Source organism: Bombus pascuorum, chromosome 15 (genome assembly GCF_905332965.1).
Source record: "Bombus pascuorum chromosome 15, iyBomPasc1.1, whole genome shotgun sequence".
Lineage (NCBI taxonomy): Eukaryota > Metazoa > Arthropoda > Insecta > Hymenoptera > Apidae > Bombus > Bombus pascuorum.
This window is the reverse complement of record NC_083502.1, coordinates 2,913,572-3,320,585: the sequence shown is the minus strand read 5'-3', so window position 1 is coordinate 3,320,585 and position 407,014 is coordinate 2,913,572. Positions and strand designations below refer to the sequence as shown.

Genomic DNA, 407,014 nt, shown 5'->3' with positions numbered 1-407,014 from the left:
CAACAGTCTCAGAGGCCAGGAAAGTACTTTACGCGACTCTATCTAATGTTATTGTTCGGAATGTGAAACTGTGTGGAGAAGGAGCTTCTGGCAGAAAGTTCTTCGCAAATCTCATCTGCTCGATTTCGCATAGCCGTACGAGAAACGAAAGAAACTACCGATTGGACGATACGTAGAATCATCGTCGAAAGATGACAGAAAAATGCTCGACAGAATTATTGGCATTTTCCTAAGCGCGAGATACGACTACGCGAAACAAGGATTTCAAAGCTGGCGAGATTTCGCGGAAATCGCGATCGAAGAAGGCAACTACAACCAACCATGTGCTACTTGGAAATTCAGCCATAGATCGTGACAAGACGAGAGACTACGGTGGTAGTTTCGGGCAGAACTGCCAAAGCTCGTTACGTCCTGTAACCCGTTGGATCATGCGATGTCTATGGTAGAACTCGGCCGTGATTCCCATTATCCTACTTCAAGAGCTATACAACTTCCACCTGAGAGGTAGATGCTGTCCTATTAGGTTTCCCGCTTGATGGATAGTCAGTTTCACTTTAGCTTTGCCAAACTTATCAAAGCTATTAAGCAGCGAGTATCGTCCATCTCTTTTCATTTCTCTTTCTCTATAAAATTGACATTATTTCCCTCGATCGTCGTTTGCAAAACGATGCACAAAATATCGTATTAGCTTTCTGAAAATTAGTGGAAAACGTGGCGAACGAATTGATCGTGGTGTTGTTAAATTCCAAAGAAACTTGCTGCCAAGAAAATCGTAGGCCTTAAAATCCATAGCGAGAAGATCGTAATGTCGGTAGATGAAACTGCACGGTAGAAAAGCGGCAGGTAAATTGACTTTATTAAATTAAACGTGCGTTATATTTAATACAGTTTGTATTGGGACTTTTTGCTGTCTCGCGTGAAATGAAATTACAGCCGCGGAAGAATTAAAGCGACAGAGATAACGCGGAATGGGAAAGAAAAGGAAGATAGAATTTCGCGATAATGAAAGGAAGTATTGGAAAAAGAATGAGTAAAGGGAGGAGAGAAATTGAAAGAGCAGCAATAATTATAATTGGGTGCAAATAATCGGTCGGCGAACAATCGATATGTCGGACGCGGTCTCCGCTTCCTTTTGCCCTTTATCCGGTTTCCTTGCTGCTCCTCTCAGCCCCTGAATTCACCTCGTGGCTAGTGCAGAAAATTTCCGACCGCCAGCTCGATAACATCGGGTCCCGCGGGAACCAACTTCCTTTTAAGGATAACGTAATGCGTTTGCTTTTTAACGAAAGCTAAAACGAGCAGAGAATCTTTACAGATCGAGCATCCACCGAATTATCGCACATTCGCTCGCCGCTTTCTCTGCCAACGATAATATTTGCTCTGACTTAAGCGGTTCTTGATACTATCGTCTAAATAACACGAGCTATCGGTTCATTTTTTACTCCTGATGGAACTACAGTTTACGGGTGAAAGCAGCGAGAGGCAAGAAAAGCCGAGGCTCGTTCTTTCCTTAACCTAATTTTCGCAATCCCAATCTGCGTTATTGTCACCGAGACATAATTTAACGATAGAAAAACCAAGGCGGTCGGACGATGACAGCGCAGTGGTTAGCGCCTTAGGTTACGAACGTTTGGGACCCGGGTTCGAATCCCGGCGACCGGAGTTCAATTTTTCTTCCGCGACATCAAAAATAAGAAGAAAAATGCAGCGGTACCCCAGCGGCGACACCGGCGACCCGCGGCAGAACCTGTCTCACACACACAGGCTTAGCGCACTAACTAAGGAGACTACACAAACACGTCAGAAACTACACTATCACGGTCTATTCACCTCATGTGTAATTTTGTGTGCTACACTAGATTAATGTCCAGGTGAAGAAACTGTAAAGTACAAATTAAATAAAAAAAAGAAAACACTAGATCAGAGTAGTAGTGGCACACATTATGAGTATGAGTGCGTGCACAGCGTCTCGTAAAACAAATGGATGCAACTGTACTGTACCGTTGATAAGCTGGTACCGTTGGTAAGCTGAGACAGAGTGCTGAGTATCCACGAATATCTTGTCAATCGCATATTAAATAAATCTAAAACTATTTTAATATGAATTCTAAGTGTAACCTTGGTGTTTCTGTACTTTTATTTCGGCAATTAAGATCCACAATTCTCAACAGGAACATCCCGCAGGCCATCGAAACGACAACGTAGAGACTGTTCCAGTGTGAGAAAACAGTAACAGCATCATGGGCCATCTTTGAACTGGGCCCTGGCGACACCCTCGGCATAGTATTATATTGTCCGAAAAGTTTCTTTCGTTTTATGAGAAAATAATAGACGCACAATGCTTTTAGCTATATTATATTATTTTATCGAATTACGTAGGATCCATTTTGTTCTGTCGAGATAAACACCGTGACATTTCACAGACTTGGTTTCACGTTTGTATGAAGGTGTATTGTTTTAAAAAACACGTTTGTGAAAGAAAGACACTTTCCGGACAACTTACTATATAAATCTTGGTAGAATCAACTCTCGACATTCTGTGTTCTAACACTGTAAAATGTCACTCCGTTGGATTCGTATAATAAATTTTATCGTTATTTCTAAAGTTCAATTATTTACCTTGTTTGTAAAGTGTTTGAACTGCGACGCGAGATTACCGGTCAATTTTGTGATTTCTTGTGTCTCCTGCGTAACATTATTCACTTTTATTATTATTATTATTATTATTATTTAATTTGTACTTTGCAATTTGTCCAGTTGCACATTTGCTAAATTTTTCTAGCTCAATTGCTAAATAACACGTGAATGGCTACCTCCAGCGGGATACCATCTTCGAGTTTCACTATTTTATTTCTTCTTCACGTGCGATGATCGGTCGATCGTAGGTTAATTATACCTGCTACGTTTACCTTAATTACGTCAGCTGATTACCTACGCTTAATTCAGCGAAAACCTAAACGCTCGTGCGTATGATAAGACGACGATGGCTAATATTCGCTGGCTCGTTTGACCTCGGTTTAATAATTCCTAACGCTATTACTAAGTCAAACAAGTTGACTACCAGCTAGTCAATTTCTATGCATAATTTATAGCTGAAGTAAAGCCAATAGGTTAAGCGTCCGATGCGAGTACAAGAGTTAATATTCGCTACTTTTTGTTTAACCCAACTTGGCTAGTTGCAAACTCGTTAATTAATTTCCCCTTAGAGTGGAAAGTGAAGCTCGGCGATGATGGAAAAGACAAGGAGATCAGCGAGGCAGACTGTGAAAGAGCCGAGCCATCTGCGAAACACCGAGTCCACCACGGAATAATCGACAATCGTCTAATTGTCCTAACCGACCGAGCAACCTTCATCGAGCAAGTTAAACGAATGGAGGCAAAGCGTAACCGGTCGGCGAGGATTTCGTGCGAAACTTGCTTTCGAGAGGAGTAACTGGTCTCCCCAAAGGCCAACATCCGAGCGAAATCTAATTTCTACATGTCAATGGGATTAGCCCTGTGACTAATGGCATTAACGAAGTCACGATGCCGTTCATTAGCGTGACGAGGCGTCGAAGGAAGCAGTTTCCGGAAGCTGGGACGCCGGCAGCTGCAATGGAAACAGCAGGACAATGGAGTTTCGCGATTCCACGGCCAACCAGCTTCCAAAGGGACTGTTTAAGTCTCGTCATTAAGCTCGTAAGCCCCGTCGTCGTCTCTCGTGCCGCGATACACAGACCACCAGCTGCGGAAGCACATCCCAGTCACGCTCCGAACAAAATTCCACGGACGATCCAACCAACATCCTTTTGCTTCCCAAGATCGGCTTTGTCGCTGTTTTAGCTGCTTCGCGCCTGGCTCGTGACAGCAAAATTCAGACAATCGTGTAATGGCGTTACATTAACCACATAGGTAGGTGAGAAATTAGGCGCTCGTAGATGGACAATCAGATACAGACACTGCGAGATAAAGAACCCAATCCAGACGCAGCAAGATCCAGATCCTCGCTCTTACTATACAATAGAAGATTGATTGGGAGCCGGTTCGTGTATTTATAGCAAAGGACATTATCAAAGAGTTAACATTGTAGCTCTAGCTGAAGGCTACAAGAAACAGCGATAGAAATCTGCTTATAGCTCCTTTGTTTCTACACCTTGTAGCCCAAATCATAATTTATATTCAAAGGCACGATAATATGGACCTCTGCTTATTTGGAATATTTTTTTATTTCACTAAATTCTATTGTCTTCGTAACAGCGTTCTGCAGGTCACGGATATACAAAAGAAAAATGCAGAGTTATTCTTGAAGTTAGCACCTAATGACAAAATCCGCTACCACTTAGTTGCCAAGCCAATAATTCGTTATCCAGATTTCGCTTTAATTCTTCTGTACGTCAGATTTCTAGAATTTTATGTAAAATCTATGGGGTAGCGGAGATGAGACCAACTGAATTAGGTTTAACTTCATGAAGTAACGTGGTCGTAATAATACTCGTAAGAAGATGATGAGCGAGGCCGGGTGGAATCACGGGCAGATTCCAGGTCAAGGATATTCATTTTCTCGGAAACAAGGTTGATTGGACGAGCCTACAAACTCGGTGTACAAGATCTCACCACGGTCAATATTCCATCACGGAGTGCCGGCAATTTAGAGGTCTCGTGCAAACGAACTGGCAAATAAAAGCGGCGCCCGGCAGCTTCCGCGCCGTTGTAAATATTTAAATAGGTCCGCGCGCACGCACAAGACCACGAAGAGAAAAGGCCATGCACGACGATAGACCGTGCATTCGTTGCTGGCACGCGTACTCTTCTCAGTGTTCGCTTCGCAATGTTAAAAGATGCAACGAGAACGTTTGCCTCGTATTCCTTGGATATCTACTTCCATCCCCACTTGCCCTTCTCTTTATCATCCGACTATGGAAATTCCTTCCGTTTCAGAGGATCCTTTTATCTAGGAATATCTACGAGGAATATCTAGGAAAATAGGGTTGCTGGGAATATCAGCCAGAGATATCGACAGGATAATTCGAAGAAACGATGGATAACAAAGTTATTCAGGGTTCCGCCGTTTACGAGCAGCCTCGCCAGAATTTTCATCTTCCTACTAATTCGACTTGGCGATACGTCTTTTGTACGAGATCCTCGACTAGCCTATTTATCGCGATACTTTTTATCAACGGAGTAGAGCCAACTTGGGCAGGCCGTGCGATCAAAGTCTGGGAAAGACGAAGATGATCCCTAGGTTAGCCATAGAAAATAGAAAAATCGGATATATTTGTAACTATCGAGTGAAAATGTGTACGAATCGACGAGAAGCGAGCTAAAGATTAATTAACTAATGCGTGGCAATGGCACAGAAGCATTCCTAACATTCGATAATTGACCGGACCTGCCACACGATGGATAGAACCGTCAGATGTATCACGCTAATCTTTGTCTGCCCTAATTGACTCAATTCCATCAACTGACCACAATACGTAAGTAACGATACGCAAATGAAAAAAATATACATACAGAGATAGTCGTTGCCTGAGAGTGTGTCGAGAGATTATTATTTAAAAAAGTAACTTTTTATTTTATAACATATGGTGACTGTAAATCTCAGTCCTTGTTCTTTCCCTGTAGCTTGATCACGCGGTTCACCTCCGGTTGTCTTAACTCAACACCTTACGGTGCTACCCTGTTGTAGGTTCCATTAGTCCAGTAGTACTGCAGTAGTACAAAAGTCCCTAGAGTGGCGCCGAGCAAATCATTGGAAGGAAGAACTTGCAACGGAGATTCGTGGACGCAGCGAGGTGTGGGAGTGTGATTTAGAGCGACAGGGCGCGAAAATGAAAGAAAAATCGTCGCAGATAACGCCTTATTTACGACAGCCGCGTGGCTACGTAAAGGAAGACGCCCACGCCACACTATCGCGCGGACCCAATGCCGTGACTGCCGGCTGTAAATCGGTACACACGCCCTCTCCCGGGGTAACAAACGTCGCAGCAACCCCTGGCATGGGCCGTGTCGCAGGGTCCGTGCCTACGAACGACCTGTACCACCAGCGCACAACCGAACGCTGCCCTCGTCATTCCTTTCACCAACGCCCTCCTTCCTTTCGCGTTCCCCTTTCGAGCACCGTTTCAGCTGAGCGTTTGCACTCTCTGTCAGGTGCAAGGATGACGGCTGATCGAAAAAGGGTGGATTCAACGAGGGGTGCATGAACGATTAGGCTACTCGAGAGCTAACGACAGACGGTCGCACGCTGTTTCGCTTTCTTTCTGAAATTTTAGTAACCGGTTAACATACAGATAGCTGGGAATATTATCAGATTCCGCAGACAGACACGAGGTTCTGCGATCGAGGCAAGCATCGAGCACGAAGATCGGAAGGATGGATTTTTTAATTGAACAATTGTTCAAGATAATATGTGTAATTTTGTGTGCTACACTAGATTAATGTCCAGCTGGACAAATTGTAAAGTGAAAATTAAATAAAAAAAAAAACATTAGATTAGCCACGTATTAGTGACACACATATATGAGTATGATTGTGTGGGAGTATGTGCGTGCACAGCGTCTCGTAAAACAGAAGAGTGCAACTGTTCCGTTGGAAGTGTGCTAAGGAAAATGATGAGACAAAGAGAGTGCTAAGACGCGTGCAAATATGTATCCACGAATATCTTGTCAATCGCATATTAGATAAATCTGAAACTATTTTGATACCAATTCTAAGTGTACTCTAAGTGTTCCTATACATTTATTTCGCCGATTAAGATCCACAGTTCTTAACAATATATATAGCAAAGAGACAAAGGCAATGATCGCTTCGGCGGTGAAATGACAATAGCGGAAACGAGAATGAGACTTCCGAGGACCGTGGTTCTCGGAGATTCTGACGAGATAAGAAGGTAGAACAGCGGTCTCCTTCCTTGACGACGATCAAATATTGGATTGGCAACTAAGTGATTACCACGTAATGACAAAATCCGCAATCACTTAGTTGCCAACCCAATAAAACAGCGACACAGTGAACGACGCGCGAGATCGTTTACCCTGACCGCGGTAGATTAGTATCGTGCAAGAAAAAGGAACTGTGTCAGCGGTGTTCAGACGATTGAGAAGGAAAGTCTGCGCGAAGAAGAAAGAAGCGACCGCAAGGTGTAGCGGAAAGAGGGAGAAACGGTGACCCAGCGAGCAGCAGTCGGTTATTTTTCTACGTGCAGCGTATTACGGCGTTACGCTCCACTGTAATTTCCGCGCCGCTTTTATTTACGACCTAGTCGCCAACGAAGACCCGTTCCGCACGCAGCGAATCGCCGTGGCCGATAAAGACGTTGCCCTCGCTCGTGCGTCCAGCTACTGCTTATTTACATATCATTATGTTTCCTATGCGACTGTTGTTCAAAACTCTCGTGACTCGCCTACGTTCCTTGCGAGTTATTTTCAGATTTTATGGCAGCGTGGCGAGTGAAATTCGTGTGGTTGACGAGAGATTGGAAGCAAAGGGAATATTTATGCCGGGCCAGCGATAAAGAGAGCGGCGACCGAGCACATTTCGCATGAGCGTCGTTGCTACCATTTGGCAGTCGGCCGGTGACGAAGCCTCCGAGTAAATTCGTAGCTTCGATTTTCGTTTTTCTCTACTTCTCATACATACACCGTTAGGCTACTTTCGCCATTTACGAAGAAAGAAACTGTCGAGAACAACACGCAACGGCGAGTCCTGCTGCACATTGTCTGCACGTTGCATGGACTTTGGGGATCCACTTTAGAATTGTATAGAGAAATAAACGACAGTGCAGAAATTTTTATTATTTAATTTGTACTTTACAATTTGCCCAGCTGGACATTTGGTAAATTTTTCTAGCTTGATTCCTAAATAACATCGCTACCCCCAGTGGGATACCATCTTCGAGTGAGCGTGCAGAAAGCACTGTGTCACAAAGCTAAAACTTAACGATAGAAGAACCAAGGGGTTCTAACTAACATCCCATAGGCCATCAAACAACAACGTAGAGAGCGTTACAGTGTGAGAAAACAGTAACAGCATGGCCATCTCTGAACTGGACTGGAATAGGAGCCAAACCCCTAGTATATAAACCTTGCTAAAATCAGTTCTCGATATTCTCTGAAGAAGAAATCAGCAGGTACGCAGAAAAATACAAGCGAAGAACAGCAACACATCTAAACTAGCTGGCTGCTGAAACGAGTAAAACTCCCATAGAAAGAAGACTAAAACGAACACACCCCACTAACCTCACTAAAGAAATAAAATAGTGAAACTCGAAGATGGCATCCCTCTGGGGTTAGCCATCCACATGTTACTTAGCAATTGAGTTAGAAAAATTTAGCAAATGTCCAGCTGAACAAATTGCAAAGTACAAATTAAATAATAAAAGAAAATTCTCTGTTCTAACACTGTGAACCGTCACTCTGTTGAATTCGTACATTAAATTTTATTTTATTTTATTTTTCGTACCGCTACATTTAAAGTTCAATTCTTTACCTTATTTGTGAAACTTTCGAACTGCGACGCGAGATCACCGGGCAATTTCGTGACTTCTTGTGTCTCCTACGTGACAATGGCACGTTATATTCTAATTATTATTATATTTATATCCATAATTTTAATATTTATTATATTTATAATTATATTATATTATATCGTCTAATATTCTCCGTGTGTGTTCTTTTCAACAGCGCGATACGAAAGACAATAGAAATAATGGCGAGAGTATGGTAAAAGAGGGTTGAAAACGAGAGTCAGAGATCGGAAAGACAGAGTTGGAGAGATTAATGGTGGAAATGTAAGTAGCGGTAAGGAGCAATGCTCGCGGAGAGCGCATGATGGATGGAAAATTTAAGCGACAGAGAGCAACTTAGTTGTTGGATTTTTCGTAGCGCATCGTACTCGTCGCGAGATTGCCACTGGAAGAGCCGCTGGTCCGGCCGAAACTCAAGCGGAGCAACGGACACGGATAAATGAAGACTAAGAGGGTCGATAAATCGGTAAACAAACTCGCGGCGATCGACTACCAAACTCCTGAGCGAAAAATCCTGGTTGCCAAGTTTAAATTAAAAAACAGATGCACCGCGAAAGCAACTTTCCGTGCGATATTGGCTATCCCTTTACGGGGAAAAAAACAAACGAGCAAAGTTTGCCAAACTTCGTTTAACAATTAAACTATTATCAGCGATAAAGCGAGCGAGTTTAAAGTCCGAAGCACGCCGCCTCCTCTCGTATTATTATTATTCGAAGCTGTTCCGATACTCGGAACGTTGCAACTCGATTAGATTTTGTCCGGCGAGAAACGTGCATCTACGATCTGTAGCCTCTCAACCCTTCCAGCGCTATGGACGTATATATACGTTCTCGCATGACCATTCAGTTTAGGCTAAAAGTGGCGTGATAGAAAAGACGTATAGATGTCATCCACTGGACGTTCTGATGATTTCGTCGAAACAAAAGAAATTAATTATCAAAGCAGCAAACCAAAGCGAAAAGCAAAATGTGTAGAGGATTACAATGCCTTTGGTGAAAAATAAACAGCCCATGGTGTGCTTTTTCGTAAAGAGTGGGCAATCCATGGGGTTAAAGGGTTAAACAGCGTGCCGGCCAATATTTCCAGTTCAACTTTTTCCATTTCCCAAGTAACATCCTGGCGCGCAAATTCGCACGGCCAATCGATAGCAAACGGTGGACGCGGCGCGGCCCATGACGTGCAATTCGCGCGTGCAAACAGCAACGATTGGCCGTGTATTGTTGTTGGCCGAGTTTCGACTGGCGAATCGCGGTTAATTCGACCGATAGCCCGCGTTACACTCACAGAATTATTATTCGAACGAATGAAAATTATCGGAGCGACGCGGTCGAGCATCCGCCACCCGCGCAAAACGCGATCGAATCGTTAACAACCGTTTGTTTTCTAACCAGCGACCAACTACTGTAATTTCGCGACGATTCAGCACGGCGACGACGCCGACACGCGACTCCGCGTCGCGATTCCATTTCCCACTCTGCCAACTTACTTAGTCGGGCAACCGACAACAATCGACGTATTATTACGTTCGCACGCGGCGCGCACCGATAATCGCGTTCTAATCGACGAAACATCGGCCGTGATTTTCCACGGGTTTTATACCGTTCGATTCGATTCGATCGCCGTTATCGCGCTACTGCTCGCGTTTGTTTATTCTGCCCTGTACGACGAACAGCGTTAAACGGGGCAGACATCGGCCATTAATTGTTTACAAATAAAAAATAATACTCGTCAGTGAGTTACACACGATCGGTAAAGACAGTCGGATCCGAACCTGTGTTATCGTAAACCCATCTATTTTAATTACGTCGAGAAGAAAAATGAATTATGTTTGTGAGGAAAATGTAGATAGCGGCGGTGAGAATTTTGATTTTCGCGTCTATAATGATGTAGCTGTTGACTTGGAAAGCAGTTATAGTGACAGCAGCGATAGGAATTAATGCGGTAAAAGAACAGTTTTCTGTTGTGAGACCTGTGAATAGCATCCTAATGAACGTTTGAAAAAATTTCACGTATTACTCAATTATAATCAATATGAATATTGTAAACAAAATTATGTTACAATTGAGATGAATAAAGATTCTTTTGAATGTCTTTAATATTATTGGCTTGGAAGCTAAGTGATTGCGGATTTTGGGATAAAGTGGTATTAGTAAATGACGCAATCACTTAATTGCCAACCCAATTTTTTGAAAATTTTTGTAATACTGTCCTGTTTGATAAAACATAGAAAATGAAAGTTGACATAATCAATAATCGTTCCAATTATGTTCCTCTAGATTGTGCGCGTTATAGGAGAAAAATTCCAGTACAGTACGATTTCCTATAACGCGAATTCGTCTAGCGCGTAGCGTATGAACCGCGTTATACGTTGGTCTATTGTATAAACATAAACATGCAGATGATTAGCAATTAATTAAGGTTAGATAAACGTAGACCGAATCGAACATTGATCGCTGATGTTTAAAGGGCGGCAAGGATACGTAAAGATCGATGACTTGCCAATCAAATTCTACTGATGATCAATCAAGGTGACCTAATGGTCGATGAAGTTGGTCTAATGACCGATAAAGGTCTTCTAATGGTCGATAAAGGCCAAGCTAGATATAACAGCGAAACAAGATTATTTTCAAAGGCTGCGTAAAGCCGATAAGATACGCGTCGATTAAACATCGTTCAAAGGTTAATTGAGGCGATCTTAAGAACCACATTAATAGCATTTCCAAAGTCCATTAAGATCATTCACCGATAACGACGATTAACCAATTAGCTGTTACGAAAAGCGTGTAGCTAAAACGTGTGGCAAAAAGTAAGCGATGACGAGTATATTCGTCAGGCAGAGATTCCGTATTATAACAGCTAGAGACAAAGTTGTGACGAAACGACCGTTTCATTTTTCAATGTTATCACTGCAATTTACCGCAATTACTAAACAGCGATTTAAAGGGCAAAAATTGTAACTACTCTTTACGCACGACGAGCATACTCGTCGTAACGCGGAACACTGGCACTTGTTCGTGACGAGTATACTCGTGGAGAACGTCCGACTGATTAAACGAGATATTATTCAGACACGTTCGTAACGTCTTCCGGAGATCGTTCGTAACCGAGTGCAAGCAGGTAGAAACGACCTTTTAGAAGATTACGAACGATAAGACGATGAGTTGAAAGGTGTATCGACTGAAGAAATGGCGGCGCGATGGGAAAGATCAACGGCAAGAAAGTTGCGCGTAAAACGAACGAGCTCGAATTGCCAGAGACACCGGAATACCTGGCAGGCGTGCACGAGGTCTAATTATCTGCAAGGTGATAAGTTCAGCAGCACTGGCGCTAATTAACGTATCAGAAGTTGCCGTAACGAAGCGTGGCAACTCCTTAATTCGATTTCAATTCCGATATAACGGATCCAACGCGATATCCTGTCTCTCGATATCGTTCTCCCTCCCACGCTCCCCGGAAACTCTCGTAAATAATCGATCGCTGTCCGCCGCTGGAATCACTTGCCAACCCCCTTAATCTTCATCTCTACACCGGTTTAAACTCCTAACTCGATAAGGAACTCGCAGCTCCAACGAACGAGGCCTCGAAGAACGCCCATCCTCCCTCCTTTCATCCCTCTCCCTCTCTCTCGCTCTCTCGTCTTTCAACGATACCATTCTAACAGAGAAATACACTTTTCCACGTTCTGTCCCTCTGTACTGCACACAAAGCGTGTTGCGATAACGCGCAACACGTATCTGGTACGATCGAGCGAACAGGATAGCTCTCCAAAAACATTCGTTGGGATGCAAACCGGGTTTGAGTTCACAGGTCTCACAGTACTCACTGAGGAGTATTATTCTTTATCTGTAAACAATTACCGATAACGAGGCAAAAATACATTTGGAGCAGAGCACCGCACATCGGTGGTGCTCAAAAGGCACACTTGGAACGCTAACCCTTTCGCTTCATCACCCGCGAGATGAGGTACGAGCCTATGGGTATACCCTGTGGGTATGAGCGCCGCATATAGACGGCGACCACGCGACAATTCCTGAGTCCGGCACCCCGTATATCCGGCATCCAAATGATGCATATGTAGCGGCACTCGACAACAAACTTTCCAACGGTCTCTGTCCCGTGGCTTGCTACACAAAGACTCTATCCTCGACCGGACGACGGCAGAGCTGTGGTTAGCGCAGTTGGTTAGGAACGTTCAAGACCAGGTTCGAATCCCGGTTTTTTACACAATTCCTAACTGAGAAGAAGGCAAACCGGATGAAGACAAAAATCGTATACACCGGCAGTACCTATCACGACTTATGTACACCTCGCATGTACAAGTGCTATCTGTAGTTAATATTTTTTCTTTATCAGTAGAACATTTTCTGTTGATTTTTTTGACATACTGGATTAATCACCTCTTAAAGTTACTCATTGTTGGAACAACATCTAAACGTTTCACGCAATATACTTCAAACACCCAAACGATCGTATACTGTTTGGTGCTAAAAAGTCTATTAGATCCACTGACAGTGAAACAACATTTCATATATGGTTCTTACAAGAATTATTGTTATTTAAGATTTAGGAAAACGTATATAGCAACCACGCACACTGTGCGTATTTCTGGCGCGGGTTTCCGTTCAGTTACGGTACTTCGGTGGACTGGACTGAAGAAGCGAAAGGGTTAAGGGTTAAGTTGGACTCACGTGCCATACTACTTTGCAAGTCGCTAAACATTGGCGACGCACCACCGACTGTCGTGAAAAACTAAATGGAAAACGTAGAAGATAGTCCAAGTAGGAAATTGGTTAATACTTGGGTAAGATGGTTCCGCTTTTCATTTCGATTCGATATACATCCATTGAATGATATAGGTAACATTTTGTTCCACGATCCATCTCCATGTTTCAGGCGACTTGAATATTCCAGCCTTCCGCAACCTCCCAGGTTTTTCGGCCAGAAACTTTTCAATACGTTTCGCGTGGACCAGATTCCTTGAGAATCGGAACGAAGTTTCCGAGCAACTCAATAGTATAGAGAAAGTATACACGATACAAGTCGAAACATAGAAATATTTGAAATTATCGAGATTGGTGTAATTTTGCGTGCTACGCTAAATTAGCCGCGTACTAGTGACACACATATATGAGTATGAGTGTTCGAAAGTATGTGCGTGTACAGCTCCGATGGTAATCTGGCAAAGAAGATGGCGAGAGAAAGAGAGTGCTGAGACGCGCGCAAATATGTATCCACGAATATCTTGTCAATCACATTTTAAATAGATCTGAAACTATTTTCATATCAATTCTAAGTATACTCTGTGTGTTCCTATATATTTATTTCGCCGATTAAGATCCACGATTCTCAACAGAAATAATTTCTTCGCAGATGTATTCTCCGCTATTACCAGCTTTGGTATTTTCCTAATCCGTTCATTGTTGACCGGCCACGAGTAAACTCGCGAAGCGCTTTCTTTTCGCATCAGCGTCGTTTTCTCAGTGCGCTGTTGGAGATGATACAGTGCAATCGTTGGTCAGCATAGCTCAAGCTGTGTCTCTGGCTTATAGGAACCGTCAGGTTGCGTCCTTTGTAGCAAACAAAATTTCAACGATAACGGAACGTACCAATGATTTTATCCGATTATCCGAGTGATGGTGAATGAAATTACGGTGACTTGGAAAATGATAGTGTATCGGAAGATAGTGAATCTGATATCAGGCCACCTAAATATCATTAAACCTACGAGCATATTACAATGCAATAAGCACGTGAAAGAGGTAGATCATGCAGATCAGTATTTAACGAATAGCAATATTTTATTTTTTTTTTAATTTTAGCAAAAAATTAGCATTTTTTCTGATAAACTGCACCTTGTCCAATGCATATTCAAAGTTGAATAATAAATAAAATTTATTCAAGTTTATTTACATTGTTTTTCTTCCACATGCAAATACGAAATAATAGCCGGTGACACGAGATAAATTCTCAGTAAAATTGCCGGTCAACAATGTGTTAAATCGTGCGACAGATGCTGTGCAGTAACGTAATCCACTCTACAGCGATTCTCGTTAATCAGATTTCTCGGTATTCGTAGAGGCCTGAGAAGGAACGCAACGCGCTGGGGTTGGAATTATTTTCATCGAAGCCTAGGATTTTAGGAGCGCGACACGGCTACTTTTAGCCCTTTCCACTTCTGCTCGTGCTCGCTTCGCGTAATTAGCTGAGGCGCAAAATCTGTCGCGGGAATTAATCAAGCCCGCTTCTTCTCGCAGCTTCCAGTTAGACGGCGGACCGCGTCTGTACAAAGTAAAAACTAGAAAGACGAGCGCCACGGCGATAAAAAATATGATTCACGTTCGTAGCAATTTTCTCATAACTGTCGCCTTCCGGTCTAGCCCAAGTACATATACAGGGTGACCCAGTCTTCTTTTTTCGCTCAGACTTCACAGTATGTGCTATGTCTGTGGATGAAGATTTTTTTTATTTTCGTTTATTTTACAATCAGTTCTCGTTAGAGAATTTTAAGTAAATTTATCTGACGTGCTACTATGGCACGATTAATAGGTGTTTATAGTATGTTTGCTTCTATTTGAATCTAGTCTAGTCTTAGGATCTAAGGTTTAATGTCTTTTTAGCCTGCGGATCTGTTCCGACGTGTCGAGTAGTTGAGTAATTAGAGGGTTTTCAGTGGATGAAGATGAGGACAAATTCTCGCGGCAATCGTTAACGCAACACCGGTTACAAAATTTAATTAAATTATCGTACATTCGTCGTTGTTTCTTTCCTATATATATATATATGTAAATTCTTATGACATTGGATTAGTCAGTTTTTCGATTTTTGTTAATGCGAGAATTTACATGAAGTTGGATGAAGGAAAGGAACAACGACGAATGTACAATTGTGAATGAAATTTTGAAAGCTCGTTTATAGAACGCATTATGGTATTTTATGTCGTACACTTTTGCAATATTGCAGGCAAATAACCGGCAAAAAAGAAGAATATGCCGATTTATTGTCCGAGTATTGGAACATAAATCGACGAGAAATGAATTTAAAATTTGCCGGAATACTCCAATATATTACAAATTTAAATTATCAAATTAATACAACGAGCTTTTTACGTTAGTACGGTGATTCCTATGGGACGAACTGGACCGTAGAATTACTGAAAAAAAAACAACAACAATAGAAGCTGAAGAAGAATAATAAATTCATCTAATAGAGGAATAAAATACAACATGAATTATCAATAAAAACTAATCTTCGACATATTAAACTGTTCAAAATATCAAAAAAAGTATATCGGACAAAATTAATATTTTAGTTTAAGTTTAAAAGTTTAATAACTTTCATAGAAAACTATCACTTTAGAATTTTCCTTTTTTTTTTAGCAACATCGATTTATAAATCGTGCGAATATTTTTCACGCGCAGATCAAATAAGTTGGACCCCGGAATAACAAAAAAGATCGTTTCTCTAGCGGAGATCTTCAAGCGCAAGGCAAATGAGACGTGCGAACAACGGCGCACGAATAAGTTGCCACCGCAAGCAACAACTCAACTTGGTTGAAACGCTGCGCACGGTAACGAGCACAGTGACAGAGGAAAATTCGTCTATCCTGGACGAATTTTTTGGCCGGTGGCCAAGGAGAAGCCGGAACACGCAACAGGCTCGCGAACAGTCGGTACACGCGATCCGCGTGTCCTGCCGCGAGACGATGAATGGCGGCGACGTAACCGGTCGTTAAAACATAGGTTTGCAGAGTTCAGTTTGGCCAAACGCACTCAGCGAGCAAAAGTAACGCTCGTCTGGCGTCACGAACTTAGTTGGAGGGAATTAATTGGCAAATTGTGGTCGCTACGCGTGGTTCGAGAGACGAAGGGACACAGTCGGTGACAGAGAGACGTACCGTGCTAACGGTTTGCTAAGGACCGTGACCGATTGCTGGTTTCCGAGCGCACGACCGCTGCGATCATTTTCGTTGTTCCGTCGCCACCGGAGCAAACAGCTACGGACAAGGACCTAGCCTGTTTCAGCTGAAAGGAACTCGGATCGATCTCGTACGACGAAAAGAAAGATAGTTTAGGCCAGTGTGCGTTATACTTGCAACTTTCAAGGTTGAGTATAGGCACAACGTGCAGCAGGTAATTGGAAGTTTCTATAGGCTAGACAGATGCAGTGGAGCTTAAACTAGGTCAAATATGAATTCAAATGAAGTTAGAAGAAAGGCGAGTCTATAAATTCAGCGAGGTTTAATCGAGTGTATAGATTGAGTAAGGTTCGACCAAGTGTAAGTTAGGTAAAGGTAGAAAAAGAAAAGTAAGTCTAGATTCGATTAGGTCAAGATAAATCTTGATATTCTTATGGAAGATGAACCTAGATTAGAACAAAAGTAAAGCTGCATCAAGTTAGGTTGAATCGTGGGACAGAAATCTAGTTTGGAATATCTCGTAGATGTGTCGGAAATGTAAGGACATCGGGACCTTTCTTTTGGAATGTTTGGGAAGGTCCCCGATACTTTAGTCCAGAGTTTTATTATAGCTGTACTTAAATAATAAAACTGAGAAATAGTTGCTTATGATTTAATCCGAGTATGGATGCCCGAGATTTATGACAGTGGGCTCAGGCTCGAAGTGACATAACGGTTCGCTGAACGTAGCCACGGTCACGGGAGGGACGTCTACCTAACAGAAGTATGGAGTAATTAAATAGCTCTCCTTAAAAACAGAGATTAACAGAGGTACGAAGAGGAGTATATAAGGGCAGTTCCACTTGAACTGACGTTCAGTCCGATAAGTTTTACTTGTACAGTGGACAAGTACGTTGAGTGACAACAGAATCTTGTTTCAAATCGCATTCGTCATCCCGTTGATTGTGGATTCGTTATCGAACCTTGAAGTTAAGATTACTAATCTGTGGAAGACACGATGTTTATGTTAAAATAACATTCAGTGATGTTTATTAAACGGAACTACAGAACCAGATGTATATAAGCGAGTGATATAATTAACAACGTATGCAAGAATTGTTGATTGTTGGCTCAGATTAGACCTAGGTAGTGACCCATGATCCCTTAAATACTTTGAACCCCACTCTCCATACAGTAACGAGTATGACCTGTGTAAGTGTCCTGTTCAAATGCCTGTGTGGGTGTCTGTGTAAGGGTGCTTCTGTCTATGCGTGAAATATCTTTGTATTTCAGCAGAACCTAACTTCATTGTCATCGATTATCCAATCTCCGCTGTTACTTGTTAAACTCTGTAATAATCACATTTGTATCAATAAATATCGTCCATAGTATACAACAACGATGGCCAATTCACAGGAAGATTCGTTATACGCCCCTAACTCCAACGATAACTCGACAGGTGTATATGTATGAACGTGCGAAAAAGTTAGATTATTGCAAGGCAAAGGAAAGGCCGTGTCAAGTTACGTTATGTCAGGCGATACGAAAACTAGTAGAAGCTAATTTACGCTTGGCTAGCTCGAGTCAGTCGTAACTAGAATGTGGGTTAAGTGTTTGGGAAATCATCGATTAAATCGTCTCGATAAGTAACCGGCTGCCAGACACGCCCACACTTCTTCTCCCAGTCATTGACCTCGCGGGATACCGTCAACCTTGCGCACGTTTCACGGTCTTTCAGACTCTGCATAGAACGCAGATAAGCGATCCAAGCGCAGGATCGCGCTACGTTCTTACGTTTTACCTTCTCTCGCTAAGGAACGGACGTCGGGCCGGTTCTCAGCGAAGCCTTCGACGAAGCACGATGGCGCAAATCTTCGACCCATGGACGAATGAAACGCTCTTCTACCGTGGAAATCGTTCAAAGTATCTGGTTGTATTCCATATCGAACGCGAATCTGTGAAATGGCAGCCCAACTACTCGCTCCTCCGAGACGTATCTCGACGTTTTAAGAAAGATGAAGATAAACGAGGTGAGCTATGGATGCAACGTGACATTAAGATCCGAGTGAAAGAGATCAAACCTTCCTGCCGGATTACTCGTCTACCGATTCTCATAACGTGCACGAGGATTGGTTGCATAATGACACGTAGAAATTCGACTGAATTTCCTGCAGATAGAATCAACGATCAAATACGAAATTATGCTCGCGGTACTCTTAACCAGTTAGCTATTTCTGACGAGTATACTCGTCATCTACTACCAAAAAGTAGTTACAATTTGCTGTTTAAATTGCAATAAATTGCAGTAGTGAAATGAAAAAGTAAAGCAATCATTTCTGTCTGACGAGTATACTCGTCATGCGTAAAGAGTAGTTACAATTTGCTGTTTAAATTGCAATTTAAAATTGCAATAAGTTGCAGTAGTGAAATGAAAAGGTAAAGCAGTCATTTCTGTCTGACGAGTATACTCGTCATGCGTAAAGAGTAGTTACAATTTGCTGTTTAAATTGCAATTTAAAATTGCAATAAGTTGCAGTAGTGAAATGAAAAGGTAAAGCAGTCATTTCTGTCTGACGAGTATACTCGTCATGCGTAAAGAGTAGTTACAATTTGCTGTTTAAATTGCAATTTAAAATTGCAATAAGTTGCAGTAGTGAAATGAAAAGGTGAAGCAGTCATTTCTGTCTGACGAGTATACTCGTCATGCGTAAAGAGTAGTTACAATTTGCTGTTTAAATTGCAATTTAAAATTGCAATAAGTTGCAGTAGTGAAATGAAAAGGTAAAGCAGTCATTTCTGTCTGACGAGTATACTCGTCATCGCTTGTCTTTCGCGACACGTTTTAGGTACACGCTTTTAGCAAAGGCGTCGCAACAGCTAACTGATAAAGAGCCTACACAGGTCAAAATCTTCATCTTGGATGTCTGTTATCCCTTTGCCAAAACATTTGATCGCAGGAATTGCGACATATTTCCAAGGTTTCTATTCCTTCGTCTAACATCTGCATAACCACTGTCGTATGCTTTTTCATCAAGCGTGTCTCATATATAAAAAAACATCCATCGCTTATCTCTGCCACGCGATACACCTTTATCCACCGATAATCCTAGTCGATTTGATGGGACGATGACAAATGTGTTCGTCTGGAAACTTTCTCTCACTCGTCCGTCCCTTGACGTCTCTAATTTAATTTCTCTATACTTGTCGCCTACAGTCAACTACACTTACGTAATCAAAGCCGAACACCCGGTATGCGTAACGACAGGTCGATAATCATTGGCGACCAAAGAGAGAGAAAAAAGGAAAGAACGAAACAAGACAGAGTTTGCTTCTGCGGAGCATTCGCTGGAAATACGGCAAACGCGTATCGTTTCAGCGAATGTTTTCAGCTCTCGAAAGCGGTTAATGCGTGAACGACGTCGCCTCTTACTGCTGCGCCATCGCCGAACCTCTTTGCCCCGTTTCCTGCTCTCCAACCACGTAAATTATATTAAAAGCGTCACGCCCTATCGCGAGTATACGACGCCCGCTTGCGGTCTGATTACGAAACTTTTCAAGTAAATTAATCGCTTCGAGCGTGTTTGTTGCGTTGTAGAACGAGAAACGTGCGAACCAGGTCACGAAACCGTGGAAACCCTCTGCTAACCGGGTCGAAATTAAACCAGGCGATGATTAAAAGAGCCTTTACCAGCTGGAATTTCCTTCTTCGATTAGTCGCTTTTACCTTTCTTACACGCAAAAATGCCAGACAACGTGTTGAGGAAAAATCGTAGGATTCTGTTTGTTCGTCTTCGCTAACGAGAAGCTTCTCTTCCTTTTCCTTTCCTTCTGCCATTACGTAGAATAGTACGGCCGAATGACACGTACGAGCTTCACGAGGCGATTGCTTGCGGAAAAATAAGAAGAAAATGTGCAATAACGTTTTATCGTTTGAGGTTCGGGTTTCGAGAAAATCGAGTTTGTAGATTCATTAAGTACACCGGAACGTGGTTGATCAGCGACTGAACGTGAATACACAATCGATAGGATATTATGGTAGAAGCGAAAGTAAGTGAAAAATATCAAACACAATTTGTCCGTTACGTACAGTTACGACGAACGCTTGCATTTCGTAGGTCCCATCATTTTCCCGATATATCGTACACGTTGGAACGTTTCGAAAGTGGCGAGAAAAGAAAGAACTGTTTCCTCTCTTCCTATCTTCTTAGGTTCCGTAATCATAACGAATGTCGGGATTTTACTAGGATTAACGATTTCACGCTAGGCGGTATTTCGTTGGAGAAATCGCAGCGTTTCGAGAATTTTTCATTCCATGAAATTTCAGCATCTCCGGCAAACTTTCTTTCGTTCCATGAAACTTGTCGAGTTTCAACCTTTTAAAGCTGCTTTCCTCTTTTCTTATCAAATTATACCGCCGGTAATTACGAATACCGGCACGACTTAACAAGATTTCTTACGTCGTAACACAAGATTTCGCAAGTTTTGCTTCTCAAAAATCTCCTTCTTCCTGCACGTAATCTGCAACTTGCAAACCCGCCCCTTTCCCTTCTTTCGTGTTTAAATTACACGCCGTAATTACACCGAAGGCTGTGGCTCGCGATGACCGAAAGTTTCCGGTCGAAGCGAGCATTTTCACAGTTGCGGCGTTCTCCGGCAAATTTGCTAATCCTGCGCGACATTCGTAACGTGACATCAACCACGTCTTAATCCACATCAGAGACCAGGCCACGTACCGCGGGCAAAATGGCACCCAGACGTCTACACATCCTTACCGGGTACCCTCGACAGTCTTAGGGACCCACCATAAATCTGAGCATTTTCATAGTTAAGGTCCTTCGGACCGAACAAGGATCTTTCATTTCAAGTGTCCTTTACATTTATCGTTTACCAGGGGAAGATACGGGAAACTTGGTTTTTCTCGCGTTCTTCCCAGTCCACCAACCTTCTTCTTACCCAATCAGAAGCAACGTCTATCTCACTTTCCTAGCCAAAATTGTCCTTAACCCCTTGGCCTACACGCTATCTGCCACAGTAAGCAAGAAGTTCGGTCGCGCGCCGTGTCATTCATCTGTTCAGCCGTGTGGCGCAAGATGTATACTTCTTGTGACATGCATATTTAGGGACTACAAAAGAAATTGTGAAATAATAAACAAGACGAATAGCGTCTTTAAGACGTCTAGGGCGTAATCACGATCAATTGATGAGTTAGCAGAAACAATTTATTATTCCAAAGTGGATAACGAATCACTAGCAATTTGTAAATTACCACGAGTCAGACTCGTGGGTTCCGTTTATCGCACAAATCCCTTACCACGAGTCTTGCTCGTGGTTATAGGTCAAGAGGTTAACGAATCGGCTCAACTCGTGTCCTTAGACACACCTGTAGCGGCACTCGACGGCAAACTTGCTGTCCCGTGGCTCGCCACACAGAAACCCTATCTTCGGATAAGATGATTGCCAGATGTCGATACATCCTCACGGAATATTTTCAGCTAGCCTAAGGACCAGCTATAAATCTTAGAATTTATTTAACTATGGTTCTCCAAAGGGACAAACAGTCTTTCCCTTGGCAGTCCCCAAACCTGTCACCTCCTACGGGAAGATACGAGAAATCGCGTACGATGCATCCCGCTAGCAACTTTCTTTCAAGGGCTGTTGGCATCCTTTTCCAACCACCAGCGCAAAATTAGCCGATTAACAACGACGTCCATTTCTCTCGCTTTCCTCAACGAATCCGATGATCTCGCATCCTAAGACACGGTCAGTCGTTACATATCGGTCGGAAGCAATAGTTGGCAGTTCGTAATAATTGGTCACAGTCCTCGGCATCTTAAGCAATCGTCCGAACTTATATCGCGCATCGAAACGCATCGACCAGAAGTCGAACTTGTAATTGCGAATCGCGAGTTCTACGCTAAGTGTACACGTTGAATATATATTGATAAATTTCTATTGTTAAATATACTGAAATGTTTCTTCCTCTCGCTATCCCCTCACACCCGTCGCTAGCTTTCCTCCGCCACAACATCGTCGCTAAACTTTACTTATTCTCTATCTTTAGACTGTCTGTTTAGGCATCTGTTTACCGAGTTTCTACCCTTGGACCAGTCGCGTACTTAATTTGTACATACGCACCAGTGTAACTAGCTTCTATATAAAGCTGTTGGAGCGAACTGTGATTTATACGTGTCAATTCAGCGTATATTCGATCGTGATTATTAAATTCATAATAAAGTTCGATAAAAAGATAGTTAATAGTTGTGTTACGGTTAAGTCTAAGTCTCAAGTTTACGTGACAATAACGTGTCGTTTCTCCACTTGCGGCTACGGTTACAGCGGCTCGCGGCTCGCTAAATTCCAACTCCCAACGATCGACAAAGCGAAACGAACCGCGTGTGGCCGCCGCGTTCCTCGCTATTAGCAAGCGCGCGACACGCTGAAAAACACGGATCGAAGGTACAAATCTGAAAATTCTTGGCTTCTTAATTAACGAGCGGCGACGAGGTAAAAGCGAAACGCAGGGAACGCGAGGGGCGAGCATTGTCTGGATCCGTAATTGCGTCTCGACCAGCCGTACGAACGATACAGCCCTGTCATTGTTGGCCTGTCGAGTTTCTCGCTAAGCGCTGGCCGGATATCGTGATTAAATTGCACGCTTTAAAACGACGCTGACCTTAATTGAACCGTGAATCGTGGCTTGCTGCATTGTACCTGTTCAATTCGTCGAGCGTATCCACTCGCGGCGGATTTATTGGATCGGCATTGCAGAAAATTTAAACACACAAAGTTGGAGTTTGTATGGAACGATCTATCACAGCATCGCGTTTGCTTTGTGCCAACTTCTTCTTGCTCGTTGCGTACATTTTCCCGGCCAGTTGTTGTCCTTTCTTCGTTCCGCGATAAATCGTTGCCTGCGGTCTCCGCGCTCCAAAGTGTTTCATTTTCTTCTTATCGAAAAGAGTTTTCCTTTTTTCCCGAAGATCGCAGAAAGCGAATAACGCATTCGGTAAACGAGTCAGAGCTTCGTTGTTTCGCGCAACTTCCTGACCAACCACCATCCATCCTGCGATCTTGGCAACGCTGCACACTTTCTCCAACGAGAAACATAATGTTTCTGCTTTCGTTTTTACCGAGCTGAATTTCTTTCAGTCGAGTCGAGTTGGACGACCATGAGCGCCAGGGAACCAGCACACCCATCGAAACGACTGCTTCTGCAATTTTACAAATGCGCCAATCCTCGTTTAGCCCATTTGCATCCAAGCGCCGATTATTCCGCGCGCTGCCACTGCTTCTTATTTCAGTCGCTAAGTATTCTTCGGATGCGAGAGATCACGTTTGTCCCGTTTGTCAGCATCTCGCCTATATCGGTTTATTGACCGTTTTAAAGAATTCCACGAGAAATAATATGATTCAATTCCTTATTCCTTACTTTCTTTTAAATAAATAATTTTTTCTTTTTTCCCCCGTTATAAAGAATGTAAGATGCGATGTTCGCGAAGCAACATTGTCTGCCAATCGTTTTGAACAGTAAATTTTCGATAAACTTCATGAAGAATTCGGATGTCATTTACCGCACCTACGAGCGACCACGCTCGGTCATAGGGACCAGTCCTCTGAAGTAGGACCATGATGTAAATGGTTAGGCAATTATGCTGCCAGATGGAATTTCACTTGTAAGAGAGTAATAAATCAATAAAATACAAATATTCTATCGTCACGTGTTTTTTAAAGACCAGTTTGTTAAAGACATTTTCATTGGTTTTGGTAGAAATAGGTTCGTCGATGGTGCCAGCATCGGGTACGTTGCATCTATTGGCTTGGCAACTAAGTGATCGCGGATTTTGTCATTATGTGGTATTGACAAAATCCGCAATCGCTTAGTTGCCAACCCATATAGTAGATTCGATCGCGCTAACTCTCAATTAGCTTCGTGTTACAGCTACGTTCGAGTTAGGATCTACAGAGCTGCTTGAGATTCTTAGCGGATTAGGATTTATCGCGTTGCTGTTCGAGAGAACAAGATTGAGACGTAGCGGTGCTTTAGATTAGACTTTATTCCACGTTAAAACACTAGTCGAATTGATCCCACAGAAAGTTGTACAAACTAGCTGCGATGGTTCTAGATACGAGCTTCTTCAAAACTTTGCAAAGTGTGTACGTAAAACGTGTGGCATAAAGCAAGCGACGACTAGTATACTCGTCAAACACAGTTAACTGGTTAAAAGAGCTTAGAATTTCCATGAATTTTTTTGGGATAATTGCTGGCTAATTTTTAGACGCAAATAGCTAGTCTTCAAGTACAAATGTAGTATTTTTCTTCTGGTTTTTGTCGTTTGTTGTATATTATACGAGTGTTGCGATGGTCTTTGACGACGTGACCATTGTTGGCGCGTGGTAATAACACGTGTCACAGTTATTAGAATGCATAGTTTGTGAAACTTGCTTAAAGTTAGATAGTTTCCGCTGGGATCGAAGGTATTTTTGAAAGACAAATATGAAAAATTGGAACGTTCTGGCGTTTGGAAAAAAAAATTAAATTCTTTCGGCAGATAAATTGAATTTATATCGGTTAAAAAAATATTACGAATAAATAATCAACCGGAAAATCAGGCTGAATCCCTGGAGAAATTTACAGTGCACGAGCTTCGTCCGAAATTGATCGATCAATTAATTTTTCAGTTATCGCGCGCGCCGGTTGAAAAATTTATTAAACGCTGCAGTTGAGAAAGTTAATAAACTGTTAAAAAGTAATTGAAACAAGAATATTGTAAAAAGGTCCAATTCCACGTAACTAGCAGTTAGCCTAAGAGAAATTCAGAAAAATCACATGCTTTTATTATCGTTGCACGAGAATCCCTCCTTAAATACGCAGATTTAAGCTTCAGATTTTAATTAGAAGTACTTTGGACCACGACAAAATCCAGCTAAATCAGATTAAAGTTAGGTTTTGTTTAGTCTGAGACGCTGGTAAGACACTGACCAACAAAATCCAGTGCAAAGTTTTGAGACAGTTTGCTACAATAGGCTGCACTAGATCTAGAGCCTAAGTGGGTTGAAGATGATAGCAATTATTGACTTAGGATCTATGTCAACACCATAATTGGACCTAATTAGCCTTGGCAAAACGTCGACCAACAAATTCCAACGTAAAGTTTTGCTACAGTTTGCTACAATAGGCTGCACTAGGTCTGCAATCTGAATTGAAAATGAGAGAAATTTTTGACTTAGAATTTATGTCACCACTAGAATTGCACTTAATTAGCCTTGGCAAAACACCGGCCAACAAAATCCAGCGCAAAGTTTTGCTGGAATTTGCTACAATAGGCTGACTAGGTCAAGAGTCTGAGTTGAAAATGAGAGGAATTTTTGACTTAGAATTTATGTCACCACTAGAATTGCACTTAATTAGCCTTGGCAAAACGTCGACCAACAAATTCTAACGCAAAGTTTTGCTGGAATTTGCTACAATAGGCTGCACTAGGTCTACGATCTGAGTTGAAAATGGGAGGAATTTTTGACTTAGAATTTATGTCAGCACTAGAATTGCACTTAATTAGCCTTGGCAAAACGTCGACCAACAAATTCCAACGTAAAGTTTTGCTACAGTTTGTTACAATAGACTCCACTAGGTCTACAATCTGAGTTGAAAATGAGAGGACTTTTTGACTTAGAATTTATGTCACCACTAGAATTGCACTTAATTAGCCTTGGCAAAACACCGGCCAACAAAATCCAACGTAAAGTTTTGCTACAGTTTGCTACAATAGACTGCACTAGGTCTACAATCTGAGTTGAAAATGAGAGGAATTTTTGACTTAGAATTTATGTCAGTACTAGAATTGCACTTAATTAGCCTTGGCAAAACGTCGACCAACAAATTCTAACGCAAAGTTTTGCTGGAATTTGCTACAATAGGCTGACTAGGTCAAGAGTCTGAGTTGAAAATGAGAGGAATTTTTGACTTAGAATTTATGTCAGCACTAGAATTGCACTTAATTAGCCTTGGCAAAACGTCTGCCAACAAATTCCAACGCAACGTTTTGCTACAGTTCGCTACAATAGGCTGCTCTAGGTGCACAGTCTAAGTGGGTTGAAAACGATGGCAATTGTTGACTTAGGATCTATGTCAACAGCAGAATTAGACCTAATTAGCTTTGGTAAAACAGTGGTCAATAAAATCAAGCACAAAATTTTGCCAATTTTGCTACAATAGACAGCACTAGGTGTAGGATCTGAATCGATCAAAAACGACAATAATTATCGACTTAGGATCTATGTCAGCACGAAAATTGGACTTGGTTAGCTCTAAAATGGATCTTCATTGCGTTTAGATGCTGTTTGAAAAAGTTTAACCAAAGAATCCAATGTGCAGAATGTGAGTTGCGTTTAAATTCAACTTGAAGTGAAAATAGATCTCGGTTAGGTCCATTCTAATCCTGATCTAAGAGACTAGATCACCATAGACTGCATCAAGTGCAGATTGGCAGCTGTTCCGGATCAGAGTTCGATTTGGATTAGAATCTATTCCACGCAGCTGAAAATCATACCCAACTAGTTTGGATTAAATCTTGGTCGGGCTTACGCGCCATTCGAACAAGATTCCCAATGCCAAACGGTTAGATCGGAGAATCTCGGCGCGTGCCCTGAATCCGATTACGCTCGCGTTAAACGCAAATCGATCTTCCCCATACTCGATATCGCGGCTGAACTCTTAACCCCGTTTCACGCGATATTCCAGCCAACTGGATCGCTCTGCGCACTGCGTTTCGACAAAACCAGAAGAGTCTCAAAGGACTGGCGAGTAATTAGCCGAGCTCAAGGCTGGCTGATCGGTGTCTTTCGAAACAGAAGCGGACAGAAGCTAACCCGAGGAATATGCTGACCGTGAGTTACGTTCAACTAGAATCCAGGGCTTTCCTTCCTCCAACGAACCCAATTAGCGAAACCTCTCGCCTCTGTCCTTTTTAAAGTTTCAAGCGACGCGCGGCCGGCCGACCAGGTCGGCCTCGAACCGGCACCTTCGCGGCTAATTTCTTCTCTTTCGCCCCAGCGTCCCGCTTTTTTCTCTCCGCCGTTTTCCTTTTCTTTCCCCCTCCCTTTACCGCGTATTTACTTGGAAAATAATGAGCGGTAGCTCCAAGAGCCTCTCGTTATTTCTTTCCGAGCTACTCGTTTCCACGGACGTACACGCGTGCCGTCGAGCCAACGATACTCGGCCGAAACACGCGAATAAGAGACACTGGCAGAAATATCCAAGAGATTTCCGTGTCCGCCTCGCTGCCTCTTCCCCTTTTCCTATTGGGAAATCGAGCCACGTACTTCCACTACGTTTCAGCCGCGCTCCTTACGCTACGCACCGTTTCTACGGCTGCATCTCTTACGATCCATACGACAACTTTTCCAACCTACGTCGAACGTTTCTGCTGTATCGCTGGATAATACGGCAATCTCCGTGTGTGTGTGTGTGTGTGATCTTGGATGACGTGAATTCCAAAGTTTAGGATCGCCATGGAATTTCATGACGTTGCTACAGCGTTGTATGGAAGCTGGCAGTTCGTAAAAATGTCAGGTCACGGAAAGACGCTAATTTACAAAGGTATGACGAAGTATGATGAAGTTTGGACCTGTGGCATTCAACTGCGGAGAGTGGCAGCCAAATCGCACGTACAAAAGATGGAAAGTCAGCAGCCTGGTCAGGAGAGGAACGACGACATCCGCGAAACGTCGCGATTAATTTAACGGTAAACAGTTGCGCCGGCGCAACTGGAAAATTGAAACGGCGACATCCTATAGACCCGACATGATCTCAAACTCCGTTACACAGACGTCGTAATTGCGATAACAACACGCACGCGACTTCTTCCGCGGTTCTTGTCGCTTCACGTAGCGAAAGCCAAATGTTACTCGTTCTAAGAATATCAAACGTTGGCAACTGAGTGATTGCGGATTTTTTCAATGCCATCTAATCACAAATTCCGCAATCATTTAGTTGCCAACCCAACATTTGTGAATATCATGTACAATAGGTGGAAATAAAGAACTGGAAACGAAGGAAGGGAAAAGAGTTACGGGAAGGAAAGAGGAGAAGATAGGAAGGAAAATAGGGAAAGATGAATATCCCTGGCACGTCTTTAGAAGATTGCAGTGTACTCGTTCAGAACCAGTTACGTCAACGACGTTTAGACAATTGCATGGACGCAAAGAATGAAATGCAGCAAATAATCCTACTGCTTGTAGGTTTGTATAGTTTTCCATAGAATTATACGTTCGTCAGAGAATTTCTCAAGCTTCAGAAAAGTAAGAAACAGCGATTCGTCTCTTGGATTTTATGCAGCGGATCTTCTCAAGGGAGCAAGCAACCCTACAGGCCTAGGAAGATAGGAAATTTCTTTTTTTTTTTTTATGCCTATGAGTATTTGGTAAAGGACCAAGATTTTTATGGGCAACCTTACGCGACATTTTGCCTCTGTGTTCATATTTTTTTTTACCGAATAAAGTTGCAAACTGAGGCAGCGAGACAACGTTATCTGACTGCGTATGCGGCCAGCTCGTAGCCAGCGGCGAACGTGACTGAATCGTAGAAAGCGAAACATTTCTCTGCCAACTTATACAAAGGTAGATTATCTTCGATGCAGCGTACGATTTTTTTGTAACTTTGAACAATATGAGAGCGACGGCTTGTTAAGAGCGAAATTTTACTTTTCGCTGAAGCGAAATCAACTTGGAATATTTATAAAAATTCAACGGATCAGGACATCGAAAAAACTGTAGGCCACGTTGTGAATAATGTTACTCGGAGTAACGTGTAAAAATTCCAAGTTAATCGGATAAAGAATTTCGGAGATGTGGCTGGATGGGGAACATAGTTTCGAGAGAAACAGCGTTTAAAGCCTTCGGTTAATCTTCCTCTAAAATAAAATAACACGCTCGTATTCCCTGACTCGAGCATTTTTTAGCATTTCAAAATACCTTTTTACCTACCTGCAGCACATACCAAAATGAGAAAAAAGCGAGGAAATAAAAAACAGAAAATTTCGATTCCTCGAAGCTCGCATATCTCTCTGATTCCTTCAAAATCTTCGGTTAAAACGAGAGCCAAGCTTCAGGCAGAAAAATCCTCCATTTCCTTCTTAACCTTCTTCTTTGCCAAAGAATTTGTCGATCGTCCCATCAGCCTGTTGTGTTAAGAGTTCAAGAAACGACTCGTTCTTCCTACTTTCTCGTCTCTTCTTTTTCGAGATCACGCTATCACGATGTACAGCAATAATAAAACAAGTTGCAGCTCTTCACGCTCGTGATTGCTCCAAGAAGAGCGCATGATGGCCGACAGGGGACTCGATTGATCGATGTTCGATGTAGGAAGAATAAAAAAAAGAAAAAAGAAAAAGAAAAAAGTAAAAAATAAAAAGGGAAGAATGGAAGGCGAGGCTGAAGCAAGAGGCTGAAATACGTCCACGTTTAAACGGAACGAATTGACGAACGATCGACGGATGCCGATAACCTGTCCGGGTACAATGGCCGTGCATCCGGTTCCGGGCTGTATTAAGCCTGTTATCGCGCTCAGCCAGCTCGATCCACTGAAATTCGCTCGTCACTGGGAACGGTTCAAAGGAAGAGGGACTTCTTAGGGTTCTCTGGCTGGTCGAGAGGGTAGATAGGACGAACTAAGTGCCGATTAAGCCTCGATTGATTGTTGTATCCAGGAAATTATGCTGTCAAGAATTACGATTAACCGTTGCGTTCCCTGAAACTGTTTTTTTTCTTTTTTCTTTCTTTCTTTTCCCATGTTGTTACCAGGGGAATTTTTACGTTCGATGTGTCGCGAAGCTCAACTATCGTTGCGCGATAGCTCGGCGATGATTCTTTGCTTCGTCAGCGGATCATAGCATGTACGTTAAGTCCTTTTGGATTTACGCGTCGTGTTCTTTTACCGACTGCTGCCTCCGCAGTTTTCCCATTCGCTCGAGATCCGCGGTCATTTCCTTTTTCATCCAATTGGCTGACTCGCGCGCTGGCTCAGCCAAGTGGCTCTTTGTTTATCGTCTTCGATCTAGCGCTGCCTATTTTCTGCTTCCTTGGCGCGCTTTTTCGAAACTCCACTTGACGGGGGAATTTGTCTACGTTCGTTGGCAGACGTCGCGGCACTTTCTCTCGGGTCAGAAACGTTTGACGCGGTCTGCCTTCGTATTTCGTCGTATCGTATCTGATCTGCTTGTCTCGGACCTTCGAGACGGGTAGGCACTTTGACAAGGGACTGGTAACGAACTCGAAGGGAGGAACGCAGACGAAACTAACGGAAGCTACGAATAGGAAACAGCTTCACTGAAAGTAGCTTAGCTGCCGAGCGTCGTAAATCATCCCGACCGCTGGTTCACAAAAAAAGGGTTTTCACTTGTGCGTGCCCTCGGCCACCACGGAATAAACTCCGACCTGATCTCTAGCGTCCACTTTATCCACCGGAAGCCTATTAATAGTCTTTCCGATGGCTACGCTTACCAACTGCTAGCCTTCGTATTTTATCTCCGCTTGCTGCTAACTGTGCGATAAATTCCCCATATTCCTTGGAAATTTGCAAAATTTTCATCGTTTAAGGTGGATCAAGGTTGCGGTTTCGTTTGGATAATTTGTCAGATCGCAGCAGTTACTTGGAAGCATTACGCGGGCGTTAGTTTGTAACGTTGTTCTGTTACGTGGAAAAAATAGAACGACACTGTGGCAGTTACAGATGACGATGAAATTAACTGGCGCTTTGGGACAGAAGAGAGCAGAACGACGCAACGAGTAATTTTAAGTCATTTTTAAGACATATAGTTTTAGAAATATGTTTCATCGGGAGGAAACCAAGTGAACGAACGGAGTGGGTATTGGCGACTAATGTGCGTGCAATTCAATTGGTCGTTAGCGAGTGGCAACCTCGAGTTATCGTGAGCAGTAGATAAAGTGTTAAACGAACCTAAACTTTGCTGTTGAGTTACTCCCTTCGAGACAGACCTTTCTTTCAACGATAAACGTGACAATAAAAAAGGACTACGTACGAGGTGTTGCAAACAAACGAGATCAATCTTCCAGGATTATGCTACATTTCTTGCGTCAGTTCTTTCTTTTTTAATACAGTTGCATGTAGTTTCTTGTTATAGGTCACGTTGCATGGTCCTCTTTATACTTCTAACAGTTGTGCACGTGTTAAGATTTTTCAATTGTTTTAACTTAATGTCATGTTTACCGTGTTTATCATAATGCGATTTGAAGAAGAAGAACAGGCTGTCTGTTCTTCCTTTTTTTAACAGAGTTGCATTTAGTTTCTTGTTATACATCATGTTGCATGGTCCACTTTATACCTCTAACAGTTATGTAAATGTTAACATTTTTCAGTTGTCTTAGCTTAATGCCATGTTTTGACATGTTACGATTTGAAGAAGAAGAAGAAGATACTGTCGACTCTTTCTTTTTTCAATAGAGTTAAATCTACTTTCTTGTTACAGACCATGTTGCATGGTCCACTTTATACCTCTAACAGTTGTGTAAATGTTAACATTTTTCAGTTGTCTTAGCTTAATGCCATGTTTTGACATGTTACGATTTGAAGAAGAAGAAGAAGATGCGAAGAAGATACTGCCAATTCTCCCTTTCTTCAATAGAGTTGTGTAAATGTTAACATTTTTCAGTTGTCTTAGCTTAATGCCATGTTTTGACATGTTACGATTTGAAGAAGAAGAAGAAGATGCGAAGAAGATACTGCCAATTCTCCCTTTCTTCAATAGAGTTGTGTAAATGTTAACATTTTTCAGTTGTCTTAGCTTAATGCCATGTTTTGACATGTTACGATTTGAAGAAGAAGATACTGTCGATTCTTCCTTTTTTCAGTAGTGTTAAATCTACTTTCTTGTTACAGACCATGTTGCATGGTCCACTTTAAACTCCTAACAGTTGAGCACGTGTCAAGATTTTTCAGTTGTCCTAGCTTAATGCCATGCTGTACCATGTTAAGATTTGAGGAGGAGGAAGAAGAAGATACTGTCGACTCTTTCTTTTTTCAATAGAGTTAAATCTAGTTTCTTGTTACAGACCATGTTGCATGGTCCACTTTAAACTCCTAACAGTCGAGCACGTGTCAAGATTTTTCAGTTGTCCTAGCTTAATGCCATGTTTTGACATGTTTACCTTATTACGATTCGAAGAAGAAGAAAGTAAATAAATAAGAAGAAGGTGCGAAGAAAATCGTCAATTCTTTGTTGCTTGAACAGAGTTGCATTTAGTTTCTGATAGATCGTATTGTACGGTACTTCGAACAGTGTGCATGTATTAATTTCTTCGAGTTGTGCCAGCTTAACTTCTACCACGTTACCGTTATTTCAAGAAGAAGGAAATAAATATGTAAGAAGGAAAAATTTCGCAGAGCAGTTGAAGACAACGAGTAGAGGGATTAAGAAAGGCAGCAGGGATTAACGAGCTCGCCGTGGAGCATCCAGATAACAAGACCGGAAGCTTCCGTGGCGCCGTTTCCGCGGACCAGACAACGCCGGCCATTATTATCGCGCTGTTTTCTTCCCGACTGCTTACGACAGTTTTTAAGCAAACGACGCTCGCCTTTCTTTCTCCAATTTTCTCCGAGATACGATAATCTTGTTTCAACCCCGGTAATCCTTCAGCGGAAACTTCGTCCTCCTATTTTTATTGCTCCTGCCACAATCCAGAGAGACGCTTGCTCGACTAACACGATTAACCAAAGCAAACCTCCCGATGAAATATCGTCTCGTACTTTTTTTTATATGCAAGAAAAATGTCTTCGTCCTTAGATTCTGATTACGATAAAAACCCCAACGTCGGGATTTCTTGGAAAAGTGTGTGCCTAAAACGTGTGAGAAAAAATAAACGACGACGAGTATACTCGTCGAAGGCAGTGTACGCCTGGCTGTTCTAACATAGAATTAAGTTGTAACGAAACGACTGTTTTGTCTTTTCATTTTATTAGTTTATTGCAATTAGTAAATTGTTATTTAAACAGACGACTGGTTCAAAATTATTATTATTAGTTGAGCAAAGTCTTTCTTTTTAGATTTGCACTCGGTGACCTTTCTCCTATCGCGCCTATAAGAAGCTCCCCCAACACTACGCTTCTTACGAAACAGTGAAAAGCGAAATTGTATTCACTCGTCTTTTATTTCTTTTTTTTTTTTTTTTTTTTTTCTAGGTCGATATCTCTACTTTCGCTTTCTTTCGCGTCGATAGTCGTGCGTCTAAATCTAATTCATCTTCGCCGCTGTTTGTATCGAAACTCTCACCGCTGTCTTTTCGTTTCGTCGTTACGTTACGAGGCAAATAAAAAAATAAGAAAGTCGTATCCGACGCGTTTCGTGCAATTCTTCGACACGGTCTGCCTTCGTCCTCGCATATATTCCTCTTATAATGCTACACTAATCAGCTTATGCGTCCTTCCAGATAACGAAATATCACGTTACGTTGTATGATAGAAACGCTATGCTCGATTTCTAAAAAGAGAACCATGCTTTGTCGCTATCTCCTGTTACAAAGAGGTGCCGACACCACTGTCAACATTTATTTACCAACGTTCTCTTACAGCGTATCTCAACATCTTTTTCGTTTCTTTATTTGTTCGTTCTCTTTTTTTATTTTCATAGAACGCGAAGGTGAAACTCCGAGAAACCCTCTTCCTTCCATCGCACATGTTCCACGCTCGTATTTTCTTACGATCGTTCGATCGTTAACGCTAACCTTACGAAACCCGGTCAAATGTTCGGTTTTTAAATTTAATTCGAAATTGCACGTTCGTCCAACTATATGTAAATTCTTATATTAACAAAAATTGAGAAGTTGATTAATCGGATAATATAGGAATTTACATAAAGTTATTAAAGAACGTACGATTTTAAATTGCCAAGGTTAGCGTTAAACCGTCGAATAATTAATCGAAGCTAATATTACGACAAAGTACGGTTTCTTCGCTTTTGCGCGACGCTAGTGCGGAATAAAAGAGGCAATTTAATTGGGAATTTTGTCGCGCTATCTATGCAGGATTCTTTGGCCAACGCGTACGAGCGAAGGGCTTTTATCAGACTCGTAGAATCGTCGACTGACTGAGCAACGTACAGTCAGCGAAATAATCCAACGGGGATCAAGCAAACGTCATCTTCCTTGGGATTGGTAGGACGAACCGTGTTGGCTGCGAGAATCAAAAGTCACGAGAGCTGTGGAGAAGCAAAGATAACTGCGAATCGAGGGTTTCTCAGGACCAACCCTCGATTCTTCCCTCGGGAACGACATCGCCGGAAACGATTATCCAGAACATGGCTAGCCTGGCTTAGGGTTCCACAGGGCCCGTCTTCGTCTCCAGTCAATTGTCATTTCCAAGATTTCGTGTCCTCTTACTAATCTAACCAAATCTACGATTCTCTTCTGTATCTTTTCACCGATATCTGAAATTGCCAGCTTTCTTCCACATAGAACCGAGCAAACTTTGAATCTTGGGCAGAAATTAAAAAGAAAAAAGAGGCGGTCGATGAACACACTATAGACAATGATAGTTCTCAATGTCTCCGATTGGAAAGTATCCGATGTTGAGAGCGATAAAAATTTCATTTTGGACGTTACTTCGAACGTAATTTCCAAGTGGCGCACAGTTGCGGTTAAAGAGAAATATTTAAAATAGAAAACTAACCCAGACATTATCGATCTGTATATTCTATAAAAAGATAAAATGATCTAAAAATTTAAAACAATCCAGAGACTGGATATGAAGCGAAAGTAAGTCGAAAATGTAATTAATAAAATACAATTTCTCCGTTTAAGGCTTCGTTTTCAAGGAAACAGAGTTCGAACAATTGTAAGTACTTTTTACGCACGACGAGTATACTCGTCACAACGCGAAACATTGTTGGCCCTTCGCGACGAGCATACTCGTCATAACGCTAAACTGTCGTTCCTTCGCGACGAGTATACTCGTCACAACGCGAAACATTGTCGACGAGTATACTCGTCACAACGCGAAACATTGTCGACGAGTATACTCGTCATAACGCAAAACATTGTCGACGAGTATACTCGTCATAACGCAAAACATTGTCGACGAGTATACTCGTCATAACGCAAAACATTGTCGACGAGTATACTCGTCGAGAACAGCTAACTGGACGATCGGTTAGTGGGCTAGCGGGCCAGAAATCAGTTCGCCGCGTCTCTGCCAATGGCTGGCAGAAAAATGTCATTGAAAAGTCGTACGCCAGACGAAGAAATCCCTCTAGCCCGATTTCTGTCGATAGCAGCTGCTAAATTTGTAAGTTTCCGCAATGCAACGTAACAGAGAGGATGATCGCGACGAGAGTCGGTCGGCGATCGATGTCTCGTGAAAGGTATTTGGCTTCGGCAGTTGGAGGGAAATCCGGCGATTGTGGAGGAAAAGGCGATGCTCTGGAATGGTAGGTAGGAGAAACCGAGAGAAAGATAGGTCGTAGGTTGGCATTAAAATTCAAATATCACGGCCGTGGAGGAGCCGTCTCCGCTTTGAGGTCCGTGAAGCACGCCGGGCCAATATGAATACATTACAACGTGTTTGCATCCAACCCCAGGCCCGGTAATGCCTTCTATTAGAATCATGCTGGCGCATTTTAATACCACAACCCTGGCCCTCTACCTTCGTGTTGCAAATTGCCAGTCTGTTCCCTTCCAAATATCGACCACGTCACGTACCAAACGCAATCCGAACGACGACGAACCAGATCCAGATGGAATGGACAGTTTGCGCGAGCGAGACGAAAATGTTTCACGGGGTTCGCCATCGTTTGCACCGGTTTACCACCTTATGGGCGTACGTATGGGATCACACACGGTGGTTAGTTTTGCGAGAATTCGGCGCCGATATCTAGCGCCGTGTCTCCGAACCTGAGAGAAAAATTTCGTGGTTCGTACGATCTTACCGTGGCCTTGCTCTCGGACGTGGAACAGGAAGGTTGCAAGGTTACGGGTATTCGCCGTATAACGCGGCAATTGGATGTTGAAGATAATAGCCGCGTCTCGCGAAACCGCGTTACACGAAGCGAAGAATTAACGCGAGAACGATAGTTAGATCGCTACAGTCGACAAAAGTATTTACAGATGCTATTTCTTGGAGATTAAGAGAGAATCGTTTGTTAAAACAATCGATATTTAATTTAAGTGTAATTGATCGCGTTGGATAAATTAATTGAAATAATTAATTAAGCCGAACGAAAATTAATTAACGATATTAATATTATTCGCGTTGATCAGTCGGCTGCGGAATTTAGCTTTGGAAATCTTTCATAACGTTAGGTCGTGCAGTGTGTAAATAAATACAGACGACGAGTATACTCGTCGAACGCAGTTATTTTAGGTGTAAAAAATGTCATAGGTTTTATATCAGGAGAACTTGCTACTCGCCTATGGCGAACGAGCTTTCCAGTGCAAAGAGTCTGCTACTCGACGAAGTAAAAATAAATGGAAAATTTCAATATCAAAAAATTCCATACGCTGATACGAAGACGACGCATTGCTCGACTAAGCGACATCGAACGACGATGTCTCCTTTTAAAAGCTCTCGTTACGTTCCTTCTTGTACTTGAAATTGTCAAACACGACGAACGATAGAAGATTATAATATTTTTTAAGAAAAAGTTTTCCAAGGACGTTATACGGTTGAGATTCTTTAAAATACTCGAGAAGCTTCGGTCGATATCTGTTTATTCGCTGGGAAAGAGCTGGGAATTCTCAAACGATCTATCTCAGTCGTCGAATGAAAATTGCTTGAAAATGAATTAAAAATGGGAATTTTAGCAGAGTACAAGATGCTTAAAATTTAATTTTCTCTGCAATTAGAAAATAACAACATGTACTTTCGAGACATCTATCGAAAGAATTTTCTCAAATTCTGTTTCATCGTCGCATGTACGAGATTATTTCGAATATTTCCTAAACGAAGGAGGAAAAAGCGGACGACCGAAAGAATTCTTGAAAACTGCGAGAAGCTATTTTCGGACGTAATAGCGATCTATGCGAAGCGTGCGAATCGCTAGAAAAATGCAGGTAACAGGGAATTGATGCACAGCAAGGAGAATTGCAGGCTAGAAGCGGCAATCAGCCACGGGCGAGTGACTCGACGCAAGGACATAATTGGCATCCGCGTTATCATTAGCCAGGGAGCCTGCTACACGCATAAATATTCATGAAGGGAATTAGCCCGGACGGGAAATTGCACCGTGTCGATCACATTGATTCGCCAACTCTGTTTACACTTTTAATCGACCGAAAAATCCTCCCTTCTCGTCCAACCTGTTCAAACTTCATCAAAATTCCCTGGCAACAAACAAAACAGCGAAAGAAGAACACAGAGATGAAACGAAAGGGTAAACTATAAACAAAATATAGTCGCAAAACACTGGAATCATTTGCAAGTAAAATATCCTAAAACACAGATCCAACGAGATTCCTAGCTTTTCCTCTTCCAACTCTATCAAACCTCTTCCTTGAAAAAGATAAAAATACAAGAAAAGAGCGTAGCAGGAAGAAACACGGTGACAACCGTGGCAGATATAATTTCAAAGCGCAAAAGAGTCGCGGCAAGTTCGTAGTCCGAATCGCGAGAAACCAGATAAAGTCCAGTTACAAAATCCAACGTCGGAGAAACAGCGGCCAAATTCGTCGCTAATGACCTAACGGTACACGGCCAGGTAAAAACCGGCTAGTAAAGCCAATTAAAGGCAAATAACGACGATGATTAAAAAAAAAAAAGAGCGTGGTGTGCTTGTTAAAATGGAATTAAAAAAAAAGTAGGAAATATTGTCCGAGAGGAAGAAGACGCGATCGCGATACAGAGAAAGGAACGATTCTCGCGACTAACGTTTCGTGTTCGTTTTCACGGTACGATACGCGCGGCCTTTTAAAAATTTCTCGCTCGACCCATTATTCCCCGTAACGCGTTACTTTAACGTTCAAGCGACCCGTTCATTATATTAATTACGCTGGAAACGTGGTCCGGGCTCGCTCGTTAACCCTGCAGCTCATTTCATAATACGAAATCGTGATACTGTATGCCAACAAGGGCCACTGGCGCACGCTGCGAAGGAATAAAAAGGGACGAAGAGAAAAGACAAGGGGACGAAGGTATTGGCTTGGCAACTAAGCGTTTGCGGGTCTTGTCATTAGGTGGTGATGGTCCTTGTGCAACGCACGGCTGACTGTTATTTTGCCAGGTGGCGATGCGAAAGGAAAAGGGTGAGGCGAGCGAGGGAGGAATTAATTTGACCGATTGTGATCGAAGTTAGAGAATTAAAATGTGATATGGAAATAGAGGCTGAGCGTAGAATTTTCCTCGCCGACGGTCGCGTTTTTCCGCGTTGTCAGATTCGATCGGAAGGCGACGATATTGCGAGTTTCGTAGGCGAACGCGGGGGCATATTTTTGCAACTGGTAAGACATTGTCGAAGGAAGCTGGAAAAGAACGGTGGGAAATGGAAAACGTATGGCTAGAGGAGAAAGTTGGATAAATGGAAAAACTGATACGTGTAAATGTACAAAGGAAGATCAGCGATTGGTTGATTTGGAAAATAAGCGGACGAGGCGGAGTGAAAGTACGCTAGCGATCGGCTTTTCCAGAGTTTCGAATCTGCTATTGGAATCTGGGCTAAGCCACGAATTTTCCCGACTGAGAGAAAATCCGCGCGATTTTCCACCGTGGCAGATTCTATTCGTCGAGCGAAAGGCGGATCAGAACAGGAAAGCTGGAAAAATGGAAAAATTCTGGTGTATAGATTTAGCGGCTTGACTAGAGTGACACACCTAATTGATGGACTTTGAATATAACGTGTTTCAGCAAGGACAGTAGCAGCAGCACGTAGATCGGCCGACGATACATGGAAAATATCAGCTGTAGTTACTCGATAATTTTAATGATATGCACAATTAAAATTACATTATGTGTCTATACTTAACATTTTACATCCATCATCATCCATCATACCGCAGTTCTGCCAAGCACATTATACTTTAACTCGCCTAATTGGAGTCCTCCCACTACGCCTTTTTACCAAGTATCGCATTTCTTTCCTTTTCTTTTTTTTTTTTAAGTCTTTGACAAGGTCCGACGAAAGGACCTTGGAAAATTATAACACGCTTGTATCTGTGACGAGAGACGTAGAAGAACGTATTTAATATCTTCCTGATAATTACGTTATATGCGATGAATCCAACAATTTGACTAAACTGCAGTGTCGGAAATTTCCATAAAACCGCAATATTCTTTTGACAAAATTTCATAGTTATCTGCTTCTAATGACAAATTTACGTACGATAGCATTTTGACGAAACTATTTAGGAAAGAAAAGCATGTTACCGGCAACGATAGAAATAACATTTATTCTCAAAAATTTCTATAAATCCACCAGCTGTTCAGATAAATAAAATCAACGTTAACGATCGTTTCTTCGTCGTTTGCTTATTAACAGTTTGCACAGTTGGCGTTCTTTCCACGTCAGAAACATGATTCGGTATTGATAAGTCAAATTTTCCAGCGTTTCCTTTATCAATACGCTAATCATATCGCTAATGCAATTATATTACCTGCGATTGGCATAAACTTTCGTCGTAATTATTCCCCGGAATTGCGAAAGCTAGCCACGTGGAAACCTCGATATTCTTTTCACGTGGCCACTGTTTCATGCGTATCGACGTGTGAATCGAAGCTATTGGGATACGTATAATTTTGTGTGTTAGATTAGATTAACCGCATAGTAGAGATAGATGTATGTGAATACGAGTGCGTGGAAGTATGTGTGTGCGTGGCGCCTCGAAAACAGAGGAATGTAAACCGTTGAGTTAACAGAAGTTGACAGAAGAGGTATGGTATGGAAGAAAGTGAGACGCGTGCAGGTGTGTATCGATAAATATCCTTGAAATCGTTTATCAAATAGATATATAACTATTCTAATATAAATGCTAAGTGTAAATTTAGTGTTCCTATACTTTTATTTCAGCAATTAAGATCCACAATTCTCAACAGATACGATGCGCGGACGCGTAACTAGAATGGAAGAATTACGAGATTTCTTATGGAGAAAGACACGATGTAAAAATTTGTCAAGTTCGTTAGAAGCAATTCGGTTCAGTTCTGCGGAAACGTACGATTGAATTCTTCAAGATGCGAAGTAAATTGAAAAATGTAAAAGATAACGTCTGTCACATCGCATTGCCTCTTACTTGCTTCTAATTTATCAACGCAATTAGCGTAGTCGCTGAGCGACTCGGTTCTAGACGATACTCGTAGAAAGGTTGTAGAGGCGAGCGACGGTTCTACGCGCTTGCAACAAATAAAAATGGCCTCTTTATAAAGCGAGCAGCCTCTCACGGATGGTTGTACGCAGGCTGCAACGCTCGACAAAAATTGCCAAGCCCTAACATCGTCCTTTCCCTTTGCCGTGCCGGATCGTTTTCCTTTCGCCGGCGTACGAAGGCCACGCTCGCCGATCGTCCACCGACAATTCCGATTCTTTTTCCAACGGTCGTTTCCACGTACACGTCGAGGTGTTCCGCGCGGTTTAAACAGAGCCAACGACCTACACTTGTCTCCATATACGGTTTTCTCGCGAGAGAACGCGTCGTTCTTCCTCGACCGGGTACCTCTTATTAGGAGATCTTGTCGCTGTTGGTCGAAACCGCGTGAAAAAAGAAGAAAAAAGGAAAGAGAGCTGTTCGACATTGGCGGTTGGCGGGGAAATTCGTTTCCCTTGGAGAGAAACCGTGTACTGTTTAGAGGGGACAAGATTTATAAGTTGCTGGCGTAATTCTCATTGAAATTCTGATTTATCTGTTTGTAAATAGAAGCCGGAGGGGAAACGTGCGAAAAATCGCGGATAGGTTCGCAGGAATTACGTTGGCTTTGTGTTACGGGACGCAAAGGTGCGGCAAGAAGCGGCGGAAATCGGTTTACCTGACGTGCTGACGACGAAATCTTATTTCGCCGCAGCGCGCGCACATTGCAAACAGGCGATCTACGTTTCGCGGAAATACAAAAATGTGAAACGCGTGTATCATTGGAGATACGATGGTGCGCACCAGCGAATAAATTGCGTTGTCAGGTTGCTCTACCGTGATAAAATGACTTGACGTAGAGTGACGATCAATTATTCAAACGTGATCCGTCAGAATCCGGTAGAATAGAAGCAAGTGGATCTCGCGTGCAAGCGAATAGTCTGTGTAAATATACCACGGAATAACCTGCGTCGCGTAAATGCAATTGAGTATATATCGAATGAAATTGTGCGAGACTGTATGGTCGTTAAATTAAACCGAATGACCTTACGGCAATTTTATTTATCGAGATTTATCGATACTTTCGAGAATCTTAAGTACGTAGTATTTTAAGTTTTGTCCGGAGATTCGAGCGTTTACAATTTCTTAAAAATTGAGACTCAAACACCAACCTACCATCATCCAACAACAGAAATATCAGCAGAAATGGGAAATAGACGTTGAATGGAACGAATAGGTTGGAGTAATACAGAGTAGTACTGAGTAGAACCGAGTAGATATTATGCACAACCGGGTAATCTGAGTGGAAGTGAATAGACATCGAGTAGAATTAAGTAGACCTCGAATAGAACTGAGTAGACACTGAGTAGAGTTGAACGATCTACATCGAATGAAGCAAGTTAAACCGAATGACCTCAGAGGGATTCCATTTATCGAGATTTATCGATATTTTCGAGAGCCTTCGGTACGTGGAATTTTAAGTTTTGTCCGGAGATTCGAGCGTTTACAATTTCTTAAAAATTGAGACTCAAACACCAACCTACCATCATCCAACAACAGAAATATCAGCAGAAATGGGAAATAGACGTTGAATGGAACGAATAGGTTGGAGTAATACAGAGTAGTACTGAGTAGAACCGAGTAGATATTATGCATAACCGGGTAATCTGAGTGGAAGTGAATAGACATCGAGTAGAATTAAGTAGACCTCGAATAGAACTGAGTAGACACTGAGTAGAGTTGAACGATCTACATCGAATGAAGCAAGTTAAACCGAATGACCTCAGAGGGATTCCATTTATCGAGATTTATCGATATTTTCGAGAATCTTAAGTACGTAGAATTTTAAATTTTGTCCGGAGATTCGAGCGTTTACAATTTCTTAAAAATTGAGACTCAAACATCCAACAACAGAAATATCAGCAGAAATGAGAAATAGACGTTGAATGGAACAAATAGGTTGGAGTAATACAGAGTAGTACTGAGTAAAACCGAGTAGATATTATGCACAACCGGGTAATCTGAGTGGAAGTTAATAGACATCGAGTAGAATTAAGTAGACCTCGAATAGAACTGAGTAGACACTGAGTAGAGTTGAACGATCTACATCGAATGAAGCAAGTTAAACCGAATGACCTCAGAGGGATTCCATTTATCGAGATTTATCGATATTTTCGAGAGCCTTCGGTACGTGGAATTTTAAATTTTGTCCGAAGATTCGAGTGATCATCCAACAATAGAAATATCAGCAAAAACGAGAAATAGAAGTTGAATGGAACGAATAGGTTGCAGTAATACAGAGTAGTACCTAGTAGAATCGAATAGATATCACATACAACCGAGTAATCCGAGTGGAACTAAATAGACATCGAGTAAAATTGAGTAGACCTCGAATAGAATTGAGCAGACACTGAGTAGAGTTAAACGATGCAAATGGAACTAAGTAAACGTTGAAGAAACATCAAATAGATAAACTGAGCAGAGTTAGGTATCTGAAACAGGCTTCGAGTAGACTTAAAAATAATCAACGATATTAGATCCACGTCACGTAAGTACAATCGAGTGGACGTCGCGTAGAACTAACGAAACCTCGAAGAAAATCTAGTGAAATCGACGAGGACAAATTTCAACGCGATAAACAGATCTTTGTCCCGGTTGGAAGAATAAAATTCTTGGAGAATAAAGTGGAAGAAGGGACGAGCCAGGCCCAAGTGTCTCGCGACGTTGGCGAGCGAGCCAGACTTTAATTAAATTTCGCTCGGACGAGTGATAAATATTCAGCGATGTAAGGAATTCCTGTCGGTCTTAAACGTCGTGGAAAACGGCCTCGATAAAACGCGTAATTTCCCTCATGATCCCGAAATAATGGCTTATCGAGGCATCGCCGCAATTTAAAATACCGACTGTCGCTTTTACGAACCAGGCGTCTGATAATCGCGATAAACGGGACGCCTGGAAACGCATTTAACGGCGATTTCTGCACAGGCCTCGGCGTGTCCTACGCTCGCGATTAACCCGTCAAGTATATTGCCAACCAAAACCTCCCGTTTTCTCGCCGCATGAAGCATTAGACCAGCTCGGAATCACATGCTACGTAACCTTTAAAAGACCGTGATATCTTTCAGGAATTTCGTGACTTATCAAATTTTTCAGAGTTAACATCTACCATGACTGAGGCTTTATCTACCAAGGCTTATCGAATCTTTCGAAAGTTTCTTCGTGATTTTAGAAATCATGCTCAGGGTGACTCCAAGTGCCTCACGGCACGCTACTACTCATTTACCGTGTTGCTTATGTATTACGTATCCGTGTTATAACGTATTAGGTCGTCCGAAAAGTTTCTTTCGTTCTATAAGCAAACAATGAATGCACAACATATTCCGTTTTATATTATTTTATCGAATTTTATCGAAAAGATGTAAAAGAAAGACGCTTTTCGGACAACCTAATATTAACGTGTAAACGTATCGTCGACATATCCTCGACACTTTGGGCAAACACATCTGAAGATACGTTGGAAGTCGTTCAGACTTTGCAGTCCCTGTCGAGATTTAAAAAGAAACGTACTAGAAAATCGGAAAAAAATCTCTTAACAATTGAGACTGTAACACCAATCGCCATTTCCATAATCCAACTACAGAGCCATGGGCAAAAATGGGAAAAGCTGGAGCGATCGCGCTGCAGGCACCTGAGATTAGCGATCGCGCGAAAACCAATTCCCTGCACGACGTAAAACGTTAACAAACAGCGGCTGCAAGATACGAATGATCAATAAACGCGAACTCGTCTTATTTTCCAACGGCCATTCCTCCCTGCGACATTTCTGTCCGAGATGGAAGCTATTGCTCCAAAGCATGCTATATATCGCGATGATACAGAAGAGGAGACGTATCGCGAATAGGAATTTACACGCGACCATAACTTCGTTTCCTAGACGTTTTATTTTCGTTGAAGGCGACACACATCGTTCCCTTTTCCGTTCGAAAAATAGACGAGTGAAGAGAGGGGATTGGGAATCGGTGTAATCTGAAAACGGAAACCGCGACGAAACAAGCGGAAAACGCAAGAGTCGGATAAGAATCGAGGACAACGAGAAGGGAAACGCATTCTTGCGCCTTTCGAAGAATAAATGTACGAGCCGGTCGATGGCGTTCGCTGGCCGCGCCAGCTGTTTATTTTCCAGATTGCGGCCATTCGTCTGGCCCCCAAACAGCACGGTAAATTCCCCGGGCGCAAATGGCCCTTCGTAAAATGCGTTCGACGCCAGATATATTTTGTCAATTATAAAATCGTGTGCCCGGCGAAATACCGAATTCAGCAAGGGATTTCCCCTAAACCGACCGCGTCTCTATTACTTGGCATTTTTCTAGCGATTTTTAGAAAAATCCCACGGTCCATCCAAGTTACCGCCCTCTGTAGAAACGTCCGCAGCCCAATGCTTTCCAGATTTCATGATTTAGGTTAAACGTTTGTCAGACCATACTCGGTCCTTTCTATATCTTCCTTGCTTTTCGATTAATCTTTTAACTATGGATAAAACTTTGGATAACAGGTATCTATGGAGATGGAGAGGATTTACGTTTCTACTAGATCGTCATTGAATTTCCTCTTGTTTCGCGTGAAGATACAAATCTATCGAAGCTACTACCCTTTAAATATAATGTTAGTTAGATTCAAATAATTAAATATAATTAACACTAGAACTACCACACCAGTGAGATTGACTGGTTTTACACTTTTATTTTAATGTTCCTACTTCGTGTTATTTTTTTTTTTTTTTTTTTCGTAATGATATAACGATTTTCCCAACGATAACTAAAAAAGTAATATAATGAATTTTATTTTGTTTTTTATGTATTCGAACTGGAAATAATTTCGTATCCAGGCCACTTGTACCAATAGCAGCGAAAATGACTGGTACTTGTCAAAGTGAAAAAGGGTGCTGCAATCTGTTTATCGAACCCCAATTAACCAGTTTCCTCGTTTCCTACAACTTGCCACGCGTTTTTCAAATTTTTACCGCGTATCATTCGATACGACGATATCAGTTACTAGGAAAATTCCGGATAACGCTAGAAATACCACAGCAATCAAAACGACTGGTTCTACAATTTTATAAATGTATCAATCCTCGTTCAGAGATCCCAGATGGATTAATAATAGCAAAAATGTACTACGTAACATGGAATGGCTTCTGTAAGAAGGTAATAAATCAATAAATATACAAATATTCTATAATCACGTATTTTTTAAACCAGTCATTTTCACTGGTTTCGGTAGAAATAGCTTCGCGTTAACTATCGCTAGTTCCAGTGTTAATTAGCCGCTAAATATAATTTCAATTACAGCGTCGAGCAAATAACGCGCCTTCCTTAGCGCGATGGAAGCTTCCCAAAGGCCATTTTCTTCTTATTTTCAACGAAACGTGGAATTAAGTATGCGATTAACGAAATAAATGTACGATCGTGGTTTAAAGAAATCAGGTAGCAAAGATCCGTGCAAAATCTGCCGAAACATATACAGCGCAACTAACGCAATCCCCAAGTTGCAAAGTATTTGGGTTGGCAACTAAGCGACTGCGGATTTTCTCATTAGGTGGTATTGAGAAAACCCGCAATCACTTAGTTACCAACCCAATACGTACACTCTTCCCAACAACGACCGCTCGACATTACGTTTTAATTAACAACTGTCGCGAGACTCGTCTGCCGTACGCGATCTGCTGCACGAGAAAAGTCGAGTAATTTGAACCAAGAAAACACGGTGAGTGACGGGAAGATAAAAAGAGCTAAGCCGAAGAAGAGAATTTTCGAGTGACGCCACGGATGACTTTTCGCGCCTACGAGACCAAACGCGCCAATTTGCATGCGTGCACGCACACGTACGCCTGTCTAATGCGCGCACGCGTGCATCAGAATAAATGTATTTACCCAAGGGTAGAGGGTGTACATGGACCCAGCAGAGTGTACGGGGAGAGGCTGAGGGAGTGATCGACAACGAGGGACAGAGAAACAGAGAGAGAGAGAGAGAGAGAGAGAGAAAGAGAGGGACAGGCTAAATGATAGAGCAAGCATAGGCCGAGGAGTGCCATCGAATATATTGCGTTACAGGCCCGACTATCGATTCGCTACCAGCTATCAGCTTTCGTTGCTAGGCGATATCTCGATGATATCCGCCGGCAACGACTCCTCCAGAGTCGAAGCCGCAACAACCAAGCTTCAGTCACGAGATCGTAAATCCTCGGTTCTAAAAATCGAGCCTTGGGGTTGCCTGGTATAGTCGCCAGATACCAATCCCTCAACTCTGAAAGCTAAGATTCGGGTGGCTGCCAGGTCTTAAACTCGATTGGCAGATTTCACGTGGACGACTTGTTGTGAGCGTAGAAATGAATTTTTTTCTTTTTTCTTTTATTATTTCATTTGTACTTTACAATTTGTCCAGCTGGACGTTTGATAAATTTTCCTAACTCCATTGCTAAATAACACGTGGATGGCTAACCCCAGCGAAATGCATCTTCGAGTTTGACTATTTTGTTTCTTCAATAAGGTCAGTGGGGTGTTTTATTTTTAGTCTTGTAATTATTTCTTCTTCTTTTTTTATTATGTAATTTGTGCTTTATAATTTGTCCAGTTGGACATTTGATAAATTTTCTTAACTCAATTTCTAAATAACACGTGGATGGCTAACCCCAGCGGAATACCATCTTCGAGTTTGACTATTTTGTTTCTTCAATGAGGTCAGTGGGGTGTTTTATTTTTAGTCTTGTAATTATTTCTTCTTCTTCTTTTTTTATTATGTAATTTGTGCTTTATAATTTGTCCAGTTGGACATTTGGTCAATTTTCCTAACTCAATTGCTAAATAACACGTGGATGGCTAACCCCAGCGGAATGCCATCTTCGAGTTTGACTATTTTATTTCTTTAGTGAGGTCAGTGGGGTGTTTTCTTTTTAGTCTTCTTTCTGTGAGAGTTTTGCTCGCTTCGGCAGCCAGCTGGTTTGGATGTGTTGCCGTTCTTTCCTTGTATTTTTTTGCATACCTGCCAATTTCTTCTTTCATCGTTGGTATTTTTAAGTCTTTGCGTATATCCTCGTTTCTGACATACCATGGGATGTTGACTATTGTTCTCAGTATCTCCGATTGTAGCAATTCTGGTTTATTTATGTGGGAAATGAAAAAACGTTGCTCCCTTTATTGTATAACGTGGACTACACGCAAATGGCTCTATCGTAGCGTACAGTCTAAGAGCAATTTCTATTTCCATATTTTCCAATAATTCTAATATAGTAATTATAAACATAAATAATTGCTATTATTGAAAATGTATAATTTTGTGTGCTAGTCTAGATTGACCGCGTAGTAGTGACACACGTATGTGAATATGAGTGTGTGGGAGTATGTGTGTGCGCGACGTGTCAAAAAACTGATGAATGTAACTATTGCGTTGGCAGTGTGGTATGGAAGATGGTGAGTTAAAGAGAGTGCTGAGACGCGTGCAAATATGTATCCACGAATATCTTGTCAATCACATGTTAAATAAGTCTGAAACTATTTTAATATGAATTCTAAGTGTAACCTGTGTATTCCTTAACTTTTATTTCAGCAATTAAGATGCAATTCTCAACAGCTCTGTTAGCGTTAAGAGGCAACGCCAGCTTGGTAAATCGTCTCTGTATAAAACGATGCGAGTGTCATTAACCGATAGACGCTGAAATATCAGCAATTTTATAGCAATTCTTTTATAATTTTATAGCAAAGTTATGAAATATTCTTGTGTAACGAAGATAGAAAACACGTCTTGAGAAAATATATCCTTTGCCTTTATACGAGTTTTATCCGATCGATCAATCTCTCGATTTTCGTTAATATGAGAATTTCTATAAAGTTTTATTACCTACAGTTTTATATGAAATTTTGAAACCCGTCGTTTCACCTCATCGAGCCTGGTAAGATTAGTGCTAAGAACAAACACGTTTGCCACCTACGGGCGCTTGAAGATTTAAACGAATGACAGACTCGATTCTCTCTACGACTAAGACACACACACGTTTTTCTACGAATAAAATTCCTTTCCTGATGAATTTTCACCACATTAGTGGAAGAAATCGAACGCTTTCTCATACAGAATGATGTAACTTCAATTACTGTACAAAGTATTCTCATCCTTTTCCTTCTCTTTCTTGTACACGTACATCTCCTACTCCTTTCTACTTGCTTTCTTTTTTCCTTTCTTCTTCTTCTGTCCTCTGTGTTTACTCAAAGAGTTTACCATAAATAAATAAATAAATAAATAAATAAATATTCCTCGGAACGCACACAGCAGTGAAAAGCGAGCAAGCCTATTACTCGACCCAATATAATAACGCGAGATCGAAGCTTCCTGTGCTTATCTTGTCGTAGCTTTTGACAATTTACCGGTCCGTGTGGCTGGCGCGCAAGCTCTAGAATTTTACCAACGCTGCGAGGTAGCTACATCGTAGACACAGACATTTCCCTGTAGGGACGTTTATTCGACCCGGTTCAAGGATCAAGGAATCAGGAAGAAAGCTAATTTTCGACCCACCCGGAAATGGAAGACCAGGCTCCCTTTCGGCAGCGAGAACGAGCCGGCTGAAATGGTCCAGCGGACAAGGACGACCAGGTCTAATCGACCTTCGGCATCGGATCGTTGGCCGGAGGAATTTTAAACGCCGACGTCGAGAATGTGCTCTGTTGCCTCTCTCGCGATAATCGCCATCCTTGGACCTCCCCGTCGAAACTACAGTCTGCTGCTGTCCGACTATCGTTACGCTTTCAGCGTAGCAAGGGACATTCTTTGAAATTTCACCGGGTGAAAATAAAAACGCGACGAGGAGAATGTAAATGGAATGTAAATAACCGGGAGAGAAACAGGGCAGAACTGGAAATACCAAGGGGAATCAGTTTATCTATCATCTTGAGCATCCCCACAGGCGAAGAACGAAATCGCTTTCACCTGCGATCGATTGCCTAATTATGCCAGCGAGGTACTCTGCGTGCCTCGAACCAGGTTGCTGAATTTGTCCGCGTGATAAATTTCAGAAAAATCCAAATGCAACCAGTGTTTTCGTAGTAGGGTCAGCGTTTAATTAACTAATTTTAATTTGAATGTTCAAATTTAATTTTAATTTTATCATGCGTGAACCTCGCGTTCTCGTTCTTCCATTAATTTTCAATTGGATTTTTCCATCTTTCCCGAGCGTAAAACGTCGATATATTTTTATTTCCATTTGTCTGGGCGTTTTCCCAGCGTTACATATGATTACGACTATGTAAAATAGGATAATATCGGAAAAAGTTGCAAAAGAAGAAGCAAGGAGAGATTTAGGGAAAAAATAGGCAGCGATCGCGAAGCCAGCCAAAGTTATTTATTAATTTGAATTAATTAAAAAAATCCTAAAGTTTGTAACTCGACAATTTTACCCGGTGAAACGTCGATTGACCTGTTCCGATCTCGAAAAATATTTATACTTCGTGAGCCATAAAAAGCTTGCAAAAATTCGGTCGCGAATTTAGCAAAAAAAGCAACCACTTGACGAGGAAATGCGAGGGAAAATTAAAAGGTAAATTATTTATCCGAGTCCTGAAGAGTTAATATCGCCAACTTTCAGCTGATCGACGAACGTACTCGAATCTCGAGTATCAAGAAGGCGAACTCCGCTCCGAAAACAGTTTTCAACAGTCTCTTAAATCCACTTTAACTTCTATCAATTTTTGCGAAGCGTAATTCTGTTTGTAATTTTGCAGGGGCGAAACGAAGCGAAACGAAGGAGAAGAGTGGCTGGAGGAGGAAGCGTAACGCACAACTACGCGGTAGCAGCCAGCAGCCTCCTGTTAGACGGGACAATTAAAGATCTCGTTATTTTCAGCCGCGAGAACCGAATCGTTTTAACGGCAGGCCGAGGAAATTAAACGTTTCGAGATTACACGACGCCACTTCCATCTCGAAATTATTGTCCCCACGATCCGATTTAGTTGGCGCGATCTTCAACATCTAATCGTTCTTCGTCATCTCTTGTTTAAAACAATTAGCCGGGCCAGGAAATTCGCGACCAGGCACAGGAATTTCGAAAGGCGGATGCGATCGAGTCCTGCTTGATTCTACACTAAAGGCTGTCGCACAGTTAACAGCAACATCAGGAAACCAACGTTCGATCGTCCTCGTAACGATACTGTTTGCATTGTACCTTAAACCTGGTACAGGTAGAAAGCTTGTAAACAATATCCAAGATATAGTACCAGTTACTAATTTCTATCTAGTTGCTGTTTGTTTACTTGTATTTAGAAAAATAGGAATGTGCATGAATATCCACCAACATTAAATTGCAATGTACTTTAAGCTTAGTGTAGATACCTGAAGAAATTGATATGGTAGAAGCTACTAGTCTCTGCCTAGTTCCTAATGCTTCAAGTGTGTTTATAAAAATAAGAATTTGCATAAATATCCACCAACATTGAATTGTCCATGCATGGATACTTGTTTGCAATGTATCTTGAAGCTAATGTAAATACCTGAAGAAATTTGTCAGAATATCCAAGATATGCTAGAAGCTACCAATCTAGTCTCTACTTACTGCTTACTGTTCTTACTGCTTCAGGTGTGTTTACAAATATATAAATTTTCATAAATATAAACAAAATTCAATTGTCCATGCATGGGTACTGCTTGCAATGTACCTTAAAGCTAATGTAGATACCTGAAGAAATTTGTCAGAATACCCAAGATATGGAAGCTACCAATCTCTGCCTAGTTCCTACTGCTTCAGGTGTGTTTACAAATACATGAATTTTCATAAATATAAATAAAATTGAGTTGTCCACGTGTGGATACTATTTGCAATGTAGATAATATAAGGTACAAGCTACCAGTCTTTGCCTAGTTCCTACTGCTTTAGGTGTATTTATACAAATAAGAATTTGCATAAATATGCGAATATCCACATTGAATTGTCGATACAATTGTTTGCATTGTGTCTTTAGCCTGCTGCAGGCAATCTGAAAAAATGTTCAGAAATACCCAAAATACACTACCAGTTGCGATATCGAGTAAGCAAAACTGATCTCTGCCTAGCGTCTACTCTTTGACTCCTGCTCACACAAATATACAAATTTGCATAAATATTCGCAGCCTATCAATAACCAAATTGCACCACGAACGGTTAGTTTTACATTTACATTTCCTATCTACATACGTAATAGCGTGAACATACCGATGTTGACCTGACGTCATTGTTAATTAGGCGATGCCCTCGACTCTATACTTAGGGATTGCTCTTTAAATGTAACTTGTCCACGTGTAAAATAGCAAGAAATGAGGATCTCGCGGATGTTATTCCAGCTGGGTAGGAGATATGTGACTTGGCAACGACACTCGATGACCGTCTGCCGTCGTTAAAAGAGGATGGAAAAACCGGCTAAAGCGAAATAAGATGAATTAACGCCAGAGGATACGTGCTCGTGCATGAATCCAATTTAATGAAGCAGCACTGTGTGCGTGTGATTATCTATTCACGCTCTGGCTAGACCCAGACGCTCCTGTAAATTGCCTAATGACTGTCTGCGACAAGAAAAAAAAATAAAAGGGTTTGGTCGTCCAACGTTTCTTTCACCGATCGATTGCCTCTTTGAAGAATTTTGCTCTACCGTGAACATCTTATTAAGAAGTTTCCAAGAAAAATCATCTTCCGATGAACCACGTGCGTGCGTATATTATTAAAAATAACACCGACATATGTTTTATGATTTTCTGATAACGTAGAGCGCCTTATAATCCTCTTGCTTCGTAGCTCGAGAAAGATTCGACCACCCTATTACGATATAAATGTCACGTTTCAAACGTTATCGTGCATAATGCAATTGCTAATATTAATTTTTTCCAAAATATAAAAGCAGGTATTTTTTCTACCAGATCGTTCATTCTGAATTCCTCGACATTTTATCAGACTGCGAGAGAGTTGGTAATAATTGTTTCAACGAGGTAGAGATTTTAGTACGATCGTTTTTCAACTGATGTTTCCACCAACCGATAAAATGAGTTCGCAACGAGTACGCGATAGATTAACAAATTTTCCAAGAGAAACGGTCTCCGTAAAAAGGCTGCGTTTTGGATCAGGCCATGTTCTGTGCTTTCTCGTTCAAATCGCAGAATATGAAACGTGTAATGCACGGTAGACGTGAACTCGCGCCTTACAACGCTATTTTCTCATCTCACAGGATCATCCCATCGACCGATGGCAGAATAATTTTAAAAGCGAAACAAGTACCTTTGGAAAACACCATTTCGTTGGGAAGTCTCGAGACCCTCGAAGGTTCAGGGGAAATTAGAAATTAAATAGCTAAATAGTCAAAAAGAATGCGAAGTACATAGGCGATATGGTGGCTCTCAGATCGTAGAGACTAGAACTACCACACAAGTGAAATTGACTGGTTTTACAATTTTATTTTAAAATTCCTACATCATACTATAGTTCTTTCCACAATGATGTAATGACTTTCGCAACGATAACTAAAGGAATAATATAATGAATTTTATTTTGTTTTCTATGTATTCAAACTGAAAATAATTTTGTATCGAGGCTACGTATACCAATAGCAGTGAAAATAACTGGTATTTGTCAAAGCGTAAAAGGGTGCCGCAATCTGTTTATCGAACTCCAATTAACCAGTTTCCTCGTTTTCTACAACTTGCCACATGTTTTTAGAATTTCTACCGCGTATCATTCGATACCATTTATCAGAAAAATTCCAGATCGATCGCTAGATCGCTAGATACTAACCCTAGAAATACCACGGCAATCAAAACGACTGGTTCTACAATTTTATAAATGTGTCAATCCTCGTTTAGGGATCCCAGATGGATTAATAATAGCAAAAATGTACTACGTAACATGGAATGGCTTCTGTAAGAAGGTAATAAATCAATAAATATACAAATATTCTATCATCACGTATTTTGTAAACCAGTCATTTTCACTGGTTTTGGTAGAAATAGCTTCGCGTTAACTATCGCTAGTTCCAGTGTTAATTAGCCGCTAAATATAATTTCAATTACAGCGTCGAGCAAATAACGCGCCTTCCTTAGCGCGATGGAAGCTTCCCAAAGGCCATTTTCTTTTTATTTTCAACGAAACGTGGAATTAAGTATGCGATTAACGAAATAAATGTACGATCGTGGTTTAAAGAAATCAGGTAGCAAAGATCCGTGCAAAATCTGCCGAAACATATACAGCGCAACTAACGCAATCCCCAAGTTGCAAAGTATTGGGTTGGCAACTAAGTGACTGCGGATTTTCTCATTAGGTGGTATTGAGAAAACCCGCAATCACTTAGTTACCAACCCAATACGTACACTCTTCCCAACAACGACCGCTCGACATTACGTTCTCCTGCAACTGTCGTGAGACTCGTCTGACAATATAAAAACATTCTATTTTTTAAACACCAGTCATTTTCACTGGTTTTGGTAAAAATAGCTTCGCGTTGACTATCAGCTGTTCTACTGTTAAAGAATGTAGCAAGAACGATGACTCGGTGGCTTGAAAAATAAAGAGAAAGAATACCAAAAGCAGCCTTAGCTATCTTTTTTAAATCCTAATTCATTCAACCGAAAAATACAATAATCTTTCTGTCTCCTCTCGAACGATAGCAGGGATCGCTGAACCGTTACAAAAATATCTGTGGCCTGTTCGTTGAACGTGGCCTCAAACTTCTGATCAATACTATATTCCCACGCAGCGAGATTCTTTCTTCGTTTCGCCAACGCCAGCTCTCGCTCTCATCAATGAGCAGCTCGTCTCGTTCTCGCCGACACAGCCACGCCGCTCCTCTTTCTTCGTTGCACGCGCGAGAATCCAGTTTCTAAGCGCGAGAGCGTAAGCAGCCGGACCACGTGCACGCGCGTTTCAAAACAAACGCCGCGTGTTAACATTGGCGGGACGATATTACATTTTATTTTACCCTGCGCTCTGCTTGTGCACGTTCGCCCAACGGAAAGTTCCACGAGCAAACCGACCGACTGTAGCAGCTGCTGTGCCTCGACGAATCCCACGTCCCGCAGGAAATGGTCTCTCGAGTGTTTCAAGATGATATACAACCTTATTAACAAGTCATAGAACAGTTATCGCGATTTCTACTTTATAATTCGAAGAGAATGGGATTTTCAGCTTGACTCTTCGTTTCCTTGCTTTCCTCTGTCTTTTCGTATATTTATTTTCGTTAATTAACAACTCTACTCGTAACGATAAATGTGGTAATTTAAATCGAATAATTTATTAGATCAAACGTACGGTATATGGTCGAATAATATGCAAAAGTGCACAGCACACGATTCCTTATAGGAGAATAAGAAGGAAATAAGAAAGAAATAATCCGATAGAATAGAAGTTTTTCATTCTCGGGTTAGTTTACGAGAAAATCGAGTTTCCTTATTAATTTTGGTTAATTAACGACTGGATGTGAGTATTTAAATGACAAAATCTTATTCCATATTTTGTTCTTATTTTTTCATAAATTGCCGCACTCTGTATATTCGTTTATTAATGAATTTATTCGTTGGATGAAAAATAAGTCTGGTTTAATCGACGTTGTTAGAGCTAAAAATATTTCAACCTTTAGGTAATTAACCGTAAGTAATTAACGTACGAGAAACGGATGACGGTGATTAACGCGTATTAAAATTTCATTCGCCTTCGAATTTCTATTTTCGCTGGGAAAAGCTTGCAACGTTTGGCTCAATGAACTAGTCACGTCATCGACGTTGCGACAGTTTCGTTTAAAATGAAATAATATGTAGTAATTTAATGATACAGCTTAATCGCCAGCCCAGATAGTGGCGATAATATGAATGGAATGTACGAGGAGAAAATTTCCGATTACCATGTTACCATTACAATGTTATATAAGCTGAATATTCATGATATACAAAACTATCTCTGACTCCAGGGAAACGTGAATTGGCCGTATAACAATAACAGATGATCCAAAACCTACGCATACGAGTATTTAAAAGGAATCTCTCCCACCTTTCTTCTTACCACAAATTTTCACAAACGTTAACCAAACCTAAGATTCGAAATCCACTTGCTGGATTTCTAATGTTACAGAAACATTCGACAGCTATTTATTTCCATATTCTAACAACAAATTTTTATAATATAATTATATGTATATAAACATTACATAACATATATAAACAAACTTTAACTAAACCCAAAATTCGTGATCCACTTGCTAGATTTCTAACATTAGAAACATTCGACAGCTATTTATTTCCATATTCTACGAACAAATTTTCAGAATATAATTATATATACAACTTTTATAATATAGTTTTAATCATAATTTTTCAGAAACAAAAACAGTTAATCTAGCTGCATTCTAACCAAGTACGAAGAGAGATGAAAGACAGAGGGAAATAATTTCTCCTTGCTCTGCCCGATTTACCAAGAACTCGTTCACTTACAAATATAAATTCGTAAATAAATAACGAAGAAGTAGCGGAAATAAAAGGTAAAAATACATGTTCACGAAGGAGGATGGCGACTCGTCGAGGCTTAAAATATTCCTCAAATACAAAACCTGAGTTAAGAGCAGCGAATGCTATACTTTGCAGCCAAGGGGTAGGCGTTTCAACCGAGGAGGAATCAATCAGGCGCGAGAACTGCTAAGGTTAAGACAGGTGCAGAAGGACGCACGAAGACGAAAACGCAGACCGAAACAGGTATCGAGATGGGCGCAGGTGGTCACAGCCAGCGGGGAACTTTCGACAAAAGAAGCCACTGCAACAATTCCCTGGCGCACAAAGACGACCGGGAACAGGCTCCACGACGACCATATGCACGCGTAGTCCTTCTTCCTCGTAAGCTGCTTAACTGCAGATTAGACAGGCTCTTTCATACCTTGCCGAATCTTAGCGCGCTAAAAAAAATGACAAAATTTCCTCGAGAGAAAGAATAAAACACCGAGTAGACAAATTCCAAGGAGTTGGCGTTTCGACGCCAGAACGGTATCGCAAGGTTCTCATAGAATTGTAAATTTGCGTACAGCCAAGAAGAATCAAGAGTAGGCTATGTTTCCTGCATGCGAGTTTGAAAAACCAAGTGCAGATTGTTGAGGATATTAGATGCGTGAACAAGCGAACGCGTGGATAAATTGTAAAGTAGAAAATATATTTTAATACAGAAGCGTAAATACAAGTAGGAATATAATTTGAGCCTATGATCTGCCTTCGTCCCAGTCTTTTGTCTATACGCTGTCGATGGCTTCGGTGTTTGAGAAAACTAAAGAGACCAGATGTAAAGTTTTCTTAGAAGCGGTGACCACTTCAACACGGATATTTTAATAAAATTAGTCAATCAGTTAGAAGACTGGAGTTGGTATATTTTTCATTTAAATCGTTTCCTTAATTTGTATCATAATTTGAAATTATAGAGCAATGATAATTTGATGTATATTCTATTAACCCTCATAGGACTAATGAGACTGTGATAACGATTGCTGAGAACGAATCCTCATATTTAAGTTTCAAACTGGAGCGCGCTATAAGCCTTCTTATTTCATTATTGCGTTAATTACTAAAAGGAAGATCCCGGAGGCGTTGATTCGGTAAACCTTGCAGTTGGCCGTGAATCTACGCCGTTAGTTTAAATTGAAAACGCACTGGTATCGTTCCACTCGTTAAATACGAGTAGCTATCGCATGATTACAGGTGTATCGTAAAATTCTCGACACGCATGGTAGTGGGCGTGGGTTGTTCTAACGCTGGCTCCGTTTCTTCGCTATCGCCGTTTCCCAACGAAGCTTTATAAACAAGATAATTAACGCGTACACCTAGGCACGCGATGGCCGTCTTAATTACACGCCACGGTTCGACGATTTAGGCGGGGCGAAGGTGAGAGACGAATAGAAAAAAAAAAAAAAGAAAAGACGACGACGCTATGGAACGAAGTAATACCGTGGCGTCTTTGATCTCGTCGCGCTAATAACTTGTCAGAAAAGTTAATTAATAGCAAAGCCTCGAGGAGACCGGGCCAAGCGAGCAAGCAAAGATGATTGACTTCGTTACACATCCCTCTGTTAGACCGGAGATGAACTTCCGCTTTTCCTCGCCATCGTCTCCACGGCAATCCTCTGCCTCTGCTTATCGTCCGCTCTAATTCACCTGGCAGTTCACACCCTGTTCTCGCGACGACAAGAAGCCACGTCTTTTCCAATCTTCTACTCGAATATTATTCAGAAATGTAATACACTAAATGCGTTTAAGCTGCGCCAACAAATACGAATGGAATTTCGATCAAGTCTCCGTAACCGACTGCGTCAATGACCGTTATTGTACTTTTGTATCTTACCACTATGCAGACACCAAATCATTCGTTTATGGTAATCTCTATTTTTCATGTTTTAGATTAAGGAAAAAGATTTCTACGGAATAATGTATCTTTATAATGGAAATAAAATTTGGTTAAAATAAATATAACTTTTTATATACATTAGAGAGATATTTTATGTAATTGAATTTGTTGGATTGGAGTATATGAAATGTTATTTTTATGGAGTTTCGACTTAATGGGCTCGCACTATTTGCTTTGTTGTAGATAAAAAAAGAAATTTGCTGTATTGCACGTGCAACGAATGCACTATGCATGCAGTGGATTTAGAAATATAAAAATAAAAAAGATATAGAAATATTAAATACGAAAAATGAGCATGTCAAAAATTCAAGGATTAAAACATTTAATCCTTCCATTACTGATTTCAATTTTTTTCAAACATCTAACACCTTTCATGTAATTTTCATCTAATAAATAAATAAATAAATAAGCTGAATGAACAATCTTAAATTCTAGCGCGATATCGTTTATAAATCTGAAAATGGTAGAATTAATTAATGTTATTCAGAGACGTTATATACACACGTTCATTTAGAAATTAGTTTAACCGAATGTCGTGTCAAGGAAAACGCAATTTACGTGATTAAAGTTGATATTTTGTACGAGTCAACACGATGTAACTTGATACCGTTCGAATCGGATTAGAACCCAAATGTCTCGCGATAGAATAAAAACATAGAAACATCGATGCACTAACACGTTGATCGTCACGGTCGTCGCTGTTGACGTCGTGTTGTTACATTTTATAGGACAATTAAGATAAAAGAACAGATTTTCACAAATACGAATTAATTCGATAGTATTACCGGAAAAAGGTGTACAAATAGAATAGAAAATTCTACAAAAATTAAACGTTATAGTGTGCTATATTTCAATCTATTGCGACTTTTAGAACGAAGTATGTAAATTCGCGTGGCAGTCAACGTGTTAATACCATGCACGCAAAAAAATCTTTCGAAACGATCTCCCCGCGTCTGAAGGAGGGAAACATTGATGAGAGAGAAAGAGAAAGAGTGTCGAAACACACAGCGTCTAAGCACGCGAGCATTGGACGCCACGAGGAACGTTCTTAACAAAATTAAGCTTTAAATATTCACTTACCGAAATGCAGAAAGACTCCAGGCGTGGTAGCGTCATTCGTGAATCGCCTCCTTCGAGACCAAACGTGTCCCTCAAAGTCACAAACTTCTCTGACGAGCACTCGCGAACAATATACGACGACAAACACTACGTAAAACGATAACGTGACACTGTATCTCGCGACAAACTCACTAAAGAAAAGTACGGTCGCACGAAGCGGCACGCGGATGTGACAGGAGTGAACATAACCTTACAACCGGTGTCACGAAGTACGTACGTCGGAAGTACGGAGAGGAAGAGAACGCGAGAACGAACTACGAGTAGCACCAAGGAGACGGCGACCGTGAAACGATTCTTCAGTCCTTCAGAAGGTTCAAAGGTCCCGACGAAAAGACACGAGTTGGTTTATCGCGATGGAAAAACTGGATGCCACTCGCCTTCCACTCTGTGCGTCGCAGGAACACGGGTATAGCAAGGACACCGTACCACGAGGCTTCCCGACACAATATCCGCAATCCGCGGAAGGACTGTCGTCCGACCGCGTTCACCCGCGCCCCTCCATCGACCACCGACCGGGAGAGGGAAGCCAGGTAGGACCACAGAGAGGGAGAAACGACGAGGCTTTCAGTGTTGGAGACTGCGCGGGAACGTGGAAGAAGGACGAACGCACGGCGCCATTCGATTCGGGGTAAGAGAAAGTGAGAAGGATGCCATCAGACAGGAACGTATGTAACGAAGGGCGTGGGGTTCCTAGAAGTAAGAAAGAAATTGATTTTTTATCATTAGACTAGAGATGTTTATGGAAATTCGTATTTTTATAAATATGACTAAGGAAATGAAACGTAAATAGAAAATTGCTTTATCTATTGAATAGATTTTACACGGTATACGGATTTTATTTTAGAGAGAATTATTAGATTTTACTATACAGGGTACTATACTATATATATTTACTATATACATTATATACTGTATTATATACATTTTTGCATTTTTAAATTTCCTATAAATTCATAGACTACTATTTTTGTTAGTAATTGTTGGAAAGTCTTTCGAATTATTTTTGTTTGTTTTATTTAACTTTACTGCATAATTACTTGTTATGTATTTATTGTATTGACTGTAGATAGGATACTGTAATTTTAAAATTTTTAAATGTGAAATTTAGTCAGTTTAATTATTTTATTGGAATAATTGTTCAAGTTCGATATACTTTCAGTACCTATTTTCTTGTATTTTTCTAATTACAGATTTACAGGTTATAATGTCGTAAAACTTCGTTTACAACATAATAATACGAAATTGACCAACACTGGTTATATCTTGGAAATATAAAAGCACGGATAGTTATATCTTTTAAAATAGAGCATTAGTTGACTGCTTGAGCATTAGTTATATTCATAAAATACGTAATACGTTTTAAAAGAAGTAAAATATGTCTCTTTAAGAATATCATTAAAATCATTAAATATTATATCAGAATATCAGTAAAAAGAATGAATTGAAATCTTCCAACCAACACTTCACTAACGAGAATAATTTTTGTACGATTTGAAAATGCGTGGATGAAATTTTATCGGAGAGTGACATTTATTACGTAAACATTTATGTAATAACAATTTACATTTCAAATGTCCCACTGTTTTTGCCACTGTTATATTACAGTTATTTACATATTACAATAGTTTATTAGAAGGATATATAATTGTCAAAGCTCAGCATACCTTCGTTTCTTTCCTTATATCTTTCCAATGCTCATGGTGTACAGGTTACACATTCAGAATACTGTAAAACTTCGTCGTACGTTCGAACCTGTAGTTAACTATACTTTCATGCGTTACTTTCTTTTTAATAATAAGAGTACACTCGAAGAAAACGGAACATGTTCCAGATACCAAACTCTTCCATTCTTTTTTGCATGCAACGTACCACGTACAGAACTATTCGAAACTTCGAAACTGCTAACCGGAAGTGCATACGTCGGTTACCGCCAAAACTAATAATAAGATACGTGATTGAATCCTATTGGCCATATGCCCTTTACAAATTATCTAAAAGCCAATCAAAAATTAGTTCTGAAAATTTCACGAAAATTACACGAATACGTATTACCGTTTTTTATATTTTGTTATTCTTCTAAAAATAAACGAAACATTAAAACTGTTTTTAACTCCGAACGATTCATTCTGGAAAAAAAGTATTTATTTACAACCAATGAAATCAGAGGACCAGTGTTATTCGATAGCACGTTAGAGTCATATATGGAGTTTACAGTGGGTTGATTGCGTGAAATTCCGATAAATATTTCTTTCTCGGACGTTTAATAGCGTCACGCCTGTTCACGGTCAGGTTAGCCTACCGGCGCGCGCTTACTGGTGAGGGGTCGGGCGGGATCCGGGGAGATCGACCACTGAGTCAAACGACCGGTCGAGTTTGCGCAGTGGACAAAGCATAACCGCAGTACAAACTTTTTCCATGTTCGAAGGGGCAAGTAACGCGGCTCGTAACTGCGGTAGGTAGGATTCTGAAAGGACTACAGTGAGATCCTATGCGAAGAATTCCTAAAAGGTACGGTTCACTCCACCTATAGTTCCTCCCTTACCAAATATTCCATGTATTTCCAACACTTTATACGTACTAGAGTTTACAAGACCGGAGTTGAGATTGAGTTAGTCCAGGTTAGATTCGATCTGGATCTAGATTAACACTACGATTCAATAATAATGAAAATAGGATAATCTCTTTTGTTATATAGTATATTTCTATGTATTGAAATTAATTTACTATAATAATATATTACAAATAATATATGAATTAAATTTTGTGAAATGAAAATGAAATGTAGAAGCTAATAAAAAAATGCTTCATTGGAAGTTAGGAATGTCTGAAAATATATTTTAGAGGCATTGTATGTCTTTCTACTCCTTTAAGCGAGAGTCAGCTATGAATATCTCATCTGTTTATTTTACATAAGATCCTCTTGCACAATGCTGTGCCAATTAATAGTATTAGTCAATTAATACGTTACAAGTTATGTAATATAAACTTCTTTTTTACAACTGCGCATCTTCACATAAAGTAGAATAATCAATTGATGTGTAAGTTATAAAACTAACAAATACAACTTTATTTATTTTATTACCAAGTTTGTTATGCAAGAGAAGTTATTAATACTGACAGCTTGTGATTTGTAATTTGTAAAATTCGCCATATATGCAGATTTTTACGCGAATTCATATTTTTATATATCCGATGAAACAAATGGAATTTAACAGCAAGTAGAAATTTATTTCATTCACCGAATATTATAATATATAGTATACTTTGAATATTTTGTACACTTTTGCATATTATATGCATTTTGTGCATTTTTGTATTTTTAGAATTTCAAATTCCTTATAAATGCATGAAAATCGGTAGTTTAATAATTAAATAATGACATTAATTAATTGTGCAAGATGGACCAATGGTGAAGTTAGCGAAGTTAACACGTACAGTAGTGTACATACCTGTGAGATTCGATACCTCGCCGCTCGCGTCGCATCTTTCGATTATCGAACGAATAGTTTCGCACGTTACGCGTCCTTTGACGAATTCGTTGAAATCAAGCGTGATTTGAGTCTGATTTTCGATAAATACGTGATACGTTAGATTGAAATGTGCGATGTCGGCTATGTGTCATAAGTTGTAACAACGTGTATTGTGTGTGCAGTCAATAATGATCACCTTGTCCATTGTACCAGGATTTGTTTATACGCCAAAGCACGTTACTCGTTCAACTGTTGAGCGTCGAAGGTGCAACAAATCATTTTCGTTTGAATTACGAAGCTGCCGACGTTCATTGGAATGCCGATAAAAAGAGTTACGAGATCCGTGAGTTTTTCATTAATTCATATATTATATGTACATTATTAATTCACACGCACGATAGATACTTGTTTCATATCGGAAATCGTATTGGTGGATGATTTTTTTTTAAGCGTTTGCATCTACGTATTTCAAGATGTTACAGATTTTATCATAGCATTTTATTACACCAATATAACACATTTAAGATGATATTGTAACAATTTCAAAAGCGTAGAAATATTGATAAATGTATATTATGTCTGGTATATGCATAGTTTCGCTGTACACGATAGCTATAATTGATATAACTGGCAGCCATTTTGTTAAAATTTCATTCCTATGCTAAAAGCTAATAGACTTGAATTTATACGTAATAAAATCTTAGTTGAAATTTGCACGTTAGCGAAATTGTAATTATTAATCGTTTCAATGAAAAAGAATGCAAGATCGATATAATAATTATTTCTTTAAATGTGTTTTTAAAATTTTTAAGAGAAGGAAAGTCATGACGTTAGAAAGAAACTAACCTTGAGAAAAAATCATCCGACGGAGGATAATTGGTAATAATAACTTCTATCTCGTGCTATATATAGAACGATTAATGCAAACAGATCACATGGTCAACCTTGATCAAGAGTTACAGCCTCGTTGCAGTTCGTTCACCTTGTTTGCGGTTATCTATACACCGAGTGTTTCCAATGATCATTTTTCATACCAATATAGATCCGCAGACATCCGATCAAATCACTACCAATCATATTGCCAGAATAATTTGTAATTTGAGTCAACTGTAAATAATCGAGTAGAGTCTCACTGTATCGTCTCAATTTTATGAAAGAAATCCGTGAACGCAACGATGGCTCTAATTCAAAGTCAAGATTCAAACAAACTCCATGTTTATACGTGTAAATGTAGAGTATGCCTAAATTTAAATGCAAACTTTACGGTCTAGTGTTCATGTAGTATTCGTATCAAATGGAATATTTTAATGATATTTAAGCTATGTATTGAAAAGGTTCGGTCAGACAATTTTAACCGTGCAAATAAATATTTAATTAAAATATCATATTTTTACTGCAAAACGCTAGTACAACTACTAGTGTTTTTACTATAAGGTCCTTTTATTCGTATTAAAATGATAATATTCTATTTTTAACATGTTCTTTGTCGTATATTGTATCTTGTACTAATTTTTTGTATTAAGTGTCGATAACGTTTTTTTATTGTTACTAAAATTACAATATTCTACTTTTTTATCATATTTTTTATCAAATATCGGTGTTTTTATTGCTAACTGTAAAGTTGCCTTATTTGTATTAAAATTACAACATTTTATCTTATTTCTTTACCACATGTCGTCTTTTTCGTGTCAACGGTAAGATTCTTATTTTCTAATTATATTGCTTTAATTATTTTACTTATTAACATTGAATTATTTGTAAATCCATATATGTATCGTTATTCGAAGGATTTCAATTTGATAATTAACCGCTTAACGCACATGTCCGTCGCGTAAACGTACAGAGACAAGACTACAGGTGTTGGAAAAATGAAAAGAAGGAAAAAAAGAAAGGAGATTTTCAGCCGTGTATGAAAAGCACATCGTCACGGCGTCGAAGAATTAGAGCAGTCACGTGATTTTCTGTACAATTGGCTCCGCGTGCGGCATATCGATATCGAACGAGTTCGTTACGCTTTCTAAGTAGGCCCGTACTCGAATATTTTTCCTGGAAAATGCTAGATTGCCTCCACAATGGGCAATTACACGCGCTCGTAAGCCTTTCCGATTACGGACGTTCGAACGCGTTCCATTCGCATTTCCCTTTGTCCTCGTCTCCCATTCGCCTTTTGTACGAACGCACGGCCAATTAGACGAAGACTCGTCATCGATTTAGCTCACGTTCGACCCTCCAAAACCGAAGAGAGTCATTCTCTATTATTCGAGCTTTTTGGAATTTTTTAACTTTTAGTTAGATCCAGATTAGTTATCGATTTCTCTCGCTATCCCTCTCGGTCCTTGAAGAGTAGAGTATTATTTACAGGGATTTCAATTTTTAGCAATTCGTACTTTTGAACTTTCGATCGGACTAAGAGTAGTCGGCTGTTTCGTTTTTGGTCGTAATTTGGATGTTTCAGAAAAAAAAGAAAATAAAACAGACAATTGTTTCTGGCGACACGAATTTTCCTCGGAAACCAGAGAATCATTTTTGGTGATAGTAAACGTTAGTAATCCGAATTCCCGATTAGGTCACGATTCGTTCACGATTTCTCCTGGAACTTAAAAGAATTATTTCCAACGATTCGAATCTGCAAAATGCAATTGCAACGTTGAAAACTGAAGATTCGAATCTTTCTACCATTTACCATCGGTTGGATTATTATTTTCGTGAAAATTTACCTGTAATTTTATTCTTATTGATATTAACATCGGGGTAACACCTTATACCGGGTGGTTTAATAATCACACACAGTGGTGGACGAAAAGAAGTTTAAAGGGTACAGTAAAGAGGATCGCACAATTTTACAAAACTGAATTATATATAATGTAATATATGGAATAAACTAGAATAAACAGTGTTCCTAAATAATAGACGTATTTCTAAATAAAAATGCGAATGTTTAATGTAAGTTTCACGTTAGGTTCGAGTTTAGTCTTAATGTGAAATTAACGGTAGTTAGAATCGTTCGCGACGCTCTTTAAAATGATATTTTTAAATAGCCTGGTTCAACGTGTTGCTGTTAAGAAAAGAATTGGACGTTCCGAACAAATTGTAACGTATCACCTGTATAAATTTCGAGATGAAAATGTGAGGTGAATTAAGGGAGATAAGATGCCTTATGTTTGTATACGACATGGTTGACTATCGATTCCACGGGGAAGTGGCATATTGACACAGGTAGGTAACGGAATTATGGGATCGCACATACGTTAAGATGACACAATCAAGACTGATAACGTTAAGTAAACGAGGATATTAATGGAGGCGCAAACGTTGCCTCGCAAACAAAACGGGGTTCGCTTTTATCTGTCTTTATGGCCACCATAACTCTCCTCCGAATCACTCTGTACATTCCTATAAATCAATGTCCAACCGTTTAAATTTAAACCGATCGTTCCACTGTATAAAAATCACATAATTTACATCAATGTAAAACTACCCGTGCAAATGTATGCGATATATGCGATGAACAGTTTAATTATTTCACGTTAATAATTATCTTATAAACGTAAAGGAAAATTGAAGAGAAAAATGTAAGATATATATCGCGTTTAACATATAGTTTCTGTACTACGTAGCTGGTCGACTAATATGTACAAAGTGGTTCATAAAATATATTCCAGAGATGGCAAAATATACTGTACAATTGATACAACCAATAGGACTAATATTTGCGTGACAATTTAGTCTGGATTTTAATTCCGGATCGCTGCACTATGAATTATTAATGTAATTTCCACGTAATACATCAATTGTACAGTTTGCAAATACAAAAGAATATGTTAATATAGCAATGTGATATTACGATGATTGAATGTAATAAAATACTACAAAAATAATAATTAATGCATATTGTATATATAGAATAATGATGAAAATATCGGAAACCTGACAATGATATAGCCGGGAAAACAATTGCAAGGCAAGTGATTAACAAAAGTTCAAACATATCGAAGCACCTTGTTGTCGTATTTTAGCCCTCGGAAGCCCTGTCATCGAAGGAAATCATTTCGATGTTAACGAACGATGGGTAACGTTTCAGTCTCGTACAATAGAATCGATAAAGTCGAAGAAATACGCTTAATACAGATGAGAGGTAAAATATTGCAGTTGCAAAAAATAAAACTTTACTCGTAGCAGCCTTGGAAGATCAGGATTCGAACTGTACGAAAAAAACTGTAGAACGTGCAAAGGACTCGTGGAGAAATAGCCTTAAATACGTCAATCGCGCTATTGACGTGTGTCTGGCATGAAATTCTTGGAACCATAGATGGATACCGCCAGCCTTAGTTTTTATCGCGCGTCGCGTCGAGAAATTTAAGCTGACAAATATTTGCTTCACTGCTCGCTGTAATTATTTTCGTCTTAGACGGTCATTATATCGCATGCAGGCGTACGTGTCTGCGAAGGAATCGTGGGAAATAAGAAACGGCGAAGAAAAGGGAGGCGAGCATTAAGGAACAGATTGAAAGTTGAATTATTGAGTCGACGCTTGCTATGTAAATCATAGGAAAACGTTACTTCGCTCTGTTCGCCAACAGCCTGATGTAGTTTTCCCATTTTCTTACGCGGAAACACATTTGTTTCTTTGCCGGGTCCTCGTCTAATTTTCTGACTCCGTTGTTACAAGCTACGTCGCCCATGGGAAACCAGCCCCGTAGAGATCCCTTCGCTCCGTCTGGCTATTCACTCGAACCGTAATTTTATGCTAATTGAATAACGAACGATGACTGTTTATAAATGAAGATTTCAAAATTCTCTCGAGTGAATAGCGGCTCTGAGTTACGGAAATTTGTCTTAGGATTGATTAGTCGTCGGGACTGACTTTGGCTCTGCGGATAAATTAGTTCGAAATAAGATTGACTTTCTCCAACGGGACTTGTCAGTTATTAAATTTATTGTCGTTAATTTTACTATTGGATCGTTTAACATTTATTATTAAATTACTAGTATTAAGTTGAGACTCGAAGATTCTCTTATTTTTACCTGTGGAGCTTGAGATTAGGAACCATTAATATTTCCAGTTGTTTCATGAACAAGCTAATTAGCCAGTCAGTTTTTATATTTTGTTATTACAGTTTATGGTTTTTACGCGGTTGGATCACTTGAGATTACGATTGATTAGTTAATTATGGCTCGGTGGCTAGAAATTATGGCTTCTAATTATTGCTTCCAGTAAATACCTTTGCGGATATAATTTTGGTCTTATGAATAAATTAATTAACGATCATTCGTTGGTTATCGTATTTTAAAAATAATTTTTCCTGTTTGCTTCAAACGGTACAGGCTTTTATCGAACAATCATCGTCGCCGATGTCATTCTATCGTACTTGTTTCATATACGACGTGATTTGTGTTTTTCGTTTTTGTATGGAGTCTCAAGGTCGTAATGAGCGACGGAGAGGAATTTTCCCGGTCGATCGTCGGTCAATTGTCTCTGTAAATGACTTTTCGCGCAATGTTTTCAAAGTTTATGCTCTGTATCTCAGAATCTCAGATTATAATTAAAAAGCTTGTTCTATCATTAATAAAAGAGATCCAATTATAAAAGCTAGATTTTTTTACTTCTACGCTCCCCTGGCGCCTGAAGACAGGCCACCATCGATACACCGCTGCAACGCGGTTCTCGGTACTACAGGAGATTTTAACATTTTTGTTCAAAATTTCCTAAATATATATATATTCTTATTCGAAAATTCTCCAAAGATGTGAAGAAGAAAGAAACGAATTTCTTTCAAGCAGAAGGTAATGGGGAAGGGTTGACGAATAAATTCCAAGCTCACTTTTATCCGATTATATTTTTCCATCGTCACGAGTAAATACATCTATAAAAAATATAACAATTATATACAACGACAATTAGCGGATTGAAGTTGCATATGAAGCAGCAAGCAACACAGTTATGCTGTGCGAACATATACTAACGGAGTATTCGAAACAAAAAAAATAAAAAAGACAACAACAACGAGACGCGTGTTCCCGGCATCGGTTCCGATCTAACAGCCACCATATTGTGCACGGTGGATCATCGAATCGTAAAATGGCGGAATGTCGTCGTTCCCGGGATGCACATAACCTATACGCTGTATATCGTTTCCCTAAGAAGATAACGTTGCCGCGTGTGAACAATACTTCGCAGGCAACGGATGATCTCTCTGATGAGCAGTCTTGCGATTTCCTGGATCGTTCGAACTCTATACGATCGAGAAAAACGGAGGTACAAAAGATCCTAGAAGGCGCGATGTACGATCCGGTAGATCCGTTCGATCCATTCGAATCCTCCATTGAACGCTTAATCTCTCGTGGTTTCTTGAAGATGGTGCCGATCGACCCGTACCCTCGACGTTTCCGATTGGCCCTCTTCACGGCTTTCGTCTCACGGCTAGAAAGAGAAAACCAATCGATCAATCTTGATAGATCATTGCCCGATAGAACGCGGATTTTTATAGAAATTTATATTGTTCTGCATATCGTTCGAAGAACGGATTGTATCAATTGTTTTGTTTGCTACATATAATAACTATAGTACCATATTTTATTTTCTTTTTACGTACAGTTTTTATTTACATATCTTTGCTTTGTTTACGTCACTCCGTGTACGTTTGTGCCTTTTGATTTATCATAAATTTAAAAGCACAAAAATCAGCAGAATGTACACGGTATACGTAAAATATGTAAAATACTGCAAAGTGGAGTATTCGCCACTATCTTTAATAGGCGAAGCAAATTACTACACAGCTTCGGTTGCTTTAATTCTTTAGTTGGTTTTCCTAATCCCTTGATAAGATTCGATAATTCTTTGATTGTTCGCGATAGCTCGTTGATGCTACTGACGGAAGGATTGTATCCAGATGGATAAACTTTTATTTCTTATGATATTTGAGCAAGAGATTAAGTTAGGTTTATGCGCATATATCGACTTGTGAAGTTGACTGAACATAATGCTAACCTGTGATAGCTCTTTAAATAACGCTTCAGAGAACATACCCTTCCTATTTTTAGGCACTGATTAAGATTTTTAGGATTTTTTTGTAGTATTTTAGGAAATTTCCTGACTACTTGCAATTTCAATCTAAATTCAACACAGAGGATCAAACTATTTTTTGTGTAAATTAAAGTCAGCAAGGTGTTAAAACTGACGCGTCAACTCTGTAGACCTGTTACATCAAACGATTTCTTGGATCATCTCTTATCAGAGGACAGAAATGTATTTCTCTTCGCTAAAGTCTGGGTGCTCAGAATTTCGTGAATCTCTCAATCTCTTCCCTTGCAGATGTTTAGCCTTTTCGCTTATTTTTTAATCTTCCCAATTGTCCACGGTTCCTACTACCAAGAATATCTTCAAACTCTTCACGGACGTACTAGGACGCGCGTTGGATTTTCGGATACCAAAGTTCTCAGAAAGATGGAAGAATTTTCGTAATAAATCGAAGTGGCGAGTGCAACGTTGATACTTGATTTTATCAGTTCTCTTTTCGCATCGTCCTATTAATTTAATCAGATTACTAGTCGGTAATTCAATAAAAAAAAAAAAAAATTCTGAAAAGGAAACATCGCGACGAATGAAAGAAATTTCGAGGAGAAGCTCGTAAGTTTAGCTGACTATGTACGTCATGTAAACGCGATGCATGCCGTGCATGGAGATTTTTCGCGATGCGGATTATCTTGTAAGGGTTGGCCGTAAAGGTCGGCGATAAATCGTCGTTGGCGAGGAAGTTTGGTGAAACTGGTTTTACGACGCGGTGAGATTTAACGTTCTCGGTTTACCGTCGATGGGAACCCTAACCGTGGATCTGAGGAAAGCCGTTCTTCGGACGACGTATCGTTTAACTTCTTATCCTGTGCGCCACGCTGTTGCAAGAATATTCTGAATCAGGTTTAAGTCACCTTCCTGCAAACTGTCCTAGTTAGAGCCTAATGGCTTTCGGAAGAGGAATCCAGAGACTGACGTCTGTCGTCACCAGACTGCTAGGCTACTTACAATAGTTCACAAAGGTATTTCAACACTTAGCATTGGGAACTTTCCTGTATATGTTACACGTGTTATACAGGGTGTCCCGTTATTCATAGTATAAGTGAGAAGGAAATGATCGTAAAAATAAGTCGAAGATATAGAATTGTACGTGTTATACAAAAAAGACGAAAGATACTACATAAAGATACGTAGGTAATGTGAATGTGACGTGTGGGAGGAATTAAAGAGACAGTGTTCATTGTAACGAACTGCGATCAGCTGGAAATATTAGAAAATAGATGGCAGAGCCGAAGGTGAACGAGCTTACCGAGTCTACGAAGAGTTAAATATTTTCAGTGACACGAATACTGATAAAATTGAGCGACAGATACTACCGCACTGTGTACCGAGTGTACACAGAGTGAAAAAGAGAATTTTTAACAAAGTAGACTTTGACACGAAGTCTGTAAATAGCTAAAAGTAGAATATTCAGAAAAGTAGACGCTGGTCAGCTGAAAATATTGAAAAATGAATGGCGCACCATGAGCTGATACTGATGTACCGTCTACAAGGAATCGAAAAGAGAATCTTCCGTCTAAAATGGACTCTGATCGGCTTAAATCAAAGATGAAAGGAAAATTCAAAAATGCAAAAGATACAAAAATAGCGTACGTAAATAGTTAAAAAGGAATTAAAGAAAAAAAGCGGATCCTGAACAGCTGAAAAAAATTAAAAAATACTTATGGTAACGTGCGTACCTCCGTCTTCTGAATGTTGACGCTGTTCAGAGCGACAGCTTCAGCGGCGCACTCATCCTGCGTATTGTTCTTTACGCCGAAGATAGTTTTGTACATGAAGGACGATAAAAGGGCGCCACCAATGGGGCCGAACCAGTAGATCCAGTGATGTGACCACTGATTGTTCCAGAGCGCTGGTGCCAATGACCTGGCTGGGTTCATGCTGCAACCTGTGTAAGGTCCGAACGCTAGCGCAAGAGCAGCGACCGTCAGGCCGAATCTGATTGGCACCGAGTCGGTGTTTTTCACGTTTCTACTGTCCCAGACGGCGCACGCGACCAGCATCAGTATAGCGGTGGAAATGCCCTCGAGCAACAGGCCCTGGATCGCAGATAGCTCCGAGTGTAGATCGGTCACGCAAAACATGTCCGCCTCGCTGAGGGTCTTGCTCGTCAGGTTACCTGTTGGAGTCACCACCTGCAACGCCAGTTCCGGTTTTGGGTCGATATTTGCTTGCTACATCGAGATATTTTCGTGGAAATGGGAGGTTAATACAGTATTGATTAAGACCACAAAGAATGAATTGGTAATAAGGGATATGATATGGTTAGGATTAGTTGAGATTGCTGTATGTATATATTTATATATTATCGTATAGTTGCAGTTGGTTAGGGTTAATTGATATTTGTATAATGAATTATTCAATTCTAGTGCTTTGGCAATGTGTGAAAGGATTAATTAAAGGTTGATGCATTGATTGGAATTGACTTGTTGATATACTCAATTGATATTGTGGACGATTCAATTCCAGTCTGGATTGTTGAAGATTACTCAAATAGTTATGATTGTTTGGTATTGGTGTGATGAGTTATTCAATTCTAGTGCTTTGGCAATGTGTGAAAGGATCAATTAAAGGTTGATGCATTGATTGGAATTGACTTGTTGATATACTCAATTGATATTGTGGACGATTCAATTCCAGTCTGAATTGTTGAAGATTACTCAAATAGTTATGATTGTTTGATATTGGTGTGATGAGTTATTCAATTCTAGTGCTTTGGCAATGTGTGAAAGGATTAATTAAAGGTTGATGCATTGATTGGAATTGACTTGTTGATATACTCAATTGATATTGTGGACGATTCAATTCCAGTCTGGATTGTTGAAGATTACTCAAATAATTATGATTGTTTGATATTGGTGTGATGAGTTATTCAATTCTAGTGCTTTGGCAATGTGTGAAAGGATTAATTAAAGGTTGATGCATTGATTGGAATTGACTTGTTGATATACTCAATTGATATTGTGGATGATTCAATTCCAGTCTGGATTGTTGAAGATTACTCAAACAGTTATGATTGTTTGATATTGGTGTGATGAGTTATTCAATTCTACTGCTTTGGCAATGTGTGAAAGGATTAATTAAAGGTTGATGCATTGATTGGAATTGACTTGTTGATATACTCAATTGATATTGTGGACGATTCAATTCCAGTCTGTATTGTTGAAGATTACTCAAATAGTTATGATTGTTTGATATTGGTGTGATGAGTTATTCGATTCTAGTGCTTTGGCAATGTGTGAAAGGATTAATTGAAGGTTGATGCATTGGTTGCAATTGATTTGAGTTGATGTAGTACCTATTGGAGTTGGTTAGAATGGACATGGTGTATGATTCAATCCCAGTTTGGATTGCCGAAGATCAATGAAATGGTTATGATTGATATTGGTATCATAAACTATTCGAGTCTAGGATTAATCAAAGATTAATGCAATGATTGAAATTGATTCGGACTAACACGATGCATAATTCTATAAATCTACCTGATATCCCAATTTACTTCGTCATTTAAGAAATCGAATTAAAAATGACTGTATTTAAAAATAATCAAACAGAAGCTAACAAAGACACAAACCAGATAAGAAAAAACGTTTGCAAACGTTGTTATCACAGGTATTCGTTTTTAAATAGAGCTTGACCACAATCTATACAGATAGCGTGATATCATGACTAGTTATCGTTCCATAAATGAATGTAATAGAAGGTCTTGAACTCGATAAACGGATACATGTCGAGGTTGCGATTATATACTGGCCTCTTTTCGAAATCGCGTTAAAATCATTCTCTTGTACGTTTTACGTATTTTTCAAAGATTTACAGCCTGAATGATATTCGATTTATTATCGTATTATTATGTTGTTATTAAGCGATATCTATCTTGTGAGCAATCTTGAAGCTTAAGATTGACGTGTCAAGTGATTTGTTTTAACAACGTGTTTATACAAAACCTGGTTTATCGGCTTGCACGATGAAATGAATAAAAAATCCACGTATTCTCCAAATTTGCTTTTACAGAATTGCCTGTTACGATGAGAAAATATTCTGCCTCGAAGCAGGTACAGGTCGTTTCATTTTACAACGTAACACCAACTTGATCTACCCAAAATATTTTACAAAGTACGTGTAGCCGTAGAATTTAATTACAGAAAAGTACCAATAGCTTTTTAGATGACGAATTTTTCAAGTTATCCTGTTAAAAGCGTGACCTTAAAGAATTCAACATCACAGTTTATCCGTTTCGGTGCACGATCAATATAAATAGAGGATGACCAAAGTTGTGAATGAATGACGAAAGTACGAACCTTCAGCATGCCGAACCCCAGGATTCCGCCGACTATCTGGGACAGCAGATACACCAATCCTTCGGGAATAGTCTTCTTCCCGAGCACTACCGATCCCACCGTGATGGCAGGGTTAATGTGAGCATCGCTGATGTGGCCAATAGACTGAAAGGACCAAACGAATATTAGCTTCGAATTATTCAATAGCCACGAATAGTCGATTCATATAGACATTTAGGAACATGGTAAAATTATTTACAAATGCAATAGAACCTATTTGTATTTCTACGACGATTAGTCTATCGTGGAAAACAGAAAGCTTTTCGGAGTGTTCAACGAAATTCAAATTTGAGTCTTGTCCAGAAATTTATTTCTTTATGTTAATAGAAATTCTAACTGTGGTCCAAAAGCTAACAGACGTCGTGAATAGACTGTTTGGTTTTAAAATACATGGTGCAACTGTACAGTGTGATAGATATATAAAATAAGAATCAAAGTATAGTGTATAATTTGGATGATCAGATATAACAAAATGAACGAGAGAATAAATATGTGTAAATGAAATCGAATTGCCAAAATTGATGGATACCAACTTGAATCACGATCATCACAGCAAGGCCAAAGGTTAAAGAAATTTGAAGTGGAGTGGGTTCAGAGCCCAGGCCTCCAACGCATCCCATGCAGCCAACGAACAGTAATATAGAGGTGCCAATCGTCTCGGCCAAAACTATCAACACGGTTTTCTTCATGGCGCCTTCGCCATGCATCAGCTTCTTAAAACCTGCAACATGAAACACACTGTAGATGATGTGTAACTTCTTAAATAATCTCAATCGTCAATGGTTCTTTCCATTCTCTTATTTAACTAGAATGTTAGTGAAAATACTGGAGGAAATATTTTTACTTTGACACGAAACTTTTTAGCTTAATAGCTACAGGTAGTTTCATTTTATTATCCACGGCATGGACCTAGTTCTTTCCATTCTCTTGTTTAACCAGAATGTTAATGAAGATGCTGTAACCTCGAGGAAATATTTTTACTTTGACGCGGAACTTGTTAGCTTAATAGCTACAGGTAGTTTCATTTTATTATCCACGGCATGGACCTAGTTCTTTCCATCCTCTTATTTAACCAGAATGTTAAGGAAGATGCTGTGACCTCGAGCAAATATTCTTTCTTTGACGCGAAACTTGTTACCTTAATAGCTACAGGTGGTTTCATTTTTTTGTCCATACACGGACCTACATCTCTTCGATAAACTTTATTATAAAATATCCCGCAAAGTATCCCCGCAAAAGACTCTAGGAAAGCAATTTTCAAATCGAAATTCAGGGATCCGATTAATTACAATCTTTAAATAAATTTGAGCAGAACTCGTAATCGAGATATACCCGATATATATCAACCTCGGTAACTTTTCATTGTATGAAAATGTTTCTTCTCGTTCCACTCGTCAGACTCGTGACAGACATTTTCCACGACGTCGGCGACATTTATCATGTATAGAAAACACGCCAAACGAGCGTTCGTAATGGTGTTCTCGAGACCCGAGTCTCGACAGGTGTCGACAAGGACAGAGACGTTCCCGTCGTGGTGGTCGCTCTCTCAACGAGCGAGACAGGCGGTGATAAAGGTGAAATATTAATAAACCTATTTTTCTTTCGTCTAACCGGTGCAAGATGTTCGAGGGTCCAAAAACTAATGAATTATAAATTCCTCGGCTTTTCATGGCACTCTCAAAATGAAACACTTTCACCAAAGCACAGATATTTCGCAGAAAAACGGGAATAGCTATCAAACGACGTTGTTGTATTCGTCGCGGTTTCGCCTCTTTCTTTTATTCGCTAATTTTTCAACCTTTAAGATTTTCTAATTCCGAACTTCTTGATCTTTTAATTTCTCTCAAAAATTCTCTCTTTCAATGTTCTTCGAGTTTTATCTGAAACATTTGTCGCCAGGTAATATTTTTACGATCTTGAATGTTTCATCGTACATTTCGAAAGAATCGTCGCTAACATACGATACGCGTTCTTTCCCTCGTTTACGTATTTACACACAATGTGTACAAATATATAAAATGTACATATATAAAAATATAACCGAGATGAAGTAAACGAAGAAATGAGAAATGGCCCAGATGGAGATTTTCACGACGAATGAAGAACTTGTTTCTTTTTTATCATCGATGTACGTATATACGAGTGATAATCTCACCGCACTTGCAGACCATTGCGTCGATATTACACAGCACGCGTACACGGAACCACTTGCACCGATGAAATAAGTAGTCTGAACGTAGTTATCTACGTCGGTCGCGTTAAACGAAATACGACGTATACGTTGGTACAATGATGTTGACAGCTGATTAGCCACTATACACAACGCAGCACGAAAATGGCTCAGCCGAGTGATAGCCCAATGTAAATACACTTACACCGCGCGATGCCATTCAAACGCAAATATTGCACCTGTTTGATCGGTATTTTTGGAAGAGTTCAATATCTATGGTAAAACGTCCTTGTGTATATTTACGTGGATATTTCTCTTTTCTCTCTTTTTCTTTTTTTCTTTTTTTTTTTTTTTTTTTTTTAAACGCTCTGTAGGTGGATTTTATGCATTATCTTCGTATATATACATAGAAGATAGAAAAGAAAGGATACCATCGATTTAACTATTTTTTTGAAACACCTTTTTAAACGCCTTTTGAATTTTTTTATTTTATTGAGTATTCTTTATCGTTTCTAATAAAACGATGAAACGACGGCTGAACTTATCTATGTGCGTTGACCTTCTGGCGAATGGGACTTCGTTTTTGAAACGCCTTCGTATTTTATCCTGTACTCAATTGACGCCACTGTTCCTGCCCACTTCCGGCAGATCTTTTTGATATCTTCGACGGAGCCGTAGTAGCTTTTAGGGGCCTCGAAACACCCTTTCGTCTGTCCATCTTTGTATCAACGGTCTAACGAGTAATACTAACCTTTTTGACGAATTTTTTACGAATAATATTCCGTAAACCGATATCGCCGATAGAAATGTTTACCTTTGCAAAGGAAAAAAAGCAACGACGTAGTAGGTCACTGTTTGTATCATTTATGACTCGTATTGGGATCAAGATGATGGCCAGATACGATTTCCCTTGAAAGTTCTTAGAATTGATCGTAAATTTGTTTTTACTGGCTGGTGCACGTGAAAAGAGTGTAGAATTTCAATGACGGAGCGTAGTTTGCACGTCACTCAGGAATTACACTCGTGCAACGATAGATCGGGACGAGGATCGATCGTAAATCAGGACGTCACCTTGCCACACGCAAGCAGGTCGTACACTCGCGTTTACAGAGATAACGTCAGACCCGGGAAGATCGAGTCGCGTAAAAGATCACTCAGCACCGTCTACCGAAGTTGTTCCTTTAGTTGTGCGAGTTTCGTAACGCAATTGAAACCGCAATATCAAACACTTCCGTTACGTTGATACAGGGCCCTTCACAGTTTCTGCTTTAATTAGAGCTAATTAGATTCGAATAAATGAGTTTTCTGCAGTGGTATCAACCTCTGCCGTGGAAGATTTTATCTTGGGGGTTAGGAATTTGACAAGCGAGGATTTCAGGTGTCTAATTGTAGTTATTATTAATTAATTTCTTTATAGCAGTACTGGTTTTAGAGGTTAGGAAATATGATATCGAACAATGGCGGCCCGAAGAAAAAATGAAAAACTCGAACATTCTGAGGTTAGAAAGTGCAAAATAATACTAATAAATATTATTAATATGTTATATAAATACAGTATAATATACTTAAGGTTGTAAATTGTTATTCCAGCGTTAATGGTTGTTTCTACGTTAAAAGGAGTCTACGTTATTTAAAAAATGTCATGAACGATTAACAACACCGTGTGTGATTTCGATTGAAAAAGGTACGATTTCAGAAATTTCGCACTTTAATAAAAAATTATTGAGAGATTTTCTCGGGACAAACGAAGAAAGATAGTTTATTTTTAGATAAAAATAATTTGTTTTGAAATACCGAATTTTCTATATATAGATTTATTAATAAACTGTTTACGCGTTAAGAAATGCCACTTATTTATCTTCTATGTACGCAGAACCCCTACATAACATCTTCATCAGCTGCCACTGATATCAGGAATTATTATCACTTGACTACAGAATATTTCAAAATTTATGTTACCAGTTCCTTTCGCGTAATATTTTCTACGATATACAGGTTGTTCCGACAACTCACAAACTCGCGAAAAGAAACGTTAACCATAATTTTCGAAGTTCGAGAAAAGCGACGAAGGAAAATGCCAAAAAATAATCGTTAAACCACTACAGAGCGTTTCAAAGTAACTAAATCTACATCTTCCAAGGTCGATGAATCCAATGCTTTCTTTCCATTTCCTTTCATTTCAAATTATAGCTATTACCAACTTACTACTGATTTTCGATACTTCTATACAGGGCGTTTCAAGCCACAAGATTATTAAGTACACGCGAACATAACCTCACAGTTAATCACGAATCTCTTCGCATATACGTTTCCAGATGATATTACAGCGTCGAATGGACTTTGAAAAAAGAAAAGGGGCGCGTTTTTTTCACCGAAACGCGCGGTTACTTGTATTTTCGCCCGCTGGTCCGCGAATCCGCTCTTCTAGTCCGTGAATGCCGGCAAAGTAATCAGAGTGCACGTTCATCGGAAGAGTGCACGGTGATTGATGTGGCTCTTCGGCATCGCTATCGACCCGTCCCGATGAAAATATCTGTATCCGTAGAAATTGGATCCATAGAAAATAATGCCCATACACGTGGTTCCACGATCTCGTTATCTGCAATTACCGAAAATTCCTGGCAACGCCAAAGAGAAACAATATGCACGTTATCGACCGAACTCTAAGTTCACCTGCTGAATTTTCATGAATTTCCCAAATTTCGCGTCAATTTCTAAACTTTGAAAATTTAATTTTTTCGTGCTACGTACTCGGTTCGAAACTCGGTTTCGTGTTCGTTTCTACGCCAATTTTCAAGTCTCGAAAATTTAACATCGTTACGCCGATCGCCTCTCCTCGGACCGATTTTCAAAAATTCGCCACTCCTTCCATCGTTACGTTGATTCGTAAATTTCACAAATTTAATCTCCTTCATCACGCTTCGCGTGAATTGGCTCGCTTCGATCGAATTTTCCAAGCTTGGCTCCTGCGTGTGATTCTACCCCAATTTTTTGATACTTTGCAAATTTAATGATCGTCGTTTGCGCTAGCCGACTCGCTTCGGCCGAGTTTCCGCTATTTAACGTCAGCGTTTCTTCCCACGCGAATTTACAAAATCTTTATGGACATTGTGAAGCAAATTCACGATTAATTCTCTTACAATAATCCAGGTATAATTTGGGTAATTGCGCTTTGTTTATGTAGCGGGTGTAAGATAAACGTTCGAACGTTCATTATAGTAGCTGATTTTGATTTACGAACCAGAGTAATTAAAATAATTGTAGCCGTTTCGTAATCATTGTAGTTAATTTGCAGTTACATAAACGCGATAATTTTGAGGAATTCGAAAACGCTGGAATTTTTTCATCGTAATCGAATTACGTTAGCGCACGCTTTTCTAAAAATATCTTATCCGAAACGTTTTTATCGTAAATGATAGACGTACGTAAGAAAAACATAAGAGAATGCAAGTTGAATTGCAAAGATTCATTCGTTACACGATTCCTCGTGTTTCAATATTCTTTAAACATAATTTCATAATCCACGCAATTGTTAAACGATATTTTCCTATTAATCTTTTTATCATCATCGTTCTGTATCACGACAGGATTATAAATATTCGTAAATTGATAACTGATAATTCTCACCCTGTGTATATTTATATTCACATAATTTAGAATTTTAGTTCATGTTCTAAGATTGTAATACTATTACAGGTAAGCACGGTGAAGATTAGTAATGGCAAATTAATTAGCAACGAGAACAACACTATGATCTATTAGATAGAGGCATAGAAAAACATATACAGTGTATCTTTCTTTTTCAAAAGGATACGAATGAGATATTTTAGAAAGGGATAATTAGATTTTAAAACAGGCATCGTGCAACGATGCGTTTCGTCGCTTTTACGCCAGTGAACAGATAATTGCGATTCGCTGGATACATCGTAATTGCGTGTAATTTATGCTAGTCGCATTGTTCAGCTCTCTCACTAGCGACACTAGCGCCACTTCCACATTTTCCTTCGTTCTCCGCCATAAATATTCCTCCTTACCTAACATAACCTAACCTCCTCCAGTGTCCAAAATACCAGTCCCTATCAATGGAAAGATTCGCAAAATTTCCATGCGATCTTTCTTCATAAGTTGACACGATTGATAAGGAAGGACACGAACTTTGAAGTGAATTCGACTCGACTCGAGTGCTGCCTTATCTTCGAACACTTTGTCGAGAACCACTTGTGTATTTTTCTCTAGTAGATCGTTCAGATTATCGTACTCTTTCGATAAATAATCATTTATTGTTGTAGATTCGCGATATCGGAATCTTTGTCTGCTTGGATCGGCCCAGAATTCTTGTTTTATTATTGTTCTTATTATTATTATTATTAATATTGTGTATTTTTTATTAACGGGGTAAATGCTCTGGTAGAGAGACACGACGCGGAGAAAAATAAATCGCACGCGTAAATATATGCAAAACAAGGAAAATAAAAAGAGAGAGTAATAAAAAATGTACGGTTTAAGCAGCCTCTTAAGGAAGACAAGGATCAAGGACACCATATGGTGTACAGGATTAGCAAGGTGGGTTAACTCAGTTAGAATAGCCATAGGTGGTACGATGTTGTCATTTATCGTAGATTCTTCCACAACTTTCGCCTCGCTGTATATTTTTCCGAATTTTCGATTGACTGCGGGTTGCTCGAAATTTTCGTTTCATTGTAGACTGTTTGAAAGTTCTCGATCGACTACAGATATTGCAGGAGTCTTTTTAAAATTCTCGTCTCATCGCAGATCTCGCAATTTCCCAATTAAAACTTCCACCTCCCCGAGCTTCGTAACTTCTTAATAAAAACAGAAGATGAAGAAACACTGGAAAGTAGAAGAACCATTTCATAAACTCTGCATTGTCTCGTGACGCGGCAAAGATTCCCAATGCCTCGAGAATTGTTGTTTAATAATAAGAATGGTCATCTGAACAAACTACAAAGTCTACCGAGATAGCAAGGAAAGTAATTATAAACTCGTCGTCGGAACGCCTCTGCGATTATCATACATTTCCATTCTAATCTAAAAAGAAAAAAAAAAAGAAAAGAAAAGAAAAAAAGGAGCCGCGCGGAGAAAGGAAATCCGGCGACCCAATTCTAGTTAAGCAAACAAAGATCTTCGAGCAACATTCCAGTCGATCGTCCATCGAACGAACGTTTTTAGAGAGTGTCCTCGGGCAGTGTAGCCAACCGACAATCGGCTAATTCTACGGAATCGGCATCGGAACATTATGCGGCAATTAGTCGGTATAATCTGCCTATTAGGGGGATAAGCGGCGTCAGATATAACGCAGATCGTGTTCGAATTGACTAATGGCTCGTGTCAGCTCGGCCAGTCTGGCCAACCTAAGTCCTTCTCCTTTGTTCCACGTTCCAGCCACGTTTCAGGCCTATTCTCATCGATTTTCGATCACCTCAACATTTTACGTACGTACAGCGACTTAAGGAAAAGAATATACTCGGACACGTCTTTCTTATCATAAAAGATATAACTTAGAAAAAAAAAACGAAGCTGGCACCCCGCTGGGGGTAGCCGCCCACGTGCTATATTTATTTTTTATTTTTATTTTTTTTTTTCTTCACCAACAAGATATAACACTTTACCAAATGTCCATAAGGACAAATTGTAAAATAACCAATATAAAAAAAAAAAAAAAAAAAAATCTTTCTTACGAATATATTATGTGCGTTACGTCAAGCATTTTAGAATTTCATTAACATTGTAACGAGAGTCGACTGTCATAATTGCATTTGTAAAGTTTCTTGTACAATTATCTTGATAGAGTTTGAAACAAAGTTGAGAATGTGTACAGAAATTGCAAGATATTTAGCGCAAGCATTTACCTTGACAATATCGCGAAAGTATTTGATCGGTTTGAATAACTGAATATGAATTATTTCTATTATATTATTTCTAGCATTAAATATATACGTTCACGGTTACTGTTACTACTCGCGCTATATTCTAATTTTTTTTACCAAGTGTTATCAGAAAACGTACGACTCGTTAATTTACATTCAAATTGATGCTAAATGATTTATCGACATATGGACAGTCACAGTTCAAATGCAGTTAAAAATTAACTGCAATATAACGACAGCTTAAATCAAACGTAACCAAAATAATTAAAAAATCACGATATAATTGGAAATACACTTGTACAAATTACAATGGCCAACAAAAATGCTCGAACGCTTTTCTCGATGAGTACGTTATGCGCAGACCGCAGATTTTTGTGCAAATTCATATTTTTATTAACGCAAATAAAACAGCAAAGCTGTGTTTCATCTATTAAATAGAATTAAATTTCATGTATAAAATATTATAACTGTATTTTCGATATTTTATGTACTTTTCCACCTTACGCGAATTTTGTGTATTTTCGTACTTTTAAATTTTCCATAAATATGTGAAAATCCACAGTTTTAATATTATCACGTGTATTATGTAAAACATTGAAATTTCGTTAGCACTGTAATCAGACAGAACAGATCTGAAAAAATATATATAGAAATGGTAAGATATTTAATACAAGTGTTACATGTATTTGTCATAAACTTATCTTGTACAACATGAAAAAATAAATGGCAAACAAATGTGGCTTTACGAAATTCAAACGAGACAAGGACGATGCGATGGGCACAACTGTCGGATAACCCTAGCTGATAACGCAATTTCCCTATTTGCTCGGACAGAGAGCCGATAAAAGGCAGTTTGATTCGATTTTGACTGGTATTTCGTGGAAAACTTTCAAGATAAGATGAAATTTCGCTAGTTTCTCGCGAGATCGTGTGTAAATAAAAATGTTGGGCTTCTATTTGATTTAGTGATAATGAAAAAAGGCTTTAGTCGCATTTAAGCCATCCAGCAACTTTTTCGCAACACGTTCACAAAAACCGAAAGAGAGAATTCCTTTTAGAATTATAAATCGATCAAATCATTTAATTATCTTTTAAGTCTTTAAATGATCGATTTATTGCCTTCAAAAGATTTAGCCAATCTAGAGGTCAAAAGTTTTAATTAGACTGATTTGTGACATTCCTCGTATTCCCATAATTATCGAAATAACTTTTTTATTTAATAACATTGTATTATTCATATATACCGAGTGTCCTCAAAACCCCCCATAAAATTGAATAAATTCTATACCTCGCTATAACATTTCATTTGATAAAATCCACTAACTGCATGAAGTCCTAAAGATTGTGTAACTGTGTAGGATTCTAAATAGTATTATATATGATACGACTTAATTAAGAGAGTTAAGAATCCCCTGAATTTGCCACTATCAGGTTCAAGACAAATTTGGTTAGACTTTATCGTCGCACGTTGTATCTAAATGACAAACGAAGATTCAACCCTCTAAAACCTGACTGATAATTGGCGGGGGAAGGAATAGATACGCAGTAATGTAAATAGAAAAAGTTTCGTTACGAAAGAGAAAAGATTACGTAAGTCTCGGTAGATCGAGGCCAGTGGCGCTAGTATCGTTTTCATCACCGATCGAAAAATTTCCCTAGGCTTATCCGTGTTTGTACATTGTTTTTCAATTCTCCTATAGATATCCATAGCCTTGGAGGCTCGTAGGCTATTTTAAACGATCATATCTAACCACAGCTCTGCCACTATGAACTGTTTTCGTAATATTCGATAAGTTGTTTAAAATAAGTATCGGTCTATCAGAATCAGGACCAACGTTTTTGCCCCTTTCTGTCTAATCTTCGACACGTTTTCAGCTAAAACGAGAAACGTTCCGTGAGACGAACCTAACCTAAACCCTTCGTAGGCAGATTTCACAGAGTAATGGACGCGAACTTAAACCTAACCTAAACGATCGTAAATTAGACCTAGCTTAATCCTACCGCTCCACTTGTTCCTAACCTAATTTTTTAAACTGTAACAAAATATTTTATTGGTATAAAATCAATAAGATCGTTTGGATTGGAATTCAAATTCGAGTCTAATTAATTTCGACTTATAATTGAAGTAATAAAAATTATTTTATTCGTTTATTCAAAATTAATATTCGACTGTATAATCAAGAAACATAAATTTCGGGAGCTAAAGCAAAGATTCTATTCTATGGTAAGGAAACGTTATACGATTTAAATCTAATCCGTAAACTGTAATTTATAATTAAGCAGATAAGAACAAAGTTATACCGAGAGAAGTCTCTATCGTATAACAATGAAAATACTTGGATGCTTTCTCACGGAACTGGCATAAATTGGCCAAGAATTTTTCCTCGAACAATTCCAATCTTCTCTGAATTACGTTACTTATCTTGGTGGAGAATTCGTCGTTGCTATCGGTTTCGAAGAAATTTTAGTCACGATAGGTCTGATGAACTAGACACGAATTGGATCGAGCAACGACTTTGACCCACCTGAAAATCGAAGCAATCTCGATACGAATATAAAACGAAGCTAATTTAAACATATATATATACACCTATGACCCAGACTGGCATACGATAACCGGAGGAACAGGTTTTAGGGCAACGCGACGGTTCGTCGCTCGTAAAAAGAAAGTATAACGATCGGTAGGAAATGGTATTCCGTGCGGTAATATCGTTACGCAATCAAAAAGTTTGATCGCACGATGCAATTCTGTTATCGAATCTTCGCTGCTTGCTTGCGTTTTAGTTACGTTTACATTCGCAAACAAACACGCGACTTTCGATTGTGCACATTAAGCATTTTTTCTAATCTTCCGCAGTATTTTTGCAAGTTTATCTCTTTCTCCTTGAGTTCCCGGAAAATGAATTATTCTGGAATTTTCCTGCTATCAAATACAGGAGAATAACACTTTTCCTCCAAATAGTCCAAGTTCCTAATTCTCTTCCCTTTCTTTTTTCTTCTGGCAAATCCGCCATCAAATTTTTAATAATTTTCCTACAACAAAATCGACGGACGTTAGTTTTGTTTTATGACAAGCAGATTATTATTATTTGCATAAATTTGTATATTTTGTAATATTTGAAACTTCTTTGAATATATATATATAGAAAACTGGATTATGTTTGCTTCCATGGATCCTGAGAAACCAGCCGAGATATAAATGACGAATATGGTAAGATGGGATTAATGAAAATAAACGCGAGCAAATAGCGAGGTAGTGATTCATTAACGATGTTAATAGCTCGTTCAGCAGCGGGATTTAATTTTCTAAATAAAAGCAGCTGCATAAAAATTTGTCATGCTGAGAATGAGACAGAGAGTGCCTGCGTTAAAAAATGTTTCTCTTGCGCAATTTTTTTCTTCATATTAAATGTATCATTATTAAAAATTTCACGCTGCATACGTTACAATTACGTTAACACCTAAATGGAGAAACCATTTATTTACTCGACGTTAATAATCATATAACAAAATTATAAAAATAGTCTGTTTGGCATTAATAGTCGCATAAATATAACGCGGAAACATTTATTATGCGCGTATAAAATATTATTTATGTAAAATTCCAATTCGTTGAACATTGTTATCGACACCAAAATAATTACCAAAATAAATCGAAACGGAATAAATCGTAAGTGGCGCGAAATCGTTGCGTAACGTTACATAGCCTTAACACGACTTTATCACATAGTTAGAGAAAAAAAAAAAAGGAAAAGAAAAAGAAATAACATAAACTCGTATCATCTGCTAAGATGTAATTGCAGATATCTGATGTTGATTTGCAATTTTAATACGCCGTCACGTGTTTCGTCTCGTTCGCAACACTGTTAGAAAAATTCCAACGAACAGACATCGTTTCTCTGTTCGATCGTTCAATTTTTATACCTAAGCGACGAAGTAATCTCATTCTTCCATGTAAAACGAATATTTTAAATAGTCGCCAAATATACACAAAATGTAAATGCAAGGATGTCCGTTTCCTGTGGAACTCTGTTTATGTAAATATTATAATTCATCGATCGAAGCGATTTTAAATGGTACTCTGGTAGCTGTATGTATTCCAAGGTCATCCGAAGTGGAAAGAAAAGGCGAACTAATCCAACCAGGTTTCCATATTTTACGTAACCGCTAGCTTCGTTTCTCGATCAGTTTAATCGGCCCCTGACGCGCTGCTCGGATTAATTTTATTGTTAGAAAATATTTTATTTATTGGCTTGACAACTAAGTGATCGCGAATTTTGTCGTTAGGTGGTAATGACAAAATTCGCGATCACTTAGTTGCCAACCCAATAATATTAACATTCCATTCATTTGGATTTGTACGAGCCGAAATGAAAATTATATCTCTAAATACTACCTTTAAGTATAATTACTATCTTAAGGCTAAATTACTACCTCTTTCCCCAAATATAAAATAAAAAATATATTTTGTGTAAATATAAACTTTAGTGTTCCAGTTAACTACATTGTTGGAAAATATTTTATTTGGTTTTAATATTCCATCTGTTTGAATTTATACGATGCAAAAAGAAAATTATATTTTTAAATATTATCTTTAAACATAATTACAATCCTAAAGCGAAATTATTATCTTCTTTCCCAGCTACATTGTTGGGAAATATTTTATTTGGTTTTAATATTCCATCTGTTTGAATTTATACGATGCAAAAAGAAAATTATATTTCTAAATATTATCTATAATTACAATCTTAAGGCTAAATAATTATCTTCCTTTGCAAATATAAAACTATAGTTCGTACAAAAATTAACTCTCAACGATCACGGTTAGTCACTAAACTAATAAAAGAAGGAGACGATCAATAAGACAATACATGTGCCGGTGATTATGAAAGTGGCCTAAGTGGTATAGTTTTCCTTCCGAGATGTTTACAGTTTTGCGTTCGACGTACCAACTGAATTCTGTTTAACGACGTAGCAACCACTTCAATCCAATAGTTCAATTACTACTACTTTGTAAAGTTAGTTGCAGATCGTTCTAATGTAAATAGATGCAACGTAACATAAGTGATAAGCTCGTGTTTTGCTAGATTCTTCATGTAGGCCATCTACTGTCTGTATATTTCATAATCACCGGCATATATCTTCCTATTTATCGTGTTTCTCCGTGTAATCTGCCATTGTCGAGACAAAGATGTGGCACAACTTCAAAGTCGTACTAAGTTATTGTATAAACGTTACATGACTTGCTATATGACTAGCACCAAATGACAAACAGATGTTAACCAAACAGAAATCCACATCGAATGACTCGTAGTCGTGTCATGCTGTCGAATCATTGTAACAACGTATACAATGTTGCACAGAAGCATCGATCGACTAGTGTCGCGGAACTCAATTGCAACAATCGTTCGCTATTCTCAAGCAATTCTTCTTTCACGTTTGACATGTTTCATGGATCTCGTTATGCTTCCTCGTACCGAGCTGTTCGTTCAAACCAACCACGTTTCAAATATAAAACAGGCATTACGAACGCTGTGCAACATTGCGCGAGTGACGACGTGTATCGTAAAACAGAAGGAGAGATGAATTAGCGCGACGTTAAGCGGAGAAGCTGAAATCGCGTTTCGACGTTTTCCAAATTGCAACTTACTTTCGCTCGTAAAATCGCAAGCTTATATTGGCTTGGCAACCAAGCGATCGCGAATTTTGTCATTAGGTGGTATTGACAAAAGCCGCAATCGCTTAGTTGCCAAGCCAATAAAATCCACAGCACGTAAACTTTTAAACATTTAAACAAGTTTAAACGTGGGTTACAATGACTGCGACAAAGATGAATATTTTTGTCTCTAAAGGTAGATGAAATTTCGAAACGTTCAGTTCGAGTAGAGAAATGGTACAGCTCCGAAGCGATGATTTTCCGCGTTATTTTTCCCAATTTTCTCGTTACATCAACGCGTCCACAGCAATCAAACGTCTTATCGAACGCGTATTTCGGTTGATACGAAGGAACAAAAACGGATGTGACAGACTCTTAATATTGGCTTCGCAATTAAGTGGTTGCGGGTTTTATCATTAGCTGGTATTGATTTAGTTGCCGAGCCAATATATTTGTGGAATAGAAAAGAAACACGGGAGAAAGATCACGTTCGTAGTAAAACGCGATACGACAAATTATACATCGATAATGGGAGAAACACGTAGAAACTGATTCTTTTTGTATTAAAATTTAATTTTCAATAATTTCTTGCAATCTCGCAGCGTCAATCCTGTTCACACGCGCGTCTGTAAATTACGTGGACGAATTCGCCACGTATCGAAGTTATGGTATTATTAAAGGTACAAAAGGTGGATTTGAAAAGATAGATGAAAAGTATCGAGATGAAAATGGATAGAAATTCTCCGTTGACGACTTTCTCAAACTTGCAGTCACAATGATGTTCGTGGAAACGAAGTTTTCCACTTTTCAATCTGAAATCTGCCTCTTGTTCGACTTAGAAGTAAAAGTAAAACAATTTTTATTTCTGCGAATCTTTTAATTATTGTCGTTAATTATTATCGTGTTTTCGCACAAGTAGAGCAGCCTTTCGGAGATTTTTTTAGTCGCTGCTCTCGTTGTAGGAAACACACGAGATCTTTAGCGTTTGAAGAAAGTCAACTTTTATCAGTTAACTTTTTATCTGGAAAATGATATTCCATACGCATCGTACGCATTCGCTTGCAAGTTATGATTATCGAAAGTCGCCTCGATTTCTTACTAATTTCCCGCCATGCGCTCCTTTCTCTTTGCTACCTGCTCTTCTCCGTAACTTTTCCTTCGTCTTTCTGCCAAATGATTATAATTTTGCTTTCCTCGTTGTCACCTGACGATCAAACGGATTCTTATGCGTCCGTAGAAAATCGAAAAGTGCGAAATTGCGCAGAATATATAAAATATGCAAAGTATAGTGATTTCGGTGATACTTTCCAGGTAAGAACAATTTTCTAGCATACACTTGAATCTTTTTAATTACATTCTAAGAAATATAAATTTACATAGAATAAATTTGCATTGCTCGGTCTATTGCTAATAATACCTTTTGAACGTCTCAATCGTTTCTTACCACGTTCCTGGAAAACACATTTTATCGAGCTTGAATTCTAAGCAAATACTAAAGAAGTTTCCTCTAAAATTCACGCTTCGCAAAAATGATGGAATAAATAAATTACGACGAGTGAGAATCAATTACCGACGAACGATCTTGCAAAATAGATCACGTTATTTATAATAAAAATAGCCTAATGCTAGTTTCCAAAGCGAATGATTTTATTTTTAGGTTATGATTTTTATTATACATTTTTATTTATTTATAATCTTTTATGTTAGTTTAGTCCGGTAAGAGAGTAACGAAAATAATTTATCTATCGAGGAAATTTCTTTTTTATTCCTTCTCTTTCCCTTTTTCCTCTGAAAGAAGTTTATTTCGGCGATAGTTTTCTCCCGATCACCCGGTATATGGATGTGTATATGGATTTGCTTATAACGTATATTTTGATTAGTCAAGAACCTCGGGACACTTGGTATCGCAAGCTACGAGCATTTCGGAAATTAAACTATACTTGCAATTGGCCTGAATCTCACGATAATAGGACATGCACAGGGTGTCTGAAAATTATCGTAGAATAAAACTTCATTGTTTAAGATGTCGTTTCGCCCATTGAATTTCAAATGTATACATATTTAAAAAATCGAACGAATCAACCGAATAAATGAATGAATTTCAAACTCGAAACGAATCTAAAATTCAATCGGCGAATTGAAATATTCGCAACATCTTTTATGCATCAATATTCAAAAAATCAGCTGTTGAATACCAAATACTTGCAGCATTTAATTTGAAAGAATTATCCACCGAATTGCGGATAATCATCGAATCTAAAGTCTAATCAGCCAACTGAAATGCTAGTTTCTTCTACCGCAGGATCCTCGGATTTCTTGCAAATATCGTTATATTATTATTTAAGTTGCAATTTCAAAAAAAAAAAACATTTATCGAATGTAAGATTCAATCAGCCAATACGAATATTCCAAATTCCTTTCGTCAATTCTCAAGTGCAAATTTCTTCAAAAACAAACAAACTTCCGTATTTTCTGCACGAAATTTTCGGTCCGCCTGTACTCGGTATTTACAGTGCCACCGCGTATAACTACGAACCTAGTGACAAGGTGCCATCGAAACCAAACAAAGCGTACCGTTGTACGCACGACCATGCCCCATTTTACTCTACAGGTCCAGTCAATTCTTCTTTTATTTTCCTTTCTCTCTCAAAACTATGAAAACCTACCCTCGGCGAATTTTCGCTAAATCTACTACACAATTCCTCCATCGATCTCTACCATGCTTTCTCGCTGAACTTACTTTCAATCCACGCGAATAATCTTCTACCGGAATAACAATATATTTAACAACGATTCGCTCGATTCTCCTATCTTTTCCATTTCTGTCTCAACGTTCCAACCACGTGAAATTAATTAATCGTAGCAACAAAACGTTGCTGTGCTCGATCGGTAAATCTATTTACCATTTACATCGCTAAATTTCTACCAGAACAATTTATCTCCAACAACCTACACGATTCCTGTTTCCTTTTATCTCGTCGAACTTCATCCTCGTGAAATTTACTAACAGTACCGCGTTAAATTTATCCCCGGTCAGCTGCAATCGTTTCTTTCGTTCTCATTTCTGTCAAACTTTATACAACACAAATTTTCACCAATTTTCCTATCTATATCGATCTGTACTAACCACGGAGTTCCCGGCCGGACTACATTTTCCCTCCAATTTGATCAACTTGCTACAAGAATAATTTGTTTGCAAATGCGGCTTACTCACCTGAACGAAGATCGCTAGAGGACATGGCGCCAGTTGCTGTCACACACTCACTCTATGATATAGTATAGTATAGTATAGTATAGTATTGTAGTATACACTGACACTGTGCGGAGACGGCGAGAGATCGAGCGGCGACGATCTCGATCGATCGGAAAGTAAGAATGAGGCAGCGCACGGTCGGTCGCTCGTCCCGATTGTTTGTGAACGGTCACGATCGTGTACGATCGTACGCACTTTTATCGCGCTGGCACGTGGTCGCGGTCTCTCGACCACGGTTGATTCAGCGTGGAACCTCTGCTCCACGTAGCCGCCCCACCAGACTGCAGCTAGTGGCGTGCGCGCGAGCGCGAAAGCGCGCGCAACAGCCTACGTTTATTTTCGATTACCGAGCAGCCAGTTTTATTTTTAACGCGCGTCCAACAAACTCACCGGTCCGTCTACACGGCCACCGTAAACAACATAGGTGCGCCGACTCGCGGCGCTTTTCTCAAGGAACTGCCAAATGTACGTACTGGGTGCTTCGGAAGTTCAGCTTCGGCTGGTACATGCGGCAAAATTGTTTTAGGAGATTGGTTTAGAAACGTGGTCATAATTCGATTCAGACATGGTTGCAATGCTTTTTCAAGCTTGTAGAAGTGGAGCTTGCGTTTCAGCAGACTGCGGATGTCTATAGAAATTTATGTTTCTTTTTTTTTACAAAATTAATTTTATTAATTAATCTGCATCCTTGCGTCCTTATGCTTCTTGTGGTTTCTTGTGGTTTTTGGATAAGAGAAGAGACTCTTTGTGGGAACGTGGGCTCAATCAGGTTCAGACATGGTTGCAATGCTTTTTCAAGCTTGTAGAAGTGGAACTTGCGTTTGAGCAGACGACAGATATCTATAGAAATTTATGTTTCTTTTTTTTTACAAAATGAGTTTCATTAATTTCTGCATCCTTGCGTTCTTGTGGTTTCTTGTGGTTTCTTGTGCTTTTTGGATAAGAGAAGAGACTCTTTGTGGGAACGTGGGCTCAATCAGGTTCAGACATGGTTGCAATGCTTTTTCAAGCTTGTAGAAGTGGAACTTGCGTTTGAGCAGACGACAGATATCTATAGAAATTTATGTTTCTTTTTTTTTACAAAATGAGTTTCATTAATTTCTGCATCCTTGCGTCCTTATGCTTCTTGTGGTTTCTTGTGGTTTCTTGTGGTTTTTGGATAAGAGAAGAGACTCTTTGTGGGAACGTGGGCTCAATCAGGTTCAGACATGATTGCAATGCTTTTTCAAGCTTGTAGAAGTGGGGCTTGCGTTTCAGCAGACTGCGGATATCTATAGAAATTTATGTTTCTTTTTTTTTGCAAAATTAGTTTCATTAATTTCTGCATCCTTGCGTTCTTGTGGTTTCTTGTGCTTTTTGGATAAGAGAAGAGACTCTTTGTGGGAACGTGGGCTCAATCAGGTTCAGACATGGTTGCAATGCTTTTTCAAGCTTGTGTTTGAGCAGACTGCAGACATCTATTGAAATTTATGTTTCTTTTTTTTTTTTTTTTACAAAATTACTTTCATTAATCTCTGCATCTTTGCGTCCTTATGCTTCTTGTGGTTTTTGGGTAAGAGAAGAGACTCTTTGAGGGAACGTGAGCTGAATTAGGTTCAGACCCGGCCAGAATGCTTTTTCAAGCTTACGTTTGAGCAGACTGCAGATATCTATACTAATTTATGTCCTTACAAAATTACAAAAATGTTCATTAATTTGTACTTTATACTTTGGATATTTTGTACATCGTGTTCAGTGTTATTATTCTTCCTTCTCTTAGTTTTGATGTTCCTGATAGATTTTGAATAAGAGTCACTATACGTGTGCACACTCCGGAGAAATCTAATGAAAACGTGAGACGTGCTTGAAAAGTCGAGCATCAGAGAGAAGATTGGGGAAATTGGATTAGAAAGTTTAAAGCGTTCTCTTGAGAAAAAATGATGAGAATGTTTGTTCACTGTGTGCAAGTAGACATTGCTTATAGGTGTAGCATGGATATCCGTATAAATGTATATCTTTATCAAATTACTTTCATTCGTTCCTTCTACCTGATAAATATTGCCCTTTGTATTATACATACTTCATATATCTTTGCAAAGCACGTGCATTCCGTGCATCTTTGCATCTTTCAATTCGATACAAAATTAAACGACGGCTCCTCCAACGAAATTCCTTAAATTCTTTAAAAAATCGAGCTTCGAAAGGAAGATCAGGGAGATTTGGTTGAAAAATGTAAAACTCATTCTTTGGGGAGAAACGTAGGTTTGGATAGAAACAGAGCAGCGGAGTGAAGAAGTAGAGTCGCTTGTAAGTAAATATATCGTGGATATTTATAGCAAAATAATATTTTTATAAAATTGCTTTCACTCGTTTCTTTCACCCGATCCATCGCGCGTGCTTCGGATATTTTTTACATCTTCGCATACCGCGTGCACTCTGTGCACTTCTGCGTCTTCAAATTTCTTATAAATTCAAACGACGTGCACCGACTCTGGGGAAATTCAAAGAAAATATACGCGGTGCTCCGAAAGTCGAGCTTCGATGCAGAAGATGAGGGAAATTGGCTTCGAGAGATTCGAAATGTGTCCTCTGTTTTCACAGGACAGACGCCTTTCGATCGATGCTATCGACGCACGCGTTACATCGTTCTAATTAGCTGCGATTTGGGTGCTGCAATATCTACCACAGCTACTTGCGCGGTTTCAACAAAACGACTCGTTGTACGACAAATATCATCGAGTATGGGAAATATCTGAAACCAGAGACATGGTTGATAAAATAAAATGTGGAATTTCTAGAAACGATTACTCATACGTTTCTTTCAACGCGCGATTAAGAGAGCTGAGAATTCTTCGACTTATCGGAATTTGTCATTGAGACGAATGCTGCTATTGTGTACGATCTATTTATATCTATAAATAAATATATATATATAGATATATAATATATAATATGTAACATGTAATAAATATAATATACGTAAATATATAAATATCTATGGCGAATGAAAAATCGTAGAGCAATTAACGGTAGTGAAATACGCTAAAAGCTACAAACATATCGAGTCAGCGTTAAAAATCCGTGTCCGATTGCAACAGATGTGATTAAATTATTTATCCTGGAGCCTCATCCGCTGTTGCGCGTGAAAGCTTCGCGGCGGATCGAAACACCGATATTCGATTGTTATTTCAACGACAGAACATTTTTCTCTTTCGACAGTTTGTATTATTGCATAAAAAACGATTTTGAAAATAAGCCACGAAACGACTCGTTCGCCGGTGACTTTTGTAAAAACCATGCGGAACATTTAGCAGGGCTGTTCGTAGGGTAAAAAGGAAACAAAGAAAAAATTCAGACGTGGCGATTTCCGACTAGACGACGAGCCACGCTCTCGTCCATCTTCTCTCGCAGACGACGCTTAATTTCCTGTATTTGTCGTGTTGAATATTTCTCGAATTTCAAGCAAAAAACTTTCGCAGATAAACTCTGTTATCGCGCCAAGAGCTGTTGCACGGTGTTGGTAAACGTGCCGAGAGTTTTTTTTGCGCCAGCTGCCAGCGTTTACACGTTTCCGGAACTCGCAGACAGCGACGCAACGCAAATGAATCGGTTTTAATCGCTCATTTTCGAAATCTTTTTTTCACCGTGCGAAAGCTGTCGAAACAGGCAACAGCCTGTCGTTGAAATTAAAATAGCTCTTTTTATCAGCTATGAAGTCTTATTATTTATTTATCAACGATTACCGGGTGATTAAATAATTGTACGAAAGGATCGTATGGCTGGAGAATTATTTTATTTACAATCTTGAAATTGAACGGTCGACAGAGATCGTGCCTCTTTCGCGAAACTACTCGTGATCTCGTAAACTTACGAATTTAATGAAATACTTTCCTTTTTTCTGGGAATGAAAAATCCAAACAAGGATGGAAGAAGGTAGGAGCGGCGAAAAGACACGATGAGAGTTTCTTAAAACGTATCAAATTTATTTCTGCCTCTGCGTGCACACATCTCGATCGCTTTTGGTGAATTCTGAATTTCGTAATTTTAAAAACGCAATAGATCGAAGAATTCGATTCTTCCGTGACCTACCCATTCGATAAACGAGGCATCGAAAACAATCTGCAATCCTTTCTCGCGTTTCATTCTCAGACAAAGAATTCTACGAACAATTTTTATTCTACGATGCTTCCCTCTCTCCTCTCCCTCTCGGAAACTTTCCATCGAAATTACGCGAAACTTTGAAAATTACGTACTTCGTAGAAAAATATACGTAAGAGGAGATGATATCGATCTAAGAAGAGGACGAATCGTTTGGGAAAATCGGTCTGCGCAACCGAGAAGTCCTTCTCGCCTGACGTTCCGCGAAGTTTCCGCCTCTTCTCGATCCTCCATCCTTTATTCGGCCCTGCGATCGTCCCCCACTTTCGGCTTCCGCGACACGATTAGGATTTCTCGCTCGAATTGTGAACTACGGACCATCTGAATACGATTCTGCTCGCTGAAACCAATAAGACAGTGGATTAACGTGGCTCGATCTATTTTCTCGCCGCCTCTTCCCCTCAGTCGTATCGATCAGTTGCGGAAGGTGAGATCGAGCGAACAGAGCGGAAACCGACGAAGACGAAAGAAATTTGCCAGGAATTCTCGATTCTATACGAAAGAGGACGACGAGAACTGTGAATCGTCGAATGAGTCGGCTGTATGCGCGTTCCATGCTTGAGGTCCTGGGGCGCGTGCGCCTGATTACGTCCTGCTTAAACGGATCTCGATACAAACCGTACAAACAAAGAAATGAAAGCGGAAAATGCGTTAAAAATTGAATTCGGTGAGCAGCTCGATGGCCAGCATTTTCAACAAATTTTGCATTAATAAAGTAACTCCTAAGGGTTACACGCTTTATTATTGCTCATAAACGTACGACATATGTTTAATTTTAACCACGAGACGGTCAAGCGCAGGCGTAGCCGGACGAAATATAAAGTGGATTTTCTCGAAAACGAAGCCTCGAATGAAAAAAATGTATTCCACATTTTCGACTTATTTTTTCATGTACATTCACCCTCTCCACGGTTGTACCATCGATACGGGGACATCGTGTATAAAATCAGCGCGACGGTCAATACGCTATATATGTTCCCATACATCTGTGTTCTCAAATAAAAAAATTATAAAATTATTTCTATAATTAATTCAGATGATTAAGAAATTATCGCCAGAGAGTCGCTTCGGTTAGCGCGTTCATAGATTCTTCCGCGTGACAATATCGAGTCTTGGAATGAAGAAAATCGCACAAGTTACGAGTCGCCCTATTATTATCCCGTGTTTGTCCTGCGGCAAACAAAACGTAGCAGAAGGCTAATCAGCGATAAGTTGGAACAAATGGACGCTTTACCATCGCTATTCGCTATTCCTAATAATCTCGATCCTGCAACTGCAAAACCTACCATCGCCATTCATCGCCGTCCTACAGCACTGTTGCGTCGTTGTCCGCTATTCAGACTCGGTAGTCTTGCAAAGAAACAGACATCGATACAGCAGCGACGACACGATAGCGCCACCGATTGGGCCAATCCAGAAGACCCAATGATTAGTCCAGTAGCCATTCCAGACGGCTGGACCTAGTGTCCTTGCTGGGTTCAAACTGCAGCCAGTGTATGGGATGAAAATGAGACACAGGACGGTGATGCAGAAGCCAAGCCTCATCGGTGTCGAGTCTGTGTTGGCGGCGTTTCGACAGTCCCATACACCGCACGCGAAGAAGACGAGAAGCCCAGTGGCCAAAACCTCCGCCATGGCACCCTGAAGAGTGGTCAGATCTGTGTGAACGTCCGTCATGCAGAAGGATTCTCCTGCCCCCTGCGCGGTGTACATCAGCTGCACCGGTGTTATCACCTGCAGAAATCGAAGAATTCTGTATCGAAGAAGCTGGAGGAGTTTGGATCGGGGTTCGATTTAACGCTAAAACTACCGACGTGTCGATCGAAATGTCGCATAAAATTTTGTCACGTCCAATGGCGGATTTAATTCTTTGCTGGCCTGAAGCTAATGATCGCTTTGGGTCACCTTCGACCCAACCTTTCACCTTTCTAAAGCAAATTTATAAAATGCCAAGGTACCTGGATAAGTCGATTTTTGTTAAACCTATAGGAAATTAATATTCACGTTCGGAGGTCCTTCGCGTAATCTGTCAGGACTAGGTGAATATTAACTTTGCGTGTGGTGGTTAAAATACGCGCCACGCGATGCAGAACTGCCTGCAAAATTATTCAAGTGGAGGATTCGATGGGTTCTCGCGCAGTTTAGAAAACGCAACAATCCTTCTGAACACTTTCGAATGGACCCATCGAGTTGTCGATGGACGTCTCGAATATTTCAACAGCTATACGTGTTGACTCAACGAACGTCGTTTCAGCCGAGCCAAAATTCTTATCCCAGTCTTTGTAAACTGACAAATGTATTTTATGCGATTCTGACAATCGATTGTTCGTTGATCTTTTTCGCAAGCACTTTTGGGGCCACCATAGCGTCGTTAGCGTCGAGGTAAATCCGCTCCTGACTAGATCTGTGTTGTACCATCGTATTTTGTACATTCTTATAATTATCGTACGATCTTATTTATTACATATACAGGGTGGGACTAAAATAGGCCACCTAAATATCTCGGCTGTTATTGGCGACGGAAGAAACGTGTCAAACCAAACGTTGCACGATGTCGTGGAGCATATAATTCGATGTAAATAGTTCTTTGATAAATGGCCGCGTAGAGGTCATACGAAGATCACTTTCGTTTTTTCAAATGGAACGCCGTGCTTCTTTACGTAGCATCTAGCGTGGCGTTTTAAGACCCGTACGATGATCTACACGTTCAAGAACATTCAAGGTCAATGAAAGTCAATTGCAAGAGAAAATGATATACCTCGTGCGAGCGATCCAACACATTGTTTTATGTAATGACGATTTATTAACGTCCCAGTGCACTGCCGATGCTACGTAAAGAAACGTGTCATCCCGTCCGAAAAATCCAACTTGACCTTCGTACGACCTCCAACTATCGAACAACCATTTACACGAAATCACATGGCGATACCACGCAGTTCTGTTTCGCATATTTCTCTTCTATCCGTTTTACCTGTTTCACCCTATATAATCCACTGTATTATACGTATACTGTATATACATTTACCACACAGTGAATTTATTTGTATTGTAAACATTATTGAGTATAAATTCGTAGAGTCACTGATCGCGTGTACAACCGAGTCTAGTCAAGAGTCATTAATTAGACAGAAAAAGATCAGTGAACATTTCGAGTTCTACGCACTGAAAAATTGCCGCTAGGACGCGCATGTACTTTGAACATTGGTTTCTACGAATTTTAGAAAACGACACCAACGGTTGCTACGCAGATATTTTTGTCCTTTGTATCTCGCGTCCTGTTAATTAACGCAAATTTTTCATCGTAGCGAACATCTTGAACTATTGGCTTGGCAACTAAGCGATTGCGGGTTTTGTCATTAGATGATAGTAATAAATGCCGCAATCACTTAGTACGGTAGTTGTAGCGGTAGTATCGAGCGATGATTTACCCTAATCAGACCGAAGCCTATCAGTCCACCGATACACTGGGAACAAATGTAGAGGAAGGTCATGGGCAGAGAGACTCTTCCTAGGATCAGAGCTGCCACTGTTATGGAGGGATTTATGTGCGCTCCACTGATGTGTCCAATACACTGGAAAGTAAAATAACACAGTGAGACAAGAAACATCAGGGAATATAAATATTCGATAATTAAGTAATTGCTAAATGCACAGCAGTGGACGGAAGAAAGTTTCAAATTCATACTCGTGTATAATAACTACGCTGCGCTGTAACTTTGCTGTACCGATAACACTCTTTACTAGATTTCTACCATGCTGATAACAGTCATCTGCACTCCGTCTATCGGTAATTTAATTGTTCTCGGCACTTGTAACACTTTTCTCTGCAATTATCGCGCGCTCTTGTACTACTTTTTTCTTTCGTCCTCCGCTGTAAGCGAATATCTTGGTATCTATTTGGTGGCAACTAAGTGACTTACGTTAAATGGTAATGGCAAAATCCGCAGTCACTTAACGATAACCCAATTAACGATAACTTGGATAAGCAAAGGGAATTTGCCATTTCTCTGACATGGGATAAACGAAGTATCGAGAGTGCAATTAGAAAAGGGAAATTTCCGCGTGTCAGCCTCGTGATTATGACGACGATAGAGCAAGGAACAAACGATACGAGGGCAAAGGAATTTTCGTTGCTGGACGACAGAAAGTAATAAATTCACGTATCGACTTTCTTGCTTGCAATTTGAATTGCCGCGAAAAGTAAAACAGCCGAAACAGTAAATTTCGAAGAAGTTGGCAAACTAGACATTACGATAAATCAGTGAGCCACTCTCGGTAAATTTTTATCATCGTTCGCTTGTTCCGTGGGTTGGTGGAAGCCACGACCGGAATCGAACACCGATGGAAAATGTATGAAATGGAACAGAGAGATGGCAGAAGCGTAAAAAGAAAAGTTGGAATAGCGCGGCAGAAAAGTGACAAGTCGGATAGAGATTCAAGAATTTACAAGCGTCAGCGTGATTGAAATCGAAGCTATTGCGAGTTCCCGGAAGTCTAAAGATAGAGTTTCAATCTAGTCGTTGACCCTCTGATTCCCTGTTTGGATTGGCTTGATTAGCAATTGTAAGCAGTGGATGAGTTTTAGAAGTGCCAAAAGCAAGAGGTTCAATCAAATCAACCTATCTGAACTTCATTAGCATCTGGTTTCTCGAGCAACGGAACTAGAATTAATTAGACTAACCCCGAATTAATTATAAGCCAGCGCGTGTATATCTGACGCATTGGCGAATTGTTAAGTTACGGAATAATTTATTAGCTAGAGCAACCGACAGCGTTATTACCAAACATACAAATAACGTAGCACAGTCGATATTCTTTCAACCGATCGATCAATGTAAATTTTTCATCGTCTCGCCGATTCAAAGTACTTTAGCTTTCCCGTGGCAAGATAAATTTAAAAATGTGAAAATAGCTTTCCCACTACATATAATATGTTTGACTAGTATCCGGACAAATATCTGGTCGATTTCTATTAACGATATATCAATTAAATATATATATATATATTAATTAGTTAACACTTTGACTGCCACGTCGAAATCACGCGTTTTATTATTCAAAGCATATAATGGTAAAATACTAATAAGTTGATGATGTAAGACGACGTTCTTCCCCAATGGGAACCGTTCATCTTATTGGTGGTCACGGGGACCATCGTGGCGCCTTGCTAGCAGTTGATAGCGACATATTACAACAAGGCTTCGTTTATTTCAACAAACCATTCGCATTCGTTGTTTCGTCGTAGGCAAAACGTGCAGAATATATCGTTGAAACGTGTAGAACATATTAGTAAACAGTTTTACGATTATTTTTATGATCTCGACGAAACATTCGGCTGAAATGGTAGAGGTCAAAAAAATTATGTTTCTGATAAGTCAATGGTAGTGGTAGATCACAACAGAGGAAAATGTGTTGTGGATTTGTCAGATCAAACGATAGCATATTCTACAATACGTGGAAGAACCCACGAGTGGTATACAAAATTAGCTTTAGAGTTACTGTTAAATACATTGATTTCAAACGCGACGATGCTCTATAAACAAGCAACAAAGACAAACATCAAGGTATCAGATTTTAGAATGGCACTCGCAACGCACCTTACACAGTGCCGTTCACCAGAGCCGCGAAATATACTTATTCGACAAAGATCGCGACACAAAATGCAGAGGAAAGAAGGGCAAGCGTAGCTGGCACGAAAATTTTGCAGAGAGTGCTATAAAAAAATGTTAAACAGTTAGGATGAAAAATTGCTAAGAATCGGAGCAAAAAGGTGACCACCTATTGTCCAGATCGTATCGACGAGCCACGTTTATGTTCAAAGCGTTTTAACACAGTGCACCGTTAGGTGCAAGATTTCTTCTCATTTCTTTTATCGATGTTCCAATAATGTTTAAACGTTCAATGGGACACTTATTATTTCAAAGTATCTTCTATTTATCGGTTATATTGAAAATGGCCTAACTGTGAATTTTCATTCAATTTTTACAATTGTAATAAGTTGAAGCGCTCCGGTCATCAATGACCGCCGTGGCGTCACGGCAGAAACCGTGGCGGATCATGTATGACCCACGTGGCAGTCAAAGTGTTAACTGCGTTCGACGTGTATATTTCTAAAACTAAATTCCCCACTTAACTGGTTGACGATAAACTAGGAATCATCCGCGGCGATTATAAAAATCGCTGCGATATCATTAATCATCGTATCTTGTAACAAATAGACAAATGTTCAGATACTTTTGAGCGATGACGTACATATAATTTGTCAGCTATACGAAAGAAAAAGTAGAGAAGATCGATGAAATTATACAAGCATTGATCGGTGAATTAATCGATACGTTGGTAATAAAATTTTCCAAATTTCAGAATGTGGAATTAACCGTTTCCACCTGTGAATCGACTTATATACACCTACTGATAAAGAAATTAAAGAAATTACTGTGTATTTTTATCTTCCAAGATACATTGAAATTGAAATTGAAAATAATTTACAGAGCTAACAGTGTACACGTGAAATGACAATATATCTTTTCTTCGATTATACTCGTGTAACATCTACTCGGTTAAATATTGAATCAGGTGAAGAAAATCAAACTTTGCAACAATGTCGAGAAACGTGTACTCCGTTTCAATTATATAATTACAAATTCGACAAAAGTTACATAAGAAATAACGTAGAAAGATGTTGGTTAAACCTTGGATTTGTTTACCGCGTGCCATCGATTCGATTAATCGTACGCAACATGCATGAACTGCCTTTTGTTTCTAAAACATTGGCTTCCCAATTCACGTCGAACGTAATCCCGCGAATGTTGCGTCGCGTTCAAGTCAGCGGCACGACTTCACCACTCAACTATACGACGTTTTGTCGCAAAAGAAACGTGTCGATTAATTTAGAAGGTTTCGCGTTATTATCGCGTCGAAATGACCGTTCTGCTCGCATTATCTCGTTTGCACGCAGGCAGCATACGAGTTTGTAAAATAGTCACGAATCTGTCCGTAGTTGCTTTTATTCTTACGAGCGGGCCAGCACCGTTACGCGAGAAACAACCCCATAGCGTGGAGTTATCACCGAGCCAAGTTTCACTCTCCTAAACTCTTCTTTTCAGCCATTTGACGTTAAAACTTACTGCACGTTCACGCATGGGCTGTTATCTGTTGATGATATTTTTCATTCCCAGCCAATGATCCGAGCAGATAAGAAATGCACAGTAATTTTCCAGCGACCGTTACGATGTTACATACGTTAACTTTTGTCGTCTGTGATGAAACAAGCCCTGGTTTTGCATTTTCCCTAACGACAACCCAAGATGTGGCGCGAAAACTTTGACTCGCAGCCACTTTCCAAATGCTCACCTGTATAGCTATCATGGCACCTAGTCCAAAGGCCAGAGAGATCTGCATCAGGTTCGGTTGAACACCCAAGCTTCCGATACATCCTGTACATCCAACGAAGACCAGAATGGCGGTGCCGATCGCCTCGCTAACGGCAATGCACAGCGTCTTCCAGCCGGATGCATCCTCTCTCATCAAATTGCTCAGCCCTGTAACGAGACAAGAGGGAGAGAACTATGATTGTATGTGAAAGATCGAGGGACCGGATCGACGCGACGGAGACGTGATCGATCGGTGTGTCTTTTGTCTTACGCTAGCTGAACCTGCGAGGCAATTTTTGTAAGGAAAGTGGACGCACAGTCATTGCCAGAGACGCGGTCGTCGGATGACGCGGCGGAACTCCAGGCCATGTTCTGTCGATGGAAAAACAGCCGATCATAGGCCCGAAGGTGGCTGCCAATTGGAAGGAGAATGACGATACATCGATATCGGAATTCCTGCGATTCTATCAACCCTTTCGCTGCGAATTCATTTTTGATTCTGTCAGTGTAGCTGAATTGCTTAATGCTCGATAAGACGGTCATTTTATGGTCCCGATAGCTTCTCGGTAGGTCATAGATTACGTGGAAATTTTTAGGTATTTGTAGTAAATGGAATTTGTTGAAACAGATAATTTCTCTTAGTTGGGTCTTTGACGAGGCTGTAGGTTACTTTGTTTAGATGTTAACACGAAGCAGAACATTTTTAACGTGTCAGCATTGGATTCTAGGAATGACGTTATCTTCATAGGACTCCATAGAAATTTGTAGGTATTTATGGTAAATGGAATTTATTGAAATAGGTAATTTTCCTTAGTTGAATCTTCGATAAGGCTGTAGGTCACTTTGTTTAGATGTTAACACAAAACAGAACATTTTTAATGTGTCAGCATTGGATTCTAGGAATGACGTTATGTCCACAGGACTTCATAAAAATTTGTAGGCAATTGGAAACATAAAACGGATAGTTTTCTTTGATAAAACGAATAAAACGATCAGATCCAATCAATGAATACATCAATTACAATAATAAACGCAGTGGTGTCCAAGTGTTTTTCCATAGCCACGTTTTCAGCTCTGTTTCAATCCTTGCCAACGTAATCACGGCTACGTCGTGACTCGTTGCAGCGTAAATGAAATTTCAAAATATTTAATATAACGCGGGCAACTTCCATGCTAAGAGCTGGAACGCTTTCAGCCGTCGTAAATTTAAAATTCCTCATAACAAGGTCTGTCTAATGGATCTAGGAATATGGTAATGGCAATGCTGACCGATATCGCTGGCGCCAAAGTAAACAGAGGCTCGGTTGGAATACAGATGTCAAGGAGATGGCTATCGGGCGAAGAAAGAGGTTTAACGAAGGGACTCGCGGTGAATGCATAATGAAGAGGGCAAGCGGGCAGGCAAAGGTGAACATTAGAGGCGGCACGAGCTGATATTCGAGCCGAACCGGAAGCCGGAATAACGCTGGCGAGCACGTGCGAGATTTTCCTGGCGCAACGAAGATCCACGCTCGATCGCCTGCAATTTTCTTAATTACGTCGGGGGCCTTCCCCTAGCTGCGACTCATTAGGGTAACCGCGAACGTGCACGCTCGATCGATGCCGTTTCCAGATGAAATTGCCCCTGGATCGTGCGAAATTTCATCCTTCCCGGCTGCCTAGTCTCTCTATTTCTGAATAGAACGTTAGATAGACGTGGAAACTAGATTAGAATTCCTGGAAGAACCCTGGTCGCCCTCCGGCTCTCGATAACAGCCATTTCGTTCTGCACTTGGTTAAATTCTAGGTTATGTTACTTTTGTAACGTCCTGTAGATGCAACCGCGTGAATATGAGAATTTATCGGCAATCTAATTCGCATTTGGACTCTTGATAAAGTGAAACTCTTGATGAAACTTGCTTAATTCGAGGGTTACATCACTTTTGTGGCGTCCTGTAGATGAAGCTGCACGAACACGAGAATATATTGAAAACCTGATTTCCATTTGGCTTCCTGATAAGAGGTATTGTAAATCAAACTTGGTTACTTTAATAATTACATTACTTTTGTATCATCCTATGGATGAAACCGCGTGCGATGGTTACAGGAATTTATTGCAAACTTAATCTGTATGTTTGGATTCCCAATAAGAACTAGTCTGTGATCAAATCTTTTGTACCATCTAATAGATGAAATTATGTACATATTGAGAATCCAACTTACTGTCGTTAAGTTTATTCGGATCTTAAACTGCACATACAAATTTTGTATCATCCTATAGACTAAGCCTATATACATAGCAAAATCATGAAAATATACTCAGAATTTAACTTACCTGTGAGCTTGCAAACCTTAAGCAACCTCTATACCATAAGAAACATAACTTACCTTTGATATCCAAACAAGAGATGTTCTACCACCGAAGCTATTCCCATTTTACTTTTGTACAGCCCTGTACGAAAGAAGTGTCTACTCTACGCCTATGATAATATGCTAAAAACTTACCTATCGATAAATAGTACCAAGGAATTTACGTCTTGACACAATGCGTCATTAAATATCGCATTATGTAACTCAATACGTATACGATCGACTAGTGAATTTAAAAATCGTTTATCATATTCGTCCCCTCTGATCTTCAAACAGAAATATGTTATTTTTAAAAGCAAAATGTAGCGAGGCTTGTATGCTTGTGTTGAACGATTCGTAGGCCTGATTACAAGTGCTTCTGTTCTACTTATCGTGGATAAGAGCAGTAATCTCGGGTCACTGTTACGTATACGTGTGCTAGGAATGATAAAGCCGGTATCAGCGATGGAGAAATCAATAGCATAGGTCAAACGAGCAGTTTCTGAATAAGCTTAAAAGATGCATGCGAAAAGTTTCGCTCGCGGTGCAGCGATACATATACATTGCGTAATTTGTCTTCTTACGAAAGCCAGCAGCATCAAATAATTTTTTATCAGATTCGTGTTTATCAAACATTCTCGTTTCTTGTATTTCCTAATTGCTAATGATAGAACAAAATTTTCTTATTTATATTTGTAACGTTTCTTCTCGTTTTACATAGTTTAAAGAATATATGAAATGCACTTGTTTAATCGTAAATTAGCAAGTTTTTATAGCTTCTGAGAAAAATAAATCGTGGATAAACGAATCATCGCCGTCAATTGTAACCACAATTCTCAGGTAGCTCGGAGATGACGCGCCGAATGAATCTCCCTATACATCTAACCGTGTCATTCTTACCAATTATCCCCATAATTCCCTAGAATTTAGTATTTCACGAATCACCCGGTACGCTTTAATAAGCTAACGTTCAACTTCAACTTTCCACTCTCGAGGTATATAAGAGGGAAAAAATAAAAGGAAAATATCATATTGACATTAATGTTTCATTAGGTTTACTATCGTGATACTTTCGCGCGGAGAAAATGGCCACCATAACCGTTACGGTGAACCATCAAAAATCGCGTAAGTAGCCTTAATGGCGTCAAACTTGGCAAAGTGCAGTTTCAAGTATCCTGCGATACAAAGTCATCGTTTCAGTGAAAATTTCGAAACTTAAAGAAAAACATTTTTGACGTAACCTGATAGTTTACTCGGTCGCAGATTTGTCTGCAAATTGCATGAAACGATTAGGTTTTTTGGGCTAACCTCGAATTAGTTTGGTTCGTTTTGATTTGAGTTTTAACTGGTTTCCAGTTGAATTCGTTTGTCGCGTAAAATATATTTTTGAAAAATCTAACAGGGCTCGATTTTTCGATGATTCGTGATGCGTCAAATTCTTCGCGAAATTGCCGCGTATTGGTGTGTATAGGGTTAGACGGAGGATATGCGGAGGCACGTCTGCCCCAGAATTGCGGCAGAGTTCTCGTGATTAACCGTGTGCCGGCCGGATATAATTAGAAGGCAACACGTGTCACGCACAATTTCCATTAGCGTCCCATCGAGAGTGACAGTGATCAGTCATTGACGTTTGCCACGGCTTTCAAGTACGATTCCATGTTGATGATAGCCTAATTATTGGAAAAGGATCGACTCTGGTGTTATTCATCTCTGTAGAATCAGGTGCACCAATCTGCGCATTCACATAACGTTTTAGATAATTGCACTACTATCATGAATGAAATTTTACTTTAGTCTTTAAACTTATCACTTGCCAATTCATTGGCATTGCTATCATTGGTATTGCTACTGACTGGTAAATTATTATACAAATGTTGCGGTTATGTTCCACCTTGTTTCATCTGATTTATGAGAACCAGGTAAGGTAACCTATTAAGGAACTAGAGTATCGATAAACAAATTTAGAGAAACCAGTTCTTAAATTGGGGTTAGGTTGGGGTTAGGTATGCCTAATGAATACGTTGATAAAATAACACAAAAAGGAGAAACGTTTAATCACGTGGAAATCAAAGTATACATTGAATGAAGTTAACGAAATAAATATTCTGGTTCAGTGCTTAGAAGCGAATTGATTTTAAAACACTGTTCTAAGATATTCCTAATATTATAATTGAATACTTTCGAAAAAATGTTTGTTACATAAAAGCGCGATGTAAATCGTCTTATAGAATGAGTGGTCGGATAATGGTGGCAACACATTCTAACCGTTGTTGCCAATTTGAGTTAGGAACGAGGAAGTGCCTCTCTCACTTATTAATGTTAGAACCAAGTTCTTCTTTCGGAAGATTGTGTATACAAGTTTGCGATGATATCTGGTGTCCATAATAGCAGAATTACGAGGGACGTAGGTGTTGCCGGTAATTACGATGAAAGTTACCTGCTCGTAATTAGGATTCTAGAAAGTAATAGTCCGTGATTTAGAAAAGAGTGAAAGGTTGATCGTCTGCCTTTCGAGCATGAAACGCGATAAGAAACGGCCAGTTTCCCCATAGCTTGCATCAATTAATAATTTATGGTGGCAATCAGCACGCCATCTGCTCTTAGTGAGAAGAATCATTAATCACTCGATAGCGTGGCTCGATAAAGAAGGAAATGGTTACGTCGATAAAAAACGTAACGATAGAAAGTTCGATAGCGATCGATTTTTCACTACGTAACGTATAAAGGATTAATTCGCGTGAAATAGGATGAAACCATCTTAATTTAACATTCACACGATCGTCAAGTATTCACGAATAATCGTTGCTGTCTTTTTCTACACCCATACCCATATTTCTAATTAATGTTCTGCATTTATTGTAATAAAAAATTCATTATATTTTTTCAACTCGAAGTATATGATTAAATTCAAGTTCTCAAAATCTTGATTTACACCATGATGATTTTCGACCCTACTAATTTTCTATATTTATTTGACATATTTTTTAAAAAGCCTGATTATCTTATCTTTTTGCCAATGTTTTACGTAAATTAGAAAATGTATCGTTATCTGTAATGAAGATATTCCATAATAAAATTAAATACTTAATTAATTAAATTTTAGGTTAGGTTATGTCCAAGATTCCAATATGGTTCTGGCCGTTACTTTTTAGGGCTCACTTTTGCATCACTCTGTATATAAAGCTTCGCGTTTATAAGAACTTATTGACAACTTAACGTACATTTGAATTTCTAATAAGAACAACTTTTAATCAAATCTGTTTAAATATCGATTTACATTACATTTGTATCATCCTGTAAATTAGATTCCACGTCTAGGAGAATTTATTGAAAAGTTAACCTATCTCCGAATGTTTTACATAGATTAAGAAAATGTAGCGTTGTATCGCGTGATTTACGAGCTGGCCGGTGTTAAATATCTCGATACGCTCGAAACTGAAACAATAGAGTTCCTCTCGAATTAATAGCGTGCCGAGAGACTGGAGTAGAAAGCGCGCGCGGAATTAATTTCTGTCTCGCCGCAGTTTAGTCGTTCCTCGGCCCATATAGCTCGCGATTCGACGAGAGCACGCGCGAAAGCTCCCAAGATCGAGGACTACTTCTTGCTCGAGCGTTCCACGCTCCAATTAACGTCGCCTCCGCGCTTTCCGCAACACGTTCACCCCGACCATCTCTTCGCTCGACAAATTCTCCAAATATCTAAATAAGGAAAAAATTTGTTGTCGTCAAATTTCATCGATCGGGCGATTCTGATTCGCTTTATATAATATTCATTTGGTTTTTTTTAAATAATAACGGATGATTGAGATTAGATTAGGTTTAGATTTTTAATAAAAAAAGACGACAAATGTGTGTAAGCAGAAAACGATTAGGAGACGAAATTTTATTGTAAAAAGCATTTGAAGCCGTTGTATTAGGTTTGAACTAAGTTTGAATTCGTTTGGTGGGGTTGAGTTAGGTTCGAATTAGTTTTAGTGATTGGGTTTTCGATAAATTTGGTTTAATTAAGCTCGAGTGTTAATAGACTAAAAAATTTAATGTAGATTAATCGATTGCTACGTTTATTTGAAAATAATTGAAGCGATTTGATTAAGTTTGGCTTAGATTCGAATTAAATTTGAATCAGTTTGATTATGTTTGGGATAAGATTTAAAAATTCCGTTTAATCTTTCTTTGAGTACGACACAAGATTAGTTTTGAATTAACTGGCAATGAAAACGAGCCAAGTTCTACCTAATTAAAAAGACATTCAAACCATTGAAATCTCGAAATCAGCAAAATCCTCGTACATTTATGTAAAAGTGCCTGATACGAATGCTTATGTTTGCGTTCACAAGGAATTATCATGTTGTACATAATTTAAAAAATACTTGTCGTCGATTACCATATCTCACGAGTCACGAATATAGCTGACTAACAATAAGTTAATTAACTCTATCGGTTCCCTTTTCTGAAAACATTCGACGCGATTAGTCAAGCCGATAAGATTTGTCTCTTCGTCGCTTCGATCGTCGTGCCATCGCCAATTAATCTCACGAATTCTCTTACACAGCTGCAACAGTTACACGTGTGACATTGAGCCAAGTTCGCAGTGAACGTCCACTGACCCCTCTCCGAAACGACACAATTCCCACTCTTTCTCTCTTTCTCTCTTTCACACGCTTTATTAACTGGTGTCTAATAGAACCATATCACGTGCCCACCATAATAACAGAAAAATTGCTATTTTCATCTGAAGTCCTCCTTTACCGAAGTCTCGTGCTCAAAGACGATATTAATTGAGTAAAGTTCGTTTCTTTTCCAATTTATTATATCGTATTGCAATTTAACATCTTACCGACCAATAGCCGATTAATCGGCTTTTTGTCTCCGACAATCTTCTTCATTATTTGAGCAGTAATTTGTTATTTAGTGCTAAAGTACCTTGCTCGGTTGCGTCAGTTGCGTTGCTTTGTAAGCTCGCACCGTTTTATGCCAATTTGAAAAACTTACCGTTCGCGATGAACGAGAAGAATGGTATTGGAGAGTCTAAACTGAAACAGAGCCGGCGCCAGGGAGAATGCGTATGCTGTTGAACCGATAGGGGTCGGTAAAGTGTTAAGATATATAAATATCCACAGCATTAATCAGGTTACTTCACTTCCTTTCTAATGATAAAGGTGTACCATAACTCATGGGATCCATTTCACAAGAGGAGCAAGAACAATGAAGAATTTTTTTACGAACGTGTGCGCTACCTGTCCTCGTTTCAAAGTCGCGTAGCCATTTTCGTGTTTCATTAATTCGCAACTGCTTACTTATCGCTCGGTCTGTCCGCAAGCTCGCGATCGTCGTATCAAGGAATTTCGCAATGTTTCAAAAATTCCAGGTGTATATTACTCTTCCAACTCTTACGAAGATAAGTTTTTTTTTTTTTATTTTATTTTGGTTATTTTATAATTTGTCCTTATGGACATTTGGTAAAGTGTTATATCTTGTTGGTGAAGAAAAAAAATAAAAATAAAAAATAAATATAGCATGTGGATGGCTACCCCCAGCGGGGTGCCAGCTTCGTTTTTTCTAAGTAATATCTTTTATGAACGAAGATAAGTAGCTGCGAATTATGGAAACACAAAAATGGATCTAACTTGGAAACAAGAACAAATGGCTCTAACTTGGAACAAGATAGCACACATGTTCATACGGACCTCTTTCATTGTTCTGGTGTCTCCTGTCGACTGCTGAAATGGGTTCCTCTCATTATGACTATCGAGGTGTCTGGTGAGATAGCCAGGTAGCCGGCCAATTTTTGTAAACCTGGCTGTCTCACGAGTACCTGAGTACCTGGGTATCTGAAATGCTCGGTTGAAATCGTTAGCCCTATAAATATCCGCATGATGCATATCTGGCTGCACATGAAAGACTCGTTGCAGTTACCCGCACAACCTAATGCTCAAAGTTGGAATTAGTTAAGTTGGCTTTGATCTTCTGCCAATTTACTACATTACGATATGCTTTACGCTGCATAAACTGTTCGCAAAACACATGTTCCTGCACACGACAAACACTCGTTACGCTGGTTATCGCGATTTCTTGCTCAAAGACAGTACTAACGAGATTAGGATTCTCCGCTCTGCCAGTCACGCTTACACGCGTCGCGTCTAACTTTCTACACGGACCATTTTCAACCACGCTGAACGCCTCGTAAAGACCAGTTTTCACCGGAAAAATACGTTTCAGGATCCCTGCGTGTTTATTAGCCGAGTTTGCAAGCGCAGATGACGAAGGAACAGGGCGCTCGGATGCATTGCAGGTAGAAATCTCATGGGATTTCGCTTATCGAGGACTCTTGCGGGCCGGAAAGAAAGTTGCGCGCGAAAGTATCTGGAACGTGGAAAACGAGGGAAATCACGGCGATTATATCGGCTCGATATCGTGGCGCCCCTATGGCCACGTTGTTTCGTGTGATTTGCGTTTCGCAAGTGGGACAGTCGTGAGAACACGCTTCGTAAATGCTTCAATAAATCAGGCCAGCTAATCAAACTGACTAAGCTGTATCTTCAGGGTGGGAACATTTCGTTCTTGCCCTAGTGTCTTTAGATTTCTCGTTTTCACCAGCGAATCCAATTTCTTCATGTTTGTCTTCTCCAAAGGGAACAGAACGATGTTCCAATGTCGTCAATTTTTCTTTCATACCTTTCGATCTTTCTTAACAAAATATTCATCGTATAATTGGAGGGCGGAGGAAGTTCGTTGGAATTTTATTACATTTTCTAAACGACTGTTTTACAAAACCAACGAATTTGAAAAGAATAATTTGAAATATGAAAAGAAGAATTTTCGTTCTCGATTACTGCGATGTAACCTCAACGGAGATCCTCTGTGAGATCTATCAGCAATTCGGATTATAAAATTTATAGTTTATATCGTATCATAATTGTAGTTTTAAAGTTTATATGTAGTCGAAAAAGTTACGGACAATGTAAAAAAAGGAAGGGTTTCAAAGAGAAAATTACACGACACGCAGAGAAACGTATTATACTCTTGTGTGTTTGACCTTTCGGTGACCTTGAAATCTTTTATGAAGTCAACATTACAATTTTTAAAAGGAGACCTTCATCTTTTATCACATGTTTTTGTAGCCGACATTCAGAAGTTTTCAAAATAAACTTGTGCCATTCGCACCGTTCTTCACCAGAGGTTTCAAGATCATCTCAAAGTGAAATGCACAAGAGCACAGTACATCTACCTCGATGTCGTGGGAATTTATCGACACATTTTTTTCTACCGTTCATATTTTTCGAGATTTCTGAGCGGTTCGAGGAGACGATGTGCAAAAACAAATTGTTGTTGTCAACGTGAGAAAAAGTATCTAGTGTACTGTTACTAAAAACCCACGTTCCAGTTATAAACTTTCTTTCGACCACAGCTGTACAAGTCTAATGAAATTAGATGCTGTGGGCATCGTGAGACGCTAGATCACCTTCTTTAGAAAGGTTATTTTATAGAAATGGTTAATAAAATTTCTCATTCGACAGTATGCCAAACTATGTCATTTTTTGTAACGTTAATTCCATCTGCTTTTGACTATTAGAACGTGTACAGTTTGCAGTCTTTGAAAGATCAACTAACACGTGAATGAACGTGTAATTCTTTCGTTTCATTCGGTTAAAGTACTTGGCGATCAATGAATTTTTCTTGCCACGTAGAACCTCTTTTTTTACGCGTTAATTCGACGTATTAATTGGTAACTTGTAACTGCACAGTTTCTCTAGTAACAGTGGTTGGATTGTGCAAGAGGGAAATTAGCACGATTAGCCTTCAGCTTCCATAACGGTGCTTGCAGAAACCAGGTTCGAATCTGCTTACTCGACATGGAAACCATGTGGTTTTTGCCATCGTGAGAAAGGACAAGGTATTCTTGACCTTTCTCGAAAGCCAGTTTCGTGGAATCACGTTCACGTTCCATTTCTCGAAAATAAAATCTCGAATTTCGAATAACAAGATCTTTTAACCTCCGTGATCCTAGCGACGAACGATATTGTTTAATTAATTAAAAGCTAAAAATGTTTAAGCCTGAATAGACCTGCTTTCGTGGAAATATAATGGGACAGAGACGAAGTAACTATTGGATTTAATAGTTCAAACAATTTGCGAGTGTTCGTCATTAGTCTCGAGCGACTGGTAATGACACGGTGCTAATTATCTCACACTATGTCACTATGACACGCAATAGCAAGAATAGAGCCATCTTCCGGGTTATTGTTCATCGTAGACTTATTCAAACTTCAACACGTGTAAATATAATTCACCTGCCGTATTTTAACCTACTGCATGGAAATTCGACATGAAAATACGAAGGTTATGAAGATATCAAGGAACGAATTCGTCTGGTGATACTCAATGCAATCTAGTAACATTTGGAGACAGATCCTAGAAACTTTTATAGGAACTAACTGAATAATAAAATTGTTGGTAATTTCCTTTGGATAATAAGAATAACACTATTTCTTAGCAGAGTGTAGTTGATTTTTCGATTTGGAAAAGAAAAAAAAAAACAACCAAATGAGTAAATAAGGATAAGTGACTAAAGTTTCGTAAAGAACTATACGAGTAGATACGATGGTTATGAAGCTTTTTAAGACCGAAGTTTCTGTAGACATGGAGAAAAATTCATTCTTGCCAATTATTAGTAATAAAAACGTATCGTTTCCGATGTTTCGTAAGGGAAATGTAAAACGTTCAAATTTCTAGCCAATTTGCCAAACAACATAAAAGATATAACTTAGAAAAAACGAAGCTGGCGCCCCGCTGGGGGTAGCCGCCCACATGCTATATTTATTCTTTATTTTTATTTTTTTTTTCTTCACCAACAAGATATAACACTTTACCAAATGTCTATAAGGACAAATTGTAAAATAACCAAAATAAAATAAAAAAAAAAAAAATTTGCCAAACAAAGCGTCTATCGTTTAATTAGTTTACTTTTAATATATAACACAATTTCGCGAAGAAACAAACGAAAAACCGAAACATGCCCATGCCACTCTTCGTTAACCTCTTTTAAACAATATCGATAACTCTTCCCTAGTTATTTAATCTAGTTATCTTCCCCTTGCGAAAAAGAAACTAGATCAGAAAACCGACAGAATATCGTCTATAATACGTTGCTTCGAGCAACGCGTTTCTAGCAAATAATAAATTACCAAAAGTGGACGAAAAACTATCAAAGTATAATCGTTGCGAACCTTCTTTGAACAGCGATAATTCCTCTACTTCGATCTAGTTTGCTCCATGGCAAAAAAAAAACTAGACTTGGAAAGATACCACGCAATATCGATATTTTCTCCTCTGTAAGATGCTGTTTCCAGCAACGTGAATCATCTATGCAAATTATTTTGTCGTTTTTCCCGATAATGGAACATCTGTTGCGCGCTGAACACAAGCAGAGTCTGCCGATGATCATTCGGTGGTCACGGGTTTCGTTTCACGTGACGGAGTTTCCGGTCGATCACGAGATCTCTGGTAACCCGATTTCCTGAAATGCACGCCGCGTCGCCGGTACTTTCTTTTCTTTCACCCGAGAGGAACCGGTGCCAGCGAGCACCTTTCTACGCGGTACGATCGAATTTTTATCCACCAGGCCGCCTAGTAGAATTCCATGGCGAAGCAATGCCAGCAACCCACCAGACCCAGTCGAATCGTCCTTTCGTCTCTTTTTCTTTCTCTTTTTTTCTTTTCTTTTTTCCACGCGTCGCGTTTTAATCATCAGGTGAACGAACTTTCGCGGAATCGAAACTTTCGTCGTCGCGCCGCTCGCTTACATTCTCATTAAAAGGAATGTTTAGTTTCACGATAGAACTATATATATATCGTCATTCTATTCTTTATGATTTATTATTCTATATAGCATATTTTAGCATTACACGTTATGCTTTGTTCGCTGGCACGTTTCTATCGCTGAGAAACAAAATTGTTAATTTATAACTAGACTGACAAATATTATTATACATTGAAAATTCTATTGGATAAATTCTACATTCTAATTATTCTTAAGCCTATTCATTTAGACAAAAGACATATTCCAAGCATTGTTTGTATAAAATAGTACGTTGCTTTCGCTTGTTCTTATTTGATTATTAACACCGTTTCGGTGTATTCCATTGTAACATGGAATCTACACGCTGAGTATTATTCACATCTGTACATTTTTGATATGCAATATAATTTGACTAATTTTTCAGTATTCCTCGATTTTTATGAATTTCACGAAAGTGTTATACGAAAAAAGAAGATATCTGAAGAGATATAAATAAGTAAGAAAAATAGCAGAGATAAATTTCCAATGAATATATAAAAATTCACGGTCTCTATAAATTAACAATGAAAATCCGTTAATAATGAAAAAGAGAGCAGACTCACATGGTATTTTGAACTTCTTCGTGGCACTCTGTATGCTGGAGCTCGGATTGAACGGGATACCAACGCTTTTCGATTTTCCCGCTGTACTGGCGGTGATCGCACCAGTCTGTATTATCGAGATGCCAGTTTGCTCCATGTCTCACGAACTGGTCCACGTCAATCTGCCTGCCCGTTAAAAAATTCAACGTTCATTTCATCGATAGAACTCGTCGAGTTTAAAGGGAAGAAAAATAGGAATTCTTTCTTCGCGGGTATCTACGAGTAATTTTGTTTATTTTTACAAATGGGAAATAATTTGTCCCGGGAATTTGTCGGTAGCCATCCCGTTGAATTTCAAGAAACAATTAAGAGAAAGGAAGGAAAAAATAGAAATATCTTCTTTCGGAAGTATCCATGAATAATTTTGTTCGTTTCTTCAAAATAGGAGACATTTTAATCCGTAATTTGTCAGTAGCCATCTCTTCGAATTGTTAGAAATAGAGAAACGAAAGAAGAAATGGAAATTCTTTTTTTAAAAGTGCCATCAATAATATCGTTCATTTTTACAAAATAGGAGATATTTTAATCCGTAGTTTGTCAGTAGCCATCTCTTCGAATTGTTAGAAATAGAGAAACGAAAGAAGAAATGGAAATTCTTTTTTTAAAAGTGTCCATCAATAATATCGTTCATTTTTACAAATGGAAAATATTTTGATTGGGAATTTGTCAGCAACCGTCTCGTCGAAGTGCAAGGAATAAATAAAATAAAAGAAAAATAGAAATTCTTCTTTTCACAAGTATCCACGTGTAGTTTTCTTCGTTTCTACAAATGGAAGATATTTCGTCAGAGAATTTGTCAGCAGCCATCCCATTGAATTTCAAGAAACAATTAAAAGAAAGGAAGGAAAAAATAGGAAATCTTTTTTCAAAAATATCTATGAATAATTTAATTCGCTTTTATAAACAGGGAGAATTTTGATGCGTGATTTGTCAGTAATGGTCTCGATGGATAAATTTAAAGAAACAGAGGATGAAGAGAAAGAATAGAGAAATGGAAATTGTTTTTAAAAAGCATGCATGAATAATTCTATTTATTTCTATAAATAGGAAATATCTGGATGCGGAATTTGTCAGTAGCGATGAAACACAATGGTAAACGCGTCGTTTTTCGATTTCGTTATCAGCGAGTTCGGAGACGCGCGTATAAGTGGGACGGGGTCGTAAATCGCGGCTGACAGAACTGTGAAAAACGCGAGAAATAAGGCGGACGGCTGTAAATCGTTCGGAAGCGTCGCTTTTCTCGCGTCGTAACATCGAATTGATAAAGAGACACAGGTTCGTCGCTGGTACTATGCGTTTCTTGTTTTCGCAAACCCATTCACTCTATAAAAAATGAAAGTTGTTTACTATACCTTTCAAAGATTACATCTACTATTTTTAATTGATTTCGTACTCACAAATTTCCTATTTATAGAAACCAACAGAAGTATCGATGAATAAAGAAATTTGACGAAGAAAGCAATCTCAAAGAAAAAAAATACCCAATTCTCTTTCCTCCTTCTTTTCCTCGTATCTCGAATTTTTATTGGATAAACGAAAGTAGATATTTTAGAAAACTGGTACTATGGTTTCTGTATTTCTCTTTTTTCCACCTCGAACTAAGTCTGCTTTTCGTTTGAAATTGGCTTGGCAACTAAGTGGCAATTAACTATTTTGTCATTGCCATCTAATTAGGTGAGTAGTAAAGTAAAAAAAAAGCAAGTTTAGCAAGTAAAAAAAAAGATAGAAATTACTATTAAATAATTATTAATTTAATATTTTATAAAATTTGATACATACATGTATGTATAATTTTTTAATTTATGAATATTATATTTATATAAATATTGTAGGTGATGTAATTTTTTATATAAAAAAATAATTTTAATAATTAAATATAAGTATATTAGATTAATAATATTATTATTAAATAATATAAATATTTAAATTATTTAAACGTAATTAGGTGGTAATAACAAAATCCGCGATCACTTAGTTGCCAACACAATATTATTTCCTATCGTCAGAAACAGACCACAGGTGTACACTTTTGCATTTCCATTCTGCCCCTATCTTTATTTTTGTCTGAACAGCGATCAAAGCAATTGAAGCTAAATACAAATTAAGTAGCCTGGATATTTGACATATCCTCGCGTATTATGCGCATCTTGTGAATGTTCGTGTCGTTGAACTCTTCAAAAACTCACAAATATTCGCGTAACGAATTGGAACGATACAACGTGCCGGGCCGTTTGAATTTTAGCGAATCAATTAGTTGCACTTTGGCTGGTTGAGCTTGCTTACCCGAACGTGACTGCTTGTATTTTCTTATTCGAATTACGTGAACGAAAAATAACAGGTTGCAAGGAAAATCGACGAGTTTCTATTATTATGAAGTGCGATTATATAAACTGTCCACCGACAAGTTCAATTAAACGCAGTTCTACCGTGTTATAAGAATAAAACTCGAAGGATTCTTTGAATGAAAGAAACTTGAAGAAACTGGCAAAAACTCGACGAAAAGACCGCACTGCAAGTCGAGTTTACCGCCGCATTGTAACGATAATTTTGACGAAACGATAGAAAATGCAGGTACGATCGAAACAGAAAGCAATTAATTAGCAATTTACCGTACCAGTGACACTTTGACGACGCGGATAATTAAATTGCACAGGCCGAAATTGAGGTGGTCTAATTGATATCGAATTCTACCATTGTGCCAAGGCTAATTGACGTTAAAGAGCACGTTATCGTTGCGTTTCCATCGCCGGGCTAATTATACCACGGGAGAAAGATAGAGTCTCGGTCACGCGTTATCGACAGATCGAAACTTGCTGTTCATCGTGTTAAACGGGAAAATTCGGATCGTTTTGCTTCGTCGTTTCGCACGCAGTGGCTCGCCAAAGTATTTCAACGATCGACATAGAAAGCTTCGAAGCTTCAAAGAAAAAAAAGAAAAGAAAGGACTACGTAAGTGTTTCTGAATCGTCGTTGCGACCTTTCCCGGACAGAAAATATCGATAAGTAGAATGGAAATTTTTATTATTTGTAGGAAATTTCGTATCGGAAAGGACGCGATTCGCGGCAAGTTTAACGCTACCGAGCAAAGTATATGAAGCTTCCTCCGTCAAAGAAATTTTAGAGCGCGAGTTTAGATGTGTATCAGATTGTCCGAAAAGTTTCTTTCGTTTCCTAAGGTGATAATAGAACAATTTCTGTTTTATATTATTTTATTGAATTAGCTATGATCCATTTCGTTCTATTTCTGTTATCATGTTCCTGCATAATTCAATAAACTAATATAAAACAAAAAACATTGTGCGTCTATTGTTTCCTTATCAAACGAAAGAAACTTTTGAAGAAAGAATCTCTTCCACTTGTATTAAACAAGCAACGAAATACAAATCGAGAACATTTCCAGGAAGATCTAAACACGCGTGATATTAACAAATTACGAGAAATATTGAAAATGGGAAGCAAGAGAATGGGAAAATAAAAGATAAGAAGAGAAGCGAAGAGACGTAGCTTAATTAAAGGGTTGATGACTATAGACCAACAAGAGTGAAAAATAAGGTAGCATAGTTGCTTGCTATTATACTACTTGCAGGTGGAATAAATCTGAGAACAGAGCAGGATTGTAAGCTAAGATTAGGTTAAATTAATGAGACTAGGACAAGGGAGGGATAAGGTTTTGCTTTAAAGTATTATAAATGTTACATCGAGTCATCCCATAAGTAACGCAGCTTTTTTAAGAGCTTAGTTTAAAACAACGAGCGTTGTTACTTTCAAAATGTTGAGAAGATCCAATCAAAAGCTTGATAGGGAAATATAATGAATTATAAAAGAGATACGGGAAAATTCATCACTGATCGATCAGTGATATACAGGTAATTTTTTTATTTTTGTCTGACGTATGAAAACCAACGACTGCATTGCTTACAGGTACTAGGTTGTCCGAAAAGTATCTTTCTTTCGCAAACGTGTTTTTTACAACGGTGAAACCAAGTCTGTGAAATGTCGCGGTGTTTTTTCTCAGCAGAACAAAATGGATCGTACGTAATTCGAGAAAATAATATAAAACAAAAAACGTCTATTATTTTCTCATAAAACGAAAGAAATTTTTCGGACAACCTAATGTTACAGTTAAATGTATGTAGTAGATTGTCCTGAAAGTTTCTTTTGTTTTACAAGGAAACAATAGATACACAGCATCTTTTGCTTTATATTGTTTCATTGGATTATCTACGATCCATTTTGTTCCAATAGAACAAACATTGTTGTGCATCTGTTATTTTCTTATAAAATTAGGATATGTTATAGTGATATATTAGTTGTCCTAAAAGATTCTCTCGTTTTATAAGGAAACAATAGATACACAGTATCTTTTGCTTTATATTATTTCATTGGGTTACGTACGATCCATTTTATTTCAATAAAACAAGCATTGTTGTGCATCTATTATTTTCTTATAAAATTAGGATAGTTAAATGTATATTTTAGGTTGTTCTAAAAGTTTCTTTCGTTCTATAAGGAAACAGATGCACATTCTGTTTTGTTCTATATCATTTCATTGGGTTACGTACGATTCATTCTGTTCCAATAGAAGAAAAATCGTTGTACATCTGTTATTTTCTTAGAAAACGAAAGAAACTTTTGGCACAGCCTGATATATACGAATTTTGCTATGTTTGTCGTATTACATCATACGTGGTATTTATATATAGAAGATGAAGGTAGTGGGACGTTGTAAACCCGTAAGGAAATCAATAAAAATTATTATCGTTATTATGATTATTCAAATCAAGATACTGGTTATATCATTTAAAGAGTAAAGTCCACTTCCATTCATAAAAATATGAATTTGCATGAACATCTGCCAACTACGTATTAATAAACCTCGATAGAAATTTAGTTTCCCTATCTTTAACACTTGTACCTATAAACTGGCTATACATGGTGTGTAGTAATTTTTGAATAAATTTGTGCCTGCAATTATTATATACATTTCTGATCAAATTTCGCCAATATAATCGCGATAGTCGTATTTCGTTGCAATGTTAATGAAATTTCAATATGTATCCGTGTAGGTATAAATAATAATTTATAATATAATATAGCATTTATATAACATCGTACAGCGTATAATACATTAAACAAGCATAATTTATTCATCAAACATTTCTACACGTTGCAATATATTTTACACAACGTACGTAACTTATTCATAAGAGGTGGAAAATTTCTACAAATGTTCAACTGTTTGGCTGCATTATCGTAGAATTGCATGCTCCACGCAATCTGAATCAAGTGGAGCGATCGATAATCCTGATTTAATCCCCGGCCAAGGATCTCACGATAAGGATGTAATCTTTGTACGGCGCGTTGTAAACATCGGAGTTGTTGGTAATCGAAAATTCGTATACATACACACGTATCCGAAGTTTAACGTACAACCGTGACCAAACTATGGATTAATCATCTTCGATATTCCTCTTTTAATGATTTCGAGTGTTCTTGCTTCGAATTTCGATTAAAATTCAAATAATTCTTCCTTTCTCCTCTCGTTTCAATTTAATTCTCGTATCTGCGAGATTTGATTCGTTTTATCGACTGGTTTAAATTTCGATTGAAATTTCTACGAGAACTTTTGCGTATTCAAGTAGAAGCTCGGGCTTCTACGTTTTATCTCCATTCGAATCGACGTTTCTACGTTTCGATTGAAATAAAAAAAAAAAAAAAAAAAAGGAAAAAATCTCCATATTTCGATGTAAACTCGAGTGCCCAATGTCAACAATCCACGTTTCGTAACGAAATCATTATCTTGCGTCTCCGTCGAAATTCAAATTCAAATCTGTGAACTGTTAGAAATTTCTGAACGAGAAATTCGAATTTCCGCGTTTCACGGCTGGAAAAAATCACCGTGCAACGATCGTGCTGCATTCGTAGGAAATTTAAAATTGGAGAAATGCGCGAAAATCGTATAATACGCAAAGACAAGCAAAGTATGCGAAGCGCAGTTTAGGAACAAAAATAGGCGACAGCATAGTGGAAATAAATTCTTCAAATACGAAATGTTTACGCAAAAATATAAATATTAATTTCGTATTTACTAATAATATTTACTAAATACTCTGCGCGCTACAAAATTGGACACAATTTTATTCACTTATGAAATTTCTTATTTCAATAAAAATCATTCAAAAACGAAAGGCGAAAAATAACTTATTTGTTATCCCTAATTTGCAAGTGAAATTTTATTTCCCATTTGCATCCAGTCGACAAACAAATGATAATCTATAAACGAATAATTTTTCCTCCTGTCTTATCTATTTCCATTTGTTTATTAATTTGATCGTTAATTAACCAGACCGCAGTTGACACTTGCTTTCAAAACTACTAGCTTTGCGAACAAATTGTTCGCAAGTATATTTGATCTTGGCGTATTCGTCGTAGTCAACAGACGTGTTATTGACAATTCTAAATTCCAATACACAATACTCTCACTCTCTCTCTCTCTGTCTCTCTCTTTCTCTCTCATTGAACTGTTACCTTCGTGTAAAAATAGATTATCTTAAGCATCGATAAACAATAAATAAAAATAAATAGAAAGTAAACTGATTCAAAAATAACACTTAATTTCATTGTTTCAAGCAACGCCCTCGAGCTCGTCCAAATAACAGACAATTCTTCCCCTTTTTCGACTGGACCGCCCCATAACAAATCACTGTCCATTGAAACAACTGTCTACGTGTAAATTTATTCAACGATAGCCTCACCATTGACCATAAAATTGCACGATAGCCAAGACCAGTATACAGTAAAAAGTAATACCAATTTGATGTTCATCTTCCTTGAAAATGAAAAATCTACCTCCACTACCTGCTCTCGCTAGACCTTATATCCGCTTGTTTCTATCCCTCGCCTTTATACAGCGTACCGATTATTATTATAATATTCACCGGACGAGATCGATTTTCTACCGAAATTCCACTCGTTCCATTAGCTTAATAGAAACGCGTGTGGGAAGAAAAATCCGCAGTCCGGTTCTGCATAAAGTGACTCACGCTGAGACGAAGATCGATCAGCTATGCCCCACCTCGAGTTGTGTTGCGAGCAGAGAGAAGAGAGGAGCACGTGGTGTTTCTCGCGGTCACTCGGTCGAAGCTCGATAATATGACACCTGGACGAAAAGCGGCGGCTAGACTTGCGCGATTCGGCACAACGTCGTAATGTCGCGTGGCTTCACCCAGACTGAATCGGCTCGCGACTCGCTTCTACCTCTATATGTAGAATCTCCTCCTCTGGCAGGCACTCTGGCTCCCGTTACTTCTGCCAAATCGATGCCAACCGGCCGACATAGTTTCTCATCCTCTCGGACGATCCTCCCCTCGGACAATGCCATTCTTTCTCCGCAGCCAACAAACGGATTCTGCGTTCTTTCGCGCGTCTTCCTCTTCCCGCGTGTTTATGAAAGCGCGGGACATCGTGAACAAAGTTGGTGCGATTATTGGGTTGGCAACTAAGTGATCGCGGTTTTTGTCATTAGGTGGTATTGACAAAATCCGCAATCACCTAGTTGCCAACGCAAGAGTAGATCAGCGATTTATTTGTTTATTTATTCGTCGGTATATTCCGAGATGGTCCGTGGTTAATAAACGATAACGTCATCGACGATCACAGGGAAGTATCAGGTTGTCCGAAAAGTGTCTTTCTTTTACAGACACGTCCTTTATAACGACGCATCTCTATACAAACATGAAAGCTAATCTATCGAACGTTGTGATCTTCATCTTGCTAGAATAAAATGGATCATAGGTAATTCGATGAAATAATATAAAACGAAAAATGTTGCGCATCCATTATTTTCTTATAAAACGAAAGAAACGTTTCGGACCACCTAATATGTTACTAACGATCGCGCGTTTTGCAAGATCAAATGACAGTCGGTTACGTGGAACGAAGCAGATGCAGGCTGTTTAAAAAACGTTGGAGCCAAGTCTGTATAGGTTTGCAGGAAATTTGAAGTGGCAAGAGTGGACGAAATATGGTACTTGTCGTAACGGTCAGTGGATCAAACAGATTTATACTCGAATACCATTTGGTTAGTTGGCTTTATAAAGATGGAAATTCGCAGAAAAATTCACAATCCAGGAGCTGTTGATAATGGTGAGAGTTTGCGGCAGATAGATTATTATATAATTGTGATTAATTATCATTTCGCAGAGTTTTCTACGTTAATCGGATTAATACCGATAAAGATTAACTTTGTTTAATGTAAGTCGGTAAAAATACGATAAGCTCAAGTTTTCTATTTTTTGAAGCTTCAATGATAACGTATATCTGGTTCTTGACATTCCTGTTCCGTTTTTATTAACACGTTCCTCTTTATCGTTCGGACATTCCAGATCGCTAGTTCAGGGCAGATCTGCAACGCTGCGTCTTTTTCCTTTCTTTCTTTTTTCTTCTTTTTTAACTTTCAATTCGGAGATGCAATTGAACTGGAATTTTGGGAATAAGATAGAGATCTGGAGGATCAAAAATACGTTAACACTTTACCGACCGATAGCCTATTAATCGGCTTTTTATCTCCGACGCTTACCAACCGATAGCCTATTAATCGACTTTTTGTCGCCGACAATCTTTTTCATTATTTGAGCAGTAATTTGTTATTTAGTACTAAGGTACCTTGCTCGGTTGCTTCAGTTGTGTTGCTTCGTAAGCTCGCACAGTTTTATACCAATTTGAAAAACACCGTTCGCGATGAACGAAAAGAATGGATTGGAGAGTGTAAACAGAAGCAGAGCCGACGCCAGGGAGAATCTGCGCCTGAGCTGCCGATTGGACGTGCGCATGCTGTTAAACCGCTAGCGGTCGGTAAAGTGTTAAGTTCAAGATTGTCGACGTTGTAAGCTTGGTGGGTTGAATAAAAATGCTACGATAGAAGCTTAATTAGGTAAAGTTGCTTTTAAATCGATTTTTCCAAAGATTAATTTCTAACGTTTATATTAATATCTCCGAAAGAAGATTAATATTTTTATTAATATCCATTGACATTTTTATTATTATATGTTTCAAAGATCGATGTTTAATATTTATGGAATAGCTCTGAGAGATTAAATATCGTCAAATTATTTAAAATATCGATCAAATCATGCTTTAACGTTCCAACAAGCAAGAAATACCGTTTAACGAAATTTCGTTAATCGCAAGAATTCAGGGATGAGGAGAGTCAGGAAACTTTTTAATAGATTCTATTTAAAACAAGAACCGTGAAACTTTTATAGAAAACGTTCCCACATTATAAGTTCCGATAAGAACGGATAAAGAAAAATTCGCGAAAATAAATGTTTGAACTTTGAATAGAACTTAATAAAATTTAGAAATAAACATTTTTCCATAGAAAATAACGGCAACAGATATTTCGCCCGTTGATATTAAAAGTTCTCGATTATTCCAATAAGTATTAAATATTATTTAATATACCTACTGTACTACAACCATATTACATAATAACTCAAGTTGATATTCTAAGTATGTTATAATATTTATTTTTGTAATACGTACGTAGATAATTCACAAGTTCAAAGCTTGTTTGTGTTTCTCTTTGAAATGAACAGTTAGAAAGGTAAGGACGTCACTCAATGTATATACGTCGTATTCCTATATGTACGTCTGTATAGATATATTCATATATATAATGCAAAAGTGACTGATCTATTCATCAACGCTCAGACCAAACCGCTGTACCCAGAAATGTGAAATTTCAATGGTATATTTTCTTTATTTATTATTATTTTTATTTCTTTATAACGTAAATATAAGATGAGAGGATTTTTAGAAATACAACTCCCTAAAGGAGTGAAAAGGGGTAAAATTTCTTTTACGGAATAATAATTATTCTGAAGTCTAAAAACGTGAAATTCGACATACTAACTCTTCGTTCGATATAAACCTTATGCGAGGTTGGAGAAAGGGAAAATGGATTTTTTCCCAAAAATAGCCGTATCTCTGTGATATAACTAAAGCTGGAGACTTGAAATTCGTCTGAATGAAGAAGCACCTCATTGAAAATAAACTTTCGCTTCTACAATAACAGCCTGTCGATGATTAGCCATGTTCTAGTATTATTGATAAATTTTCAAACTCGATTTTTTCGAAAACTTTAAACATAATTATTATATTTCTATCTTATCGAATTATATCATATCAATTAACTGTTTTCTAGTAATTAGTATGTATCTATCTTAGTGTATACAGTACTATCTACAGCTGTATTTTAACACTAGAACTACCACACCAGTGATATTGACTGGTTTCACAATTTCATTTTAAAATTCCTACTTCGTGTTATTTTTTCCCGCAATGATGCAATGACTTTCGCAACGATAACTAAAAGAATAATATAATAAATTTTATCTTGTTTTCTATGTATTGAAAGTGAAAATAATTTCGTATCGAGGCTACTTGTACCAATAGCAGTGAAAATGACTGGAACTTGTCAGAGTGTAAAAGGGTGCTGCAATCTGTTTATCGAAACCCAATTAACCAGTTTCCTCGTTACGTACAACTTGCCACACGTTTTTCAAATTTTTACCGCGTATCATTCGATACGACGATATCGGTTATCAGGAAAATTCGGAATCGATCGCTAGATGCTAACGCTAGAAATGGCACAGCAGTCAAAACGACTGGTTCTACAATTTTATAAATGTGCCAACCCTCGTTCAGGGATCCCAGATCAATTAATATACCAAAAATGTACTACGTAACATGGAATTGCTTCTGTGAGAAAGTAATAAATCAATAAATATACAAATATTCTATTATATTAATATTTTTTAAAAACCCTGTCATTTTAACTGGTTGTGGTATAAATAACTTCGTGTTAACTATCGCTAGTTCTAGCGTTAAAAAATTGAGTTATTTTCTGACTTTAATGTTACTCGGTGGTTAGAAAGATATATTTTGCTATCAAAATTTCCTTTCACGATTACAGGAGAAAAATACGATATTTTTACGATTGCGAGCTTTTTAATTTTAATGTATCGTTGGAATGTTTAAGAGGTTAAACTAAATTGTTTACTCAGAATCGTTTCCCTATAGATAGTGAAAACGTAATCCATCATAATCTTCTACTTTGATTTTCAATATAAAAAACAGAAGATATGGCTTACCGTGTTCCCTCCTGCAATCTTCATTTTTCGTTTTCAGAAATCATAGATTTATAACAGAGCTTATCTACGCTCTAGAAAAAAGAAGAAACGAGAGGATCGAGAGGATCAATCGTTAAAATGAACGATTATCACTGTAACGTTGTCACTGATACAATGCTCTTCGTCTGAGCGTGAAGATGCGACAGCGATGAATATTTAACGATAATAATTGCGTCAGCGCTATTAACAAATTAATGAGACACGAGTTATGCGACAGTAACAGTGATAAATTGAACTTCATAGATTATAATATACGTAACGTTAAATTACACAGTTTCTATTCTTTCAGCTGTTTCTAGGATTTCTATGAAATTTAGCAGAAATTAAAGAATGAAAATTTATTCATCAGAAATGTGGAGATTTCCAAGGAAGAAAGGTAAACTAATTTAACGTGTTATGAACTAGCAGTATTTTACCACTGTTGATTGAATTTTATACGAATTTATAGGAATTATTTATGCATACACTTGCAAAATTGTTAGAAAATAATAAACCTAGGTACGACAAACGAATTATTTGGTTTATCAGTGCAACGAAGTTGAAGAACCCTGAATTGTAAAATAATTGAGAATTCTAGAAGGAAGAAAATAATAAAAATTATTAGAAATAATTAATAGAAATTATTGAAGATGATCGATAGAACTTATTAACACAAATTAGTGGAAATTGCCAAAGATAATGGAAATTATTAAGAATAATTGATGAAAATTATTAAGAATATATTAAAGCAATGAATGGTATTTATTGAAAATAATTGATGAAAATTACTGAAAATAGTAGAAATTAGTATCTAGAGATAGTTAATAGGAATTATTAAGAACATTATGATAGAAATTATTCGGAACAGTCTCTAAACATGCTACCTATTATAAGCATGATATCTCGTATAATTAACGAAACAAAGTTTGAAAAATCCTGAACTTTACTGCTATGTATTCAGAGAATTTGCCGAGAAACGAATCGCGTTTATCATGCTGCAATTTCAGGACGATACATACATAATGTCATACCTTTCCACTTAGATAATGATCGATCGATAGAGGAGCAGCTTTCGTTCGTGAAATTCTTCCATCGTCAGATTTACCAATCGCAAACACGCGTACTTAATTTTGCAACGATGCACGGCAACGATAGATACAGCTAGAAATAACGCGAGAGTACTTGGCAGTCAGAATAATTTTCTCTCTATTTCCAAATGTCTGCTCATAAACGAACGTCGAGTTATTAGGAGACGAATTTTCCTAATAACTCGCGGAAGACGAAAATTAGTTAGTTCGTTTTTACATCTTTTTAACCAGTCAGCTGTTTTTGACGAGTATACTCGTCACGAAGAAATGGCAATACGACGAGCCCTATGAGTAATAAAATTAAAATATGAAACAGTCGTTTCGTTGCAACTTAATTCTAGACATGTATACGTGGTATATATATTTGCAATAAATTTCTTCTAACTTCTGCATGTATTTTCGAATTAGTTCGAAAAGTGTCCTATTCGTATTCTCGTTACGGTGCTAACAAAAATTTTCAAAAATGTTTAGCAGCGCGCATAGTATATTCATTACAGGATTTCCTCGCGGTATTTTTATATGGAATTTTGCAAGAAAATCTAATCTATACCATTGTCCTTCGTTCGTGTCTCGTCGTAATGCTAATTTCGAAACAACAAAGTACGTTCTACGTATATTTGCAGAAAATTTCTTCTAACTTCTATGTGTAATTTCCAATGAATTCATACAGCGCGTAAAACGTGTTAATCTTGTTATACCGGGGTCTACTGTAGCTCCAAATTTTCCTATTATAATCGCGATATTCGTATATTCTCGTTACGGTGCTAGCAAAAATTTCCAAAAGTTTCATATAGTCAAATAGCGAGCATGATATATTGGGTTGGCAACTAAGTGATCGCGGATTTTGTCATTAGGTGGTATTGACAAAATCCGCGATCGCTTAGTTGCCAACTCAATATATTCGCAAAGAAATTGTGCAGCAAGCGTTCGAGTGAAATAAGCGCAGTAAATGTCTGTTTGAGCATAAATCGAGCAGGCAGCATTATCTCGACAGGATTTGATCCGCGATTTAATTCGCGATAACGTCGACAAACGGACATAAAAAATAAAGCTGCTAACTGTATAAATTACTCCTGGTATTTAGATCGTCGAGATTGCACTTATCCAGGTAGTAAACACCGATACCACACCACGTTGACACTAGGCACTGACGGATTTGTCTGGTGCCGACCAATGATTAAATTAATCGCCATAGCAAATATATGACGCGAGGATTTAGCCACGGAAACGATAAATTCCAGCAAATTGCCACGGATTTTAGCGATTATTTTACATCTGTGTCTCGATCTCGGGAATCCTGGGTGTTTCGCATTTCGAATCTCCGCTTCTGCGAATAGAAACTCGGCAGCGTGTGATCGCTTCTGTGAACTTTGTGATCGATAGGCGACTCAAGATGGAAACAGAAAACAAAGGATCGGAGGGGAACAAAGGAAAGGCAAATTTGTTCGAATAATTGAAATAATTGGAATTCCCTGAATTCATCGTCTAAACAACGGTGTTGTATTTCATGTTTTCCTGTTGCATACACGTGCTGCAGGATGCGAGAGGCGGAAGATGGATGCGATGATTACGAAGAATCGTTTGGAATTAGGATGGCACGAGGATGGAAAATTTTGAAATCGTGGAAATTTTTTGAAATCGTCTGCTTGTACGTTCAAACTGCGAAGATTTCTCCGCAGAAATTTACTAACATGCAAATTTTATGCGGTAGAACCGTCTCCCTTGTCCGAACAAATCGCGAGAAAAATCTGTTTGCACGATGCTCAAAATTCGACGAGAATATTATCTTCTTATTCGAATTATTCCGATCTATGCACGTACAGTGTCGCTGATGAACAAAGATATTCGTGTGCCTATTTTAATTCAACGAACGAGTAGGAAATTTAACGATGATGGTTGTCAAAGACCATCGGAATCGTGCGCCAAACGAGAACAGGAAGATACGAAACACGATATCAATGACATTCCTGGTTAATTCGTGGTCGACGATGAGGCAACGATAGGCTAACCGACCGCGGTTTGCATAACATTTTCGCAATCGACTCAGGTCGACGACTTGAACAGGAAGAGACGAAAACGTTCTCCCATTTCATAGCTATGGAATTTCTAGGTAATTCGGTGAAGACGAGTAAATAGCTTTCCCTTTTTTGATATTTATGTAACGTACCCTTCTTCGACCTTTTGAAATGCCATGTGAACGTGGAAATTACATTTTCAATTTTTCAATCTTATCTTCTTTGTTTATTATTGTTCTGCATATATTTCAGCTGCGAACGTTGGTGGAATTTTTGGACATTATGGAAATTTTTGATATTTCTGTCCCATAGGTACCTTTCTATGACTCTTCGAAATATAAAATTCGTCGTATAAACTTCTCGAATACTAAATGTACCGATGTAATTAGGCAAACATAAACTTATTTTTTAAGCAAACCGAATAGATTTCGATCGGATCTCGATAATGAAAATACGTTGATCGCTTGACTGCGGATTTTCATACAGAATTTAAATAGGAATTCATTCTGTCTATTATAAAATCCATATTATATAAATATCTTGTGTGGATTTTTGCATCATGAAATGTGCATAAAAGTCTTTCGTAAATGCGCAAAAATCCGCAGTAAAATAGTCGATACTTTGCCTGTTTTATATATTTTTACGTTAAATTAAATTTCCCATAAATGAATAAAAATCCACCGTACATCGGTCGCAATATCGCAGGAGGTCGTATTTAACCTGGCTCTATAAAACAGGTGGAACTCGATCGAAATTGAGTCAAGTTATACGTTGATATTCGCTTAAAGGAATTCACATCTATCGGGCCAGTGAATTTTAAATTTGGCTAAACGATTCGTATCTTGAAATCAGTCTGACTCGAGTCCCATTTAACGATTTAATTATCACTCTATTATACTTTACTATTATTATTATTTTTTGTATTCTTGTGTTAAATTAAACGTCCCATAAACGAATAAAAATCCGCGGTAAGGTGTTCGTTATGTCGCAGGAGGTCATGGTGACTATTTGTCCCGGCTCTGTGAAGCATCTGGGACTAGACGAGATCTCGGGTGACCTACTGCTCCTTTCCTGGCAACGCCACGATTACACAGCGGACACATTATTTATCCGGCTCTCCTTTTGTCGTCGATGCTTTTCGTTCGTGCTTTCTCACCCGTTATGCTTCCCAGGCTTCTTCGCAGACTTTTGCCCCATCGGTTTCATCGATCACGCGTTGCTCCTCATCTCGCTGGGAACATTCTTTTTTCTCCATCACTCGTCGATCAGCCGTGATCCAGGTGATCGGAAGACTCAAAAGTATTAGGATAGGCAACGCCATCCGAAGCGTACACTTGATTACGTTCGAACCTACTTTTGGCAGTGTCACAGATCTTTTCGACGCTGTCATAAATATCGTGAACCTGCCTAACCGTGCAACCACCGTTATGAAGAATCCTCAGATCTGAAACGATCAAGGTATCCTAGTAATGTCGGATACGATGAAAGCATTGTCGTTTCTTTATGAAATACGTAACATATGTGGTTGTTAGGTTTCGTATAATTATTTCTGTTCCTATTTACCAGCGTTAAGCTGTCACAGACAGTTCAGCTGAGCCGCGTTCTCATAGGTCAAACCGTTATTCGCGCAGACAGGGTTGGAACGATGAGCTTGATAGCTATAACAGCGATCCATAACGTTGCAAGCACCCTTTGAAGCTACTGTCACATCTAGAATAATATTATATCAATTTTAACGTTTTACTGCTTCGGATCAGATCTGAACGAAGCCGTTACAGTCTTAAAATAATTGGCACATTAATGAATTGTGCAGTTGAATGGATGTTTTGCTGAATTACATCTGCAGTAACTTTTCGGTTTCCTGCGTTTGAACTCGGTCCACATTTTCCAAATTTAAACTCATCGACCGACTCGAACGCTGACTAACTATAAATTGAATAGTTGAAGAAAGTGTGATAAATTTGTCTCAGAATCCGCTATCATTTATGTGCTCCCTGTAATAAGTAAACTTTGCGTTGACTTTTTTGTCAGATTCGTGTAAGAATATCAGAAAACTATTCTTTCATAGTGACCAATAACGAGGTCTTACTTTATTATAGATTGTCTTAACAGCGACAACAAGCTAACGTTCTATAATTTCAGTTCTACCGCAAACCTAGTCGAAACCTAACCAGGACAAGCTCAACTACCATCAGGGTGAACATTTCTTTTTTCCTCGATCACCTATCGATCAATCGTGATCCAGGTGATCTATCGGAGAATGTTTTCTCCGGTAAATCGTCAGAGGAAACTATTCCACGAGGATAGAAAGATGTAAGATCGGTGTCGGTTTCATGGGACAAATTCCTTTCCCTTTTTACTCTGGTCTTTAGTTCTTGGCTCTTGGCTTCCGGCTATCCGAGACTTCCGATACCCGTTTCCCAATCAGGTTTTGTCTTCTCGATCGCCTGGCATCCAGGAAGTCGACGTGGCTTTGAGTTACTTCGCGTAATCGGTTCTATAATCGTTCGTTTCCTGACTCTCAGTCCTTTCTAAGCAGAAATCTCCGCGCTTACGAAAGATTAGTGTGCAACCACGATTAATTACTATGTTTAGTACAAAGTCGATTCGACAACTGGAAATTAGTTTTCGTTGTTGGCTAAGCGTTCACACGGGTCCAAGTTTTATGGAAGAAATCTGCTAGTGGCTGTGTGCAAAATTTCACTGTGTGCAAAACGTACAAAAGACAACTCTGTGACGAGGTTTATTGTAGCGTCTATCGAGTTTTATGAGATGTGTTCTTCTATTCAGATGCGTTTTTCTTATCAAATCAATCGGAAAACGATCGAATATTGGATCGAAGGAAGGCTTTCCGAAGCCATCGTTCGAATATAATTACAAATTACACGACAGGCTATTTATTCGCCGACAAAGGAACATTGTAAACAGCTTAATCGTCCGAGCAATTCCATCCTATTCGATCGTAAACTTAATCGCTCGCCTATTAACGTGTAAAACGCGAGGAATAAAAAAAGAAATATCAGAGGAAGCATTATTTCAGAATCTGTTTTCCATTTTTCCGTTCTACTTTTTTTTTCTTTTTTCTTTTCTGTGTTCATATCCACTGTTTGACTCCCTGGAAGCAAAAATAGCAAGTCGACCGCAAAGGCACAATTAACAGCACTTGAGAGACATACCTAAATGGTTAAAGTTCGGAAAGCAGGTCACCTCTTTCCCTGATCGCGTGCAGACAATTCGCAAACTCATTTTTCTCGGGAAGAATCTCTGCCACGATAATTCCAACCTGATAGAACACGTGGTTCTGTTTGCAGAAACGTGATTCAACGATGGAAAATTCGATAGGAATATTCGTACGAAAAAAAAGAGCGTAAAGGTACAAGGAATGAATAACCCTAACCAAATGTAAACCTGTGAAATCATAGTATAGTTTTTTTACACTGATATCCATGTGTATACGTGTTAAGAGAGGTTTAAGTTATAATAGCACATAGGTGTTCATAGTAGCTCTATCTCCCTTATCCATATATTCTTTGACACATTATTGTATTACTATATATCATCCATATATTTTTTGACACGTTATTGTATTACTATGTATTATTTATATTATCCATCTCCCTAATCCATATATAATTTGATACGTTATTGTATTACTTATATATCATCCATATATTTTTTAACACGTTATTATATTAGTATACATTATTTATATTATATACCTCCCTTATCCATATATAATTTGATACGTTATTGTATTACTGTATATCATCCACATATATCTTTTAACAAGTTATTGTATTGTCATATATCATCCATATATTTTTTGACACGTTATTGTGTTACTATGTATTATTTATATTATCCATCTCCCTAATCCATATATAATTTGATACGTCATTGTATTACTTATATATCATCCATATATTTTTTAACACGTTATTGTATTAGTATACATTATTTATATTATATACCTCCCTTATCCATATATAATTTGATACGTTATTGTATTACTGTATATCATCCACATATATTTTTTAACACGTTATTGTATTAGTATACATTATTTATATTATATACCTCCCTTATCCATATATAATTTGATACGTTATTGTATTACTGTATATCATCCACATATATCTTTTAACACGTTATTATATTACTATATATTATTTATATTATCCATCTCCCTAATCCATATATAATTTGATACATTATTGTATTACTGTATATCATCCATATATTTTTTAACACATTATTATATTAGTATACATTATTTATATTATGTACCTCCCTTATCCATATATAATTTGATACGTTATTGTATTACTATATATCACCATATATTTTTTAACAAGTTATTGTATTGTCATATATCACCCATATATTTTTTAACACGTTATTATATTACTATATATTATTTATATTATCCATCTTCCTTATCCATATATAATCTGATACATTATTGTATTACTGTATATCAGCCATATATTTTTTAACAAGTTATTGTATTGCCATATATTACCCATGTATTTTTAATACGTTATCGTATCACCATATATTTTTAATACGTTATTATATTACTATATATTAACATAAACATTTATAAAACATTTTTATAAACATTTTTTCATTCATAAATACATTCTAGCGATTCGAGATGAAGCAGACACATCGCGTATAAAAAATCTGCTGAATCTTATGAACTTCGTGTGTGCAAAGCCAAGTGCGACGAAGTTACAGGTACGTGCGGCTGTCAGAAAATATTATCAAAGCAAATCAATTTCCGGACTGTGAAGCCAAGGTTACATAAATAATACCAGTCACGCGAAAAATGCAGACAGGTCGAACGATGATTATACTTGCTATTGAATTGCGCAGTTTATGCATTAATGCGAATTTTGGAAATACGAAAATGTGCACACACAAATAATGCAAATATACACACAATTCAAACACGATACAAATAATTATGAAAATGAATACAATTGTTACATTTATACCATATAATCATTATTAATTACGAATACGAATAATTTATGAAAATGTATAAAATAGCGGTACAGTGTCTGTAATATAATTATTATTACGCTACATATATAATATAATAGTTTCTATAGTATTTAACATTTAGTAAGCAAGACAATTTCCTATCTATTTAATTTCTACTCGTTTAATTTTATTAAACTATATTTAGAGAATTGTGGATTTGATAAAAATTCGTGGCCGTGTTATCAGTTTGAAAATAGAGGATTCGGAGATTGATAAAATTTAATTGGAAAACGGGTCAAGAACAGATACACGAAATGACGACCTGCAATGGTCTAGTAAAGCTCGATGATCACGCTAATTCTTTGGCACGTTAATTGATCTAGCTCGGATATAGCAAACGTGTAACGTTTCATTTGCAATTTCTTGTTCAATCGGCTACTAAATTTATCTCTTAACATTGTAACTATGGAATGGAATTCCAAGGATTCTTCGTACTTGATCATTTAAACTTAAAAACTTAATAGCAATTTTAATCGACATTTCTTCCTCCATGCAAGTTCTACAATTTTATAAAATTTAAGGAAATTATCTGCCAACTATGATATATATTGATCCAGCTCAGCAACATTTAAGGAAATCTAATAAAGAACATTGTTCAATTACTAGCAGGAAAGGAAACGCTATAAAATTCATAGAATATCGAAAAATGTTTAATATCAAAGATTGGTATTTTTTCATATCTTTCTAACGTCTTGGCAAAATGACGAATAAATTACATAGATGACGGCTTATCTCCTGCGATGATTACATATCCTTTTGACGAACAAAGCTGTTTGTATTCCTTTTAAAATATCTGAATAGATAAAATGAAAAAATATTCCCATCTGAAGTTAGTTAAACGTTGTTCACGAAAATGGGCCAAACTCCTAAAACAACTGTCAGTAGCGTTCTTGCTTAATATTTTTGTCAGCTCTATATAGCGTATACATTATACAATATATGGTATAACATCATATTACCTGTTATATATATATATAATAAATAATAAAGGAAGCTGATATCTCGCCTTATAACACCATAATTGTAGAGATTTTCTTGTAAATGAAAAACACGCTATATTTAATTCCACTTAAAATATAAATCACCGCACGTGTGTAGTAAATAATCTTCTAAATTTTATTCACAGGAAACATCAAGCGTATACGATGAATAATGAAACAACGAAGATTCAGCAGTATGGACATGTGTCAGTTAAACGAGGAGCCAGAAGATTACATCAAGAATCCTTCCAGCGGATGCCTCACGGACATCCACGGCGGCAAAAATGAAGCGAGACATGCGTTTAAGGCAGTTAAAACGTCCCGCTGTTCTGCGTAAAAGGCGAGTGAAAGAGAGATAAAAATGTGCACGCGAGCCGAATGACATCAGCCGTGAATAAAATATTAGGATACGATGGTTGTGCTGCTTCTACAGCTATCTTCCTGCTCGTCGATAACTTTCGACAGCGAATTCTCGAAGGAAATTCTGCCTGATCCGTACAGCTGGCCATTTTGTCCCCGGAGGTGCTATTATAGCGATATCTTCCGTTTCAATTCGTACCGGCGCTTTATACCAATTTATTTTCTGTACAGGTGACCGAGAAGATGAAGAGTATTGGATGGACGAGTACATGGGAGGAGGTTCCAGCTATTTTCTCGAGGAAGATCCACCAGAGGCGAGTGATTCATCCTCGATGACGCAAGATGAACGAAACGTGGATTAATCGCATGAAAACGCTAGCAAGGTCCGTCGTAGACGAGCGTCAAATCTGCTGAAAAGAATATTTCGTATCATAAATAATTACGAGGTTTCTTCGATGGCTGATTTCAGTTTAAAACGCAGAGCATTGAGTATTCTGGTTTAACCCCTGAAAGCTATCGTCAAAGAAAATCGTCTGCTTTTTCCTCTCGTTTCAAGAATCAATAAAATCGAGAAGATGTAAGTAATTAATTAATTAGCGTTTTAGTATCATTGGATATTAAGCAAAGAATAGAAAAATTATTGCTCGTGATGGTCTCGTTATGGGATGGTAATATTAGAAGAAAATTTATATGAAATTTCGCTCATAATAGCCTTTAGGGGTTGAAGTTTGTAAAGGCCAAGGAAAATTAGCTCACTTTTATCTGGAAACCTCAATTTCGCGCACCATAAAGCCTCTGGGCTCACGTACGACAAGTTATCGCTTCCACACACCGGAAATCGGAGACTTTCCTCGGGTATGGATCTGCAGGGGTTGTCGTCAGGGTCGACGCAGGCTCCAGAATGCTTCAGGGACAAATCTGCGAAAGAAAAATGAAGTAACAGCGCTTGTCTACTTGGAAATCCTTTGCGCGTATATTATACGTGTTATGTAAAACGTTTTGAAAATTCATGGCCAGTGTAGCGAGACACGACTATCGTGATTACGATGGGAAAGTTTGAAACAAACCTGAGAACGTATGTATAGAAGCTACAAAATGTTCGATACAAGTATATATCTCGCAGAAGTGACAAAAGTTTTAAACGATTAATCGTTCATTGTATCGAGTTATTTGAAAAGTTCATAGCGTTTTTATTAGAAATTTCTGCCAAATAATGAAACGTACGAACGAGCATGTACTACTTTTAATTGGATATGGCAAAGCAGTGATTTTCAACCGGTGTGCCACAAAATGTTCTAAAACAAGCAGTACCTGATTTAGACAGATGCAGTGACCTGTTTTCCTTTAGACTTTGGACTATCAAATACAAACAACAGACATCCGGCTATCGATACCTTGTCTTGAAGCGAGTTACGAGATGTAAAAGATTGAAAATCGCTGCCATAGAGAATTAAGGAGCAACATTGAATATTCGATAATAGACTCAAGTAGTCTAGCTAAATAAGGTCTTCCCAAGACAGCACTGACATTTATTTTGATTGTTGTGGCATTGTAAGTGATGGATACTTTGGTAGGTAACGCCATCGTTTCCGCAAACCTCGTCCTTTGCGCTGAAGGTCTTAGCAGAGGATTTGAGATGAGCGCACGAGAGCTGCGTCTCCTTCTCGCACTCGTTATCCGACACCAACGTCTTCAAATCTGAAAAACAAATTAGAAAAGGCCTGTGAAGTCTGAGATCGTTCATCTTCTCAACTTTAATTTCACAAAACGTTACAAAAAGAGAATACAATATGTAATAGAGCGTGGATCTTTATGCATTTCATACAAGAAATTTAAGGATGTATAAAAAAGAACAGAGTGCATATAATACATATACGTTGAGTTAAGGAATAAGCTCATTCAAAATTTAAAAAATATATTTTTAAAAATATTTAAAGGTCTAAAAAATATAAAGGTACCTGAAATGTACCTGAATTTTTTGATGAAAAGTATATGTTTATAGAGAAATGACATAAGTTACTCCTTAATTAAATAGAATACTTGATATGTTCTTTTAAAAAAAATAAACAAACTTATTACTCGATCTAGTAGAAATATATACAATATAAGAATAAAGAATATTAGCCACGAAAACTTGGTAACACAACTTACCACGAGCTTTGTAGCACAAAAACTTAAAAGGATTATCATAGGTAACGCCATCTGAAGCACACACTGGATTCCATTCGAACCTACTATTGGCAATGTCACAGATCTTTTCAACGCTGTTATAAATATCATAAACCTCCCTAACCGTGCAACCACCGTTATGAAGAATCCTCAGATCTGAAACGATCAAGGTCCTAGTAATATCGGATACGATGACAGCATTTTCTTTTCTTTATGAAATACGTAATATATGTAGCTGTTAGGTTTCGTATAATTATTTCTGTTCTTATTTACCAACGTTAATCTGCCGGAGACAGTTCACCTGAGTCGCGTTTCCATAGGTCAAACCATTATTCGCACAGACAGGGTTGGAACCGTACGATAAGGTCCTGTAGCTATAACAGGGATCCATAACTTTGCAAGGACCGCTCAAAGCTACTTTCACATCTAAAATAATATTATATTAATTTTAACGTTTTACTGCTTCGGATCAGAGCTGAACGAAGCTGTTACAGTCTTAAAATAATTGGCACATTAATGAATTATGCAATTGAATGGATGTTTTGCTGAATTATATCTGAAGCAACTTTTCAGTTTACCGCATTTGAACTCGGTCCACATTTTCCAAATTGAAATTCATCGACCGACTCGAACACTGACTAACTATATATCGAATAGTTAAAGAAAATGTGATAAATTTGTCTTAGAATCCGCTATCATTTATGTGTTCTTCCTGTAATAAATAAACTCGCGTTGACTTTTTTTGTGAGACTCATATGAGAGTATCAAAATAACGAGGTCTTATTAGATATTTTCGTTATAAATCGTCTTAAGATCGACAACAAGCTAACGTTTTACAATTTCAGTTCTACCGCAAACCTGGTTGAAACCTAACGAGAACAAGCTCAAGCTAAATTCTAATATGGCATTAGATCCACGGTGGACCTGGTCAACGAAACTCAGAGGGACAGTAGTCTCTGGAAACGTTGCTCATGTTCGCGGAATTCTACTAACTCGAAGATAAGGGATTTTTAGTTTGCATTGTTAGGAGAGTCGGCGACCAGACGAGAAAATGTAACAATACCCGCGGACATTAGCGTGTAACAACGAGCCAGAGTTTGCAAGCTGGAATTTTGGTCTCGCGAACCTCTCTCAGTCCGACTGGTCAACTAAATTTCTCCAGCCAGCCAACTTTTGCTAACTTTAATCCGTATTAACGGCACGGTAAATATACCCAGAATTTGTCTTGCTTACTCTGCGAACGATTGTAATTAACGCATAAAAGTGATTCCAGGTTCGTGTACGTGTGCCCATCCGATCCACAGATCGGCCGATAAAACAGATTTATCTTGCAGTAACCATCCACCGGTAAACAATATCCAGAATGCATGGACATCACTGAAAAGGAATTTTCGTTCAGTAAAGTACGAATGTACGAAGGTAAATATTATTCTTAACGTAAGTTATGAATAATTATTAATTTTATTAAATTTATTCACAAATACCGCATGATCCGAGGTATGTCTCTCGGTAATCAGCAGTTAAATTGAATCTTATAATTAGATTGCGGATTTTTACGCATTTATATGAAATTTAAAGATGCACAAATGTATATACAGTACTCATTGCATACAAAAATATATAAAATATCCAAAGTATAATACCGAATATTACATTCAGTAAGAAAAATCATTTCCTATCTAAGATCTATTTTGTTTTTTATTATATTTACGAAAGTATGAATTTGTATAAATATCCGCATTCTACTTATAATTGTAGTTTACGTACGTTTTAATTGTAGTTAATTTTAGTTTAAATATGATAATTTTCTAACTCTTATGTCACTTGGTGATTTGCAAAAAGTATTTTAACATGATATAATTCAAGAAAGAAATAATCTGATAGATTTGAAGATATAAGTCTTTTGATAAATCCACAGAAACCAATAATATTAGCTTAGTTAGTATGTGAACTTAATTTAATTAGTATTAATCCGCATAATAGAATCTATTATCAACATTTATGTTATTAATTAGAATACTATTATAATACTATTTAAGAGAATGATATAAAACATATTGAATTTATAGAATACAGAAAATGTAACTTATATATCATGTTCTCCAGATGTGGTTTTCAATTCAAAGCAGCGATATAAATACAATTTATTTATGATCTCAAACTTTTATTCTTTATTGGAATATCTGAGGAGTTCACTAAAAAATTAACACGTTCCTATATTACTACAGTTAAGGAATAATGTTGCCAGAACATATATACCGTATGTAGTACATACAGTATACGTCAAGAAAATTGCAAGAAAAAGAAGGCTAACGAAGTTTGAATAATTTCACCATGCAGCTAGGATATACGGTATTGTTCGTTGAATTAGGCGGCTTCCGGCCAAGTATAGTGAGAAACATGGTATTCCATAGAATTAAAAATTCATGTACGCCCCGCGTACGTGCTTCGTGAATGTTTAAGTATGCCGTGACCTAAACTCGCGTAATTGTACGAAGCATGGAAGCTTAGAATTGCAAAGAGGGAAATTTCATTGTTACTCACCATTCTGAAATGTCTGATAGTTAACGCAGTCCAGGTATAAATCGTTAGCATAAGTAATGCCATCACTACCACAAACTGGACCATCGTACAAATCTACGTTATTAAAAATTTCACAATTTTGATAAAAAATTCGCTTGTCCGCCAATATAAAAGTCCACCCTCTTCTACAGATTAGTGTGAAACCTGAAAATCGACATTACGTGAAATATATCATAATAAATTGTCAATAATGAGGAAAATATTCCTCTTTTACCGAAAAAGAATAAGAAGGACTTCATGGTAGGTGTAGGTATAAGTACACACTTTAAAATTATTTTGTGAACCGTATTTTATACGAAATATAATCGCTATATCTTATGGGTGACGTATTAATGCAGATAATTTCTCATTCCTTTCTATAAGGTTTTTTATTCAGCACGTGCTTTTATTGTCAATATTTTCTCGTTTAATCAGAATGGAATGCAACTGTAATTATCTTATCAACGTGGTTTACATACTTCGCTAGGTACGCTTCATGATGCGTTATTAATCGAAAAAACAATTTGTGACAGCGTAGTTTTGATAGACGAAAAGATGCATAGAAAACTATTACAATGTTTCCTTTTATGCATAGATACATATTTATGAAATACATATTTAAAATTACAAGTTGTATAATAGATTCAAATAAACCGCCATTTAGTAGGTAATTACCATTCCTGCTATATCGTTGGAAGATCTAACAAGTTACCGACTGTACAATTTTATTAATAAAAAAATTATATGGTAAACGATTTCTGTTTTATCGACAGTTTAGCAACGATACATCATGAAGATGTAAGTTAAGGGTTTGACACATCATATAATGTCTCACTAAACTCATAATCAAATATTCAAGTCTTTTGATAAACTTAACACGTGTGCTAAAGTTATCACGGAGGTTATTATAAGATTCGATAGTGCAATTAATTTGAATTCGACGCTAAATATATCTGATTAATTACTGCAACTGTGTGCAGGAACCTTTAGATCAACGCCATTTTTAGGAGGTGTAGGTTGTGTAGTGGAGGAAAAGTTAGGCCACGTAGATATTTCATGGGAGAAGATTTAAATTTCATATCTGCCTTATTCGACTTGAATTTATTCAATACTGTAAATATAAGTTGTACAGTGAAAAATGGTACGTATTTTAGGAACGAAGATAACGTAATTTAATTAATTTTTCATTCGCTCCTGTGTACATGTTTGCGCTTAACTACAGTGGCAGTGACGAACAATTGGATTATTAATAACTATTTTCTCTAATGAATGATTATTATAAGATGCTTCCAATACAGATACACTCGATTTAAATATGTTTAATGATAAATTATCTCACTCTTTTTTTTCTTTATTTGCTTCTTTCATTTTTGACAGCTGGCCGTTTACGTGAACATTTATTATAAATAATAAAAAATCTATATTATGAAATATGATATATAATTGTTCTTAATGTAATATGTACGTTGTTTATGTAATACCTTTAATGTAAATGTCCTTATATCCTGTACAGGTTACATTCATATTATCAACATGGGTTTTATCGACTTTGCTTTCAAACTTTGTTAATTCAGAATTTTTCTATCTCAACTTTGATCAACAGCAGTACTAAGTAATAACAATATTAGCTATATGCATTTACAAATGTGTATGTTGGTTATTGTCATTATTAGTTATTGCCAATTAATCCTGCTATTGGTCAAAAATAGCATTGATGAATTTTAGTTAACAAAAGTAATATTAATAAAACCAATATTGGTGATATCAATGTCAATCACAAAATACACATTCCTAAAATTGCTTGCTAATTGCTTTACCCAAGATTTTCTATTACCTTTTATTGCATTCATATGATACGATGCATATTCCATTTTAAATTATAAATACATACTTTATTTTCCCTTAGCCACTGAGGTTAGATATCAAGCGAAAACTGACCGCTCGGTCAGACAGGGTAAAGAGCGTGGACCTTCATCCTACGGAACCATGGATGCTTTGTTCCTTGTATCAGGGAAATGTTAATATTTGGAATCATGAAACTCAGACCCTGGCCAAAACATTTGAAGTATGTGACTTGCCAGTTCGTGCAGCCAAATTTGTACCACGCAAGAATTGGGTTGTTACTGGTTCAGACGATATGCAAGTTAGAGTATTTAATTATAATACTTTGGAACGTGTGCATTCTTTCGAGGCACATAGTGACTATGTTAGATGCATCGCAGTACATCCAACACAACCATTTATATTAACAAGTAGTGGTATGTGTATTAACTACTTATTAAATTTTAATGATAGTTTTATTTCTGATTAATATCTTTCTTCTAATCTTTTTTCTTCTTGTTAGATGATATGCTAATCAAATTGTGGAACTGGGAGAAAGGTTGGATAGCACAACAGGTGTTTGAAGGACACACACACTATGTAATGCAAGTAGTATTCAATCCAAAAGATAACAATACATTTGCAAGTGCTTCATTAGACAGAACGGTGAAAGTATGGCAGCTTGGAGCTTCCACAGCCAATTTCACACTAGATGGTCACGAGAAAGGTGTAAATTGTGTTGATTACTATCATGGTGGAGACAAACCATACTTAATATCAGGAGCAGACGATAACTATGTCAAAATTTGGGACTATCAAAATAAGACTTGTGTACAAACACTAGAAGGACACACACAGAATATTTGTGCTGTTTGTTTTCATCCAGAATTGCCCATCATTCTTACGGGTTCTGAAGATGGAACCGTTCGAATATGGCATGCTGGAACATACAGATTGGAATCTTCCCTTAATTATGGTTTTGAGAGAGTATGGGCAATCGCTTGTTTAAAGGGCTCAAACAATGTTGCAATTGGTTATGACGAGAGTAGTGTTATAGTAAAAGTTGGTAGAGAGGAACCTGCAGTTTCAATGGATTCGTTAGGTGGCAAGATCGTCTGGGCAAAGCACAGTGAAATACAGCAAGTGAACTTGAAAGCTTTGGGAGAGGAAACACAAGATGGAGAGAGACTCCCACTAGCTGTCAAAGACATGGGTGCCTGTGAAATTTATCCACAAACTATCCAGCATAATCCGAATGGGAGATTCCTGGTAGTTTGTGGAGATGGAGAGTACATTATTTACACATCTATGGCATTAAGAAATAAAGCCTTTGGTCAAGCATCGGAATTCATCTGGGCAGCTGATTCAAGTCAGTACGCTGTCAGAGAGAGTAATACCACTGTAAAAGTCTTCAAGAACTTCAAAGAAAAGAAGAGCTTTAAGCCTGATTTTGGTGCTGATGGTAAATATAATAATTATTCTTCAAATTGCTGTATTTCATTTACTAATATAGTTTTATTAATTTATTATATTTATATTATACAGGTATTTTTGGTGGATTTTTGTTGGGCGTTTCTTCTGGATCTGGTCTATCATTCTTCGACTGGGACACGCTTAAGTTAGTTCGTCGTATAGACATTCAACCTACACATGTCTATTGGGCCGAAAATGCCTCTCTGGTAGCATTAGCTACATCTGATCAATACTTTATTTTAAAATACCATGCTGATGCAGTTGCAAATGCTCCAGAAAATTCAGAAGACATCGAAGATGCTTTTGAGGTTTGTCATTTTACCTGCCATTAATACCTGCAATGAAGAAAGTAATATTCTAAAATCTTTTAATATCATTTATAGATGGTAGCAGAAATGAGTGAAACTGTGAAAACTGGTCTATGGGTCGGTGACTGCTTCATTTACACAAATAGCGTAAATCGGATAAACTATTTCGTCGGTGGAGAAGTTGTGACTGTATCACACTTAGATAGACCAATGTATCTTCTTGGATATGTCCCGAGAGACAACAGATTGTATCTATGTGACAAGGAACTGTCAGTTGTCTCGTATTCGTTATTGTTATCTGTATTAGAATACCAAACTGCTGTTATGCGAAAAGATTTCGAGACAGCAGACAGAGTTCTTCCCACGGTTCCCAAGGAACATCGTACGCGAGTGGCTCATTTCTTGGAAAAACAAGTTCGTATTATTAAGACGATCTCTTGCTTAACACTTCGTTTATTTGAAGAATTAACATTTAAAATACTGTAGGGTTTCAAAGAACAAGCATTGGCTGTGTCCACGGATCCAGAACACAGGTTCGAATTGGCTATGGCATTGGGAGACCTGACAACGGCGCACTCGCTTGCAAAGGAAGCTAATAGCCAGCAAAAATGGCGACAATTGGCGTCTCTCGCCACTCAGCAAGGAAAATTGTGCTTAGCACAAGAATGTTTGCATCAGGCGCAAGATTTCGGTGGGCTCTTACTGCTTGCCACAAGTACAGGAAACGCGGATATGATTCAAAAACTAGGCTCAGACGCTAATGATATGGGCAAGAATAACATTTCTTTCTTGTCATATTTTATCCTTGGAGACCTCGATAAGTGTCAGGAAATCCTTATAAAAACGGACAGAACTCCAGAGGCTGCGTTCTTTGCGCGAACGTACGCTCCTAGTAAAGTTTCATCGATTGTAAAATTATGGAAGGAGAAACTCTCGTCTGTAAGCAAGAAAGCTGGACAGAGCTTGGCTGATCCTGAACAGTACGAAAACCTGTTCCCTGGATACAGAGAAGCATTGAAGGTCGAACAATTCCTTAGGGAGGAGAGTAAGAAAAAGGTTCCGGCATCTGCATTCCCGAGTGTAAAAGTAAGAATGAGTTTACCTTCTTCTTAAAAATTCCGAATATTTCAGTAATTTGTGATATTGCAAAACATAGAATGAATTTTAATGCGATTTCATATGTCTATTATAGCCGAATATCGAACGAAATCCATTCGAGGAGATGCTAGCGGCTGAGCAGGCGAATCGGTTCACCTACAAAGCAGCTACAAGTACAAGTGACGAAGCAGGAGAACCAACCACCGAAATTGTAACGAATAGGCTACAAGATCTCGATATTGGTAAGGTAATCCCGTCGTCTACGGAAAAATCGAATCTTCCCGAGAAGATTACGAAGACCACCAGCAGCTCTAGACCATTAACCATGGACGAGGACGATCTGGATCTCGATCTTGAAATCGATGATACTATAGATACTACTGTAAGTCCATTGTGTTCCTACCAATATGTGTTTCTTCTATTAGTTTTACTTTTTTCATGCAACATTTTTTACCTTGTGCATGCTGTCCGTATATAAGTGCTTCTACATACACAAAGTAAGTGTACGCGCATAAAAGTACATTTACTTTTTTATTTATTTTATACAGACTTAATTATGTTGCGAAGTAGAGTCATTTTAATTGGGATATCAAAATCATGAAGGGACCTGGTAGGGGTGAATCGAGGTCAAACGGAAGAGCAACATGGGTGGGGAACAAAAGAGGGTAACTAGACGATGCTTTAATACCCTTAAATACAGACGCGTAATTCTAGAAGGGTATTACATTACTAAAACAGTCTGAAACCAAGCGTGGTACGCACACGCGCATCTAGAACGAGTGTATGCGTAGCAATATATCGATCTTGACCGATGTATGTGAACACGTTCCACCTATCAAGCAGAACGAACACCATGTTAAATAAAGCAAAGAAAGGCAAAACACACACGCGGAAATAAAAGGAAGAAAGAAACCGTAGGCAGGTAACGCGAAAGTGGAGAATTTCGAGCCTTTTGTTTTAAGATAAAAATCGATAGCGGTATTTTCAGTTATATTTTCTTTCCTCGTCTAATTTCTTTCTAAACACCGATTATTAGGATTCTTGAGTCATCAGCGAGCGAAGAGGGAACTACGAAGCCATAAAGTTTGTTGACTTTGCGCCAGTCACGGTTCATTCTCTTTACAGCCTTATTGCCATAACATTCGTGTACAGAATCCCTCTTTGTGTACCCTTTCCCTCGTTTATATTGTTTTATCACGCTTTCTTTATTTAGACAGCAAATATTTCTCTCGCTCAATTATCATATTTTCATATTATACGATATTTATTAAAGTATCTATTAATCTAATAAAGATCAAATTTTTTAAGAAGAGTAAAGAAAATACAAAGTTCCTAAAACAGTAGATTTTCTTATACATTGAAGCTTTTTTAAATTCCTTTTTTTCTACTATCCATACGTTCTGTGAATAAAAGTAGATGATAAATTGCAACGCTGAAAAATATATTTTCTGTTTCAGGGTGTGAATCTCGACGACGACCTCCTCGAGGAATACTAGCCCGTCGATTGGAATACCATTCTCCTGTTAATCATTCCTTGCAAGCCGACCAGAATTATTTAGAGAAAATCAAGTATTAAAGAAAAAAGAAACCGTCGAAGAACGTTTTTATGCGCGAGTGTTTCTATCATGGCACAATATTCAGCATGTGCACGCTGACTTAATCCATGTACCGAGAATTATATATATTGTAATATAACAAAACATTCACATAAGTTTCCATCTATTTCTTTCCACAGCCATCGTTGCCCACTCCCAAGAGGTGCCATTTTTATCGATGCTTAGGAACTTAGGAAATGTACAAATACATGTTGTTCGTATAACAGAGTAATTCAATAAAATGTAATCTTTATTTCATTTTGCAGATAGACATCCTTAAGTCTCCTTAGCATCGTGAAGACTAAAAGACTACAATGAAAATATTTCTAATCCTAAGAACTAACATACGATAAATTTTCAATTTATTCGCAGTGCAAGTAACATCCCAATGAGAGAATAATGACCTGTCAATCTCCGTATCTCCTTTCGATGACGTCACCATCATCCATAACTTTTTCCATGCTGAGCAAGCTCTCCACTAAAGGATCCTAAAAATAATCCAAACACTTTATAAGCGAGGAACACGTTAACTCTCTTTGAAACTCGAATAGTCGTCGATTTTCATGCACGCGTACGTGTCGTCAGCCACTGTAGAAAGAGAAAGAGATACATTTTGCGTGACTGGTACGTGCCCCGACGTTCTCCAGCACAACGTGTGCTCGAAGAAGGCCCGAACTATCGTATTCCATCTCTACTTTCATAGTATGGCGCTTGAACCTTACTCATTTATTTGCAAAATTGTTTGCAGATCCTAAAGAAGATATAAAAGAGAAGAGAAGTAGACGGAACAGCAAAGTCTATGCAGTGTTTAAGATTCGAAAGAGTTGTTACAATGAAGTTGAAACAATCTTGACAACGGAAGTAGGTCGAAGGAGACTAAAAGATTGGAACTACTGTAACCTCTTTTCATTAGAAAGTTTATATTTATCTGCGTGTCTTGTTGCATTTTTGTTATTTTTATAGTCGAAAGTAGATTGAGGAACCGCGTGTCTGGATAACAAGAGATGGCCACGAGGACGGATTAATCGCGTGTAAATTTACGCGACACCCGGGGAACCCGGTACAACAAGCTGAAAAACGATGCAGTAGTAGGTGGAGACAGAGAAAGACGAGGGAACGGGGCGGGAAGGTAGCCGCGCGCGTCGTCTCGAAAATAGAAACGGCTTCGTTGACACTCTGCTACAAATTGTCCGCGTCGTTATGCTCTTTGTAAGAGCCAGGCGCTCCTTCCTCCCTGGATGCTCGTCGCTGGAATATTTTGCGATTTTTGCGTTCCGACCTCTACCCTTTGACTAATCGGTCATTGGATATTAGAAACGTGCATAGATAACTTCTTTAAAAAATTATATAGATTCACAGATTAACACCGCAACTATTATTATTATTGCAATATATTTTCATAGGAAATTGGGATAGATCAAGGAGTTGTTAATTGGAAATTAACTTTTATGTTAAATAAAATTAGCGATAATGTAAAGATAATTGTATGTGAAGACCACACGAGAAACGTATGATAAGCCCGTTTTTGTTCATTTTCTGATTATGTCATTTGGCGGTGAAGAAATATTTTAACGTGAAATAGTTGAAAAAGAAGAATAATATGATAGATTCGAAAATATGTCTTTTGGAAATACATGGTAAATCCACAATATATCAGTTTGGGGTTTTTTATAGTATCCTAACTTGATTATTATTAGTCTGCATAACCGATAAATGTAAAATTAGTTCACAACATATTGAATTTTAAAATTGCCCTTCTATAAAAGTCCGAAAACGTGACTTATCATGTTTTGCACCTGTAGCCTTCATATTTGTTTGTTTTAAGTTGCAAATAATATCAGTTGGACTAGGCCAAGTGGTCGGGTATCTAGAATATAATTAACTGATTTTAGGTGACGCCTCGAGGAGTAAATGGACCGCGTAACTCCGGCCCTCTTCTCCAACCAGTGTCGCTGAGAATTTATTGCCGTCCGTTCCGCGCGAGGATTACCAGAACTCGGTCGAACGATATCTGACACACTCTCCCTCGTTTCGTCCAGTTAAATCCACTCTAACGACCGCGTAAACGAGCCGGGTAATTCTTAAGGCGGAGCCAAATATAGATGGACAAAAATCATTCCAATAAAATTCGACGTTCTCCTTCTTTGCTTATTCCTTCATAGAATAAAGGCTTGAACTTGAAAGAAGAAAAAGGGTGCGATCAAAATCCAATGTCTACCAGGATTCCTTCTCATTCTCCTTCCCATACAAATATAAATTCCTGATTCTGGTGAGTTAATCAATTAGAAACAAATTTGAAATTAAATAAATCCATTAATATATATATGTATCTATTCACATATTGACTTCCTGTTCCTCTAGTGTTCCATTATTCCTGATCTCCATCAACATTGTAATTCGGGTGAATTAATAAATTAAAAAATTAAATAAATTAATTCATCTGTTAACTTGCTGTTCCTCCGGTGTTTTATCGTTCTTGAATTCAAACAACAACGTGTCTACTGTTTGTATTTGGGAGATTTTTGGATATTTATTATTACTATAAAACGATGAAACTAATAATGATGTGCTAGTCAATGACACGCAGGATCGAACAATTTAGCTGGCAGCAAGAGGCGACAAGCGTTCCCTTCGTCGCACGTGCGTGGAAGAGGCCGTGAAGCTGCTAATAGTCGCCTAAATGGTCGACACGCTTGCTCTGGCTGTCGCTATATGTCACCTCCGCCCTCTATTTACACGCCACGGACGATGCACGTGCGTGTGAATCTCGACGCGACGGAAACGAAGGAATTCCCGGCTGTCTTCGGCTGCCTGCCGCGTTACCCCCCATTCGAACGCCTTAAAAAATGCAACCGGATGAACTTTCCACATAAAATTTAATCCACTCGGCTTTAACTAATTTTCTAAGCTAGTCTAAGCCGTGTCTAATAATTATTCTATTGCACAACCGAATCTATAACTTTTTTTGATAACATATGATATCTTTTGACGAGTAGAATTAAAAAGTTAAGGCACAATTTATTTGGATGCCATATTAATTTTGGACTGCAACTTCTCTCGGATTCAGACTTTTACACGGCACAAATTTGCTTGTATTTATTCGATACGAAACGACAGGTTTCTTAATAATATTAATTAAATTTAATCAAAACAGATCACTAGTTCATTCTGTTAATCAAGCTCCTAGCAATGCACACGAGTCTTAAGACATGTATGACTAAGTAAAAAATACAATATGCATTAACTTTATATACGTGTAACTTTTAAATTAGAAAAATTAAAAGTTAACAAATTCCATATGTTATAAAAACTGCTAGTAGTTCGGTGTGTCTCGAAACGAAGTTCAATCCGAGTCGTTTATGAGTGTATTTCAACGTCAGCCAACAATTACAAGCCATGTCGGTCGTAAAATCAAGAAAATTATTGTCTCTCTAATTGTCAGTTTGCTAGAACTGATTCAATGGGAAATAATAACTATACGGTGGTTGCGTCCCGTTGTAAAGTACCGCGGCCACATCTCTGTAATCCGAGCCTACAGAGAAACACCACGAATGATTTACCTGACTCCCGGTGGATTCGTTCCGCGGAGAGGGGAACCACCGATGATTAACGTCAGTGTTTGCTTATAGAGACTGTTTGCGTGAACCGAACAGTAGCCGACGTTTATGTTTCGAATTTCTTGTAAGATTTAGCTATTGTATACTTTTTTTTCTATCATGGACAGATGGATGGCTTATTTTATTTTCTTGGAGACACCATTTTTCTTGTAATAACTGCAGACTGCTATTTAGAGGTAGAAAGAATAGGTTTCCTCCTATAGTAGATAAAGCCTCCCTTCCTTTTAGTCTCACCTGCCCCAGCCAACCAATGGGAATTTAGGTATCCCTATCTGTCTCCATGGTGGTTCTTTTGCAAAGAAGAGACAGATGTTCTACCTGTCCCGTCCAACCAATAGGAGAGTCCGTATGATAGCTCGACCCTCCCCATAGTTTATATTAGTGAAATATATCTTCTACAAAATAGCAATAAGAAAAATGTCAGGTAAAAATTGTATGTTTTAAAAGGAAATTCAGAAATTCATAGAAGACTTCAATTTAACACTTCAATTTAATTATTATAATTATCTTCTTCGGTATAGACAAAATTATATCATTAATATCGCAAATATTATTGCAGTGTCTAACCAATTTATGATTTGGAGGAGCATTTTGTCCTAAAGAGCAAAAGAATTACAAACTATTTAGATGAAAGCCAACGATATGAAATTGTGAAAAAAGAATGGAATTTATAAGGACCCCAATAAGCAACACGAAGCTACAATGATGCAAGTGGGACGACTTCTGTCCATTCCATTCATGCCAAGCGTGCTCTTTTCCATCGAGCAAGCAAGATTTATTTTGAGGCGGGCGTGGAGAAGGGACGTGGCCGTACGATCGATTTCCAGACGAAAAATAAAGTGCACGTGCTATTCCTGCGCTGATGCACGTACGGTGTTGACTGGCTGTGCACGGCCAGCCTCTCTTTTACGGAGAATATTAAAGCTCGGCTACGCGCACCGTGTTTGTAAAACATCCTCGTCCACGCAAACATCACCATTGCTGGCCATTGGCTATTTTTCCCTCTTCCGCTCTTTTTCTCATTTTGCTAGGGATATTCTGAGCCCAGGGGCTCGCACTGAATCACAGGAAGCGACTATACTTTTGTTCCGAATATCGAATCGAAATAGAATCAAAATAGACACGAATGATGAATCTGTTATGCTTTTCCATTTGCAGAATTATTAATTATAATTGGACAACACGGTGATTAGTTAGTTAAAGAATAAAGATATTGTAGGGAACCTTTTATAATTAACTATGAAAAGTATCTTGAATGATATAGGATATTTTAAAGAGTAAGAGTTATAAAACTAAAATTATTTTTCATTTGGAATAGAATATCATAATGAAAGGTAAATGATGCTCATGTGACAATACTAGACGATAAATAATAGAGATTTATTTTCGACTTTCCATCTAATTACAGGAGCTGCCACGTGTGTCCAGGGTTCTTGGAATAGGTCACAGTTAATTAATCAAACTACTTAGGCTTAGATATGTACACTGACGAATAGTCTTGCAGAGAAACTGCTTTTTTTTTCTTCTTTTTTACTATTGCGTTATGCGACTTACATGTTTAGATACACATTTATCTCTTGCTTCTACATGGACCTAGTTATTCATATATATAAAAGAAAACATCTTCGAGTGCCTTCCTGTATCGCGAATGCGCCTTAAGCTACGCGTTAATCGTTAATTCTAGATCTGTGCTCCTCGGAAATTCGTTTTTTCTTTTGTGGAAACCAATTCACGAGGCACGGATCGGTCCCTCATCTCGCTTAAATATCGAATACTGTGCAGCAGTCGAAAACACACGAGGGCAGGGGTGCAATGTTTATCGCTTTAAGTGGAACAAACCTTTCACGCTTGTCTGAGACAGAATTATCACTATAGACCAGCTTCAGCTTCTCTTCAGCTTCACCACGGGAGCCACAGAAATTTCCAGTAAAAGGTATCACTCCAACATTCCACTCTTCTTGCTTACCACCTCATCCGGACGAAGCTCAGCCTAATTAACGTCGCTGAAACGACGCACAGGATGATCCTCTGGGACTCTGATAAGATTCTCGGCTTGTGACAATGGTGCAAACGGTGGATCGATTCACATGAAGCACTTGGACCGAGATTGAAACTCCATGGGCGCGAATCCGGTCGTAGAAACTCCTGTTGGAGTTGTAGATCCCATCATTCCTGAAGGAACACCCACACCACCCACGCTAGTGCTAGATACTGCCACGGTTCCCGGCTCCTCCTTCACGTTCACCACTAGAACAGAAGAAAAAAACAGACACTTGTCTCGTTCAGTTTCTTTGGATGAACAAGGAAATCGTTGCAAAAAATGATTTCATTATACAATTTTATATAATCGTAATGGCTAAAGGAAATACTTGCAAACTATTGTATGTATTATACTATTTACATACTAATTAAGTTCAAGTAAATTTAAATTTTCTAACATTCGGTACAATTTGACACTATGAAAATGGAGCGTAGAAACTGATAAACGAAATTCTTCATTGTAAAATATGCAAATACTTTTAATAGTCACTATATGTGCATCTTCAAATTCTCCATAAATGCATGCAAAATCCACAATAATCATGCTTGTTTAGTATCATTAATAAAATAAAATGCAAAAGCCAAAACTGATTGAAGATAATTACTTTCTGGCCAATAGCACCTGGCAGGTACGGTTTCCTGGGTCATGGCGGCGTCATGCCTTCTAGCGAAGCTACTACCAAAGGAACCACTACCCATGGAACCTGGGGAACTCGTGGTTCCACCTGGAACATCCAAATAATTGCCTTGAAACGCTTTGCCTGGTCGTCGAGCATTTCACAAAATCAAGTACTAATAATCTACTGGTTAGAGGAGAGACTCACTTAACGAGGTGCCTAATTGACTGTAGCCATTCATGGTTGGGATCTGCATGGACTGCATTGGCTGCAACTGTGGTTGAAGCTGCGAACAAATTTGGGACATTGATTAATTATGCTTTTACTTTTCGAATAACAAAAGTGTGAAACTTAGAATTTCAGAAAATTAATTAAGAACTTGTTACTTACTGATTGACAGTGACTGTAGGACAGCTGAGATTGCTGAAGACTCCAAGCACTAGGAATCACAAATAGAGATTGTTTTTGAAATTTAATACTGGGATGAAGAAGCTTCGAGATAATTAACAATAAATAGCGAAGAAGCTTTGAGGTAATTAGCAATAAATGATAGGAGGAAGCCTTGGGATAATTAATAATAAATGGTGAAGAAGTTTTGAGATAATTAACAATGAATAATGAAAAAACTTTGTGATAATTAATGGTACCTTGTGTCGTATCTGGGATATGTAGACGGAGCATAAGATGGCGGAGAGTGACCAAACAAGTTCCTAGGGCCTAAATGAACGTGTGTTGGAGAGAAAGGATCGCCAAATAGCGGTTTATGATACGGTGCATTCCTGTATGGTCGCTTCATGCGTCTACGTCTTCTGTAGTTACCATTTTCAAACATGTCCGCGTATTGGGGATCTAAAAGTAGATATTGTATCGAAAGTGTATCAGAATTGACCAGCCGCCGCTATTCCTGCACTAAAAATTCCACTAACCGAGAGTCCAGAAATTTCCTTTTCTCTCGCCACCTCCATCACGAGGTACCTTCACGAAGCATTCGTTCAAGGACAGATTATGCCTGATAGAGTTCTGCCAACCTTTCTTATTCTTCTGAAAATATGGAAACCTGGCAGTGATGTAAGCATAGATCTCGCTCAAGGTCGCCCTCTTCTGAGCACTATGTTGAATCGCCATAGCAATTAGAGCGACGTAACTGTACGGAGGTTTCTTGCTAGCGGAATCGCTGTTGCTACCACTTGTATTTCCTGTTCCAGTCGCTGTGGAGGACCCATCTGCCGCTGTGGTAGGCGTCGAGGGTGTCGACGGTGTCGAAGGATTGCTGTTCGTGGTGCTGTGAAGAGCTCCGGTCGGGGATGATCCTTTTTCATCGAGGTGATGATGAGTGGAACCTGTGGAGTGCATAGACACCGCAGAATTCGGGCTGTGAAGACTATGGTGAGAGTGATGATGAGTCAGGGAGGCGTGGTGCGATGTCAGCCCTCTCGCGAGGCTCACTGTGGAGTCCAGCTCCTTCGACACGCCGATACAGCCATTCTGCATCTCTGATACGAAGCTGCTCACTGAAAATATCACGAGTATCGTTTAAATATCGTGATATAGCGAATGACCTTGAGGATGGCTTGCGTGACAAGATCATTAACTTCAGAAAAATTCTTGTAGGAGAATCTGAGAATGACCGAGGAGCATCTACGTGAAGAAAATAAAGCAACATTTTTGGTAATTTTCTGAAGAGAGCAGGAGTTAATAAGAGAATTCGAAAAGAGAGGCTAAATGATTTTCATTCGAGACACGGTCTCCAAGAAATTGGACAATGGAACTGACTCGATCGATCTACGTACAGGCACGACTTCCAAGAAATCTCAGTCGGGGTAAAACAATTGGACCTTTGAAAGGAATTCGCTGGGCGACACTCGAGCCTCGACGATAAAAGTTGTTTGAAGAAATGATCATCCAAGGTGCACTGCGTGCCCTTGAGTAAAAATTACGTCATTTTCTCTTTCACCGTAAACGTATTTATATCTACTTCATTGACAAGAATCATGGTTGCTACCAGATTACATTTGCCATTGTATAAATCATATCGCGCGAATCGCATGACTGAGTGCCAGAGGCTTCAGTGATGGAAGAAAATTGAGTGAAAAACACGGAGACATGAGTCAGGAAAGGAGTGCGTACGTGCATGGTGTCGAATATTCACCGGTGCCCCGCGGCACATGTAACTGAAACCGTAATTAGACACCGATAAGTTAAGCACGCCGCACTTGCGCAACAAAGAGGATAAAGCGGGTAACAGAGAAGCTCTGAACAAAAGGAAAAACAGCGGAGTATGAATTTGCGAAAATTCAATCGGATCGATTTCAAGAAGAGAAAGAACGACGAACTGAATATTCGAAATTAAGTTAAAAAATTGTTTGTTCAATTTACTCCGGTCCATTGTAGCCAGCAGTAAATGATCGATTACATTGTTATCGGAACCACTAGGAGCGAGAACATCTGTTCCCAGGCTATGCAAATCCAGGCAAATATGATATGCCACTAACGCAGACCTCCAGGGTGTATGATTTTCAGCGCGGAGAAGCTTCTTCGTTCGGGACACAATGATGTTTCCATAGCAGGAACGTGGTAATATACTTCCTATGGTACCATTGTGGTGGTCAGATATTTTAGTTATTTTGATAATTGGACATGTTTTAAAAGAAAAAATTGGAGAAAAATAATTAAACTCAGACCCAAAGATGTTTCTTTTCAGTCAATTCACATTATTGAATTCTAATGGATCGACATTGCGATCATAAAAATGAATTTCCAGAATTTCTATCTCTCCTCCCTAAGTTCTACATTTATGAAATAAAATTGAAATTATGCAGCTTTCACGGGTTATTCCGCTACTTAATTCTTGATGGGTTAACTAAAGAAACTAAAGGAAAAAAGATAGAAAAAGGTATAATCAACGAGGAACTATTTGTATATGATCTGTTATCTTCTTAAAGACTTCAGATTGTACGTCATCTTTTACAGATCACGTGTCCCAAGTTCGACAAGTTGATATCGACCTATGGGGAGCCTAACATATCTACGTAGGCTCGTGGACTCTTATGTGTAGATCTAAGGTGCATAAACGAGCGACGAGATCGCGATAACGTCGAAACGTTTGCCAACACACCTGACTGCAACTGGAGATCCTCTGCTACGCGACACCTACGAGACCACATCTGCTCTCGTCACGGGATCCCTTGTTTCATAGTCGTCTACGACAGACAATCGTCCAGTATAAAACACTGGATATAGAAAAGGAACTGAAGCGTAATTTCCTTAGCTTGTACTAAAGGTGACACTTATGGTATCATAAAAGAAGACCGCTGTAGAAATAATTTTCTTAACATGTGCCAAAGATGGTGTCACTTATGGTGTCTTATAAGTAGATTACTGTAGGAAGCAGAACGTGTTTCGCAATAGAGCATGCAGAAAAATGCAGCTGTTGTGAAAACCCGTGACGTAATTAGGCTTGCGAAAATTGGTGGCCTTCGCCATGGTATGTTTGTAACGATGATTTAACGACGTCTGCAGATTTGTGAAACGAGTTCACGAGTTCTTGGAAAATCGGTGATTAACTAGGTTATAAATCTGTCTCATTAGGTCTCCTATATGTAACGTTGATCATGGTTCGGTTACCACTGTTCGCCAAGATCAATGCTGCACATCTTATCGAATGTTCACTTGGACAAATTGTAAAGAGCGGTATGATGAAAAAACTGTTGCTTCATCTATAAAGAAGAGAATGAAGAGAATAGGAAAGAGAAGAAAAAGGTGATGCGGATCGATTAGACTGAAACAAAGGCGATCCTCGAAGCGAAGGTCGTTGTCTTCGTCGTCGTTGTCGCACTGAAAATCGTGGCATTCGCATTCCTGAAATGCTACGGGTTCCGCGAGGAATCGGCGCCGATAAGCGAAATACAATACGCCGTGACATCACGCTGCGAATCGCACGCCTTTGTCCCCGTCAACGCCGTGCGTGCCTCTTTCTCCTTACTCTTTGATCAGGTCAATCTACGCTCTAATTCTAAAAAAGCCTCTGTTAACCTTTAAATTTATTAAAAACTTATTCCTTTAGTATACATAAGATATAAAAGTATACGAAGAGATTCCTCAAATATGTATATCGAAGATTATTATATATATTGTAATTGGATGAAATACATACTTATACATGTATGTATCCTCTTCCTTTTTGAATAATATCATTCACTAATTGATTAGCTAATTGTAATATGGTGGTAATACGATCATTAAAGGTGAAAGTCATACTTCTCTAATATCAAATATCATGGCGATTATAGCGAGCTAGGGCAAGCATTAGAGGGCGTCAGGGCACGTGTTCAATAACCCAGCTAATAGGGGGATTCCATTGGAGTAGCCACTCCCACCATAGATGAGCAGTAATGAGCACGTGCCTGTCCATGGTGATACCATCAACTTCGAAACATATTTTATAATCTTATAATGTAACGATACTTCAGATTCAAGTATCAAATTCCAAATAAACCAAGTAAGTGATAAATTTTACCATTTAATGGAAAGCGTACAATGACTTAACCTGAACATGTTCTTTTCAGAATTCCTTAAGACGTTCAACGTATCAACCTGAATTTATTAAGAATCGGAGTTATATTATTCTAAGCCTAAAATAATGCGGATTCCTTGCACGAGAAGGAATTACGAGGATAACAGAACTGGAATCAAGGGGCATGGGGTCATCTGCGCGACGATAGCTCAGCTTGTGGTATCATCGCATGAGCCAATCGTCAACCTAAGCGTCGCATCTTCGTCGGTATACCTCCTTCTCCGTGACGTCCACAACACCGGAAGTAAATATGGGATCAAATTTCTCCTGATTACTATGTATTAGGTAAAGACCATTCTGATCTCTTCGTTTAAGTCATGCTTTCTTTTGCAGATTTTTTATCTCTTCAAATATCTTCTCTTTTGGAATAATTTATTCATAGAAAGCGTGGAATACGCAAAAATGAATATTAAAGGATAAAATGAATAGAAATAATATTTATTGAAGTACAACGTCCATTTTTGGTCATATAGAATTGAAGAGAACAACAGGATTCACTTTGATTCGTGAAGGTGGATTTTCCTCTCATCGAGGATGCAAGGAATTTCTCTGCTCGTCTCTCTCCCCTCTAATATCATGTTTATTATACCGAGTATATATGATTTGGAGAAAGGAAGAAGCTACTCTGGACCAGATCCAGTCGAAAACAAATGACAATTACCTAACAGGAACTGAGCGATAATAGTCAGGGGGCCCGACTGTGTTCTTGCCACTTGGTTCGTCGTCAAGTATTTATCTCGAATATTCTTTTTCGTGGCGCTTTTGCAATCGACTATCCGTCATTCTAATCGTTTTATCGTTCTAAAGAGCCAAGAATCCATCTGGTTTAGACGCCGATAAGGAAATCGAGTACTAATTGTACAGTACTAATTCCACCTTTCTTATCTGCTCTGGGCCTCTATGGAAACTGTAAAGTAATGACCTAATTTGAGATTATGTTGTACAATTTGATCGGTCAAGTTTATGTAAGGTCCCGACGAAAATTATGCATCTACGTAATCATTGTGAACGTTAGCGATTTCCTTATCAACCAAAGATTAATACAGAGAGCCGTACCCTTGTTTACTACAGATCTATTTTAACTCGAGTACGTGCGAAGATATTACGTCCACGACCTGGTTTCCGAATAAATAAACAGGGTCGCGTTATCGGTGATGAAAACGAGGCCCAATCTGCTAGTTTTTGGCTAAAAACCGTCGAGGATCTTGAACTAACACCACAGAGGTAGTAAGATAAATAACTATATTTAGAAAAGCAAGTATTAAAGTATAATTATGATAGCGAATATGTTAAAGTGTTTCTGTCTTATTTTCTTGTGATTGGAGGGCACTAAAGAAGCTAAACTACAAGTCCGGCTAATCGGGGCACCGTTCAAGCGCTGCATAATTAAACGTGTCAGCTTTCCATGGAGTCTTATCGGGGAGTCTTTATTGGTCCGATAAATTTGCACGCATAATCGTAAATATGGCAATGCACTAGATGAATGTGGAACACCAATCGAGACATTCATATACTAATATTCATAATTTATGCCTGCTACTCACAACTCTTCCGAATAGAAAGAATTTTCTAACTTTTTGAGGGGCCCATAATTATGTTGGAATCTACAGTTGGAAAATATTAATAAAATATCAAGAACCGTACCAAAGATCTGCAAAGCAAGGATAACGAGATATTAATTCAGACATTAACAACTAAAATGACGGAATAGAGTTACATGAGCCCATAAAGGATCAAGTAGTAAGAAATTACTTTTTAAACAAATGTTTCTAATTATGCACGTTGAAATAATATTTAAAATATTTTTCATAAGAAACCGAAGGAGCAAAGAGTCGCACAATCGGTGATGGGACTCAGGAAAACGCCGTCGTCGTCCTATATATCAAGTGAACCGTTGGAGTGGGCAACACTCCCGGATTAGCGACCATAATTCTCGACAAAAGCATTCAGAACGATTCTCCTCGATTTCGAAAACACAAGAAGAGCCATCAGAGAGTCGTTGTCTCGTGTTGCTCCTGCAAAATTCTCGACCGCCAACCACGAGAAGGATCCTCCACGTCGTCATTGAGACTGACTAATCGCTTTATCTATCCGAACACGAACAGAGAAAGAGCTCATGATTTTTGCGACGCCTTTCGCGATCAGACGGCATGCACACGCGCATAACTGGCCGGAGATATTGATACCAAGCTTCTTAGATTTCAACGAGGCTCCGTCTATCTTCAGCGATTAGCGAATAAGAAAAATCTGGTAATGCGAAACCCCGAGTGCAGTCGTTTTCTTTTATCGATATTTTATCTGCTTCTTTAACCCCCTTCCGACAAAGCCGTCTTCCGCTAGTAACGAAAATCGCCTCCAATTTCCGTGAAACTATATTTTTCGAATGGTTCGTATACCTAGATTATGTAAACGATATAATGACTCTGCTTTGGTTTTTGATCGAATTTATTACGCGTTCGTAAACAACCAGTCCATTCGCTGCACGCGTCTCTTTCTACCTTGCAGAATGATTAATGGACGCGTTAACGACCAACGTATAGCTGAACTCGTCCATCAGCGACATATTACAACAAAATACGCGTATACACCATCTATAAAAAACAATGCAGCTTGCTGATTGTAGCTTATAAATCATCGGTGCCTCTGGAGACGCGCGTCGTACACGCAAGGATATTTCTATCAGTGATAATCTCTAATCCGAAGCCGTGGAGGATAAGCCACTGACGGTGTTCGAAGAGAGCGTAATCGAGCCAGAGAATGTAACTAAACGACGCGTGGAGAGATCAGGACGCAGCCTCCGTCGGTATATCATCCTCCGCCGTCTCTCCGTCCATTTTCGACTTTCTTTCCTCGTTTCACGTATTCGTTGTTCCGTCGTAACGTCTCTGTCTTCTTTCAGATTACCCTCGGCCCAGTCTTTTCGTTCCTCTCTTCCCCGTGCACCGCGCCTTTCATCGTATAGAGTCACGCGACACTCGAGCACCGTTTTGTATTATTAGAACGCGGTTTTCGGATTCCATGAACACGGAGGAATCATTGGTGCCGGGATCCTGATGACGTCAAGCAAGTCTTTCAAAAATTGTCAACGCGTTTTTAGAAGCTTGGTTGTACGACAACGATTTTTCGTTGGTCAGGATTAAGTAAACGCTTACCTTGGTGCAGAGGCGGAAGAGGTGACGGTGGGGACACCTGAAACGGCTCCTGCTTGATCTTCAATGAGTGGGACGACTCCTGCATCCCTCCCAACCCTGCGACTCCCAAATTTCCATTACCTTGCTGCAGTTCCTGGAATCACGAAGAAGTTCGTTACCGTGAATGTATTTTTAATGCGGGAAAGTTAATTTTATAGCAAGAAGAGTTTTTGCTAAAAACAAATTACTACAAATGTAATATATGCATATGTAATCTAGCGTCTGGCTATATGAATATTCGTCGGTATTTACGACGCAATTTAAATAAGTAATGATGAAATAGGTAATCTAAATAACCGTTATGGCTCTTTAACGTAACAATAACACGATGAACAAAAGGGAAGAAGGAGGTGATAAAAGGTGAACGAACCGGAGGATCGTGAGAGGTGAACGACGCGGCGCATCCACGAGACCGGGCCAAAGAGGCTTCTGGCTCGTAGCTGGCAATGTTTGAAGTGCCGTCGCCGGAAGCTTACAAACACCGACTCCGTGTTGTGACATCGTATTATGCCAAGCGAAACTTACGATCTCGCTAGATCGTTAATTTGCGATCCGGTTTTACGACGTCTAGTTTGCACTGAGCCACCAGTGTACTTGGCGAAAATTCGTTAAACAACCGATACCTTGAGGTAGTACATTCTTTTCAATATTTATCATACCATATTACTTTTTTTCAAAGTAAATCCTTCTAAATAAACTATTTGTATTAATCAATTGTATATACAATTCAGAGAACGACATAAAGAAACCGATGGGAAATTTTCATGGAAGAAGATCCTTCTTCCTAACTCGTATACCTGACCAAATAAAAGAGCGTGTCGTTGACCTAGGGATTAAAACCGATTGGGTATACAATCTGCTCGACACTGAGCTCATAATTATTTCTATAGTGGCGCTAGAGCTGTCAAGTGCGGCTTGCAAACGCAGCAAGATATACAGGCACTGTGTCGGACATACTGCAGAAGTGCATCAACGGTTGACACTGAGAAACGTCCTCGAGAAATTCGTCGGATCGGCAAGCTGGGACACGTGGTCACCTCGTTAATTCGCTAGACAGCCATTAAATTAAGCTCCTCGGCCTCTGTCGCCACCGATGAATGCTTTGAACGAGTGAAAAAAGGGAATCAGCATAGTCATGCGATGGATTCTTCAAAGGGTAGAGACTTTGAGATGCTTAAATAGATTAACACCGGTATATTTGCTGGTAGAAATATATGGAGAGCTTGTTGAGGCTCTACCGAATGAAAAGAAGTGATATATCCTGCATTGAAGGTGTTACTCGTCCACTGTATTACAAGATTCATGATCTCCTTATGTCCTTGAAAGTTTAGGAAGTGGTAATGATAATTTTTCAATTATGGAAAATGTAGATACTTGTAAAGACTGAAGAGAATCCTTGTTGCTTCGCAAACAAACAAACAAACGGGAGAGGATTTATTGTTTCTGATGATACAGCTTGTTTTCGCTTCAACACTAATAAAGGTAGGGGGCCTATAAATCACTCCTGTAAACTAGCAGATGAATGACTTTAGGCTCTAAGGATAAATTCCGATAAACTTATTACTAGCTTTATGTCTAAATTATATTATTGAAACATTGAGATGTCAAACAATCAAACATGCACTTGATCATACCGAAAGAGTGATAATTTATGGATTTTAGAAGCAATAAAGTCCGATTTTTAACAAACAATAAAAGCTGTTAATGTAAGCAAATACTAGTTTTCCATTTATAATTATTCAAAGTACTGCACTGTGTGATGAAAAATTGAAGAATGACTGAAAAATTTACTCTGCTCCTTTCAGCAAGTGCACGAACATCCAGCAATAGAAACCAGGCTGTGAAAGAAGAGAAGAGATCAGCATAGGTCGACGACGTGAGAGGCAACTTCTCTTATCATTGACTTGATAAAAGTTCCTCTGCTTTTCCTCCAGCTTATCAGCTGTTCGTTTATTTTCAATAACTAGTTCGCATGTCTGCCCCAAAATAATCGTCGCATCACCCTCTAATAATCGTATTCTGATTTCGATATTGGTTTAATTTAAGTCAGCGCGAAGTATGCTCGTACAACTGGCCTGGTTTAGCCTGTCAGCCATAGTAAGAGGAGCTTCTATCGATTTCTCCAGTTCGCTTTGTAAATCTAAACCACGTCCAACCGATCTGCGGACTCAATCAGGTATAAGTTCATTCATGGAAGAGAGGATTATTCAATAAACTCCATGGATTATGTTCGACTGCACGATCGTAATTGTTGGAAAAGAATTTTTCTAACTTGAATGAAGAATACAGAAGAACGTCAATTACTTGGAAATGGGAACGGGAATGGTTGAGAATGCTCGGCGAAGACGCAGATCGGATAGTTGCGAAATTTTCGAGATCACGACCTCCACTTTTCTCTTTTTTCTTTTCTCATGTGCGACGATAAGCGACGCTGGCTCGACTGTCGACTATCGTTCCAGCTGAACGTTCGTGAACGTTCATTTGAAAAACCGCGAAAATTCAGAAAAATTCATCGTTTTGCAATTATGGATTCTACACTATCACCATGAACCTCTTTGCCTAACACAATATAACTGTAGGAATTGTATGAATGATCTTTTAAAACTGATTGTTCATCGGTTCAGATATAGATAAATTGTAAATTAATAAGTTGAAAATTACCCCAGCGACGGGAATGACGTGCGAGACCATCCTTGACTTATCCAGGTCGTAATTCATAAAAATGCTGGCCGCTGCAGCTGCATTTACACTATGCTGCACGGCTAGGTCCTCCCAATAGGCGGGCAAGCCCTCCACTGTTTAACACTGATTCTTTCAAAACGTTCTAATTGATTTGAGTGAAATTTCCTTAAGATTCTTCAAATGCACTGACACTTAAGACCGTTCAACACTGATCACAAGCTATGTACACCTTCGATACTTGATGTTACATCTTTAAGAGGAAGATACGTGGTACACCAGAGTATCACTGGGGTGGTGGAAATAATTCTTGAAATTTGCTGATACGATCTGTAACAGAAAATGAAGATACAAGTTCATTTTATAAACTAAACGCTCAAAGAATTAGAAATTGTATTTTAGAAATGAAGATTTTTTTATGTATTTATATGATTTTTATGTTTTTAAAAGAATCTTTCATTTCTAAATACTCTAGTAACATAGGAGCTAGTTCACAAAGCAGTTCTTACCATGATCATCGCTATACTGTGAATTTTTATGCATGTGCAAAAATGCACATAGAATGCATATAGTATGCAAAAGCATAGAAATGAGAAGTAAAGAAGAATTGTGAAACAAGACTTATTGTCTGTCTTGAAATATGAATTTTCATAAATATCCTAGTCTAATAGTACAATCAATGCAAATTTACTAAGTAATATAGAAACAAGTTCTTTCACAGTTCAAAAGACATTATCAAACAATTTCTATGTATTTTAGAGACCTAACATCTTCTCCACCGACGTCTACCAACGAAATAACCGGAACCCCTGTTCGTGACAAATGTAGCGAGACTATCCGATGCTCCTGAACGATTCCCAACGTAGAAAGTCGTGTTTGAAGCTCAAAGCCGCCGATGCGATGGGACAAGGAGTTTGACACGGCTCTGGAAGGGAATGTTGACGAGTGAGCAACAGCTGAGCACTTAGCCGAGCACGAGGAAAGGGAGTATATCCCGGGGGAGTCGTTGAGACTTCCGGCGGCCGCCGACAGAGAATCCTGGATACATCCTCCGGCGGACGTCTCGTAAATTTTGACAATAAGAGGGTATACGCGGCCCGTCGAACTCATTTATTTTAAGAGTGAATGTACATTAGGAGCTACTCATATCGCTTTATCGCTGAATGAGCTCATTAGCCGTGTATCAGCATCAAACCGCGTGTAATTTCGCTGATTATTCATTTTAATGCTAATCGAGGCCGTTTTTTTCATTAACAATTAAGCACTTCTACTGGGAAATGACTAACAAATTTATTGAACGTCCCATGACGTATTCAGATATGTTTACGAACATCATGGATAAATATTTTGATCTGTAGGAGAACATCTAAGTATTATAAAATGTAAAGCTATGTACAAACATTGCGTGGCAGAAGCACGAGACTGCCTCGCGAAGCGTGCATTTCACTGTTTGTACATAACTGAAACTGCTAAGCACCTTTGATCTCGCTAAAAAACTGACAGACATCTTGAAACTTTTTACTGAATTGATATAGCTATTAATTGATTTTGTTAAAAAGAAATAATTATGTAACGGTGGAATGTACAAGCCTCTATACCAAGCCTCAATAGGGAGAAAATTAATTGTTATATCTACACCAAGTTTAACGAACCAGTGGTTGTGAAATCTCTGATTAAAAATCGAGCATCTATTAATTAATTTTGTTTAAAAAAAAATGTCCATATATGTAGTGATGGAATATGTAAATCTCAATAGGAACAAAAAAATAATTGATATGTAGGAAGTTTAATGAAATCAGAGAATTAATTTAGCATCGAATGATTTTGCTGTTGAAATCCCTTAAGATTGGTGTATGTTAATTGATCCCTGATTTATGGAGGTGCAGCTGACTGTTTTGACGTAATTAGAAGATCCTCTTATCTTCTTTGGCAGAAGGAAGATCCATTTATCTGGTTGTTTACTAAACACCGCGTTAAGTTCATAGGAATTTTGCTGATCGCGGAATCAAGTTTACAAACTCGTTCCTGGCCACGGTCTTCTAGATATTTCAATAATAATAATATGTCACGAAATCTACCTTTTTATTTTCACTCGCGTATTGTGATAGTAAACCATCTCATTCATGAGATTCATGATCATAAACGTTTAGTATGAATTGAAATGTTAGATCAATGATGACCCAGAGCTTCTAGAGGTGAACTTTGCACATGACGTAAAAGACCACGTCGTTAACGTCCGACGGCGCCGTCAGGTTTAGAGGAATCTAATTCTGCATGATTTTTCGCCGAAATTATTTTTTCTCCGTTATCAGAAGATTCCGATTTGATTAAAATTTTCCTAAAAATTAAAAGAAGTCAAGATACAAAATATAGTTTACTTAAGGGAGAAGGACAGATTCATAATTTTGTAATCTTTATTTGGGAATCCAGTACTAATACATTTTTTATTTATTTCAGTGAATTCTTCACGTTCAATCTCCAAAGAAATTTCTTAAATTGCATAAGGAGACACTCGTGCACATTCATCTACTTCGTCTATCTCATTCAAACGATACAGAACACCAATTTTAAAAACGTAAAAGTAACATAGGCTGAGTCTGGATGACTCAGGAACCACCATCAAAAACTACAATTTTACTCAATTACACTTTATGTAACTCAAGTCACAAAAAAGAACTCAGAAGACTAACTCAAACTAAAGAACAGGGAACGCATTACCAAACAAATACAGTAAACCACCGCATGAATTTACCAGAAATGAATACAACTAAAAATCATTACTTTCAAGATGATTAAATAAATCACTAAAAGCATTTACATATAACTATAAGCCAATGAACTCACAGGAACCAGGGAGCCAGAGAAACTTGATGGTTCTTCGAGTGGAATAGAAGATTTTTGAGTTGCAGTAGCTGGTTCACCAGGAAGCTTTTCACCAAGAAGGTGCTTGTTTGAAGCACTGCTATAGCAATTTTTATCACTGTATCGCGATTCGCGTGGAAACCGTCGAGTAACAGCGGGAGCACGATAGAACGTGCGCCAGAAAGGAGAGCCAGCCGAGATTGAAACTAATTGAGAACGTTCTGAGCGAGCCAGCGAGCGTTCCGAAGCGGGTGGAGGCGCACAGAGGCGGAGTTTCGCGGCCACAGCGCCGTTCAACTTATCAGAGACCTCCCACGTCTGGTTCTCCGCCTCCAACGGTTGGAACAGCCAAAAATTCTCGTATGCTACTTTCATACTCTCTAACTCTTGCTATTTCTCTCCAATGCGATATCGAGTGCCCATGAACTGACTTTGGGAATTTTCTTTGCAGGAGATTGTATGAAAAACTCCACAAATGACGCAATGCGGTGGGTGGATTATTTTTATTGAGACTGGAGAAAAAAGCAACAGTTACACGAATAAGGATGTCTGACTATTCATGGTTGTTGATCTGTTGGGGCATTATTTGTTATACTTCCAGCAGCAAGTTTGTAAAGAGGTAGAGTGGCATGAAACAAATATTGTATTTAGAATAATGTTCTGAACGACAATATTATTTATTGGTCAAGTTTTATAAGCTGTTGTTGGAATTTCCGGGTACAAGGTAACTTCAATAGAAATTAAGTTCTCCTAGGGGTTATCAGTTTGTCAATGAGATTAAAATATATATATTTACTCCTAAGTATCGATCAGTCGGTATAATTTAGATAAAATTAGATACAGCATAATTAATAATAAAATTGCATCTGTCCAGCTATCCTAAGGTGAAAACTCCTCAGAGCCTGTTCTGTTCGGTATTCTTCAACCTCCACCACCACAAAACATGTACATATTGGTGTGTTCTACTTTGTAAAGAATTGGTCCAACACGAGTCATCAAGTGCAATTATGTAACCAGTGCTCAGGTGGCGTTTAAGAAATCATATTAGGCAACCGTGTTTTGCACGATAATCATTACCTACAATCCTACTGGAATTAAGGTCGCCGAAAGAAACGCTGAACTGATTGGAAAATGCCTGGTCAGGATTTCATTGCGCCCGGTCTGACCATAGAGTTGCCGTTTCCACTGTGCCGGTTTCAATCAGCGCGCACGCGTTCATTTGGATCGATACCTTTTCTCATAGCTTGTATCTACACGTAAAAAGCTTCCTTTAATCAAAAAGAACAATTATTATACTTAGATTATATTCTACATCTATATATATATATATAAGTTGCGAAGCATACATTTGTAGAAATTAATTTCTATTGAAAACTAAAGATTGATAAACTGTTTGTAGAATTATAAATCTTTAATATGATGAATCCTTTTGATTACAAAAGCGAGATATATGTAGTCAATTGATCCATCAAAAACGTGTTTCTGATCAGGTTCCGTTTTTCGTGTTACTGACAGCATCGGGGATGTTCATTTAACAGGATAGAGGGGAAGGAAAAACGGTCGCCATATTTTGGGCGGAGACTGCGATACATTTGCCTGTTTCATTGGATGAAAAGATCGATCTGGTGCATCAGCTGCACGCGCCTGCCCAGTGAACATTCTCTGATACCTTGCGACTCGTTTCACTTAGCGGGAGTACTGTACCGAGTACCGTTTCAACCCCCTAAAAGCGATACTCATTGCTTTCTAGAAAAAGTGTACGCTTCGAGTACCTTTATTGGAAGAAAACTGTACTGAAACATTTTCCAGACAGTTCTGGAATAGTCTTATGTAATTATGGTTAGTCAAGCCCTGAATAGGAAATCAATTTCATTGTATTAAATATCAAGTATCAATTTCTTTTAGTAGATTCTAGGAAACTTCTAAAGTATGTGATTATAAAGTACGCAGTTTATTATGATAACTTCTTGAGGAAATTTATTTTAAGAACCTACATTAATACAGATTTATTGACAACTTTAATAATTATAACCAATAGACTAAAAATTATGTATAGTTTTATTTTAGGGAGGTAGGATTCAGAGGAACAACGATGCATTTATTCTGCTGAAGTTTCTGAGAGCCAGTTTCTTTTCACGGTGTCGCTATCGGAATCGAAATCTCCGGGCAAATAAACAGCGCACGAGTTCCCAGCCATTGATCGTGAGCAATATAAATACTTACTTCCTACGTGATGTAGGTACGATTCTGAGAAATAGGCTTGTCATATATGTATACATGCCACTGATTACGTAATACGAGGCTACGTGATTTAGGCAGGCTGCTGATAACGACTGTGAAATAGAAGAGCTTACGTTTCTTGGACCATCTAATCAACCAAAATTCTTGCTTCGTTTTAAATTGCGTACCATTGGCTATATAATACTTAATCTGTTAACAACATAACATAGACTATCAAAACAATGAAAGAGATACCGTAACTATTAGTTGATGTGCATTGTTCGTGCTGTATTATCGTGTTGTATATCACGTTAAGTTTTAAAGCTGTTATTCTTAAAATCTCCACAATATTCTGAAAATTTGCTTTTTGATTTTAAATTTACTTTTTAATTTATGGAGTTGATCAGTGTGGCTTCTGAACTGCTCGTAATTCCTGATGTTCTTATAACATTCTTTTGTCATTCAAACTGTATTTTCTGCGTTTTTGTACTGCTTTTTAATTGCTGGAAGTCCTCTCTCTCTCTCTCTCTCTCTTGCAATTAACATACTTAAGCTAATTTTTGTTTGTTATTAATGAAATTCTTTTCTCAGATTCTTTTACTGATTTTTTAATACCGTATTTCTCTTTTTGTAGGTAATGGTTAGAAACAATTTGAAAGAAATAGCCATGAAATATTCGACAAGTGGTCATTGACCACAAAATAAACATCCAACATCAAGCATTGAGAAAGTTAAAAAATAAACTTTCTTTAAACAATCAGTACAAGGACGAGAATTGAAAGAATAGAAATTAATTAAGGTCCCTTTTATATGAAATACATCTATCCGCCTATGAACCTTCATCATCAGTAAATTAGTCTGGAAAAATATCTATTTCTGACTTTGCTCTTCAAATATATTCAAGTCGACTATTCTACAACATAATTTATAATTAGATTGTTCTACATTACGATTCTTATTGATTTCATACATTGACTGAAAATAAGAAATTTGAACGACGAGTTAAAATTTCGATTAGGTCCAATTAGTTGAAAAAAGAAGAAAGAAAGAAAAACGACAGCCGGATATTTTTCAATGGTGATAACGGATTGTTGATCGAAGGCTAAGACTCACCGGGCTGAATGTTGTCACTGTAACAGTGTATTGTTAGAGCAGTACAATGAGCGTGTTTAACAATACCGGCGACCGATCCGGCCGATTGTTTCCTCGCCTCTTAACGTTACTGTTGCCATTAGCCGCGGCGATTGCGATTAATTCGCTACTAAAACAACGTGCGCCTTGCCTGTCCAATTATTATCACGTGCACGATACTCTATTACATGCGAACTAATCATATCGAAAGGTATATACTGAGACTCCAGATAATTTGTTGCAAATTATTTTCAACTAGACCGTCGATATTTTTTTATTATCTTGGATCATTATGAACAAAGGATAAGGTGAATATTTTTATTATCATATGCTGTTGGAAACTATAAAAATTCCTGTCGTTCGTAACAGGTCACGCTTATGAAGGGACGATAAATTATTAGGAAACTCAATCCTTCGAACCCTTTAAAAATTATGACTGACCCAACAAGCGTAAGGAAACACGAAGAAAAAGAGAATTCTTGTTTTGATTAGGGAATGTCAAAGCAAACTGACTCCGGAACACTGGGCTGCCCTTTCTTTCAGTCTCTCCCTACCAATTTTATTGGCTTTTTATGGTGGTTTGTCATGACTGGTCGTGGTCACGTTCTACAGTCTACAGTAACGCATTGCAAGCTATTGTGTCATGGTTGTATGTACTTCTTAACTTGTTAAGGGAAGTATAGAATCGTAGAATTGTTTAAAATTGTTGACTCCTTCTATTGTTTAATTAAATCTCGTGTCACTTTATTTAGGTATAATACAATATAGTATGTACAATACAATACAGAGTACAAAATACTCATATTAAACTGTAACAATAATATTATCGCAGAATATACTATATTACAGAAGTTTATAATTTTCTGTATAATTTTAGGATTGTACTACAGTTGCTTAAAGCAGATATTTAATAATATAAAAGAATTTCACAGGGTAATATAACGATTTTTTTAAATAAAACAGACCATATAAAATAAATTATCATTTTAATAAAGGAGATCATGTAAAATAAACTATCATTTTAATGGACGAAGCCATATAAAAAGGTTTGCTGTAATATTGTATGTAACTTGAAATTTTGCATTACTTATAAGTTATCTGGTATATATAAAGAAAATAATACAACAAAGAGAGAGATAAATCGTAAAGATTTGGGCAACAAAGAGAAGGAGGGTATTTCTTATAATCGTTGCAATTATACTTGCAATGAATCTTATAATTTTTTATTATCATTTTTTGTGATTCCTTAAAAGTTAATAATGCCGTTGATCTGTCGTCTGTGGTACGATCCCGACGAGGTACAGACCATAGAGAGATAAAGATAGAGTGTGCGAGTCATATGTTACCGTGCAAGTGGGTGCAATATGGGAATAGAAAGAGAACGCTATATAGAAGGTTCCTTCTGTGCTTGTCTAATCAGACACAGTGAACATAGACACCACTCATTGATTACATTCTTATTTACTATTTCTATACGAATGTGCATATGTTACTAAAGAAGAATATGAGAGGTTTGTATGCAGCATTCTCTTCCTACTCTTATATCGCTTTCTCAACTTGTTCACACAATCTTTATATCTCTATGGTACGACCCGTGGTATGTTTTACCTCGCTTTTCATTTGCCTGTCATTACACACGATGACATAGGTGATCGAAAAAGACTGGAAAAAGCGAACAGAAGAAAGATGAAAGTAGTATACAAGATGAATGAGTATAAAATCTCAATAATAATAACTTGTGCTTGCTTGTACCTTTCATTAAATCTTCATAAAATCATCAATACTTTATTGCTAAACAAGCTTAAACGTAAACAATTAAATTTTATTATTCTCTGATAATGTGGATAAACGAAATAAAGGAAAAATAAAAATCATTTTAATGAGATCATGTTTAAATAAGTTTGTTTAAAGGATCTCAAAAATTGATAACATTTTATGTTGTGGCAGAAAATGTAAGTTGATGAATAAGTTTTTGAGTAATATACAATAGAATTTATCTCATACGAAAATCTAATTGTTATCATCAAATCGTTGAATATTCTAAAACGCAACGTAATGTATGTATATGTGTATATATATGGATGTGTAACAAAAAAGGTTATATACATATTTCTAACACAAATTTTTGCTTCTGTTACCTTCATGTTTTAGTAGTTAAACATATAATTTCTAGATTCATTGCTCTAAATCGTAGAGGACATAACAAACGTCTGATTTTTTTTTTTTTAAATGTCCGATCGGTATTTCAAAACATAGGATTCGAAGTTTCATAAGATGTTAAGTCTATCTTGTATACCCGTGTGTGGTTCCGTTCATCTGGCACCACCCGACGATAGCTGCAAGTACTAAATGATAACCGGTTCTCGACCGAGTTTTTCGTAACCTATAGGAGCAGAAGACTAAGATTAAGGGAAAGCATTGGCACTTTGTAATTTGTGTGAGTCGACAAGGGAAAAAGTCGAAATTCCGAGATGGACGATGACAATGATCAGGAACATCTAATCGAGGATGATTACTACACGTTCCTAAATATCGCAAGAAACGTGAGTTACCGAATCATTTCGAATTACTGAAGCTGAAGATCAATTTCTCTATCTCCACGTGACATAGTATTCCTTGGTGTCTGATGTAATCGAGCTTCCCTTAGGGATATATAATAAACAATATAAACTTCTATTTTATTCATCATAAATCATTCAAACCTACTATTACATTTCTATATTTCGCTAATCAATCTTTTTCAAGGGAATAATGGGTTATTTTAGTCACTGTTCTTATAGGCTGAATAGAGAAACATGCACTTCAGGATTGAATTTTCTTTAAGGTTTCTGTCATTAAAAATAGAAATTATTTTGCAACATTTTATTTATGATATATTTGCTTACAGGCTACACAGGACGAAATCAATTATGCGTACCGTACACAGAGCAAACTATATCATCCTGATAAACATGTGGACCCTGTGCTCAAGAAGGAAGCGGAAGTATTGTTTAATCGTACTAAGGCGGCTTACAAAGGTTTATATAGAATAATATATTTTAATGTTTTATTATATTATATGAAAGTAAAATGCTTATTATAATATATATTACAGTTTTAAGTAATCCCCATCAAAGAGCTATTTATGACACTGTGGGGATTAAAGGACTGAAAACTGAAGGCTGGGAAATAGTAGAACGTACTAGAACACCTCAAGAAATCAGGGAAGAATATGAATATCTAGCGAGAGAAGCACAAGAGAGAAAATTACTGAGTGTCACGAATCCCACCACTAGTATCACAATGAATATCAACGCAACAGATCTTTTTAACAGATATGAGAAAGATTCTGAAGATAGGTAATGCACTGTAACATTTAATTCAGATATATGTACTATAAAATACATTGTATTTTAAAATATAGCAGGGATATACTTTCATGCATAGAAGTCAGTGGAATGTCGTTTACACAATCCATTGAAGCACCTCTTAGTTTACAAGATATTGTAACATTATATGGTCAATTAAACACAAGAAATGGTGTAGGATCTGGTTCTATAAATGTGTCAGCGAAGCGTTTGCTTTCGTCTAAAGGTTGGGTAGAATTAGAGGTCGGTGCTGGGAACGGGCCGATGATATCGTTCAAAGGTTTTCGTATGCTACCCCATAAAATATTGTTCAATGGGGCAACGGTACTGGAGTTCACTCCATTCGAAATTAAGGCTAGTCTTATAGGCAGTATGTTCGTCCACCTTATCTTGGTATCAACTGCTGAAAATATTATGTAATTTTTAAAAGAATTATATTAATTTCAGGACTCACAATGCAATTAGATACTCATACAATGGGTGACCTTACATATAATGCAGGTCCAGAAAGTTCCATGAGTACCAGTATCATTAGAGATACACCAAGAACTTATACATCGTTTTCCATTCACCTTGGTGTTCTACGATCATTCGTTAGTTTTAATTACATGTATAAAATGCACGAGAAAGAGATGAAGCTACGAGGCAGCGTGAGGTTAATATCAGTCAACAAATTATTCTATTACCCATGATTTTATGTATTCCATATTTCTAAGTCATGAACATTTTATTAATTACAGAGCTGGTACATTCGGACTGCTTGTAGAATACGGAGCGGAAAAGAAGGTTTCGCGACACACTAAACTATCAGCGATCGTCTCCGCAGGAGTGCCAACAGGAGTCATGCTAAAGCTTAAATTGAATCGTTCCTTTCAAACCTACGCGTTCCCCATTCATCTTAGCGATGAGGTTCTTCCAGCTACTATGTTCTACGCTACTGTAATCCCACTAATGACATGGGTCGTGCTGAAGAAGATTGTTATAGATCCTATGGTAAAAAAACGACAAGAACGTGAAAAAGAAAAAGAGAAGGAGGTAAACAAGACGAGGATGATGGAAAAACAAAAAGAAGCGGAGAGCGCTACCAAATTAATGAAAGCCACCGTGAGTAGGATAAGAGCTACAGAGGAATCAAAGAAGGGATTGATTATCACGAAAGCTCTGTATGGAAGATTTGTCTACCCTCAGCAAGATCAGTACAACTCTGAGCAGCAGACTATACGTAGAGACGAAGTAATAGATGTAACCATCCCTTTACAATGTTTGGTAAAGGATTCAAAGTTAATCCTTTATGATGCATCTAAGGTATGTTTTGTAAAATTAGTTAAAAATAATGTATCTTTTTTCTTGTAAAAAATAAAATTATTGTATGTTCCCATATTGCAGAGTGAACTGCCAGGATTTTATGATCCATGTGTAGGAGAAGAGAAACAATTGTTAATACAATATCTATTTCGTAATCAAACACACGAATGCATAGTCAAAGATAATACACCAGTCAGAATACCATTACCATGTAAGAACTAAATTAGATAATATATAATGATAACTGTGACTATAATTTTTATAAATATTAACAAGAAAAATTGGTCTGTTTCAGCGCATAAAGTGAACACAACATGACGTATGCGCCATCATAAGAAATCGAAGTAAAATCACCGTGATTCATGGTGATAGTCTGTGCTGTTTCATTGAGTTCTTTCGACCGTTTTTAGATTAAACTTCCACAGATATCTTGAAGAAATTGAGTGTTCATTGATCATTCGTATTACTTTATACAATAATTTTATGTCCCCAAAGTAATCGTTTGCATGATGTCCAGCGCAAAGAAAACAGTGAAAGAATCAGATTATTATTTTCACAGTTACTGTAAGAAAGAAACAAATTGTATTAGATACAACGACTGATTTATTCTCACGAATAAGATCAAGGAAGGGGAAACTTAGTATGCCTTTATATGACTATAATAGAGATATTTTTCACACTAAAGAAAGTATTATTCGAAGAATCGATTATTGATAGAATTGTATCTTTGCTTCATAATTCGTTAATATATGAAATATTTCCTTTATTAAACGCAGAATGTGTATAATATATACATTATCTTTTAGAAATTGTATTCTCTCATACATTTAATTTCTTGAAAATAGTAGTACTCTACGAATTAGTATGAAAAGTGTAATTGATAAATTATGTAAAATGTTAATGTAGATTGCACATGCATAGTTCCTCCCCACATATTTAATCCAAGGAAGTAATAAATATAATTTAAATTTTAGTTGGAAATACATTTCAAATGAACAATTTATTTAAAACATATGTTACATATCATTTTTACATATTTACATTTAAATCAATACTTTTGAATGCATTTGTTGAAATATTGGACCAAAGTTGAGTCAATATAGTCATTTCCTTGTTCTTCTTATCAGTCTCATCTAAAGGTGTCCATGAATGATCATGTTCTAGTCTGTAGGAACCCTTGTGAGTCTGAACTGGTCCAGAATTTGATATAGCCCATTCCTGAAATATAAAATAGTTGGATTTTTCACATATCTTTTTTAATTCTGGAATTATTTAAAAGCATAATTTATTTACTTCTGGACTAATCATGGATAAGTAAAGCTGACCAGTTTCTTTTTGATACAAATGATACACGTGTCCAGGATGTTTTACAAAATTACAAGGAACATGATGTAATTTCATGTTCCAATCAGCTTCTGTGAGAATATTTTCAGCCTGTTTCTTCAGGTACCTTATTTGGTCTACAATCACTTGTAATTTGCTGCAGGCATTTGCTTTAACAAAGTTGTCTGCTTTTTCTATTTCTGTTGCCAATGCAATTAAATCTTGTCGAGACGTTTTACCCACAGCTTCTGGATCATTTAATGGAATACCTTGCGGTTGAATGTTACGCTCTACAAGAGCTACTGCTTACACATTAACAATAGATAACAATTATTATCTTAAATAGTAGCAAAAGAGCGATAAGATTCTATTTATACCTTTACTAAATAGATCCTTGGAGTCATCCATAGTAGTAGCTACTCTTTTCATGAAGAAGACACTTTACAAACACATTCATCGAGAATTTTCTATAAAAATAAAAATTAACAGTAAAGAAGTAATGACAACATAATGAAGAGGTTATGATATATAATAATTCAAATAATCCGATAAAGATTATATCGTATGGTTAAAACATTTAAACTTTCTAAATTCTGGAATTTTGACAAGTGTAACGGTAAGTCTCTAACATATACATATTATACATACGCAACGTAGTACTGATGTTAACTGTCGAACTTTTGAAGTTATGTTATTAGGTCCGTGTTAACATGGATCCGTTTGACATATAAATGCACCACATACCTTTAAAATACATAAGAAAGGCATATATAGAATTTTTTGCCAATCTTCATCTGGCTCTTTTAAATCAAAGCTTTTCTTAAGTATGCAATGTTGAACTTATCGCCGATTGAAAACGGAACAAAATTTTGGGTTGCTTTTGAACACGTAATGGCGCTGTCATCGACAACGAAGGATGTTTCCGTGAACAATTGTGAAATCTACAAAGCGATCGAGGGAAAGCGTGTAAACAGGGATTAAGTAGTTTTACATGCAACAAATTTTAATACGTTTTAAATGATTTACAAAGAAAATGATAGAAAAGTTGTTATCGATAGATACTGTGAAACGAACTAAATACAAAATTTCAACGAAATTGAACGAAAGAAATCGTTATTTGTATATAATGAAATCCTACTAAGTTTAGACTTTTAGATAATTATTGACTATAAGATTATTTATCAGACCAATAAATAATTTGCAATGGATTATGCAAGTGTAATCGATCAAGCTGTGAAACAGTTCTACGCGGAGGGAAATAACGACGTTCACTCATGGTTGCTCAAAGTTCAGACTTCTCCAGAAGCCTGGACTTTTGTTTGGGATCTTCTTCATTCCTCTAAGGTAATGGAATATATTATTTTATCCATGGGATACTGGTATCTTATTGGAAATAATAGTCCTCACTTTTATCATAGTCAAGAGAAGCACAGTTTTATGCGGCTACCACATTACATGCCAAAATTTCCAAGCAATGGGATGAAGTGCCCAAGAGTGAATATCCTGTTCTGCAGGAGCGTTTAATAAACTTTATGAAGCAGCCAAACATGCCAAAGGTTGTTCTGTCTAAACTTTGTCAAGCGGTAATATCTCCTATTTGAATTTATTTGATATAATTTAACATGTAGAGATAATAAAGCAACGAATTCTATGGTTTCAGTTAGCTGGATACGTAGCAAATGTTAGTATAGTTGGAAATAATGATAAAAATAAAAATGTTGTGGAGGAATTGACACGGATGTTGTCTTATGATTCTCTTCCTATGTTGGAATTATTGTTACGCACGCTTTCTGTGTTACCTGTAGAGGTAAGATATACATATAAATAGTTTTTGTAGTCTTATGTTATATATTATATTGACATGTTCAATAATGTAATCAGTTTGAAAGAAGACATGACGTAAGAAGAACCAAATTACACAAATGTCTAATAAATAGCTGGTATAAGACAACCTGTCTGTTACAAGAGGTTTTTTCCATGACTAATCTAAATTCTAAATATGTTGATACTGATATGCACTTATTAGCTATGGAATGTGCATTATCTTGGCTTAAAGTTGGCCAACTTCCTCTCGAGGCAACAGGGCAAATATACCCCCATTTATTAACAGCTGCGGCATATTATGCACCAGTCAGGTATGTGTATATATATTTCAAACATGTTTTTTATAAATGAGACAAAATGATAAATAATTTTAAAGAACAATGCATGGCGAAAATCCCAGAGGTTGGGAAGTAGTTCAAGAATGCTTAAATATGATAGTAACCCATAGTGAACTTCTAAAGAAACCACAAACATTGTGGGAATGGGCACATAGTTTGGTAACCATGGCAAGACAATACAGTAACAAATATTTTTGTGAAATTTTAACTGCAATTGGAGAGGCTCACAGTAGAACATTTTTAAATGCTTTAGTGGAAGAAGGAAATGAAACGCAGAAATGGACAGTCGAAGGTTTAATTGAATTACTTTTACAATGTTCAGAACAAGAGGGAAGATATCCCACTAATGAAACTCGCAGTTCAATCCCATTTGGGTTCTGGTACGCTTTGCAGGATTATCTCCCTACTCTCGATCAACCTTACGAGAGTCGTGCTTTGCTGATTTTAAAACCCATTTACGCAAGATTAGCTCAAGCATTATTAAGAAAGTCGACACTTCCCTTGACTCACAGCGAAGCAGGAGATGTAGATGAAAGAGAACTTTTCAGGTGTTACAGACAAGATGTGGCAGATGCTTTAGATTATTGTTATAGAGTATTAGGACAAGATTTACTAGTGCTTCTCGGACAGAGATTAAGTCAGACATTAAATAGTTCACAAAGGTGGACAGAAGTAGAGTCAACGTTGCACGCTTTTGAGGCTGTAGCAGATAGCGTTGGTATCGAGGAATCCCACTACATTCCCGCTTTAATGGATTTGGTTCTTAGTCATATCCCATATGATCACTATCCTGGAGAGGTACAACAAATTCTCTTCTATTAAAATGCTGCATAATTAAATTATATTTTGCAATTTTATATTCACTTACAAAAAAAGTAATATGTAGAAGCTTACTCTACTTCGTCATAGATGGAATGCAAGATTTGATTCTATGTTTTTAGGTACTCGCATGTGCATGTTCAACAATGGGAGCATATGCAGAATGGATCGGAGAACATCCGGATCCTTGGCTAGAGAGAGTGCTTCGAATTGTAACTTTGGGTTTGACAAGAGGCTCAGTAACGGCACCTTTTGCTACTATGGCTTTGAAAGATTTAGCTCGAGAATGTGAACAGCAACTCACACCTTTTGCTCCATCTATTCTCAACACCATCGAACAAACTCTTCCAAACGTAACTCCAGGATGCGCAGAAGGTTTACGAATGATGTATGCAGCTGGCAAGTTGCTAAATACCTTGCCCTCTGTTGACGAACAATTAGCTCATCTAGACGCTACACTAGGATTATGTATAATAAAAATTCGAGAATTACTACAACAGCCTTGGTTCATGGCTCGTGGTGCAGTAATGAATCAATTAAAAATGGCCACCATGTTCTTTTCTACATTAGAAGGATCTATTGGAAAGGCTGTATTAGATGGACTGTTACCGATATTCAGTCAAATTGTTGCTCATCCCGAGTGGGGGCAGGACAATTTCACACTAGAAGAGATGTATATCTGTGCCCAGAAGTCTCTAATGTCATTGTTGCATCCTGAGGAAGATGCTCGACCTCTACTTCCTATTCTAGCGAACTCGTATAAGAATTGGCCTCATCCTGCAGCTTTAAATCTTCTTCGACAACTCGTTCTATTATTTGGACGAGATCCGAATAACGTAATAGGTCCCGTTTTCGCGGGCATTAGTTCTATTACGCTAAGTGGCGTCAGAGCCTGCAGATCCGTAAATGGAAACTTATCTGATTGGGCAGAATTAATGGAAGCATATCTTGGATTGTTGGCTCAAATTTGTAAAAAGAATACCAGGCTATTGTTACAGATTCCTGAACAAATTCCTGAAATGTTGCAATGTGGTAAGTTTTAGTTTATAACTTGATATATTTCCGATTATTAAACCCGGAAATCTGTAATATCAAAATTTAAAAAATGCAGGAATCGACTGTTTAACGTTACCAGAATCGGGCACAGTTAAGGCGGCCGGACATTTCCTCACACATGCTATTATGCAAAGTCCGCACCTACAGACGTTCGTTCAACCAATTGGTCAACAGTTAGTTTATGTAATTTTACAGTGTGTAGGTATGTAAATAGATAGCTGCTCCTTGGAAAATTTCAAATAATTATATAATAAAAATTTATAATAATAGGGGGACAAGTACCACGGAGATATCTGGAACCTCACGCAGAAGTTTTGTTGACATTGAATAAAACATGCATAGAATGGACAGGACAGTGGCTTCGTGTTGCCTTTGAAAAACATGGTGCCTTATTCAAAATTTCGCAAATACAAAAGGAGAATTTCATTAAAAATGTCCTACGAGAACGAACGAGTAAACGGATGTGCGATTTATTGCAAGATTTTAGCCTACAAAATTTACCTTCTGCAGCTAATTGGAATTTAATGAACGTTAAGCAATAAAAGCAAAAGGGAAGATAACAGAAAGTAATTAATCATGATCGATTGAATATATGCTACTATAATCTGTGTATTATATCTTTTACCGCGAATGGTAATGTTTATCTTTTATATAACAAGCAATTTTAAATAAAAATTATGCGTATATTTAAAAAGAATATATACTGTGTGAAAGGAAAAGTGATAAACAGAAGTATATTATATAAGACATCGATTTTTTTTATTCATTGTCCATAATCAGTGCGTTTTAAAAGTTTACAAAGAAATCATTTCCATTTTTTAATAGAATTCATATACTGTAACCTACATAATACTCAATACCGACCTCCACACAACATAAAACAATATTCATTTATCTTGTTGTTTCTAAATCACATTAAATCAATCTTACAAATTAACTTCTATGTTTCAACATTATTCGCATGTATAACATTCAACTCGATATGCTTATAAAAGAACGGAGAAAAAAAGGAACTACAAAATAAAAATGACTTGCATTTGAAATGTTGATATGCTTACAAAATCGGAAAAAAGAGAATTCCAAAATAAAAGTTACTTATGATTGAGTATTATAAACATGCTACTTCAATATCCTTGAAGATTCTTTTTCCATCTGCACACATGCACCTTCGTTTTGTTTGGAATTTTTTATTACACAACATCGAAAAGAAATGTAAAAGAGAGATAAGCGCGTCAAAATGTCTTTCGATTGTTTACCAAATGTTCTTTCTTTTTCTTTAATTTGAATTTTGATTTTTACTATGATTGGCTTCTTCAATTTGTGTTGATATGCAAAATTTCGCCGCAACCCGCGACTTTTTAGGCTTTATTACGGTCTGTGTATTTTGTACTTGATGTGAACTATTCTGCACTGGTTTCTGATTCTCAAGGGTCGTGCTGACAGCTTCCACTTTTATCGCCTAGAAAGATTTAGTATAGGAATCAATATTTATAATTGTTTGAGAATAAATATTGTTTTAAAAAATATTGATAACAAACCTTCGCTAGTGATTCCTTTTCCTTCTGTTGTACTGTGGGCTGAGGTTTGTCTTTGGCACTTTGATTTGCACTGTCTTTGCTTACAGCTTGTTTGGCTGTGATGTGTCTGCTTTTCTTTTGTGCTTGTAAGGGTACAAAAGCTGTGCACTTCTTTGTCTCTGCCTTTGGTTCCTTCTGATTATGAGTTCGTTCTGCTTTTGATTGAATATGATGCTTATACTGATGTTTATTATGCTTGGGCGTTTCTTGAAGTCCAGGTACGCGATGATGGTCCTTTTGAACCCAATCAGGGAAAAGTTGAAGAAGTTTAGGTTCTGGTGGGTAATATGGTACTGGTGGTGGCCTTATATTCTGTGGCCAACTACTGTTCTGGGGATTAGAGTACCAATGTTGCGGGGGTGGTAAAGGTATCTTCATATTTGGCAATAAATTAGCTAATTTTAGTTCCTGTCAAAAAATCAACAAATAGAGTAAGAATAGAAAAATTAGGAAGATATTCAAATAAAACTTCAAATTACTGTATAAACTTTCTTTGCAGCACTTCCTGCTGCTTGTTCGTGATTCGCACAAGGATCTCCAACAAATATTCTTTTATCTGGTAAAAGAATATGTGCTTGGATCAAATTACTATCTCCAACACCAAAATAACTATATCGAGGCATTCCCGCTCCACTGAGTTGATAGTAATTCAGTAATTGTGAACAGTACCAAGTTGGCGCTTTGTCGTTTTGTCGAGCATGCTGGAATGGAACAATTCTTTTTTAATATCCCTATGTTGAAGAGTCGAAATAAATGCTTACATCAAACATTTGTTGCACTAAAGGTGGCGTGTCCAATGCCTTCTTTTCTTCTTGTGAGTTATTTAAACTTTTAGTTGTTTTAGATACTCCAGGGTGGACAGATTCTTGAGTATTTCCATCGGAAATTTTTAACACTGCTTTTAAGAAAGCACTAGGATCTTGTAGCTAAAATACCATGATTGGTAACAGTCTGTTAATAAAATGCTAAATACCATACAGCTATACTTACTGAATTTTCGGCTTGTGGTACAGCTTTGATTAGCTCCTAGTAAATAAGTAATAACTTAAGATCTTTCTTAATTTCTTAAAAACAACTTAAAATATTTAAATTGTCAATTAAACTAACCTGTTTTTTATGTAATTCGTTCCATATTGCCTGGAATTCGGATGTCGGTTCTGCCATCAGTTTTTTCGGCACGTTTTGAGAAAGCTGTACACTTTTTGCTATTGGTTTATGCGATTTCCGAACGTTCACAGTGTTCTGCGCGTTATACTGCTTGAATTTATGAGGCAGCTGATTCTTCGAGATTTCCTCTATATTCTTTTGTGTAGACCATGACTTTGGTGATATTGGTGCTTCCACCGTTAAATGCTTTTCGTTCCTATATATAACATGGCTGGCATTTGTGCGCGATTGGGTGTCCTGATTGATGGCCATGATGTTCTTCCATTGCTCTGTGGATTCTACATTCATTTGCGTTCCTTTACCCTGCTCTATTCTCTGCCCATAACTGATATTTATAAAATCAAGGACTGATAAACGATACGCGCGGAATTCAGAAGATCCATTTATGCTAAGTCCACCTAAAGATAATTTCGAAGTAAATCAAATTGCTGAAATTCACCGCTTCAAGGAATAGAAATTATCCTTACCTATGATTGGTTTGTCGAACACAACATCGTACATAGTGTCCGACGCATTTTCCATCTTTTGTATTCCAATTATGGTTCCCTTGTATCCAAGAGGTACCGTGAAATTATCTTTAATACAGCAAATTCTGTCCAAAAGCTGAGTCTGCGCTTTTGGATCAGGTGGAAGGTTTGTTATACGCAAAATAGGTGTATAAAGCAAATATGGTTGAACTTGCATGTCCACAATTTTTCCAATGCTATTTGGTGACTCGAGATATGCATCCACTATTTCTTCAAGTTCTTTCATTATAGTACTGTCGACAATTTCCCTGCCACAGGCACGACTTTCTATTCCATGAAGTTGATCTTTCAACCATGCCACTGTATCAGTTAGTTCTTCAGAACTATAGTATTGAAATATCACGACTTAATAGTTGTCAACCTCACCAAAGATTGATTGTTAATGAAATTATTTATTACCCTTTAGTAAATAGATCTTCTTCTTGAAAAATACACGTGGTTGGACTTTGAGCTAATCGCTCAAACAAAGTGGGGCACCTCAACATGTAGCTACGGATTAAGTCGAGAGCTTTAGGACTGTAATACCATTGACCAAGTTCCCCTTTTCTAGTGTAACCAGGTATCTAAAATTATACATACAATGATAAATCTATAAAAAAGAAAAAAAAAATATATATATACATATATACACTTACCTCCGCGTTCTTTTTGTTGAACTTTAAATTAAATCCGATATTATACGTAACATCATCTTGCTGAAGTTCATTTGAGGATTGTTTTACGAAAATCGTGCCGGTAATTCTACTTAAAAGCAAAGAGCTTATACCCAACCTCTGCGAAGCTACGCTGCCGTGCATATATTGGGTTTGGAGATCTGCTTGAATCTGTTTGATCGCTTCAAACGACGGCTCTCGCATCGTTGTTACAGATACTTTTATTCTGCCTGACTTCTTACAGACAGCGGATTCATGTACCTAGTAGAAAAAGAATCACATCTTTGTTCTACGATGTATTACTCTATACGTTTAATACTGATACGACTAATTACTTTATATGACATACTTTTCCCATTGCTCCATAATATGGATGAGCCAACATGAAACATACAGTATCTGGTTCAAAGATATCACTGACAGTCTTGTATAATTGTACATTATTACAATAGGTTGTGATATCTTTTACTATAGTCTGATAAGCATAACAAGTTTGCATTTCGGTCCAGTGTTTCTCGATGTTCACCTTCCCTTGAGCGTTAAAGATGTACTTTTTGCCTACCAATAGTCGTATATGAACTAAAATCTTCGTATCTCCGATATCCACTCCGAGATGATCCTTATACCTACAAATAATAATTACTATAGAATTCAGAGCGTTAAATGACGAATTTTAGTTGACTTACATTTCTGTTATACGTTTCTTCCAGCCATTCCATTCTATTTCATTGATGTTGTCAAACTGATTAACCGAATTCATCTTTCTGCTCGATTCAGAAACACCGATTACCAAACCTTCCTTCAAGTGAGGCCAATTCACGTACACTGTTTTACCTAATAATTTCGAACCTATGGTTGTTAAGTCAATATTGGACTGTGGTTTTATGTGGAGAATCATACTTTCTCGGAGCGATTGTCTCTGGAATACCTTTACCTATAAGCAAAAATGATATGTAAATGAAATAAAGCAATATAGTTAAGAGTGTAAAGTAAAAAGATTGTAGATACAGTGACTCGCGAAAGTATTCATACATTTGTCGATACCTTTTATGAATATATTATTTGTGTTAAACGAAGCATTTTGAAATTTCGTTAACACTGTGGTAACATCCATTTATCATAATTATATTGGTAATTATATTGGTAATTGTAAAACCATTCTGAAAATTTGTACAGAAGTCACAAAACATTTAGTATAAGTATATATTTTGCAAAGATCATAAAAATATTTAAACAATATTACATTATATTATAATAACAGTATTCATAGGACCATCTTTAACACTTATTACATGATTGAAATGGCTATTTATACTGTATATTAATTGTTTACTAAATATAAGTTTACAGTAAGTATCTTGCAACTTCTGTATATGTATATTTTCAGATATACTTTAACTTTTGTTAATATAATGATGGCAGTCATGTCTCATAGTGCTAATGAAATATCAAAATATTTTATATAACATGTACAATATGTACAACATAATAATAAGTGTATGAATACTTTTGCCAGCCATGGCAATTTACTTTGGCTTTTTCTAAACTCGCAGTATGTTCTATATATTGTAGAGTAGAAAAACCAGGATAATATACATCCAGCTTTACACTAGGACACAAGCCCCGAACTAATTTTTCCTGAGATACAGCAATGTCCTCACGATTAATTAGCTGAACTTTTGCGTGATTAATAATGTCAGGAAAATATTGAGGTGCCTTATAAGCACCTAAATTTTCTTTTGTATAAGTAAACAAACACATTGGACCATGTCTGTTTCTTGCCCGTTCTTCCGGAGTTATTTGTGGATAACGAGGAGCCATTGCTACAAAATTTCAATTAGTAATTTTAATTTATCGATAAGCGAAAATGTACATATTTTTACGCACCGTCTACTATATCTTTCTCATTTATGAATGGAATGAGTACTACAGCTTCCCATTCCTGCTCCTTGCCATTTAAATCTGTTTCAAAATTCGTCGGATAATATTTAATTATAGGAGATTGATCATCGGTTAACAATGTTTGGAATGCTGGCGGTAATAAGTCTTTACTATAAGATGGCAACACGGCTAATAATTGTTCGAACGGTAAAAATGGTTCCCCTAAATCAAATTCCAATTTCAAGTCTTTAAAATCTTTTATATCCGAAATATAAGGTGCATAATGGTGTGGATAGTACCACGACCAGCTGCAACAACCGTTGTAGTAATAATTTAAATTCCATTGAATTGCTCTAACGTAACCCTCAGCTTGTGAACGTAAAAAATTTCTAAAACATCATTTAAGACACAATTAACAAACGTAAGAAGTTGAGTCACATAATCTTTGTTAGTTACACTTACTCGTCTATATTTTCGTATTTTAGCTTATTTATATAATAATCCTTTTTGCATTGAACGAATTCCATAGTGTACATTTCACAATCTGATTTATCATCACCATATTCATCATCATCATACTTTCCTGTTGACTGCATTAGATTGCTGTTAAAGAGTAAATATTGTAAATATGATTATTTAAGTACAATTTAAGTAAATACCATATCTGCGGCAGATCTAAGTAAAGCATCGAATTCCTTATCTTGCATTTTCCTTGGAGAACGAGTCTCTTCAGTGCTTCCTGACCTTTTGTCATTGGAGTTTTCAGTTTCAGTGAGAGATCTCCCGATCTTACTTTCAAAATACTTTAGATCTGCGTAATACTCCGAAAACTGCAATGTGTCGAAACGACTAAGTCTTTCCATAAATTTTTCAAATCTATCTAATCGTAACGTTCCTGTTTCATTTATGTAACCTGAAATGAAATGACTACTTTAAGAAACTCATGAAACATACCATATTATATGCTTCCTCTGTTTTAGATTATCTAACCATCTAATGTAGGCATTACATCCATATATACTTGATACAATACAGACAATGCGCCGTGTACAATATGTAAATTTGGCAGATGTGGTATAAAATCATTTCCTATAAGAAATCCCATTAAAATCCAGTCATCGATTATATTTTCCAAATTATATGGAAAAGGCAATTTCTCCTTTAATGAGGAAAATTCGTGATTTATATACTCTCTTAACAGAGATAAATGAAACAGACAAAATTTTGTCTCTTCTGGCGTTAAACAAACTTTTTTTTGTTTTTTACCAAATGTCAATTCTTCCCTCAATAATGTAAAATGTATTTCATGCGTGCATAAACCTAGCATTATTAAATCTGCATCTAAACCATATAAACAATGTTTTGTATTTACATCATAATTTGTTTGTGTTTTCATATAACGTATGTAGTCCATTATTTTGTGTTCTCCTTCTCCAGGAACCTGAGACCCACTGAATATGACTTTACACTTTTGCCAAAGTTTGTCAGTTGATATCTTATATGTAATAAAATACTTTAATTGTTCATCAAGTTTGGACATAAAAACCGTTCCTGGAGTTATACAGTTAGAATCAAATTTTTTTTCTTTAGGCAAAGTCATACCCTTAGCCTTTGCTTTATCTTCCTGAATCTTTGCATCTTTCGCAGTCTTGAATCGTCTGCTTCTTTGTTGATTAATTTTCGCACGTGGTGCCACACCATCAACTGCTATAAAAAATAACTTCTGAGGCTGGATCATACGGAACAATACTTCTATGTAACGAAATATATTTTTGAATATGGTCTCTTCTGAAATACGGAATGTAATATCCGTATCGTCCGGATGTGAGCAATCATGTATAATACCATTCACATCTAAATATAAATTATCAAATTCAGGTATCTGTAAATAATAGCATTGTTTTACATTGATAGTACATCTAGAGATATATGTTCATTTTATCTCATATATCATTTATGTGTATTTCAGTTAGGAAAATTGAGATTTGAAAAAGTTTTAAATAACAAAAAAGCATAAAAATATAGAAGAACAGAAAAATATAAAGGGATGAATATTGTTGATGAGATTTTTTTTTTAATTACTTGATAGTCCTTCAATTTTTCAGTAAGACAGGGATATCTTTCGCTTATATATCGAAAGAACTTCGGTATACCCATTTTTAATATGTAATCTTTTCTTACTGATTAGAAATGTTAATTTGAACTGTGATGATAACACTTAACAATTTCTAACTTAAGAACTATTATACAAAAATTAAAAACTTCGACCATATAAGTTTATCAATTTTAATCATATTCCATAGACAATCAGTTTTGGGGAGATGCGAAACTCATTGGATTTAATTAGAACATAGCGCATTGATGGCTATTATTTTCCCTAAAGTTTTAATATTTAATACATAAAAAGAAATAAGAGATAATTATTGTATTATTTTTTAAACATTTATGAACTTCCTTATCGCGCTAAATTCAAAGTAATTTATTTACGCTGTACAAATTTATTTTAAAGAAAGACCATCATTTCGTTTTTTGTAATTTAATTTTTTATTTTTTCATTATTGTACATTAATTTGATATTATAATTTGCTATTAAAATATAACATACATTATTCATTAAATATTAACATTTATATATTTTTTTATCGTTCTTATCGAGTAAGTAAATCGTACAAAAATGCGAAACGTAAACTTACAGTAATTACACAAATTTCTCGTTTATATTAAGAAGAGAAATAAAATGTAATTTTTACAGTTAATTATTCTAAAATCGAGAAATTGTTAATTAAATTCACGAAAGTTATGAAAAATTATTTATATTTCCTATAAAGAAGAATTTGTCAAATTGTATCTAAAAATTCATTTTAATGTTTATTGTCGAATGGTAGTATTTCAAAGTTACTATAGAATCGATAAAGAAGTCACGAATTCAGAATGAAAGCTAGTCATAAACAGCTTATTTATCTTCCTAATAATTGTTCGTCTCGATTAATCGCAACATACGAAAAATCATTCTAAAGTTTTGCGTAGGTACTACTGAAATTTTATTTCAAGTCAAACTTTATTGTCCTCGCCGATTATCTGTTCGTTTTCTATGAAATATTTCAGTTTATTTTCTATCGTTTAAGAACTTAACCTTATACAGCATTAAAGTAACATTAATTCGTTCTCTGACAAAAACACTAAAGTTTTTAAAATGGAAACTGTAATTGTATACATATCAGATTGTTGCATAATAAATGTCACTTTCCCACAGGATCTTGTTTCAGACATTCTAAAATCCTAAAACATTTAACAATTTTATGGTGGATGGGCAAAAGAGTTTAAGTTAAAGTTTGGTTGACAAGATATATAATATTATGCTAATATTTTCTACATAGCTGTCTTTTGCTTACAGTTCTAATAATATAAATCAATTTCACTTCTTTTCCACTCTGTTACTTGAGATTATAATAATATATACAAAATCTAACATCTAATCCTACATTGATCTTTAAATATTATAAATACTCTTTGTAAAATTAATAATTCTGACTTATATTCCTTTCCCTAACAAAGAATGTTTTCATTCGTAAATTATTTTGTTTATGAGATTTTTATTATTCACTTCATTGATTTCATGATATTCTTAAGGCAATTACATTCTAAGAAACAAACAATATCAAAGATATTTTATTGTTACACTTCATTAAATGGAATAATTAAATTTATTAATTTTTAGTTGCAGATGATCAATGTTGGAAGAATGGTATTGTCGCTCAATTGCAAACAACAATGCAGATGCAGAGGACGATGACGATGATAGTCCAGAGGAGGAAGTGCCTAACTATAAGGATCAGTATCGAAATCTTAAGAGAAAATTAAAATTTTTAATTTATGTACGTGTATCTAGTACTTTTATATATATTTTGGGTATAAATTTATTTTATCATTTAATAATTATTTCAGGAAAATGAATGTTTTCAAGAAGCTTTGAGATCTACACAAAGAAAATTACTTAAAGTAAATAGGGACAAGAGTTTTTTATTAGATCGATTATTACAATATGAGAAGGTAGATGCTTCATTCAGTGAAAGTGATGAAACTGAATCGTCTGATGAAGAAGTTACTCGCCTTGATACATCAAAAAGGTACTTGAACAAATTTTAGTTAAAAGGAAAGTGTTAGTACTTATGTATCAATTTTGTTCTGTTCCTAGAAAAAAGATAGAAATGGGAATTAGTAATCATACACCACATCATATGCCAACAGTGACAAAGTCTCAACTCAACACGAGCAAAAAGAAAAAACCTACTCCAAAAGTAACAAAATCAAACAGCACACCTATAGTAAGTAACCATTTGTAATTTAAAGGAACAGTTAGTTTAGGACATTTTATATTTCAGGTACAATCATCAAATAATGTAGTACCAATGTCTTTGATGTCAGATGGCCATATGACACCAGAAGAAGTAGAAAGACATCTAGAGTCTCGACAGACTTATTTGGAACTAGTACCAGAGAAAGCACCACCTACTGTTCCAACTGAAATGTTCAGCAATGACCCTTCATTAGACAGGTAAATAGTTTGTTACAGAAATTTTTGTAGAAATATGTGTTATACGAAATTTACATTTATAGCGAGTCTAACGAAATCGGAGAATTAGAAACGTCTCCAAGTAATATAGGTGAAGACTGCCCCAGTGTGGATATGATGGCCGAGTGACAAACATTTATTCCTAGTTTAGTGATTAATTACAAACTGCACATATAATTACTTATCTCATTAATATTACTTTACTTGACTAACTTAACTGTATTCTTCGTAATGTAATACAAGTTTTTATACATGTAACGAGATAGTTTGTAAATGACCACCTGTTCATAATCCTCATTTTAATGAGTACTTACGACGAACAAGAGAAAATAAATGAAATCTTGTCATCGGAATTAACGAATTTTATTTTTCGATAACATAATAAAATAACATAAACAGCAATAATAATTGCAAACTGAAATAATCATGTAATTAATTTTCGTTCGTCTTTTTTCTTCTTCTGAATATGTTACAAATATTCAGGTTAAACAGCTAAAAATAGACTATAATGATTGGTCAGAGGAGTTCCGTGGAAAGTGTCCTAGAAAAAATTATAGCAAAAGTTGAAGCAGAATCGAACCAAAAAAATACAGGTATTAAGTTGACCATAAAACGAAAACTCAATAATTCAAAACATGATTCGAATAAAAGAGCGAAATTGAATCTACATGAATCCCTTGATGAGGCGACACATTGTCGTATTTGCTACGATTCTTCTCACCAATTACCCATTACATATCCCTGCAAGTGTAAGGTTAGCTAATCATCGCCACTTTTAATATTCCAAAGAAATTAAAAAATAAAACGAATTAAATTTTTTCAAGGGAACCATGGGTGCAATCCATTTGAAGTGTCTAGAACATTGGCTAGAGGAAAGTAACAGAAATAGCTGCGAATTATGTGGACACCAGTTCGAGATCAGACGAACTCCTCGTTACCATGTTCTACATTCTATATTAATTTGGGTGTGTCTTAATCAACAGCAACATCAATTGTATGTTCGAAGTTTGAAGGCCGATTTACTTCGGAGCATTATTATTACGCCTATGGCGATAGGATGTTCTTATATTTGTATAGTCGCGGCCGATTTTTACGCCAAAAATAATTACGATAGCTTTCCCCCAGCGCGGTGGTCAACTTATTTATTATTAGCTATGATGTCTCTGTTACTCTTCTCTTATTTTATATGGATGTACATGGCGATACAGTATCATCAGAAGATCTGGTTTTATTGGTGGCAAAAGACAAGTACAGTAAGAGTTATATTGAATCCAGAAAATAGAACTTCAATAAACTACAAGTCTAACGTATCACAAGTTTAACAATTACTGAACACTTATACCCGTAACAGCAGATACTTTTACGATAGTCATTAGGATGCTCTTCTTTTGATTGAAATTTTTCCTCGACTTAATTGGGATATATATATACGCACTTTGCTTCCATCCGAAACTTTCTTCACCCATATCTATAAAATGAGGAAATTATAATTTAAGAGAAACATTATAATAAAAAGAAAGAAATTTTATGAATTTGTTAATAATCATTTACATACAGCTTCAGTTCCTATCGCCGAAATATTTGCAGCAAACCTAGTTAAATCTTTCCCTTCTACGTACACCGGTTGTCCACGATGGAACCTATAATTTTCTCGATTTAGATAGATAATTCCAAAAATAAAAATCAAAATTACCATCGTCTTTCATGTAGAAGTTTGCCATCTTCTATCCTAGTCTCTATGATAGGGGTATCAGAGGGTGGAGGAATATGTTGAGAAGGCATGTTTACTGTATTATAATGTGGTAGTATTGCTGCAAATAATGATTCCCAGTTAATTCATGTACATTATTTTGGAATTTTTAGTCAGTACCTGGTTTTCGAATAGTGGTCAGTACTTTACCGCGACTAATAGCTTTTAAATCGCTCTCTATCTCTTTTTCATCTAACAAATAGTTCAATTGCGCGGGAGGTGGTTTCCTCCGTTTTTCTACTTTCTCAGGTACAGGATCGTTTGGTCGCCTTCGTAATTTCCTTGTCATTACAGGTTTCACCTCAATAAGTAGAAAAATAAATATATGATATAACGAAAAATGAAACTGCTATTTGTATCAGATTTATACCTCCATTGAATCGCCAGTAAGTTCCATTGTGTGTCGATCAGATTCAATCATTTTCCGTTTCTCTTCCATATCCGTTAATAAGTTTTCCTTTAAATCTATTTTCTTTTCCTCAAATTCCTTCACTGCTGCTTTTTTTTCTAATATATAGTCCCGTTCTACCCATTCTGTCAAATAATCACGGTAAATTACATTCAATCGTAATCTGTAAATAAACAATTTAATTAAAGGAACAAGTACATAGTAATTCCACTCAAAATGAATATTATACTTAAAGATTGCAAACCTTTCTTTGTACTGGGCTTCCAAGCGTTTTAGTTTCCTATTATACTCTGGATGTGTACCATCCTTTAACTGCTGTAATTGTTTCTTTAAACTAGCTAACTTATCTTGATAAACTCTGAAAAATGCGAATGTAGTTCACCATTGATCAAAGAATTGACATAAATTTATCTACTTACTGCTCCTTTATTTCTGTATACTCTTCAGATTTACCAATATCTGTCTCGCTTGCCTCCTCTGTATCTAAAAATTTATAAACTGCCTGTTTATAAAAGTATTAATTACAAAAATATATTTTTAACGAATTAACTGTACCTTCATCACTTTCATCTTGTTCTTCAGCATCTCTGTCATCCTCCAAATACTCGTCATTGTCTTCATCAATATCATAATCGTCCTGACCATACATGGTCGAAAACGGAGAATCCTGATACGACATTTTACAGTACAATAATCATTTCTTATTATTTCATTAACAATACTAGATATTTTAAGCCAGTTTGAAAAACAAGTAGCCGCGTCCAATTAAGGTTATTCATATATCTACCATTCCATTTACAATAATACTATGTAGTTTCAATTTTCATAATATGTGGAACTCATTCTGATAATAAAATAGCTGTAAATAGAGCACTATTATGTGATAGGAATAATATTTAACATGAAATCGTATGTATTATTCTTGGAATATATAAACAAACATATATGCAATTGATCAGCTGTAGAACATTTGATGAAAATATCATTAAGGCTGTTTTAATACAGCGATACTTTTGCGAGTTTTTAGTAAGTCATTTCATAATTTCAATTGGTACAAAGAACGCGTAGCGAAAGAGATATTTGAAAATTTATTGTAATAATTTGATATAATGATATATAGAATATTATAATAATTTAAACAAAAGTAAAGTTCATTTAGGGTTCATACATAAGACTAATATACGTGAAAATTAAATATAAGAATTTGAAAAAATTATACATTCGTTAGGAATATTAATATCAATTAACAAAGGAAACGTTTAATTCCAATATTTGCTAATTTTAATCAATATTTAAAAAAATATCGTTCTTTTACACATACTTTTATTGGATCTTAAAATGCAGATTATTTTGCGATAATGTTTTTCGAACAATTAGAATTCATTAAACGATAAAAATTCATTACCTTATAATATTTTAAATAATTATCTATGAAATTTTCGAAAATCGCACATTTTCATACTTATGCATTTGATTAAATTTAGAACTATATAGTAATTATGAGAATTCAAATGCTATTGGCAAAGCATGCAATTGGCAATACTTTTTAACGTACTTCGCAGTTGTATAGTTACAGTTTTAAAATGAATGCACGAGTGATGAAACGAATTTAAATATAAGATATTCATTTTGTTCTGTATGTTTCTAAATTACGCCGTTTTCCGGATACTCTATCAGATAATACTTTGAATGTACGCTATCCAAGCTTGTGCCAATTGCCATTGGAAATACGCAACAGGATCATTGAAATTTGGCGGCAGCATAACCTTATGGTGACCTTAGTGGGAAAGTTTATAAATGATTTTTTCTTATCTCATATATTTTAATATCCTGTGTAAAATATGAAAGAACTAGGGGAAGTTAGCTGTGAGGTAATTCACAATGTCAATGGAGTTTCTATTTTATTTTCTTAAAAATATGCTATGAAAATATTTACTTGGTTATTGTAATATTTATTTGTATATTATAAAAGGCAATATCACTCTTAATCTAATAACAATATTATTTTTGTGTAGATACGCAGTGTTGTAGATATTCAGCATTCTATAACAAAATGTTTAAATAACGTAAAAGGAGATGACAGTGGACCATCAAATGGTTCGCAAATATATAATGGTCTTGATGGTGTTTATGGAGGTTTTCTAAATGATGCCACGTATGCTTGGCTAAGTTATGGTTGCCATTTAGTAGTTCTTAATACAAAAACTGGTGAAAGTACCAGTTCGTGGACCTTCCGAGGGAAAATCACTTGTGTTTGTCAATTTCCTGCTCAGTGTGGGGAACTACCATTGCTCCTTGTTGGTTTGGACAATGAAGCAACTAGAATTAAAGATTCCGTGGGTTTATTGTGTATCTTTGACTGTACTTCCTCTCGTGTTTTAAGAGCTATTAAAGTAGGTATTGAAATATGATAAATTTCCAAATTATATGGTATTTAGAATGAAATGTTCATGATATAATATATTATGTACAGATGCCAGCTGGTGTAGAACAAGTTTGTATTGTATCTGGTGCAACAGATTGGGAAGGATTTAATGACAGAAGACCAGACAATATTCTTATGCAAATGGATGGTATAGCTTGTGTAGTATTACGCAATCTTCATCATCTCATGATTGATCTTCAGAGATCTACTTGGGAGATTCCTGATTTATCTGTTACAATGGATGAAATTTCTCCAGCTGAAATACAATTTTTAACAACTAAAGATTCCTTTCATAGAAACAGTAGCAAACACATGACTTGTAATTTGCTAACTCAACGTAAGTATAACATAAACAACACTCTGTTTTTGTTGTTTCTTTATTCTACTTTAATATACATGATTACATTTTTTACATTTGTAGGTATAGAAAAGCACATTGGTTTCAATAGAGAAAATTTTGAATTGAATACTTTTCCAGACGAAAAATTAACAAATACTATAATTAGCTCAATGAAAATTGGTTGTTTAATATCAGGATGTCTAGGCAGAGTGATAATATGGCAGAATGATGGTTCTGTGGGATGGATTAGCGTACCCATGGATGAAACCATGATAATAACACATTTAGCATTATTAGAACCAACAGATGATCCTAGACCTTTCTACTATTTGTGGGTTGTTTTTCAAGACGATTCGTTTAAGATGCCTCCTATCTTGAGAATGTTTGCCTTATTGTTCCAGCGAAAATACTGTGACAGAGGAACTAATTTATATTTTAATCTGGAAGGAGAGCCTAGCCTTAAATTCGAGATTGAATTAGACCCAAAAGATAGAGTGGTTAGTTTGTCTACGTTCGAAAGAGGAACTAATCTGGACCAAACAGAGTCAGAATGTAGAAAAGGTGAAGACAGTTTACTTCTAATTTCAACTACTAATAGAACTTTATTATTCGATTTGAATCAATGGTACAAGGAACAAATGCCTCAAACTCTCAGTGAATGCAAGAATCCAAATAGCATATTGTCCTGTTATAATACAAATCACAGGGCTTGCAACATAACTGGCAAAGAGATAATAAGTTGTGCCTATATTCCTCGCACTTTACAAGAATTTCCTAATAATAGTTTAAACTCATCAGAAGAATTATTTTACCCAAATTCTTTGTTCTTTGAATGGATAGAGTTAAGTTTGTCAAAATTAACATTTTGGTATACTAGAGGAGTCCAAGCTGAATTACTTCGTGAAATTGCCCTTGCAGGGCCTATCATGCTAACGCAACCGTCTGAAATGTTTCACAAGTGTCTCTCCGTTGGTTTGACTCCGTTCAACACAGAAATTTCATTTTCTAGCGATCATAATGCTCAGAGGGATATGTTATTATCGCTTTGTTTGGAGCAACGTTGGGCGACTTTCTTGATTAAATGTGCCAAAGAATGGTCAGATGGAAGTGCCGCCTACATGTATCCAAGTTTCTTAAAGTGGGGAATACAGCGCGCGTCTTCTATAAAAATGATCGCTGATCGTCTATGTATTCCTCTATTTGATCAATCAGGTAATAACATAGGCGAATCCGAAGTAAAAACGTTGAGATTTTGTTACCAACAATTGGAATGTTTATCCAATGTAGTAGCTAAGTTACCTTTTGAAACAAGCAGTTTAATCAAGCAACGAAGAGCACTAAAGCGAGTATCTATGTACTTCCAAGTATTATTATGGTTTTACGACGTGGGTTTGTTACCCGAATCGGAATGTCTAGAGGAAGGTCCTTTACCAATATCTCTAGCTCTGAAAATTCCATATCCATTCGAAAAATTGTTTTCTCTGTATAAAGAAAAACGAGAATCGATTAAAGACAATAATGCAAAAGAAGGAAGTGAAGAGGTGCTTTTCATAGATGAATTGATAGCTCGAGAGTGTCCTGCATTGAATTTACAGTGGGAAAGAGAAGCTGGAGAAGCGAATACCAATGGCTATTATCCTCCACCTTCTTTGCAGTCGTTACTGAGGAGTTACTTGACTGACTGCGATCAGACAGAGTCAAATGAGATAGAATGTAAACATCAGATCACTATATACCTTCTAATGGATTTAGCTATGCTGTTACAGGGTTCCTATCCTGGAGTTGATCAATTGATCAAATATCCTTCATCTTTCAAGATAAGTCCAAGCCTCATAAAACTTACCCAAGCATTCTGGCTTCTAGATCATGAGGATTACCAAGGTTTCTTGGACATGATGACTGGCCAATTAGTCAGTGATTCTGATGTCAAAGACTGGCATCATAAACTTGTACTAAAAACACTGATAAGGAACAGTCAGCACAAGTTAGCTTTAATGTATCTACGCATAAAGAAACCTCCTTTGTCATCCTTTCAAGAACAAAGCACATTAATAAATTTATCAGTGGAGCATGGTTTGGTTCAATCTGCTTTTCATCATAGATTACAGTCACATTATACACAGCTACTAATGTGTTTCTTTCAATCCTGCAAGAATTATAATAAACTCGGCGATATTTTACATTTGGCTTTGGATACTGAAGAAGAGGAAATGTTTGTCAAGTTTCTGGAGGATTCCAAGTCTGAAGACATAAAATTATTGTATTATTTGCAACGTTGTCGATACATGGAAGCCAATAGTGGAAACACTACTACTTGGTTCAGTTCTGTTGCTTCAAAGAATATGCATTTTGATATGTTAAATGCCTACAATGCAACTTTACCTAACGTAGTGAAGCGGTTTTCCATGAACATGGGTAAAAGTAATCTAGATGCAGATTTAGAGTCCAGATATCCCAGACCTATGACCCACAACAAAAGTTTTCAGAAAACTGCAAATATTTATGAAACAGTTATCAGGAAGGCAAAGGAAACCTATGTTAGAACAGAAAAGTCTGTGGTTCCTTTCGTCACTGCCCCTTGTGCGGCGTTAAAGTCATCTAATGACAGGATCAATATAAATTGTGTAATGTCTCCCAAAATAGTACAAATGAATAACAAACGCACTTTGGAACAGGTTTTGCATGATGAAGAGAACAGTGGTATGAGAACACCAGAAAGAATAAAACGTAGGAAGTTGTTGGATGATAGCGAAGCAGCTTTAAGTGCTGCATTTAGTACCCCATTGGTAAAACGGAAAATATCGACCAATAGGGATATTCCGATTGAAACTCCGCATTCTATTTTAAAAATTCGGCAGCTTATAAGATCTTCGACGTCTCCAACTGCTGCTAGCCTACAGGATGAAATCACAGGTAGTCCAGTGTCGGATAGGGAGCATAAAATTAATAGACAGATACGATTCAATATTAGTCAGTCAAAGAACAGCTGTTCTCATGGTGAAGTTAGCAGAGAAGAAGAATTTTCTAAACTTAATACGTCTGATCAAGACGATGAAGTGTTCGTGAGTCCAGCGACAAGTGAAAAGTGTCTGATTGATAGTCCAGTTTTATCAGATAGTAGTTATACTTGCAAAAATATATATACAGCTCGACCTAGACCGAGTCTTAGAAGAACTTACTTACAAACGTCTACAGAATCCATAAATGAGTCTTTGTCCAATTGTTCAAAGACAAAAAATTCCGTAAATTCTCGTTTGAGCATTCCTTCAGTCAATGTATTGAATAATCGCTCTTTAACGAACACGCCGCAGGTATCCAAAAAATTATCTATGTTATCTTCCTCCAGTTATTCCCCTGCGGTTCTTTCTCCAGATAGTAGCTTTGAGATAAAAGTTCCTTCAAGAAGGTCTGATAAGAGTGACCTTCAGCATCCCTTGAAAATCCCTAAACAAGAGAATACTAATCATAATTCTCTTATGGCCTCAATACCTATGACAAAGAGTTCTAGCCCTGAAAATCCGCGACACAGTTCGGAGGAATTAATTAGCACACAAGTTGAAGAGGACATTGTTCCAGAAGCATTTTATGAAAATAGAGAGAAGATCTTGGAAAATATAGATCAATCAAATCATTTAGAACTACGTAACGATAAAAAATTAAAAGAAGATGTGAAAGATATATGTATAAATAGAGATGTTTCGAGCTCTAAAGTTTTTGCTAATATTAATGAAGATCATGAAGGAGATGAAGAGGAATATAAAAGTCTTTCTAAGAATAATGTAAGTTGTTTAGAGAACAAAGAACAACGCCATCGATCATTTCATGAGAAATTACCGAAAGAATTTGAGCACGATGTTGGAAAACACGTTAGTTCTAAAAATGGTGTACTATTCGACATCACTGACGATGAATCCTCAAATGGTAGCGATGAGGTATTCTTAGTTCTCGATGAACCGGAGAGTAAAGAAAAACAAGGTTCAAAAACGGTACCAATGAATACAGACAACATCTTTGACGCTTCAAATATCACAGATGATGAATCTGATTCCAGCATAGAAGTATTAGATAATCTTCAAAGAAGTACTGCACATCTGGATAAAGAAGAAAATATACGTGATCAATCCAGGTTTTCCCAGAAGAAGGAAGAAAATGCAGAGGAACAGAAGACAAAGGACAAGTCGATTCGACTTGATAACAATAATTCTAATTATAGAAGAACTAGGAGGAACTCAGTTCGAAGTTCATCAGATCATATAGAACCAAAGGACATTGTTAATACTTCCAATTTAGACTCTGAATCCCTAGAAATCACACCTAGAATGACCAGATCACGTCGAGCTTCATCCATATCGAAAGAAACTACTATATCTCCTTTAAATTCACCTTGCAAGGTTCTTACAAAGACGCCACGATCGAGACGAGCCAGTTCGTTGGTGAAAGAAGTATTAATTGCTTCTGTAGTACCTACAGATGAAAGTGTGAAGCAGATAGCCTCTTCTGGATCAGATGGATCATCTGGGATTTCATCGCCAAGGAAAATCAGGAGCAAGAGGGCATCTTCTGTTGCTAAGGATATTTCCATACAGGCAAAAAGTGAGGAAGATAAAGTTCCAGTGAGAAGGAGTTTAAGGCGTTCTGTCTCAATACAAAAGGAGCTACCAGAAAGTAGTGAGAAAAAGGTTCAAACAGAAACTAAGAGCTCAAATACCAAACAATCCTCAGGAGGATCAAATAAATCGAGTACAGTCTCAATTCGATCAAGAAAGGAATCTCAAACAAGTGAACAGGATGAGGAAGAGCCTAGTATTGTTAAGTCATCAAGGAGACGAGGTAGTTCTGTACCTAAAGAGTCAGTCAACGTGGTAAGAATAACTCGAAGGTCTAGCAGCATAGCTAAGGAAATTGTCTCAAAGGAGCTTGGATCATCATCAGAATCAGTAAAAGAACAGTATTTTGTAGAACAGGTAGTAAGCAAACCAGCTGCAAACACACGTAGTCGTAGATCCTCAATACAATCAATACCGGAAGAACTTGAAGAAATTTTAAGCGTACCATTAAAAGAAAGAGTCTCTACTACGAACAAGAGGCAAGAGGCTGCACGGAATCCTCGACTGAGAAGAGCAGCAAGCGTGGAATTATCTCAAGTAGAGACAAGGAGGAAAACCAGAAGTGTCCGTAGCAAGGAAATCTTTGAAGAGACAATAATGGAGGAAGAAGGGACAGAAACCATAAGTCCAATAGACGATTCTAAGAAAGTTTCTAAGAAGAGGAAACGTGGTGTTTCTGAAACCTCTACTCGAGAAGCGAACGAAGCAAAATTAAAACCAAGAAGAGGAACAAAGCAATCAACAAAACAAGATACCAAGGATAAGGCAGCTAATCAGTTTTCTTTTTCACAGCCAGAAAAGACGGATGATCAACCATTGGATCAAAAAGGTACATTCTAGCAATATTTAATCAATATTTATTCATCGAGAAAATTTATTAAGAAAACTGTTTTAAATTTTATTTGCAGCTATTGGAGAAGTTCCAAAATATATGTTTTCACCACCGCATACCAGATCAAAAACTATGGCTTCTGATCATCGTAGGTGGTTACTTTTCAATTAAATTAATTTATTTCTTTTCTAGAATCTGTTATGAGATTACTTCTCTCTTATCTACACAAGCTTCTGAATCTTTACACACTCAATGCTCTGCAGCTTATTCACTCATGCTTATAATAGCAGCTAAGAACTTATACTTTATATGCTTCTTTATTACCTTTTAAAAGCACAGAATCAGTATTAAAATTTTTTTTATTTTTTATACAGATTGAATAGTTTCATTCCGATTTTGAGCGAAGATGAGGGGGAGGAAGAGAATGAGGAAGAAACACAGAATACTATACGGAAAACCGCAGAAGTGAAAAAGCCGAACTGTTATCATATACGCCGCTGTAGAACAAAGTTTGTACTACCCGTAAAATCAAAGAGTACAACAAATTAAATGTAATTTTACGAAATTTTTTAAAACCTTTTTTTGCACAATCTTATATTCAGTTATCCAATTTTAAATGATTTACAATCTATAATCTATGATAGATCATATACAGTGCTTTCTTTCGACAACCATGTACAGTGGATAATATGTAAAAAAAAATGCAGTTGTTTTTCGAATGACTTAATTGCATAGAGAGAAAAAAAGATGGATTAGAGATTATGATATGTGGGACCATGTGAAATGAAACTTTTGTTACATCATAATGATGCAAAGTTTATCACAGAGCAAGATTCATTTCTAAAACACAAAGCAGAGAAAAAGGGGACAGTCTGTTGCTATTGATTTGATAATATTCAGTATAATAAAAGTTATAGCTATATTTTATCAATGAGTAATCCCGTCTGATGCATAACACTTGGGACATACGTTAATATGGTACTTTGTGAGGTGTATATTTTTTAAAATTAACATGGTTTATTTAGAAGACTATTTTATATAATCTATAAATTTATTTAATCAATTTAATTAGTATTTTCATGCTTATGAAATAACCTGTTTTTTTTCCTAATTAGTATCATTAAGTTTCCAAAGCGTGTGAACAGGTGTATAGAAAGAAATCTTCGTTGATCTGTATCTTCTAAATATTAAACCAGCAAAGAAGTTCGGAAATGTATTATAAAAAACAAATAATTCTCTCTCTCTCTATCTCTGTAAATCATAAGATTCCTTACTTTTATATACTTATTTGGCAAATATATTTGTTACATTAAATTGATCCTTTTTTTTAACGCAATAAGTTCATGGAATGAATTATTGTCGTAACGTATATTTATATGGTGGTTTTTGAGGAAAATGTGTACCATAACTTTGTAAATAATTTATTAATATACCCATGTATAGCTGTATTCATACAATAAATGTAAAAAAGAATTAATACATATTATTGCTATCGAATAAATTTCCAATCACCATAAATAAGTACCTATAACATAAATACTGAAGCGACATTAAATAATAATACTACAATTGTGCTGCATCTACATTATAATAGATTAGTAAAAATTGTAACACGATCATTCAACTTATATTTCCTAAAGTAAAGCTTACAAAATCATTTAATTTATCAAACATTTGTTTTATAGTATGCATTCGTAGCTTCGAATATTTTTCAAAAAAACGAGCTTCTCGTGTTGCTAATACTAAACTTTGTCTGGTACAAAATGAACGTTATAAATGTCCTCTTTGGCAGTAAATACATATATATTCTTGGTTCTGCGTCTTAAATAATTAAAAAGAAAAGACATTGCTTTAAGAAAGAAGCAAGGAAAATTTATGCATATGTTAAATCTACATTAAATTTAGAGAGCAATATTTATGTAATTCGATTAAAATCTGTTTCAATCAGATCATTTGATATTCAGTCTAAATGGTCGATATTTGTACATCATTGCTTATTTGATACAATTAAATATAATAGCTGAATCTTCTCTTTTTAATCTTAGTGTGATTGTCTACTTCACTGCTTTTATTTATTCATTTTTTTTTTGCATAAAAATCTCTTTGATATTATTACATAATATATTATTCTCAAGTTTGATATAAATGTACATGGATAAAGGCAGATGTAAGATTCAGGACGGTGTAACTGGTTATTAAATGCTAATCAGTTTTCGATATTCGTTGACTTCCTTACACCGTACTCTTTCAAAAGGCACATTTATCTCTATATTGTTTTCGTTAAATATATCTTTTCGTAAATGGAAGATAGAAATTTAATTCTATTTCTATATTGATTTTTAAGTTAGCTATGTATATGATATGAGCTTCTACGCGTAACTTACGATAAGTAACTTATATCGTTTTTTCATGGCATCGAAAATGTTCTATCGAAAAATAAAGAGAAACTTAATAAACTATTTTTACTGCTGTTTACAACCATCTTTTACACGACGTTTATGCTTTTCTTCATGAGCTTGGGACGGGGATTGCATTTGATTTCTTCGTTGTCCTTGTATAGGCATGTAACACGGAGCATCATCGTTCATAAGCTCCTGTGGAGGTGTAGGCAATGCATATGTAGGACTTACTGTGCTACTTGAGCTACTTGAAGTGTTTCTGTGCATACTTCCATTGTATGTAGGATCAATAATTGCAGCTACGTTTTGCACTTCTCTTATATTCTCAACAGATTCATCTAACGTTTGTATTTCTTCAGGATCAGGATATTGTGGATAATTTAAAGTTGGTTGTACTCTAGTCTTGCCTTTTAATTCTAATCTATCAGGTCGTTGAGGCTTTTCCATAAGATTCTGCTCCTCTAATTCTTGAAGTTGCTGCCGTTCTAGTTTTCTCTGCTTTGCTCTTTGTCTCGCTTTCCTTATTTTTGCTCGCTCCTTTTCCTGAAGCATTCGTGCAAGTTCCGCATCCTGTGCTTCCATTGCAATCTTTTGATCTAGCAGTAGTTGTTCATTAACAGGACCATCATGATTATCTATAGCATTTTCTTCTTCTTCCTGCTGCAGCTTTCTTGCTAATTCCTTTATTTAACAGATAAAAATTAGTGAATACTATAGATACATTGTTAGAATATTTTCTTAAATACCTCATCTTTCTCTTCTTGAATGTGTCGTTCGAGCTCAAGCTGTGCAGCTTCATCGTCCAATCTCAATTGCAGTCTCATTTGCTCTTGCAATTCTCTTTCTTTCTGTCTCTCTTCTCGTTCTAAGGACAATGCAATCTGTTTTGCAACAAGAGCATCTCTTTCCTCTCTAAAATCAGAAACACTTCAATACGACATAAACTTTAACAAATCAGTACAATCAAAGGTTCAAATACTAACTGCTGTTGAATATAGGATTGATATCTAAGCTCTTCCAGCTCCTGTTCAACCTTAGCCCTTGGTAAATCCTCTCTAACTTGTGCATTGCGAACTTTGTTGCTTGTGTAATGTTCCCTAACTATAAGGTACAGTACAATAAAGATAATAGCCAATAAAATCAACAATATTTTACAAATAATCTAATATTCTTACTTTCTTCGTCTTGTAGACGGTAAGCGAGTGCTCCATCTTCGTGCACCAGCCACTCACGACACACTACAATATTGTCAAAGGATTGCTTATTAGGAATGCCAGGCAAATGAGTAATTCTAATGTGATTGCAATGAGTGACAGGAGGCGTTGAAAAGATGCAACATACCTTCGTTTACTCGGCCTGCCTTCGGTAATGTGTCCGAGCTTAAGACGGATTTCGCCATTTCTTATCGATTAATCGTTGCCTTACGGGTAAGATACTACTTTTCAACCAACTTTCTTGTTTACAACCACCTTACGGAAAACATACGTTGTTTTTTCTCCATCTTAAATAGCAATGAATAGAATAGAGGCCTGTATTTGTGCTATTCCCACCGTACATATGCATTTCTCCATTCACGGTGTAGGTAAGAATATCCGTAAAGCACATTGGAGACGTAGTACGAGCTATGAGTACACATATATACCGACACACTTTCAAGCCAAGCTTCACTGAATCTAAGTGATAGGTACGGTACTGCTCGTGAGTTGTGAACAATTTTCTTAGCAATTATTTTATTAAGAAAGCATCCAATTTTTAAGTTTCTTCTTATTTCATAGCAATAAATAAAAATATATTATTCAGTTTCAAGTTAATGTTAAAACTTTATCAGAAAGATTATATTAAATTAGATTAGGTTGGGATCAGATTTCAGTTCATATTAAACATATTTAAATAAACAGAAACAATATCACTTAAAATTATTGTTTAAAAAATTGTTGACCCTAAAAATAATTGATTATTTTAACGCAACCTAGACATAACTAACCTTTTGGCAAAATTTCATTATTAAGTGGATTAAACATTAAATTTACAAAAGTTGTCCTTATTTCTTAAAATAAAGTTGTAGTCAAATATCCAAAATTAACGTTACTAAAACTATATATATAATTAAAATTTTCTTAATTCTGTAATAGCATACTAGTATTGTTTGTAACTTCTGTATATTACTAATATATAGTAATAAATATTGGTTTATTTTATATAGTTGTCTAAAAATGTTTGCAGGAAATTGTTTGAGCAACTGTTAGGTTAAACTCATCACTACTTCATTTAAGATTGCTATGTAGTAGTAATGGCGTAATGGTGGTAGTGTTTGTAGTAAGGCGAGCGTACTCACGTCGAACGTTAGTGAAGTGGATAGTAGAGTTTCCTGTATTAATGTCACTCTTAAATTCAATACATAGTACGGTCTGTAAGGATAAATTCTGCGTTCGCTCATAATGAAAGATGATGATGGATTTCCCTTTACTTAAAAAAAAAGAAGCTCTGCACTAATCGTTGCGATGATATCTTTCGTTATCTGTAATTTGAATCGTGTTAATAAAAGAATTCACTGAGCAAGATGTGAATCGGAGCGGGACGTATTATCCTGAAGTAGACTATACGTTGTAAATATTATTTAAGGTAGATGCTCCACTATCCAAGGAATTTAATTATGAATTTCATACATCTTGTTGCATGAAATAAATGTAAAACATAAAATTGATTCGTCAAATAATGCACATCTTTAATGGATATTTTAATGAGCAGTTCTCGTATAGAAATTTAGAAAATGAACAAGTTTCAAGCGTGTGCTCTGTCCTTATATGTGGAAACGAATAATATATTCAAATATTTGTATAAATGAATTAACTTCTAAGAAAGTAATTTTACAGTAAGAAGATACTGATGCTGAAAATCATTTAATCCCTATTTTTTCTGTTGCAGGTAAAGAATTTCATCTCCAAATTGCAAGTGGCCCATGGAAATTCTTCATCCAAAGAACAATGAAAACTCATTTGTTATACTTATTAATAAGAGAAATTATATTATTTTGTTAGATTATATTGCATTATTATACAAATAACAATATATTACCTTTATATCATTCTGTACAGCTTGAATTACGTTTAATAAGTTGAAAAATACAAGAAAATCAGTGTTTTTTTAATTTAAAAACTGTCAAAAAATTTCCTTTCCTAGTTAGAAAACATCCTCGCCCAAAAATGACGTTAAATTCCATGAATAAATGTACGAGGAAATAATAAAATAGCAGTAAAATTTTCATTCCGAAAAATGATGTCATATTCCAAAAATTGCCGAACTCGTGCCACCTCCTATGATGTTATGTTCTCCTGATACAAACCGAGATGCTGGGAAAATTTTTTGCGAATTGCTTTGATTTTCGACTCGTAATATTTTAACTTCATCTCTACAACTTTTGTTTAAATTTTTGGTTTATAGAACTTATTATTTATATGGTGATAATTTTGATAAATAAAAAATGTTTGTTTAAATATATAAATTGTTATTCATTATTTCTAAATATTGTAAAATTCAATTTAATGCAGATAGTAATCGTATATAATGATTGTTTATAATAATTTATTTGCACTATAATCTAATATGTAATATAATATAATAAATAATAATATAATATAATAATATAACAATGAACATGTATTATTATTTAAATAATGTAGCATTGATTGTTGATTGTAGATTATTGAAGATGTAAAATTGAAGTTCCTGTAACACAGAGAAACAAATATTAATTTTAATAGAGAAAACTAAAAGTATGATTTATATAAAATTAAATTAAAATTGAATGGTATTAATTTATAGTTAATAAATGTACTTCAAATTATTTAAAAAATGTATGCTATTGTTTCACATCTACTTCATTTTATTTATAATTTGGCTAAAATATTATTTATTTATGAATAACTATAATATTAATATATGTGAATACGTATTCGTTTGTAAAAGATGAAGTTCAATTTTTTATATCATTTATTACTAGTTTCTAAATGTAGAAAATGAGGAGGAACGCAATTTGCGAAATTTTTACATTCTAAAAGAATACCATTTTTTCAAACTTTGTGGAAACCTATTTGGTTTAATTCTGTTGGGGATCTATAGTTAACGTGAGGTTAAAAACTAACCTGCAATTAATATTTGATAGAAATGGTGAATTACATATTTAAGTAGGATAAAGTTACATAAACTTTAGAAAATGCTGTGTTACAATGGAAAGCTTAGCTTTTTTTGTTTTATCGCCGCTAGCTTAATCGCAATTCTACCAGAAGTATTGTTAAGGTTAGAATTCAATGTTTTTCAAGAATATTTTAACAATATTTGGTTTACGCATTTATTTCAATATGGATTCTTAAATATACTTGTACTTCTTGCGTTTCGCGACTTTGCTTATCAGGTATTTTAAATATATTACTATTATAATGATTCATTTATGTAAATTATTATGAAGACATCAACTTATTTTATGAATACTTACATTTAACAGGTTGCTGTAAGGGCAGTTCTCCTAGGATATGCCTTTGGTATTGGGGTTATTGTGTCCTTTGTTGCACCATCTTCATGGCAAATGTTCGGAGTGTATATCGCTATAATGGCAATATTCCATTACACAGAATTCCTAAGCATAGCTTGGATAAATCCTTCTACTCTTTCCATCGACAGTTTCATTCTAAATCACAGCATAGCTTATGGAGTGGCAGCATGTTCTAGCTGGATAGAATTTGTCATAGAAAGGCATTATTATTCTCCAATGAAAGAATCTTCTTTTATATCATACTTTGGACTTGTACTATGCATTTGCGGGGAAGTTTTGAGGAAATTGGCAATGTTTACTGCTAAGCATAATTTTAATCATATTGTGCAGAGTGAAAAGATGGATAGTCACGAATTGATTACGTATGGAGTTTACAGAATTTGCAGGCATCCTAGTTATGTGGGCTGGTTTTATTGGTCTATAGGAACGCAGGTAATAATCTTTCATATTAAATATGTGTAATATTTTACTGAAGTGTAGACAAGTTTTATATTTGTCTTTGTAGCTAATACTCCAGAATCCAGTTTGTTTCCTTGCATACACTGGAGTATCTTGGAAGTTCTTCCACGACCGCATTTTAATCGAAGAGATTACTCTGCTTAATTTCTTTGGGCAGGATTACGTAGAATACCAGAAAAAAGTTAGTACAGGTTTACCATATATATCTGGTTACAAGCTGAATTTATAGCAGCCAGTATGTGTCTGAAACACTCTAACTGTATCAATTCCTCAGGTTTAATCTTAACATTATTTGTACTGACTATGTTTTTTATTGTACCTTAAGCAACAATGCAATAATCAAGGGAGGTTTTTTTAACAAAATTATATTTATTGTCTCATTTCATTTTGAAGAATTATTCATATAACAATAGACTACACTTTCATTATATGGTTACTTTCAGTTGGTAGATTATACACTTCCTTTTTATATTTATGCTTATTACATATGTGTGTGTGTGTATATATATATATATATATATATATATATATATATGCATATATATTTATTTTATATATTATATATATATATATATTTATTTTATATATTTTATATATATATATAAATAATGTAAAATAATAAATATAATGCTGTAGCTAACATTTGCATTGACATTCAGAAAGCATTTGTTCGATGTTGGATAATAAGAAAGATTTAGAGATTTCAGCAATGTACTTACAATATCGTTAAGTCTGTACATAATCATTTACAATATTTTAGTATCGACAAAGCTTTTTGATATACTGATGTTAATTATCGATCTTGCCTTGATGATTCATGGCCTATATATTTTTTATTATTGTGAAACCAAAGAATGAATTTAGATTATGAGAATTTTATTGAGAGAATATGCAGTATTATTTATAGATAGAAAAAAGAAAAATCAAAAAGAATTGAATTATCGTTGCGCATTAGACTTGAGTCACACAAGATTTATATTATCGTGTTTTGTTTGTCATACAAATATAGAAAATGCCCATGATTGTTACTACTTTCCATGTGAGAGAATATGCATTTGTTAATTGACAATTTAATAGGCAAATGCACTAACAAAAGAAAATAAATGACAATGTATCGTTGTAATAATCCATGAATAAATAAATAACAGTAATCTGTAAATGTATCCTTTGTCGAATCTTTCATTTAATCCTTACCTATTCTTTTTTCTTTTATGCAATATTTCCTCTGAGAAATAGCGGTTATACAGAATGTAAGAAAACGCTAAGGTTTGAGAGACTAATTATAATTATTTACACACGTCCGTCGCATTTTCATCAAATACAAATCTCCTTAGAACTAGCAACATATTTTACTAGCACCGTATCTTAACTATGCAAATATTTGTAAGTAACTTTCCTTTGTTAGTATCACATAATGAAATTTAAAGTGTTTTAATAAAAAGAAAGGAAAACAAATTTGTATAGAAGTCATAGAACAATCAATAATAGGGCCTATCATTGGTCCAGATAACTGTTGGAATAAAAATTTTACTTTGTAATACAACTTATTTCTTTTGTTTTTCTATATGTCGAAGATAAACATTCTCAATTCAATGAGAATTTGTTGTAACGTTACAACTAGAATTATGAACTAATGGAGCCATTTTTAGTGTTTGCTTAGCTAAAGATTAGAGGAAGTCTATGGGAAGTTAACAACTCAGACAATGGCAGTGAAAACTTATGTGTGACGTAATATAATATTATTGTATCCATTCGCAATCGCCTCAACGTTCATTCTTTGAACGTGGCAGTCAATTGGAAAAAAAGCATTGTCAGATAAAAATAAAAATAAAAAAGGGAATAGGTTTGGCTAATATGAGGAAAGAATCTATCGTACTTTATAAAAACAAAGAACTGTATAAAATGTAGTTAATTCGGTTATAAAATGTTGTCAGAAACATATTCTGTACACGTACAGATATAAAACTGCTTATACATATATCATTTGCCGCGGTAGGCTTTACAAACTGAATAATATAATTGTCCCTTCACTTAAATAAACCACTTCCATATCTTTCCAAGGTCGCCTCTTGTTGGAAGTCTATCGTCCAAATAACTATAAAACAAAAAGAAATAAAGAGAAAAAAGGGTTATTAAAACATTAATAATCCTCACTTGTTAAAATGTTAATAATTTACCTTGTCCCCAATGTTAACGAAGCGTTAAACAATTTACAAATTGGATTAATTCCATAAGTTACCAGAGAATACGTGTTTCTTCATTATTAAATCATTGTTGAAAGGACACGTATTCACTTAAACAAGACCTAATCCAATTAAACAACACTTAACTCAATATACATTTCATCGCGTTTATAGTGTCTATGCATAATACTGTGAAAAGCACGCTCTGCTCTCGGATATCCATGGTGAAAGCGAGCAGATTTTGAAGTAGGATTAACAATGAGTAATTTTTGATACTGTACGCAGCTAAATTTGCCGCTGGTTTAGGGTGGATTATATTGACAGGAGGTGGAGGAACAAACGCGTCGAAGATGTCCGTATCCGCGTTGGTAAATACTAAGGAAGAGGGTATCCATCTTGCTCTAAGCAGCATGAAAGATTAACAGAACATTTTATACAGTTTCCATGTTGTTTTCTTAACAGAAAATTATTTTTTCATTTACCTAGTGCATGGTGAAACGTTCTTTCCCCTTATAGATTTTTCTCCAATGTCTATGGCCCCAGAATCTTGCACCTCCATGGTGTAAATGCAACCAGAAAATCCTTCTTGATATTTTCCATAAGTCATAGCATAGTCTGGCACTCCACCTAAGTACACGCTGCCTCTAGCATTCAAATCTTGCTGTGTTCCATAGCTAGCACTGCTCTCCATATGTTCTCCATTTAATTCTATGCTTCCATCACTTCCCTGGCGCTTTAAGATTATTCTGTGTCGTTCTCCATCATCTACCTTCTGTGCAGTGACACGAATCACTACTGGTCCTGTACCCAAGTTGTATTGATACTCTACGTAACTGAAAATAGCAGATTAAATAAAATATTTATTCTAAAAATTGGAATAGAATACTTATTGCTCGCAAATGAATTCATAAATTATTGTGTTTAATTAAAAAAAACGTTGTTAATTACCCATCAACCACAGCAAGAGCCATGTAGTGATCAAGATTAAGATCATTTGGCGTCTGCCCATGCCACATGATCAGTCCTTTGGTCTTGTTCGTTGAAATTTCAAAACCTAACACTTCACGTTCTTCTTCATGGGTCATTACAGACTTATCTAACTCTAACCAACCATCTCCTCTGAATGCAACATCGTAAGTTACCTCCGCCACTGAAAATCAAAGAGAAATTGATAAGATTGTAAAATAAATATTTGTATTTAATACTAAAATTGATTCTCTGAAATACTTACACTTTTCACAATTCTGTCCATTGTAGCCTAACCGACAATCGCATTTGTAAGACCCATGGAGGTCTGTACAGGTGCCTCCATTTCTACAGGGAAGCAACAGTTCGCATTGCTTCAAAATGTTTTCACAGTTTCTTCCCACATAGCCGTATTCACAGGTGCATGAATAGTCGTACGAATCAGTATTCTGACACATTCCATGAATGCAAGGATTGGAGGCACACGGATCATAGGGAGTCGTAGTGGATGGTGGAGTAGTGATTACAGTAGTCAACTTGGTTTGATTAGGATGTAGAATATTGCAGTCATCTATGTTTACTGAATCCAAGGCTGACTTTAGTATGTCTACATTCATCGAAGACACTCCGAGCTGAGAATATAATAGAATATGTTTTATTTGGATAATTCTATCAAGAATCTTCTGAAAAAGTTTATAGTGAGCTTACATCACTGATGCAACCACGAAAAGTTCTATCTACGCCGGCATTTCTGTTCACTATAATTCTTCTGCGATCAACGCCTCCAATATAGAGTAGTGTATTAAGCGTCATAGTGCGAGCAGTCCCGGGAGACTTGCCTCCTATTGTAGGTTCTCCATTTATAGTCAAATTCCCCTCCTTGAAGTCCCTATTGATGGAGACATGCGTCCATACACCAGGTTGAAGAACATGGTTTGATCTAATGATCGCCAGGCCAGAACCAATGTCGTATCGAAACTCGACACGTTCATCCTTGACTACCAACGCAACGAAGTCTCCAAGTCCCTCTTCACTTTGAGCACAATACATCAGTATGCCATCTTGATTGTCCAGAGGATTGAAGTTCATTGCTACTTTCAATCTGTAATAACATTGGAAATATTAAAGTCACTGTCTTGATTTAACATTAGATGTAGAAATTAGTTCCTGTTAGTGGGAGAAAATATTAGAATTAATGAGAGAAAATACATTGGAGGGACACACAATTTTCCTTTTGGAATGTGACTTACCTCTTTGATGTTCATAAACTACTACGAAGGCAGGTAATCAGCAAAATGACAAAAATCCTGTTAAATCAATTTTTATTTGCATCTCAAGACATATATTTATACTTATAGCATCACTCGAAGCCCGTCGAAATACATATAAACGGTCATTCTGGCCCTAGAAACACACCACTTATGGCACATACATCAAACAGGTTCTTACAAAATAAGTACAAACATCTTAAGATGTGCCTGATATTAAGTGTGTGTGTGAATGTGTTGAGTGTGTGCTTAGTACACAAATCGCGTATAATGCCACAACACAATAATGCCAATAATAAGCTCTTGATACTACTGTAAAGTGCCTTTCTTGTTTGGTAGTGATCTTATTAATGGTTTACTTTAAACAATAATTAAAATAACTAACACAATGCGTTAAAATGTATTATTCAAGAAGCTGTACAAAAAACCTTTTATGGTCCAAGATCCAACGAATCGAATGGCATCTTAATAAAAAGAGAGCTCTATCGACAAGAATTGTTTCTGAAATAATGTTGCTATGAAAATAATTACTTGGACCTGTAAAAGGTTGTTATATGAAAAGTATAACATAAGTATATTAATTGATACTCTAATATTACAGCACCATGAGGTTCATTCCAAGGAACTACTCACTATACAGGCTTCAACATAATCATCTATGACACATATGAGGCAGACACAAAAAAAATCTAATTGTAAATAAAATTCTCATAAAAAAAATATATATAATACACATATAATATATAATATGCTGACTAACTATAAATAGCAGTTACAGAAGAATCGATTCGTTCTCTACAAACATTTAATAAATGACTTTTCCTTCGTTTCTTTTTTCTTTTTTTATCGTTATGTGCATTGAAAGGGTTTGGTTGTGAAAAAAAGGACTAATGTTTCGTGTGGTGCAGCTTATTGTGGTGATGTGGCCTTGATCGTGGATTTCTAACTTGTGCGTTGCGTGCTCGTAATCGATCGTATCTTTTGGTTGGGTTCATTCTCGGCCTGAAAATCATTGTTCCAATTAAGATCAGGGATTTCTTTTTATTGGGGGCAAGTTAAAGTGCGCCTGAGGATCCTTTAGAGAGTCTTTGTATCCATCGATTAACATTTAAACATACATATAATAAATTGTTTAACATGATACTCTAAAGTGAAAACTTTCTAATTGTTTACTGACAAATATAAAAAATAAGGGACATATGCAGCAGAATAATTGGGCTAACTTTTCTAATCATGCATCATGCACTGTCCACATACTTACCGCCTAAGAGCTTTAGGTGTATCGTGTGCTATATAGGATTTATCGTCATGGAAGGCTGGTTCATAGACCTTCACTGTATTCTCGCAACGAGCTCCGGTTGTTCCGTAAGGACAATAGCATTCGAAACCCGTTTCTTTGTTTATGCAATCGCCTTCACCACATGCACCTATAATTACAGACAATTACAATTGTACAGATATAAAAACAAAAGACAAAAATGAAAAAATAAAAAGTAATTAAAACATATTTTTACCTGGATAACAAGGCTGGCCAACATAGTCACAGTGTTTGCCACTGTAGTCAGCACGACACAGACAAATGTATCCATTCTTTGTAGCAGCTTCTTGACATACACCACCATTGTTACAAGGATTTTCAGCACAAGTTTCACAGTTAGTGATCCCAAAGCTATCTGTCTGATCACCAATCAGGTCAATTTCCTTTTCTCCAATTACCAATCTACTGATACAGCCAACGAAACCACTGTTGATCTCTGCATACTTGGTAATTATGGTACTACTGGGGACTCCACCCACAAACAATAATGATTTCATATCCAATCCTTGTTTCCTGCCATCTGCGATACCTTTGTAAGGGCCTTCACCATCAACTAACATGGTTCCCTCCTTTCTGTGACGCTGGAGTTTTATAGTATGCCATTCTCCAAGTGTTACAGGCTTTTCTGCCCGAATCATAGTTGGTCCAGAACCAAGATCAAAGCTACCATAGGAAAATTCTTATTATAAATGCAATTAAAGAAACAGAACCCATACAAAAATTTGTTTCGCGTTTAAAATATTACAACTAGATATGTTATGTGCTTTGCATATCATGCGCATTCTATACATTATTGCATTTTAATTGCATATTAGTGATATGTTCAAGTTATTTTTAAGTTAGTTATCGATAATTACCTAAATTGTGGGTAGCCTCTAACCAGTGACAACATAATAAAGTCTCCATTTCCACGGTTGGATTCATCATTGTACAGGATTATACCATCATAGCTCTGTGGCTTGAATGAGATCTCTATGTTAAATTTCAGATAGGAGTCAGCTAGTGGAGGTAAAGCGATGAAACTTTGAGGTGCCTGACTGAAGTATGGAACTACTCCAGTTACGACAAGCATAGTCGGTATTTCTATATTTTCATGGTCGTTGTTCACAGTGCAGATGTACGTGCCTGCATCCTCTGCCTTGACGTTGGTTAGCTTCAATTTGCTCTAAGAGGGAAAAAGATAATACATGAAGTCAGAATGTCTTCTGCTATCGTTTTTAATTATGATTTTTATATTATGATTATTATCGTACCTCAAACACTTGCGCGTCAGGTTGCAAAATACCTCCTAGTTTGCTCCAGGAGAACGTCAGAGGTGGATCGATGCTAGGACGACAATCCATTTCGAGACTGGAGCCATAAGGAGCAAGCTTGGTTTCAATTGCTGGAGCATCGTTGTTTCCACCTAATAAAAGAATCCTCAATTAAAGATGTATATTTTTGGAGCTTTGAACTTATTGTATACTTACATTGAAGCATAATTTTGTAAGCGTAAGTGTGAAATAAAGACTTTATTAGTTTACTATATTACTTGAATGATCAATAAATAAAGTATAAAGATTAGGATACTGGGAAATAAATAGAATAATAGAATAATCAAGTATGAAACTTTACCATGGACAACAAGATTGAAATCCTGCTCAAAGGTACCATCAGGAGTGTCTGCAGTGCATCTGTACAGTCCACTGTCACTGACAGTTACGTTAGACAATCTTAGAGTGTTTCCATGCACTTGAGCATTTTGTGGCAGACTAGAATGGTTAGGTCTGGACCAGTAGTAACGTGGATTATGAGTTCCAGAGCATGCACAACGTATGTCAATGTTATCCCCAATGTTCACTGGATCCTGAGAGACTTCCACACTGACAGCAGGTATTGTAGTAGCTAAAATATAAACAATAGAGTTAGCAGAATGCATTGAAAGTTATTTTCAAAACGTATGAACGTGAACCCCTTTCCATTACTGCTTCCTATGACATTGAGTTTAGGATAAATCTAAAATGACAATGGATATCATTTGGATCAGGAGCAGGCTATTCTACAAAATAACGAACACATGTGGAAGATATTTAATAACCTTGCCAAGATGTTAATATCCTTTTCTATGATCACTGTGCAAAGTTTCTAATTCTCTCAACCTTTAGTACCATGAACACAATGATACAAAGTGTAAGGTAGTGACAGGATGAAGATCTATTAACAATTTCGCAGTCAAACTGTGTTCCTGATTTTTTTCTATTAGGGTAGAGATAGTTTGAGAGAAACAATAAAAAAATGTTAATCTTGTTCAACAAAAGAAGGAGAAAAGCATTAACTGTCCAATAGACATCACAAATCGGGAACACATAATTTGTTGAAACAAAACAAACCGCCTAGTTGTTGAAGATAGTGGGGAATCCACCGTTTGTTGTTGAAGTAGTGGCGGTTATCAGGATAGAAGATAGCATTCACATTGCAATAGTAATCCAACAGAAAGCATCCTTGAACGCTGCAGACGCAACTGCTTTCCCTGCACTGCATTGGGTTCACACGCGTGCAATCCGTACGCAAATTAAGTACTAATAAACAATATCGCGACAACCATAAATAAAAACTGTGTCCACCGAATCTGTATTATGACTTGCTGATGATTAATTTTGCTCAAATTGAACTGAATTGAACTCAATTCAAAATGATTCATGCTCAGGAACAATTTAATACAATCAGGTACAATACATACCCTTCTAGTCATAGTTTTTTGATCATACGTTGTCTAATTCTATTACTTGATTTGTATCGAGAAAGATGAAAAGTATGAAAGTGAAGGAAGAACACCATGCATGATGTGATAAAAACCATGGGTTTCAACTTACGTGAGACATTTAAATTAACATAATCACTGGAAACCCCATGAGAGGTTTGGGTCTGGCAGATGTACCTTCCACTGTCTTCTAGTCTTACTCTGGGTAGATCCAAATAATCGTCTTTGATTCTAGCATTAGGTGGCAATGGCAGTCCTTCTCTGGACCAGTGTATTGTAGCTCTATCGCTGACCATGCATCGTAAACGCACAGGTTGTCCTACATATGTGACCATGTCTCTTTCGAGATGTCTGACTTCTGTGTTCTCGTAAGGATTTTCTGAAATATATGGATTATAACAGGATTATATTTCATTTTATACTTATATATTAGAGCTCCATTTATCTGAACTCAGTGGAAGTGTTTATTAGTGCTTGATTACAAGGCCGCAAATTTGCCAGAATATGCATTAAGCGTAAACTGGGATCTTACTCCTATGGGACCAAATTTTATGACTTAACTTTAAAACTTATAACTATATTATGTTATGTAAAAGTACAAATGCGGTCCTGTTTGATTACATGAACTCCTCTTACATGCTCACTGGCTACGTCATTTGTCCCAAAAATGAGGTCTGATGAATGGAGTTTTATTATAGAATTATTAGAATTAGAGTCTATGGTATTACGTACGATTCACTAGAACTTCAGCAACAGCTTCAGCAGTTCCTGCTTCGTTGGTGGCTTTACAAACATATTTTCCCGCGTCAGAATAAGTAATTCCATGGAACTGGAGAAGTCCACGATGGTGTGTCACCGAATGAGGTAAGCTACGCCCTATGGCATCCCATTCTATGTTCATTGGTTCGTCACCAGTGGTACGACATTCGATTGATGGATTTTCTCCGGATCGGACTGTTTGTCTTGGTGGGATTAACACAATCCTTGGTGGAGCTGTAACAATATATAAACAAATAATTTTCAATTCTGTGATTGTTCAACTCGCACATAAGGCATTGGAAACAAAAGTGGACTAAACTTAATCAATCATACAAAAGTAGGAGAATTCATTAAATTAAATTAAAAAAATTAAACTAAATTAAATCGAGATATTATGTCACATAAAATAATAAGATCAATTGTTGCATTAAGTATTTTATACTCATGTCTATGGTAAACAAAGAGTTATTCAATTTGCTGAATACTGAACTTAGCCCACTTCTGTTCTCATATTATGTAAGCAAGACAAAGCTCGATCGAAGATCTTACATAATACTTCAAGGACAGATGTGGCTCTGAAGAGAACATTTCCAGTTAGGTCTCTCCCAGTGCAAACGTACTCTCCTGCAGCGCTTTTATCCACGACAGGGATGATCAGTACACCATTGTCAACGGAATTACCAGCTGGCAGAGGTCTATCGTCCACCCTTCTCCAATCCAAATAAATTCTGTGTCCATCGGAATCCTGCACATGGCAACGCATTTCCACCTTGCCGCCATCGGGGATTCTGAGGTAGTCTGTTCGTATAGCGTTATCATTTCCGTCCTACAACGAATATTTCAATGTTTTATTAATACTCACCATATTCTTAAGCTATGGTTACAGTAGATACGTGTTCTGACCAATGAACGGTTTCAAGTGGTAAGTATTTAAATATTTTTGTGAGCTATTGTAAAAATACCATAACAAGGAACACGTACAATTACAGAACAATTATAGGAACACGTACATTTATATCCTCTACTCTGATATAGACTCGTTCCTCAGTAGTTCCTACTCTGCTACTTGCATGGCAGATGTATGAACCTTCGTCACTCGAAGAAGCGGAGTGTATTTCATAAACGGCCTGATGAGGGGCTGCCAATTCATTGGTTGTACTATTGCAGAAAAATCCAGCGGTTACCTTTGGTTTTTACTTTCTACTATTATTATTAGACTGCGAGTATTTATGCAAATTCATATTTTCATGAACGCAACTAAAGGAGTATGCTGTAGTTTCTTCATGTTCTTCTTTACTTCATGTTTACCTCATATAGTATGTCAGAAAAGTAATGAGATTGATGTCGTTTCTCGGGAACTGATAATTTTATGGTGTTGTATAGTTTCTCAAGAATATTTTAGAGGGAACAAAGTTCATTTGTACTTGGGGTACTTGCAGATATATATTTTCAGAGTATCAGTCCGATTACTTTTCTGACACACTTTGTAACGAAATACATAATACGCATAATGCTTTTAGAATTCTTGGTAGATAAAATCATCTTCTACCAAGATTCCTATAACTTTCTACCTTTTTAATTATGTTCTGATATGAAGTTGCATAAAAATCAGCAGTCTAATTATAAAGTTTTCCTTTTAAAAAGTAACTTACAGTGATACTACGTTCGGATGTCTACTCCAAGTAACTGAAGGTTCCGGAAATCCATTTGCGCTGCATAATAGTCGTACCCTATCCCCAGGTCTCACGTGCAGCATTCCAGATTGGGGCGATATACTGATGACAGGCATGGATTGAACTTCTATGTATGCCATAGCTGAATTCGTTCCAGCGGGATTGATAGCGGTACAGACGTACGATCCACCATCGCTGACTGTGATGTTGGTTAGTCTCAGAACGCCACCAGGAAGTTGTTTAATATTATGAGGGAACGGTCGACCAGATTCGTGAGACCAATGTAACTCTGGCATGGGGATTCCAGTTGCTCGACATTGGAGATCTGTGGATCCATCCAGAGTAACTGGAGGGACATTCTTGGGATAGATCTCTACCAATGGAGGTTCCCTGCCTGTTTAAACAAGCCCAAACAGTGAAATAAAAGTTGTTCCTAAACGATTCTTAAGCTTGTGTGTGAATAGATTATACAATTAGTAAATTTTAATTTTAATTCTAATTCATTCATCTATGAGTCAAAGGTCATTATACAAAGATATATACATACAAAAATTTACTAAAGCAGTGATATGTGGTAGGGAACAGAAAACTTAATATTTACTCACGTTCGACCTCGATCATGGCGCTAGCTTCGTGAGTTCCACTTGGTCCAGTGACTCGACACACGTATATACCCCTGTCAGCAATTTGGATGTCGACAATTCTCAAAGTGTCTCCTACTTGTCGTACATTAGAGCTTAGCGGTTGAAGATACTTGCTCCACGTCATATGTTCACCGGGTTCTCTGCTTGTTAGACACCTTATTTCAGTTATGCTGCCTTGAGGAACGGTCTGTTTCTCAGGCGTCACCTTGACAAACGGCGCTGGTGTTCTAGATGTTACTGTTATGTTGATGGTGCTGTTAGTCACTCCTATGTAGCTGGTCGACGTACAGACGTAGATACCGGAGTCATAAGGGGTAGGATTTACAATTGTTAAGACACCATCACGTTGGCTGGCTGTGTGAGGTAGTGGGTTCCTTTCTCTAGACCAGGTGAGATTCGTTATTAAAGATGTCACGCATGTTATCACGATCGTTTCTCCAGGTTGGCCGAACCATTGTGACGGGGTGATGGTTGGTGGTGTTATGGGTTGAATGGATCTTCCTATATTTTTTATAGACAGAATGATCATCCTGTAACGACTATTTTCTTTATAGCATAATATTAAAACTGTCAATGAAAATGTATTTGTTGACTTTTGTTAATTTCATAATTTTAATATCATTCTACAATTAAAGATTGTTAGATGTAAAAACACAAATCTCTTGAAAACAGCTTACAAGGTAACAAAGATTTGTAAAAACCAAAGGTACAATTATTAAAGAAAACAATGTTTAAATATCTTCAATATTTGAATATTATGACAAGCAATATTTTCAAAACTATTTGTGACTTTTTCTCCTGTAGTTTTCATATTCGACAATTTATTAATAATAAACTGGCTTGATTTTGGCTTCAATTTATAAGAAGAATATTCTTATTATATCAAAGCAATGATGGAATGGAAGTCAACGGTACCTTCAACATGAAGAATGATAGTTCTCTCGTCCACGCCAACGTTATTCCTCGCCACGCATTTATATTCGGCGGCATCGTACTTCGAAGCAGATCTCAGGAGCAAAATTCCATTGTTGACCACTATACCCGGGCTCATGGGACCATAGACACGAATCCATTCGACTCGTGGCGGGGGATTCCCAGTTGCCTCGCACCGGAATTCCGCTGGTTCTCCTTCCATTACTTGTAAAGATGATGGCTCGACGATAACCCTTGGTGGAACTAGATTTGAGTGTTTAAATAGGAAAATAAAATTATCCGAATGAAATCAAGATAATTAATGTATTGTGTTAATGTCATTCTGATTAATTGACTGTTGCCTTATCTGGCATCTTCTCACTTTTCAATATGTGGAATATTGGAAGTTTTATCATTATTTTATTTATTATGTATCATCTGCCAAATTAGACCTAAGTATAGACGCAGATAGAACATTTTATTGTAGCATTGTATGTACAGCTAAGTTATTACTACTGGTATTTAAGCTAAGATTCGTGTACCTGGAATGTCCAGCAAACTTTGCGGGAAAGCTGCGTCCGGATAAATTATACGATATTCAATAATATTAATAAAATATGTACGAAGATGAATATTCCTTAGTGGTTAAATTCTTTTTATGTTACCTCCAACAGTGAGAGTGACGTTCTTGTAACCAATATGCACTCCATCGCTGATTTGACAAATGTAAATGCCGCTATCAGACACTTTCAAGTCTCGAATGATCAATAAACCACGCTTGTCGTCTATACTTCTTCCTACTGGTAGTTCGTCACCTTCTTTTTCCCATCTGATGTGCAAAGATCCCTGTATTCCAAGAAATATTTAATACATCCACCGTACATATCTTTCCAAATGATTTATTCATCTTTCTTACATTGTCCGTTCTTTCAAAGCAGTGGTATCTAACAGTGCCTCCAGCTTCAACGATCTGGAACTCGGGTTCTCTGATATAAACCACAATCTTTGGTGGATTTACGGGTGGACGACTTGTCGTGGTGGTCGATATTGTGCCTTCTGTAAGAAATACCATAAAAGTTAAAAGAAGCAAGTCTTTGGAATCCTACGATCATATAACATAGAAACATATAAATGGAAATAATGAAGAAGGACTTAATTGTCCAAATCCGATATTTTACACTCAGTTTGATACAAGAAGCCCATGAACCAAGGCGTGATCAGACCAACAATCAAAGTGGTCAAAAAGTTAGAAGATCTATGAAGTAGTCAGTAGTGAACATACGTGATTCGTAGGTGTGACTAAAGGAAACAACCATATCCAATAATGAACTAAACCAAAATACGAATGAAGATGAAACTATGATGTTCCACCCTTCCAGGGACAAACACGAATATTCCTTTAATTTGGCTCATCAAACCTGGCGTGACCGTCGTTATAACTTTGATCAGTTCCGTTCCATGATCGTCCACGATGCAGCATATTACATTGAAAGGATTCTGCTGGACATAAACGTACCAGCTCCTCCACGATCCATTAGTAGCTCTTTCAATGGGCCCTGGTGGTATGCTGGACGAGGTTAGTGGCCAGCCGTCGCACGGAGTCATTGAGAAATAGATATAAAATGGATGTGGGGACTTGTAACTGCACGTGAACAGAACCCACGAATTTGCCTTTAACACGCTCGTCACTGGCGTTAGACTTACCATCAGCCCATCTAACCGATCCAAAATATTTCATTTAATATCTGCCTCATCCTAAATTACTTTAGAGAATTTTCTTGAACCCTGACAAGCTTCCAATAAATCTGACAATAAGTACTTCGAAGTTTCTTTCATACGTACCACTGTATTGACAATACTGGCCCACGAATCCTGGCTTGCAGTGGCACTTCACGTGGCCGGTGTGCGTCATCTCGCAGCTCTCCTCGTTGTTGTTGCAAGGACACAGGATGCAGGAGCCCAGGTAGCTGACAGATCGGTCGCTAGTGTCTCTGTAGTAACCTGTTGTGCAAGACTCGCAGGATGTTCCAACGTATCCGGTCGGGCAGCGACAAACTTCCACTTGGACAGCTCTTCTGTTGCCAGTTGGATGCTCCACGGCTGTGTCCAGGCTTATATCGCTAATGTAGGTGGCTCTCATTCCTTCGCTGTGGGTTGCACGAACCAAAATCGCCTCCAAGTTAGAGAGCACAGTCATCAGATCGGTCCTGGAGCTGACTCGAGGCCCCTCGGTGGTCAAACGCTTCCACTCTGATTCCCTGAATGGCACCGAGTAAGTCAATGGAACGTCAGGTTGGATGTCAATAGGATTCGTCCAGAACAACGTGATCCCATTTCCAATTAGGATAATATCTTGATCCTTATAACTCTGAGCCCCAGGAATGGCAGTGATATGTTGAGTCAAAGTCAGACTTCCTCCGTAGCTTTTAACCTTGTTGCCAGTGAAAATGGGCGGCAGGGACCACAACAAGCTGCGTCGTCTACTATCCGGATAACGATATCCTATTTCGTTCGTAGCTAAGTTCAATTCGAAATCACGGTGGTCGATGATTTCCTGTCTCGTCGAATCGGTTAGAGTAAATCCGTGTTGATTGTCGTATACCCACATGGGAATCTGCTGAACGTATAAGGAACTCTCGTGACACTGATCGGTCAGTCCACTGCAGTAACACTCGCTACACCCATCCGGATTTTCTGCGGACAATCCAAACGTAGATGGACGACACCTGTTACACTGACGTCCCTCGACGTTTCGTTTACAATCGCATCTGTCACCAATGTACAAGCTGCTGCGCGAACCCATTTCGTTGCAATCAGTATGGTTTACCTCGCGACCTGTGCAATCGTAAGGAGTTCCTCGAGTCGCGTCACCCGTGTATCCTGGTTCACAGAACTCGCACAAGTCGCCAGTGGTGTGGTGAGCACAGTTCTCGCATACTCCCGTGTCAGGATTACATTGGTTGGAGTGACCATTGCAGTAGCAAGGCTCGCACGTACCCAGATAAAGACCTTCGCCACCTCTAGTGTATCCAACATCGCAGTCCTCGCAAGATAGTCCCTTGTAACCCACTGGACAAGAACATTCCTCCACCTCTACGGCTCTTGTTCGACCTGTGTTGTACTTTTCAGCTGTATCCAGGGATACCAACGACAAAGCAGCTTCATCGGTGTGGGTGGTATATGTGGCTTTGATCCTAATCGCGCGAATGTCAGCCAGGGCCATTAGCAAGTGTTCTCTGTCAGCCTGTGTTCCATCGTTGCGTTGCCAATATTGTTCTAACAGGGGTACGACGAAAGTCTGGGGAGTATTTGGCTCAGGAGACTCTTTGGAGAAATACAGCAAGTTGATATCATTGGCGCTGATCAACTCGACGTCAGCAGCGTTGTTTTTCGAGCTCTGACCACCTGGAGACGGAACATAGCGAACAGTATACTTGAGGTTGCCGCCATAGGAAGTAATTTGATCGCCAAGGAAAATGCTAGGCAACTGCCAGTAGTAAACGTCGTTGTTCCCACGATTAGGGAATTCGTTGTAGATGATCTCGCGGCTGACTGTATCCAAACGAATACCGTCTGTGATTGGTAGACTATCTGGTGTTCTAGACTCGATGAGAGAGAAGTCCCTGACAGAATTGGTAAACGAAACTCGTATCTGTAAAACAGTACCGTCTCGTGACAATCCTGTAGGTTTTTCATTAACTGCAACGTAAAATATACTCACGTCGTTTCTGTACCAGTTGGAGGAGACGCATTTGTCGGTAATGCCCATGCAAAAGCAGCTGATGCAGCCAAATTGATTTTTCGATGCCAAATTGAACGTGTTCGCCTTACATTGATTGCAAGTAAGACCCGTCACGTATTGCTGAAAACCAATACGTTAATATCATATGCATCAAAATCTATCCAAAATCGTTCCAGTACTAATTCTCTTCATTTATCCTCCTGTACTTACTTTTGAACAAAGCAGGAATATTTCCGAATTAAACGACAGCATAAACAACATTGAGCACGTCATACAAACTTATTATAACTTAACTAAGCAAGTAATTTATTTTCTACCCTTTCACAAACGTATACTGGATTTCTAGACCAAGAAATTTAAAGTTTAATACCTTGCATCGACACCTGCCGGTGTTAGGATCCGCGATCGTACTGAGACTACCGTCAGGGTCACAAGAAGATTCGGGAACACACATATCTCCTGGAATAAGAGGATTTCCTCGGTATCCAACGTTGCACTGTTCGCATCTACGACCTATGTATCCTGCTGGACAATCGCAGGTTGGCTGACCATCAGATCCGAGGTGACAAGTGCGTGCAAACCTGTTTCAGAGCAAGTTTAAACAAATAGTTGTAACATAATTCTTTTGGACTTTAAGTTAACTAGTGATTGGATTGTGGATGTTTATGCACTTGTAAGAAATTGAAAATTATAAAATACGCCAAGTAGATTACTTGTAAAATATTGAAAGTATTCAGAAATATCTAAAGCGAAGTGCTCATAAATTGTCCAAACTACCCTGACATATTCCAAAATATCCAAAGTATACTACTCATTAAGATATTTAGCGAACGAATATTCGTAGTCTACTAATGGCATTATCTTACTGATTGGATGGATTGGTGAGTGGACAAGGGCACATTTGACAAGGAATGTTCCTCGCAGGATCTCCATAATATCCCAAAGGACAACCAGGAGGCGCGGCTAAGTAACATTGACCAAGCCAAGGACCAGATTCTCGTCTTTCGTATCCTGGAGCACATTGCTCGCACGACAGGCCACTGTATCCTATATAAATATTGTGTTTCGTCATCATTCTGAACATAAATTCGAAAAATTTTGACCGGTCTCAGTAAATCGAATTAATACTTACCTATAGGGCATTCACATTCCTCCACATAAGAGGCCGATCCGAGTCCAGTATTCCTTACATCAGCTGTGTCCATCACTATGTTAGTGAGCCGGACATCCAAGTATGGAGAATCGTCATACTGTACTCTAACAAATAATTCTTTTGTCAATTTCGATCTTAGAATTTGCTAATAACTAGACTGCGTGATTTTATGCATTTGTGGGAAATTTGAAAGTGCAAAACTGTACAGAATGCATATAACGTGCAATGATATAGAAAATGTCCAAAATATATTCAGTAAAGCGATTGTCTATCTAGTATTATAATAGTATGGACTTGCATAAATATTCGCAGTATTGATAACTGGTACAAACAAATGATCCAAACGCCGGTCCTCAGTCACTGGAGAGGCACGACTCAACGTCTGGGTCATCGGTTTTGAATAGATCAAACTGGTTCGCATACTTGATCAAGATATTGTCCACGTTCTCCAGTGTCATCATGATATCTTCCCTGGTGGCAGGAACCTCAGCCCATCCTTGTTGCTTATACCATTCGCCATCGAAGAACCTGACAGTCTCTTCGTTATCGTAACCCGTTATTATTTGCTTTCCTTTATGCAAGAGTCGATAATTATTTCCAGTCAGAATAACCGACGGAGCGTTGTTTGGTATGCCAGTTCCATTATAGGTTACTCTGTACTTCAGATAGCCACCGTAGGATTTCAACTGATTTCCGTGATAGTTCTCAGGCATGACGAAGTAAGCAACTTCCTGGTCCTCTCTTGAATCCAGTGTCAGTTGGTTTGCATCGTACAGTTGCACTCCATCTCGACCTATACCTCTCACAGCTTGCACCTGTCTGGTGATGTCGTTCAGAATTTGAAGATCCGGTTGAGTTTTCACGCTTACGATACTGTGGCGGTCGAAAGGCGGTGGAATGTGATAAGTGAAGAGGTTGGCGCTGTGACACTGAGTAGCGACTCCGAAACAGAAGCAGGAAATGCACTCGTCTGGGGTTCTAGCTTCAGAGTTGAACGTTCCCTTGGGACAGATCTCCGGACCGGTCTTGTTCACCATCACGATGGCGTCGGGAATGGCAATTACGAAGCCAGCGCTGTTCAGTGCCTCACAGGAGTAGGCTCCTTGGTCTTCTGGTTGCATGTCCGGGCAGGAGAGAGTTCCAGTTCCGTTTATCGATGTCATGTAGCATTTGGGAGGAACGTGGCCCCAGTTGAGACGCCAGCTGATTTCGGGAGTGGGCACGCCAATCGCTGTGCAGGTTATCATTAAAGTTGTTCCTTGAGACACAATGATCATCGGTGGAGGTGGTTTCACTATGTAAACTGGAGCTAAATAACACGAAAAAAGAAAAAAGCTATTGCTTAAATCAAATACTTTACAGATTCAGAATAGCAGTGCCCGCTTAAATTCCAATAGAACTATTTCGCCTGAATTCGAATATTCTACTGCTACCTACTATTCAGTGTCTCGAATTTAGTTTAACTAAAACTCACTGACAAAGACGATACATAGATATAGTGTGAGTAAATGAGAAATATTATGTCTCTCTCACGTTTGTTCTCATCCCTATTCTTCCTTTTGTCGAGGAGCTCGGAAGTACATGCGTCGCAAGTATTACAATCTGCTCTCCCAACGAATTGAAATTTAAGCGGCTACTGTATCTAGTAAAAGAACAAAGAGACAACACGTACAGCATCCTACTTCGTCGCTACCGTCTATACAGTCCCTTTCCAAGTCACAATGATAGCTTTTGGGTATACATTGATCGTGGCTACCACAGGCAAACTCCGTGTAGCGACAGGGAGTGCCTGGTGCGTTTGGAGCACAGTCCTCTTCGTCGCTGCCGTCGGCGCAGTCCTTGTCACCGTCACAGCGCCACACTTTGCTCACACACTCTGTGTTGTTGCAGCGGAACTGATTTGGTTCGCAACCGTGCGGACCTATTCGATGTAATGAATTTTCTTGTAGAACGAAGAGACCAAGCTTGTATGAGTCAGACTATGAATCTTCATACATTTAAACGAGATTCGAAGATGCAAATATGCACAGAATGTGTATAAAATATTCATAAAATAGGTGAATCAAATCTCTATTTAATCAGGTTCTTGCATAAATATTCCCAGTCTGACGTCTATGAATAATGACTTACTGCAACGCATCTCGTCAGAACCATCGGTACAGTCCAGTCTGCCATTGCACACGTATGATTTGGGAATACATTCACCGTTGCTGCAGGTGGCTTCGTCGTATTGGCACGCGTGGGGTTTGTTGGTCGGTGGCGGCTCGACTGTACAGAGAACAAAAGTGACGAATCGAAATTACCCTTGTTGCATTCTCTGGATCATCGAGCTTCCCTCTTTTTCTTAAAAATTGCTTAAATTTGAAGATAGCACGAAAGAATAATTCCTTGTTTTAATTCTGCCAATTTATTTAAACGCAATTCTTGTTAAAAGAAGAGTAAGATCAGACGACACGAAGATCAGAGGGCTGTGGCAGAATTAAGAGGAACTTTCGGAAAAAAGGCCTATAAAACAATTGAAAGCAGGAATAATTTTTTTGAATTTCAAAGCACGTACACTTCTCTACAGTGAGGTACACGCTCACTTGCTGACCAGGCGTGGACGAAGGGTAGCCAACAGCTTCGCAGATATACACTCCTGAATGTTCCAGTTGGATATTTGGTATTTCTAAACGTCCATTGACATCTCGACTTCCAGGAGGCAGAGGCAGATTATTTCCTCGTAGCCAGCGCACTCTGGCTCGAAGGAGACCTTCGTCACGGCATTGGAATACGACCTCACGACCTAATTTATGAAATAACAATGTAATATCCAAAGAGACTCCTGCCTTTAGACGTTACGTGTTATTTGTCTTGTATTAATTGTAATGTTCCCATAAGAAGCTTATGTTATGAGAAGAGTTTTTATTGTTTTTATTGTTTGGTGTGAGTGAAACAAAGAACATGTAATGATATGCGATGTTGTTTGTGGAATTGTTCTTGGGAAACGCTTTGTCAAAAATATATATTACGCTGTAAAGTAACTGTCTTTGTTTAGATATCCTCTTCGCATGCACGTTACTATGAAATACAATTATCTGTCGTCAATTGTAAATTAAATAACACGAAACTCCTCGCAGACATAGACGATTCTGGTATTACAATTATGAATGAATAAAATGGTCCTCTTAGATGATCATCCACAATTTCAACGAGTCATTAATCACGTTCCATAAATAAAAAAAATTACGTAGCATTACTTGCGATTGCTGTCCGTAAAAATCTTACCTTGCTTCGGCGGGTCTGGCCAAGGCAAGAAAAAGATAATCAAAAATTGTATTAATCTCTTATATAGTTGATCTGCTTAATTTATAATACGTACATTTCTACGTGTAATACATAAAATACTGTGTAATACGATTATTATTCTTTTGTTGCCACTAAACTTACTTTCTTTGATCAGTTGCTCGCTTGGATAAGTCTTCAAGTTGAGACGACGAGATTCTCCATCTAGAGGAAGCAGGTAAAAAATGATCATGACAAAGTATATCAAATAATACATATTAAAATTAAAATTAGTTACATACAGCAATTTTCTTCGTCGGATCTGTCCCTGCATTCTGGCACCCCATTGCAGAGAGAGGACTGAGGTACACAATCTTTGTCTCTGGTGCACGCAATATAGCCGTGTGGGCAACTGCCAGACACTGGGGGAACGTTGTGATCTAATAAAAAATTCGTGCAAGAATATTAATGTAAAATACCTTCTATAATATTCTAGAAACGTTAATAATTGGGAAGAATATAAAAAGGTGTTGATATCTGAGAGATGGTACAGCATAAGACTATGCTACAGAATGAGAACGATATGGTATAATCGTAAATTTAACTCAGAAGAGACTATTCGTTAATGCAATCGTATCCAGGACCATAGTTTAGATTCGTTGAATCTTGGATTGTGAAAATGATTTTCAAATTAATATTCAAAGCAAGCCTATAAGATATTAAATCGCTTATTACTTTATGCTCGATGGTAAGTGTGTTGCTAAAGTTTTGAGGAAAAGTCTTTCGAAGGAACGGTTAATGGCAGAAAATATTGCTCGCTCCTGAAAGGAACTTGAGGACCTTGCCTCTTCAACTTTACATTTTATATCTTGGCACTCCAGATATATAAACTTTAGCTCATTGGTAATTTTACGAGTGTACTATATCGTTTCCACCTAGTTTGCTCACTCCACTCCCGATCTGTAGACGTAGACGATCGATTCGTGGCTATTTTTGGCCAATAAGAAACATAAAGAAGTCCTATTTTTAAATAAACCGCACTTGCATTGTTCCCATTCTGGTCTTCTTTTTAGCCAGAAACAGCATGAAAACCTTACCACAATTTTCGTCAGATCCATCATCACAGTCTATGAAATTGTTGCACTGTTGGTCAGCTCTGATGCAATCTCCATTCGCACACTGGAACTGGTCCCTGCCACAGCCTGCAAACACGTCGATGTATTGTAACTGATAGAATGAACAACTTTGTCTTGAAAAAACGATCGTGTGATCGTGAAAAAGTTTGAACGAGGCACAAAGAATCTATTACTCTTTAAGTAACGGTCTAAGGAATGAAAAAGAGCATGGACCACCAACAGTACCTAAAAATGCTAAGAACAGACATAAAATGATCGGTATATGTACACGTGTACTGGCAGGCACAGAAAAATAGCGAGAGAAATTCACTTTTAACCCCTCCACACTGATCACCTGTGAGTTTAACGTCTTACTTATCGGGCCAAACTTGAGCATAGATATTTTTGCAATTAACAGAGGAATGAAAAAGTAGAAATGGAATGATATGCGAAACATCCCAATGGTAATTTTCCATTTTGATTTTCATCTCAATATCTCGATTTTAAGTTGGTAAATTAAAAAACAAATTAAATAATTAACTCGTGTTATCGTACGAGATCAGATTCAGAAGGTTGAGGCTTCCACCGTACATTTTTCTGTGTATGCTCGTTAATAAATTACTACGAAACTAGAAATTGCTGCACTATTCTACAACACTCAGAACATAGTCTACGATCGATCACTTCAGGTATATGTACCTTCTATCTCTAGCAAATCAAAAACTATGTCTCATGCTATAACAGGATCTACGCTAGGTTCGTATCAACAGGGATGTTCAACAGATTGTACCAGGCAACGGATGCACTAATAATTTACACAGGGATGCGTTGAACGTGTGACTGAGTTGAGTAGAATTCACTCAAGTCTCTACTCGAACAACCTACACACTGCCTATTTGGCTGCTAACACAGACTGAAAGAAAATGCAGAGTCTAGAAAATCTGGGGCGTCCAGGGTTCCAATGAAATCCTTATTAGAATCAATTAAAAATCATTTATGTTAAAGCAGAAAAAAGAGCCGAGGCTTAACAGTTACAAATTAAATTATTTTTGTCAGCAATATAGGCGACACGCAATTCCTGGATAAGCGATCGCATCTTTTTTTGGTCAAGGTTTCAAGAATCATCGTTATTTTCGTTTTCAATTGACCACTATTTTTGAACATACAAAATGATTCCTTTGATCATCGATCAAACATAGCTACGTTATTTTATTTTCTTTAGAAGTGACTGATTAAATAAAAGTTGTAAAGCACGTGCTATTTGATCAAAGAAACTGAATGTAATACAACTGAATAGATAATGAAAAAATTGAAACGAAATGAATTTGAGGGGATTGGACGCCAGCAGATAGTCAAGATCTGCCAGTGATCTAACCGAAGCAATACTGTTCGTCGGTAAAGTCGCGGCAATCGTAGAAATGGTCGCAGTGGTGAGTTTCAGGGATGCAAGTGCCATCAGCACAAACAAAATCATCCGGAGCACAACTCCTCGGAGTGCTCAGATTAGCTGGCGCCTGATAATCCGGATTGTAATCCTTGCTAGCCTGGTTCACGTGGGTTAGTCCCACCAGTGTGGTTCTACCTAGAAGTAACCGAAACTGAAACCACCTTGCACCTGGCTCTTCCTTTCTTTTAACTGTTTCTTAACCAATCGTCCATCTCTGTCTTGGAATTTTAATCCTGCAACTACTTACTATTGCGATTCCAGTCTTCTGCCTCTGAAGGAAGAGACAGTCATCGTCTGATCAACTATTTGCGATATTTTGTGTGTGATTTATAGGGCACCACAAACTGACAGTAGATCCTTTATGATTACACCAGTTAATACTACAGATAATGAAATTTAGTTTGCTATAATTTTGGTTCAGCCGAGTGTTTGATTTCCTGTCAGTCTGCTGTACAATTTGGGCCACTTGCGACTGAATCAGTGCACGTACAAACTCGGTGCGGCACAATTGGTTGCCTCTAGCAGGCGGTGGACACGGTGTCACGGCCAAATACTGCGTGTGCACCTGGTGCGTTGCGTGATCTACTGGATCAAGTGTGCAGAACCGAATAGAGCTTATGTACAGACAGTGGAAACGGCCACGACACGGTCAGACATCAGAAATCCTCGACAGACTCAACCGGACCTTAAGAAACGCGTTTCTGATTGTAAGATGTAATTTGTTCTTGCGATAGAAGTTCTCTTTGAACAGACTAAAGTATTTAAGTTCCTCCAACTATTTTCCAGAAATATTACAGCACTCTTTTGCATACTTGAACTAATAATACTGGCACAATTTTGCAAATCAAATGACCATTTACAAATTCCAAGCCACCCAATTATCTTTGAAACAAAGAATTATAGACCTACAAAAAAGAAGTTCACAATTTGTATCTTCTATCCCATCAATTGATTAATATTAATCGTTAAATTATTACGTAAGACGCAAATGAACTTTGATCAGAGAAACGAATTAAAGTCTCAAATCTGTCAATATGTTTCTCAAGGAACGAGTCAGTTTCGAGGATGTTCAAACAGGTCAGTGTAGGTCTTAGCTGGTCCCTGCAGCCTTTTCCTCCCACTTTGGGTCAGACTACGTCTCCCTATGTGACGTCTAGGACACGTTTCAGCCGGTGCACACGTGTTCCTGTCTAGTTCCTTCCCTTCAGCGTCCTAAGCTGTCTTACAGACATCTTGTGCACCTACCTTGATGACAGTTCGCTTCATCGTCTTCGTGAGGGCAATCTGGGCGTCGATCGCAGACAGCGGATTGCGGAATACACGTTCCATCGCGACACGTGAACTCGTCAGCACGACATTCTGCTGGTGGAGTCACCACGTTGTCTGCAATTTGAAATATTTTTATCATTTTCGTTATTACTTCTCGCGAATCGCTATGGATATTTATCTACAAGTCAGGAAGTTATGTTTATTTCATTGGTTGGGATAGAAGCGTCGAGTATTCTGGAATTCTGCAGCCAAGGTCTTTTTGAGGTTTTCAGCACCGGGTTACTGTGGATCAAGGATTCGTCAACTTCCAGACTGTTTCGAGGCTTTATCAGCTTCGAGACTCTTTTATACAGATTTTACAGTAGTTTGGAGCTTGGATAAGGAGAAGGTCACGATCTCCATTAAGGTTTGACGATTAGCTGAAACTGATGTTTCAAGAGAAGTCAAATTCTTCGAACTATCTAGGACTGAATTAATGTGTAATAATGTTTCTATAGAAATTGTTACTAGGAACCAACTGTACAACAATTTCTGGAATTGTTTAAGGCTTCGTGGAGTTCGACAGAGTTCTTTTGCAAAGTCCTTAGGGTTCAGAGAGGGAGGCAGGATCTCCATGGTGCTTGGAACATGGGAAAAAAGCTTTGGCAATAGGTTCTGAAATGATCTGAAATCCTTACCGCAGTCGCGCTCGTCGCTACCATCGTGGCAATCGATGTTGTTATCGCAGAAGAAGTTCTTGTTGATACACACACCGTTGTCGCAAGGTCGCTCACCGTTGGGGCATTCTGAAAAAACAGGCGACAGTTAACGGGGGAAATGGTAATTTTTCAAGAAATACTCAAAAGAAACTGTGAAAAAATATATGAGAAAAGAAAAGAAGTAGACAGTATGCTCGCTTCCCTAGAACCATAAAGACCCCCATAATGCCATATACATTATCCCAAGCAATTGGAAGAAAGAGAAACTCGACTGGACAGTTGGAACAGAGCAAAAATGTACATAGACAGGTTCCGATCGATTCTCCACGGTCCAGTGGCAGAATTCCATGAGAAAGTATGGTCGAATAAGCGGCCCATGGTAATTAACCGATCGATAGACTGTCCTAGTCGAGATACCAATAAAGATAAAACCGTCAAACAAACAGCGTGCACACTGCCGGCTGTCATGCGACGTTTTAAGGAGCGCACATGTACACTGATCCCCATAGCGGAACTCTCTATGGTGTCGTGATCGCGTTGACCGTCCGCGTTTAGAGGTAGTAATTTGTAGAATCGATTGGAGTACCAATGGAACTTTACATTTGCTGTTTCTTCTTTTCTCTTTGCTCTTTTCTTAGGTCAGATCAGGTCTCGCATCTATTACGTGATATTATAGTTTGTTGAAGACTGAATTTAATTAATATGTTTGATTGGTAAACTCAAACGAAAATTACTTTCACATCAATCATTTCACTTTTCAAGCGACTAATTAATTTCTAATTAATTCTTGTAGATTTATAATTACTGTCAGTTTTAAAATCGAGCAATTCTTGGAACGAAGTATCCTCGTAACATAATTTATGAATTCAGAAATTCAAGTTATCCAAAGTGGAACAGAAGATGTCTTCCTGCTCTCAGCAGTTTTCTCGTCACTTTTTCAAATTTGGGATATTTACTTTATCAAGAGCGATAATGAAATTCTCATAACTTCATAATCTTCTCACAGAATACTCGATTCAGAGTAAATTTGTCCTTTATTCACGCAGCTACAGGATTGATAATATTGTCAAAATTTAATGGATGATTCTAATCTATTAAACTGAAACTCTCGAGAAAAAATATTTCGTACGCGTCAATCTAATAATTTCATAGAAATCAAATTCACTGATTCAAAGTCGAACGACGTATCTTAGTGATTTCAACGGAAGAGGATATCAGTAGTTTGTTACTCTTATCGATGCTGTCAATTTCGCGATTAATCATGCCAGAATCGATTCTGGTAACTGGTAAACGGGACCAAAGACTAGTTTCCATTGTTACTCCGTGGGATGTGCGTGTATTGGAAGAGTGGTAAGTAGGAAAATTCTACTATGCAGCACGATAACTCCGTGAACTACGTTCTCCCTAGGGAGCCAGAGTGTGTAACGTACTTTCCAAAAGCTACAGGAACGTTTAAACGTTATCAAACAGAAAGATCTAGGCAAAAGGCGATGCCTCGTAAATCTAAGGCTATGGTGTACCATATAGTAAGTAAGAGACAGAGACAGAGAGAGAAAAAGAGAGAGAGAGAGAGATACAGAGAAATAGATAGAAAGGGGCACATACACTGGGATCGATCAAAAGTTTCCTTCTAACTCATTCTACGTTGCCAAGGAACTGAAAATTATAGAGACTTAATTGTAGAAAATTATTAAATTGTAGAAAATTCCGCTGAAAATTTTCCGCTGAAACGAAGAATATCTCGCTATTAAACTTTTCCTCGACACCAGTGTGTACAGAAATACGAAAGTCTCATCCGGTTTGGCGACTTGTCGAATCCTAGGATCCTGTGTACGTGCGCTGTGCAAGACTTATAATCTAATATAGATCAGAATGGAAGAAAGATATATAGATAAATGTGAATATAAATATATATATATATATATGTATATGTATATACAATCAAAGAGTGGAAGAGGTATGTACATATCAAGGTCAGGCAACCTGTGCTGGAAGAGAAGACCAAAAAATAAAACAACCAGTGTGTGAAAAAGAAAAAGAGAGAGAGAAAGAGAGAGTGGCAAGAATGGAAAGAAAGTGAGAGACAGAGAGAAAATTCGAGCAACAGGATAGAAAATTGTTTGCATAAGAGCGTCCAATTGCATTTCCATAGTATCAATTAGAATAGGTCGGAGTATTAGAACGAGATTTAAGGGGGGTGGGGGTGGGTGTAGAGCTGAAACATACAAAGATACCGTAATTGTTAATTACACGAGACTACAAAAGGGCACGTGCTCATACAGAGAGAGCTAAATTACATGAAATAAAATTTTTCATATTATTCTCACATAGATACATTCAAAAGTTCTAATGAATATTATAAGGGAAAAAGATGGAATAATAACCGTTTCACTTTTAACAGGAGAACCAACGATTTCTGCTTAAATATCATTCTGACATTAAAGATTGGAATGGCTTCCTGTGGGATCCATTTAAGGGCCATTTTCATATAGAATGTGAAATAATATGCAGGGTGAGTTAACGGGGCGATTGTTCATGGAAAAACGAGTCAAAAATGTACGATGCATTTTTTTCGCCCGAGTTTCTGTTTTCAAGAAAAACGACTTGAAAGTCGGTCGCGAGTACGTGTTTTTAGCGTAGCTGGCTCCAGTGGTTCTTAACCTGGATACATTTCAATATACCAGAGATAATTTACCACAGTCTTCTACCGTTACAATTTACGCATTTGATTCTGCGATAATACCTACTTACAATTTTTTATTCGAAACTAATCACTCTTTTTATGTATCTTCGATCAAGCATATGAATATCATTCAATAAAACAGATACATCTCAAGAATTGGTTGCCAACGGGAAGAATTAATTGCGAAAGGACTAGGAAGCTTAATTACGTTACATCAGCAAAGATCGTATTATGAAAAAAATGGAAAGAGAACCACTGGAGTACCGTAGAGCGCAACGCCTTTCAAGTTCAATTTCCCTCAAAACGAAGTTTCTTACGAGGAACCTCCACTGCATCTTTTCTTCTCATTTTTGCCCAAAGAATCGCCCTACATAAAAACCAAAAACCCACCACTGCTAACAACCTACATAACCTAACTTTTTATTACAAATACCAATCGTGAGTCTCTTAGATCCATCGTTAATTGTTATTTATCTTTGAGTGTGAAAAGCTTCCAGCATTGATATATCTTTATTCAGAGGACAATTCGTAGATTCCATAGTCCCAATGGACAGCCTCATCCTCGATGACGAGGCCCCCTGGTCGCGGCATCGCGATTCAAGCCGAGACGGCAGTCAACGTCCGACTCGAAACACGGTCGATAGGAACGCGGAAACGAGATTAACGGTTCTGCACGGCCAGACAAGAGCGAGCTGGCATTAGTTACAGCTTCTTAATTGCCGCCTTGAAGACCGACGCGCGACCAGGCAAAAGGTGGAGGGCTCTCCCCGCGATTCCCCGTACGCATCGATTTCTATTCGATGGCTTCTTCTCGTTTTTCACGCTCCGTCTTGTTTCCTCGAGCATCCATCAGATAAACCGGTACTCTCACTTCGATTTATTTCCTTGGAATCGTTCCTTGATCTCTTTCTACTTCGTTTATCTATAATTCTCTTTGGATAGTCTCGAGGAAGACACAAGAGAATTTGTAACAATTCGAGCTTCTTAGCTGTAAGCTGTGTTCTGAAAGAATTGCGTGTACCGTTCGACTTTTGAGAAAACTATAATAATTTTAATTTTAATTTTAGTTTTCAGTCAGTGTGTCATTTGATTCCTAAGGTTGAAATATGTAATCTGCGATGTAAGTAAACTGCGAATTTTCACGTTATTTTCATATTTCTAAGAAGGTAGTTAAAAAAGTAAAACCTTGATAAAAATTGCTTTGAATATTAAGCATTATAGAAATCATTATACCTTGGATATTTTAAATATTTTTTCATAACATTACGTGTACTTCGTTAAATCCTACACTTTTAAATTTTCTATAAATGCAGAAAAGTTCACGGTCTGCTTATAAGACGACACAGCTTAACCCAAAAATTTCAAATTGCGATATCAATTAAAATAAACTATGAGCTGGTGAAAATGCAAAATTTTTTACAGAGAATTGTCCTGCGTACGTGGATATCGAGGTGGGAGTCCTCTGCAAATTTGATAGTGTGCAGGGCGGGGTATAGCTGAAAACGAAGAAACGATGAGCGTTAGAGAAACGTGTTAAAGAAAAGCTTCCATTTTTTCCTCAGGAATAATTCTTCATGCGAGGCGTCCTGGGAAAATGTCGAGATCCAACCGCGGAATAATTTATCAAGATGCGATTTCGTAGATTTAGCTCCGAAAGGCGGGGAGATTGAAAAGACAAAGGAAGAGACGAGAGAATGAAAATAGAGAAACCGGGTCCAGAGGTCGGTTGATTTGCATTACAGGCTGGACACTGCGATCGATGGGCTCTGGCGTGATTGTTTAATTGCAGCTCTCTGCGCAGAGGTATCCTGCCACACGCTGTTTTTTCTGAATTAAAACTCGTTCTCGTTTTTCTGATACCATCGTGCGGCGGTACTCCATTGCCTAAATATAAATTGGCAAAAAACGAGGGAGCGCGGTTGCAAAAAAAAAGGAGGGGGTGTTTCTCTGCACAAACTATGCTTCTCGCATTATGAAAAATAGGGCGCAGGTGGGTCATGCCAGTGGTTCTCAACATCCAAACAAATAAACTAGACTAAGCAAAATCCCTCTATGTTCATCATTTAATTCGAAGCAACGAAGACAAAGAATCTTCTTTCCGTTTCGTCTTTATTGTCCAAAACATAGAAGAATGAATCGATTGATATAGATTAGTCGAAGTTCTGTTCTTAGTTAAGTTTCTATTTTTATTGTTAAAATGAGAACTATTGGCAGATGAATTTATTTAGGGGATTCCCATAACTTCTCCCGTATCGACCGTCGATCACGAGATCGATTCTCCATCGATACTGCAGCCTGCAGTGCAAATCGGCCTTGATCGACAGACAAATAGACAGACAGGTAGAGAGAGAGAGAGAGAGAGAAAAAAAAGAGAGAAAAATAAATAAAGAAAAATGACGACCGTACGGCAGTTGATTTCGTCCGAGCCGTCCTTACAATGCTGTCGACCATCGCAACGTCTCTTACTGTCCAGGCACAATCCGTCGTTGCATCGAAACATTCCACCCGGACATTCGCTTACTACAACGATGCCCAAAAAAACGGCCAGGTGATTTTCCATTAGAGCGTTTCGTGCAATGGCGCGCAATTCACAAGAGAAAAATGACCTTACCGACGGAGTTCATATGCCCTCTTTTAATTACCATCTATTGGTAACTATTACGTCTTTCTCTTTTTAGTAAATCAGATTTAATTAAAACTTAATTATAAGCAACAACACTAATGTTCTGTGGTGTTACGTGTAAACATTTTTGAAAGAGGTATAGGACTCCGTCACCACCTATCCCTTCGACGTCCTTTGCGTACACGTTGGTCCGTTGGTTCAGGAATGGAAAAAGTACTCACGTATATCTCCAATAAAATCCCGAGGAGTATACTCGGTTCTCTAACCCTTTCGTTGTACAGAAATACATACAGTACATACAGTTGCATAATTATTACATGTTAATTTTAGATCTTTCGAACCTGATTATAGTGTCTAGAAGAAAGATAGAGATCTTAAATTCCATTTTCGAGCCCTGACCCAATTTTAGGACACATACAAGTAATTCTAAAGACGCTACCTTAAAGAAGATAAAGAATTTCAAGTCCAGAATCATGAAACGTTTTAGAGGTTATGACCCCACATATTCTATAATAGTCAGACAATTGTAAAGAATAAAGTTTCAGGCATGAATTGAGATTTGATAAACAACGAATGGGTTACAAATTAACCAGCATACGTTTCAGGCAATAAAAACTGGCTCCAATGAGCCAATGAAGTGTTATACATGCTTGGAAATCGTATACTCATTCTCATGCAGAAACATGCATTTAAATGTCCAATTTAAGACTCACAGTCTACGTAATAATTGACCAAAACTTTTACATGCATCCGTGTCGCTGAAAATACAGCGTAAGGCTGACTTTGATAATGCCAATATATCTTTTGCATCGAGGGAATGCGACGTTAGTTAAAGAACGACCAAAAGATGTTGCCTCCCTTAAAGACGACGAATTAGAGAATAGAAAGATTAATGCAGGATAAATGGTTTTAGTTACAAATGCCATGAAATGTGCCATTGAGGTTAGTAAATTTCTGTTGTGTTAAAGATGGTCCCCGAAAGGTAATTTTCTATTGGACAATCACGCAAAGGAAGAAGACCAGGTGGCCAGGACATTTTTCGTCATGTATTGGTAACAATGATCCATAGTTACCGCATCCAATCTCGTCAGATCCGTCAGCACAGTGGGTTACATTGTCGCACCTCTCGATTTCAGCTATGCATTCACCACTGGCACATTTCCACTCGGCAGGTGTGCAGACCCCTTGATACAAGTAACAGCTCAACAACAAGCTCTAAAGAAGCTTCAACAATGGGATGGTTGGGGAATTGCAACGCCATTGACATAATCACTAGGGTGATCACTTCTAGTGACCACTCATCATGGCTCAGTCATGACCAGCTGAGGCGGGCAAAAAGGATCTTGACCAAGGTAAGGGTCACTCGAAATCTTGTATTTCTCACAAAAGAATCAAGGAATAACAAGTGATTCTTGAATTATTTATTACTCTGATGTGACTAACTGTGCACGTATATGGGAAATTCAAAGATGCACAAATATCAGAGTACAATTTCCATAAAATAAATAGGTTAACTATCAACTATGAAATCATCAGTTTACTTAAACTGAGAAAATAATTTCTACCGATATAGAATCTGTATTTCTTCAAATTTAAGATCGAGCTGGTTATCAAAGGTACTTTATTCGATGAGAAAGATTATCGGGAGACACTGAAAATGCAAAGACCATTCGAATGACCTAATTGGGTGCAAAGGAAGCTTACCACAATCATGCTCGTCACTACCATCGAGGCAGTCGAAGATATTGTCGCATTTGCGTCGAAGCAGAATGCATTGTCCGTCTTTGCAACGCATTTCCTTGCTCGGATCGCATTCCCTCGGGCGCTCAGTTGTCTCGCCTGGCCATGCATGGCCTAAACGTACATACACAAACAAGCACATTGCCAGCTACTCAAACACAAGCCTTCTGCTATATGCAAATGTAAAAAAGTATCTCCATGTCGAGGAAAACGATGCTAGAGCGGTCAAGATCACTTCTCACCAACGCTTTGTACACATTAGCTTAAGCTGAATAGAATTGGGAACAATTGTCCCATATAATAATGGGTTATGTAATCAAATGGAACTTATATTTGTCAGAGAATAAGAAATTATAATCTTCCAGTTCTTCCGAGCCAAATTTTGCCAAGGTATTCTATATGTGTATATAGATAAGTAAAACTTTGAAGATTTATTCAGAAGTTATTGAAAAGATAAAACAAATGGCAATAATGGTGAGCCAAAAATAGGTTCATAGTCAATGTAATTTGAAACTTTTATCGTTGCTGTTGATAGAAAACCTATAGCGATTCAAAATTGAGCGTGTTAATCTTTCTTCTTAGGGAAATTATATTTTTGTTAGAACTTGTTAACAAAGCTTCAAACGACTTATATTTACATGAAATTTTCCCCTTTTCATATAAAAATTCTATATAGGTTTTTGTCCCATTTATATTCGTACAACGACCAAACAAAGTTCGTCAAGAGAAATTGGAATATTCAATATAATTGTACGTTCTTGCAAGTCGCGATAGCTAATTATTTTTAATTATTTTTAATTATTTTTTACAGTTCTAGTCCCTTGCTATACGGGATACTGATCTTTGAGACAAGATACGGTTGAAGAGCTAGAGGAAAATAAACCTGGAAATGAAGACGGCTTCTTAGCCAGTTTCACTCTTGTTTATATCAAGCTAATGAATTAATTAGCGGTGAGACCACGGCTGACCAGCATCGTCATCCTCGTTGTCAAGTGCTAAGCAAACGAGAAATACGCGTCTACCCAGCCAGATTTTTACCTACATTAAGAGGAAGCCCCCCACAGTGTATTCGTAAACACGTTTCTTTGAGGTGTAGTCAGACAGAGGATGGAGGAAGAGGAGTCGAATATAATCGAATGCAGATGGTATATCAAGCGAAAATGTATCGTAACTTTCACTGTTGTGCCTGGTTGGAAGGAACGATCCGCAAATTACTATAATTTTTGTTTAAATTCTCAGGCACAGAATATTTATCCTACAATCTCAGACAATCTTCATTTTACAGATTGAAAGATCAACAGAAATGAGATGTTTTGCAAATGGGATATTGAGAAGAGATTTTAAATTTCGCGCTCTAAAATATCTGTATTATACACATATATATATTCCTGTTTGCGTTACAATAATGAAATTATCAAAATTCTCAAACTTCTTCAAACCGTGTCAAACTTTATCAAAATTATACGGATTCAAACGGATGCTCGTTGAAATTTCTCAAAATTTATCCAAGCAGAGTGGAATGTTCCTCCCAACAACGACAAAAACTTAAATTGTCCAAATTTCGCTGCCCAAAATTCCAAAATCAATGTTGTAAACACGTTCAAACTTTATACTTCGTTTCTGTCGATATTTTTTAATCTTTTCTTGCATATTTCCAATGATGTAACAAGACTGATTCACGTTCGTTTATCGCACTATTGAGCAAGGAATTTCGTGCAAAGAGAATGAAAAAAAAGATGAAGAGGGTGAAAACAGCGTACTGATAGGTGGAGTGGCGTGTGTAATGGTTTCGTTAGCGCAATCTTCGTCGCTCTGATCCGGACAATCCGGGTGGCCGTCGCACCTGTAGACACCCTCGATGCACTTGTTCCCGGTGACGCATTTGAACTGGGTGGGTGTGCATTCCCGTTCTGTTTGTGTGGTCGTTTGTGTCGCAGCAGGAATACACGGGAGCAGAGAACACACATTTATATATACAAATACGTTGACAATGCTGCTGAACAGGGGATGGTTTTTTGTTCAGAGGGACTCGATCGTTCGCCCATTGAAGAAGAATTTTTTCCCTTTAACACTAGATCTCGTCTGTTCTATCCTTGGAAAATGACCGAGATTGGAATTTTCTGAAAGCTACAGTTTCATGAAAGTTAAGAAATTATTATACATTAGGATGTTGATTCATCTTCAACGTCTACGTTATCCGGTTGATAACTCAAAATACTTGAGATTTAAATGTTTCAAAAATTACAATTTGATTATAAATCGTAATAAATAAAAATAGATTTCTGCTTAAGAAGTTATACAGGTTTCTTTATAGTTTATTATATCGGGTTGTTATTTTATACTTCTTCTTCAATGTCTAGTTACCTTGTCCTCCTGATAGAGGATAAACGTTGCGCGAAGAGGGGGATCACCTGTAGGGTTTCGATTCTGTTATGACATCACGAAAAGCTCGAAGCTCGTCCACGAACAACGAAAGCGTTCGACGAACAACGATACAAAAGCTATTGCTTTGAACAATACGAGAGAGAGACGATCAACCCTCTCATTCTAGCGTTTCAAATTGGATTAAGGATATTTCTCTAAACTTTCTGGGGACTCGGGACGCGTGAATCTATATACAATTAATGGTCTAGAGAGGTGAGGGTTAAAACTTTGAAACTACCAATGTACAAATGTAGGCACGGCGGGTAACAAAAGCTTTGACATTTTTCCTTTCACATTCTTTTCCTTTCTTAACTATTTCGGTTGACCAGCAACTGATTTTTCATCCGAGGATAACCATATTAAAGTACTGAATTCTATTTACTATATTGCTATACTCTCATTGTTTTATTTACTATGCTGCATTCATTTTTATTTCAGTTATTCCAAACCACCAGTTACCGGTACCAATAGACTCACTTTGGTAATGAAAATATAATAAACGAAATTTTCACAATAAAGTAATAAGTTAAACGTGCAGGTGTTAGAAATAATTGGTATTGGAATTACCCAGTTTATGTCAATAGTTTTGCAAAGATATTCTTCCCTACCGAACTCTTTCAAGTAATACAAATCAAAGGAACATCAAAGCTTCCTTTACCCAGCACATGACACGCTTCGTAAGTTCGTCAAGGGTTGAGATTACTTGGCAAGCAGAAGCAGAGACCACCAACACCAGAAACTCCACGTCCACTTTCTCCAGCTCAATCAATTAACTAAATATCTATTCCTTTCTGAAAACAGTAATTTATAAAAAGAAAAAAAAGGAAATAAAGGAAGAAATGGCACTTTTATGGAGTCTCCAATATTGAATGTTCCCAGATGATAGGTAAGTGTTTATATACCGCAGTGAAGCTCGTCTTCTGCCCGGGGGCAGTTGTCGAATCCATCGCAAACAGCGCTCTTCGATATGCAAGAGCCGTCGTTGCAGGTGAAGTCCATAGAAGGGCACGGGGCCAAATCTACAGGGCGCCACCGGCAAAAACAGACAGCCTGGTTTCGTCAAACCCGTCGCCTCGAGCTCCCTCCTCAGGATTATTGCTCCTCAAAGTCGTGGAAAAGCTCGAGTCGAGGTGGCCATGTTACATTGGTTATATATTAAATATAAATATATGTACAAGCTATGAGATCCACGTGGACAACACACGTGTGGAGACATTTAAAGCGGGATCAACTGGGCTTGATACACTGAAAGCATCTGTTATGGTGAATGGTATTTATATATGGGCAGCTGTCAGCCTGCGATATTGCTTCATGGCTGCCAAGTTAATCCTGCATTGCCATTGTTTCGTCTGATTTTTGAATAACAATTGATATAATACCTTTGTACAGGTTTTGTGATTTTTCTGTTTTCAAAGGAATATCAATCTTTCATATTTGGAACTTTCTATCTGGCTCGTTGTTGCATCGAGGTTCCTTAACGTTAGAAATATGTTACCGTTTGTAATAAAAAGTGATCAATTCTTTGCAATCCGACTCTGCAAAAATCTATAAAATTCCACCGCTATGAATCCGTAAAATTTCTATGAAAAATTATCTCGACTAAAATCTGCTAGTTCTAGAGTTAAATGCAATCGACGTTCCTTTTTTATCATTTTCTTCATAGACATCTTTTTTCATAATTCTCGGGCTAAGAAAAAGTTATTTCATCAGTTCATCATAGCGCAGCAGGATGAACAATACAGCCACAGTACATGATGTTTATTGGCACAGTATCTGCAGCCTGACAGAGCACACGACTCCTCGACCGCGGGGTATCTTTTTACAGAGGATTCCTTCGAAGCTGGCTAACACTTAAAGCAATCTGAACGAAGCCTCTCGAAGGCGATTAGGATATTAATCCATGGGTTCTATGTACAGTGTGTGAGTCTGGACGTGTAATTTGTCTCTCGTGTCTGCGTAACATTAACTGAGAACATCGACGACCAATAGGAGAATCGGGAACAACGTTGTTTGGACTCCAAACAGATTAAATACTTTGGTTTACTCGTTGAACCTCAGCACAAATAAACTGACTGCGAATTGCAGTGTGCAGTCTGTAAGACCGATGAAAGATGTTTGTTATATCCAGAGATGTAAGCTGTCTCGACTTCCTTTGCATTCACCGTTTGCTTTATCCCTATCTTATTGACCTTATTTGTACAGCTGTGGTCTACTCCGAGGCCTACTTTCTCAAATAACCATGATACGATGGTAATTCGTTTAGATTCCATTACGTTATGGGGTGTAAGCTGTAATTCTCACGAAACAATCTCTTCTTTATTAATAAAGAAGTAGTAGCCTCTACTACAGCAACAAAAGTCTATCAGTAAGAAAAGTTTCAACCAAATTTATGTCTTAGGAGTATCGAATTTAAGAGAATCACTGGGGTTTAAGCGAGATATGTAACTACCACTTTGTGGCCTACCTTAAGATCTATCTTTTCAGGTAATCGAGAAGCTTGAATGCAAAGGAAGAGTCACGGTGACTTAGCCTGTGCAAGGAACAGAATTCCTCCGAGTACATTCAATACAAAGGCCTTTGTACAGCAAGGATGGACGCCACAAATTAAGTTCTAACACGAACATACAAATATCTTCTTCTTCAGAATTTCTGGGCCAGATTTCGAAGCCACCACTTTGTACAGCGATAGATCCCACCAATTCAGAGCCCCACTTTTCAGACCTTCGTTGCTGGCAAGGTTTCACTGAAGAATATTCGAAGATGCCAAGAAGTGAAAGAACAGAGCGGAAGAAGGATAGATGGACTGGTTTCTACCTTCCATCCCACAGTCAGCTTCGTCTAATCCATCCTCACAATCCTTTACGCTATTGCAGACGAAGATATTGTCGATGCAGGTCCCGTCGCAGGCAAATTTCCACATCGGACATGTGGAATTTTCTTCGGTCTCGTTCACTCCATTCTCATAATCTCCATTGGTATTGCCGTTACAGTCAAACTCGTCGCCATAATCTGGACAGTCTGAATATCCATCACACCATTTGTCTGCCGCGATACACGTGCCATCGCTGCAAACGAACTGGTCCGGGTCGCAGTTCGCGGTCGTGCTAGTCTCTTTGGAGATGAGGTCGGAATTTGTAGTGCTCGGTCTTTCTGTGATATCCTCTTCGCAATCGTCCTCCACGTCCTGGTCAGCTCTGTGCTTTGTGCTCGTCTTTTCATCCTTCTTACACTTTCTTCTAGCCGGGGAAGAGGAGCTCTTAGTGGCTGGCAAACTTGTAGAAATCGTAACGTCGTCTACTTTCGAGTATGTTTTACTCTGTTGATCTTGACCTTCCTCTTGGTCAATGATCTCCTTGGACTCTTTGCTGATGTTGTTCCTGCTCAGTTCAGTCACGGTCTCCACCAATGTCAGTGATTCTGTAGCGTCTGAATATTTAGGATCGATTGGTTTTATAGTTAAACTATGGTTGAACACCTCTGAGAATTCCGAGAAGTCCTGAAAGGAATCTGAAGAATTATTGTCATCTTCAGGCTTGGAAAGTGTGGTATCCTCGATCAGTCCGGAATCAATCTTATTCTCGCTTGTCAGAGACTTCTCGATACCTGCTTGTCGCAACTTCTCCTCCAACTCATGCACTCTCTGTCTATAGAAATCCACACACTTCGAGGTACAATTGTATATCTTCGCTTCCAAGGTTTGGTCGATAGAAACTGAATTAGGAAGAATTTTATCAGTTAACCTGTCCTTACTAAGTAGATCTATCAGGATCTTGGAATTGTAATCCTCGCCTTCAATCGTAGAAGCTGTCGACGATACCGACGATGATTCCTTCTCTTCCAAATTCTCGTCATAATACGTCGTCTCTTCGCTATCTTTTCTGCTACCTGATGTCTCCGTAGAATCCTGATTAGATCCGTCAGTAATGAAAATTTCCTCCGAACTTAGGACAGTCGATGTCCTGTACTTCTCCGTAGTCCAGGAAGAATTTTCTGAATCCGGCACTGTGGTCTCTTCCAGGAATATCGTCTTCGGGCTCCAATCCATCTTTTCTTCCAACGAATATTTAGTCTCAGATATATCCGAAGTATTTCTTTCCCTTGAGTTCAATCTCATCGCGTATTCTTCCCCGATGAAGTTCAACTTCTTGTCTAAATCTTCTTCAGAGTACCAATTCCAATTTGTAGTTTCTGAAAAGTCAGTGGAGTTGATTTGTTCTGTACTCGTCGACGTGGTTGCCACGGCTTCTTCCAGATTCCCATCTTCAGAAACAAATAATTTTTCACTCGATTCTGTAAGAATAAGGGATTCATCCTTTACCGAAACAAAGACACTATCCGTTGTCCCGTTCGCCTCGCTTTCCAATGTTACTTCATTTTCTTCCTTCGTCGAAAGATAAATCTCCGGCCTAATCGGAATATCTTCCAATTTTGATACCGTAGTTTCTTCCACGCTTTTCAAAGTACTTTCTTCTTCTATCTCTTCTTGAATCTTATTAGAAAGTATTTCATTCTTCGTTGAACTTGGATCATCGCCGACGGTCGAGCTAACAGTCTCCGGTGTCGTCGAGTCTATTGGGTATTTCGTGCCAGCAAATACGGACATGTGTCTGAATCTACCCTTGTGCCCTTTCTTCCTACCCTTCCTCGACTTCTTCTTCTTCGCACGCACCTTTTCATCGTTGACCACAGTCGTGGAATTTGTGGAATCCGTGAGAACTGACACTTCGCTAGACGTTGCGTTCTCAACATCAGACTTTCGGTGGTTCTTCTTCCTGTTCTTTTTCGGCTTCTTCGCCTCATTGTCAGTGAGATCTCTCACGTCGTTCAAGGAACGTATCATCATTTTGGCAGATCTCGTGCTGTTCCTATCGGGAGTGTGAATTATTTTGAAACCTATTCGTGACAAGGGATTCAAGTTCCTCGACTTGGACCTCCAAATGTTCCCTGGATTCGTCTTTTTCTCGATTATTTTCATCGAGCACGGATCGCTTATCTCGATGGCTATTCTTGGTAAGGAATTCGAATGCTTTGGCACGGACCTCCAAATATTTTGTGGATTCGAATTTTTATCAGGTAGTTTATTCGAGGATGGATCGATGGTAAAGTCTTTCTTCGGGTGTTTCTTTCGATTTGTCAAATTCTGCTGCTTCAGGTCATCAACGTGATTCCAGTTCAGCATTCTCATTGTTTCCAGATACTTGCGAAACGTATTCTCATCGTTGTATAAATTCCTCCACTTGGCCTTTTCTGTGACGACGATCATAGTGACGGAACATGAAGGATTTGCCTTTCCGGAGAAAGAGGCGAACGAGAGAAGAGAATCGAGGCGGAGAAAATCCTAGCCTTCCACCTCGATCGAGACATCAACGAGAGAAAGAGGAAGAAGAAAAAGACTGGACCAAGACGGTGGACTAGATAGTTCGCTTGCTCGTTAAGGCTACAATTGATTCGTCAATTTTTGGCCCCCGAAGTGAGAAAAAGAAAAATATTTCATCAACGACCAAAGCTTAACAGATGTGAAATTATAAATTTCACAGGGTCGTTTCACAGAAATAGTCGAATTGCATGGACGATTAATAAAACCGCGATGAGGATTAAACAGAGGGGATACCACGAAATTAGGATGGTGTGGTTTCAATTTTAAATATCTCTAGCTATGTCAGAGCAACAGGTGTCTGCATTATTCAGAAAGTCCATTTTCACGTTTCAAAGCCGACTTGGGGACTCTATTCCACGCGTGTCTCTCTCAAGGAACAGTTGTACGACTAAATTTATGTATTACAAAAAATTAAGTCCGTTCAAAGTAGCACGATACTACTTGGCCATGTAAAAGTGAGGATTACTACCGAAGAGATAGGGACTTTCCCATCTTTCCCTTTTTATTTTTAATTTTTTTTGATGTTTTTAAAAAATCTGAGACACGATCTGCAAGATATTCCTAATTCACCAATTGTACGTCTACCCTCTGCAATTTCTAACAATTGAGATATACAAAGATTAGCTTAACACTGGAACTAGCACACCAGTGAAATTGACTGGTTTGACAATTTTATTTTAAAATTCCTACTTCATGTTATTAGTTTTAAAAGAATAATATAATGAATTTTATTTTGTTTTTTATGTATTCAAAATGAAAATAATTTTGTATCAAGGCTACTTATACCAATACCAGACAAAATAACTGGTACTTGTCCAAGCGTAAAAGAGTCCTGCAATCTATTTATCAAACCCATGGTCCCAGATGGATTATAGGATGGATAATAGCAAAAATGTACTACACAACATGGAATTGCTTCTGTGAGAAAGTAATAAATCAATAAATATAAAAGTATTCCATTACATATTTTTTAAAGACCCCGTCATTTTTGACTGGTTTTGGTAGAAACAGCTTCGTGTTAACTATCAGTAGTTCTAGTGTTAAAGGAAAGAAATACGGTAGAAGGATTGTGGTCCTGTAGAACAATTAGAGTCAGCGTTAGAAACACGTCGTCTTCATTGGATCGATCAGTTGCAGTCTCTTCTTCCTCTTCCCTCTCGAGTTTCAGCCTCGTCGAACCGATAAAGCCACTAAACCTGATCCTCATAATGCGCTAAATGCTCTTTTGCACAGATCTCTGCTGAAATTACGTAACTGATCCACTGAAACTGTACGATCCGATCGAATCGTCGTTCCAATATTGTTAAAAACAATTGCTCATCATTCTACAGAAATTCAATCAACGATCATCAGTGATCGATAACGAAACATCATGGTCTAATTGCAGCTCGAGATCCCAGATGTTGAATGAGGCAAAGAGCTACCAGGAGACAGACACGACGCTTAAAAATCCAGAGCAAAGTATATTGTTGTATGTGTGTATGCGTTCGTCTGTGTATATGTGATCGTGTGTGTATAGACACGAGTGTAGGGACACGAGTAGGTAGTGTGAATGGCATAATTACCGCAGTCCCTTTCGTCAGAGCCATCAGAGCACTCCTCCACCCCGTTGCATTGTAACTCGTAACCGATGCACCGTCCGTCCGTGCAGCGAAACTGGGCCTCTCCGCAACCTGCTCCACACACCACACTCATGCACATTTAACCCTTTAACCACGCGCAACTGGTCAATAATATCGGGAATGAACGGTGCAGAAGAATTTAGAGAAGAAGAGACTCTTCGTTATCCTTTTTTTACATTTTCATCCTTTGACGTACTTGTATTCTGTATGGTTCTTTGATGTTAAAGATAGAGAGGTATGGTGTACAAGTGAATCATGGTAGAGGGATCGTTTGACATTCCGTGTCTAAGAGACGTAAAAACTGGCAAATTTTCGGCGTTGACGACGATCGGAATAATTATTTTTCGAAAGATTCGTTAGCAGAATCTTTTGACACACATTTTCTCTTGATCGTATCTTGGCGTTAAAGATGGTGAGGAACATTGTTCGGTGAAATATAGTAGAGGGGTAATTACGTTAGTCCAAGTCTATTAAAAGATGGGAAACTGAGAGAATCAGGGGTTGATTGTTGGTTGGAATAACCGTTCTTGACAGTGCAGTTGTGCGTGAATTCTACAAGGGACGACAGACTGATAGAAGTCCAGTCTTCTGGATTTCACTCTTGCTCTTTCTTTCATGTTTAAGCTCACGACAATATCTTGTGAGTGAAGGAATGAATCGTTAGATCTAGTGGTGTAGGTACATTAAAAGACGAGAAAATAAATAATAAATTTAATATTCAAATATGGTTCTTGAAAATTGTCCATGTCTCACTTGTGTCTAAGTTCACGAAGGAACTAAGGACTTAACTTTAATTAATAATTGTTTTTCATAATGACAATCTACTTAATACGAAGAAACGAGTGATCAGACATTGCAGTCCGAATTCCATTTCTCCCAGAGCATAACCCAGAGTAAGAATGTCTATTCCCACGGTGATTTGGGAGGAGAAATATTCGAGTGAATGGCGCAGTTAAAGGGTTAAAAGCGCAGCCAAGCAGGCTTCTCATCAGCCCCTGCTTCACAAATAAAACACGCGGCTTCGGCTTACGATTCAAGCGTCCCCTTTGATGTGTTCCTTTCCCCTTTCCATCCAGTGAAATCAGCCGTGTGCCGTCGATACCGAGCCCTCAATGAAACCGCCACACAGCGTGGACAGCATTTTAGATCCTCTTGCCGTGATTACCAAGCGGCGAATGATCAATGACTTCGTGATTCATGATCGACGAGACTCGAAGTTTTACGAGATTTCGAATCACTTTGAATTTCATGCAGTCGATGATTTTCAGTATGAAACATATTCTACGTTTGGACTCGTTTTTTCAATGCTTCCTATTAATGGCAGATTCTACAGGATAATTTTTGTTACAGGGAAATTAATTTACGACGTTTTATCAATCCTTCGGAAGCGGCTTATCAAATTTCGATGATCAGCAGATTATTAAATTCCGAAGTGATTCGATCTCGTGACAAATAAGGGGAGAGATGAAATTGATCGGGGATGATTTTCGAGCGTGAAAATCTGTCCATGCGTGCCATGGTGGAAAATTGCAAACTTGGGAATAGGAAGGAAGCCACTTCCGGTGTGAGGTTGACCAGCAGGGAAAGATCGAACATCGTCCAAAAAAGGAATAGATATACTCCACCAAGATGGTTCGTGTCTTGGATCCAATTTTTCAGCGCTAAATAGTATCTTCCAGCTAATTTAGAAAGATCATATTGCCCTAGTCAATTTTTGAGTGAAAGAACAGACGAATCCGTGGAAGACTAATAATTCTTGGGTGACCTTCAAGGTGAAACCCATTTAAGTAAGGCTCATTTTATCGTGGAGGATCCCAACAAAAGATTAATACAAACTATAATATAATTTCTTTCTAGGTAAATTTTTCTATAACAATACGATACGTAGAATAGAATTTTGCGATAAAAGAATAAGAAAGGAGACTTTGTTTGACCATATCTGTGCAATTAGATTGGAAAGCATCTCCGCCACAATACAACGAGCTACGCGAGTCAAACCAAATGAATTAGCAGGTCATCAGAATTGCTGTGCCGAGCTTGCTTGTTGCTTTTGCAGTAAGCTAACAAGTGGCTTTCAAACACCTGGCCTTTCAGACCAAGCGTTCACACCAGACTGTGTCGGTCAGAGGATTCCATCAGATCATTGGAATCCATGTTTCTCAAAGATTTCTATCGTATCTCAGGAATGATTAAAACAGTTTGTCTTTTTTCTTCTTTCGTTAAGAGATGAGAATAGGTTGACTCACCACACTGGCTCTCGTCCTCTCCATTACGACAGTCTATGTTCTGATTGCACCTTTTGTCGATACTGATGCAGGTTCCATCCAGACACCTGAATTGATCTCCGCTGCATGTGGTCACTTGGAACGAGAAATGGAAAATTAAGATTATTTCACTGTGTCACGTTGAAATTGAAGTTGTATCTCCGGCGAATGACGTTTTGTGCGATTAACAAAAAGTAAGATAAAGCTGAACCGTGGAAGCTTGAATTATATCTTACGATAATTTGGCTCGAATTTTTGATTGCCAAATAAATATGACGAACGTCCATGGTTCAGTGAAAATAAAATACAAAGGAACATAATGGTACCGGTGCAATTGATCTCATCAGATCGATCTCGACAGTCGGATCTTCCGTCGCATCTCGAGGTCTGGCTCACGCAACTTCCGTCTAAGCACTCGAACTCGTCTGATCGACATCGAGCTGTGAGTCGGGAAACAGAAAATAAGAATAAACAAAAGTTTCATAATGGTAAAAGAAATTTTTAACTTGAAAGGAACAACGACGCGTAGGGATTTTAATCAAAGAACAAATGTTAAAAATTAAATCACAATAACAGAGATACAAATCGATCGCTACGACTATTTGTATTTACTCTGCTATAAAGATAAAAAAGAGTATTTTCGTTAGCCTGAACTAGGTTAGGTCACACATTCCTAAAAGAATTGTAATATAATTCTAAAAGAAGTCATATAAACGTTATAAATTGCTCTCAAATTAGAATCCATGTTGAGATATCTTTTTGAAAAATTACAATACAATTTTTTAGACAAGATATAAATTTTATAAATCATTCGTAATAATATTTTATATACTATAAAGTCTTTGCCGCGCAAAAAAATAGAGGTTATTTTATCGATTTTTATTTTATTTTAGGTTAGAACTTCTAAAGAAATAAAACTTTCCCAAGATCTAGCCATCTTTAATTATACGATCCTTCCCAAACACACGCACCGTAACAAATATGTGAAGATTCAGCGATTAAAAGTGTAAAAGTGGAGGCTGGGTGACCTAACCTAGCGGCAAACAACTTGGAACGGTTCGAAACTGATTCTAAAGGGGATTGATCGGTCAGTGGAGATGAAACGGAGCCAGGAAGGTCCATTTATCGGGTCGACGCTTGTTCACAGCGGATAATTAGGCAGTGGAACGATGATAATGAATCGGATTATTCCGTTGCGCCTCGTCTCAACGCGAAGAAAGGAGGGATATAAGATTCTGAAGGCAGGAGAACTAACGATTACGACTGCTCTGTTCATAGCCGTGCAATTAATTACTCGAGAAACAAGCGTCCATTATTGAGGCCAGTAATATGCTTCGGCTCGGACGATTACTCGGCCGAACAACCACGCGACGAGCCGTTTCACCTGAAATCGAACCTTGCGCCGTGTTCGCACTTAGCGCTTCTTTCTCGCTCATTCCTCGCGCTTATTTCAACGTACCGGGTGTCCCGTTCAACCGTACACCTTTCAACAAATTTTTTCTATTCTTTCATCAGGAAATGTTAGCGAATCGCGAGAATTTACAAGTTTCTTTTAGAGAAGTTTAAAGAAAGCTGACTTTATTTACTAGATTTTGTAATTTTAGTCAAATCTATCGTAATTTATCTTGCTTGTATGCTACAGTTATTGACACACCCTGTATTTACTTTTCCAGTTTTCTTCTTTTAATTTGGGTAGAGATTTTTCTTTGAAAATTATGTTCGAAGTGTTCTGGATTTGAATCTCGCGCTTTCGTTTAAATAGCCACGTGACCCCACGTGGTCGGTGTGTGGAAGGGGTAACCGTGTAACAATGTTATGCCATGTTTCTTTCTTCCCCGTTTCTGACAAATATAGTTAATTTTGACAATCTTAAAAGTGATTTCTTTATCACAGGTGTATTCAGGTTTTTACAGGGCACCCGGTATACATCTCTTTAGAGGAATTTATTTATTCAAACGTAGAAAATGTTTTGAATGTTGTCCCACGCTAATTAATACCTTTTACATTGTTTATTTTAGACCCATCATGCTTTAAAATTCGCTATTGCCTATCGTATCGTCTGATACATATCAGAATCCCATTTATTTAAAACTTCGTAAGAAATTAAATTAGAAATGAATTTATTTAGATTCCTCTGTTCTAGTGTAAAAGGCAAGCGAATTTTAAAACATAGGTTAGGTCGCATGTTTGTCAGTCACTTGTGAAACCAGTCATTTGGAAAAGTGTGCGCCTCTCTCATTCATATGATTTCACGGATGATTAGTGAACTTCCGTCCCGTCTCCAGACATTCCGCCTTACTTCGTTCAACTGATTAGTGGTTAGTTTTCGTACTTATGTGCTGACAATTTTCCTCATCCCTCCCATTTCCACAATCCTGGTATCCATCACAGAGTTTCGATTTATCCACGCAATAGCCTGGGGTGCATTCGAATTTGTTCTCTCCGCAAGCTGCAAGAATCGTACATGTTCCATTTCTCTGTTCCTATATTTTTGCTTTCGCATTTTCGTCTTCGAATTGACGATGTTGACAACACGAGTTGAGAAAAAGCTCCACGAAGGCACAGAGAGCGAGTTTCACGAAGACAGACAGACAGAGACACAGCGGAGAACACATATAACGAAGACTTTCGATACGTGATAAGCTTGAAGTTTGAGGTTAGGAGGATTTGCAGATGATTATTGCGCGAACCTAGCGCCACACGTAGGCGACTAAGCGCATTTTGAAAACATTCCTAAGTGGGAAAACAGTTCCGTATAATATCGTAGAGTTAACAAATAAATAAATATACCACGTTTTATGATAGCGACGATGGAAAAAAATATTTCAAATACATGTAGCGCACTACTGAACACATATTGGCCCATGAAACTGAAACAAACTATATTTTTATAACATGTATCGCATAATTTCCCAAAAAAAGATTGCGAATTCATTGCTTTACGACTAGGCCAGGAATCTTTACGTATTTGTAGAAAATTTAAACAAGGGAAAATCTACGATAAATTATACACGATCGTGAATTTCGAAACTCGATTTTCCCAGAAACCTCCGACGCAATTTTGTTATTCTTCATTCTCGTCTTACTTTGAAAACTCAAATCGTCCTAGTTTCACGAGACGTTGCACAAATATTTTTCAAAATCTTCATCCAACTGTGACCGGTCAGAAAGCTATTCAAGTCCTCGAATAAGATGAAAAATTCTTACAAAGCCGTACTATAAAAGTGTTGACGACGCTACTTAGAAGTAATAGGGTTTCAATTCCGTGAAAAAAAGGCGCCATATAGATGTCGAAGGTGGATGAAGGAAAGCAGTGGTAGAATTAATTAGTAACCAGACAGATGTAGAGAAGGATAGCCTACTGACTAGCGTGGTGTGGCCATTAATTAACACGCACCTGAGGAAATTTCGCGGAAGAGATTATAAATGAACAAGGAGTTACGGGCCACGCGGCAGCTGTCTAATTTACGGCGGCAATTAGCTAACGATCGAGGATGAACGGCACTTCGAACGGAGTGCACTCGAAAGAATGGAAACGGAAGGCAGCCAACCTCTAGGAATTTCCATCGAGCTTCCCCTGGATCTTACTCCAACGATTCTCGACGTGAAAAATAAGCCAACTCTTGTATTCTTAAGATCCACATACTGGGTGTCCATTTCCAACTCCACTTGCGGAATTTTGCACCGTAGATTTTCATCTCTTCGTATAAAGTCGAAATTGCACAATTGCACGGAATACATGTAATTGCATTAAAAAAAAAATTTTCGTGAACAGTGGTGTCTTCAGCACAGACCTGAGACTGAAGATCTTGGGCCGTGTTGCCACTATTAATTGTCTGCTTTGCATATTCGTGTAGTTAGTTTTGGAAGTACAATATGCCGAATATGTAAAAATTCAACGAAGGTTTACATTTTGACATTTTGGTTGACATTTTGGAAGGTTGACATTTTGCTCTTTAGAATGTTGCTACGCATACTTTCATAATGCGTTATGAGATTTGCTATATAACCGGTGTTGTTTCGTTTTTTAATCAAAAGCAATTCCTGCGTAGAGATTAGCAAACGAAAATATATACCAGTGAGTTATCACGGGCGATAAGATCGAGACAAGGAGAAAAATGGGTTAGTGGTAAAGCGGAGCAACAAAACGTTCCATTGCGCATAAATATCGTCGTTCTAGAAATTAGAATGCTGTCGCAGTCGATCCATTATTGGAGGACTGTTTCAAATAGTCTCTTTACGTACGTCCCAGATCGAATCTATGAAAAGTTTCATCTAACTTTCAGATCGTCGTTGGTAATTAATAGAGAGCGGATATTTATGTGAGTTCATATTTTTATGTATATCATTGGCAAGAGAGAATCCAATCAGTTTACTTTGCATACTAAATATCATATAAACAAATATTGTACTTTGCATGCATACTACACTCAAATAATATCAAACCATATCATAATGTCAAAAAAATACTGCACTTCCTGTAGATTTTGACGTGTTAAAATTTGCCATTAACAGGTAGAACACCTCAATGAAATACTGAACACTATACCGACCGATAGCCGATTAATCGGTTTTTTGTCCCCGACGCTTACCGATCGATAGCCTATTAATCAGCTTTTTCTCTCCAATGCTTACCGACCGATAGCCTATTAATCGACTTTTTGTCGCCGACAATCTTTCTCATTATTTGAGCAGTAATTTGTTATTTAGTACTAAGGTACCTTGCTAAATTGCGTCAGTTGCGTTGCTACGTAAGCTCGCACAGTTTTATATCAATTTGAGAAACTTACCGTTCGCGATGAACGAAAAGAATGGCATTGAAGAGTCTAAATCGAAAGAGAGCCGGCGCCAAGGAGAATCAGCGCGTGAGGTGCCGGTCGGACGCGGGTATGCTGTTGAACCGCTAGCGGTCGGTAAAGAGTTAAACATCGTGAGAGATAAAACAAATGGCAGGTTATAAGTGATACATAAGATACATTCTAATTACAATGGCAGCGGTATATACCGAGTGTTCCGAAAATAGTCGGCGAACAATAAGTCGATGAAAACTATTGTTCCTTGCCGAATAACGTGGAATAATTAATAGCCACAAAGGGGAGCTATTTCTTTTGACCATTTTCCCTTTTTACTTGGTTTTTTTCAACGAATTTGTTCCCGAGCTGGCGTATTGTTGCTGGCCGACATGCGAAACACAGGCTCTCACGTGCGCAATAATTACACAGAAGCTCGACGTTACGAACGTGTCCCCGTGTTTCCATTAAACGGCGACGTTTACACGTTTTTACCTCAACGTCGACTCCTTTGCACGCGAAAAATGGCGGCACGCGATCACTGGAGAACGCATTAACCGGCTTGGATCTGAATTAATCCGCCGGATCGGACGACCGGCTGCCTGTTTTTCTGTCATTATCTCTTAAATAATGACCGCCCGTTGATTGTTCAACTTTTTATTACGATATATCCCACGTAACCGCTGATATACCGCGTTTCATGCTCGTGAAAATCGAATTTCCTAGCTATATCCTGCACGACATAATTTAACTCAAGAATCGAGTAGTTGCTTATTTCCCTTCTGTTCTCAACTAACGTCTTATTATCCAATTTTCCACGATTTCTTTTCTCCTATTGAAGAGACACCCGGTATGTGATACGATGCAAATTGCAGAATCGAATATCTTATCAAGTTCCTATTGTTCTTTTTTCTTCTTAAGTAAATAACTGGACTGCGAATGTTTATGAAAATTCATATTTCTATCAACATGATAAAAAAATAAAGATTCGTTTCACCGAATAAGAAATGTATTTAATTGTATTAAACGATTAGGAATATTTAATAAAGGAGCTATAAATATATGTATATTTGTTCTATATACATATTTCTTTATATTACGTGGATTCTGTGTATTTGTACAGTCTCCAATATTTGTATAAATACACAAAAGCCCACAGTCTAGCAATGACTATTACGACTGTTCGCGACGATGAATATTCTTAAGACTGACATTTCTAAAAGGAGACATCCTGTGTATAAAATAATTATAATATCAAATATCAAATTCGAAAAACAGATTAGTCTGTCAAATTCTGGTTCTGCTTCTTCTATAATGAAATTGCCGAGTTGGAAATTTTTGGACAGCCAGTATACGGTCGTGTCAAGAAGCAGCAACGCAAGCAACAAATTCGGCACTAAACGGAGCAAATCGACTTGGAAAAGGGAGCAACGATTCTCGATAAATCCTGTAATCACGTTCTTCCATTGGGCAGGACCAACCTCCCCTCCCCGCTAGAAAGAAGCAAAAATCGACACAAGTCGAAATTAATTCGATTCCATGGAAGCAACGAATCGAATGGAACGTGAGGTCGTGAAAATCCAGTTACGATTTTAACGCGATTTGCCAGGTGGCAAGTGCGTGCTCCCTCTCTGGTCGCTGCATCACGGTGATCGACGAATATAAAGCGAATATCGCGACCTCGAAATTGGCAAACGTGCGGCAAGCTACGGTGGCGATACGCGTGACGCGCCTCTGCAAACAGGAAATCGCGAAGGGAACGGCAAAACGGGGATAAATATCTTACGATTTCTCTGACATTATCTCTCAGGTTCAAGGCTCCATCCGCCTGTTCTACGCTACGGAATTGCAAACGACTGGTTGGCGATGAAATCGCCATGACCTCTCCCTTTTTCCAGCGACTAATCCGTCGTTCTACGCTCCATCACGTACCTTTTATGACAAAAGTTTCTAATCTTTCTTTGATGTTTGAGAATAGAGGTTAGGAAGATACCCTCTAAATAACGCTATTGGAAGAAAGACATTGAATAACGAACATCGTTTATTCGAATCTGATATAGGATGAGATAATGTCTCGTATTCTTGTTCTTCGATGTTAGAGGTTAGAAAGAGAATTATTGACATTTTAGGATAGTTTATGATCTCCAAGGAATGTAACTGCAGGAAGGAAATTAAATAACGAAGTTAATTTACTCGGACCTAACCTATATAGGATGCGATGAAATTTCTGATTTTTGAGGTTAGGATCTATAAAGAAAAGTTTCTTGCTATCTCTGAATACCTTAGGACTTTCCAAAGCTGAAATTAGGGCTTCCAAAACCAAATAAGTGAGTGTAGCCTAACGTGATTCGGTTCAACCTATATCGGGAGTGATCAAATTTCGTATTCCTTTGACTTTATAGGTTAGAATCTAAAGTAGAAGGGTTTATTATTACCCCTGGATGCCTTAAAACTTCCAGAACGCGAAATTGAAGGAACAAAATTAAACAAGTGACTCTAATCTAACGAAACCTAGCCTAACCAATATTAAACAAGAACTTGCTGTTCTATTTCTGCTGTCTTTTTGAGGTTAAGAATTAAATAGGACACCTATTCATTTTTTCAAAGGTTAAAATTGCAAGAACAGAATTGGACAAGTAAGCTGACCATTACTTCATAAACGGAAGATTCCAATAAATTCCACTGTTCGCTATCTTCAAATTCTTCCTTAGCGTAGGTGGATACACGAAACGACTTGACAGTCCTACGTTTCTCACCCGTATATCCTTCGTATCTTTCCTTGTATTTTTCCCCCATGTTTTTCGCCTCTTTTTTTTGTAATTCGTCAACAAACTTCATTAGCAGCATTAATATCGGACGCCGCAAAAACGGGCAACACTGCCACAGCCAAATTTAAGGCGGCCCCCGTGGCCGAACGAGATTTACTCGCGTTTATTAAGCCGCCCTAATAACCGGCTGCAATTTTAATCCGACGTTAATCTCCAGCGGGGCTGGCCGGCCCTGGAATTTCATCCGTTTTCACCGGGTTTAATCCAATTCTGATTCATGCCTGGACCTCCTCCGCGTCGCCACAACGTACGAACATGTGTATCAGGATGATGTTTTCACCGTCCGGCGAACTTTCCCCCTTTTTTCTCGAATATCTAACTATCGAAGTATATTGATTGGCGAATCAGCTTCGTATTTTTATTTTATCAGCTCATCCATTAGGCAGCACTATTACTTCCGGTATGACGAAGAAACATAAACCAGAAGACTAAAAACTTTTTTTTTTTGAGAGACAGTTTTAGAAAAACGTAGCAGGTTTAATATTAACGAGAGAACTCCGTGCAACCATGTGGTTTTATCGAAGCTTTCTAAACCGAATTCCAGATCTGGTCACTCTACCCAATGATACTAAAAACTGGGTAGTAGCTCTGACCAGTCTTTCAAAATTCAAGCCAATTTCATCAGGGTTAGACTTGCCGAAGAATGGAAAATCCCACATACATTAACCAATCAAATATTAATCACTATATTCGTACAAAACTACCAAAGGAATTTTCCTGACCCGAGGCCCATATTATCGCGAGCTTGAAAATGTCCTTCGAACTGTTGTACTTGGAACTCTTCAACCACGCGAATCCGCTTTGGAAATTGAAAGTTCCACTTTCCTTCAAACGATCACGATAAGCGACAACGATTTTAATCACTTTAATTATCCGTATAAAATAGCCAAAGAAACTGCTCCTAATTCTACTGCGATCAACTCTGTTCCACTTTCGCAATCGGTTGCCAAAATAATTCCAATAATACGAATGTTTCGCTTTCTAACGAAATGTTTGAAATCAGTGGCCGAGGAAGGTAACCAATTTTTGCTTGCACGTGTCGGACAGCCGAATTCCATTCCAGGTCGATACGAAGGAAGAAAGGGACGCGAGGTATCACCGTAGGCTGGTTAACTTTCGACGTGCAGCGTCGGAGCGTGCCTCCGCAAAAGACGATGGAAATAATAAGGGGTTAAAAGGACAGGAAGATAGAGTGCGGGCTGACAGAGGGAGGAAAGGTGGGGCAACAAGTGCAATGGCCTGAAAACGCGAGGCCAAACCCCTTGCCTCTTCCCTCTGCCTGGTCACCCATGTCTTCCGAGCACGCCATTGTTATTATTGTCACAGCTATTGTAATTATTCAGCTCATCGTAATACCTGGCCATTCGCGATTAGTTCCGGCGTAGTCGCGTGCCACACTGACGATGGCCGCTGATAAAATTGTCCTGCTTTCGCTCGCTTTCTTGCCCGCTAGATTTCGTTTGCGTGTTCATTGTTCGACGAATTTTGGACGCTACTAGGTGCGGATTAAGGAACAAGCTAAGGGAGAAAAGCTATGGGCCCGGGCCTTGCTCTTCCGGGGCCCTCGCTATTTAAGAGAAATACATTTTACTTTGCAACTAGGACGAGAAATTGATTCGTTCGTCTACAGAAAAATGAACAAAGAAACAAATGTCTTTTGAAAGTATAGTAGAAAATTTGAGACGTATTCTGGGAAAGAATAAATTTTATCCAACGTGTCGGTAATTTAATGATCTTATCATTACGTGGAGAGACTGCCCTTTAAAAATGTATTGCAGATTATTTTAAATATAACTTGTTGCAAAATAAATCTTATTTCATATTTATGTAAATGTGCTCCATTTTAACCCTGCCCCTTCTCTATTTCTCCTCTGGATCAACGGACCCAGACCTACGAAATTTTAATCCAACTCTGGGTGGTACTGACAATGATTGCGAAGGACAAATGTGACTATGCTACGCGTAGAAGAGAAACCAGTTTTTGAGTTCGGTGAATCGATAAATATGGTAATTGTGATATTTTACACGAGTTCAAAGAGATTTTATCGAAGGTAGGTCGAGGTTTTGTCGATGTGCGAATCGTTCGGTAGACTTTGAGCGAAGATGATTATAAAGGGAAAGAGGTGTTTTTGGTTTCGACGAGTCTGTGAGAAAAGGAAAAATGAAAATTACAGTTGGTCCAGGGTTTGCAAAAGTCTATGGAGATCAGAATAAGAGCAGATTGTGACTTTGGGATGATCTGAGTGTACATGACTTAAATATGGGTTTTATTTTGGTGTTTCTAATTGTTTTAATTAAATTTAGGTCTATGGGTTTATGAGTTAGGCACGTGAATTGGTATGTGAATAGAAATACGGTTTCCAATGCTATTGACACTGACTGAGAGGTAAAGGACGATATAAAACAAATATTTGGATGTAGTCCAAAAATGATGAAACGTGATATGTTGTTTTGAGACACACTGACTTAGAAGATTCGAAGGCAACCATTGAAAGAATTTAAAAGATTTATGGATATTGTTTCACCGTTGTTTTCGGCCAATGTGTCTAATATATCGACGTTAAAATGCTTTTGCCAACTGTGTAGCAGATTGGACAGGAGATTTAGTATCCATGTGTTACGTGAAGTTATATCCCACTTGTTCGAGAACGTGCGAGAGATCTATACCCATCGCTACCCACATCATTTATGTTCTTACGATAACAGAGGATGCAGGTAACAAATTCAGACATTTCAGAATCTCAGCAGAGAGTAAGAACAAACATGCTTATGTTAATCATCTGAAATTTTGTCCTGACATCGTTGAATTATTATTGACGAGTACCTGAATGAATAATTTCAAGACGTTAAATAAGTTAGTACACAATTGCCAAATACATTGCAAAACCAAGGCGTTATTTCTTCCAAGATCTCACGTTAGATTGTCACATGTCACGGTTAAATATGCGAGAGAAAGATCACCAAGTAGTTAGAACTGTTTAATCGCGAAGGAGCGAAGCCACCCACGAGAACTGAAGGGTTATTTTTGCAATATCCATTTCCGAGAACCGACGACGAATTGTTTGAATGAAATCCACGCGTGCATGCCATCGAATACATCGAATATAGAGCCACGGTAACGAAATATTTCATGTTAATGCCGAGACACCCAACGGAACGAAGAAAACAGCGAGGAAAATAATTTTCCATGCACGACGAAACGGAAGAAAAAAAGATCCTACGAATGTACTCACGGCAGTTAAGTTCGTCTGATCTGTCTAAACAATCCTCGACGTTATTACAGCGGTCGCCGCTGTCGATACACTGACCGTTTCCGCATTTGAATTGCGAGGCGGTGCAGGCTGCGAACACAGAAAACGAAAACGTCATGTAAAAAAAACAGCGTGTAAAAAATATTCGTACTCGAATAGGAAACGTTGGAAATATATGACGAGGGTCGAACGAATATTTCGAACTTTGATTCCCGATCGATCTCATGGATCTCATATTGCGCGGCTATACTCGCCTGCATAAACAGCGACCATAATGTCGATTCAATTTTGTCTATACGTATATGCTCTCACTCACTCATTGACTTACTCACACTCACACACTCGCACACAAGCACGCGCACACACAAACATACGAACACACACGATCACACACGCGCACAAACGCACACACGCACATACAAACACACACACAAACACACAAGTCCGCGCGCACGCACACGCATACACACACAAGCACACGCATACACAAACACACGATCACACACGCGCACAAACGCACACACGCACATACAAACACACACAACACACAAGCGCGCGTACTCACACACATTCGCATGTAAGCACGCGCACGCACACGCATACACACACAAGGACAGCATGCACACGATCACGTATATATATAATATATATATGTCTATTTATAGTCAATGTTAAAATTCCATCTACTTGTATAAATATATGTATATATATAATACAATTAACATTGACTATAAGTGTAAAAACACCAGCCGATATTTGGCGTAGACTGAATACTTTCCAATGCTCTTATTTTCTAGTTATTTCGATAATAGATCGGTTGTTTCATCTGCATATGTGTGTTACAATGCAAAGTTTGTTTGGTAGCTGGATTCTTATAAGCTTCGCAAAATAGGAATAAAGTTGTATTATAGAAATTTTGATTCACACCATCCTGATTCTCAGCCCACTTTATTCTCAGATAGGACAAAATAAATTTTCTCAGAGGGAGAAAATTCATGAATGCTTTATAAGAATGTTGTAAAATGAAATTACAAACTATAAAAAATTACAACATATCGGAATAAACTAATTAGAAGAATCAGAACGGGTGATACATTTGATTTAATAAAATGTGGCAATGATACTATGAGATTTAGCCCTCTTTGTAAAAATTTGATCAAGAGCGTGTTATATCAATCGACTGTAACTTCTTGGTTCGACGTTTTTTATTATTTATTTATTATTTCCTCTTTGAGCTTCATAATTTATGTTCTACATAATTATTGAAATTGATAGTACTCGGTATTTCTCCATTAGGTTACTTGAAGTTTAATCAAATTCAGTGCATGTGGTGAAATTCCTTCTGCAATTCGTTCCTTGTCTGTGATTTACAAAGAGAGTAGGCATCAATGGAACTCGAATTTCTCTGATATGCGAACAGACGAAGGAATAGAAATACGAAGGATCCAATAATGCCAATTGAATGCCGTTTAATATAAACTCGTAGAGGTACCGAAAGAAAAATCAGATTTCAAAGACTAGATCCTCCATGGCATTCTACTATTTCTTCACCGTTTAGTAAAACAATAAAGGTACTAAGCCAAATATGGAATACGACTTTGTTTTTCGGATGTCATTCTTCGAAAATCAATAGCAACAAACAAAAGATTTTCGTGGCTATCAAGAGCATTTCTTGGATTTCTAACATTATTCCAACAATTTTCAATATTGAACTAACAATAAAAAGATATAAATCCTACCTAATATTTTACAGATATAGGATAGATAGCAAAATAGAAAAGAAAAAAATAGAAAACAGTAAAAAAAGCAAATAGTTTTATTCTTCTTATTGATTATAACATTTTAGAAAATAGCTACTTGCAATAGTCACATATTGCAGTGTCACACTTTGTGCAAGTACATTCGTCATGTGACCAGAGTGCGCGCATTAGGCACTTGATCCATATTTCTTCACCAGAGTATTGGGGAAAAAGTTTGTAGCAAAATAAACGATACCAAAGTGACTGAGCGAGGAAGCCTATAGTCGTTTGACAGATATTCATTTGTCAGATTTAAAAAAAAATGGCGCTATTCCATACGGGGTGTGCTATTCCAATATCTGGTCGTTTCTCTCTAATCATAAATCTTAAATAACATTCTCACAGCACTTTTTTCTTTTTTATCTACCTGCTTAATCACCATCGATCTTAATTTATCGACAGGGATAAAATGAACGAGTTTAAACCAGGAGAAACGATGTAAGCGCCAATTAAATGTTTTCCATCGTGTAATAATTTTTTCTCTGGCCAGTTAACCTCTGTGCCCACTGACTGTCCAGTGATTTACTATAGGCTAGCCACTGTGCAGAGTTGTCAAAAGTATTGGTGTATTGTGTTACAGATAAACAGAGGCCGTGGCTGGACGCTCCAGTTTCAAGCCGACAGACCAGACTCTAGCTACCACTCGGATGTGATACGAGAGTACGTGGACCATGGTGTTTCAACAATTGAATCGACAATGGTTCATCTCGTTTTCACAATTATGCTATGCTCATTCGAGACAATCCGATCACGTTTCGGATAGCGTTACCGTAACACGCGTGAAGTGCCTCGCGGTTCGTATTTCTACCGATTTCCCGCGCTTCCGACCGACTTCCGCCGATACTGTTACCGACCAATGGTCACTCTTGTCGATTCGGGCATTAGTTTCATATTTTCGCAAAAATAACAAGAATGTAGGGTAATCGGTAAACCGCGGTCATTTATGCAAATTCGTGTTTTTAAGAAACACAAATGGTAGAGTAGAGTCTAGACAGAGATTTGTTTCGCTTATATGAACGCTACAACAGATACTAAATAACCAAGTGCTAATAACCAACTATGAATAATATATACATATCTATATATATATAATAATATATTCACATATTACGTGCCATTTTTCACAGGATGATGTTTGACAAATTTTCACTTGAACCACTGTGATTCTCAGACCGTCAAATAGGACCGCATCGTCAGATGATAAAAGGTTCGTGAATGCTTTATTCGAAAGTTCGTAACGATTCCACTATGCATTCTTGCGCTCTTAAATTGCCTGTAAGAATCAGCGTGGTCAATTTAATTTGCTCCAGAGGCATATCTTGATCGTCGAAAACCACAACAGCGGCCACTCGAGGATTCCCCGGGCTTTTGTATCCATGATCTCCACAATTACCAATGGAGTAATGCGAGATTTAGGGTGGTCCGAGTTCCTCGGGTTAACTCTCTGACGAAGGTTAAGGAGAATTCCTATTAGCTTTCGTGGCAATGGCAATATACCAGCAAATGGCCAGCCAGAGTCAAGTACGGCGATTGAGTGATAGTCTCCCGTGTCAAAGCACACTCGAGTTCCTTTAGCAGACATAACCTGATCGTGCCTCGTATCCCTCGTATTCTTATGCCATCCACGTGTCGAGTAAACCCAAAGTAAACTGCTTGACACCAAAATCAAACGTGTTCTTACAAAAGACTGTGGAACTCGATTTTTCAACCATTTCCACTACTCGACTTTTTAAGTTATGTAAATAGATTTTAGGTTATGTAAATAGATTTTAGGTTATGTACACGAACATTCGAAGCGAGGTTGAATTGAACATCCTGATGCAAAAACTGGGCAAGTTCGTCGTTTACGAAAATTGTACTTGCTGTAGTTTTGTATATTTTTATACATTGCCGATCGATTGGGTCAAAAATCGGCCAAGTAAATGCGTGCGTGATAATCTTTGGACTTCCGCTTATTCCGCTTTCACCATGTGCCTGTCGCTCGAAAACATCATGAATGTTTATAAACGCTTCGCAAGTTTGCTCTTTTATCGTGAAAATTCGTAATAATCGAATTCCATCGAAATGCAACATTATCATCTTTATTGAAAACAAGGAAACAACAGGGTAAACCGCGAGATGGAGTGAAATATCGAAGGTGTGAGCTGTGGTGAGAGCGGATGGAACCAAGGCGGATGGAAAAGTTTGCTTGGTTACGTTTTTTTACGCTCTAAAGATGCATGAGAGCGTGCCTCGCGCTTCAAAAGCCCTGTCTCTTCGAGATGCATCTCTTTACAGCCGGCGTTTCTCTTATCATTCCTCCCCCCAGCCCCTGTCATGCTCGTTCGATCATAACTATCTAAAGCCAGAGAAGTTGTGGAAATTGCCGCTCCGCCACGTTCTAACAACTTTAACGTCGCGAGTTTTCCACCATCTTGATAAAACATACAATTTTCTGGCCCTAAAACGCCATTTTAACCCTCTCTCTCGTAAATTATTCAATAGCCAGCAACACTCGAGCAATTTCTAATTCCTCCGTCTATGGCGCGATAAATGGAGGATTTATGCGATTACTTGGACATTTGGAAACGCGCAATGATATTGCTTACGCGTTTCTATTTGTCATTTGCGCTTTTAGATTTTCCCATTTTTACCCTTCGTTTTTATTTGTTACGTTATCTTCGTTCGTAAAAATGTCAAGGTCGATCACAGGCGATTTCCGTTCTCCATTAGGAAGAACAGTTTTTCAGCTGTGATAACGAGGGCATTAGTATCGCGTGCAACAACCCGTGCAAAGTTGCAGCGCTGCTTTTTCAGTCGCATCAACCCGGAAAGAACATCTTAGAGGTATCACCGGGGTTGAATTAATTTACCACACAAGGTAAGGTAGATCGAATAAATTCCTAGGTTGCCTCGGACAATTAACCAAATATATTCACGAGCGAACGTTTCTTTCGAAACGATGTAGTTCTGGTATAGTTTTCTTTTAATTAATTATTAATAACAGAAACTCAGAAAGACGAGGACAATAAAATTGTGGAAATTTCACGAGAAACAAATACATTTATTCTCTAATTGGCGAATGACTGATGGAAATTTTAGGTATAGTAAATTAATACACTGCCTTTAGATCCATCAAAATCTACAGATACAAATTATAATTTAATAAATTATTTACAACTATCCTGGCTATTTACTAAAATTAATAGATTACTAATTATTAATAAATATCTCTCTGTCTATTACAATTTAATAACTTATTAATTTTCAGTAGTCATTTTACTATCTATTATAATCGAATAAATTATTAACTATTGATAATAAATATCTATGGCAAATTAAAAATCTCATTGGCTTATGATCGCTCTTCGGACACTAATTCCTCTCGATTTAGTTTACATCACGCGATATACAAATTAATTAATTTTGCGCTCCTAGTACGATCAAATCGAGCATGAAAGGGTTAACAATTACGTACAAATTCGGGGAGCATAGTCTTCATTGAAATATAAATTCGTATCTTATCTTTTGGCTTCTTTTTTTAAGGCAGGTTTATTAGAAACGAGGAGCTGAAAGCGTAAGGTATGAAGGTAAGGGGGTGAAAGAATACCCCATGGGGACTAAACTTCCCCTGCTGGCAGTCCATTAGAAGAGCACGGACGATTTAGCAGAGGGGCTTTTAGGTCCAGCAATTTGATGCTGCTTGCCTGTCATGCTAATATCCCGAGCTTTATATCGAGTCGAGTTTTTCTTCACCCGCTTCTGATGTATGGTTTCCCCGCGTAAGTTGCCGGGAGTACACGTCGTTGAACATACCGCTGGATGATGCTTTTGTTGCTGCTGCCCCGGAGTTTTCCTCGGGGAGTAGCTTGTTCAGAATTTTCTCTTCTTTCGCGTATAAATATTTATTCTACTACCATTAAATAAAAATTCTAGGACACGTATTTGAGAGTCGCACTTGCACATCTTCGAACTTATTTCGTCGTCTTCCTTCTTCGATGTCCTAGCGTTAACTTTTTCTGTTGCTGGAATTTTCATCTTTGGCAAAGTTCCATTAACTTCTTTTTATCGCTAGAATTTCTGTCGTGATTCTGCTGAATCGTATATTGCTGAAATTCCTTTTGTTTTTACTGCAATTTTACTACAATTGCATCTGCAATTGCTGTGTGTTTGAATTTACTGTTGCTGCAATTTGCTTTCTTTTGTATTCACACGGTGATCTTCATTTGTTTCTGGAATTTTCTGGTTCCACTTATTCCTGAAATCTCCTATTCTCTTTTATTCCAGGGATCTTTCGATACTCTTGAATTGCTGTTTCTGTTGGAATTCCATTTCTGGTTTTCCTGCTATCTCTTTCTATTGCTGGAATTGCCTCTTCAATTTTCTGCGTTAATTTCTTTGTAACTAGAACTCCCCTTTTTCTTGTTGCTGGAATTCTTGTCCAATGTATCAGACTCTTCGTTGCTGAAATTCTTCTTCTATTGCTCATGCATTAATTCTGATTCTCCAAGTCGATTTTGATACACACGCTTGACTAGAATACAATTATTTTTCGATAAATCGCGTATTTTTTCCACGTACATGAAATATTCAGGAAGAGGAGGGACGCGTTTTGCAGCCGAGAAAAAGCAATACGGCACACGAGCAACTCCAGTTCCCGGTATACTCGCGTGATTTAGGAGATAACGAGTTCGGGCTCGTCCTAATGAGACACGGAAACAAAAAGGGCGTGATTTCCCTTCGAGGAGTGGAAGCAGTTCTCACTCTACTTTTCCACCCCCGCGTAACAAAATCCATCCGCAACCATAACCCTTCATAAAACCACAAAATCGACCTCCTTTCCGCAAATAACGACCAAACTACAATGAACACTAACAAAATTATGAAACAACTCTATCTTTCTATTTACAATTTTATTCTCTATATTTTTTAAGGGATAGCAAACTAAGGATCAGTTTGCAATAGCAATTAGATTAATTGGAATTCCCCATTCGGACTCCATTATCTGCCACTGTCGTAAGTTCAGGTTTCAAAGAATGTCACACAAAGTGATTCTTAACATACGCGTTTCTTAGCATCATACAAATAAAATATTCACTGTGAAAATAGTATAGCCCAAAGCTCGTTCTTCTAACCATAACATTCGGAAGTCTGGTAGGAGAAATATGTCACAAATAAAAAGATAAAAATGCAAGAAGATAAGAGAAAATAAAAACAAGTTACACAATTAACATTATAATAAATAATATAAATAGATACTTGTAATTGATAATACGATTAATTTGATAACCAGCGGAAAAATAAAGGTTTGAGAAGAAAATTGTCGTGAAACTGAAGAAAACAGTCAGGAAAGGGTTAAATGAAGTGGAAAAACACAATTGAACGCGGTACTAATTTCTTGGCAAGAAAATGCTTGATTGAATGGATGGTTCACCAAGGAGAACTTTTCGTAACAAGTGTCTTACGCTATTGAAAAGATCAAGACGAAGATTAGGCTCAAGGTCGAAGTTTAAACGCGATCCATCAAGACGATTAACCATTAACCAAGTCCATTCGTAGCCCTATAATGGCGTGGACGGTCGGTGATAATCGTTTTAGAAAAATTACCATCGATTTCGCGCTTGAATTTGCATGAAAAATCGCCGCACGTTGGATAACGAGGAAACGAACATTACGCTGCGTTTCCAACGGGCCAGCCGCCATATATGAACGCGGTATATAAAGTATATTCGCGTCATATATTGCGGGGGTGTGCCTTCTCCCCTCGTACACCAGGGATTCGACATATTTTAGTGGCCGATTTGCAATTTAAACGTTATAATTAATGACGTCCTGTCGTGTCTCGCGACGCGTTGCGAACGCGCCGTAACGAAAAAATTATTCCACGAGGAATGGCTGTGAGGAGGGCTGCGGCTAATTATTCAAAATTATCTTTGCAAGATCCTTCTCCGTTCTGCTGGCATTTTTCTCTTTCTCGCGTATTTCGACGTGACATTTTATTGAGAGAGAAAAGTATGTAACATATTTTGGAATTCATCAGCAGCAGAAAGTATAATCTATTAGGAATTTATCGAGTACAAGCAAAGATTTAACTGTATACGTGTAAGCTATTTAAAAATTCACAGTTAGTTTCCTAATTATATGTAATTTAGTTTAAATTGTTTAGTAGTTTCGAACCCCGTTAACGGTTCCTTACATCGCGTGATATTCTTTACCGAAAAATATTTCGATGCGAAGCAATTCTAAACCTTTCGAATTCTGTTTTATCGATATTCTACGATTAATTGGAAACCAATTTCGCGATAGCGATTCCTTTTGTATCGATAGGCGATGTATCGAAAGATACTTCGAGACGAAGGAATTCAAAGTTGGATTTCTATCTCTTACTCGTATCTTTCTAAATCCTTAATTTCCATGAAACTGTAATTCAATATCCACGGAACGAGTGACCATAGTTCCACAGCTTTGACCATTATCAAGCGAGAAAAATATCCGAGAATAGAAATGTGTGCATACATAGCTATATTTCCTTTTAGCCAGTTGCATTTTGCATTAGCAAGAAAAATGAGTGGAAGCTGGAGAAAGAAGCGGAACGATAAATAAATCATCGACGTTTAATCGTGTGCACAGTGAAGACGAGTACCGAGCGGCGCAATCGATAACTCGTTTACAATTAATTTCCCTTGGAATGACAAATACTTCTGCGAGTAGAATGGCTCGCGTCGAGCGGAAGTCGCGGCGTGAAGCTCCACGATTTAAGCGTCCTTCCCAGCAGTGATTCTCAACCTGTTCTATTTGAAAACTGTAATTGAAGTTCTTTTTAAAATGCCACTTCATCGACATTAGACGAAGATTAACCGACTGAAGTTGACGCGTGATTTTACGTACCATCGGACTGCGGCTCTCTATACAAAATTATATTTCTAGGAACACGATTAAAGAAACACAAGTTCCATAGAGATTCATTTTTCCTGTTAAACATTACAATAAATACTGCACCATTACAGGTATATTTTAATTATTTTTGTACGTTATATCTTCTCACCTTGAAATTTTGAATAAATGCACAAATCTGCAGTTGAAATATGTATGAACCTCTCAGCCTGATCAACCTCACTCTGCGCGTAATTGACTACTGTAGTACCGGATCTCTCAAAGAAACGAGTTCATTTATCGCGTGAAAGTGACAGACATAAATTCCATGAAAATTCTTGGAAATGTTAACATTCGATATACTTTTCTTTGCTTTTACAAAAAATGTGAGTTTTTCGAGTTTATGTAACTATATGAATGCTCATAGCCTTTCAACAGATTGGGTATAAAATTTTGTATCGAGAACAGATCTGGATCGAAAATGTTACCGTCTGTCGGTAATACTTCCGACGATATCGGTATATCGAGAAAGTCCTCAAAATTGGACGAAGTGACAAGCGAAAGGAACATTTTTATAATGACAAGAGATCTTGGACAGTGGCCGTTTTCATTATATTTCTAGAGCGTGAAACATTTAGTCCTTCACGCGTGCAAAATCAACCGAGTAATCTACACCGGTGTGCATGCGTAAACTCCGCGATAACAACGACTAAACGGACGTCTCGGCCCCTTATCGCGATTCAACCAGCCATAATTCCCGTTTTCACGGCCGGATCATTGCTATCTTATGAAACCCAACGCGGAATCGCCCGCGGCCACCTCGAAAAACTGCTGTTCTAAGCAAAGAAGAAATTCTTCCTCATGGAACTTTACACAGATCTCTGCATCTTCCGCCAATTTGTAAATTATGCGTTCGACAGGTCGAAACTATACTTGGAAATCTTGAACGAAACATTGCAAATACAAATTCATTAATTTTATCATGTAAAACATCAAAATCGAAGTTTTATACGAGGTATTGGTAAATTATCCTGCGCTTTTAGGTGAAACCACTATGGAATCCACTAGTTTGTAAATTATGTATTCGACAGGTCGAAATCTTTGATAATGTTTCCCGATTTTAAAGATTTTTAATTAAATGATATTAAATATAGAGATACATTGAATATTTTAGTAGAAAAGTTGGAAATGTCATTTTAAAGTTAGCTTGCAACGGTATCTATTTGCAAATTGTTCTGTTTGACCATCGAAATTATCGATAATGTTTTTCATTTTTACAGATTCAATCATTTTGTAATATTAAATACAGAGATATAGAGAGTTGGATATTTCAATGAAAAAGTTGAAAAGTAATTTTACGAAAAATATTTCTCGGCCGTGATAGTCACTCGTCGCCTTATCTGACGATTTCTGCGCGACATAATCCACCTTTCTACGAACCACCGAGTCATCCGGACTACAACGGGACCATTCTGCGCTCCCCGTGGGATCGCGGCGCTTGTAAACCAGCCTGTAGCTTACGTTCAATCAATGGAGCTTGGTAAATCGGGGAGAACACGGAAAATCGCGACAGAAATCGAGGTAACAGCTTGTCCGATCCCTCGGGGATACTACGGATGAAGCATTGCTTGGATTAATAAAATTCTGCCACGCGAATTTTTAGGTTAGGTTTCGCAGAACGTGACAACGATAATTGCTTGTCGATTCGTCTTTGCGCAACGCAGGAAAATAGTTCCTATTCTAACTGTCTTTGCTGTTGATTACTTAACCTATCATTATCAAAAGTAACAGAAATATAACCTAACCTTAACTTATGTACAGACAGATAAATTATTCATAAAAATACTTTGAAGTGCTGGAAGGATTTATAATTGGAACAAACGAAAACCGAAGCCGAACGGTCGATGTGATCAATTAGTAACAATTAGTTCTCATTTGACTTTCCCATTCGGAAATGCTCTTCATAAAATAATGAAAAAATCTTCTCCCTTCAGAGCATTCAAAGGCTGCTCTTCCGGAACGATCAAGTTTCTACATACTGTTATTAATATTTATAAACTCGCTTCGGGATCTGATTGTGCAGCTGAAAACAATAGAGAAGATCCATATAAACGTACGTTGTATCTGTTTTCGTTTATGAGATACCACGAATTTTCTGTTTTGATTTTACATTATCTAATGAGTTTTACAGAATATGCTCGAAATGACCATCTCGTATTTCAACACAATGACGTCTTGCCATGGATCCAGTTACACTCTGAATGTTTCCTGGTGTTTCGCGAATTTGTTGAAAAGCTTGTTCTATTCTGAACCTCGGTATTTCAACGTTCTCTATAGCAGCGTCTGCTCTGTGTACAAAATTCGTCATATCTCATAAACGAAGACATTTAGAGCAAATGTCAATACGAACTTTTCTCACTGTTTTTAGCTGTACAATCAGCTCCTCAAGTGGTTCGTACATGTTCCCTTACACATTTACTATAATATTATTCGATCTTCCAAAAAATCCCAAAGTCGGCCTCTACCCACGCTGTTCTTCTTCGTTCATTTTAGACAAATCGTTTTAAAATGATCGACGGAATCGATCGGTAGACATCAACGGTGATCTGGCAGAAAACACGCGACGACAAAGAGGAATCATCGATTCGTAGGTAGCGACCGAGGTTTGGTTCGTTTCGACAACGCGACAACCATAACCATACGCAGCAGCAGCAGCCTCTTTCCGCCCTCGAGTATCGTAAATAACGTTCAGGTAAAACGAATTGTCGATAAATAAATGCTCGAGCCGCGGATACGTGTCACGCGTGGGTGGACAACGGCCGGTTGGATCGTTATTTCATAACAGGTCACGCTATCGTTTGTCCACCGAGCATATGAACCCACCGATGTCTCTCTCTCTCTCTCTCTTTCTCTCTCTGCCTCTCTCTATGTCGCGCAACGCGTTTTCATTCGTTAACTGACGTGCGGTTTGTTCTCGCCAGACGCAATTAGAATTCAACCGAGTGTCCTTCTCCTCTGTCGATCGAACCTCCTACCGCCTCCACTTTCATCCGACAATTCCATTTTTTCGACTTTCCACCATAAAACCTCGTCGATACAAACTCTTCCTTTTTCAACGATTCTATCCGCTCCAAGATCAAAAATTCCACGTGTAATAATACCGTTCTTTTATCTGGTATCCGTTTGATTCTTCGGTGTAGCGAATTATTTGGAATTTCCTGCGCTTCTTTATCTTCCGAGCGAAATTATGTTACTCGAATTTCGTAAGTATTACGAAATAAAAATTAAATGTATAACATCGATAAGTTGTACAAGGTACAATGAAGGCGATAACTCTTCAGATTTCTTCAATTTTGGAACGATCGATAGGAGAACGTATGGACAGAATCAATTATGTGTATCACAATGCTACTATAGATTGTCCTTGGAACGATTATGTTATAGGCGCGTAAATGAATGGTTCTTCGATTTGAGGAAACTGGGTAAGTTTGCATCCTGATAGGAAGTCTGTATGCAAACATTAGAATGCGTTATTATACGAGACCATAAAAGAGAAAGTACTCTTCTAGAAAAATTTTCTTGGCTGTTTGACGAAGAACCAAGTGAAACGAAATCGAGCCAAGTCACTGGGCAGGTCCAAAAAATTGCAATCGATAGAGGAAGATATTTTCTTGGCTATTAGACGAAGAATCGATTGAAATCAAGTTTCCAGGCAGATTTAAAGTATTACAACAGAATCATCGTTGCCGTGTTAATTAATTTTCGATGGAAGATCAAATTGTAATTGACAATATGGAGAGAAAGAAAATTATTTTTCCTGGAATCATTGTCTTCGATTACAATACCGGGCAAACATTTTGTGGTACCAACTCGCAGAAAAATGGACCAAAAATCGGTTCCGGTTTTCCTAGAGACGATGTTAAAAACCAGGATATGACTATAGAGTCACGGCTGGCTTTAAACCCGTGTAGAAATATTCGTATTTCGGTTGGCAGAAGCTTCGTACGGGAGGTATCTCTTTATCAATAAGAAATTCTCGGCTGTGCAGTTTGCTAGCCGGGAAGGAATCATATTTTACCGCATCCGCAACTGATACGTGGAGAAGATGCCTTCCATGGCACATTCTTAGACGTCGTTTGAGATTTCACCAGCTCCGAACACCTTCTTCCAGAACCAATCTTTGTTTGACAGAATCTCTTTCCCACGGTGCATTAAATTTCTTACAAAATTCCCCATAAATTCATCGATTCGCGATTGAACAATTTCCAAATCCGACTCAGCCGTTGACAGGCGCTTTTCGCGTGCTGCAGTTACCCATTTAGGATCCGTTTTTAGCTGCACGCATACTTCCATGACTCTCACTCAGAACTGTATCAATATTTACTTCGGATTTGCCAACTGGAAACAAGAATTTTCTATTCTGTTACTATTTAAACGTGTCAAACGAGCAGCGAAGCTGGATTTTCCTGAAATAACAGCAATCGACGTCGATAATCTGATCAGTTAAATCGAGTTAATGATGGCTATACATATAGTATATGTATGTAGGAGGTGAATTTATCACAAACATCTGTATTTTTAGAGGATGTATGTATACATCGATGAGAGCCACTTAATTCCCACTCGAGCCCGATAAAACGTCATTGAAAAAGCTTCTGGGTAATTTTTTCATGCAACCCTTTCTGCATAATGCATGGATCGATACAGTTGGACGACTTGGAGGACGCTTTCGCATGCAGAATTCGCTCGTAATTGTTGGCACGAGCCGGCTGGACGCTTCCTGTCGCCTTTTCGACTGGCTGACAATACACGGTTAATTACCGTGCGTCGCATAACTTGCCGATGCAATCATGCAATGCGACTGAAAATACCAAACGACGCACAGTGGTAGTAGTGTTGTTCCCTTTCCCCCCTGTTTTCCCCTCTTTCTCGGACGAATACTCCTCTTTTTACCAACCAATGCGAGAACGTGACACGTTCAGCGGAGCGAAGGGGCCTCTCATTCGATGGTGTTTGTGTTGCACATGCATCGCCAGTTATGTCACCCAGAGTCGAATGTTGCACGCGATGAGTTCATCGCGGGCATGCTATCGGCAGCGTATCGCGGAAAACGTGGGGTGACGTCACTCCCATTCCATTCGATGAGATCTCGATGTCTTTTAACGTTTCTCCAGGAGGATGAACAGAACCGCAAGGAATTTGCTCGACGTCAGAAGAGAAAACTGCAGAGAAACGTCGTTGTCACCGCTATATAATGCACCACCATGCGCGTGCACTTGATCAGCCAGCCGAGATACAGCTTACCGTTCTTTAAATAGGGAAATTAATTAGCGTAACGAGTTATTTTTTATGTTCGATGATGTTCAATGTAATATATTATGGGAATTTTTAGTGACATAATGGAGAAAACAGCTAGGAAAAATTTGTAGGTGGAATCGGGAGTCGAACTCGCAACCTTCTAATTGCGAGCGAGTGAATTAATCAATGTAACTGATTAAGCAATCGATATTCAATGATTTTGTAATCCTTATAAGGCGTCATCTATTCCAGTAGTTCGATAAAGTGAATTGCACAATATACGAGTGTAGTGAGTCATGATATATTATGGTATTATAATTAGATGATGACCTAAGTTATTAGGTAAATATTCCATTAATCAGATCAAAAATACTGGAAGAAATATCTGGCCCAATTTCCTTCGAACATTTTTACTTAAGAGGCGCTATACAGATCGTCAAGACAATGATGCCACGAGTCAATTTAGACACTCGTACCCTAATCGAAATGCGACATTCAAAGAGCATTTTGTAGGCTAATTGTTCGTTACGTCACGCGTTTCCTTGGAAATGATTTGCCGTCGTTTAATCAGGCGGGCGGATTATATTTCTTAGCAAGACGCGTTACTTTTCGTGGCGCCACGTGGGTTTCTATGTCAATGTCGCGGCGTATCCACGCGAAAGCCTCTCGCCTTTCGTGAAATGTATCAAACCTACGTACGAGACTATTATTGGATCATCAGAGACTCACGATCCCGTGGAGCGTTGGTGGAATATTTCTGACTGTGCAAACAGTGAATCAGCTTGGACTCAATTAATCTAACGTGTTCGCTCTTTGCATCATGATCATCAACATGATTGATCTGTTTTTGTAGTTAGATAAAACAGGAAGTTCCATGTCTTCATACTAATTTAACCGTTCGCTTAGAATTTTGTAATCTCCGCGCGTGTAAATCCTCGTGTCACGGATGTTACGAGATCGCCGTATATGTAGGTTAGTCACGTGTGCTGGAAGGGACTGGAGATTCAATGAAACCGATGGAATTTTACGAAACTTCGAACGTGGGTCCAAATTGCTCTGAGTGATTTAATGCCAACAAGAACAACCTTAGAAATTAGGAAAACGTGCCTCGCCATATATGGCTGACTATAGGAACCAGATCTAATGGAAGATGGGGAAATTCCCTAGATTGGAGCGGGTGGGAACATTTTATGTTCCACGCGTTGGCAGACTTAGAGGTTAAGTAATCTTAGAATATACTTTGGAGGTTATATCGAAGGTATCTCCTGGATTTGAATACAATTGTCAAAATTGATGTTTTAGCGTATGGTTGGCTGACATTTGGGGGCATAATTTTGATAATTTTATGATACTGAACTGTGTAGGTCTAAAATCTTGAATCTGAATTTCTAAACGTCTGAAAAATATAAGAATGAAACAAGCCAGAACCTAAGCTGGTATCAGGCTTCTCTTGCACACTGGTCTATAAAATCTTATTTTCTTTTTGTCATATAAAATTTAATATGTTATTTCAATAAAATTTTTTATACTGAATTCATGTATAGAATCTGTTTGTTCTCGTCACGCAAGGTTTTCGTGTGACACACAGTTTGATTATTTAGTGACTCGTATAACTCTATAGATTTGGGAACTGTAAAATACAATACCTAAAACCTTGTACCTATTGATTTGCTGGAGTATTTTGCTCGAGGAATATCTCGTTTATGCGTCCAGCAATAAATTAACGAACACGGAATATCCTCCCTGACATTCTACGTGCATAGACATTCCTCGCACGATCGCGAAATCATTCATGGACAATTAACTAACAGCGTTCATCTATATAACAAATATATTACCTGTTCTATATATAATACGATTCTTTACGGTTTTCTTACAGGATTCTTATAGGATTATGTTCTTCTGAATATACTAAGCAGAAATTAAATCCTCCCTATATATTCGTACTACTATTGACAATATAACAGTAAATTCAGTTATCATTAAGTAATATAAATCATTATTACAGAAAAACTATGACTGACGAACGAGGGAGCATCGAAAAATACGCAAGAACCGGTATAAATATCCTCTGTGACAGAAATCATGTTGACCAGCGTAATTATAGGCTACCAAGAGTAACAAATTCTCTCGTATGACAGCAACAAGTTTAATAGCAAAGCAAGTTACCAGTCAGCTGATTCATTTCGCATAAAATAGCTAACACCGTAACAAGACTATTGGCCTACAAATGGCAACTATCAACTGATGAATTATCGTGCAAGAGAACCTTTCTAACAAGAGGTGGAGAATTTTCTACATACGGAGAGAAACATTTTACAAGGTGGAGGGTTCAACAATTACACGAAATTTAAGATACATATCTCTGTGTAGTGCACAGAGGGGAAATGTTTTCTAGCGTTAACATGGTCGCCTTTGTCACTTGTCGTTTAGCTTTTACAAGGACTGCCTTTAATTACGAATGCGTTCTGTTCTGTTTTTATCTTTTTCTTTTTGTTTTTTTTGTTTTCCTAACGTTCCGTATCGCGCGGTGACATCAGCGAGTCGCTAATTCTTTCTGTCAGTTCGAACGAACGCTTCACACCCACGACTACGATGAGATCAACCGACCAAAGTGGCGTTTTAATTACCGCGAATCGTGGGTGTTCCACGCGCCTCGATTCCTCGGCACCCTGGTGCACGAGGAAACAGGGCAGACCTCTTTAATTATTTACTAGCCCGACGAGAAGCTGGTTTAATCCGATCGCGCCTTTTTCTCTCACTCCAATTAACCTTTCTCGCGTGCACGTTCCAAGAAACGTTCTTTTACGATGTCATCTTTGCATATATATGTATATAGTCTGTCCATGGATCATAACCTAAATTATGACAAAGAATGATTCGACGGACACTTAGGAATTATACGTAGAAGGTCTTTTGCGAATAAAAAACTCCTTCGAGGAAGGAACGATTTCTGGAGTTCATTATACCCGAAGCAGAGGATATCTGCTGCAGCGATCTCACTCGGCGTCGGCCTTTGACTTCTTGCTGCCAGTGTGGTCGGCCACGTTGCCAACTGTTGAATCCCTTTTACGTGCGACATTCTTGGAGATTTCCAAGTTTCGCTTGGCAGAATCGTCGTTAGTCGGAAATTTTACCATGTTTTTTTCGCAGTACGACTGAGAAAAATTCGACAGAATTTAGATTCGTTGAAGTAGCCGACGTTTGTCATATTACGGTAACAGTGTGAGATATTGAAATCATTAAATATATGTGCGTGATAAGACATGACAAATTTATCCAGCGATCGACGTGCTGAAATTCCGAATAGCAATGAAGATCATCAGTTTTCAAATGTAACTCTCAAACGTGTTTGAACAACATAGTTGACACCACGGCAAAAGCATTCAAACGATCCTAAGGGAAGTAGTAAATTCCTAAGTAAATTCTTCCTCATCTCGAGCGAGGACAACGATCTCCAAGATTTATTCAAATCCCCCAACATCAAACACCCAATTGGTGTCAACAAGTAGCCAGAAGCCAGACAAGGAACTGGTTTGCTTGCTCTGATTACTCTCGGGTCACTTTCATTGAGCTTCGACACGGTTCCACAACGGTTCGCCTCGAGAAATTCTTTTAAATTTATCAATGAATTCATCATCATCATCCTTCCTTTTTTCTTCTCAACGCTAGAGAAAAGGAAAGAAATATGCTCGAGGAGAGTCACGTGTATCTTTTCATTTTATCGTGGATCTATCGACTACTTTTTTTCTGTGTTAACTGCAATTGCCAACGAAAACATGTAAGTTACGAGAGCAGCAACAACATTCCTAGAGTCACATTTTTCTTTTTCCGCTCCGAACCGAAGTGCTACAAAAGCGATATGTTTTCACAGGCAATTATTCACGCACGACTTCTGGCCACATTGCGACTAAATGAATAATTCATAACGGAGCATTGTTAAAATACCGCGACGGCAAATATTTACGATTAAAATTGATCGATATGAACGTAAACAGCAATGTAATGCGAGAAAAAGTCGTTGAGAAATGTTTCTAAAGGGAAAGGGGATTCGAACCTGGGTCACGCGCGTGGAAGACAGCCGCGCTAGTAACTTGCCCAACTTCGTTCTCATACATTTCAATCTTGTTCCATTTATTAGTCGAATGGTTTGATTAGAAGAATGATCAAAGTATTCGGAATGATCTACTTTTCTAGAATTCCACTTTTAAGTAAGTACAACGACGCACCTAACAAATACAATGTACATTTTGCAAATTTACTTGCAAAGACATATGGAGAACACGGATACTATATAAACAGTTTGTCCAAAGTAATATAATAATTAATTCGAAATTGAATTCTCAGTACGAAATACGGAAGTATCCTTTCCAACGCATAAATGCTGTTATTAATTTCGTTTAATGATGGAAGATTAATCTTCGGTATGTCAATGTTAAGGAAACCGACTAAGCATAAGCATTACAAACGGTAATCGATCGATCCGTTGAACGAGCAGTTCGTTTCCTCAACCTGTATTTAGCTGTGTTAATGATCGTCATTATCCGCAAGAAGCCAGGAGCAATAGACGCATTTATCCTATCCAAGGATCGAGCTATTGGCGACGATAATTGGCATAGAGTGTGCTGATAAAAAATAAACGATGCAACATTCTTTTCGCAAAATAGCTGCAGGGATCGAGGTATAACCTCGTGATTCTTCGTGTTAGTAATCATCGACGTAAAGGATTGCCTATTTATCCACGAATTCCATACGATTAGACGTGTCTGATTGCTTAATCGAGTTGCTGATAAAATCGCTGATTCTGAAAAAACTTGATTGTAAACTTCCATCATTGTCCGAGTATTAAGCATCCTTGTCTTGTCTGATTGTTGCTCCACGTACCGATATACACAGATAATAAAACAATAGAAGGATTGTTGCGCTTGTGCATTGAATAAAACAGGATAATACGATCATCCAGCAACAGTTCATAAGCAATGTAGTAGAGAAAAACTAATTTTTGGAATTTTTGTCTGCCTGTTCGTTCGTTTGTACTCGCATCACGTAAAAACTACTGAACGGATCTTGATGAGGTTTCCTTTGTTGTATAGCTTAATGCCCGCGAAAGAAAACAGAGTACATTTCATCTTCAACCGTTTCGTAGAAGCAGAGAAATAGTCTGGCATCTGAGTTATATGCGCTCTCGTACCTCGTATTGTTTATCGTTTACGTCGTGCCTCTTCCGGAATCGAAGCTCTTTATAATTTAATGCTTTTTCCTACGAACAACAACCTGACTGTTATTATAAAAGATACTAAAAAGGTATTTCATATTCATAAAAATTCATCTGCTTAAAAATTGTTGCGTACATTAGCATTCTACGCGAACGAAGTTGCGTGCGAAGAGTAGTATACAGTATGAAGGTAAATGACTGTGCTATTTTTATTTGTCAAGGGAATAGCAAGTAGTCTTATGCAACTACTTCGATGTTGCACGGTGAACAAAGGATCATAACATCGATAGAACGATTATTGTTGTACAAATTCAATTAGGAATAATTAAATTACGATCATCGGCTCACATTTATCGATAAAACGAGCCGCTGTTAACGCAAATAGAAACTGCTTGCTTTTGCTACGTATATTAACGTAGCTTGTCATTAAGCTGTCAATTCAAGAAGTTAATACATCTTCATTAATAATGTATCTATTGATAAAATCGCGTTCATGAAAGAATAACGAAGAATAAAAAATGTTATATAATTCTCTTTGCAAGATGATTTATTCCTCGCGCTTATCTTACATTCCTCAGCATGTAATCAGTCGCAGCAGCACAAACGTGAGGATTCACCTTTGACGATAACTCGAGACGAGGCGAGGATGAACGTTACATAATCTATCATAATGAAAACACGAAATTGAACAAACCTAAGCGGCAATTTACTCGATATACGTATGTACTAAAATTTAGCATTGGCACTGGGTCGTTATAAGCGCGTTCGACGTTCGCAGTCAGGTAGGTCCGCAGCATCGAACGGAATTTATCGAGGCTTCTCGAACGAGAGGAATGAGAAACACGAGAGAATGACAAGGTAGCGCTGGATCACGGTGTTATTTGCGGCCTGGCCGCGTAAAAATCCCTAAAACTCACTTAACGCGATTAAGTCGTGCATTTTCGCGACCTCTCCAGCTTCATCTTCGTAAGAGCTTAATAAAATATTGAAGAAGAAACGGCAAGGAACACGCAGGCAGGCGCGAGACAAAGAGGAAGAAGCATAAGCAAGGCAGGAAGAGTAGGAGGCGGAGGAGGATTGAAGCAAGGATAAACGCGTTAAGTCTGAGAAATTCGGTCGACCTTTGTACATGGCGAGACCGAGTGCACGGCTATTATGCACTCGAATCGCCGTGAACTCTAATCTCGTCCTGCCGGAACGGAAGAACGTAACACCTACACTACTTGTCTCGCGTGACAAATATCAGCTCATCTCAGGATTGCACACGGTCCTTGCAACCTTCCTAACGACCCTTTCAACGCGCGAATTATGCATACGCCAGGTTGGAAATATCGTCGTGGCAGTCAAAAAGAAATGTCTCCAACAAGTGGTTTTTTCCTTCCTGGTGTTTACTACTGACGACTAGTAACCTTGGTTTTTAGAAACTTTTGAATTATCTAGAATCTAGGTTGTCAGGCTTGAAAGACAGGTTCCTATCTAACGTTTTCAGTTGTTCGCTCCCTTGATCCCTTTGTTACTTCTTTTGTTAGTTCTCAGATATTACAGGATGTTTCGATCAGCGTCCTCGGCAGGGAATTTTCGTGGGGATGCTACAGCATTCGAATCACGAGCAATGATCTAGATAAAGAAGACGGAAGTGGAAGTGTCGCTGAGATAACGGCCTCGGAATGCCTACGCAATAATCTCGAGAATCTTGGGAATCACTCGCGGCAAGCGGAAACGCCGATGAAGAATGACGAGCTTCGCACAAAAGAACGTTTTGCGTGCTCAACCACGCGTGTAACCATATCTTCTATCTGCGATCTCGTGTGCAACATTTTCCCGATTAATTTCTCAGAAAATTGAACTATGTCGATAGCCACGGGCGAAGAAAAGTGGGAGATCACGGTGCAACACAGAGTTTCAGCGAAACGATAAAATTGGTAAAATTGATATTAAGATGAATCTGGTATATCGAGAGATTTGCCTCAAGGCAGACGGTAAAGACTAAACCGTTCGTTTGCTCAACTTTCTCCGCGATTGCTATACTTCTACGACGTCTGGATTAGCATCAGCGTGGAAATTATTCGAAAATTAGCACCTGACGTTATCCAGACTTCTAATCTCGATGTAATTTCTAGCTCGGGCTTCGACGTCTGATGCTTCCCTCGCCAATAATCAAGTATCATTATGTTATCCATACTTGAAACTTTGGTCAATTATTAGCAACACGAAGAAATTGTATCTTTGGCCGGTGTGAAGAGGTTTGAACTCGTAGGAGTGGCTTTATTTGCGTACCACACTACCTAAATTTAGTAGAAATCAATTTATACCTCTGTCAATAAGATCGAAAGGATGAAAGAACCAAGAGAGAATACCATTTCGCCTACTAAATTTTGGAATATTATCTTTATTAATTATCGCATTTCTGCCACTTCGAGTTTCCTATTACCAGCTAAAATATTTAGGCTCGCTCGAGTGTTTTATGCTCCACGCTAAAATCTCATTCAAACCGCCATCATTTCCTGTCGAATAATAAAACGTAAAGATTGGTTATTTAATAATAGGAACCTAGAAAGCTGACTCGAGAGGACTGGCGAAGATGGAAAGATGAAAACCAAAGCGTTACCGATGCCTGTAAATCGAGGATGCACTTCAAAGATCTTTGGAAATTCCCGCTGCATGGCAGAGACGCGCGCGCGCGCGCGCTCGCGGGTAAGTGGATCTACTACATCACTGGTGAAACATCTTAACCGTATTCAAGGCGCGCGTGCACACACCCGCGATAAAGCTGTTCCAATATGCATTAGAATGCCGTTACACGCCAAGGTGAACGCGGCCGAATAATTTATTTCACCGTCACCGTGAGCTTGCGCGAGCGCGCGCGCGCGCGTTACTACGATCCTCCAAGTCCTACACTTAGCATTTCCATTGCGTTGCGTGTCATTTTCGCGGCTACGTTTCCTCCCATCCCGATGCATCTACCACGTAGCCGATGTTTTCCTTTTGTTTAACAGAAATAATTCCCACAGAGGAAGCAAGATGGCGGTCACAAGTTTCCTAACCTGACCTGTACCTAAAGTAACCAACCTAACCTACCTTTCGATCGCTCTATTCTCGTTGTTTCCCAATTAAAACGGATGCAAATCGGTACACGCGTTCCTGGAACGCTCATCCATCGGCTCTGTTTCCTTTTGCTACTCACCGCTATGAATCGTTCGTACTTCGGTCAGTCTGAAAATATACCTGGTTGTAAAACGTTCGATGAGGTCTTGGTTCGACATACATAGCACGTTACGGATGGTAATTTTAGCCGATCGTTTCGGAATCTCGTGGAATATGAATAGAAGTATTTCACCGCATTGCGATTCTCTTGGCTAATCCTATTACCATAGATCCTATGGCATAGAACGATTTGCTTAGAAGCCGACAGACAGTCGCGATCACTCTTCTCTGGACGACTACGATTTTCTAGTGACAGTCGAAGACGCACAACCGTTCGATCATGGCGCATTCCTCGCTTGGATGCCACGGAGATGGCTCCCTGGGTCGGCTGGCGTTCGTCAGCCTCGTAAATATCGCGATTCAAAGCCTGCCACACAGATTCCATCGCGGGGAGGTCGATGATACCCGCGGCAAGAGGCTCGCGCAGTCCTCTGTGCCTTCTAGTGGCAATTTAAAATCGCTTGACGAGCGAGTCGTTGACGACATTCGGGTCATGCCGGCGATAATCCCTGACTCGAGTGCCAGTCGATCCTTTGATCCGCTGTCTTTTTCGCCAAGTTCGATAATTAGCCGTGTACGTATTGGTTTTTGGTAGGTTCAAAGGTCGAACTAAACACGATTTTCTATATTCCTTGCCAAAAGTTTCTACGAACTACAATAAAATAAAAGAACCCTGCTTTTGATCCACCAGCAAAATCGTTTGAGAGGTTATGTTTGATCCTCTGTATCACGTCCACGGTTGGCAATGGCACAGACGTTCTTTGATGTATTACGATATTGATACACTTAAACTGAGAATAATCCAAGGGAAGATATTCTTGTAACATTGACTAATGTACATTGTGATAAATAAATAACTGTGTCTTCCAAGTTATTTTTCTTGGACGTTTTCGCTGGTAGTCAGACAGATGGGTAAAATCGCGAAGGTCTCGCGGTTTTTGATCAAACAAACAAGTTTGTAACAAATGGCCTATACAGAGGATCGAAATGGGTCAAAAGTCGTATACGTGTTGGAAAAACAGCGTTCAACTCAAGAATAAGTACGATCTGCCGTAGTAAATCAAATTTACCTGTAAATTTGATTTTCATGTGATAGTTTAAGAAAAGATTTTGCAGACAACCAATTCGACCAGTTATACTTTAATTAAATGCCTTTGTGTTGGACAGTCACGATCCACGTGTCGTACGTTTCATCGATCGCCAGGCTCTGGATAAGCCTGAGACAAGTGGTGGGAAGGTGAAATTCGATAGACAACCAGGGAACATGTGTGTCTCTGGAAAAGTATGTTTACCCCCAACCATGAAAGTCAGCCAGAAAATCTAATAACTCCGCAGATCAAATATCTCGAGCAAAGGAAAACGTAGTTTCGACCTAGAGGCACTGTTCGCTCGACGAAAAAAATCTTCTTGATCAGTGGTTCTAGATTGGGTCAAGTTTAGGTTAGGTTTGAGTTCAGATCAAATTAGCTTGTGCTTTGCCATTTATTTATATTCGATGGTTCGATCTGAGCTCAGTTTCGCTTTAAATTCAGCAAAATTGACAGAACGATAGACTGTCAGACTAAATGTTAAACGTGAATCAGATATGAGGTTAAGTTAGGTTGGATAACAAGATGTCAGCCTATGCAAAGTCTATACATACCGAGTAATTAATTTTTCCTTGGATTTGGAATCGGATCAGTTAAAATAAAGATGAAGATTGCGAGAGAATATTAAGATCTCAGATAATGATCGGATTAAGTTTGAAATTAGAAATTAGATTTTTTCAGGTTTGCGCGAATAAAAGTTAGAACGTCAAGCCATCTGTATCTTCGATAACCTTACCAGACCCGGTCAAACGAGCGGTTTAAACATTTCGTTTAATTCAATGAACAAAGAGAAACAACGATGAATGTACAACTCTAAACGAAATGTTGATAGCGGTCTTTTGACCGGGTCGAGTAAGGTTAGTGTTACGATGAGATTGACACGATATAGAAACGTGAAATATCCATAATAGAGAGCTAAATTCGGATGTCAATTAAGCGAAGATGACAAGATGACAGAACATTATTGGTACGTTTCTATGTAAGACGATCCATCTATTCTGGAATCCTTACGAGAACTTTAGAAAACGGAACTCGGTGGCCCATCAGCGCTCGCACACCTCCGGGATGGAACCCAACCTCGGAAGAAGACTGCAGACCGAGCTGATATTTATTTGTCAAGGATAGAAAAGCAGCAGGAAGTCGTGGATAAGGAGTGAACCACAGGGTACCAAATAAATCTTCTCAACGGCGCAGGAAGTAGCGGCATCTAAAAGAGACCGGAAGTGGTACGTCATGGGCTACCCCGTGCAACCAATCGAACGTTCCTCGTACAAGTGCTAACGATTAATCAATGGAAGAGCCAGAAGAAGAATGCTTTCGGGTCTCACGACGAATCGAAGGGAAACTGTATCCCTGGGGACGGAGGTTGCAAAACTTGTCAACTCGATCGGATTTGCCAGGCGTTCCACGCGAATAGTCTTCGTCGTCTGGTGAAACAATTTGCTCGTATCGACTGGAAAACAGCACGGAAGAACGGATACGAAAGGGAAGAGGCTCGAGATACTGCAACTTAAATAGTCTCCGGGCTGGTTAATACCTCGACGAAGGTTCTGCATTGGTTCTGCAGGGAATCAATTTGGCTTTTCATAACGCCGAGCAACGATAAGACAGAAGTTTCTTCTCGTTTGCTGGATCGACAAGGGACGCTATAGCGGTCGTCAAAAACTATCGACAAAGCGTACTCCCACAGAGGAGGCTGGCAATGTCGAGTATGTTCGGATATCCGAAAATAACCAGTTACATTCGGGTCAAAAGAAGGATGATGAATAAGTAAGGCGCGTGTTATACTCTTCCACTATCAGCCTTCGATTTTCTATGGAAATTTCACGTCCAGTATTAGCGTATTTCGTAAAGTCTATATTCGTTTGACGAGTTTGTTACGGATTTAGGTTACATCGTGGAATTAAACGTTAGACTTACGAGGCGATCAAAATAAAACCAGTGATGCTACATTGTGTGCTAGGGTTTCGTGTGCGTAGACAGGATCCAGATTTAGACAAACTAATAATTTCCAGCTACTATTCCTCTTATTCACCTTTTTTGTTTTTTTTTAATATCGTGTAGTTTAAAGTCGTGTCTTCTATTATATCAATGGTCGCTGCGATTAAAACGTGCACGTAACCATCCTACAAATGCAGTGGCGCGTTATCGATTACACAGGTGATAAAATTCTTCTGAGAACAGAGTCACGTCGTTTTTCTCTCTTTTACATCGAACAATTTTTCCAATTAGTTCGTGCTAATATTCTGCAAGGAGGCAGAAAAATCAGTGAAATATTAAGGATCGCAATAAGATCGCTAGATCCACTAAGTTTTACCAACAGCCACGTAGTTCTCCTACCCCGGCCGGAATTTATCGAGGAATTCATCGATACTCTACGACGAATTTCTGGTATCTTATGAAGTAACGTAATTATTACACGTCGCTGGTAACCAGCTATAAATCGCCAAAAGAAATGCTCTTTAGCCAGTAACAGCGAGTAACTCGACTCGTAAATATGAAAATATATTATTCCAATTTGTTGAAGTTATTAGGTGTATGTGAATACAAAGGAACGCGTGGATAAATTGTAAGGTAGAAAATATATTTTAAATACCGAAGTGTAAATATAAATCGGAATATAATTGAGCTGATCCACATCCGCACGCTAGCAGTGTTACCCTATGACTGAAAACCCTGAAGTCGCCTATCTACTGTTTATGGTTTGCCTTCGACGCGGTCTTTTGTCTATGCATTGTCGATGGCTTCGGTGCTTGAGAAAAACTAAAAGACCGGATGTAGAGTTTTCTACAGAAGTGGTGACCACTTCGACACAATTGTCTTGCATTTTACATCTGACAATTTTATCCAAAATATCACACGCTCGTTTAAATTATCGTTTAGAGAATAAACGACGAATGGCGAGGGTCGGTCAGGGCGGTCGAAATTAGCGGTCGGAATAATCGGCAGTCGATTAATTGGATGATTCGAGGGCTCGATTTGCGGGTGAGTGGCGCGAAGAAAGGGCGAGTCCAACGGAAAAATCTCTCTCTTTCTGTCTCTCTGTAGCCCCGAAGAGTTTACATTTTAAATACCGCGGGAAATTCTCAGCGTACACCGAGATTATTCGCTGGGAAGGGAAAAACGCGATTTATGCTTTCTTTGCCCGCTACGTTTCTTTTATTCGTCGCCTTTTTCTTATTCCGCTTCTCCTTTCGGAGCACAGAAGAGGGAAAAAATCTGCTCATGCATATTGCACGGGCGAACGAATCGGCGAAGGATTTAATTACTCCACCGTAGCGCGATTATAGTCGGCGGATCCTTGAATATTTCGTACATTCCGCAAGATTATTCTTTCACCAGGCGGAATGTCCTTCCGCCGCTTAATTTAGCCAGAACCAGGTTTGCCCTACCGAGGTCAAGCCGGTCACCCTGGGCAACGAGTATTGTTCGAATATCCACGTTGTTTCCATTTATTTCTCTCCACTGATCCAAGAAATAATCCACGAGGCAAATGACCCGCACCCAAGCCTAAAGGAATTGTCGCAGGTTTAACTTTGAACCTGTTACAGTTCCAGCTACAGGCATCTACGATTATTAAACAGACGCTAGATATTTTTGGTAAAATTAAACTTTTATCCAGAAGACACACGATCATACCGTATCAGCTCATCATACCGCTTTAAAGGGGTATCGTGAATTGGAATGTTCTAAAACAGCGTCTTCTTGTGATTTTTTTTAGAAGGGAATTTTGAGGTATGGTTTTATATGTATTTAAAGGATACAAGAAAATTATTTTGGAAGTAAAAAAGAAAATTATAACAGATTTCTAAGCCTATTTCATGGGCTGCAGTTTTCAATCGGCGGGAAAGATTCACCTCGTAATTCTTGATACAAACAAGAAATCAAAAAAGGATTAAATTAGGATATATTTTTCTCCTCGATGAACTAAAAAAGGAAGACAGAAAATAGTGTGAAATTAAACATTTTGGCGGGTTTAAAAAAGAAATGTGTTTTATAAAAAGGAAAAATAAACTTTGGTGCTATAACGATTATTTAAATAAACTTTTTGACGAACTTTTCTAGTTCATCGAGAAGAAAAATATATAATAATTTAAACCTTTTTTGGTTTTTTCTTTCGGTCAAGAATTACGAGGTGGATCTTTCACGCCGATTGAAAACTGCAGCCCATGAAAATAGGATTAGAATTCTGTTAATTTAAAAAAAAAATTTTTTGTACTCGTTAAATATATATAAGACTATACCTGAAAATTCCCTTCTAAAAAAAATCAGAAAAAGACGCTGTTTCAGAACATTCTAATTCAGAAACAGCTCCTTAGCACTAAACCTATCGACGCTTCGTGTACATCTATTTCTACCTTGTGCGGTCAAAACGACCGGTGATTAAAGAAGTAATAGTTTTTATAATTTAACTTGGATAATGGTTAATTTGTTAGAATTTAATCTTAAAGTTAAGATTAATAATCTGTGGAAGACGCAATGTTTATGTTAAGATAATATTCAGTGGTATTATTAAACAGAACTACAGAACCAAATGTATATAAGCGAGTGATATAATTAACAAAGTATGCAAGAATTGTTGATCGTTGGCCAGTTGCTCTCAGACTAGACGTAGGTAGTAACCCATGATCCCTTAAATACTTTGAACCCCACTCTCTATACAGTAACGAGTATGATCTGTGTAAGCGTCCTGTTCAAATGCCTGTGTGGGTGTCTGTGTAAGAGAGTATTTGTGCCTATGCGTGCAATATGGTTGTACTCCAACAGGTTCTAATACGAGTTGCACGCCTAAGCTTCCTATAGTTAGTCAAATCGTTCGATGTGAGAATCGCGTCGATCGATTTGAAACTGAACTCGTAACACAAGCTAACTTCCGTCAGCTTTGATAACGCGGAACACGAGAGGCCAAGATATTATTTTCAACTATCGTCGATCAGAAGCGACGCCAGCTGGATCGTTAAATTGCCTGGCGTTTATAAACGGACAGAAAAGTGGCCAAGAGCTGGCAGATTTTTCACTGATATTTACAAAATTTACGAGCCAATAAAAACCATCATTCGACGTTAATTATTCCGGGGAGCGGGTAACCCAGATTTCACGGCTTCGTGCATCGGATTCGCCAGAATTGCGCGAGAGGAAAATCGTGAGCAGAGAAGAAAAGGAAAAACACGAGGCAAGACTTAAACAGAGGGAAAGAGAAAGAGAGGGAGAGAAACATGGAAAAATCTACTCGTATGGCGTAAAAAAATTTTCTCGTATGACGTTTATGCGAATAACTGCGACCAATTTGTGACCACCGGTTTATGGCCGGCCAAGTATGCGACTGACGTAAAAACGTCCACGTTTTATTTTATCGAAAGAAACTACGGCGAGTTAAGTCGGCGACGGTTTTCAGAAAATTGAAAATAACAGTGTTAGACGGAGAATTTTCGTGTCTTTTGTCATTAGGTGGTAATCACAAAATCCGCAATCGTTTAGTTGCCAAGGATGAATACCAGTCGGCTATGAACTTATCACGTAAAATGAAAATGAGAAATCGAAGATGAAAAATAAAAGATAAAAATAAAGAAATAAAAAGAGAGAATTTATTTCTTTACACTAACTGCAATTTACTTCTCAACTCCAGCCGCCACTTTTCAAGACCGAAGCTCTTACAACTCGACTTTCGGCGGAATCCGATTCTTTCTCCGTCATCCCTCGATATCTCCACTATCCACGCGTTTCTTGGACGTTCTTTAACATTCGGCGAAAGGACAGTTGGAATATTGAAGGTTCGTTAGGCACCTCGCCGCATCTTTATTTCCGTCGTCAGCCCATCGGTTCCGAAGCGCGGCCTGGTCTCTCGCGTGAATCGAGATGTGGTTGATGTTACAAACTCGTTAGCGCGTCCCACGAAAGTCACTCGATCGATTCCGAGTCGATTTTGCTCGAATTGCTGGAAAATTGCAGAACCCGCTGCAACAATGTATAGGCTGATACGAGAATGATAAAGAAATACAAATACATAGCCGACCGTGATATCTGGCATCTTACTCGACGAAGCTTTTCGTAAATCTTGCTGAAGGAGATTCTGGGAACAAGGCGCGCCGATTGTTTTACCGAAAGCAACCGCCCCGACAACAGGAGGCAACAGGCCGCCCAACGTTCCCCCGTGGCAAATGAAAAACCGATGCTCGGCCGGCACGTGACGAAGGGTGAACGTCGATCACGTAAGAGAAGGAAACTGGCCGCGACAAATCGAATTATCCCGGGCACGGGGGCGATGGTTAGAAGGAAGAACGCATAAACAAAGCCGATCGTTAACGCCGGTTATGGAAGTTCCTGGTTTGCCAGCCATTAGGCTCGTCGTTGCAGTTCCCCAACTTCGCTCTGCTTTATCGCGCAATCGTAAACGTATTAATAAATAATAAGGAAGCTTCTGCCTGGATTAGCGTTACGACCTCGTCTTACACGCTAGCTTAGCTTTTTATCTCCTTCCGTCGTTTCTCCTTTTTTCTTTTTTTTGTGTTCTGTCGCGTTCGTAACCAGCTTTGCGATCAGTCGAGGTATTAGGCGTCGTTAAACGTGGCCATAAAGAATTACGCAAGAACGTCGGTTCGCAGACATGGTTTTCACTTGGACTTGAGGCTGTTTGCTGCTCGAACGAGTTTCATCGAAGCAGCAAATGACAAATTGTCCCTGTGCTCGTGTTTGTACGCTGTCCGATCCGATGACAGGAGTTGCGAATCTTTGGAGAAATAACGAGAACGCGGAACGTATGACACGATAGTGTACGCGGAAAGCAAATTAGAAAGGACGCGAGTTGCGAAGCAAAGAGTATATCGTCTTGGTATTTCGTAAACTTTGCTGTTAGAGCTGCTCTCACCGCGAACATGAAAAATGTGGAGTTTGTGTGGCTTTCGTTGAATAGCCAGGGTACTGTACGGCACACGAATAGCGAATTAGTGGGCACAGAGTGGAAGTGGAAGCAAAGGAGAAGAGAGAAGGAAGAAAAAAAATGGAACTGAATGTAGGAAGAAAAGGAAGAAAGGAGAGCGAAAAAGGGAGAGAACAAAGAGAGAAAAGAGAAAGAAATGAAACGAAGAAAGGAAGAGACTGAAGAGACGGAGGAAGAAATGGGAATTGTAAGGAGAAACGAAAGGTACCGGAGTGCATAAATTACGTGCTATTTGAAACACTTATTCATACTTTATGTTTCTACGTTGCTACGTGATTATGTCAAATAGAATATATTATTTTGGAATTGTTCGTACATGAGATAAATTTCAGTTGGAACAACAATTGGCGTGCTTCGTCGTTGAAATGTTAAATGGTTTTTTCCTTCTTTCCTTCTTTTTTCTTTTTCTTGCCTTGTCGTTTTTCTCTGTTTCTTCGAATCGAGAGTTGATCGTTCGTAAAACTTGGTTGAAAGGTATTAAAGATGAAACGGTTGAAGGGGGTGACTGTCGATCGAAGCTGGAAGCTGCGTCGTGTCAACGAGAATTTACGACGTCCGTTAATGGAACGATCTCGCAGTTTGATTTCAATGGGCTTGGAATACGAACGGACACGGGATTGAAGTCCTTTTCATTCGGAAATAATGACAAGGTGTCATCAATATTCGCTATCAACTACCGCAGTTCGATATATCTCTTTCGATCTGACGAGCTGCACGATTACGCTTTGCGTATCCTTCCAACGATATAAAAATCATTATAGCGATTTGCAACTAACTCTGTACGATCGAATCCGAACCTAGAGATTACAATAGAGTTTCAAGAGAATCCCAAGCTGGATGAGATTCTACCAAAAAGATGGAAATATCTCCAACAAGTGTTGGAAGTATACGTTCATCCTGAATGAGATTCTAGGAAAAAGTTTGAAATACCTCTGACAAATTTTGAGAGTCTACGTTCAAGTCACTGAATTTTGGAATATTTTATTTCATTGTTACTATTTTTGGAGATTAACAACTTTTAAATCTGACTTAGATCAGGTCTCTAAACTTCCGCAAACATTGCAAGATTTCATCCAAACCTAGAGATTGCAACATAGTTCCAAGAGAATCCCAACCTGAATGAGATTGTAGGAAAGAGTTTGAAATGTCCCTGACAAGTGTTGGGAGTCTACGTTCAAGTCACTGAATTTTGGAATATTTTATTTCATTATTACTATTCTTGGAGATTGACAACTTTTAAATCTGACTTAGATCAGGTCTCTAAACTTCCGCAAACATTGGAAGATTTCATCCAAACCTAGAGATTGCAACAGAGTTTCAAGAAAATTTCAACCTAAATAAGATTGTAGGAAAGAGTTTGAAATGTCCCTGACAAGTGTTGGAAGTATACGTTTGAATTACTGAACTAAGTGATTGCGGATTTTGTCATTAGGTGGTAAAGGCCAACCTAATAGTAAACCAGTGTACTTCTAAGTGTGAAACTTCGAATATGAATGTTATGCTTGTCGTACTGCTTTTTATACGTTTAAACAACGTGCAACTGTCTCCTTATTGCTGCAGGCTCTTCGATTTTGATCGGAATCGCGAGGATTATATCTAAACTTCTTTGTGGCACGTAGAAGGAGTAAATACTCGGGATCACTAGAATGGGTAGAAGAAGAATGCGCATCGACATAATTTAGAAAAGGAATTCTCGGTATCTTTTCGCGGTAATTTATCAAATAACTGGTAAAAATGTTCACTGTCTTGAAAGTACTAACTGTACGCGTACAAAAATACCAAAAAAAAAAAAAAAGAAGAGGAATAATTTGTAGTAACACAAAGTATCTTAGTATTACATACAAGTATATAATGTTCATTGTCCTGAAAGTATGGTCTGTACGCGTACAGAAATACAAAAAAGAAAAAGAAAAGGTACAACTTGTAGGAACACAAAGCTTCTTAGTATTATATACTGTTAACTATATATAAGTATCATAGAGACTTCTGAAAGTATGAGCGAAACAAGTGCCACTTCCAAAGATGAGAAACAACGAAAGCCAGGAGATAAATGCTTAAATTATAGACAGATTAGCAGTAGATGAAGACAGATATCGCTCGGAGTATACAAGATGCGTCAAGAGAGGGAAAAGTTTTGTGCAAATAATGGAACCATTGCTAGAAACAACAACAACAATAAATATACGTCAACGTAAATATATGATAAGTGGTGAAGATAAGATTTTGATAAACGTCAAGGCCTAGCGAATAGAATATAAAAACGAAGAATATCTCGCATATCTCTCGTTTTGTTTAATTAATTCCTTGGTCAGAAACTGCAATAATATCTATACATACGGCAATGCCCTAGAAATCATGATACGATCGATAATGGAATAATTCTATGTGAACAGAATACATGTTTATAAATATTGATATTATATAAATATTGTATTGTATTAATAAATATTAATATTTGTAAAGATTTAACCTATATTTTCCATTTATTTATTCATTTATAAATCCTTAATACGGCGTCTTGTCTTCGATGGAATCTAATTTGAAAATTTCTTTGATATATGTGAACTTAGCTGATTGCAAACTGAATATGAATGAACAAAAAGCAGATTATTCCGCGCGCAAATGATAAGTAAAGAGCGTGCAATACAATTTTTCCGTTTGTGACCTGGTTTCCCGGAAAGTAAAATTTGAACACGTTACGTTAAGTATTTGATAAATGAAAATATTGCTTCCTTGCAAATGACGCGTCCTGCGAGCAAACTTTATTCTACGTTTTCCATTTTTAGTTTCGCGGGTAAAATAACTTTTTGTCGATTATCTGTTCCCGTCTAGTTCGGACATAGGCAAATTCAAGCGTATTCGACAAATTTTTCAAAGCAAAGAAAAGAAAAGCAATATGTATGTGTTTCACACAGAAATACGAGGAAGTACACATTTAGATATTTTGCAAGTAGCTGATATTATAATTAATTTATACGATTATAAAGAATTTAGGGGATAAGTAACGTTTACAAAATGCCACAGTTGGACATCCGCGCTGATTAAAAATAATCACGATGGCGATTAAAAGTTGACGTCGAAAAATGACGATAAGACTGTGTAAATGCTGCGAGCGTTCGACTACGCCATTATTTTAAACGTTACTACTCTAAATTCCATAGCTGCGTCACTTACTTAAAAATATCTGAATGTGTACCACACATATTTCTCAGTGAAGCACATACGTACAGCTCTTTATTTTCTTTTCTTTTTTTTTTTAGCTTTGGTCAGTTTTAACTTGGTTGTCAGGTAATGTTTTCTTAAAATATTTATTTAGTTGAATCTTTCTGTTCCAGTTTAATTTTTCTTCGCGCCGAAACGAAACCTACAGGTAAGTACGCTATACGTAATAAGGAAAAAGGTAGACATATTCCTTTCCTGAATTCAGCGATTTAACGACGCAGTATGCACGTTTTCTTCGTATTTCTACCTATATCTCCCGCCATTTTGCTTTTTCTTCCCTTTTTTCTTCAATATTCCTACATAACCTATAACACGCTGCCGTGACGAATCGATTGAAACCTACAAAGTTTGAATCGGTTGAAGCGTTTTTAAGATACACAAACGTAAGCACGGAGACATATACATACATACATACGTTAAAGCCAAACACGATTGCCTTTTTTTTTCTCCTAGCAGAGTTGGCTAAAAAATTGTATTTTACATTTTCGACTTGGTTTTCGACGTAGGATCGCCTGTTTGCCGACTATGCTATGATCGCTAGGGCAGCCTGCGTTTAAAAGAGAAGCCGACAGTGAAAGAAGCGATGCAATATACGCCTCGCGACTAGCGATGTCATGTAGAAGGCGTCACGACGAATGAAAATCGTGACGAACGCACGATGCTACCTTGCGAAGGAAGAACGCGCATTGTTCTACATTGCTCAAAGCACAGGAATGTATGGAAAACTGTGCCACGTCTCTAATATGCGTGTCTATGGAACGACGCTTCGTGGACGTATGTCTTCGAACTTAAGGGATACGACGACTGGAATCTGGCGGCGAATAATGCCGAACGAAGAACTATTTCTTCGAATTATTTGTTAATGGAAAATGTCGAGTCACTGACCGAAGCGTTATCGATGGAGTTTACAGTATCAGGTTATCCCGAAAGTTGCTTTCGTTCTAGAAGGAAATAATAGATGCAACATTTTTCGTTTCGTATTATCTTATCGAATTATGTATGATCGATTCTATAGTTATAGAACAAAAAATAATACGAAACAGAAAATGTTGCTCATCTATTATTTCCTTGTAAAACGAAAACAACTTTCGGGATAACCTTAATATGATTGTATTACCTGAAGTATAAATTTAGGGGCTGAATTCGAGATTTTGAGGTTAGCCGAGTGCCGTATTATCCGAAGTGCTTTGAACTTTACTCTGACTTCGTTCTTTTCGAACAATTTTTAATACAAACAGTATGAAAGCGTAAATAGTCTATTGCGGGAGCTGTTGATCGAACTTTCGACCGATTAAATAATTAAGAAACCTAAATGAGTGTACAATTTAACATTGTCAAACTATTTTCTGTCGTTCTATTGTATTATCGTTTTATTGATTTACCAAAATATAATAAAATTCTTTCCGCATTATTCGAGATAATCGAGGTCCTATCGATAGGTTTTTGGTTACTGGTATTAATTACGCCTATTTTATCAACACTGACTTACCAACCACCAGTCATGGTAATGGTATAATGGCATAATAGTATAATATTGTAATAGTACAATAACTCGCCGTGATAAGCAGTCGCGAAATTCTGACGCCAGATAAGATGGCGTGAGAGCAGCGAGAGCCAACAGCTAAACAATCTCGGCAATTCGAGATGTGTTGTCTTTAGAGTGAGTGAAAGATACCTTATCATATTCGTACGAATATGTAGAAGAAACGGTATGCACGAGCACTAGCAATCATTTATCACAGTGCTCGCAGAATCACAATTACAATCGTCATGTAACTTCATTCACGACCATGATCGTTATTCTCGATCTTGACTGAATTACTTTTCATGAAGCATTTCGACGTAGCTCGCGTGAAACGTAGATTTAAAGTTACAACGTTACGGTTCCCTCTTATGACGTAAATTTTACTTCGTATTAAAAGTAGAGAATAATTCAATTTTCTCTCTTTTATCTTGTATCGGCATTTCAAAGAGTAAAACGTTAATTCTTCCTCCCGATTTCAGAATCGTAATACATATTCATCCGATGTCGTTAACATAAAATATACGGTTTATGTGATGCATGCAAAGAACAATTATCCAATCTATTCTTCACTGAAAAACCACCGCGATTGAGATCGTACGTGATCTAATCATTCGTGTCACAAACAGCAATTCGCGCCATCTTCAAAGTGATACAAATTAGTGTAAACATTATCTTTCGCACGATGAACGTTTTAGAGCTACTCTGCTGGATGGGTATAAGGTTGTGTTGAAGATAAAAAAGATCAAGAGATCAAAAAAAAAAAAAAAAAAAAAAAAACAAAAGGTAATCTTCTACGACGCGTCATTGACTTGTCGCACAATGTCGCAGTGTTAAATTGACTTGTTACCTCTAAGACAAAACTAAAGTCAAAATGGCCAGAGTTAATATACGACTTTACTACTTTTCGTAGATGCAATTGATTCTTATGAGTATATAGATTACGACGTTTAAATGAGTCACTGCTCAGAATGACATGTATCGGAATACACATCTGCTGTAACCATAACCTTATACGGTCTCAGATAGCGAATAGATTAGCATAGATAATAATACGATTAAGAAATCTCTTAGAAAAAGGACAATAAGAAAAAACAGCCGATAGATTAAAATACTGTATCCGAATTTCCAAGAATTTCCAACCTTATTACTTACTAATTAATTTCCACAAACTACGATATCTACTTTAACGCATTAAAACATAGTCAGCTACTTGACTGTTATAAGCAAACATACCTGCGTAATAATAACGTCTGGCACATCACGATGTCCAAATATTCGCGAGCCACTCTACGCGCAACTCTTAATTCACTGTTTTCCTAAAGTTTTTATCGTACGATCCATTGCAAACTGCTTTTCCCTATTTTAACCTGACCACGCAATTACATATCACGCTTAAGCTACATAACTACATAATAACTGTACCACCATAATCAATCGACTGCCTGTTAACCTAACTCTGTCCCGTTTCCTCCGGAATTAAGCTGTCCTGACAGCCACGAATGGGGGCAAAAGCCGCCAGTTACTTTAGACAGCCTCCGCCGCGCGGAGCAACGTAAAAACGCCAAAGAAGACAGCATGAAAATTCGGTTGCTCATCTAGGAACAGCGGCGTGGTTGCGAATCCTTTTCACCTAACGATAATTTATGCCGTGGACGATCGACCAGCTAGTACGAGACGAAGTGTACAGAGGGCGAGTGTGTGCACTGGCTGAAAAGAGACGCAACTGTACATACGCCCTGTACGCGGCAAGCAACGGTCTGCGCGATTGTTTCATCCCGAAAATGATATTCACGGGCCGCCACGCAGCCAGCTCGTAAAAGGACTCTTTTCTTTCCCTCTGCTTCCTCCCTATGCCTTTCTCTCTCCCTTGTTCTACCATCCACACGTTTAACCCACAGCCTCGTCCTTTTCTCTCGCTGTCGTATTTTTTAGCAAGAGCAACAGCGTAGGGTTTACCCTGAAAATACATCGCGGCCCCTAGCATCATGCAATTAAACGTGAGTACGTTGGAGCGCGGCACAAGTGGTGGGGATGCTAGTGGAAAGAAGAACACCGATAGGGCGGATGGGCGAGGAGTGGGGAGCAGTTGGCGGGTAGAGAAAAATCTATCGTCAGGGTGAACGACGCTAAACAGTGGACGCTTTGTCGATGACAAGTGTGAATCTCCGGTGGCTTATAAAAGTCGTGGAAATCATCATCATCTGCCTTCCGTTCGCTTTGAGCCTTACATTAATTAAAGACGCCCGCTACCCGCTCTTTTCGTGTATGTCGTCATTTTCACATAATGAACCCCCTTTTCAGCACGCACCAGAGATATTTCTATTAAGTTTCGCGCGATTCTCCGCCAGCCTTTGTCCCCTTTCGTAACGCGAGTTAACGCAATTTCGAGCGAATCTTCCTTCGAGATAGAGGTTCGAGCTTCGATTTTTCTTTCGATTTAATTCGTGGTTCGGCTAAGCGTTCATTTGATTCAGCTTAACTCGTAATTTAATTTACTAAGAACCAAGACATCCTTTACAATTTCTAGAATCCGGCTGGGAAGTGCGACGAGGAAGGTATCGGGCAAAGTTTTTGGAATTCCTTTGCAGAGTCGCAAGGTCAAGACATAGATTCGATAATGTAGATCGATCGAAAAGAATATGGCAAACGAAGCGTCGTGTTGATACAACGATCGCCTAAACTGGGTTAAGCTGTACGCTAAGTTTAAGGTCTAGGTTACCTTTAAATTAGTTTCACGTGGATCGAATGCTATTTATGGGTGGGTTAAAGTCGATTCGATTTGTCGTAGGCAACAATTTCAAATACGCTATGTTTAACTCAGGTTTGATACATCGTAAATCTCAGGTTCGAGCTATGCCTGGAATAAGCTGCGATAGACACAACAACTATGAATTCCAATTTAATCTGACATCGACCCGGTTAATTTTATCTTCGGTTTTAAGTCGCCTGAATTTCACTCCACACTAAATCTGAAAGTCTGTCAGAGTTATATCTGCGTCGTAAATTCATTTTGAATAGAATTTAATCGAATCGCGTTAGGTTGGCGAGATAAAATTCCTGGTGCAACCCTTCGTGAAAACGTTTCACGCGATTTTTCGTCGCGTTAGGGAACAAACGGCCGCGCAATCGATACCGACGACGCCTTCGAGTGCTCTTCGTTAATGCATAATGCGAGGAGGCGCACGATACGATTTCGAGAACGAACGTAAGTGAGATTTTCGCTCTGGAGCTAACCCTGACGTTGGAACAACCAAATCCGACAACAGTTTTTTCCATCGTTCAACCAAATTCCATTGAAAATTCATTTCAGGTCAGATCCAACCGGTTTTCACATTTATTATGCAACATAAAAATATCACATCGAACGATCTTCCTCATCGATAGACAACAGATATTTATGCGCGTAAAACTGTTTTACATTATGCAAACAAAATTGTCAAATATAGGACACATGCATAATACGTAAGATGGAGTGGGAATTTGGACGATATAATCGTAGTTATATTATTGAAACTTTCTATATTAATTAGAACATTACTGATTCAACTTGATTTATAATTCGGTATTATGTGACGTGACGAATATTTAAATTTACCTCATTAGCGTTAAACTTCGATTGACTTATCGATTACCGATTCGTAATTTATTTATGTCAATCACATTTCAATATAATCCTTTCTTCAACATTCCTTATAATATTATATTATAATGCAGTCGAATACATTAATAGCGATTCCCTTCACTATACAGCTTAAAATTCTCCTTTCGAGCATTTAATGAACGATTTACAACTAAATATGACGAAATCGAATATTTTTCACTCGAACGAATATTTTCTACTAGAAAAAGAAAAGGACTCTGAAGAAAGTATTCCCTTCGACGATTTACTAATATCGAGTGTTACAAAACTGTTTCCATGAATTTAATAGACGATTAGATTCTAACAAAATGAATCCGACGAACTCGAATATTTTTTATTCGAAACGTACATTAAGATGCCCTGAAGACGATAATCAAATTCTGCGGAAACAAATTTCCAGCTACAATATTCCACTTTTTCGTAAAATGTATTCGTTACAGAAATATAAATTCCCCATACAAGTATGCAATTTCTAAACAAAAGATGAAAACCTGACTTATCGACAGACTGCGGATTTTTATGCGTTCGTACACATTTGAGAACGCGCTTAATATGAGACAAATATATACAATATTCTGAGCGTAATGTTTCCTGTAATATCTGGTCGGTAAAGTAATTTCCCACAAAAGTCCTATTTTTGTTTTCTTAATTATATCCTTAAACATATTAATTTACACGAAAATCCGCAGCCTATTTATCGATATTCGTTTGGTTGAAAATCTTTTATTCAATTGGTAACGTTAATTTCGCTATTTAAACAGGAATTCAACGCAAATACCTAGATTCGTCGGTAAGAGATCGTGACACAGAGTGAGGTTAGGTTCAACAGGTGCATAAATCAGCAAAGATTCGTGGTAGTTACCTCTGTTCCATGGATGATAAGGTCTCCTCTGCCTCTGGCCGAGGTTCGACTGTGCCAGCGCCAGCAAGAGCAAAAGAATCACGAGAAATCTCCTCGCCGGAAGTCCCATTTCACTCTCCACTATCGTTTACTAGCGTCTCATTTGCCGCGGACGATCTTCAACCGATTTTCCTCCGTTCTTCCCTCGATTGGCTCTCTTCGCACAGGGCACAGGGTGGGATGATTTCATCAACTGAATTCAATTTTCCCGATTAACCGATCGGTTCTCTCAAGGATTAAGCCTGGACGACACCTTCTTCGAGGTTTCAGGATTTCGAAGGATCTGGTATTTAGAGTGTCTGTCTGGTTTCGTTCAGTTCTTTGGATCGTGTTAGACGTTTCGTTTCAAGTGGCTGCTGTTCGATAAGTCACTCGCAGAATCTGTTAATAATCGTTCGCTACAAAGCAACTGCCCTACAACTTAGAAATAACCTGCACTTTTTCTTGCACTGGACGAATACAATTTGGTAGAGTCAAAATTGTAATTTTCTGATTAATCAATCATCGAGTAACGGATATTGTTCCCCGTCTGGCTATGGTCTGACGTTGATGAGCTTTCTATCGACCCTTTCGCTATGACAAATTTAGCCAAAGAACGCTACCGCCGTTACAACACAGATTGAATAACGTCCGGTGTACAGGGTGCGCCGTTAGAATCCGGACAAAAGAAGTTTTGTGCAGAAAGTTGTTTATTTAAGTCAATACACAAAAACACATGAAAATGTTGTTATATCTCATTTAAAGGGTCCTTGCTGAGAACTTTTATTCTATGTAACCACCCTCTGCCTCTATGACCTGCTCTATTCTTGCTCTAAAGCGCGAGCACGCTGACTTCAACTGGTCGCGTTTAATTGTCGCGAATTCTGACTCGATAGCAGCTCGTAGGGAGTTGACGTTGGGGTGCCTGCATTTATTAGTTTGTCTCTCGATAACGCCCCACACGTAATAGTCCAATGGGTTTAGGTCGGGACTGTTAGGAGGCCAGAAATCTTTCGACCAAAACATGTCCACATTGTCAGAGAGCCAATTTTGAACAAGATGACTTGTGTGAGCAGGTGCGCCATCTTGTTGAAATAAATACGGCCTTCCAGAAGCCGTAATTTCCATCCACGGCTTTATTACTGTCTTCAGGACCTCCAAATAAACCTCCTTTGTGATTCTTTCGCCTTTTTGGAAGAAGTGCGGAGGCATGACGTCGCCCTCACTTGAGACAACGCTCAAAACGTGAACACTTGCTGGAAATTTGGTTTTGCCCACAACAGGAACATCTTCGAGATTGTGGGCCAGCCAACGGTCGTTCCTCCGATTCACTTTGGCATCCACCCGGCGCGAAGACTTTCTATAATCGCCGCTCTTCTATCGTATTCCGGGTTTTGCTTAACGAGTTCTGTCATTTTGAGGTTATAGAAGACTTATTGACATATTTAACTAACTTCAGAGTCAATCAGCACAAACATCTGAATTCTAATATGGTGGGAACTACAAATTGAATTCTGTCCGAATTCTAACGGCGCACCCTGTATTTTTTCGGCGATATAAATGAGATTCCAAGACGTCGAAAATCTTATGGGGTCAAGAGCTTGATTAATAAATCGCAGACGGAATAAACAAAAAACGTCCTTCGTACATGTTCGCTTCGATGAAACTTCTATTAGCCCTTTCGCTATGATGGAATTTTAGCTTAAAGGCGACATCTTAATTATTGTGAGAATGTCTCAGCCTACTTTCGCCTAGACAACGTAATCGAACATTTGATATTTTTATATCAATTTTTACATTGATAACGTGCCGAGGAATTGATTGGAAGAAATTACACAAGAACCTGTCACATACAAAAGTTGCATGATTTTTTTCACGGTTTAAGATAATACGACCGTTCGCTGTACAGATAAGGACGTTTGCAAGGTCCAACTGCGGATAAAAGTTGGCAAGAACTGGAGTTGCAAAGAACAATGTATCGACTGGCGTATTAGTAGATAATAAATTTCACGTTTAACGAGACGTTTTACATCGTTTATCGAGAATTTTGTTCGTTTAACAACAAATTGGGAATTCAATATCTGCGAAGACTTTGCACCAGGCGAAGAAAATTTTCAATAAACGAGACAAAATGTCTCATCAACTATCGAACCTAGAGCTAATAGTCGCTAACACGCTTTTTCTTTTCCAACTTCCTTTCCTTTGAAAAAAGAACATGACCTCTCAACTCTTCGGACACTTCGATACAATTCTTACTGGATTCGTAATCCTCGATTAGTACAGGTCGCAGGTGATGCTAATTTTGGTTTAAATAAGTCAAGGAAATTTGTATTCATATTAGGTTATCCGAAAAGCGTCTTTCTTTTACAGACACGTCTTTTACAACGACGCATCTTTATACAAACATGAAATCAGTCGAACGTTATGATCTTTATCTTGATAAAACAAAACGGATCATACGTAATTCGATAAAATAATATAAAATGTTGTGCATCCATTGTTTCCTTATAAAACGAAAGAAATTCTTCGGACGACTTAATATATTGTGTTGGCAACTAAGTGGTTGCGGATTTTGTCGATACCATCTAATGACAAAATCCGCAATCACTTAGTTGCCAAGCTAATATAACCACGAATATAAGAAACGAATATCAAATAAATCAATGGTCGTTATCCCATAAAATACAAAGTGCAAAATAAAGTACTTTATTTGCGAGCATCGTACCTGAGCGAAATGTCTCGTAGCAACGTAGCCTAAGTGGAAGATACAAAAGAGAAAACACCGCTAGACACAGGCTATTCTCGACTATTCTACGCAAAGATGATAATAAGACGACCGACTGTCTCTTGGAATCTCCGATAAAATCGTCGCTGGACCTCGCGTCCGAGTGATCAAAAATCCCTCACAGAGTGTCCTCAGTGTTCCAAATGGAAAACGCAGCACTGTGTCTATCTCGTGGTGGGATCTTAGGGGATCGTGGAATCTCTTGGCGGTGGCGATAGAACGTGAAAGAAAGACACGTGGGAAGAAGCTTTAGGGCGAAGATCGCCAAGTAGCCGAAGAGCAGAAGCTCTCGAAGAAGACCGGCCCTGTGCGTCGATCTGCGATTAATCAGCCGTTGGGCGAGAATTGCAAGCGGAAAGCACCGAGAGCAAGCGTGAAAGAAACGAGGAGTCGCACAAGGCTCTCGTTAGTTGCACGAGCTTCCTTGCAGCCTCTGACCGGCCGACAATTCGGTTTTTGTTTTCGCGGGATTACCAGAGCAGAGGGGGTCGACGGAAGAAAGGAAAGCACGCGACGGTACGCGGCGGAAAGGCAAGGAAATTGTGCAGCGAGCAAGACACAATGGTCTTGCGGTGGCGCGGCGACACGCTGTGTTTTTCAATTATTTTTAATTATTTTCTGAAAGCCGCGACCGCGTTTGATGCACACACCAACCCCCGGCTCAACACACAGCCGTCCCGCGTCTCGCCGCCCCTATTTTTCACCCTCACCCTATCGATCCCTCTCGCTTTTCCACGTCCAATTTAAAAACACGTCCACTGCCCCTCCCACCCACCGCGTCTTTTTCCCATTTTCCTTCGTCCTTTTTTCACGTTCTCTCGGCCGTCGCTGCCACCGGTTACCAGACAAAGAGGAGAATTCGAAGAAGAGGAGCTTTGAGTCGGAGCTTTGTGTGACGGGAGCACGCAGCAAGGTGGAAATAACTGCGGGAATTTGACTGAATCGACGACAGAAGACGAGCAAGCTCCATGTTTCCGCGAGATCGTCGTTTTTAACGTAACGTCGCCACGGTTGCTGTCGGCCGATCGTCCCAACTCTTTTCCACAACAAACCAGCGAACTAAGAATTTTTACGCAAATTCCTCTCTTCGTAGACGCCATTAAGCAACTACAAATTTTTCAGATTCTACGCGAAGATTCTCTTTTTTCCTGTCGACTGTGTTACATATTTTGAGTATTTTCTATATTTCGTATCGACCTTGCCAGCCATAAGCGTTTGCACGTTTCTTATTTATATCTCTTATAAAATACGAGATTATTTTTATCGAAATATTCTAACAAACTTTACTTTGCTTTATGTTGTATATTTATATCGTGCAAGACACGAATGGTACGAACGAATTAACAAATTGTAATTAAAAGGAAGCAATTAACCAAATAAAAGCGGTGGAAGGCACTCGATTTCGGTCGGACAGAAAACGTCGCACGAAACGTCCGAACACTTGCGGCAGGTACCGTGTTTTCGTATAACGCATGCATTTTGAATGTTTTTACAGCTTTAAAATTTCAATAGACGCAAAAAAATCCGCGGTCCAGCGACGGCTGAATAATTTAATTTCGTGATTTCGTCATCGACGAAGCTTTCGAAATATACGAGACAAGAAATATACGAGAATTATCATTTACAAGACGACAGATGTGCAGATAGCGACGACCAAAAATTGCATAATTAGAAAACAAGCAGATGGAAGAACGAAGCCTTCTTTCCTTACGATCGATATCGATTGATCTAGGAATTTGCGACAAGTCGAACTACGTTTAAAAAAATCTCTGAAACCGGTAACAGATACAACGCGAAGATCCATACAAGCTGCGAAATGTTCGTTTAAATCGAAACTTGAAGAATGCTGGAGATTTGTACAGGTTCGTTCAAAACACGTTCCATGGATTTTACGTTACTTTACTTACGGAGGAACGCGACGATCACGCGTCAACGACGATTGAAATTCACAACAGCGAAAACTTGGCGAAGATCGATGCTCTGGAAGATCGCGAAGCTCGGTAACGCGGCTAAATACGAACGATGCGAAATATCTGCGAACGTGCGACACTGCACCAGACTCAAACTTTTCAAACGTTCCAAACTCTTGGAATTCCGAAAATTTCCCAGCAAAATTTCCCGACACAGTCCACTCAACGGAAAGATGATACCGTATCGTCTTTGATCGCGGAATCCTCGAACAAGGTGTCTGTGGGGTCGATCCTCGAGCGAAATTTCCGAGGTGCGAAGAAGATCGAAGAAAATGAAACGATGATATCGATGGTCGCGATGGGTTCTTTTTACCTGGGGATGCGAGTCGCGACCAAGAAGCAGAGAAATACGCGCGGTTCTCCGTGCAGACGCCGCGTTGGCCGAAGCTGACAGACTGGCAAACTACTAGTCGCCATGAACCGAACCAACAACAGGCCACCCCACCTCCGCTGTCAACAAGGGAAGCGTGGGAGGCACTAAGCTACTTTGCATTTTTTTTTTCATTTTTTTCGTCGCTGCAACCAGCGTCGACGCTGGCGTCGCGGCGACCAAAGGCGGACCCACGCCTTTTCGATTCCTCCTTCGATATATCTACGACGTATGCGCGGAATCTTCCGAATTTTCACAAGAAGCTGGGAAAATCGCGGTTTTCTGTCATCTTTACTCCTCTTTTTTTTTTTTTTTTTTTTTTTTTTTTGTGGCTTTTTTCAGATGCTGGGGAAAAATGCTGAAAGGATTGGGCGAGATCGTTGGTGTCTTTTTGGGGAAGGGGCGGGGCGAAAAGGGGGAAAATGTTTCAGCGGAGAGATGGAAGGTGTTGGGAAGTTTGTGAGCTTGCGAAATTTTTGCACGATACAGGCGCGAAATCTTCGGCTTAAATTTTTTGAACGAGGGAAGATGCTGTTTCTTGCCATTCTTTCTGCATATAGGATTCCTCTGGTAGATTGGAAAAAATGGCGCGAGGGACTGGCCAGGGTAGTGAAATATTTTCCGTGGAGAAAGGAGAAGCGGTTTAGACATAGACACGGAAGAAACGTAGATTAAAATGTCTAAAATATTGAGACAAAATTGGAAAAAGAATGCAGCAGGAGATTAATGAGATGTTGCTAATAAATGTTTCTCAGATTAATCGTGCGGTTTGTTTAGAAAAATATTAGAAACTCTTGTCTTTGTCAGAGAATTGAAAAAAAAACAATATAAATGTTGGGAAGAATCGATAAAACTGTTAGAAGATTTTTTTGAACAGTTTGCCCGGGAAAAAAGTGTTTTGTTATTGTGGTTTACCCTCGGAATTTCCATAGAATACGAACATAAAACATTGAAATTCTCGTTGTTCGTCTGTTCTCGAAAATTTTCTCAAAGCTACGCGATCACGTTGCATCTTTTAGCAAAAGTTCTATGAAATTTTGTCCAGAGAAATATCCTCGAAAAAAGAAAAAGACAGGAATTCGAATTTTTGCAGCTGTATAGAGCACAGATTCGTCGAACGATCTACGTGGCATTTACAGGATCGTAAGCAGCTTGTTCGACGAACGAGCGTGAATTTGTGGACAGCGGAAGGATTTGCCTCGGTTTCGTGATCGTTCGGTGCTTTAGAAGATTGCGAGTGACTTTCTTTCTATGCCGCCCCCGCGGAACTCGTAACGCGACACCGGTTTCGAACAGGACCATAAGCGAGAAAAATCGCCAGGAGGAATTGGTATCTTTTTAAAATTCCGCGTACGAAAATCGAGCAACAAGATCACCTGCAATCTCGCAGCAAAAACATTGTCGAGAAACACCTAAGACGCTCCTATCTAATTAAAGCTGCAATTCTAAAAATACGACATCCGATCCTGTAAATTCGAGCGCCGAACTTTCCAAATCCTAATCTATCCGAATGTTCGAACTGATCTGGAACAATTTCGACCTTCCTCTTTCCTCGCGAATTGTAAAATGCCGTAAACGTAACAAATCGAGAGTTCTGCCAACTTTTAATCAACTTTGAAATTCCTCGCAGATATGAAAATTTCAAGAACTCGAGGAATTCTGTTGCTAGAGGAGAATTAATATTTACGAACGATAAAAGCGAGCGATTTTTAAAAATTCCGCGGAACGTAAAGCAAGCAAAAATATCATCCAACGATTTGAAATTCTAACTATCGAAATTTTCAATGAACAATTTTCCAATTCTTCTTCTCTTATCTCACGGATTTTCAAACGTCGTCGATATAATAGAATTGCGGGCTTTGTTCACTTTTAATGAACTAACAGAACGCCTCGATGATGGCGGAATTTCAACAACTTGAGCAACTCGATTCATAGAGCAGAATTCAGCTCGAGGATCGTCAGCCAGGCGTCTCCGATGATGGAGATCCACGGTTTACCGATCGAAAGTGTCGAGAGCGTGGCCGCTAATATCTCGAAAGAGCGAACGAACCGGCCCGCGCCGTTTCGAATGAACGACTGTCGAACGGCGCGTGCAAGGCGTCGCAGCCGCGGCGGCTCTGCCGCACGATCAGCGCAGCAGCGCCGTATTCCGCGCGCCTCTGTCGACGCGCATGCGCACAGCCCCAGGAGAAAGCCGCCAAACCTCGCAAATTGAAAACCATCGAATCGCCAGATGTCTTTATCGCCGTCTAATGATCTTTGACGATAATTAGACTGCGCATTTTTATGCAAATTCACATCTTTGAGAGTATAATTGAAAACGTAGAACCTTGGTAGAAGATTGTTTTACCTGTCGAGTATTATGGAAAGTACAGTACTTTGAACGTTTCATACATATTGTCGTATTATGCGCATTCTGTGCAATCTTGTATTTTCAAATTTCCTGTAAATACGCGAGAATCCGCAGTCTAACGATGATCAATTGGCGCCCTGCAGTGAGGATGAATCGAGGAAGATATTTATGAACGTTCTGACAATGTGGTAGTTTAAACATTTTTCATTTTTCTTCTTTTTTTTTTTCTTGGTTAGACAAAGATTTGGTACAACTCTTCTTATAAATCTTTTTATTCGTGCACCTGTCTTACTGTCGGTAGACTTCTCACGTGATTAGTAGAACATTTTCTTTCGCAACTTCTTTCAATATCTTTCATCAATCGATTTATACTGTCGAATGCTGTTTTTCACAATTTACTTCTATGAAAGAGTGCTAAGTCCCACAATCGGAAATAAACTTAAAAAAAAAGTGGAGCGTTTACAATATCGTAATAAACTATTAGTCTATATAATTCTAACGTTCCCTTTGGAGTGAATATTTCTTAAATTTCTTGCTAGCCGATTAGCCATAATTCGTTCTAGTACTCTGTGTGTTATGATTAGCTGGAATACTCTACAATGGGAAGGAATTTTAAAAAGAATTTTACAAGTCCTAGAAATTCGGAGTTTTAGATTTAGAGATCTTGCACACCTAGAGATTTAGTCTTTGACAATGCGTTGTGTCTGCTAAGCTACATCGTTGTTCAAGCAAAATGTTTCTACGTTGGATACAATTCCATCTCGTGCATCGTACAGACATCTTTAACAACACTCCACACATTTTCCAGGTTACGTATATTCTTGTTGGAGTAAAATATCTTTGAACTGTATAATAAATAACTGAGATATTGAAGGAATCTGAAAAATACCGAAATACCCATCTAATCGTCCTGAAGAATTCCACAAATTAATTCAATAAATAAAAAGAAGAACCACTACGACGAAGCTTTGAGTCTATCGCTCTTGAATTTTTCCATCGATGTTAACATTATGACAATACGATACTAATTACCAACCAATCGACTTAACACTCGAACATCAACAAGAACTTAAGAATGTAGAATGTGAAGAAATGTGGAACAGTGGTATATTTTAATTCTTTCGTAAGGAATTTAACTTTTTTAAGAACCTTGAACAGTATCCATGAGCAGAATATAGAAGGGTTGGCAGTGTGAAATTTAAGGTGCGCTGTATAAATAAACGACAGTACAAAAGATAACTGACCGGTCTATTTAATTCTCCGTCGTTCCATGCGAAAATGTCCCCAGATCAGAATTCTAATTAACACCAGCCAAACGAGATTATCCTACAGGCTGATCCAATTTCCAGCGACATAAACCATCCGCCGTGAGGCAGCCTGTGAACGAAACGAACATAAGAAAACACGTTTCGTTCGCGGATTATAAAAGTTTAAATAAAATAAGTTGAGAAATCACGGTTCGTGCCGGCGATATGACGGCCGTGGAAACCCAAGGAAAAAGCTGTTGCACCCGTGGAAACCTAGCCGTGGCATTTATTCGAACGCGGCCTTACCTCGCATTTTCATACTAATGGACTTTTTCAACTTCCTCGACACGGTGTAACCAGCCTCGAATTATCTTTTTGTCAGATGGATTAACGCGTGCTTGGGGGATTCTTTGCGCTTCCGTCGACTTCTCCAAAGGAACGTGCAACCTTGGAAATTCGCAAATCAACCGCTTTCCACGATTTTCCGAAGGATAACGAAGAAACGCGTATTAGGGTCCTTGAGGAATTTTGTTCCAGGAGTTTCAGTTGCACGAAGCTCGTAGCTGGTCAGATTTTCCTCAAGTACATACTTTTACATATATACACTTTTATCGAAGAGTCGTTGGAAAGAACGTGAAATTCGAAGGAATTAGATTAATTGATAATTAGGAAGCCCTAAGCGCCTAATTAAATTTTAAAATGTGGCCTCATAGAGCGAGGAGGCAGCTTGCGCGCTGCGCGCCTTATGGTAAATATGGAGCTGTTTGCAGGAAAATGAAAATTGCAACAAACGTATTACGTATAACGTGCAAAAATATAATATGATATTCAAAGTATAGTAGCTACTGTAACATTCGGCGAATTTAATAAATTTCGACTTAGATCCCACACGTCTAATTGCCTTTACAATTATAGCAGCTTCCAGCAAAATACAAATTTGCATAAAAGTTCACGATCTAATTGTTCTTGGTCTTCGACGATGAACGTCTTCGATGTTAATTAACGCAGTCGTGCATTTTCCACTGCGTCATACAAATTATTCCAAATATCATTCGTTCGAGTTCCATGTGAAATCTGTCGCTGAATATCGGCTTGGCGACTGAGTGATTGCGGATTTTCTCGATACCACCTAATGACAAAACCCGCGATCATTTAGTTGCCAACCAGGCGTAAATTCAGACGAAAGTTACTGCAACGAACCATAGGCCTTTTGGTTAGCGAAAAATGCAACTTTCGGACATATATTTGTAGAATTTCAGCAGATTCCAGAGGTTGGGTTGGTTTTTGTGGAGGAAGGCTGGATGATCATTCATCGTTAAAGCCCGAACGCGAGTGAAAATAGGGCCACGGATCGATGTTTCGAACTTGGCTCAAGAACTCTTCATCATCCTTACGTGCAGTCGTGAATCACCTGTGACGATTAATGCTCGGTCAACTATCGAAATGTTGCATACAAAATGCCTTATCTCGCAGACGAAGACAGCTATCGTAGCAATTTTCGACATTTAGATTTTTCTCAAATATTTCCCGCGGGAGAAACAATTCGATATTCGATGATAAAGAAATGGTAGGAGGGAAAAGTAGAAAGAATTGCAGGACGATATGGTCAGGACACGTGGAAGACGTTGCACTGTTTCACGGGTCGATCAACGAAAAATTGAAAATCGGAGAGCACGGAGGAAAAATATGGCGAGTTCATATTTGTTGATTTTTTATTTCGATGTCAGTTGCCTAACGTGTAAAGTACACGTCTCTCGAAAGTATGTCTTTTTCTGGTGTATGGAATTTTGTTAAAAATATAATAATTTAGTCTAAATGGAAGCAGAATAAGAGAAGAATTTAGATAGAAAAGAAGAGAAAATTACAATAAGTACAATGTAATATAATAACCGGCATTCTTGAAGCACTTAATAAGATCCAAAAATGCATATTTTATCCTACAATCGATTAAAAAACGTTGAATCTTAAACTGCTTCGATTGATTCTCCTCTTCTAACCTTTCTTCTAACCTCCCTTTCTTCTTTACGTTTGCAACTCTTCAAAAATCTTTTGCGATACTTCATCGATAAAAAAGCGTGGAATACACAAAAGGTAGTAAAAACTACATAACACTAAAACCAAATACCTTGCTAATATTTGTTCCAACAAATCCATTTGTGGGCCACACCAACCCGAAGAGAACAGCCAGGTTAAAAAAAGGAGCAAACTCTTTCGTTGGCTGTGGCCACTTGCACGTCGAATTCCTCGTCCAACGACTTCCCTAAAAATTCCAAGCATCCTCGACCAAACACCCAACCAACCAACGTTAAAAAGAAAAATCCTCCTCCCTCGCCTACCCTTCGCAATTCCCAAAATCTCTGATTCCCGAGAACTCTCGAAAAAACAAAGAGCAACCGCCCTCTCAAAAAACAAAAAAAAGAAACAAAAACAAAAACCAAAAAAGAAAAAAAACAGAGAAGCGTCGGATTTATCGCGAGTTCGGTCACGTCGAAATTATAATCCATCCGCGACGCTTCAACCAGATTTACGACAGCCAGGCAATCCCCCATCGACGGTGGCCACCCCCGGCAAACCAGCCAACCAACCAACCAACCACGCTTTCATCAGCCGCGCTTTTTAGAATTCATTTTCGGCTTTAAGCTTCATTTCTCGACCGGGGAGAATTAAGCTGGGCGCGGTGGAGGGTCGGTGTAGCTTGGTCCGGGGGACAAACGGCAGATTGGTAGGCGTTACCCTGGCTGTTGCCACACTTAAGGGGTTCACACTGTGTAACGAACCACCCTCGCCCTCCCACAGCCACCCACTCGTGAACCATCCCGCGTTTCCCAACTCTCTACGTGCACTGGATGCACGTACATACGTCGAAATGTCGCGATGGGGTAGGCAACAACGACCACGCGACGACGACGACAACGACGACGACGACGACGACGACGACGACGGGGATGAAACGGTGGTGATGGTGTTGGTGTTGGTGGTGGTGGTGGAGGTGGTTGGTCGGGCGGGCGGTTATTTCGTGGTAACAATTCTCTGGCTTTTTTGTAATTTACGACAATACGAACGCGACCGCCAGAATTACGATCCGCCCTGGCGCGACGCGGCTGCGCGACCTCGAATCGTTCGTTTAATCCACGGCTGGCAAGGAATATTCACGGCGGAGGCAGCCGATTTCCCGCCGTTAGACGCGCTTCTGGCTGATCTGTACTTGATACAGCTTCTGAAAATCATCTTGCAGGATACACTGGTACTCCGAGGATGAAGAGGTTACGAGGAATTTTAGGGAAGTTGAGAGCAAGAAGGATGGAGGGCACATTTTAAACAAAGGGGTGTGGGGGAAATTTTAAACAAACGGGTATAGGGCAAAGTTCGCAGATGTTGCGGATTTTATAGAAGTTAAAAGTAAGAGGCGCGGCGGGCAAATTTTGTAAATGTAAAAAATTAAGGAGGAATTTCGCGAAAGTTAGTGGTAAGAGGCGTAGAAGAAATTTGGAGGATAATAAAAATTAGTTGAACGAGGGTAGGAAGAGTTTCGTAAATATCGAAAACGGGGGTGATGGGGGGTTTTGCTAAGGTCAAAGACAAAGGACGTGCGATCAGTTTTTTTTTTTTTAAGTGGTCCAGTAAACGCTGAAAGCCAGACAGGTAGGAAGAATTGTAAAAATGTAAGAAACAAGAAGCGTAAGGGGCAAATCTTGTAAATCGTGTAAAAAAACAGAGGTAAAAGGTGGAAGATCAATTTTGTGGATTTTAGAAAATAATTAAGTAAGAGTAGAAAGAGTTTTGTAAATATCGAGAATGCAAGTGGGGAGAATTTTGCAGAGAATCTTTACGAATAAAGAACGTACGAAGAATTGTTTAAAGAACAAATTTACGAAGAAAGACTAGGGAAAATTTTGTAAATGCGTGTTGAAGAATTTACGCCATCTGACAACATAAATTATTAGAAATATTTCAGTTTGTCTTTGAGGTAGGTTCATTGTGCCAGGATGTAATGTTAATATTAATTATTAAGTAATTAATAAATTAAATAATGTTCATCTTCAGAGTGTTAAGATGTTAGGAAAAATATATTACACACTGCAAAACTTATGCAAGCCAGCTACATAAATGATCGTAAATGTTTAAATGGGAAATTTGTCTGGGAAATATATTCACCGAATCATTTCCAAGAATGTGCTAATACGAATGATCCTGAGTTATTAAATAAGTAAAAAGAATTTTCTAAAGAATAAGTACACGTTCGATCAATTTATGCAAACTTACAAACGCGAAACTCAATAACAGTCAACAGAAAGTCAAAAATGACAACATGGAGGAGACCATGAAGACTTTCCAAGATGGACTCTAATTGCTATGGAAATAAAATATACATTTTAGAATGGCTTATCGCGTGAAATATTTGCGTAGAGGAGAAGTCATTGATTATAATATCGGCAATTTATCAATATCTACTTATTTTATGTCGCAATTTGATAACGCTAGGTGGTTATCTGGCCGGATCGCGGCCTCGGTGGTCAGGCCATTATCTTTGGTCTTGATTATTTATGAAATGAGCTCAAGGCGCACACGAGGCTCGCTCGCGCGGAAACTTACACCGTCCACGAAATTTCGTGGCACGTCGAAGTCCACAGGTCGGGAATTATTTAGTAGCTGCCAGGTCCCTTATCAGGCAATAACACACGGCGGGCTAATTATCCCTTACCCAACTAGTTGATCCTCGCCGATATATGCGACAAAAATATCCACCGCCCGTTAGAAATCGCCAGAACCATCAGAAATTTTAGAATCAAGATGAATCTCGAATATCGAATACATAACAATTCGTAGAAACGTCTCTTTGTTTTCGAGTATTAAGGTTAAGTCAAAGATGACTTGAGTTAGGTCTGAAAACGAAGGAAAATCCCTAGAATTTTGTTAGATATAGTAAGACACACGTGACACAGGTCTGCGTTAGACCTGGATTAATTTAGGGAATTAATAAAAATCCCCTATAAACCTATTTCTCTTTTTTCTGTCGAATGTAGGTTTATACGAAACATCTGTGAGCTACATTTAGACCAATCGTAAGTTGGATTTTGCTTAATTTTGATTTGAAAATCGATCACAATTCCCATGTTTCTTCCTTTTTAAATATGACACTACAGTATACGACGAATATCTGTAGGTGAGGTTAGGTTAGGTTCGGAAATCGACAGAAGTCCCTATATTCTTTTTATATTTTGTAAACATAAAGATCCATGGTAGAACAGTGTCGAAGGTCGACTCGAATATCGATTATTAGTACATTACGTATTTACAAAAATCTTCCACGTGATATTTAAAGATAAATCCAGATCCATCTTCGAGAAGGATTGCACAACATGGTACGAGCGCGATTGTTACAGAAAGTGAACAGTCCATAGTGACTGACTTTGCGAAGCCTGGAGCCTGAAATTCTTGAAAAATTCGTTGCAGTGGCTCATGAGTGAGCAAAACTCATCAGCAGGTTTACTTAGAGCTATCGAACGACTAGTTACCCAAGAACACAATTGGGTCAGGCTGGCGTTAAGCATGAAAACAGATATAAATTTCGATTGTTTCAAAATATAGCAATTTGTGTTTGCAACGGATCTACGTTTGATTCGGATTAAACGAAAATTTTCGAAATACGAAGGGAACGAGAGATACAGAAACGAAACTTCGATTGGGTTTGGATGTTGGTAAAATATGCTTTCGTTTCTGAAAACTAGGACGAGATCGGTGGTAGCGATGTTTGTCCGTGCAACAAGAAGAAAGGGGAGCGAAAGAAAACAGGAGACATTCAAATTTTTCGCGAAAGCTAAGTGGCTCGTTAATTTATCGATCAATGATCACGCGATGCGGTTGAAATTCGTGACGTGATTTATAGGCAGAACGAACGACTCGGGCGCAGGAAGTTTTCAGACAAATCACGCTGCCCGAACATTCACGACACATTTGCATATGCTTATTTTGTCAATAAACCGTCCTCTTTCGTTCGCCGGTGAATAAAAAAACCTTCGGTCCTGCAAAGGATCTTGTTCAAACAGGGATAACGCAACGTTAACCCAGAGAATAAAAATACTTGGACCGGTCAAATTTATCCAATGAACAATTATTACCATAAAGTAGACATACGAGCAGAATTGGAGATTCGAAGAATAATTTTGATTAATTCTTTGCGCTCGTAACGACAGCTGATGTACCAACCGTCTTTTTCAATACGAATTTTAGAAACGCGTTCGTATTTACCAAATTATTATGAATTTTGTATTGAAAAATTTCTTCCCTTTTCTTCACAGAAATTTATAATACGTCCGACGAAACATCTAAAGAAATAATCTCTCTTTATTCAACGATATTCTCGGTAACAAGTTCGTGGGTCCTCTTCGTTGTAAAAAGATATCTTCAACGATTTTACTGTTATCGATCAACGAACGATTCATTTAATTTAATTAATTAATTTTCACGATCTCAACGAGATTACCGCGCGATTTAGAGGACAAATCATCGACTAATTGTAAATTCAAAAGATGTATTTTTCAACATACAACAGATTGATCTGTAGGCGAAAGAAATTAATATTATCGATATCTTTGAAACGTAGCAAAGGAATTGCACATGTTTGAACTATTGCTTGACTATTAAAAGAGTTCAAGGTTAGACGTCCAACGAACGACTTCGTGGTCGAAATTCAACACTAGTTTAAACGAATCCTTTGGTATTTATTATTTTACTGAAATAGGCACACGAACGTTCGATCTCGCGGCGAACGTTTCCACAGGGTGGTCAAAAAATCATGCACATAAAACGTTTGGTCCTTTGTTAGAAAATGTTATCTGTCAGAAAATATTTAGGATAAAACAACTGCTCGCTGTTCTAGCGTAATTGGTACTCAAGTTTGTTGAGCTAGCCTTCGAGAAATTGAAATTCAACCATATTGACGCTGGCCCCATTCCAGATATAACACGAATCGTATTTTATTGGAAAATCTCCGTACGCGATGTAACTTGCGTGTAAATTAAGACAACATCCTTGAAATTCGATTCGGAGAATTTACTGTTCCAACAATAAATGTAACGTAGCCAGTTTCTATAGAATATTTAGAAATTTTCAATCATTTGCTGCTTTCTTTTTTTTCAGTTCTTGAGTCACGTTCGACGCAACTGTTGAATCGAGAACAAGAATTCTGCTATAAATATCGATCGCGCTAAAAGTCGACATGCGACACTTGTTAGTTCTCCGAATTTTCCAGATACACAATGAGCTAGCAGCAGTTGCTAAGAAGACTGAAGAGCCAGGAAAAACTCTAGCGTCAGGCAGAATATCCGTTTGAGTGCCAGGGGTCTTTAAAAAAAACAGGATCGAAAAATCCTGAACGCTTGCCTTGATCGACTGCGAAGAGAAACAAGCGGCGCAATAGCGCTCGTCATATTTGTTATTTGTCGTTATATTTCTTGTACATCTATATTATTATATATATAAATATTACAAGTTTTGTTCAAGAAAAATTATTGAGAAGACAACAATGAGATAGAAAATAGCGTCGGTCGTCCGTGGCGTTCAAATGTACTGGGACCTTTCGACACAAAATCTAAACAACGCGATCGAGCTGCTTGCGACTCAAACAGTTCATTGTTGCTACGTCTGATCCGGGAGAAAAGCTACCTGTGTCTGAATTATTTTCTGCCGTGCAAAAATGTTACTCTTATTTCATTTAGCAGTGTCGGTTGAACGCACTAAGCTTCTACCCATCCCGTATCTACATACCGACGTCGTGCACAGTTCTGGGAAAGCTGCACTCAAAGTTCTTGCAAAAAGTCCAAAGTTCTTGCGAACGCTCCATTCTAAGGATAACACGAGCGTATGCTGATTAAGCTCGTCTATATGGAACGCAGACAAGAAATCATGAAAGAATTATCACTTGAGATTTCTATATTCCAAGGGCTGATCCTAATAAGCGGAGGCTTGCAGCTGACAACCCGAGAGAAGCTTCCATAGAAAATTCACGCGTGTCACCATGCTGTCCTACTTTAATCGTACTAAAGGAATATTCAAGGTCAGAAAAACGAGGATTGCGGGGAAAGCGAGGGATCGTTAAACTACCTAGACCGATGTAAGTGGAAAAGGTGGATGCTTGTACCGAAAAGCTAGCACCGCAAATTCTATCCATGCAACAAGGACGTCTAAACTCGGTGTCACCAGGTGACACCCATCCCCGTAACCTCGATAAATATCCCAGAACTGTCACTCCAAGCCACTGTGCAAAGTTACTGCGCTCATTATCGATTGCATGATGAGAAGCGGAGCAAGCGAATGACTGCTTACAAATTCATCCAACCAAGGATGATGCAGCGATTGCCATCATCGCAACGATGCCCACGTGTTTTTTTGCACACCGCGTATACCAGGTCGAGAGGACGCACCTGAATAATGTGCCGGGACAGCAGGGGTTGACGTTTGTCGTGGCGGTGCCTAGCGTGCTGTCGTTCCACCTACCAGCCTAACGTACAACTCCCCATCCTCCTCCCTGCCGACCTGCCAACCATACCAAAGCCTCGTTTCCCGACTTCCAGCAACGTTCGCTTCGTCCTGCTCACCAAGACTCATAATTGTCCCCGTCCGAGCTGGCATATCGCGGAAGCAAACGGGGGACACGAAAGTGGTTATGCGCATTCCTATCCACCGTGCAGGATCAACGGAGGCGGGAGGGCGAGCACGAGGGTCATCGGTAGCGATGGCCTCAACACGGATGCCACTCTGATCAAGAGCTGTTTCGATTTAGTTTACTAGTTGTCGGTATAGCTATAGATGGACCTTTCTAGTTTGAGAAGGAACGCCGCACGAATACTTGTTCTCGGTACCGACGATAATGGTTCTCCTAACTCTCGCTTTGTAACCACAATGTGTCTCGTATTTGGTAGGAAACAATCGTCTCGCCAAACTATGCGAAAGACGCGATAGAACGTCTCTTTGCTGCAGCGTTAGCGACACGCTGAGTTTGGGATACGCTGAGATATGGAATGAACAGCGAGAGATCGTGCAAGTAGCATTAGCTACTTTAGTTCCTTTGGCAGCGTTAGTATCATCGACGTGGTCGATGGTCGTGCAGGTTTTAAGAAGATTCTATAAGCTTGTAGCGTAATGTGTCGTCGGTTTGATGAGAACTATCGTTGGAGATGGAACAGCTGGATCAAGAAATGCTCCTTCGGTGCTATCAGTTGTACAGCGATGATATTCCTGGCTTGCTGTTAGGAACACAGTTTGCTAAAACGGTGATGTTTCCAAGTGTTGAAGACAGAACAATTCTCCTCGAGGGATACTCCTTTGGTACCGTCCGATGTCTGTTCTTGCTTCCAAGAGAATTCTCAAATTTTTAGATGTAACGTGTCCCAGATTTGACGAAGAGAAACGATCTTTGGGGATATCGTAGATGGATCGATGATCCTGCCGCTGACACTGGTTACTCCGTCTAATGTCACCGTGATTGTACAAGGTTAAAGATGTACGTTTAATTATACCGTATCGTAACACAGTACTCCTTAGACATTTCGAACAATCCAATCGATCGTTCATCGATGAAAAAAAGTCCCACTTGCCGAATGTAAAGATCTTTTTTAAGACATCGCGATATATCGAGAGACACCTAGAGGACAATTTTACTCGGAAGATCGCGATCCAATGGATTCGAATACCCATCGCTAGTAATGAGGGGATAAGGTCGATGGTCCCCTAACGGTTGAATACTTGAATATTGATTAAGCATGCACATCGCGATTACTGGAAGCAGGTAAAAGCAGCGGTCTGCGTGTCTCTGGATATTTATAACGAATGCCTCTGTCTGTCTCTGTTCCACCTTCTGCGAGCTAGAAAAACGTCGACTTCAAGATGCGCAAAACGAATTTCATCGGCGATCGACTTTCGAAGATTAACTTTCGACTCATTGTTCTGTCGTGGTTTGGCCCACTTCCACGCAGCTCCTGTATTTCTAGTTCAAACAGGGAATTTAATATCCTTTGTTACGTTTCTAGACCTCGCATAGCTGACGCACTCTCCATTAGCCGCAACTCTGATCGAGAAACTTGAGAAGACCTGGCCTTCCCCTACTTGTCTACTTGTAACTGAGAATTGGTACTCGGGATTCGTAGTTTGGCCTAATCTGCAGCCGTTAAACGCTACAATAGCAGGAGACTAGGTGCAGTCTCGAGGACTAATCCAGACTTAAATAAGTTAGCGTAATTGTTGCGTCTTGTTGGTGTCCTTCGCATTCCTCTTTTTTATCAGGAGACTTCTCGATAGGCTTAACGAATTAATTTAACATATTCGTCAAGCTTGTGGCGCATACTACTGACGCATACGTTGCATCACACGAATTAATGTCTTCAGCATAGTGCAGTGGGATTCTTGTCTTTTTGCTTGTTAACGAAGAAACAGTCGTAATACTATAAAAATGGTCAGCTTGATCTTATTGACCTATCCGATCTGGAACCGTTAATACCAATTATCGACTCGGTAATACGTTACGCTGATAAAAAATTCGCGATCCGAGGTTCCAGCATCACGTGACCGACTTCCGTGGCCGTTGGCCATAATCATCCGCCTCTCGACGATGAAAAAAGCGCGGTAAAACAGAACGGAAGAGCAAAAGCTCTCGAGTTTTGAATATTCAGTAGGTACATCCTGGTCGGTTCCCACCTGACCCTCTTTTCACGGCGAAAATCGTCACGTTCTGGCTCGTCTTCGACGCTCTTCCGTCTCTAAGCCTTTGACGAGCCGGTGACAGTGTTACTTATAATTAATTGGTGGTAGCCAAGCAGAAACAAAGATGTTGAGAATGATCAGCCTAACGTAAGGTCGGAATTCGGGAGTCATCGATCCGTTATGTCGGCAAAACAGACCCAAGGTCCGCGATAATCACGCGACTCGTCGGTAAAAGCAGAGATCGATCGGTAACGAAATCTTCGAGGGTAAGTTATAAGGTCGGTAAGAAGATAAAAAGTAGATTTCTACATTTCTTCGCAGCTGGCAAATGGACATTTTTTCAATGGAATTCTCATCGTTTTCTAAATTGAAGTAACAGTCGATTGATACAACTTGAAAATCTCTATTTATAAAATAACAACGAAGTAAGAAAGCTGGATTATTATCGTTATTAGTTGCTAGAAAATAAAAAACGACTTACCAGGATAGTTGCAGTCGTGTTCATCGCTTCCGTCGTCGCAATCTTGGGCGAAGTTGCATCGCTGCGAGTCCAAGATACACCTAGACACGTCGCAGGCGAATTCTCCGGGGCTGCAACCTGTAAAATCGATCGATTTCTTACTCCTTACGAACGTACGAACTGTGAATTCTTTTTGCGCGCAAAGGGACAATGCAAATTATCAAGATAAGGAACATTTGATACTTGTGGTGGTACAGTTAGTCTATTTAAAAGTACTGCCGTTATGAGTAAGCATCTACGTAATCGGGAGACAACATCTGTACCTGGATGGGGACAACCATCTTCATCATCACCATCGTCACAATCTTTCACGCCGTCACATTGCTGTACAGAGCAGATAGAACGACTTCCATCTCTACAACGAATTGTGTCGTCGGCGCGACATTTGCTAGGTATCGAATCGACTCTGTTTATGTCTTCGTCGTCTCCTTTTGGTATAACTCCCACAATTTCGTTATGATCGGTTCTTGCGAAATCCCTGATGCTCGGCTCTATCGTTGATCGTTTCGATGATTGGGATGTGAATATAAATTATGAACATGAAGAGAGAAAAAAAAATACGTATGTAAATAATTAAAAATAAAAATCTTTCTAACAAAAAAAAAAAAGAAAAAAATAGTGGCAAGCTACAAATGAGTGAAACAATGAATTTGACCGAACAGACGGACGAATCGATCTGGCATGGAACGATTTCGCTAGTAGCAAAGAGCGATCTATGCCAGAAGTAGAATAGGATACTTATATTTTAGCGAATTTACAGCTACTGTGTCGACAATTACAATCGCTACTTACGCGTTATCGTCTCATGGCAACCCTCCTCGTCAGAACCATATTTACAGTCAGGAATTCCGTCGCATCGTCGCTCTAATGGCACGCACGTACCGTCTCTGCACGTTAACTCGACTGACGGGTCGCATCGCGACTCTCCGATCTCTACTTTGACTAATTGCGTGTTTCGTGTGTTCGTGTGTTTGGAATCGTCAGGTAGACGAGGGAATGCAACAAAGAAGGTAAAAGAGCGAAAGGATGAATTAGAGCTCTAACACTCTACTTATAACTACAAATATGTGAAAAAGGTTTCGCGAGTGCTAACTCCAAACGAATAAACAATTAGAGATAAAACAATTATTCCATCGTTCTAATAAAAAAAAAAAAAAAAAAAAAAAAGGAGGGAAGCTACAAACGAGCAAACGAACGAATGCATCTGACATGGAACGATTTCACTAGTAGCAAAGAGCGATCTATGCCAGAAGTGGAACATGATACTTATATTTTAGTGTATTTACAGCTACTGTGTTGATAATTATGATTGCTACTTACGCGTTGTAGTCTCAGAGCAGCCCTCTTCGTCGGAACTATCCTTACAGTCAGCAATTCCATCGCATCGCCGCTCCAATGGAACGCATGTACCGTCTCTACACGTTAACTCAGCTGACTGATCGCATTCCGGCTCTTCGAACCCTACTTTGGTTAGTTGCGTATTTTGTGTGTTTGTGTGCAGGCGTGTTTGCAATCATCAGGTGGACAAGAGAATGCAACAAAAAAAGGTAGAAGAACGAAAAAATGAAACGGAGCTCTAATACAAAAGATTCTATGTATAATACAACGGTACAACTAGCATGACATAATAACAGCATGCGACGTAAGTGAGAAAATTGAATCGATCGATTCTTCCAAGCAAAGAACTCAACATCTCGCTAGAACGTTCCTACTATCTCGAGATTTTTTCTGCTATGGTCATCGACCTAGGTGGTCTTCGAAGAGGAATCGATCATTCCACGCGTCAGCGTGTAGCGAAACCAAGTTACCTTGGAATATTCTAAAGGTAAATCCATCCGGACGCACTTGGACGTTGCCCAACGAGTGAATCTGCAGCTGTTTCTCGATGATGTACTGCATCTCCGTCTCATCGGCTAACGTCGAGCCGATGTCTAGAGTAACTTGCGACGTAAAGCTGTCAGAAGTTGGCCTGAACATCGAACAGGAATTATTATCGTACCTAGGATACCTATTGGCTGAGTCACTTTGACTCAGCTTCTTAGGCTACCTGTCTATCTCAGAAAAACATCTCTAGTGTCTTTAACACTAGAACTACCACACCAGTGAAATTGACTGGTTTTACAATTTCATTTTAAAATTCCTACTTCGTGTTATATTTTTTTTTTTTTGCGATGATCTAATAACTTTCGCAACGATAACTAAAAGAATAATGTAATGAATTTTATCTTGTTTTTTATGTATTGAAACTGAAAATAATTTTGTGTCCGGGCTACTTGTATCAATAGCAGTGAAAATGACTGGTACTTGTCAAAGTGTAAAAGGGTGCTGCAATCTGTTTATCGAACCCCAATTAACCAGTTTCCTCGTTTTCTACAACTTGCCACACGTTTTTCAAATTTTTACCGCGTATCATTCGATACGACGACATCGGTTATCAGGAAAATTCCGGATCGATCGCTGAATCGCTAGATGCTAACGCTAGAAATACCACAGCAGTTAAAACGACTGATTCTACAATTTTATAAATGTGTCAGCCCCCGTTTAGGGATCCCAGATGGATTAATATACCAAAAATGTACTACGTAACATGGAATTGCTTCCGTAAGAAAGTAATAAATCACTAAATATACAAATATTCTATCATTACGTATTTTTTAAAGACCAGTCATTTTCACTGGTTTTGGTAGAAATAGCTCCGTGTTAACTATTAGTAGTTGTAGTGTTAAAAACACACGGACATCAGTTGCTACGTACAGGGTGCGCCGTTAGAATTCGGACAGAATTCAATTTGTAGTTCCCACCATATTAGAATTCAGATGTTTGTGCTGATTGACTCTGAAGTTAGTTAAATATGTCAATAAGTCTTCTATAACCTCAAAATGACAGAACTCGTTAAGCAAAACCCGGAATACGATAGAAGAGCGGCGATTATAGAAAGTCTTCGCGCCGGGAGAACGCCGGTCGAAATTATAAAATTCTTTAGCTACCCAAGATCGACGGTATACGACATTGCTAAGAGATACGCAGCCTCAGAGTGGTTCGAGAAGGGTTCTCCTTCTCCGGCGAGAAAAGTTCAGCGTTGTCTCAAGTGAGGGCGACGTCATGCCTCCGCACTTCTTCCAAAAAGGCGAAAGAATCACAAAGGAGGTTTATTTGGAGGTCCTGAAGACAGTAATAAAGCCGTGGATGGAAATTACGGCTTCTGGAAGGCCGTATTTATTTCAACAAGATGGCGCACCTGCTCACACAAGTCATCTTGTTCAAAATTGGCTCTCTGACAATGTGGACATGTTTTGGTCGAAAGATTTCTGGCCTCCTAACAGTCCCGACCTAAACCCATTGGACTATTACGTGTGGGGCGTTATCGAGAGACAAACTAATAAATGCAGGCACCCCAACGTCAACTCCCTACGAGCTGCTATCGAGTCAGAATTCGCGACAATTAAACGCGACCAGTTGAAGTCAGCGTGCTCGCGCTTTAGAGCAAGAATAGAGCAGGTCATAGAGGCAGAGGGTGGTTACATAGAATAAAAGTTCTCAGCAAGGACCCTTTAAATGAGATATAACAACATTTTCATGTGTTTTTGTGTATTGACTTAAATAAACAACTTTCTGCACAAAACTTCTTTTGTCCGGATTCTAACGGCGCACCCTGTATTTTCGATGCTGTTACTCATCACAATGTGATTGCTTTTAAAGCCATTGTGAAACAATTCAACAACCTCTCAAATTTAATTTATCCTTCATAGAATTCATCCTAAAACTTCAATCTCGCTTTGAATTTACCAAACTTCTCATTTAATTTTCCATTTAATTTGAAGTTATAGAATATACTCTTTATCATATTTCATTGTACTTTGCAACTTTTATACCGCGTAACAATCGTTTGCTGTGGGATTCGAATCCAGTCTACGTACGATTAGAAGCTAAAACTATTTTCCTTTACGCACGCGTTGCTACCAATAAGAACGTAAAGAACGTTGGAAACCAGGAAAACTCGTTTGTCACAGAGCAGAAGAATAGAAATAAATCGCACACCGAGTGACATTACACTCACGATATTTTAACAACGTTGACGTGGTGATTTTCATTGGGAATGTCACGGTTCAGCAACTCCTCGAGCGGCTGCGTCAGGTTGCCACTGAGTTCCTTGTACTCTCTGCTGCTCCTGTCCGCGTATTCTCTCCTGTATGGTTCTCCAACGGTCAAGGTTATTCTGTAAAACCCTGGAAGAGCCACATTGAAATTAGCAACAAGTGCGAGAAACTGCGGCTACCAAATCAATAAACCATAAAGCTGTTGCCTACTTCTTTCTCTTCTGGAACCGTAATTAATTTTCGTATCAAACTCGATGGCGCTGCCTTCAACTTCTCCAGATCCGGCTAGGTCTTCGTCGTCGGTGTTGCCAAAATTGGCTGGCTCCCTTCGACTCTCGGCCGCGTTCCCAACCTCGTTATTCTGTCAACAACAACGACGATCAGGCTCACTATCGAACCAAAGATTTACGTATTTACTTCAACGTCGTAAGTTCTTGGATATCAACCTCGTCAGCTTCGTCGTATTCCTCCGCGCTATCGCGGGTTATCCTTTCCAAATTCGAGCTTTCCGGCTCTTTGTCCTCGTCCGATTGAACTGGAGGAGCGTTGTTCAGCTCGTTATCCGCGTTGTCGTCTTCGGATTCTGAAAAACATTAGATAGTACAATTTCCGTAATACTCGATAGAGCGGAATGTTTGGCGCAATCAGCCAACCGTTGCAGCCAACAACGATGTTTAAATGTGTTTATTATGGCAAGAAGAATGATACATTACCTGGAGCTTCGGTAGTGGTAGTTGTCGTGTCGGATGGGCTGAAAATATCCCACAGCCCTCTCTTTATCCTATGAAACAAGGAGTCTTGTTGGCGCGACTCTATCAGCGGAGCCTCGCCGAACGACTGCTTGCCATCCTGGTCGAACACCAGATCGTCGTTCTGCAAACGAAAGAACCCATACGTAATCCAACTTTCTCAAACTCCAAGAATCGCATCTTCAAGCGTCTTTGGAAACGCTTCCAGTGACTTTTCTATAGAAACAACGGTAGGTAAATAGAATACCAGGCAGGCACATGGGATTTCCTACTCTAGTTGTGTACTCGAAGGTCTACTTCTTAGCGAATCTCAGAAGATCATAAAAAATCCCTCCAACGAGGCTGTCGAATCGACAACTTCACAGTACGCTAGAACTCCATTTGCAGCAAGGAAACTTTGCCCAGTGCTCAATTACATCGATGACACTTGTGCGAACGTGAACGCCTGTTACATGAACAGGAAAGTTTGTAAAGTTTGTAAGTTTGAAAAATTGTATTTAATATTAAGCTACACACACTATTGACCAATTAATTGCGTTTGACGAGTATACGCGTCGTCTTTTCTATTTATTCAGGCACTTCGTGGTCTAACCCGATGGGAGATTTCTACAACTAAATTCCGCGGTTAACTGGTTGATAAAGCGAATGCTGAACAAAGAGATCTGCTACGAAACGACACGGTGGATCTCGATGTTGCAAAGATTCAAGAACTGTACGCTATTGTATATATCTAATATACATGCAGTTGGCTCGTTGAAAGGGAAGAAGCGTTACAAACGAGGAAACCGCAGCAGCCAATGTACATAACGAGTGAGATTCGTCGAGTGTGCTCGAGTATCGCGTAGTGAACTCACGTGCGACTCATAAAGAACCAATTCTCACCTAAACACGCGATATAAATTCAGGATCGGCCGCCCATTCCACCGGCCGTGATTCGCTGGCCAGGGTTCGACGTCGCGGGTCAACGACGTCTCCTCTCTGTTCGACGAACAACACGCGCACGTATACACAGAAGAGAAAAAGAGAAAAAGAGCGACAGAGAGTCCAGGCAGCAAGCATCGCTTGGCCGAGATAAAGTATCGTTACGCGAGAAAACGACTGACGAGCTTATGCAACCGGTGTACTCCTGTCGATATTATGCTACGACGCGAATAACAAACCAGACGTTTGCTCGCCGATCTATACGTGACGAGTCGAGCGTCTGCTCCGACGAATACAGGATTCCCCTCTATCGAGTAGTTATGGAACATCCGTCGCGTTTTTCACCATCTAGTTTTCAGGGATCCTCCGCTTCCTCTCCTGGAGATCCACGAATCCACTAAACTTGAGATGGAAAATTACGACGAATCAGACCACTCTTGTATAAGATAGGAATTTGGGGATTTTGTTCGCAACCAATTGCGAGATGGAAGGCTACAATTGCTTGGATGATATTAGTGTACCTTTTAGCTGGGTATTATGGAACCGGAATAGCTACAGTTTTCTTCAATTTTCTTCATGACTAGTTGCAAAATGGAAGGATAAAATTGTTTGGATGATGTTAGTGCACCTTTTGGCTGTGCCTTATGGAAACAGAACAGGCTCAGTCTTTTCAATTTTATTCATAACCAAATAGTTGCAAAATGGGAGGCTACAATTGTTTGAATGATATTAGTGTACCTTTTGGCTGTGCCTTAGGGAACCAGAACAGGTACAGTCTTTTTAATTTTTTTCATAACTAATTACAAAATGGAAGGATGAAATTGCTTGGATGATGTTAGTGCACCTTTTGGTTGTACCTTATGCAACCAGAACAGGCTCAATCTTTTTAATTTTCTTCATAAGTAATTGCAAAATGAGAAAAGGCTACAATTGTTTCGATGTAATTAGTGTACCTTCTGGCTATGCCTTATGGAACAGTTTGGGAATTTTGTTCTTAGATAATTGCAAAATGGTTGAAGTTGATGTATAATTAACAGATATAATAATATATATATAGATATAATGACATATACAATAATTAAAAAATGGCTAAAGACTGAAATTATTTCTATGATATTAATGTACGTTTTTGCTCTGCATTACAATCTTTTTCTTTTTCAATTAACAAAATTTAAGAACGTTAAATAAGCACGACGAGATGTTATAAAATGGTCAAGTTAAGTTAAGTCAGGCAAAACATTTCATTCGCAATTTCTTTTTCAATCAAATTACGTTACTAGATTCTATTTTTTGATGGTTACGAAGAGAAATTCTAAGGATTTTATTCCTCTTCCATCCAGTTCCCACTAATTTTAATAATTAAATTTCCTCCCATCTAGTTCCTACGATTTTATGAAGTTTAAAGAAACTGAATATTTATAACGCTATTATAGACTATAGTTCTCTTTCTAAATCACGAAAAATACTTTTTCCGTTTCCGATTCTCGTAATTACTTTTTATAATAGCGTACCATGGCGCTATGATATGTACATTATTTATTTCCTGACTACTCGTTAATTAAACTCACCGTATCATTATGACGCGAAAATACGTTTTTTCGTGGCAACGGAATCAGTGGCAAATAGCATGATCCAACAGAAGCCGACCATCTGGCGGATCTTGCTAATCGCGACTAATACCTCAGAGTGTCGCGTTTCGTTGCGAACGCAGCTATGAGATGCGCCTGGCCACGTGACCGGAAGCGTGCATATAACTTCCTGTCTGTACGCTGCTAAATTCGTTTCGAATTTCTTTTAACCTACACGGTATAATCGTATCACCAAAATATTATAACAATAAATAAAATCGTTTAATAACTTGCAATTATTTGTTTTGTAAAATGGTAAACAATTATTAATAATTTGAAAGAAATCGCACGAAGTTAGGAGTCTAAGGACTCGACTTCCGCGTGTACACGTTGCGCGTGTGAGTGGGGGTCGACGTAACGTTGCGTAACTGGAAACAGAGAGCTCATGGAGGATAATGACACGAGCCGGCGCTCGTTAATCCTCCAGCTAAAATTAGTTGCGACGTATTCTTTGCTTGCAACCGATATGCGTGAATGTACGATGATAACGAAACTTGAACACAAGCAAACACGTTCCGACGCTACATAAACGACTCGAATCATTCATTTCCAAGTCTAACACCTTTTGCATTCTAATTCTGATACAGCCTATTCCGAATTCTCGAATATAATCTATTTCTCTTTTAATAATTTCAATAGATATGGACAATTTTGGAAATATAATATCGATGTTAATATTTAGCTTGCGATAAGAATCTCTTAGCGTCTCTCCGGCCGTCAGCACCGAGTCATCGTGCTATGTTTGCAGAATCTAGAAACCAAATCTACGTCTATAGACGTAGACGGCTGTATCTCTGATCAACCTCGATCGACCAATTCTTAGATCGGTTTTCTTTTCTTTACGTTCTTTTACGCTCTTTTTTTCTTTTATATACACAGCTAATGTAATGTTTGAGAATCGCAGTTTTCTCCGCGATAAAAGTACAAATTTCGCAGGCAAAATGTTCAAGAAATTTTTCTCGAACCGTCGTACGGGAAGACGAGCGTCCGTTTCGATCCGCGATAACGCGCCACGCAGCCTGCAGCCCGACCAACACGGCCGCTGGACCTGGTTGCTGTATCTCGTTGCAAATCCACTCAGTGACCCCTATCAATGGTGAAACTTCTGCACGAGGGGAGCTGAAAGGCCTACTTCTGGCAGCTGTAGGAGCAGGAGGAAGAGGCCGTGTAATTTCTCTACCAGCTCGTTCACGGAAATCTCCGTTTCGCTCGAAAAACTCCGAATAAACTAGCATGTTCCGACGTTTCTCCGTTTAACCCTCAACGTGTCGCGGGATTTCGTCGTTTTCGTTCATTTCGGATGATTTGCTGGCTCGTCGAGCCACACGCGGGTCCATCTAATCTCCGATCAAGGTCTAACCTTGATCCACCTTGTCACAAACATAAACATACGTAGCAAATTTATATTTCTATGAACGTAATTATAAAACAGACAGAACAATCCTCTCGCAAGTATTAACGAACAATTAATAGCCAAATGTGCGAACGACGAGTACCTGGATCGAGACTTGGAAATTGTACGTTTCAAGCATAAGATTCCCCTTCTTTTTATTTAAACGCGAGTGCGATAATAATAGGATCGTGGAAAATGAAAACGACGAATGCGAGTGGAAGAAGAAACGACGAATCCTGAAATCGAAGATCGCCAGTGTTCGATTTGCCACAAGATCGATCGTAGATATTAAAAAAGAGAAATAAAAGAAAGGTGAATGTGTGTGAAGGAAGCGGCGAAAAATCGCAAAAAAGTAAGTCAGGTCGATTAAAGCTCGTTTCCATGAGCGAAGAGGACAAAGAATTAGAAAGAAGCGAGAGAGGGTGGTACAGGTTAGAGACAAAACTTTGTTATTCCGGGCAAGTTTTACACGGGATTCCCCGGCTAAGTCCACTCTATGATCCTTTCACGACAACTACGTGCTCATACTTCGACAAAACACCGGGCCCCTCGCGCTGTCCGAAATCCTTAAAATGCATGGGAAATACGTGTCGGCGCAGCTTAAGTGGCCAACGAGAAATTCGTCCTCGGAACTTCGACTATGGGGACGAAGTTGCGGCAAACATCGAGCCTCTTGGTCTACTGTCGACCCCCTCGCTCAATTTTCTTCCGCTCATACTCTCTTGTCGTTTGATTAGGTGACACGAACCACGTACAAACCCAACTGATATAGGCTTTCTAACGATCGATCGTTTGACTTTTTTATAAACTCTGCTCGCTTCTGATATTTGCACGCTGCTGACGATTTATCAGAAAATAAACTTCGCCCCAATCGTCGCATTTTTTTTGGAAAATATGACAAATCAAATGAAATGGAGAAGGTCGACTCACATGTATCCTCCGTGTCTAAAATATCACAAACTTTGGTTCACGTCACTCGTCGATAATACACGAAAAGTCGTAGTATTTATTTTATCGAGTGAATTTCTAACGTGAAAATTATGCTCGAAACTAGCCGATATCAAACGTTATCGCTAGATTATGGATATTTGTGCACTTACGGGGGATTTAAGGACGCAAAAATGTACAGAGCGCATGCGATGATAACAAAATGTAAATAAAATATAAATAGAACGTAATTGAGTAGACAAATAAGATACCTGAAATAGAACAGGTGCGACGAACTTTTATTGGGTTGGCAACTAAGTGATTGCGGCATTTATTATTACCACCTAATGACAAAATCCACGATCACTTAGTTGCCAACCCAATATTTAGCTTCCATTCTTTTAATGATATTCGGTAATATGAGGATTTGAAATTGTACGAACTACTATAGGTATACTAATCGAATTATGTTCTAAATCTTCATGCAAGATTCAATTTGTTCGTTTATCGTATCGAACTTCGATTCGATTATCGTATAACGATACGAATGATCAGCGGATGCAAAGCGATTGAAGGCGAAATGGGAGTGTTCAAATATTTACACGAAAGTGTCCATTACGGTGGAAGAGCGATTCTGAGAATGCACCAAGGAGATTCGACTGTACCGTGGCATGTGTCACGTAAAATCACAAGTTACAACTCAGATTATAAAAAAGACAAGAAGGTTGAACAACTATTAACTTTCTTTTTTATTGCATGTTGGAATTTAATCTTGAAGTTAAGATTAATAACCTGTGGAAGACGCAATGCTTGTGTTAAAATAACATTCAATGATGTTCATTAAACAGAACTACAGAACCTGATGTATATAAGCGAGTGATATAATTAACAACGTATGGAAGAATTGTTGATTGTTGACCAGTTACTCTCAGACTAGACTTAGGTAGTGACCCATGATCCCTTAAATACTTTGAACTCTCTATACAGTAATGAGTATGACCTGTGTAAGTGTCCTGTTCGAATGCCTGTGTGAGAGTATTGTGCTTATACTGCAATATCGTTGTATACCAACATTGCATTCTATTATGAATTTAATAGTCACAATTGAGTATACACTGAATTGGCACGTATAACTTACACATTACTCCAACAGCTTTATATAAATTAAGTAGGCAACTGATCTCAGGGTAGAAACCAGGTAAAAAGATGTTGACTGTTCGAAAGTTGGAAAAACAGTAAAGTTCAGTGACGATGTTGTGGCGAAGGAAAGCTAGCCATGGGTGGGTCTAAGGACACGAAAAGAGCTGATTTGTTAAGGACAAGTTTTCATTAGGAGAGCGAGGGAAATAGACTTCGCTGTCAATTGGCTGATTTTCTAGGTTCGTGGGTGAGGAAGGGTGCTAACCGCCCTTGAGAGAAAATTGCTAACGGAAGATACCGAACGTGAGAAAACTAACTTTCCCGTATCTTCCCGTAGTAGGCAAAAATGTAAAGAACACTGGAAATTGTTAGAATTTAATCTTAAAGTTAAGATTAACAATCTGTGGAGGACGCAATGTTTGTGTTAAAATAATATTCAGTGATATTTATTAAACAGAACCTGATGTATATAAGCAAGTGATATAATTAATAAAGTATGCAAGAATTGTTGATTCTTGGCCAGTTACTCTCAGACTAAACGTAGGTAATGACCCATGATCCCTTAAATATTTCGAACCCCACTTTCTATGCAATAATGAGTATGACCTGTGTAAGTGTCCTGTTCAAATGCCTGTAAGGGTATTTGTGCGTATGCGTGTAATATCGTTGTATTCCAATAGAAATAAAAGATGGACTTAAACTATGAAAATGCCAAGGTTTATGGTGCGTCCTTAAGAATATTCAGGGAACGCAGCAAGGATGTGTAGACATCTGGTTGCCATCTTGTCCTCGGTACGCGGCCTGGTCTCTGATGTGCATTGAAATGTGGTTGATGTTACACATGCGTCGATAATGAATTGGCAACTAAGTGATTGCGGATTTTGTCCATATCACCTAATGACAAAATCCGCAACCACTTAGTTGCCAACCCAATATATGAAACGTGTGAGGACTTTTGACATTTCCACTGACTCAGACCTCTTAACAATACATATAGGTAGAAAAATCTTTTCATCGGACACATTATTAACAATAGGAAGCTTTGTTCTCTAGAAAATCGTGTCTCTGTAAGGATTACAATATATCACGATTAAATCCGTTTCAAATCTATCGTAGACATGCCTATCGAGCTCCATTGTCGAATAACAATGTGAATGTGACAATTTCAACAACTTCGTTACAAAGAAACCTCGAGGACAAAACGAGAAGATAAAAGATAACGAAGTCTTTTCTCCTAACACAAAACATTCAACCGCTGTCGTGTTACATAATGGATCCATCGATGACCTGGATCCATTAATAATCTGGACCGTTGAAAGTGGATGAGACCGCTAATAAACGTGATATATTTTATTTTTCCCTGCCACAGTGTCGCGCAAACTGTCTTTTCACATTCTCACAACGATACGCGAATTATTAATTTTAATCTTCTATTCCTGTCAACTGAGAGTTAACAAATTACGGAAGAACAACGAATGTGAGAAGATCGATATACTTGCACAGTTCTCGAATTTTCGTATTTTAACGTTGCTCTTGTAACAAACAGAAAGGATTTCTCGTGTTGCGAGACGTTCAACACAGGATCGTGCACATTAGTGTGGCTCTTCTCGCATTTCTTACGATATTTCTCTTCTCGTATATATTAGAAAGACATAATTGGGCCGAGGATGATAGAAAAATGATCGACGATCGTAGGCAGCGTTGACTGGACTCTCATCAGCCAGTCGCGTATGAATCGCCAACTCAGCCATGGTTAGAGCCACTAAATTCGGTGCTCGTAAACGTTTGACAAAACTGTAAGATTCCAAAGTAAAACGTTGGTGAGACGCGGAGGGAAAGAAGCCTGGATCAAGGAGCCTCGAGAAAGAGAGGAGGAGAACAAGTAAACGAGGTCGTTAAACCTGGTGCAAAAATGAGTCCGACCGATGACTCACACAGTCGGAGAACTGGTCCTGAAAAAAATAAGCAAGCGCGTCTGCATATCGTTAAGCCGGTCCCGTGCAGTTTGCACACACGTGTTGATTGCATAATGCGAGCGAGAACCTCGCCTCGAGCTTGACCAGACTCGCAGAATCGCCTTCGCGAAACCAAACTCTCGTCTTCACGTGAAAATAGATGGCAAAGTATCGATTCTTTACCTCCGCTGCTTCTTCTCGTGTTATATAGATGCCACGAGAGATAATTGGCGTTAAACGAGCGATTAGGCGAGACAATCTCGGCTATTTTTACCAGGATGCAAAGATCAGAGGACGACACACGTATGTTTGGTTGAAATTTGGTTATTAAAGATGCGTTGTAATTAATTATTTCGCGAATTCAGTAGCTTCTCCGCGTATTTTCAACGTCGGAGTACACTTTTAAGTAGAATCATTTTGGCCGTCTGCTAACGAAAGCTTTGAATTAGATTCTAGATCCTCTGGATTCTGAATAATTCGAAAAAGATACTCGGCTGCCAAATTTCCCATGAATATTTGAATACTGAACTATTCTTATGCCCAAGGATCCTGGATCTTAAGTTTCTGGATGGTAGATTATGGAATTCAAGATCCTTATACTGGAAAATTTTCGAATCCTAATCCCTGGGATCCAAGATCCTTAGATCCTGGATCTTAAGTGTCTGGATCGTAGATCGTGGAATTCAAGATCCTTATATCGGAAAATTTTCGAATCCCAATCCCTGGGATCCAAGATCCTTAGATCCTGGATTTTCGCAGTCCGAACGATTGGATCCTAAAATTCCTGGATCTGACATCTTTGAGTGTCTTTGTCTTAGATTCTGAACTCTTGAATCCATAGTCGAATTTCTAAATTTTGTAATCCTGAATATTCGCTGCTGAAACCTCAAGTTTTGGATCCTGGACACTTACAGTCTAAATTTTCAATTTCCAATCCTGAACTCTTGAATTGTAGTCTCTATGGTCTTAGGCTATTGACTCCTAATCTCTGAACCTTAATACACTTCGCATCCTAAATTTGAAAACCTTACATCTCTCGATCCTAAATCGTTGCAACTTGCACTCTAAATTCGTCGAGTGCAAAATTTTCCTACATTACGTCCTTAAATCCAAGACCCTAAGGTCCTAGACTTCAGAGCTTGAGAAACATGCATTCCAATACGTCCTACCTCTTGACTCGTGATCGATCATCGCACCACCTACTCACGCTCATGACGAGCTGTCTAAACACTCGAGCAACTGGCGCCAGACTGGAATCCTCGGTGATGATCAGGATCAATCTGTTCCTTCGCAACGAGGCTGCTTCAAAGGTCAAGATCCGGCACGTATGGAGGCCGAGAGCGAGAAATCCCCCAATTTGAGAGACTTTCAGGGGCTTCGACTTAACGAAAATATACGCGCTGGCGAACTAGGTGGCGTTATGGGTGGAGAACAGTACCTCCGAGGGAAGAATCTGGCGAGACTGGCCGATCGTCTTTTGTCTTAAGCCGCTCTATATTAATGTGAAGAACATGCCATGTCGAACCATGCTACGATAGCTGGACGACTAGACGTGGAAAAGAGGGCTGTCAGCGCCCGGAATACTAAACAGTGGCGAACTATGTGCTGCATAGGTGGCGCTAGTCTCGTTCGACCGAGCCTTTGCATTTTAACTGCCTCTCTACCCCAGCAAATCCTTCGAGCAAGGCTTTGCCAGGTATAGCAACTTTCGACAGTTCCCCTGTACGCACGCTTGTTGCGAAAGAGCCGGAATTATGAGCTCGTGAAGACCTGTGGAGTCAGGTGTTGAGGTTAGAAACGTCTGCCAAAGTACATTCACTGGGTTCTTCTTAATCTGTCGAGTGAGAATGATCGGAGAACAGTATAAGAATAGTACTTCATAAATGATATTTAGAAACTTATCACACCTCGTATACTCACGAGGCGTGGTATAAATTGGAACTGTAAGAAAACGCAAAGCTTCGAAAGTTCGGGGCTATATCATGCAACTTAGGAAGAAAAAGCTACTCGAGAGTGTCATAAATTAAGCTTCTCTAGGTACCGCGCGTGGATTATATTACGGATTATTTATATGATATTCTTTCAGCGTACGAAACCAGCATTTTGTAATGTTACATCCTTGCAAATTAAATCGCTAGATTTTACACGTCGTAGATAGATCAGATTATCGAATGGAGGATTTTGGATCCAGTTTGGGCGCAGGTATAATCGAAACGAAGCAACGTGCAGCAAAGAAACACAACGAGTAAACAGAACTTTTATTATAAATATAAGCAAGATAATCAATGTATAGTTAAGATAAACCTTTGCAGCTTCGTAAGGCGTTATAAATTTCTTCAAACACTATCGGGATAGCGGATACTCTCCCGTGAATTTTCGCCTGCTCGTTCCTTTTCTCTTAAAGGAAGATTCTATTATCGAAAGAGCAAGGTCCATAACCGGGACCAAATCTCAAGCTTTCGCTCACGGCTGGACCAAAGTATCACGTGTTGATTCCCAGGCCGTAAAACGGACGAAACGACGCGATGAGATCCAGAAGAAGCAGGATCATCTCATATGAACTTTCATATCTCAGCCCTTGTGCGCGAGGAGGGCAAATACTATGGGCAATCCTGTGAAAAGGGTGAAATTGCGGAAATCACGAGGCTTCGACTTCCCGACAGAAACGTTCCGGCCCTCGGGCTGCGATCTGCCACTCACGCGTCGAAACGGCTGAAACTGAACGTCCTGTGCCGGTGGAGAAAAAAATCCAAAAAATGCCTGTCAATGTGAAATTTCAACCGGACTTACTTCCTTCAATGAGTCAGTCCATTTTTAACAAGATAACCTGCAGTTGCAGACTGAACGTTGGATTAATTTTAGCAAGAAGCCGTAGCGATTCTCGTGAAACTTTGGCTCAAGCTGCTCTGCCAGCAAGTTTTCTATCAAGTATTCTCATCACCCTACGAAAATAGCTAAGATGTTTCAATATTTGTAAAAATGAATGATGGACGGTTTTCAACGAGAAGCGTTCAATTAATAATCTTCCATCGTAGAACTGCCTACAAGTGAATGAGATAAAATGTTGAATGCTATAAATCGTGTCACAAAGTTTGATTCAATCCTTTCAAAGACTCAAGATAGTTCAATAATGTGACTAGAAAATACACCCAGCATTTGTATTTACCAGAGACCTACGAGCCTTCGTTTCGATAAATTCACGATGCGACATTTAATTATACTTTTACGTACAGTATACGGCTCAAGCCTATCGTTTGCACCTCTTTCCTGTCACTTTTACATTCCATTCTCGGCTGGTATTAGCGTCGTTGCTTCTGTTATTTACATAAAAGAGAAAACGTCGTACTGATCGATCAAATCATTCCCATGAACACGTCTATCATCTCAAGTCAGCGGAATAGCAAGCTACTGAAAAAAGTAATTGAAGCTTTAAAGCGGCAGTTTTGACATTGTCGCGTGACTGCTCGATAATCCACCACTTAAGAACACGTTCATCTTCATCATCGGTTAAAGATCTTCCGAGGAAGTTGGCCTGACACCAAACAGAAGTCGATTCAGCGATCGACCAGGCTCTCTTAAAGAGCTACGTAGGTTTGTTTTTACAGCAAACAAGGGGGATCGTGTGCACGTCGTCTAAACACGTCGCTTAACCACGGCTGCTTCACCCTTCACCCATCCTCTAGACTCAGCCACCGACCCTTTTACCCATTTTCACCCCTCTAGGTGAAACCTGAGGCGGTTCGACAAATTACGAGACTCGCTTAGCGCCTCGTGTTGCCTGTCACCGCACTCTGAATCCAAATTCCTCGTCTTTTACAGCCTCTTTTCTCTAGTCCCTGTCGACTATTAGCAGACAATTAGGCTAGCAAGCTTGTTAACATATTCGTCGTCAGTGATATTTCAACTCGTTCGTCGTTCACACACAGACCATTCTGTGTTGGTGCGTACATTGAAATTTGAAATTTAAATTATTCTTGTTTTTTTCTTTTCTTTTTATTTAAAGAAGAAGACGCGTGGAGTATCGCACGATACGACACGTGGTGCGTTTTGAAATCAATTTTTAAAGTTACATGTTTTCTAACCTTCTGAACGTATCTAGTTTGTTGGAAGATTCCAAATGAAATGTAAAAATAAGAATAATGCGAATTTGTAAACAGAATTTTATAATAGAAACTTATCAATTTGTATTTAGTAGAAACGCATAACAAAATTGCTAATTATTCACAGAGCTGCCGCACATCTTCCATTTCCACGATTCTTTTATTACGCTGTCAGCTGCGTGATTCTGAACAATTTTTCCCGTACATGTAACGCTCGATTACTCGCTCTTTGTTTCTGAGATATTAAAAAAACTGTCGGTGTCGTTACATTTACAGATTCTACCTACAGTTGTACGTCTAATTCTTATCTTTTCTTTGTAACTCGTATAGCTTTGGATTAGATATCATTTTAATGACCACCGTGAGGCGATTGATAATGAAATATTAATGTACAACACTGTCACGCGCAATTACAGGCAAAATTCACTGTAACGAAACCGACAGTTTTTTTTCTACTACCAAATTAAGAAAAAGTTGGTTTCTACAGCATATTAAAAGATGATTGAAGCGCAAGATGACGGCAGCTTGCTGAATAATTAGTATAAAATGTCCTCAACAAATTCAAAAAACAACGTATCGAGAGTGAAAGATACTAGGAACTCTGCATAATCCAACAGCCAGCAACACATTGCACGATTATGGTTATTATACACGGGTCATGTGATGTCGCACTACAAACGTGACGTAAATGGAAATTTTTGTGTCAGTACTATGAAATCGCAATACTGTCAGTTATTGGAGCAAGAAGTTGAAGAATCGAACGGTTTTGTCGGCAGAAAGCGACAACGATGAGTAAACGAATTCAGTGGAATGGCTCATTAATTCTCGACAAGAGTGGAGGAATCAGCTACGTGACACGCATGTTCACGTTCTTCACACTTTTCCCGTCTGTCAGCCGAGGAGACTCGTTCCTCGAGTTCATTGAGTCGTTCAGCCGACCGATCATCAATCTTCTTCGGACCTGCCCCTCAAAAACCATCAAATTCAACGAACAATTTTCTCTCGCCGCTAATATGCCACGCGTTGTTATCTCGTATTCAAATTACAAGAAAAAATACAATTTATCTTTTTCTTATTTTCTCTCGAGCAACCTGGAGACTTTCGTGACTGCAAGGCAAAGTTTAGAAATTTCTGAATCGAATAGATTCGTCGCACCTAAGTAATCGAACGAGTTTTGAATAATACGTAGAATCGAAACGAGGCTCAGAGATACGACGTTTCTTGTTATTTTCTTAGAACCTTGCAGACCTCCGTAGCTTCCTCGGAAAGTAGAAACTTGCACCTAGGTAATCGAGAGTTGTTCTGAATAATAGCTGGGATCCAAATGACAAGCAAAAATACCATTTGTTGTTATTTTCTTAAAACCCACCGTCTTCTCTAACCGAAAGAGGGGAATCTTGTCCACTGGAGGCTGGATAAATGTAAAAATCATCTCTACGTCAGCCAGTTCTCCCTGTTGAACCCTCTGAAAACATTGGTTCAAGTATCAAAGGGGGTCGGAAGAACCTGTATCGGCCATCGAGAAGGAAAACACGGAGGTTAAACGCCGAGGGATGATCCTGCAGCGATTTACATGAAACGTTTCGTTGTTAAAGTGGCCGAATCCGCCGGTGCAATTTATGATTTTTCCTCTTTTTCCTCTTCTGGGAGGAACACGCGTGACAAATAACAGAAGGGCGGCTATACGATCTGATTTGGCTAACAGAGAAGGAAGAAGGTGTATTTGTTCGGCGAAGGCAAACAATTGGTCGACAGACCCATTTCCGTCGGATCGAAAATAGTCGAGAGCGGAAGCTTCCGCCACGCTGAGAAACACGACGATCCATCTTTCGATCGTCCGAACCGAGACACGAAATGGCACGTTAGTTTAGAGGACACAGGACGCAGACGAGAGAGACCACGGGACGAGAAGAAATCTACCAAAGGATGAAGATTGTAGAGAAAAATTCGTAGAAGCGTCTCCGCATCCGGTGGCTGCTGAATAAATTTCCCGTTGCTTCGGCAGAGAGGCAGCCTATTCGTTGACCAAATTAGGGCAATCCCGGACCGCGAATGGACGACTGTCCATATTTGGCGAACAACCGAAACCGTGCCAAATATTCGCATTCGAGGACACGTCGTTATCAAAACCAGAAAAAATTAGTTTCCCCTTTGAAACATCGTTAATAAGCTGACCAACGGCCCGTGAACCACATTCTTGCCGCAAGTTGAATTCCATTTGCCGGAAATCCCTCGGTTCCGCCACTCTTTTCATACGAAATCGCGCTTTTATTCCCTCAAAAGCTGAGGCAAATGAAAAAAGAAGAAAAGCGAAACAGAAAGAAAAGAAAGAAATAAAGGCAAAGAGAACGAGAAACGAGGCTGAAGTTTCGCCGAAACTCGATGGCAACGCTCAGAGACAACGCTCGCCAGTTCTCGCATCGTAACACGCGCAATTACATCAGAAATATAATTATAATCGATTGCGCAACCGGCCATCCTTGTGTCAAATGCCAGTACACGCATTGAATCGTTGATTTCGACCTCTGATGACTTTGGTAAGTGAATTTTCTCGTTGACTCGACGTATAAAATACGACTTGCCAAGCTTTCCACCGTCCTGTAATTTTCATCAGGTCAACAGGTCTCTATCGTTTCGATTAGCCAAACTGATCTTCGATCGGTATAGCGTACGAAGATTAAATCGAGTAGAATCGTAGAAATCGCGAGAGGTGTCATTTGTAATCGGATTTACTCCGCTTCTAAATGGTTATATTGTAACACGAGACAGCCAGAGGCTATATCAATCAACTGTATAAACACGAAAAAAAAAAAAGAGAGATGTGAGTTTGTTATGTGACAATATTTGTTAATAAGCACAAGTAGAACGATAAAAAAACATGACAATGTTGCAAATGTTTTTTTAAGATTTGTCTAGAATTCACAACTGTTTCTAATCTGCACACGACAAATAAATTTATAGAAGTAAAACAATTATTTTGCTAAGAAGTTACACGCTAATCATATGGTCAGGTAATGGAATATCTGTTAACAAGTACAAGTAGGATGATAGAAAAATACAGTGATGTTGTAAATATTTTTTAAGATTTGTCTAGAATTCACGACTATTTCTAATCTGCACACGACAAATAAATTTATAGAAGTAAAACAATTATTTTGCTAAGAAGTTACACGCTAATCATACGGTCAGGTAGTGGAAATAAAAAATTGACAGTGGTATTGGCTTCCAAGAAACTCGTATATTACTCGGTATCTGTTATATTTCTTAGAAAAGTTGCTAAAAGTTAATTATTATCATATTTGGCTTACGTTTACTCGGGAACTATGTTAAAAAAATAAACAAATTGCAGCATTACATGTATCTCAAAAGCCATTGACAAAACGTTCAATTAAAATGTCAGTGATTTAGATCTTGTGAGTTAGATTGATTTTCCTAAAGTTTGATCAGTAATATAGTCGGTTCAAGTCTATTGTAGTATAATTTTTCTCGACCTTGATTTTAATTTCGATTAATACGTTGCCTGCCACGGTGGTCGTCGATAAACCACGTCACTACATTTCTCGGTGTAATAAAAGATTATCAACGATGTAAATAATTTATAACAATTTTGATTTCGATAATCAAAAAAAAAAAAATTGTGCAAATACAATTTAATATTTCGCAAAAATTAAACGTTACTTACGATAGTGTATTTTCATCTGCTACGATTTCCAGGACAAAGTGTAAAAAAAAGTTTGGATGGCAGTCAACGTGCTAAGGCCAATAACAGCTATTAAACTGTCTTCCACCGTCAATTAACTTCAACCGCATTAAAAAAGAAGAAATACCAGAAGTTCGGCCGAAGCAATGAAAGAATCAAGTTAAAGTGTCAGTGATATGTTTGACTACTTTACCCGTTAAATTGTAAATTACTTCTACTATGTTAAGATAGAAATACGTATTTATCGCAGGCATTTTTTATTGCTGTTACTATGAATGGAAGTCATTAAATTCCACTTTATCATCACGGCTCGCCAAGCGCCAAGGAAAAGATATTAGAACCTCGTTCAAAGGTTAAGCTGCATTGTCACAACGTTCAGTAACGCTCGTCAATTAGGTTGCAGATTATTTTTATCCTGTACGGAATAAAAGTATTTATTACGATGATAAATGTACACATCGAACTCCACTTCATCGATTTCGATGATTCTTTTATATTTGGTAGGAGACATCATTCTGGACAATTTTTTCCCATATATCTCGCGTCTCGCTTACTTTCCGAAATATTCGCAAAGACCTCTCGACATCGCTACAACGAATTCTGCTTATGGTCGTACATCTGTGACGCAGCGTATGCGTTCGTATTGGTTGTCGGCCGCCGGTCGCTTATCTTCTGTTTATAAACGCGTGTCGGACGAGCTTAAAGGCCCTGTGCACAACGTGCATGCGCGAGAGCGTAAGAGATGTTTGCTATAACTTAGAAGAAGCGAATATTAACAATGTACCGTAATGTACTGTATTCGGGTTAGCTTTTTTAAATCCGGCCGCCGCCACGTCACATTTCTTATAGTCGTGTTGTGTACAGGACCTTTAAGCTCGACCGCCTCTCCTATATAAACAAAAGATAAGCGGCCGCCGGCCGCCAACCAATAATACTGACGCTTACGCAACTATAAACGCACGACTATATAATCAGAATTCACTGTAAAACGATACCGACAGTTTTTTGCGAATACCTCGCAAACTAAGATCTACCGCTCGTTATAAGAATACCAGAATATAGAAAAACGTTGTTCAGAATCATGGCTCGACAGTATATTAAAAAACCATCGCAATCGAAGAGATTCATCTGTACATTTAGCAAGAAGACTATTTTATATAAGAAATACGAAAAAGATTATTTAATAATTTGTATTAGAAATACGAAAAGGCTGTATAAATATACGGAAAGTCTTTAATCGTGTTAAAATTAATATAAAATATAATATATATATTTAAATATAAAGAATTACCAGAAAATTATGAACTTAAGAATACTTAGACTTTACACGTGTTTGTCAGAACAATCGCGACCTCGGCTGGAATAGTCAAGATAAAAATTACTCTTAGATAATTAACAAGATACTTATCGAAGTCTTTGCTTCGTTATACGATCAGTTGGTTCGACTTAAACGTCGAGAAGGCAGAATAAAAATTCGCTTTCGAGAAATTCACAGATACAATTTCAATCGGGTCGTAATATACGAAATGTATAAATTCTACTCCGCCGACATCTACGCAAACCAAGCGTCGTTTCTCTCGAACAAGACACGTTAGCACCTCTTTCACACCAGTGTGAAAGCCAAGTTAGACTATCGACGTAGACTTTCGTTTGTTTAGCTCTAGCGAATTATTTTGTTTCGCGTTAGGGCAGAGGAGCAGCTAGGGTGGTGAAATCGAATCGATCCTCTACCGGGTAATCTCGATTCCAAAACGGTTTCGTAATCGCAAAGCTTCGAAGAAATCGTCATCACCCGATCCCGCCTGTAGAATGTCCATCGAGAAGCCGTGACGTAAACCGTACTTCAGGTTCGTTTAGGTTAGGACGGTAGCGCGGAAAACAATTTTAGGATCGGGTTTCTCAACTATTCAGGGACCACAGGAGGCAGAGTATGTGTATTCGATCGCTCCAAACGTTGACCTGATTGTGTCACGAACCGCGAGAATATATGTGTGTGTTTGTGTGTGCAGTGAATTTAATCTGCTGAAAGAATAAACTGACGGAAATTAAGTTATCTCCGTGGAGGAGGATTGGAGGAGCGACTGGTCGAGTTGTCGAAAAGAAACGATTGACATTCAATATATTCGGTATCTCGAGTCTGTGTCGTGTATTTCTGGATAATGACTCACAGGCGTTTCTCCGCCACGTGCTTTCTCTGTCATTGAGTCACGAATAAGAGCCGAGAGGACGGGCATTCTCGTCGGGTCTCATGTACACAGTGTGCCAAAAGTCGGGTCACACCTCTGTGAGATAATCGACTTCCGTTAATTTTCCATCAACGTCGTAATTTTCATAATATTTGATCGGTGTAACTGTTTTTATAATTTACAGATGCTAATTAGGATGATTGTGTACTCTACTTCTTGTCAAGACACTTTGGGGGCTCGGTCGTAGCTAAAACAAAGTAGATTTGATAAAAAAAAAAGTTAGATGAGAAATTTATTGATTTTAATCGTGTCATAGTGTCGAAGAATTCAGATGCAGACATAATTGTTGATTTTATAGGGAAGTCAATTGGTTATTAAAACTATTAGTAGGTCATCTAGACTTTAACTAGGGTTATGGTTCTCTAGTCTCCGATTGACTCAAATTATGGTCATTGGAAGGTTACGATTGATTAAAGCCGCGTACGATACAAACCTTTGATTAAAAAAGAACTCCATCTTTTTCAAGGAAATGGCAAAAATAGTAAAATTTTTGTCATATTATGGTAATCCTGAAATCTCCAAACTAAATAAATGAGTGAATATCGTACAGACATGGAACAGGCAAGCACTTCCTTGTCAAAATGAAAATTCTCCTCGATACTTTCTTTTATAACCTTCAAATGGGAACCAAGACAGCCAATTATGCGAACAAACTTTCAAACAAATACCATTTCTTAGTGGAAATTTTGAAAGTGAAAATGTATCACCGAATCGTCCAAAAACTATAGGAAAAGGTTCAACGAAGTTCGTTCTCGAAAGGAAAATTATTTTCGACGCAAATTTCCATTTATAACCTCCAAATATCAGATATCCGTGCAGTAGCAGGTCGTGAAACATTAAACCTCGACATTAATTCAGGATTTCCATCAAATTTTTATAATTGATAACATCATTGGCAAACGCATTCAACTTTTAAAACAGAAATACTCGGCGAAAGCTTTTCCCTTGTCGTCATCGAACGGAAACCAAGTGAACGCCTCTGTACGATAGCAGTAGGTCACGAAGTGCTTAATTTCTAAATTAAGACGAGTGTACGACAGAATTACCGAATGAACATCAGTAGAATATTCAACAGTTACGGCAGAATAATAAGCAGACTTGTCAGACTTTTGAAATCGAAAATTCTTCGCGTCGCATAATTCCTTTTCAGTGTCCGAATGGCAACCGAGCTATTCCATTAGCCGTATGGCATTTCGAGAGGTCATGAACCCTCTAAATGGATCTAAATTAACGCGCATTTAATACGATTCCATCAAATTTTCAACTGGACGTGCAACAATCGCAGAAGAACGGTGGGCCAAATGTTCAAATAAAAAATTCTTCCAGCCGTTCGGATCGACTTTATCGACGCGAGAAACCAGCCTGGAAGATAAACAGTCGGAGGAGCTGTACCGAAGCCGAAATTGAAGAGAGCGTAGCACGATGCAAGGGACTCGTGATTTGAACGAGAGAGACGTGGCGCGTCGTCGAGCCGGATGTCGAGGTATAGAGACGAGGATTTGTCGCTCGGATGTTAGACAATGGACTATTAGGGCAGTTTCGCGATGTAAGCTGCTCTGCAGCCTCTCCGGTAGCGCGAGGGAACCGCGGCCGGACCTAGCAGGGAGAAGAGGGTTGTCGAGAGTGCTTGGCGGCACACCCACGCCCCTTCACTGCACGCTCCTTCCTTTTTCATACCTATTTGCACCGTGGTTCCCGGTCTTGTGGCCGCTTTGTGCGCGGCAAAGTCCGTCCAATTCCTCTTTGTGCCACGATGCGTCTCTGCCTCGTCCTGCATTTTCTGTGCGCGAGTTCCGCGGAATCGATGTCCTGGTTGTGTACGCCAGGAGTTCGACCGTTCTTCTGGCAAGGGAGGATGGTGAAAAAAATGGCAAATTTCTAGGCCTTCGAGCGTCTAAAATTTCAACGAGGCATTCTATATGTTCTCTATAGGTGCAATTGTTTATGGCAAAAGCGATGTAGGCAAATTGGAACTTTCTCGTGTCAAACGATGATAACCTCGAAACGAATGCACAAAATGGGAAAATTCAAAGGCTATTTTGGAAATGTAAGTCGATATTTACGTATAGTACGTAACAACATGTTGCTCAAAATGTTCATTGATATTGATATTGTAACTTATTTCTAAGGCAAGATGCAGTGTATTTTAATATGTTTCGGGGCACCGTCTCGGTTTCATCTACAGTTTTTTCTAACTTCTCCATCACATTCCCTATAAATGATTGTGCTTTTATATCTTAGGACTTACAGAACGATGCCTTCGAATTTTACGTGCCTGAAGAGATATTTTGATACTTTTTTGACCAACCTTTATTCAAGCTGCTTTCGTTCTTTTTGTAATGTATTTTTCTCGATATTTTTCGAACAAAACTTTAACTAAAACGTGGTCTACGTGTTCGTATCACTGTTTCAAACTCTTGTATATTGCTCAATTGTTTAAACGAAGCGACGAATAATAGCAAAATAATTTACCTCGATTTGAGACGTTATCTTTCTTGTTGTTTGTCGTGGATTATTTTCAGTAATATCTCTTAAGTCATTACTGTTAATGGACATTGTCATTCGTTTTCTAATAAGGAATTGTCATCCTTGAATTTCATGGACGTATTCACATATAATTACCATATAATTACAAGAATTTTCCATTATCGAAATGTGAGATCCGTGTTATTCTTAGGACGCCTTTTTTGAAAATGTAGTGTACTCGATAGGGCACTCTAATTATTGGTGACAACCGATAACATGGTTTCAGTAATATTCGTGATAAATCTCATTAGCATTTCTTACAATTTAATAGTAAACATTCTTCGATAATGTGATTAATTAAAATTGACAATATGACAAGGCTTACTGACATAAAATATTTAGAATACTATAAATTATTCCTTGGAGTCACAGCACAGAAATACGTAGAATTCTGCACAATGTTTCCTTGAAATCGGAAATATTAACAATTTAGATTGTTCCTTACAAATATATTAGCAAAAATATTTAGAATTCTACGAATTATTCAGAATTATATTTCCCAAAATATCTACTGTTCCGTCGGTAATAAAATAACCTCAAAATAACATAAAACTGGATGCATAATTCTTTAAAACTGAGTCTCCGAAATATCTAGAACTCGATAGATAAAAAAATATTTAAAATTTGCAGGTTATTCTCCAAATCCAAATTCGTCGGACAACTGCATCAAACATTGCGTTACTGTTGTCTATACAGCGATCGCGTGAAAAATAACAAGACACGTTACATGCTTTTCTAATTTTTATATACGATCTCCCCATTAAATAAAATCTCCCCATATTCTAACAATACAACATTCTTCTAAACTAAATCCCTGCAACATTTAAACGCCGTCAGATAATAAGACATCATAACATCAAACGTCGAAATGGCCAGTGCCTGTGAAACAGTCTATCTCACGACAAATTCTCATTGCTACACGCAACACATCTTCCTCGCAACTATTCGAATCTTCTTCAACCAACAATCTCATCCTACGTCAACCAAGAGTCAAGCGATAAAAATGATTATAGTTAAATGAAACACCAATATTCCTATGAAACAACCCATCAAAAATTCTCATTACTATATGCAACACATCTTCCTCGCAACTATTCGAATCTTCTTCAACCAACTATCTCATTCTACGTCAAGCAAAAGACAAGCGATGAAAATGATTATAATTAAATGAAACACCGATATTCCTATGAAACAACTTATCACAAATTCTCATTGCTACGTGCAACACATCTTCCTCGCAACTATTCGAATCTTTTTCAACCAACTATCTCATAGAGTCAAACCATCAAAATTGTTATAGTTGATCGGAACACCAATTCCTGGAAAACTGCCTATTACAAACTCTCATTGCTATATCCTCTTACTAGCTACTTCATTCTACATCAACCAAAAGTCAAGCGATAAAAATTATTATAGTTAATCGAAATATCAATATTCCTATAAAACAACCTATCACAAATGTTGCTACATGCAACACATCTTCCTCGCAACTATTCGAATCTCCTTCAACCAATTATCTCATCCTACGTCAACCAAGAGTCAAGCGATAAAAATGATTATAGTTAATCGAAACACTAATATTCCTATGAAACAACCCATCACAAATTCTCATTGCTACGTGCAACACATCTTCCTCGCAACTATTCGAATCTTTTTCAACCAACTATCTCATAGAGTCAAACCATCAAAATTGTTATAGTTGATCGGAACACCAATTCCTGGAAAACTGCCTATTACAAACTCTCATTGCTATATCCTCTTACTAGCTACTTCATTCTACATCAACCAAAAGTCAAGTGATAAAAATTATTATAGTTAATCGAAATATCAATATTCCTATAAAACAACCTATCACAAATGTTGCTACATGCAACACATCTTCCTCGCAACTATTCGAATCTCCTTCAACCAACTATCTCGTTCTACTTCAACTAGAAGTCAAGCAATAAAAATTATTATAGTTAATCGAAACACCAATATTCCTATGAAACAACTTATCGCAAATCCTAATTAGTACCTGCAATACATCGTTCTCACAACCAGTCTGTTCCCCTTCCCGTAGAATCTATCTTATCCTACTAGCAGCCAAGAGTCAGACGACTAAAATGATAGTAATTAAAGCGGCCGTCTGCTACATGATTCCAGCCATCAAAATGATTTACGACAGCACCCTACATCGTACATATGGAGTAACGAGATCGCGACGAGGTCGTGAGCATGTCGAGGGGCACGCACGCTGCAAAAGAAACGGGACAAAGAAGCGGCGCGCGTAAAAGCGATTTACGATCGTGCCCAGCCGTCGCTGGAAAAAGCTGTCTGCTGCTTTCGACCAAGTTAACCGGCTGCAAACTCACGCGTTCCGGCATGCACCAGCCGAGAAGAGGCTTCTGGTTCGGTCGTCGCGGAAACGGCGCCCCAACCGAACCGACAATTCGCGTTAATTGTGATGCGTCGCGACGCGTTCACTCCTACGCGACCATACTCTCTCGCTTCTTCGCTCGTTTTTCCTACTCTCCACGCCCCGACACACTTTCGCGCCAGTCCTTTCAGCCCTCTGACTCATCGCTGAATCGTTCGCGCCGCACTGGGACCCGGTCTGACCAGATCGCGCGAGTTCCCACCATTTTGTCCACCTTGGACTGCTCTTGACTTAGTTACTATACGCGAGAAACTGGTTTGAAGATTCAGAACTGCAATTGCAAATTTTCTCTTTCTTAAGTAGATAGCTTTATTTAATACGTACGATAGAACTGCGTTTATTGGAATGAAAGTTTGACATGGATAGCAGACGATTAGCTCAACTTTGACTGCTTCAATTTGCCTATCCCAACGCGAGAGATCTTATTATGTGTAGGGAAAATAATAGAAAGTTTCAAAGAAATAGTAGAAAACGAAGAAAATTTCTCAGCTCCTATTATGCGAATTACACAATTTTATAAACCGTTTATTGCCCGAGGAACTCGTACAAACAGACTTGTACTGTATGCGACGAATTGACCCTGCTATACTTCTCGGGTCTGTGCGAGCCGAGATGAAAATTGCATTATACAAATATTATACGAAAATTTGTTTGATTTCTGTATTCTACATATGTTTTTTCTACTTTTTTCTATATCCCATGCTTTTTAAGGATAAGGTATTTCAAAATTTGGAAGAAGAAAGATATCTGAAGATATACGAATGAGGAGGAGACGAGAGGAACGAGTAGGTTAAAGAAACGAAATACAAAAGGAAAAATTTACACCTTCGCGAGGTATAGGCACGTAAGTGCCGTATGATATCTGATTTTTCTTTGTGAAACCTATTACTAATACTCGACTGTTTCGTGGCTGAACTGTACCAAGCTACGGATCAAAATAACTAGAATCAATCTAATTCTTTCCATTTCATTCAAAAGAAACGGTTGAATGCTTTTTAGAGGGACAATGGTACGATAACACGATGGTTTTACAATTTAATTTTGTAAAACTTTAATAGAATAACCTTTGCGATTTATTAGATTTTCGATGTTAAAACATTCTTGCAAATAAGTAGTACAAGAGAGTATACAAGTCTAATCTGTTTTTAATACTTAATTCCAGGAAACAAATTTTTTATTAAAGAGTAGTTAATGGGACTTGGCAGATTTTTAATATTAGCAGAATTATTTAATACCGAGTCGACATCAGAAATTCAACAACAGTCGAGGAAATACGTATCTGGCATCTAAAATTTCTCATATCTCGGTCGTGATGATCTATTTATTCGAGGATTGCCCGCCTTTAATCTCTCACGTCGTTCCATTTCTAATCCTGAAATTTTAATCATTTTCACAAAAACGAAAATTGCCGTCACTAAAATTGTTTCGTGCTTGTTAATTTTGAATTCGCTCGATTAGAAAGTGATTCGATTAAACAAACTCCCGACAATGATATTCTCGAAACGTTATTACGCAAATAATATAGCACACCTTATGCTAAAATTGAGTTCGAACGTAAACTGATATTTCCGATTGATATTCCCATTTCTGTTAATATCCGGCTTAAAGCTAATATTTCAAACTAACAGGACGCCGACACTAATACGATGCATAAATATTTCAAGAAGATAACGCAAGTTTGATATATTATAATTTTCACTAACGCTAGACATCATCGTGTCAGGAGTCATCGTCGTGTCAGGACAATTCATTTAGAGAAAATAATATAAACTTAACGTAAGTTAAAGCTATTTTCGCTAAACAAAAATTTGAAGATCTTTACAAAATTCCTACACTATGATAAATATATTTCTACGGAATAATAAACAAGCGATTTAGTCATTATTTGCATAAACATAGGACACAACGTTTCCAGAGATGATTCGACCAAATAAGACTTCCAAGAATACAATGGACTTCCGAGACGACTAAAATTGAGCACGAGCGTGCACGTGGCATGTGTTGCGGTTTCGATTAGGCCACAACCAAGACAAACGACGGAATTAAGCGTAACGAACCGTGTCAGACACACGATTGCCTTTCGTTCTTGACTTTGAGGACCGTGGCCCGCTACGGGCTGACTGATCAAGAGCCACGTTAGAAAGCAAACTCGACCGATTTCTAACCACCGTCAATTCGGCCGCAAATTCTCGCAGAAATTCCTATGTCCACGAGAAATTCAATTCGCTCGTGCCTTCTGTTGCCAGCGCAAACTGCGATAATTCGTTATCCTCGTCTCGATCAGTGGAATATTTTATTATCAACGTATGATGTCACGAACGTCTGACGTAAGACGCGAAACAGTGCTCGTAAACCGTGCCATCAGCAACGTTAAATAACAACCTTCCAGATCGAGACCCTTCCCTTAGCACATTATTAACTCCCCACGTTTACTCGAGTTTACACACGCATCGACTCGAAACGCTATTAACACGTTTCGCAGATCTGCCCATTTCGCTTAGCGACAGATTTCTCGCTTTCATATACGTACGCACACTTTTCTCCTCTTCTTTGCGATATTCGAGAGTGCAACTTGGAAAATAACAAGTTAATCGATGTGTCTGCGTATTAACTTTTCCCTTTGTTTCGATGTTTAGTACCTGACAGAAAATTTAATGCATTGTGATATGGAGATACGCGAGTCCTTGAGGACTTTGCGGCTTTTGAATGCGAAAAAGATATTACAACTGCAAGCACGTCGGCGATTATTGATACGCGAACTAATAACGCGATAATTCCCATTCGAGGGAGACGCTAATTTCAGTCTTCAATGCGCGAAACAGATTTATAATGATACCATTAAAACTGGAAAATCGCCAAGTCACAAAGGAGTATTTGTCATCGGTGGGTCGAGATCATACGCCTGTCCTTCGAAAACTTACTTTAGAAATATGCATCAACTGAAAAAGCTTCCAACGATGACTCGGCTCGAGTGAAATTTGGAACAGCGAATAAGCATTTTCTATTTTTCTTTTTCTAAAACACCTTTTCGTTTATAAATTGGATAAAAGTAATATAATGGTAGATTAATCGCGTTTTTCAAGTTCAGGCTCTATGTTCTTGAGAATGAAGCCTTAAACGGAAAGATTGTATCCAGGAATTCGAAAACAGCGCAAGTGGTCGATCAATATATCGAGCAAATGAATTATTCATCTTATTTAATTCATTATCCGTCTTGTTCAATTTTCTTACATACGTCAATTATACATACATTTTCGTTATGTATCTAATATTGATAATATCATTATGTAGTTAAGTATCATTATAAATCTGTTTCATATACTGAAAATTGAAATTAGCGTATTCCTTGAATGGGAATTGCTGCGTTATTAGTTCGTGTATTAGTAATCGTCGACGTGCTTACAGTTATAATATCTTTTTCGCATTCAGAAACCGCACAGTTATCAAGGACTCGCGATGTTCCTCGGATCACTGTCGTTGAGAAACACGCGAGAGATGAACTTCTTGCATTCTTTTAAATGAATGTGATTAGATAGATCTGAATAAGCTAAAAACAGTTATGTCAGTAACACATATAGCGTTGAAAAATTGTATTGTTTTAGAACCCATTCTGCTTCAATTTTATCCTGCATTTTTTACTTATTTTCACATTTATTGTACAATAACCTATTAATTACTCATATCCAGTGGACAATTAGCCGAGTTAAAGCATAGTTCGGAAATTTTCAAACTTGAATTTCTGGAAAACCAAGCTTTCGACGAACAAATATTATTCCACATCTCTTTCCTATTTTTTCACGAGAAATCACTTCCCACTCGCTTCGCATATTACTCGATCTATGTATTGTACTCACGATATACACTGACCGTTTGAACGCTTTAATCGATCATGTTATACGTTAAACATTGGGTTGCCCCCAATATATGCAATTAATCGTATACAGTATATATTAAATATTGCCAATGCAATATTATATACAATTAATTGTATACTGTATACATTAAATATTGTCAACTCAATATTATATACAATTAATTGTATACCGTACACATTAAACATTGGGTTGCCCCCAATATATACAATTAATTGTATACAGTATACATTAAATATTGCCAACTTAATATTATATACAATTAATTGTATACTGTATACATTAAACATTGGGTTGCCCCCAATATATACAATTAATTGTATACCGTATACATTAAACATTGGGTTGCCCCCAATATATACAATTAATTGTATACCGTATACATTAAACATTGGGTTGCCCCCAATATATACAATTAATTGTATATAGTATACATTAAATATTGTCAACTCAATATTATATACAATTAATTGTATACCGTATACATTAAACATTGGGTTGCCCCCAATATATACAATTAATCGTATACAGTATACATTAAATATTACCAATGCAATATTATATACAATTAATTGTATACTGTATACATTAAATATTGCCAACTCAATATTATATACAATTAATTGTATACAGTATACATTAAATACTGCTAACTCAATATTATATACAATTGATTGTATACTGCATACATTAAATTTTGCCAACTCAATATTATATACAATTAATTGTATACCGCATACATTAAATATTGCCAATCCAATATTATATACCATTAATCTTATGCCGTATACATTAAATATTGGGTTGGCAATTTTGTCATTACCACCTAATGACAAAATCCGCGATCACTTAGTTGTCAACCCAATATATACAATTAATTGTATGCCGTATATAATACGTATCGATGATCCCTTTTACAGGTACGCTAACCGTTGAGAAGCGAGAAAAATTGGCGATATATCTGGTATATATGTTCGCCCTTTAATACAGGTCTGCGAAAAAATAAAATAAAATAGTAGCTATGTATGAACCAGCGATCTACCCCACGAATTTACCAGACGATTTCTTCCGGAAACCCAATCCTTTTTGCCTGCATAACCGATTAATACCATCCCTCGTAGTCAGCCGGTATAATTTGAAGAGCATCGGCGTCCGAGAGAGGGAAAGGTTCGTGTTCCATTAATTTCTACAGGAATTCCTTGACACGGTGGATTTGCCAGCGCGTACATTTTCCCCGTAATCAATCGCTGATGAGCTCCGTAATGACGATCGACGTGTGCAGGACGCAAGTGTTGGATGGAAAATGTTTGGATAATTGCCGCTTAATTGGAAACACGATAACCTTGGGATATTAGGTTCGTTTGCGGGATGTTCGGTCGGCAACCGGGGAATCACGAGATCTCTGGAGTAAATTACGCGTGCCAGGCCGTTCGTTTCCGCCAGCCACTTTCTATTTTTACAGTATTACACGTGCTATTACGTAAATCGAATCGTACGCAGGCTTCTCGCGCCTCGAGTTGATTAAAATTCGAGAAACAGACACAACTCATGCGACACGTCCAAAGACACGTTCAATCGGATCGGCGTGTAATGCCAGGGTCACGCGTGGTCGTTTCCTTTTAACGTTATCGAGCATCCGTTCTCTTTTCAGCCGCTGCGTGTCATTTTCATTCGCAAAAATTCGATGTTAAACGATTTCAGCGACGGAAAAAGAGAAAACTGCCTCTTCACTGACTGTGCAATGCAAATTCTATTCGAGCGAAGGTTGGAACGAGACTTACGCGTCGATAAACCTCCAACAAAAAATCTAAGCGACTTCAGAGTCTCTATAGTGGATGAAGAAGAGACTGTATTCAACGTGTGTATTAAATGCTTTTGCATTCTCTTCTACTACGAGTGAAAATTATCAAGTTCGATCCGTAGTTTCTGAAACGAGTCAGCCTGTCACGCGAAGTCAAGAATCATTCCTGATCCTTCTACAAAATTGATTCTTCCGTCTTTCTTATATCCTTCAACCTGCCAAAAATGTTCTCCAATTTCTTCTCCGATTCAACCTGCTTCCCAAAATCCTTAAACGTGATCTTGTGTTTTGATTTAAAATTGAAACCAATCACCTTGTACTATGAACGAGTGCTGACCTTTTCAAATTCTGGTCTCCAAGACATTCTCCAGTCGCATGTACTTTAGTTCCTAAAATAAAGTTCTCCGATCTAACGTGCAATTTCAAAAATATAAACGTTCGTAGATGAAAATGAAACGATCTTTGAACTTTACAAGTTCTAAGAGGTAGGCCTAGAAGAGGTAGATTCTCAAGCCTTCTTCCTATAGCCTTCCTATACAATTGACAAGATAGAAGAATTGGTAACTTGTAACGAAACGAATCGTCTATAGATGAACGATTCTTGCAGAACTCTGACCACCGAACAAGTTACCGCGTAACATTTCTGCTGTGGATGTAAGTTGCTGCAGCTATGTAGCAGGATAGGTGCAACTAAACAGATAGCAGTCTGTGCTTTGAAACACAGAACATTCGATTCATCCGAGTGTAAACGACAAGTTCGCGAGCACAGAGCTCTCCTTCTCGCCCAACTAATCTCCGCCAGCGCGCAGACCGTTTCCTTCCTGCGATTCGCGAGAGTGTAACCCACTTTTTTGCACGTTCGATCATCAGGCAGACTTATCTACGTCCGTGTTAGACAAGATACCAGCAACGAAATAAAAAGAATCTGTTGTTTCCTCCGCAAGGCGGGAAACACCGTGCGAAGAATAGGAGGAAAGGGACGAAGAAGAGAGATAGCGAGGTTTTGTTCGAGCGACAGCCGTAAATGGCCAGATTATGCATCGACGGATGATGAAACGAACCTTCAGACGCTTTCTCTACGCCAAGCAAATCGACATCGAGAAGCAAGAAACGATTACACAACGCAAAGATCAGATTTCCTGTAAGCGGACTATCTGATAGCAACATGCTTCTTTTTTCTCTGTAAGCGACTTTTAAGTGCCGCGTCCGTTAAAGAATATGATGGGTGTGTAATTACAACCACAATTGAAATTTCAAGTATAAGTACCTAATGAATTATGGGAAAAATACGTTTAACGTGGACGTGATTTTGTTTCTTCATAGGTACAAACATCATTGAAGTTTGCTGCTGCAGATATTCTACCAATCGTGAGAAACCTATGTTCTACATTTTGGAAACATCAGATGGTATAAGTATTTTTGGATAATGGAACATGTTTTTCGTTTTGTATAGTTATAATCATAAGTGACATTTCAGATGCAGATGTGCAACCAATTACGAGAGACACACACGGTGTACCTCCTTTCGTTCGTGCAAGGAGGTTTGCTCGCGTGCAGGAGTATTTTCACCGATTTTTAATCGTCAATAACTAAAAAACAAAGCCCCAAATGCAATTTCTTTATTCTTGATTTTCGTCTTATTTTGGTTTCGAGAATCACTTCTTAAATTTCCTGACACCTGTAGCCGAACATGCTGTATATTTGGATAACGAAACGCTTCATTTGTGTGCGTCTGCACTATGCTAGCCAATCGTTTTCCAAACGGGGGAGCTGCTGCGCTATAGAGACGACAGTCCCAATTTCGGCTTTGAATAGAAGAAGAAACACGAAACCGATCGATCAAAAGTCGATCAAAATCGAATTGTCAAACGAATTTATAGTTAATTCCACGATATTCGTAGCAATAAATTTTCGTATATTTTGATACAAGATCGATGTCTTCCTCTAAATACAAATCGAATATCGAAGCTACCTCCTTATTGTCCACAAACCCTTCAATTTATATCCACGAAAATTCAGCCGTGCAATAACAATCGGCAAGTATCGAATTTTCAAGGTAAAATTACAGATATTGCAGGCCGTTTATAAATGGAGACATTATCTCGGCAGAGGCGGCGATAACAGACCACTTTTGCTGAATTACACCAGCCCATCGAATATTAATATCCTGTCGGGTGAGATGGAACCGGTTAATCATTATTCTCTTGCCGAGCTCGCGGTAAGTTTACTTAATTTAAAGCGTTTGCTTAATTCGTACAATCTTCGACGATAAGAATGTACTTATCCCCGTTCGGTTGCTCCAACTATCGTGAATCGTGACCTGTCTTGATCCTATCTCTCGAAATAAAAAATGAAAGAACAAAAGTGCCCGATTAATGCAAATTCTCGGAAACGTTTTTATAAGGTCCAAGTCCCGCGGATACCGACGAACAAATTCGCCAAGATTTCAAGACTGTTGTGCGTTAATACAAACGTGACGTCATCGCTCGATTATATATAGGTGGATTGAGTAAGTTCGATCGCGTTTCTTTAGGTCGGTACCAAAGGTCACTGCTTTTGCATCGGTCTTATCTAACCAATGGCGCGTCGCATGTGGAATATCGTATACTCAAACGGAACTGTAATTACGCGTGCTTTTTTCTCCGAAGCTTTTCTAATAAAAGTCTGATAATATATTAGTGGAAAAAATTCACCAAGATTTTTTAATATATTTTTTTATTACATATATATAAAACTTGTTCAATTTCTCTACTTTAAATTTTCAAAAAACAAAGTCAAGAAATCCGAGACGAAAGCTTTAGAAAGAGCATGCGATGCAACACGATAAGAAATTGTTGCACGACCTTTAAATGGAAAAATGACTTATGGACAGCTCTATGTTGGAATGAAACGTCCCTTATTCAAAAAAACAACGCTGCCAAACCTGATTCAACGTAAATGAATAGCGGCCGACATAGCAATTAGAGTATCTGGCAAAAATTTTCAAGCTGAAAAAATCTGATTAACCGCCGATGCGTTGCGCTTTTCACCGTGCATACGGTGTTTCTCGTTTCAGGAATTACGTAAATTGAATGTGCCGCGGCCGGTGTCTCTCTTTTCGACTTTTTTCCACGGCGTTTCTCTTCGTCAAAAGACAAGATCCGGTCGGCCAGGCCTCGAAAAAGGGGTCACACGCCTCGACAAAACATGTTTTCTTGCGAGAGAAGAGACGATAAGCGAGCCAGGCGTTCGTCGAAATCGTCTCGCGGCTCTTTTTTCGCGGAATATCGGCAAACCGAATTAATTCTCTTCGTTCTCTTGCTCTCGCTTATGTTTGATCTGCCTCGGGCACTTCGCAGCGAATTCGCGCTGCCCCGTCTACCGCCGTTTGCTAATTAATTGTACCGGTCGATTCAAACGTAGCTTTAGAAATTACGCTCGTAATCGTCGAAATAGCAAACGCGATTACGTTGAGTATTTTCCTTCTTCCTTCGTTTTCCAATCCCTCCATTGTTTTCCTCTTTGCGTACGACAAAAAACTTCTTTCTACGTAGTTAGACATTAAAGTTGCATCTTCTTGATAAAGAATTTAGCTGAATTTACGAATATTTCAATTACATCCAACAGTAAGTAGCAAGTATACTTCCACATGTATCGCTATCGTGCAGAAGTTTTGGACACCAGGTACAATCTAATCGAAAAACTGGTATCTCTGTGAATTTTCAACATCGTGATATAAGAATCTTCCCCTTCCACTGATTCTTTGCTTTCTCCCATAATTGGGATATTACATGGTCCGCTAAGTTGAAACTAAAGCTAGGAATACAGTTGCATCGATCAGGTTCCCTACTTATCTGTAACAAATAGCTGCCCCGTCAAATCTATGAAAACTTCCCGAACGTAGATGCAAACACATGTTCCAATTATCCTGAGACCTCAACATTGAATAGGTACGTTTAAAGCCGCTCAAACTAGACGTATCGATACAAATAATCTTCACCCATCTTCGATTATTCCTCTTTTATCTGCTTCGCGTTAATTCATTATTTTTATCGATACCTATTAATTAACAGTAATATATTGTTGCCTGAGATAAGATCAGAGATAGCAATTAGCATATACAATGATTAATGAATAGCAGTTTTATCGCATGTGTATCGTTAAACTGTTAAAATTATTCCATTGGTTTCTAACTTCGTACCAGCATCGATTCTCTTCCTTTTTTTTATTGTTGAAGTGGTCATCACTTCTAAGAAAACTCTACATCCGGTCTTTTAGTTTTCTCAAGCACCGAAGCCATCGACAGTCCATAGACAAAAGACAGCGTCGAAGGCAAACCATAGACAGTAAATAGACGACTATAGCTTCAGGGTTTTCAATCATAGGGTAACACTACTAGCGTGCGGATCTGGATCAGCTCGTATTATATTTCGACTTGTATTTACACTTTAGTATTTTAAAGTAAATATTTTCTACCTTACAATGAATCCACGCGTTCCTTTGTATTCACATGCATCTAATAACCTCAACATTTACAAAACAGCATTCTTATAAAATTCATCGTGAACTGCGACGAGCGAGCCAGCTTCTCCTGGTACGTCCACTAACAGCGTAGTCTGAGAATCGTAGGGGCGTGTCGGACTGCAGCGCACCTTGGCCAGGTTAAGTGATCCAATTTTGGCAAGCCTCCCCTGGTGTATTCTGCTCTTCCTCAATGAAACCGCTCGGAGATTCGCCCAATAAAAGCAATGACGAGGACAGCCGCTGATACAGAGAAAGGAACGGCCGAGTGGGGCAACATAGTGGAAGAAAGCGACGGAATTGGGGCACGAGGTGCGTGAGGAGCCGGGCCGCTCCGTCTCTCTGCTATTTCCAGCAATTTCGTCACCGAAAAACTGCCGTTGTTCGGCAGCACGTACGTACAGAGAGACGGTTTCTATAAATACGCACTTACGATGGTCTCCTGTGAAATATGCAAAACCAACTGACCGCTACGGTTCAAGGAATGAACTCAGCGCGGCCAGTTTAATTTATTGACGAATATTTCGTAGAACTTTCTTTTTTTCCGCGTCCTCCTCGCATAGCTGGCAGAGAACGTAGCGCGCGTGCCTATGCAACAGATAACGAGCTGCAACAGTTATCGTTGACAAATAGAATAATTGATCGCTGGTTGTCGAGCCGTAACGCGATAATCCAGTCGTTGTCTGGCTATTTCGCGCTTCATTGCCATCGTATGACTGGGAATCAGAGTGGCGTGAGTGAGTTCGCTATTCTTTTCGTAGAATAACGCTGCATGTAGATCTCGCGCTCGATGTAGATCTCGTTAATCGTCAAAATGTATCGCGTCGGAGGGTAGACTCATATTTTGATCGATTAATTGTAGAATATCGTTTTTGGAAGCTGCAGTAGGTGAACAAATCTGCTCGACTTATTCCACTGTGATTTTAGACATCGCGTACGTGTAACATTGGGATAAAGTACAGTCTAAAATTGATATATTATGAACTTTTGTACTGACCATCTTTTACCATTTATTTATTAGAGTGTTCCGAAAGTTCCTTTCGGTTTACAATCCGGGCTTCATTTCCTCTCTTATCGTTTCTTTCTTTCAAGAAAATTGATCATACATAATTCCATACAATTGTTAGAATTTAATCTTGAAGTTAAGATTAATAATCTGTGGAAGACACGATGTTTATGTTGAAATAATATTCAGTGATGTTTATTAAACAGAACTACAGAACCTGATGTATATAAGCGAGTGATATAATTAACAACGTATGGAAAAATTGTTGATTATTGGCCAGTTACTTTCAGACTAGACTTAGATAGTGACCCATGATCCCTTAAATATTTTGAGCTTCACTGTCTACAGAGTAACGAGTATGACCTGTGTAAGTGTCCTGTTCAAATGTCTGTGTGGGTGTCTGTGTAAGGGTATTGTGTGAAATATCGTTGTATTTCAACAAAAATAATACAAAAGAAGAAATGTTGTGCATCTATTATTTCCTTCTAAAAGAGAATCTTTTGTGACAATGTAATATTAATTGCTCTAATCAAATACAGATTTATTTTGTAAAATTATAGCGTCTCTTTATGCTTCTCATTTTAGAAACCTTCCTTTTTTCAACCACTACACCATAGCAGGCGAGTGGATATCAGCTAACGGCCGAATAATTACATGCAAAATCAAAACTCAGGTTTTCTTACAATTTTCTGATCTAATTACAGCACACCGCCACGTTCTAAACCACCGTGAAACTTATGCAAACTAAATTTTCTTCCTCAATTTCACCGTAATCCAAAGCAGAAGAATCAGATCCAATGTAAAAAAAAAAAGAAACTGCTGCGCTGTAAAATTAATCTCATAAAATCGTATTCAGTCAAGACAGCAATTAAAGATCGCAAAAGACGCAAACGGAACGTCGTTCCTCCTCGTTATCCTAGCCTTAACCGAATATAAAAATCAGCCACGCCCGTGGACGTAAAATTTGCCAGCAAAACGGATCTCGACACAGTTACCAGCGCATAGACAGAGCCAAAGAATCGGAAGCTTATTCGTGGCTATGTTCTCAAGCTGCGAGCGGAACGGTTCGAACGGCAGGAATCTGTCCTCGAGAAATACCAGGTCGACGATTCGCCATTCTTCGCCGACAGGGAAACGACGAGCAAAGGGGGAAAAAATGGCTGAACTGAAGAGGGTAGTCGTAGAAGGAAAGAGAACGAGCGAGGGAGAACGAGAGAAGGAACAAAAAAAGAAAGAAGAGAGAGAAAGAAAGAAGAAAAAGAAAAAGGGGGACGAAATTACGAAGCGGAGGCAGGAAACAAAGAGGAAGAAATTTGATTCATCCCGCTCGACCTGGTCGCACAAAAGACCAGACACACACGGATATAAACAGCCTGTAGCCGGCACAGACGACGGTAATCGTCGTTAACACCTGCAATTAACTTCAACATGGCCGGAATGTGGGACACGCGACCCAAATACTCTGGTTACCGGGGCGAGAAGAAGAAAAAACCAGCAATTTCTTTCCCTACAACGCCGATCATTTTCCTCCCCCACCACCGCCTATTTCTCTACAAAAGTGGAAAAACGAAAAGAGGGGGAAAACGTATGCGCGATATTTGTTGCTCTTTCACGTGGCCTTATTCACTGGGGATTTTAATTGTCGTTTTTTCGGATGCTTGGCAACGCGAAGGATTTTTATGGAATTCGGGGTGAGATCGGTTCGGGGTGAGAAAGCGTTGCGCAGTTGGAGGATCGTGGGTGTCGCATCTACCACGTGTTTCGAGAATAGAAATTTAGTGCAAAGGTTCATCAGGAAACTGGGTTTTCCTGGTTCAAAATATCGGATTCTGCCAGTCGAAGATAAACGAAGGAAGTGACAATTAGAAGAAAGTTCTTCCGCAGGCTCGAGGAACGTTCCCCTAGATTTTCAAGAATTCATTGTAACCTCTGTCGTTCGTCTGGAAACTGGCAGACAGAATGTGGAAGAAATCTTGGTAGAAAGCATTCCTAGGCCGTAAAGGATTCCTTCGAGTACAGGATTTTAGAACCTTCTTGAACGTATTTAGAGAATCTGAACTTTGACTGCGACGCTTCATCCATTTCATCAAACTGACCACTTTTTGCTGACTGAAAGACCTAATTGTGCAGTCTCGATCAACAGGCAGAATCACGTTTCTGCGAAAGCAAAGCAGCTCGATACTCGACGAACGAAACACGAAGAAACAAAGACGAAGAAACCTGCAGACATTGAAAAGTTCGCTAAATTTTAAAGACTTTGTCCAAGCCTACGGGTTGTAGAATATTCAGCAACTCCCAACTTTGACTTGAATTCTTCATCGATATTCCGTCAAATTAGTTGCTTTTTACCGACTGTACGAGCTTAAACGATAGTCCTGACTATATGAAGACTCGCGCGGTCCCATAGATCAACCAGAATGCCGTTTCCACGGAACCAAACTTGGTCGACACGGGTTAACCGGCATGGCATGCGGCGTGTCGCGGTTTTTCCTCGATTTCATCGCGCGTTAATGAGCGCACGCACGTTTCAATGGGCGTCGTGTCGGCCGTGTCAAGTATCGGTGGAACGCTGGCGTGACGTTTTTGAAAGAAAAAAAGGGCGACGAGCCATGGCAGACGCGGTGAATAAGTTTCAAACGGCTGTGTCTTGCCACATAATGACGTCTGCTCGCGACTTTAGCCGAATCGTTCGAGCAAACGACGCGTGAGATTCGAGGAACGAGGGACTCGTTTCTTCGTCGAACCACTGTCGCGACGCCTGATTCTAGGGGCTCGTGATGGCATCCGACTTGTGTCGTTTAACGTTTAACATCCAACTCTGGCGACAACAGCCAGTATATACCAACCTCGCAACACGTTCGAATCTGATTTCATAGGTCAAACATCAGCTACGTGCATCCAGCATTTAAGAGCACAAGCTAAAAGTTAATAAAAACCTGTCGAATCCTAACCTGAATTTACTAACCGAGTACAAGATTTGTATTGAAATTAATGTCGACTGAATCTTATTTGGTTGATAACCATTCTACAATAGGTTACATAACCTCAAATTTGATCCAATAACAATTCTATTTCGAATCTAATGGAAATCTATTACATTTGACAGTTCGAAAACAGAAAGATAAGAAGTTTACCAAATCTTAACCTAAATTTGCCGATCATATGAAAATAACTTTAGCCAATTTGTTGAGAGTTTATTGTGACCAAATTTTGTCCGATATTAGTTTTGGAGGGGATTCTCGGTATAAGCTGTTCTTGGAAAGATTATGCATCTCTTTTTTGAAACGCTCTGTAGAGTCTGAGCTAAAGATAGACACGGCAGAGGGAATAGCGGGAACATGGAGTGCTCACGCCTTGTAATTCCTGTCTCCTATTTGGTCGACAATTTCTCTGGCCACCGAGATTCGATCAATCCCACGCCACTCGTTAATCGGCTGTCATTAAATCCTAAGTAATATCGACTAAACTATTCCGATATCGACCGAATATTAACCCAGATATGCTCACTATCCTTGCAAAAGGATGACCATGAGATAATTTTATCGTATTTTCCGATTTTTCCAATATTCCTCCGAGTGAACATATATTTTAAAGACTAACTACGGACGATACAACGAATTATAACGGGGGAAAAAAGATAGTATTACCCTGAAAAATACGTTTAGAAAATCGAACGAATCTGAGTTAATTTTGAACATTGTTTTTACGAAAGAAGAATGACCGAATTATAGTTGCAAATAAGAGGACATCGATTAAGGAAGAAAAAAAGAAACGATAATTAAATCGGAATAAATATGTTGCGATTTGCCTATCCAGGACAGGCAACTAAAGAAGAAATTGTAATGTTATAGCGTTATAGAGCACACGTGACTAATAAACTTGTTTTTTTTTCTACTAAAGAGAATTGAGAAAAGATAGTAACGTGATTCATCCGGGAAACCGGTTTTCAGGTATGGTAAATAACGATGATCGTCGTGAAAAGGTAATATTAGAAAATGATGTCGATTTCCTGGGAGGATGAACGAGGCCAGGCAAAATGTGTGAACAGCTTGTCAAACAATTACGCAATTATATACCGGTGATGTAAAATTGATTTCTGATTATTGGTCGGGAGATAAGTGGATGGAAACATTTACACATCTGGGAACCGTTTCCTTCATCTACTCGTCGTCAAATTATCGAATGCTTTGACAGTTTGTCGATTACCGAAAGGGTATCTTCATTTTCCCGACCTCTGAAAAATCGAATACTACAAGTAAAATTAAAGAAAATATCTGCAAGTTCTCGATACTTGTTCGCAGATAAGAAACGAACAAATTAACTCAACTGTTACCCACGAGCAATTCAACCAATCTCGACAAGTTACTCAAGGGAACTCAACAAGTTACTCAGCACAAATAAAATTCAATATCAACTCAATATACATTAAGAGAAGTTCAACATTGACTGGAAAATAAGACAGATTAAAGTTAATAGTTGCTTAACAAGAATTCAAACATCACTTAACATCGGCGTAAGTATAATTTAAACTTAGTAAAGACTCAATAGTAACTCAAATATTATTCAACATTGACTCGTGATTGACTTAACGTTAACAGTTAATCCTAATTTCTATGTTCATAATTGTGATCACGACTCAAACTTCACTTAACATTGACTCAAGAGTAAAACTCAAGTAAAACTCAACAGGGACTGGACAATAACTCGAACATCATCTAATATTGATTCGAAATTGAACTTAACATTAAATAACCATCTCTAAAATAATTCCAGTATTCGCTTAATTAATACAATTGCACTTTCGTAAAACCAAAGTTTCAATTTCTCCAGACTTAACACTGACTTAAAGTTGACAGAAATATTCTAAACTTGGGACTCAAGTTCTCAATGGATAACGACACAATTACTTTCAGTTAATTTTCCTATACTTTACAACTTGACAGTATAAACCAATCAAGTAAATTGTTGTATTTGCGGAAGATAGCACGAGAATGGAGTCTCAATGGATCTGAATTGTTTCGAGTTAATTGCCTCGTTTCTTTTAAAACTAACTCGATGTTTTTTCCTCCTTTGTATCAGCAATCAGCACTGAAGCGAGCACTGGACGAATCTAGGACACTGTGGTTCCTTCGACAATTGTCGATTGTTGTGAATATCTAATTCCATGTGGTGGCTGTTGCTCTATTCTTGTACTGTTTCTGCGATGCATAGGACGTCAAAACGTCGTGGAGCGTTTTGTTTGACTCACATCTCGGTACATCTGTCATTGTATGGAGTATTTTTAAAAGTGATTGAGAGAGACACCAGCCTTATTATTACTTTATAAATAAGTATTTTATAACACAATGATAATGTTGACTTTTTGTCAAGTAGCCAGCACATGCTTTTACATCTTGGATTAACTTGTCTCGTCTTTACTGCTATATGTTTCCTCAAATCTAATTTATTGTTCAAGCGAAGACCTAAATACCATACTAATGATAGAACTCGATGATGAGTCGAAGCCATCGCTGGGAAAGCTTGAAATATGCACGACGCGCTAAGTGTTTCAGCAAGAAATCAACCTTGCGGTCATCCAATTAGATTCGTCTGACAGCCGCCGGTTTGCTTATGGATTAACGGCGATACATCCGAGCAACAGTTTTGCAATGTACAGTTTTGCATACTCAAATACGTTTACGATACGTATTCTAACCTGGTTGTGCAACGTTAACCTTGTACTTTGCGACATTTAAGAATGCAAATGTTGCTTACACAGAAAAATCACAACTTATAGACACACTGACAGCTACGGTTATTGAGAAGTAAATAAATATAAATCAAATTAGTGGATAAGATAAATTTAGAAACAGTGTTATTTAACGATAGGAAAAATTCATAGGAGAAGCTCGTTCGTATTAACGGATAACGTTGAAAATTATGTCATCGGTAAAGATCGCATGCAACTGTTTATACGTTATTTAATTTATGAATCTATTTCCGGATCTGACGCGAATACGACGATTTGTGTGAAAATGTATTCAGTGATTCACCGTGGCAAACATCGGTGCACTCACGCAAGAAATTTTAAGCAGGAAATCAGCCAATGGAACAACGATAATCTACTACAATATATACAAATTCGTAATGGATATAAACATCGACTTCAGTACTGATTTGATTCCTCGAGCATTAAGTAACGACTTAAGTGTCAGGTTAGTATAATGAGTTTATCAGTCGATCGTGTGACTCAATTGGTACTAAGTGTTTAGTGCTTCGTGACAAGTAACAAATTTTAATGAAAATTGAATGAAAGTGTAAAACGAACTTGTGGCAAACGTAAATCCGGTAATCATCTAACTTAATTCAAACCCAATAAACTTAAAATGAACTTATACCTAACGAAAAGTTAGTTCATTTGAACTCAATAGTGGCTTCAAGTACCTCAAGTACCTCAAGTACCTATTACCTCAATAGCGAGGTACAGCATTTTGAAGTTATCTGAAACCTCATTTAAACGTACTAATTGAGTACCAACTGAAAGCTAACACGAATGTGGTATTTGAGTACGTACTTGATTTTGCGACTAACGAATGTAACCCAATCTGATAGTTGAGTACTTGACTAAACTTTAAACCTACAATGTCAAAGCAAACTTAATAACTTAACTCATTTGCAGAGTGAAATTAACACCTACTGCCTCAATTATGATAGTACATTCCATCTGCGGACCTGGACATTGGACCACCCTAAATTTATTGATCCATTGCTCGATTCCAAAGAATATTTAAGTTGATCTTAAGTTAAGTCTACGTTAGATGTTTAATTCAACTGGGAGTCATCGCTAATCTGGTAAATCAGTACTCAATTTTTTTCAAATTAATACCAACTATTTTAGAACTTAACATTTAGCCTATCGAACTTCCACTCAATGTCCCCTAACTTTCTCCTAAGGCTTATATTGTAAATTTCCTTTTGTTCTCCAGAAGCAAAAAGGATTTGATTCAATTTCGATCGGCTGGAAAAGAGAACCGATCCCACGAGGATTGAATAATAACGAAGGTGATCCGCAACGAGCCCAATGAGAGGGTAAAATCGATCGAATCTCGCTAATTATCAGGAATTTGATAATTACTAGCCGTGACTGGTAATCGGTAGCCGTTTCGCCAGAATTGCGACTTTTCCATTTCCCGATCCAATGGATTCTTATTCGCGAACATGAATGAAGAACACCGAGTGAAATCCTTTAACCATCGTTATCAGCCAATAAAAATATTTACACGATGAGATAAATGGAGTGTGAACTAGTTTGCAAATAATTACATCTAAATCGGCCGGTTACGTCATCGTAAAAAGTGAAAATGGAAGCGACGACGCGACGTGCGTCGAAGATGAATGAAAATGCATATGCATCGTCACGCGTCAAGTGCTCAATGAACGTCGTAACACTTATTGTTGAGTGATAAAACCACTACCAAGTTTCTAGCTCGCCTATGCAAACTATATTCGACGATGAACTCAATGATAAAATTGACAGCACGACTTTAACCCTTTTGCGACTACCAACTAATATACACAATGTCGATGGCTCGCTGCACAAACATCCTATGTCCATTTTCAGCGTTCTCGAGAAAAAACGATATTAATAACTTAATATTATCCCTTTGCACTCTGAATTTTATTTCAATTTCATAGCAGCAGCTCCAAACGCTTTTAAGTGTTTTGTTTGTAATTTCCTTGAACTAAAAAATAAGACAATTTAAATAAATAAAGGAGGAAAGAAATTCACCTAAATACCAGTTTTATTTACACTATGTTACATTTTGTAATTTTTAAATGTATGATATATCTTGAAACAATTTTCAGGATGCAATCCTGGTTTCTTTCACAAAATAGGTAGGACTGAAGGAATATTGAGTGGGACTCGACAAAGGAACTCCTGAGATAAAAACTGAAAAATAAGACAATTTAAATAAATAAAGGAAGAAAGAAATTCACCTAAATACCAGTTTTATTTACACTACTGTTACATTTTGTAATTTTTAAATGATATATCTTGAAACAATTTTCAGGATCCTAGTTTTTTCACAAAAAAAGGTGGGACTGAAGGAATTTGAGTGGGACACGGCAAAAGAGCTTCTGAGATAAAAACTAAAAAATAAGACAATTTAAATAAATAAAGGAAGAAAGAAATTCACCTAAATACCAATTTTATTCACACTATTGTTATATTTTGTAATTTTTAAATGATATATCTTGGAACAATTTCCAGGATCCTATTTTTTTCACAAAATAGATAGGACTGAAGGAATATTGAGTGGGACTCGACAAAGGAACTCCTGAGATAAAAACTGTCATCGAATCACGCTCGACATAGAAGTGCAAAGAGTTATGATATTTATCTGAATATTAAGATACATTATAATGAAATAAATACTATTGGCATTCTATTTATTGTTCAAGATGACAACATGAGTTCGTGCTCGCCATTCATATGCGGATGCGCTAGTTACACTAAATACTAACTAGGAGATTGTTCTAGATACAATCGATAGATGTAATCGATAGGTTTAAGATGTTCTTTTGTTTTTATCCCTAGTCCATGTAAGAACGTACACGGTAAGAACTCAGAACGGTGTGATAGATTTATCCAAAGAATAAAATAATAGCTATTGTGATTCTACCTGTGAATAAAGAAATAACAACATTTATCTTTATCAATAGTGTTACAAAATTAGTTAGAGATTGTGTATTGGTCGTTTTTAGAGGTATACGTGAAATGACAAATACATAAGAGAAAATGTTATTTTTCCTAAACGTATGAAGCAAATGTGGCCATTTAAACAGCGTACAGATATAGCGATATAAAATTTCCAATTGCACAGAAAATGTACGTACAATATTTGTGCAATCAAGCCATCGATACGTGTATTTATATTTCGACCTTAATTTGATAATAGACATTGTGTGGTATGACAAACACTTTGCTTACTCCCACGAGCCAAGTGTTATCTAATAATTGATTTCACATATTTATTTCAACTTGAGATCTAGCAATTCATAATTATCACAAATACTTCACTCGATGTAACGATACAAAGCAAAAATTAATATAGTTACGATGATTTAGTTGTAGTAAAATAATCATAATAAAAATTGTAATAAAATCGATTTAGTTATAACAAGTCTTAACCTTGAAGAGAAGTAACGCTTATTTTAATGGACATTCTGTTTGCAGTAATCTAAACGTAGATTCTTGCTCTATTATATTAATTTATTCAATGATTAATGTAAATCCTGTGAATAACTTTCTATTCCACAGACAAAGGAGTTAACGTCTTAAAGAAAAGTAACACTGAACTGGAAATAGCTTCTGTCGCAATAAAGATCAGTTAAATATTTTCTAAGCTGAAGATTTTCTTTCATCAATGGCTTATAGATCTGATTAATAGAAGAACTAGCGTTCTTTTTTTAGTCATTTTAAAAATATCCGAGTTCAGACACGCTTCTACTGTAACTCAGAAAAGCATTTCAACACTTGTAGCAACATTTTTAAATACGTATGTTATAGAAACAAGTTTTCTATCGTAAGCGTTGGTATTTACTATACAGAGTGGTCGGTAATAAATTATACAAATGAGGTCAGAAATTTTTTTTTAGAAACGCGAGTTTGTAAATTTGCGAAGTATACGTACATTTACCTAATTACCGGCTAGACAGCGGTAGATGATGATCGACAGAACGTTATTCTACGTGTGAAAATAAGTCCAACAATATGGAATTACATTTTTTTAACTCATTTTTAGCTGAAGTTCTATTTTGTCAAAAAACGAGGTCTCAAAGGACGAAATTTTATTCTTCATTTTCAACTTATTTAATCCTGTCTATTGCCTATTCTTATCCAACCGGGAATCGGTCAAATTCATGTATACTTTAAAAAGCTCCATTTTAAAGCCTCCAATTCTTGATTTTCCTACTATTTTGAGCCACAGAATTTCTCTGAGCCTATTCGTGCCATAAATTGCCATAATACACGCTTTCGAGTCCTGTCAAGTTACGAAGAATTCAATTGCGATTATCACGTAACAGAGGTGAACGTTCAACGATCAATTCGGCATGAACCCTCTGTTTGACATTCTACCGTCCCACTTGAAACGATCAATGACTTAGTTTAACGAGCAGATATGCAAATTATTCGTAGCGGGACACCAAATAAGTAGACTCGATAGCTGGACTGAATATTTTTGCAGAAAATATCCCACTCGAATAATACGAGAGCAAACGTTCAATTACTAGAAACCTCATTTTTTTACCAAACTATCGTAAAACAATACCACTGATACAGGCGCAGATTAATATCAAGCGATCTGATTCGAAGGTTAGTCTTATCGTAATCGTTCTGTTTCGAGCTTGAAAAAATCTATTCTTCTATTGATCATGATCTTTGCGTTCCGAGAAAATAGAATCTATTTTTCAACGAGATTGGGGAAAAGATAGTTCGAAGCGCGGTTAAAGCACGACGTGAAATAAATCGTAAGTTTAATAAATAAAAAGTGACGAGGAATTTGCGATGTTTGGATTTGGAATGTCTTTGCAAGAAAATCGAAATAAATTCGGAGCATTTTTTTCTTTTTTTGCAGCGCGTGAAGGAATCGAACCAGACTAGCAACGTGGCTCTTGCATGGTTCATCGAGCATCAAAGGTCTGATTTATGGTGGCTGATAAGCCAGAAATTTATTGATACCGCGATTTTCCCCCCAAAAACGAGCAAAATTTCCGCGTGCGTCGCCTCTAGGAATTCCTTCCACACTGACGTTCTTTCGAAACGTATCGTTTAGAATCGTTCGTTCGATAGAGAATCAAGCAGATAATCGGGAATGTTCGAAGAACACAAAGATTTAGGATCCTTCCTTATCTTATGAGTTTCCAACGTCATAAGATAATCTTTTTTTTTTTTAATAAACCACGAAAGGATGATTATTATTTCAGAAACTGAAGAAGCTAGATTTACGTTTTAGCATTTTGAGCCGTAACTTCTCAAATTTGACCTCACAAACACATCACGCGAATATTCTGATTATTCGATTCCAATGGCGGAGTCTCTATATTTCTATTACAAATGTAATTTACAGGGACTTTTTTCTTCCCCTACGCGGTTGATATAGTCAGCGATAAAACAAGATTTAACGCACAGTTGTTCAAACATCGAAGACACGAAATTTCATATGCACCGATCTAACGGTATGTAAAAATAATTAGGTTAGAATGCAGTATGGGAAGAATAGGTTATGGTTACTTCAGATAGACTCTAGAAAACTCTATAAACTGCAGCAAAATAGATAAAGGGAATTTTTGCTTTGACGAACGTCCGTGGCACAAACTGACGAGATTACGCCACAAACGTGCTTACACACAGTATCGTAAGTAAAAGAATATCACTAAAATGCGAAACTCTACACTCTACGACAAGAGAGCTCGTACAGCTCGTAGAAGCATGGCGGAAATAGAACAACAAGAATGTGTGATAAGCTTGGCTGATAAGTGACACAATAACGCCTACATTGTCGCAATCTTTTTCGAATTGTATTTATCGTGCAAGACAAATAATAAAATAATATAAAATTGTCGCCAACATCAAACATGATCTACATGATCTAGAAGTATATAGGGTGAATCAATAACAAGTACTATCTGACATAACTCATTATCTATTGGTTTTATCGAGAAGCGTATTAATTGAATAATGTTGCATCTCGAGGGATGCATTTTTGTTCTTTTGTATCTTATATTTTCCGAGATATCCAGGTGACCACGAGCCTCTTTATAACGTTACTTTACAACGTATATTTTTTGTAATGTTGGTCAAAACAGCTGGACTATTCTCTGCAAGAACGTATTAAGTCAATTATATTGGAGAACCGCTTTTTCAAATTTCAAAGACAACGTTCACGCTGCCCGAAAAATTTCCTTCGTTTTATAAGGAAATGATATAACAACATTTTTTATTTTACATTATTTTATCGAATTATGTATGATCCATTTGGTTCCAATAGAACCAAGGAGACAAAAAATGTTGTGCATCTAGTGTTCCCTTATAAAACGAAAGAAACTTTTGGGACGATCTAATGTCTCAAGAATCTCGATATCTCATAAAATATAAGATGAAAAAAAATAAAACTGCATCCATTCGACGAATCCCTTGAAATTCAACCTAATTCCTTTCAAACGTTTTCGGATGAAATCAATATCAGGTAACGAGTTATTCGAGATACTTCTTACTTCGACTCACCCTGTATAGCAACAACAATGACAGTAGGGATTTTTATGCATCTAGGGGAAATTTAAAGACGTAGAAATGCATAGACAACAGATGATATGCTAAAATGTATAAAATATTCAAATATAATATTTATATATGATATTTCATATAAATTTAGGTATCTCTATATAATGTAACAATATGTAAAGTATATAATACTTGAAGCAATAATATCCAAGTAATTAAATCAATATACTAAATAAATCAAAGTACGACAGCCATTTACGTCTAATTCCTTTTCTCTTATTTACGAAAATACGAATTTGCATAAATATTGATAGTCTAACGATTGAACACGTGAAACATTCGAGTTTCTTGATTCTGTCATAAATTCTATACACTGAAATTTTTCTCGAAAAGAAGGTGTTCGACTCCAGAACGATGTCTAACACGGTAAATGAATCGTAGGACCCTTTGGAGACGATACAAAATTATTTTGATTTTAAATAAATACAAAAAAAAAATTCATTATCCCATTCTTTTAGTTGTCGCGGCAAAAATCATCACTACATCATTGCGGGAAAAAAATGTAACACGAGGTAGGAATTTTCAAATGAAATTGTAAAACCAGTCGTTTTGACTGGTGTGACAGTTCTAGTGTTGAAAGGTACTCTAACGCGAGCCACGCTCTCGAGGAACAAACCACTCTACGATCCTAATCAGTCGCCATTCACGAACCTAGTACCTCGAGCACGCCTGATTAGGCGCTAGTGTGAACACGTTTGCCAACATCTAAGCGACTAGTGACCATTTTTCACGAATTTTTAAAAACGACTGCAATCGTTCAATTTTTATAGTAACATTTTGTTTATAACAGATAGTATACAGAATGTGCGAGGATTTAGCAACCAGATTTTGTCAGTATATATTCTATGGATATAGTCAAAAGCAAAAAACAATTTATATACAGACAGAGAGGGTCTTTTTAAATCTTAGAAAAAAGAACATGACGTGCAAACAGAATATTATACTTTGACCTTCAATATCGCCTTGAATTTTACGCCATTGGACTTGTACGTGCGGACAGTGGATAATTTTAGAAAAGGAAGTACGTGCGCCGTTCACAGGCTAAAATAGTCAACTTTAATTTTTTGGAATTTTTAAAATTTCCTTGTCTTACGTAATTTCATCGATTTTCTCTATCTCTTTTTTCGTGAAATTAACGGATTTAGAAGACATTGGGAATTTTGATACGAGGAAAACATTTGTATTAAAGAGGCCACGATTGATATTAACAAGGAGATTATACTTCGTAATATCATTTTTTTAATACTAACCTTACCCGAGCCTGTCGGGTGACCCGTTACAAAATTTAATTTAAAAGTGTACTCGTTATTTCCTTTTGTTCGTTTAACTTTATGTAAATTCTTACATTAACAAAAATTGAGAAATATATTATCATAAATTATCATGACCATAAATTCCTATATTATCTGACTAATCAATTTCTCAATTTTTGTTAATGTAAGAATTTACATAAAGTTAAACGAACAAGAATGATCATAATAATAGAAATAGAACAAAATGGATCATACATAATTCGATAAAGTAATATAAAACAAACAATGTTGCGCATCTATCATTTCTCACTAAAACGGGAGAAAGTTTTGAGACAAAATAATATAGAACGCACAATGACTGCAACTAACGACAGATAATTTTGTCGGTGCGAATTCTTTCACTCGATCGTGCGTGTGGCCCTCACGTTCAATTCCTTCGACGCGATGTTCGTTCGTTCTTCTCATCTGCGGTACGGTCGTTTCGTAATTAACGACGATACCGGTGGACTCGTTATTTTTAATTCCCGCGGCTGCATTCTAATTAAGATAAATCGAATCGAGTCGTGCGGTGTTGCGGCTGGTTTTCCCGCCTCGAGTGCGTTTCCGGGGCCTTTTTTGCGCCGAGGTTGCCACCACTGTCCCGACATATTCCAATCAAATGGAGCGTAACACGTGCACACGCAGGGCTATATTCATTTGATTACCTTCTTGACACTAGAAATACCGGTTTTCTTATTTCTATTAAATTCCTAGCCAATTAAGAAGCAAACAGTGAAATAATGTACAAGAGTTGTTTGAATGCAACGTAATGTTATGGAACACAAGTAAAGTAATTTACATATTGTTACGTGAAGATCAAGATTATTAGAATAACGGGTACAGTGGATAGAAAAAAATCCTTACGTATCGTTGCATTTATTACAACATTTGCTTATTAATTATGGAAACGTCTGATAATCATAGAATAGGAATCCCTCTCGATAAATGCACGGTCGTTATCCCCACCACTTATCCTCGATGCCGCAAAACTGATCGGCGCGCCACATTTGAATAGCGTAACATGATTCAATGTAAAATATCGCTGAGACAATGTACGTAGATACTAATTTAAAAATGGAACTTCTTTTATCTTTTACTTTTCTAAAATGAAACTTTTACCGACGTATTTTTTAGATTTTTCTGATTAGAATGGAACCAGACACAACATAATTTGAATCATGTTTACTCATTGATACGTATTTAATTATCATTTATTAAACAAGCAAATATGTTCTAAATTATATCGTATTTGGTGTAATTCGAATCAGAAGAACATAACAAACATTTTGGTAAAATTATCGATCGACTGACGAAAAAAAAATTACAAATGGACCGTTCTCGAAACGATGGCCCTTGATAGGTGAAAATAAAGAAAGCTGAGATTCGAGAAACGATAATCCAAACAATTACACCACGGTTATAAAAGTTTCTGCGATCGACAAGGAGCATCTGGTCCAACTTTTTAACGCCGGCATGACGTAAGATATTCTAAAAATGCGAAAATCCCCCAGAGACTGGCCCCGCGAAACTGTGCATCCCCAACTGTAAACCGAGGCCGATCGTAAATCCCACGAGCCGCGATTCGTTTCAAAGAGAATATTCTTTTTTATCTCCTGTTTTTCTGGACTTGCACGATTCTAGAGAGTCCAGTTATTGATCTCGCTCACAGCGAAACTGGATCACCATGAAACCACAGCTGTTTCAATGTAAACGCGTAAAGAAATATTTCACAGATATAGATATTCAATGGATCTTCAAATCCAGCTTCGTGCGTGAATCACACGGCTGAAAAGAATCATCGAGAATAACTCGCGGAGGTTAATAATGGCTCGTGTCTGATAGAAATTATTTAGAAATTATTTTTTCCATTTTTTTCCTGATATATTCGGAAATTATTGTAGTCATAAAAATACTAGAATAGTAAGAATATACCAGATAATAAAAAATACTTTCATACTAACAAATTCCACGAATGTTGGGACCTACAACGTATTAAGTTGAGCGATAAAATCGCTCAAATCTTCCGAAAAGAGCGCGTCAAGTATCAGGTTGTCCGAAAAGTGTCTTTCGTTTTAGGGAAATAATAGACGCGCAAGGTATTTTTGCTTTAATGCGAACGAAACGTATCTTACGAGAGCTAGAAGACGACTGAAGATAAAGACGACAACGTTTGACAGATTAAGTTCCATGTTTGTATGAACATTGCCAGATAAAGCAGCTGCATGCAGATAGCGAAAGACACTTTTGGGAGACAATCTAATATCATTACCTTCGTGTAAAATCTACCTGTTAGTAGCTAAGAAGCAAGTGCTTATCTCGCTTCTTTACAAATATATGTCTTCGCGAAAACATTCAAATACGCGCGAATAATTTTCGTAATTGGCACAAATGGGTAAAAGGCGAGCGAGTTTCTTACTCGATCCGATGTCGCCTGAAAATTTGAAGAATTTCCCTTGTTTTCCTTAAGCCTCTCAATTTCTCCGATATTTTAATGTACCATCTTATTAGTGTCGTATTACTTTAATGATAACATTAGTTTGCGCGCGACATCTTTTGTTTCATATTATTGCATTCAATTACGTATGATTCATCTTGTTCCAATGGAACAAACTTAGAAGGAAATTAATTCGATAGAATAATATAAAACAACAAATCTACTGTATCTATTATTTTCTTATAAAACGAAAGAAGCTTTTGGGACAAAGATATACCTAATATTTATATTACCATCTACTAGACCCAATCTAAGAACAAACTTTGTATGAAATATACGAAATAAAGTACGAAACAATATATTGCAGAGCGACGGTAAACGTCACGCTATAAATATACACCGCTCCTTTCATCAAACGTAGAAAGGATCGTGGCCCACAGTGTCTGGCAGGATTTTAGGTCCGAGCATTTTCACGCTGCATTATTCAAGGTCCTATGAATTCGATATACCTGCCGATCCAAGTCACGCAGCTTAGCCCTTTCGAGATGGCCGTGACAAAACGCGCGCGTGCTAAGGAAGAAAATTCCCGGCAACAATAAGCCGCGGATCGTAGCGGTGAATCGGAAAGCAGCCGGCCCCCGACTGCACCTGATCTCTAATTTAACATGTATCCACGATCGTACACCCTTCTATCCTGCCAAAAACGTAAAACCAAAGCCTTTTCGCGCCGATGAAACTTCTCAAAAAAAACCCGTGCACTTCACCGGACGTTACGAATAAAATGTGATTAAATTAGCGTCAGATTTGAAACAGATTCGAATAGCTCGAACTTGGAACAATTTTATGCTTTTTTGACGGTGATAAACGTAGAGATCTTAGAGCGGAGAAAAGTTCCCCTACAACCTACTACGTACTTGTATAATTACAGATAATAAATGGAAATCTGACGACAGATTAGAATTAGTATCGGAATATTAAAGCAGAAATAGGAAAAATGTAGAACAAGATAGCAATACAGGTTTAGAAGAGGAATGTGAGATAATATGTGGCGGAATTCCGATAGGTGAGAACTAGAAATAATTCTTGCGTAGGTGATCAATAGACTGTGGATTTCTATGCAATTGCTGGATATTTGAAAATGGAAAAATACACAGGATGTACAAAGATGTATAAAATGTTCAAAGTATAGTACTAATTACGACGTTCAATAGGTAAAAGAAATTTTTGCTTAGGTTCCACTTTGTCTGTAATTAGAAAAATATCAGTTCCTATAAATATCAGTCTGATAGCTAAAATGCAGTTATGCGAGCAGTGTATAGGCAAGTACGAAGCTTCGATTGAAGTTTCCAACTGTTGCATATATTTCAATGTAAACGTAGAAATAAAAGAACTTATAAACAAGGAATATAGAAATGTCCATCGCAGTCCACGTAATTAAACGTCCCAATTAACTTTTCCATGGCTTCCTGCCATCGGACAATTTCCTTCGAATCCTTACAATTTCCACGATATTGAAAACAAAATCCAATAATTTCAATTGATCGCGAGCTTCTAAATGAAATTTTAATCAGCCAAAAATGACAATTCCGGCGATAATCGCGAGAAAGCTACGGAAATCAGAGAAGAATGGTATCGAAGCGCAAGGATAGATCGATATCAAAGAATTTCTAGCATCGAATATATTAAGAGAGACAGTTTCACCGCGTTGTCAGATTCGTTATAGAAAGGTGATGCAACGTTTCTTCAACATCTTTGATAAAATGTCTTCGATACGAAAACACAGATGTGTGATTCGATCGACGTTCGTCGGATTGGTCTTATTAAAGAATGAATTACTGGCCTCGTTAATGGGAAGACGATGCACGTGCCCGAACCAAGGCAACTGCTAATTACTTCTCGTTCGAGTACGTCTATTATCAGGTTGCTTTTATTAAACGTATCCTGGTCCTGAATACTGTGCGACCAATGTCCCAGCTGTCTCGATATCTTCGGAGAGTAGGTGAATCCATCTTCTACACTTAAACACGATCTTATAAATTCAACGTGTTTTTTAATTTTAATTATTGTTCAAGAGCTTTCTGGACGATATTTAACGCATTCTAATAGATTTCTGTATTTAAATCGCTGACTATCTGTAGTGGCCAAGCAGTTGTTTGGAAAATTCGTTTTTATTGGCTCGTTTATTTTATTTTCGTCCGTATACATCGTATACACATTAGGTGATATTTTTGACGGGAACCATTTATTACATACTATAATTCTTTCTGATTCGACAGACGGCAGTGTAAAAAATGTTATAAACACATTTCTGGAATAGAAGATAGAGAGTATGCCGCGAAAGAAGTCAAAACAGTAACAATATATTGCGATCGTTGTAAGGGCCAGCCGGCACTCTGTCTAACATGTTTTAAAAAATTGCATGAAAAAAGGAAATAATTATGTTAAGTTTATAATATTGAATTGTTATTTATTATTGTATGTCTGCTTATAATGTTGAGATAAAATAATATAAATCTATTTCATGAAATAAGTGTATGACCCATCGCGATGCACGCCGCCCCACGGCACAGACACGAGTGACCCACAGTCAACGTGTTAAAAGAGAGAAATCGAAAATAGATCGGTAGAAACATGTTTTTCCAATAAGAGAAAGAGAAAAATAGATAAAAAATTCATCAGAACGTTGGCTTGTCTTATCCATATTCCCATCTTCGCAAAACATTTGTTTCTTGTTACTTCGAAACACTGTTACTTCGAAAAGCTGCGAAAATTGGGACGAATCGCGCGGCTCACAGTTCGAATCGGCGATCTCGAACAAGCTAAATTCAATCTTTATATTGGTCGTTAGAAATTACGAAGTAGCTGGATTACATAACATTATTTACCATCCAACGGCCGACAAAATCTTATTAGTTTGCATTCGGTATCGCGTACAGGTCTCTTTGAAGCGAGACAAATTACGTCAACGACGCCAAACTTCCTAATTTGCTCACTCTGTTAAGATCTGACACTTATAGAATGGGTAATAATGGACCCACTTCTGAGGAGGGCACTTCTAAGGAAAAGGTCTCGCCAGAATGAAGCCTGCTTTCAGAGACACGTTGGCAACGTTGCATCGGGGTCGCAGAAATAATACGGGAACCGTGTGACAAGTGGTTAAACAAAGGGGCAACGTGTAAGATACGTGGTATACGTGCGATTCGACGTCTCGGAGCGATTCCGTGCTAGGAATAGTTAACTTCGGTGTACAGGACTACTGTACGTTCCCTCGGACTTCTTTTCATGCACTTAGACAGACCAATCTAGCTGTGAGTTGCTTGTGTGCCGATTTCCGCCGATGATCTGACTTCTCGCGCAGCTAGGAGAAAAGCCAATTCCGAGAATTAGTAGATTAGGTCTGGGCTAAATTTGAATTAGATTTAAGCCGAGTCCTGCCACGCTAAGAGGAGTGGAAACTTGAACTTTGCCAGGCTAGATATGTTCTATTTATACATTACATCTAAATTGAATTAGATAGGTTTAAGCTGAAGGAAGCATAGCTGCCATTAGGTATAACAATTTGAACTTTCCTAAATTGACTAATCTCAGCCAGGATCTATCTTCTCGTTAAGAGCAACGATTACAGTTCCTTTAACACGACTATGGAGAAAGAAGCAGTTGGTGGCAAATCGGTATAAACTCTTACAGCTTCAGCCATTGGTATTTTTACGAGCTTCTAATCCAGTGGCTATTTTCACCATGTTTCGACTGTTTCGATAGAATCGTTTTGTACGACGGTTTATCAACTGATAACGCCGATAAATCGTTACGTTACAAGTAGCACGTTGTACATCACATTTTTACGATTCTAGAATTTATGTGTCACGGTATGTCTCGGAGTTAATAACAACTTTGCCAAAGAATGCGCGCGTTTTTGAACAAAGCTGTAGACTGCGGATCTGACGCGTCCGAGATTATACAGAAGAGGGTCGAATGGACCAGTTGCAATACGCATCTGACCAGGTCCACTCTTCCTTTTCGTTCGAGCCCTTGCCAGACACGGGCGCACGCGATGTTGGAAACCAGTTTCACCCGCCCACACGTTCCAGAACGCGAGTATTCCGACGTCTCTCCCCTTTCTTCCCGGCGTGACATCGAATCTTAATACCCGACCGGACACGCGTTCTGAGACCTCTTTGTCCCCACCGTTCTTTACGACTCACGCAGGAGAAAACAAGAACAATCCAACCACCTCGCCACGAACCATTGCGATTTGTCCGCCGCTACGCGAGCTTAATCCATTTCTACACTATAGTTACCTGTTCTCTATTCTCTACCTTTAGCGATTGTGCAATTGCAGATTTTTTCGGCTCGTCTATTTTATTACCTTTCGATATATTTTATAAATTTATTCCGGAATTGCGCAATGGAATTTTTTAACTTCGTGCATTCTACGCGTTACTTCTCTACGCCTCCTGTGCATTGTTTTCGACACTATACAAAGGGAATTGATCTTCAAATTGTTTAGCTCTGTGCATTTTACATGTTACTTTTCCACACGTTTCATAGATTTTTCTCGGACTTGTTCAATAGCAATTTATGTACAATTTTGTAGATCGTCGTTTTGAAAACGAAAGCCACAGAGGAGCAACGAGCGATACTTTTCGAATTTTGTATAGAGCAGCGATTCTAAGATTTGGTGCTGTGTATATAGCAGGTACTCGTCATGTAGTTTTCTCAAAACGTTGTGTACCTAATCAACGTAACTTCCGCAATTTCCGTGATTCACTGAGCTGTTCCGATGATCAACTGCTATCGATGTTGCATTTTCCGAAGAAATAATTCTCAGAACGAAGCTATCGGTTTCTTCGAAGTCAATCTATAGATAAAAAAATTATCCAAGCGAGACAGAAAATGTCAGTGCTAAATTTATCGCAACATTCTTTTTTAACAACTCTATATTTTTTTGGCAAATTTACGTTTCACACAATTTTTTCCAAACTTAGACTCGTACAAGAAAATCGTTCGAATATTCCGATTGCTCGTCACAACGCGATATAGTTTCGATATTTTCATCGTAAACTTTCTTAACGCTGATTTCCTCTTCCTTAACATCTTCGATATTGCATGATGGAACATTTCACGAGCAAATTAAAAATTGACGAAACCACATTTCACGTACGTCGAGCTAACATAAGACGAAGAGTACGAAAGGCTGAAGATACTCCTGGTTTGCGAATTTCTGTAGCTCACAATCGAAGCGAAGGCAGCAATTGCCCGGGAAATCCTTGGCGAGATCGACTCGTTCCATAAATTCCGACGGGCTGGACCGGGTCGCAAATCCACGAGAAATTCGAAAAACGAGCTGAAGCAACCAATGCGGAAACGGATCGATACGGTGGGCCGGTGAAAGGGACGCGCAAACACGTTATTTACCAGTGCATGCGTACCAGATGCACCAAAGCCTCGGGGATCCTACCTGTCCGGGCGTCGAAGTTACTTCATTCGGGGCTGGTAGCCACACCACACAGCCTACTTTCGATCTTTCTCTTTCCATCTATCGATCTTCTATTCTTACTACAAGCAAGATCCAAATGGTACGATCGTCTTTCATATATTTACAAACTGCTGAAAAACACTTGTCACTATACTTCTGGGTGAAACGTCTTTCAAATAACTGACGAACTTTCAGGAAGATTCAAATCTACCTTGTGGGTCGATGACGAGTTCTAAACGAAATTTTACGCTTCATACTTTTCGGCAACTCCTTTCATCGTAGAAAGTTTCCATTGTTTCACCGATTGAGTGAATTCAGAAACTTTTCAAAATCTTTGCCAGTCGAAAGATCAATGACCCGATCCACGTAAAGGTACGTTTACACGGCGATAATTTCTCTCTCGATTCAGTTTCTACAAGAGCATTTTATACACTGTGTTATACTGCATCACAATTTTATCAATCCGTATCGATAACTAGCTACTGCTACTCGAAGCTTTAATTTAGAAGCTCGCTATAACGCACGGGCTACTACCAGCCAAACTCACGTACACCATGGATGTAATATATATATATACATATATATTTGACGGGGAAAGCTAACAAACGGGCGATTATGAGGAGGTTGATAGCCCGACTAGGATTACGCGAAAAATCGATTAAACAGCCGATGGGTCGAGACTCGTTTCGAGGCTGTTCCACCAGACGAGAACACTTGCGACACCATAACTTTTCCATCAGATATAAAATCGAGTCATTCGATTGCGAAACGAACCTTGAAATGAAAGCAATCGCGTCATACGAATGGGGAACAATCCTCATCTCTTGTATCCGTTCGTTGAGATAAAAAAGACTGTTAGGTGAATAACAATCGTGGGAGTGCCTCTTCTTCGAGTGGTATCCTACTAACTATTCATTTCATTGTACAGTGCTGGACTTTGGCTGAGTCTGCAGTTTGCCTATGAAACGATAATTGATGGATAAACTGGCTGAGTTTGCTTCGAGACATGAGAAATTCATCCTAGTAATTTTCATCGAGATGAAGTCATCTTAATAATTCGCTATTGTTTCCAGAAAACCATAGACGTCATGACTTGTCGGAGTCATAAAGCAACTGTGCTTCGAACCATAATTTCCGCCTAAAAACGTACAAGTGGGTCATCGGTGTCTGTGTGGACGTAGTGGACCGATCAAAGTGATCTGATCTTTCCAATCTTCTAGGAAAGCTGGTGATCCAGATGAAGACACCTGGTTAGTACGATGCTACACCAGTGATTTCAGTGAATCGTAGAGCTATTATAAGAGAAACCTAGACTTTGATGCAAATGATAGACCAAGCTGTAAAATTAAGAGAAGTAGGTCAAAGACTGGATCTAGCCAAACGCGTGATATGACATTATGCATCATTCTAAATACAACTCGTATTTTTAATTTATCGTGCCTGAATCATATCCTATTGTACGTTGCTCTGTTAGAAACAGAGCCAATTGATCCCTGAGCAGCGCTGCTTGAATAAAAAATCATTCGTACATTGATAATGCTAGTGAGAGTCAAGACCAGCACTAAGAGACGAATCTGACTCAAGCTTCTCAATAGAAAAATTCACGCTCAAGTGGGAAAAGCTGGCATTTTAATTGTTTCGTCGCCAGCTGATCGAATTAATTAAAGGCAACGCAATTCACGTCCTCCTTATTGACTCGAGTGAACGTTTAGGTTGCTGTTCGAGTGGTACTTGTCTACGTTTATACAGGCTGAGCTTTCAGATGACTAGAACACTGGCAGATCGTTTCTTCGAGTCTTAAAACAGACTATTGGCAGGCAATCTTCTCGATATTAATGATGCTTCGAACAGAGTGATCTAACAATAAATCAGATCCATTGACACGAGAAAAGATTAAAGGCTTGCATGCTTCTTAGAATAAAATCTAATCTACAACTAGGCTGAATCACACGCTATTTTACGAAGTTTCGTAACTATTCTACGATCAAAGGACTGACCAATTCCGATACATATTTCTAATAAAAAAAGCTGCCACGTAAGAACATTAACCAGAAGTTTGCAATCGCTTCCCTGAACTGACACCAAGTGTTATCTCTTGATTAAGATTAAGACTAAACCAGTTTCCCCCACTTCAAATTGCATACCAATTCTAGCCTAATAAAATGTACACAAATATTTTTATACCTTACTTTATCACCCACAAACTGCAGGAATAAATCAAGAATCATTTAAATCTAATGAAAAAAACATCGTGCAAGGGATCTATCTTTCATGGAAGCAAAACCAAATTTGTCCAGTTACAAGGCCATTGTATCTAGCTTAATCCTATCATCTCACTGACTTAAACAATCTATTACTAAAACCGCGAGAATTGCCCAAGAATTTTTCTATTTAAATCTAACGAAATAATATTATGCAAGGAATATATCTTTCATAGAGCCATAACCAAATTTGTTCAGTTACAAGGCCATTGTATCTAGCTTAATCCTATCATCTCACTGACTTAAACAATCTATTACTAAAACCGCGAGAATTGTCCAAGAGTTTTTCTATTTAAATCTAACAAAATAATATTATGCAAGGAATATATCTTTCATAGAGCCATAACCAAATTTGTCCAGTTACAAGGCCATTGTATCTAGCTTAATCCTATCATCTCACTGACTCAAATATTCTATTACTCAAACCGCGAAAATTGTCCAAGAATTTTTCTATTTAAATCTAACGAAATAATATTATGCAAGGAATATATCTTTCATAGAGCCATAACCAAATTTGTCCAGTTACAAGGCCATTGTATCTAGCTTAATCCTATCATCTCACTGACTCAAATAATCTGTTACTCAAACTGCAAGAATTGTCAAAGAAGTTTTCGATTTAAATCTAACGAAATAATATTATGCAAGGAATATACTTTTCATAGAGCCATAACCAAATTTGTCCAGTTACAAGGCCATTGTATCTAGCTTAATCCTATCATCTCACTGACTCAAATAATCTATTATTCAAATTGTAAGAATAAAGCAAGTGCGATTTAAATCTAATGCAGTAACATTGTGCAAGGAATCTATTTTCGTAATTGGAAATCCTTAAAGAGGTGTCATTTCTTTTGGAACCACGTGTAAATGCGGTCAGTGAAATCGGCTGTGTGAATCGACTCGCGTGAAGTAGTCGGTCCCTTCTGGCGATAAGGCATTCGAGCTTGCACTCGTCGCGAGGCACTTGAGCGCCGGTACTCAGGGACAAGCGGTACTTGCACACTCCTTCGAGAACTCGAAACGAGGCTGGCAATGAGAAATCGATCCCCCAGTCGTCGTACCTAAAAATCCTGCTCCCTCCCGCCACTCCGCCGGCTTTAATGCGATTTCTGTGACACTGTAAATAACTAAATCGCCGGCAAGACCTTGTACCCTGGCCAACAAGCGTTCTGAACATTAAATTCTTTAAATCTTGGATTTGCTCGAGTGTCGCCAACCTTTTGCGTCTCTTCTCGAGTCTTCTAGCTACGTCTTTGGACTTTATACAGTTTAAAGTCTTCTTTTTTTTTTAAAGAAGAATCGAATTCTCATGAATTTCCTAATATTAGACGCCAAGTATTGAAGTTGAGATTTCTAAACTTAAATAAAGATCCTGTCAAGATCGCAGACTTTGCGATCGATCGAAGCTTTCCGGATGCTTCGAACCGGAGTCCGTAACTTACGACGTGTTTAAGAAGAGTCGAAACGTTATACATTGTCCAATTTTAGATTTCCTGAAGCGCGAGGAATCTTCTGAAATTGATAACAAATCTTTCCAGTGTCCTAGATTTTGGAAATTAGAAAATAGAAGAAGAGCGAAGCGCTACGAGTTAATCCATCTTATCCAGGAATAAACGTGCATTGTATCGTATCGAACATTCTCGCTCTTGGAATATATGAAAGGCCTATGTATTCCAGGAATTCTTTCATGCTAGATTTTATAATTTCAAATTGCCGAGCAATGTGATTGCTATATTTATGTCCGCGACAGCTGCAAAAAACTAAAGGAAATAGAGTTTGCTCGATAACTAACAATTTATCATACACCATTAAGCAATGGTGGTTTCCTTCAGACTATCTTTACTTTTTGTTTTTTACAGCTTCATAGCAATTTGCACAAGGTCAGATTCATTATTAGGCTGTTCTTCGGTAGACTAGCCAACTATTCTGATAAAAACTCGAGCGCCGAACGGCATCATGCACAATACCGATTCAAGGAAATTAACAATTAGATAATAAGCTTTTTCCGTTCTTATCACCACTTTTTTCACTTATCTCTTATCAAGCTAATATTTTACACGCTACTTAAAATAGTCTCGAGCATCCAAAGTTATTAATCCATCCGTCAGAAAAATACAACCGTGACTTCATTGTGCTAACAATGAGCTATATGTGCTAACGTGACTATACACATTCGATTACAATTAGCGAGGTGAGAAAAATTCCGACGAATTTCCTCGTTGGAAATCGAAATGTGAAGTTTACTCGTCCAGCCGAAAGTGAAACAAATTCTGTGCAGCGCAATACCTTCGAATGAAATACTATTTACGATAATACGATTAAAAAAAAACATGTAAAATCCCCTGAGTAAACTGTATCAAGGTATTTTACTTATGAATCTAATCACCGTCGTAAAAAACCGTCGACGTCATCGAAAAACGTTGCTAACAGCTAACAGACTATAGCGCAGATTGCTTCCATCGTAGATTCGATGGGAAAAAAGCTGGAAATCCTTTTCACGTCGCTTGTCACCGGTTGTATCTCTTTCTCTGCTGGCTGGACACGTCCAGCTGGCCATTTCCAGGCTGGGGAAAAAGCTCCAAAGATTTGTACCTTATGAAAAATATGGTAATGCACGCGGCCTCGCTCGATACGACTCTTCTCTGCGCCACGAGGAACGAAAGAAGCATTTCTTCGAGATTTTTCAGGCTTCCACGGACCCGATGGAACGCGTAATTTGAAAAGTTAGCCAAGCTCCGTACAAATGCCGGCCGATTTTACTTTTCGTTCCCATGATTTGTGCGGTTTCTTTCCGTACAGAATAAGAAGAATCGCCTTAATTGAGATGCTCGGTCTTTCATCAAATCTTCTATCCAATGGGTCATGGATTCAGCCTGCGGAAGAACAACTGTGCAACCAATTTTCTAGCTGAATCTTTGATTCTTCGAATGAATATCTAAAGCAAACTAAACTGATCGATAAGGATATTCTTATTTAGAAGACTTTGAATGGTTTCCAATGTCGCGTTTTTAAGAAGATTGGCATTAATCGACGATTAAAATTAGTCCACTGGCGAATTTTACACGTCAGATTCGAGAACTCCGTGCGGTTTTTAATAGTTTGGAAAACAATCGAATTTTTCAGAATCTCGACCGATCGCTTCTCTTTTTCCTTAGTTTTCGGATTGAAATCTTTATGGACAAAATTAGATATATAGATTCGTTTTACTTATTCAAAATTAGGATAAATATTCCAGAGTACACTGATGTGCAAAAGTTTCCAGCCAGACAAATTCGCCACTTCGTATCCCAAAAGTCGTGTCTGGAAGAATTTTAATTAATTATTAGGTATAAAAATAGGCGAGTAGAAGAAGAGTAAAAGTACAATCTCAGTTGACAATCTTTTCAATATAATAACGCTATTTGTAATAACATTTCTGGAATACAAAGTGAAAACTCAATCTGGCCAGAAACCTGCATATTACATGTTCCAATGTATATTTTCCACACCACTGTACATTATACATTTTTGTATTTTCGCATGTCCAAGTTGGCGCAGATCCACCGCTAAATCATAAGATTTTCTGAATCATACGAAACGATAAGATCATTTTTCTCTACTTTTGAATATATGCAATTAATGCATATTCGTACTACAGTGGTCGTACGAGTCAAAGGTTAATTTATTGATGTAACACTATCATCGATAGTAGTGGTCACTACGTGTCAAAGTATGTGGATAAATGATTATTATTATTATTATTATTATTATTATTATTATTATTATTATTATTATTATTATTATTATTATTATTATTATAAATGATTATTATTATTATTATTATTATAATAAATGATTATTATTATTATTATTATTATTATGATTATTATTATGATTATTATTATTATTATTATTATTATTGATCAAAATAGGAAGAAATCTACGATTCTCGAGTTTTAGATTGGCCGACACAAGTTGAAGAGAGGAAGTCTGTTCTCAAGACAATCGAATCACCGATGAACCGTAACCATACTGGTGTCCCCGGAATAGACCATTTTAATTCAATATCCGTTTACTTCACAGTCGACTTCGTCTCACGTTACAACTACCCCAATAAGGGAAAAGAGGTATCTCCTAGTGGAAAGGGATCGTTAAACATACAAATTCAATTCGAGAATTAATTATTCATCTGGATAGTTTCACGTTTGTCTTACGCAGCAAATCTCTCATGAAGATTGACACATCCGTAACTGCGAAAAAATCTGTTTGTTGCTGAAACGAAGGAAACTAGATGATAGAGATTTATTTCAAGCAAAGATCAGTTTCCATTCTTCAGCGTGGTAATTGATCGAATGCCTCTTCCCAAGGCGATCTTCGATTAAAAATTCACGAGTGAATCCTTTAATAAACATTTGTTTCCTAACGGATGAAATCTTTTCTCTTCTTCTTGGGAATAGGATTGTTAGAATTTAATCTTGAAATTAAGATTAATAATCTGTGGAAGACACGATGTTTATCTTGAAATAATATTCAGTGATGTTTATTAAACAGAACTACAAAACCTGATGTATATAAGAGAGTGATATAATTAACAACGTATACAAGAATTGTTGATTGTTGGCCAGTTACTCTCAGACTAGACTTAAATAGTGACCCATGATCCCTTAAATACTTTTGAACCCCACTCTCTATACAGTAACGAGTATGATCTGTGTAAATGTCCTGTTCAAACGCCTGTGTGGGTGTCTGTATAAGGGTATTGTACCTATACGTGAAATATCGTCGTATTCCAACAAGAATATTTCCAATGACACGTAGTTAATTTTTTAGAACGACAAGAGAGTGAAGAAGAGTAAGAACAATGATGTAAAAATAATAATTGGTAATAAGTTATAAATATCGTAATTTTAATTTCATGTATCACATCTAGAAAATATAATATCTGACATTAAAACTTCATTTCGTATGGTGAAATAATATTTCAAGGAAAACGAGCAAAATTATGGAATTTGTTAGAAAAATAGCCCCATTTTTATGAAATGTGACAATTTGTTACGTCGTTTTCTCTTTTTATTGTATCTTTTCTATTCATTTTTATAAATTTTACGTTTCTTACATATCTTCGTGTCTTTTTAAACATAAAATTTACACTCTTATGTATCTAGAAATTTCAACCATCCTTTTTACCTTCTCCATCTGCGTCGTATTACTTTTTACAACTTTCACTCTGATTTCTTTCAACGTTTCACGCTACAATCCTGATAATTCTAATAATAAACTGTATGTTTGTCTAAACATTATCGGCTTCTATTGCGACAAATACTTCTTCTGAATTCGGCCTTCTTCTTAAGAAAAAAATCAACTGGCACAGATAACTGAAACAGCAATGACTAATACACGTCAGGTGATAAAGAGCAAATGGAAAGAGGATCTGTCTTATCAAAATTTCCACATTCGATGATCGCGCTTGGTACAACTATGCGGTACCGTACCAGCGTATCATTTATTGACATTCTAAGCAGACTGCAGCATCCTTCAACGCGCTAAACCGATCATTCTCCTAGCAAAGATTTATGTTGTGTTGGCAACTAATTAATTGCAGATTTTGTCAATATCACTTAATGATAAAATCCGCAATCGCTTAGTTGCCAATCCATATATAACTGAGATGCAGAATCCTCTTTAAAAACTTTAAAAGACGAGACATTGAAAAATATAGAACATTTAACAAAAGAGATCACGTCATGCTAAGTTCAGGCTTTAAAGATCGTTGCTCCGATTCCGCCTATAAATACCGCTCTATAAATGCATTTGCACGGTTCGAAGATTTACGGAAATTTCTCTGTGACCAAGCCAAAAACTATTCTTCTGAACGTACGAAGTATACGTCGTAGTTTGGCGGCAGATTCGCCACACTGTTCGCTGTTTCCAGTCAAACTGACCGGTTTGCGACAAACGCGTTAGTGGACGCGATGCTGGATACCGTAAATAGATAAGGTAATCATGCGTCCAGTTATCGCACGATAATTCAATAGAACGATCACTGTCCGTATTAGCCGACCAAAGAGCCTTGGCTACATTCGCGATGATCATTTTGACCTGGCTGTTTCCATATCTCAGATTTGTCCAACTTTCTGAAGAATCCCAAAAGCTGAATAAATTGATCTGCGTTTCTTAATGTTAACGTTTTCATCAAAAACCTGCACTGTGAAAGTGTACGTGCCTTTGAACGCACGTTTCATTCACTTTTATCGAGAAAAAAGCACGCGAGACAAAACGCATTGGAAGCTTCCGACCTTGTGATATTAACAGTCTTGTTAAGCAATTTTCTTCTTTACGAAATAAAGAATTAACAAACTAACGTGATTTGTCCGCGAGCTTTAGTTCCAACTTTTGAATATCTTCTTGTCGTAGCTACAAGATAAAGAGAAGTTTTTTTCAGAAACGAAGAAAACGTTTGCATTAAATACCTCGCTACGTGTACGTATGCTCGTGTTGAAATTCGTGTTTCAAATTTTACCATCGTAATCGCGATAGCCAGATGGCGTTAGAGAATTGATGGAATTTCAAAATGTTTCGCGTAACGCGTATAATATAGTCGCGAAAGGTTCCGTAAAGATAGTGAGCGGAATATAATGAAATTACGTCGGCAAGAGTAAATGGAATCAATCGAGGAGAAAATGACCGAAACGATACTGGAACAGAGTAACGTATATATAGGCGATCCGATGCTGCTAGATATTTTTTACTTCCACGTAGCATAGAGTGGTAGTTTAGATTTCAGTGCGTTTTATTTTAGAATAGCGGCGAGCAAGAATAGCTTAGGGAGTCTGAAAAGTAGATCAACCAGATATCACGATTATCGACAAGGTTTCAAGGTTCTTACCATCTCTCGGCCTGGATTTATCAGATCATCAAGTATTTTGCAAACATTTTTAAAAATTGGATTTAGCACTAAAGAGGCCAAACGCTATAGCATCACCTAAATCTTGTTATTCTCAAAAAAGATCTTAACGTCGACACTCTGGTTATGATTGCAGATAACTGGAAATATCGCCTCTTACATTTACACAAACCAAACGCACGTTCGTCGAATCGCTATCAACTAAGAAAATGAGAAATAAACGCCGCTGCACTAGTCAATGATTTTTGTAAGAATCAAATTTGGTGGAGTAAGAAGGAAAATGATAAAACTCTGCCTGGCAAAACAAAGTAACTTAAACTTTATTTCGACCTTCTCCATTCCATTGTATCTCTTTTAACGTTAAAACGTACCTCGAGTTCCGATAAAATATACAAAAATTATTATCGATTCGTCGCTTCAACTTTGTGCTACAATTGGAACAACATGGAAATGTAGCAATTCAATTTGACGTTCTATCTATATAATAAATATATAATAGACATATGTAAACACAATTTGATATTCGATAACGAGTGTCACAATAGTGAAAGCAAGAATTACGTACCAAACAATGCCACAAGTGGAAATAAATATTGTTATATTGTAATTACAACACCATAAAACATTTTACATGATATTCCATTACATCGTACTATGTTGCTGTACGTTACATTAGATTATTATTACAGCACTGCTAGACGTAACTTGTAAATCCAGATCGACCAAGAAAACCAATCCGCTATACCAAAGAATAATTTGCAATTTATAATTCTTTCTAATAGACATACAGTCTGATATATAAATTTGTATTACGTTACTATCATTAAACGAATAGCGTATAACTTTACTAACGACAATGCCTGCAGAACTATCGACGATAATGATTCAGAAGCGAATTCGTTCTACATCGACTTTCCATTTTTTCTGGAGAAACGTATTAAGCGTTCAACTAGGAGGAAAAGCGTAGCAATGCAAAAATCCATCGACAGCGGATGACATTTCGACGGATTGGCAGTTTGCAAAGCTGACGCGAGCTCTGTCCGCACCTCCAAACTTCTCGATGTGATCGGAATACGATCGAGTCCCGCGAATTATTCGTATCGCGCGAACCTTTACGAATAATAATCGAGGAGAAGCCAAAGCAGAGACACGGATCGATGTACTTGTTGATCACGTCGCCATCGTTTCTCTTTCCACGTCTGTTTTTCGTTTAACTACCTCGCATGTCTGTACTATGCGCAACTATGTAACTGCATTAGTGCAAGAATTATATTTAAATATATACCTCGACTATAGAATTTGTAGTATTCTGCATGACTATATTATCTAATAACAAGTTACTTTTTACATTCTAATCGTTACTGCATCGTATTCTTGCATTTAGAATACGGTGACACAAGCATATTCGAGTTTTTACACACATTTAACTATAGTAATTCAATAGTATTCAAAGATTTCTTTTCTGTTAAATACTACAACTACTACTCTGTGTCGTATACTTCGTTTAGCAACCTTGCATCTCCGTACTATGCAACTATGTAGACACGTTAGCGCAAGAATTATATTTAACACTAACTTTAACCAGGTAAAACGACCAGTTTCAAAATTTTATTGAAAACTGTATATTTATCGTTATTTCCTTTGTTCGTCTAACTGTATGTAAATTCTTATATTATCCGATTAATTAACCTCTTAATTTTTGTTAATATAAGAATTTACATAAAGTTAGAGAAACAAAAGGAATAGCGATGAACGTACAATTTGAAATTAAATTTTGAAACCGGTCGTTTGACCAGGCCTGGCAAGCTTAATGTTAAACGTATACTTCGTCCGTACAATTTCTATATTCTGCGTGACTACTCTGTACAATAAGTTACGACTTTTTACATTGAGACCATTGCTGCATCGTATTCTTGCAATTAGAATACGGCGACGTAAGCATATTCAGGTTTTTGCGGACATTCGATTAATAATTCAATAGAGTCCAGAGATTTGTTTTCTGTTAAATATTATAAAGGCTGCTTTGCATTGGATATTTCGTACACTTTTCTACGTCGTACACCTTCTGGACAATTTTATACTTTTAAATACCCTGGTAAATGTCCATCGTCTATTTGTAACGTATACGCTGTGTAACTACACCGTAAAGCAAAAAACGCAGAACGTGTAGTCAACGATGTTCTGTTACCCTATCATTCAACTAAGCTGTTTGACTATCAGGTATGTACATAATCTACATAACCGTATTGCTTCGCTGTACCAAATCACTAACACTATTTGACCACATTGCACAATTATGCTGAAACGAGATTACGCAAGATACTCGCGTATTCTGACTCTGATTTACGACAATCTGCGAGCTCCGGATTTTCCAATAATTACGCTGATGATCAAATTCATTGAAACAAATCAAAGATAAAAAATGCGGCGCCACTGGTCCGCAATAACGCATGTGATGCGCGTTTCATATTAATCTTAGAAACACGATTACGACATAACGACCTTAATCATTCCGCTATATAAGCTTTATCGAATATATTAATGAATTTTTTATGCAATTTATTCCAGGTCTCATAACGCACGACCAGCATACATTGTTCATCGTAAAACTCGCTCGATGACTCAAGAGTACCACTTACAGCCAATGTCCAAGGCTGACCATGTAAACAAAGCGTACAAGAGCGTCCAAAGGAGCGAAACTTGGAAATTCGGCAGCGTAACCGAGCACTGTCGAAACCGATGTTACCCCTGGCCAACGTGTAAATTCTATTTTGGCTAACCACCAAAGTGAGTCTGTCAAACGTACCTATGAATCCTCCGATATAAAAAAAACGAACAATTTTCTTTCAGAAGAACGGATGATATAATAATTTCAAATAATTATCAAAGTCCTATTAAGTCAGAATTGCCAATCAAATATCAAACAGAAGATCGTATATCGGGTATTGTTCAGCAACGTATAGGCTATCAAGGCGATAGATAAGCCCGGTTCTCAACGATAAATATGCGAAGATGCTTATCGTTTCCACGTAACACCGGTACATGCCTCGAATAATCACGGTGAGTGAACTTTAGGAGGCGGTTACGAGACTTGCCAAAAAATTCAATCGCCTGGTGCCAACTGGCCAGCGACTCCTCGTTCTTTCATGTTCCTGAATGTTGGGCTAGTGGATGGTCAGTACCAGGGAGGACATTTTTCACGTTGTTTCCACAGATTTCACAGAAATTCCTCTATCACTCTGTGAAGTTCTCGGCCTAGATATCTCATAGTTATTGAGCATCTTGAAAGAAACTCGAGGTATCTATAATATTCTGAGAAATTAGAACAAGTGGCTTATAAACTTCTTAACATATCTTCTATAACTTACAACTTGCGACCAGATCGATCGGTTCGTTCAAACTGGAAATTTCTATGATTCTTTGGGATCTTGAAAGGAACTTGCAGTGTATCTACGATATACTCGGAAATTAGAATCAACGACTTATAAATCCTTTGAGGGATTCTCTAGAACTCGACCTAGCTAGCTCTGCCATTCGCTCAAACTTCGTTCTAAATCCACAGACGTTCGATTCGGTCTGAAAAGTCACTGGTCCCAGTCATCGTATCGCCTAACAGTGCTCGATACGATTGATCGTAAAGGAAATTAAAGATCGACTGTACTTGCCTCGGATGCGTGCACGAGGGCGGCGTTGGCGACGAGCAGCAGCAGGAGGCAGCTCCTCAGCGAGCTAGAATCCCTCATGATGGGATGTGGACCTGTTAGCCCTGTAGTTGAGCAGCGTGTCCACCGGTGTTCTTCTCTATCTACACTGGGTTCGTCGAGGGAACCTCTCGTCAACGCATGACGAGGAAGAAATCGCGCGACCGGTCCCCTTCTTCCAAGGACACTTCGATCTGGACCTTCACGGAGCCGACTGTGAGGACCACACTGCGAGGACCGGCTACTACGGGCAAACTTGGACGTACAAACTGGTCTGAAGCGACAACGCGGGACACGCAAGACCGTACAACAGCGTACCGGTGTTCGGTAGCGTCTGAAAGGCCGAGCGCGCCGGCAAGATAAAACTTTTTCAAAAGCCCGGTGCTTTTCCCTCACCCCGCCGACTCACCGACAGATTCAGCTGCGTTCCCTCGCGCTTCGCCGTTCTGTCTCTCACCCGCTGACTTCCTCTTTCTCTGCTCTCTCCGTCAACGGAGCTTCCCTCTCCTCTTCGGCCGTCCACCTCTTCCTCCTCTCTCGCAACCACCAATTCGCGCCGTAGCTCTGTCCTTTGCTAGTCGTCTGCCTTCCACTAGCGCGATATTCCCCCACCATCCGACCACAGCTTCCCCTCCTCTGCTGTTGTCTCCGGCGCGTCTTTCTCCGTCGTGCTCCCCACTCCACGCCGTCTTTCTCTGGCTACCCCCACTCCGCGATATTTTGCGAGGGTCTAACGTCTTTGTCGCTCGCCGAAGGTAGCGGTGCATCTTTTTCTCGCAGCGGATTCTTTCTCTACACGGAGAGGAGTAAGTGTTCCTGCCGCGTCCCTGCCACGGACACGATCGTTTCGTACTTACGCACGAGGCGACTAGGATCCAAAAGTGGATGTAGGCGATTTTTTAACGGAAGAACTTCCACACCGATCGAGATCACTGGCTTTACGATTTCATTTGAAAATTCCTATCTCGTGTTACATTTTTTTAATGATTTTTTATTTATTCAAAATCAAAATAATTTTGCATCGTGGCTGCTTGTGACTGGTACTCGTCAAAACGTAAAATGGTCCTACGATCTGTTTACCGAACCCGAATTAACCAGTTCCCTCGGTGTGTACATCTTGTCACGCGTTTTTTAAATTTTCACCGGGTATCGTTCGATACGACGGTGTCGATTATCAGGAAAACCGTGGATCGATCATGACGCTAACGCTAGAATTATCACAGCGGTCGAGATGACTGGTCTTACAATTTTATAAACGCGCTAACCTTCATTTAGAGATCATAGTCTTGGATAGATTAATAATATCAAAAATGTATAAGGTGAAATTCCTTTTGCAAGAAAGTAACAAGTCAATAAATATGCAAATATTCTATTACGTATTTTTTAAAGACCAGTCGTTTCGACCGGTTTTGCTAGAAGCTTAGTTTCGATTTAATCGTCGATAGTTGTACTGTTAATGAGTCCAGGATCAAATTGCGGATTAAACACTCGCCGATACCTGTAGAACGACGTCCGTTAAGTTAATCGTCCATGACTCGGTTATGTCAGATAATTAATTTTGGCAACGATCGGAGAAAGTGACGCGAGAAGTCAGATCTTCGTTGGCTTTGGTCTCGAACAATTGTGAAGCGACGGCGGAGAAAGTTGATGGTGTCGTGCAGCGCAGTTAATTAATTGGCTAGTTATTGCTACCATAGCTAGATATCGCTCCATTTGTTACGTTTCTTGTGGAATCAACGATGCAGGTTCCTTTCTTCTTAGGTAAACCTGCACCAGGATCACGAACAAAAGAGGAACGTATCAAACCTTTGGAAACATCCTACGAGAGAAATCCGTGCCATTTGCGAACCAAACTAATAAAATCACTCGTCTCCTTCTTTTTTCAGCGGAGAGGGGGATATTTTTAACGCAAAAATAATCGATTTTAAAGTATTTCGTCGTTTTACGGTTCAGCGATCCGTTCAGTTTTTTCTCTAATCCCGCAAGCCAGTCGAGGCTGTCCGCTTGAAAATTCACGAGACAGCGAATCGAACGGCCATCAGCAGCGACGAGTCATACCGGTAGGAAAAAGAAGATATAAAAAAAAAAGAAGAAGAAAAAAAAGAGGAGAACCGCGTGCTTTCGCCGACGCGTATTCCCTCCTTGTCTCGCTTGACACGACCTCTTCGTCCAACTGGAGGATCTGTTGCGCTCAGCAACAGATGCGAGGGTGATCTTTTTTAAACGGGTCAACCTCGCCTCGCGCGTATCCGCCCGCGTTTTCACCAACGAGATGCATCCTGGACCAGCATAGACGGTGTAATTATAACAGTCTGTCTGTTAATCATAGCAAAGGAAAAAAAGAAAAAGAATGAAAAAGCAGTCGCGCTAATTCATTATGTCGAACCGCGAGCAACAGATTATTCGCGAGGATCGAACTGCCCGTGTATTTACCCTCCAAGATCGTTCTGCGATATATAGAACTGTTACCTGCGATCGAAATTAAACCACGTTTCTGGAATATATTTTGTATCGTTTCAAGAAACAAGCGTGTCACAGGTTGCTCGATAGAATGTTGTTTGTATTGTACCTTTGACCAGTTAGCTGTTTTCCACGAGTATACCCGTCATGCGTAAAAAGTAGCTAGAATTTGATGTTTAAACTGCGATTTAGTAATTGTGGTAAATTGCAGTAATGAAATTTGAAGATAGAAACAGTGATTTTTATATTATAAGAGCTGTAGATACTGACGATTATACTCGTCGTTGGTTACTTTTTTTAATTACAGGCACACGCTTCTCAAAGCTGCCTTATATTAACAAAAATTGAGAAATCGATTAATCGGATGATACAAGAATTCACATAAAGTTGGAAGAATATCGATGAATGTACAATTCTAAATTAAATTTCGAAACCGATCGTTTGACCCGGTCTCTCATAAGCTCAGTGTTAAGACAATGTGGCAAATGTACCTAATTAATAAAGGATCTACGAGAAAGCTCGTGTCGATGAAGAAACATCTTTTTTAGCCAGTCTGTTAACAAGAATCTGTGTCACGATATTCGAGTTACGAATACAATAAAAGAAACGGAACCTTCGCACAGATTTCCAACGTCTAAATAATAAATAAGCCTCTGGTGGACAAGCAAGCACATACATAGATGTAAGTCATATTTTGATCAACGGTCAATAAGTATGCTAATTTCAACGTTACTGTCTGTTGCTTACGATCTCGCTTCTAGGAAAACTCTACATCTTCTTTGGTTTCTATTATTGGGTTGGCAACTAAGTGGTTGTGGGTTTTGTCATAGATGGTATTGACAAAATCCGCAACCACTTAGTTGCCAACACAATGTAATACCGCGGGAGATCGCCGACACACAGACAATGTGAACGATAAAACGCGAATGCCGACAAGCCGAAAGAGTCGGGAAACTTGAATAGGCCTAACGGCCATCGACATATTTCGGCACCGCAGTCGTTGATCGTCAGTTAGCCACCAGAGAGTCAAGAGCGAAGACTATCACATTACTGCAATTAGTTCAAGTTAAATGAACATTTATCAATACATTATCACGTAGGATACAGACCAATGGAAATTCAAATTTCTAACATTTCTGAATAAAGAATTTCTATAATATTGTCATTACCAATTAAGTTAATTATCACCTAATGACATTACAATACATTCATCCACGCGTTTGCTCTCTCTATTCCGAGATATAAAAGCTCGACACTAACGTTACAAGCCAATTTCATTTGTTCGCCGATCTTCTAGCCGAGATTCTAATAAAATCGAACACCTGATTTTACATAGCGTTTTAAAGCGCCATTTAAAGCTCATTTGCATCCAAGCGCGGAGTAATCCGCGCGCTGCGACTGCTTTTTATTTCAGTCGCTAAGTATTCTTCAGATGTGAGAGATCACGTTTGACCCGTTTGTCAGCATCTCGCCTATATCAGTTTATTGACCATTTTAAAGAATTCATCGAGGAATAATATGATTCAATTCCTTATTCCTTACTTTTTTTAAATAATTAATTTTTTGAACAGTAAATTTTCGATAAACTCCATGAAGAATTCGGATGTCATTTACTGCACCTACGAGCGACCACGCGCGGTCATAGGGACCGGTCCTCTGAAGTAGGGCCGCGATGCAAATAATTAAAGCTCGTAACCGAATCTGGTTTAGCCGCGGCAGATCGTTCAAAGCGTGCAATTTCGAGTGAAATTCAGGCAGCAATAGATATGCCATTAGCAATTATTTGTTTAGTCTGCGCGTTAAAATAAGCAACGTACATGTTATCGTGAAATAGTAGAACTGCGTCCTATATTTTCCGCTCTCCATACTTCTCATTGTATATGTGGATACATAAACAATGATAAGTTTGAAGAATTTCGGCGCTACGAATTGTGGCCAGAATTCTCGCAGCCTGTGCGAAGTAAGAGAGACAAGTACATCTGAACGTCTTCTTAGTATCGACGTGTTCGTGAAAATCAGTGACAATCGTGAAATGAGTGACAGCGACGTAGCTGATATCGAACATGCAAATTTCACCATTAACAATTAAAACCAACGACGAAGAATAATATAAAAATAAACCTATAAATTTTTTTTACAAAATATATGCGCCAGTAATTCTTCACATTATATCAAAAAAAAAAAAAAAAGAAAAAGAGAAGGATAAAGAATCATTTAGATTTTTGTAAAATCCTAAGCGAGGAAATTATTCGAAACTACTGTTACATTGTGAAAAGGGAAAACACCGACCTCCGCTGCAAGTAGAACCACAAAGATTAGTCAAAGGACATTGTCCTAATTATATTCCACCAACCGAAAAGAAAGGGGCTCCGACCCGACTCTGCGTTGTCTGTGGCAACAAAAGAGACGGTACAGAAGAACGCAGACGTAAAGAAACAAGATGTTATTGGGAAAACTATAGCGTCGGGCTATGTGCTGCCCCGTGCTTTATATTATATCGTACAGAAAACATTAGCGGCTATTAATTGTTCACGCTAATAAAGAATCCTATTTTCCGTGTCCATGAGCACAACTATCGTTCCTTCGCATCCTACGCCCCGATTTTCACTTTACGAAACGTAGAACGTTAATCAGCAGCGATAGATATCATAATTAACGAGAAACACATTGTCACGTGACCAAGGAACAAATCTAAGGAAGAAAAAAACCTGATCACTTTTGGTGGATTGGGATGAAAAAGACACGAGCGTTAAAGGGCTGAATACTATACTTGTTTCTGCGAAACTAACAAATCCGATTTACACCTTTTTGCTCGTACGATTAACTTTCTTCTTGTCCGATTAACCAATTTCTCAATTTTCGTTAATACGAGAATTTACACAAAGTTAGACGAACGATAAATGAAATTTGAAATAAAATTTAGAAACCGGTGGTTTGATTTCGCTGCACTCTGCGCACCTTCGCGCCTTTCAATTTCCCATAAATGCATCGAAATCCTCAGTTTCTAGCGTTGGATTTGGCTCATATATAGGTTGGCGAATTATTCCAAAAAACGTGATGCATGTCAATTAGAGGAGTACCGAGTGACAAGGGGAGGAAAGTGAAGTACTCTTGGTGACGAAAGCGCATACGCGTGGACGAGATCGAAGGAAGATATTCGCCACGAATATAAAGCAAGTTAGCCGGTACGAAGGGAAAAATGTTGAAATAAATTTCCTGAATACAAAGAAAGCTCGGCGATTTATAGTCTGACAGCTGAATTCTTCGATCGCGTGTGCCCTTCGGTAGTTTTTAGACGCCGGCTCGACTCCTTTTATTTGATCGGAAGACCAGCTATTTCCAGTCTTTTAGATACAAGTCTCTACCCGACTTTCTTTTTCTCCTTCTTCTTTTTAAACAGCCATGCCTGTAATGAATTACCACCACGTCATGTCCATATTAAGTTACGTTCACTTTACAAACTTACGATAAATTACGTTTACGTTATACGACTATGATAAGTGTCAGGCTTACAACTTGAACTTACATCTGTGAGAGAATAAGTGCGGTAACTTTAACAGTGAGTTAATTTACAGCCGCTACTATTTATTCTTCGTTCTGGTTTTCCTCGTCCTCTTACTGAATCACACTTTAGATAAGTCACTATTAAATCATACTTCGGATAAGTAGCTATTAGATCATACTTGATTCAATTGAGATTGAATCACACACGAGTCATTCGATCATTCGAAATAATTCTTGAGTGTTCAGTAAGTATTTCTTAGAAATTATGATAGTAGGAAATGTCCATTGACATTCTCTTTCAATTAAGTACGAGTCCTGAAATGCACCAACAACAATTGAAGTACAAAATAAATAGACTTGTACAATACAATGTATAAGTGTAGAAAATAGATTAACACATGATGCGATAGAGAATTAATAACGAAGATAGCGTCGATACAACTTTCTCGTGATAATCATCGTGTATCATAATGTACAATGATAGACTGAGTGAAACGTACTAGCAGTTGGCAATAAGATCTAAACCGACATGTGTGACTGTCAGAGTATTAAATGATTGTATGGAAGAATTTGTTATCCGAAGGAACGGAATAACGTAGAATGTAGAACGAAGTAGTATGGAACGTATTTTGTGAAACAGTAGCGAGGCGATACAAAAATCAGATTAAAGAGTTAAGTAAATTAATGGGATCTACGAACTTGTCACTTCGATCATCTTTGTAAATCAGTGGCGGCAAATTAAGAATTATGAGAATATTCCTGTCGATAAAACAGTTGGAAGGCTATGTAAAGAGGCGCCCTCCTTACTTAATAATAATATCACGTAATATTTATTTCGAAAAAGTATTTTCTGTGATTCTATGGTTATGTCACCATAAAATCATAAAGATACAAAGATATCGTGCTGAAAAAGCGATTTAGGAATAGAAAGAGAACGTTGCATAGAGATCTCTTCTGTTCTTGTTTAGTAACGCATGCACACTCGTATAGTAAATACGTAGTGTAACACCGATCAACGAGAGGCATCGGCAGGCAGGCGTTATTAGACAAGAATAGAAGAGAGTTCTATGCAGCGTTCCCTTTCTATTCTCTTATCGTTTCTTCAGCTCGCTCCTACGTCCTATCTTTATATCGCGATGGTAACATATGAAGGCGCATTCTATCGTCATATCGCTACATCTTCCACAGACGAATTACTGTAATACCGATCGTTCAAAAATGCAAAAGTTCTGTTGTACCACCTACAATTTGGAATTATTACTAAAATTGCATCGATTCTTAGCTATGTATGTAATTATATTCCCATAAAAACATAATCGCGATTGCAGCCAATTAGATCATATTACGTATTTTGTAATTTGAAATGCTATTCTTGTATATGAGTGGAACATTCTTCTGTTTCGCAACGCTAATTTACTAAATCCGTAATCATAAAATAAAAACGTTTCAAAATAAACTGCGAAGAGTGCTTTATTACATTTGCAATTATATTTAATTTGGTCTTGACAAAAAAAAAAAAAAAAAAAAAAAAAAAATAGAAGAAAATGAAAAATTCGCGAAAGCACACACCACAGCAAGGTGTTCATTATTCACGCAACGCTAATAAACACTAACCTATGCACTCATATTTCAACATACGCAACGCTAATACCGAGATGTTCAAGTGCAGCCACGTTCGAAGCTGTTGATGCACGACCACCTCTGTGCAACTGTCTTAGCTGCTTCAGGTGATCCAGGAACGAGAATAGGCTTCCACAATTCCAGTGGAAGATTTTGGGCATTTTATAGACGCAACGCTACATACAAGAACGCGATCATTCGTCAACGCAACGCTAATCGAAAAAATTATGAAAGCAATTCCGACGAAATGCATCGCAACGCTAATTCTTAAAAAGGATTTAATGTAAGTTACTATTACTAGATTGAATAAAAGCTATTTCAATTATAATCGATAATGGCAAACCGTGGTGCTACGAAATTAATCCAAAATTAACATCGTTTTAATTTAACTTTAAATAGAACAAAACGCGAGCAACTCTAATTTTACGCTTTAATAAGTTCTAGCAATTCACGATCGAAAATACCGAAAACAATCGCGACATTTTATAATTCGTAACACTAAAGCAAACGCGATAATTTTTTCATCGCAACTCTAGTTCAAACCGTGATTAATCGTTCGCAACGCTAATGCAATTAACGCGACTAGCCCAAATGACGAAGGGCCGACATATACGTCGGCAGCAAACAAATTACAACTAATACCACTACAAATACTAAAGACGAGCACAGTGACAAAATAGTAACAAGAATAACTTCCCATGCTCTGTATCCGGATGACCCAGAGGATGGGCAGCCATTGGTAGTTGCCCTCTTGAGTGGCAGTTTGCCGGGCCTCTTCGGCTCGTAGCCTCTTCTTTCTTCGGGCGCGATGCCCGCCGAAACTTACATCTAGGCTCGAGACTTTCTAAATCGCAAACCAAAAAATAACTTATAAAGGTGAAATAAAAATATAAATCGCGGAAACTGGCCCAAAAGCATATGGATGAACAACGATCGCAGCGATCGCTGTCCGTTCGCATGTGCGTGCTCGAGCAATACGTAAACGCTCGTTTCGAAACCTACTCGCGACCACGATCGCGAAATTCGAAAAATCGATCAACTATGCCAGAGACGTGGCATTCTCCCCCGTGCCAGGCTTCGCCATCGATTTTTCAAATTACGTTTCCTGAAATAGATTGGACACGCGAGAATGAGCCTACCCGACCAGAGAGAGAGATCACACCAACGCACTCGCTCCACGATTCTCACACATAACACTCGGGCGCAAGAACCTACACTAGAGAGGACGTCCCGGGACACCTCCGACACCCGAGCTTCACACACAACTCGCACACTCTAAGGTACGTACCATTTTGCTGAAATCGACTGACGAAAGTTAGCGACCATTCCTAACGACGCAATAAAAGTAAGTCCTAACTGTAATTCGTATAAATGATAGGTGGTACGAAATTTGGTACCAGTTATTATAACTCAATGATAAGATTAATAACACTACTGTCTTTAATTTGCTATATTTAAAAGCAAATCTGTTTCTTATCATTATCATCTTTAAGTTTATAACGAACGGAATAATAGCTAAAACGACGCAATTCCACAGCCTAACCACACGCACAATGTGGAAAGTACGTCGTTCACGATACGCTAACGTATCCGTCAGTCGCTTAGAAATTGTTATAAATTTGTCAATGGTCATCGTACCCGTTGCCTTTCTCTCACCCAAGTAGCACCTGAGCACGTGAATGAGGTCCTGGCAACGAACACGGAAGGGGTTAAACCTGAAAATCCTAACTAAAAAAGATATTTATGCATCTATTTTGTATTTAACGGGCTAATCGTCCTTCATTTTGCAATTTCAAATTTTATCTCAAATTATTATCACTGTATACTCTACTTTATTAATTTAATGAATCACCAGAATTCTAATATTGAATGTGTTTATAAAAAGCAATACAACGATTATTCGCTCAAATAATTGACTCTAAACTCTAACAAATTATTGAAACTTTAATATCGAAAGAAAAAATAAACGGAATAAGAAATTTATTTAATAATTGAATCAAGATAAGATACTAATGCCAACAACCTCAGGCGATCCCTTCGTCGAAGCACAATTTGAAAAGTATGAAAGCAGTACAGAAAACTTGTTGCTTCGATTCCGAGATCTGCCTATCGCGAAATTTCTTCTTGCCCATAAAATTCAAGACATTTTTGTGCGGAAAGACTAAGCTTTAATATCTTTGTATTTTTTAAATTAATACTCAAATACAAATATAAAAAGTAAACAATTAATAAAAATAATTTCCTCTTTTAATGCAACGAAGTCGGAGGATATCCGACTTCTCCACGAAATGTTCAATTGTCATCCCAACAGTTATCATTTATTCAAATATTCACATCTCATTTATATACGTATATTTGTATGGTTATTTGACTTCTGCAAATATACATTTTTAGTATATTCTGATTTTAAAAGTAATTATAGTGAACATATCTTCAATCGCAAATATGCAAATTAATTCTTAATATTATATCGTTTGTATCAATTAAAACCATTATATTAATACTATTAATATAAAAACAAATAATATAATACAAAAACGCGATGCGCAAGAAGACCTATCCTCAACTAATAAATAACACATGGAAAAAGGAAATGTTACTACTCACGAGTATAATAAATACCCGCGGTCACTGTGCTCGCAAAAAATTCTACGTAATACAACCAATCACCCGTGCCGATTCGGACCTTTCGTCCTACGACATGATTGAGTGACCGGAGGAACAAAAATACATGCGACTCACCACAGATGCGAAGAACTGTCATCGATGTTGATCGTGATAGCCCAGAAAATCATTATCAATGACGTCATCGAACAGAAACCATCGAAACCCATGGCACAAGTGCAGGTTACAAACAATCTGTAATAAAATATTCAATATCACAATTTGTTCTTACGTTGTTTGTCGATATAAAATAAAGATAAAAATTGGTATTCTAATAATCTAAAAGTTATACTTTATTCGATAATAATTGAAGCAACACGTATGCACAAATATTTAACTACATAATTGGAATATAATATTCAAAGCTTCCATACACTCAATAAGTTATTTGTACATTGCTGTATAGCAATTGTGTAGCAAAGATTAGCATTGGTTCGATAAAAAAAGAAAATAAACATGTACATACGTCTGCCTTTGTTATAATAACTAAATCATTACCAAATCTGCATAAGAAGTCAAGCAATTGATTATTGATCATCTGCAGCGTCGTTTTTGTATCGATTTGAATTATCGATTATGAATCTCCCATAGCCTTAGTGCTGTAAGCCGTTAGTCTTACATCAGCGAATAATCTATACAAAGGGAAACCAACAATTTCAAGTAAATGTACAAAAAACCAATAACTTATAATATTTGAACAAATTATAACAAAATAAATCAATAATAGAATTCAATTATGCTTCAGAGGCCCGAAATATAAAGTATCGATGACTCTAATCGTCAAATATACGATCAACGATAAAAGTACAAAGAAATTTCGGAAAGTTACTTAATTTTACTAAAAATGATGATTGATAAGTGAATAAATAAAAACGTACTATTTATATGATGCTGATAGAAGTGTAAAAATGATGATAAAATCGAAATCAAGGTATTAA

General features: G+C 38.2%; 15 protein-coding genes and 6 long non-coding RNA genes across 55 annotated transcripts; 12 read left to right on the top strand and 9 right to left on the bottom strand.

The window, feature by feature from the left end:
• Positions 1-68,505: 68,505 nt before the first annotated feature.
• Positions 68,506-122,770, bottom strand: LOC132914699 (aquaporin-like). 6 transcript variants are annotated; one of them, XM_060974026.1, is made up of 6 exons: positions 122,388-122,738; positions 115,306-115,470; positions 74,633-74,820; positions 74,061-74,204; positions 71,439-71,894; positions 68,506-69,108 (listed from the first exon to the last, which is right to left on the bottom strand). In XM_060974026.1, the coding sequence occupies exons 2-6, from the start codon at positions 115,439-115,441 to the stop codon at positions 69,103-69,105; spliced, it is 930 nt and encodes a 309-aa protein (XP_060830009.1). In that variant the 5' UTR covers positions 115,442-115,470; positions 122,388-122,738; the 3' UTR covers positions 68,506-69,102. The 6 variants fall into 6 exon arrangements, 5 of the variants coding, with proteins under 5 accessions (XP_060830009.1, XP_060830012.1, XP_060830013.1 ...); XR_009659651.1 differs by lacking the exons at positions 68,506-69,108; positions 71,439-71,894; positions 74,061-74,204; positions 74,633-74,820 and adding exons at positions 95,008-95,536; positions 96,486-96,937; positions 98,632-98,775; positions 102,557-102,744 and having other exon boundaries at positions 122,388-122,770; XM_060974028.1 differs by lacking the exons at positions 68,506-69,108; positions 71,439-71,894; positions 74,061-74,204; positions 74,633-74,820 and adding exons at positions 95,008-95,543; positions 96,490-96,937; positions 98,632-98,775; positions 102,557-102,744 and having other exon boundaries at positions 122,388-122,770.
• Positions 122,771-130,614: 7,844 nt separating this feature from the next.
• Positions 130,615-139,588, top strand: LOC132914702 (uncharacterized). Its single transcript, XR_009659653.1, has 3 exons — positions 130,615-131,700; positions 138,954-139,379; positions 139,450-139,588. It is a non-coding gene; the product is annotated as an uncharacterized LOC132914702 (long non-coding RNA).
• LOC132914701 (uncharacterized) lies at positions 135,637-137,282 on the top strand. Its single transcript, XR_009659652.1, has 2 exons — positions 135,637-136,169; positions 136,239-137,282. It is a non-coding gene; the product is annotated as an uncharacterized LOC132914701 (long non-coding RNA).
• Positions 136,163-141,038, bottom strand: LOC132914698 (ovoinhibitor-like). 2 transcript variants are annotated; one of them, XM_060974024.1, is made up of 8 exons: positions 140,974-141,038; positions 140,721-140,903; positions 139,410-139,553; positions 138,450-138,602; positions 138,159-138,332; positions 137,535-137,705; positions 136,764-136,925; positions 136,163-136,417 (listed from the first exon to the last, which is right to left on the bottom strand). In XM_060974024.1, the coding sequence occupies exons 1-8, from the start codon at positions 140,996-140,998 to the stop codon at positions 136,383-136,385; spliced, it is 1,047 nt and encodes a 348-aa protein (XP_060830007.1). In that variant the 5' UTR covers positions 140,999-141,038; the 3' UTR covers positions 136,163-136,382. The 2 variants fall into 2 exon arrangements, with proteins under 2 accessions (XP_060830007.1, XP_060830008.1); XM_060974025.1 differs by having other exon boundaries at positions 136,163-136,414.
• A 477-nt stretch (positions 141,039-141,515) lies between these two features.
• Positions 141,516-147,149, top strand: LOC132914695 (coatomer subunit beta'). 3 transcript variants are annotated; one of them, XM_060974018.1, is made up of 10 exons: positions 141,516-141,639; positions 141,719-141,879; positions 142,645-142,996; positions 143,083-144,021; positions 144,105-144,340; positions 144,416-144,754; positions 144,827-145,426; positions 145,533-145,820; positions 145,918-145,935; positions 146,896-147,149. In XM_060974018.1, the coding sequence occupies exons 2-10, from the start codon at positions 141,877-141,879 to the stop codon at positions 146,932-146,934; spliced, it is 2,814 nt and encodes a 937-aa protein (XP_060830001.1). In that variant the 5' UTR covers positions 141,516-141,639; positions 141,719-141,876; the 3' UTR covers positions 146,935-147,149. The 3 variants fall into 3 exon arrangements, with proteins under 3 accessions (XP_060830001.1, XP_060830000.1, XP_060830002.1); XM_060974017.1 differs by having other exon boundaries at positions 141,516-141,879; XM_060974019.1 differs by lacking the exon at positions 145,918-145,935 and having other exon boundaries at positions 141,517-141,879.
• A 4,860-nt stretch (positions 147,150-152,009) lies between these two features.
• LOC132914696 (forkhead box protein D1-like) lies at positions 152,010-166,735 on the bottom strand. Of its 3 annotated transcripts, none has more exons than XM_060974020.1 (9): positions 166,595-166,735; positions 163,733-164,080; positions 161,033-161,165; positions 154,234-154,818; positions 153,955-154,156; positions 153,698-153,746; positions 153,515-153,593; positions 153,296-153,445; positions 152,010-152,897 (listed from the first exon to the last, which is right to left on the bottom strand). In XM_060974020.1, exons 2-9 carry the CDS (start codon positions 163,787-163,789, stop codon positions 152,734-152,736), a joined length of 1,419 nt encoding a protein of 472 aa, XP_060830003.1. In that variant the 5' UTR covers positions 163,790-164,080; positions 166,595-166,735; the 3' UTR covers positions 152,010-152,733. The 3 variants fall into 3 exon arrangements, with proteins under 3 accessions (XP_060830003.1, XP_060830004.1, XP_060830005.1); XM_060974021.1 differs by having other exon boundaries at positions 153,296-153,436; XM_060974022.1 differs by having other exon boundaries at positions 153,296-153,415.
• Positions 166,736-168,137: 1,402 nt separating this feature from the next.
• Positions 168,138-170,847, top strand: LOC132914765 (uncharacterized). 2 transcript variants are annotated; one of them, XR_009659680.1, is made up of 4 exons: positions 168,138-168,451; positions 168,680-168,814; positions 169,467-170,271; positions 170,333-170,847. It is a non-coding gene; the product is annotated as an uncharacterized LOC132914765 (long non-coding RNA). The 2 variants fall into 2 exon arrangements; XR_009659681.1 differs by having other exon boundaries at positions 168,680-169,088.
• A 1,403-nt stretch (positions 170,848-172,250) lies between these two features.
• On the top strand, positions 172,251-175,600 carry LOC132914790 (dnaJ homolog subfamily C member 11). 2 transcript variants are annotated; one of them, XM_060974195.1, is made up of 8 exons: positions 172,251-172,506; positions 172,851-172,980; positions 173,058-173,301; positions 173,370-173,680; positions 173,758-173,965; positions 174,051-174,615; positions 174,697-174,826; positions 174,911-175,600. In XM_060974195.1, the coding sequence occupies exons 1-8, from the start codon at positions 172,435-172,437 to the stop codon at positions 174,931-174,933; spliced, it is 1,683 nt and encodes a 560-aa protein (XP_060830178.1). In that variant the 5' UTR covers positions 172,251-172,434; the 3' UTR covers positions 174,934-175,600. The 2 variants fall into 2 exon arrangements, with proteins under 2 accessions (XP_060830178.1, XP_060830177.1); XM_060974194.1 differs by having other exon boundaries at positions 172,252-172,506; positions 173,367-173,680.
• LOC132914794 (uncharacterized protein C1orf50 homolog) lies at positions 175,584-176,814 on the bottom strand. Of its 2 annotated transcripts, none has more exons than XM_060974202.1 (4): positions 176,683-176,814; positions 176,316-176,405; positions 175,909-176,240; positions 175,584-175,833 (listed from the first exon to the last, which is right to left on the bottom strand). In XM_060974202.1, the coding sequence occupies exons 2-4, from the start codon at positions 176,365-176,367 to the stop codon at positions 175,645-175,647; spliced, it is 573 nt and encodes a 190-aa protein (XP_060830185.1). In that variant the 5' UTR covers positions 176,368-176,405; positions 176,683-176,814; the 3' UTR covers positions 175,584-175,644. The 2 variants fall into 2 exon arrangements, with proteins under 2 accessions (XP_060830185.1, XP_060830186.1); XM_060974203.1 differs by lacking the exon at positions 176,683-176,814 and adding an exon at positions 176,587-176,610.
• Positions 176,815-176,851: 37 nt separating this feature from the next.
• LOC132914789 (importin-13) lies at positions 176,852-180,722 on the top strand. Its single transcript, XM_060974193.1, has 8 exons — positions 176,852-177,282; positions 177,357-177,521; positions 177,599-177,745; positions 177,820-178,073; positions 178,139-178,898; positions 179,042-179,951; positions 180,031-180,177; positions 180,246-180,722. Exons 1-8 carry the CDS (start codon positions 177,142-177,144, stop codon positions 180,515-180,517), a joined length of 2,796 nt encoding a protein of 931 aa, XP_060830176.1. The 5' UTR covers positions 176,852-177,141; the 3' UTR covers positions 180,518-180,722.
• Positions 180,713-188,086, bottom strand: LOC132914788 (5'-3' exoribonuclease 1). 2 transcript variants are annotated; one of them, XM_060974191.1, is made up of 17 exons: positions 187,863-188,086; positions 186,771-187,662; positions 186,440-186,693; positions 186,243-186,370; positions 185,787-186,169; positions 185,430-185,722; positions 184,586-184,833; positions 184,249-184,525; positions 183,882-184,160; positions 183,646-183,809; positions 183,187-183,569; positions 182,660-183,117; positions 182,543-182,578; positions 182,314-182,478; positions 182,032-182,253; positions 181,514-181,960; positions 180,713-181,434 (listed from the first exon to the last, which is right to left on the bottom strand). In XM_060974191.1, the coding sequence occupies exons 1-17, from the start codon at positions 187,935-187,937 to the stop codon at positions 181,252-181,254; spliced, it is 4,887 nt and encodes a 1,628-aa protein (XP_060830174.1). In that variant the 5' UTR covers positions 187,938-188,086; the 3' UTR covers positions 180,713-181,251. The 2 variants fall into 2 exon arrangements, with proteins under 2 accessions (XP_060830174.1, XP_060830175.1); XM_060974192.1 differs by having other exon boundaries at positions 187,962-188,085.
• A 569-nt stretch (positions 188,087-188,655) lies between these two features.
• On the top strand, positions 188,656-190,611 carry LOC132914793 (INO80 complex subunit E). 3 transcript variants are annotated; one of them, XM_060974199.1, is made up of 6 exons: positions 188,656-188,803; positions 189,499-189,655; positions 189,726-189,907; positions 189,976-190,105; positions 190,163-190,335; positions 190,398-190,611. In XM_060974199.1, exons 2-6 carry the CDS (start codon positions 189,512-189,514, stop codon positions 190,480-190,482), a joined length of 714 nt encoding a protein of 237 aa, XP_060830182.1. In that variant the 5' UTR covers positions 188,656-188,803; positions 189,499-189,511; the 3' UTR covers positions 190,483-190,611. The 3 variants fall into 3 exon arrangements, with proteins under 3 accessions (XP_060830182.1, XP_060830184.1, XP_060830183.1); XM_060974200.1 differs by having other exon boundaries at positions 188,658-188,807; XM_060974201.1 differs by lacking the exon at positions 190,398-190,611 and having other exon boundaries at positions 190,163-190,339.
• A 225-nt stretch (positions 190,612-190,836) lies between these two features.
• Positions 190,837-191,885, top strand: LOC132914792 (E3 ubiquitin-protein ligase MARCHF3-like). Its single transcript, XM_060974197.1, has 2 exons — positions 190,837-191,107; positions 191,178-191,885. Exons 1-2 carry the CDS (start codon positions 190,862-190,864, stop codon positions 191,673-191,675), a joined length of 744 nt encoding a protein of 247 aa, XP_060830180.1. The 5' UTR covers positions 190,837-190,861; the 3' UTR covers positions 191,676-191,885.
• LOC132914791 (sin3 histone deacetylase corepressor complex component SDS3) lies at positions 191,557-193,474 on the bottom strand. Its single transcript, XM_060974196.1, has 8 exons — positions 193,068-193,474; positions 192,932-192,995; positions 192,757-192,870; positions 192,474-192,675; positions 192,224-192,404; positions 192,047-192,164; positions 191,909-191,993; positions 191,557-191,821 (listed from the first exon to the last, which is right to left on the bottom strand). Exons 1-8 carry the CDS (start codon positions 193,189-193,191, stop codon positions 191,726-191,728), a joined length of 984 nt encoding a protein of 327 aa, XP_060830179.1. The 5' UTR covers positions 193,192-193,474; the 3' UTR covers positions 191,557-191,725.
• A 565-nt stretch (positions 193,475-194,039) lies between these two features.
• On the top strand, positions 194,040-202,199 carry LOC132914390 (protein ELYS). 3 transcript variants are annotated; one of them, XM_060973457.1, is made up of 6 exons: positions 194,040-194,383; positions 194,528-194,905; positions 194,986-195,274; positions 195,359-200,713; positions 200,793-200,868; positions 201,091-202,199. In XM_060973457.1, the coding sequence occupies exons 1-6, from the start codon at positions 194,354-194,356 to the stop codon at positions 201,263-201,265; spliced, it is 6,303 nt and encodes a 2,100-aa protein (XP_060829440.1). In that variant the 5' UTR covers positions 194,040-194,353; the 3' UTR covers positions 201,266-202,199. The 3 variants fall into 3 exon arrangements, with proteins under 3 accessions (XP_060829440.1, XP_060829443.1, XP_060829442.1); XM_060973460.1 differs by having other exon boundaries at positions 200,793-200,864; positions 201,091-201,121; XM_060973459.1 differs by having other exon boundaries at positions 200,980-201,121.
• Positions 202,122-207,719, bottom strand: LOC132914410 (coiled-coil domain-containing protein 50). Of its 3 annotated transcripts, none has more exons than XM_060973493.1 (6): positions 207,608-207,719; positions 204,457-204,737; positions 204,291-204,353; positions 204,099-204,216; positions 203,862-204,042; positions 202,122-203,796 (listed from the first exon to the last, which is right to left on the bottom strand). In XM_060973493.1, exons 2-6 carry the CDS (start codon positions 204,512-204,514, stop codon positions 203,179-203,181), a joined length of 1,038 nt encoding a protein of 345 aa, XP_060829476.1. In that variant the 5' UTR covers positions 204,515-204,737; positions 207,608-207,719; the 3' UTR covers positions 202,122-203,178. The 3 variants fall into 3 exon arrangements, with proteins under 3 accessions (XP_060829476.1, XP_060829477.1, XP_060829478.1); XM_060973494.1 differs by lacking the exon at positions 207,608-207,719 and adding an exon at positions 205,451-205,537; XM_060973495.1 differs by lacking the exon at positions 207,608-207,719 and having other exon boundaries at positions 203,862-204,027.
• Positions 205,604-206,248, top strand: LOC132914417 (uncharacterized). The gene is made up of 2 exons (XR_009659580.1): positions 205,604-205,737; positions 206,041-206,248. It is a non-coding gene; the product is annotated as an uncharacterized LOC132914417 (long non-coding RNA).
• LOC132914414 (protein-S-isoprenylcysteine O-methyltransferase) lies at positions 207,050-209,286 on the top strand. The gene is made up of 3 exons (XM_060973501.1): positions 207,050-207,526; positions 207,617-208,096; positions 208,170-209,286. Exons 1-3 carry the CDS (start codon positions 207,329-207,331, stop codon positions 208,350-208,352), a joined length of 861 nt encoding a protein of 286 aa, XP_060829484.1. The 5' UTR covers positions 207,050-207,328; the 3' UTR covers positions 208,353-209,286.
• A 587-nt stretch (positions 209,287-209,873) lies between these two features.
• Positions 209,874-396,282, bottom strand: LOC132914386 (basement membrane-specific heparan sulfate proteoglycan core protein-like). 15 transcript variants are annotated; one of them, XM_060973439.1, is made up of 58 exons: positions 395,793-396,267; positions 327,290-327,449; positions 327,023-327,159; positions 326,787-326,937; positions 326,537-326,705; positions 324,288-324,448; positions 323,800-323,943; positions 322,743-322,970; positions 322,441-322,557; positions 262,859-262,966; positions 254,340-254,456; positions 252,334-252,447; positions 251,990-252,103; positions 249,687-249,794; positions 243,647-243,763; positions 242,081-242,230; positions 240,285-240,434; positions 239,654-239,764; positions 238,364-238,477; positions 233,254-233,361; positions 232,553-232,690; positions 231,236-231,442; positions 229,843-229,947; positions 229,048-229,185; positions 228,911-228,970; positions 228,749-228,763; positions 228,039-228,266; positions 227,612-227,749; positions 227,154-227,402; positions 225,905-226,790; positions 225,461-225,585; positions 225,195-225,375; positions 224,699-224,909; positions 224,308-224,448; positions 222,429-224,238; positions 222,005-222,301; positions 221,503-221,642; positions 221,252-221,432; positions 221,129-221,158; positions 220,590-220,850; positions 219,636-220,175; positions 219,010-219,424; positions 218,368-218,515; positions 217,907-218,183; positions 217,331-217,591; positions 216,711-216,977; positions 216,228-216,416; positions 215,473-215,742; positions 215,112-215,263; positions 214,716-215,023; positions 214,055-214,521; positions 213,802-213,967; positions 211,981-212,374; positions 211,538-211,904; positions 211,255-211,456; positions 210,789-211,139; positions 210,301-210,707; positions 209,874-210,218 (listed from the first exon to the last, which is right to left on the bottom strand). In XM_060973439.1, exons 1-57 carry the CDS (start codon positions 395,868-395,870, stop codon positions 210,449-210,451), a joined length of 13,230 nt encoding a protein of 4,409 aa, XP_060829422.1. In that variant the 5' UTR covers positions 395,871-396,267; the 3' UTR covers positions 209,874-210,218; positions 210,301-210,448. The 15 variants fall into 15 exon arrangements, with proteins under 15 accessions (XP_060829422.1, XP_060829423.1, XP_060829424.1 ...); XM_060973440.1 differs by lacking the exon at positions 238,364-238,477 and having other exon boundaries at positions 395,793-396,266; XM_060973441.1 differs by lacking the exon at positions 243,647-243,763 and having other exon boundaries at positions 395,793-396,266.
• On the top strand, positions 367,043-370,905 carry LOC132914733 (uncharacterized). Its single transcript, XR_009659666.1, has 3 exons — positions 367,043-367,653; positions 368,118-368,290; positions 368,425-370,905. It is a non-coding gene; the product is annotated as an uncharacterized LOC132914733 (long non-coding RNA).
• Positions 396,283-401,478: 5,196 nt separating the features above from the next.
• Positions 401,479-406,756, bottom strand: LOC132914610 (uncharacterized). The gene is made up of 2 exons (XR_009659629.1): positions 406,155-406,756; positions 401,479-401,694 (listed from the first exon to the last, which is right to left on the bottom strand). It is a non-coding gene; the product is annotated as an uncharacterized LOC132914610 (long non-coding RNA).
• Between the last annotated feature and the right edge of the window lie 258 nt (positions 406,757-407,014).

Coding starts and splice junctions, on each gene's coding strand:
- LOC132914788 (XM_060974191.1), bottom strand. CDS start 187,937: ATGGGTATACCGAAGTTCTTTCGATATATAAGCGAAAGATATCCCTGT. Junction 184,834..185,429: donor CGAGTTTAGAAAAAGCCAAA/GTAAATTGCCAT, acceptor TTTTGCTTATAG/GTAAAGGTATTCCAGAGACA. Junction 183,118..183,186: donor GTTCGACAAACCAATCATAG/GTAAGGATAATT, acceptor AATTATCTTTAG/GTGGACTTAGCATAAATGGA.
- LOC132914793 (XM_060974199.1), top strand. CDS start 189,512: ATGTTGGAAGAATGGTATTGTCGCTCAATTGCAAACAACAATGCAGAT. Junction 189,908..189,975: donor CGCCTTGATACATCAAAAAG/GTACTTGAACAA, acceptor TTCTGTTCCTAG/AAAAAAGATAGAAATGGGAA. Junction 190,336..190,397: donor AATGACCCTTCATTAGACAG/GTAAATAGTTTG, acceptor TTACATTTATAG/CGAGTCTAACGAAATCGGAG.
- LOC132914414 (XM_060973501.1), top strand. CDS start 207,329: ATGCTGTGTTACAATGGAAAGCTTAGCTTTTTTTGTTTTATCGCCGCT. Junction 207,527..207,616: donor TTCGCGACTTTGCTTATCAG/GTATTTTAAATA, acceptor TACATTTAACAG/GTTGCTGTAAGGGCAGTTCT. Junction 208,097..208,169: donor ATTGGTCTATAGGAACGCAG/GTAATAATCTTT, acceptor TTGTCTTTGTAG/CTAATACTCCAGAATCCAGT.
- LOC132914386 (XM_060973438.1), bottom strand. CDS start 395,870: ATGAGGGATTCTAGCTCGCTGAGGAGCTGCCTCCTGCTGCTGCTCGTC. Junction 254,457..262,858: donor ATCAGACGAACTTAACTGCC/GTGAGTACATTC, acceptor CGATTCTTGCAG/CTTGCGGAGAGAACAAATTC. Junction 233,362..238,363: donor CTCGGACGAAATCAACTGCC/GTACGGTCGTCA, acceptor CTGTTTTTTCAG/AATGCCCCAACGGTGAGCGA.
- LOC132914791 (XM_060974196.1), bottom strand. CDS start 193,191: ATGTCGTATCAGGATTCTCCGTTTTCGACCATGTATGGTCAGGACGAT. Junction 192,996..193,067: donor ACAAGATGAAAGTGATGAAG/GTACAGTTAATT, acceptor ATAAATTTTTAG/ATACAGAGGAGGCAAGCGAG. Junction 192,405..192,473: donor TTACTGGCGATTCAATGGAG/GTATAAATCTGA, acceptor CTACTTATTGAG/GTGAAACCTGTAATGACAAG.
- LOC132914790 (XM_060974194.1), top strand. CDS start 172,435: ATGGACGATGACAATGATCAGGAACATCTAATCGAGGATGATTACTAC. Junction 172,507..172,850: donor TCCTAAATATCGCAAGAAAC/GTGAGTTACCGA, acceptor ATTTGCTTACAG/GCTACACAGGACGAAATCAA. Junction 173,681..173,757: donor TAAGGCTAGTCTTATAGGCA/GTATGTTCGTCC, acceptor TATTAATTTCAG/GACTCACAATGCAATTAGAT.
- LOC132914794 (XM_060974202.1), bottom strand. CDS start 176,367: ATGAAAAGAGTAGCTACTACTATGGATGACTCCAAGGATCTATTTAGT. Junction 176,241..176,315: donor CAAGGATCTATTTAGTAAAG/GTATAAATAGAA, acceptor ATGTGTAAGCAG/TAGCTCTTGTAGAGCGTAAC. Junction 175,834..175,908: donor TATCCATGATTAGTCCAGAA/GTAAATAAATTA, acceptor TTTATATTTCAG/GAATGGGCTATATCAAATTC.
- LOC132914696 (XM_060974020.1), bottom strand. CDS start 163,789: ATGAATTACGACCTGGATAAGTCAAGGATGGTCTCGCACGTCATTCCC. Junction 154,819..161,032: donor TCTTCCGCCTCTGCACCAAG/GTAAGCGTTTAC, acceptor TGATATTTTCAG/TGAGCAGCTTCGTATCAGAG. Junction 153,446..153,514: donor TCAATTAGGCACCTCGTTAA/GTGAGTCTCTCC, acceptor GACCAGGCAAAG/CGTTTCAAGGCAATTATTTG.
- LOC132914699 (XM_060974026.1), bottom strand. CDS start 115,441: ATGGAGCAAACTGGCATCTCGATAATACAGACTGGTGCGATCACCGCC. Junction 74,821..115,305: donor GAAGAAGTTCAAAATACCAT/GTGAGTCTGCTC, acceptor TTCATGTTGCAG/GTTTTAAGAAGCTGATGCAT. Junction 74,205..74,632: donor CTGTGATGATCGTGATTCAA/GTTGGTATCCAT, acceptor TGGTCCTTTCAG/TCTATTGGCCACATCAGCGA.
- LOC132914792 (XM_060974197.1), top strand. CDS start 190,862: ATGATTGGTCAGAGGAGTTCCGTGGAAAGTGTCCTAGAAAAAATTATA. Junction 191,108..191,177: donor CATATCCCTGCAAGTGTAAG/GTTAGCTAATCA, acceptor AATTTTTTCAAG/GGAACCATGGGTGCAATCCA.
- LOC132914410 (XM_060973493.1), bottom strand. CDS start 204,514: ATGGCGAAATCCGTCTTAAGCTCGGACACATTACCGAAGGCAGGCCGA. Junction 204,354..204,456: donor GGCAGGCCGAGTAAACGAAG/GTATGTTGCATC, acceptor ACAATATTGTAG/TGTGTCGTGAGTGGCTGGTG. Junction 203,797..203,861: donor TTCAAGAAGAGAAAGATGAG/GTATTTAAGAAA, acceptor TGTTAAATAAAG/GAATTAGCAAGAAAGCTGCA.
- LOC132914390 (XM_060973457.1), top strand. CDS start 194,354: ATGAAAGAACTAGGGGAAGTTAGCTGTGAG. Junction 194,906..194,985: donor GTGTTTTAAGAGCTATTAAA/GTAGGTATTGAA, acceptor TATTATGTACAG/ATGCCAGCTGGTGTAGAACA. Junction 195,275..195,358: donor TTGTAATTTGCTAACTCAAC/GTAAGTATAACA, acceptor TTACATTTGTAG/GTATAGAAAAGCACATTGGT.
- LOC132914695 (XM_060974018.1), top strand. Junction 144,755..144,826: donor CTCATTTCTTGGAAAAACAA/GTTCGTATTATT, acceptor AAAATACTGTAG/GGTTTCAAAGAACAAGCATT. Junction 145,427..145,532: donor CTGCATTCCCGAGTGTAAAA/GTAAGAATGAGT, acceptor TGTCTATTATAG/CCGAATATCGAACGAAATCC.
- LOC132914698 (XM_060974024.1), bottom strand. CDS start 140,998: ATGAAGTCCTTCTTATTCTTTTTCG. Junction 139,554..140,720: donor CTATCAGACATTTCAGAATG/GTGAGTAACAAT, acceptor ATTCCTTTTCAG/TGATGTCCATGCATTCTGGA. Junction 138,333..138,449: donor TCTCCGGCAGATTAACGTTG/GTAAATAAGAAC, acceptor TGATCGTTTCAG/ATCTGAGGATTCTTCATAAC.
- LOC132914789 (XM_060974193.1), top strand. CDS start 177,142: ATGGATTATGCAAGTGTAATCGATCAAGCTGTGAAACAGTTCTACGCG. Junction 178,899..179,041: donor ATGATCACTATCCTGGAGAG/GTACAACAAATT, acceptor CTATGTTTTTAG/GTACTCGCATGTGCATGTTC. Junction 180,178..180,245: donor TGTAATTTTACAGTGTGTAG/GTATGTAAATAG, acceptor TTATAATAATAG/GGGGACAAGTACCACGGAGA.